At 49.5% G+C, this 560,987-nt stretch overlaps 19 protein-coding genes and 1 long non-coding RNA gene across 46 annotated transcripts; 9 read left to right on the top strand and 11 right to left on the bottom strand.

Moving 5' to 3' along the window:
- Positions 1 to 12,237: 12,237 nt before the first annotated feature.
- On the top strand, positions 12,238 to 44,058 carry MLLT1 (MLLT1 super elongation complex subunit). Of its 2 annotated transcripts, none has more exons than XM_059870075.1 (12): positions 12,238 to 12,398; positions 15,998 to 16,178; positions 19,039 to 19,121; positions 27,902 to 28,045; positions 29,548 to 29,673; positions 30,899 to 31,444; positions 35,516 to 35,603; positions 36,321 to 36,432; positions 37,596 to 37,695; positions 37,877 to 37,948; positions 39,285 to 39,356; positions 40,077 to 44,058. In XM_059870075.1, the coding sequence occupies exons 1-12, from the start codon at positions 12,387 to 12,389 to the stop codon at positions 40,203 to 40,205; spliced, it is 1,665 nt and encodes a 554-aa protein (XP_059726058.1). In that variant the 5' UTR covers positions 12,238 to 12,386; the 3' UTR covers positions 40,206 to 44,058. The 2 variants fall into 2 exon arrangements, with proteins under 2 accessions (XP_059726058.1, XP_059726057.1); XM_059870074.1 differs by having other exon boundaries at positions 30,899 to 31,443; positions 35,506 to 35,603.
- Positions 44,059 to 44,511: 453 nt separating this feature from the next.
- On the bottom strand, positions 44,512 to 64,161 carry ACSBG2 (acyl-CoA synthetase bubblegum family member 2). 5 transcript variants are annotated; one of them, XM_059870073.1, is made up of 15 exons: positions 64,058 to 64,161; positions 59,127 to 59,256; positions 57,032 to 57,111; positions 56,260 to 56,504; positions 54,919 to 55,007; positions 54,263 to 54,383; positions 53,734 to 53,814; positions 52,336 to 52,485; positions 51,298 to 51,474; positions 50,564 to 50,745; positions 49,632 to 49,865; positions 48,817 to 49,034; positions 47,514 to 47,653; positions 46,410 to 46,656; positions 44,512 to 45,864 (listed from the first exon to the last, which is right to left on the bottom strand). In XM_059870073.1, the coding sequence occupies exons 2-15, from the start codon at positions 59,225 to 59,227 to the stop codon at positions 45,752 to 45,754; spliced, it is 2,178 nt and encodes a 725-aa protein (XP_059726056.1). In that variant the 5' UTR covers positions 59,228 to 59,256; positions 64,058 to 64,161; the 3' UTR covers positions 44,512 to 45,751. The 5 variants fall into 5 exon arrangements, with proteins under 5 accessions (XP_059726056.1, XP_059726053.1, XP_059726052.1 ...); XM_059870070.1 differs by lacking the exon at positions 64,058 to 64,161 and adding an exon at positions 62,503 to 62,785 and having other exon boundaries at positions 56,260 to 56,501; XM_059870069.1 differs by lacking the exon at positions 64,058 to 64,161 and adding an exon at positions 62,503 to 62,785.
- A 15,746-nt stretch (positions 64,162 to 79,907) lies between these two features.
- On the top strand, positions 79,908 to 163,592 carry RFX2 (regulatory factor X2). Of its 4 annotated transcripts, none has more exons than XM_059869939.1 (18): positions 79,908 to 80,058; positions 126,832 to 126,944; positions 130,707 to 130,796; positions 131,884 to 131,963; positions 134,130 to 134,406; positions 138,759 to 138,833; positions 145,656 to 145,837; positions 146,602 to 146,721; positions 150,043 to 150,158; positions 151,591 to 151,709; positions 151,984 to 152,096; positions 154,454 to 154,605; positions 155,512 to 155,609; positions 157,554 to 157,703; positions 159,826 to 160,034; positions 160,440 to 160,593; positions 162,050 to 162,092; positions 162,241 to 163,592. In XM_059869939.1, the coding sequence occupies exons 2-18, from the start codon at positions 126,840 to 126,842 to the stop codon at positions 162,333 to 162,335; spliced, it is 2,178 nt and encodes a 725-aa protein (XP_059725922.1). In that variant the 5' UTR covers positions 79,908 to 80,058; positions 126,832 to 126,839; the 3' UTR covers positions 162,336 to 163,592. The 4 variants fall into 4 exon arrangements, with proteins under 4 accessions (XP_059725922.1, XP_059725924.1, XP_059725925.1 ...); XM_059869940.1 differs by having other exon boundaries at positions 79,919 to 80,058; positions 126,835 to 126,944; XM_059869941.1 differs by lacking the exon at positions 138,759 to 138,833 and having other exon boundaries at positions 162,241 to 163,591.
- Positions 163,593 to 168,137: 4,545 nt separating this feature from the next.
- Positions 168,138 to 170,412, top strand: LOC132339534 (la-related protein 6-like). The gene is made up of 3 exons (XM_059869840.1): positions 168,138 to 168,304; positions 168,657 to 168,855; positions 169,260 to 170,412. Exons 1-3 carry the CDS (start codon positions 168,138 to 168,140, stop codon positions 170,121 to 170,123), a joined length of 1,230 nt encoding a protein of 409 aa, XP_059725823.1. The 3' UTR covers positions 170,124 to 170,412.
- A 1,047-nt stretch (positions 170,413 to 171,459) lies between these two features.
- On the bottom strand, positions 171,460 to 173,382 carry IFI30 (IFI30 lysosomal thiol reductase). The gene is made up of 7 exons (XM_059870016.1): positions 173,214 to 173,382; positions 172,357 to 172,536; positions 172,214 to 172,288; positions 172,044 to 172,139; positions 171,814 to 171,966; positions 171,666 to 171,734; positions 171,460 to 171,582 (listed from the first exon to the last, which is right to left on the bottom strand). Exons 1-7 carry the CDS (start codon positions 173,343 to 173,345, stop codon positions 171,517 to 171,519), a joined length of 771 nt encoding a protein of 256 aa, XP_059725999.1. The 5' UTR covers positions 173,346 to 173,382; the 3' UTR covers positions 171,460 to 171,516.
- A 491-nt stretch (positions 173,383 to 173,873) lies between these two features.
- PIK3R2 (phosphoinositide-3-kinase regulatory subunit 2) lies at positions 173,874 to 194,318 on the bottom strand. Its single transcript, XM_059870238.1, has 16 exons — positions 194,167 to 194,318; positions 186,353 to 187,076; positions 182,256 to 182,348; positions 181,824 to 181,886; positions 180,724 to 180,855; positions 180,322 to 180,523; positions 179,967 to 180,052; positions 179,583 to 179,688; positions 179,388 to 179,486; positions 179,079 to 179,259; positions 178,776 to 178,901; positions 178,356 to 178,498; positions 177,979 to 178,155; positions 177,704 to 177,775; positions 177,317 to 177,487; positions 173,874 to 177,077 (listed from the first exon to the last, which is right to left on the bottom strand). The coding sequence occupies exons 2-16, from the start codon at positions 186,690 to 186,692 to the stop codon at positions 176,885 to 176,887; spliced, it is 2,184 nt and encodes a 727-aa protein (XP_059726221.1). The 5' UTR covers positions 186,693 to 187,076; positions 194,167 to 194,318; the 3' UTR covers positions 173,874 to 176,884.
- A 906-nt stretch (positions 194,319 to 195,224) lies between these two features.
- On the bottom strand, positions 195,225 to 225,117 carry MAST3 (microtubule associated serine/threonine kinase 3). 5 transcript variants are annotated; one of them, XM_059870237.1, is made up of 28 exons: positions 225,036 to 225,117; positions 222,092 to 222,123; positions 212,085 to 212,173; positions 211,782 to 211,854; positions 211,580 to 211,600; positions 210,358 to 210,436; positions 208,769 to 208,926; positions 205,685 to 205,760; positions 204,464 to 204,673; positions 204,280 to 204,381; positions 203,665 to 203,797; positions 203,091 to 203,158; positions 202,683 to 202,768; positions 202,339 to 202,547; positions 201,909 to 202,047; positions 201,570 to 201,702; positions 201,294 to 201,459; positions 200,965 to 201,066; positions 200,577 to 200,699; positions 200,188 to 200,297; positions 199,899 to 200,044; positions 199,366 to 199,595; positions 199,055 to 199,255; positions 198,745 to 198,971; positions 198,529 to 198,651; positions 198,273 to 198,409; positions 197,855 to 198,036; positions 195,225 to 197,747 (listed from the first exon to the last, which is right to left on the bottom strand). In XM_059870237.1, the coding sequence occupies exons 1-28, from the start codon at positions 225,072 to 225,074 to the stop codon at positions 196,732 to 196,734; spliced, it is 4,410 nt and encodes a 1,469-aa protein (XP_059726220.1). In that variant the 5' UTR covers positions 225,075 to 225,117; the 3' UTR covers positions 195,225 to 196,731. The 5 variants fall into 5 exon arrangements, with proteins under 5 accessions (XP_059726220.1, XP_059726218.1, XP_059726216.1 ...); XM_059870235.1 differs by having other exon boundaries at positions 197,855 to 198,039; XM_059870233.1 differs by lacking the exons at positions 222,092 to 222,123; positions 225,036 to 225,117 and adding an exon at positions 218,249 to 218,398.
- Positions 225,118 to 227,325: 2,208 nt separating this feature from the next.
- On the top strand, positions 227,326 to 231,714 carry IL12RB1 (interleukin 12 receptor subunit beta 1). Its single transcript, XM_059870079.1, has 14 exons — positions 227,326 to 227,711; positions 227,791 to 227,960; positions 228,042 to 228,205; positions 228,681 to 228,723; positions 228,846 to 228,950; positions 229,035 to 229,117; positions 229,195 to 229,420; positions 229,499 to 229,669; positions 229,747 to 229,848; positions 229,969 to 230,109; positions 230,185 to 230,328; positions 230,446 to 230,542; positions 230,624 to 230,705; positions 230,806 to 231,714. The coding sequence occupies exons 1-14, from the start codon at positions 227,539 to 227,541 to the stop codon at positions 231,313 to 231,315; spliced, it is 2,211 nt and encodes a 736-aa protein (XP_059726062.1). The 5' UTR covers positions 227,326 to 227,538; the 3' UTR covers positions 231,316 to 231,714.
- Positions 231,715 to 241,040: 9,326 nt separating this feature from the next.
- ARRDC2 (arrestin domain containing 2) lies at positions 241,041 to 251,151 on the bottom strand. 2 transcript variants are annotated; one of them, XM_059869906.1, is made up of 8 exons: positions 250,881 to 251,151; positions 244,285 to 244,351; positions 244,043 to 244,190; positions 243,601 to 243,703; positions 243,089 to 243,345; positions 242,816 to 242,975; positions 242,422 to 242,573; positions 241,041 to 242,336 (listed from the first exon to the last, which is right to left on the bottom strand). In XM_059869906.1, exons 1-8 carry the CDS (start codon positions 251,134 to 251,136, stop codon positions 242,283 to 242,285), a joined length of 1,197 nt encoding a protein of 398 aa, XP_059725889.1. In that variant the 5' UTR covers positions 251,137 to 251,151; the 3' UTR covers positions 241,041 to 242,282. The 2 variants fall into 2 exon arrangements, with proteins under 2 accessions (XP_059725889.1, XP_059725888.1); XM_059869905.1 differs by lacking the exon at positions 250,881 to 251,151 and adding an exon at positions 245,198 to 245,557.
- A 4,548-nt stretch (positions 251,152 to 255,699) lies between these two features.
- Positions 255,700 to 259,169, top strand: PEX11G (peroxisomal biogenesis factor 11 gamma). 3 transcript variants are annotated; one of them, XM_059869981.1, is made up of 5 exons: positions 255,700 to 255,788; positions 256,465 to 256,641; positions 256,840 to 257,018; positions 257,173 to 257,223; positions 258,131 to 259,169. In XM_059869981.1, exons 1-5 carry the CDS (start codon positions 255,723 to 255,725, stop codon positions 258,354 to 258,356), a joined length of 699 nt encoding a protein of 232 aa, XP_059725964.1. In that variant the 5' UTR covers positions 255,700 to 255,722; the 3' UTR covers positions 258,357 to 259,169. The 3 variants fall into 3 exon arrangements, with proteins under 3 accessions (XP_059725964.1, XP_059725965.1, XP_059725966.1); XM_059869982.1 differs by having other exon boundaries at positions 258,134 to 259,169; XM_059869983.1 differs by lacking the exon at positions 257,173 to 257,223 and having other exon boundaries at positions 258,134 to 259,169.
- A 2,641-nt stretch (positions 259,170 to 261,810) lies between these two features.
- LOC132339533 (ectoderm-neural cortex protein 1-like) lies at positions 261,811 to 265,030 on the top strand. The gene is made up of 2 exons (XM_059869839.1): positions 261,811 to 263,590; positions 264,501 to 265,030. Exon 1 carries the CDS (start codon positions 261,811 to 261,813, stop codon positions 263,578 to 263,580), a length of 1,770 nt encoding a protein of 589 aa, XP_059725822.1. The 3' UTR covers positions 263,581 to 263,590; positions 264,501 to 265,030.
- Positions 265,031 to 269,924: 4,894 nt separating this feature from the next.
- ARHGEF18 (Rho/Rac guanine nucleotide exchange factor 18) lies at positions 269,925 to 320,815 on the bottom strand. Of its 4 annotated transcripts, none has more exons than XM_059869636.1 (31): positions 320,477 to 320,815; positions 313,699 to 313,835; positions 312,901 to 313,400; positions 311,017 to 311,227; positions 310,258 to 310,372; positions 309,567 to 309,624; positions 309,322 to 309,366; positions 308,958 to 309,038; positions 308,492 to 308,597; positions 307,822 to 307,996; positions 295,185 to 295,252; positions 293,590 to 293,650; positions 290,552 to 290,696; positions 289,680 to 289,792; positions 289,380 to 289,520; positions 288,675 to 288,925; positions 287,827 to 287,952; positions 286,480 to 286,597; positions 285,383 to 285,631; positions 284,484 to 284,560; positions 282,560 to 282,738; positions 282,118 to 282,209; positions 281,626 to 281,814; positions 280,871 to 281,002; positions 279,766 to 279,881; positions 279,316 to 279,372; positions 278,776 to 278,823; positions 277,745 to 278,212; positions 276,734 to 277,058; positions 274,916 to 275,038; positions 269,925 to 274,823 (listed from the first exon to the last, which is right to left on the bottom strand). In XM_059869636.1, the coding sequence occupies exons 2-31, from the start codon at positions 313,711 to 313,713 to the stop codon at positions 274,663 to 274,665; spliced, it is 4,545 nt and encodes a 1,514-aa protein (XP_059725619.1). In that variant the 5' UTR covers positions 313,714 to 313,835; positions 320,477 to 320,815; the 3' UTR covers positions 269,925 to 274,662. The 4 variants fall into 4 exon arrangements, with proteins under 4 accessions (XP_059725619.1, XP_059725618.1, XP_059725621.1 ...); XM_059869635.1 differs by having other exon boundaries at positions 293,590 to 293,653; XM_059869638.1 differs by lacking the exons at positions 307,822 to 307,996; positions 308,492 to 308,597; positions 308,958 to 309,038; ... (5 more) ...; positions 313,699 to 313,835; positions 320,477 to 320,815 and adding an exon at positions 301,105 to 301,175.
- A 1,794-nt stretch (positions 320,816 to 322,609) lies between these two features.
- INSR (insulin receptor) lies at positions 322,610 to 385,802 on the bottom strand. Its single transcript, XM_059869921.1, has 21 exons — positions 385,524 to 385,802; positions 376,719 to 377,270; positions 352,442 to 352,757; positions 349,517 to 349,662; positions 348,595 to 348,739; positions 348,140 to 348,354; positions 345,765 to 345,891; positions 344,896 to 345,146; positions 343,246 to 343,413; positions 342,375 to 342,576; positions 337,430 to 337,698; positions 337,092 to 337,234; positions 335,349 to 335,508; positions 334,948 to 335,047; positions 334,636 to 334,703; positions 332,381 to 332,610; positions 332,045 to 332,155; positions 331,591 to 331,750; positions 330,667 to 330,796; positions 330,302 to 330,436; positions 322,610 to 329,204 (listed from the first exon to the last, which is right to left on the bottom strand). Exons 1-21 carry the CDS (start codon positions 385,606 to 385,608, stop codon positions 328,850 to 328,852), a joined length of 4,068 nt encoding a protein of 1,355 aa, XP_059725904.1. The 5' UTR covers positions 385,609 to 385,802; the 3' UTR covers positions 322,610 to 328,849.
- A 6,428-nt stretch (positions 385,803 to 392,230) lies between these two features.
- On the bottom strand, positions 392,231 to 397,986 carry USE1 (unconventional SNARE in the ER 1). Its single transcript, XM_059869814.1, has 8 exons — positions 397,827 to 397,986; positions 397,618 to 397,667; positions 397,006 to 397,084; positions 395,771 to 395,923; positions 395,549 to 395,567; positions 394,815 to 394,845; positions 394,413 to 394,575; positions 392,231 to 394,214 (listed from the first exon to the last, which is right to left on the bottom strand). The coding sequence occupies exons 1-8, from the start codon at positions 397,962 to 397,964 to the stop codon at positions 394,032 to 394,034; spliced, it is 816 nt and encodes a 271-aa protein (XP_059725797.1). The 5' UTR covers positions 397,965 to 397,986; the 3' UTR covers positions 392,231 to 394,031.
- Positions 397,987 to 398,437: 451 nt separating this feature from the next.
- MYO9B (myosin IXB) lies at positions 398,438 to 442,180 on the bottom strand. 8 transcript variants are annotated; one of them, XM_059870100.1, is made up of 43 exons: positions 442,104 to 442,180; positions 436,774 to 436,882; positions 433,304 to 434,197; positions 425,023 to 425,117; positions 423,700 to 423,762; positions 423,476 to 423,575; positions 423,233 to 423,333; positions 422,893 to 423,022; positions 422,345 to 422,434; positions 421,986 to 422,102; positions 421,566 to 421,700; positions 419,627 to 419,748; positions 418,921 to 419,062; positions 418,490 to 418,685; positions 416,402 to 416,477; positions 415,915 to 416,004; positions 414,775 to 414,885; positions 413,685 to 413,724; positions 413,111 to 413,233; positions 412,594 to 412,674; positions 412,368 to 412,478; positions 411,743 to 411,865; positions 411,093 to 411,242; positions 410,807 to 410,973; positions 409,288 to 410,262; positions 408,709 to 408,775; positions 408,222 to 408,352; positions 407,422 to 407,579; positions 407,136 to 407,314; positions 406,564 to 406,662; positions 405,898 to 406,074; positions 405,376 to 405,417; positions 404,741 to 404,852; positions 404,530 to 404,600; positions 403,893 to 404,091; positions 403,448 to 403,576; positions 402,769 to 402,874; positions 401,967 to 402,098; positions 400,964 to 401,087; positions 400,475 to 400,522; positions 399,860 to 399,999; positions 399,482 to 399,609; positions 398,438 to 399,333 (listed from the first exon to the last, which is right to left on the bottom strand). In XM_059870100.1, exons 3-43 carry the CDS (start codon positions 434,138 to 434,140, stop codon positions 398,897 to 398,899), a joined length of 6,654 nt encoding a protein of 2,217 aa, XP_059726083.1. In that variant the 5' UTR covers positions 434,141 to 434,197; positions 436,774 to 436,882; positions 442,104 to 442,180; the 3' UTR covers positions 398,438 to 398,896. The 8 variants fall into 8 exon arrangements, with proteins under 8 accessions (XP_059726083.1, XP_059726086.1, XP_059726087.1 ...); XM_059870106.1 differs by having other exon boundaries at positions 399,192 to 399,333; positions 399,467 to 399,609; XM_059870107.1 differs by having other exon boundaries at positions 399,196 to 399,333; positions 399,470 to 399,609.
- A 1,001-nt stretch (positions 442,181 to 443,181) lies between these two features.
- On the top strand, positions 443,182 to 450,334 carry HAUS8 (HAUS augmin like complex subunit 8). Its single transcript, XM_059870109.1, has 10 exons — positions 443,182 to 443,338; positions 443,469 to 443,572; positions 443,883 to 443,979; positions 444,793 to 444,906; positions 445,396 to 445,481; positions 446,073 to 446,144; positions 446,641 to 446,799; positions 447,608 to 447,749; positions 448,766 to 448,907; positions 449,639 to 450,334. Exons 1-10 carry the CDS (start codon positions 443,278 to 443,280, stop codon positions 449,757 to 449,759), a joined length of 1,098 nt encoding a protein of 365 aa, XP_059726092.1. The 5' UTR covers positions 443,182 to 443,277; the 3' UTR covers positions 449,760 to 450,334.
- Positions 450,335 to 457,786: 7,452 nt separating this feature from the next.
- CPAMD8 (C3 and PZP like alpha-2-macroglobulin domain containing 8) lies at positions 457,787 to 522,269 on the top strand. Of its 2 annotated transcripts, none has more exons than XM_059869931.1 (43): positions 457,787 to 457,939; positions 460,221 to 460,372; positions 461,757 to 461,779; positions 462,681 to 462,846; positions 462,947 to 462,999; positions 463,577 to 463,594; positions 464,578 to 464,632; positions 464,781 to 464,894; positions 466,019 to 466,103; positions 466,381 to 466,489; positions 467,534 to 467,761; positions 467,885 to 468,055; positions 468,408 to 468,536; positions 470,681 to 470,870; positions 472,441 to 472,613; positions 472,695 to 472,844; positions 472,939 to 473,100; positions 475,844 to 475,986; positions 476,871 to 476,936; positions 481,450 to 481,675; positions 482,774 to 482,927; positions 483,474 to 483,616; positions 484,043 to 484,094; positions 484,724 to 485,022; positions 485,739 to 485,964; positions 486,513 to 486,689; positions 490,388 to 490,469; positions 492,127 to 492,283; positions 492,720 to 492,794; positions 495,044 to 495,209; positions 496,245 to 496,331; positions 497,206 to 497,342; positions 497,676 to 497,831; positions 498,212 to 498,274; positions 499,055 to 499,293; positions 501,408 to 501,495; positions 507,681 to 507,755; positions 508,353 to 508,458; positions 508,542 to 508,652; positions 510,669 to 510,884; positions 511,344 to 511,418; positions 517,352 to 517,547; positions 518,531 to 522,269. In XM_059869931.1, coding segments are annotated over exons 1-43 (5,586 nt in total). In that variant the 5' UTR covers positions 457,787 to 457,847; the 3' UTR covers positions 518,532 to 522,269. The 2 variants fall into 2 exon arrangements, with proteins under 2 accessions (XP_059725914.1, XP_059725915.1); XM_059869932.1 differs by having other exon boundaries at positions 476,874 to 476,936.
- F2RL3 (F2R like thrombin or trypsin receptor 3) lies at positions 522,220 to 525,690 on the bottom strand. Its single transcript, XM_059869933.1, has 2 exons — positions 525,488 to 525,690; positions 522,220 to 524,263 (listed from the first exon to the last, which is right to left on the bottom strand). Exons 1-2 carry the CDS (start codon positions 525,561 to 525,563, stop codon positions 523,194 to 523,196), a joined length of 1,146 nt encoding a protein of 381 aa, XP_059725916.1. The 5' UTR covers positions 525,564 to 525,690; the 3' UTR covers positions 522,220 to 523,193.
- A 4,667-nt stretch (positions 525,691 to 530,357) lies between these two features.
- SIN3B (SIN3 transcription regulator family member B) lies at positions 530,358 to 545,249 on the bottom strand. The gene is made up of 19 exons (XM_059869679.1): positions 545,145 to 545,249; positions 544,477 to 544,583; positions 543,552 to 543,705; positions 542,221 to 542,484; positions 541,712 to 541,855; positions 541,381 to 541,503; positions 540,817 to 540,906; positions 540,454 to 540,572; positions 539,614 to 539,821; positions 538,904 to 539,020; positions 538,246 to 538,484; positions 537,553 to 537,736; positions 536,745 to 537,339; positions 535,700 to 535,869; positions 534,637 to 534,810; positions 534,274 to 534,366; positions 533,888 to 533,982; positions 533,274 to 533,478; positions 530,358 to 532,888 (listed from the first exon to the last, which is right to left on the bottom strand). Exons 1-19 carry the CDS (start codon positions 545,247 to 545,249, stop codon positions 532,658 to 532,660), a joined length of 3,417 nt encoding a protein of 1,138 aa, XP_059725662.1. The 3' UTR covers positions 530,358 to 532,657.
- Positions 545,250 to 545,459: 210 nt separating this feature from the next.
- On the top strand, positions 545,460 to 546,886 carry LOC132339691 (uncharacterized). Its single transcript, XR_009489712.1, has 2 exons — positions 545,460 to 545,625; positions 546,724 to 546,886. It is a non-coding gene; the product is annotated as an uncharacterized LOC132339691 (long non-coding RNA).
- The last annotated feature ends 14,101 nt before the right edge of the window (positions 546,887 to 560,987 follow it).

Here is a 560,987-nt window from a genome sequence, read left to right on the forward strand (position 1 = left end):
CTCTGCAGCCCCAGCACTGGGGTCAGACACCTCTCCTGCCTCACGGCCACCCCTCAGACACCTGCACAAGGTGCAGAGCACTGGGAACTCGCATCTCCAGCCTGTGCATGCCCCTGTCCGCCCGTCCTGGTGCCCATCCCGTCTCTTTGCCTCTTTGTCTCCCCTGTGTGCCACCACTCCCACCTCTCCCCTCCATCACCCCGTCTCCCTTTCGCTGACCCTCTCCGCCGCTCTCCCCCCTCCCCACCCTTTCCCCGGCCCATCACATTCTTCCCCAGCCTATTAATAACTTCTGGGCAATTGCACCGGGTCCCCGCTGGGCCCGGCCCCGCCGCCGCCGCTGCCCCGCGCAGCCACTGAACGCGCCGGCAGCAAGTTCAAAAGTGCAGCGGGGCTTTCACAGCCCCGAGCCCCGTCAGGGGGTGGAGGAGGCCGCTTCCAAAGAAAAGGCGGCGTTGCCAGGGAGCCCCTGGCACAGGAAAAGGGGGTCACCTTCACCTCCGGCAGGACCCGCCGAGATGGACAGGCGCCAGCAGCCCCGCGGCTGGAGGTGCTGAGAGCGGCCGGGGGGATGAAGGGCTGGGCCGGGGGCGAGCGGGGCTAATTGGCCACCTCCGGCCACCGAGCCCCGGTGGGATGCTCGGCCCAGTGGCCAAATCCCCCCGTGCAGTATGGAAATAAGGGAGGTGTCCCCGGCGCTGCTGCCGGGAGAACAATGTTGCTGCAGTTGAGTGACTGTAACAGGCCCCGATGACAGCCGGGGCCGCGTTAAAAATGCCTATTCAAGCAGATCAAGACATTGAGAGGCCTCGTGGGGATCTGAAACCCTCGGGGATTTCTGGATGAGGCCAGAAGCTGAATCCCCAGCCCTGGGAACCTGCGGGAAGGAAAAAAAAAAAAAAAAAAAGAGAGAGAGAAAAGAAAAGAAAAGAAACCCACAAAGCAGCTTTAAAAGGGCGGCAGTGCCCAAGGCTGGGCCTCCTCTGAGCAGGGCTGCAGCCTGAGAAAGCAAAGCAGCCCCAAAACCAGCCTGTGACGGTGGTCTGGGCATCCCCAGGGCTGCACAGGGTTATCTGAGGCTGGGTTTGCACCTCCAAAATGCCCCCGAGCTGCTGGGAATGCTCTGTCCTTCCTGCCAGGGAGCCACGGCTGCAGTCTGCGGGGCAGAGCTGACAAACACCCCTGAAAGCTGTCAGGGGGACAAAGGGATGGCCAGAACAGTGGGTGGGGAACTCCTCAGGGGGTGAGAGGCTGCAGTGGGCCCTTCTCAACACCCTGAGGAGTTGTGAGGGCCCCCTGTGCCCTGGGCCATGTGGGTGTGACAAGTGTGACACCAGCTGAGCACAGGACAGGAGGACCTGCAAACCTCTGTGCACAGGGGAACGGGCTGGGACTGGCCAAAAAGAAACCTCTCCTTAATTTTGCCACATCATGTCCCTGCTTTGGTTCTCCACTGCAGCATAAACCACAAAAAAGAGAGGCAAGAGAAGGAGTGGGAATGAGGAAGAGGATGGAGGCTGCTCCTGTCGGATGATGCCAGATTAAAGAAGTTGGGAAACAACAGCATCAGTTGAGTCTATTTGGTGCAATTGCAAAACAAATGAAAGAAAAACGTTGATAAGGCACCAGTCCTGCAGCATCAAGGATTAACATTTACCTGTTCTGCTGCACTAGTTGCCTCCTGCTGTTTCAGATTCCCAGGATTTGGCTGGCAGACTGGAAACTTTTCAAGGCAGAGTGATTTATCTGTAAAAGATATTGCACATTCAAGGACCTGCATAAATAATGCAAAAGTAATTAATAATAACTCAGTCCCTGCTCTTAACAGTGCCAGGAAAAGAAATTGCTTCACTGGAGTGTCGCTTATGCCTTTTGGAAAAGATCTTTATTTGTAAAGTGTCTCAGAGAGAAAGGACAGGGTAGTTTTGAAACAAGGAGTGGATGTCACAAAGTCCTGGGATTTTAGTGCCAGCCTGGCAATCTTCAGGATTGACTTAGAGTCAGGTGAAACATTGGTAAAATATTGGTTTTATGTTCAGTTTTAATCTCCCACGTCTGCAGTCAAAAGTTTGAAACCATGAGCACAAAGGGCTGAGAAACCCAGGAAAGAAAGAGATTAGCTCCAAGAATTATTATTTTTAAAAGTCTTGTCCTTTCAACTCTCGGTGCAACTTTTGAGGTTTGACACAGGATTTCCAGCTTGGGGTCTGGCAGCCCTGTCCCTCCCACTTCACAACTGCTAGGAAAGATACACTTTTTTTTTTTTTTCTTCCTCATTGTTTTCCCTACATCCTTGCTGTCCACTTTTCTTAGAAGACAAAATGAACCATACATGCCAGGATTTCGTAGATATTCCAGGCTGTTCTGGACAGGTGGAAGCTATCAGGTGCTGACTAGCTGACAGGGAATATTGTCACTATATTCCAGGGATTGCTCTGTCACTGTTTTTGCAGGGTGTCAAGGTCCCTGCCTGTGTCCTTCTGTCTGAGCTGCACCCACAGCCAGGGCTGGGTTTGACCAGGGATCACAGAGATGTGGGGAAGGAGAAGCACAGCCATTACCTGGGAAAATAAACCAGCTGACCAAAAAATGAGGTTTTAATCAAAAGATCAAATAATCTCTTCAGCTGTTTCTATAAACCCCTGTGGTTTGGTTCCACTTGGGAAGACAATCTCACTGCTGCTGGCAGAAGGAAAACAAGCAGCTCCCTTCTGTCTGGCAAAGTGGTTTGAATAACTTCAACTCTCCACTAATGGCTGCTATCAAAATACCTAAAATGGCAGGATTAATTTTTCTGTGCCTTCCCATTAGAGTTCAAAATGTGGTTTCAATTAGGGTCAGTCTCCACCTTTCCCCCCCCCTTTTTTTTTTTTTTTTTTTGGTTCACTTTCTATGAACATTCAATTACTTCTGTCCCTGTTCCTGCAGAGGCTCTTTACAGATGTGTTCAAACATAAAACTGGACTGTACTGAAATGTCACACTTTGCTACTTTGGCACCAATATTTAACAAAAGGCAAAGATTTACCTGAAATGCTGAAATATTCAACATTAGGTTGTGCATGGGGTTATAAATTTCACAATCTGCTGTAAATGCTGCATTTATTTAGATAGGCCTTTCAACAACAGACCAGCTGTCTCAGCTTCCTGAAATGCTTAAGCATATGTTTAATTTTAAGAATATGAATAATTCCATTGATATCAATGGCACTTACACTTAAGAATATATTTTGCTGAGCTGGAGCAAGGAATAGTGCCATGTAATGCCAATAAAGTGCAAATTTCAATATCTCACTAAGTGCTTTCTGGGACCAATTTAAAAATTAATCAATGAAGATCTGTCGTGTGAAAACGCAGGAATTAATATATGTGAGATTTTGCTGTTTGCTATCCTAATATTGCCAAGTATTAACATCCACCAGAGCACTGACAAGTGAAATCAACCCCAAATCTGTGAAACAGAGCAAAAATGGCAACAAGTTGCATGTGTTGTTCACCATGAATCATCCTATCAGGCTTCACAATTTGCCCATGTAACGTTAAATAACATTTACCACCCTGACAGGCAAACAAAAATATAGATTAATTCCAATTAAGGTTTGGAATCAGATGATCTTTAAGGTCCCTTCCAAGCTAAACTCTCTCAGGGATGCACAGGGTGGGATGTTTGGGGTGTGTGTGCAGGGCCAGGAGTTGGTCTCTTCCCGTTTGGGACATTCTGTGATTCTATGAATCTTAGTGTTTAAAATATCATAGAGCAAAGGGTCAAAAATACCATTATTTTCCTCTTTCTGCCTCTTACCCACCACAAAACATTTTTATGTGGATCAAATAAAAATTTCCAGACACAAACACTTCAGCCATTTGGATTTGCCCTCATAATTTTACTCCTCACAGGTTCAACACCCCTGACACTGCCTGTGACCTACAGAGACCTGGGCCGTGCCCCTCTTCCCCTGGGATGGTGGCACCAAATAAATAACTCTATATCCATATGCAAATGATTGCTGTTTTCAAGCTGTTCCCCAGCGACCTCACACCCTGCTCAGACTGTGCAGGAATATGTTTCCCACATATGTCAGATGTTTTGTGACACATTTCACACGGATTTAAAATAGATCTCCTGGCCTATAAAAATGCCCAGGCACCCAAACCAAGCAGCCTGCACCTGCAGTGTTTGCAGAATTCACTTCCAAAACTCTGTGAAATGGGTCCAAGTGGATTGTAGCCTTCATTCAGCTTAAATATTGATGGTTTATAACTTTATAAATTCAGTGGATCCACTCCTGTGAGGGTATTACCTGGCTTATTTGATGGCTGAGTAACAAAGGGAAATAATTTGTTACAGCTTTGCTTCCACCGTGACAGCTCTGAATCCTCCCTGTGTTGGTCAAAACAGAGTTTGTCACATGTGTTTGTCACTTTATATTCCAGCCCGACTCCCTTGAAACTGCACTGGCTGTGCTTTTATGCAACAAAATCCAGCTCCAGGGTGTTTGAGATGTGCCACACTGCTAAAAAATGGCTTTGCTGCAATCAGAGGCACTCCTGTCTCACAGGTAACGATGGCACTGATAAAGCTGAAGTTTCAGTGGGCTGAATTTCAGCATGGCAAGGCCAGCCAAATGCCCTGAGTCACAGCACGTTGGCATAGCCCCCACTGCAGCGTGGGGCACTATCTGAGCTGGCATAGCACCTGAGCCAGGTACAGCAGGGGTCATTTGCATGCATTTGCATATGTAGCAACCCCGCCTGCAGTTGCTGTGCAGACAGGTGAAAGCTCTTTTTACACCATTCCAGAAAAAACAGTTTAGTGGAATCTATTATGGGAGCAGCTGACCCAGAATCCACTCAAACAAAGCCAGAAATTCTTAATCCTTTCATACAATCCCAGAATCAATCCCAGTAGTTCAGATCGAGTCCAGCCACTAACCCAGCAGCAGCACCACTTAAACCATGTCCCCAGGGGCCACATCCAAAGTTTTTGAACACTTCCAGCAATGGTGATCCCACCACTGCCCTGGGCAGCCCATTCCAATGCTTTACAACCCTTCCTGTGAGGAAATTTTCCCAATATCCAACCAAAACCTCCCCTGGGCAAACTTGAGGGTGCTTTTTGTCCTGTCCCTTGTTTCCTGAGAGCAGAGCCCAACCCCTACATGGCTGCACTCTCCTGTCAGGGAGTTGTGGAGAACCAGAAGGTCCCCCCGAGCCTCCTTTTCTCCAGGCTGAGGCTTGGAATGCCACAGGCTCTGAAAAACAGCTCCAGGAGCTCTGGCTTTGTCTCACAATGTGCTCTGAATGCAGAGAGCATCACACACCACCAGGCTGGGGATCCACTGCCCTTGGAAAACACCAGTGGCTCTCAAAGCCACCAGGCTGAATTCCTGGGGTTGGAAATAGCAGAAACACCAGTGCCGAGAGGAAAAGGCTCCACGCAAGATGAGAAGAGCTCAGCATGCTCAGAAGCAGGGCAAGCATGAGTATGCAGCCACTGGACTGCCACCTTAGAGCCCAAGGAATCTCCCAGCACTGGGAGGGCCTTGGGAGAGGTTCTGTCTCAGTGTACTTGTAGAATCATGGAATGGTTTGGGTTGGAAGGGACTTCAAAGCCCACCCAGTGCCACCCCTGCCAAGGGCAGGGACACCTTCCATTGTCCCAGGCTGCTCCAAGCCCCGCCCAGTCTGGATTTGGACACTTCCAGGGATGGGGCAGCCACAGCCACAGCCAATCCCTTCTCACTTTTTGGGCTCTTCAACCCAGAACACAGCTCAGAACAGACTCTTTGGTGCTGATCAGACTTCTCTACTGAGCTCCTTCTGTCATGTACTATTTTTCAAGCTATTTTTTTCCCCTCATCTGGTATTTCTTAGTAGCCTGAAGGTTACCCTGCCGAGGGTGACAGTCCCCAATCACAAGGTGGCCTCTCTCTCAGCGTGCAGATGGGCACCTTTCAAAGACTTTGGCAGCCCTGTGCTGAGCAGACACGGATTTTAGCAGTGAATCTCCCTCCCTCCCATTGTCCCACGATTGTGTTTGCTCCAGTGGCCACATGAGGTGCCTGGGCCCGTCTTCTCCAGCTGTCCTTGTGCCAGCAGTTTGTATTCAGCCTGGGACAAATCCAGCTGGTGAAATCCTCCCCGTGGCAGGTCTGGCCAGCTCTGGCAGCACCAGGCTGTTACATCACTTGGCCAAAGCTGACCCCTGTGTGCAGAGCACGAGGGGAAGGTGGCCTCACCTCAATAGCCAGCAGGAGAGGATTGATGGGTGTCACTTCAGCAGCCCATTATAATGCCGAGCTCACCTTTGGTGTTAATGAGGCCCCTTCATTAACAGCCTGGAGCAGAGGGGTCAGGGGCTGAATAGTGACAGGCTCCTTTCTCCCCCAGCAAGCTGGTGCTGCTCATTCAGAACTGGGTCACGTTGGCGGGGCAGTTCCAGGATGCTTGTGCTGCCCATGCTGCATCTGCAAGGGACGTGACGTGTTTGGGACTATTCATCTGGCTCTTTTCACCAGCACTAAATACCCAGAAAGAATAAAATAAATTCTCATTGTGTTCCCACTTACTAAGAAAATTTTCCCTCTTCCTTCTGGTTCGGGGGGTTATTGTACATTTCAATCCTTCTGCGTTTTTCAGTAGCTATAGCATGCTATAATTTAGATTTTCCTCGGGCACAAAAGAACTTAGTTAAGCTAAACTGTATTACAGTGTGGGTTGGTTTTTTTTACAAAGTCCTTCATTAATAAGGAACTAAAGAATTTCCAAGCTGTCTGTAATTTTTCCCAGATGCAGCTAGTAGTTGCTAGGAGTATCTTTTTGGCAATCAGAGTTTTTGGTTATTAACAATCTGGGCTTTTGCTACACTCCACCAGTGTTAAATATGTTCTGTGAACACTGCAGTGTGGAGTGTGAACTGCAGAAGGGGAAGGCAGACACCAGGCAAAAGAAAATAATTTTTCAGAAGAATAAACACTGCTGGGGTTCACAGCTGATTGAAACAAGCCCAGGATTCCCTGCAGGGATCCCAGTGTTGATTAACAAACCAGGAGCCAGCGTGGCTGCAGCCCTCACTCACAGCTTCTCCCTGTCACACTGAGGTGACCCTGTGCCAGACACAGACTAGAGCAGCACCCAGGTCCCCCAAGAGGAACCAAATCCTCCCTCAGCTTCAGGTTAAGGACATTTTCAGAGGCAGCACACAAGGACGTGATGTTGTGGTTGGCATAGCCTTGGTCCACACCAGGAGAAAGATCTTTGCCCCTTCTTACTTAGATATCACCAATTCTGGGTTTCAGCTGCAGATTTGCTCATCCTGGGAGCACCACAGAACACTTGGCTCATGCGGTGTGCTTTGCAGAAGTGGGTGAAGGCCACTGTAATCATTTTGCAGCTGTCAGAGAAGGCAGTGAAGTCACTGACATCCAGAACCTGAGGATCTTTCCACTCAAGCATGTTGCACATGGGCAAAAAGTGGAAGAGTGAATTTTCTCAGAGAAACCCTGCTCAAATGCGAGGTTTGTGCCCTAATCTTTAAATCCTTTAGAGCTATTACAAGATGATAATTTTCCTGCACTGCCTGATTCTTTCCGTGCTGGAATCAGCCTTGCTTGTTCCCTGGCTGGTGTCCAAGCCACTCAGAGCCCAGTCTGACCACAGAAGTCGTGGTCTTCAGTGCAAGAGTGGAAGCAGGGAAGGCTGCAACTAAATTAGTAATGAGAAAATAATAATGAATGATGAAAAACAGTGAAACAAACTTGTTTCTCCAGAGACAGGAAGGGCAAGCCACAAGCACAGACATATGAAACCATGACAGGGACTTGCAGTTAATGTACAGTTGATGTACAGCCCGCCTCACAGTGAGGGATGCTAAACCTACAGGAAAGAACTTTTGCTGAAAAACGAGCAATTCAGGCATCTTGGGCTGCACGAGGATGGTTTGGAGGGGCTGCTGGGGAGGGTGGGGCCTGTGTGTGAGCGGGTCAGTGTGTTCCTGCAGAGAAAGGGAGCCAGGGGAGGGAAGAGGTGCCTTGAGGGGCAGTTTTGTTTTCAGTTGCCTGCTGCTCAGATCATCCCAAGAGCTGAGGTGGTCTCTGCCAGTCTGGTGGCTGGGGGGACACCTGAGCATGGGCTGCTCTGTCAGGACTTTACTCACTGGAGCACCAGGACCCACCTGATCTCAACTCCCTGGCTGCTGCCTCCTTTGCTCACACTCCCCAGGAACAGCCACGTTCAAGCATCTTAGTGTGCGCAGGCAGGAGAGAGAAAGAATGTGTTGTCCTTTCCCAGGGCTGGAACCTGGGAAAACACCCCTGAAATCTTTCCCATCCCTGGCCAAGGCAGGGATAAGTGCAGTGCAAAGTCTTTTTTCCACTTTATTTTCCATCATCTCCAACTCTCACGGGACAGAACCAGCCCTTGGCATGGTCCCCTACCATGGGCCAAGCCAGATTAAACATACACCTTTCAGTCTGAGACAAGGATCTTTGAGGCAAGACTCTGGAAAGAAAAATAAAATAAAATAAAAAACCCCAAACAAAAATGAAGGAGAGCTGTCGTGTCTCATTTGCATATTTGAATATTCAAATAAGGGCTGTTTCTTATCCATTGGCACTGGCCCTACTGTAGATGGCAGCAGCACAGCGGATCTCTGCCAGCATCCAGTGCCACAAAGAAAAACGCTAATTGGATTTGCAGACGCTTATTGCAAAGCCCAGAAGTTGCTGGAATAGGTATAAAGAACCAGGAGCTCAGCCCACGGCTGCCTCGGGTGCGAAGGCACTCGGCTGACAGCTCGTTAGCTTGAGATCTCCCTGCAAAATTAGGAGTTTGGAGAAGCCTGGATGGGTGCTGGCTCTGGCATCCCCAAAACTCCCAAAGAGCCTGGCAAATTTTCTACCCTTGGCTGTGATTTTTTTTTTTTTTTCTTTTTGAGGGGAGCTTGAAAAGAAAATCGGGGTAGGTTTGATCAGTGGTTGTGCTGGAAACAGTTCAGGCTGGGAACTGCAAGCTGAGCAAAGGCTGGTTCTAGGAATTTCTCTCCTTGAGTGTTTTTGCAGTTGAATGTAAAGAGCCACCCCAGCACATTTTAAATTAATCCGTTCACGCCACTTCATCAAATATCCTGAGTTGGAAGGGATCCACAGGGATCAGCAAAGTCCAGCTCCAACTGCTTGTCCCAGCAGAGAGTGCTTGGAGCACTGGGGTGCTTCCCGCAAATGGGACACCCCAAACTGTTCACTAAAAATGTGGTTTAATGCCCAATTATTGGGCTGCCAGAGAAGCTGAGGCACCTGGCTCTGCGTTTCCCATCTTGGAAGTGTCCAAGCTCTTGCTCAGATCCTGTCACTGAAAGCTGGAGGAGTGACCCATGTCCAAACCAAAAGTGGGATGGAAGCTCTGTCCTGCACTGGGAGAGCACAAAAACAACCATTAACACCAGGTTGGGCAAAAATAAAAGCATGGGAAAATTTTCATTGAGGGAAATTAAAACAAAAAGCAAATTCTAATGATGTTTCGGAGGAAGAAATGGGGAATTTTTCAAGGAAAAGCTCAGGCACTAGTGTGTCTGAACAACATCTCTTGAACAAGGTGGAAATCCAGCAGAGCAAGAACAAACTGGGGAAAGACGAAGACATTCCCAGGAAATATTCAGCCCTGGGAGCACGTAACCACCAAGGACTGTGATGAGGCTGTGAGTGAATAGCCAAGATGGGGAGGTAGAAAAAAAAAAGATTTAGACCCGAGAGTCACGTGCATGGGAATAATGTCCACAATTAAAGATATCAATGAGAACTCCCAGAGAAAGAGGCCCTTTCTCAGTGGAGAAGAAAAGGGACTGTCCAAGGAGATGTCTCTTGGGACTGCATCAGACAGAAACATGGAAAATTAAAACCAGAGCACTTAAAGGAACCCAAATCAGGCTCTTTTTTGTTGTTGTTGTTGTTAACTGAAGCGATGAAGCATTTTGCTTCGCTAATATCCTCTATCAGGTTGATGAGGTAAAGTGGCTCTTTAGAGCGACTTGGGAGCCGATTAATCCTTGCCTGTGGCGATCAGGCAGCGACACGCAGGGTTATTGGCTAACGCGGGGGGTTTTCTGCTGCCTCGCAGAGATCAACAAACTATTTCAAACAGGAAAGTTGCACGGAGAAAAATTCTGAGCGGGTTTGCTCGGAAACAGTCACCAATTGCATTTGTAAAGATTCTGCTGAGTTCTTTTAGGACTGGTAAAATTGAGAGCTATAACTTGTCACTTAAAATTCTAAAAAAAAAATAAATAAAAAGGATGAAACTCTCCCCGGGAGGGAGAAAGAGGGGGGAGAGGGGGAAGGAAGGCGGGAAGGGGAAGGGAACTGCAGGGGAATGAGGGACAAAGGGGAGAAATGAGGGAAGTGAAGGGGAAATGGGAACTGAGAGGAAATGTGGGAGGCTGAGGGGAAGAATGAGGGGAAAATGAGGGGAAAAAAGAGAGAAACTGAGGGGGAAATAAACGAGAGTGAGGGGGAAAAGGACAGACACTGAGAGGAAAATGAGGGAGAGTGAGGGGGAAAAGGAGAGAAATGGACGGGGAAATGAGGGAGAATATGGGGGGAAAGGAGAAAAACTGAGGGGGAAATGAGCAAGAGTGAAAAAGAGTGAGAAAGGAGAGAAACTGAGGGGAAAATGAGCAAGAGTGAAAAGGGAGAGAAACTAAGGGGAAAATGAGGGAGAGTGAGGGGAACAAATAGAGAAACTGAGGGGAAAATGAGGGAGAGTGAAAAGGAAACTGAGGGGCAAAATGAAGGGGACTGAGGGGAAAAAATGAGGAGAATGAGGGTGACTGAGAGGAAAAGGGAAACTGAGAAGAAATGTGTGAGACTGAGGGGGAAAATTAGGAAGACCAAAGGGAAAAGGAGATAAATGGAGGGAAATGAGGGAGACTTGAGGGAAAAATGTGTGAGACAAGGGGAAAATGTAAACTTAAGAGGAAATGTGAGAGATTGAGGGGGGAAGAAAATGAGGGGGGAAAAGAGAAAAACTGAGGGAAAAATGAGAGGGGGGGGGAAAGGAGAGAAGCTGAAAGAAAATGAGATTGAAGGAGAAAATGAGAGAAAACATGGGATATTGCAGGGAAAATAGAAACTGAGGGGAACATGAGGGAGACTGAGGAGAAAAGGAGAGATAATGAGGGGGGAATGAGAGAAACTGAAAGAAAATGAGGGAGACCAAGGGAAAAAATGAGGGAGACCAAGGGAAAAAGAGTGAAAGAGGGAACGGAGCAAAACAGAAAGAAAAAGGAGGAACACCAAGGGTAAAATGGAAACTGAGAGAAAATGCTGGAGATTGATGGGAGAAATGAGGGAGGCTTAGAGGGAAAGGAAATAAATGGAAAGAAAATGAGAGAGATTGTGGGCAATTGAAACGAGAGAGAGCAAAGGAAAAATGAGGAAGAACAAGGGAGAATAAAGGAATGAGGGCAAATGCGAGAAACTGAGGGGAAACGAGAGATAGGCAGGAGGAAAAGAGGAGCGCTGAGGGAAAATGAAAGACAACGAAGGAAAAAATGAGACGGGGGAACGTGAGGGAGGAGAAGGAGAGAAAAAAGGCGCAGGAAGGAGCGAGGCTGCGGAGAACAAGGCGAGCCCTGCCCGGCCATCCTGGGCTATCGGGACCTGCGGCTTCCCTCGTTTCCCCTCGCTCCCACCTCATTCGTGTCGGGAATTAACACACCGTCGGGGAAACGTGGACCGAGGGCGGGATGGGAGGAGAAGGGGCGGGATGGCGCGGCCCGGAGCGCACGGCGAGGCCCACACGCCTGGTCCCTGTGTTGGCTGTGCACTAAGAGGAACACCGGGGGGAACAGAAGCGGGGACAGCACCGGGAGGGCAGCCGGAGCGGAGCAGCCGCCACATCGCCCCACACGGGGCTGAGGGGGGGGGCGGCCGGACCCCGCTCCCGCCCCCCGTCTGACCCACAGTGCTGGCCCCGCCCACAGGCCCGCCCACTCCGCAGCCCGCCCGCCGCTCATTGGTGAATACACCTGTCCATCAAGGGCAGGAGGGCGGGGCCCCTCCCCGCGGCGTGCGGCGCGCGGGCATTGGCGGCGCGCGGGGGCCGCTGTGGCGCTGAGGCGGTTTCCGGTTCCGCGGGGCGGGCGCGGGGCTGGCGCTGCCTGTGAGTGACACACAATGAGGCGGGCGGCGGGGCCGTGAGGGGCCGCGACCGAGCAGGCGGCGGCCGAGGCGGTGGGGAGGGGGGTGGGGGGGACGGACAGAGCGGCTTCGCTCGTGGACTCAGCGGGGGAAGAGATTCTCTCCCCCCCCGCCCCGCCGACCGGGCAGCGAAACCGCCGCGGCGGCGGGAGCGAGCGAGCGAGCGGGGCCCGCGGCGCTGCTGTGCCCAGCCATGGACAATCAGGTGAGGGGAGCGGCCGCGCCGCGCTGCCGGAGGGGTGGGGCGGTGCCGCCCCCCCTCAGAGAGGGGGGCACATAGGGGAGGGACCCCCGGGAATGGGCCCTGAATGGGGGGGGGCTCTCCTGTCCTCGGGAAGGGGGGACTGGGTGGCATCGCCCCCCTTTGAAGGGGGCATCTCTCCTCCTCACACCCTCTTTTGGGGGCACACCTCCTCCCAACTCCTCATATTGGGGGGGGGTACATGTCCTCCCCACACCCTTTAAGGGGGACACCTCCTCCTCATTCTCTTTGGGGGGGCACACCTCCTGCCCAATCGCTTTTGGGGGGCACATATCCTCATCAGTCCCATTTGGGGGGCACACCTCCTCCTACCCACACCCTGTTGCGGGGGCACATCTCCTCTCCAATCCCTTCTGGGCGGCACACGTCCTCCTCACACCCCTTTGTGGGGGCACACCTCCTCCCTACAACTCCCATTTAGGGGGCACGTCTCCTTTCCACACCCTTTTGGAGGATGCAGATCCCCTCAATTCATTTTTGGGGGGGGGTCACATCTCCTTCCCACGCCCCATTTGGGGAGCCTGCATGCCTTCTCCCCACTCCCCTTTTGGGGTACACGTCTCCTTAATCCCATTTGGGGGGCACACCTCTTCCTTCCTGCACCTTTAGCATAGGAACACCTCCTCTCCAGTCGCATTTGGGGGGGGTGGGTGCACACCTCTTCCCCACCCCCCATCTGGGGGACACACCTCCTCCACACCCCCCATTGGGGGGATACATGATCTCCCCAATCCCATTTGGGGGGCACATCACACCCTTCATTTGATGGGGACTCCTCCTTCCCACCCCTCATTTGGGGATCACACCCCCCTCTCTAATCCCATTGAGGGGGGACACCTCCCCACACCCTTCTTGGGGGGGTTCAGCCCTCTCCCCTCCGTGGGCGGCCGCTGCAGCCTCGCCCGCGGCGGGGGGTGTGAGCAGCATTTCCCGCAAATTCCTGCCTGGGATTATTGCCGGGGAGGGACGTGCCGGCGGCGCGACCCCCCCCGAGCCGCGCCGGGAAGGGTTAATGCCACCGGGAAGGGTTAATGCCACCCGGAGAGTCCCTGCGGGTCACGGGGGTTCCAGGATGCCTGCGGGAAGTTTACCTGAGGTGATGGGGATGGGGAGCCTTTTGTGTGCGGGGAGCGGGTAACAGGTACCTCCCGGGCTGAGGTTCGGAACCAGCCCCGCTATCCCGGATAATCACCCGCAGGAGCGGGAATGGGAGCTGCTGATGGCTTTCAGGCAATTAGCACATCAAACAAAAACCAGAGCAGCCTTCAGAATGTTTATTGAGAAGTTGAAAGCAGGCTCCTTTGTATTATTACAAATTGTTTGAATAGGATCCTGATTTCCCTTTGTTGAGAGACACGCTTGGAAAAAAAAGGAAAAAACCCTCCATTTTCAGCGGAGCAACTTTGGATGCCGGTTATGTTGGGAGATCTTATTTTCAAATGTGTTTCAACTTCTGGCTTAATTCACAGCGATTGTTAATTGGAGCAGGGTGTGAGGAGTGCAGCAAGTACAACTTTCACTCTCAGTTAAACAGTTCTCTTTTATGTTTAATTTCGGTCTCTTCCACGCAGCCCCATCTGGTTCTCAGCTCCAATTTCTCAGCCGTTTCAACTCGGAAAGGCAGATTTTGTAGCCTGACAGTCATTTGCACTTCTCAGGAGAGGGGTAGTAACTGGCAACAGTAGCAGGATTTAAAGGGTAATTACGGAATCGATAACGTGAGGCTGCGGCACAGGCTGGCTCAGGGGATGTGAGCACTGTGGGAAGCATCCCAGATAAAGCAGGCCTGCAGGCACACTCCAATGTGAGCTGAGGATTTCAGCAGGCTGGCTCCATAATGCTTTTGCAGCGTCGGAGGGATTGCTGTGCTCGGAGAGAAGCACACCTTGCCTTTCTTCTCAGCCCTTAATGCGACATGAAAGAGCAGCCGGCCCTGGGCCTTGGTTCTTAGCGCAGGAGCGAGGTGGAGCTGCTGTAGATAAGCCTTAAGAACAGGAAAAAATGGCCTGCCAAGAGAACTTGCAGAGGAAGGTATCCCAAAGTAATGCTGTAGCAATAATGGTGAAGGAATTAATGAGATGAGTTTGTCCCCGAGCCTTGGGATTGATGTGTTGGGTGGCTGGAGGTATTTTGCTGTAAAGATTTAAACTGCCTGAAAGAGTGTGTTAAGGCTTCTGGTTGAAATTGGAACTGGACTGCAATTTGGGAGGTCAGGCTTTGATGCCTGGTGCTCTGCAGACCTCCTGTGAGAGCTTTTTACAAAGACAAGAAGGCTGAGATGGAGTCACTTGTGCTTTTCCAGCAAGTATTCACCATGCTCTTGGGTTGGAGATGCAAAGTGAGCATTAATTGTGATCACACTCCTTGCTGCAGTTTGTCAGGGGGAAAATAAGGATGATACTTTCCCTAAACATTTGTCTGGAGCTCAGGAAGCTTTCTCTTTCCCTGCTCATTGTCTAACATGCCCTTGGTTTGGCTCCAGGTCAGCATGTAATATAGGTAATGACAAATTATGCTGCCTCTCCCAATGGTAATTGGGACTTGCTAGGAAGAGCAAGACACTTATTTTCAAGCCTGAAGTGCAGAATGGGATAGGGACTAAAATCAGCCTCTTTTTCTATGAGCCTCCTGGTGCTGAAGGTGGATTTTGGTAGGTTTAGTTTGGAATCACTGCTGCTGCTCTGGTTTGTGTAACAAATTTACACCAAGTTGGGTACTTTGGGTGTTATTCCCTGTCTACAAACGTGGCTCTAAGATTTCCTTGATTTATCTTGTGTCTGAATCCCATTTGCCTTTTCTCTGTTACATCTGTTTAATTCATTTCCTTTCTCCTGGCTGTGAAATCTGCAATACTGTGTGGATTTTCACCATTAATTTCACTTGTTTTTTAAGGCACTTAATGGGATTTTTGTGCTTTGAGCCTGATGTGGAATACACCTTCTCTGTTACTCAGTGGTCAGAGAAGGATTCAGGAGTGCAAATCAGAATTAGGTCATTTTAGTGTTGGACACTGTACAGGCAGATATGTTAACTTGGTCTTTGAAAGTGAGATAATAAAATATATTTAGAACCATACAGGAAACATAATTTTCTTCTGGTGAGTGATATATTCTAGAGAATATCATAAACCACCAATTCATGATCTGATTTTTCCTGTTTCAAGATGAGTTTTCTGTCAGTGCTGTGAATTCTGTAAGCTGTGAACATCAAGTTCTGTCTCTGACACTTTCTAGAAATAAAGATTCCTCAATTAGGACTTTGCTGACAATTTAACTGATAAGTGAGGCAGAGAAACCGATCTCTCTTTTAGAGCTGCTTTCTCTGCAGTGTTAATATTAGGAAGAAAATAGGTGTGAAATGGTGCTGGGAGTTATTTTTGTGGCAGCTTTGCCGTCCATAACAGCGGTTTGCAGCCTGAGGCCGATCCCCACATGGGGGCTTTGTGTTCCCTGGGGGATGCGGTGGCTTCAGCACGGTTTTGTGTTCTCTCTGCCGCTGGTTTTGTGTCCTCTGCTGACGCTCCTGCCTCTGTCCCCACGCAGTGCACGGTGCAGGTGAAGCTGGAGCTGGGGCACCGGGCCCAGCTGCGCAAGAAGCCGACCACGGAAGGGTTCACCCATGACTGGATGGTGTTCGTGCGCGGCCCGGAGCAGTGCGACATCCAGCACTTCGTGGAGCGCGTCGTCTTCCGGCTGCACGAGAGCTTCCCAAAACCCAAGCGAGGTCAGAGGGGCTGGCTGGCCATGCTTTATCTCTGGGAAAGAGCATTTTGCAAGTTGAGGTTGTGTTGAACTGTCACTTTTCTGTGAAATATCTCCTTAAAAAGGAGAGAAATATCCATTGCGTGCACTCCAGCTTTAACCTTTCCCCACTGTGTTTGAGGAAGGTCAGGGAGAATGGGACCTTTCTTCTGCTGAAAGGGCAGGAGGTGAGCTGCTTTCTCCTCTTATTTAAGCATTAGTATGTGCAGGTTCTCAAGACACAAGTGACAGCAGAAGATAATTCATGTTATACAATGAGAAAGATGGGTTTGATTTGTTAGAATTCACCAGCAAAAGCTGGAAGCACATGAGAGATGCTCTAATACTGGGCTCAGATGTGTACTGGGTTTGGACAGTTTTGCAGATTCTTGCAATTTCTAGTCTCAGATGCCAGTTCAGGAAGCTGAAATCAATGCTGCCATGGGTTGATGGTGTTTTTGCTGTACATACCCCCTGCAAACCCAGTGCAATCATTGTGGTTGGGTTGGAGTGTTATTTTCTGACTTTGTTTTTTGTCTCTTTGGCAAAATGAACCTTATTCTTGGCATGGGCCAACAGGAGCTCATGAGGTTGAGGTGGAGGAGTAGGAATTGCCCTTCTCAGGGGCAGTGCAGTTACTTCTATGTGGGACTGTGTAACTGGAGCTGCAGCATTAGTGCTTTAAGAAATATAAGCTGCCCCTGAGAATTGTTGTAATGTGCATTTTTGACAATACTGCTTCAGGAGCAGGACACTCAGGATGCCTTAGGACAGCCTGTGACATTGGGGATTTGTGGGAGTCCACAGTGGAAAGGAGCTGAGAGGTGCTCAGCATTGACAAGGGTGTGACTCTGGTCTGTGTGTTGATAAAATCTCCTTCAAACTGATCTGTTAAAACTGATGTGTGACAAGCAGGTGCAGGACTGAGCTGAAAGCTGATTTATAGAGTAAAAATGCAACCTGTGGGTTACAGTTCTTGTCCTCTAGTGTAATTAATTTATTACAAAAATCTATGTTGGGATAGTACATAGCATCCTGGAATGGTTTGGATTGGAAGGACCCTTAAAGCCCATCCCATTCCACCCCTGCCATGGCAGGGACACCTCCCACTGTCCCAGACTGCTCCCAGCCCTGTCCAGCCTGGCCTTGGGCACTGCCAGGGATCCAGGGGCAGCCCCAGCTGCTCTGGGCACCCTGGGCCAGGGCCTGCCCACCCTCACAGGGAACAATTCCTGCCCAAGATCCCATCCAGCCCTGCCCTCTGGCAGTATAAAACCAAGGCCTTTGCTCAGTCAGTTGCTGTATCATCTCCCTTTCCAGGAGTATTTTCTCCCAGTCCCTGGGTTTTCCATGCTTCCTTGAGCTTGCTCCTAGTGCCAGTGTGCCTTTGACCAAGGCCTGTCTGGGTTGTACCTCAATACTGTGGCAAGTGCCTCTCCTAGTCCTGAGTTTATCTGGAGGGTTTTTTCAGATGGTGCCCTCTTGGAGCAGATCCTGGTGCTGAAGGTGGGCTCGTGCTGCTGGCAGATTGCTCTTGGAGCCCTTGGAATTTGTCAGAATAGAGTGGCAGAGGAACAAAGGCTGCTTGGCAGATAGGCTTAAGATTCCTGCTGCCATATTGGCACTGCTCTTTGGTTTGGGATTTTTCCCTCTAAATCACAGGGTTCTTACATGAGATTCAAGTTAAAGCAAGTCTAAAGGTTTTTGTTATTTTTAGGGATGCCCTTTTTTCTCAGTTGCATTTGGAGTGCTGCTTTCCAGCACCTTAATGATGGTAGAAGTGCTTAGAGCTGGGAGGGGATAATACAGCTACATTAAAGGAAAATAATTTGTGTGCTTTTAGGTTTGATGTACTGTTTCCTAATCATATTAATTACTTTGAATTCTTAAGAGAAACTCAAAAGATTTGCACTGAATTCCTCTAATTACCTAATTGACTTTATTTACATATATTGTAGTGCATAAATTATATGCAAGTGCATACGGTTCCTGAGAGGGAGAATATCTGTGTGGGTCTCATGTTTCTCCTGGCAGCTGCTGTGTGCTGCTACATCATGGCCAAAGAAATGATCCTGGGATCCTTCAAATTGGATATCCTGGAATGGATAACAGGAAGGATTCAGGAGCATGAACCCACACCAGATAGCGGGACAGGGGGAACTGAGGCAGGCACATGCAGTTTAATTTCTGAGAAGCAATTAACTTTTCTAATTGCTGTTTCTGCACTAAGCAGCTCTGACCTTAACAGCAAACTGGTTCACCTTCCTCCTTGTGTTTCCTTGTGTGTGAAATAAATAGCAGTGCTCACCTGCCCTTCAGGTTCGTTCACCTGTGGGGGAAGCAGCAGCCTGGAGTGTGGCTGTTACCCAACTGTGAGCATTGAGGAGTGCAGGGGAGTGTTTCAAGGAAAAAATGATCACCTGCTGGTGTGTGGCAGTGTTTTGATTCAGAAATATGGGCATCAAAGTAAAGTTTTCCTTTCTGTGCTGTTCCACCTTTTGGGTCTTGGCCTTTCCTTGCCAGGCACTTGGAACTGGCAGTTTGCATTGTTGTGGGCCTGCCCAGAAATGTAATTGTATCTGGGTGCACAGGAGGGGAAGGATCTCTGGGACTCGGGCCTGCAGTGTTTTATGTTTCCGTTCCATGGGAGGAGCCAAGAACAGATTTCATGTTCTTAGCTAAGCCTGTGGCCACCATCTTATTCTGTGTGGGTTTTTCCACAAAGGTCAGTGTTTTAACTGTGCCCTGAGTCGTCAGAGGCCCAGCTCTCCTCTTGCAGCTCCTTTTTGCCTCAAATAAAGTTGTGCTGAATTCCAAGCTCACATTTATTTGTTCTCTTTCAGTGTGCAAGGAGCCCCCCTACAAGGTGGAGGAGTCTGGCTACGCTGGCTTCATTATGCCCATTGAAGTGCACTTCAAAAACAAGGTAGAATCTGATTTCTGGTCTTCTAATTGTTTTGAGCTGTGCCAGAGCCTGAAACTGCCTGACAGAAAGACTCTAAATTATGTGACTGGTTTATGTGTGTGTTTTTTATTAGTCTAATAAATAGAATTTAACTGGGAGTTGGAAGCTCCTGCCAGACTTCAAAAGAAAGCTTTTGGCAGAAATGGAATTGGATAGAAAGGTGATACCAGGACAGTGGATGGTCCTGAAGATTCTGAGCAGAGATTGTGCCACTTGTAGCTTCTTTAGCATGGAGGATATTAAAGCAATTTAAAATATTTTATGTACATATGGAAGTAAATAAACATAAGACACTGATGCTATAAATATTTGTAAACACTGTGTTGATTCTCAGTATATTAAAAAATCTGCTTTTGAATTTGCAAGCTTATTAAATTTAACTGTATAGGTATGAAATCTGCAGAGGCCCAAGACAAACATTTGCATGTGTAGCACGAGTATATAGAGCAGTCTTAAAGATATCCTTGTTCTTACTCAGTGCTCCTCCAGAAAGAAAACACTAAATATTTTAAGTCTTAAGATGCACTGCCAGCAAGTATATGAAAGTTAAAATTTGGATTTATTGCTTGCTTTAAGTCTACCACAGAGGTCACATGCTGTAGGTTATGAAAACAGGGAATTGGGCACTTGTGTTCATATTACCTCAGTTTCAGTTAAATTGTTTTGTTAAACATGAATAATGGATGTTTCTGGGTTTGATTACTGCTTAAATCATAAAATAAAAACTAATGTTTTGCTTATGATCCCTAAGAGGGAACTGAGGTAAACTAAACCAAAAATGTTGAGCCACATCCCTGTAATCTGTGCTCTCCCACCCCCTCAGTTCTCTAAGCACCAGCCCTTACCCCAGGTGTGTTGACAGCAGACCACATGTAACAGCCTCATTCTATTTAGCTTCCCATCCTCCTTTCCCTGTCCCTCCCACAAAACATCTGTCTGCTCTTCCCTTCTGTCCCCACTCCAGCCCAGGATGCTCTCCTGGCAGTGTCACTTTGTAAATAATCAGCATTTTGGGCTGGGTTCTTGGCCTACCACATTGCTCTGACCCCACTTTATGGGTTGGAGGAATAAGCCAGGTAATTGGACTGGGCCACAGAAGACAGAGTGCCCTCCTAAACCTGGGAGTGTTTTGCCCACAAGTTGTTTTTTGGGTGGGTAGGGTAAGCCAAAAGGCTGGGAAGAAGAATGGCAGGCAGGGGCTGGAGGGTGAATGTTGTTGATAAAGGCAGCTTTTTTGGCAAACACTGCAAACTACTACTTGAGTGCAACAAAAACACCTCAGAAGCTTGCAAGTAGTTCTACTTCTGGTGGCTTTTCTGAGGTTTTAGATGGGAAGCAGAAAATTCTCCATCTGCACTGAATGTTGGCTTAAGTCAGGTTCGAGATCCTTTACACTCCTAACCAAAAAATGTGAACTTCTCCAGACTGATTCCTTAAAAGTGGAACCTCTAATGCCTGGAAGGGGTGAACTATGTTTTAGTTCTACCCTTTCCTTTTATTTTCACTTCCTTTCTTCACCCAGCCATTCCCCACTCTTCCCTTTGCCCTGCAGCTCTCCGATGGTTTCTTTCACGAATCCTCAGAGTTCCCTCATTTCTGTGTCTTTTCAGAGGTGCTCACATTTGCTGTGACTGCCATCTGCATTCCTGTGTTTTCTTTTTCCCTCTGTCCCTCATATTCCTGTGTTCCTCATGGAGTATGGAGCTGGCAGCTTTTCTGACTAGAACTTGCTTTCACACCCACTGGGGTCATCACTCCTCATTGTTTCTCCACACACGTGACTGCAGAGTTGTTCCCCAGCACTGAGCAGAGAGGTGGCTTTTATAAATAAGGGAAATAGGTGGGCTCTGTTCTCCCTGGAAACAATGGAAGGAGCTGTTAATTTAGGAGAAGGCTCTTTGTTTCTGACATTTTGGTCTTCAGAAACATGACAAATAAATAGGAGAACAGGTTGAGTTGCAGACTTGTTTTCAAATCTACAGATCTTCAAAACGTTCATTTCTGCCCTGTTTTTTAGCTGCATGTTTTCTGGAAAAGTTCTTTTCCATTTTTAAGCTGATTAACAAATTGCTAATAAAGGAGTTTCAGGCAGCACCTCTCATTATTTAATTGGGCCAAGGGGTGATTGAGGGAAAAGGTGGAAAAGGTTCCATCTTCCAGCACATCATTAGAACAAAGATGTGTTTTCAGATTCAGCCATGAACTAACTTAGGATTGCAGGGAGCTCAGGAGCTGCTGCTGAGGGGGTGAGCAGGAGGCCAGGAAGGGCTGGAGCTGGGCCAGGGCTTGGCATGGAGCTCAGGGCAAGGTTCTTCCCCCCGAGGGTGCTGGGCACTGCCCAGGCTTCCCAGGGAATGGTCCCAAGGCTGCCAGAGCTCCAGGAGCTCTCAGGGCTGCTCAGGGTGGGGGTGTTGGGGTGGCTGTGCAGGGACAGGGGCTGGGCTGATCATCCCTGAGGGTCCCTTCCAGCTCAGGATATTCTGGGATTCTGTGTGAAGAGTTGGGCTCCTCTGTCTACCTCTGCCCAGTGATGATGCCATCACTGCCAATTTTAAAAGCTCTGCCAATTTTAAGAGCTCTGACCATGTTCAATAAGTGGAGTTGAAGGAAATGTAAAAGGTAAATACTTCTACAAGGGCAGGAATGCAAAGACTTGGATATAGTTAAAATTAAAAAGATAGGGAAAGGGGAGGAGGAGGAATGGCAAAGGTTTAGGATACAGCCTGTGTTCTCCTGAATTAAAGAAGGTGGTGTTAAAACACCAAATAAAGTCTTCGTTACTTCAAGACCTTGTTCTCACTCTGATCTCTGCAAACCTGTTGACACTGGTGGGGATCAGCTGGTGTGAGTGCAGCAGATATTGTGAATTGATTACAGCATTTGGGACTCATCCTTGAGTAATTCTCTTCAAGTAGATGGTATGGATTTGTTCTGGGGATTGGGGTGAAAAGGCTCTTTGGAGGTGACTGGGCAGGGGAGCTGGGTGGGTTTTGAGGCCATATGTTCCTCACAATCTGACACATTTTTGTTGATGTGTGTCCTCAGCTGAAACCAGACTTGCAGAGGCTTTGGGATTTGTTTATTGATGCATGTTTAGCTTTGTGAAGGTGAGAAGAGAAAAGATTTAAAGAGGGAGTGAGCCAGTCTGTGGAGATTGATCTTTGCCATGGTTGGCTGAAATGGATTTTTTTTTCCACAGTTTAAGCCTTTCTTAGCCATTTCCTTTCCCTGTTCTGATTTGTTACTGGAATGACAAATGCTGGCTGTCAGAGCCCGTGTGCTCTTTGCTTTGGCTAAAGAAATACCAACCTGTGGTCTGGGAAGGAACAGCTTTACTAAGAACTGTTTTAATTAACTTCATCAAGGATTTTTTTAACCAACTTGGCATAAAATTGCCCATTGACTCTTTGTGTTGGAGGACTCCCTTTTTGTTATCATTGTGTGTGTTTGGAGCAGCAGACTCGGTGCTCTTGGTGCCTTTTTGTCGGGTGGGGAAGTGTCAGCAGAGTGTGAAAAAGGTGTAAGAGCCTGTTCTTACCCTCTTTGAACATTGCTGGCCTGTGTTTGTCCTCCTGCTGCAATCCAGCTCCTCTATGAGTAGTGCTTTCTCAGCGTTGGTATTTGAATTGCAGAATATAAATTGTGAATATTGCAGGGAGCCTGGGCAGCTGGGGGCTCTGAGCAGCCACGGCTCTCGTGGTCTCCTTTAACACTGGCAGAGCCTTTGCTGCTGTAACTGATCCTGAAAAACAAATGGCAGGGGCTCAGCAGGTTGATTGATAAAGCTTTTGGAAGTCGAGTTGGCTAATGACAGCAGATCATTTGGACTGGAAATGTTAGTGTGCTATTTTTGTTTTGAAATCCTTTGTGTTCCTGTAACGAGGGCTGCTGTGAGTGGCTTCTGGTGCTCGAATCGATACAAACCTGGTACAACAAATGCATTGCTGTTTTTCTCCTGCTCTTCCCCTTCCCTCTCCCCCTCAATTTCAACAGTCTGGAGGCTTTTTTTTCATTGTTGTCTCCAAATAAATCTCTTCTAGTGGTACACGTTGTAATCTGGAGGCTGTAATACAGGTCTGGCTTTGGTATTCATTCCCTGTGACATTTTTTGCATCCTAATCAAATTAGATCAATCCTCCCCACAAAGCTAAAGGTCTAGTAGATTTTCATGTTATTCTGATATAAGGCAGATGATATTAATGCAACATGGATAAGATGTTGTATTAAAGTCTCTTTAAAGATGCTACCTCCTAATTTTAGTGCTAGAGATAAAAGCCTTCCAGGATTTACATAATGGATACATGGAACTTGGGCTTTTCCTATTAGTGAAAAGGAGATAAGCAGAGAAAGCAGAGAAATTTGTTTGATTTTTTTCCAGTGAGGTTCAAAGAAAAATAAGCATATTTTACCCCTTCTGCAACCTTTGTAGAGGTGATGTAGAAAACAAATAGAGAAATATTGGAAGAGGGGAGAATTATTTGTGTATCAGAGTAGGAACTCAGTGGAGACGTTGTAGGTGGGCTGCACATATGGCAGGGGGGGTGAAACAGGATCAGCTACAACTGGTGTTAGGATTGTGCCATCAGGAAGGGATTGGCCTGGGAAATACTCCTGGGGAAGGCTGGGACAAGTGTTGGCCAGGGAAGTGCTCTAAGGAAGGTTGAAGAGCCTGTGTTTGCATGAGCCATTTGATTTTACTGAAATTGCCATTTTGGGCAGGATGTGCACAGGTTTGAGGAGAGGAGGAGTAGTTTTAGCCTGTTGGAGTTTACTCAGTGTTGCTGGAAGTTGGGGAAGGAGGAGTGAAACTTGTCCTTTTGTCTGCCCTTTGAGGGAAACATTTTAGGTCTGTCCTGTATCATCTCCTTCCCAAACCTGCAGCAATTCCTTTTGTCCTGCTGCTCTTGTCCAGGGAATCTTTGCTTTTATATTTTTCTGTCAGAAATTAGGATGGATTATAAATCTACCCATTCTTTTATCTGAGCAGGGCCAAACCCTGGGCTCTCTGTGTTTGAGTAGCCATTCAGTGTGGCACATCCATATGCTGAAAATATATATACATATACATACATACATATATATATATGTGTGTGTGTGTGTGTGTATATATGTGTGTGTGTGTATATGTGTATATATATATATATATTTGCAGTGTGTGGCAAGGCTGTGTTTGCAAAGACAGCAGCTTTAGCAGCCATGCCAGCTTCATATCATGTATTTGTAAGAGTTAGTAGATTATTAAAGGCTTGTCTTGGAGCAGTGAGCAGATAAAGAGATGTATTTACACTAATCTATATTATTTATACTCAAAATAATTATTGTACTCATTGTGTATATATATATATATATATATATATATATATGTATGTATAATAAAAATACATTAGGAAAATCCGATTTTGGGGCAAAGTAATAAAAGTCTGATAGAGCAAAGTCCTAAATGCTTAACCCTGGAGAATTTCCCAAAAGATAAGATTGATTCATGGATTCCTGAGTTGAACATAAGGCTGATTATTTCAAAATCTGAATATTGGGCTATTCCCTTTCCAATGCCCTGTCTGGAAGCTGCTCCAGGACCAGTCAGACGGGTTGGACCAGCCTGGGAAGGGGTTTCATTTCTCCAGACGTTCCGGATAAATGCCTCTGTCAGGCTGTATCTGTGGCAAAAGGGAAGTGGTGTTAGATGTTATAGTTATTGAATAACCATGAGCCTGCTTCCTTGGTGTGCTAGATTTTTGTAGATAATTTTGTTTTATGGCTTTCTAAAAGTGATTTATGAGCTTTATGCACACGCTACCAGTGAGATTCTTTTGATTTGTGTTAAGTGGCAAAGGGCACACCCTGCCTTAAAAACAAGACAAGGAAATTTTAACAAAAGACTTTAAAAAATTCCTTCTCTTACAAAAAGTGCCAAAAGAACTTTAACCCATTACTTCAGAACTCAAAGGAAAAATAAAGCAGCTTCAGAGCTCATAACAGCTCAGTGCAGGCGGTGCAGACAGGAAGCAGTAAAAATAAAACCTAATGTTCCCAGCTCAGGAGATTGGAGGTGGAATAGGGGGATTCACTGGATGAAGGGAAGTTTACAGCAGCTGCAAATAAAAGCCCTGGTTTTGTGGTGCTCACTTGGAGTTTACTTCTCTGGCATGCTGGGATTTAAGGGGCAGATGTAAAGTGAGGTTCTGAGGTGCCTTGCTGAGACATCCCTGCACCAGCTTAACCATTTCATGGCCAAATGAGCCACTGAATCTGAACAATTCACATCTTCCAGTTAGAAATAGATGTGAACCACCCTTTTTAAAGCTTTTCTTGGATGTAGGGCCCTTTAGAAAAGCTTATGGTCTTGGGAGCAGCAAAGTCTCTTCCCTCGTCAGATTTCTGTTTGACATCAGAAGGTGGAATTCTCTAGGAGCAAAGTTGGGCTTGTATGTGTAGCTGCTGCTGAAGCAGGAGTGCATGAAGGGTGTGTAGGATTGTCTGAACCAAAGGTGGTAGGGTGAGAAAGAACCTACTGTGAGTTGCAGCAGGATGTGTGGATCCCAACATGTTATTGAGAAAGGCTTTGAAGTGTGGCACTGTGGACTCAGCCTGGCTTTTCATTTAAAGTTAGAGGATGGGTAGGTCTGGGTCAATTGAGAGAGATTTTCCTTGGGTTTCTCCCCCCCTTCTTCCCCTTGATGGTTGTCTGGGGGGAAGAACCTTTTAGGGAGGACCGGATGGATTAAGCTTTGGAGTGGCCTGAGCTGTAATCATTAGCTGGGCAGTGAGGGCAGTAAAGGAAAGAATGTTTATTTGCAGCTTTTTGCTTTGAGAGTTTTGTGGTGGTTCTTTTAGGAGTGCTGTAATCTCAGCTATTCACTGGGGGGGGGCTGGCTCCTTATGGCCTGGGGGATACAAAGGAGATTTTAATGATCAGGGCACTCTGCTGGGGCTCATTCCCAGGGCTGTTGTGATCTCTGAGCTGGAGGATATCACATTAAAAAACTGCCTTTATTCTACAAAAATTCAACAGACACACGATAAATATTTTGGTGCTTTTGAAAAAAGCACCCAAAAATGGGATACCCAAGGTGAGAGCGAAAGGGATCTGCTGCCTCTCTCCTGCTTGGAAAGCAAATGGCAAATGACAAAGCAGAGCTGGTAATGGGATGGCAAAACATCTCCTGACCAAAGCCTGCGATTGCTGATAGAGCCAGGATTATTTACTCTGTTGTAAACCAGGGAAAGCATTTTAGAAGCCATTATTAGGCCACATTTGGATTTCTATTCATCCTTCATTTCAGTTTATTAGGCTTTGAGGGACCCTGTGCAGCTGCTGTTTGAACTGCAGCAAGCGCACACGCAGAGCTCGCTAATGATTCAGTTAATGAGAACAGGCATGGAAAACAGGCAAATGACAGGGCAGTGTATTTTGCAAGGATTTTTCTTTTTCCTCCCGTGTATCTGTTTTAGTAAACTCCTTTCAGGAGCGTGTGGATTCCTCAGGACTTTCCCAAAAGAGGGTCTGAATACCTGGTGTGTGTAGCATGTTCATCTGAGACTCTCCTCTGTGTCTATTGATGCCTGCCCCTGTTTGAGGATAAGGATCCAAGACTTCAACTCCTAGATGAGCTCAGGGTACTGATTTTGATGTAAACCAGTTGTAGCTACCACCCTTTGCATTGTTAGAGGTGTAGTTTATCCAAGGAATGGCCTCTGCAGCAAACAGCAGGAACCGGGGTGGTCTGAAGCTGTTTCAACCTATTTTCAGCAAATCTAATGGCTGGTGCTGGGAGCCTGCAGTGCCTGTTCCCATCCAACAATGCCACTGCACCAGGAAATGGAGCTGCTGGAAGGGAATTCTGGAAAAGACTGCTGTGCAGCTGCTCGGTGCTGCACAGGGAATGAGGCACGTGGGATGCATTGATGGAAATGTGCAGGGCACTGCCGGCCTCGCTGGGCTTCCCAGCAGAGCCTCTCCTGCACATTGAATTTCCAGCTTGGAAATGCACACTGCAAGAAACACCAGGCGGTGTCCTGTCCATATTTGTAATGCACAAGAAAAGTATTTGCAATTTTGGGGGTGGGGGGCAAAAAAGAGGGGGATTTCTTCCATTCTGTGCTGCAAACGCAGCAGGTGGAACAGAGGCAGTGAGGCGCAGATGATCCCCCCACCACTCATACAAACTCTGGATTGCTTGGGTGAAAGTGCCCTTGGAAAGTTCAAAAGCCTGGGATATCATCCCATTCAGCCCCTGAAATATGCATATTGAAAAGGATTTTACAAACCAAGCCATCCTTTTCCCACTGCCTTTAATCTTTTCTCGGTGCCTGCAGAGATCCTGGGAGTTCAGAAGTTGTTCCTTCTCTCAGAAAGGATTATGCTTTTCTTAATATTGATACTTAGAGTTGCTTCCCAAAGGAGATAGAATCTGAATTTTGGTGAAAACAGTAGTGCATAAAGCTTGTGAATCTGCTTTTCTGGGGAGACTTGAACAGCTTTAAGCAGACAATTTTCAGTCAAAATCTGTGTCCATGCATTGCTTTTGCAGTGAGAAGCCTCATGCCTGACTTCCTGATGAGCAATGTTAACCTCAAGCACAAATAGTTTAATTTCCAGCTCTCTGATCTCATGGTGAAAAACTCCATGAATGCAACACTTGGTGGTTTATTTGGGATTTTCGGGAGTGACTGTTCGCATCCCCAGGCTTAGTGTGCTTGCCAAGCTTCTTCCAGTTTCCCAGAGCCTTTCTTGTTTTTAGGAGGAGCCCAAAAAGGTTTGTTTCACATATGACCTGTTCCTAAATCTGGAGGGGAACCCACCTGTGAACCACCTTCGTTGTGAGAAACTGACTTTCAACAACCCCACCAAGGAATTCAGGCGCAAACTCATCAGGGCTGGAGGGGTAAGTGCCCAATTTGGGATCCTAGAAGGAGTGGGCTTGTTTTGCTCTGAGGTTTCTTTAAGGCCAGCAGGCTTCAAGCAGTTTTCTACATTCATTTAAAAGGTGACCCAGCCAGTTTTGACTCGTGGTTATAGGGCTGCAGCACTTGCAGCAGAACAAATCCTTTGTTGGTGTGTGATTGGTGACACTTCTTTTGTCAATTTAAATGTGAGCATTAATATCAAAGCAGAAAACCCCTCTGGAAAGTGGGATCTCTGTGGATGTTATGCCTGGTGCCAGGAGCTGGGTCAGTGCAGAAAAGCTCAAGGAAAGAGAGAGGCTTTCAAACCATTCCTTATTATTATTTTTTAAACTTAATAGTTAGTGCTTCCTGGTCAGTAAATGACCTCTAAATCTGGCATCACCTACTTGTGGCTTAGATAATAAAAAAAAAAGAATGAAAAATTGGACAATACAGAGTGAAAACAGGTATGTGGGGGGGAAGAAGATGTTCTCTACAAGGCCTGGTAGAGTTTGGATTGCTACAGTAACTGAACACTTCCATCTGGGAAGGTGGTGAGTAGTGATGGACTAAAAGATGATCCTCAAATAACTGCAGGATCTGGGCAAATCAGTCCAAGCCACAAAGTGCAAGAAGTTTTTAATGAGGCAGAGGATGTCAAGGCCAGGTTGGACAGGGCTTGGAGCTACCTGGGATAGTGGGAGATGTCCCTGCCTATGGCAGGGGTGGAATAAGATGAGCTATAAGGTCCTTTCCAATCCAGATCACTCCATGATTCCTGATCCACTGTGTGCCAGTGCTTTCCTGTATTGGGCAGAGAGAGGAAGGTGCTCATTTCAGCCCTAGGATGGCTGGAACATCATCTGCTCTCTAGGATTTTCACAGTATGGTATTTTAGTCCTTGTGTACTGAGGTGTTTCAGCTGTTAATCACTTTTGATGCCCTTTCTCTGGTGGCAGTTTTCCACAGAATTTTCCTGACAATGTAGGGAAGGTAAAAAAGGAATTGTTCCATGGAGCTCAGTGCTTGGTGTTAAGATTTTGTGAAGGGAGAGACCCAAACCCTGTTTTTTTCCTTTTTCCCCTGAAACAGTGAATTCAGCTTTTCCTAAACCAAGGAAATCTTGCTCATTCCTTCCAGATTTATCTCCCTAGCCTTTTTCAGGGGAAGAGCATTTGCAGCAGAACACACAGTTCTTGTCCAGAGCTTTATTGCCTGCCTGTGCTCAGAATATTGGCATTCCCTTTGGGAAAGACACTCGATATTGCATTGCTGCCTTTCAGTTTTGTGGGTTTAATATTCTATATTTGAGGAGTCGCCTTGAAACTGAGCATTCCATAGACAATATCTTTTTATGGCCTTTAAGCAGGCGAGGAAAAAAACATTGAAAAGATGAATAATAGTGTGTTAATTGAGCAAGTGGCTTAACATAATCATGTGTTAATAGTTAATAGTCCATGAGACTTTGTGCAGACATAATTTCCCTCCTCTTTATTCCCAGGTAATGGTGATGCCAGAAGGAGCAGAGACTGTTTCAAGGCCAAGTCCTGATTATCCAATGCTGCCCACGATACCTCTCTCTGCCTTCTCTGATCCCAAGAAGACCAAACCCTCCCATGGGTCAAAGGTCAGTGCAGCACATGTTTGGGTCAGCCTGAGGTGAGGGAGTCTTTCAGGCCAGGCTGCTGAGTGCTTGTTCAGCAGCTGTTCCTGGCTGCTGCTAATTCTGAACCTCCTTGTACTCTGCAGTTCAGTAGTTAATGGTCTGGAACTTCCCAGCCTCTAGAAGGCTTTTTTATGATCTGATAGACTTCTCTCCAGGGAAGTTTTGAAAAGAAAATTAAATGTGTCAGACTGGGAATTTTTGGTGAATCGTATCGTCCTTAAAGGCAGATGAAATCCTCTCTGATGGTTCTGGTTGTGTCCCTGATGCTGAGAATGGATTCTGGGGCTCTCTCACTGTCTGCCATGCCCAGCTGCACTCCAAGGCCCTGCACCCCTAGGCAGGAAGGCTGAGTGGAAAGTCAGCCCTTCCTCTGTCCTCAGGGCAGTGCTGGAGAGAGCATCAAACACACTTCACTTGGTCCAGTGGGTGCTTTCCACACTGGATGTTTGTGTCCAGCAGTAGCCAGGTCCTGAGACTTCCAAAAAACCTCAAGTTTTTTCTTTTTCCCCTTATGTACTGAAGCTATTTTTGTATAATCCTGCATGGGAGAAACAATCCCCAAGCAATGTGTTTTGGAGCAGATTACATGACTGTGTCAGCCTGAACAGTCACAGGTATTAACAACAATTCATTTCCCACTGTAATTCAATTCTGATACCCATGTTCTTCAGGGCTCTAAACACTCTGGCACTTCAGTTATGCCTTCTGATGTTATGAAACAGAGTGAAGATGACTTACCTGTTAGTGGCTGATTTAATTTTGGTCAGGAATTAAGCACTGGAAAATACAGCAGAGAAATAAAGGGTTCTGAGATGAGCTCTGGTGAAAATTGCCAGTTGCTAAAGAGACAACATTCTCCTGCTTCCCTTCCTCCAGGGTGCCCTGAGAGCTGCATCTGTGTTTGCATTCAGGTTAAACCTGAATTAAACATCTGTAGATGTTTCTAGACCTTTGACAGAGCCTGGAAAAGAGCAGAACGTGTTTCATCTTTTCCTAAATGTTGAAGTGCTCACTGCCAGTTTGTGTGCAGCAGCTTGAGGGAAATGTGGATGTTTACCTGGGCATGTGGGGGTGGATTTCTGCACAGAACAAACATTGCCATGTGATTTATGAGGATGTGTTTTATCATTCTGTGCAGAGCTGCAGTTTCATACCCAGCTTGCATGTTTCTGTTGCTGAATTTTAGGATGCAAACAAGGAAAGTAGCAAAGCATCCAAGCCACATAAAGTAACCAAGGAGCACAGGGAGAGGCCCAGGAAAGACTCTGAGAGCAAAAACTCCTCCAAAGACCTTGAGAGAGAACAGAACAAGCCTTTGAAGGACTCCTCCAGAAAACCAACTGAGAACAAACTGCCTAAGGAGGAGAAGGCACCTCCAAAAGCTGCTTTCAAGGAACCAAAACTGGCCGTGAAGGAGACCAAACTGGAGAACACCTCTCCAAAGGGGGGGCCACAGCCGGAGTTAAAGTCTTCCAGCAAGAGGCCCTCCAACGTGGAGTCACCAAAGCCTAGTGCCAAAAAACAAAAAAAGAGTAGCTCCAAAGGGGTAAAGAATATCCTGGGGACATCTCCCAGAACCTCGTCTTCCTCATATCCAGAGAAGAAACAAACCAAGGAGAAGATGAATGCCAAAGTGGAAAAGGTAAAATCTGAGAGCGAGGCCAAGGAGATCAAAAAGCCTGTGGAAATGGAGGAGTCAAACTCAGAGGATGAAACTTCTTTCAAGTCAGAGGTGAGTAGGGATTTATTCTTTACCAGAGTGTGGAAGGATGATGTTAAATCCCTGCCTGGAAAAGATGTTAAAAATAATCTCTCAGAGAAGATAGAGCAGCAGATTGGTAAATGCTTAGGCTGGGTTGCATCTCAAATAAAATTCTTCTTTGAAACTCCAGTCAACATTAAATGTTCCTCCTGTGTGATTTAGCTCCTGTTTCAGATACAAACTTTTTGAGATTTATCTGCAGGCAGTTACCTAAAGTCAGGGTTTAAGGTTATGGTCCCTTGCAGTGACATCTACAGAGCTACAAGAGATACAGAGACACTTTCTGCCTGCTCGTGATGGCAGTGTTTTAGAATGTGATCTTATTTCAGAAAAGAAGGAAATCATCTCAGTTTTGGTAATGAAAAAAACCCGGTATTAAAATGTAAATAAAGCCCCTCTTCCTGCCATGGCCTGTAAGAAATGTGCCATTGGCTGAAGCTCAAAATACAACCACATGCCACTAAATCTAAATAAGTTGTGTTGTGAAACATAAAACAAATTATGTTCTTGTACTACTATTTTTAAAAGCTGTCTAAATATTTTTTTCCTTTTTACAACTGAGAACATTCCTCATCCTCTGTTTTCTAAAAAGTGTTTTCCAAAAGAAGGCAAAAAAGTGCAAGAAGGAGCAGACAAATCCAAACTCTTGCTAATTTTCACTTGTATATTTGTTATGAAGGAGCCATATATCTTGTAAGAGGGTTCACAGGATAATGTCATGAGAATTCTGGAACTGGTTCCTGCTGACCACTTTAAGAAAGGTTTATTTTATTAAGATCAATTTTCTAGGGACAGTTTGTATTATGATTTAATCAGCACTGGGATACAGCAAATATTGATGTGTTTGTCGAGAAGGGGTTTTCCTGCAGGACTCCCAGTAGAAGAGTTTATTGGGCAAGTGTTAATTCCAGTCTGTAGAGAAGTCACCCCCCTGGAAGTGTTCAAGGCCAGGCTGGATGGAGCTGGGAGCACCCTGGGATAGTGGAAGGTGTCCCTGCCCATGGCAGGGGGTGGCATAAGATGAGCTTTAAGGTCCCTTCCCACCCAAACCATTCTGGGATTTTATGACTTGACTTCCCAGATGGATAAATTTCCACATTAAGAGGAGGCAGCTCCTCTCTCCTTTTAGCCTTTTACCAAAGTGCAGCAGTGCTCAGCAAGCCCCACATTTCAGTTCCAGACCTACAGCCCTCCCTGCAAACCTGTGACTGTGCAGATCCCCGAGTGTCCTTCGTTGTCCCCGAGGTGTCCCCATCCCCTCTGGTCCCAGCAGTGTGAGCTGATGGTGCTGCCAGGCAGTCCCTGGAACCCCAGCCTGTGACAGTGGGGCTCAGCATCTGCTGCAGCCTGTCCTGCCCAGTGTCCTCGCTGGCCCAGCTCCTCTTGGGTGCTGGGGACACTCTGTGTGACAGACAGGGAGTGGTGGCAGCCGAGGTTCCAGTGGAACCTGAGCCCCAGGCACAGCTGCAGAGTGCCCTGGCAGCAGCACCCGGGCTCTGGGTCCTCTGCACCCTGGGGAATGTCCCTGCTCCCAGCACTGCTGGTTCCTGCCCAGGGTTTCTGCTGGCACTGCGGTGGGAGCCACATCACAGGAGTGAGGGAGCAGCTGGGGGTGGAGCAGGGCCCGGAAACCCTTCAGTCAGCTCTGCTGCTGCAGCCGGGGGATTGTGCAACAGCTCCACGGTGGCTCCCAGCTGACATCTTTGCAGACTGCTGTGGAGAGGAGCAGCTCCCATTTGTGCCCCTGGCCTGGGAGCTCAGAGGGGGACACTGCAGAGTTTCTCCTGCTGTTTCAGCTTCTGCTGGAAATTACTTGGCCTTTATTTTTTGGGGTTTTTTAAACTTTTTTTTTTCCTTCCCCCATCAAGTCCAGTTCCCTGAACTGGCCTCATGCTTGGCTGCCTCAGTGCTGACAAAAGGGGGAGGCAGGGATGGGAGGCAGTGTTGCTTTTTGCTTTGGTCACATCCCAGTGACAATCACTGAGCACACAGAGCATGTCCATCTGCATCCTCCTCTCAAAGAGCTGATGGCCTTAATGGCAAAAGGAGAGGTGGGTTATCTCCAGCAGCTGCTGCTTAGCTCCTGTTAAGTTTATTTTAAGGGATTTTTAAGGAATTTTAAGGGAAGACTTGCAGAATACCTGGAATGAGGGATGTAGGATTGGAGCTGTGGGTCAGATGCAAGAGCTGTGCTTAAATAGCTTGAAAATACTCATAAAATCCCCCCATGGTTTGGGTTGGAAGGGACCTTAACTATCATTCAGTTCCATCTCCTGCCATGGCAGGGACACCTGCCACTGTCCCAGGCTGCTCCCAGCCCTGTCCAGCCTGGCCTTGGGCACTGCCAGGGATCCAGGGGCAGCCCCAGCTGTTCTGGACAACCTGTTCTCTCTGCTCTCCACTTCCATGTTGGAATTTCCCTAAACAGCCAGGGCTGCTGCAGTGTGCCAATACACCTGATATTGGAGCTGTTAAATTAGTCTCTTGTGCTCCTGAACCCTTCCCAAGGGTTGTAATACCATTTTTGACACATTTTCCCCCTTCTTACAATGAAATAATGAAAATCTTACCAGTCCTTGGTTGACAGTGTGGCCAGCAGGACCAGGGCAGGGATTGTGCCTCTTTGTGCCTGTCTCAAGGTCTTTATAGTATTAACCCTTCCTGTGTCAAATTATTTATCAGTGGGTATGTGTGATTGTTCAGCATCAGGATTTGGCAGCAGTTGTAGTAAGTGGATTCCTAGGAACGAAACAGTGAAACTGAAATGCTGATTTTCAGGGAATTACTTTTAAAAAGGCAAGATATCACAGTACTTTGAGAATCTTTAAGCTATAACCCGCCTGAGTATCAAGAAACCCATTTGAGGGGATTTGAGGAGCTGCTGGGGGCAGAGGGAGTTGCTGTGGCCTCTTCTGCCCTCTGGCGGTTCCCAAGGCTGTTGCAGGTGATTGCTGCCAGTATCGGATTTATGATTCAAATTTCCCAATCTTACCCAGATTTCCTTCCTGGGTGCTGCTGTTAGCAGTAGTTCCTTTACTCCCCACTCACTCTTACTGCACAGGATACTCCTGCTATTTCTGCCAGGTGCTGACACACGAGTTGGGGTCACAAGGGTTGAGTTGGTCTCTGTTATGTTTTCACAGTTACATGGAGCCAGTACAGTGGATCACTCAAACTGGTGTAGAGACAACTGGGTTTAGGATAGAATAATAATTTAGAATTAATTTTGGAGTCATGTGATCTAGTTGGGATAGACATCTCCATGTCTGTGAGGAAAGGGGTAGAGAACTGGGGTTGATAATTAGAGAAGTGTTGGGGTGACCTCATTGTGGCCTTCCAGTGCCTGAAGGAGCCTGCAGGAAAGATAAACTGATTATAAAGGATGGAGGGACAGGACACAGGGAATGGCTTCCCACTGCCAGAGGGCAGGGATAGATGGGATCTTGGGCAGGAATTGTTCCCTGGCAGGGTGGGCAGGCCCTGGCACAGGGTGCCCAGAGCAGCTGGGGCTGCCCCTGCATCCCTGGCAGTGCCCAAGGCCAGGCTGGACACTGGGGCATGGAACAGTCTGGGATGGTGGCTTGGATTAAATCTTCAAGGTCCTTTCCAACCCAAACCACTCCTTGACTCTGATTCCATGGTCAGTGATCAGTCAGGTTCAATGGAACCTTGGTGGATACAATAAATACGCTTTTTAAGAGGTTTGGGTAGTTGTGGGTTCTGAGCTGCTCATCTGTCACACTTCAAAGTAAGGGTTTTCATTTAAATGTTTATCATCATTTGGGGGGTTTGAACCTCATGGTGTGAAGGGGTTTGATGTTGCTCCCAGGAGTGCTGAGCTATATCCTGCCAGACTTCCCTACATGTTGTTTATACTCACCTCACATTTTGTTTTTCTGTAACCCCAAGAACTGTATTCAGTGGTGGGTGATACTGTAGAGTGCTCAGATGTTCCTGCCTCACAGTGCTTTGTACTCTGGTTTTCTGGATTAGAAAGATTAAGATTCTTTTTCTTTTGTTTCCCTTTTATGGGGGGTTAAGTCTGTCCAGTCCAGCCCTTCCAACTCCAGCTCCAGCTCCGACTCCAGCTCTGACTCTGATTTCGAGCCATCTCAGAACCACAGTCAAGGTGTGTTGCAAGAGCAGTCTGTTAAAACCTTCCTTGTGTAACCTTAAAATGCTCAAGAGAATTAAATGTGCTTTTCCAGCACTATAATAATACAGTTTCTTGCATGCAGCCATGTGTTGGAGTTGTGATGCTTCAGCAAGAAAAGGCAATAATGTTATAACATCGTGAACAAGTATTTTTCTTCTCTTGGCAGCTAATTTATGAGTAGGGAATCCCTCTGGATTTGGTTCTTTCCCTTTTGGCTTTGGTTCCTGCCTCAGTTTATAAATGTGTTGCTGCTGCCTGATCTGTAGAATCACCAGAACAGTTCTCCTCCAATCTCATCTATGTTTTATTAAAAATTATAAATGTGCCATTCATCACTTTGCCAGTGTGTAACAGCTCCTTTCTCAGATCCCTCCACTGATAACCCAGGGAGGGAAACTGGCAACAGTAAATGTTCCAAGTGCAGCAAATGCTGTGCTGCTCCTGTCTCCAGTGACATTTAAATCAGCCCCACAGGCATGAAAAATGTCCTTTTGTTCTCGTTTGGGAAGGGAGGGGGAGGCTTTGGGAGGGGAGGGAGCTGTAAAGTTTGTCAGCTCTGCTTTAGCTCCGAGCGGGCACAGCGTGTCCTTTGCCAGTCCCATCTCCCAGGGGTCAGGACGAGGCTGGGTTTGCCTGGGTGGAGCTGAGCTGGCTGTGCCCTGGTGCTGAACTCCCCCTCCATGTGCTCAGGCCCCCTGCGCTCCATGGTGGAGGATCTGCAGTCGGAGGAGTCGGATGATGACGACAGCTCCTCGGGAGAGGAGGCAGCAGTCAAAACAAACCCCGTCAGCCGGGATTCCAGGTGGTAACAAATCCACAGCAGGGCTGCTTGGGTGGCTCTTTGCCCTCTGCATTTGGCATTTTAGGGTGCTCTCCATTTGGAGGGAAGAATCAAAGGGCCAGGGCTCTGTTTGGGAGGGGAGGAAGGGCACATGTGTGGGGTCACTCAGCACAGGGTGGGGACAGAGAGGTGCTGACAGCAGGGCTGGCTGAAGAGCACAAAGAGGGGAAGGCACTGGGAGGGGCTGAGCTGGCAGGTGCCAGTGACTGAGCCCCTTCAAGCAGTCACCTAACTGTGACCCTCAGATCTCTGCAGAGCTGCTGGAGTGTGACACCTTTGATCTGCAGAGCTTAGGGGTCTGTGGGGCCAGGCAGAGTGTGCTGCTCTGGTTGCCTGGGGCTGACAGGGCTCAGGAGTCACTCTCTCCCCTCCTTGTGCTGGCTGCTCCACTCTCTGGACTCAGTGACAGCTGTTTCCTGCCCCACACCCTGGAAAGAGTTGAACTTCACCTTCTTCCCTCAGGAAATGCAGCTACTGCCCAAACCTGGAGTCCCAGTGAATATTTGAACCCAAGTGCTTGGCCCAGAGAGCAGCTGCACATTGGAAATGCTGGTGGTGGTTACCAAAATAAACAAATATCCATTATTGCAGCTGTCATCAAGGAAACAATAATTGAGGGACTTTGAAGGGTATTTTTGTAAACCTTTAGGGGATAACCAGTTTAGTTCACCATAAGCAGGATACCTGCCATATCTGTAGGGCCTAAGGAGAATGAGAATAAATAGGAAATCTTTGAGGTTACACCAGCAGCAACACAAAATGCATTTTTTCCCTGTGGTGGTGTCAGTGAGCCTCTCATGCAGGTACTTTGTAGCAATGGGAGGAATTCCTGAACAGCTGCTGTTTGTGAAATGCAGTGCTGCTTAGTTGTTCAGGGGACCTGTGTGTGCCAGAGTTGAACTGCTGCCTGTAATGTGTCACCTAAAGCTCCCTGCTCTGGGAGTGCAAGGTGACATCAGCTGGGAAAAAGGGATTCTAGGACTGTCCAGTGACCCATTCTCCCAGCCAGTGCAGTAGTCTGTGATAAAGAAGAGAATTTCACTCAGCTCTGTGTGGCTCAGCTGGCAGCTGCTGATGATGATTTTGCTGCTGCTGCTGCTCATTCTCTGCTGGTGGTTTTTCAGACTGAGCCTCAGTGACAGTGACAGTGACAACAGCGCCGACTCGTGCCCGCCCAGCCGGGAGCCGCCTCCTGGGCAGAAGCTGCCCCCAGCAAACAACAAGGTGTGAAATCCCTGCTTCCCACCTCCCCTGCTCCCTGCCTTGGAAATTCTTCCTTGCACCACATTTTCCCTCTTCCTGTCCTCAGCTGACAGGTGATTCCTCCCTTTCCAGTGCTCTGGTGTGACACCCCCATATTTCCTGAGCTAATTTTGGTCCTGTTGTTGGTTTCTTTTCCCCTCAGGCATCTGGAAGGAAAAGCCCAGAGTCTTGTAACAAGCCAGAGAAGATCCTGAAGAAGGGAACGTATGACAAGGTGTGTCCTGTGGAGAGGGATCTTCCATGAGGGCCTAGAGTGCCAGGACCCAGGGAATGGCTCCCACTGCCAGAGGGCAGGGCTGGATGGGATCTTGGGCAGGAATTGTTCCCTGGCAGGGTGGGCAGGCCCTGGCCCAGGGTGCCCAGAGCAGCTGGGGCTGCCCCTGGATCCCTGGCAGTGCCCAAGGCCAGGCTGGACAGGGCTGGGAGCAGCCTGGGACAGTGGGAGGTGTCCCTGTCATGGCAGGGGTGGCACTGGAGGGGCTCTGAAGTCCCTTCCAACCCAAACCATTCCAGAATTCTCTGATTAAGGAGCTGAGCTTCACAGGATGGTTGGGCCTCACTGTGCACAAAACCACCTGAATCAGCCCAGCCTGTTCATTGTTCTGTCTCAGCAGGGTAAAAGCTTGAGTTTAACAAAAAGCAGATATTGAAAGGACAGGTTTTGGAGAGTGACACTGCAGAAATTGTGTACATTAAATAGCTGGAGCCCCAGGTGGTGTTCATAGGCAAAATGGTGAAATTGTTGTATTTGTTTGCCCTTTGTCTGAACCAACGGCCTGGTCACTGCTGCAGTGCTGGGGCACTTCATTAAAAGGCAGTTTCATCTGGCTTTGATCTTCTAAAAGATTATTTGATGCTCTGCTTTGCAGGTTTAGTTGGAACCTTTGTTTGTTCAATGAAATTTCCTCCTTCCTTGCCTCCAGGGAGGGCAGAGCAGTGTCCATTCTGTGATTCACTGATTGTGTCAATCAGTTTTGCTGGTACAGACCTGTTGCTGGCTGCCTAAAAAAACCTAAAATTAAGAAAAAAACCAAACCACTCTTACCTAAGAACAATCAACATGTTGAGTCTGTGAGCAATCCTTCATTTCCTGTTGTGGTTTAGGAAAAACTACCTGGGAATACAGTGCACTCCAAGGATTTTTCCTTACCTAGATGCAGATCGTTGCTCAGTAGATTGCTGGGTTTTGGTCACTGATGCACGTGATGTTTTCAGGTAATTTGGAGGTAATTAGGAGAACCCCTTGATGAGGAGCTCACACTGAGGGTTACCAAGGTGAACTTCACCTCACTGAGGGCCTTAAAGGTTCTGCCCAGTTCTTGGAGCTGGTTACAGGTGTGGATGTCATTAAATAAAAAATAAAAGTCCTTCAGAGCACTTGAATTTAAGGGAGGACCTCGGTGCCCCAGTACTTGAGAAGGAGGAGGAGGCAGTAAAAAAGCAGGGAAAACTTGGGAATGTCTGAAAAGGCCTCAAGTTCTTCTGATCCTCACTGGGGAGGTCCCTTTGGCAGCCTTGAGGCACTCCACGTGTCCCTGTTTGTGTTGCAGGCCTACACGGACGAGCTGGTGGAGCTCCACAGGCGGCTCATGGCACTACGGGAGCGCAACGTGCTCCAGCAGGTACACCCCCTGTCCCTGCTGTCCCTGCTGTCCCTGGCATCTGGGTGTCCAGGGGCTCAGCCAGGCCCTTCCACAGCAGTTCTGCTTTGCTTTGAAAGCAAAAATACCGAGTAAAAATTAAAATCAGCTGTGCATGCAATGTTTTTGTTGAAAGTGATACAGGAGTGTGGTGTGAGTATCTTCTCTCTGCCGTCGTGGTAGCAATCCCAAAGTTGGGATCTCCTGGTCTGACTGACAGCTTGGTCTGACTGACAGCTTCCTCCTGGGGGGAGGTGGAGGCACAGGGGCTGAGCTCTGCTCTGGGACAGGGACAGGAGGCCAGGAAGGGCTGGAGCTGGGCCAGGGCTTGGCATGGAGCTCAGGGCAAGGTTCTTCCCCCCGAGGGTGCTGGGCACTGCCCAGGCTCCCCAGGGAATGGTCCCAAGGCTGCCAGAGCTCCAGGAGCTCTCAGGGCTGCTCAGGGTGGGGGTGTTGGGGTGGCTGTGCAGGGACAGGGGCTGGGCTGATCATCCCTGCTCAGGATATTGAATTATTTTATGATTAAAAGGAAACCTGCCCACATCACTGTCCAGGCTGAGCTAATCAGGCAGGCAGGAGGAGCTGGTTTGCTTTCTTGGGAAGAGGATTCCCTTCCTGCTGTGAGCCCCTCCAAGGGGTGGGAAAGCCTGGATGGGCTCTGTACCCTCTGTGCTGTACTTATATCCATCCCTCTGTCTCCAGATTGTGAATCTCATTGAGGAAACCGGGCATTTCAACGTCACCAACACAACCTTTGACTTTGACCTCTTCTCCCTGGATGAGACGACCGTCCGCAAGCTGCAGAGCTACCTGGAGGCCGTGGCCACATGACGCTGGGCCTGGGAAGCTGGCTCTGCTCTTCAACCAGAGATCCCCTCCACTGGTACCAGGAAACCACCCCACGGAACTAGGCCTTCTTATCCTCCTGCCTCACCCGAAGAAGCACTGCCTTAGAGAACAGCCATGCTCTAGGAATGCTCAGCCAGCTGCACTTTTCTTGTAGGCTTCAAACCGGCGCCCGCCTTGCTGAGCCTGTCCCCCCCGGCCTCGTGGGCCAGGCCCCGAGCAGAGCGGGCGTGCTGCACTTAGGCTGCACAGCGCGACCTTTTCGGTTTCCCTCTGAGCAACTGTGTTTCAAGAGCACATTTTCCAGGCATCTCTGAGCTCTGAAGAAGCGTGGATGCTGTTCCCTTCCCCTGGAGCTCGGGACCAGCCTGCGGAGAGCTCCAGAACCGGAGCCCTCCCGCTCTGCCCCGCGCCGTGTGGGTGACATCGGCTTTGACAGAGCTGGCCGGGACACTGGGGACACAGGAGGCTCCCCGGGCTCCTGCTGGTCTGCTGCAGAGGAGAGGGGCTGCATTCCAGCTCCGTTCCAGCTGGGATCACCCACTGGTTTGGTGACCTGGCTCCCGGTGGGGACAGGACCCTCAGCTCCCTGCAGTGACACTCTGTGCTCGGTGAGGAGGCCTCTGGAACCTGCTGTCTCCTGCTGGGGTTTGGAGATGTCTTGTTTGTTGATCTGAGCTCCTAAACAAAGTCCCACTCCTTTCAGTCTGCTTTAACTGTAATAGGACTCCAAAACTGTAAGCTGTATATTTTATATATATATATTATATATATGTATGTACTGTATGTATAAGAAGGGCCTAGTTGGGTCTTATGATCTTAAGGGTGTGTTTTTCTGTTGTTTTTTTATGGCTCTGGCAGGGGAAGGCGCTTAATAAGATTTGACTCTTTTGTTCAATGCCTCTTGTGGACAATTTGTAGTGTAAGGAAGCTGGACAGCAACCTCCAGGCATCCCATGCTCCAGAAGGGGCTCACCCGTCGTCTTTCCATTTGTCAGTGTTTGATAACTTTGCCAAAACATGTGATTGGTTTTGTTCTGTGTTCTCAAAGAGGAATCTCCTTACAGTGGCCCCTATAGTAGTGGCTGTACTTGGGGAAAACCAAAACAAGGGAGAACTTAAATCTTTGGACACGCCTGGGAGATGTTGATGTAAAACACAAAGTGGGGTTGGGTTTGTTCCCTCCTCCCTCTCCCGCCCCGCTGCCTGTGCAGGAAAAGGCAGCAAACAGAAACACTAATGCAGCCCCTTCCCTAGATTTCTAGTTAAACTAGTATTGACCTCCAAGTGTTGTCCAGGTGGGCATGGGCAAATCCCAGCGCCTCCCTCCAAGCTGTGTTACACTCCTGCTCCCTAAATTCAGTATTTGCCCAGGAGCTGCTCGTTTTTCCAAGGGCTGTGGGAAGCTTTTGCCAAATGTCCGTGGGGCACAGGCGGCGTGGGAGCAGCGGTGCTGGGGAGCCCCTCTGCTCAGGGAGGGTTGCACTGCTCCAGGTTTGCTGTCCCTTGTTTTGGGTTCCCCCTTTCTTTATCATGGAAATGTTGCAACTAATCAACTGAAGTGGCAATATGATGATAAGCTTGTTTGAGTTGGGTCATGTTGACCCGATTCCCATTAATTTTGTCCTTGTACCACCTTTCATGTGTCGTGTGTGTGTGTATATATATATATATGTGTGTGTGTGTACATATATATATATATATATATATATATATGTATATGGAAGTTCAAGCTCATGCCGGGTGCAAACCCTGTCACGCCAGTGATCTCAGCTCTTTTCTTTCTTGCTGGACGATGCCAGGGCTGGAGAGAAAGGCCAGAGAAGGTGGAGGGCAGGGAGCAGAGGGGGAGGTGGCAGCAGGACACCCATGCTGGAGGTCACAGCCCGTGGGTGGGTACTGCAAGCTCCTTGTGTCTCTGTGGGGCTGTGCCAGGGGGAGGCAGCTCTGTGCCCACACTGGGCACCCTGGGGTGGGGCTGGTGCCACTGCCCTGTCCCCAGAGCAGCAGGGGTGGCCGGGCTGAGGCCCAGCTCCCTTGAGATCTTTGCTGCCCACTCCTCCCACAGCTCCAGTCCCAGCACTTCCAGACTGTCACAGCTCCAGAGCTGCCCCTCAAGGGACTGGAGGTGCCACCCCCGTCCTGCCCCTGGCAGCACCCCATGGTCACAGCTCCCAGCCAGTCCCAGCACACCTGTGGGAGGCTGTTCCTGAGCCTGCCATGGCATCGTCCTGTCCTGGAAGTGACTTTGTTGGTAAGTCTGCTGAGCATTGATAGGGATTTTGTTTGGTTTTTATAAGAAGTATTTTACACATGGATTTTTTTAGACTGTTTATAATCCCCCTGAAAACCCGAGGTAGGATTGTTCCCCAGCAATAGTTCCTCTCCATTGTGTGCACATGCTGATTTGTTACTAAAAGGTTTTTGCAAGTACTTAGTTGTTCTACAGAGTTGATGTTTTTTGGGGTATGTGGTAGCGTCGGGGAGCACAGGGGGGGTGACTCTGCAAACAAAGAATGGTCACATTTGGGCCTCATCTTGTGTCCCCTTGCAGTTCCCTGTGTAGATTCCCTCTAGGCTGGCTGAACGCTGTTCTGAACATGCCGTGTACAGGTTTTTGTGGATAAAGTGTTTGTTCTTGTGTCACTCTTGAGAGCATGGATGGATTATTGTACTCTAGGAAGGAGGGGGCAGTGCTGCTGTGGGCATTGCTTCAGGTCCTCGAGGATGTGTAGTAGCTTGCGTTGTTAAAAAAAGGAAGAAAAAAAAAAAAGAATCCCAAATTGACTTGTAGCCATAATGGTTTTTCCAAGGAAAATGGACAGGACTCTGTTCCTTTTCCGTGTCCTTCGTGGTGCTGCTGCCGGCACAGACAGGTGCTGGCAGCCCGAGGGCTTCCCGAGTTGCTGAGTTGGAATCGTGTTGGAGGCGGGGTCAGGATTCGGCTCCTCCATCCTCCAGGAGGGTCAGGAGCTTTCCCTGGCTCCTGCTCTGCCGTGTGTTAAGCCTCGAGGCTTTGATTACTGACATTACTGTTGCAAAAGTTCAATAAAGAGAGGAGAGGAAGGCTGGCTGGCAGCAAAGCCCGGCTTTGGGCACGGAGGGAGCGAGGCTGGCTGAGGTCAGGCTGGATCCATGGAAGTGCAGTGACTCTGCCACCTGTGGGATCCTGGGGTGCGGTGGGAGCATCAGAACGAACCAAGCAATTGATGCAACAATCCAGAAGCAGTTTTTTTGTCAGATCTTGGACCGTGTTTGATGGTGAGAGAGGCTGAAACGTCCCTCACGGAGGGGCCTCTCCACGAGCAGAGCCCGGAGCAGCTCCAGTTCCAGTTTTCCATTGGGGATGTGCTGGAGCCGGCTCTGCTCACAGGAGGCTCCTCCCTGCTGGCCCAGGGCTCTGGTGATGCTGTGACTCCCCTGGTGCCCCTGGGACAGGTGAATCAGTGCTCAAAGGACCCAAATGGGTGTTGCTTTCCTGGGGCGCGGAATAGCCATCAAAAACTGACAAGATGAGTTTGCACTCCTAAAGAAAAATGTAAGTACTTCAACTTCTAGAGAATTTTTAATTGTATTTCTGCCTAGAGCCGAGGTATTAAATACCTCAGCACCTGAGGATTTTAAAAGTTGTGTTGGGAGAAAAGTTCTTCACTCAGCTGGAAGAAATGCAGCTGAGCCAAGACTAACTGCAAGATTAAAAAGAAAAAACACAAAAAAACTCATGTTTGTAATACGTTACAGGATTGTTTGTCCTGAATTTTAAACTTTTTGTTAAATTTGTGGAACTATGGAGGAATTTTCTAGAAAAAGTGAAATAAAGTAAGATGGAAAAGTAAAACTTGGAAGTGTTTTTCAGTTGTTGTGTTGTTTCTACAGGAATGTTGCTGTGGCTTTCCCAAAACCTCCCCTCACGGCACAGGTAACACCATTGGGCCTGGGACAGGAAAAGGCAAGGGAAAGGGAATTGTTTTTAGCATGGGGTGGTTCCAGTGCCCCTTACTCCATCAGAGCTTTGTCTGTTCAGGTGAGGGGTCCCTGCCCTTGGAGCAGGGCTTTGCCTGGGGCAGCTCCCATGGGATTTGAGGGGTCCCCCTGCTCCCTTGTCACAAGGACAGAGCCCTGGCACGGGCACAGCTCAGCACAGGTAAAGGGTGGGACCATCCAGCCCCTTCCCCTGAGGGAGTGGCCCTGTCCTTGGCTGCCCAGGGAGCAGCTCCAGCCCTGGGCATGGCCCAGGCACAGCTCAGCCCTCCCAGCCCCGGGCCTGCTCCATGCCAGGAACGAGAGAGAGTTCAGAGACACAAACAGAGGAGTTTATTACACTTGGGCACAGCAATTCCAGCCAGCTCAGCACACACTGGCACAGGGGCAGCTGCCATTCAAGTAGTGCATTCCCACCCTTCCACGGGCACTGGAATTCCTCTGACCAAAGCAGAGCCAGTTCTGGGTTTAACCCCCCCTGAGCCCACCCTGCTGTGACACCAGCACTGCCCCCAGCTCCTCCCAGTGCTCCTGTCCATGGGAAATGGAACTGGGAGTCAGAGCTGGGCTGCTCTGCCCTGCTCAGGTAAGGGTTCTAAGGGTTCCTGCTGTGCAGTGAGCCATTCCAGCACTGAGCCATTGCACAGCCTGGAACAAGCCCTGCAGAGAGCTCCTGGCTGCAGCTGGGGCAGTCTGTGTCCTCCATGGAGCACCTTCCCAGCTCTGCCCTGGATCACAGACCCTCAGGAGAAGCAGCCTGGGCTCCCAGCACCATCTCCTCTCCCCAGGCACAGCTGCAGAGCCTCAGCCCAGCCAGCCTCCACTCTGGAGCTCCCCACTTCAGACACTCCAACATTCCTGGATTGTAAAACACAGATTTCACACATTGTACACAGCCTTATAAATAATCCCTGGAGTAAATCACTTCTGAGAATACCAGCCATGGATACAACTTCAACAATACAATTTATGGCTTCATTATAACTCAAAAAGGTAAAACAAACTCAAAATATTGCACAGACAAGCCCAGTTCATGTGAGGTTCCATCTCCACTGCTGTGTGTAGTCACAGCATTTGTCATCTCAGACAGGTAGAGTTTGTGGGGAAGGAGATTTAAAATTACATGGATGCCATCAGCATGCAGGGAAACGTGCAGCAGGGAGTGAGGACACTGCTGGAAAATGAAATCTGCCTTTCTCCCTTAGCAGAAAAAGGGCAGCTCCTGATTTGCAGCTCCTGTTTTACATTCATCTCAGGAAAAGAAAACTTTGGTTAGAACGTAACAGGTCACGTGGATTTAAGGTAAACATCATATTGCCCTTATAAAAATGGAAATAAAAAATACAAAGTTGAGATATTTGGGATATCTCAGCAAGGGACACAAGACACAGGAGAACATGGGCAGGACCACGCTCACCACACTGCAGGACATGGACAGCAAAGCCACGCCGAGGGGCTGCCTCAAGGCTGAGCTTCTTTATTTCAACAGGATCCAGGGAATCCCTCCTGGGCAGCTGGGAGTGGCCTCGGGGGTGGTTCCAGTGCAGGCTCTATGGGCGGCTCGAGGGCTCCCCCGAGGGGGTTGCGGTGTCCGTGTAGAACTGAGCGATTTGGTCCCGGTATTTCTGAGCCACCACCGGCCTCTTCAGCTTCATGGTGGGGCCTGCAGGAACCAGCACGGGGTTAGTGGGGAGGGCAGCACCAGGAGCACCTGGCAGGGCTGGAGGGGAGAGGCAGAACAGGGAGCAGTGACCTGTGCTAAACTTCTCTCTAGAAGGGATAATGGAATGTCCCTCCCTTCCTCTGTGAGCCAAAGCAGCACCCAGAGGGTGCTGGCACTGCCCAGGCTCCCCAGGGAATGGTCCCAAGGCTGCCAGAGCTCCAGGAGCTCTCAGGGCTGCTCAGGGTGGGGGTGTTGGGGTGGCTGTGCAGGGACAGGGGCTGGGCTGATGATCCCTGAGGGTCCTTTCCAGCTCAGGATGTTCCATAACCCTGCAAGAGGCATCACAGCACAAGGGTAAGTGCTGCTCCACTCAGTGCTGCTGGGCAGAAGTGGGAATTCAGCCCAGGTCATCTCACCCCAAAGTGCCACCTGGAAAAGCCACAGGGAGGAAAAGCCAGGGCCAGCTCTATCCATTGGGGTCATGGTTGATGTTCAGTACCAGGGAAGGGGCAGGGGCAAACCCCAGACACCCCCCCACCACTCACCAAGCTCTCCACCAAAGAGGGAGAAGTCCTTCTCCAGCAGGACCCACTTCTGGACTTTCTGGGCATTGGACACAGCTCCCTCATTGACAGCAGAGATCCCTTTCTGGATGGCAGTGTAGATGGCCTTGTCTTTGCTGCTGATGATTTCTGAGACCTTGGTGGCCTTGCTGCCCAGCCTCTGACAGAATTCCAGAGCTTCTGGAGTGAGGTCATCTCCAGGCTCACCCGTTTCTGCATCCACAACGCACTGCAGGCCAACCACAACAGGAAACTGAGCAGTGCTGAGCACCTGAGGCCCTCTGCACCAAGGAGCCTCCAGCCCTGGACACTGCCCTGGGACAGCTCCTGGGATCCCTCCTGGGGTCCCCTCCCTTCCCCACTCCAGCCCCAGCAGCCCCTCAGCTCTCATCCAACCCCTGGCTGCCAATGGAAACTTGGAACAAAACACAGATAAACCCCCTCAGGCCTCTGCCTGCTCAGGAGGCAAATCTGCCAAATTCCTCCTGTGCTGTCCAAAGTTAATCACTGTTTTCCAGACCTTTTCTGGAGCACAATTGACTTCCCCACACTGCAGCAACAGCCTTGGAGTCACACACAGCACTCAGCCATGACAAGTGCAGCAGGGCCACTCCCAGGGCCTGGCTCAGATCTCCTGCCCCAGGCCAAGGCTGCTGGCCCTGGTCTCACTAAGGAGCAATTCCCACTCAGACAGTCAGCACAAATGTGTCCTAGTGGATTTTAAAGCCAGACTCTGACAAAGAAATCCCTGACAGGTTTTTACCTCCCACACTGCTCTGGGAGAGACTGAAGCAGGTGAGGAGAGCAGAAGGCTTTCCTTTTTCAGCCTCACTTTTGGGTCTTTTCCTTCTGTTTCTTCCTGCCCTCTGTGGCACAGCAAAAGCTGCCCTGAACAGCAGCAGGGCCTGATGGTCTGGGCAAGTGACAACTCTGTGCCTTCAGCTGCTCCTGGCAGCTCAGCTGCAGCCAATTCTGCTCTGGGCTCCTGCCTCCACAAGACACTAAAAATGTGCAACAGCTCTTCCTCCCTGGAATGACTCAGATTCAGCAGCACAGGTGGTGGATCCCCATCCTGTTTGCCATTACCTTTAGTGTCAGGAGCATAGAAAGGAATTTGGCTTTGTCTCCAACCAACATGGCATTGCTGATGATGGGAACAGCATTCTTGACAGCATCCTCGATTGGAACAGGAGGAATGTTCTCACCTCCTGCTGTGATGATGAGCTCTGGAAAACAATCAAATCCTGATTAATGCTTGGAGCTTCTCCCCTTCCCACAATCTGCAACAACTCAACTGCTCCTTTGTGTCTGCTGGATCAGTGAGCTCTGTGTCAGCTGAGCTGGAGAAGGCAGCACAGCAGGACTGGGAAAGTCACAGGGTGACCATCTCCAAAAATGTGGGGATGTGGCACTTGGGGATGAGGTTTAGTGGTGGCCTTGGGGGTGCTGGACTCAATGATTTTGAGGGGCTTTTCCAGCCCCAGGGCTGATCCCAAGACTGCAGCAGGCCTGGAGAGAGGAGCAGGAGCTGCTCACACTCAGCCCAGCCAAAGCTGCCCTGGTGCTCCAGGGGTATTTGCAGCCTGCCAATGCAGGTGAGCCCCTTGGCACAGACCCCTGGGCCTCCAGGGCTCCAAAGTTAGCACCCAAATTATCAGAAATTGGGGTGAAAGTTTGCTCTGTGTGCTGCAGAGCAGAGGGGAGCCCCCCTGCTCAATCTCCTGCTCCTCAGAGCTGTGCCCCCATGAGCACCTCTCTCTCTTGAGGTGAGGTTGAAGGCTGGAGTGACCTTGGCTTTGTCTGGGGTTGCTCAAACCCTGTCCCAGGAGCCACATTGCTACAAGGCACTTGCACAACAGTGTTTAGCTGCTGCTTTCCTTGGAGGTCACCCAGCAAAGCTCCTGAAACTGAGGGAGCTGCTGGTAAAACAAGCCCACAAAGCACCAACTGCACTTGTGCTGCAATCAGAGGGCTTCTCCCTCCCTCTGCAAACACCCCTGGCTCCTGAGGCTGCCCCTCTCCTCCCACCACAGGGGAGGACACCCTGCAGCCACATTCTGGTGGAAACTCCATGAGGAGAAGGATTTGAACATTCTCCTGTGCAAGTCACAGCTACACAACCACCAGAGCATCCCCTGTACCAGAGGAGGTTTAAGTCGGATATTGGGAAAAATTTCTTCACTGTTGAGCACTGGAACAGGCTGCCCTGGGCAGTGGTGGAGTCACCACCCCTGGAGGGATTTAAATGATGGGGCAGCTGGGGACATGGGTTAGTGGTGGCCTTGGCAGTGCTGAGGGAACAGTTGGGCTCCATGAGGTCTTTCCCAACACCAACTCACTGACTCCATAGTGCTGCACAACATCAAGACAAAGTCAGGGGATGTGTCACCTTTAATTCTGCCTGTGATGAAGAGGAATCCATCCTTGTCGTGCTTGCCCAGGTCCCCTGAGTGCAGCCAGCCATCCTGATCAATGGCTTCTTTGGTTTTGTCCTCCATGTTCAGGTAGCCCATGAAGACATGCCTTCCTGAGAAGCAGATCTCCCCAATGCCATCCTTGTCTGGTTTATGGATCAGGGTGTGGCACCCTGTCAGCTCCTTCCCACAGCTGAAACAGAGCACAGAGCAAGGATTAATTTATTTTAAACTGAATTCAAGCAGAAGTTACAGCAGCACCTCTCGAGCTGAAGGGTTTGAACAAAGCCCAGCAGTTTTTTAGCACAAGAGCTCCAGCAAAGAGCTTTAAAGGCATCTGCTCGTGTAAGGACAGCTGCAGAGAGAGTTGTTATTGCAGAGATCAGTGCTCACACACCTGCTGGCTTGCACTCATTGTTCTCAGCACCTGAGCTTGAATGAGCAGATTTATGTCCTTGCCAGCAAACTTTCACTGTGCAGACTGAACAAGCTGCTCAAAGACACCCTGCACCCTTCAGTCATTTGCCACTAAAGCAACGGGTAGGTTGGAGTTACCAGCTTTTCCTTCATCCCACCAGTCCCTCACTTCTTCCCCAGCTCCCACAGAACTCAGCCCAGGCAATTTCACATATCCCTGCTGCTGCTGCTGCCCTTGGCAGATCTCTTCCCCTGTGACATGGCTCCCCAGTGACCTTTTAGTGGCAGCAAGGCTGTGGGATGAGCAGCAGCAGCAGAGATGGATGTGCCAGGGGCAGAACCCCCCTCCCCCTGCTCCCAGGAGGGCGCTCACCTGCCGAGCCTGAAGGCGTGAGGTAGGGAGATGGTGTGAGGCCCAGAGCTCTCACTCATCCCATAGAGCTCCAGCACAGGAATGTTCAGGCTCAGGAAGAACTCCAGGGTGTCTCTGGTGATGGGGGCAGCCCCTGTGTAGCACTTGGTGCAGCGGTCCAGCCCGATGGCCTTGCGCACCTTCCTGTACACCAACTGCCGGGCCAGGCGGAAATTCACCGGCTCCTCCGAGCACCTGCACCAGCAGAGTGGCACACTTACAGCTCCTCCCCTTCCTCCCTTCATCTTCATCCCACTTCAGTTCATGAACAATATAGAACTCCTCCCCCTTCCTCCTTTTATCTTCATCCCACTTCAGTTCATTCAGTAAAATAAAGGATTATTTCCCCGCTCCAGCCCTTGCTGCTCCCCCTCGAGTCCAAGTCACACTGGTCTAATGTCACAGACATATTTTCTGAAAAATCCTTTCATTAGGATCTTTTCTCCTGAGAAGCTGGGAAGCTTCAGCTTCTCCACGTTTTGCTGCTTTGGAATGTGATTTGGAGAATTGCTCACCCAGCATGTGAATTGTTTTTACTTGGTGACCAATGACAGCCACCTGTGTCGAGGCTGTGAGCAGCCACAAGATTTTATTATCATTCTTTTCTATTCCTTTTGATGAAATCCTTTTCTTCTATCCTTTTAGTATAGTTTTAATATATCATTTTCTTTTAATATAATATATATCATAAAATAATCAATCAGCTTCTGAAACTTGGAGTCAAGATTCTCATCTCTTCCCTCATTCTGGGACCCCTGTGAACACCGCTACAGTCTGTCACATGAGATATAATCCTGGATGGAATATAACCCCTGGATGGAGTGTAATCCCTGATCTGACAGGAAGGTTCTCCTAAAACTCATCAGCATCCCTGAAATGTAGCTCATAATTACCCATCCATCTTCTTGAGGTTGGTCTGCAGCCCCACTCCCTTGGCCCACGCTGCCACCTTCCTCCGGAGCGCTGAGGCTTTCATGCCCACAGATTTCATTTTCTCTTCCATTTTTTCCCAGACACGAGGAACTCCCAAAAAAGCAGTTGGCCTCACTTCTCGCAGGGTCTCCACCAAGCTGCCCTGAGAGAAGCAGGATTTAATGCAGTTTTTAGAAGTGATTCACTGCAGACTTCAGGTCAGTACTGGTCACTAGCAAAAACTTGGGAGTCTGCCATCAGTTTTGAGGAATTGTTTGTTTTTTGCAGCACCACCAAGAGAAAGGAATCCCTGAGGCATTCCAGTGGGAATTGGGAAGGGAGCAAGGGTCAATGCTTTCAGTGCCAGCACTGACACAAGAATCCTTTACTCAGGTTTAGCTGGGGCCATGGTGCAATGTGAGCAGAGCAAACACAAGGCTGCTGCTCAACCAGTTCTTGATGTGGCACCAGGTGTCAGGTAAGAACTCAGCAGATCCCAGTTGTGAAGTGCTGGGTCAGCCTCTCCCAGTCTGTGACTGAATCAAAAGGTGAAGGTCAGGCTCCAGTCAAACCAACAGTGGCAGCTGGTCAGTGGGCAAAGTAAGCCCAGTTAGGAAAGCTGACAGAAGCACAAGATAACAGAGCCTTGTTTCAAGCACCCACCCCAGCTCCAGCAGGTGGATGAGTGTAAGTTTATTATCTTATTTTTTTTTACCTTCAATGCATCTGGTTGGGCAAAGTAAACTTGCACTCCGAGGGTCATGGCTGCCCAAATATCACACATTTGTGCAGCAATGTGGCTGAGGGGCAGGTAGCTGACCACCTCCTCCTGCCTGTCCCGGGCATCCCTCAGCATGATGAAGCGCCCGGCCGCCGCCGCCGTCCACGTCAGCTGCAACAGGAACCCACAGGGGCTTCAGAGCAGGGGCAGCACAGAACACACAAAGCACAGCTCAGCTACAGCATCCTGGCATCTCAACAGCAGCACGTGGCTCCTTCAGCTGGGGCAGACTGAGGGGAGGCTCCTGGGGGGCTGCAGCTCCTCCCCAGGGGAGGCACAGGGCCAGGGGCTGAGCTCTGGGACAGGGACAGGAGGCCAGGAAGGGCTGGAGCTGGGCCAGGGCTTGGCATGGAGCTCAGGCCAAGGTTCTTCCCCCCGAGGGTGCTGGGCACTGCCCAGGCTCCCCAGGGAATGGTCCCAAGGCTGCCAGAGCTCCAGGAGCTCTCAGGGCTGCTCAGGCTGGGGGTGTTGGGGTGGCTGTGCAGGGACAGAGCTGGGCTGATCATCTCTATGTGTCACTGTCATACTTTCTGAAAAATCCCTTTGCCTGGGATCTTCTCCTGGGAAGCTGAGAAGCCTCAGAGAAAAATGAAAACAATAATTATCTCATTTGCTTCTCCTGTGGTTTGCTGCTTTGGAATGTGGTTTGGACATTGTTTACCAACAGGTGATTATTTCATTGGTTTCATGTGAATTGTTTTTACTTAATGGCCAATCAGTGCCAAGCTGTGTTGAGGCTCTGGAAAGAGCCACGAGTTTTTCTTTAGTATCTTTTTACCCTTCTGTCTGTATCCTTTCTGTATTCTTTAGTATAGAGTTCTTTAATATAATATAGCATCATAAAATAATAAATTAGCCTTCTAAGAACATGGAGTCAGATGCATCATTCCTTCCTTCCTCTGGGAACCTGAGGGTCCCTCCCAGCTCAGGATGTTCTCCCTCAGCCCCCCTGGGGTGGCACTGGGCACTCACATTGTCGTGGCTGAGCATGACACCCTTGGGCTGCCCCGTGGTGCCCGAGGTGTAGATGAGGGTGCAGCACTGGTTGGGTTTCTGGGACGCGGTGATCTCGCGCAGCCGCTCGTCCGGCACGTCCTTGCCCAGCTCCATGAACTGCCTCCACTGCAGGGAACAGAACAGCTCAGTCCTTCTGTAAGGGATCACCCACAGGAAAAATGAAACTCTTTGTAAGAGCCTAAATGAGGGATGTGGCACTCCAGGGGCTCTTCTAAATGCAGTTTATTCCATCCAAGAGTTACAGCAGTCCAGGGTGGTGGGTGACAGAGCTGTGCCTACAGCTGCCAGCTCCAGCTGCAGGCAGGCCTGGAGACCCTGAGTTTAGGTCACAATGCATTATCTACTTTTCTTTTGGTCACAATGCATTCTATACTTTTCTTTTGGTTACAATGCATTCTATACTTTTCTTTGCCGAGCATTTCATACAGTTGAACCAATCTATACTTTTACCTATAGCCTATCATAACTACTCTAATTACCACATTCATGTCACTATTTCCTAATCACTAAAAGTCAGTACATTACAGTTTAACCTAAAAGTTGTTTTTCAGTTTTCTTGCAGTGGAAAATTCTGAGACTTTTTTTCTACTTGCAGCATTTGCTGACTTGTTTGTCTGTGCTCTCTTCCTGCTTGGTAAAAACATCTTCTTGTTTGGGGTGGGTTTATCCTTTGCTCTGAGCCATAAAACCCCTTCTAACTAACAACACCCTTTGCCTCCTTGGTTATTCAGTAAGACTGGCTCAGCAATTCTTTTATTCTAGATCAAAACTTGCTCTCATTTCTATTCCTTCTTCAGATTCTACATTCAAAAATCTTTCTGCTAAGCATGCATATCTGTGAGACTTTCTTATCAAACTTTCATCCTTCCCAACAACTCTGCTACACACCAAGAGAAGGAACTGTTCTCCCTGTCCAGACCCCTGGAAGAGGCTGTTAACCCACAAGTCACCCCACAATGTTTCCTGGCTGACACAAGGAGAAGCAAAAAGGAGACAGACCCACCCCAGCAGCTTTACAGCTCTGTAGCAACCCCCTGGAGTAACTGTGGGGCCCAAGGTGTCTGGCAAAGGTCAGCAGGCTCACAGCCCCCTAACACCATGGATTATCCAGGCTGCACAACAGCACACACCTCCTGCCCACCACAGCCAGCTCAGCTCAGGGGATGACAGCCACAGAGCCCCAGGCTGGTTTGGCTTGGAAGGGACCTTACAGACCACCTCACCCCAAGGCCCTGCCATGGACAGGGATGTCACCCACCAGATGTTCAAGGCCCCAGGGCAGGTGACAGGTGCTTGCAGCCACCAGCTGAACACAACCAGCCCTTAGAAGCCGAGAAGAAGCCCAGGACTTACCGAGTACAGTTTTGGTCTCTGCTCTTTGATCTCCTCCCCATACTGGACAATGGCCTTCAGATGAGGTAGTCTGTGTTCAATCTGTGTAAGAAGGGAGATTTGTGAGGAGCAAATGCTGCTTGTCCCTTTCAGACCTCTGTAACCCCATTTAGCATGCTCCTCAGATTTGCCCTTAATGTAAAGCCAAGAGAATCCCATCTGTGCTCCTGAAAGAATGGGCTTGCCTCACTAGAAACAGTCATCATTTGAGCTGGGATGGTGCCAGGACAACCTAGAGGATACTCAGTTGTTCATTCTGGCTTCTTAAATTTTAAGCCCAAGGCTTTTAAGAAGAGAAAGCACCACTTAACCTCTTGTGAGACACAGTGCCAGTGCCAGCTCACCTGGCTGGAGCAGGGAGCACACCAAGGAGTTCACCTCTGCTCTCAGGCCCAGCACTCCCCTCAGGTAATGCCCTCCCACAGCATTTCACCCTCCCACATCTGACAACAGGTTGCTGTAACCCCCAGCCATTTAAAAACATATTTACTTCTAAGATTTTCTGCAGCTGTTTATGGTTTTCCACCACTATAATGTTGGCACTGCAGTTCTCTGCTACATAATGACAAGCCTCAGGAGAGTTTGTAGTGTAGATCCCAACAGCAAATCCCCTGGAAAAGGGAAAGAACAGAACAGAAAAGCAAAACAGAGTTAGAGGACAAGCAGAGTTGCTGGCAAATTTCAGAGAAAAAACTTTAAGAACAGTATCCTATAAAATGACAAGAAAAAGGGAAGAGCTTGATTCCAAGAGGAAAGATTCTGTTCTGGGGCATGGGAAATGTCAAGAGTGGTGCAAGGGAGCAAAGTATCTCATGTGGAAGGCAGATATCACAATCCAGCCATGGGACTCTCTGGCATTTCCTTAATCACTGTGTACATAAGAATGCTTTTGGATTAACCTACTGGTCATCTTATTTTGAGAGAAGCAGCTGGCTAAAATAAAGTATTTCATTTTTGTCTCATTAATTCATAATGAAATAGTTCAGCTTCTATCTACCTTCATTAAATCCAAACATAAGCAAGTGGATTTGGGGTATTTTTTGTTTGTTTTACTGGGGTTTTAATCAAAACCTGCTTCTCAAGTGAATGCTGCAGTCACTCTCTGCCTGCCAAAGCAAAATGCATGGCAAGAAACAAGAGTCTTACCCTGCAAGGATGGCTCCAATGTCAGCAATGAACCACTCAGCAGAATTGAATCCCAGGATGCCCACTCCATGGAAACGCTCCAGCCCCAGCTGTAAACAAGAGATGGCATTACAGCAGCCTGCCTTCTCCTCTGGCCAAAGCTCAGGGAGCACCTGCACATCTCTGCTGTGAGCACAGCCCTGAGGGAACAGCTTGTCTTCTTACACTGAACAACCCCCAGGAGCCAGGATGGAACCAGTGGAAGTTTCACAGCACTGTCCCACTGTAAGTGGGCAGGAAAACAGGGATTGCTGGGCTCTGCCCTTGGGAAGACAGGCTGACTAACAGGAATATCAGCCTGCAGTCCAGGGAGTCACCAGCTCCCCTTGGGCTGGGCACGAGGAGGTGAGAGGTGAACTCAGGCAGCACCTCCTGGGACACTTGGGACAAGATGGGAATGGCAGATCTCAATAATGGCCAGAGCAACAAGCTGCAGTGGCAGTCACACTTGGCTGTGAAATTCCAGCTCTTGGAGTGCCAGTCTTGAACTCCCTCAGCCAGACTCTGCTTTTGTCCCAGAGTGGAAGATCCCACCACAGGAGTAAAACCAGGCTGGCCTTAGCTTGAAGAGATAAGACTTGATCCCAACAGTAACAACTGGTAGTGTTGGTTTCTGTCTCCAAGTCTCCTGAGCCCAGCAGCACCACCAAAAGGCTGGGTCACATGGGACATTTAAGTCTGGTTTGTAAGATCCCTTTTTTTCTTAGAAAGATGAATCTTTAAAAGGCTCTGGAGGGGCAATGTCCAGGTTTGCCATACACCTCAAACACCTCACTTGAAATGTTTCCTTACATGCTTTTTTTCTTGGTTAAATGTGGAAGCAACTGTCAAAAAAATAAATATCAATGTGCCCACAGCATGTTCAGGTATTTCCCTGTCACTGTAAGATTCATCTGCATTCAGGGAATTTGCAGATTTTGATAGACTTGACTGCAGCCATTCCAGCACTAAAATGAGTGAACATTAAACTTGACTTCATTTCGTTTTGACATAGTGGTAGGAAGAGGGAGAACAGTTTTAAATTAAAAGAAGAGTTATTTACATGAGATATTGGGAAGAAATTCTTGGCTATGAGGGTGGGCAGGCCCTGGCACAGGGTGCCCAGAGCAGCTGGGGCTGCCCCTGGATCCCTGGCAGTGCCCAAGGCCAGGCTGGACAGGGCTGGGAGCAGCCTGAGACAGTGGGAGATGTCCCTGCCATGGCAGGGGTGGCCCTGGATGGGTTTTTAAGATCCCTCCAACCCAAACCATGCTGTTTTTAGGATTCTGTGAATATGCCAAAGAGAACTCAACAAACCCTTACCTTCAGAAAGCTTTTGGCTGCTTTCCAGCACTCATCATAGTACCCCTTATACGTCAGCTTTATCCACTTGCCATTTTTTTTGGATGCTAGGGCATAGTAGTCACTGTACTTGTTGACACTTTCCTCCAAGAGCTGGTGCACAGTCTTTGGGGCCTCGCTGCCAGGGCCCTGTTCTTCCATCCTCAGCCTGACCTCTCCATCACGACGTGTTGTCCACATACTGGAGCCAGCAGAGGAGGAGACTGCTTTGAAAGGAAAGTGTTCAGCATCTCAGATTTACAAATTTCCTGCTGCCATAACAGCAATAGGGATGCAAGTCTCAACCTCCCACACCCCTTTTCTGACCCTTTCTTCGTGGCAATTTTGCCATGTGAGCCTCAGTATTTTAGACTAAAATCCTCTAGAGGACTTTCTAATTTTGTTAAACATTTCCCACTTACATCCCCTTTAACCTGCTCTGCTGCCCTAAGGCTCTTGTACTGGTAAGGTGAAAGTTTCCTGCATCTTATACTCTGCTATTTTTAGGGTTTTTTTTCTTTTAAGGAGGACTGAAAGCAAGACACTGGTAGCTGGCAGATGAGCACCAGGCACTGGCACTGCCTATTTAATCCTTGAAGCACAGCTGTGCTTTAAAGTCTGAGTTCCAGACACTTCTGCACAACCCATCCTGCAACCTGAGCTGCTTCTTCCATTGTCATGGTTTGACAAATCCCTCTCTCATTGCAATAATCATTTCAGGCACCCCACAGTCCCCAAACTTCCATCCACTCACCTTTGGGACCGAGTGAGTTCACCTGATATCCCTCGATCTTGGAATCCTCCCCTGGCTCGCTGTTGTGTGGCTCAGCAGTTCTGCAAGGCAAAGGGAATGATCCTGGATGGGAGCACTGAGGGCTGCCTGCCACAGGCAGGTTTGCTCCATCCCTTAATGTCACTCAGTCCTTGGATGTCAGAGTGATTCCTGATGTTCTGCAGGTGACTTTATTAATTCACTGCCCTGCATGGCCTCAGCAATGGAACAGCTCCCTCCGAGTGTGCAGCTCTGCCTGTGCTGGTTTTGAGCACAAGAGTATTGTCCTAATTGCAGCTTTCAGTGCAGACAAGCTGCAGAAGAATGCATAAACATCATCCTAAAAACAGCCATCATTTAATGCCTAAAGGCTGCTCCAGGTGCCTGGAATAAAGAGTCTGCAGCTGGGAGGAGGAGGAGAAGGGGGGCAGGAAGGGACACTTGGGTCTGGAACTCATCTCCTGTTTGCAATATGTGAGTCCAGCCACAGGGGAGGCCCTGGGGACACTCTGGAGTCACCCCATGGGGAAACCCACGGAGATTTCCTGTAAAAGAGCAGGAAATTGATTTAACAGGAAATCTTGTTCTTAGGTATTCCTATTAAAACCAGGGCTCCCACCAGATGCTTGGGAAGAAACAGAAACAGGCTCATCCCCATGTGCTTCAGCCACTCCTCCCAGCTGAGCTGTCCTTTCACTTTCAGCCCTGCAGGAGCTGGTGTAGCACCACTTGCCTGCTTGCAAAACTGTTCTTACTCCATCCCTTTCCAAGCTGGACTGTCTCACAGCCCTAATGAGGAGGGTAAGGGACAATCAAGGCTCATGTCCCACTTGAGAGCAGCAGCTAGAAGCCAGACCCAGTGAGATTTGGGAATCCCACTCTCCAAGCAGGCAGCTGCTGCTTTGTTCCCTGCCCTGGGCAATGCCCTGCCAGGACCATTGATGTCTGAGTTTCAGCTGAGTTAAGGTTTCACTGCAGAGACCCAAACTTTCCATGCTGCCTGGCCCTACCAGGCCCTTTGCCTCAGCCCATCACTCAGGTGTTGTTCCTCCAGGCTGGTGTTTTCCCTTCTCAACTGCAGCACCTGCAGCACCAAGCCCAGGCTCTTCCAGGAGGGCCCTGACATCACAATAACCCCAAACACTGCAGGGGCAGCTCTGGGCAGGAAGGAGCCCTGACTCTGCCCATCACAGTCACACTGCACACAGCTGAGAGCTCCTCTGGGCCCACACAAACTCCTCAGCCCCAGCCAGGCAGGGCTCCCACCAAGTCCCACCTTTATTTCCTTTCTACCAGGCCAGAGACAAGACAACCAGCACAAGCACTGTGTGAATTTCAGGGTAAGGGGAAATCTCTTCCCTCTAATTGACATATATCATGAATTTCTAGGGAACACACAACTGTGACTGCTTTGGGCACTGAGGAGGTTCAAGGCCCAGGGAAGATCTGACATGGCTGATCCATGTCCTGCTCTAAAGCAGAACTGCTTCTCTGAACTCATCTGCAGGCCAGCAACCAGGGCTGAGTAAATAATTTCTTTATTTCCCCCAAGGGGATTATGAGATGTTCCCACCTCCATGTTCCCTCCTCATTATTGAGAACATTTTTCAGGACAAATTAATCCTCAGTTGCAATAGTTCTGCACCATTTCTCCACCAGCTTTTATGATCAAAGCATGCAAATGACCCAGTAATATGAGCAAAAAAGCCCCAGCTATTTCCCTCACAGTCAATCAAGTCATCTTTTTCTCCCCCTTACAACATGTAGCTCAATGCAGCCCAAAAAAATTAGGTAAGGAGGTTTTAGTCAGCTAGATCCCATTATGCTGTGGTGAGATATAGACCCTAATCTGCTCTTTAGACTGTAAATCTAAGCAGCCTCTTACCAGCAGGAGTTTGAGATCAGTGTAGGTACTGCACATGAGCTGTTTCCTGCAGAGGCAGGGCTCTTCCAAAATCTTTTTAATTAATCAAAGTAAGCATGGTAGAATGCAATTCTATATATACAGGTCACAACAGGGTAAATAAAATCCTAAATAGAGAAATAAATCCCAAATAAAATCCTAAATTAGACCAACCTGGGTGAAGAGTTGAGCAGCACATCTTCCCCTGCCACCTCACAGCTCCCTTGAAGAGCTGAATTGCAATGAGCCACGGAGACTGGTTCTGCAAGTGCCATCCTGGCGTCTGACTCACACAGCACTGTCCCTGCGAAAGAAAACAGGTTGGAAAAACTAAAATACAGCCACACGTCACAGCAAAGCAGCTCCACTGACGTGAGCGAGGCAACCCCAAAGAGGTACGGCTCGAGCCTGCTGCATTTGCACCAAATAACAGGAAATTCAGTGGGCAACAGGAAAAACAGTGGGCATTGCAAAACCCCACAGCAGAACCAGACACCCACAGCTCCCCAAGAACACCACGAGCCAAACCGTTTCAATTCCACGCTCCCTTTGCCCCAAATGCTGTCCCAAAAGCTCGGCTGGCAGCACCCCCCGATCCCTCCAGCCTCACCGCGCATCCCCGCTCCCGCAGCCTCCCCTCCGCAGCCGCTCCGCACCGGCGCCGAGCCCGACCTGTAATATCCTTTATTTTTAAACTAGCGCCCAGGAGGCAGATCTGGAGCATCTTATGTCATGTGCTGCTGCCTCGCAATTGGAAGCGGCTCGTCACCCCACACCGCCGCCTCTTAAGGAGGCTCTGGCCCCACGCCGGCCCGCCAGCCTCGGCACACCGGGGATTTCGGGTCCCTCTGGGGGGACACAGCCCTTGGACACCTCACATTCAGCCTGTTCCCATCAAAATAAGCGTTTTGCAGCTGGGTTTCTCTTTTCTTTCTTTTCTTTTTTTTTTCTTTTTTTTTTTTTTTTTTTTTGGTGGCTCCCACGCTGCTTTCAGCACTTTGTCTTGGGGGATTTCATCGCCTAAACGAAGCGTTTTCTAAACGCTGATTTTATTTAAGGTTTACACTCATCAAAAGTCTTTGGTGCTTATGAGTCGCTAGGCTGAGCTTTAATTGTTTCAAGGGATTTCAAGCTGATTGGAGATGAATCCCATTATCCTTGATCTCTCTAAGAAGTGGATTTTAGGCTGCTATTTTGTACCTGCATTAGACAGACACATTTAAATCGTGTGATGCGAGGGGCATGTTCACTTCCATGAGGAACAGGAAAGTCTTTTTATGAAAAAGTCTTTTATGTCATAAATCCGACGGAGCACGCTGCAGCCTCCTGCCTTTACCGGGAGGGGGAAGGCTCAGGGACATCCCCCTTTCCGCTTACTCATCTGCACAAGGACACGTTGCTGCTCACGCCACGCTCCGCTACAGCCTGCGAGTCACCGCGCCAGAAATAGTTTAATTCACAAGCAGCGAGAGGGGGATGTCTGCAAAAAACCCAGCTCTGAAGAGCACGGATAACCGGCAGGCACTGCCGCACACCCGCCGTGGGCTGGAACACCAGAGGTGTTCATTGGCACTGGGAGAAGATGGTGGTGGAGCTGCAGCCCCGCGCTCGGAGCAGCCACTCACCAGCCCGGAGCTGCTCCCTGCCCGGAGCTGCTCCCCAGCCCGGAGCTGCTCCCCAGCCCGGTACGGAGCTCGTTCCCCAGCCCGGAGCTGCTCCCCTGCCCGGTACGGAGCTCGTTCCCCAGCCTGGAGCTGTTCCCCTGCCCGGAGCTGCTCCCTCTGCCCGTCCCGGAGCTGTTCCCCTGCCCGGCCCGGAGCTCGTTCCCCAGCCCGGAGCTGTTCCCCGGCCCGGAGCTGCTCCCTCTGCCCGTCCCGGAGCTGCTCCCCCTGCCCGGAGCTGTTCCCCTGCCCGGTACGGAGCTCGTTCCCCAGCCTGGAGCTGCTCCCCTGCCCGGCCCGGACCTGCTCCCCAGCCCGGTACGGAGCTCGTTCCCCAGCCCGGTGCTGTTCCCCTGCCCGGCCCGGAGCTCGTTCCCCAGCCCGGAGCTGTTCCCCTGCCCGGTACGGAGCTCGTTCCCCAGCCCGGAGCTGCTCCCCTGCCCGGCCCGGAGCTGCCCAAACCCACCCGCCGTGCCCCCCAAGCTGTCCCCACGTCCTCTCTTGCTCAAGGACAGCCCAAGAGGAGCCCAGGAGGGACGGAAGGCAGCAGCTGCCATCACTCCTGACCCCTTTTGCAATGCTGCTCCCACTTTCCTTCCCAGCACCCCACAACGAGGGGTTCAGGGCACCCCCGAGGGAAGCTCTGGCCTCGGCACTAATGACAGTGTTTCTCTTGCCAACTGTGCCTTAGTGAAGCAACGAAATTTCAAGGGAAATGGTGAGGTGTCCTCACTCCTGCCGTCAGGGAATCGTGGCATCTCAGAGTGGTTTGGGCTGGAAGGGACCTCAAAGTTCATCCAGTGCCACCCCTGCCATTGCAGGGACACCTCCCACTGTCCCAGGCTGCTCCCAGCCCTGTCCAGCCTGGCCTTGGGCACTGCCAGGGATCCAGGGGCAGCCCCAGCTGCTCTGGGCACCCTGTGCCAGGGCCTGCCCACCCTGCCAGCCAGGAATTCCTGATCTATCCCTGCCCTCTGGCAGTGGGGAGCCATTCCCTGTGTCCTGGCACTCCAACCCTTTCAAGCAGTCTATCCCTCATTTTCTTGCAGGCTGCCTTCAGGTCCACAGTAAGGTCACCCAAAGCTTGAACAATCCCAGTTCTCTCATCCTTCCCTCACGGCAGAGGAGTTCCATCTCTCTGTTCCATTTCCATGGAAGGCTTTCTGCATCACCTTCAGGCATCCAAGAGGGAAAAGCTCTTCCAGTGGAGCCCACCCCCGAGTTCTGCTCTCACTGTGCACAACCATGAACTGAAGTGCAATCTCTGCAGCTTCCCAAACCAGACATGCATTTTTTCCAACAAGCTCAGGTTAGAAGAAATATTTCCCAGTATCTGCAGACCCTCCCTAGCTTTGCTGAGCCCTGCAGCTCGGGCCCTCCCTCCCTGATGCTGGGTTACAAACACAGCCGCTGGAAAACACACAAGTTCCAGGGTTAGGACGGGCTGATCTTAAAGGTCCTTTCCAAGCCAAACCATTCCATGGTTGACCAGTCAGGTGTAACTCTTGGATCCAAACCGCTCCCACCCCACGCTGTTCCCTGAGGAATGAGCACACCGTGATGTACCACAGTGTTCGGGAACATGGAGAACACTCCAAACAAAAAACATGCGGGAAGAAACCTCCCTTTTAATTACGCCTGTCTGGCATCTTAAATCATTTAAATAAAAACTCCTTCTGCTTCGAGGGAGCACCTGACCCAGAAGAACTGGAAATGGGGTGTTTCTTTGGAATCACTTCACTGACAAACCACAATAAAGGTCTGAGGAAGTGCAAACTTGTGACAGTGAAGGGGGTAGGAGCGGAGTTTCCATTTCCAACAGACTTTGGACACACCTTTACCTAAAACACACACAGAGCTTCAACAACACCAATTCAAATTCAAATTACCGAGCACGTTATCAGCCTCTTGACATTTTCCAGCACGGCCCCACTCGGCTTCCTGTGGCGGATTTCTTTTAAGCGGTAAAGGCACCACATCCGCTCTGCTCCGCTCCAGAGCAGCTCCAGGCGATTGCCACATCACCATCAAAACCGAAACCTGGGCCTTTTTGTTCCTTTAAAGAGTCACTACGTGAGGAAACATAAGCTGAGCAACTCAACACTTCTCCGTCTTAGATAAACTCAGTTTTTAGGAGAGGCGGTGATAAAGCTTCCTGAGCACTAAAGGTTTTGTCACTGACCACGGGTGCTGGGCAGCTGACCCATGTCCTCCTGACGCTGGAGTGCAGAAAACAGGAGGAAAAGCAACTTCAGCCTCTGCTAGGATGATGAGTGACTGTCATGAGTGCAGACAGGCACCCGACTCCACCTTCCGAGCTGAGCCGCAGCAATCTGCCCACTGAGCATGGCTTGGCCAGCCACAGAACTCTCCACTGCAGGCTCCTTGTTTCTCCAGGGATGTTTGTTTCAGGTGAGTTCCCCAGCCGTGGGACTCACCCAGTCGAGCTCCTCTTCCCTGAACTGCCGCTTCCCCACACATCTGCACAGCGGGGAAAGGCCCAGCACGAAAGCTCGGGGCTGTATTTTCTGTCTTCTTGTACTCCTATAAAATTCCTGTATTTTCTGTATTCCTGTGCTCCTGCCGGCTGCCACACGTGGCTTTGTGTCCCCTGGGAGCACAGCGGGGCTGGGAGGCGGCACAGGAGCGTCCCGAGCTCTGGGGTCACTCAGAGCACCCCAAACTCTCAGGTCACCTCGTGGAGCATCCCAAAGTCACCTCTCGGATCATTCCCAGCTCTCAGGGCACCTCAGAGCACCCCCAAACACTCAGGTCACCCCTTGGAGCATCCCCGATCCCTCAGGTCACCCCTTGGAGCATCCCAAACTCTTAGGTCACCTCATAGAGCATTCCCAGGACATCTCAGAGCAGCCCAAACTTTCAGATCACCTCGTGAAGCATCCCAAAGTCACCTCATAGAGCATTCCCACATCTCAGGTCACTTCATAGAGCATTCCCACCTCTCGGGACATCTCAGAGCACCCCAAATACTCAGGTCACCTCGTGGAGCATCCCAAACTTTCAGATCACCTCACGGAGCATTCCCACCTCTCAGGACATCTCAGAGCATCCCAAACTCTCAGGTCACCTCAGAGGACCCCAGGTTCTCAGGACCCCTCACGGTCCCTCACGATGAGCTCCCGGACAGCACAAGGGAAGGGACATCCCCTCTCCTCAGACCACCTCCCTCCAACCCACCCTGTCTTCATTTAACCAAAACCACCAAGAATTTCCCCCTCGCTGTCCGCACGCCCACCCACCCACAAACGGGACACCACCAGAAGCATCTGCCGGGCTGTGAGTCCCACAGCGAAACCCCCGCGGTGGGAGGGCACCCCCCACACAGCAGGAGTGGCTGGGGACACCCAGAGGGGCTGTGCGGAGCTGGGACCCCCGTCCCTCCCTCAGCCCCGGCCGGGGTCGGGCTTTAGGACCGCGCGTTACCTCCGGGCCCGGCGGGAGCGCGCGCGGCCCCTCAGCGGATCCCGCGCGCCGCCGGGCGGCGCCTTTAAGAGCGCTCGCGGGGGAGGCGTGACCAAGTCACCTTTGCTCCGCCCACTCGGTCCTTTAGAAACATCCCATTGGACAACATGGTGGTGGGCAGAGACGAAACCACGCCCCCTGCGCCGGGAAGCGACGCATCGCTGAGCGATTGGAGGAGGCGGCTGTCAATAACATCTAGGCCACGCCCCTTCCCAGCGCGGGTTACCCGCGGTCAATGCCCGGCGCGGTGTCCGGGACACCGGGACTGGGCTGTGCCCAACACCGGGGATGGGCTGTGCCAAACACCGGGACTGGGCTGTGCCCAACACCGGGACTGGGCTGTGCCGGACACCGGGGACTGGGCTGTGCCGGACACCGGGACTGGGCTGTGCCGGACACCGGGACTGGGCTGTGCCAAACACCGGGACTGGGCTGTGCCGGACACCGGGAATGGGCTGTGCCCAACGCCGGGACTGGGCTGTGCCCAACACCGGGGATGGGCTGTGCCCAACACCGCGACTGGGCTTTGCGGGACACCGGGGATGGGCTGTGCCGGACACCGGGAATGGGCTGTGCCCACCACCGGGACTGGGCTGTGCCGGACACCGGGGATGGGCTGTGCCGGACACCGGGACTGGGCTGTGCCGGACACCGGGACTGGGCTTTGCCGGACACCGGGACTGGGCTGTGCCCAACACCGGGAATGGGCTGTGCCGGACACCGGGACTGGGCTGTGCCCAACACCGGGAATGGGCTGTGCCGGACACCGGGGATGGGCTGTGCCGGACACCGGGACTGGGCTGTGCCGGACACCGGGGATGGGCTGTGCGGGACACCGGGACTGGGCTGTGCCCAACACCGGGGATGGGCTGTGCCGGACACCGGGGATGGGCTGTGCCCAACACCGGGGATGGGCTGTGCCGGACACCGGGGATGGGCTGTGCCCAACACCGGGGATGGGCTGTGCCGGACACCGGGGATGGGCTGTGCCCAACACCGAGAATGGGCTGTGCCGGACACCGGGGATGGGCTGTGCCGGACACCGGGACTGGGCTGTGCCCAACACCGGGACTGGGCTGTGCCAAACACCAGGGATGGGCTGTGCCCAACACCGGGAATGGGCTGTGCCGGACACCGGGATTCGGCTTTGCGGGACACCGGGAATGAGCTGTGCTGGACACCAACTGGGCTGTTCCCAACACGGGGAATGGGCTGTTCCACCGGGGATGGGCTGTGCCCAACACCAGGAACGGGCTGTGCCGGACACTGGGATTGGGCTGTGCCGGACACCTGGAGCCGGCCACTTGGGGTGCTGTGCTGGTTTGGGCTGACCCAGCAGAAGTTTTTAGGGAAAGCAGGAAAATAGTCTAAATCCTTCTGAAAGCTGGATTTTCCCTAAAATAAAGTAAGGTTAAGGGGAAGATTCAATAGGACAAGAGGAAATGGCCTCAAGTTGCTCCAGGGGAGGTTTATGTTGGACATAAGGGAAAAATTCTTCATGGAAAAGGTTGTAAATCATTGGAACAGGCTGTGCAGGGCAGTGGTGGAGTCACAATCTCTGGAAAAATTAAAAAAACACATGGATGTGCCACTTGGGAACATGGTTTAGTGGTGAGCACAGGTTGACTGTTGGATTTGATGGTCTTAGAGGTCCTTTCCAGCTTTAATGATTCTGTGAAAAAGATTTTCAAGTAGAGCCCTGAGCAACAATAACCTTTGGACCAAATGAAACAGGAGATGGTTCATGAAGAAGCTCTTGGGCCATTCTGGACAGGGCAAGATGTAAAATGTGCTCCAACCACAGCTGGGCGGGGGACAGTCCAACCTGGAGCAGAAATCTCTGGGGAAGACTCAAAGTGGGCTGTTAGGTTTAGGGATCTAGGGAGGAGCAGTGTGGGGCTGGCAGAGCACAGCCCTGAACAAACCAGCCCTGTTCTGTTTTCACAGAATTCACAGAATTCCAGAATCACTGGGTTGGAAGAGACCTCCAAGGTCATCGAGTCCAACCCAGCCCCAGCACCCCAACTGAACCCTGGCACCCAGTGCCACATCCAGGCTTTGTTAAACACCCCCAGGGATGGGGACTGCACCACCTCCTGGGCAGCATTCCAGAACTTTATCACTCTTCCCATGAAAAACTGAAAGAATGATAATTTTTTCCTAATATCCAACCTGTATTTTTTCCTAATATCCTACCCATAGGACAGGATCTCACCAACTTCATAATATCCAGCCTATATTATTTTCTTAATATCCAACCTATATTTTTTCCCTGATATCCAACCTGAATTTCCCTTGTCACAGCTCGAGGCTGTGTGCTCTGGTTCTGTCAGTGCTGCTGGAGAAAGAGCCCAGCCCCAGCTGAGCACAGGCACCTTCCAGGAGCTGCAGAGTGATCAGGGCACCCCTGAGTCTCCTTTCCTCCAGGCTGAGCACCCCCAGCTCCCTCAGGGGTTCCTCACAGGGTTTGTGCTCCAAAAAGCTTTTTTTCCATCCAGCACAAGCCAAGGGCACAGCTGAGCTGCACCACCAGCACAAATTCTGGCCTTGATGTCCAGGCTCCCTTCATTATCAGGATCTGTGATCTGGTGGCAGCTCCACCATCTCCTGCCCTCCCTGGGCCTTGTTTCTTTAAGCTGGAGTCCAACAGTGCATATTGATTTATTTATTACTGTATTTTTAAGGGTTATGATCAGGTGGATCCATGTAACTGTTCTCAGTTGTTCCTGGCTGATAAAGCTGCAGAAAAGCCAGGATTTTGTTTATCCTGTTAGGAAAACAGCTGTAGCTGTGAAATGAATTATTCCTGCTATTTTCCTGGTGCAGACCGAGAATTCCAAGCCATTGTTTTTTCCCTGTGAATTCTTCTCTGCCTCCTCCCACTCACCCAGGGAGGGGAGGGCTTGCTTCACACCACTTCAGCTGATGAGCAAACCTAAGGAATATGTAATTAGGGCAGCTCCTGCCAGAAGGTCAGGCTGCAGCTGGAGCAGCAGCAGGGCCAGAGGACAGAGCAGTGCTGGGGATCTTGCAGCTGTAAAACAGCTCCAGCAGAGCAGGACAGCAGGGCCAAGGCAGCCTCAGGAGCCCCGAGCCGTCCTCTGGCCCAGGCACCTCCAGTTCTTGCTGTGCTGGCTGTTCCCCTGTACTCTGAGCCTTCCCTTGCAGCTCCTCAGCCTTCCCACCTCTCCCCAGCTCCCTCATCTCCCTGCAGCCCCTCCAAGGTGGCTCCATTCTCACTCAGATGGCGAATTTATTCTGGAGAGCAAGACAAAACAGCAGCCTGGAAGTTGGAGATCTGTAAAATTCAGATTCCTGACCCTCATACTCCAGCCTGCCCTGGTCCTCAGCCAGGCCCTGCTGTGCTGACAAGGGGAATGTCATTCCCAGTGAACCAAGGAGAGCTCCAGGGCTCAGCCCAAAGGTTAACTCAAGGGGCAGGAGTCGCCAGGTCTATTTTTGGCCATTCCCTGAGCCAACAGATTGCCTGGGGTGAGCTGGTTTCCATGTGCTGCCCGTGTCCTTGTCCATCAAACCGAGGTTGCATCACTCCCAAGGTAAATCCTGTGCTGTTTGCTGAACCCCTGCTGGTTCTGGGGCCACAGGGGACCACGCTGGTGGTGAAGAGCAGGGATGGGCACAGGTGGTGCTCAGACACCCCTGCCCCAGGCAGGAGAGGGACTGATAGCTCAGAGTTATTATTGATTGGTGATAACACAGCACAGCCCTTTATAAACAAGCAGGGAGCTGTTGAGCTTGGAATAGCAAATGCACCAGGGTGGCTGCTGCTCAAACAGCTCCTTTGCTGGCTCTGTGTTTGCCAGGATTAACCCCTGTGGAGCCACAGAGCTCCTGTTTTCTGAGGAGCAGGAGCAGGGTGACCCCAGCAGCTCCAGGAAAGTGAAGGAACCAGGACTAGGAGAGATTGGGGGTGAGCCAGTGGAGGGAAACTCTGCAGAGAAACACCTGGGAGGGAATTTCAACCCTGGAGGGACAATGGGACCCCGGTGAGGCACATCTGGAGCAGTGTCCAGTGACCAGTTCTGGCTCCACGGTTCAAGAAAGACAAGGAACTACTGGAGAGGATCCAGTGAAAGATGATGAGGAGTCTGGAGCATCTCTGTGATGAGGAGAGACTGTGGGAGCTGGGCCAGGTTAGTCCAGAGAAGAGAGGGCTGAGAGAAAATACACAGAATCACACAATTCCAGAATCACTGGGTTGGAAGAGACCTCCAAGATCATCGAGTCCAACCCAGCCCCAACACCCCAACTGAACCCTGGCACCCAGTGCCACATCCAGTCCTTTTATAAACACATCCAGGGATGGTGACTCCACCTCCCCAGGCAGGCCATTGCAGAACTTTATCACCCTTCCCATAAAAAACTTTTTTCCTTATCTCCAACCTAAATTTCCCTTGGTGCAGCTTGAGAGGATCCCATAGATTCTATATAAATATATAAATATCTCCAAGTGGTATCCAGAAGATGGTGCCACTCAGTGGTGCCAAGTGACAGGACAAGGAGTAATGGGCACAAAGTAAAACACAAGACAAACACCTCAACATGAAGAAAAACTTCTTTACATTGAGGGTGACCAAGCTGCCCATGGAGGGTGTGGAGTCTCCCTGTCTGGAGACATCCCAAACCCACCTGGATGGGTTCCTGTGTCACCCCCAGGTCATTTGGAGTGATGTGGCATTTATATTATATGGTTTTGTCTCCAGAAAGTAATGTTAACTTGAATGAAAATGTGTAGAAAAAGTAGCCTGAAATGTAAGGAGTGCAACAGGGTGGAGGTAAGATAGGAAACAGAGTTTATTGTCTAGACCTGTAGTTGCAGTTATCTCTGTCTCTTGCCTATCTGTATTATCTTCTTCTCCTGCTTTGGTGAAAAAATGCTGCAAATAATAGAATATCTCATTAAATCCTATGGCATGTATCCCTCATGCAATGCAAAACTTAAATTATGGCAATACATTGGAATAGTTCATTATCTCCATGCACCTAAATAAGACATTATATAAACTAATTTCTTTCCTTATTACTTCCTATGGGGTTGAATTATTCCATAAGAGCACTTAATTAGAAGTCCAATGTCTTTCTTTCCCGGGTGAGCCTGCCTTGGCTGGGTTGTCACTCCTTGTGCCACAAGATCAGGAGACAGGAGGTGGCTGCAGGTTCAGCAGCCTTGACCTCAGGGGGAAGACCAAAACCTCCTGCTGGAAAATGTGCAGTGAGAACACACAGAAAGCCTTCAGCTCATGATCCTGGGTGAGTTACAGCAGTGTCTGGGCTGCCTGTGCTGGCATGTTACAGATTTTTACCTCTGTGATTAAAGTCACTTTTTCTGAAGTGTATTCACACCCCTGGAGGGTTTAAAAGATGTGGAGATGTGGCACTTAGGGACAAGGTGTAGTGAGGGCTGGCAGTGTTAGATTATTGGCTTTGGTGACTTAAAGGGTCTTTTCTAACTTAAATAATTCCATGACGTTTTCATGTTTCTGGCTCCCCTTGACATTTCCAGTATTTCACATGGCTAAGGCAGGGGACATGCCAGCAGGGACAGAGCTGTCCCTCACAAGAGAAGTGCTGGATGATGCCCTTTTCTCACTTGGAGATGGGGGTAACTGGGTGGTGTTTTAAAAACTTTTATTCCATTTTCATTCTCATGTGAAGGGTGAGACAATATAAACATTATAATTCACACTACATTATATATATATATTCATGTATATATTATAATTCAGATTTTTTAATTCTGTTTCTCTCTCAACAGTGCCTGTCTTATTCTATAACATTTCTAAGTTAACATTTCTTATCTCAAAGTTTACATATAAATACATATTCTGTAAACTTTCTATTAAACTTTAAAAATTCTCTACTAATTCATTTCCCACAAAGAAGAGCATCAGGATAAGAGCAAAGGCCCAGGATAAATTCAGATTTATCTGGAGCTGTGATATTCCAGATTTGTGCATGTCACACCACATCACTGAGGGCAGGAACTCTGGTGCATAGGTTTGGTGAGACATGGACTGGCTGCTGCTTCTTCTTTACCTCAGCCACAGATCTCCTGTGGCCTACAGAACATCAGCCCAGTGAAATTTCCATTTGCAGGTTCTTTCCTTTCCTACCATCATCTCTCCGTGCAGCTGTGGACACAGAGAGTGGAAATTTCTTCTTCAGCTGAACAGAACCAGCCCTGTCTGCCCATCTGAATTACCCAACAAAGGTTACATAATTTTCACTTTTATCACCAGCCCTGGCACTGGATCTGGGAGCTATTCTGGGCTAGGACTCCTCTGATAACACTCCCAAATTTCCAGCTCCAGAGTGGCAAGTGACTCAACCCGAGCTGTTGCACCTCAGGACATTGACTTGGAAGATAACAGGGCATGGAAGGCAATAAAATATTTCAGCAATTTCCACTTGAGGCTGGACACGAGGAGAAGATGGATGTGATGAGGAAACAGGCTGGAAACCACAGGCAGGAAGGCAGACAGAAGAGTCTCTTTATTCCTGAGTCATTTCCACACTTAAACTGCTCAAGGTCTCTTTCCCATCAAGGACTTGCAACATCTTTTCTGGTCATGTGAAATGGTCTACAGCAAATAGGTGTGGGAAATACTGGAAAACCCCAAAAAACCACAGCCCAAAAGCAACCAAACACAACAAAAAGACACACACACACTAAAACCCCCACCAAATTATGCTCTAGATTAATATCCAACTCCCAGCTGTCATAAATCAACAAAGCCAAGGACTCATCAGCAGGACAGAGCAGCTGATAAGTGACCTTTATCTGCCTCTATGATTAAATGACTCTTCTGCAATTCTCATCAATAAAACAGGACAAAAGCTATTTACCCTGGCCTGTCATGGGCATAAACTCCTTTTTATTTTTTTTTTTTTAAAAACTCATTAAAAACTGCACACTCATGGATTTTAAAACAACACAGAGCGGGCAAAGGCTGTTCATGCAATATGCAAAGTGTAGGGTGTGAAATACATATTTATAAAGCCTGAAAAGCAGTGGAGAATGAGGATTTCTTGGCTGTATAATTACTTAGTTTGATGTTAGATATCACCTCACCTCAGAGGCCATGCCTGTATCCTCTGACCATTAAACTTAAACCCAAACTGTAATGCTATCTATGCCTGCAGGTAATTCCAGTTTGGAGAAAGAATATGCTGGAAAGACACTTGCTCTAAAATGGGATGGATACAGAAAAAAATCCCATTGCACCTCCAGAACTTCAGTAAAAATGGAATTCTGTCTTTTCCCTCACTGCTGGAGCAAAGGGCTGCTCCCCCCTGCCCAAGCCAAGGGGCTCTGTGGCAGTGGTGTGACAACGTTTGCCAGGCAGAACCAGGCTGTGCCCTGGCTGCCATCCCCTCTGAAGCTTTTATTATCACTGATTTTAATGAAGGGATGGGACCACATTCAGGCTAAAAACAATTTATTGTTCAAATAAACATCAGGCTCAGAGGCTGTGAGATTTTAGAAGAGCAAGCAGGCATCCATAGCTCAAAGTAGTCCCAAGTTCTTTGTTACAAGACAATATATAACTTCCTAATCCAATGCACAGTTGCCACAAAGTTTTTCTTTTTAAAAAATAATTTTTTATTTTACTTTTTAATTTTGCTTTTCTAACCTGTTGCCTTCAGTTACTTCTACTGCACTGTGGATGCTTTTATCCAATGGGCTATTATCACATGTATATGCTTCTATTAAAACTTCTAAACTCTCAGCTACTCTATACAATTACACCCCTAAATTAATAAACCCTTCAGCATCTTATCAATACAGTTTCCTACATTATAAACCTTTCACCCTCTTACCAATACAGTGTCACTTAAAGCATATTCTTACTTACAACTTTAGGAACATAAGTTTATGATTTTTCTGCTTTAATGTCTGTGTATTGTATTTTAACATCAACCCAAGCTTCTTCCAAGGCTGCAGATCAAACCCTTCTGTGTCTGCGGGACATCTATTTCTGCTTCTGTCTTTGCATTTCCCACATGAAGCTGTGTTGTAACAGGAAAGGGATGGATGTGTGACCAGAGATGTTGACACAAAAATCAGCTCTGCCCCTTGGTGACACGGGCCAGGTGCCACTGCAGGAGCCAGGGGACAGCACAAGCTGACAACTTCCTGCTGGTGGCTGACTGTTGGAGCCCAGGCTGCTGAGAATTTCAGACTTTCTGTGCTGGCAGGCACTGACCCCCAAGAGAACACTGCATTGACCTGAGGCTGGCGAGAGGGCTTCCAAAATTAACCCAGTAATTAATTACTCGTGGCCTGCAGTGTGGACTTTTCTGTCCAATTATACAAAGCCACCCAAACCCATGGAGGAGGAGGAGGAGGAGAAGGAGGAGGAGAAGGAGAAAGAGAAGGAGAAGGAGAAGGAGAAGAAGAAGAAGAAGGAGAAGGAGAAGAAGAAGAAGAAGAAGAAGAAGAAGAAGAAGAAGAAGAAGAAGAAGAAGAAGAAGAAGAGGGAGAAGAAGGAGAAGGTGGAGAAGAAGGAGCAGCCTCCACCCTAAAACCTCCATCTTGCTTTATATCTGTAACTGAATTCTAAACCCTCCAGCTCTAAGTTTCCCACCCTGTGATATCACACACTTCTATCCAAACTCCACACCCACAATCCCAGTTCTGTCATTCCATTCTGGAAGCTTCTCCACAGCCTCAGGTCAATGCAGTGTTCTCTTGGGGGTCAGTGCCTGCCAGCACAGAAAGTCTGAAATTCCCAGCAGGCAGGGCTCCAAGAGCTGACTGAGCTGGAGTGAGGTGCAAGACCTCTGCACCAGTAACTCAGCCTGAAATGTTAATAATCCACAGGGCCACTTAATCACCACTTGCTGTGGTTTTTAAACACAAACTCACCGGAGTGAAACAGTTACAGAGCTATGAGGAGCTCACAGCCACCAGGATATTGAGCTTCCCCATGTCAACAAACCAAGCCTTTTTGCTCAATATTCACATTCCAAGCTTCCAGCAGTGTGCCCAGGGGGCCAAGAAGACCTGGCTTGTGCCAGTGGCCACAGGACCAGTGAGTGCCCCCCTGTGCTGGGCACTGCTGGGGTCACACCTCAAATCCTGGGTTGTTTTGGGCCCCTCATGATTAGAAGGAGGGGCTGGAGCATGTCCAGGGAAGGGAATGGAGCTGGGGAAGGCTCTGGAGCACCAGCGTGATGAGGAGGGTTCCTCAGGGATGGATGTGTGACCAGAGATGGTGACACAGATGGGCACAGATGGGCACCTCCAGGTGCCCCAGAGGCTCCTCCTCGCTGCCATGCAGGTGCTCAAGGTGCCCTCACTGTGTGTTTGGTTGATTTTGTGCCCCCTTCTCACCACATCTCCCACTCTGATCCTGCCCACCACTCCCTCAAGGCTCCTGGGCACTCTGACCCAGCACCTGTGGAAATGAGAGCTGTGCAAGAGGTTTTACAGCCACTTCTGGGAGCCAGAGAGAAGTTTGATCAGAGGATCCATGTTTACCCCTGAAATAATTTCCTACCAAGGTCATCGACACAGAAACCAAGAAAGAAAGAAGAATACATAAGAGAAACCTGCAACAATTCCAATAAAAACTTTGTTTGTCTCTTGTAACCAATGAGTAAAGTGTAAACTTGTGAGTTTTGTAAGAATGTATAAAAAGCATGCCTGCTATAACAAACAGGTTTGAAGCCGTGGCATTCACATTCTCTGAGCAGAGAGAGAGATCATTCTCTCTCAGGTTTTTCCTGGAGAAGCACAGAGAGAATAAAACAATTCCTATCTCCACTTGCTGCTCCTGTTGTTTTCACACATGTGGAATGTGCTAGGAAGATTGTCTACATGAAGTAATTTGTCAATTAGATTCTATTGAAGATTGCTTTGATTCCTTGGCCAGTTGAGTCAAAGCTGTGTCTGGACTGGCTGGAGACAGTCACGAGTTTTCTTTAGTATTCATTGTACAGAATAATAGAGTATCTTGTGGGATTTTCAGGGTCCCCAGGACAAAGGAGGAATTGAGAATCTGAATCCATGTTCTTAGAAGGCTAATTTGTTATTTTATATAATATAATATAATATAATATAATAAGATATCATAAGATATCATAATATAATATATAATATACATAATATATTATATTATATAGTATATAATCTATACAATATAGTATATTATATATTATATAATATATAATATGCTATATTTTATATAGTATATAATATATTATATTATATGCTATATAGTATATATAATATAATATAATATAATATAAGATATGATATGATATGATATGATATGATATATATTATATAGTATATAGTATACAATATAATATATATAATATATATTATATATATTATATATATTATATAATATATAATATACTATATTATATATAGTATATTATAAAATATATATTATATATAGTATGTATAATATACTATATATAATATACTATATATAATATAATATACTAAATATAATATAGTATATTCTATTATATTCTATATAATGATATAATATTAATTAATTATAAATTATATTAATTATTATACAAATATATTAATAAATTTATTATATATTATGACATAATATTTATATTATATTATATTATAGTATATTATATTATATTATATTATATTATATTATATTATATTATATTTATTATATTATATTATATTTATTATATTTATTATATTATATCATTACATCATTACATTACATTACAATGCTGTACTAAACTATACTAAAGAATAGAGGATACTTACAGAAGGCTTAACAAGATACTAATTATTACAGTATTATATATTAAATATTATTTATATATTATAAGATACTATATATATGCTTAAAGTATATACTTATACATTATAAGATGCTAATTTTTAGATACTAACTCGTGATTGACTCCTCAGAGCCCCGGCACAGCTGGACCATGATTGGTCATTAATTAAAACCAATTCACATTAAACCAATCAAACAACTACCTGTTGGATAAACAATCTCCAAGCACCTTCCAAAGGAGCAAAACACAGGAGAAGCAAAGGGGATAATAGTACTTTCCTTTTTCTCTGAGGTTTCTCAGCTTCCCAGGAGAAGAAATCCTGACAAAGGGATTTTTCAGAAAATGTGACAGTGACAGTATCTCTTTGGTACAGTTATAATATAGTATTAATGGAATATAATATAGTTTAATAAAGCAATTGTTCAGCTTTCTGGATCCATGGAATCAGGTGCCAACCATTCCCTCCTGATTTTGCTACAGAAGCCTTCTGCAAATGGAATGTGTTGTTTTGTGTTGTGTCTGTGTCCCTCCCCAGCAAACCTGTGCTTTGTGCAGAAATCCCATTTAAACCCTGCACAGGGGCTGTTCAGCCAGCCAGGGTTTAATTCCACAGAACTGCAGGTGGATTCAGGGATATCAGCCTGACTGCACCTGATTTCATCCCAGCTGTGGGCACCTCCTCCTCCTGTGGGCTCGGGACCTGCAGGGAGTGGCACACAAAAAACCCACAGGCACTGTGGTTCTTTTCCACGACTTTATCCAGGGCTTTTTTTTGTGGAATTTCCAGGCAGCTACAGCCAAACCAAACAGATAAAACTGCAGATAAATGCTCAGTCCTTTAAATCTCATAAAAGGAAATTTCCAGGGTGGGGGAAAGAGAGCATTTGGGATTTTAGGTGGGCTAAAACTTGTTGGGGGGAAGAGGTGAGGTTGGGAAGAGTGCCCTTCCCAAATCCCACCTTGTGCAGGGAAGCCTTTGCCAGGGCTGGAAAACACCTCCAAGGACGGGAGGAAGCTGACACAGAAATCTCCCAGGTGCTGTTTGGTCCCTGTTTGGAATGGGGATTCTCCCATTTAAAAAAAGCAAACTTTTTCTTTAAGCAAAAATCCCAAAGGCAATTTCAAAATTTCTTTCATTTTTAACCTTCTGGGAATTTTTTTCACGCAGGAAACATTTTAAAGGAATAGTTTCATTTCAGGTTTCATTTCCAGCACCCAAAACAACAACATTTTTCATGGATAAACACAATATTTCAAAGGATCCTGCTACCTTTACAAGGAATTTGCTTTCATCAGAACACTGTTTTTCTGTCAAAACCTCCCTTTAGTGAAATCCAGTCAATCAGTGAGATCCTTTGGGCAGGACTGGGTTTGAGCTGAATTCCAGTTTGCTTTGAGGAACGTGCCCTCCTGTGGGTAGCAGAGACAGCTGCAGCAAGCTGGGAGAAAAGAGAAGGAAGAGAAAAATCAAATTTCTCTTTCTTTACAACTTTTTTGAAATTAATCCCCTTCCCCCAGCCCCTGGTATTGCATGAGAGGAGCGAGATCTGGCTCATAAACAGGCTGGAAAAAGCAAAGAAAAATTCATCCCAGTGATCAGCTTGGCACAAGAGGTGGCAGAAAATTAAATTTAAAATAATTAAAAATAAAAGTGCTGCAGTGATTCTGCCTGACCCCTGTGGGCTGCAGGGTTTCCCAAAGGTGTTTTGCTGGGAGTTATCAAAAATTTCAAGTATTATCAAGTGTTCAAAACTGGCTGTGGCACCTGGGGTGGGTTTGAAGGTCTCAGAGGGCTTTTCCAGCCCCAGTGGAATTCTCAGTGATTCTGAGAATTTCAGGATGTTGTTGGCACCTGTGCTTTGGGTTTCACTCAGGAATTGGCACTTTGGGAAGAACAGGAGCACACCCAAATGTGTTTCACATTTCTTTACACTGGTCTGTGGGGAATTGTGTCCTGAAAAACAAAAGTAACAGAGCTGCAACAACACCTTGGGCTGAGGAATTTCATTCAGCTCCTGGTAAATGAGTAATAATTCATAATCAGCATGGTGCAACTCAGGGTGGCCAAACCCAATGCATTTATTTCTGCTCAAGCAGGAATAAGTGACCACAGGATTAAAAAATAGCTGCTTACTGAGTGTTTTTTAGGAAAAAAAAACCAAAAAAGAGAGGATTGCTTCATTCCTTCATTTATAAAACAAGAGATTGAGGGAAGGAATGAGAACAACCATCAAACACATCAGGAGTGTTTAAGGCAAATCTATTAATCAGTTTCCAGGAGTAAAGGTGGATGTTTATTTGTTCTAGGTGATTTTAAAATAATTTTTAATGTTTATTTGTTTTATTTTAATGTTTAATTTGTTTATTTTTAAATAATTTTTAATGTTTATTTGTTCTAATGTTTAATAACTATTCCACCTCTATTTTCTCTTTTACTGCACGTGTCACTCACCTAAAAGTTGCTCTTTTTAAATATCTATGGCTTCAGCATCTACAACCCATCAAGAATAAAATTATATATAAAAAAGGAATACAAGTAAATTATTTTTAAAATAAAATATTTCTAAAATAAAATATAAATAAAAATAAATTAGACTAAAAATTGTAAAATAGAATAAAAATTATTTTTCTCAGGAGCTTCTCCAAAGCTCACTCAGTGTGTCCATGGTGGTCAGACACACAACTCCATGAATTTTTCCAGTGTAATTCTCTTGGCATTCTCCCAAAAGCAGGAACAGCAACCCCAAATCTGCTCTCTAACCAGTGTCCAAAATTTAAATTGCGTCACTAAGTCACTTCCTTTTCCAGTAACTCCTTTCCCAAAGCGTTAGGTAAGAAAAGTAATAATCCTGTGGTGTTTGGAGCAGGCTGTGTTATTGGAGTCTCCATGGGTACAAATTCCACACACTTCCTGGGCTGAGGCTGGGACATACTTTTCAGAAAACGTTGCAGAAAAAAATACATCATAAAAGTTGTTTTTTTTTTTCTTAATTGCATGTCAGGAAAGCAATCCTGGAAATGGTGAAATACCTGATGGGGATTTTTCAGAGCAAGTGGTGGGGATTCTGCTGAATTTAACTGCAGGGAAAACCCCATAAAAACCCCACAAACAAAGATATTTCGTAAAGCTTTATAAAAAACTCTGCTTTCCTTGGCAGCACCTGCATTCAAAAAATATGAGAGTGACCTGGAGCCTGGGCTGGGTTTCGCTGACAAAATAAAACAGGACGGGCTGTGGGGAGTGAGGAACCATCCAGTCTGGCCTTGGGCACTGCCAGGGCTCCAGGGGCAGCCACAGCTGTGCCAGGGAACAATTCCTGCCCAACATCCCATCTAAATGGGATTTTTTCCCATTTAAGTTTCACTTTTTTCAGTGGAAGCCATTCCTTGTGTCTTGTCCCTCCAGGCCTTGTCCCCAGTCCCTCTCCAGCTCTCCTGGAGCCCCTTCAGGCCCTGAAGGGGCTCTGAGCTCTCCCTGGAGCCTTCTCCTCTCCAGGTGAGCACCAGGGAACAATTCCTGCCCAATATCCCAGCTAAATAGGATTTTTTCCCATTTAAGTTTCACTTTTTTAATGGGAAATTCCATTTTCCTGTCCCTCCAGGCCTTGTCCCCAGTCCCTCTCCTGGAGCCCCTTCAGGCCCTGCCAGGGGCTCTGAGCTCTCCCTGGAGCCTTCTCCTCTCCAGGTGAGCACCAGGGAACAATTCCTGCCCAATATCCCAGCTAAATGGGATTTTTTCCCATTTAAGTTTCACTTTTTTTCTGTGGAAGCCATTCCCTGTGTCCTGTCCCTCCAGGCCTTGTCCCCAGTCCCTCTCCTGGAGCCCCTCCAGGCCCTGCCAGGGGCTCTGAGCTCTCCATGGAGCCTTCTCTCTCCAGGTGAGCACCAGGGAACAATTCCTGCCCAATGTCCTATCTAAATAGGATTTTTTCCCGTTTAAGTTTCACTTTTTTAATGGGAAATTCTATTTTCCTGTCCTTCCATGCCTTGTCCCCAGTCCCTCTCCTGGAACCTCTTTAGGGCCCTCAAGGGGAGCCTTCTCTTGTCCAGGTGAGCACCAGGGAACAATTCCTGCCCAACATCCCATCTAAATGGGATTTTTTCCCATTTCAGTTTCACTTTTTTCAGTGGAAGCCATTCCCTGTGTCCTGTCCCTCCAGGCCTTGTCCCCAGTCTCCTGGAGCCCCTTCAGGCCCGGCAGGAGCTCTGAGGTGTCCCTGGATCCTTCTCCTCCCCGGGTGAGTCTCCCCAGCTCTCCCAGCCCGGAGCACTCCCGTGGCTCTCTCTGGAGTTCTCCGGCAGTTCCAGGTCCCTGTGCCGCAGTCCCGCCGCCGGGCTCTGTCCGTCTGTCCGTCTGTCCGTCTGTCCGTGCAGGACGAGTTTCTCTCCAGGGCTTCTCCCCCGAGCTCCGGAGGGCGGGAGGGAGCAGCATTTCACCGATACCCCCCCCCAGTTCGGGGGGGAGCAGCATTTCACCGATACTCCCCCGGTTCGGGGGGGGAGCAGCATTTCACCGAAATTCCCCCAATTCGCCCCAAGCCCCGCCGGCCCCGCCCGCTCCCATCCCTCCGTTCCCCCCCCCCGGCGCGTTGTTGTGGTGACGTCACGCCCTGTCGCCATGACGACGGCTTGATGTCACGTGGAGTGGGTTAAAAAAAACAACACAACAACCCCAGCGTCAGCCCGCCCTTTTGGAGTGTTTGACAGCGGGAAAAGCAACTTTTTTTAAATTCTTTTTTTTTTTTGGGGTGATTTACTGAGGTGAAATCATCGAGCAGGCCCCGCCCCCTCGCCCCCTCCCCTCACCGCTTCCCCGCGCCCGCGCGCGCGCGCGTCACGCGCCCGGCCCCGCCCCGCGCCGAGGCGCCAAACAGCGCGCCAACAGCCGGCCACGCCCTCTCCGCCACGCCATTGGTCCTCCCGCCATGTGACCCGCCCTCTTAGTTGACGGGCAGGTGCTTCGCCAATTGGCAGCGGAGAAGCGTTCGGCACGCCTACTCGGGGCGGGGCCGGGCGGTGACGCGCGGGGCCGGGGTAGCAACAGTTGCCTCGAGACCCGGCGCCCGGCGCCATAGTGACCGTAGCCCTGGAGACTGTTACTTGCCAACGGCGGCAACGCGCGGCCCCGGCGGCCGGAGCCCAGCGCAGCCCGCGGCACCCGGCGGGGACGGCAGGTGAGCGGGGCCGCCCCGTGACGGGCTGGAAGTGGGACCGCGGCCGGGGGGGTGCAGGGATGTGCGCGGTCTCCGCGTCCTCCGCGGGGCCGGCGCGGCGCGGGTCGGCGGCGCGGACTCCTCTTGTCCCGGCGCGGGATGCGCGGTCCCGCTGCGCTCCGGGGCGGGGGGCGCCAGTCGCGCCGCCCTCGGAAAGTTGGGAGCGGGGGAGCGGCGGAGGCGGCGCCGCCGAACCGCCCGGGCTCCCCCTCCCCGGGCCGGTGCCGCTGCCCCGGGGCACCGCCCGCAGCGCGGCCCCGCCCGGGCACGGGAACCGACACCGCCCGGCCGGCGGGGGGGCCGCGGCCCCGCGCACCGCCGCTGCCGGTCCCCGGGGCTGCCCGGAACTCCGCGCTCCCGGCCCCGCGGGCGGCGGGGACCCGCTCGGTCCGCGAGCCCCAGAGTGTCCGCTCCGGGTCGGGAGGGGGCCCAGGGCAGGCGCTCCGCTGGGATCGGGGTCGGCACCGCTCCGCACTGTACCCGTGCTCTCCCTCTCTCCATTCTGTTCCCGTCCCCCTCTCTCCATGTGTCCCCGTCCTTCTCTTCCTTCTGTCCCCGTCCTTCTCTTCCTGCTGTCCCCCTCCATGCTGTCCCCGTCCCCTCTCTCCATGCTGTCCCTGTCCTTCTCTTCCTGCTGTCCCCGTCTCTCTCTTCCTGCTGTCCCCCTCCATGCTGTCCCCGTCCCCTCTCTCCATGCTGTCCCTGTCCTTCTCTTCCTGCTGTCCCCGTCTCTCTCTTCCTGCTGTCCCCCCCCATGCTGTCCCCGTCCCCTCTCTCCATGCTGTCCCTGTCCTTCTCTTCCTGCTGTCCCCGTCTCTCTCTTCCTGCTGTCCCCCTCCCCGCGCTGTCCCCGTCCCCCCCTTGCGCTCCTCCTCCTCCTCTTTGGGGGTGGAGGGAGGTGGTTTCAACTCCAGCTCGTCCCTGGAGTTTGCCAGAGCTGGGAGATCCCGGCGCTCGCTTTCTCGAGTCGGGCTTAGAAACGAGGGGAAATCGCAGCGATACCTATTTGCAAGCATCTGCCGTCTGTTCTTGATGTGGTTTCTGCTGTTGGTTTTGAATAAAGTGTGTTGTGAAACAAGATTCATCTCCTGTTAGAGTGGGATTTTGTGGACGTGCCTGTTTCAAGCGTGAGTTCCCGCTGCCTGATTAAATGTTTCCATTCGTTTTACTAAGATAGCGCTCCGAAGCCTTTATTTTGGCTTTGCTGTTGAAAGAGGCGAGACTTACTAATTAAAGAACAGAATAAATAATAATTTTATTAAATATTGTTAAATCTACTTTACCTTTTTGCATTTGGAATGTCCTTAAACTGAGGCTTTAACTGATAGTTTAAACTGAGAGTTCAGCTTCGGAATCATTTAGTCGAGGCTGTTTCATCTGCTTCTGCCCAAACTTTTCAGCTCTATCTTGCTTACAAATCTTTTGAGAATAGAAAGTAACGTCTGGCTTAGAGAAGAGAAAAAAATCAGTCTCCAGCTTCCCTCTCTGCCTCTGCTGTTTCACTTTTCAGTCTGAGTTTGCTTCAGCCGGTTCAGGATCAGTTCAGTCTCAGCTTTTATTTTAAAATGGCACATTTAGTAGAAGGGGAGGCATTATAGGAGGCTCTGTCGTGGTTACCTCGTTCAAGACGGGTTAAATCAACCTCTGAGTGTGTCTGCTGAGAGTTTGGGATGAACAATTTGATTTCTGGGTGGCTGCTGAGGCAAAACCCCCAAAGCAGGACTTTGTAGGACTTTGTAGGAATACAGAGGTGTTGGATACATGAAAATCTCAGCTCATGTTTTAAAAAAACCCCAACACATCCAGCTGTGTCTTTACCTCTCAGTGTTGCTGTCCTAAGGGAGGGGAGATGAATTGGAATTCTGTGAGATGTGTTTCACTTGCCTTGGGGTTACACAGCTGTGGGCAGGCTCCAGGGGTTTGTTGTTTGGAGTTGGTGTTGTCAGAGCTGTTCCCATAACCACGAGGTTTGGAACTGCTCATCTTTTTAATCGGAATCTGGGTTCTCAGGTAACAACAGGATCTTGGCCTGAAGGCTGAAAGTGCAGACAGAAGGGGTTGACAGCTGGAATTCCTTTGTCCCTGCTTGCTTCTTGCAGAACAGGAATGATCCCAGCGTGCCTGGGGATGGGGACAGGAGCATCCACTGCCTCAAAAGAAAAGGCAGAGCCAGGTCCCTCACAGCCACCCCTGCTTTGCATCTCCCTGCTGAGCCATTTGCATCTCATGAATTCCTCTCTCAGGAGCAGTGTCCCTGTCCTGGGGCCCCGAGAGCCTGCTCTGCTCCTGGGGAGGGGTCTGAGCCACCAGGAAACCTGCAGCACCTGGGAGGGGCTGACACTGCAGGCAGCACACTGGGGTCTTTTCCTTTAGCATCAGGTCTGCCCTCTCAAGGAGTGTTTTGTAGGACTGCCTTATAAATTTGTAGGATTGCCATATAAACTTGTAGATTTGGCCTGTAAACGGAGGCATCTCCTTCATCAAGGGACCTGCCACCACACTGAGCCCCTGCAGCCGGGCTGGGAGGGAGGGATGGGGTCACCCAGCCCAAGATTTAAGCTGAGTGTGTTCTAGAGAGAGTTGCTGTTAAATCCTGTGTTAGGTATGTGAAGGTACATCAGAAATACACTGTCTGTGTCGTTTTGTTTGTGTAAACACGATCAGACCCATCCCTGGCAGTGCCCAAGGCCAGGCTGGACAGGGCTTGGAGCACCCTGGGCTAGTGGAAGGTGTCCCTGCCGTGGGACAGCGTGGACCAAGGTGGGGTTTAGGCTCCCTTCCATCCCAGCCTATCCTAGAATTCTGTAATCAGCCAGATGACATCATTTCTCCTGGCTTTTGGGGGAAATCCTCCAGCTGAGAGTATTCCCTGCCACTAAAAGCCACTTGCCGCCACGAAATAACTTCGGTGCTGCAGAAAAGACGGCGCCGCTCATTGTCTTTAAATAACCCCTTGCTTGTAACACCTCGGAGCACCGACAGCTGCCACGTTTAATCACAACATGTTTTCCCTGCCCATGGAGGCCCGTAAACAGAGCAGCTTTGGCGTATTCCAGCCCGTTTCCCCCGCTCGCTTGCAGCTTTAGCCGAGCTAAAAGCGGAGTCCGGGCGTGCTGCTGATTCAACAGGCGGGTCCCGCCCGCTCGGGAGTTTCTGCTGGAAGGCACCGAGTTATATTTAACCGCAGACCGCCCTCCCTGGCTGCCTCCCTCGGAACAAATGCCAGAGCAGCGCAGGGCTGGATGCCGGCCAGCGGGAGCCCGGCGTGCCCGCCCGGGGGTTGGGATCCACCGGGACCCGGGCTGGGATCCACCGGGACTGGCTTGGGATCCACCGGGATCCGGGCTGGGACCCACCGGGACTGGCTTGGGATCCACCGGGACCCGGGCTGGGATCCACCGGGACCCGGGCTGGGATCCACCGGGACCCGGGCTGGGATCCACCAGGACCCGGGCTGGGACCCACCAGGATCCGGGCTGGGATCCACCGGGACTGGCTTGGAATCCACCGGGACCCGGGCTGGGATCCACCGGGACCCGGGCTGGGATCCACCGGAACCAGGTTGGGATCCACTGGGACCCGGGCTGGGATCCACCCGGACCTGGGCTGGGATCCACCGGGACCCGGGCTGGGATCCACCGGGACCCGGGCTGGGACCCACCGGGACTGGCTTGGGATCCACCGGGACCCGGGCTGGGATCCACCGGGACCCGGGCTGGGATCCACTGGGGCCCGGGTTGGGATCCACCGGGACTGGGCTGGGATCCACCAGGACCGGGTTGAGATCCACTGGGACCCGGGCTGGGATCCACCGGGACTGGCTTGGGATCCACCGGGACTGGGCTGGGATCCACCGGGCCCCGGGCTGGGACCCACCGGGACTGGCTTGGGATCCACCGGGACCGGGTTGGGATCCACCAGGATTCGGGCTGGGATCCACCAGGACCCAGGCTGGGATCCACCAGGACCCGGGCTGGGATCCACCGGGACCCGGGCTGGGATCCACCGAGACCAGGTTGGGATCCACCAGGACCCGGGCGGGGATCCACCGGGACCTGGGCCGGGATCCACCAGGACCCGGGCGGGGATCCACCGGGACCAGGTTGGGATCCACCAGGATCTGGGCTAGGATCCACTGGGACCAGGTTGGGATCCACTGGGACCCGGGCTGGGATCCACCGGGACCGGGCTGGGATCCACTGGGACCTGGGCTGGGATCCACCGGGACTCGGGCTGGGATCCACCGGGATCCGGATTGGGATCTGTTGGGATCCACCGGGACCCTGGTCGCGATCCATTGGGATCTGGGCCAGGATTCACCGGGACCGGGTGGGGATCCATTGGGATCCGGGCCAGGATCCACCGGGACCCTGGTCGCGATCCATTGGGATCTGGGCCAGGATTCACCGGGACCGGGTGGGGATCCAGTGGGATCTGGGTTGGGACCCAGGCCAGGATCCGCCGGGCCCCGGGCTTGCGGTGCCGATACTGGACACGCAGAAAGGGGAGGTTTCTGTCTAATCTGCACCTTCAGACACATTTTGTCTTACTTGGACTGGCAGGTCTGTATTCCTTTGTTCAAACATTCACAAATCCAGCTTATTGTCTGGGAACGAGCCGCCTTTCCCACGTCTGTCCAAGCAGCTTATGGAGTAATTATCCATAAATTCATAAACAGTGATAAAACCTTCCTTCAGCACAAACCATGGACCCCTAAACAGAGGAATCCAAGCAGTTTATGGAATAATTCTCCATAAATTCATAAACAGATAACAAAGCCTTCCTTCAGCACAAACTATCAACCCCTTACTCTACAGGGCAAATAGGAATCCAAGCAGTTTATGGAATAATTATCCATAAATTCATAACTAGATGACAAAAGCTTCCTTCACAGACCCTAACTCCCTGAGCAAAGAGGAATCCATTTGTGCAAGGCACTTCCTAGAGTCCCTTTTCTTAGCACACAAAGCACAGAGAGGAAATTATTTCAGGGTCATATTAATACACAAATTATTTTTATTCAGGAGGGAAAGCAGAAAAAACAAACCCACTTTGAGCTTTTGGTGATGTTTTATAAGAGATGGCAATGTTTGTATTTCAGAAATTATTTCAGGACACGTTAATACACATAAATTATTTGTAAGGGCAGAAGGAGAAAAAACCAAACTTACTTTCAGCTTTGGGGGATGTTTTATGAAAGATGTCGATTTCTAGAAAAGTTTAAATGTTGTTAATTCAGCTGAGTTGTTAAAACAATAGGTAGTTATGTCTAGACATGTGATTTCATGTCAGTGAATGAGAAACTCTTCCTCTTCCCACAGTATTCCTGCTCACTTATGTCACTGCAGGGCTTAGGCAGTGTCTGCCCAGCAAGAAGGCTGAAAGGTCTATTTTAAATTGCATCAGAAGCAAGAAGTTTCCCAAACAGAACTTTAAAAACTGTTTTGGTTCCTTGATCTGGTCAAGGAAGAACCTTTCTCTGAGATCCATCCCTGCTCTGACACAACTTCATGTCATTCCCTTGGGTATCTCCTGATGTCCTCGGGAGTGAAGAGCTGTAGAAATCCCAAATGAAGGCATGTGAAAAGTCATTTAAAGGCAATTCATAAGTTTGGGGGTTTTTTACTTAGATTTCTATTAGAAATTTGAAATTAGAAATCAGTTAGATTTCTATTAGAAATTTGTTTTTCTGAGCTTAATAAATGCCAGAGAAGTCTCAGAGTAGTACAAATGTGTCGTGGGAGGAAACTTTGCAAGAGGTTAATGACAGAACATTGCACTGAAAGGAACAGGTCACAGAATGCTGCACCAGTAATGACTTTCATATAAAGAATATGCAAACAAAAATCAGATTCTTTGTTTTCTTGTCTCAAGAAAGAAATCCTCAGCAAGAAGCTGACAGAAATAATAATTACATTGACTTAGAGATATTCCTCCCTGATGAGCTCACTGGGAAATGTTCCCACCATCCAGGTTCCACAATTTTTTTTTTTTCCTGTGTGAAGGAGTTTTTCTTTGGCTTCATGTGCAGGATGTGTGGATGTGTGTGAGGACAAACAGCAGCAGGTACCTGTGTGCAGCTCTGAGGAGGAGCAGCCCAGACACGTCCCTGAATCCCCTGGCAGGGCTGATGCCTTGTGAAGGCTGACCTGGAGCAGACACCAGACAGAGTTAATTAATAAAGTAGGGATTTGTGAAGAGGCCTCAATAGATCCACCTTGGGCAGCACAACCCAAAATGGCCACAAAATGGACAACAGGTCATGGGGTCTCTCATTTTTATAAGTTCTGCTCCATTTGCATGTTGGAGTTAATTGTCCAATTCCAGCTCCAGCCCATGAAGGCTCCAGGCAGAGCTCAGAGCCCCTGGCAGGGCCTGAAGGGGCTCCAGGAGAGCTGGAGAGGGACTGGGGACAAGGCCTGGAGGGACACAGGGAATGGCTCCCACTGGGAAAGGGGAGATTTTTGTGGGATATTTGGAAAGAATTGTTCCCTGGGAGGGTGGGGAGGGGCTGGGATGGAATTCCCAGAGCAGCTGGGGCTGCCCCTGGATCCCTGGCAGTGCCCAAGGCCAGGCTGGACAGGGCTGGGAGCAGCCTGGGACAGTGGGAGGTGTCCCTGCCATGGCAGGGGTGGGATGGGATGGGCTTTAAGGTCCTTTCCCACCCAAATCATTCCAGGATTCTGTGGGATTCCCTGGCTCCCTCTCAAAGCCAGAGCAGCAGGGCTCACATTCCAGGGCTTTCAGAGCAGTTCAAATCCCAGGAATTGATGTTTGGTGCATAAAATTAAATTTCCCCCATCCCTTCTAGAGAAGAGGATCCTGGCTGGATTTCCTTCTCCCCCAGTGATCTTAGGAGTGCACATTTTGCCTTTCCCATGCTCCAACCTCACAGACATCCCTTTTGCAGCCCTGCTGGGGATGGGGGAATCCTCGTGGGCTCCACACATCAGGAGCAAATCCAGGTGTGAAGAGAGATGGTTCTGTCTCCCTGGCTGAGTTTTGGAAGTGCCCCACCCATCTGGAAGCACGAGGATGAAGTGGTGTTTGGGGTCATTCAGGAATTTGGGGTAATGAAGTGATGTTTGACCAGGAATTCAGGAATTTGTCTGGGATTATGTGGCTGGTGGTTCTTTGAGGTTAACACGAGGCAAAGGGTCCTGCTGAATGGAGCCTGTAATTAAGGATGCCTCTTCTGGAGGTGCCACTAGTTAAGACTGACAAGAAACATCAGGGGAAGAGGAGAGAAGGGGAAAAAGTGGGGGTGGAATGATTATAGGCAAACAACCTCAGCAGAATTAGCAATTTCCTTAACAACCACCTGGTTAGTCATTGTCAGACTGTTCCTTGGTATCAGCTTAAGATCCCATTGCCACCATGACAACCCTGGAACTGTTCTGGAGAATTTCTGGCTTAACACACAGCTGATTAAACATTCACCCTGCCCAGGGAATGATATCAGTTCTTCTTGTTCTTCTGACCTCTGCTGTCTGGGAGTCCTGGAGGCTTTAGATAAAGCAGCCTCACACTGACAGGTAAAACCCTGCACTGCCCCTGCCCTTGTGCACTGAATTACTATTATTATTTTTTTTTTTTATATTATTATTATTATCATCATAATCGTATAGACACATCCAGCAGTGCTACACAGCAGTACAGTGATGGCCTCAGTGCAATGCTGGTGGAAGTTACTGTGTTCCCCTGATTTGTGAGGGTTATTTATGTTGGATGAGTGTCTTCTGGAGCACCTGAGCATCTGATGATGCTTTGGTACACAGGATTTCTCATATTTTAGGTGCTGTTGGAATGGAGCATCAACTCATGAAAGGAAATGGCTTTAAACTGAAAGAGGGGGGGTTTAGATGAAATATCAGGAAGGAATTTTCCCTTTGTGAGTGATGAGGCTGTGGCACAGGTTGCCCAGAGAAGCTGAGGCTTCCTGGAAGTGTTCCAGGCCAGGCTGGATGGGTGGTGAGAAGGTGGCAGGAGGCAGAACAGGAGGAGCTTTAAGGTCCTTTCCCACCCAAACCATTCTGGGGTTCTTGTTCTGTTCCCTTCTTGGCTTTCTCTGAGATCTGATCCTGACTGAGCTGATGCTTGATGCTGTGTGGGTTGGCTTAGTGCTGATGGCACCTAGGATGGGTTCAGTCACTGGCTGGTAATGGGCAGTTTCACAATTAGATGATTTATTAATTATCCTTTACTTGGTGTATGAACAAGGCTGCTAAACAAGGCACAGGAACTCCAGATACAAGTGGCATTTCTCTCTCCATCACCTCATGACCATGATGGGACAGGGTCTCAATGTAGGAAATGGATTTGTAGAAAATTCTCACAGCCTGACAGAAAGAAACCCTTATAGTGTATTGTAATTAGGAAATAATTGGCTTCTGATTGTGGTGGTGTGAATTATAACATCTGGATTGTCTCACCCTTCACATGACACTGAAAATGAAATAAAAGTTTTTAAAACACCTCTCAGTTACCCCATCTCTGGGTCAGAAAAAGGTTTAATCTGACATCTCACCAGTGTCTGCAGTGCCCAGGACAGAGCTGTGTCACCACAGGGATGAGCAGGGCTGTGCTGGGGAGTGTGGGCAGAGCAGTGTCAGTGTGTCCTTCCTGAGCCTCTTCCTCACTGCTGCCAGACCTCTCCAGCCTGCTCAGGGCTACAAACCTGGGCCAGGGGCTGAGCTCTGGGACAGGGACAGGAGGCCAGGAAGGGCTGGAGCTGGGCCAGGGCTTGGCATGGAGCTCAGGGCAAGGTTCTTCCCCCCGAGGGTGCTGGGCACTGCCCAGGCTCCCCAGGGAATGGTCCCAAGGCTGCCAGAGCTCCAGGAGTGTTTGGACACAGAATTCACAGAATTCACACAATTCCAGAATCACTGGGTTGGAAGAGACCTCCAAGATCATCGAGTCCAACCCAGCCCCAGCACTCCAACTGAACCCTGGCACCCAGTGCCACATCCAGGCTTTGTTAAACACCCCCAGGGATGGGGACTGCACCACCTCCCCAGCAGCCATTCCAGAACTTTATCACCCTTTCTGGAAAAAACTTTTCCCTGATATCCAACTTATATATTTTTCTAATATCCTAATTAGGTTTTTCCTAATGTCCTACCTATAGGATAGGATCTCACCAACTTCCTAATATCCAACCTATATTTTTTTCCTAATACCCAACCTGAATTTCCCTTGTCACACCTTGAGGCTGTGTGCTCTGGTTCTGTCAGTTCCTGGAGAAAGAGCCCAGCCCCAGCTGAGCACAGGCACCTTCCAGGAGCTGCAGAGTGATCAGGGCACCCCTGAGTCTCCTTTTCTCCAGGCTGAGCACCCCCAGCTCCCTCAGGGGTTCCTCTCAGGGTTTGTGTTCCCAGCCCCTCACTGACAGAGCTCTCAGGGCTGCTCAGGGTGGGGGTGTTGGGGGTCTGTGCAGGGCCAGGGCTGCACTGATCATCCCTGAGGGATCCAGCTCAGGATATTCAGGGATTCTGTGAGCCCAGGCTGGAGCAGGAGGCTCCTGGAGATGTGTGGTGAGATGGATGGACAATGACCCTTCTCAGGCAGCTCGTGGCAAACAAGGATGGGTTCTGCACAGAGCTGGATGTTCCAGCAGCTCTGGGGCCTTTCTGACCACCAGTGTGATATTTTCTGTTAGCCAGGGCTCTCGTTTGGCACTGAAGGGAGGTTGTGCAGCCTCTGATAAGCTGGGAGGAAGCAGCTGGGAGATAAGCCCAGGCTCTTGGTGTGCTGGAGCTGCTGTTGTCAGCGCTGTCACCTCGTTGCTCTGTGCAAGAATATTCTTCTCCTCCTTCCCTGAGCTGTCTGGGATGGTCCAGTCTAAAAAAACAACTCAAAATCCACCTCTGGGCTGTGAAATGTGGGGGGAGATGGGAATAAGTGCACATGGACTGGTTCTGTCTAATTTGCCTTGCATTTAAACAATTTCTTGTGCTGTTCAAACCCCCACCCTTCGCCCCAAAGGAGATGAAATGCAGATCTTTTCAAATATTCATGACCTTAAATGACCAATCATGGGAGGAAATTTTTCTTTAATAGGTACAAATAAGAAGAGAAATAATGGCTCCTGGTCACCAGGCTGGTCTTCAGAGCTTCCTTCTTCCTAGCAAATATTTATTCTCCTTAATGTGACAGATGTGCATCATTGTTAGAAGACTTCCACCTGCCAGGAAGGTGAAATATCCTCCACAGAATATTTCTTTAAGCCCCTTGAAGAACCTGGGGCTTGCCTGCCCAGCTCTCACAGCTGCTTGCATGCAGAATATAGATTTTTCTGTATGAAAAATATAGAAGAAACAGCTCCCCTCAAAGCAAAAATGCAATGTTCACCCTCATATTTTAGGCACCTCCTCTGTCACATTGACCTGCACCCCTCTGACCTGAGCTGGGCTTGCAGAAGCAAAGTTGTTGCTACTCCTGGTGTAACTCAGAGATCTCTTGGGGTCCATGTTTATGGCATGAGTTGTTACTATTAATATTTTTTGTTATGAGGAAACATTAGAGTAAAAATAATGTATGTAGTGACAAGAAAAAAATTGATGATCGAAGAAATTGATAATAATAATAATTATCAAAGAACTTGATAATACTTAGTAATTAGTTAGATTGTATACCTAATTAATATATATTAAATTATATAATTATTAACTATTATAACACTGAATTGTTATTTTAGAGTTTATCAAGTTGATAAATTTTAAATTAGTAGAGAATTTTTATTTAAATTTAGTAAATTTAGTCATTTTAGTAAATTTAGTAATTTAATATAAATTTAGTAAATCTAGTAATTTAAATCTAGCAAGTTAATTTAGTAGTTTAACTAAATTGAGTAAATTAATAGAGAATTTAATTTAAATTAGTAGAGATCATCTCACACAGAGGAAGGGGGGTTAATTATTTAATTACTCTGTGCCAGGACATTCCAGCACAGCTGAGTCATGGGCTGCTGGGATGGGCTCTGCTCCTCTTGAGTGAGGAACCTCGGGGCTGTTTGAGTTAATAACCCTGTTAATTACCCTGTTCATTAGGGATAAACCCCATGGAGCCACTGGGATGCTCCTGGGCAGAGCTGGGGTTGCTCACCTGGAGAGGAGAAGGCTCCAGGGACACCTCAGAGCCCCTGGCAGGACCTGGAGGGGCTCCAGGAGAGGGACTGGGGACAAGGCCTGGAGGGACAGGACCCAGGGAATGGCTCCCACTGGGAAAGGGGAGATTTTTGTGGGATATTTGGAAGGAATTGTTCCCTGGGAGGGTGGGCAGGCCCTGGCCCAGGGTGCCCAGAGCAGCTGGGGCTGCCCCAGATCCCTGGCAGTGCCCAAGGCCAGGCTGGACAGGGCTGGGAGCAGCCTGGGACAGTGGGAGGTGTCCCTGCCATGGCCAGATGTTCTCCAAGGTTCCTTCCCACCCAAACCTGATTTGATGCCTTGTGAAGGCTGAGCTAGAACAGAGACTAGGCAGAGTTAATTAATAAAGCAGGGATTTATTAAAAGGCCTCAATGGACCCACCCTGGGCAGCACAAGAGCCCAGCCAGGGCTGCACCCAAGATGAACCAAAATGGGCCCAAAATGGACACCAGGGCACAGGGTCTCTCCCTGGGATCAGTTCTGCTCCATTTGCACCTTGCAGTTCATTGTCCCATTCCAGCCCCAGCCCATCCAGTCCCACCCTGCTTGTTTTTCTCTCTCCAGCCCACGGGGTTTGTGCTCTTGGGCTGAGATTTGGATCATTTGTCCTTGGTCCCCAGCTGGAGCAGGAATTGTTTTGTCTCCCTGCTCTGTGCACAGAGCTCACCATCCCATAATATGAACCCAGACCCACCCACTAAAGCAGCACAGAGTCTGAAAAATAGAAAAGCTCAAACCTGAGGCACCCCCATGATTCTGTGATCACAGCCAAGACAGGGAATGGGTTGCAGTGAGTCTCTCTGTGGACCACTTTGTCCTTTTCTGCCCCCTTTCCATGGATGAAATCTGCCAGACAAACCTGATCCCCCTCCTCATGCTCAGGATTTGGCAGTCCCTGACTCCTGCCCTGTGGGGAAATGTGCTTTGGCTTTGGCCCCACAGGTTCCTTGCAGGCTCTGTGGTTGTGAAAATCAAAATCACTTCCTTGCTGAGGACTGAAAGGAGACATTTTCATATCAAAACATCTGAGGGTGTGACTGTCACACGCCCAGAGAAAATCTCTGGGTTTTCAGGCCAGGGGCTGCAGCTGTGTCAGTGTCTGGGGGATTTGGGTTATTTCCTAGATATTTATGCACAGTGATATATAAAATATACCTGTATACATCCATTTACAAACACATTATGAGAGAGTGCATTTCCAAGGGTAAATTAGGATCAAGTGAAGTTCCAAGGGTGTTTATTCCACATTTCTGATTTATCTCTTTGCCTCTGGACTCCATCCTCACTGGGGTTTCTGTGCCACCTTAGACTCAAAACTCTGATTTATTTGCTCTGTGCTTTCATTTCCATTTTCCACTAGGGAATAATTCAATCCCTGTTGTTTTGGGGTTTTTTGGATTTGGTTTTTTGGGTTTGTTTTTGTTTCGTTTGGGTTTTTTGTGTGTGTGTTTTTGTGGAGGTTTTTTGGGGTGTTTTTTTTTGGTGTGTGCTGTTGTTGTTGCTGTTTCCCCCAGAACCCAGAAAGTTAAGATGGGCAAACTCCTAAGGATTAACATTTGTGAAGTGCTTTGAAAGCCTCAGGTGACTGTAGCTTTACTCACTGATCCAAACAAGACACACATTTTTTGGGGATGGTGTCATCATTGCTCTGCTTCCTTTTTTTTGTTGTTTTTGGTTTTATTTGTTGTTTTGGTTTGTTTTGTTTTGTTTTTGTTTTTTTGGGATGGTGCCACTATTTGTCTGTTTTGTGCCCTCCTGGAATATTTCATGCAGAGGCACTTAGACAATCCCAGAATGGTTTGGTTGGAAGGGACCTGCTGGCTTCTTTCTGCTCTTTGAAAATGATCCCCCAGGAAAAACCCCTCTCCAGAGGATTTTCCTATTTAAAAATTTCCTGCTGGGGGCAGGGATCCTGCAGGGCTTGGGCTGGTGGAGATGCAGAGATGATGCTCAGAGCTGTGTTTTGGTGCTGAAAAAATTCAGAGAGGGAAAACAGCCAACAAACCCCTGGAGAAATGATTTAGCTACAGAAATTTGGGGGAAATAGTGGTTGGGGCATTTCTTGCTGAAGTGACTCTGGAATCACTCTTCAGGCTGTTTTACAGCCCAGATGAACACACAGCTAGGATGCTCTAAAAAGGGAATTTTGGAACAAAAATGAGCTGCAGATGAGTAAAACTTTCTGCTCCATATTGCTCTGCTTGCAGGACCCAGTGAAACTCAGATTTCCCTTTTTGCACGTTTAAAAAGTCAATTTATATCATGGGTTAAATTCCTCCAGCTGTGTCCTTAAAACCCAAGCTTTTTTCTTCAACTGCCACCAAATAATTAATACATCATACACTGCAGTTCTAATTCACTTTCCCCTAAGAATTACTTAATACCTTGGTGATGAGTCTCTCCTTAGTCCATCACTAAGGAATTTCTGTTCTAACTTTTGCTTTTGGCAGCTACTTGCTTGAATTTATATTGTGATGTTTGGGCAATGAAATGTTCCACACAGTGAACGTTTTGAATGCATTCTCCTGATTTCTCAGTGATCTCTGAATACATGAGGATTGAATTATGTGAATTATTAGCCAGAACATCATGCAATATTCTGCTGGGGAAAAGTAAATTGTCTGTGGATGAATTTCCACTTTACACTTCAGGTTTATAACCATCATAGCACAGCAGTGAAGTGGAAGTTGGTGACAACTGACAGCCTGTGGCCACCTGAGATTTTTTATACCTTTTTCTTTCTCAGGTTTATAAAAATTTTACTAATTTTCCCTGCATCAGAAAGTTAATATAAGAGTTGAGCTACTGTCTGTTCCCTGGAAGAATGATTTCTCCCCAAAACAGGAGCATGTGCAGACTGGTTAGAGGATATAGACAGTCATAAGGTCCAATAATGTAATAACACAGGATTCTCTCCTCTCCTCTCCTCTCCTCTCCTCTCCTCTCCTCTCCTCTCCTCTCCTCTCCTCTCCTCTCCTCTCCTCTCCTCTCCTCTCCTCTCCTCTCCTCTCCTCTCCTCTCCTCTCCTCTCCTCTCCTCTCCTCTCCTCTCCTCTCCTCTCCTCTCCTCTCCTCTCCTCTCCTCTCCTCTCCTCTCCTCTCCTCTCCTCTCCTCTCCTCTCCTCTCCTCTCCTCTCCTCTCCTCTCCTCTCCTCTCCTCTCCTCTCCTCTCCTCTCCTCTCCTCTCCTCTCCTCTCCTCTCCTCTCCTCTCTTCCTTTTCCCCTGTCCCCCTCTCCTCTTTTCCCCTCTCCCCTTTCCCCTCCTCTCAGCTGTCCCTGCCTCTTTCCCAGTGACTCCCCCAAACTCCTCTTTTTACACCTTCCAGTCCATTTCCTGAACTCTGTCACTCCTGGAGGGGACTCACCCGACACAAAATGATTGTGAGAGACAAAACCCCTCAGCTGTGAGTGCAGGAAAATGAGATTTATTCCTTCTGGAGTGCTTTCTGTGCAGCACCTAAGTGCAGATGCAGAGAAGGTGATGGTGCTTTTTTTTTTTTTTCTCCCTTCCATCTGCAGAAAGTAAAACTTCTCCAGTAAAAAAAAAAAAAAAAAAAAAAAAAAAAAAAAAAAAAAGAAAAATTCAATGTTCTATTGATTGTTAAAATTCGCTGTCAGTGTCTTGATTGCTGCCCTATACCACTAACCCCATTCACTTTAGCACCACAAGGTGAATTAGAGCAAAAAATGTCCCTTCTCAGTTGGAAGGCTGAACTGGAAATTCAGGATTACTGAAATCTCCTTGGCTTTTTTTGCCTTTGAAACAGGCAGATGGGATCGTTTAGCATGTCATTGCTAAGGCTTATTTTGACTGAAGTCTGATGGCAAACAGCACCCCAAGCAAATATTTCAGAATAAAATACCAAATTTCTGACTTACAACTCTGTTGCTGTTGGTTTAAGCTAACTCTGGTGATCACATCCCTCCTGTTGGCACAGCTTCTGCTAGCAGAGCAGCAATTGTTTGTATTCTGTATTTTAAACCTCGTGTTTTCCTGTTACCTTAATGGAAAACATATTTTGACATCTTCCCCTTAACTCCCTGCCTAAACTAACTGGGTTTGGAATTCCATCTGGCTGCACAGAAGAGACTCTTCCCTCTATTCCCCACCCAAATCTCTCCTTGGTAAACAGAGGAGCCAATGAAAGGTGAAGGTTTTTTTAAGAGAACAAATCATTCTGCTGTTAAAATTGGCAGCACCGTGCTCTTTCCTGGCTACCTGCTGCTCTGAGGCTCTCCAGAGCTGCTGGAAGCTGTTTCTAAAATGCTTGGAGCTGTTGGAACAAGTTTGGCTCATAAATACCCACAGCTCCTGGCCCATCAGAGAGCTGTGAGTCACAGAGGAGGGAAGGGCAGAAAAAAAAACCCAATCCCAATCCCTCAATAACAAAATGAAGTGGAGTTTCATGCTCTGTCCTCTCTGGCCTTCCTGCTTTTCTCTTTTCCTTCTTTAGAGGTGTAGCATCCCATGAACATTTTTAGGGAAGGTGCTGCAAAGAGGGGATTTACCCTATGGAATGGCACAGGGTAATAATTAATGATAATGTCACATTAGTGTGTGGTTGTACCTTTTAAAATACAGCTTTATGCAACTCAGTCACAAAGCAAAACTAAGAGAGCAATAGTGGGGTGATAAACAAACAATTCATAATTTCAAAAGGAAAACAGAGTAAATCCTTAGAGCAGTGGAAAGCTGAGTGCTGATCCCTCTGATCCTCTTGAAACTCTGCAACTCAGGCAGGAGAGTGGGTGGTGTAGAAACCCCAACACCTCAATAACAAAATGGAGTGGAGTTTCATGCTCTGTCCTTCTCTCCTCTCTGGCCTTCCTACTTTTCCCTTTTCCTTCTGTAGAAGTGTAGCATCCCATGAACATTTTTAGGGAAGAAGGGATTTACCCTATGGAATGGCATAGGGTAATCATTAATTAATAATAATGTCACATTAGTGTGTGTTTGTACCTTTTAAAATACAGCTTTATGCAACTCAGTCACAAAGCAAAACTAAGAGAGCAATAATGGGGTGATAAACAAACAATTCATAATTTCAAAAGGAAAACAGAGTAAATCCTTAGAGCAGTGGAAAGCTGAGTGCTGATCCCTCTGATCCTTTTGAAACTCTGCAACTCAGGCAGGAGAGTGGGTGGTGTAGAAACCCCAACACCTCAATAACAAAATGGAGTTTCATGCTCTGTCCTTCTCTCCTCTCTGGCCTTCCTACTTTTCCCTTTTCCTTCTGTAGAAGTGTAGCATCCCATGAACATTTTTAGGGAAGAGGGGATTTACCCTATGGAATGGCATAGAGTAATCATTAATTAATAATAATGTCACATTAGTGTGTGGTTGTACCTTTTAAAATACAGCTTTATGCAACTCAGTCACAAAGCAAAACTAAGAGAGCAATAATGGGGTGATAAACAATTCATAATTTCAAAAGGAAAACAAAGTAAATCTTTAGTGCAGTGAAAAACCTGAGTGCTGATCCCTCTGATCCTCTTGAAACTCTGCAACTCAGGCAGGAGAGTGGGTGGTGTAGAAACCCCAACACCTCAATAACAAAATGGAGTGGAGTTTCATGCTCTGTCCTCTCTGGCCTTCCTACTTTTCCCTTTTCCTTCTGTAGAAGTGTAGCATCCCATGAACATTTTTAGGGAAGAGGGGATTTATCCTATGGAATGGCATAGGGAAATAATTAATAATAATGTCACATTAGTGTGTGGTTGTACCTTTTAAAATACAGCTTCATGCAACTCAGTCACAAAGCAAAACTAAGAGAGCAATAATGGGGTGATAAACAATTCATAATTTCAAAAGGAAAATAGAGTAAATCCTTAGAGCAGTGGAAAGCTGAGTGCTGATCCCTCTGATCCTTTTGAAACTCTGCAACTCAGGCAGGAGAGTGGGTGGTGTAGAAACCCCAACACCTCAATAACAAAATGGAGTTTCATGCTCTGTCCTCTCTGGCCTTCCTACTTTTCCCTTTTCCTTCTGTAGAAGTGTAGCGTCCCATGAACATTTTTAGGGAAGAGGGGATTTATCCTATGGAATGGCATAGGGAAATAATGAATAATAATGTCACATTATTGTTAGGCTGTACCTTTTAAAATACAGCTTTATGCAACTCAGTCACAAAGCAAAATTACGAGAGCAATAATGGGGTGATAATTCATAATTTCAAAAGGAAAATAGAGTAAATCAGTGCAGTGGAAAGCTGAGTGCTGATCCCTCTGATTCTCTTGAAACTCTGCAACTCAGGCAGGAGAGTGGGTGGTGTAGAAACCCCAACACCTCAATAACAAAATGAAGTGGAGTTTCATGCTCTGTCCTTCTCTCCTCTCTGGCCTTCCTACTTTTCCCTTTTCCTTCTGTAGAAGTGTAGCATCCCATGAACATTTTTAGGGAAGAGGGGATTTATCCTATGGAATGGCATAGAGTAATCATTAATTAATAATAATGTCACATTATTGTTAGGCTGTACCTTTTAAAATACAGCTTTATGCAACTCAGTCACAAAGCAAAATTAAGAGAGCAATAGTGGGGTGATAAACAAACAATTCATAATTTCAAAAAGAAAATAGAGTAAATCAGTGCAGTGGAAAGCTGAGTGCTGATCCCTCTGATCCTTTTGAAGTTCTGCAACTCAGGCAGGAGAATTAGCTTGAGGTGAGTTGATCAATTCTCTGCAATTTTTCCTGTGGAAAAAAATCCTTTGAGAATCCTTCCCAGCCCACACAGAGCAGGGTCTTGGCTCTCAGTGCTGATCTCCCTGGAGAGATCTTCAATATTCTTCCCAGCAGAATAAGGGGGAAGGCTGCTGCTGCTGGTTCAGTGTTCTTGCACTGTGATTTTGTAAAATCCAGAATGGGTCACTGCCTCTGACAGGTCTGGGGGTGCTTAATATTCAAGAATATTCAATAATATTCAATAATATTCAGTAATATCCAGCAATATTCAATAATATTCAGTAATATCCAGCAATATTCAGCTGCTGCTCCTGGAGACACAGATATCCAGGAGTGTTGGATTAAGCCTTTTTCTGGCCCAAAGTTACCACCTCTCAGGGGTAACTGAGAGGTGTTTTAAAAGCTTTTATTCCATTTTCAGTCTCATGTGAAGGGTGAGACAATCCAGAAGTTTTCTGTCAAGCTTTGAGAGTTTTCTGCAAATCCATTTCCCACCCAGGAGCATGGACAGCATCCTCCTGCCTCCTTTGGTGCTTCAGAGAAGAAAGATCTGCTCCTGGTTTTTGAGATTTGGCACCAAACTTGAAATAAAGTCAGCTGGGGTGTGGCTGGAAGGGAGGCTGGCCTTGCTCAGAACAAAAAGGAGCAATTAATTCTTGCACTGGCAATTAGGCTCCTTGTGGGAATTTGCAAATATCTGGGTGGCCAAGAGAGAGCTGGGAGCCTGGCAGAGGAGCCCTGGTTCCTCCCATTAAATCTGTGCAAATTTCAATTGTGCAAATTCCAATATGTGATCAGAGAATTAAATTGTGTAAATTTCAGTCTGTGCAAATTTCAATATGTGATCAGAGAATTAAATTGTGCAAATTTCAATCTGTGCAAATTTCAATATGTGATCAGAGAATTAAATTGTGCAAATTTCAATTGTGCAAATTTCAATATGCGATCAGAGAATTAAATCTGTGCAAATTTCAATTGTGCAAATTTCCTCCTTCATGGGCTGAGACAATTAAATCTGTGCAGATTTAAATCTGTGCAAATTTCCTTCATGTGATCAGAGAATTAAATCTGTGCAAATTTCAATCTGTGCAAATTTAAATATGTGATCAGAGAATTAAATTGTGCAAATTTCAATCTGTGCAAATTTCCTCCTTCGTGTGTTTGGAGAATTTAATTTGTGCAAATTTCTTCCTTTGTGTGCTCAGAGAATTAAATCTGTGCAAATTTCAATCTGTGCAAATTTCAGTTGTGCAAATTTCTCCTTCATGGGCTGAGACAATTAAATCTGTGCAGATTTAAATCTGTGCAAATTTCCTTCATGTGATCAGAGAATTAAATTGTGCAAATTTAAATCATTGCAAATTTCCTTCTTCATGTGCTCAGAGAATTAAATCTGCAAATTTCTTCCTTTGTGTGCTCAGAGAATTAAATCTGTGCAAATTAAATCTGTGCAAATTAAATCTGTGCAAATTTCCTTCTTTGTGTGCTCAGAGAATTTAATTTGTGCAAATTTCCTTTGTGTGCTCAGAGAATTAAATCTGTGCAAATTTAAATCTGTGCAAATTTCCTCCTTCATGTGCTTGGAGAATTTAATTTGTGCAAATTTAAATCTGTGCAAATTTAAATCTGTGCAAATTTCTCCTTCATGGGCTGAGACAATTAAATCTGTGCAGATTTAAATCTGTGCAAATTTCCTTCATGTGATCAGAGAATTAAATCTGTACAAATTTAAATCATTGCAAATTTCCTTCTTCATGTGCTCAGAGAATTAAATCTGCAAATTTCTTCCTTTGTGTGCTCAGAGAATTAAATCTGTGCAAATTAAATCTGTGCAAATTAAATCTGTGCAAATTTCCTTCTTTGTGTGCTCAGAGAATTTAATTTGTGCAAATTTCCTTTGTGTGCTCAGAGAATTAAATCTGTGCAAATTTAAATCTGTGCAAATTTCCTCCTTCATGTGCTTGGAGAATTTAATTTGTGCAAATTTAAATCTGTGCAAATTTAAATCTGTGCAAATTTCCTTCTTTGTGTGCTCAGAGAATGAAATCTGCAAATTTCTTCCTTCATGTGCTCAGAGAATTAAATTTGTGCAAATTTAAATCTGTGCAAATTTCTTCCTTTGTGTGCTCAGAGAATAAAATCTGTGCAAATTTCCCCCTTTCCCCTTCTTCCCCTGTCCTCATTTATACTCTCCTGAGCCTGGTAGTTTTCAAGTGTCCATGGAAAAAGCAGTTCCAGGTGTGGCTGGGTCAGAATCTCAGGTGGTGCTGAGGAGATTCCTTCTCCCTCTGCCTTTTCTGCTCCTTTGATGTGAGAAATGGATTTGTAAAAAATTCTTAAAACCTGATAGATGGTCTTGTATATTTATATGTAAACACTGCAGATTTTAAATTAATTAAATTTAAATTAATTTTATATGAATGTAATTAAGACAATAATTTTAACTATTTTACTATTAATTTTACTAACTAATTTTAACTATTTTTAAATTTAATTAATTAATTAATTTAAAATTAATTTTAACTTACTGTGGACTTAATTTAATTTTAATTAAATTTAAAATTTCTAAATTTTAAAAATTAATTTGAGATTTAAAATTTTATTTTAAATTAATCACTCTGGTGACAATCTGAGGATCAGACCCAGCCTGGACTCGATGCTCTGGGAGGTCTCTTCCACCCTAAATGTTCCAAACCCCTTTTTCCCTGCCAGAGTATTCCTAGAAAACCTTTCCTTTGCTGCTCTTCCCCACTGGTGTTTGCATTGCTGATTATTTGGCCTTGGGAGAAGAGTTGCTCTGCTCTCAGCAGCTGCTGGTTTCCTTTCCAGAGGAGATGGATTTGTTTTTTCCATCCCTGAATAATTTAGATCCTATTCAGAGCTTGAAAATATGACTTTGCAGAGTAGGGAGGTGCTGGCATGAGGCTGGAAATGAATGTTCTGATGGATTTCCACCTGCAAATCACAGAAGTGCTGTGTGGAGTTTGCTGTGACAAAGCTTTAGGGACTCCAGCTCAGTCTGCATTTAATCAATTTGTTTTGTGGAGGAAAATTTGTATCAAATCTGGCAGCCCTTTTAATGGGTAGGTTTGAGAAATGAAATTATTCCTGATTCTGCTTCCAAATGTGCTGTGACATTAGTGTTAAAAAAATAATTCAAGTTACTAGTTTTGCTTCTCTTCATTGCAAAATGGGCAGCCACTGTGTATAAAGAGATTTGTTTCAGTTTTTTAACCTTTTTAACAGATTTTGTCGTGCTTTAAAACCTTTTTAAAAGTTTTTGTCATCCTCTACTGATATTGGTTAGAACATAAGAAATGTAAGAACATTACAATGGTTAGAATATAAGAAACATAGGAAACATCACATTGGTTAGGACATAAGAAACTCATATTTTGCGTTTCATAATTTGAAATAATTTGAAATATATGGAAATATGAAAAATCTCATAATTTGAAAACCAAACATTTTCATCCTCAACTGATATTGGGTAGAACATAAGAAACACAGGAAAATAACATTGGTTAGAATATAAGAAACATAAGAAGATAACATTGGTTAGAACATAAGAAACTCATATTTTGAGTTTCATAATTTGAAATATATGGAAATATGAAAAATCTCCTAATTTGAGAACCAAACATTTTCATCCTCAGCTGATATTGGTTAGAACAGAAGAAACATAGGAAACATAACATTGTTTAGGACATAAGAAGCTCATATTTTGAGTTTCATAATTTGAAATAATTTCAAAAATATGGAAACATGAAAAATCTCATAATTTGAAAAACAAACATTTTCATCTTCAACTGATACTGGTTAGAACATAAAAAACATAGGAAACATAACATTGGTTAGAATATAAGAAACATAAGAACGACATTGGTTAGAACATAAGAAACTCATATTTTGAGTTTCATAATTTGAAAAATATGGAAATATGAAAAATCTCATACTTTGAAAAACAAACATTTTCATCCTCAGCTGATATTGGTTAGAACAGAAGAAACATAGGAAACATAACATTGGTTAGAATATAAGAAACATAAGAACATGACATTGGTTAGAACATAAGAAACTCATATTTTGAGTTTCATAATTTGAAATCATTTCAAAAATATGGAAACATGAAAAATCTCATAATTTGAAAAACAAACATTTTCATCTTCAACTGGTATTGGTTAGAACATAAAAAACATAGGAAACATAACATTGGTTAGAATATAAGAAACATAAGAACGACATTGGTTAGAACATAAGAAACTCATATTTTGAGTTTCATAATTTGAAAAATATGGAAATATGAAAAATCTCATACTTTGAAAAGCAAACATTTTCATCCTCAGCTGATATTGGTTAGAACATAAGAAACATAGGAAACATAACATTGGTTAGAATATAAGAAACATAAGAACATGACATTGGTTAGAACTTTAGAAGCTCATATTTTGAGTTTCATAATTTGAAATAATTTGAAAAATATGGAAATATGAAAAATCTCATAATTTGAAAAACAAACATTTTCATCCTAACTGAAATTGGTTAGAATATAAGAAACATAGGAAACATAACATTGGTTAGGACATAAGAAACTCATATTTTGAGTTTCATAATTTGGAAAATATGAAAAATCTCATAATTTGAAAAACATTTTCATCCTAACTGATATTGGTTAGAATATAAGAAACATAAGAACATAGCATTGGTTAGAATATAAGAAACTCAATTTGAAAACCAAACATTTTCATCCTCAACTGATATTGGGTAGAACATAAGAAACATAGGAAACATAACATTGGTTAGAACATAAGAAACTCATATTTTGAGTTTCATAATTTGAAATATATGGAAATATGAAAAATCTCATAATTTGAAAAACAAACATTTTTATCCTCAGCTGATATTGGTTAGAATATAAGAAACATAAGAACATAGCATTGGTTAGAATATAAGAAACTCAATTTGAAAACCAAACATTTTCATCCTCAACTGATATTGGTTAGAATATAAGAAACATGAGAACATGACATTGGTTAGAACTTTAGAAGCTCATATTTTGAGTTTCATAATTTGAAATCATTTGAAAAATATGGAAATATGAAAAATCTCATAATTTGAAAACCAAACATTTTCATCCTCAACTGATATTGGTTAGAATATAAGAAACATAGGAAACATCACATTGGTTAGGACATAAGAAACTCATATTTTGAGTTTCATAATTTGAAATATATGGAAATATGAAAAATCTCCTAATTTGAGAACCAAACATTTTCATCCTCAGCTGATATTGGTTAGAACATAAAAAACATAGGAAACATAACATTGGTTAGAATATAAGAAACATAAGAACATGACATTGGTTAGAACATAAGAAACTCATATTTTGAGTTTCATAATTTGAAATCATTTGAAAAATATGGAAATATGAAAAATCTCATAATTTGAAAACCAAACATTTTCATCCTCAGCTGATATTGGTTAGAATATAAGAAACACAGGAAACATCAGAACAGAGCATTGGTTAGAGCATAAGGAACCTCTCCTAATCTGAAAAACAAACATTTTCTGGCTGGTCTGTGTTAGAGAAAACAGCCTGGACTCTAGAATTGGGCTGGTGACATAAACCAAGAGGATGCTCCCAGCTGAGGCAAATGCTCATTTCTTTGTTTGGAGTGACACCAGTGGGACCCTCCATCCCCAGCAGAGCAGGATGAGCTGTCCCCAGGTGCTGGGATTGTCCTGGGAGCAGCCACAGCCTGCAGGGGACAAGGAGCCAGGGACAAGGAGCTCGGAAACTTTCAGATGTGTCTGGGAAGGAACCTTGGAACTGCTTCTGTGCCAGGTTTGTCCTGGAGGTGCTGTGGAGGGACAGGACACAGGGAGTGGTTTCTACTGCCAGAGGGCAGGGATGGATGGGATTTTGGGGAGAAATTGTCCCCTGGGAGGGGCTGGGATGGAATTCCCAGAGCAGCTGGGGCTGCCCCTGAATCCCTGGCAGTGCCCAAGGCCAGGCTGGACAGGGCTGGGAGCAGCCTGGGACAGTGGGAGGTGTCCCTGCCATGGCAGGGGTGGAATGGGATTTGAGATCCTTCCAGACAAACCATCCTGGGGTTCTGTGAACATTTCCATTGCTTGGCAGCTTCTCTGGAGCCTCCTGCAGCAGAAGAGGGGCTGATCCCTGAACCTTCTCCTGCAGGACCTGCTCTGTGCCTGTGGTCCTGCCCTGGCTCTCTGGGATGTCCCTCTCTGCTCTTTTCCTGCTGCTGCTTGTGGGAGATGGATTTGGAGGGAATTCTCAAAGTTTGGCAGAAGGCTCACCCAGTGTGCATCTGTGGGCAAACCTTGAGATAAGAAATGCTGGCTTAGAAATGCCATGGAATAGGACAGACATGGCTGAGAGGGAAATGGAACTAGAAACAAATTTTAAAGGATGTCCTTACAAATAAAACTGGATACTTCAGAGAATAGAACTAGAAAAGATGCATTGTAGTGGGACCCACAAAGAATCATTTATATGATTATTTTTAAGGCAGTTGCAGTATGGTGTGGCAAAAGCTGATAGGTCAAGAAACCTAGCTTAGAGTGAAAATATATTATGGAATGAAAGTAAAGAAAAACTCCATATATCCTATAGAAACCTAGCTTAGAGTGAAAATATATTATGGAATGAAAGTAAAGAAAAACTCCATATATCCTATAGAAACCTATATTATAATGAAAATGTATTATGGAATGAAAGTAAAGAAAAACTCCATATATCCTATAGAAACCTAGCTTACAGTGAAAATATATTATGGAATGAAAGTAAAGAAAAACTCCATATATCCTATAGAAACCTAGCTTACAGTGAAAATATATTATGGAATGAAAGTAAAGAAAAACTCCATATATCCTATAGAAACCTAGCTTATAGTGAAAATATAATATGGAATGAAAGTAAAGAAAAACTTCATATATCCTATAGAAACCTAGCTTACAGTGCATTGTAATCAGGAAATAGTTGGCTTCTGATTGTGATAGCATGAATTGTTACACCTGTATTGTCTCACCCTTTGAATGAGACCGAAAATGGAAATAAAGTTTTTAAAACACCTCTGAGTTGCCCCATGTCTGGGTCAGAAAAGGGTTTAGTCCAATACTGCTCACTTCAGTCCGGAGTGGAGGCATTCTTAGCATTCCTTCCAGTCTGCATCGTAGCTACACAACATCTAATCACACTTCTCCACAACAACTGGCCTGCAAATTAACATTATAATGGATCCTAAGGGTTTGTAATTACTCAGAAATGTCACTGGGCTGGAAGAGTGCCGGCTCTGCTTGTCAGCAGTCTTCCCTCTCTCTTCTTGGAGTCTTCCTGCAGGTGAAAAATTCATTTTTCTGAGGTTTTGTTGTCCTGAGCAGCACCTTGCTCCTCTGTTGTAATGATTGTCCTGGAGTGTCACCAAAGTTAGGGACCAGGCTGAATTCAGCATCACTGAATTTCTTTGCTGAGCTGAACTATCCCAACCATTTCTAAACACCACCAGCTTCTCCTTTCTTCTGTCCCATCCCAATTTTGATGTTTATTTCTTCAGCCAAAACAGCCCCTGCAGTGGCTGGAATTGCTGCCTTTGGCAGGGATGGGGATGCTGCTCCCAGAACTGCCTCTCAGAGGGAGGGGAGCAGAAATCTTTGAGTTGTGGCTCAATCCCTGCCTTGGGCAGGGCAGCAGCATCCTTCCTGCTGTCCATCCCTGGCCAAAGCAGGGCCCCCTCCCACTGGAGAATTCCCTCCTCCACCTGGACACAGCAGTGGGGGCGGCTGCTGCTCCACCAAACTGACACCAGAATTTTTGGCTCCCTGTGTGGGCAGCACTGCAATTCCCTCCAGAGCTTAGCTTGGAGCAGCTGCATCTCCTGGTGTACCAAAAATGAGTTTTTCATCCCCTAAGGAGAGCTCCAGGTGGGTAGTGCAGGCTGGTGGATGCATCCCAGCCTGGAACTAAACTGGCAATATCCATCCTTCCCACAGCTCCATTTTCAGCCAGCATTCCCTTTTGGGAAAAGAATTATCTGCCACGAATTTGCTGCCTTTTTGTGGAAAGGGGGGAAGGAATGAAATAATAGTTAATACTTAATGCACATGAGCAGCAATGCTGCTGGGGTTGCCTAGCAGCCACTTAGACAAGCAGGAGAATAAAAAGGGCTGAGTGAATGTGTTTGGAGCTGGTTCCTGGGTCTGAGGGTGGAATCTGACCCATGCAGCCCAGTTGGTTTTTTTTTTTGGGAGGGGGAGGAGATGGTGGAATTTACCACTAATGGATATTTTAGCTCTGGATCATCTCTATCCACTCCCCCACCCCCATCTGGTTTTCCTTTTCGGTTTTCTTCAAGTGTAACTTGGAGAGTTTTAGCCAAAGGGAGGTGTTAAAGTTTTGTGTGGTTTTTCTGGAGATGGAATAGGCAAAAAAAAAATAAAATCTCTCAAAGGGATTTTTTCCTTCTATTTAGGATGGTATCTCTGGCAGTCTGGAGATCATTAGCATTTCATGGCCTCTTCAATATACTGCTCAGTAAATGCTGTAGAGACTGGAAATAGCTCCTGCAGTCACACTTAACACTCCTCACATTGCTCTCCTTCCTGCAAAAAGTTCATTTCATCTTCTGAAAAGCAAAAGTAGAAAGAAACTTCGGGGGAAAAAGAAAGAGGGGAAGGAGGTTTGAGCTGCTCTGTGAGTGCAAATAAACTCCTTCCCCCACGAGACCAGAAATTCCCCAAATTACAAAGCTGGGTTAAAACCCCACTAGGAGATAAAAATAAGGAAGGCTGACAGTTTAAATAGTGGTTTTCTGAATTCATGTTCTTCTCTTGCCTTTTTTTTTTTTTTTTTTTTTTTTGCAGTAAAAGTTGGAAAGCTGGAAACCCATTTCCTTGTCAGGCACTTGTGGGAGTTACAGGACTCCAGCAACTGGAATCCTAAAACCTCCCCTGCCATCCACACTTGAGAGGTGTGAACTCTCCATTTTAATGTGTTTTCCTCATCCCAGCAGTAATTTTTAGCATATTAAAGCAGAGAAAAGGGCACTTAGGAGAAAGGAATGAAGTGAGAAGCATCTTGGATTTAATTTGGAATAAATAAAGTGGCTCTGTGAGGGCAGCTGGGCTCTTTTACACTCTGAGAGGAGCTGCTGGCTCTTGGGTCAGTGCCAGCAAAGACATCCCTGCAGGAATTCTGCTGCAAGGAGCAAGGGGGTCTAGGCAGGGAGTTTAGGCTGGGTTTATAGGCTGGCTTTGAGTGAGACCAGAGTTCTCAGGAGCTTGGTCACGTCCACCTCTGCTGCTTCTGCTGTCGTGGCCAGAATTCTCTTTGGAAGCCTTCCCTTGGCCAGATGTCCCAGTGCTGGAGCAGCTTTCACCATTTTCACACCTCTGGAGGCTGCAGGGCTGAAGTTGGCCTTAAAGCAGTGCTGGGATGGGCAAGGGCTGAACGAGCTGGGTTTGATTGACTTTTCATTAATGACTTGAAATGCTCTCAGATCACCTCAGTCTGTGTTATCCCTTAGCCAGGGAGAGTCTTCAAATTAGGACTTTGTAATTTCCAGTTGTCATTTTTACGTTTTTCTTGTCTCCCATAAGTGGCTGCTCTCTGTTGAATGCTGCTCTGAACATCTCCACCAAAAGATTATTTGCCTCCTTCAGAATATTTTGGGGTAATTCTTCTTGTGCAGGGAATATTTCTGGGTTTACTCTTCTCCCTTCTGAGAGGGAAATAAATGCTAAAAGACCAAGGAGTAGTTTGGGAGCTGGGTCAGCAATAGCTGAGGGGAAAAAATCCTTAAAGATCCAAAGAACCTTAAAATCTTTAAGGGTTTTTAAACCAAAATTTTGGAAGACTTTATATAAAACGTCATGAGGATTGTGACTTTTATTTTTCATCCAGTGACTGGATGAGTGATTCCAGCTTTTTCTGCCATGTACCCCAGAGGAGTGAATGCCTCAGTCCAAGCTTGCAGCACCCTGGGGGACTGTGCATTCCATCAAAGGCTGGGCTTTGTCCTGGAGGCTCTTTCCAAACTTTCTCATTCTATAATCAGTGGTAAAACACCTGGAGGAGCACCAAAGGAAGCACTGAAAGCACCCAGAGCTGGAAACCACCAGCGAGGAGCTTTTATTGATCACTGCCAAGGTGAACTGAAGTGATGCCACTGCTTAAGCTGAGATTACAAAGCTGGAGGCACAAATTCAGGCCCAGGTCTGCTCCTGCTGGAAGCTGTGCCAGCAGCCTGTGGCCTCACTGGTGATCAGCAAGCACAGCAGGACTTTGGTATGTCAGATCAGCCCACAGCACCCAGGACAATGCTGATTCCACCAGCCCAACAAAAGCCTCTCTCTAATCTTCATTTCCCCAGAGCCAGCTCTCCCTTAAAATCCTCCAAGTGTCTCTACATTTTTTGCTTATGATTAATTGCCTCAAATTCTAATGGAAAAAAATCGATGGGGGGAATTTAAATTAGCTTTCCACGTTCATGGCACTAGAAGAAAACATCCTTTTGATTAATTCCTCCTCTTCATCTGATCAGAGGGCACTCCAAAACCACAGCCCCCCTCTCCCCAAAGCTCAGTTCCAGCCAGGCTGCCTTTGCCTGGCTTCACAGCCACCACCAAGAAAATTAAGCCTGGTTTAACTAAGCTAAACCTGGCTGAGAGGGATCCAAATTCTGCTGGAAAACTTAGAGGGATCTACAAATAGATGGGGAAAAAAGAAAAAAGTTGGAAGAGAACTTGCTGAGGGACTTTTGTGTGTTTGGGGGTGCAGAAACACCATGAGTAGTTTAAACCCAGCTCCAAAAAAGCTTAATTCTTTATTTTAAAATAACCCAAATTAACAAAAATATTGCTCTCCTGAGCATCTACACCCAGCTCCAAAAAAGCTTAATTCCATAATATTGTATAAAAAACCCCCTCAAATGAATGAAAAGATTTCTCTCCTGAGCATCTACTCCCAGCTCCAAAAAAGCTTAGTATTAACTTAATAGATTCTTTAATATATCAAATTCTTTCATATTTAGTAATATTATTGTTTTTATTATATTCATTCTTTTTAAAAGAATATTTATTCTTTAACATTCCTTTTATTCTTTAATATATTAATTAGCTAAATAAATTTTTAATATTATTTTTAAAAGAACCCCAACCGAACAAAACAAACCAACAAAGAGAACAAAAAGATTTATCTCCTGAGCATCTACACTCAGCTCCAAAAAACCTAAATTTCTTAATATTATTTTAAAAAAATCCCAAATGAACAAAAATATTTATCTCCTGAGCATCTACACCCAGCTCCAAAAAGCTTAATATGAGCTTTAATATATTAAATTCTTTAATATTTATTCTTTTTATTCTATTTATTCTTTTTAAAATAATATTTATGCTTTAAAAATATTTTTTATTCTTTTTATTCTTTAATATATTAATTAGCTTATATATTCTTTAATATTACTTTAAAAAGAAAACCCAACTGAACAAAAAAAGAACAAAAATATTTCTCTCCTGAGCATCTACACCCAGCTCCAAAAAAACTTAATATTAACTTTAATATATTCTTTTAATATATTAAATTCTTTAATATTTATTTTTATTATGCTTATTATTTAAAAATAATATTTATTCTTTAATATTTTTACTATTTAATATATTAATTAGCTTAATATATTCCTTAATATTACTTAAAAAAAAACCAACCGAACAAAAAAAGAACAAAAAAGGACAAAAAGATTTCTCTCCTGAGCATCTACACCCAGCTCCAAAAAAGCTTAATAGCAGCTTTAATATATTCATAATTATTTATTAATATTTATTCTTTTTATTCAATTTGAAGAATATTTATGATTATCATTCTTTTTATTCTACTCTATTTAAAGAATATTTATTCTTTCACATCCTTTTTATTCTTTAATATATTAATTAGCTTAATATATTCCTTAATATTACTTTTAAAAAAACCCCAAGTGAACAAAAAAAGAACAAAAAGATTTCTCTCCTGAGCATCTACACCAAAAAAACCTTAATTCTTTAATATTATTTTTTTAAACCCCAAATGAACAAAAAGATTTATCTCCTGAGCATCTACACCCAGGTCCAAAATAACTTAATATCAGCTTTAATATATTAAATTCTTTAATATTTATTCATTTTTATTATATTTCTTCTTTTTAAAGAATATTTCTTCTTTAATATATCAATTAGCCTAACATATTCTTTAATACTACTTTTTAAAAAACCCCAACCGAACAAAAAGAACAAAAATATTTCCCTTTGGAGCATCTGCTTTGCCCGGCTCTCCCCCAGCCCCGCTAATCCGTTTATTCTGAAAGAACAATTCAGTCCAACAAACCCGAACCCAAACAAAGCTGCGCTGGCCCCCCCGCGCCGTTGCCATGGCAAAGGCGATGTTTGTCCCTCCCGCCCGGCCCGGCCTCCTGAAATACCCGCTGGCAGATTTGCTCGGGCGGGATGGGGATGTTTGGTTTGGGAAACGCTCCCCGCGTTGCCTAGCAACGGGAGGAGAGCGGGAGGGGACCGCGTCACCCCTGGCAACCGCTGTTGGTCCCCAAACATCGCGGCCTCCCCCGCATCCTCCCGCCGGCTCCGGCTCCGGCTGCTCCGGGTGGGGCACCCAGAGCTCCTCAGGGGGCTCGGGCTGGCAGGGGAGACCTGGAGCTCCCTCTGCCCTCCCCGGCTGAGCGTTCAGAAGGGTTGGAAGGTTCCCCACACGTCCTGGTCCATCAGGAGCTTCTGGGCTGGGGATGGGGGGATCAGGGTTTGGGATGGTGGGATCAGGGTTTGGGGATGGTGGGATCAGGGTTTGGGGATGGTGGGATCAGGGTTTGGGGATGGTGGGATCAGGGTTTGGGATGGTGGGATCAGGGTTTGGGGATGGTGGGATCAGGGTTTGGGATGGTGGGATCAGGGTTTGGGGATGGTGGGATCAGGGTTTGGGGATGGTGGGATCAGGTGGGTTTGGGATGGTGGGATCAGGGTTTGGGGATGGTGGGATCAGGTGGGTTTGGGATGGTGGGATCAGGGTTTGGGATGGTGGGATCAGGTGGGTTGGGGGATGGTGGGATCAGGTGGGGTTTGGGGATGGTGGGATCAGGTGGGTTTGGGGATGGTGGGATCAGGGTTTGGGATGGTGGGATCAGGGTTTGGGATGGTGGGATCAGGTGGGGTTTGGGATCAGGTGGGATCAGGGTTTGGGGATGGTGGGATCAGGTGGGTTTGGGGATGGTGGGATCAGGTGGGGTTTGGGATCAGGTGGGTTTGGGATCAGGTGGGTTTGGGGATGGTGGGTTTGGAGATCATGGATGAGGTGGGTTTGGGATCAGGTGGGTTTGGGGATGGTGGGATCAGGTGGGTTTGGGGATGGTGGGATCAGGTGGGGTTTGGGGATGGTGGGATCAGGTGGGGTTTGGGGATGGTGGGATCAGGTGGGTTTGGGGATGGTGGGTTTGGAGATCATGGATGAGGTGGGTTTGGGATCAGGTGGGTTTGGGGATGGTGGGTTTGGAGATCATGGATGAGGTGGGTTTGGGGATGGTGGGATCAGGTGGGGTTTGGGATCAGGTGGGTTTGGGGATGGTGGGATCAGGTGGGTTTGGGATCAGGTGGGTTTGGGGATGGTGGGATCAGGTGGGGTTTGGGATCAGGTGGGTTTGGGATCAGGTGGATTTGGGGATGGTGGGTTTGGGGATCATGGATGAGGTGGGTTTGGGATCAGGTGGGTTTGGGGATGGTGGGTTTGGGGATGGTGGGATCAGGTGGGTTTGGGATCAGGTAGGTTTGGGAATGGTGGGATTAGGTGGGGTTGGGAGATAATGGGATGAGGTGGGGTTTGGAATGGTGAGATGAGGTGAGTTTGGGATCAGGTGGGTTTGGGGATCATGGATGAGGTGGTTTTAGGACTGGTGGGATGAGGTGGGTTTGGGATGAGGTGGGTTTAGGATCAGGTGGGTTTGGGGATCATGGGATGAGGTGTTTTTAGGGTTGGTGGGATGAGGTAGGGTTTGGGGATGAGGTGGGGTTTGAGGATGATGGGATCAGGTGGGTTTGGGGATCACGGAATGAGGTGGAGTTTGGGGATGGTGAGATGAGGTGAGTTTGGGATCAGGTGGGTTTGGGGATGGTGGGTTTGAGGGATTTTAGGGATGGTGGGATGAGGTGGGTTTGGGATGAGGTGGGTTTGGGGATGGTGAGATCAGGTGAGATTTGGGAGGAGGTGGGTTTGGGATGAGGTGGGTTTGGGGATGGTGAGATCAGGTGAGATTTGGGAGGAGGTGGGTTTGGGATGAGGTGGGTTTGGGGGTGGCGGCCTGAGGAGTTTGGGAATGGTGGGATAAGGTGGGGTTGGTTTATAATGGGATGAGATGAGGTTTGTGGGTGGTGGGATGAGCTGGGTTTGGGATGAGATGAGGTTTGTGGATGGTGGGATGAGCTGGGTTTGGGATGAGATGAGGTTTGTGGATGGTGGGATGAGCTGGGTTTGGGATGAGATGAGGTTTGTGGATGGTGGGATGAGCTGGGTTTTGGCCTCATCAGAGTCCCTGTGCAGCCAGAGCAGAGACAGAAAGGTCACTGGGGTGAGCTGCCTGCACAGAGCCACCCACTCGTTCTGCAGGCCAGAAACTCTGCCCACAGGAATTTATTGCCTGGATAAATGATCTTGCTCAGATAATTCCAGCTCTGTAGCAGCCAGTTCTCTTTCTTTGGGACAGTGGGAGCTGCTGGAGCAGTGTGGAGCTGTTGAAGCCTTTATCTCCTCCCATTCCTCTAGGATACAGTTTGTCTTCCTGCTGTCCTCACCAAAAATCCACCAGTGCCATTCTCCAAGTGCAGAATATTCAAATCCATGTTCCCAAACTGCATTTCTAGGACACCTACAGCAGCCTTCTCCTTGCCTTTCCAGGGAGAATTGCCTGTCTCTAGACAGTTTCTATCTTCTGTTTGGGGTTTTGTTTAGTTCTGGAATCTGTGCCAGTCACCAGCAGCTTTATGAACTTTAAATTCCCACAGAAAGATCCCCAGCTCCTTCCCTGTCCTCACTGGAGCAGTGCAGTGGTGGGAAGCAATTGCTGGTGTCCCTGTACTTGCTGAAATGTGCTCTGGACACAGCCATGGAGTGATTGGAGAACTGCTGGGAGTTTAATTTTGGGCCACCCCGTGTGGCTGAGGAGTGGCTGGAGATCACAGAATCCTGGAATTGGGCTGGAAAGGTCCTCAAAGCCCATCCAGTGCCACCCCCTGCATGGCAGGGACTCCTTCCACTGTCCCAGGCTGCTCCAAACCCAGTGCTTGGACACTTCCAGGGATCCAGGGGCAGCCACAGCTTCTCCAGCCCCTCCCCACCCTCCCAGGGAAGAATTCCTTCCCAATATCCCATCTCACCCAGCCCTCTGTGAGTTTGAAGCCATTCCCCTTGTCCTGTCCCTCCAGGCCCTTGTCCAAAGCCCTTCTCCAGGTCTCTTCTCCCTGACTCCATTTTCTGTGGAGTGCAGGAGCAGAACTCAGATTTTCCTGGTGGTTGCTCCCAGTTCCTGGTCAGGGCAATGCTCCCTGTGTTGTGCTGAGCTGGGACAACCTGGAACCTCCTCTTCCTTCTCCTCTGCCTCCTTCTCCTCCTCCTCTTCTGCCTCCCAAAGTACCAACCCCCAGTTCATGGCACAGTTCACCCCATGGTGGGATCCTCTGGAGATCCAGAGCCCTGACTGCACTGATGCTGTAAAATCTGGGAAAAGTCATCTCTTCTCCAAACAGCCCCAGTTTGTGTTTGTTGCTGCTGCTGCTTCACTTTGTGAGGCACCACAAGGCTCGTGAGTGGTGCTGTGTAAATAAATAGCAACACCCAGGGCTGTGCTGGCAGCAGTTCCTGCTGTGCTGGCTGGAAACCGCTGCTGCAGCCACCCCACATCCCCATGGAACAGTGCAGCCAACCCCATGGAATCCTGCAGCAAATCCCCATGGAATATTGCAGCAATCCTCCATGGAATAATGCAGCAATCCTCCATGGAATATTGCAGCAATTCTCCATGGAATAATGCAGCAATCCTCCATGGAATATTGCAGCAATTCTCCATGGAACAATGCAGCAATCCTCCATGGAATAATGAAGCAATTTTCCATGGAATAATGAAGCAATTTTCCATGGAATCCTGCAGCCAACCCCCATGGAATACTGCAGCAATTCTCCATGGAACAATGCAGCAATTTTCCAGGGAATCCTGCAGCAAATCCCCATGGAATAATGCAGCCAAACCCCATGGAATACTACAGCAAATCCCCATGGAATATTGCAGCAATCCTCCATGGAGTAATGCAACAATCCTCCATGGAGTAATGCAACAATCCTCCATGGAATACTGCAGCAAACCCCCTGGAATAGTGCAGCCATTCCCCATGGAATAGTGCAGCCATTCCCCATGCAATACTGCCTCAATTCTCCATGCAATACTGCCTCAATTCTCCATGCAATACTGCTGCAGTTCTCCATGCAGTAGTGGGGCCAATCTCCAGCTCCCACAGAAATTCCCAAAGGCTGCTTGGTCCTAAACCAGGGAAGGGCAGTCCAGTCCAAGCCAGTGAAAACTGAGGGCTGGTGAGCTGCAGGTGAGAGTTGGGCTGATCTCTGGGAATTCATTTCCAAGGGGTGACACATTCCACGGTCCCCTGACGTCAGACAAGCTATAAAAGCCATAGGACAGGCTATAAAAAACAGCACCAAGGTTTGCAGCTCCTTGTTCCAAAACGAGCCCAATTCAGGCAGAGCAGGATGAGCTGTCCCCAGGTACTGGGATTGTCCTGGGAGCAGCCACAGCCTGCAGGGGACAAGGAGCCTGAGGCTCTGCTTTGGCTGATGATGGAAACTTTTAGCTATGTCCTGGAAAGGGACCTTGGAAATGCTTTTGTGCCAGGTTTGTCCTGGAGACAGTTTTCTCACAGGGGCCTGGAGGGACAGGAGACAGGGAATGGCTTCCACTGCCAGAGGGCAGGGATAGGTGGGATGTTGGGGAGAATTGTTCCCTGGGAGGGCGGGGAGGGGCTGGGTTGGAATTCCCAGAGCAGCTGGGGCTGCCCCTGGATCCCTGGCAGTGCCCAAGGCCAGGCTGGAGCAGCCTGGGACAGTGGGAGGTGTCCCTGCCGTGGCAGGGGTGGCATTGGGTGGGCTTTGAGATCCTTCCAACCCAAACTATCCTGGGATTCTGTTTCAGACTACTTCTACTTTCAGCAATTGTATTTCCCCCACTGAATCACTGTCCTGGGCAGCCCCCTACAGAGCACATATCAAAAATATGGGAAACAATTCATCCAAGCCAGAACTTGTGCTTGTTTCCATCAGGTAGCCCCAATGTGTTTGTTACAGCCTGGACATGGAGAGCACTGGAGTGACCTTTAATTCCTCCTTCCAGATGTGAAATCATCCTCACTGCTCAGCAGATACCCTGATGTTGTTTCTTAGCTAACATTTGCCATCACTGCAGCAAAACTTTCCTGAAGTCGAGGTTTAGGTGGTTCTTAGGAAAGAAATAAGGAGCTCCACTTGTTGACAGGGTTGTGCTGCACTAAAGATCTGGAATCTGTTTGACTTTTCTTTCCAGTAAACAGCTGTGAGTGGTGCAGGTGAGTGTGAGAACCCCAGGAAGGGCTGGAGCTGGGCCAGGGCTTGGCATGGAGCTCAGGGCAAGGTTCTTCCCCCCGAGGCTGCTGGGCACTGCCCACTGGCAGCAACTTTTCTGCTGCTTCTTTCTTCTTGCAACATCAGCTTTTTATCTACAAAGAAGAAGGCAGCTCTGTTACAAAGATGACCTAGTTCTTTAGTTCCAGAAGCTCAGGCTGGTTCATGGAGTACATGTCCATTTTCCTGTAAATATGACCCTACATTCAGGTTACTAACCCAGCAGAAATCAGGCCAGGTTTTTTATGGGAAGGATGTTCCCAACAATCCTTTGCCCCTGTTCATGGCTGAGATTCCTGCTCGTGGGATTTGGATTTTGCCCCTAAACTATTGTGGCTTCTGCTCTTCAATTTCATCTGGCTCTTAAGGAAACTCTAAATTACAGATCCATTCCTGACTCTTTTCTGTCCTCAAAGTTACTTTTAAAGAAACAGCAGAGAGTAGAGAACAGCTGTTACACAACAGTTATGTGTGTATATATATATATATTACTTGGCTTAATTCTGTGAAATCTAATTAAAGACTGGGTGTATATTTGTATTTCTGTATATTATTAACTTGCTAATAAAAGCCATTTCCAGATTTGTATTTTTCCATGAGGACCAGGTTTCTGAAAAAAAAAAACCCCAAGCCCAGCTATAGTGCCTGCTGCCCTTGAAAAGTGTGTTTTGGGTTTATCTGTGTTTCCAGGTAACTGGAGCTCATAGACAAGCAGTGTTTGCTTCTGTTTTAAATTAATTTAACCTAATCAGTGGCAGGGTCTGGTGCCTTGTCTTGTTTATAAAATTTTGAAGCAGTGTAATGAGTAGTCTCTTCAGAAAGCTTCTTTTCAACTTGCTTGGCATGTTTGCTTCCCATTTCCATTCCCCTCCTCTTAGCAGGGCTCAGGGAAGGGGCAGGGTTACAATGTGGGGGTGTTCACAGGGGTCCCAGAACGAGGGAAGAGATGAGAATCTAAACTCCATGTTTCAGAAGGCTGATTTATTATTTTATTAAATGTATTATATTAAAAGAAAATGATATATTAAAGCTATACTAAAAGAATAGAAGAAAGGATTTAATCAGAAGGCTAGCAAGGCAAGGAATAGAAAGGAATGATAAAATCTCGTGGCTGCTCACAGCCTCGACACAGCTGGCTGTCATTGGTCATCAAGTAAAAACAATTCACATGCTGGGTGAGCAATTCTCCAAATCACATTCCAAAGCAGCAAAACGTGGATAAGCTGAAGCTTCCCAGCTTCTCAGGAGAAAAGATCCTAATGAAAGGATTTTTCAGAAAATATGTCTGTGACATTGCAACACGTGCTTCAGGACGCTGTGGGTGAGCTGCTTCAGCTGCCAGCTCCACCAGCCTGGGAGGGGACAAGGACATGTCCCCTCTGTCAGAGATGGCCCAAAGCTGTCCCTGTGCCCTGCTGGGTGAGGAGGGGTGGATGGTGCCCCACCCTTGGGATGGGGTGGTACCCAAGGGTTGGTGCTGCTGTGGGGATGTTGGGCACTGTCCTGCCCTGGCCAGGCTCTGTGGGGTGGCTCGGTGTCACCTCGAGGTGGGATGGAGAGTTCTGGTGCTGAGGTCAAGGTTTGGATGGGCCAAGGCTCTGTCTGGTTTTAACTTGCTCCCACATCCTTCCAGGATCTGAAGGGGCTTAAAGGAAACTGGAGAGGGGCTTTGTCAGGAGCTGGAGGGACAGGACTCAGGGAATGGCTCCCACTGCCAGAGGGCAGGGCTGGATGGGATCTTGGGCAGGAATTGTTCCCTGGGAGGGTGGGCAGGCCCTGGCACAGGGTGCCCAGAGCAGCTGGGGCTGCCCCTGGATCCCTGGCAGTGCCCAAGGCCAGGCTGGACAGGGCTGGGAGCAGCCTGGGACAGTGGGAGGTGTCCCTGCCATGGCAGGGGTGGCACTGGATGGGCTCTGAGGTCCCTTCCAACCCAAACCATTCCAGGATTCTGTGAGATTTTCTGGCTCCCTCTCAAAGCCACAGCAGCAGCTCACCCACCTTCCAGGCCTTTCAGAGCAGTTCAGACCCCAGGAATTGCTGTTCCCAGCTGCTCTCCCAAGCTGAGGGAATGTCACAACTGGAGCTGGACAAACACCATGGACAGGGGTTGAGTTCAGGTGCTCAGCAAGCAGACTCCCAAAAGCTTTGAGCTGCAGCCACTGCTCACAGCCCAGGTGGGAGCTTTGTTCTCTCAGCACCCCTGAGTGGTCTGGTTGGGAGCCCTGGCTGCTGGGAATTTCAGATTTCTGTGCTGGCAGGCACTGACCCCCAGGAGAACACTGCATTGACCTGAGGCCATGGAGAAGCTTCCAGAATGGAATGACAGAACTGGGATTGTGGGTGTGGAGTTTGGATAGAAGTGTGTGATATCACAGGGTGGGAAACTTAGAGCTGGAGGGTTTAGAATACAGTAATAGATGTAAAGCAAGATGGAGGTTTTAGGGTGAAGGCTGCTCCTTCTTCTCCACCTTCTTCTTCTTCTTCTTCTCCTTCTTCTTCTTCTTCCTCTTCTTCTTCTTCCTCTTCCCCTTCCCCTTCTCCTTGTCCTTCTCCTTGTTCTTCTTGTTCTCGTTCTTCTTGTTCTCCTTTTCCTTCACCTTCTTCTTCTCCATGGGTTTGGATGGTTTTGTGTCATTGGATATAAAAGTGCACACTGTGGGCCATTGGTGGTTATTGGGTTAAAAGTGAAAATAATTTCGGTGTCATTTCTTAATTGGGCAGTTTATCCTTAAAAGGCCTTGTAGAGAGAGAGATGGGGCTCCATTTTTAGTTTGTGAGAGTGAAGTGCTGCAGAACTCAGGGTTTGTGAGGCTGTGACATGGATAAGAACTGATAAACATCTGAGTCCCAACAAGAAATACCATCCCGTGATTCACTCCCAGCCTTTTCAGAAAAGAATCAAAGAATCAGCAGTCTGAGGAAAGGATAATTCCTACAAGGGAATGCTGGGCAGAGCAGGCTCTCCTTGGCTCAGCCAGGAAAAGCAAAGTTCCTTTAGATTTCCCTTCTGAGGGAGCTGGAATTTGTTTCTCCAAAGAGATGGGGGCACCCCGTGGTCTTGGTTGGGATCCCTGTCCTGCTCCTGTGCTCCTCCACCTTGGGAGCTTTTTGTGGGCAATGGAAAAAATTAAATTGGTGTTTTCCTGATTGGAATTTTAGGGTGTAGTGGCTTTGGTTGGCTAATTTAAGATTTTCTTAATTTTGAGATTTCCTAATGAATGTACTGATGAGTGTGGTGGGTTTCAGTGCTGGCTAATTACCTGTGCACTTATTTCTTGTTCTGAGCTGGGATTGGGAGAAAGGTAAAGTAAACTCAAAACTTTAAAAGGGTGTAAAGAAAATTTTATTATCAGTAACTAAAAGGGAAAAAGCAGTAAGAATTAAAAGAAACTTTTTAGACTACTTCTCCCCCCCCAACTTTTTCTTTTCTACTGATAATTCAAATTTCTAGTCAGTCTGTTACCTTTAAAATAGTCTTTTTTTTTCAGTTCACTTAGGGAGAAAAGTCCTTCTTGTTGAGGTTATGGAGATTTCTTTACAAGAGGAAAAAAATAGGTGTTTTTTTTTAACCTATGACACAGCCTGTTATTTCTTGGAGGTCTCATGCTTTGGAGACACGAGAGCAGGGATGAAGGATGGGTGTGAGGCAGGAGCCAGGCTGGGTTTAACACAAATATTTGCCTCAGAGGAGGGAGAAGTCACTGGATCCATTTTCATTCACATCAAATAAACCAAAGAATGAAACACTTCCTTTCTGTGCCCTGCTTTGAGCACAACCAATGCCTTTTCAGGGCAAGTTATTGCATGGAGGCTGAGCCAGAAATATTGAATGAAATGGAAAATATTTGAGGAAGTTTTCTTTAGTAAAATAACTGTGGCCTAGAGTGTGGTGGATGAAGTAGATGGATACTTGTGTCTTCTAGAAAATAATCAAAATCAGCCATTCCTTGCATTGCTTTTATTATTTTCAGTCTGTTTTGAGAGTGTTGAGAATTCTCAGTAGTGAAACCATTAAATGTAAATTCCCTGGTTCCTTTTTCTGCATTCAGGGGAGAAAATTCCATTTAGAGCCCATCTAGAACATGATGGTTAAAAAGCATTTTTATTTCTCCTGCATTCCATTATTGCTGTTCTGGTTTTCCCATTTATCTAAGCCCCAGGCCAACTAAACCTGAATAAAAGTTCCAATAACCAAATAATTATTTTTAAATGTAAGCCTTCCTTTCAAAGCATGCAAAGAAAAGCACAAAATCAACCAAAAAACAAGGAAAAACCTGGATTTCAATTTTGATCTTTGCAGGTTAGTGAATGAGAAATAGTTTAATTTTTTTTCTTTTTTAATTAAGCTGCAGCTTTCCCATTATTTTCAGTAAAATAACAGACATCAGGAGATTTTTATTAAAAATTTGTAGCTGTATCATGGGGTTGGATGAGATTCCCTGGGAAATTCACCCCTGGACAGCAAAAGGAAAACGTGGAGCACACACTGAGGCTGTGGCTGCACTAAACCTCATGAATTCCTGATAAAATTGGAGATGAACAAAGGTTATTTGCTGTTTTAATTGGAGGTGAATTTTCCTGTATAAAATGCCTTTGGCAATCCCATCCACCTCCAGGTTTCCTGCAGCTCTGGTGCATGGAACAGCTTTAGTTCCACCATGGAATTTTTAAGGTTGGAAAAAACCTCTAAAATCAAGTCCAAGAAATACAAATCTTGCTGTAGCTGAGCTTGTCTCAGTCCTGTGTCTGTAGAGATTTTAGCTGCAGATTTATTTTCAATTCTCACGAGTGAGAAGTGTCTGACAACCTGCACAGGTGAAGATTAGAAATTCAGGATGCCTGGGTTTACCTGGAGAGCCAAAGCTGTGGGCATTTGTTCCCTGCTTGAAGAAGACCAGAAATAAAAAGCCTCATTAGAGCAGCTTCACCTGGAAAAATAAACTTTTCCCACCTTTAGGTCTTAATTTGAACTAAAAGCTGTGGAATTTTGTGGACTTGGCAGTGATGATGGTTGGACTCCATGATCTCAAAGGTCTTTTCCAACTGAAATGTTCTATAAATACATCCTTCAGCCTTCCAAAATCTGATTTAACATTTCCTGGACCTCTAGGCAGTCATTTTTCTGTTGGATTTTTGTGCCCCACATTTAAATCCCCTTTGAGAAGAACTTGTTAAGCCCATTTATGAATGGCAAGGACAGGCCCAGTGGATTTCTTACCCATGGAGGTTATCACACCCACTTAAACATAAGCTTAAATATCAGTAGCTATAAAAAAAAAATCCCTTTATCCCAGAGGTCAAATAATTGGTTGTCCTTAAAACTAACAAAAACCCCACTGAGGATCTTTTCCTTTCCCTCATTTATATCCCAGTATTATATTCTATTTCAAAAGTCCTGCCAGAAATAAAAGGATGTAATAAAGGAATTTGAAAAGTTTAAATAAGATCAAAGGATGACCAACTAAGTAAGCTTTGAAAAGCAAATTAAATCAAATAGTTCATGATCTGTTTTGTCTTCAAATGAGCAAGTGATTCACTGGAACAGCAACAAATTTAATGTTTTGAAAGCAGCACTAATAGAAATGTATGATTCTGTAGGGAGGAAATTCCTGCCTCTGTGAGAATTGAAAATAAATCTGCAGCTAAAACCTCTGCAGACACAGGAGAGAGCAGATGGGGCTGACCATGCAGAAGCAATAAAATCCTGCTGAGAATCCCAGAATGGTTTCGGTGGGAAGGGACCTCAAAGTCCAACACCCATGGCAGGGACACCTCCCCCTGTCCCAGGTGCTCCCAGCCCTGTCCAGCCTGGCCTTGGGCACTGCCAGGGATCCAGGGGCAGCCCCAGCTGCTCTGGGCACCCTGGGCCAGGCCCTCACTGCCCTCCCAGCCAGCAATTCCCTTTTAATCTCAAATTTCTCATCTAAATCTGCCCTCCTTCTCCTCACAGCCACTCCCCTGGTCCTGTCACTGCATGGCTTTGTCAGAAGTCCCTCTCCAGCTCTTTCACAGGCACCTTTAGGACACTAAAAGCTGCTCCAAGGTCTCCTAGCACTGCATTTATTCAGCACATTGGCATTTCAGGGAGAGACAAGTTTAAAGTTGTGATGTCAGAGGGGCCAGCAGGGCCCTGGAAGGCATCAGAGACATCTGGATTCCAGGTTGCATCATCACTGAATGAACCAGGCAGATAAGGAGGCTGCTGCCTCTGGAAACCTTCTGTTTACACACAGCTCTCTGGGTATCCAAGCAAACAGCAGGCACAGGAAAGGAAATTCAGGAAAAAAAAACAAACCCTAATAACTTCTGGGTGCTATTTGTGGTGCTGCCACCAGCTCACTCCGTGACCTTGGACAGGATGCTTCCCTTTCCCTGTGCTTCACTTTTCCCACTCCTAAAAAAGCCACAAATCCTCCCCTAGGCAAGGTGGTTTTCAAGCACTGATCTCTGAGAGCTGTCAGAGCTTCTCAGAAAGACAAGGAGGAGCAGGACAAGCCTTGAGGGCTGGTAAAAACTCAGGTTGGCAGTGGAAGTATCACCTGTGAGCACCCAGAGCAGCTACAGGTTCAGAGCTGGCACCTGGACACTCCCTGGAGTCAGGGGGATGCTCCTGCCTCTGTCTGTGCAGGGAATTCAGGGACTTGAACCCTTCATCCATCCCATAATCCTGGCAGCCCCTGGGATGGGGGATAAGGAAGAAGAAATGAAAGGTAAAAAATAGAGAGAAGCCAATCCTAGTGTAGAGGGGTAGCTAATGACAAAAAGAAAATTGCTAAGTGAAAAGGCATGGGGATTAAATCAAATAAGTGGGGTGGGATTGGGGCTCTGTCACAGATTTTGATTTTCACAAAAAATTTTGATTTCCACCAAAAAATTTGATTTTTTTTGAATGTCATCTCTCACAGCTGAGATTTTCCTTAGGGGTTAGGATGGATTTTGCCCTTGTTGGCTGATGGAATTCTCCATCCTTTAAGCTGACTAGAGCAAGCTATGAAAAAAAGAACAATTATTTCTTCTTACATGCCTGCTTTTAACAGTTTTTGGTAAGCATGGAAACAATATGAACCATGTTTCATTCATAAGGCAGCCCTGCCTCCATGTAAATGGCCTTGCCTTTGTTCATCTCCCCTGCCTAAAGCAGCTCCAAAACGCTGGGGAAACAGAGATAAGAGGAGCATTTCAAAATATTTTCTATGTTCAAATTTGCAGGGGGAGTGGGGGGAAAGGAAGAGATCCTTCAAGGATGAAATTCCTTTATTACATCCTTTTATTTCTGGCAGGACTTTTGAAATAGAATATAATACTGGGATATAAATGAGGGAAAGGAAAAGATCCTCAGTGGGGTTTTTGTTAGTTTTAAGGACAACCAATTATTTGACCTCTGGGATAAAGGGATTTTTTTTTTATAGCTACTGATATTTAAGCTTATGTTTAAGTGGGTGTGATAACCTCCATGGGTAAAAAATCCACTGGGCCTGTCCTTGCCATTCATAAATGGGCTTACAAGTTCTTCTCAAAGGGGATTTAAATGTGGGGCACAAAAATCCACCAGAAAAATGACTGCCTAGAGGTCCAGGAAATGTTAAATCAGATTTTGGAAGGCTGAAGGATGTATTTATAGAACATTTCAGTTGGAAAAGACCTTTGAGATCATGGAGTCCAACCATCATCCCTTCAGGGGCTGAGGAGGGGATGGAGCAGCAGCCCCTGCACCCCAAAAGAGCCTGAGGGAGGAGGGGGATGATGCCAGAGCTGGCCCTGGGTGCTCCAATGTGCTGAATAAATGCAGTGCAAGGAGACCTTGGAGCAGCTTTTAGTGTCCAAAAGTGCCTGTGAAAGAGCTGGAGAGGGACTTCTGACAAAGCCGTGCAGTGACAGGACAAGGGGAGTGGCTGTGAGGAGAAGGAGGGCAGATTTAGATGAGAAATTTGAGATTAAAAGGGAATTTCTGGCTGGGAGGGCAGTGAGGGCCTGGCACAGGGTGCCCAGAGCAGCTGGGGCTGCCCCAGATCCCTGGCAGTGCCCAAGGCCAGGCTGGACAGGGCTGGGAGCAGCCTGGGACAGTGGGAGGTGTCCCTGCCATGGCAGGGGTGGCACTGGGTGGGCTTTGAGGTCCCTTCCAGCCCAAACCATTCTACAATGGAAATACAAGACCTAAATCACTCTCTACAACTCCCTGAAGGGTGGGAGGGTTTCAGGTACACCTGGAAGGTGCCTGTGCTCAGCTGGGGCTGGGCTCTCTCTCCAGCAGCACTGACAGAACCAGAGCACACAGCCTCGAGCTGCACCAAGGGAAATTCAGGTTGGGTATCAGGGAAAAAATGTAGGTTGGATATTAGGAAGCTGGTGAGATCCTATCCTATAGGTAGGACATTAGGAAAAACCTAATTAGGATATTAGGAAAAAATATAGGTTGGATATTGGGAAAAAATTATCATTCTTTCAGTTTTTCATGGAAAGGGTGATAAAGTTCTGGAATGTTCTGCCTGGGGAGGATCATCTGCGTGGAGTCCCCATCCCTGGGGGTGTTTAACAAAGCCTGGATGTGGCACTGGGTGCCAGGGTTCAGTTGGGGTGCTGGGGCTGGGCTGGACTCGATGACCTTGGAGGTCTCTTCCAACCCAGTGATTCTGGAATTGTGTGATTCTGTGAATTGTGTGAATACCCCATGAGAACCAACCATGCCAGTCCCACCTCTGATTCATGTGACCTGTTCTTAGAAGGTAAAAATAATAAAGTATAAATAATAAAGTGAAAGATCAAGATTTTGGGTGCCACATTTCCTCTCCTCCCTGGAGCCCTGGCTCAGGTGCCAGCTGGCTTGGCAGCCGTGCTGCCAGGGCACCAGCAGAGCTCTGCAGCACCTCGTGCTGGTTTCTGGGAGCACGGGAATCCTGGGTGTGCTGTCAGCTTCTCATCAACACAAATTACCCCGAGCAGATGGCACACAGGGATCTGAATGCAGTTCTCAGGAAGTGCAGAATGGTTTAATGAGAAGGGAATTATTCTTTCTCCAGGATGTTGCACTGATAAATAAAATAATAACAAGTCCTGTTACTTGTGGCTTGGCAGTCCAGGACTTCTCTGTCTGCCTACCTTGTCTGGAAGTGCCATCTGCAGATTTCCTGGGAGCCTTTGTGTCTGGCATGGCTGTCATCACTGCCTCGTGGAGCAAACCTGAAAATCCCACTGGGGATTTATTCTGGCAGCAGACAATTCACCTTCCACCCTGCCCACATCTCCCTGCTCCCTTCTGGCCACTGAGGGAAAGCAGAAGACAAAATGTGCCAGCAAAGATGAGTTGTTGGTGATTTGAATCATAGAATCAGGGAATATTCTGGGTTGGCAGGGACTTAGAAGGATCATCAAAGTCCAACTCCATCTTCTCTAAGTGTTCTTTTCTGATTATAGCTGCACTTCAAAGGAGACCTTGTGCAGACCTGAAATGCCAAGAGCTGACCCTGCCAGAGCCATTAACAGATGATTAAAATATCTTTGTCAAATCCCCCACCTCTCTTCTGTAACCTCACCGTGCTACTCAGAACACCCTGGAGAGCTGCAAACCACAGCCCAGGGCACAAGGGACAGAAAAGAAACACTTTTGGAAAAGTTAGGGGACTAGATGTGGTACAAGTGCCCCCTGTCCTGCCTGAGCATCTCCACCTGGGCATTCCAAACCCAGCAGTGCTGCCCCAGAGTTTAATTGCAAACAATTTGGGGCTGGAGCAGGCAAGGAGCTGGAATTTACTGGGAGAATTTTTATTTTCCTGATCCCACGGTGCTGTTGCAACTGGAATCTTCTCTCAGGGAGGTTTTGGCTGAAACCCAGGCAGAGGCAGTGATGGGGAGAGGCAGGTGCTGCCTTTTTATAGCAGAGCTGCAGGGATGGGGGTGCTGAGGGCAGCTGGGGGGACACAGGAATAAATATTGATTTAATTTCCCTTCTTTCTGGCTTGTTGGATTAATCTGGTAGCTGTGACTCTATCTACTTTTTCTCCTAGATGTGAGAAAAATGATTTGCAAGCTCTGGGGTTTTGGGAAGGTTGGGAGAGTAATTGTAATTTGCTAATGGGTGTATGGAGTATTGGGAAAAAAAACCTTTAAAACCTGGGTTTTGGAGAATCTTAATATTTGGGGGGTTTTGTGGGTGGCTGAAGGAATAAACAGGTAAATTCTGTAACTTCACACCCCCCTTGCATTTCTTTTGAACACAAATGAGCAGGTCCAATGTCCTTTAGTTTCTCATTTTCCCTTTTTCCTCTTAACTTGTAGAAAGGTGAGAGAAAAGTTTAAATAATGGCAGGAGAAGGGAAATAAAATGCATAACAATCTTGTTTGGAGTCAAGGCTGAGAAAGCAGAAATGGCACTGCCCAAAATCTGGACGTGTTTAACCTTTTGATTTTGAAGTGACAGCAGAAACCCTCCTAAAATAGTTTATTAAGCAGGAAGTTTCACAGGAAACCAAGGAAAAAAGGCTCCCCCACCCCCAAAAAGCCCTCAAAATGCCATTGTGTGCTGCCTCAGCATGGCCTGGTGTCCCCAGGGCTGGGACAGTGCCAGGAGGGAGAGCTGGCACTGAGGATTTGAGGGTGCTGAGGGCACCATCAGGGCTGTGTGGCACTGGAGGGTGATGCTGTGGCTGTCTGGGGACCTTGGTGGGGTTTTGGGGCGAGGGCAGGGGTGGGAGGGTGGGGATGCTGCTTCAGGGGGTCCAAAAGGATGGTGAATTGCTGTTCTTGTGCTCTTCATCCTTGATTTGTTTTTTGGTTATAAACCCAAGCTGGTCACCCCACTTTGCCAGTGAAATCTAGGTTTGATTAAAAGCTTTTTTTGGCAGTAGTTAAACGTGATAAGGCAGAGGGGGAGAAAGCATGATTTTAAAAATATGCCCCTACTCTTCCCAATCATGTGTGATGCTCACTGTGACACAATAATTTTCCAACACCACTTTTCAGTTAAATATAGAAGTGCATTTTCTGTTCCTTCCCTCTCTCTGTGAAACAATTGTGCAACTTTCTTTTTCCTTAACATAATTCTGCATCAAAATGAGCTCCAGGGACTAAAACCAGCCCTGTGTGTAGGACGGGAGCTGCCTCCCTTCCCTCTGGATGTTCCCCTGGGATTTCACCCCGGGTTCCCATGGGTTGGGGGTGTGTGGCTGTGCTGTGCTGTCCCCTCTGATGTCCCTGTGCTGTCCCCAGCAGGGAGCATGCAGAGTCCAGAGGGTGGATCAGACTCAGCAGCTTCTGTGGCTCTTCACCCGTCGGCCTCAGCGCAGGCACCAGTGGTGCAGGCAGTGCCAGCCTCACAGCAGGTAAGGCATGCACAGCTGGGGATGCTGTTGCCATGGAGAAAAGCCCTGATTTCCCTGGCAGATGCATTTTAATCCCAGGTTTTGATAGTGGGGAGAAGGTTTTTTTATCAGCTCCTTGAGGTAGTGGGGAGAACCTGTTGGTAAAGGTGGGGTTTGGGGTTTAATTTAGGCTCCCAAGGGAGTCATTTGTGCCAGCTGATTTTAACCCCAGAGAAGGTTTTTTATCAGCTCCTTGAGGTAGTGGGGATGACCTGTTGATAAAGGTGATGTCCTGTGGGTTTGAGCTCTGCCAAGCTTTAAAAGGTGGGGTTTGGGTCCCCAAGGGAGTCACTTTGTGCCAGCTGATCTTAACCCCAGGTTTTGATATTGGGGAGAGGGTTTTTAATCAGTTCCTTAAAGTACTGGGGACAACCTGCTGGTAAAGGTGATGTCCTGTGGGTCTGAGTGCTGCCAATCCATGTGCAAGATTTGGGGTTTATTTCAGGTCCCCAAGGGAGTCACTTTGTGCCAGTTGATCTTAACCCCAGGTTTTGATAGTGGGGAGAAGGTTTTCAATCAGTTCCTTGAGGTTCTGGGGACAGCCTGTTGGTAAAGGTGATGTCCTGTGGGTCTGAGTGCTGCCAATCCATGTGCAAGCTTTAAAAGATTGGGTTTGGGTTTAATTTGGGTTCCCAGAGGAGTCACTTTGTGCCAGCTGGGTGTTTGCTTGGGTGAATTTCCTGTTGTCACTGTTTGGGGTGTCAGTAAGAGCAGGGGCAGGTGGAGCAGTGCTGAGAGGTACCTGAGAGGTGAGGGCAGAGCTGATGCAGGAGCCACGTGCTGTCCCCACAGAGCCCAGGGAGGGGATTGTCCCCCTCTGCTCTGCCCTCCTGGCCTCCCCTGCCCTGCTGGGGCCACCTTTGGGTCTCCAGCACAAGAAGGGTTTGGGCAGGTCCAGAGGAGGTCACGGAGCCCCTCTGCTCTGGAGCCAGGCTGGGAGAGCTGGGGGTGCTCCCCTGGACAAGAGAAGGCTCCAGGGAGAGCTCAGAGCCCCTGGCAGGGCCTGAAGGGGCTCCAGGAGAGCTGGAGAGGGACTGGGGACAAGGCCTGGAGGGACAGGACCCAGGGAATGGCTCCCACTGCCAGAGGGCAGGGCTGGATGGGATCTTGGGCAGGAATTGTTCCCTGGCAGGGTGGGCAGGCCCTGGCCCAGGGTGCCCAGAGCAGCTGGGGCTGCCCCTGGATCCCTGGCAGTGCCCAAGGCCAGGCTGGACAGGGCTGGGAGCACCTGGGACAGTGGGAGCTGTCCCTGCCATGGCAGGGGTGGCACTGGATGGGATTTGAGGTCCCTTCCAACCCAAACCATTCCATGGTCTCTTCCTTGGGTAGGCAGATCCCAACATTTTAATCTGCAGAGGGGGATTTGTGATTCATGCCCATGAATTTGCTGCATTTGGGAGGCCCCAGCAGGAGACAAGTGATGGACAGGAACCACCCAATGCAAAATGGGAAGGGTTCAGTGCAACTGGTTCCTTTTTGTTCCTTTTTCTGCCTTTTGGGGAACTTGCAAAAGAAATTTCTGCCTCAGGAAGCTGGAGGGATAAGAGGGTGGGTGGGTGTAACTCAGCTTCATCCTTCTCCAACTCCCAAGTGAGCAGCAGCAGCTGCCATTGGGTGCTGAGGGAAAGGAACAGTTAAAGATTGGGAATTGAAGGGATATTTGACTTTCCAGGAGTCAGGGGGTGATCCAGAGTGCTGCTGTCACCTCCCAGCCTTCCCATCCACGGAGAGCACTCCCTGCTGCTGTGGCAGGGTGGGGACAGCAGTGCCCAGCAGTGCCAGGTGTCCCCAGGGTCACAGTGTGGATTTGGCTGTGAACAAAGGTTGGAAAACCATTGGATTAAGAAATCACCCATCCAGCCTCTGCCCATGCTGGAGTGGAACTGCTTGGATTAAGGAAAATCCAGGGGATAGTGAAGACTGCTGAAGAGGAGGAGCATCTAGAGCCTTCCTTGTCACCAGCAGGACAAAGAAATCACTGGGGATGAGCTGCTGCCAGCAGGAATGGTGTGAGGCTGAAGACCTTGGGGTTGTTGGGCACTGGTGTCCCTTTGGGTTTGAGCAGGATGGCCTCACCTTCCAGATGGGGATGATTCCTTATCTTGGCTGGAGGGTGATAGCAGAGCACAGGACAGGCAGGGAGCTGGGCCAGGGATGTGGCATCTGGCAAAAGCAGTGCCAGAAAATGGGCAGAAAGTAGGAGAAATGGGGGGGGTGTCCACAGGGCTCCCAGGACGAGGGAAGAGATGAGAATCTTGACTCCATGCTTCAGAAGGCTGATTTATTATTTTATGATGTATGTGATATTAAAAGAAAATGATATATTAAAGCTATACTGAAGAATAGAAGAAAGGATTTCATCAGAAGGATAGCAGGGAATAGAATGGAATGATAATAAAATCTTGTGACTGACCAGAGAGTCCAGGACAGCTGGACTTTGATTGGCCATTAATTAAAAACAACTACATGAGACCAATCAAAGATGCACCTGTTGCATCCCACAGCAGCAGATAATTATTGTTTACATTTCATTTCTGAGGCCTCTCAGCTTCTCAGGAGAAAAGATCCTAGCAAAAGGATTTTTCATAAAATATGTCTGTGACAGAGAAAGGAAAGAGTCTTTGATGCAGGTGGCACTGCCAAGGTCTGATTTCAGAAAGTGCTTGTGATGTCCCCACCTGCACTGGTGAGGGAACACAGGCCAGGTGATGGCTGAAATAGGTGTAGGATCTCAGTGCAGGATCTCCAGGGAATGCAGCCTGGGCACTGCAGATGGAGCAGCTGCCTGGAGATCTGGGCAATGGTCATAACCCTGGAATTCTGCTAGAACTGGATTTCTGGTTGTTACATAGATATGGGAGGGCTAAAAATCATAAATATCCATGGTAGTTATCCATGGAAGTTATGTATCCATCATAAATCTCCAGGTAGCCAGTAATTCTCAGGGTTGCTCCTGGGGTTGTTTTCTGGCTCTTTGTTCTGTTGGCCCATGTGGTATTTGCATCCTCAGAACACAGAGAGACACAATTCTCTCTCCCAGGGTTTTTCCTGGGGAAGGCAGCACAGCCCCAACCTCCTGGGTGTTTTTAAAGGATGTGTCTCCTTGGAGAAGGTTTGAGAGGCCATGGAGATGCTTGGCTGTGCTCCCAGTGAATCCTTTCTCTCCATCCACCACATCCCCACGCTTGTTTTGCTGGATCTGAAGGTGCTGAGCACTCTGAGATGTGCTGACAGCCTCAGGCTGAAAGTGGAGTGTAAGACAGGGATGATGGAAGTGACAGAGCCACCAGCACCATGAAATGTCCCTGTGCCCTTGGTGGCACTGCAGGGAGAAGCAGAACCCCTGAGCTTTGGTGCTGGGGGGGATTTCTTGTTGCAGGAGGCAGAGTGTGGCTGGGTTTAGCAGCCCTAAGAGAAGGAATTTGCAGCCAAATGTGGATGTGTGAGGAGTGGTTCTTGTTCAGCTGGGGCTGAGCTTGTCAATGAACTGCTTCTTCCTTTCCTGGAGGTTTGAAGATGATTCCTGGCAGAAATTTGCCCAAATTCAGGGGGCTGAGCTCGGGCTGGTGCACCCCACAGGGAGGGTGGGGACCATGGGGACACTAATCACAGGATGCCACTGCTGCTGCTGCTGTCAGAGGCAAGCTGGCTGTGAAATCTGGGGAGAGAACACCTGGCTCAGCTGTGGTATGGACTGAAATTGTCTTTATCTTCTTCTTGCAGAGGGTTTTGGTCCAGGCCACAGGCTCGGCTCCCAAAGGGGCACAGATGCAGCAAATCTCTGTTCCCAGAGTGCAGCAGGTTCCACAGCAGGTAAAGAACCCTGGGACAGACAGCCCTGCACCAACAGGGCCCCAGTCCCACTTCTGAAACTGTGCCAGAGCTGGAAAAATCTTAATTAAAGGCTTAAGGGGCAGTCAGGGAGCTGGCATCGCTTTCTCCAGCTCTCTCCTCCTTTCTTAGACTGATGACAAAAGAAACTCTCAAGATATTTGAAGTTTAGGAAGAACCTTTGCTGTAGCAGTTGTCTTTCATGTATTTGAAGATTTGATGGATGCTTTCAACTTAAATTTAAAAGCATTTATTAAATCAGAGTTAAATTAAAATTAAATCCTTTGGTAAAGATGTTTTTTAGAGGCAAAATGTTTGGGTTTTTTTTTTTTTTCTAATTAAACAAATTTACTGCTTGCATGTGACTCCACAGAAAGGTTTGGTGCCAGAGAGCCATGCAAGTGTTTTTATTTATTTGAACTTTGCCTTTTCCAGGGCTTGTTTCCTAAGAAACCAGGGATATGTGGTGCTGCTCCACGTGGACAGCAAGTCTGATCCTTTTAATTTTTTTCCTTTAGTGATTTTTTTTTTTTTTTTGTTTGGTTGCTCCATTTCAGGGGGCAAAAAAAATTGACAGAGGGCAACTGTGTCCTTCCCAGAGCAACAAAAACAGAGCTGGGGTGCAGTTGGACACTGTCAGGCTCCCCTCTGAAGGAAAAGCTGCAGCATGAGCTCACCCCTATTAGTCAGCCCCAAGACACGTGTCCAGAGGAAACCCAGCTCCATTGTTTCCACTTCTCATGGAGCAACCACTTATTTATCTATTTTAACTTGACCTTTGAAAATAAAAACCTCCTTTCTTTGGCATTCCTAAGCATGGAGGGGAGGGCAGGGAGAGTGAGATTTTTGGTTTTGGATTTTTTGGGGGGGCTTTTTGTTTTTGGGGGTTTTTTGTTTGTTTGTTTGTGATTTTTTGGTTTGGTTTTGGGAATGTATTTGGTTTTTTTTGTTGTTTTTTTTTTTGGTTGTTTTTTTTTTTTTTTAAAGAAAGCCTGAGTGTCAAGGTAAGGTTGGAGCTGTTTAAGCAGCAGCTCCTGAGCAATCCCTGACCTCTTGGTGCCTGTTGCAGGTGCAGTCTGTGCAGCACGTTTATCCAGCCCAGGTGCAGTATGTGGAAGGAGGAGAAGCTGTTTATACCAATGGAACCATGTAAGAACCTCCCTGAGCTGTCCCCCTGCCACCTCCCAGCCCTTCCCTCCCTCCTTCCACCCAGCCCCACCACGGAAGGAGGAAGAGGAGGAGCTGTCTCAGGTGTTGTGTTGGGTGTGGGGGTGGTTTCCAGCCCTGGGGGTGTTGTCCTCATGGAGGGACTGTTCTCCAGGGAATCCTGGTCATGAGAGGGTCTGAAAAGTCTGGGAACTTTGTGTGGTGACACGGGCAGCTTTAGGAGTGGAACTTCCAGAGGAAAAAGGGGCTGTTGGAAGATTTTAGAGAGTCAAGGAATGCCAGAATGGCTTGGGTTGGAAAAGACCTTCAAGCCCATCTCCTTCCAACTCCCCAACACCTTGCACCACCCCAGGCTGCTCCAAGCCTTGTCCAGCCTGGCCTTGGACACTTCCAGGGATGGGGCACCACAGCTGTGCCAGGGCCTCTCCATTCTTTGGATTTCCTCTTCCTCCTGCCTGCTGTGCCCCATTTTGTGCCTCCTTTGGCCTTCCTCACCCCAGTTCCTCACAAGGAGCTGCCCTCACCGTGAGCTTGTGCTGTGAGGCCAATGGATCCCATTCCAACAGAGCAAACCCCGCTGTGAGAAACAGCTGCTCACTTTTACAATTCCAAAGTTTATTAAACCTTCACAAAAATTGCAACAATTTTTTTTATAAAGTATTTAATAATTTTTTAAAATAATTTTTAAATTTTTTTTTAATAAGGAAAAGGTTTTCAGTTCTGGGAGTCCCTGTGACTGCCAGCCATGTGGCTCATCTACAAAATATCTATCTCTTAATTGTGAGAGCTAACTGGCATTAGTTATCTGTAAAAACCCCCCTTTTCCTTTCCTATAAGTCATTTGGCTCAAACAATTAACTCTTGGTTTTGATTTGGATAATTTACCCTTCCTTCTCAAAAAGAAAAAAAGAAAAGAAAATAATTTTTACCAGCATCTGTTGATGTGGGCATGGACAGTGGGAACAGGAAAAATTTTATTTGGGAATGGACAAAATGGGAAAAAAGAGGTTAATTTGGTCTTGTTCTTTGGTCTGTTGGATTAAGAGACAACTGAGGGATGATGGAGGTCTGGTGTGCCTTTCTTGTTCCCACCTTACCATGCCTCTGGGGTTGCAAACAACAAGAAGAATCTTACAGTGGGAACAGGAAAATTTTTATTTGGAAATGGACATAATGGGATTAATTAACAAATTAACAAGAGGTTAATTAGGTCTTGATCTTTAGTCTCTGTTGGATTAAGAGACAACTGAGGGATGATGAAGATGTGGTGTGGCTTTCTTGTTCCCACCTTACCATGCTTATGGGGTTGCCACCTGCAACAGGGATATAATCTTACAGTGGGAACAGGAAAAGTTTTATTTGGAAATGTCCAAAATGGGATTATAGAGGCAAATTTGGTCTTGCTCTTTAGTCTCTGTTGGATTGAGACAACTGAGGGATGATGGAGGTGTGTGTATGGCTTTCTTACTCCCACCTTACCATGCTTATGGGGTTGCCACCCGCAGCAGGGCTATAATCTTACAGTGGGAACAGGAAAAAATTTATGTGGAAATGTCCCAAATGGGATTACAGAGGCCAATTTGGTCTTGCTCTTTAGTCTCTGTTGGATTAAGAGACAACTGAGAGATGATGGAGGTGTGGTGTGGCTTTCCACCTTACCATGTCTCTGGGGTTGTCACCTGCAGCAGAGCTATAATCTTACAGGAAAATTTTTATTTGGAAATGGACAAAATGGGAAAAAAGAGGTTAATTTGGTCTTGCTCTTTACTCTGTTGGACTGAGACAACTGAGGGATGATGGAGGTGTGGTGTGGCTTTCCACCTTACCATGTCTCTGGGGTTGTCACCTGCAGCAGAGCTATAATCTTACAGGAAAAATTTTGTTTGGAAATGGACAAAATGGGAAAAAAGAGGTTAATTTGGTCTTGCTCTTTACTCTGTTGGACTGAGACAACTGAGGGATGATGGAGGTCTGGTGTGCCTTTCTTGTTCCCACCTTCCATGCCTCTGGGGTTGAACCAAATCATCTCGGTGGCGAGCACAAGGTATAACCTTTAACACCAGGGGTTTCCTGACACTTCTGCAGCTTTCTGAAGCTGTCCAGCACAGGATTCCCTCTGCCAGCTCCTCTCTTTTGTCCCCTGCACAGACGAGCTGCCTACTCGTACAGCAGCGAGGCGCAGATTTACGCCCCTGCCAGCGCCGCGCCCTATTTCGAAGCGCAGGGAGGAGGAGGAGGAGGAGGAGCTCAGGTGACTACAGCGACATCCTCTCCTACAGCCATTCCCTCTCACAACATGGTGGGCATCACCATGGACATTGGGGGAAGTCAGATCCTCTCCGGCTCGGGAGCCTATCTCATTCATGGGGGGCTGGAGAACTCTAGACATTCTCTGTCTCACACCTCACGCTCCTCTCCAGCAACGGTATGTAGCCCTGCAGGCACCTCAGCTCGGGGGCCAGCAATGATTCCAAAGGGAACTGAAAAGCCTTCAGAAAATTAAACTGACCTGGCATTATCATTGTTTATCTCTGTAACCTGCCATGAGTGCAAGGGGGAGAATAGACACTGGTGTACTGCACTTCTTTTTCAGTTTGGACTGTTCCTCTCGCTCAGATCACTGAAATGATCAGCAGCATTAGAGAAGAGAAAGCATTAATCATTCAAATATTAATAAAGCATTAGGTTTGGTTTGGGTTTTTTCCCTCCCGAACAAAATATTTTGGTTTTTAAAGATTTGTCTCTGTTTATATTTTCTACTGTAAATTTGTCTCTATTTACATTTTCTACTAAATCGAACATCTCACATATGCTTACCAAACTATTGAAATAAATCTTCAGTTGTGAAGAGACCTGAGAAATTCTTCCTTAACCCATTGGATAATTAGCACATAAGTTGTGTTCAAGCTGATCATGCTGAGTGCACAGTGATCAAAAAGCCTTTGTGTCTATGTCTCCTACACCATTGTGTATTCTGCCCTTGCCATATGTTTAGAAAATGTCTTTTAGGGGTGATATTGATCAAACAGAAATGGTTTAAAGTTCTGATTTCTTTCAGTGTGTCCTTCCAGCTGCCAGCTGAGGTGGCAGGTGCTGGAGCACAGCTGTGTGGGACTGAGGGCTTTCAGCTCTTCACCCAAAACAGCCTTTTTGCAGCAAGGGCTTTGATTTGGGAATCTCCCAGCCCTCAGCAGCTGCCAGGAGTGCAAGCACTCCTCATTTCCTGAGACACTGCTCACCTCCCTCTGCAGACTTCTGTGTGTTTATGCATTCATATATAAATATAAATACTAATGTAGGTGTAATTCAGGGTATGTAGCCAGAATTTAAAATGTGAGCAGCATCACTAGGGAGAAAAACAGGAGCTGTTGCTGCTGAGAGCTCATGTAAATCTGGCCTGTTATGCTGTACTTTCTTTTCCCACTGAGTTTTTGAATGTAGATTTAATGTTTTTTGAATCTTTGTGCCTTGAAAGATTGCTTTGGTCCTGTAGTAACTGTGCTCTGCCTTGGGTAGGCATAGGGGAAAATCCTTGGTTTGGGTGGAAGAGCAAATGACAGATGCTGAGGTTCTTTTCTTGGGTGAGAATTGTGTGTGTGTGTATTTTAACTGTTTATAGTTAAAAATGAGCACTGGACCATTTGGTTTTTACTCAAAGTTATTATTTGGAAGCATCATCTGTGTGGGACTGCATCTTACAAAACTGCACAACTTTCCTCTTGGATTTTTGGGGGATTTTTTTTTTATGTTGTTGTTGTTTGGAGTTTTTGTAATTTCCATGGTGATGAGCATGATATAAAAGCCAAAGTGGAAAATATGCCAGTAGAAATATCCCATGAATGGATTTAGTTGATGGTTATTACATGAGATAAGGCTGTTCAGCAAAACAAAAAAAAAAAAAAAAAAAAGAAATTTAGAAAGTGACCTTTATGGAAATACATCTGAGATAAATCCACTCTGTTGCATGTACAAATGAGCTTTCTGAAGGTATTTTAACACAAAATAGCTGAGGAAGGGCTGGAAAAGGTGGGAAAGAGCCTGGCAGGCAGGCCAGGGCTGTGTCTGTGTGTGGCTGTCAGTCCTTCCAGCTCAGACCAGGGTCAGAGGGGGCTGGAGCAGAGCCTGGCCTGCTTGGAATTAATCCTGGAGTCATTTGGTTTGGGACCTCAAAGTCCATCCAGTGCCACCCCTGCCATGGCAGGGACACCTCCCACTGTCCCAGGTGCTCCCAGCCCTGTCCAGCCTGGCCTTGGGCACTGCCAGGGATCCAGGGGCAGCCACCAGAAGGGATGGGTGGCTTAAGGACAGCAGGGACTGAACCAAATCCATGGGCAGGAACTTGATTTTCTGTTTTCAGAGACTGGGAAAGGTTGGTGTTGAAGAGGCCAGAGGGGCTCTGGCAGAACGTGGTGGGGCAGGACTGGGAGCTGTGTGGGAGGAAAGGAAAGCAGAGCTCATGCAGATGGAGCCAGGGAAGCCAAAGGGTTTGCCCTGGCCTTGGGGATGGACAGCAGAGTGGTCAGTGGTGGGGAAGAAGAGGGATTGGAGGTGTTGAGGGCAAGGAGGGCACCTCCAGAGGAAAACTGAAACATTGGAATACTTCAGGATGAGCAGAGGTCCTCAGGAGGCTGAGAGATGTTTGGTAAAGTCTGTGTGTGCACCAAAGAAAAATCTTCAGATACTTCAAAAAAACTCTTAGGAAACCTTCCCTCTGTGCTGGAGCAGCAATGTTCTGCTCCACCAGATGGGCTGAAACAGCTCAGGGAGCATTCAATATCTGTGCCAACACAACACTATCAATCTTCACCTAAATTAGTCTGGACTAAGAGAGGAAATCCTTGAGACCTCCCACAAGTGGGTCCTCAGAGCTCTTCACCTTCCTGCAGAGCTGCTCAAGAGCTTTTGGTCTTTCCCCTGTGGCAGTTTTTATTGCAGATGCAGGGTGTCCTTTTGGATGGGACCCCTGCCAACAGCAAAAGGCCAGGCAGCATTTCTGGGCTTGCCTCAGAGCTGTTGCTCAAACAGCCCCTGAGCAGAAAGAGGAAGGAAATTGGGTCTCCCTCTGCCTCTGACTCATTTCCTGAAGGCTGTGTCAGCACTCAGGCTGTGCTTCCTCATGGTCCATCACCGTGTGGGGCAGTGAAACCCCACTAATCTGAGCCTGAACTGGGGGAGGTGTGAGGCAGTAAAACCCCACTAATCTGAGCCTGAATTGGGGGAGGTGTGAGGCAGTGAAACCCCACTAATCTGAGCCTGAATTGGGGGAGACGTGAGGCAGTGAAACCCCAATAATCTGAGCCTGAACTGGGTGAGGTGTGAGGCAGTGAAACCCCACTAATCTCAGCCTGAATTGGGTGAGAACCCCTCTAGAAGTGGCTCCACTTTGGGTTGGGAACAAGGAAGTGTGCTGGAGGTGGTGCCACCTTCACACCTGGATGTGGTTGCTGGATGTCACCTCAGAAGCTGGCTCTGCTCTGCTCTGCCACCCTGCTGTGACAGAGCCTGGCTTGTGAAGGGCTGGGTTTATCTCAGCCCTGATCTCCACTGTGGGCTGAGTCAGGGCAGGCTGTCACTGTGGGCAGGAGGCCATGGACACATCATCTGCAGATGTTCTGTGGGTGTGCCCACAAGGTGTTAAATGAGGACAGAGAGCAGAGCTCTGGCTGCAGGTTCTGTGTGCTTGTCCTGCCAGGGCACAGATAACAGGGTTTGGGACACCCCAAACGGGGTTTGGGAACATCTGCTGGAGACAAGCAGGTCCTGCTCCTGCCAGGCTCTAATGTGGGATTTGGGGAGGTTTGAGGATTTTTTTTTTTCCCTGCAAAAAGCTTGTAGAGGAACACTGGAGCTTTGGGACCAGCAGCCATCTGCTCAAGGAGCCCAGATTCTGCCCCAGCAGCAGAATGGAGAAGACAAGAAGGGTTCAGGAGAGGCTTGAGGCACAAGGCAGCAGCCACAGCTGGGCTGAAGGGGAGCAGGAGGCAGCCAGGGGGTGAGGGGGCTCCTCAGGAGCCAGAAGGTCTCACCTTGGCTGCTCTGGGATCAATAGAAACTAGCACAGGCAGCAGCAAATGTTCCAGCCTGGCTTCTGGGGGAGAACTCACCCAGCTGAAAGCTGGTGAAAGCTCCTGCCTTCTTCCTGGTGCAGCTCTCAGCAGCCCTCATCCATTCCTGTTTGTGCACTCTCCTTGCACCCCAGCTTTTAATTTTTTAGGTTTTTTTACAAAATATGAAGAGGTGACCAAGTCATTACTGCCAGCTCTCCTTGGAAAGCCTAGGCCCAGCTCTGCAGCCAATCTCTGACCATTCCAGTTCATCCACTCTCCTTGCACCCCAGCTTTATTTCATTTTTTAGGGTTTTTGGCAAAATATTGAGAGGTGACCAAGTCATTACTGCCAGCTCTCCTTGGAAAGCCTGGGTCCAGCTCTGCAGTGCATCTGCCTGGTGATGGTTTGCTCTCAGCAGGAAGGGAAAAAGAGGAGGAAAATGGCTTTTTTTTATATAAATAAGCAGTGCTTTTAGTGGAAGATAAACCCCCCTGGCCTTGCTTTGTCACCCCTGTGGGGGTCCCTGCTGTGTGTCCATTTGCATGTCCCAGTAACGCCTCTGCAGCTCCATCCACGTCTGTTTGCCTCTTTTTCACCAGCTTGTTGATAGAAAGCATTAATCATTCAAATATTAATAAAGAAACAATAATCCTGGCTGTTGCTAACTATCTGATTTCCTTTCTTTTTCCTTTTTTTTTCTCTCTCTCTCCTATGCACGTTTTTCTTTAGCTTGAAATGGCGATTGAAAACCTACAAAAAAATGAAGGGATTACATCACACAAAAGCAGTTTGCTCAACAGCCATGTAAGTTACAATCAGAATTTACAACCTTTTCCCCTGCTTTGGTAGGAGAATTATTTCTTTGGTGTATTCAACAGCATGAGGCACTCAAAAGCAGCCTGTGATTGAGCTGTGCTGCCCAAAGCAGCCCATTCCCAAGGAAAAATAGGCTGCAAAAAGTGCCATGTGATAATGTTTGCTGCTGAGATGCTCAGGAGTCTGTTATTTATTTATAATAAAAATAAATATGTGTTTATTTATTTCATCTGCCTTGCAATGGAAATTGCTGGCAATCAGATAAACACATTGGAGGAAGTTCTTTTTCCTTTCACTGGAACTGAAACGTGGCTGGAAAATTACTTGTAAATCCAGAGCCATGACTTGGTGTGAATTGTGACAGATCCCCCTCAGCCAGCACACACCAAAAGCCTCTGAATGCCTTTTTTCCCCTCTCTCTGTGCCTCAGGATGCCCATTCCTGTCACAATGCTGTGCTAAATCCATGTGCTGGGCCTCTCTCTCACTCTGCCAAGGATTTCCCTGCTTTGTGTGATATTCCCGCTGTTCTGCTGGGCCTTTGCATCCTGGTTTGTGGCTCCCATGCAGGAACACTGAGGGATGAGCACATGCTTGGGTGAGATTTGGGTTGATCCAGGTCGTGTTGGAGTCCCTGGACTTTGTTTTCCCTGTGTTTGGATGAAGCTCAAGCATGTCCTGCACCCATGAATCCCATGCACAAAGTGGTGTTTCTCTACTCTAACAGGTTTTCTCTGGGTTTGGGGGCTGGTTTGTTGTTATTCTTAGGGCAAAAAAGAAAAATCTTTGGCTTCTTCACCCTAGATAAATACCCTGAGACAACAAAAGGAACTTTAAACCTGTCTGATTCTTGATTCTGACTTCAAACTCCAGGCCAGGGCTCCTGGGGGAGCTCAAACTTTATTTCAGCCGGTGGAGAGTGAAGGTTTCTGGTTGTAGCTGGGGAAACACAAACCTGCAGGACCAGGCAGTTCCTGTTCTGAGCATCCCTCCTGCCCCAGGCTGGGCACTCCTCAAGTGCTGCTCAAGGATTGTGTTGCTCTGCAGGAATTTTCTTGTTCATCGAGGACAAAGTTTGAAATAAAATCTGGAAAAGAGCAGAGGAAAGAGAGCAAAAGGTAGAAAAGAGATTTCACTGCCCACAAGCAGTGCAGGATGGAGTGGGGGCCTCATCCAGCCCAGATCTGACCTTCCCCACCCTGGTCTTGCAGGGTAGAAGTGCAGAACTTGATGTCCCTGATTCTAGGTCCTTGATGTCTCTAGTTCTAGGCCCCTGATGTCCCTGGTTCTAGGTCCTCGATGTCCCTGGTTCTAGGTCCTTGATGTCCCTGATTCTAGGTCCTTGATGTCCCTGGTTCTAGGTCCTCGATGTCCCTGGTTCTAGGTCCTTGATGTCCCTGGTTCTAGGTCCTCGATGTCCCTGGTTCTAGGCCCCTGATGTCCCTGGTTCTAGGTCCTCGATGTCCCTGGTTCTAGGTCCTCGATGTCCCTGGTTCTAGGTCCTTGATGTCCCTGGTTCTAGGTCCTCGATGTCCCTGGTTCTAGGTCCTTGATGTCCCTGGTTCTAGGTCCTCGATGTCCCTGGTTCTAGGCCCCTGATGTCCCTGGTTCTAGGTCCTCGATGTCCCTGGTTCTAGGTCCTCGATGTCCCTGGTTCTAGGTCCTTGATGTCCCTGGTTCTAGGTCGTGGTTCATAGCCTGGCCCAAGGTTTAAGTGCTCTTACAACCTCTGGAGCAAACAAACTCCTTCCTGAGCATGAGTGACACATCCACCCCCAGCTGGTCCCTCTGAAGGTGCAGCTCCAGGCACAAGGTGCAGGTCCTGGGCTGAGGAACCCGACAGGTCCTTGCTGTCCCCAATGTCCCTGCTCAGGGAGCTGTCTGGGGACATGTGGGAATAAAAAGGGGCATGAGCAGTGCCTGAAGGGGACACAGCACACTGGGGAACCAGATCAGGCAGTTCCAGAGCTGGAGGAGCTGCAGTGCCACTGCCCAGGGAGGCTCTGCAGCCTCTGCATGGGGAGGCTCTTTTGGGACTCCTCTGAGTGAGGCACTGGGCTGCAGGGAGGGACCTGAGCCCAGGAAGGACACCCTGATGTGAGCAGGAAGCTGGACCAGGATGGTTTGGGTTGGAAAAGACCTTAAAGCTCATTCTGATTTAATTCCAACTTCCTGCCATGGGCAGGGACACCTTCCACCAGAGCAGGGAGCTCAGAGCTCTGCCCAACCCAGCCTTGGATACTCCAGGGATGCTCAGAGCTCTGTCCCACACAGCATTGGATCCTCCAGGGATGCTCAGAGCTCTGTCCAGCCCAACCTTGGATCCTCCAGGAATACTCAGAGCTCTGTCCCACACAGCACTGGATTCTCCAGGGATGCTCAGAGCTCTGTCCAACCCAACCTTGGGTGCTCCAAGGATACTCAGAGCTCTGTTCCACCCAGCCCTGAATGCTCAGAGCTCTGTCCCACCCAACTTGGATACTCCAGGGATACTCAGAGCTCTGTCCAGCCCAGCCTTGGGTGCTCCAGGGATGCTCAGAGCTCTGTCCCACACAGCCTTGGATCCTCCAGGGATACTCAGAGCTCTGTTCCACCCAGCCCTGAATGCTCAGAGCTCTGTCCCACCCAGCCTTGGATACTCCAGGGGTACTCAGAGCTCTGTCCAGCCCAGCCTTGGGTGCTCCAGGGATTGAGCAGCCACCACCTGGAGACCAGAGGTGGCCAGAGCTGGCTCCCAGTGCAGGTGTGGGACATCCCAGTGACCACCAGTGCTGAACCCAGCTCTGCTGTGGTACAGAAGGGTTCTGCTCTCCAGGATGTTCCAGTTCCCAGCTCTTCATGGCAAAGAACAGAACCACAGCAGCAGGGAGAGCTTTACCCATCCCAGATTCCCCATGGCTGGCACACAGGATTGGCAGGCTGGTGCTGGAGGAGCAGGTGACTGCAATTTGTCAAGGCTGGAAGCAAATTCCAGCTTGACAAAAGCAAGAGGAAATGGGGAGAGGATGCTAATTGCACTTGGTTGTGACTTAATTGCTCTGAGTCTTAAGGTTGCAGTTCTTCATTATCTTCTGTTCCTTGTTTTAAATTTGGCTTTTTGGAAATGTGCAAGTTCTTGGGATGATGAGGTTTATTTTGTTACCATCAGCAGGTGGTTCATGCCAGGAATCTTTGGGGTTTAGGAAAAAAAAAAAAAGAGGACAATTAAAGGTATCTCAATCCAGAGGGAAATTTTCACATAATTTAACTAAAATCAATATGAAATGGAGCTTGATAACTGAATTTGGCTTCCAAACCTCCCTGGGAGGTTATTTAAGTGCACTTGAGAGAGGCAGTGGAGAGGTGAGGCTCCTGCTGAGCCCCAGTGACAGGATGGTTCTGATGGAATCGTGTCAATGTGGCTGCAGCTGGCAGTGGCATTATTTCTTTGGGATTGGGATTATTTCTTTGCCAGTTATGAGTTTGTAGGTAACACAAAGAAAACAGAGAAAAATAATTTTTTGCAATTTTTGTACACAAGAGCCTGAAGTTGGAGGAGTTGAGGCCCTGTGGCTGTGGAATATCCACGGCACAAGTAGGAACAGGGAGAAAATGTAATTTTTCCTCATTGCATGCAAAATGAAATAGCAAAAAACCACACAATAACCCCCACTGGAATTCTTTCCTGTGAGTGAATGTCTCTGTCCTATCTCTGAGCTCGACTGAGTGGAAATTTAGGAGCCTGCTGCTCATGGTCCCAGCTAAAAACATCTTAAATATGACCCACAAATGGTTTCTGCTTTATATTTCATACAAGTGGCCACAAGAAAATGTCTCCAAACCTGCACCTTCAAAAAAGAAAAAGGTTTTTATTTTCTCAGCCAGCCACGAGTGGATTTTTCCACCCTTGGATCGAACCAGGATAAGGTTTTTGCCAGTGTTTTTTTCAGTCAGATAGAAATAAAGTTAAGGTAGAAATGAAAATTAAATGTTCCTCTGGAGTGCCAATAACAACCACAGCAGCATATGGCTGTAGAGTGATTTTATTGAACCTGATCATGGCATAAACAGAAATAAACTGGGGAATATCTGATTGTCACAACTGAACAAAATTCAGAAAGCAAACAGAAAAAGAGATTCAGATGGAAAGCGTTTTTAATTTTCTCATTTTAAGTGCCCAATGTGTTATTAGTTGTGCAGGTAGAACAAAAATCAAGTTTGGAAAATTATTTATATTCTGACAGATCTCTGTTTCAAGCTCTTTTGTGTTCTTCATAATAATTTCTAATTCAATAGTGGGAGTTCATATTGTGAAACTCTGCAATGTTTGAGGGAATATAAAAAGACATTTGCAGGAAAAGGAAGCTGGGAGGTGAAGGGAATCTTCTAGAAATATCAGAGATTAGAATAAAAATGCCCAGGATCAAAATTAAATGAGAGGGTTTATCTGTATCTGTATTTTCCATTGCAATATACAACTTTTATATTTTTTTTAAGGCTTAAGGATTAAGATTTAGGGATAAATAGCTGATGCACATTCAGTATCTGCCATAGGATAAATAAAATACCTGCTTTAAAAATTCGAAAGGATTGTAAGCAATAATCTCTTAAACATAGGAGATGGGCCAAAATTAACATAGATGTGGACAACTTAAAAACTGAATTCCTGCTGGTGTTTTATGGCAAAACCACTGGGGTCCATTTTTTGGTCCATTCAGAGGGAACTGAATGGCTGGGGGAGGCTCAGGGCCACAGAAAGACTTTTTGGGGCTTCCAGGGGTGTCTGTGCTGAAGGTGGGAGCAGGAAGGGTCATCATGGATCATTAACAAACCATTTATTGGCGCAGTGGGATTTGGAGAAGGGAGGACCTCAGAGAGTGCCCTGGGTGGAGTGGAGCTGGGGGAAGGTGGGAAGGGGAGAAGAGGCTCCTGTAAAGCAGGACAGAGGGACAAGTGGCCAGGATGTTTTTCTTCCTTCCGCCTCCAAAGGGACCTCAAAGCCCATCCAGTGCCACCCCTGCCATGGCAGGGACACCTCCCACTGTCCCAGGCTGCTCCAGCCTGGCCTTGGGCACTGCCAGGGATCCAGGGGCAGCCCCAGCTGCTCTGGGCACCCTGGGCCAGGGCCTGCCCACCCTGCCAGGGAACAATTCCTGCCCAAGATCCCATCCAGCCCTGCCCTCTGGCAGTGGGAGCCATTCCCTGGGTCCTGTCCCTCCATCCCTTGTCCCCAGTCCCTCTCCAGCTCTCCTGGAGCCCCTTGGGGCCCTGCAAGGGGCTCTGAGCTCTGCCAGGAGCCTTCTCCTCTCCAGGTGAGCACCCCAGCTGTGCCAGGGAACATTTCCTGCCCAATATCCCATTTAAATGGGATTTTTTCCCATCTAAATGTCACTTTTCCAGTGGAAAGCCATTCCCTGTGTCCTGATTCTCCAGGCCTTGTCCCCAGTCCCTCTCCAGCTCTCCTGGAGCCCTTTCAGGCCCTGCAAGGAGCTCTGAGCACTCCCTGAAGCCTTCTCCTCTCCAGGCTGAATGGAATAGTTATAATTACAGGTTTGGATGCAGCTGACTTGGTGCAGCAGCAGTTTCCATGTGGGTGTGTGAAGGAGACCCACAGAGCACACACGGAGGGGGCTGCCAGGCTCTGTGTGACAGCAGGGTGGGACACAAGAGCAGCTCAGTGGAGGTGCCAGAGATGTCATCACACAGCTCAGGCTGTCTTTCAGAGAATTATTGATGTACAGCTCCAGCCTGGTGGTGAACAGGGACCTTGGAGTGTCACCAAGAGAAAATGGGAGAAGAGAGAGGGACACTGGGGTGGGAGTGGAGAGGGTTTGGGTGCAGCTCTGTGGGCTTTGGCAAATCCCACTGATTTCTAGGCTAAGTCCATGCTCAGTTTCCATAATTGCTTGGACTCTCAGTTGTATGGAGATGCTGTGGCTGATATTTGGATTTCACAACCCAAATCTGTTTTGCCCTGTTCTGGTGGAAATGCAGCTGGTTCTGGTGCAGGAATCGAGATCTCGAGGGAGAGGGAAGCCTGCAAAATGTTCATCCCAGCCATCCCTCATGACAGTGAAAGGGCTCTTACCCACCCTGTTGATATTAGTCCATGTGTTCATCCAATTCCTTCCAAAATTCAATTATCACAACACTCATTTTATTGATGCTGAAGTCATTTATTTAATTAAAGGAGATTGGGGGCTTTGCATTTGAATTCCTGTGCTGACACCATGTGCTGGACCTGCCCTTTCAGGCTATCTTGGTATAAATAATTTATATTAATTGCAAATTTTAATCAACAGCTATGTCAGAAGTTCAGACAGTAAATTTTGCAAAGTAGATGGATTCCCTCAGATTTTGAAGGTTGCTTTGGCAACCATTAATTTTATTGTTAAGGGAGCGGTTGCAGACTTGCCAATCTTCCAATTAATAAAGACTTTGCATCAATTTGCTTCCCCTAGATTTTATTTCTCTTAGGCAGTATCTCAAGATCTCTTTACCTTGGAAAATGTGAATTTTTACAACTTTATTTTGGCTCTGCAGGAATTCATCTGAACCCGAGGTGGACGCTGAGGTGGCAGCAGCATTGTGTTTTAATGAAAAATCTGACTGGTTTTGTTTGTGCTGGGGGATTTTACCATCCTATAAACTGGCTTTTGCTATCCTATAAACTACCATAAAGTTATATAAATTATAAATTACGTGAATTAACTTATATAAATTAATTTCTCAATTCTTTTGAACTTCTCCATCTGGACATTTAAGCATCGACTCTGCCTGACTTCTCAGCTCTCTTCAGACTTGCATGTTGTTTATTTTTCCCTGCCTGAAGCTGCAGTGGCTGCTGGATAACTACGAGACAGCAGAGGGTGTGAGCCTGCCCCGGAGCTCCCTGTACAACCATTACCTGAGGCACTGCCAGGAGCACAAACTGGACCCCGTCAACGCCGCCTCCTTCGGGAAGCTCATCCGCTCCGTCTTCATGGGGCTGAGGACACGGCGCCTGGGCACCAGGTTGGTGGCAGTCTGCAGTTAAAGAAACAAAAGGCAACCCTCCTGCAGCATCTCTGGTGCACTCAGAAGCTGCTGAGGGTCTTTAGGAGGTTCAGGTGTTTCTTTTCTGGGATCTACGGAAATAAATGCCCCTGCACTTGGCCACATGTGGGTTTAAATGTTCCAGGGGATGATGGCATTTCGTTAGTTTGATGCCTTGTGAAGGCTGAGCTAGAACAGAGACTAGGCAGAGTTAATTAATAAAGCAGGGATTTATTAGGAGGCCTCAATGGACCTACCCTGGGCAGCACAAGAGCCCAGCCAGGGCTGCACCCAAGATGAACCAAAATGGTCACAAAATGGACACCAGGGCACAGGGTCTCTCCCTGGGATCAGTTCTGCTCCATTTGTACCTTGCAGTTCATTGTCCCATTCCAGCCCCAGCCCATCCAGTCCCACCCTGCTTGTTTTTCTCTCTCCAGCCCACGGGGTTTGTGCTCCTGGGCTGAGATTTGGATCATTTGTCCTTGGTCCCCAGCTGGAGCAGGAATTGTTTTGTCTCCCTGCTCTGTGCACAGAGCTCACCATCCCCTGATGTGAAGCCCAGACCCACCCACTAAAGCAGCACAGAATCTGAGAAATAGAAAAGCTCAAACCTGAGGCACCAAGTTCATCCCTTCAGCACTCAAACAGTGCTTGGCAGCCGTGTGCTGCCTGAAATGGGGTGTGTTGTCCAAGCAGTCAGGGCCACAATGCCCTTTCAGTGACTAAGTTGATATTTCCAGGGGAAATTCCAAATATCACTACTACGGGATCCGCCTCAAGCCGGAGTCACCGCTGAACCGCCTGCAGGAGGACACGCAGTACATGGCCATGAGGCAGCAGCCCATCCACCAGAAGCAAAGGTAGGTGCCCCCAGACCCTGCCCAAAACACTCAGCAGGTGTGAGAATCCGCTCAGTCCATAGAGCATGAGATGCTTCCTCTCTGGGTCGTGGGTTCAAGCCCCACATTGGGCACCACCTGTAAGATCTCAGGGTTGTGGGTTCTAGCCCCATGTTGGGCACCACCTGTAAGATCTCAGGGTTGTAGGTTCTAGCCTCACATTGGGCACCACCTGTAAGATCTCAGGGTTGTGGGTTCAAGCCCTACGTTGGGTGCCACCTGTAAGATCTCAGGGTTGTGGGTTCTAGCTCCACATTGGGCACCACCTGTAAGATCTCAGGGTTGTGGGTTCTAGCCTCACGTTGGGTGCCACCTGTAAGATCTCAGGGTTGTGGGTTCTAGCCCCACATTGGGCACCACCTGTAAGATCTCAGGGTTGTGGGTTCTAGCCCCATGTTGGGCACCACCTGTAAGATCTCAGGGTTGTAGGTTCTAGTCCCATGTTGGGCACCACCTGTAAGATCTCAGGGTTGTAGTTCTAGCCCCATGTTGGGCACCACCTGTAAGATCTCAGAGTTGTGGGTTCTAGCCTCATGTTGGGCACCACCTTTAAGATCCCAGGGTTGTAGGTTCTAGCCCCACATTGGGCACCACCTGTAAGATCTCAGGGTTGTGGGTTCTAGCCCCACATTGGGCACCACCTGTAAGATCTCAGGGTTGTGGGTTCTAGCCGCACGTTGGTCGCCACCTGTAAGATCTCAGAGTTGTAGGTTCTAGCCCCATGTTGGGTGCCACCTGTAAGATCTCAGGGTTGTGGGTTCTAGCCTCATGTTGGGCACCACCTGTAAGATCTCAGGGTTGTGGGTTCTAGCCCCACATTGGACACCACCTGTAAGATCTCAGAGTTGTAGGTTCTAGCCTCACGTTGGGTGCCACCTGTAAGATCTCAGGGTTGTAGTTCTAGCCCCATGTTGGGTGCCACCTGTAAGACCTCAGGGTTGTAGTTCTAGCCCCATGTTGGGCACCACCTGTAAGATCTCAGGGTTGTAGTTCTAGCCCCATGTTGGGCACCACCTGTAAGATCTCAGGGTTGTGGGTTCTAGCCCCACACTGGGCACCACCTGTGAGATCTCAGAGTTGTGGGTTCTAGCCCCACATTGGGCACCACCTGTAAGATCTCAGGGTTGTAGGTTCTAGCCCCATGTTGGGCACCACCTGTAAGAACTGTGTCTGGATGGGCTGTTCAGGTCCAACCCGGCTGGCTGTGGACCCCAGCCCACAGGATCTTACATGGACAAAGGCAAAAGATCAGAAGTGCTCTTCTCCAGGTGGGGACGAACATCCCACGTTTATTTCCAAGGTGGGAAAGAGGCCGTCCCCTTCTTGTGGGGGACTTTTATACCCGAGGGAATGGGGGGCGGAGGAAGAGGATCAATGGGATACAAGTGAGGAGGGGCAAGGGGAGGGACTGACCAGGGGACAGCCCACCACCAGGGGTACTGAGGAGAGGGGTGTGTGAGGGAAAAACCATGTGATAAGAGAGGGGAAGAACAAACCAGGTGATATAACATAAGCTATTCAGTGCAGTATAAAGACTACTCAGTGCAAATCTCCATTCACCCAGTGCAAATCAACAACTAAATAAACTATTCAGTGCAATACAACAAGCAGATCCCTGGGATTTGGCTCCACTTGGGAAGTTCAAACCAGGTGAAAAAACTGAGAGATTAGACAAATCAAATTAAAGCAGACGATAGATTGTAGTTTAACAACTTGTTTAAAAGATAGAGTTTTACACCTTAGCTAAAAAAACTTTACAAAGTTCTATTTACCTTAATTTTTTATTTATTCATTTTGTAAACTTATTTACAAAATAAATTTATAAACATTGATTATTATATACATTGAAGTATACAAGGTGCTGTCACTTGTTATAGTGACAATGTTAGTGATAGTACCTTGGGTACTTTACTGTACACAACAATGGATAAGCAAAACCATCAAAGAAGTGTGTTCTGTTCAAGAGAGAGGGGAAAATGTGGGAAATGGGTTTGTAGAAAATTCTCCAAGCCTGGCAGAAGGCTCACACAGTGTGCATCTGTGTGCAAAGCTTGAGATAAGAAATGCTGACTTAGAAATGCCATGGAATAGGACAGACATTGCTAAGAGGGAAATGGAACTAGAAAGTTTCAAAGGATGACCTTGCAAATAAGACTGGATACTTTGGAGAAATAGAACTGTGAAAGATGCATTGTAGTGGGACCCACGAGGGGTAATTTGGGATGATTGGCTTTAAGGCATTTACAGCAAGCTGATAGGCCAAGAAACACTTAAAATGTATTGTAATAAGGAAATAGTTAACTTCTGATTGTGATGGTGTGAATTATGACATCTGTATTGTCTCACCCTTCACATGAGACTGAAAATGGAATAAAAGTTCTTAAAACACCTCTCAGCTGCCCCATCTCTGGGTCAGAAAAGGTTGCTGAAGAGCCAGAGCCAAGCTGTGGAAAGGTCCAAAACCCATCCCAGGTATTGCCACATCCCTGGAAATATTCAAGGCCAAGTTGGATGAGACTTGGAGCAACTTGTTTTGGTGGAAGATGTCCCTGCTCACTGCAGGGGGTTGGAGCAGATGGCCTTTAAAGGATTTTTCCAACCCAAACTCTTCTGGAATTGCATGGAACGGGATTTATCTGCCTGTTCTCCTTGCCAGTGACATGTTCCACCCTGTGTGCCACCTTTCACAGCCTCCCTGTAGCCAAAATGGTTTAGGATCTCAGTTATGGAGATGTTGGTGCCAAATCAGTGTGAAGGACCTGGGGACTTGTGCTGTATTTGGGTGGGTTTTGGGTGTTTTTCTGGGCAAAAGTGCAAGTTAAATAGTGCCATGCTTAGTCTTGTGTCTGAGTAATTTTAAAGATGAAAGCCCATGTGGAAAGGGATTTGGAATTTCCTTCTGCAAGCATGGACACTTCTGGTTGTTGCTGAAGTGCAGAAGGAACTGAATTTATTTCTTCAGCTCCCAAAAGAAAGCAAATGCAAAAGTCAGTGCTTGAGACAGTCTGCCCTGGACCCCACTGCATCTCTGCTTCTCTTTTGTGATTTTTTGGTGTCTCCAAAGTTCTTAGCCCCTTTAATTCTGTCCTGGGGAAGCTTTTCAAAAGGAGCTTCTCATTTCCCCTCCATCTGATTCCACAATATAAATGATCAGCCCTCACCATGTTTGCCTTGAATGTACCAACCACTCCATGAACTCTCAGATCTGTGTTTTAAATAACATAGAGGTGTTTCCTCCTGTCTGTGTGGATCCTAATCCATCCTAATTCTGATGGAATTTAGGTACAGAGCAGCCCAGAAGATGGATGGGATGGCAGAGAGTGCATCCAACAGCACCCCCCACACCACACCCGAGCAGTCAGTGGCTGCTCAGTGCCAGCACCACCAGCAGTTCATAGGTGAGCACACTCCTTTGCTGATCAATTATTAATTATTCCACATCAGGGATTTGGGCTTTAAGGGGAAGGTTTTATCCAGCAAGTCCTGACTGGTGGGCTTTCCTTAAAAAATCTGCAGTATGTATATGTGTGTGTGTGTGTGTGTGTATATATATATATATATATATATATATATAAAGAAGTTTTTTATTATATATATTATATTAATTTTATTAATTTTTATGGTATATATAAATTATATCTATATAATAGTATATATATATTATTATTATCTATAATTTATATATATATATAAAAAAATATAGCAAGTCCTGACTGTTGGGCTTTCCTAAAAAATCTACAGTATGTGTATATGTATATTTTTTTATATATATATATATAAATATATATATATATATATATATATATATATATATATATATATATATACGGTGGATTTTTAAATTATATTTATTATATTAATTTTTATGTTAAATATAAATTATATCTATATAATAGTATATATAATATATATTATTATACATAATTTTATCTATATATCTATATCTATATCTGTATCTATATCTATATAGAGCAAGTCCTGACTGTTGGGCTTTCCTAAAAAATCTACAGTATGTGCATATACATATATATACACACACTGTAGATTTTAAATTATATATAATATATTAATTTTTATTAATTTTATTAATATACTAATTTTATAAATTATATATATAAGTATATTTTTATATATATATTTTATATAAATTAAAAATATTTTTTCAGATATCTATATTTTTTATGTGGGATGTGTTCTATAGGTTTTTGTAGTGTCACATTTGCTAAGTTTATCTGCTGACTCCTGTCTCCCCAGGAGGGTTTTTTCCTTGAGCCCATGTGTCTGTTGGGTCCCTTATAGCATTTTTAAATCCATCTGGTTTATTTAAATTCCATGGAGGACTGGAGGTCCTGGCCAGAGGGAGGAAGCAATTCCCATCCTTGCAAAGGCCACAGTGGGGATCTGGGTGGAGATGATCTATATTGACCTTCTCCTTGTGGAGCAGACCCTCTGGATTTGCTGGTCCTGGATCTGTGTCTCCATCACAAATCCCAGCTCCTGACACCTCTGCTGCTCAATTCTATTCCCCATTGTACAGAGAGACATTTCCAGGCTTCAGGGAAATTCCAATGGATGGCAGATGAGGATAAAATTTTCTGATTTCTTTTACTACAAACAGAAAGGAACCATTTTCCTTTCCCCACTGAACCCACTGGGCTGTAGTTGTTTGCTTTTTCTCAGCACACATCAGGAAAAGGAGTAAATTATCTCATTTTTCCTCTCTCATCCCAGCTGGAACGTGACAGAGCCTCCAGTGACAGCAGCACCTTGTGCTCCCCTGTCCTCTGAGCTTTCCTAACCCTCACCATCTCTCCCAATTTCTGTTCCCAGATGTAACCCATGTCTTTCCTGAGTTCCCAGCCCCTGATCTTGGCAACGTGCTCTTACAAGAAGGTTTCACCTTGAACGACGTGAAAACTCTGCAGGTTCTCTACAGGAGGCACTGTGAGGTGATTGTGTGAATATTCTTTGGGGATGATTTGTAATTGATTTATTAACTGACATGGGACATCACTCAAGTGACCAGCTCTTAGGAAAAGCTGGGAATGCTTCATTTGCCTGCAATTACAACTCAAATATTGAATTTTTTCCCACCTTGTGACCTGGTTTATGTTAAGTTGGTCGCTACAACAGTGCCAATTCTGTTGTTTTTCATGTAAATTATTCCCTGTGGGTGGCAGCCCTCGAGCTGAGTGCTCACCCCGTGGTGTTCTTTGCTGTCAGGCCACTTTGGATGTCGTGGTGCACCTCCAGTTCCACTACATCGAGAAGCTGTGGCAATCCTTCTGGAGTCCCAAGGCACCCCCTAGTGATGGCCCCACTGCTCTGCCCTCCAGGTACTCCCCTGCTTCCCTGCTCCACTTCTTACAGATAATCTCTTTTTAACATGCATGAAGTTTTTTTTAGTCTTTTTGAGCCTAAAGCCTATTTTTCTTCAGTGCCAAGATTTTAGGTAGATGATCTTACAGGTACAAATCTGTGCCCTTCAAATGAAATTTATTGTGGGGAGAAAATCCTCTCTGAGATGTTCAGTCATTGCATTTTGACAGACCAAATAAAAAGAAAAGCAAGCTATAAGATTGTGCATTTGCTATTCCAAAACCCCTGCTGGCATCTGAAAATAAACTAGCAGAAAATCAGCAGAAATGAGTGCTTTGGAGAATTTGGGAGTATTTTCTGCCCTGCAGAGCCATGACAAAGAGAGCTGGAAGTGTTTAATATTGTGAGGCAAAGTTCAGAGCTCTGGGGAAGGGTCTGCTCTGATTGGAGAATTGTGGGGTCACTGAGGCTGGAAAAGCCCTCCAAGAAAAGTCCTGAGGTGTTGGGGCTGGGTTGGACTCGATGATCTTTAAGGTCTCTTCCAACCTGGTCATTCTGGGAATTCTGGGAATTCTCTGAGTCCCTCCATCAACCCAGCACTGCCCTGGTCACCACTCAGCCACGTCCCCAAGTGCCACATCCACTCCTGTTTTGGACACTTCCAGGGATGGTGACTCCACCACAGCCTGCTCCAATGCCTGACCACTCTTTCAGTGAAGAAATTTTCCCTCATATCCAGCCTAAGCCTCCCCTGGGGTGACTTGAGGCTGATTCCTGTCATCCATGTCCCTTGCACCTCCTGCTTTCCCCAGTGATGATTCCCTGCTCAGATTTTAGGGACTCTCTGAGGTTTTAGGGATATCCAGACTGACTCTCTGCCTTGCCTGCCTGCCCAGACCTGTCAGTGCCTCGTGTTTTGAGGCAGATCATTGCAAACAAAGCTGCTTTAATCTTTTCACTCCTGCCTGGCTCGTTGCTGTGCCTCTTCCTCATCCTTTATGCATTGGGAGCTGCTGCCAAGGGAATGGAAATAAGTGAAAACAGAGAAAATTGAAAAAATTCTGAACATTTCTATCACAAATCTGTCCACTCTTACTGAGGCTATAAAGATGAAGGTTTTCTATTCAGAAGAAAAATAGTAAAACGTTGAGTAATAAGGAAAAATCCCTCAAAAATCAGTAGAATATGGCCCTGTAGATGTTGCCCAGGGGATATTTTCCTGCAAGGAGTCACTGCAGCTGTGTTTGCTTGGTTTAAAATCTCATCTTTTTGAGGGAACAGTTCCCAGGCAGATTGCAACACCCCAGGAGCTGTTTCTAGGTACACAGGGGAAACTGGAGGCAGCTTTTCTGCAGGGCTCTCACACCTCTGCCACTAACCCAGAGAGGTAAATAACACATTCCCCCTCCTTCTTAATATATAAATTTAAATGAACCCCAAATATTAGGGAGGTGGCACACTGAAAGCATGAGAAGATGCAGGACATGGATGCACTTCACAGCAGGTTTCCTGACCTGTTTCTCCATGGGGGATTTTCCAGGAGTTATGTCCATGGAGTTCACCACTAAAATTCTGCAGGCTGAGGCTCAAAGCTCCCTTTAGAGCCAAGGCTTGGCTTTAGTGATTTTGATGGGCAAAAAGATCTTTTCCATGGGGAAAGACCCTTCCAAATTCCCAGTTCCCAGCATAATGTGTGGGTGAGCAGCTCTGGCAGTGAATTCAGGTTTCAGCTCTTTCTGCTTGCAGTGTAACAAACATCTTGCTCCTTTATCCATCTACAAAGTGAAATCAATGGAAGCTGGATTGACCCCAGTCAGTTATAGACAATATATTTTGTTCTCATCCATTCAGTCTCCTTCCTTCTGAAAACTTGCAGCATTTGGAGGGGTTAAACACCTTGAAAACTTCTCAATATCAGCTCATCTGCCCCTACAGTGGCTGCAAAGTTTTTGTCCCCAGCGCTGTGGCTCAGGAGGGGGAGAGCAGAGGAGAGAGGAGGGGTGGGAAGGTTTGGGAGCAGCTGGGGCTGTAGGGAGGATCCAGCTGAGCCTTTGCTGGCTGAGATGGCAGTGCTGGAGCTCAGCTCCCACATGAACAGGGGGTGTGAGAGGCTGTGAAGGTAAAAAGGGAAGAGGGGAAGGCAGGCCAAGCACCAGGAGTGTGGACTTGAGGGAAAACTGCTCCAAGCTCTGGCCCCAAGGATAGGGAGGTGCTGGCAGAGACAAGACCTGTACAAGCAGTCAAACATTTCCTTTTGCAAGGCACCCAAACATGGTTTTTTTGCTGGAAATTGGAGTTAGAAATGCAAAGGGAGAGGGAAAACACTGAATGCAAACCTGCTGCTAACTCTGTCTCCTTCCTCCTCCTCCTGCAGTGAAGAGGAACCCGAAGGGACCCTCCCAAAGGACAAACTGATCACCCTGTGCAAGTACGAGCCCATCCTCAAGTGGATGAGGAGCTGTGACCACATCCTGTACCAGGCCCTGGTGGAGATCCTCATCCCTGACGTGCTCAGGCCAGTGCCCAGTGAGTACCCACAGCCCCACCTGAGTCTGATCTCACTCTGGCTACCACTTGCCACAAAGATTTCCACTGTACAAACCCACGTGGAGGTGTTTGTCTTGGCTAAAATATCATGGCAACAGCAGTGTTCCTCCTGCAGCTTTGCCCTGGGGGGATGTTTTGTACCCCCTGGGAATTGCCCTGCCTTTTAGATTTGGTGTGTTGCATTTCACATCTCCTGATTTTGGTCAGGAGTCAGGTGAAAAACAGTTTGGATATGGGAGCTCTTTGGGATGTGGCTCCTTGGAGGTCTTTGTTTGCACAGGACCATCCTGTCCCTGACTGCACTCCTGGAAATTAGGGGTCAACTTTTTGGGAGATTAATAAAGGGGTATTGAGAGTTTTCTGTCTGATTGGGATTCCCAAATCCCTCTGAGGGCTGTCACAAGCTGGGGCACAAGGGTGTCTTTGAAGAGAGAATTTCAATGCTTGAAAAATGCTCAGAAGGGCTATAATTAAGAAAAGGACAAAAGAAAATAAGAATAATTTAAAAAGCATAGAAATGTTTAGGTTGGAAAAGATCTCTAGATCATTAAGTCTAACTGTCATAAGGATAAGAGTAAGATGAGAATAAGAGTAAGAATAAGAATAAGAAAAAGAATGAGAATAAGAGTAAGGATAAGGATAGGAATAAGGATAAGAGTAAGAATTTTTTAAAAATGAAAAAGAAGAAGAAAAAGAATAATAAGAAGAGTTTGAGTAATAATGTCAAATAATTTGGGTGCATCAACCCAGCTGATTTCCTTGATGCTGAGCTGACATCTCAGCTAACCAGACCACAGGCTGGACTTTCCCAGTAGTCCTAAGGTAGGAAATGGTAGCCAGAAATGCCACAGAGCAGCATTTCTGACTCTGCAGCCTTCTTTGCAGGCACGCTGACCCAGGCCATCCGGAACTTTGCCAAGAGCTTGGAAGGGTGGCTGATGAATGCCATGAGTGAATTCCCCCCCCAGGTCGTGCAGACCAAGGTGAGCAGAGATGGGCCCAGTGTGTGTCTGCGTCTTGCAGAAGTTCCTGCTGGGGTTTGGCCACCTGGCCTGGTGCAGTGGTTGATTGTGGAGTGGGAGGAGGGGTGGGGCAGTTCCTTTGTACCAGAAGCTGATGGTGCTCTGTCCCTGGAGCCATTTCTGTGCCCTGAAATTGCAGATAAAGCTTTGTGGGAGAAAATCATGGAGGCACAGAACATCCTGAGCTGGAAGGGACCCACAGAGATCATCACAAACCCCTGGTCCTGCACAGACACCCCAACAATCCTCCCCGAGCATCCCTGGGAGCTCTGTCCAAGCCCTCCTGGAGCTCTGGCAGCCTTGGGGCCGGGACCATTCCCTGTTACCTCTGCCCTGGAATGAGGCTGTCCTCCTGGAAAGCACAGGAGAGAGTGGCATTGCCCCCAGGCTCCTGCTCTCCTAAAGCCAGGGATTCTTGCTGCCTCTTCCCACCTTGCTGGTCTCTGCTGGAGGCAGAGTGGGAAAATCTGGTAGCCTAAAGAGAATAAGTAATGGAATCATAGAATTATTCAGGTTTGGGTCCTTCCACTGCTGTTCTGCCTGATGGAGCATTGTGTGGCCCAGGCAACCAGGGAGATGTAATGGGAGAGATCAGAATCCTTCATTCCCTACAACCCAACCCAAACTGAGCAGACCTAAAGAGACACCACTGGTTCATGATCCATCCACCCTGTGCCCTCAACGTGTTTTGCAAACACCTGTGCCAAGGATTTTCTGAGTTGTTCCAAGTGCCTGGCACAAGGATTAGGTTGGAAATAACCTTTAGGATGATTTGAGTCCAACCACAACCCCAGCACTGCCCAGGCCACCACTAAACCATGTTCCCAAATGCCACCTCCACACGTTTTTGGAACCTTCCATGGTTGGTGACTGCAGCACTGGCCGTGCTGGTGGTGCAGGGCTGGGCAGGGAGCAGAGCATGCCCTGCTGTGGTGGTGTTTGAGGGTCCCCAGGATGAGGAAGAGATGAGAATCTGGACTCCATGTTTCAGAAGGCTGATTTATTATTTTTCGATATATATTATATTAAAAGAAAATTATATACTGAAACTCTACTAAAGAATAGAAGAAAGGAGACATCAGAAAGCTAGAAAGGAATGATAATAAAATTTTGTGATTGACACAGCTGGACTGTGATTGGCCATTAATTAAAAACAATCCACATGAGACCAATCAAAGATGCACCTGTTGGTAAGCCATCTCCAGACCACATTCCACATCCCTCAGATAGTTATTGTTTACATTTCTTTTCTGAGGCTTCTTGTGGGAATCCATAAATCCAGAAGGTTTTGGGAAAGCTGCAAAAGGCAGGCCTCAGAGACAGCAGAACTGTGATCAGAGCTAAGCAGTAGCCATGAGATAGGTCAGCAGAAAAATTATGTAAAATGTAGAAAAGCAAAGCCAAATACAACAATGGTCAATGGTGTATTAACACTTGTCTAGTATAACTCCCTAAGCTACAGAAAAGTTTGTCTAGCAAGATATTAGGAAGTTTTAAGCTGAATAATGGAGCTGTGTGCCTTGTGTTTGAAGGCTCACAAGCAGGTATTGTATTTGAAATAAGCAGGCATTATTTAACCAAAGGTAGGTGTGCTTATGGTGGTTGATAGAATACTGTCAGTGTGCTTTTGCTTTGTGGGATTGGTCAAAAAACTTTTAAAGAGAGTTGTAACATTGAGTTCTTTTGGAGTATGTGAGCTGCTGGCATCTTCCCATTGTCATAGCCATGCAATGAGAGTGATGCTGGAAAATCAAACAGCTCAAGACACGTTCCCAGCAGTCCCGTCCCATTTGTGATTTGTGCACAGCCCCCGGCCAGTGATAGATCCTCAGGAGAAAAATCCTAGCAGAAGGATTCCCATAAAATACGTCAGTGAGCCCCTGCAGCCCCTGTGCTGTGTTGCAGGTGGGGGTGGTGAGTGCCTTTGCCCAGACCCTGCGCAGGTACACGTCCCTGAACCACCTGGCGCAGGCGGCGCGCGCCGTGCTGCAGAACACGTCCCAGATCAACCAGATGCTCAGCGACCTCAACCGCGTGGACTTCGCCAACGTGCAGGTAACCACAGACCCCCCGCTCCTCACTGCCTTGCTTTGGACAGACAGGTGTCTGCTGAGGAAGGCAGGAGCCTCCCCTGAAATGGAAAATGTAAACCTCCTCCCCCCGAATTGCTATAAATTTGAAATTAAGGGGCTCTCAGGCAACAAATATGGGAGCAAGGAATAACAGTTCTTTATTAGGGAAGAAAATAAAAGGATAAAATAAACAATGCAGTGAACTGAAACACTGCCAGAGTCAGAGCACAGCCTGACACCCTGTGGGTCAGGGTGCTGGCAGCAGTCCCACTGGAATTGTGGCTCAGCCCTCCTGCAGTGCCAGGGGTGGTTCTGCTGGAGCAGGGATCCTGGAGAAGGGTGGAGTCTTCCTCTGAAGCTCCAGGGGAAGAGGCAGCTGCTGTTCCTCTGGGAAATCCAGTGGAGAAGCTGTGCTGGTGTTCCAGAACCTCCAGATTATATCTGGGTAGGAATGCCTGGCTCCTCCCTCTGGGCTCACATCTCCCAGTGGGATGCTGTAGCTCTTATCAGCCATGCAGGGACATTCCACAGCCTGTTATCAGCAGGTGTCTGCCCAGAGGGAGGAGTGGGTGTGGAAGAGATAAAGAAAACTGCCCACTTGACAAAAGACAACTGCCATCCAGATGGCAAATAGAATACACATTGCCTTGCAGTCTGGGACACTCACCTGCCCCACACTGGGGCTCCACAGCCAGGCTCTCTGCTGGTAGCCACTGGTCAATCCCCAGTGCTGGAACCCAGCTGAATGAGCTGGGGGTGCTCAGCCTGGAGAAAAGGAGACTCAGGGGTGACCTGATCACTCTCTGCAGTGATATTGGGGTCTCCTCCAGCCAGGTCTCATAAGCTTTTGGAGATCTATTTCACACCCAAGATAGCTCAGCTACCTTAGAAGGTATAAAATCAGCAGGATGGCTTCTGTGGTAGTGTTGGAAACAAAAAGGTTTTAATAAAAGGCAAAATAACAAAACTCTTTACAGAGAAAAACCCAGCCAGGTGCAAGAGGTTCTTGCTCCTAGTAAAACTCCTCACAAAAGCCATTAGTTTATTTGTTCTTTTCTTTTTCCAGTAAGTTGCTCAGGTGGGAGTTTTTGGCTCCTGTCCAGCTGGCTATCTTTAAGTTTGAGGTGACGTCCCCCAGGTCCTGTGAGGTGTCTTTTTTGCTAATTGAGGAGATAAACTTCTGGGCTTTTTTGCTTTCTAAGGAGACAAAGGAGAGTTTTGTCACTGTCAACAGAGGGCACATTCCTACACTACAGCTCCTGGAAGGTGCCTGTGCTCAGCTGGGGCTGGGCTCTTTCCCCAGGCAGCACTGACAGAACCAGAGCACACAGCCTCGAGCTGCACCAAGGGAAATTCAGGTTGCATATCAGGAAAAAGTTTTTACAGAAAGGGTGATAAAGTTCTGGAATGGCTGCCCAGGAGGTGGTGCAGTCCCCATCCCTGGGGGTGTTTAACAAAGCCTGGATCTGGCACTGGGTGCCAGGGTTCAGTTGGGGTGTTGGGGCTGGGTTGGACTCAATGATTGGAGGTCTCTTCCAACCCAGTGATTCTGGAATTGTGTGAATTCTGTGAACAAGGTGATGGGTTTGGTGTTGCTTTGCCAGGTGAATTTTCCACCTCACTGTGGAAAAGGAGCTTCTGTAAAACTCACAGATCATTAAGGCTGGAAAAGACCTCCAAAAGCATCCAGTCCAACCTTCAGCTGAACCTTGCCATGTCCACTCATTTTTTGAACACTTCCAGGGGTGATGACTCCACCACTTCCCTGGGCACCCCATTCCAATGCTTCACCACTTTTCCAGTGAAGAATCAAGTGCTACCAACAATTATGAAGTTCTAAAAATACTGTGGTCCAGCCAGATCAGAAGGGCTGTGATTCAGAGCTGGTTTGCAGCCCTTTCCTGCTAGAAATTAATTCCTGGGTTGGGATACAACACCATGCAGGCCTGGCTTGAGTAACCATGAACCCTTCTTCCAAGTAGGAGCAGGGCATGAGTAACTGTGAGCCCTTCCTCCCGAGCAGGAGCAGGGCATGAGTAACTGTGAGCCCTTCCTCCCGAGCAGGAGCAGGGCATGAGTAACTGTGAGCCCTTCCTCCCGAGCAGGAGCAGGCCTCGTGGGTGTGCCAGTGTGAGGAGGGCATGGTACAGAAGCTGGAGCAGGATTTCAAGCTGACCCTGCAGCAGCAGAGCTCTCTGGACCAGTGGGCCAGCTGGCTGGACAATGTGGTCACTCAAGTGCTGAAGCATCACGAGGGCAGCCCCAGCTTCCCCAAGGCAGCCAGGCAGTTCCTGTTGAAGTGGTCTTTCTACAGGTACATTTTCTTTCTCATTTTGGGGGTTTTTCTGCATCAGGCTTGGGGCATGTCAAGAACTCCTTGAAAAGCCAAGGCCAAGTTCTTTACTCACATTAAACTCTGCTCAACTGTGGTTCTGGTAACCTTTGAGGATAGGGATAAGATACTCCATAAACTAAATTTGTTAAAGCCAAGGCCAAGTTCTTTACTCCCTTTAAACTCTGCTTGACTGTGGTTCTGGTATCCCTTCAGGACAGGGGATAGGATGTTCCATAAACTAAATTCCTTAAACTGCTCTGATACTTTTGGGTCAGAGGCAGAGACAGTGTTGGGTCCCACAGTACCACCAGGGTCCAGAACTCACATCAGCCACAACACAGGTGTAAAACTCAGCCCCAGTTTGTGATTCCTGCCCATTCCCAGCTCCATGGTGATCCGGGACCTCACCCTGCGCAGCGCCGCCAGCTTTGGCTCCTTCCACCTGATCCGCCTGCTCTACGACGAGTACATGTTCTACCTGGTGGAGCATCGTGTGGCCCAGGCAACAGGGGAGACCCCAATTGCTGTCATGGGAGAGGTGAGAGCCCTTCATTCCCTACAGACCAACCCAAAAGAAGCAGCCCCTCAAAAGTCACCGCTGGTTCACAAAGCACACTGCGCCCTCGGCTTGTTTTACAACAAAAATTATTTCTTGAGTTGTTTTGGCACAAGGAAAGAGCTCCTGGAGCATATTCCCGGGAGCTTTGGGGTGGTTGAGCATCATTTGGGCTTTGGAGGCCTGGAGGAGGGAGGGAAAGGATCTCCCCCCTTCTCTGCACCACCTGTGACTGCCAGCCCTGACTTTGGGACTCCTGACAGGGCAAAGTCCATCAAAACCAAGCAAAAATGGTCCAAAAGTTGCTGTCAGCAACTGAACTTCTGCAGGCCTCTGCAAGCTCCAGCATTACAAGCACAGTCAGCCACTCCCTCCAGTTTTGAGGTGAAGAAGAGGATGATGGGGTTGTTTGGGCTGTTTGTGAGGGTTTGGGGTTTTTTTGTTCACAGTAAGTCTGGTGCCTGTTCTGCCTAGCTGAGTTTGGATGTCCTGAGCTGGATGTCCTGCCACATCCAGTTTTTCCCTCTAAAATACAGAGTTAAAAGCCCCAGCTGAACCTGTGACAGCAATGCTGAAACTACTGTGAGGTTAAAACTGAGCCCACGTCCTCAAAACTGATCTCATTGCTCCTTGAAGCTTCCACAGAGCTCATGTAGGGATCCAGGCAAACCAAAGTTGGTTCTACCTTCCCTGCCCTCCCACACTGCTCCAGCTGCAGTGCTGAGTTCCCACTATTCCCTGCAAAACCTCCTCCCTCAGTGGCATTAAAGAACAGGAAAGGCAGAGTCTGGCTCCATCCCTCAGGCTTTTCCTCCATCCAACCCTTGCAATATTCCTGGTCTCCAGGAGGAGGCTGATTCTTCCCAGCAAAGAAGGATGAAGTGTCCTCCCACTCCCACTGAACTTTGCAATTCCCACTCTCCTCAGCTCCTGCCCAGCTTTCCATGACTTTCCAGAATTATTGTTTGCAGCAATTTGGTGTCTCAGACCTCGTCATGGAGAGGGACACCACAGCTCCAGAGCCAAGGAGCTCTCTGCTTCCACTTGGCACCACGGCCTGGATGCCAAACTCTCAGACATCACTGCAAAGGCTTTGCAGGGAGGTGAAATGCCAGGAGAGGGGAAATGCCTGACAGGTGGAAAGGGCTGGAGAAAAGGCACCACTTTTACCTGTAGCAGCACCTGGGAGATGGCAAAATTTCCATTCTTTCATTCTCCCTTAATTCCAGAGCTAAATCCTGCCCTGGATTGTTGAGTGTGGTGTTTGCCCAGAGGTTTAAATGGCAACAAAAGGCTTTTCCCCCAAAAGCTGTGGTTGGTTTCATTTCTGCTCACCACCACCAGCGCCGATGCTCACAGTCTCTCCTGGCTGGCTGAAATTGTCTGGCACCTCAGCTCCCCAAAGCCCCACTGACCCCAGAACTCCTTTTTCTTTCAGTTTGGTGACCTCACATCCCTGTCCCCGACACTGCTGGACAAAGGTACCTGCCCTCCCTGCCGGGGAGCTCTGCAGCTCAGGGTGGGATGGTTTGGGAGGGCTGGGGACCCTGGTGCTGCCTCTTGCAGCCTGCTCTGCTGGCAGGCAGCTCCGTGTGCCCCGGGCCCCGCTCTGAGCCCTGTCCTTTGCAGATGACATCAGCGAGCTGGGCACCGAGGGGGATCCGGGGGAGCCGCTGGTGAAACGGGAGCGCAGCGAGCCCGGCCACTCCCTGCAGGACATCTGACACCTGGGCTGGACCTGGCCACCTCCTGCAGGACATCTGACACCTGGGCTGGACCTGGCCACCCCCTGCAGGACATCTGACACCTGGGCTGGACCGAGCCATCCATCCGGAGCCAGGCGGGGCGTGCCAAGCCCGCCCCCCCCCGGATCTGCGTTATTATAGTGCCTCTTAGTTTCTCTTGATGTTTACTTGTGTTTGAGGATGGGCTGAGCTGGTTTGGCTGCCAGTGTCCCTCCAGAGGGGAGGGAGAAGCTCCAGAGTCTGCTCCCAAGGGATGGAGGGCTCTGTGGTCAGCAGCAGGTGGGATGTGCCTGGCTGGAGGAGCTGTCCTGGCTCTCCAGCTGAGATCGAGGCTTTCTCTGTCAGGGAAGGTGCTTTGGGTTCCTTCCCCTCGTCTCAGACTTCACTGTGATACAAACTTGAACCAATCAGTGCCCAAGAAGAAGGAGAAATACCCGGCCCTTCTCCTGCAGCCTTTCCAGACAAATTGTCCTGGCTCGGGCTTTGCCAAATCTCTTGCACGGGGAGCTCGGGGCAGTTGGTGTCCCTTGTCCCCCTGGGGACAGGCTCCAGGCTGCACATCCCGACGGACACAGGCGTGCTCTGGGACTATGGGATGAGCATTCCCACCTGCTTCCATGGCTCCCCAGCTTGGCACTTCACCCCAATGCTCCTGGGATGCCATCAGGCCAACTCAAGATACCAAAGGACTCCGAGGCGGTGGCAGCTGGAGGCAGAGCGTGCCCGTTGTCCCACGTGCCATGATTGCTGGGGGCAATCCCGTGGTGATCCCATGGTGATCCCGTGGTGATCCTGTGGCAATTCTATGGTGACCCCATAGCAATCCCAGGATGATTCCATGGCAATCCCGTGTTGATCCCCTGGTGATCCCATGGCAGTCCTGGGATGATCCCTTGGTGATCCCATGGCAGTCTTGTGATGATCCCGTGGCAATCCCATGGCAGTCCTGTGATAATTCCATGGCAATCCCATGGTGATCCAGTGGCAATCCCGTGGCAATTCTGTGGCTGACCCCATGGCAATCCCCATCCTCCACGGTGCCCGGGCAGACAGGAACAGGTCCCACATCCTGGGGTTTGTGAAATTCCCACCCTGGGTCCTGCTCTGAGGTTGAAGGGGGGTTTGGAGCAAGGGTGAGGGGGTGACTGCAGTGCCTTAGGGGGGCCTTGTTCCCATTTCCCTGCTCCAGGGGAGCCAGCAGAGCTCACTCTGGCCCAGCACAGCTCAGCCTGGCCCAGCACGGCTCAGCCTGGCCTAGCAGAGCTCAGCCTGGCCCAGCAGAGCTCAGCCTGGCCTAGCAGGGCTCAGCCTGGCCCAGCACAGCTCAGCCTGGCCCAGCACAGCTCAGCCTGGCCCAGCACAGCTCAACCTGGCCAGCAGAGCTCAGCCTGGCCCAGCAGAGCTCAGCCTGGCCCAGCACGGCTCAGCCTGGCCCAGCAGAGCTCAGCCTGGCCCAGCACGGCTCAGCCTGGCCCAGCAGAGCTCAGCCTGGCCCAGCACGGCTCAGCCTGGCCTAGCACGGCTCAGCCTGGCCCAGCACAGCTCAGCCTGGCCCAGCAGAGCTCACCCTGGCCCAGCAGAGCTCAGCCTGGCCCAGCACAGCTCAGCCTGGCCTAGCAGAGCTCAGCCTGGCCTAGCAGGGCTCAGCCTGGCCCAGCACAGCTCAGCCTGGCCCAGCAGAGCTCAGCCTGGCCCAGCAGAGCTCAGCCTGGCCCAGCACAGCTCAGCCTGGCCCAGCAGAGCTCAGCCTGGCCCAGCACGGCTCAGCCTGGCCCAGCAGAGCTCAGCCTGGCCCAGCACGGCTCAGCCTGGCCCAGCAGAGCTCAGCCTGGCCCAGCAGAGCTCAGCCTGGCCCAGCACGGCTCAGCCTGGCCCAGCACAGCTCAGCCTGGCCTAGCACAGCTCACCCTGGCCCAGCAGAGCTCAGCCTGGCCCAGCACGGCTCAGCCTGGCCCAGCATGGCTCAGCCTGGCCCAGCACGGCTCAGCCTGGCCCAGCACGGCTCAGCCTGGCCCAGCAGAGCTCAGCCTGGCCCAGCACAGCTCAGCTTGGCTAGCAGAGCTCAGCCTGGCCCAGCACGGCTCAGCCTGGCCAGCACAGCTCAGCCTGGCCCAGCACGGCTCAGCCTGGCCCAGCACAGCTCAGCCTGGCCCAGCACGGCTCAGCCTGGCCCAGCAGAGCTCAGCCTGGCCCAGCAGAGCTCAGCCTGGCCCAGCAGAGCTCAGCCTGGCCCAGCATGGCTCACCCTGGCCCAGCAGAGCTCAGCCTGGCCAGCAGAGCTCAGCCTGGCCCAGCACGGCTCAGCCTGGCCCAGCACGGCTCAGCCTGGCCCAGCACGGCTCACCCTGGCCCAGCACGGCTCAGCCTGGCCCAGCAGAGCTCAGCCTGGCCCAGCACGGCTCAGCCTGGCCCAGCAGAGCTCAGCCTGGCCCAGCACGGCTCAGCCTGGCCCAGCACGGCTCAGCCTGGCCCAGCAGCCCACCCCAGGTAGGGAGGGGCTGGCACAGATCCCCAGCCCTCCCCTGGCATTTCCCTCTCTGGATTCCTTTGCCTTTTCCTGTGGCTCCCGTGGGGCTGAGCTGGGGGGCTCTGCAGGGTTTGTCCCCCTTGTGCTGTGGGTCTCTGCTGACATGGGTTGCCCTGGGTGCTGTGGGCTCCAGGGCAGAGGAGGGGGATCTGTAAAACAAAGCCCTGGGGCAAATGTCTCTGTGAATAAAGGCCGTGTCATAAATAGCTTTTATTATTATTATTATTATTATTATTATTATGGTTTCTGATGCTGCAGTGTTTGGTGTGAGCTTTTCCAGGGGTCTCGTGTGCATTGCCTAGCAGAGTATCTTCTACCCAGATTTCTGATTTTCTCGTTCCCAGTGGCACTAAGGCAGCTGTGCCACTGTCAAACACATTGAAATCAGAGTGTGTGCAGTGGCACATCCTTCCTCTGTCCCAAGCTGTCGTGCCAGGGTGGTGTTTGTCTGCCAATGTCTCACATGGAGGTGGCAGGAGAGAAGTGAGAGAGGCAGATTTAAATGTACACAACCGTGAAGACTCCCTGGGTCAGAGTCCACACTTGGGATCCTGCTGATGAGATAAGAGAGTCTAAAAAAACAACTGAGCAACCAAATCTAACTGCCCTGCTGCCACTGAGGGCCACAGAAAGTTCAGCTCTTCCTCTGAGGGAAGCCAGCGTGCAGAGGAGATGCTCTGGAGCCCTGCAGCAGCACCCAAACCCCCTCCACAGAATTCCCAGCTCAAGCTGAACAGCAATAAATGTGTATCCAGTGCTCAGGCCTGCACAAGGAGTGTCGTGGTGCCATTTCTTCTGTGACCCCTGAGAGGTGCCAGGAGGTGCTGCAGCAGCCTGGGGGGATGCAGGAGCTGCCCAGGGGGATTAAAGCAGTTCAGGGCAGGGGCCTGGGGTCTGCAGGAGGCAGATTCCCCCTGGAGCAGCAGCTGGTGTGTCAGATAACCCAGAGGGGAGGAGAGGCTGGAGGATCAGACTGAGCACAGGGCCACAGGAGGATTTTCTAATTAAGCTTCCAGACTAATTGAGAGGATGGGGGCAGTGAGGATGGGAGGGATGTGACAAGGGCAGGGTCATTCCTGCTCTGTCCCTCGGGAAGGTTCAGCCTCAGCCTCTGTGCCTTGCTCCACTCTCCCTCTGGATTAGGCCCAGTCTGGCTGCACCAGACAGAGCCTCTTCCTTGGGGAATCTCAGCTCTGGAAGCAGGAGATTATTTCCTCCAGGGGAGCTGGGCAGCACCTCCTGACCCTGAGAAAATCTGCCTCTAACCACAAAGCAAACACAGCTCAAAATCCTCCTGTCAGCACCTCCACCCCCATCCTCAGCCTGCCTCTGGCCCCACCACCCCTCCCAGATGGGCAAATCCTGCAGAGGTTTCAGCACAAGCATCCCAGGATTTTGTGTTCCACCCCTTCCCAGGCAGCAGGAGGTGGCAGGAGGAGGGGAGGTGCCACCAAACCCCGGGAAATCAGAGGGGTAGAACATTCCAGAAGCAGCTGGACATTGCCAGTCCCTGTGGCTCATCCCAGAAGGGCAACCCTGGAGCTGGGCAGGGTGACACAGCCCAGGGAGTGCCCAAGGGGACACTGCAGGGCCACCAGCCTGGGAGGTGCTGCTGCTCTGGGGACAGCCAGGACATCCTGGAATACCTGGCACAAGGAAAGAGCTCCTGGAGCATCTTCCCTGGAACTTTGGGGTGGTTGAGCATCATTTGGGCTTTGGAGGCCTGGAGGAGGGAGGGAAAGGATCTCCCCCCTTCTCTGCACCACCTGTGACTGCCAGCCCTGACTTTGGGACTCCTGACAGGGCAAAGTCCATCAAAACCAAGCAAAAATGGTCCAAAAGTTGCTGTCAGCAACTGAACTTCTGCAGGCCTCTGCAAGCTCCAGCATTGCCTGCACAGCTGGGCAGGGTGACACAGCCCAGGGGGCAGGGGACACTGCAGGGCCACAGCCTGGGGGGTGCTGCTGCTTTGGGGACAGCCAGGACACCCTGGAGAGCTCCAGTCTGTGTGTGGCTGCTGGGATGTGAGGCTGGGATGGGCCCTGGACTCACCCCCTGTGTGTCCTCTTGGGAATGTGTCCCTTGGCTGGGGTGGCTTCAGGTTCATGGTCTGGCACTCCTGGATTGTCCCCACAGTGTCACAGAACAAGCCCCACATCTAGGAAGCCTCTGGGACAGGGACTTGGGAAGGGAAATGAGATGAAGTTCTCAAAATGAGCCAACACAAAAATACAGATTTGAAAACAGGAACCAAAGCCACCTTCTGTTGTTTGCTTGCAACTTCTCCCATCATTTGTTCTGCAACAGCATCTTCCCCGTGCAGCCCTTGGCCTGTCCACGTGGCCACAGGAACATCAGGGGGGCTCCCAACATCAGCACTTGCAGCTTCTCTCCAGCCCCACAGCCCCCTGCCCTGGCATTGTCCCCAGCCCAGTGTCACCCCCCACCTGCCCCAGCCCCCCTCCCCTTCCCCCTGCTGCCCAGCACGGGGCTCAGCCCGTGGGGATGGTTCATTGCAGACCCTTCCCCTCCTGCCCTGGAGGGAAGAGCCTTTCCCTGCTGTCCTGGCAGCACTCAGAGCCCACAGGATTGATTGGGAGCCCAAAGGATTTGAGAGCCCAAAGGATTCCCTGGACAGAGGCTTCCCTCCCCTCCACGTGGCTGTCACTGCCCCTGCACAAGGCAGGGAAACCGAGGCACAGACAGAGGCCTTGTGCTGCAATTCACTGTCCCCCTGGCTACCAGAGGGGACAGGTTCTGCAGGCCCTGCCCTGCCTGGGCCCTGGCCTGGCTCTGCAGAGGAGGCAGGAGGAGCCTGGCTAATCCCAGGGCTCAGCTGGGGCAGTTTAACCACAAGCAGGTTTCACCTGGAGCAGGCAGTGTGGGGGCAGGTCCACAACCACCCCTGCAGCTCCTCCAGGCTGTGTTTATAAACCCACACCCCCTCACCCACAGGGCCTTCTCTCTCTTTCCTTTTTTTTTTTTTCCCCCTTTTTTTTTTCCTTTTTTTTCTTTTTTTTTTTTTTTTTTTTTTTTTTTTTGCCTTTGTGTTTTGGGAGCTGAGGGGCATTTGGGAGCTGCTGCCTCGGGGTGTTTGGGATGTTCAGCTAGAGCTTAGAACTTCTTCCCAGTGCTACCAAGCAGGTAAAGACACAACCATCAACCATCCCCTCCTGCAGTGCCCCTGCCCTGGGCTGGCTGGGGTGTCCCAGCACCGTCCTTCTTTTCCGTGTCACATCCCAGGTGAAGGGACAATGTCCTCACGTGGCTCTGGAGTGCCCTTGGGGCTCGATTCCCAGCTCAGCTGCAGCCCCCCAGTGCCTGCACCAAGGAATTCCCTCCTGGCACAGCCTTTCCCTCCCCGCTGGAGCTGCTCCCTCGCCCTGCTCGGCCAGGAGGACCTCGTGGAGAGCTGCCCCGGGTACGTGCCAGGGGCTGAGCCTGGCCTTGCATGCTTGTCCTCAAGGGACATGTCCCTTGTCTGGGATGGGTTTGATCCAGCCTGGGAGGCTCCTGAGGCTGGGCTGGGGCTGTTCCCCATACCCTGGGCAAGGCTGGTGGGCAAGGCTGGAGTCATTGCCTGTACCCTGGGCAAGGCTGGGGCTGTTCCCTGTGCCCAAGCCTGGGGAAATCAGAGGGGTAGAACATTCCAGAAGCAGCTGGGGCTGTTCCCCGTGCCCAGGGCAAGGCTGGGGCTGTCCCCTGGTGTCTCTGCTGTCCCAGCACGGTGGCCTGGGCAGCAGCTGACCCCTGTGTCCCCTCTGCTGTGCCAGGAGCTCCTGTGAGCTGGGGGTGGGCGTGCTGGAGCGCTCCTGCCCGGGCCCCGACCCGCAGCTGGTGCGCAGGATCGTGGCCCAGGTGGAGTTCTACCTGTCTGATGAGAACCTGGCCAGGGACGCCTTCCTGCTCAAACATGTGCAGAAGAACAAGATGGGCTTTGTCAGCATCAAACTGCTGACATCCTTCAAGAAGGTGAGTCCTGGGAGTGCGGGGCTGCCTCCTGTGGGGTGTGTGGGGAGCTCTGGGCTGTGTCCTGGGGCTGCAGCTCGCTGCCCTCAGGGCCCAGGGGAGCAGGGAAAGCTCCTCAAATCACCCCCAGGGTTGGAGTCACCTCTTCTACCCATGGACTGCTTTGGAAGTGATCATCCCTTAACCAAAAAAACCCCAGGGAAGTGCTGGTGGTGTGGCTTAGGGGGAAGTTGTGGTTCCTTGCAAGAGCCTGGGGGACTCTGGGTCTGTCTGCAGATCCCAGAGCCGCTCTCACAGAAGGGGCTACTGTGACAGATGGGGTCACAGCCTGCCTGGAGGGGGGGGTTTAGGATCCCCTGCCTCTGTGGGGGATGCAGAGTGATGGGGATTCCACCCTCTGTGCCCAGGTGAAATACCTGACCCGGGACTGGCGCCTCACGGTCTATGCCCTCAAGTTCTCGGCGCTGCTGGAGGTGAACAAGGAGGGCACCAAAGTCAGGCGGCGCCTCCCCATCCCCGAGTACCTGCTGAGCGTCCCCCCCAGCAAGCTGCTGCTGGCCTGGGAGCTGCAGCCGCGGGAGCAGGACCTGCCCCTGCAGAAAAACTTCCTGGACACCATCACGAGGATGTTCAGCCCCTTCGGCGCCATCGCCTCCATCCGCTTGCTGCGGCCGGGCCGCAAGCTGCCCTCGGACGTGCGCCGGTACTCGGCGCGGTTCCCCGAGCTGCTGAGCCGCTGCTGTGCCCTGGTGGAGTACGAGAGCCTGGAGAGCGCCCGCAGCGCCGCCGACAGCCTCGGGCAGCGCGACTGGCACGGCATCAGGGTGCTGCGGCTCTGCGGGAAGGGCGGCAAGAAGAAATCCGCCGAGGAGAGGGCGGCCTGGAAGGTGCCGCCGGCGGCTCTGACCTTCCCCCGCAGCCCCGAGGGTTCCCTGCCCATCGCTCCCGAGCCCGATGATGCCTCAGGGTCGCTGTCCCTCCTCCTGAACCAGGACCTGCTGGCACCGACCTGGCCTGGCGGCGACTTCACGCCGGGAAATTCCAGCGCCTTCCCCGGCTCGTTCCTCCCTCCTCTCGGGATGGGCACCGAGAGCAGCCCGGGGAGTGCGGCGGGGTCCTGGACACCCTGGGGCAGCTTTCCCAGAGCTCTCCCCGGCGGTGCCCAGGGGGTGTCCGAGCCCCTCAGCCTGTGGCACGGGGTCCTGCGCCTGCCCGGCAGCCCCGAGGGCACCGAGAGCTTCGGGAGAGAAGAGCTCGCCCTGCGGCGCTGAGGCTTCTTCAGATTCAGGGCTAGGGGTTGTCATTTTCTTTTTTTCCCCTTCTTCTTTCGAGAGGAAGACTTTGCTATGGTCCTGCGAGCTGTGGGCAGGGGCAGTGCAGCTGAGCCAGGGGACAGAAGTTTTGGGGCACGGGCGATGCTCGAGGCAGACGCTGAGCAGCAGCAGGAGCTGTGCTGTGCTCATGCTAGTGAGATTGTGCTTGCTCAGGGCCCAGAGCTGGGTTTGGGGTCCAGGTTTTGGATGAGAAATAGATAATAAAGAGAGATGAAGTTTCCAGGCACTCTCTGGTTGATGCTGTGATTTTTTTTCTTTTTTTTTTTTAATTGTTTTTTTTCCCCTCATCTTTCCAGGTCTTGCTGCTGCCTGAGGTGCAGCCAGACAAGGGCAGGAGGGTCCCTGCCTCCTTTGCTGTCCGTGGGCTGGTGGGGACACTGAGGGGTGCCCAGGCTGGCTGAGCCTGAGAGAGACAAGTGATGGCTGTGGTTCCTCCTGGCTGTTGGCTGCTCAAGGCTCTCTGGCACTTCTCAGGATGGAATGTGGGGGCTTCCTGTGTCCCCCCTGCTCCCACAGCCTCCCCAGCTCCTCTGGGAAAGGGTTTAGGGAGGCTACAGTGGCTCTCAGGGTGTGCCAGTGCAAGTGCCCTTGGGCTGTGCCCGGAGCTGGGATGTGGTGGGATGAGTCCCACCCCTGCAGGGGTCACAGCTCATGGGAGGAGAGTTTTGAGGGCAGTCCCTGCAGTCAGGGGATGGAAAACAAAGAAGGTGTGGGTCCTGGTGCCCATGGCCCAGCCAGAGCCCTGGCACAGAGGAGTTCCACAGGTAGTGAGGAGAATTCTCTGGATCAGGAATTCCTTGTCCTTGTGGTGAATTTCATCCCCCAGACCCCAGCTGGGAATGGCCTCTTGCTGGGGCAAGCAGGTCTGGGAAATTCCAGAGAGAAATGCTTGTCACAAGTGCTCAGGGAGCCACCAGGAAAGATTCCATCCTAAACCTGCTGGTTGGGAATGGAGAGGGACTGATGGGAACTGGGGTGGTCTTGGTCCCAGTGCTCCTGAAATGGTTGTGTTTAATGCTGTCAGTGTGAGGGAGGAACATGGACACCAGAGCTGCTTCCCAAGACTTGGAGAGAGGAAATGCTCTGCTCCTCAGGAAGCTGCTCAGCAGAGTTCCCTGGGAATCTTCAAGGGGCTTCTTTGTGACCCTCTGGAGCAGGTAATTCCCATGTCTGGAGGGCAGTCCCAGTGCCCAGCCCCTCTCCCCTTCCCACTGTGGCAGGGCAAAACCATCCCCTCCCTGCTCCCCCACCACAGCACTCCAGGTCCTGGTGGTTTTCCATAAAAATATCCTTTTTATTGGCCTCTATCTCTGTGCTCCCACAGCGTCCCTCAGCGCCTGCAGCCAGGTGGGATCTTCGGGGCCTTGGAGCCCCCGCAGACCTCAGGCTTCTCCCCCTGCCAGAGAGCAGCCATGAGAGCCCCAGCAGCGATGGGGACGGGTCCCCAAGCTCTGCTGTCCCCACAGAGCCTTGTCCCACCTGGTAGAGGTGACAAACCAGCCCCAGCAGTGAGGCCTCTGCCTGTGCCTGCAGCTCGTCCGTGTGCTTCTGTGGGGGGACACGGGCAGGTCAGGGGGGTCCCCAGGGTGTCCCAGCCCCCCTGGCACCCAGTGCCCCCCTGCCATACCCCATTGATGGTGATCCAGGGCACGTACTGGTGTGGAGGGTCCAGTGCCTCGGTCAGCTGGGCGTTGTGGTGCATCAGGGCCACCCCTGTGTCCCCCTGCACGCAGGCACTGATGCGGCCACTGTCCACCTCTGGGGCGTAGATCTGCAGGCACTGCCGGGCACAGGGGACGCTCAGGGGGACAGGGACAGACCCCATGAGGGGCGTGAGGGGCGGGGAGGGGGACATACAGCCTCCAGGTTCTTGGTGATGGAGCTGCCCGACTCCAGGCAGAAGATGACGGCGAAGTAGGTGCTGAAGTTCTGGGCCTCGTGCATCAGACAGGCCTACGGGGACAGGGTGGGCGGTGAGGGGCCGCTGGACCCCCCCGTGCCAACCCCGTGGGAACGGGGACCGTCACCTCCATCATGTTGCCCAAGCATTCCTCGGGGCCGTGCTGGCACTGGAAGTCCAACTTGCCGCTGACGTTCCTCTCCTGCGGGACCAAGCGGGCTGAGCGGGGCCGGCGGCACCGGGGCGAGCGCCGGGAGGGCCGGCTCCTACCTGGGCGTTGCCGTAGGGCACCAGGGTGATGTTCAGCATCTCCTCGGGCAGCAGCAGCCAGGTGGGGAAGAGCTTCAGGACCAGGAACTCGCGGCACGCCGGGCACAGGCTCTCGTAGTACAGGCTCAGCTCCACGGGCGCGGCCGCGGGGCGCGGGAGGAGGGGGCAGCGGCTCTCCACCTGCACACGGGAGGGTTTCGGGGTGCACGGGGGGGTATGGCTGCACCCCCCCATTCTAGTATCTGCAGGGATGGGGTAAAGCTCCAGGATGCAGGGAAGAAGGGGGATGAGAGTGTGCAGGGCTAGAGGGAAGTGAGAGTGGCCGGGAGCTTTCGGCTACTGCAGGATCCTGGCACCCAGCGCTGGGGCTTTCCACCAGAACTTCCCCAAAACATTTCAGGGGAAAACAAATTTAGACCAGGATGTGCCTGGGTGGGGGTACGGCCCAGCACCCCGTGCCAGGGGGAAGCTGCAGCCCCGTGGGCTCACAGGGCGCTGTCACCGCCCGGCTCTGTTTGGGGCAGAAGAGGCTAAAAAGCGGTTTTACACTTAAAAAGCAGAAGTGCCAGGGGCAGCTGGGGAGGGGCCGCGGGCAGGGTCCGGCTGGACCACAGCCGTTCCCCAGGGATGCTGGGAATGCCGTAGTGCCCGTGTGGCCCCGGAGGCTCTGAGCATCCCCGCAGATGTGACAGCCCGTGCCTCAGCGACGCTCGCAGCCGGCACTCGCTCCGGGCACGGCGACCAGGCGCTGCCCCAACCCTGTCCCCGCGTCCCTGGGCAGGCAGGAGGTGGCCCCGCGTCCCTGTGACCCTGCCCTTGTCCCCCGCCCCGGCAGCAGCAGCAGCAGCGGCTCTGACCTGGCAGGCGACGGCGGTGTCCCGAGAGCTGCACCAGCGGTGGGCAGGGTAATCACAGCCGGGGACCGCGCCGAGCCCCGGGGCCACCAGGGCCACTAGGGCCAGCACAGCCAGCGGCACCGTGGGGGCCATCGGGACGCCGGGGTGACGCGGAAATGAGCCGGTCCCAGCGGGGACTTTTAAAGCCGGGCTGTGCCCGCCTCCCGCGCCCTCGCTGCCCTTCCTGCCCCGGCCGCCGCCTCCCGTGACGCCGCCGCCCCACGTGGGCTCCGGCCGCCGGCTCCCGCTGGCCCCGAGCTGGGGCTCGATCCCCGCGGGCCGTGGGAGTGAAACCCAGCCCGGAGCAGCCTCGCGTGGAGCTCTCCGAGCAGGACACGGGGCTGGCTGCCGGCACAGCCCCCGGCGGGTGCGGGGGTGCAGCCCCAGACACCCCGAGTTCAGTCGCGGGGCCGAGTGCGGAGGAACCTCGTGGTTCCCCCGTTTGTGGCCGCTTTTTCCGGCCCTTTCTGAACCCTCGTTCCCACGTGTCCCAGCTCTCCAAACCCGGGGAGCACAATCCTGGCACGATGGGTCACATCCTGCACCCAGCCCAGGAACTGGGGCACAGCCCCACCACTCTCCTGCCCCCGCACAACCTCCCACAGCAATCCAGCAGCCTGGTTCATTAACTCTGTTTATTTCTTTCCTTTTTTTTTTTTTTTTTTTTGGTTGTTTTTTGTGGGTTTTTTCGAAGTACCGTACAAAAAAAAAAATCCTCTTACAGTAACAAATACTGGGTTTACATTAGTAAACATCAACAGAAAGAGCAGAGAGCACTACTGCTGGTAACGGACAGCTCGGGGGGCAGGTTATTCTTTATTGCATATACCTAGAAACTAAAACCTCACGCAGCCACCACGTCCTCTCCGAGCACAAAGCCTCCACTGGCACCTAGGGGGTTACACGGGGGAGCCTGGAGCCCCCCCAGAGCAGGGACACGGAGGGACAAGCCCCAAACCGTGCCCCGGGGAGCAGGAACAGCCATGTGGCACCCACGGGACGCGGGTGTGTGGCTCGGCCGGGGGACGTGGGCGTCACAAGCAGCAAAGCACAGCCTCAAAACACGGCTGGGTTCAGAACGAGCCAAAGCAGCAAAGGACAAATCACAACGAGCTTATGCTGGGGGAGCCCAGCCCAGGGAGAGCAGGGGATGCTGCTGTTCAAGGAGCTGAGTGAAGCACCGTCAGGGAAAGGCAGCCCTGGAGAAGGGCATCTTCCTCCTCGTCGTACACAGGACGTGAGCAGTGCCCTGTCAAGGACAGGCTGCCAGCAGGCAGAAAAGGCAGTGCTGCAGAAGGGGTGACTGTGACCCCCCTTGGGCTGTGGCTAGACAGCAGGAAGGGACAGCATGGGAAGAACAACAGAAATTCAGCCAAAAGGAGAAAAACGCAGGATAAAGTGAAGCTGGAATTTCCCTGGGCAGCAAAGCCAGGTGAGCACCAAGCGAGTGTTGACAGGTGACAGCTTCAAGCTGAGACTCTTCCAGATGCTCAGCAGGTCCTGGCATGAGCAGGGAGCAATCCCCCCAGGTAGGACTGGCCCCAAGCTCACGTTTAGGGGTGGTGGTGGAGGAATGTGGAGCCCATGGGATGAGGGGCTGAGGATCCCATCTGCCTGCAGCCTGTCCTGTGATCTGGGGATGTGCTGGAAATGCGGGGACAAGCACAGGATCAGCAGAGTTCCAGGCTGAAAAGGTGTGGAACACTATCAAAGCTTTGGAGTGCTGGTGCAGCCCCCTGGTCACTCCACAGGCCCCAGGAGGCCTCTGGATAGAGCTGTGAGGACTCAGCCTCTCTGCCCCAGTCTCACGTGCCCTCATCTCTCACGTGCCCGAGTCCTAATTATTCCCTTACTCATCCCTGGCAGCTTTTCCCAAGTAATCCCCGAAGCCAACCACAGCCTCTCCTGGGCCGTGCCCCCACAGCTCCCCTGACCCACTGCCTGCACCTGAGCACCAAACACTGACAAACCAGACCCAAAAACCAGGGCCCAGGGCCTGGAGAGAACATGCAGAGCAGGGCTGTACAGTTTGAGCATAGGAGAGCTGCCACAAGCAACAGGAATGGGATGTTTGCTCCAGCAGCCCCAGTTCCAGAAGGATCTGGGGACAAGCCCAGAGCAAGGCAAGCAGCAGAGCTGGCCAGGGAGGGAGGGACAGTGCAGTCCCCAATGCAGGTGGCACATCAAGGACAGGATGCAGGCACAGCATGAGCCCAGAGCACCCCATGGAACTGCCAGAACCCAAGCTGCAAGGGGAAACAGAAGTGCCAGGGGGACTTGCCAGTGCATCCACCTGCCTGTCCCAAGGAGGAACCTCCGAGATGGAAGGAGTCACTCTGGCAAATCAAGAGGCTCAAGAATGCTCTCCTCCAGCCAGGCAGCTGAGATAACCCAGGAAAGCAAATGCCACCATAGCTTCAACTCTCAGCTCAGCTTTTAAAGCCCACCTGGACTGCCCTGGGGCCCTCTGAGCTCGGACACAGCGCCCTGCCTGCAGCAGCCAGCTGTGGTGGGCAGCCCCGCCCCGGCCCCATACAGTACCCATGATTTAAGTGCTTTGCATACATAGTTCACCATCATGCAGATACATTTCAGCATGCCCTGGGCCCCACAGATGTGTCCTCCTGCAGCAGAGGTCCTTCATTCCAGGTAGGGCTTGTAGTGTGCGTTGGACTCCAGCCCTCTCCTGCTTCAGCTGCAGGGCCCAGGGCAGCCTGGCAGCTGCTGCCCACGCTGGGGGTGGCACTGGGGGCTCAGCAAACACCAGCACCAGGGGAGCAGCTGGTCACAAAAAGAACCATATTTACAGAGCTACAGTCAGCTTCAATGGGTTACGTGTGCAGAGAGTCACCGAAACCGGCCGGAAACAACGAGCTGTGCATCCCACAGATCCTGCCAGGAAAACACGGGTACCAACACGGACTTCACAGCTTCGTTGGCACAGCTAAGGTGGGAGATTCACAGCTAAGCAGATCCTCCCAGCCCAGGCAGCAACACTCCAGAGGTGGTTATGACAAGAGGGAATGGTGGCCAGGTGGGGCGCAGCACGGAGCGAAGATCTCAGCCAGGGAGCCCCACTGAGGATGAGGTTTCTCCTTCCTAAATGTGTCTCTGCATGCAAGAGCAGCACCCCTCGTACCAGACACCATCACAGCCCGCGAGGCCACCGAGGGAAGCGAGTGAAGGATGCACACACTCAGTGGAGCCTCCTCCTCCTCTGCCTCCTGCGGTGTCCAGGCAGGGAACCCCTCGGTCACAGCACCGAGGAATCAAGAACCAAAGCTCTACAGTGATGCACAGCGGGGCGACCTGCCAGCAAGAAGGGGATCTGACCTGCTTATCAGGGAAGGGGAGGGGGCTGTGCTCACCCCCAGAAATTCAATCACAACTGGATCCCACCTCCTAGAGGCTGGAGCCCACTGCAAATCTACAGCCCAGCCTTTCTGTCCCATCAGCCAACACGGGTTTCAGCTACTGACCAAGAGGGACATCAGAAACGGTCACAGACATCTCAGAGGCTCTGAAGGAGCAGGAGCACAGAGACTCAACTATACAGGGTGCAAGAGTCCAGAGCCAGAAAGCAGCGCCCTGGGGAGAAGCTGAAGGCAGCTGTTGTGTTGTGCATGGGCTGCTCATCTGGCTGGTGGCTGGGAAAGGACCGGGTGAGCCAGCGTGACATTCAGGGAGTCATTGTGCTGCACCAGGGACGTGTGCTTGTAGTGCAAGACCAGGTCCTTGAGGGAGGCGTAGAGGTTGTAGGGTTCAGCAAACCCATAGCCCGTCGCCGTCTTGTAGATCACACAATGCTTGGTGTCACCATCCACCCTGCCAGGGAGACACAGGAGCCTGGGTCAGCAGTGGGACAGGGAAGCACAAGCAGGGCCACCAAAGCACCATAAACACCTGGCCCTGGCAGGAGAAGCCAAGGCAGATAGGAGCTGTCACCTCCAGCATCTGGCAAGGGGAGGGTGGAGCAATGTGGGAACACAACCTGGGCCAGCCCCACCCCATCCCATCCCACCCCATCCCATCCCACCCCATCCCACCCACACAGGGATACTCACACCACGGAGCAGGCGTAGCACCCCTTCTGGCTGCTCTCACGGATCAGGAAGGTGCCGTCCCGTTTCCCACACAGCATCTCCTCTGCCTGCACACGGTTGATCTTCCCCACGTACCACGTCCGCTCCTCGTGGTGAGGCAGCTCCTCCTCGTCATCCATCATGGAGTACTGACTGCAATCGAGCACAGGCAGGGTCAGATTCCCTAAATCTGGGTCTGTGGCCCCCATGTCTCCCCACACTGCTAGCTGCCATCGCCCATCTGTCAGGGAAGACATCCTCAGCCTCCAGGCAGGGAGCTGGGATTTGCCCGCAGCACGGGCAGAACCAGCTGCACAGCCTGTGCTCCCACATCCCCCAAATCCAACAGCACGCGAGCAGGACACTCACTCCTCTGTCTCGTTCTTGATGCCCAGCCACTCGTTGATCTTCTTCTGCCGGGCACCCTTCTGCGTCAACCACCTGGGGGAGGAGAGCAGAGCTGAGCGCGGCTGCAGCGAGCCCCGGCTGTGGCCATCACCAGAGGGCAGCAGCCGCCGCTGCCGGGGACCGCCGAGCCCCGAGGCTCCTGCTCAGAGCGGGCTGCGAGCCGGTCCAACGAGCCCCGGAGCCCTGGGGGAGGCAGCCGGATGGCTCCCGGGCCGCGCTGCAGGGGCACTACGTACACCAAGTACTGGTCCCGCAGCTTGCGCAGCTGCATCAGGTCTGGCTTGAGGCTGTTCATGCGCTTGTCGATCTCCCGGTTCTCCGAGGCTTGTTTCTTCAGGTCCTGCTCCAGCTTCATCTTGCTGTCGTGGATCTCTGTGATGCGGGACTTGAGCTTCTCCGAGTTCATGAGGATCCTGGGAGAGGGGGGGGGGGGTTTAGGCTGTGAGCCAGAGTGGGGGAGGCGGAGGAGGCAGCCTGCCAGCTCCAGCCCACAGCATGCTGCTGGAGAGACAAGGAGTCCACGTGCCTCAGCTCTGTGCTGAGCCAGGAGGATCCTTGCAGCCCCTGGGGCCCTTCTCCAGGCAGGGCAGGCCACCACCACCCCCATCCTCACCGTTGCACCTCCTTCTCGTTGCCCTCCCTCCGGAAGCGCTCGATGTACTCCTTGCTGCACTTCTCCTGTGTCTGACACTGCTCCTCAAAGATCTTGATCGTCTCATTGAAGGCCTCAATTGCCGTCCTCTTCATCTGCAGCTCCTGGGGACAAGGGAGGGAAAAGCTGAGGAACATTTCTGCACATTTGCATCCCATCTTTCAACTTCCCCAAAGCACTCTGTCCTTGCTGCAGGCACAATATCCCGCTCTTCAAAGCCCGTCCTCTGGTGAGTCCCTGTCCATGAGCTGACAAATGAGGCAACAGGTGCCCCATCTCTGGTCTCCCCTGTGCACAGCAGGGTGGCTGCCAGCACTCAGGGGGTGACACAGCAGCCCTTGGGGTCTCAGGCAGCCTGTGGGGAAGGCAGGGCCCACATACCTGGGACGTACGCGTGTACTCCTCATACAGCAGGTCGTACTCCCAGCTCTTGTCCTGGTACTGCTGGTGATAAACCTTCAGCTGCTCCCCCACAGCTTCCACGCTGTCCTCCTTCACCACCTGGTCCTGCCATAGGCACAGCCTCAGTCAGGACCTGCTCCAGCTGGTCCCACAAAACCCCACAACAAAACATTCCAGCACACAGGGAGAGGGATGGGACATTATCATCTACCAAAGGGGCAGGGATGGATGAACAAATACCCCTGGTTCAGGCTGTGCTTGAACCTGCAGCACAGGCCTCACCTGCTGGTACTTGGAGATGGGGTAGAGCAGCCTGGTGTCCAGCTTGGCGTTGTACTGGGCGAGTGACTCGTGCCGGTAGTGGGTGATGAGCTCCACCACTGAGCCAAAAGTCAGGGGCTCCGAGAAGCCGTACTTGCCTTCCCGATGGAATATCTTGATCAGCTTGTTATTGCCTCCCTTCCTGTAGTGCACGGCAGGGGAGAGGGCACTTAGCACCACCCCAGCCAGAGACCTTGGCATCCCTGGAAGCACAGGGACATGTCCCAAAAGCTGCATCCCCGAGGCTCCCAGGGGATCCCAAAGCCCTACCTGAGTGTGAGTGTGTATTCCCCCTGGATCTTGCTGGAGGCATCACGCACCAAGAAGGTCCCATCCGGTGTGTCCCGGAGCTTCTCATTCACCTCCTCCCTGCAAGGAACAGGATTGTCATGACCTGGGAGGTGACCCCAAGGCTCACCTGATGGACAGGGCACCCCCAGGTGCGAGCTGCCAGTCACCCCTTACCGAGAAATGTCCCCCCAGTACCACTCAGCATCCTGCAAGGGCACGTTGTTCCCGTTGGCCAGGCTGGCTGCGCTGGGCTTCGGCTTCGGCGGTTTGGGAGGCAGGGCTGTGAGAGGAGGAGGGATGGAACAGGGTGAGCCCAAACCCCAGCTCCTCCCTGGCAATCCCTCGGAGTGCTGAGTCCCCCTCCCTGCAGTGACTGCCTCAGAAGGCCTCTTGGCCACCACATTTCCTGGAGCTGTTCCAGTCACATCTCCAGCAGCTGAACACCTTGAGCCGGCCTCCAGGCTATCAAAACGCCCTCGGCAACCCAATCATGGGGGCAGAGAGTCCACACCCACAGATGCCAGTGCCTCAGGCCCCAAGGAAGGAGTATCTCAGTACCTGGAGGCAGCTGTTCTGGCTCCAGCTCCTTCGTCTGCAGAAGTGTCTCCAGAAACAGCACAGAGAAGTCAGGGCTCAGCTCTGGGCTGCAGGGAGAGAAGAGACAAGTTAAGAACAGCAGTTGTGGGGTACAACATGGCACTGCTCCCACCTCCCCTGGGGTCAGCTGGCTCACCCCAGCTGCCAGACCCCAGGCTGACAGGGCAGCAAGGGCTCTTTCCCAGCTCTCAGTCCCGCCTCTGTGTGCTGCCAGCAGCTTAATCCCACGTGCAGCCCAGCAGGGGCTGGACTCCTTGTCCTGGCAGGCACAGTGGCCGGAGCTGGGAACACTGCTGGGACCAAAAGCCTGACGTACCTGGCGCCAGGCAGCCGGAGGAGAAGGGGGCCGAAGATCTCTCCCAGGGCCCGAGGGTGGAGGCTGTTGCTCTCGGCCTGCTGCGATACCTTCCCCAGATGCCGGAGCAGGAACTGCAGGGTGAGCGTGTTCTGGAGCGGGACCGCAGGCGACTCCAGGGCCAGCAGCAGCTGCTTCCGGCAATTCTCTGGCTGGGGGATCTCTGGGGAGAGAACAAGACACGAGGGAAGAGCTGGGACAGCCGGCACCACTCTCCACGCTCCGGCTGCGTCACAGCACAGCAGCGCTGTCAGCAGTGGGAGCCATGTGCCAGGCCCCATAGGGACAGGGCTTATTTTAATATCCCAGATGTGTCCACCCCACCCAGCCACCCATTCCCAAGGTAGCCAGGGAGGCCCTTACCCTGCAGGATGCGAAGGATATCTCCATGCACTGACACTGGCACAACGGGGGAGGGCAGGTCCTGCAGGTAACCTCGTAATGCCTCACCCAGGGAGTGCACATCCAGGGGCTCCAGGTCACCCAGGGTCCAATCTGTCAGGGCACAGATTTCCCATGGGAGGGCTGATATAGTACTGGGCACCCAGCTGGCAGCTCTGGTGCTGCCAACACCCATCCCAGAAACCATCACACAGCAGCCAGCTATCATGAGAGCTCATCAGCACCACGAGGGAGCTCATCAGCTTTCAGGCAGCTCATGTGACAGACGATGTGCACCCCAGAAATAAGCTGGCTCTGGGAACCCCAGCAGTTCCCCTTGGGAGGGGGCAGAGGTCCTTCTGGGTGCCCACAACCTTTGCTCTGAGCCCCAACACAAGAATTCTGAGCAGGTATAGTTTGGGTGAGAGTTTTGCTCTCCGCTGCCAGCAAGAGTTGAGCGCAGACTGAGCAGCCACACACTGAACGGGACGGAGCAAACACCTCCCTCAAACACAGGATTTTGGGAAGCACATAAAGCCTGTCCCAAGAGCACAGCCTGACAGCACTGTGTGGTTGGGGTTTGCAGGAACGTCTGCGGGAGGGGACTCGCCAGCGTGGTGCCAGATGAGGCCCCAGCCCAGCCGAGAGACGGACGGCTCCCAGGGCTCCCCGGCAGAGACATCAGCTCCAGCCACCAAGCCGAGCTCAAAGATCCTCCCCTGCTTATTAGAGGCACGACAGAGCCAGAGAAGCCTCCGCCAGCCCATCAGCAGAGCACCCCAAAGACAGCAGGGGACAGGCACAGGGGTTCAGTTGTTTGCCTGCGAGTCTCTGAGCCAGCACCACATCCCTTTGTTGCCCCCCACCGATGGTGCCAGGGATCCCCCCGTCCCGTCCCTTCCACGCAGGACAAGGACACGTTGGGATGGGGACAGCCCAGCCCCAGAGGCAGCGTGCTGGGAGTCAGGAACTGCCAGGGACAGGCGAGCCTGGCCTGGATTGCATTACTGCTGGCGCTGTCACATCCACTAATCTCCTCCATCTGAGCCGATTCGCCTCCACCGCGCCGAGCTGGTTCTTACCGGTTCTCAGCGCCTGCCTCAGTTCGGAGCCAGATGTCCTGTACAACATCTCACTGTCCAACCCTGCAGAAGGGGGGACACTGCTGTCAGCTCCAGCACAGGCACTGTTTCAGTGCCAGCTGGGCCGCGGTTGTGGCATGGCCAGGCCTGGATGGTGTCCAAGCCAACCCCCTGATGCAGCCCCCTTGGCCCCCAGGACACCCGGTTCAGTGGCTCCATTTCTCCACCAGATCCAGGCTGGAAGCACTTCGCAAACCCCAGCACCCACCCAGTGTGTGTAGGTACCCAAATCAAACACCCTCACGGGCCTCAGCAGCTCAACCCAAGGAGGAACATGAGAGCTTCTGTGTCCTGTGTGTCCCACAGAGCTCAGCTCTCATTGTGGGTTTTGGGGTGTATCAGCATCCCCAGTGCTCAGCATTGCCCCCTTACCTTTCTTCTCAATAGCTTCCACCAGCTTCACCAGGAGCGGCGGAGCAATCTCAGGAGGGCTGAACTGCTCCTGCAAGTCTGGGAGAGGAGACCCTGGGGGAGAGGGAGGGAGAGAAGGGCTCAGCACCAGCTCAGCCCTCAGCAGCAGAGCTGGCCCAGAGCACAACCCAGGCAACTCCCAACAGGAGCAAAGAAAGCTGTGGCCCCCACTGCGAGACTGCGGCCCAGGCAAACACAGCATGCAGCCTGCAAGCAACCTGCCCGGGAGCCAGCACAGCACTTGTTGAGCTCCAGCCTTGACTGGGTGTGCACAGGGAGATATTTACTGCTCTGTGCAGAGGCCTGCAGACAGAGCCCACCCCCCTGGGGACCCGTACTCCCCGGGCAGGCAGCACAGGGGTTACCAGGGCTCCTGGAGCTCAGCGCTGGGTCCCTGCCCAGCACAGGGGCTGCGTAGGGCTGGCAGCGGAGCGGGGCCAGGGAGCTCGCTCTGCTCGTCGTGGTGAGCTGTGATTAATCCAGCGATTCAGACAGAACGCCATGTCAGCAAATTCCTGCCCTTGATTGCTCGTTTAACATGGAAACCGGCCCTGTGCCTCCCCCTCCCCGTGAGCCCACAGCCTCTGTGCAAGCTGCTACAGGGCACAGACAGCCCGTGGCACAGGACCAGGGTCCCTCCATTCCTGGGGGATCTGCAGCCCCGTGTCAGGTGGTATTTCACTGCCATTTCCAGAAAATCTTGAGGTTCTGGCTGCAGGCACCCCCCTCTCCTGTGCATGCCAGGGCAGGAGCACGCAGGCCTGGCTGAGGAGCTGCCAGCAGGAGGTTTGCCGAAGGATGAGCGGTGCCAGGCTCCAGCCCGCTTCCAAAGCAGCACCAGCCGGAGCAGGAGGTTCCTCCAGGCTGGTCCACAGCACCTGGCAGACCCTGGGGAGCCCGCAGTGGGTGAGGACACCCAGCACACTCCACTCTGCAGAGGCAGAGCCAAGAGGCTGCTCCCCGTTGCGAAACAGCTCCGTTGTCATGGATCTGACCCGAACTCGCCTGGTGTGGTCTCACCACAAGGCGCAGCAAGCTGGAACTGCGCACCCAGCTCAGGCTCCTGCACCCACGGCCTCGAGGGGAGACAGAACAGCCATGGGAAGGGAAGGGAAGCACGCGGGTCAGGCACCCAGCAGCTCTGCACAGGCCTGTGCTGCTGGGAGGAGGGGACAATCCCCCAGTGGAGCGAGCTCCTGGGCACGGGAAGGGGCCCAGCATGGTGCGGGTCGGTGTGGGGAAGCTGCAGGCAAGCTTCCAGGCTGGCAGCTCCCTGCCTGACCCTTGGGAAGGACTGAAGGGAGAGTAAATACTGGCGCTGCCCACGTGGCTCGGCCGGGAATGTGCTGCTTCAGCAGGCAGCAGCTTGTCTTTTTTTGTCAGGCACAGAGCGGGAGCCAGCAGCAACTCCTGAGCCTGCCGGGCCTCCGGGCTGGGCTGCCGTGAACAAGGCTGCTCACAGCACGGCCCGGGCAGCTGCGGAAATATTCCCGAGCCGCATTTTCCGCTCGTGTTCTCTGCGGAAGGCAAACACCAGCAGCTCGTAAATCCACCGGCAGAACGCGCCGGGTCTCGCTGCTCCGCGGGGCCGGCCCCGCTCCCGGGACAGCTGTGGCGCTGGCCCTGCTCCACCAGTGACACTGAGGGGCTCAGGGGTCCCTGCCAGCCAGGGCAGGACCTGGGAAGCAGGGAAGGAGCTTCATGGGGCTGCCAGGAGACGGTTCTGCACCTCCTAAAGTGCACACCATGAAGAAATAAGACAAGGCTTGGCTCAAATACGGTTTTTCCATTGCAAAAATGTGTCTCCCCAGCAGAATAGAGAAATAAAGAATCACAGAATATCCTGAGCTGGAAGGGAACCACAAGGATCTTAAAGTCCACCTCTTAAGTGAATGGCCCATACAGGGATCAAACCAGCAGGCTGAGTGTAAAATGGCTCTGGGTGTTTGAACTGCCTCCCTGCAGGCCCTGCCTATGCCCTGAGTGGAGGTTGGCTCTGGGGATGCCCCCAAAGGGGACAGGGACAGGGCTGGCACTGGTCTCACATGCCTTGGTAGCCCACCCTCCATCCCTGTGCATGATGCAGAGAGGCTGGCTTTTGGTTTCCTTCTCAAATTTGTCTTTGCTGTGCTTCAGGAGCTTTGGCACATAACTTGTTCCACCCCCCAGAGACCCCACCAGTGGCTTTGACCACCCAGACACACCTCCACCAAGCCCCCTCGAGAAGAGGGGCGAGCCGAGGAGGGCAGAAATCCAGCCCCTGAGGGAGCACCATGCAGGCAAGGCCAGCACACGCAGCACAGAGCACATCCCAGGCTCCTGAGAGGAGCAGCTTTCTTGGAAAGGCAGGTTGCAAGTGGGATGACTCAGGTCAGGCTCTCCTGCCAACCCAAACGCACGCAGGGCCGGCCGCATTCCCACCCTGCGGAGATGTTTCCTGGGGCCGCCCCTCCGGCTCCGGGAGCAGGAGGCAGCTGCAGGGAGCTGCACCAGCCCCACAACCCCGGTTTCGTAAGACCCCAGAGGTGTTTTCACACAGCCAGAAGCATCTGCCGGGGTAGCCGTGGCTCCCAGGCAGAAGGGATGGGGAGGACACAGCACTGCCAGCTGGGAGCGTTCCCTGGCATCTCCAGCTCCTGCTGCTGACCCCACTCCTCCCATGTACACCAGCACGAGATCTTCTGTAAGGCATGGGAAGGCCAAGTCAGCCCCCAGAGGATCACAGAATGGTTTGGATTAGAAGGGACCTTAAAAGATCACCCAGTTAAAACCCCCCTGCCTTCTGCAGAGACACGCTACACTAGATCAGGTTGCTCCAAACCCCATCCAGCTTGACCTGGAACATTTCCAGGGATGGGGCAGCCACAGCTGCTCTGGGAAACCTGTGCCAGGGCCTCACCACCCTCACAGTCAGGAATTTCTTCATAACATCTAATCTAAATCTCTCCCTCTTTTAATTTAAAACTTCCCCCTGTCCTCTCACTATCTGTCTGTATAAGAAGCCTCTCTCCCTCTTTTATATAAGCTCCCTTTAAGTACTGGAAGGCACAATAAGGTCTTCCAGAGCCTTCTCTTCTCCAGGTGAACACCCCCAGTTCTCCCAGCCTGGCTCCAGAGCAGAGGGGCTCCAGAGCAGAGGGACTCCAGCCCTAGGAGCATTTCTGTGGCCTCTGGACTTGCTCCAGCAGGTCCACATCTTTCCTGCCTTGTCCAGACCCAGACTCAGCACTGCAGGTGGGGGTCTCACAAAGGAAGAGTAGAAGGGGGAAATCCGGGGGCTGCTGAGCCCTGACCCAAGGGTTTATGTGCCTGGGAGCCAAACAAACAGGCTAAGAGCAGGCAGCTGCCACAGCTCCACAGGCAGGGCTGAGGCACGTTGGCTCTCCCAGACCGGGTCTGTGCCAAGGCCAGGCGGGCTGGGAGGCAGCTGCAGGTGCAGGACAGCCTATGCCCAGCCCCAGGGTGGCTGCCCAGCCCCAGCGAGGGCTCTGCGACCCGCGGGGTGGGCTGGCTGCCAGGCAGACAAGCAATTAGCTCCACTTCTCAGAAGCACTCTTTTAGACCCTGACTTTTCTCCTCTTGCCCAGAGACAAGTAATTGTGTCTCTCAGCAGGGCTGAGCAGCTCTTGGCAGGGAGCACTGCCCCAGGCGCTGCAGGGGCGGGGAGGTGGTGATTGGGAGAGGTCAGGACTTATCCTGAAGGGAGGGAGCCTGGCAAAACTCAGCAGGGAGAGGGACCCTGCGTGCAGCAGGGAGAGGGACCATGGGGATCCTGGCTGGTTGCAGAACAGAGGGGGAAAAGATGTAAGAGTGGGACAAAGCTTGCCCCAGGAAGTCCTGCTGAGCAGATTGACAAGCTGGAGGAACAAAGTGCTTTCCTCTGGGCCAGGACTGAGAGAGGCTGGCTTTTGGTTGTGACTCAACTGTACTGCTGCTGATGGGGCAACCCAGTGCTGCCGAGCTGAAGGTTTCCTATGAAGCCAGTCACACTCTCTCATTTGTCACACAGCAAGACTGTGGAGGTGTCCCAAAGCAACAGGGCACATAGCAGGGCTTACCTTGCTCCAGAGCCTCGGGCAGCCGGCCGCCGCTGGCCCCGGGTGTGGCAGGCAGGGGTCTCTGCACCCGGGGCCGGTGTGAAGGGACAGCGATTTTCACCGGCCCCACGTACTCCACGTAGGTGCCAGGAAAGTCCCCCTTCTGCTTGGTGCGCTCGTTGACACCCAGGATCCACCCGATCTGATTGGGGGTCTGCTCATCTCCATCTTTGAAGCCCAAGGCTTGCAGGGCCCCCTTGCTCACGACCAGGATGTCCCCGGGCAGCAGGTCAATGTCCTCCTCGCGCTCCTTGCGGTAGGGGTAGAGCGCGCGGTACTGGAAGCCGTCGGTGCTGCCCATCCTCTCTGCCGGGGGAGAAGGGCTCTGAAAGGTGAGGCAGCACGTTCCAGGTGGGAGAACAGGGCCCTCAGAGGCAGCTCTCCCCCATCAGCACTCTGAACTGTCCCTGTGTGAACTGGCACCCCAGGAGCCTGGTCTGGGTGCCCAGGAGCGCTTAGGTGCAGCCCCTTTTTCTCAGCTTGAAACCACGATTCAACCAAATTATGGAGCAAAGGGAGAAGGAGACAAACATAATCCAGCACTGGTGAGCGGGCATGCAGCAAAGAAACCCGAGATCAGGGTCTGTTTCACCAAAAAAGCCAGTCTCTTGGAGTATGGGGAGGAAAAGCACAGTAGGCTTCCAGCCTGGAACAGCGTGACACGCTATGTTCCCCTTTCCAGTGCCTGCAAAGAGAAGAAGAATTGTCACTGCACAGCCAGGCACCCCACGCCCTCCTGACACACCAACATTCAAACCAGGGGTTCACCTGAGAGAGGCAGGACTCGTTTCTCTCCTACCTAGCATCTGATGCTGAGCCCTGGATCCAAGCAGGACATGCTAATCCCAAGTTACACTCCCAAAAGCAAGTGAGGAGCCAGTGGCTGCAGGCAGGAACGCTACCTCCTCTCTGCTATAGCCAGGCACCAGCTCTGCATCTTAAAGAGGTTCACCCCTGCTTCTTCAGCCTACCCTCCTCGCAGCACTTATGCAAACAAGGAGACAACAAGTGGGACAAAACAGCCTTTATGCAGGATAACTTTTGCATACAGAAAAGGGTGACCCTGCACCCACCAGCTGCAGGCCCTGAATAGGAGCAGAACAAATAGATTTAACCTTCCCTTGTTAAATCGATTAAATTTCACAGTTCACCTTTACATCTTGCCATGCAATCCCCCACAAGGGCATCTTCTGAAGGGAGCTGCCCACAAATGTAGGTTAACCATGCTTTAAGCAAAAGGCTTTCGAGATGTGCTACCATTCCCACAGAACAGCACTTCAAAGCTTTGCTCTGAGCAAAAAGTCAATTTTTGAACTTTTCAAAAGCAGCAGCAGCATCAAGTGCAGGCACAGGTTCTTTTCGCAGAGATGGAGGCAAAAGGAGTTAAAATAATCTTTAGAAGCCTTCAAGTCTACTTAGAGCTCCTAACTGCCTTTCAGCTATTCAGAGAGAAATTGAATATGCTGCCTGCCCTGCCCAGAAATCCACCAAAAGAATAAACCTGGGTTATAACATGTTGTTGAAGAGATGTACGAGCCGGGACATTCCCACCAGCCAGGCACGTCCTCTTTTCCCATCCCCTCCTGGCTGCACAGGCCAGTTTTCCACTTCCCTCAGGCAAATCCCAGAGTTCTGGTTCCCGCAGAAATGGTGTGTGGCTGAGGACCGGACCTACAAGGCACTGGGGCAGCCAGAACCCAGCCTTCCCAGGGACACCTTGGGCCTGCTCAAATGCTGCAGGTCCTGTTAAAGGCTTGAGCTGTTTTGGCCCAGAAACCACCAAACCCAGCTCAAACTCTTGAGTCTTATCTGAAAACTATTACCGAGCAGGAAGGTGCTTCTCAGGGCTGTGGGAGCCTGGGCAGAGGGAGGCGAGGAGGCAAAGGGAGCCAGGACACCCTTCCCAGAGGGGTCAGTGAACAATCACACATGGCACGAAGCCAGGGCTGCTCTGACTGCTGGTTGGACTCTGTGACAGGCACCAACGGTGGTGATCTGCAGGATTTCAAAATAACCCTTCCGGGCCAGTAACAGTTCATATCAGCTACAAATCCTTCTTTCCTCCTGCACGTGGTATATCACCCCTGCACGTGTCACCACACCTGCAGGTGCTGCCACAAAATCTGGGATCGGGGTGAGTCCCCCGAGAGGAGCCAGCCCCACCTCTCAGCCAGGCTCTCCAGCTCGGCACCAGGGCTCCTTCCCTTGACAAGGACAAAAGGCACAAAGAGGCCATGGCACAGGAAACCTGTGCAGCAGCCAGAGCCCGCACCGCCTGCCTGAGCTCGGGCAGGCGTCCCAGCCGGGCTGTCTTTGCCATGAATGAACAGGCACTGCCCGCGGGGAGGTGAGGCACTTGCGGCCAGAGGCGGGTGGGGAACAGGATTGAGCCTGATCCAACTTGCTGGAGAGCTTCTCCAGAACTCCAGGAGCAACACCAGACTGCAGAATTCATGGAGAGACCCTACAAAGGTTTCTGATGTTCACAGGGGAAGCAGCACAGCCAACCATGGCCGCTGTGAAAGCTCCCATCATGCTGGGATAGTGGCTGCAAGGAACTCGCAGCAGAGCCCGCATTTCCCCAATCCAACCAGCCCCAGCCAGGAAAATATTACTTCATAATCCAGAGCATAAAGAGAGATTTATGGCCAGGCTCACTGGCTGCCCCTCTGAGTGCTGCCTGTCGGGGTCCCCCAGAGCAGAGTCGCCGTGCCGGGGGCACTGTCTGAATGCCAAGGGCCTGAGTGGCCGCTGCCCGCTGGGCAGGGCGCTGGCAGCTCCCCCTCCTCCCAGGAAGGACAGACTCCAGAGTGCACCCAGAGGCAGCAGAGCCCAACCCCAGCAGGGTCGATGCTCCCCCACAGGCACCCCTCCAGCTGCCACCCGCGGATCCCAGCCCCGACTCCAGGCGTCTCCGACAAGCCAGTGCAGCTGAAGAGGCTGGAAGGACAAAACGCTCAGGCCTGGCAAACTTGTTCAGTAGCTTTTAAAAGCAGATCTGCGTGGAGGGGTGGGAAGAGGAGAGTGACTCTGGAGCACCAAGTGTCTCCAAAGAGCAGGTCCCACAGCTTCTTCCAACCGACTCCTTCACAACCTTCTTCCCTGGGGTGGGAATGCAGGCACAGCTCTGTGCCACCACGCTCTCCACGTCCCAGTGGGTCACTGGGCACACAAAAAAATCCAGAGAACTCAGAGCCAGGCTGTTCCTGGAGAAGCCTTGCCTGCTTTCCCCACACTCAGCCCAGGTGGGCACTGAGTGCTCATGAACATGAGTGAGGGGCCCCCCAGGAGACCCAAATTCTTATGGCTAGTGCCAGCACCGTCCTCTCCAGGAGCAGCAGTTGTCCTCTGTGCTGCCACGGACCCGGCCAGAAGCTTCCCTGGCTGAGCTGCAGGAAGGCTCTGCACTCTTGGAGAGCAGCTGACAGAGTCTCTGGGGATTGGGAACACACACTTCCCAAAGCCCTGGAACAGCTCTTTGGAGGGAAGGCAGCGCCGAGAGGCCAGGACACGCATGAGCCTGTCGGCTGGAAGCACACCTCTGAGCAGGAGAGAGGCAGCACCTCGCCAAAAGATTTCTGCTGGGCCCAGCTCCAGGTTTGCTCAGCTCTCAGAGAGGAACCTCGTGTGTCTGTGCTGGCGAGCACTTGCTTAGGCTGCTCTGAAAATCCCATGCATCAGACAGCTAAATACCTTTGGTAAATCTATCTCAGCGCCCAGAAACAATCCCTCGATTCATTAACTGCTGTCAATACTTTCTTTGTTTAATACATCGGTTTGAAACAAAAAACACATTACAAGTCTTTTTGTCTGTGCCCAGCACATAAATAAAAGCATCTTAACATTTTAAATGTGGCTCCTGCGCTTTTTAACCCAGTTCCAAATGCAGTTCAAAGTGCAGCATGATTTGAGGCAAGATTGAGTTACTTTCCTTCCAGAGAGAGGAAAGAATGCATAAAAATATTTAAAAGAAGAATATGCTCACAACAGTATGCACAGCTCCAAGTTACATCAGATCCTCAGCGAGCAAAATAAACACCATATCAAGTTTGAACTGCAAGTTACAGACAAAAAGAACAAACTTTTCCTTTAATAAAAAGAGAAAATAGAACAATGCAATGATGGATGGGAATAAAAATGGACAGGGAATTGCCTGCCATGGTGACATCTGCTGCTGCATCACATCCTTCTGACCCACGCAGCCAGGGCAGCTCTGATGGCCTCAGCTCCTGAAGCTGGCACTGGCAAGCACATCAGGGGTCATCCTGTGCCCACCGAGTGGCAGAGGGGCAAGAGCTCAGCAGCCCCTGATTTATAGTCAGGACAAAGAGCACAGCAAATCCCTGTGCTCCCAGGCAGCTTCCCGGGCCCGCTGCCTCCCCAGCAGGAACAATGACTGGAGAAACGTCTCGCGAGGCTGGAGCCATGAGCCAGGCCGTGGAAGAGGCAGCAGTGCCACGAGGAGCTGTGGGGGAAGGAGCTGGGAGAGCCTGCAGGGAGCTGGGGCGGGCGGGAAGCGGAGCTGGACACGCTCCAGCAGCTGCCCCTGGGGAAGCAGCCAGCGGAGCAGGGAGAGCTGGAGCCCGGGCTGGCCACGGCGCTGCCAAGCCAGCTGGTATTTCCTTCCAAACAGGGAAAAGCTGCAGGGGAGGAGGGGAGTTATGCCTGAGCTGTGCCCCAGCCAGGCATGGGACAGCCGAGGCCGTTTTCACCTCTTCTTTTCCCCAGAAATGCTTCCCAGCCAGCCAGCAGCAGCTCCTGCCCACAGCCACAAGCCACCCTTTGCCAGGGACACAGAGCATCTCCTGCTCATGCCTGAGTTTCATTAAATATCTTGCTTTATTCACCAAAGCCCGAGAAAGTGAAGGAATATCTGAAATATTTCACTGAAAAGGTCAATGTCACAATTAGCAGGGACACAAGGAGCTGAATAAATCAGGATGACTGACATTTTTCACTTTTGGGAGACCACTGGAGGTCCCAGAGACCTCCTGCTCAAAGGCTGGACAGCGTGAGAGCACCTCAGGCAGTCTGCACACCTACTGCAAGACTTCTCATATTGTCCAGAGGCTTCTCCTGACACTGAACTTCCTTGCTCCAGCTGAAGCTTGCTCTTAACCACCTCACAAACTTTCTCCTCCTGCCTACAAACCCTTTTTACGTGGCCAGACTTTTATTTGCTGGCAGTGGGCAGAGAAGCACCCAGCACGCAACACCAGCCCCATCACCTCACTCCAGGCTGCTCTTACACCATCCCCCACACAGCAAGAACACACTAATTCCATTTTAGGAGCATTCATGGAGCTGGCTTTAGGGATATAGAAACCCAGGAGCTGTATTTTGGCAAAAAAATTACAGTTCTAAAAAAAACCTGAGTACATGAAAAAAAAAATCCAACTGCTCTTGCTAACTTATCTGCTTAAAATCACATTCCCCGGGGTATTTGGAATTTATATGATTTATTAGCAGCTCTGCACAGCTCAGCAATCACATGAAGTAACCGACGAGGTAAGCAGCACCCAAGTTAATAGACCAGCATGATTTGGATATTGGTGAGAGAGCCAAGACCTTCCAACTTGAGAAATCCACCATCCCTTCCTCTGCCTGCTTTTCATCTTCCATTACCCAGCTACTTTAGCTCCAAGCTGTGGCTCCAGAGATTCCCAGAGGAATTAAAAGAGCCCTCGATATTATAAATACTCTTTTTCATTGTAAACACACCCCGGCACTCAGAGCTCTGACACGGCTCCAAACTGGCTCCGCAAACCACTCTGCTCCTCGCCACATTCCAGCTGAGCCGCGCTCTCCCTTCCAACCCAGCGCCTTTGTCCAAGCGAGACCCAACTGCAGGCACAGAGGATTTTCCTGTGTGCCTAAAACCTTGTTCCAGCGAGTTGGGAGTGCTGGGTTTTGGGGCAGAGATCAGCTTTAGGAGGAACGAGGCCGTGTCACGAACCGCGCGGGCAGATGGAAGCACGAGCTGCCCACGTCAAAGAGAGTCACCAAAGAAACCAAACCATGCCTTGGACTTTCCCACACCGTGGAAGGCTAGAGCAGAGCCCAGTCCAGCCCCGGGGACACACCAGCCCTTGGCATGTCGGGGAAGGGTGGGGGAATGGCCAGGAAAGCAGTGATTTAGGCTATATTTACTCAGCTGTCTCCATTCTCTGCTCTCACAGAGAAAGTCACAGGGCCAGTTCCCCAGCGGCTCCAAGAGCTGCTTGGGAAATCAAAGCTGCATTAATGGGAGGAGAGGCAGCCACGGCTCCATTGAAAGGCAACGCTGGGGCCGCTCCAGCTCCTCACAGCTCGCTTTTCTCAACAGCTTTGCCCCCTGGTTTTATCCCCCACCGATCACAGACCACCAGTTCAGGAGGCACATGACCACGGGAACCTTCCTCTTCAAGGGGCTGAGAAACATCCCCAGGAAGGGAAGAAATGCAATGGCCAACCTCCCTGGGAAGCAGTGGGGGGGCTCATGCCAGAGCCAGGGCTTGGGGGATGCTGTGCAAAGCCACCCTTGGGATGAACTTGTCACAGCCCTGGGGAACCAGCTCCAGCCTGGGAACTGCTGGGTCCGAACTGCCCCCGGGCAGGGGCAACAGAGCTGGGACCCCAAGAGGCCCACGGGACCCCCAGGACTCTCGGTGATGGGGATGTACCGTGCTGGGGGGTCCCTGCACTGTCACCGTTGTGGGGACAGTGGCACAGGGAGGGGGATCTGTGATGGCACTGCTGGGCTGCAGACAACCCGGAGAGACTGGGGACACAGCCCCGACACTGGGGGGGACAGGGACAGTTCAGGGGGAAATGGGGGGGCACAGCCCCGGCAATGGGGGGGACAGGGACAGTTCAGGGGGAAATGGGGGGGCACAGCCCCGGCAATGGAGGGGACAGGGACAGCTCAGGGGGGGGATCGGAGGTACAGCCCTGGCACCGGGGGGGACAGGGACAGCTCAGGGGGGATCGGGGGGGGGGCACAGCCCCGGCAATGGAGGGGACAGGGACAGCTCAGGGGGAAATGGGGGGGCACAGCCCCGGCACTGGGGGGGACAGGGACAGCTCAGGGGGAAATGGGGGGACACAGCCCCGGCAATGGGGGGGACAGGGACAGCTCAGGGGGAAATGGGGGGACACAGCCCCGGCACTGGGGGGGACAGGGACAGCTCGGGGGGATCGGGGGGGGGGGGCACAGCCCCGGCAATGGTGGGACAGGGATAGCTCGGGGGGGATCGGGGGGTACAGCCCCGGCAATGGGGGGGGGACAGGGACAGCTCGGGAGGAAACAGGGGCCACAGCTCCGGCAATGGGAGGACGCAGAGATAGCCCTGGGGGCACCGGGGGGCATATATCCCCCACAATGGGGGGGACAGGGACGGATCGGGGGGGGCACAGCTCCGGCAATGGGGGGGATCGGGAGGCACAGCCCTAGCAGTGGGGGGGGACAGGGACAGCTTGGGAGGAAACGAGGGGCACAGCCCCGGCAATGGGAGGACACAGAGACAGCCCTGGGGCGGACCGGGGGGCACAGTCCCGGCATCACGGCGAAGCCACACGGCAGTGGCAGTGTCCTCGCAGCGGGACACCCTGCGCCGGCAGCTGCCGAAGGGTCCGGGGACATCCTCGAGGCTGCCCTGTGAGGCACAGAGCCAAGCCCCGGGCGCCTCACGCTGAGGGGTCCCGACGCCCACCCTGGGCCTGGTTTCGATCCGGGCCCGCTCTCCCCGATCCCGATCCCCCCGATCCCGATCCCGCCGGTCCCGTCCCCGCCGCACCTCTCCGCCGGCCCCATCCGCCGCCGCTCGCCTCCAGCCCGCTGCTGCCTCCGGCCCGGCGGAGCCTTGGACAGGCCCGAGCGCCGCCGGAACGGCCCGAACCCGCCCCGGAAACAGCCGACAGCAGACGAGAGAGAACGGAACTGCCCGAATCTATCCCGGAAATAGCCGAGAGCAGACGACAGAGGACGGAGCTGACCGAAGACTCTGGCCCCGCCCCTCCCCTGGCCCCATCGCTATCGGGGCCCCGCCCCTCGCGCGAGACTCCGGAAGGAGCCGAGGGGGACACCGGAGGGAGAGCGCGGCGGCGCCCCCTGGTGGCGAGTAGGGCGGGAACCGGGATCTTACCGGGATTGAACCGGGATCGTACCGGGATTGAACCGGGAACGGGGTTTGAACCGGGATTAAACCGGGAACGGGGCATAAAACCGGCATTGAACCAGGAACGGGGCACAGCACCGGGATTGAACCGGGATTGAACCGGATTGAACGGGGATTGAACCGGAATTGAACAGGGAACGGGGCACAGCACCGGGATTGAACGGGGTTGTACCGGGATTGAACGGGGAACGGGGCACAGCACCGGGACTGCACCAGGCACTGGGACTGAACTGGACACCAGGACTGTACCGGGAGCAGGGCACAGCACCAGGCACTGCAGCGGGCACTGGACATGGGCACAGCACCGGACACGGGGCACTGCACCGGGCATGAGGCACCGGGGACTGCACGGGGACAGGGCATGGGGCAGGGATTTGGGAATGGGGCATGGATTTGGGAATGGGGCATGGATTTGGGAATGGGGCATACCTGGAGTGGGGCGTGGCACCAAGCACGGGGCACTGCCCTGGGCACAGGTCACTGGGGTGTGGGACACTGCTCCGGGCACTGGCACCGCACCGGTACCCGAGCCAGGCTGGGTGCCAGCCACCCCGGTGCCACGGCAGGGCCACCTCCCATCCCCTCCCACCTGTGCTGGCACCCCGTTCACCCCTTGCCATCACCCCCAGAGCGGGCACTCGCTGCCCTGCACGCTCCAGTGCCACTGGACGCCACACTCAGCGCAAGGGACAATTTTAATCCAACATAAAACTTCCCGAAGGTACGAACAGAGCCGGGCACTGGGCAGGAACACACAGTCCCCTTGGCTTTTAAGACATTTCCCATTTAAAAAACCCTCTTCCCACCCTATCCACGCCACCAGTGTGCAGCCAAGCCCCCCCATGCCACCGTGCCAGTGGGCAGGGGGTGCCCGGTGTCTCCCCAAAACCCCGCTGCCTTTCCAAGACCTTCATACAGAGAGTGGAGGGAGAAGCAAAGGAAACACGGAGCAGCTCTGGTTGCTCGTTTTTGGGGGGGTTTAACAGCACCAGTTGAACGGGAGAAGCGGGATACGGAGCCTGGCACAAACCACACGTGCACAAAAGAATCCAACACGCAGCCCAAAAATCCACCGGGGGTACGGTGACACCTGATGGCAGCGGGGTTGGCAAACCAGGGATGTCCCCCTGTCACCACCACGGCATCAAACCACGGCGGGGGGTAGCCAGAACATGCATCAACAAATGGAAACGTATATAGCCCAGAAAACGGTAGAAATGGGGGAGAAATGCTGGGTTCAGCTGTTGTTTGTTGGATAAGGAGCAACGAGGAGGGAAAGAAAGGGGTGAAACTCTCAAATTGTAAGTGAAGCAGCACAAATGCTCACTGGGTTGGGACAATTAAAAAAAAAAAAAAAAAGGTAAGTTGGGATTTTGTAGGTGTCTGTGCACTGACCAACCAACACCACGGGTTTTTTGAAAGAGCAAAAACTGACTCTAAAGATGCCATTAATATTCCCATCTGGGGAATGTCTCAGTTTTCCCCACCTGGAAGGGCCAGTGGAGCCAGGTGGCTATAAAATCTCCAAATAAAATAATTAAACCCTTTTTATATCTCCTATAAGCTTATAAAATGATCCATATGCTCATCATCTGATGATGCATATGCAAAGAATATCCCGCCCTCTGCAGCCCAGCCTGGAGCACCAGCATTTCAGGGATGTTGCTGTGGATTTGGGGTTTTGTTTTCATTTTAAATATTAGAGTTATGGGGTTCTTAGGAGATCTGGGGTGTTTCCAGCTAGAATTGAAGTTTAAAAGTAGGGAAAAGCGAGTGGGTTAGAAAACAGTGGGCTGGGAGCTGGGAGACGCACGGGAAGGGCTGGGACTCCCAGAGCTGGGTTGGCCCCTGCGACAGTCCTGCACTGCCCGTTTAGCTTATAAAAAGTAATAAATTAATTAAGGAATATTTGCATCGAGTCCTTTCTGTACACAGAGGTTAGGGCCCAGCCGGGGAAACGCCGCTGCGGGAAAAGCTCCTGCGTCTCTATAAAAATATGAGCATCTTTCAGGGAGTACAAAAAGCCTTCCAGGGGGGCGAAGTGCCGGGGCACAGCCGGCCCGGCCAGGGTCCAGAGTGGCTCCGGGGACATTTTTCTCATGGATTTGCCGCACACAACGGGGAGCTGGGGAGGCACTGGGATGCTGCAGGGAGCCTGAACAATCCCTGGTGCCAGCGTGGGGCTCAGGCATGCTTGGCCCCGCTCCACACGCCCCGGGGAGCCGGGAGATGAGCCCCCGTTCGCTCTTGGCCCTGTGCTGGCACCTGCCAGTGGCCGGGTGACCCCTGCCCGCAGTTCCGCTGCTGCTGGGAGCCACGGTCCCGGTGCTCACACCCATCCCACCACGGCAAGGAGATGCTGCTGTTTGGCTGCTCCGTGCTGCCGATGGGGTAGGAGCCCTGGCATTCCCACTCGGCCACCGCCGGCTCCTGCTCGTCGCTCTCCGAGCCCTGCACCGCGATCTGCGGCACCGTGCCGGGCTTCGGCTTCGGCGGCGGCTCCGTGCCGCCCTGGGCAGCCGCGCCCTGCCCTTCCTCACTCTTGCCACCATCTTCGCTTCCTGCCGCCGTCTCCTGCTCGTCAAAACTCACTTCTTGAACCGCCTCTTGCTTCTTGAAGGAGTCCCTGCGCTCCGACAGGTTCAGGCGCCGCATCACCACCATCTCCTGGTCCCGGTCGTGGCGCTCTGCCAGCCGGGAGCTGCCGGGGTGGTACCCGTGCTCCCCGGGGTAGGGCAGCGCGTCCCCCTCCGCAATGGCCTCCCCATCCAGCGTGGACATCTCCAGCCCCAGCTTGCGGCCGCCGGCGGTTTTCTTCTCGGCCAGGATGGTGACGATCTTCTCGGCCGACTGGACGCGCTTGAGCAGGGGGGAGCGGGGGCAGTCGGCGCTGCGGGGCCGGGAGCTCTGCCGGACGATGGTGGGGGGGGACAGGGTCTTGCCCTGGAAGGAATGGGGGGTTTTGGGGTACCCGTGGAGAGGAGATGGGGAGCGCTGCGGGGAAGGCGGGCGCTGGGCCGAGGAAGGGGTGCAGGCCAGGGGCGAGGGGGGGATGCTGCTGGTGGATTTGCGACGTCCCACTTTGTAGCGTGGCCCACCCAGTTTGGGGGCCAGCCCGTGCAGGGAGCTGGGGCGCACGTGGCCGGCGGGTGACGTTGGGGTGCTGGAGGAGGGAGAGGTGCTCTGAGGGGACACAGCATCTGCCGTACAAAGAGAAAAGGTCACTGTAGGGGTGGAGGGACGCGGCCTCCCCGAGGGACACGCAGCATCCCGCCCTGCCCCGAGCCAATATCCCCCCTTGGGGTACCTGAGGGCAGGTCGGGAGCGGGGCTGCGGCACGGCGTGGTGGGACCTGGGGACAGGCTGTGCGTGGGGGACTCCGGGAGGCTCTCGCTGGAGGACAGCGAGTGATGGAGACCGGAGGAGAAGCTGCGGCTGGTGTGCAGGACCGACGACTGCTTGGAGATCTTCTTGAAAAGGGATTTTCTCCTGCTGGGGGGACAGGAATAACTTTGGCTTCTCCTTAAAGCTGTTAGTCTCAAGTCTGCTGACCTTGTGGCAGCAGGACCAGACCCCACTGGACACCCCGATATGGCAGATCCAGAGCATCCAACCCAGTACAGGCAGGACCAGACCCCTCTGGACACCCCAATATGGCAGATGCAGAGCATTCCCCCAGTACCCACACACTGGGACAAATGCCATTTGATCCCAGTTTTACCTACCTGTCTTGGCCATCCCTTTTCCTGCTCTTTTTACTCCTCCGTGCCATCCTTGTCTTGGAGCTGTTTTTCCTTGCAGGACCGATTTTAATGGAGGTGTTTTCCAGGGCAGTGGTCCGCAGGGCCACTTTATTCCCACTCTGGGGGATGGAAAACAAATCTTTGAAGCACCAGATCTGAGCCAGCTCCTGCCTCAGCTGCCAGCAAAGGCAATGATGAATTGATGTCCTGGGAGAGCAGAGTGGCTCTGGTCACCCACCTTCAGCAGCAGCTCCACAACGTCCCGATGGACCAAACCCAGCACGGACTCTCCGTTCACGTGTGTGATGAGATCTCCTGCCCTCAGCCCGGCCTCCTGCGCGGGGCTCCCCTCCTCCACGCTCTGCAACCCAAACAGAGCGGTTTTATTGGGATTCCAGCTTCCTCCTGGGGTTTTCCCACTGGGAAAGGCATCACCAGACCCCAGGGCACGTACCCAGACCATGTGGTGGACGGTGTAGACGTCGCTGTCGCCCATGTAGACGCGGATGGCTCGCAGGGTGAAGCCGTACTTCTTCCCCGAGCTGTGGATGATGATGGGTGGCCGCAGGCTGGCGATGGCCAGAGAGGAGTCTCGGCTCGGGGAGGAGTCCCGGGAAGAGGGGTTGGATGAGAGGGAGTGAGGGGAGATGGGGCTCATCAGGGCACTGCCACCGAAGTCATCTGCAAGCAGAAGGAGCCACCTCAGTCTGGAAAAACCACGTGAGAGTGGCCATCCAGCAGGGTAAATCACCCAGCACACAGACCTGAGGTGATGATGAGGGACAGGGCTGAGACAGAGGCAGATTTGGGCACACGGCTGCCCAGGGAGGCTCTCTGCCTGTCCGGCACATCCTTCTGGGTGCTCAGCCGACGGCCGCTGCTCGGCTCCAGGCTCCGGGGAGTCGAGTTCTTGGTGCCGGTGCTGTTGCTCCGCAGGCGGATGCGGTTCAGGCTGACCAGATCGGCTGCACAGAGGGGAGGAGGGAGAGTTTGGGGATGTGGAGAAGCCACCCTGTGCCATGCAGGACCCTGGCTGTCCCCTGAGATCCCCACACTGTGCCCGCAGCCTACGCACCGGATAACGCCGACTGCTTCACCGCACTGCCAGTCCCCGCGTCCGAGTCTCCCACCACAAACTTGGGTCTGTCTGGCTTGGATGCCACACAAGGGCTCTCATCCTCCGAGGAGAAGGCAAACTTGGGCATGGTGTCCAGGCTGAGGGTGCTGGGCAGCGCCGTGGGGCTGCGGCTCCGCTCGTGCCGGGAGGTGTACGGCGTGGAGCTGCCGGATGTCCAGGAGCGGAGGCTGCATGGGAAGAGCAGCAGGGCTCAGGACAAGCTAAGGTGGGCAAGGCAGATGGCACTGAGCCACTGCAGCATCCCCAGGACACATCCCACTGACCCCTCAGAAATAACACAAACCCTTCAGTGCCATCACAAACCCGTGGTGTCAGCACAAGCCCTCGGTCCCGGCACAAACCCTCAGTGTTGGTACAAACTCTTAGTCCTGACACAAACCCACAGTGTTGGCACAAACCCTTGGTGCTGGCACAAGCCCTGGGCACTGGCAAGAGCCCACACCAGCAGTACAGCCCCCCTGCCCACGCACCGGGGCTCGGTGCCCGCTGGCCGGCTCCTGTCCTCATCTCCCGAGTGCCGGTCCCACCGCTCCTCTTTGTCGTCGCAGTGACTCCGGTCAGAGGAGGACAGGCTCAGGGTGGAGTTGACCGCCAGGAATTCTGAGCTGCTGTACACCTGAGAAGGAGAGGAGCCATCAGCAAGGAGCAGAAATTTGGGAGTTTGGGTGCTGTGGTGTCAGCCAAGACAGCGATGCTCGGCACAGCCACGCTGTTTGTGGTGCCAAAGCATTTTGGATGCTGCAGGAGGGGCTGGAGCACCTTGCTGAAGCGGTGGGAGCAGGAGGAGAACTGCCCGATCTCCACCGATGATTCCTCGTCGTTGGTTTCCTCATCCTCCGAGTCCAGGTGACGATACCTCTCAGAGCGAGCTGAAAGCAAGAGCCAGAGGGGAAGGGATGTCACCCTGCCTGCAGCACCCCACATCCTGCCTGCAGCAGGGCCCCAAAGGGTGACAGCCCAGCCCCAAATCCCAGGAGAGTTTTGGGGGACGCAGGTAAGGGTAAGCAGCCTGGAAAGAGGATTGTATCTGTTTTGTGACTTGGGTTGTAAAGCCACCAGCTTCACCCAGGAGATTTTCATCCTCCATGGGAGCATCCAAAGTGCAGCTGGGATAATGGATTGGCAGAGGTGGATGGATTTGGCCTCACTGTCAAAGTAGCTGGTGTCATCCTCCGACTCCAGCTGGGGGATGAACTCAGCCTTCTGCCGCAGCAGCCCGTTCCAGTCCAGATGGAGGAAGAAGGAATGGTGCTTCACCTCATGTGCACCTCCTGCCAGGCAGAGAAACCCTTGTCAGGGACATGGACAGGATCCAGGGTGCTCCCACTGCCACCCCAACCAGCACAGTGTCTCCTCCACACAGAGCAAGCAGCTTAAAAAAGATGGACAGGAGCCCTGTGCAGCCTTCCTGGGGGGAACCCTGAGCAGGAGACCTCCTCCAAGCACTCTCAGCATGGTAGGACATGCTTTGGACTCAAAGCCACACAAATTTGATGGGAATCAAGGTGCCAGGTCTGAGGGGGCTGCCATGCGTACCAGTGCCCAGGCGCTCGAGGGGACACTGCCTCAGCAACCGTGTGATCAGGTCCTGGGCATCGGCAGGGAGAGCCTCGTCCCCTTCTGGCCACATAATTTCATCTGCAAGGAAAAAGGAAAAGGGGGTTGAGGTGGCTGAAAGGGTTTGGACACTTCTGGGCAACAGGAAAGTCACTCGGGAGCTGCAGCAGGGGAAGGACCCTCCCAAAGTGGGAAGTGAAAGCTTGAGGAGCCTCCTCACTGCTCAGCAAGGGTGACAGGAGGGAATGGAGCTTCCCACGTGTTAAAGGATGAGCCTTGGCTGCTGGGAGCACAAACTTGTCACTCACCACTGATGACCTGCCCGAAGAGCTCCTCGGGGGTGTCTCCAAAGAAGGGGACGCAGCCCACCAGGAACTCGTAGAGGATGATGCCCATGGCCCACCAGTCCACGGGCTTCCCATAGCCCTGGATGAGGATGACTTCGGGGGCAATGTACTCCGGAGTGCCACACACCTGTGTGGGAAGCAGGGGCTGACACCTCTGCAGTGACCTTTGCAACAAACCCCGAGGTGATCTGGGACCCCAGAGATGGCAGGTCAGCCACGTGGAGCAGGACCTCGTACCTGCTTGTCCATGAACTCCCGCGTGTCCTTCTCCATGTGCCCTTCGTAGAGGTTCGTGGTCATGTTCATCAGGCCAATCTTTGACAGACCAAAGTCTGTCAGCTTTATGTGGCCCATGGAGGTGATGAGCAAACTGCAGGAGAAGACAGACACCCCACAATGCTGCTGTTTGCTTCTGGGGAGACCTGAGATGGACCAGCTGCACCCCAGGGCCTCTGGTCCTGATGCAACAGCACAGAACCAGTCTCTGGGGAACAAAACCCATTCTGCCCTTCCCTCTTGGCTTTCCCTTCCCCATTCAAAGCCCCACCCTTGCTCAGACCTGACCCACACCCTCACTTGTCAGGTTTGAGGTCCCGGTGGACGATGCCGTAGTTGTGGAGATACTCCAGGGCAAGAACGGTCTCAGCAAAGTACATCTTGGCCATGTCCACGGGCAGGGGGCCCATGTTCTTCAGCAACGTGGCACAGTCCCCCCCTGTGGGAACACGGAGGGCTCAGGGAAGGCAGCGAGGTCAGCAGGACCAGCAGGCTCCCAGCCAGCTCCTCTGAGCAGCTGATCCCCACGCATGGGGCACAAATGCTCGCCTAGGTGACCACGGTCACCACTTTCACCAAGGAGATCAGGATCATAAAATCTTCTCCCTGTGCTTCCCTCTGTGCCCTGGAGCAAAGCAGGGCAGGAGATGTCCGGGTGGTGTCCTTGATGCTCAGGCTTTGATATCCTCCCCTCCTCCCTGCACCATCCAGCCCCGAGCTCTGCTCTCACCTTCCACGTACTCCATGACCATGCAGAGGTGTCGCTTGGTCTCGAAGGAGCAGAACATGCTGACCACAAAGGGATTTTCAGCAAAGGTGAGGATGTCCCTCTCCACGAACACCTGCTGGATCTGGTTCCTCAGGATAAGGTTCTGCTTGTTGATTTTCTTCAGGGCGAAGCGCTGCCGCGTCTCCCTGTGCCTCACCAGGTACACGGCCCTGGGGGAACGGCTGGACCTCAATCCAAGTCCTCCAGCCACCAGCACTGACCACCCCACACCGCAGGGCATGGACAAAGAAGGGCTTTGGAGTCATTTATGGAGGGAGACAACTGATAGGAACTCCCCAACTCACCCGTAAGCCCCATTGCTGATCAGCTTGATGGTCTCGAAGTCGCCCTCGCAGGGCTTCCTCCGTGGGACAGGGACTGAAGGCTGGCTCTGAGGAACACACAGGTTTTTAATGCAGGAATTCACCAAGCACCATCATGTACCACCTCCAAAAGCTTCTTTCTGCCAGAGCCCCCTCCAGTCACAAACCCCAAAGCAGAAGCCCGAGATGCTCGGCAGATCGAGAGCCCACTCTGAGCTCTGTCCACTCAAGAAGCCAAATGAGGGACTGTGAGATCTTCCCCTTGAATACATCAATCACCCCAAAATGAACAGCTGCCAGTCTAAGACAGCTGCTAGGATCTTTGGTGAGGGGTGAGGCAGGAGGAATCTGGAGGCAGCAGGTGGGACATGCAGGTGGGACCACGCTCACCTCACAGGTGTCATCGTTCTCCGGTGTGATGGTGTTCCCGCTGTCAAAGTGGTCCAGCTGCCCCATTTCTGCAGATGACAGGGATGGTCTTCACTTTCCTCATGCTCAACACCCACCAAAATCACCCCCTGCTCAAGCACTCTTCCCCCAAACTCAGAGACCCCGTGGGGATTTGGCCACATGCTTTGCTCGAGCTATAGTGTGGAGAAATTCAGGTCATGACATTAAGAGGTTCAACACGAGGTTAAACATTTATATAATTCTCTTTTTTTTTTTTGATAGTCATTCCTGCATTCTCCAGGGATTATGATTCCCCCCCAGGGCCATGGATTAAGTGTTTTTGAGCTTAATCTGCTTTGCTGAACGTGTTGGAAGCAATAATAAGGGACATGGGGCTGGCCAGAAGGACTTGGCCATCGTCCTGGTCCTGCTGTGACCTCCCTGCCATGACACCAGCTCAGCCCTGCAGGGCTCCCCGACACCTCCCAGTGCTCAGTTGTGATCACCAGTGGCCAAACTGGGAGTCCACATCCTGCTGCAGACCTCAGAGCCCCCAGCCCAAGTGGTTGCCTACCCTCCAGTGGGTCCTTGACAAGCCCCAGTTGGCTGATGATGTATCGGGGAATATCAGTCTTTATTCCCTGTCCAACTTTGGCATGTCCTTCTGCAGCTTCCAGGAGATGGTAAAACTCCTCTGGGTCGAACTCCTGGATGGGGAAAACCAAGCACAGTTGAGGAGAGAGATTTTGCAAAGTTAAACTTTTCCTCTAAGCCTTGCAGATGACACCTGTAACTGGGGACAGGCCCCAGATGCATCGTTCCCTCATCATTCCCCAGGTCAAGGGTGATGGAAAAAAACATGTAGCTCTGTGAGTTGGCCTTGGAAGGAAAACTAAAGGAGATGAAAATTTCATCAGGAACTACAGCACAAGGTCACTGCTTTAGAAATTCAGCAAATCAACCAAAAAAAAAAAAAAAAAAAAAACCTGAAAACCACAGAGTCACAGAATGGTTTGGGCAGGAAGGGAACTTAAAGATCAGGGACACCTTCCACCATCCCAGGTTGCTCCAAGCCCCGTCCAACCTGGCCTTGGACACTTCCAGGGATCCAGGGGCACCCTGGAGGCTTTGCCTCCTCTCTGGGCTGGCACAGACCATGAAAGACAAGACAGGAGCTTCCATGTCTTACCAGGCACTCCAGAAGTCGGGCAGGCCGGGAGATGATGATCAGCAGCTTCCTCACCAGCTGATCAATGAACTTCACTTCCTCGCTCTCAGAACGCTCCTGAGCCTGTTGGGAACAGAGACAGAAGCCAGGTGTCTCTTGGTGGCCTCAGGAGGTGGCACCAGGCAGGGAACTGCCCCGTACTCACATCTCGGAGCATCTTCTCCAGTTTCTCCTGCAGCTCCATGAAGTAGCGGGAGGTGATGAGAGCTCCCTGGGACTTGGCCAGGCAGTCTCGGGCCAGCTCGATGATCTGGTGGTGGATGAAGCCCAGCACCCCATCAGCCAGGGGCAGGGTGCTGCTCGGGGAGAAGTTTGTGATGGTGTCCTGCAGGCGCTCCTCCATCTGGGCTGTGGCCTGCTAGGCAGAGAGGATGGTGATGGCCAGGAACGGCCCCATGCCATGGGTTTGGCCAGCCAGGATCTCACCCTATCACCTTCTGCACTGGGTCTTATCAGTCAGGATCTCATCCTACCACCTCCTGCAGTTGGTTTGACCAGCCAGGATCTCATCCTGCTTCCTGGACTGTGTTTGGCCAGCCAGGATCTCAACCCACCGCCTCATGCACTGGGTTTTATCAGTCAGGATCTCATCCTACCACCTCCTGTACTGGATTTTACTAGTCAGGATCTCACCCTACCAGCTCCTGTATTTGATTTGACCATCCAGGATCTCATCCTACCTCCTGGACTGTGTTTGGCCAGCCAGGATCTCACCCTACCACCTCATGCACTGGATTTTATCAGTCAAGATCTCATCCTACCACCTCCTGTACTGGATTTTACTAGTCAGGATCTCACCCTACCACCTCTTTCATTTGATTTGACCAGCCAGAATCTCATCCTACGTCCTGGACTGTGTTTGGCAAGCCAGGATCTCACCCTACCACCTCCTGCAGTTGATTTGACCATAGAGGATCTCATCCTACCTTCTGGACTCTGTTTGGCAGGCCAGAATCTCACTCTGCCACCTCCTGCACTGGATTTTATCAGTCAGGATCTCACCCTACCATCTCTTTCATTTGATTTGACCAGCCAGAATCTCATCCTACCTCCTGCATTGGGTCTGGCCATCCAGAATCTCATCCCACCACCTCCTGCAGCTCAAATATCCACATACACATCAAGGCCCACCTGGGAACCAGCTTCCAACAGACTGCAAAAGCTCCACCAAAGTCTCCAGAGCCCTCTGCCTGCTTGTGTGATGGGGCACTGGTGTGGATAACAAACCCCAGGTTTGTTGTGTCCCCAGTGTCCCCAACACCCCCGTGATCTACCCACGCATTCCATCCTCCCACAGGGAGGAGAAGGTGCTGCCTGGATGCCATGGAGGCACCAACACGCTCATCCCCCAGGTCCTGGCCGTTACCTTGGGGAACCTCTCCTTGTAGACATGGTTCATCATCACCACCTCATTGTCAAACGTTCCGCTCGTCCGTCCGGGGCTGCAGAGGGAGGAGAAGGGCGGCGTTACGAGGCTCCACTCCTCCACATCTGAGCAAACAGCCACTACCCCTGGAGAGCAATTTGGTCCCTCCTCCTAACTCCCGGTTCCAAGTGGTGAAAACTCATCCAAGCAGAGCCACCAGCCTTGGGCCAGCACTCCCAGCACATCTCAGCCACTGGAGGTCCCTGGGATGTGGTCTAGGGAAGCTTAACCCAGGTCCCCAAACACAACTCACTTGGAAATCCAGAACTGAGGGGTTCTGGATGTTCCATCATCCCCTCAGCTTTGAAGAATGAGCTCATCTTTCCCTTCCTCTAGATCCCACAATTTCTTGCCATTGTTGCCATTTTTGCAGCTCACCAGCAAACAAAAAACCCAACCCAACCTCCTGGTGGACACAGCAACCTTCGTTAAACATGGTTTTCCTCCTTCCCTCACCCAACACTGCTCCTCCCAGGGCTCTGCCTGGTGATCCCATTATGCAAAGCAAGTCACAGGAGCAGCCAGCAACTCATTAACCACTATAAAATAATAAACATTGTGATTAAAACCAGCCCCAGCCCTGCCCCAGCCTGTGCTGTGCCAACTGCAGAACTGGCCTCTCCTGGGTGAAAATCTCACCACCTACAAACACCAGTCAGATAATTAATCTGATTTTAATGAAATTTCAGCCAGCAACATGCAGGGCTGTGGCTCTGCCTCTGGTAGCAAAGAGGGTCTGGAGATTTTTCAGAGGGAAAAGAGGATTTAACCAAAACATCCCCTGCAAAAAGCAGAAGCCTCTGGTGCTGGGCAGTGTGGGGGGCTCACTGCACAGGGTGTGGTGTTGGAGCAGCAAGGTGGAGCTCAGCAGGTACAGCTGAGGGTCAGTCACACAATGCTGTGGCCACTGGCTCAATGCCTTCTCCGAATTTTCCTCTCTCCAGCCCACAAATGCCCAGTCACCTGCACTCCTTGTGGGTTGTTGGGGTTTTTTTGGTAGAGGCAAAGGCCAGTCCCAGCAAGGAAAAGTGATATTTTCTGATCCAAGCCCAGGAATGGGATTTTTATTTTTTAACAGCAGGTAAGTCATAGAAGGATGGCCACTGCTTGGGCTTCTGCTTAGTGATCCCTTCCTCGCCACCAAAATCATTCAGACAACTGAGCAAGAGGCTGCAAAGCAACTACTGTGGAACAAATCCCAGTTTCTCCAGCTCCAGCCCGAGGAGACAGGTATTGCCTGCTGCCAGGAGAGCAATGCCACATCCCAGCAGCTGAGAAGATGCTGAGAACCAGATCATGGGGAATCACAGAACACTTTGGGACACCTTCCACCAGGCCAGCTCACTCAGAGCCCCATCCAACCCGACCTTGAATATTTCCAGGGATGAGGCACCTACAACCTCAAGCCAAACTTCCTCCACTTCCCTGCAAGGGGAAAACCCACCTCAGGGTTTGGGACAGGGGAGAAGTAAATCCTGTGAGAGGCAGGGGTCTCCAAGAAACCCCTGTCCCATGTTCTTCAAGGTCTAGAACAGGATCCTCCTCACCATGGAGGACATGAAAAAGGTCTCCACTCCCTGGGTAAATTACAAGGTCTTGATAGAATATCAGGGTGTACTTTTAATCCCGACTGGAAAGTACCTAATATTAAATAAACTAATTTCTCCTTAAAAGTCCTCAAGGAGATTCCCTCTAGAAATTGGAAATATTTGACTCCAGCCAAATTCTGGCCCAAGAGCATTTCCTACTTTCCTAAGGAAACAGGGATTAAACCAAAAATACCCAGGGAACAAAAAAAGACACCAGGATATAGTTAAACTGTATCTAGAACAGCTATATGATACTGGCATCCTGTATAGACATGAATCTAAACAGGTAATTTCATACAAAGGTTAGAGCAGGACCAGGACACCCCAGGAACAGCTGGTGACAGGGCAGAGGGTGCCCTGGATGTGCCAGCATTTGCCTTAGGTTGGAAGTGGGGTTGTGTGTTCTATTCCCATCTGTCAGAGCTGGGGCAGTTCTCCTCTGTCCATGGGGCAGTTTTCTTTATCTCTCCCACAGCCAACCCTCCCTCCAGGAGATCTCTGCTGTCCATGGCCAGTGAGTGTCCCTGCAGGGCTGATCAAATTCCACCATCCCATGGGGAGATGCTCTGCCCAGGGGAGGAGCCAAGCATTCCTACCTGGATCCAATCTGACCTGGGCACAGCCCAGCAGCCTTTGCCCCCTGCATTCCCAGAGGAGCAGCTTTCTGCTCCCCTGCATTCCCAGAGGGAGAGCAGGCCCATCTCCAGCAGCCCTGGAGCTCCAGAGGAAAACTCCCCCCTTGTGCAGGATCCCTGCTCCAGCAGAACCACAGCTGGCACTGCAGGAGGGCTGAGCCCCCCAGGGATGGGACTGTGCCACCACCCTGAGCCCCCCTGGGATGGGACTGTGCCACCACCCTGAGCCCCCCTGGGATGGGACTGTGCCACCACCCTGAGCCCCCCTGGGATGGGACTGTGCCACCACCCTGAGCCCCCCTGGGATGGGACTGTGCCACCACCCTGAGCCCCCCTGGGATGGGACTGTGCCACCACCCTGACACATAGGGGGTCAGCTCTATTCTGACTCTGCCAGTGGTTTGGTTTTTTATTTTGTTTGTTTGTGCTATTGCATTTCTATTTTTAATTTTCCTAGTAAATAACTGTTATTTCTATTCCCATATCTTTGCCTGAGAGCTGGCATGGAATGGGACTGTGCCAGCACCCTGACCCACAGGGGGTCAGCTCCTATTCTGACTCTGTCAGTGGTTTGTTTTCTTTTCTGCACTATTGCATTTGTATTTTTAATTTTCCTACTAAAGACCTGTTATTCCTATTCCCATCTTCCTTATCTTTACCTGAGAGCCCCTTAATTTCAAACTGATAATAACTCAGAGGGAGGGGGTTTACATTTCCCATTTCAGGGGAGGCTCCTGCCTTCCTTAAGCAGGCCTGGCTTTCCAAACCAAGGCAGCCTTGTCCTGGGAGCTGCCTCCCACCTGAGGCTGCGGGATCGTGGGCGCAGGCAGGGCGAGTGCCTGCCCTCCTCGTCCGTGACGCTCTCCGTACTGCGGAAATGCTTAGAAAGGAAATGCAGCTCGTCGGGGGTGGGCTGGTACGGCAGCTGGTGCAGGCGCTCCTGGGAGGATGAAGATGACTGGGGAGAGAGAGAGAGAGAGGGATGAAGGAGATCAGTGATGGGCTGTGCTTCCCGGCAGTGAGCGAGCCCGTGAGGGAAATATCCTCTTAGGAGGCTGGAAGCACTGACAGGCAGCGTGGGGTGGGCTTGGGAGTGTGAAATGTGGACAGGAGCAGGCTAGGGAGGTCTGCACTGCTCACTACCAGCCCAAAATCCCCCTTTCTCCCACTCAAAGCTCCACTGAGCTCCATCCCTTGTAACTCCAGCCTCCCAGGCAGCTCAGTCCTGTCACACCCAGGGATGCTGTAACTCCCAGGAACACTAGGACACACAAACTCCCAGGGATGCTGTAACTCCCAAGGATGCTCTGATGTCCAGGGATGCTGTAACCCCAAGAACACTGTAACCTTAAGACACAGTAACTCCCAGGGATGCTGTAACTCCCAGGGATGCTCTGATGCCCAGGAACACTGTAACCTTAGGACACAGTAACTCCCAGGGATGCTGTAACTCCCAGGGACACTGTAACTCCCAGGAATGCTCTGATGCCCAGGGATGCTGTAACTCCCAGGCATGCTCTCCTGCCCAGGGATGCTGTAACCCCAGGGACACTGTAACCTTAAGACACAGTAACTCCCAGGGATGCTGTAACTCCCAGGGATACTGTAATTCCCAGGGATGCTCTGATGCCCAGGGACACTGTAACCCTAGGACACAGTAACTCCCAGGGATGCTGTAACTCCCAGGGATACTGTAATTCCCAGGAATGCTCTGATGTCCAGGGATGCTGTAACTCCCAGGGATGCTCTAATGCCCAGGCATGCTCTGATGCCCAGGAACACTGTGACCCTTGGACACAGTAACTCCCAGGGATGCTGTAACTCCCAGGGATGCTGTAACTCCCAGGGATGCTCTAATGCCCAGGCATGCTCTGATGCCCAGGAACACTGTGACCCTTGGACACAGTAACTCCCAGGGATGCTGTAACTCCCAGGGATGCTCTAATGCCCAGGGATGCTGTAACTCCCAGGCATGCTCTCCTGCCCAGGGATGCTGTAACCCCAGGAACACTGTAACCTTAAGACACAGTAGCTCCCAGGGATGCTGTAACTCCCAGGGATACTGTAATTCCCAGGAATGCTCTGATGTCCAGGGATGCTCTGATGTCCAGGGATGCTGTGACCCTAGGACACAGTAACTCCCAGGGATGCTGTAACCCCAGGGATGAAGTTAACCCAGAGATGCTCTAATGGGACACTGTAACCCCAGGGGTGCTGCAAGCCCACAACCAAGCCTTATGACTTTTTTAAAAGCTCATTTAGGAAGCAGGATGCAGCTAAAGCACAGGGTCCTTTAGAACCCAGCACCATGGAGCTTGGGAGGCATTTCACCAAAAATCAGGGGGGTTTAGGATCTTATCATCTGCTACCATGAGAAAGCAAATGTTACCGAGACCGTGGAGCTGGGGGTGTTGGTCCCATAGCCAGAGGAGGGTAACGAAGCCAGTGACCACCTTCTGCCATCAGCCCTGCCAGTGCAAGCACAACAATCACACACGGGGAAAAACCCAACATCTAAATGCAAATCAACAGCATCAGAGCCAAAAGATGGGGAACAGGACACAGGTGTGGCTTGAGGATAAAGCCCTGAAATCTCTTTTCAGAATGGACTGAGATGGGGTGAAATAAGGGGTTTGCAGGTGAGGGGGGTGTTGCAGGGACAGTGGCAGGCAGCAGGGTCACTGCAAAGGGACAGAGCTGGGGCGCCATTGAATGCATTTCACACAGGGCAAAAAAAAAAAGCCTGCAAGAGTCTGAGAGTCTGATTTTTAATTAGAGCAAAATTCAGCCTGCTGGGAGTTTTCTTGGTGAGAAACTGGGATTCCCAAAGACTCATCCTGTGACAGCAGGCGCCGGGGAGCAGAGCCTGGCCATAAACAGGAAGGGAAGTGCTCGTACGCAGGCAAATGCTTCCTCTTGGAGATGTTTCCAAGGGATGGGGACACAACCAGGTCAAGACAAGGCCCTTCACCTCCCACTGCCATTTCCCTGGTGGGGTCAAGGACAGCAGGAGCTGGCAGGGAGCCACATCCAGCTCCAGCACTCGCAAACTCCTGACCCCACAGCCTGGCTGTTCCCTCTGTTACAAGCCTGCAAACCAGCAGAGCCTCGGGCTTGTTTCCACGTGACAATCGATGGGTTAAAATCAGCCACCCACCCCCCATGGGTGCAATTAATTAATAAGTTAAACAGGGCGTGGGCTGGGGAGGGGATGCAGCAGGAGCTGCCTCTGTGGGGACCTGGACGAGAGATCCCTGGACATCTTCTGAGAATCCATCAGGAGTCTGAGATGGGGCTGAACACCCAGCCAGGGGTGGTGTGATGAGAACAGAGATATTTCTGCTCCCAGAGCTGCAGGGAGCTCAGTCCTGGTGCAAAATTCCCCACACAGGGATGCAAATAAAGAATCACAGAGTCCCAGATGGGCTTGCACTGGAAAGGACCTCAAAGACCCAGCCCATCTCCCTGCCATGTGCAGAGAAACCTTCCACTTGACCAGATTGCTCCAAGCCCTGTCCAGCTTGGCCTTGAACACTTAGAAAGGAAGGTCCCTGATGATGTGGAGCAGACACCTCCCCAAACTGCAGCCCATTCCCATCCCTGGTACTTGCCTGTCAGTCCGAGGAGCATGGCTGGGGTGGCAGGAGGAACCAGTCACGGCAGAGAAAACACCACCAGGCCAGAAAGCAGGCAGAAGAAAAGCAAAAATAAAAGCAAAAGAAGTCACTTGAGATCAACAGAACAGTTCCCTGGAGGGGGAATGATCTTTACTAGTGAGGATTTACTGCTCTGGGACTGGGGCTGGCAGCTCACCTGCGAGCAAAGGGGAAGTTGATGGAGGTGCTGGCAGAGAAGTTCCGTGGGCTGTCCAAGGGACTGCTCCCAGCTGCAGGGAGAAAGGGGGAAAACTCATCCCAAAACCCACCCCAGCACAATGTCCAGAGTGCTTCAGGCTGCTCCTGCAGGGGAAAGTGTTTAAGGCACTTCCCAACCTATTTCCCCTGGAGAAGGCACCTGGAGCCAGCCCATTGCTGCTAACAAGGTGCTGAAGCCTTGGGTATAAATATTTGGGTAGTTTGAGGAGATGCTGAAGCATCCAGTGGGTTAATCCCTTACCTGTTGGCACGGAGAGAGGAGAGAGAGGCCGTGAGAGGGTCGGAGAGGGGGTGCCCACCACTAAACTCTTCCTGTTGCTGCTTCGGCAACTGGGGAAGAAAGAGAGGAATTAATTTAATTAATTAATTAATCCATGACAGCCAGAGCTGGATGGGCTCAGGCACATAAATAAATATCTGCTTGCACATGAATTCCTGTGCCAGGGAACATGGCTGCTGTCACCCCACTGATCACAGCTCTCCTGCCACAGGAAGATCCATGCCCAGGCCCAGGCTGCTGGAGATGGGCAGACAGGGCTATTTTTAACAAAGAACTGTCCCAACAAGGTCCCACTTCTGGTTTTGGCTCACTGGGGAGGGCAGAGGCAGGAGGCCTCTTGGGCAACAGCCCCAGGCAGGAATAGAAAAAGGGATGTAAAAGGAGGAAGCAGTGGAAATGCCAAGCAGCCACAACCTGACCCGCTCCAATGCATGGCAAATGCCCCCATTTCCTACAAATCCCCCTGCCCTTGGTGGTCCCCATGTCACAGCAGAGAGGACAGTCCCAGCCCCCTGAGGCTGCAGTGTCACCAGGAATTTGTGGGCATTTTGCCCCAGCTGGGCTGTGCTGGGTCTGGCAGCAGGAGGGAGCCACGTGCACCAGCACCAGGTGAAAAGCAGCACCAGCACCCTGACACCACAAAACTCCCCAGAAATCCCATCCTGGTCCCACAGCCCAGCATCCCACAGAGCACCTCTGCAAGGCCACATCCACAAGCACTGGGTCTTCACATCCCCATCTCCATTCCCACCCTCCCAGCTCACAGGATTTCCATCCTCACAGGAATTTTGGTTTTCCTTTCCTTTCAGCCCTGAGCCCAAGGCTGCCTTGCAAGAGTGGCTCAGCCTCAAAAATTCCCCCTGCTGCTCCCCACTCCTGTCACACCCCATTCCCACATTTCAACCCCATTTAAAGCACTGTGGGCTCATTTAAGTTCTCCTTCACTCTGCCAAGAGGAAACTGCAAATATCCACGGCCCAGAGCAGAGGCTCAGGCACGAGGAGGAGCCTCCCCTTCCCCTATTTCCGCTTCCTCAGGCTGCAGACTCCTCAAAGACACTGAGTTTCCTCACTGAGCTGGGAACAGGAACCCACACAGATGCTGCTAATTAAAGGACAGCTTTTAACATCACCCCACGGCCACAAACACCCACAGCACCCAGGGGGTGAGCTGGAAGAGAAGGGATTCTCCACGGATCCCAAAAACAGAAGGGACGGCCAGATGTGGCATCCAGGGTGTAAAGGACAGGGATTCACAACAGGTATCTCCAGGTGGGTGTACAAGACACTGATGGAGAGCCAAGGTGTGGTCAGAGCTCCAGACAGACGGACAGAGCTCCAGACACATGGACAGAGCTGCAGACAGATGGACAGAGCTCCAGACAGATGGACTGAACTGCACACAGATGGACAGAGCTGCACACAGGTGGACAGAGCTCCATACAGATGGACAGAGCTCTTCACAGATGGACAGAGCTCCAAACACATGGACAGAGCTGCACACAGATGGACAGAGCTCCAGATACATGGACAGAGCTCCAGACACATGGACAGAGCTGCACACAGGTGGACAGAGCTCCAAACACATGGACAGAGCTGCACACAGGTGGACAGAGCTCCAAACACATGGACAGAGCTCCATACAGATGGACAGAGCTCCAGACAGATGGACAGAGCTCCAGATACATGGACAGAGCTCCAGATACATGGACAGAGCTCCAAACACATGGACAGAGCTCCATACAGATGGACAGAGCTGCACACAGATGGACAGAGCTGCACACCCATGGAACAGAGCTCCAGATACATGGACAGAGCTGCACACCCATGGAACAGAGCTCCAGACACATGGACAGAGCTCCACACCTGACAGAACTCCTCACCTCTCTGGCATCTCTGCTCTGCAGGGCTCCTCCTGCTCTGGTTTTAGTGGAGCTAAAACCAGAAGCCCCAACTCTTTTGAAGGTCTCAGCCACCAGGGAAGCTGCTCAGGGCCCCCCAAACCCCTCCTCTGCACCCAGGACAAGGGGTCTTTGGGTGTCCCCCAGGACACACATCCTGTGACTGCTCTGAGCTCACCTGGAGCTGCAGTGACCCTGGAGGGTTCAGAGGTTCCTTCTCAGCACCTGGGCTGAGCTGAGATGTTGGGGGGAGACAGAAACCTTCCCCTCCCCAAGCATTCGCCCCTTCCTGGAATCACAGAATCTCAGAATGGCTGGAGTTGGGATGGAACTTTCACATCATTTCATCCTGCCATGGGCAGGGATGCCTGCCACCACCCCAGGTTACTCCCAGCCCTGTCCAACCTGGCCTTGGGCACTGCCAAGGATCCAGGGGCAGCCCCAGCTGCTCTGGGCACCCTGGGCCAGGGCCTGCTCACCCTGCCAGGGAACAATTCCTGCCCAATATCCCATCTAACCCTACTCTCCTGCCTCCAATGTTTGATTTTCTCATATAAACACAGGCTTGAAGGCCAAGCAGAGCTGCAAACTCTCAGCCAGAACCCACAGCCTCGGCCCTGTGTGCTGGAGGGGAAACTGAGGCAGGGTGAGCAGCCCTGCCCCGGCACCGCAGTGGCACAGGAAGAGGTTTAGGAGCCACAAGGGCTCAAAGAGCTCTGACACTGCTCTACTGCCACAGGGGCCACCTCTGTGTCCTGCAGAGGGGACAGCCCGGGGGACGAGGGGCTCACCTCTCCTCCCTCGCTTTCATTTTGGAAGTGAAAACAAACCTTTCGTGAGGCAAGTTCCAGTACCGGTGACACAGAGCGAGGCCGGCGTTTCCTGTTTCCGCGGCTCCACCCTCGCTCCCACAACCATCTTGCGCCACTGTACCCCCCCTCTGCCTGACACATCATCTCCAGCTGCTTCCCATCCTTCCCGCACGGAAACCTCGGGCTAGAAACCAGCCCCGGGGCACAGACAGCTGCCGAGCCCCGGTGGCAGGCGCCGGGGCTGCTGCCTGCTCTGCCTCCATCACCTCCCCACACGTTTGGTACCAAAAATGGAGTGGAAAATCGCTGTCAGCATCTCTCGGGCTGAGGCTGCCTTGGCCGTGGAGCTGCTGCTGCCATCCAGAACTTGTTTCAAGGGATATGGAAAGTGTGTGACAGCCAGTGTGACAGCCTGTGTGACCCCAAAGCCTGGAGCAAAATCGTGTGCCAGCCGTCGGGAGGAGGAACCGGCACGGCAGCAGCACCCGGCCTCAGCACAGGATGTCCAGGGGCAGGACCTGGCAGAACCTGGCAGCTCCACTGAGCCCCAAAATAGCCTGAAGTTGGAAGGGATCCACGAGGATCATCAAGTCCAGCTCCTGGCCCTGCACAGACACCATGCTGGGCCTGAGAGTGCTGTCCAAGCACTCCTTGAGCTGGGGCTGGTACCGTGAGCAGCTCCCGGGATGCTCTGCACGGCACAGCGCTCAGCTGGCAAACGCTCTGCCAGGAGCTGGGCGAGCAGGGATGGGTGGCTCGAGGCCAGGGCTCTGGAACACCGAGGGCCAGGCAGGGAAGTGCACAAAGGGACTGCAGTTCCCGCTGATCTCCCCTGGGATCTGTCCCTAAAACTTGCCAGGACAGCCGAGCGCCGTGGGGCAGATGCCAGCGCGGTGCCGGGCACTGCGGGCAGGTGAACCCGAGGCAGAAAAGAACCGGTTTGGGACAAAGTGGGTGCGGGGTGGAGGGAGCAGGGCGGGGTCGGACGGTGATAAGGGAGCAGGCACAATCTCAAAGGGCAGAGCAGGCTCCGCTCCTGCTGCGTGACTGGGAGCACGTGTCTGTGCTCCCAGCTCCCTTCCCTGCTGGCTCCGTATCCCCCAACAGCTCCAACGTGCCTGGAGATTTGGGGAAATGCCATGGATCACCACGTCCTGGAAAAAAAATTGCTTTCCAGTGGGATAAATTCATGTTTAACTTTGAAACCCGCTGAACCAAGCAGCTGCATCCCTTGTTTCTTCATGACATTTGTCCTCCATGACTTGTGACAGCACTGAACTCAGCTGCCTCCAGGGATGGGGCTGGGACAGGGCTGGAATGGGGCTGGGATGAGAACCAGGGTCTGGACAGTGAAATGCAACACGCTGCCTGGCACAGACCCCACCACACCCTCATCCCACCCCAGCCTAAAGCACTGTGGGTGCTCCTATGAACCCACCCTGGAGCACCAAGCCACACACCAGGCACCTCCCAAGAGCAAAATCCTAAATCCTCGAAGGGAATCACAGGGTAACAAGTTGGGAATAGACTTATTTATTTCTTTGCACTGCAAGAAAAAGCCTCAAGAACCTGCCCAGCACCCGGGGGTGCGTCCCTGCTCCGCGGGTTCCCGGTGGTGGGGAGGAAATTGTACCTGTCAGGTTTGCTGGGCTGTGCTCCTGCGCTGTTTGAGGTGAGAACAGCCATCCATGGAGAAGGAGAACCCTGTCAGCATCGAGCCACCACCTCCTCTGCCCAGCACTGGCCATCTCCACATCCCCCACGGGAAATTAGGATCCCTCCAACCTCTTAATCCCACTAAATAACATCATATGCTTTCTGTTAAATAGGCCAGAGCAGTCCTCACCGTGGATTCTAGGAATACCAATGAAAGAGGAGCAAATCCTCTGCCCTTCATGAGAATTACAGCCTCATCATGCTCAGCTGGAGACAGATGACTGCCTAGATCATCTTTCCAATTACACATCTCCCCCTGAGCCCCCCCAGCTTGGCCACCCCAGATTGGAAAACCTCATCCAACGTCTTTTATTAATTATTAAAGGCCATTTTCGCCCATCCTCGTGCACTGGGAGCAGGAATTCCCACAGCCCAGGTGAGCCTTCCCAGGCTGGGATGGGATGGATACCTTTGCTAAGCAACCGTGTTGCTTTGTGCCAGCTCACACTGACACTGAGAGACAGCAACAATGGGAACCTCTCTGCTCTGCCTCCGCACCCATTAAACACCTCAGTCACACAAAGCCTTGGCAGGCTTTGATGCCTGGGCCAGCTTCAGCACCTTAAACCTGCTGGAGGGAGGTCCCAGCCTCCACCACCCACACCTGGGGGGCTCAGTGGGTGCTCTGCACCTCCTGTCCCCCTCTTTGGGGATGTGAACCACCAGCCTGCCTGGGTCAGGCCTGGCCTTGCAGCTGGAGAGCTGGGGCAGCCCCACTGCACCCCATTTATGCACCCCCCAGCCCTGCTAACAAAGGGGGTGGGAGGGGAGCCCCTTCCCACCCCTCCAGCCACCCTGGGGACCCTCACCCTGGCTCGGGCCATGTGCCACATGGGATCCACCCCATCAGTAGTGTCCACCTTGGCACAGGGGGTCACAAGGGTATGTCCTCCCTCTAACACCCCTGCCAAACCCACACACACCAAGGATGGGTACAGAGCACCCCAAAACATCCCCTAATGCCCTGGAACCCTAAACCCCACATCCCCTGTGGCACTGGGGTCCCTAGCAACCCACCCAATGCTGCACAGCCCACCCCACCCCGCCACACTGGGGATCTGGAGGGTGCTGCCTCACTGCTCGTCACCCCCCAAAAAGATGAAGCTGTTGTGCACAGCCCCTCCAAACCCCCCAGTGCTGAGACCCCCCCCCAAAAACCACACACCCCAGTGCACAGCCCCCCCATATCACACAACCTGGTGCCCACCTCCCCATGCATTGCTGCCCCTCCCAAACCACAGACCCCCTAAACCACACACCCCATTGTGCTCCCAGGTGCTAAAACACCACCCCAAACCCCACACGTGGCCCCCTCCACACCATACACTCTGCTCCATCCCCCAAAACCACACACTCGGGCAGCCCCCCGTGCAAGGACCCCCAAACCCACCCACCACGTGTGCAAAGACATCCCCACATCCCCCCCTCCCAGTCACGCACACCGGTGCCCACCCCCCCTGCACGGTGGCGTGTTCTGTCCCCCCAAACCACGGACCCGATCCCCCCGGTGAACCCCCCCAAACCACGGACCCGATCCCCCCGGTGAACCCCCCCAAACCACGGGCCCGACCCCCCCCCCCCCGAACCCCCCAAACCACGCACCCCGATCACCTCGCTGAACCCCCCAAACCTCGGGGGCCGCTCCCACCCTGAGCCCCTGCCGCCGGTCCCCCCGGTGCCGGTTCGGCCGCCGGTACCTCTTGGAGCGCTGGAGGAGGGCGCCGGCCGCCCGCTGGCCCCGGTAACCGGGCGGGGCGGCTCCCCAGCAGCTCGGGTCCGACATCGCGGCCCCGCCGGGGCCCGGCCGCGTCCTCCGGCACCCAGCGGCTCCCCCGGCACGGAGCGGCGCCCCCGGGACCGTGCGGGGCCGGGAGCGGGGCCCGGAGCGGGGCCGGGAGCGGGGCCGGGCTCCCGCCGCCTCCCGCCGCCGCCTCCCGCTGCCGCCCGCCCCTTCCCGCCCGGCGGCGACGGGGTTACCATGGAAACGGGCAGCGCCCCGAAACGGGGTCGGGGTTTCCATGGAGATGGGGGGCTCACCCCCCAAAAGGACAGGAAGTGGGGGTGGGGGGGTTACCACGGAAAGGAGGCAGCGGCACAAAACGGGGTCGGGGATACGGTGGGGATGGGACATCACCCCAAAATAAGGTCAGGGTTGGCCTGGAGGTGGGGCAGCACCCCAAGAGGAGATCGGGATTGCCATAGAGGCAGGGCAGCACCCCAAAATGGGGTCAGGGTTAGCCCAGAGACAGGGCAGCACCCCAAAATGGGGTCAGGATTACCATGGAGATTCAACAACTGCTACTGATACCTTCGAGGAGCACAAACATCAGCCCCTAAGTCAGCGGGGGCAGCCCCAAAGCCTGGGGCTTCCGGGGAGCCCCCTGCCAGCCATGGGATGTGTCCTCTGAGGGCACCCACAGAGTCCTGGCAACCTCCTGCCCGCAGTGGCTTTCCTGTTCCGGCAGGGAGATCCCAGCTCAGAGCCAGTGACACCCACCCTCCAGCGTGGTGGCACACCAGGGCCACCAGAACCTCCCGAGCTGTGTGGGATGGCACTGCCACACTCACCAGGCCAGTGCCACAGCCAGAAATCCTGGTGCTGCTGGGTTGGGTAGGGGGTCAAGACCTTTCCCCTCAGCTCCTGCCCAGCAGCCATGAGACACCAGCACTGACTGCCTGTCCTTGTCCCCATCCTCATCCCACTCCTTGTCACCATCAGCACCCCAAAATCTCTCCTCAAGGCCTTGGCTGAGCACTCACAAGGCCAAGCTGGTTTTCCCACACATGGGGCAAGGGGTGGCCAGGCAGGGCTAGCAGAGAGTGCCAGCAGGCAGGGCACAGGCAGGGCACAGGCAAGGCACATACAGGGCACAGGCAGGGCACAGGCAGGGCACAGGCAGGGCACAGGCAGAGCACACCAGGGCACAGGCAGGGCACAGGCAGGGCACATACAGGGCACAGGCAGGGCACAGGCAGGGCACAGGCAGAGCACACCAGGGCACAGGCAGGGCACAGGCAGGGCACAGGCAGAGCACAGGCAGGGCACAGGCAGGGCACAGGCAGGGCACACCAGGGCACAGGCAGGGCACAGGCAGGGCACAGGCAGGGCACACCATGGCACACCAGGGCACAGGCAGGGCACAGGCAGCCCCGGGCTCCTGCCCTCCTGCCCACAAATGGCTCTGCTGTTGCTGAGCAGTGGCAGAGCTGCTGCCAGATCCCGCTCTGCCGCCACCAGCTGCTCCCCTGGCAGACAGACAGACGGATGGACGGAGGCACCGGGTGCCAGGCAGGTGCAGCTCTGTGCCACGGGTGCCACGGGGCACAGGGCGGGCTGTGACCCGCGGTGCCAACACAGCTGGTGCACCTTGTCCCCGGGGCAGAGCACAGCGGGCACAGGGCCCGGCCACCGCCTCCACCGGCAGGGCACCTCAAGGGGCTTGGGGCATTTGGGGGAGGGTACAGGAGGGACAGGGGAACCCACCCCCAGAGCAGTTCCTCCTCACCTTCAACACGTGGCAGAGCAGAAAAGGTGACAAAGGAGGTGCCATCCCCAGTCCCACCCTGCTGCCATTACAGTGTCCTGGTCCATTCTCGAAGTCCCCCTTCACAGCAGGGGTGCTCAGAGCCTGAGCTTGAGCTGCTGTCACAACATCCCCACTGGGGCTCCCCAAAATGGGCCAGCCAGCAGCAGAACAAAGCCAGCAGCACAGCCAGGCTGGTTTTGGGGTGTGCAGGGGTTGGCACAGGCCCCAGCCACATCACTCCATGAGTCCCATCAAAGACAGTCGTGCCCTTTTGAGGTGCCCCAGGACATCCCTGGTGGAGGGGACCCACCTTTCTGCCCCCATCTCCACCTCTCCCCCCTCATTCCCTGGAGCAGGCGACCACGGTTCCCAGGGAGGGTTTGGGGGGGGGGGGGGGGGGGATCTTACCTCCAGGGGTGCAGGGTTAGTAAGGGGCTGCAGGGGCTGCAGGGGCTCAGCAGCGTCGGGCTCTGGCTGCTCGGAGACAAGCTGCAAGGCAAGACGTGCCGGCGAGGTGTCAGCCGCTGGTGGATGGCGCTGGTGGCCCCTCGGTGGCACCGTGCCCTGGGGCTGGAGGGGCCCGGGGGCCCTGAGAGGAGGGGACAGGGGCTGGGGGGGGGTCAGGCAAGGAAAGTGAGGCAGAGCTGGAGGGGGAGGGCACAGGACAGCAGGGACACCGCAGGGTCTGAGGCTGGGAAATACAGCGGGTGGTCTGGCGCTGCCGCGGGGCTGTCACCGGCACGGTCCGGGGCTGTGACTGCAGGAAGAAGGACCAGGACCTGCGGCCCGAGGGTGGGGATGCCGCGGGGTAGGAGTGGAGCGGGATGGAGCGCGTGTCGGGACAGGGAAGCAGCGGGACGGGGATGGCTCAGGGTCCTGCCGCCCTCCCCCGGTGCCGGTGCCGGTGCCGGTACCGGCGCGCCCCGCCCCGGCTCCCACTCACTCCAAGGTCAGCGAGGGGATCTTCAGCCTGTCCCGACGCGACTTCATGTCGCCGCCGCCGCCCCGCTCCGCTCCCGCCGCACCGGCTGCCCCCGCGCTGGGCGGCTCCCGCGGGCGGGCGGCACCGGCGGCCCCGACGGGGCTCCCTGCTCTGCCCGCCGGGCCCGGGCCCGCCCCCGCGGCACGGCACGGCACGGCACGGCACGGCACGGCAGGGCACGGCACGGCACGGCAGCCGCCGGCCCCCCGCGCACCCGACCCGGCCCGCCCGGTCCAGCGGCGGCCCCGATCCGGAGCGCTCCCTGGATGTGCCGCTGCTGAGGCACCGCAATGCCAGCACGGCCCCGGTACGGCCCCGGTACGGCCCCGGTACAGCCCCAGTGCATCCCTAACCGTGCCGGTACAGCTGCAGTGCATCCCTAACACGGCCCCAGTGCTCCTGCCCTGCATCCCCGGCACAGCCCCAGCACAAACACCCAGGGCAGCTCTGCAGCAGCCCCCTACCACACCCCAGTGTACCCCAGTACATCCCAGTACAATCCAGTACTGCTTAGAACACCCCAATACACCCCATTGTACCCCAGTACTGCTTAGAACACCCCAACACACCCCAGTACATCCCAGTACACCCCAGAACTGCTCAGAACACCCCAACACATCCAAGTGTACCCCAATACACTCCAGTATACCCCAGAACACCCCAGTACACCCCAGTCCACTCCAGTACTGCTTAGAATACCCCAACACACCCCAGTACACTCCAATAATGCTTAGAACCCCAACACACCTACAGCAGAGCACAAACACCCCAGTACACCCCAGTACACCCCAGTACATCCCAGTTAACCCCAGTACACCCCAGGAGATGCACAATCAGGTCCCTCCAGTGCCAGAGAACATGATGATGCCACCCCAGATTTGGGGACAACAAGCCCTGGTGCCGTTCAACAGCCATCCCTGCCTGGTGCCATTCAACAGCCATCCCACAGCATGGTGGCAGTGCTGTGTCCCCAGGTGTGACCCTCCCGGTGACACCCACCCCTGCCCCGGGTGGCCCAGCTGGGCACTTACGCTCTTCCTCGGCGCGGCAGGCTCAGCTCCTTCTGCAACAAGAGAAGCACGAGGTGGGGTCAGAGCGTGGCCCTGGGAGTCAGGGATGCCACCTGCCACCCCTGCCAGCCCCACCCACACACCTGGCAGCACCCCCACTGCCACACACTGTCACTGCAGGGTCGATCCCCACTCACAGTGCCCAGGGGGAGGGTGACAAATCACCCCAGGCCAGCACAAGAGGACATCTTCCAGTGTCCCCAGGGCTGCTGCTGCCATGGCCAGGCCCAGGAGCGATGGAACGAGGGTGGTGCAGAGGGAGCAGCACCCATGTGCCCAGCTGGAGCATGGCCCCAGGATGGTGGCTTCACCCTGTCCCCCACCTCGTCCCCCCCAGCCCAGGAGTGGGAAGCAGCCAGCAGCCCTTAGGTTATTTATTTTTCCAGGCTCTGGGAATATTTCTTGTGAGAACTGTTTGCTCACAGGTGGTGCGAAGGGCCAAAGGGCAGCTGGGGACAGGAACCCATGCCAGTGCCATCCTCCTGGTATGCTGGGCACCATCCGGCTCCAGCACTGTCCCCACCCCTGTGCCACCTGTCACCCCACAGAGTGTTACAGGTTCTGCCAGCACACTGTGAGTGGCACAACGTGGCCAGGCTGATGTGTGTCCTGGCACACCGTGGGATGCAGGGACATGTTAAAGGTGCTGGTTAAAGCCCCATCACTGCCCTGATCCTGTGCCCACTGGTCCCGTACCCCTGAGCAGCCAGGACTCATTTTTGGCACAGGCACGAAGCTCCCTGTGGGCTGGAGCTGCTGCCACCCATGTGGGGGCCCCCAGCAGCATCCACCCACCCCCCAAACCCCGGGGTAGCCATGCCCCATCCTGCTGCCCACGCCACGCAGCCCCAGTGGAAATCCCGGGATTGGGGCGCGCTGCAACGCAGTGATGCAGCAGCATTGCCATGGCAACGAGTGACATCATGCCTGGGTGCACAGGGACTCGGCAGCCCCGGGGCCCACGGGTGCGTGTCTGCCCCAGGGTGGCATGGGACATATCTGTGAGAGTAGGGACGGGGGACAGGGCGTGGGTGTGGGTGTCCCTGTGCACCCAGCACAGGCTGACCCCAGGCCCGGGCAGGGTGAGGGGATTTGGGGTCCTTACATGGAGCAGGAGCCCCCAGCACCCTCAGCCAGCCCTGCTGTCACCCAGCCCGATCCCCAGCCACCCCTGGAGCTGTGCCACTGGCCACCAGCCCCTGTGCAGGGCAGGGGACAGAGGGGGGGGTCACGACTGGGGTTTCACTGCTCAGCTGTGTGCAGATGGAACAGTGGGACAGGGGACTGTCCCCCGTGCTCACCCACACCCATCTCTGGGTGCCAGTGCTCAGAGAAGCCAATACCCTTCACTGCCAGGGGCTCCCCGGCCACTCTGTGTCCCTAGAGACACCCAGAGCATACCCTGGTGGCCCTGAGGACCCCTGTGGGGGAAGTGTCACAGAGTCAGCATCCATAGGGTGCCTGACACACCAGCACTGTCCAGGACTGTGCCTGTCCCTTCAGCAGGTCCCAGTGGGAGCCAGGATTAACCATCAGCTGATCCCTGTCAGGACAGCATTAGGGACAGCACTGAGGGTGGCATCAGGGATGGCAGTAGGGATGGCATCAGGGATGGCATTGGGGCAGCATCGGGGACAGCATTGCTGCTCAGCCCTTTGGGATTAAGTCCCTGGTGGGAGCCCCTTCCCACCCCTCCTGCCATGGGCATGTGGGCACTCAGCCAGGTCCCACGGCTCTGCCCTTCCCGGGACTGCCAGGAACAACACCCAGAGCCCCGAGCCCCGGAGCCCACGGCCTCGGCTCTGTCCATGGCACCCGCGGGGCGGCAGCTCCGGCACAGGGCTCTCCCCCGGGCTGAGCGTGCAGCGGAGCGCAGCTGCCCGAGGAGCTGCCAGCTCGGATGAAGGCAGCGCCGTGCCATCCTCCAACCGCGCCGACAGCTCCGCCCGGGCCCCCCGGATACTGCAGATGGGGATGGAGGCGTCAGGTCACCCGGAAAATCCGGCTCAGCGCTCAGCTCTGCCAGCCGGGGGGTCCCCGGTGATCACCCCTCCGAGCGCGGCAGCGAGCGCCGGGGTTCCTGCGGGAGCGGCTGCAGGACGGGCAGGAGGGTGGGTGTCCCTCTGCCTAAGGGAGCAGGAACGCCAGGCAAGAGAGGGGCTCAGAGAGGGGCTGGCACAGCGGTTCGGCACGAACCGGCATCGGGAGCTGGGCTGGAGGGACCACCGTGCTCCCACAGGAGCCCCCACACGGTTGGGTACCCCCCGCCAACATCCCATGACACAGCCGGGGCTCAGACCCTGCCAGGCTCCCGGGTGGGTGCCCGGCTCCTGTCCCACCTGTGCCACACTGCTCACACGCAGCACCCACCTGTCACCCACAGCCCCCACCTCTCACACACCCCCACGCGAGCCCCCCACTCCCGCACGCAGCACCCCCTCCTCTCACACTCCCGCAGAGCACCCAACTCCCACCGGCAGCACCCACCTCTTGCACACACAGAGCACCCCCCTCTCACCCGCAGCACCCACCTCTTGCACACGCAGCACCCGCTTCACACGCACCCAGAGCACCCACTGCTCCCCTCCGGCACCCCCCCTCTGCACAGCCACCCCCGGAGCACCCACCTCCCAACTTACAGCACCCACCCCTCGCAGAGCCGCATCCGGAGCACCCACCTCCCACCCACAACACACACCTCCCACCCGGAGCACCCACCCCTCACTCAGAGCACCCCCTCTCACCCACAGCACCCCCCTCTCACCCACAGCGCCCGCCTCCCGCGCCCCCGCAGCGCCCACCCCTCGCAGACCCGCACCCCCAGCCCAGGCTCACCGGGAGCGGGCTCCCCGCGCTCCCTCCCGCCCCCGCCCCCCGGCCTGCGGTGCCGGTGCCCGGTGCTCACCTGGAGGCCTCGCCGCCGCAGGATGCTGGGCTCGTCCATCCCGCCGCGCCGCCGCCGCCGCCTCCCGCTGCGCCCGCTCCGCCCGGTGCGCCCGGTCCGCCCCGCCGGTGCGCCCGGGGCGCCGCCCAGCGGCCCCGCCGCGTCACCGGACGCGCATCAGCACGGAGCCCGGGGCTGGCACGGCACGGCACGGCACGGCTCGGGGCTGGCACGGCACGGGGCTGGCACACATGGCATGGGGCTGGCATGGCACAGAAATCGCATGGCATGGCGCTGGCACAACATGGGGCTGGCAGGGCACAGGGCTGGCACAGCATGGCATGGGGCTGGCACAGAACAGAACAGAACAGAACTGTTATGGCATGGCATGGCATGGCATGGCACGGCGCTGACACAACATGGGGCTGGCACAACACAGCATGGGCTATGGGGCTAACATGCATGGGGCTGGCATGGCACACCATGGGGCTGGCACAGCATGGCATGGCTGGCATGGCACAGTATGAGGCTGGCACGCCACAGGGCTGGCGTGGAACAGCATGGGGCTGGCACGGCACGGGGCCAGAGCAACACAGCATGAAGTGGCAGAGCACACCATAGGGCTGGCATGGCCTGGGCATGGCACAGCATGCCATGAGACCCACATGGCCCAGGGCTGGAATGACACAGCACAACATCAGAGAGGAAGGCATGAGGCTGGCATGGCACAGAGCTGGCATGGCACAGGGCTGGCACAGCAGAGCAGGGTGTGGGGTTGACAGGGCATGGTGCATTCTGGGTTTGGTACATTCTGGGTTTGGCACAGTCTGCCTGGCTCAGTACAGCCCAGTGTGGCACAGTCTGGCATGGCATGGCACAGTATAGCACATCATAGTGTTGGCAAAGGCTGGCACAGTCTGCCTGTCTCAGCACATCCTGGCACTGCAGTCTTTCATGGCATGGCACAGCCCAGGCCTGGCACAGCCTTTCTGGCTTGACACAGCCCAGCACAAGAGCTCTGGCACACAGATGATGGCCTAGGGCTAGCACAGTCTGCCTGGCATGGTACAGCCCAGCATGGCAGGGCCTGGGGCTGGCACAGCAGGGGTTGGGGCTTGGTGTGGTCCAGCCCAGGTCTGTCCTGGTTGCCACAGAGCAGCACAGAGCATGTGGCCTGGGATAGCACTGCCCAGCATGGTCCAGCATGGCATGGCACAGCATGGTCCAGCATGGCATAGCTTGGCATGACACAGCATGGCCTGGGCTGGTTCAGCATGGCACAGCCCAGTCCAGCCCAGTCCTGCTGTCTGCACACACAGCAAAGCCCAGCACGGCCCAGTTTGGCACGGCACAGCTTGCTGTGTACCCCCACCCCGGGCAGGACAGGGGGACACACAGGGAGGGCACACGGAGGTGCCAGGGGACCCTCTGTGCCCCCAGCCCGGCCGTGCCCACGCTGTCCCAGCGCAGGGACACTCCCGCCACCGCCGCCCTCCGGCCCCGAGCAAGGGCCACACAAGGGGCCGCTTTCTGCGGGAACAAGGGCACTCTGTGCGCGGCCCTCGGTGCCACCCGGCTCCACCGTCGCGGGTCACCCGCCCTGTCACACGGCTCTGCTGCCCCGGGGCTCTCCTGCCTCACTGGGGCTTTGTTCTCGCGGCGCACGCAATGAGCGGCTCTGGGGACAAACACACCCGACTGCCCAAAAAAAAAAAAACCCCAGAGAATCCCAACCTGGAGATTCACCGCGTTACGGGCAGAGCACCAGAAACACGCGGCGTGCCAGAAAAAAAAAATAAAAACCGAAAGCCCCAAGACTCATCTTTGCTTACCTTGCTCTTCTGGCCGTGCCGGGGCACGTGGCGCGGCCGGGACATGCGGTGCGGCCGCGGGGCAGGGCCGGCCTCATCCCGGCAACCGTGCCGCCAAAAAAAGGGGGATATTTTGGTCGCTTTCTCTTTTGTTTTTGGTAAAAGTGGGGCATGCACTCACGTCTAGGGCTCTGCCCCGCCTGGGAACGGCACGCTCTCAGCAGAAGAGGAAACCCCAAGAGCGGGAAGCTGCGCTGAGCACCGGGGCTGTCGCCACGGCCGAGAGGGGCACCGAGGGGTGCGGGGGGATCGGGCAGCCGGGAAGGGCAGCGGAGCCCCGGATCCGGGGTGGGACAGCCCCGGTGGGCGATGCTGGGCTGGCTGCTGGCGGCGCTGGCGGCGCTGGCGCAGGGCGGTAAGTGCTCCTGCGGTGCTGGGAGATGAGAGATAACTTCAGAAGACTTTCAATGAATGATTCGGGGGCGATAAGACCTGGGGAGCTCCCGGAGAGAGATGGAGATACTCACCCAAAACCACAGGGACGGATTAAAGATGGTGATTCCCCACTGGCCGGGGCGAGTGGCACCGGCCAGCGCCGCATCACCGGGGAGGGGGAACACGGGGGGCTTGGGGCGAGAATCGCTGGTGCCGCTGCTCTGATTCCCCATTTGAGCAACACCGCAAGCAGGCAACAGCCACACCACTGCTCCCCCATGCACGGGATGGAGTCGGGATGCAGGAGCCTCCAGCCGCTGCCCTGTCCCGCAGGCACCCTGGCAGCCCACGATGTCTCCTGCTGGATGAAATGCAGCACCCCCAAGCCTTTCCACTGCTCCTGGCCGCCCCTCGGCCCCGCCGGCAACACCTCCTACATCCTGAACCTCTGGTGAGTTGGGCAGCGCGGCGGGGAGGGGGAGCCCATGGGATGAGTCCCGGGTGCCACCCTGTGCCTGCTCCCTCCCCAGCTTTGAGAAGCGCGGCCTGTGCAGACGGTTTGAGGCGGGCACGGCGACCAGCTACAGCCCCTCACGTAGCCAAGTGTACATCTTTGATAACACCACGGCCTGGGTGGAGGCACGCTGGGGGGACCAGGTCCGCAGGACCCCCAACCACACCCTGCCCCTCAACGAGGCTGGTGAGTGCCCCAGGGCCGGGCTGGCAGCCAGCACTGGCACTGAAAACTGGCAGACCACCCCAAACCACCTCATCTTTCCAGTCAAACTGGATGCACCTCGCACTGGGATGTCCTTCTCTGAGACTGGTGGCCAGCTGAGGGTGCGGGTGCCACAGCCGCAGTGCAAAAGCCTGAAGCAGTCACTGAAGCAGCCCCCAAAGCACGAGGCTCGCTTCTGGAGGGTGGGAGACAGCAACTGGACACAGGTAAAAATGCTGTTTGCTGGAGCTGGCAGTGACTGACAGCACAGTCAGGAGCATCACAGCAGCCCCGGGAGTGTGGGGGCTCAGTGATGTCACTGTCCCCCCCCAAACCCAGCTGTGTCCCATCTGTTTCCCTGGGTTATCAGCTCTGCCTTGTCCTCTGGCCATGGGATCCTGCTGCTGCCCATAACAGGATTCTCAGGGATTACACAGACAAAACCCCAGATTATAGTAATGACGACAATGGATCAAATCCAGATGCTTGTCCCCAGTGAAGCTGTCACATCTGGGGACCCCCATCCCTCTCAGCTGCTGTCAGGAAGGTCCCAGGTTTGAGGGGGCCCCTGGCCACCATTTCCCCTGCACTGTTTGGCTCTCCCAGCCCCTGGGGTGTTTGGGGATCACAGGGCAGCACTGTTGTCCCAGTAAAATACTGGTTTTACTGGAAGGGTGTCTCCATGCCTGGTTCTCTCTGCAGGTGACATGTGAGACAGTGATGGTGACTGCTAAAGAAAACTCAGGTTGGTTTATCCTGTGGGGTTGTTGGGGACAAGCATTTCCTAGGGATGCTCCCCAGCCTGTGATGGCCAAAAGTTGGGGAAAGGAGGGGTCACCCCCAGCTGACCCTGCCACCCCTCTCTAGTGACCTGTGCCCTGGGGGTCAATGGCACCTTCGTGGTCCAGCTCCGGCACAAGCCTCCTCACTGGAGCAGCTACTGGAGTGACTGGAGCAGCAACATCTCTGAGGGTGAGGAAGAGGAGAGGAGCCTGCTGAGATTCCTAACAGCTCCCAAAAATGTTGATGGCTCAGTCAGGCCTGTTCCTCCTGCAGAAATCCTGAGGAGGCCGGTGCTGAGCCATCAGCTGGGCAGACTGGGGAGAGACGGGCAGCGGGTGCTGAGGCTGAGCTGGCAGGTACAGAGGCATCTCTGGGGCTTTCCTGGGTGTCCCCCACCACCTCATCCCCCTAGTCACCCCCTTTTCCTCCCCAGCCAGTCCTCATGGAGCAAAAGGATGTCACCTACAGGCTGAACGTCAGCATGCTGGCGTGTGGCTGTGCAGGGTCAGATGAGGAGGACACGGTGGAGCTGGGCGGGGAGGTGACAGAGCACAACCTCACCCTCTCCGGGGCGGAGTACGAAATCCTGCTGACCGCCGCCAATGCCGCGGGGCAGGGGCCGGCGCAGCAGCTCCGTGTGCCGGCAGAGCAGCGCGCAGGTACCCGCTGAGCTCCCCCGGCAGCCCCTCGGGCGTTATTTTTTCCACCTACCTCGAATGTCCCTCATTTCATCCCAGATCTCAGCTTCAAGGAGATCAGCGTGGCCGGCAGCACCGTGACTGCGCAGTGGGAAGCGCCGGTGCCCGGCGATGCTTTCTGCTTCGAGCAGCAGACACTGCCAGAGCCTCCGAAACAGGGAGTCTGCAGCCAGCAGGAATTCCCTGCCAACAGCATCCACGAGCAGAGAGGCAAGGGAGCGCCCCAAGACCCCGCTGTCCCCCCAGCCGGGGTCAGAGGGTCTAACCAGCAGCCCCGGTTCCCCCAGGAGCGCTGGGAGCGCGGGGCTGTCACCGCCTCGCCGTGCACGGCCGGGACACGGAGCGGGGCTGGGCCACCTTCGCCCTGTGGCACCGCTACACCAGCAACGGTGCGTGTGGAGCACGGAGCACCGGGGCACGGAGCATCCGCACCTGGCTGCACTGCAGAAGGGGCGCTCCTGAAATAATCCCCACAATAACCTCCCCCCACAATGTTTTTTTGCCCACAGATTCGCTGGACGTGCCCTTCAACATCAGCACCGGGGGTACCGAGGCTGTGCTCCGCTGGGAGCCGTCCCCGCGGGCCGCCTGCCCCGGCGCGCTGGCCAAGTACCTCGTCTGCCACGTGGCCGAAGGGGACAACGTGACCTGTGAGTGGGACCTCATGAGCCCCTGGGACGGGAGGAGGGTGCCAGACTACCCCACATTCGGTTTCGTTTGCCCAGACAGTGAAGTGGATGCCACGGCATCAAACTACACCCTCCAAAACCTCCAGCCTGGCACAGGCTACAGGGTGGGGGTTTGGGAGGTGACAGAGGACAGCGAGAGGACCTGCAGTGCTTGGTGGCCCTTCCAGACCAAGGCGCTGGGTAAAGGCTGAGACCCCGTGCCCTCCCTGCTCCCCACGGGGACTGCCCCTCACCCCAAACGCCTCCTGTGTCCCTGTTGGGGCAGGAACGCCACCATCCAGCCATGCCTACCCTCAGGTCCCCAGGGAGCACCGTGGAGTGGCAACCTGAGCTACCTGGGCATCTGGCTGGGTGTCCCTGCTGCGGCTGCCATCTACCACCTGAGCAAAAGGAGGTGACAGAGTGCCCTCGTCCCCAAAGCCGCTCAGGCCACCCCCACCATTACCCACACCCTCACCAACCACTCCCTCCCCAGGGCTCGCCACCTCCTCTTCCCACCCCTTCCCAAGCCCGCGGGCACCAAAGCCATCCAGTTCCCGGCCGGAGACATGAGCCAGGTGAGGTGGAAGGTGCAGGAGGGGGCAGATCCCACAGCCCCAAACGCCCATGCACAGCCCTGGCACGGGATGTTCCACCCCAAACCCACCCAACCCTTAGGGCCAGCCCCGGACAGGCCTCCTGGAGCCCTCGGAGAGGTTCAACCCAGCCGAGCTGCTGACGGAGCCGAGTCCCAGCGAGGAGGCGACTGACACGGGCACCCAGTGTGCGGTGCCACACCCCGACGGGTCACAGCCCGACCCCGCGCTGGAAAAGCCGGCGACAGTGATGATGTCCCCGCTGAGCTGTGGGGAGGAGCTGCCCTTCGCCTACCGCAGGCAGGAGATGCTGAGCCCGGTGGGATCTCCACCCTCCGGCAGCACCAGCTGCACCGGGCACCCACCCGGAGATGAGGAGGAGGAGGAGGAGGAGGAAGAGGAGGGAAGGCAGAGGCTGCATCAGCCGCTGATCCCCATTGCCCTGCTCATCTCCGACAAACCCATCATCATCAGGGAGGAGGAAGGATGGGATCCCCCGCCGGAGAAGGCGCCGCAGCCATCGGCAGGCTGGAGCGGCGGGGACGGGCACGGGGTGTCCCCTGCAGGGCGGAGTGTCTGTGTGGGACGCTGAGGGCCCAGTCCGGGGGTGGCACCGGCACTTCCAGGGGGGTTTCTGGTTTCCAGGGCACGGAAGGTGATGCCTCTGGATGCAGCATTGCGCCAGGACAGGTTTTGGCCATGTAATTTCCAGCCTCAACCTTTCACTGGTGATGAAACCCGAGCGAAGGCGGCTGCAGAGCCTGGCCAGGACCGAGGCTGTTTCCATGCCTGGATTGGGAGGAGAGGCAGAACTTCATCCCAGCCAGCTGCTACCTCTGGAACCAGTATCCTGGTGGGGACACAAAAAGCCCCAGCACTAAACACCAGCTACCTAAAAAAACCCAAACAAACAAACAAACAAAACCAGAAAAAAAAAAGTGGAAAAAAATTAAACAGCAACATTAAAAAATTAAAATAACTGCACAAAGCAGCAGGGCTGAGATGGTTTTTCCTCGCCTGACCCGAGCAGATTACAGCAAGGATTTAGAGCTGGGGTTGAATCCACGGGGCTGGGGAGGACACAGCCAGGCAGCCGGGACGGGGGTGATCCATGGGGGCCCCCCAGCCCCTTCCCGTGGGGCCACGCCGCCGCCTGGGGCCTTATCTGGGACAGAACAGGAGATGAAAAGCGATCTGTGGTTTCTGTGCCTGGCGCGGCGGTGTTTACTTGCTGAGAGAGCAAAAAAGAAAAATCTTAAAAACCCAAAAGCTACGTGGGTTTAGTAACACGGGGAAACCCAGGTGCACAGCCGCGGCGTGTGAGCCACTGACACTCGGCCTCCTCGCTGCTGCTCTTGGCTCCACTCGTGTTTTGCAAAGTATTTCACTCAAACTGCGCTGGCAGCAGCGGAAACCGCGGCGGTGCCGAGCGGAGACAGCGCCCGGGGCGGCTCCTCCAGCCGGACCTCGGCCGGGACCGGGGGCTCGGCTTTGCGGCCACTCCCAGCGCTGCAGGGATGCGGCGGCTGCGGTGCTGCCGCTCCCACGGCTGGGGGTCTCATCCAGATGGGACCCCACCAGCGTGCCACCAGTGCCGTGCCACCACTGCAGTGCCAGCAGCAACGTGCCACCAGTGCAGTGCCACCATCACCGTGCCACCAGTGCAGTGCCAGCAGGGCCGTGCCACTAGTGCAGAGCCACCAGCTCAGTAGCACCACTGCAGTGCCACCATCACCGTGCCACCAGGGCCATGCCACCAGCACCATGCCACCAGTGCAGTGCCACTAGCCCTGTGCCACCAGCGCCGTGTCACCAGTGCAGTGCCAGCAGGGCCGTGCCACCAGCTCAGTAGCACCAGTGCAGTGCCACCAGCACCGTGCCACCAGCGCCATGCCACCAGCACCATGACACCAGCACCATGCCACCAGCACCATGCCACCAGCTCCATGCCACCAGCGCAGTGCCACCGGTGCAGTGCCACCGGTGCCATGCCACCAACACCATGCCACCAGGGCTGTGCCTCCAGCGCCGTGCCACCATCACCGTGCCACCATCACAGTGCCACCACCGCAGTGCCACAGCTGCCGTGTCACGGCTGTGTGGCCCCGCGCGTCCCGGCTCAGCTGCCGGTGGAGCCACGAGGTGGCACCAGCCCCACGTCCCCGCGGCGATTCCCAACCCCTCGGCAGAGCAAATCCATCGCTTCCTCCCCGCGTGTGGCACTCTGTGTCAGCCCCCCAAATCCCTGGGGATCGGCTGAGGGGGAAGATCTGGCATCCTGCCACGCAGAAGCCTGGCACAGAGATGAGGATTAGGGATTTTGTTGGGATTTGGGCGATGCCAGGCTCTAACACCACAGCTCTGTTCAGAGCTCACCAGGCTCATGTGGAGGAAGTATCTGGTTACGGGCAGGGAGGCACGCTCCGGTTTCAGCCCCTGTTTACAGCCGGTTTTGGGGGTCAGAGCAAAGAGGAGAAGCGCTGAGGGTCACTGGCAGCTCAGCACGCTCGGGTGGCAGCAGTAAACACAGGGCCAGGCTCGGGGCCAGCCGTGCCAGTTAATCATTCCTGCCCATGGAACAAGTTCACAGCAGGACAGCTGGGCCTGGCTACTGCATTAAAAACACCCTGGGCAGGGAGGGGACATGAGAGCCCCCTCATGGGGTCACTCCCCAGGGATCCATCCCATCCATGGTGCCACTCACATCCCCTCTGACACCTTCAGGGATGGCCCTGTCCCCGCCTATGGCTCTGTCCCCACCGGTGGCCTCGTGCATTTTTCCCCACAAGCGTCCCAAGCTGGCCAGTGCTCTGCCAGGAACACGGTGCCACGTGGAGCCATGGACGTGCCAGGGAAAGCTAATCAAGCCAGGCTTGCCAATTAGTGCTAGAGAGCAGCTCAGGACTTGCTAATTAGTTTAAATTTCACAGGACTGGTTTCCAAATGAGTCCCCAGGCGCCACACTGAGCTTGGTGACCCAAGGCCAGCTTTTGCAGCCAGGATGTGACTTTGCCTGCTCCTCCATCCCAGCACAGCACCCAGACGTGCCACAGGGCATTGGTTAGGCCTGGCAAGGGTCACTGCCACCCACAGCCAGAGGACAGCTCATTACACCCAGCAGGGGACTCACTACACCAAAGGGCACTCCTTCCAGGACAGCTCTGGGATAAGCAGCCAAAATCCACCCCAGCAGGGAAGAGAAAGGTCAGCCCAGTGCCATTAGGATGCATCAACTCCAAAGTCACTCCATGGGGTCCCCTGTTCACACCCAACAGTGCCCACACACTGGTGACAATGTCATTTGGTGGCACAACAAGCATCCCTGCCCTAAAAGGGAAAAACCCCTTTTCTCCCTATTCTCACAGGGTCCCTGTGCTGTGTCCCCAAAAGCAAATGGCACTGGGGACATGTGCACATGGATTGACCTGGCTCCACTTGCTCCTGTGGAGTAGAAAACTCAGCACTGCATCCCAAGGAAGCAGGTGGGGCAGCCAGAAGGAGCTGCAGGGAGGTGGGGGCAGCCTGGGGATTTGCTCTTGGCTCCCAGATTTTATAGAATCACAGGATCATTAAGGTTGGAAAAGCCCTCTGAGATCATCGAGTCCAGCTGCTGATCCACCACTAACCCATGTCCCCAGGTGCCACAGCACACAGCTTGTAAATCCCTCCAGGGCTGGTGACTCCACCACTGCCCAGGGCAGCCTGTGCCAGTGCTTGACAACCATTTCCATCAAGAAATTTTTCCTAATATCCAACCCAAACCTTCCCTGGTGTGACTTGGAGCCATTTTCTCTTGATTTTGGGGGATGTGATCTCAGAGGTAGAACACAAAATAGCCAAAGGGGTTTGCTAAGGCCCCGTCAACATCAGCTCTTGGGGGGGTCTGAGCCCCTGAGGGAGCAGAGGTCCATCCCTGCAGGCCCAGACTGATATTTTAACACCAGATTAAGTTGTTGTGCTCCCAGGTTGAGAAGTCTAACCTGTTTTCCAGCCTCGGGGAAACAGCCTTGTGGAGCCACAGCGTGGCTTTAACAGGGGCAGAGGAGAAGGTCACAACCCTGCAACCCCCTCCCTCATTCATCCATCCCTTTCCCAGCCCCTTCCCTCATCCATCCATCCATCCCTCTCCCAACCCTTTCCCTGCACCCAGCACCAGTTCCTGCTCCCCAGACCCCATCCTGGAGAAGAGCTGATGCCAGGGAGAAGTCTGAGCCCAGCCTGACCACCAGCCGTGGCCGGGGGCAGGATTATTTGCTGAGCAAAAAGCCATCGCTGCCACCACCTCCACAATGCCACCCGCTGCCAGGCAGATTAGGTGACTTAATCCCTAAGCAAACAAACTGATCCCTGGGATTTTTTTTTTTAATTATTTTATTTTAAGCAGAATTCAAAGGCTGCAGATAGCTCATCTCATCCACCCCCCAAGCACTGCAAAGCCCCCCTGAGCAGGATATCCAGCCCTGTGGTAGGAAACCTCTGCTGCTGGGGAATTGGGGCTTTTCCTCCCTAAAAAATGCTTCTGGGTTCTTCTCCCTCCCCAAAAAACCCCCAAGCATTGCTGGTACAGGCATCCCAGCAGGGGAAGGGGCTGCAGGGCCCAGAGCTGGACAGACGGACACATGTGGACAGAGAGCCACCAGCCACAGCTGGGCTCAGCTTGTTTTCAGAGTCACGGGGGTTTCAGCGGCGGCGTTTTGCAACCGTTCGGTGTCACAACAACAACAACAACAACAACTCGGTTCTACTTCGCAAACAGGCCCCGGGGCCGCCCCGGCTCTTTCCTGCTCACGTCAGCTGCAGCAGCCTCACCCGGGCCGCGGCTATTTCCAAACCCGGCCACGGAAAACGACTTGAAGCAGCAGCGAAAGTGAATATTTCATCTTCCCCCTCGACCCAGAGGGGCTCGGAGCTGCCCTCGGGGCGGCACTGGATGCTCAGATCACTGAACACCCCTCCGGGATGCTGCGAGCCCCAGCATGCCAGCGGGAAAAAGTGGTTAAAAAAACCAAAACCATCTTCTCCCTGCCCGGAACAGCCGCCCATGGCAGGAAGCGTTTTCTTTCCTGCAGTTTCAGTGTTCTCGGATGGCTGCTCGCAGGGCTGCCAGCCCCAGGGCCAGCTCAGCCCCCTGGCACGACCGGAGCTTTCCAGGCTTTGGCAGCTGCGAAGCAGCCGCTATTGAATTACGGGATTTTTTTTTTTTCGTTTTCTTTTTTATTTCAACGGAAACTTTATAATACTACTAAAAGAAATCATAAACTCCTAGTGTCGGGAGGCGGGCGGCCGCCTCCGTGCGCTGCCCCGGGTATCGGGTGATCGGCAAGGGGAGGACGCTGCGCCCTTATCGGCACACGCCTTCCCTGCCCCCTTGGCAGCGGAGCCGGCCGGAGGTTTCGCAGCATAAACATATTTTGCTCAAGCAGACGGTCAGAGTTGAGCTAAGGACAACTCGATAACCAGAGAGCCCCCCCAAAAATCGCCTTTTTCCAGCAGTCTCCCCCATCTGTCTCATCCCAGCAAGCCGCCAGCCCAGCTTTGCAGAGATAAACACAGGACCGAGAGCAGCCCCCCTTCTCGCAGATCCGCTCCCAGGGTGTTTACCAGCTCTTTGCAGGCAGATTCCCTCTCCCTCATTTTTTCATACGCCAAAACCGCCGGGAAAGCGGAGGGAACTGGCTGGAGCCCCTCCGGGTCCGGCCGGCAGCGCCGCAGCCGCCCTCCCCACCGGCACTGCCCGGCGCAGCCACCTCCAACCAGCCGGGACCCCCCGGGCTATCGCTGCTCCATCGCCGGGCCGGGATGCGGTGGCATTTACACAGCTGCTCGGCAGGAAAATCCCTCTCCCTGCTCACAAAACCCCCCGCATTTAAAGATAACCGCCTCCAGGTGGTTGGGAAATGGGGAGGGGGGCTCATTGCAGGCTGCTGGCCAGGTGTGGGCATCCCTGCCTGGAGCCTTCTCTCCCCAAACCGAGCTTGGGCTGAGTTTGTTTTTGTTGTTGAAATCAGCTCAAATTTGCTGCTTCTTGCAGGGTGATAGGGAAGAAAAAAGGAGCAGAACCCGCTTTCTGAAGAGTCTGAGGTTGGGGCGTGGGAGGAAGGATCAGAGGAGGGGGGTTTGACAAGGCTGTCCCGTCACTGCTGAGGTCACAGGGAGCAGAGACGGTGACAGCCCCGCACTCCCGGCCTCTCAGCTGGGGACAGCCGTGTCCCCACTGACACCCAGAGCAGTGACTGTGGTGCTCCTGGTGCCACACGAATAAGGTTTTATCTGTGGGGTCAGGGCGTGGGGTGTCACCGTGCCACATCCCCCTGGACACGGCGGGAGATGTCACCGTGCCACATCCCCCTGGGCATGGCAGGAGATGTCACCGTGCCACATCCCCCTGGGCACGGCGGGAAATGTCACCGTGCCACATCCCCCTGGGCATGGCGGGAAATGTCACCGTGCCACATCCCCTGGGCATGGCGGGAAATGTCACTGTGCCAAATCCCCTGGGCATGACAGGAGATGTCACCGTGCCACATCCCCCTGGGCACGGCAGGAAATGTCACCGTGCCACATCCCCCTGGGCACGGCAACCCACCCGGGGCTGCACGGGGACTTCTCTGGGGTTTGTGAAGCGGCTCCCGGGAGTGACGGCAGCCCCAGCCGGGGTGTGGAGCGGCGCTGGGAGCAAAGTCCATCGTGCCACATCCCTGGCACAGGGCACGGCCGTGCCACCCGCGCGTGGCGTGGGAGCCGTGCCCCGTCCCCAGCCGGGCGGGCGCTGTCCCCGAGCTCCCTGTTTGTGTGCCAACACATCACGTGCCGCCGCTGGATGACCCCGGAGGGGGGGATTTTTTTCTTTAAGTGTTGTTGTTTTTGTTTTTTTTTTAAACAAAGACAAAATATTTGCGTCCCCACGGGGACGGCTCTGGGTCACTGAGCATGGAGCGCCACACTGGGGTCCCGGCAGGGGAGGGGACACCCGGCTCCGTGGGGAGGGTCCGGTGCCGGCGGCTCCGTCCCTGGCGCCGTCCCCAGTGTTTATACATAGACATGTTTTGCGCGGCACCGGCCCCTTCCTCGCTCCCAAACAACTGGAGGAAAGTCAAAAAGTCACAAAAATTTTCCATTGCCCGAGGAAGGGAGGGAGCGAGGAGTGACTGTGCAAGGGGCCGGGCAGTGCCAGCAGCGAGGGACCCCAAATGAGGGGTCAGACCCAAAAAAAAAAAACAAGGGGTTGGTTTTGATACAGTGAATAAAGTGAATAAAAGTGGCGGTTTGCTGCAAAGACAACACTGGCAGCACCGGCCACCATCGGGGTTTTTGGAGTGTCCCGGTGATGTCACCATGCTGCTGGCACGATCCTCACAGGGAATGGGACATGTGGCATGTGCAACACGGCCACCCAGCCGCTCCAAACCCCGTTTTTTTCCATCAAAAAAAAACAGTTTGGAATAAAAAAATCCAGCGGTTTCTCTGCAGTTTTCCCCCGCAGCCGGAGGGGCTCTCTGCCCGCACCAGGCTGGGGCAAAGCTGCGATTCCTGTCGAGCCGGCGGGAAAAGCCCCGGCGCAGGGATGCGGGGACTTTGCCTGCGGTTTCCGTGGGCGGGAGCAGCTCCGGCAAACAGCGGCTGAGTCAGCGGGCGGAGGGCGGCCGCGATGCCGCCCCGGCATGTCGGGGTGCGCGGCTGCTTCCCGGAGCCCTGGCAGAGCTCTGCCGCACGAAGGGGAGCCTCAGAGGCCCCGACCCCAAAGATGCTGCCAGGGCCGAGCCGCGCCGTCCTCAGCCCTGCTGCTTCTGCAGCGCCGGAGGCTGGGGCAAACCCAAAGCAAGGCCTGGTGCTGCTGGGGTCTGTGCGAGTCCCCGCGGTGCTCAGGGATCCTGTAACCCGGGCTGGGCAGGTCACAGTGTTCCTGAGCCTCCTGCTGCCCCGCAGGGTGCGAGTGCTATGGGCCCAGCATCCCTGCTGCCGAATTTGGGCAGTGCCTGAACCCCGACCCCAGCGCAGGGACAGAGAGGGCATTCCACTTCAGCCAAAATCTGGATTTATCATCACCGTCCAAACAGATCAGCCCCTGGTGGGTGCCCCCCAGCAGGTTCTGGGGTGGCTGCACCCCGCAGGGCTCAGCCCAGCCGCGATGGGGGAAGGCGGTGCTTGTTTTGGGAGCTGGACGGGAGCCCGGGCCGGAGGCAGCAGCGGCGCAGTTAATCCTGGCCCTCACAGGCCTGCGCCAGCCCCGGCACATTCTGTCCCTGCCAGCGCCGGGACGGCCACAGGCTTCGCATGTCACCGTCACCGACCCCCGGGCCACCGGACAGCAGCCTCAGCTGCCAGCTGGGCCACCGTGATGGCACCGAGCATCCTCCAGGGACAGACAGGGCTGGGGGAACGGGGAGCCCCTCAGTGCTGCAGGAAGGGGCCGCAGGACCGGCGTGTCCCGGCAGAGCCGTGAGCTGCACCGGGGAGGGGGCTCCCAGCATAATTTTGGGACTGAAAGGCAAAAATGACAGGCTAGAGGAGCAGAGCAGGGGCTGGGGGTGGGTTTCCGTGCCCATCGCAAGGAGCAGGTTCTGACGGATGGTCTGGGCAGCATTTTCCAGCGCACGGGGCCAAGAGCTATAAATAATCCCGCACTGTAATTGCATCACGCGCCTCCCGGCCGGGGTCGGGTCCCGGGGCTGCCGCGCAGGGCACGGGGCTGTTCCGGCTCAGCAGCCCCCCAGGGAGCCCCAGCCCCCCGTGCCAATAAACCTGGATCAGCCCAGGCTGCTCAATCGGGACTTTGGAGCCGGGGCAGATAAACAACAGAAGGTTGGAGGGAGCACCGGCAGCGCTGCCAGCAGTTGTGAAAGCACTGCCTGGAAGGGTCTGCACCGTGCCCTGGCTCCAAATGTCCAGACGAGGTATTTTTAGCCCCTCCAGGGCTCAGGATTCAGGAGTGCAGCCCTTTCCTGGCAGGAGCCCCAGCTTGGCCATGGCCCCCCAACCTCGCTGCGCTACTGCCCGACTGTACGAGAAAAACTTGGAGGCGTTGACAAGAATCCCTGCTGGAGACATCGCTGCCACACGGGCACCGGGAGCGCTGCCCACCGGCGTGGTGGCCTGTCCCCGCCACCGTGTGACGCCGTTTCACAGAAAGACACGGCAGGACAGGCACGGGGGGCTGGGCGCTCGCCTCCCCCTCGGGCCCGGGGAATAAACAGCCCCTTGTGCAGCCGGGGCAGATGATCCGGGGCTGACCAGCAGCCCCCGGCCAGCCCTGCTGATGGCACAGAATGGCTCCCTTGTGGCAGGCTGGGATCAGCCTGGTCACAGGGCTGCCTTTGGGGCCATCTTCACCTGGGGGGCGCAGCGCTGTGCTTCGTGTCCTCTTTGATGTCACCAAAAAAGCCCCAAAAGGCCACAGCACAGCGGGCACGGCTGCTGCTGCCAGCAGCAGATCCAGACATGATCCCCCCAAACGGGGATGCAAACAAATTCCCTGCGAGGCCGGTTAATCCTCCCCCGGGAAAAATTAATCAGAGCACCAGGGATGCCAAATAAAAAGCAGATTTGAATAAAGGTTGCAGGAGCACCAGGTTCTCACAAGCAAACACAGGGACAAGTTCTCTCCTCTGGCCCAGGGCAGGAGCACGTGCTCTGATGCAGCTGCGGGGCTGAGCAGCTCAGCAAACAAAAAAAATAAATAAAAGTGGGGGGGAATCACAGTCCAGTAGCAGCATTTTTAAGCAGCACAATCCGTGGAAGAGAAAACTAAAGCCCTGATTCAAACCCTGCCTTGCATGCACCAAGATTTGCCGTGCCCAGCAGACATGTGGAGCACAGAAATGCTGTGAAAAACCAAATTCCAGCCCAAGGAAGCAGGTGAAGGAGCCTCCCTGCTCTTCCCAGCCAGCACAGCATGGGGCTGATCCCAACCCTCCTTGGGACTGGCTGAGCCAATGCAGGAGTGTCCCAGCTCCCAGCTGGACCTGCTGGGTCCCTGCCAGGCTTCCAGGATGGAGGAGAAGAATGTGTCTGTCCTCCCAGAGCCTGGACATAAACAGGAAGCAAGTGTGGAAAAATACAACAGGTTTGCTTGCAGCTCTGCATCCCAGGTAAAGTGCCAAAACTGCCCAGATGTGGAGGAGCTGGAGGTTCATGGGACCAAACCCATGGGGAGCAGTGCTGGCTGAGTGACCCAGTTAATCCCAGTGCAGGACTGGGCACAGGGTGGAGCTGGGTGCCTGCAGGGCAGTGAGGAGAGGGCAGGGAGCACTCCCAAATCCCAACAGCCACAGCATGGCTCCAGACAACTGGAAGAGCAGAAGATTGTCCAGGCAACTGTTTGGTTTAAAGAATTTATTTCAGACAAAAAATTCCCCACCAAAAAGTCGTACAAAAAGAGTAGAGACAAAGAGTGGTCATTACAAAAGTGTTCACAGATAGAAAAGACTCATCTGAGCAACCCCAGCACGGAGCCCAAGGCACACTGGCATTGGTTGTGCACGGCCAGGGATTGATTGTCTCAGTGAGGGAATGCAAAGGTCCTCAGCCCCCAAACTCTGCTCAGGTCCTCCTGCAGCGAGCAGGGCCAGCCCCTGGCTCCTGACCACAACATCCAGCTCACCCTTCCCACATTGGTTCCCACCCAGTGAGCACAGGTTGCTGCTGTGGGCCTCTGACACCTCAAGGACTCCCAGCCCTGAAGGATTCATCCCAACTCCACACCTCCCACTGGCACCTGAGGCTGCCACCAGCCTTACACTGGCCTTCCCTCTCTCTTCCTTGGCCACCAGGCACAGCTCCAGCCCCGTGCTGGTACCAGAGTTTGAGGGTTGGTTCCAGCCCCATCTTGGGGGATGCACCAGCACACTGTGCAGGGCAGGTGAGCTGACACTCACAAACCACTTTTCCTGTTCTTAGCAATACAGCACCAAAATACTGCCACTGATCATAAATTCATCCCCCCAAGTCCTTGTATCAGCCCTTGGAGGCCTTTAGAGTTTAAGTGGCTCAAACCATTCCCCCCACAGGTATCCACAGGCTTGTGGCAAAGATTACCAGCAGTGGCTGAGCCCTCTATTTCATCCAGCCAGGAAAGGACCTTTCACTGCCTTGGGGACCTGCAGTCCTGGTGAGCCACAGGCAAAGAGCTGCAGCTGCATTGCCCCGGGGCCCAAGCCTGAGCACCATCCAAACAAACACTCTCCAGTAATCCTGAGAAACGCCTCCAAGCTCCTGTTCTCCACTCCAGGAGCGACAAAAGTTTTCAGAGTGCAGCACTACAGGCAAGGGGAAAGCAATCTGGGCTCAAATTCCCTGTTCTAACCCCAAAATCCCAGGGCAGTTCTGAGCTCTGCGTGTCCCGCCTGGCTCCGCACCGCCAGCCCCTCGTGTTCTCCTACCCATGCCGGGGCCACGGCACCGCGCTGGCTCTGGGCCCAGGGACAGTCACGACAGGAGTGGCCGAGAGCTGTGAGCAGGGTCGGGGTGTCACATGCCCGTTTCCAGACCCCAGTGCTGTGAGGCTGCAAGCTGCCATCCCCAGGGATCGTCACGCTGCCGCACGCAGCCGGAGCGCCTCTCTCAGCAGGTCATGCAGCGCGGGCGGATGCTGTCTGACGCGGGGTTGGGATCCACCTGCAGAGCCAAGGCCACAGTCAAAAACCTCAGCAATGGCACATGCCAGCCTCCAGCAGCCTCCCAACCCAGAGGGATGAATCACCTCGGAATAGAGAGGAGGTGGTCGGAAGCGGAATTCCTGGATGTAGGCGAAGAAGGGACCCTCCAGGATGTCCCCGAGCTCGCTGCGACACGGAGGAGCCAGGCTCTGCTCGGCCTCTGGGCTGGACACGACTGCTGAGTACTCAGGGGGGGCTGAAGAGAAAGGAGAACCATCAGGGAATAGCAAACACCCTCCATAAATGGGGGACACGCAGGTAAAAGGGCTCCAAGCCCACTATTTCCCAAAGCCTCTCAGTTCCCTGAAGAAGGAACCCAGGAGATTCAGCACCACAACTAAAACATTAGGTTAAAAAAAAAGTCAAACTGGCCCAGTTGAGAACTTTGTCTCACTCTCCTGACCAGGAGGTTTACCCCAGGGAGAAGGAGATGCTCACCCTCCAGCTGCTCAGGGATGGTGTTGAGCCAGTCCAGGTTGACACTGTACTGGCTGCTGACGCTGGAGGTGCGGCTCCCGAAGGGATGCAGCGGGATGGTCCCGATGACAAGAGGCAGTTCAAGGAGCAGCTTGGACGTCCCAGGAATATCCACACAAACCTGCCGAGACAGGGAAGAGCAGGGAAGCTCAGCTTGGTGGTGTTTTCCCAGTCTGGAGGGGCAGGTACCTCCCCTGAGCTGGGCAGGAGGGGATCCCTGCAGAGCTCCCTCACCTTCAGGGAGTATTCCACCTGGATGATGCGGCACTGGAGGATGGACGGCCCCACGGGCGGGATCTTCAGCGCCCGGCCGTGCCACACCTCCCTCTTCCCTGCTGGAATGGGGTCCCCAGTGATGCTGGTCACCACTGACTTCTTCTGCTTCTTGGTGCCCCGGGCAATGAAGGTCTGGGTCTGGATGATGGCGGCCTTGGGCACCACGGCCCGGCTGGTGCAGTTGTCGATCTCGGCAAAGATGGGGATGACCTCACCTGCCAAAACAGACACACACACGTTGGAGGAGGGGAGGAAGAGCCCAGTCCTGGTTCAAGGAATTGCTGCACTGGCCCACCAAGGGCTGGCCCTGGTGTCTGACAGGGCAGGCATGTGGGTTCATAAAGGGGGAGCATCCCAAGGATGCTGCCCACACTAAAGCTCTCTGATTTCCTGCCAGCTCACAGTGACCCAAACCCCACGTGCCCCCAGCCTCACTGAGGGTGGTCAAGGGCCCCAGCACCTGGTCTCACCTGGGGTGTAGCCTTTTCGGTCAATCTTGGCAGTCACAGACACTTGGCCACGGTTGCAGTACCAGGCACGAGCAAGTTTCTCCTTAGCACCTGCCTGGGGAGCCTGGAGAAAGGGAAATAGGGAGGCTGTTTAGTAACTAAGGATGAAACTCACAGCAATCACCTCCCTGGCACCAAGAACCTGCCAAGGAGCATCAGCAACTTCTCAGGTGTCTGATGCAAGAAGCTGTTGCAACGCATTAAAGTTTCCAAAACCAAAGAGGCACAGCTGACCTCTGCCCAGCCCAGGAAATGCTGGAGGTCACAAGTTACAGGGGGGAAATATTCCCTCTGGAAACCAGGCCTGCTATGTAGTGCTGAAGGGGAGGCAGACACCTTCCCCATGGGCTTCCTGGGTAAGTTTTGGATGCCAGAGCCCTGGGGTGGAGCAGGGGGAGCTCACCAGCAGTGCAGGGGTGTTTATGTCGATGGGTTCAATCACAGTGAACTCCTTCTTTGCTTTCTTCACTGTTGACCAGGGTCTGTGCAGCTTGGCCTTTACCCAGTAGCGCACACTGCCGTGCTTCCCCTCAAAGGAGGTGGCCAGGGTCCTGGGCATGAGCAACAAACAATCTTAGAAGGGTTCTCCTCAAAAAAAACCCCTCATTTTCAAGATGTCCTCTCCCCCAGGAAATGCCAACTTACTCGGGGAGCTGGAAGGTGAAGGGGAACTCGTGCTTTCCTGCCTGAAGGACAGTGGTCTCACCATTGTCTGTGGGCAAAACAAATCGAGGAGAATTAGCTCCCTCCTATAGAACCTCCTTCCCAGGCAGGTCACAGAGGTGTGCAGCACCCAGCAAGGAGCAGCACAAGGGCACAGCAGAGTTTCTGCCAGGGCTGAGTTGCAGCAGCTGTGACACAAGAGCTGGGCACTGTCTGCATTCCATGTGTCTGCAGACAGGCACGGCCCAGGGGCACCTCGGAGAGCTGGGCAGCTTCCCCAGGTGGGCTCTGCTTCACCCTGCAGCCACCTCCCCCCACAGCTTTGGAGTGAGAGCCCAAGATGCCCAGTTGGGGGGAGAGTGGCCAGCCAACCCCCATGCCCCCCAAGAGTTTGCATCTCAGGGCTGAAGGGTCCATTTAGGCCAACCCTTGCTGCTCAAAACAAGCTCCTGAACCTCCACAGTTTTCCAAAGCTGCTTCCCTGCCATAAATAGCTCAGAGAAAAGAAGGAGTATTGTCCCTAGCCGAGATGTTCCACAGCAGCAGCATCCAGCTGTGCACCCCAAGATTTCAGGGTGCAGCCAGAGCGTGAAGTGTCTGCAGGGACCTCCACAGCCCATTCCCAGAGCACTCAGTCCCTAAGGCACCCGAATTTCGGCTTGTTCGTATATCATGCACTCAGCAGTCAAGCTGTCCCCAGCACCCAGACCCCTGCAGTTTTGGGGTGCCATACACCCCCAGGCACCCCGATTTCAGCCGGCTGGGCTGTCTGGAGCCCCCAGCAGCCCAGGCTGCCCCACACCCGCGCTGTTCCAGCCCCTGCGGTGCCCGGTGCCCCCACCCGCCCGGGGGACGCCGCACGCCGGGCTTCCCCCAGGGGCAGGGGATGCCGTACCTGGCGGTGCCATCAGCGTGTCGCGGTGGCTCAGAAACTCCACCTGGTCGCTGTAGCTCTGCGTGTAGGCGGTGCTGGAGCCGGCGCTGCGGGACTCGGTCCAGTGGACGCGGGCAGCGCCCATGGCCCGCAGCCGCAGCGCCCCGAGCCGCGCGGCCGCCGCCAGCTCCAGCACCACGCGACCCGACACGGCCTGCCCGGGGCTGAAGGCGGCCGGGCCGTCCCGCTCCGCGCCCTCCAGCACGATGGAGAAGCGTTTGAGGCGATCGAAAATCATGGCGCTGCTCAACCCCAACCGGCGCGATGCGGCTCAACCCGGCTCGGCTCGGCTGAGCCCGGCTTTAAGCGGCCGGCGCGGCCGGGGGCGGCCCCGGCGGGGCGGGACGGGCCGGGCCGGGCCAGCCCCGCCGGGCTCTGCAAAACAAGGCAGGGAGCATGTGCGGATCGGCCCCGCCGAGCTCCTCGGGGGGGTGGGACCGTGTGGGCCCTGTCCGGTCCCAGCCGGGCTCCCCGACTTTCCCGGGGCCGCACCGAGACATCGCCGCGGAGCCGTGCGCTGGGCAGGGGCTGGGCACTGCCAGTGCTCGGGGGGAGACTCCCTGTCTGCTGCCGGGCCGTTCAGTGCTCCCCAGGACTTCCTGCAGCTCCCAGCCTTGACCCCAAACCCTTCTCTATCTTCTGTACTTGCCCCACAAATTTCCCTTCCAGCTCTATCCTTGCTCCTCCCCCCACCAAATTCAGCTACAACTCCATCCTTGCCCCCTAAAACTCCCTTCCAGCTCCTATTCTTGACCCTCAAAATCCCCTTCCAGCTCCCATCCTTGCCTCTCAAACTCCTTTCCAGCTCCTAACCTTACCCCTCAAAATCCCCGTCCTTGCTCATCAAAATTCCCCTCCTTGCCCATCAAAATCCCCATCCTTGACCTCCAAGCTCTCCTCCAATTTCCATCCTTGCCTCCCAAATTTCCCCTCCACCTTCATCCTTGTCCCCCAAGTCTCCTTTCCAGCGCCAATCCTCGCCCCTCAAGCTCCCTCACCAGCTTTTATCCTCACCCCCAAAATCCCCATCCTTGCCCCCCAAACTCCCCCTGCAGCTCCAGTCCTGACATCCCAGCCCATCTTCATGCAGAATCCCCATTCCCAGGGTCACAGCCATGGGCTGTGGCCAGGGGGGATTCCTCTCTCCTTCCAGTGCCCCCAGGCCAGAGCCGAGGGCCACACCCCACAGTGACCCACATCCTTCCCTCCCCCAGAGCCATTCCCAGGGCTCGGAACCGGCCACAGCTGGATCTGGGCTCCTGACACGCGGGGATGCCTGGGACATCACTCAGTTCTAAGAAATCAAGAACTGGCTGGGGTTCAGCTTATGCAACGACAGGGTGAGCAATCCTCTTCCCTGTGCTTGTTAACCAGGCGAGCGCCAGTTTTCCACCAGATCTGCTGGGATTGGTGTCCCAAACTCAGTGACAAATTCCACCTGCATGGGCAGGAGCAGCCCAGGGACTCGCTCTATGCTGGTCCTCAGCTGGGGTGAAAGTGTGGAAAATGGGAACTGGTTATTCCCAGGGGGGACATCACCATCAGCAGCACCCTGAGATGTTGTAAAAGGGAAGAGAAAGGAATCTGTGCCCCCCAAAAGGGTTAATGCAGCCTTAGAAACTTCCACTTTGGGGATGAATGTCATGTTTGTGGAGCACCGGAGCCCTGCACCCCTGGCACGGGCAGGGGATAAGACAGAACAGGCATTAAAAACGTTACTCAGCACTTGGCTGCGTGAGTTTTGGGGATTTTTGAGTTGCTCCCAGCCATGCCGGGCAGGACCTGCTGTGCTGAGCTCGGCTGATCACAGCCTCTTAAAAAACAAGCTGGGCTGAAGCCTGGCACTGCTTTAGCTGTTTCCAAGGCTGGGCTGGAATTGTCTGTCTCCCTCCCCAGGGGAAGGGGACTGTGGTTTGTTTTATGTGCACGGCCATTTGCTGCCACGGGCAAACATGAATCATAGCAAAAGCTCAGAGGGAGAGGGAAAGGAGGAAGGAAGGCACGTCACAGCACGAGTTCACTGGTGACACCAACTCTGGGAAGGCGCCTGCTGTCCCTGCACTGACATTAGAGGTGGGGGGGGCTCTTGAGAGGGGCTGGAGCCCTGGTTGGGCCCCTCTCTTTGCTTGGCATCCTGCTCCTCCTCCTCCTCCTCCTCCCGGCACACACCCCTGGGCCGTGACTCAGCCCTCGCCCACGGGATGCAGATCCCTGCAAACCAAACCAAACCAAACCAAACCAAACCAAACCAAACCAAACCAAACCACACCAAACCTCCCTCCCATCGCATGCGATGCCCTCGGCTGTCCCTCGCTGTGCCATGTGGGGAGGGAGGGCAGCCCCTCGCTGACCCCTCTGAGACCCCCACACCCAGAGAGGGTCTCTCCTCTCTCCTGCCATGCCCAGGTGGGGAGCACAGCCAAGGGCCTTCCTTTCAGAACGGCCCTGGGTGCCCAAGGCAAGCAGGGCACAGCACTCAGGGCACCATCTCCAACTCTTCAGCCCCATCTAGAGTCTGGTCAGGCTGGAGCTGCTCCCAGCAGGAGCTGACAGCCTGCCCGGCTCATGGGGGGGCTGCACCTTCCCTGACCCGCTGCTGCGACCTGGTGGCTTCTCCCCAGGGAGCCCGGAGTCACACGAGAAGGGAATGCAGCAGGTAAATGGGTAAGGCAGCAGCCCAGTGTGGGGGTGAGATGGGACAGTGCAGAGCCTGGCACGAGCATGTGCTCCCAGGCTGAGGAACCAGCCCCATCCCTGCCAGATTTGGGACTGCTGTGTATGGACAAGATTAAGGTGCTGATTGAGGCCACCCTACAAAGGAAGGAAAGCCCTGATGCCAGAACTCTCCTGGATGGCTTCATGAAAATAAAATGGCTTCTGGATGTTTGCCTCTCACCAGGGCAGGAACTACACCTTTGGAAATGCTGCAGGATCCTGGGAGAGAAAAGATCACTGCACAACAATTATTTATGTTTCCTATCCTCCCATCATCTCACACAGAAGAGTCCAGGGCTCTCCTTGTGCTGCCTTTGCCCATTAACCCCCTGCCTTGTCCTCTCCCCCTGCTCCCTCTCTCAGATGATTACACAACACACGTTTAAAGGCCCTGCCTGAACATCCTCCTTGCACACTTTTTTCTTGTCTCTCAGCGCAGCACCCCAGTGCCAGCACTCACCACCCTGCCAGGAAACTGCAGATAAACTCAGCTGAGGGGAGAGCAGAAGGGAGGGCGCTTATCTGTGCCCAGCTCCCCTCCTCTGCACTGCCTCGTTACCATGACAAAACCTGCATTTTTTAAACACCACGCAGACACAGCTGATCTCGTGGAGAAGCAACAAGAAAGGAGCAGTCACAGGGACTGACTGTCGGATGGTGGCACGTTTCTCACCAGCTGACATCAGGAAGGCCCTCACGCTGCTGTTGGGGACAGAACAGGGGACAGCAGGCTCCAAAGGAAGTTATTTTGGCTGCAGGACAGCCCCTCTCTGCTGTTTATTCCCGTAAAACGCCCCGGTGATCGCACGTGTCCCTCTCACAAGGCAGAAAAGGAATCTGTGTGCAGACAGAGCCAATAAAATCCAAGTTCTGGTGAGGATCTCTGCCCCCCAGGCAGTCCCTGTGCAGTCAGGCTCTGCTCTCTGCTCAGCACTCCCTGTGCAGTCAGGGAGGGCCAGGAGCCACCAGCTCCGAGCTCCAGGTGTGCAGGGTGCCTGTGAGCAGCTCCTGCAATTCCTGCAGCCCTTGGCCAAGTGCCCTTCCCCTGATGGCTCCAGGGGCTCCTGGAGCACACAGTCCCAGCAGCAGAATCCAAACATGCTGGCAGCAGCTTGTGGCTTCCCTACAGACATTCCCTGCAGGGATAATGGGGATAAAACTCACCCTGTCACCTCAGAGCTAATGGGACATGGAGCAAGTACTGCATGACCAAGTGCTCGGGAGCTTCACTGCTGGAGAAGGGATTAACTGTAATTTGGACACTTTGTAGAGGTGCAGCTGCCAAGGAGACAGGCACAGCATGGAAGAGCTGCTGCCAAAAGACAGAAACTCCAGAGCAGTGCAGGTGTTTGGAGCAGATGGCAGGGCACAGTTGTCCAGAAATAGAGAAAATTACCTTCCTAGTACAGTCCAGAAACAGGAAAACCTCCAACAAGCCAATTCAGGTCCTCTTTCCATCCCTCCAGTTTATTCCTGCAACGTCTGCATTTGCCAGATTGGGCTGGCATCATTCTGGGTTGCACTTGGCCACTGACACATTGAAATGCCCTCAGCATAACTCTGACAGCCATCTCCAGGGCAGGGCGACCAGGCCACAGGCCTTGAGAAACAGGGAAAGGAGGAGGAAAAGCAACAGAGGGATGGCTGTGACCTTGTTATTAGAGGGGAGGATATAAGACATGCATGTTCCTAAGAAAAGCCAGAGCTAATGAGTGGATGGATGGTTGAGACATCCCATATCCCTCAGCTCTGGATCATTTCATCCCAAGCACACAAAGAATGGCTTGTGGCATGCAAGGGGCTTGTCCTCTTGCAGCAGATCTAAGCAACATGCCAGCTGGGCACACGGTCCCAGCATCAGGGACCCGAAAACAAACACTGGCTGAAGCACTGAGTGCTCTTTCCACACTTGTGAACTGACACTCGTGTTTGCTCTTCCCTGTGCAAACACAACAAAAGCCACAAATCCCTGGTGTTCCCCAGCCCTGGCTTTGCCATCAGCCTCCTGGAAACCAGCAGCAGAGAGAGCAACCCTCGGCCAAGGTGAGAAGAAGGGCAAGCAGCTCTGTGTGGGTCAGCAACACCCACAGGGCAGAGGGTCCTCTGAGGGGACACCTGCAGCCTGAGGGGTCCCAATCCCACACCCTGGCACACAAACCCATCCAAGGAGATCCCAACCCCACACCCTGGCACACAGACCCAACCAAGACTCACTCAAAGGGGTTCCAATCCCATGCCTTGGCACACATACCCATCCAAGTAGGTCCCAATTCCATGTCTTGGCACACAGACCCATCCAGGAGGATTCCAATCCCACGCCTTGGCACACAGACCCATCCAAATGGGTCCCAATCCCACAGCCTGGCACACAGACCCATCCAAGAAGGTTCCAACCCCATGCCCTGGCACACAGACCTGCCCAAGGGGGTTCCAGTCCTGTATCTTGGCACAGAGACCCATGCAAGAGGGTTCCAATCCCACACCTTGGCACACAGACCCATCCAAGAGGGTTCCAGGGCCATGTCCTGGCACACAGACCCATCCAAGGGGGTTCCAGGGCCATGTCCTGGCACACAGACCTATCCAAGGGGGTTCCAGGGCCATGTCCTGGCACACAGACCCATCCAAGAGGGTTCCAGGGCCATGTCCTGGCACACAGACCCACCCAAGGGGGTTCCAGGGCCATGTCCTGGCACACAGACCCACCCAAGGGGGTTCCAGGGCCATGTCCTGGCACACAGACCCATGCAAGAGGGTTCCAGGGCCATGTCCTGGCACACAGACCCATCCAAGGGGGTTCCAATCCCACACCTTGGCACACAGACCCATCCAAGGGGGTTCCAGGGCCATGTCCTGGCACACAGACCCATCCAAGCAGATCCCACCCCCACACCCCGGCACAGCCACCCGCCCCGTGCCCCGGCCTTACCGGAGATGAGCTGGCGGCGGCGGTACAGGAAGGTCTGGCAGGCTGTGTAGTCCCGGTAGACGATGTTGAGGCCGATGCTGTGGCTCTCCAGCCAGTGCACGGTGGCCAGGCCGCGGGCACACACCTCCAGCGCCCTCACCCGCAGGGCCCCGCGCAGCTCCAGCTGCACCCGGCCGTGCAGCAGCTCCCCGCCGCCATGGGCCCGGCCGGCCTCCAGCCGCACCGCCAGCCTCCGCACCCGCCCCGGCGGCCGCATGGCTGCTGCCCGCGCCGCTCCAGCAGCTTTCCAGGCAAAGGAGGAAGAGCAAAGGCTACACCAAAAGTCCTGAATTTATCGCGGTTCCTGGCTGGCCCCACCCTGCAGGCCTCCCCGGGGGGTTGGACCGAGCCCCTGTTTTGCAGCGATGCTTCAGCGTCGGGCTTGTGTGCGTGAGGCTGGGGATGTCCTGTAGTGACGAGGGACGTGTTTTTAAACTGAGAAAAAAACGTGCCTCCATCTTATCTCTGAGTCACAGACACTGGCGACGTGACACTGGGACGTGCTGGTGGCAGCGCTGGCAGGGAGGGGTGACACACACCGTGCTGGCAGGTCTCACACAGCGGGCAGTCAGAGAAAGCCTGCTTGGCCTTCCTGCTTCAGGCATTCCTGGGGCACTGCTGGAATGGCAGAGGAGCTCGGAAAACTCCAAAAACCAGCTTTGCTTTCCGTGTCTGAAGTTGCACAAAAATCCACGTGAAAAAGAATGTGAATGATCACAGGGACTCCCGGCACAGCTCTCCCAGCCAGCTGGTGCCTCCAAGGGCGATTCCAGCACTTATCCCTGTGGCTGTTCCTGCAGCAGCACAGGTGGCAGTGCCACCTCAGGGTCACATCAAAGTAATGGGGCAGAGCCGGAGCAGATGCAAGTCCCTGTTACTCCACCAAATGTTGCAACTGAGGTGTTTGACTGGAGGTGTTTAACAAAGCGCTGGCATGAGGGACTGATGGGAGTGCCTGTGTGCACTTGGAAGATGTGAGTGCACGGCTCCTTTGAAGCACGTGTGGAGCAGAGATTGTCTCATTCCTGAAAAATAAAGAGTCAAATCCATAAAGGAAAGCACGAGGCTCGTGGGCCCAGACACTGCTCACACACAGAGTGAAGCAGTTGTGAAACTTCACCAGCCCTGTGCTCAGAGGGTCCCGAGGAATCAAAGCCATGTGCAAGAAAAGGCTGAGAAGAGCTTCTCAAGTTCAGCTGTGACACCCTGTTCGCTCAGCCCCTAAGGGAGGGGGCTGGCCAGCCCCCGCTGATCCCTCTGGAACACACCTAGATCCCAAACAGAGCTGGTGCAAGCTCAGCAGTCAGGAAGCCCATGTGAGTGACCAGCTCAACAAAAACACAGGGCTCACCTCTAGGAAAACAGCCCGCTCATCACAAGCTGGCCAGAGCTGCCTCGCTGTCCTACTGTTCACTGACCTTTGGTTGCAGGCCTTGACACCAAAATCCAAACAGATAATAAGGGAATATCCCATCCCCCAGGCAGCCCTGATCTCCTCTGTGCCTCCCCCTGCCCCACCTGCTCTGTTCCACCCTGGGGCCTGCCCAGAGGCTCTCCGTGGCTCCAGCCATGCTGAGGGATGTGGCACCCACGCCTTTGGGCTAATCTCCTAGTGTTTATTCTTGCTGTCACAACACCTCCTTGTGTCCTCATTCAATCTGAGAAATAGATGTTCCCTGTGACAACACACAGCCGGGCCAAGAGCAGAGCACGGGGATGGTTCTGAGATCCCACGCCGTGTGGGCAGCTCAGAGTGCGTCAGCACTCTCTGCAGGAGGGAGGACATCACCTTCCTCTGGGAACAGGGCCCTTCCAGGGTCCCCGTGGGGACACAGCTCCCTTGGGAGTTTGCCTGTTGGATTTCAGTGGGCTTGTGGGTTTGGGTGTGAACTTGCCTCTCTGCTCAGCCCCGCAGAGGTTCTGTGCCCTCCTGGGCAGCCCCAGGATGAGCATTTCACCTGAGGAGAGAAAACAGCTCTCAGCTCACTGGGATGGGGCTGAGAAAGGGGCAGGTGGCACCGCTGAGCCTGGCAGCCCCAAGATCTGAGTGTTGTCACCTAAAGGGTCACCCCACCCGGGCAGCTGCAGCATCCTCTGTCTGTGGTACCTGGCACATGCTCAGCTCTCTCTGCAGTTGCTGCAGAGGTGTTAACCCTGCCTGGACACCTCTAGCCATGACAATTTTCCTCCTCTGACCTTCTGTGGGGGATTTCAGTCCCCTTCTACCTCCCTCCAACGCTCCCTGGCTCAGGGATTTGGTTGCCTGTCTTTCATTTCCCTGCAAAATATTTCTCGTCTACGACTCTGCTCCCACCTGAGGCTGGAGCAGACAGGGTGTGGTGCTCACTGGTCCATCTCAAGTAGCTCAGGAGCACACTCCTAGGGGAGTTAAGGGGAGGCTGGAACTTTGCTGGGTATAAACCCACTTCCCCTGTGGTTAATCCAAGCCTATTAAAGCTGGGCCTGATGTGGCATTTCTTTGGGGAGTCCCTTTGCAGCCTGTGTGGCACCAGCATGGCTGGCGTGGTTCTGACAGAACTTCGATCTGCTGACAGATGGAATCAAAATAAAAATTAAATTCGAGGAAGAAAATGAGGAGGCAGCACCAGGAAAGCTCTGCAGTCCCCGATACCTGTGTGCATTTCCCCTGATGACAGGAAAAGGCCAGTTCTGCTGCCAGCACTTTGCTCAAAACCCTCGCCCAAACAGAAAACAACTCTCGGGGTGAGGAGGGAAATGAAGAAATTCACATGGCAGTTATGGGAATATCACTCCATATGGTAGTTATGGAACTGCTCCAGAAGTTTAGGGACAAGGAAAAGACCAATTCAGCTATGATCTGTTCCACATTTAGCAAATCAAAAGGCTTAAACACAGATCCATGGCATGAAGGGACCTCTCTGTGAACTGCTGGACAAACAGGAGGCAGCGTCACAGGAGGATTTTCTTAATGCCTTCCATGACCAGCTCTAACCACATCCCTTCCTGAGGTTGCATAAGCCCAGCTTTTGATCAAAATCCTTTACTTCCTCCCAAAAATAAATGTAAAACAACTTTTAAAAACAAATGTAGCGATGATGAAAGATTAAGACACTGATTCACGTCCCAGAAATCATTCATTTTATTCATTTTACGTAAGGAAGTAGCAAAGGGATTGACAGCAGATTGCAGTGAGGTGAGTCACGAGACTGTGGAACAAGGATGTGGTGCAGCAGGTGGGATAACTGCAGAATCTGAGGATACAGCAAGTGTAGAACAGCCAGAATCACTGAATGTCCCAGGTGGGAAGGGGCCCACAAGGATCTCAAGTCCAGCAGAAAAAGCTTGGCTGGGAGTGGCTCTGCTTAGTGCTATGATCCTGTCTCATGAAATCAGATTGATTTACTCAAAGGATGATTTACTCAGAAGGTTCTTCCCCCCGAGGGCGCTGGGCACTGCCCAGGCTCCCCAGGGAATGGTCCCAAGGCTGCCAGAGCTCCAGGAGCTCTCAGGGCTGCTCAGGGTGGGGGGGTTGGGGTGGCAGTGCAGGGACAGGGGCTGGGCTGATCATCCCTGTGGGATCCAGCTCAGGATATTCTGGGATTCTGTGATACTCGGCTATAAAAAGGCAAAATATCCAGATAGTTCTTACGGCTTTAATTAACAGCAGTGTGAGTGTGACTCTGTGCCCAGCCTCTGGACCCACTGAAGCAGGTGTGTGAAAACTGCGTGTTTTATGATTGGCTTTTCGCAAATATTCAAATGAATATTATATGTGTTGTGTTAGAAAGTGAGGCTGTGTTAATTCTCTTAAGTAGTGTGGCAAATATAGTTTTAGGTTACAACAAAATGTTAAAATAGAAACTATGTAGTAGGATACTTTTTTTCTAAAGAAAGGACTTGCCCTGAGATAGCAGCCACAGGACACCTGAATCTTTCAGAGAAAGAGAATTTATTGCTCCATTATCAGGAGAAACAAACTTCTTCCCACCTTGCTCAGCCATGACAATGCTGTCAGGATTCAGAGGAAGAAGCTGACACTGCCCAGACAGAATCCTGTGTTTCAATGGAATTTATGCATCATGTATAAGGTGTATGAATATGCAACAGGTTATTGTTTTTAAGGGTTAATCCTCTGTTAACTGTGTCCTTTTTCAGGCTTATGCTGCCCAGAAAAAGGTACCCAGACTGTCTGTAACTCTTTGTTTCTATTGTATCATATTGTCCTAATTCAAATTGTCCAAAAATTTTATTACTCTAATTATAGTGCTATTTTAATACCATTTTATTACTATTAAACTTTTAAAATTTTAAAAACAAGTGATTGGCGTTTTTCACAGGTGGGATCCACGTGCTGAGTACAGAAGGTGCAGGAGGATGGAGAGGGCCTCATCTCTGTCTCCACAGAGAATGTTCCTCTCCCAGCACTCAGCCGGGGCTGGGAGGTCTCTACAGGTGCACAGGGGAAGATCTACCTGTCTCCAAGTGATGTGGAGATCTGTGTGCATGTGAACTCAGGACCGGCGGGGCACGACGGGGACCCAGATTTCTGAAAAACCCCGGCCCAGCATCACCACAGAGGCGGGGAACCCCCAGAACGGGGAAACCGGGGGTGAGAAAAGGGCTGATGGAGGGCTGAGGAGGCCGTGAGGGGCACGGAGAGTGGGACCCACCCCGGTCGGGCACCAGCCACGGTCGGGCACCATCCTGGGCAGGGCACGGCTGGGCCGCGGGGCAGCCAGGCCGCGTTGCCATGGCGACAGCTCCTCCTCCTTCCCGGCGTGCCCTGCGGTCGCACGTGACTTCCCACCCGGAAGTGTTGCCATGGCGGCGGGCGCGCTCTGGGGGCTCGTGGCCGCGCTGGAGACGCACCGGGGCCGCGACCGGGCGGTGAGTGAGGGCTCTGAGCCCGCCGGTACCGGGCGGGGAGTGAGGGCTCTGAGCCCGCCGGTACCGGGCGGGGAGTGAGGGCTGTGAGCCCGCCGGTACCGGGCGGGGAGTGAGGGCTCTGAGCCCGCCGGTATCGGGCGGGGAGTGAGGGCTCTGAGCCCGCCGGTATCGGGCGGGGAGTGAGGAGGGAGTCTGAGCCTCCCGGTACCGGGCGGGGAGTGAGGAGGGGCTCTGAGTCCTCCGGTACCGCGCGGGGAGTGAGGAGGGGGTCTAAGCCCGCCGGTACCGAGCGGGGAGTCAGGGCTCTGAGCTCGCTGGTACCGGGCGGTGAGTGGGGAGGGGGATCTGAGCTCTCCGGTAGCGGGTGGTGAACGACGGGACTGTAGCGACCCACCCTTAACGGGAATGAAGCACCTGAGGGATTCGTAAGCGCTCGGTGGTGCAAAGGAACGACAAAAAGCGGAGGGGGCACACACAATCCAAGCTTTTCCGGGATGGAAACGGGAATGGGACTCCCGGAGCACAAGGCAATGGGGATTGGGTAAAGGGAAGAGAAGTTGAAGAGAGGAAGGTGAATAAACAAAGGAGAAGAGAGAGAAATAGGGAGAAAAGGAGAGGAGAAAGAGAGACAAAAGACCACCAGCACCGCCGTGCCCGAGCCGTGCCGTGCCCGCAGGTCCGGGCGCTGTCCTACGGCTGCCAGCTGGCGGGGGCAGCGCTGCCCGGCCCCGGGGGGCTGCCCGGGGGGCTCCTGGCCGCCTCTGCCCAGCTCAGCTCCTGCCGCACCGCCCTGCGCCTCTTCGACGACCTGGCCATGCTCCGGCACAGCTGCAGCTACGGGCTGGGCCCCGAGGTGAGCGCGGCTCCGGGGCTCCCGGGCGGCTCCGGGGCTCCCGGGCGGCTCCGGTGCTCCCGGGCGGCTCCGGTGCTCCCGGGCGGCTCCGGGGCTCCCGGGCGGCTCCGGGGCTCCCGGGCGGCTCCGGTGCTCCCGGGCGGCCCCCTGCCCCGGCGCGGCCGTGCCCCATGTGCCGCTCTGTGTCGCTCCCCGCAGGGCGAGGACGCGCTGGTGCGGGGGCTCTCGGTGCTCTGCAACGCGGCCAACCAGCTGTACTACCCCTGCGAGCACCTGGCGTGGGCCGCCGATGTCGGCATCGTCCGAGGCGGCTCCCAGAAGTGGTGGACGCGGAGCACGGCGCTGTGGGGCTGTGCCCTGCTCCTGGGCATCCTGCGGTACGGGATGGGCACGGGTGATCCTGCCCTGGCACCGGGGCACAGCAAAGCTGGGGGAGGTGCTGTTCTTCCTCGCTGGAGCTGTTAGTGTGAGGGGGAAAATAAAAACTCCTCCTGTTTGGTGCTGTAGGAGGTATAACTCTGTGCTTTTCAGATCCCTGAGAATCTTGTTCCAGTTAAGAAGAAAACTGAGCCAGCACAAGTGGTATGATTTCCCTCTGTGGCTGTAGGGCTGATCAGGCAATCCCAGGATGGTTTGGGTTGGAAGGGGCCTCAAAGCCCACCCAGTGCCCCCCCTGCCATGGCAGGGACACCTCCCACTGTCCCAGGCTGCTCCCAGCCCTGTCCAGCCTGGCCTTGGGCACTGCCAGGGATCCAGGGGCAGCCCCAGCTGCTCTGGGAATTCCATCCCAGCCCCTCCCCACCCTCCCAGGGAACAATTCCTTCCCAAGATCCCATCCAGCCCTGCCCTCTGGCAGTGGAAGCCATTCCCTGGGTCCTGTCCCTCCATGCCCTTTCCCAAAGTCCCTCTCCATCCTTCCTGTCACTCACCCACACCTGTCCGTTCTCATCTGTAGCCATCACAGCTCTGAGGACATGCTGGACTAACGTGGGAAATGGATTTGGAGGGAATTCTCAAAGTTTGGCAGAAGGCTCACACAGTGTGCATCTGTGGGCAAACCTTGAGATAAGAAATGCTGACTTAGAAATGCCATGGAATAGGACAGACATTGCTGAGAGGGAAATGGAACTAGAAACAAATTTTAAAGGATGGTTTTGTAAATAAGACTGTATACTTTGGAGAAGTAGAACTATGAAAGATGCATTGTAGTGGGACCCACGAGGGGTAATTTGGGATGATTGGCTTTAAGGCATTTACAGCATGGTGTGGCTAAAGCTGATAGGCCAAGAAACACTTAAAATGTATTGTAATTAGGAAATAGTTAACTTCTGATGGTGATGGTGTGAATTATAACATCTGTATTGTCTCGCCCTTCACACGAGACTGAAAATGGAATAAAAGTTCTTAAAACACCTCTCAGCTGCCCCATCTCTGGGTCAGAAAAGGGTTTAATCTGACAGACTGTCACTAACATCTCCTTTTCTTCCAGCAGCACTTCACCTCAGAGGCAGCAGAAGCTGAGAGTCCAGGTGAAGGCTGAAGTTCTGAGCATCCTCATGGACACAGCAGATCTCTGCAATGCAATCCACTGGCTGCCTCCAGGATTCCTCTGGGCAGGAAGGTTCCCTCCATGGCTAGTAGGACTCCTGGGGACTATCTCCTCCCTGATTGGAATCTACCAGGCATCAAGAGGAGCAAATTCTGAAGCTGCCTAAGCCAGAGCTGAGCTTCACAAGCTCAGTTTTCACATGGTAAAAGTGCCTTTAGTGAGGCAGGGTATTTTAACTTTCCTGGGTTGATGATTGTCCTTCCAGATATCCCATAATTGGGACTGGAATCCAGATGTCTGTTGCAGAGGGGATTGTTTGCAGCTCATAGTTCTTATCACTCTTCATCAGAGAAATAATTCAGGTGAATGCTCTGAAAGTCAACAGTGGGAAAAACTGAGGGGGAAAGAGTTGCTTCCATCTGTCCCAAAAGATAAATGCAACCTCCCAGTGTTTTCTGCCCCTTAAAGGAGCACAGTGGCCACGGTTCTGTCACAGAGAACTGGTAAGGGATGAATCCTGGGAGCTCCCACTCTGGGCTTGGGGCTGCACCTGAGCCAGGATGGCTCCCTGTGCTGGCAGTTCTCCAGGAGTTTGGGGTTTGGGCTCAGACAGGAGGCAGCAGGGGTGCTGTTTGTGGCCCTTGTGTTTCCTCGGAGGGGAGAGGGGCAGGAATTGCCGCTGGAAGCAGCGCGGACCTTCCTAGCCTGCCTTGCCCGTTTAAGGAGGAATGTTGGGAGTGGAGACTCCCCCAGAGCTGAGGCTCCAGCTGTGCCTTTGTGGAATGCCACCGGGTGGAGCTCTTCCACCAGGCTCGGCAGCTGCCAACCGACCTTTTTGAATAAAATTCCTGCCTTTTTTTTTTTTTTTTTTTCTTTTTAATAAATCACCTTTCAAAGGAGGAATCAAACCAATGCCGAGCTGGGGTTTGCAGTTACAGTTCTGGGCGTTGCCCATAATAAACGACACAAATGCTTCAAAGGTGGCCTTGAGTGATCATTCCTCCTGGTAACAGGGAGAAGTTCTTTATCTTTGGTTCTGGAAAGCTCCAGAGCATTAGTGCTGTGTGAGCTGCAGCTCCACATGTGTCACCAGCCTTCCTCCTGCTGCAGTAATTCCCAGGCCCTGCCTGACTGCCATGGAAATGCATCCTTTGAAAAGAGTTCTGCTTACTCTGCGCGTCCCTGCCCCCGGCACGGCACATGCCACACTTCCAGGAGCTTTGACCTTGCTTTGTGGGGTGGTTTTTGGCCTGGACACGGCGAGCTGTGTCCTGCCTGTGTTCAAAGAGCAGAGGGAGGCCTGGATACTCTTTATCCTTTGCCCTGTCCTTGGTGTTTATCTGGACCTTCACCCTGCAGTGTCCCTGAGGATGTGGCCGTGCTGGGGATTTGCAGCCAGACTGGCAGGATTTGGTACAACTCAGGGCTGACCTGGAGCAGACTCTTGTTTATTCTCTCCTTTCCTCAGTCCTGTGCCTGAACAGGGGGAGCACCCAAGTCCTCTGGCTGTTGCCTGGTCCTGTCACCCACTGTGGTGGCTCCTGCTGCAGTTTAGTGGTTTTTAATAATAAATCAGATTTCTTTTAACCCCATTGAATCATTCCTCCAGGACTGGACTGCTCAGCGGAGGACAATACTGTTAGGTATTCATATACTATAGTATTAACACTAATGCTATACAGGACAATTGAAGCTCTGCCAATTTAAAAAAAAACAAGACAAAAACCCCTGGTGCCAAATTAACAAACCTCTTAACCATGCATTAATTTTAATGTGGAGAAAGGACACTGTAAACTGCTCAAAGTACATTTGCTTCATCAACTCCTCAACAAATGACCCTAATTTATGGTTGGTAAAGCTGGAACGTGCAGAGATAAATCAAAATTGGGTAATTCAGAATTTCTGGAATTTGTATTTTTTTCTTGAGGTGGTTTTGATCCCTGCTGACACACAGTGTTTAAACACCTCTTGTGGCTGCTGCTGCCTCTCCAGGGCAGGACTCATTTTTAGCACAAGGCCTTGTGCAGGCAGACCCGATCCTCCCAAAATTTGGTGATTTTCTTCTCTTTTCTGATGTGGCCTCTGAGAGAAGGTGACAGTTCCTTCCCTTGGCCAGGAAAGCAGCCTGCCCTGCTCTCGGTGGTGCCGATGATGGGCCGGGCTTCACAGCTCTGAGGGGGGCTCCATGCAGGAAACACTTGCTGAGCAGGGCTGGTTGGTTCGGCCGCGAGCTGCCTTTGTCAGCAGCCGGGATCCAAAGGGCGCTGCCGGTCCCGGCGCGGCCGCCCCGTTTATGACCCTTTATGGCGGGGTGACTCCGTCCGCAAAACTCGGCAGCCTCAGATCCGCCGTCCCGGCCCCGTGGCGCGGCTGGGCCCGGGCCGTGCCGCGATGGTCGGGCCGGGGGACACCGGGGGACAGCGGGTCACACCGGGTGACACCGCGGGACCCCCGCACACGTGGGGAGGGGACACGGCCACGCTGCCCGCGGGCAGGGCGTGGTCAGCGAGCGGCGCATGCGCGCCTCTGGCCCCGCCTCCCATTCACAAAGGGAGAGTGCCGAGCGTCGCGGCCGCTGATTGGCTACGGGGCGGCGGGGGCGGGGCCGGCGCGGGGCGGCCACGCGGCGGCGGCGGAGGGGCGGCGGCAGAGCCGGAGCGGAGCGGGACCGGGCACGGAACCGGGTACGGGATAGCGGGGATCGGGCACGGAACCGGGTACGGGATAGTGGGGATCGGGCACGGAACCGGGTACGGGATAGCGGGGACCGGGCACGGAACCGGGTACGGGATAGCGGGGATCGGGCACGGAACTGGGTACGGGATAGTGGGGATCGGGCACGGAACCGGGTACGGGATAGCGGGGACCGGGTGGGACCGGGTACAGATCCGGGTATGGGATAACGGAGACCGGGTACGGAACCGGGTACGGGATAGCGGGGACCGGGTACGGGATCGGGTACAGGACAGCGGGGACCATGCAGAACCGGGTACGGCACCGGGTATAGGACAGCGGGGACCGTACGGCACCGGGTACGGGAACGGGTACGGGATAGCAAGGACCGTGCGGGACCGAGTACGGAACTGGGTGCGGGACCGGGTACGGAACTAGGTGCGGGACCGGGTGCGGGATAACGGGGTCCGGGTACGGAACCGGGTACGAGATAGGGGGGACCGTGCGGGACAACTGGACCAGGTGAGGAGCCGCGAGGCCCGGTGCAGAATAACTGAGTCAGGCGCGGGACAGCGGAGCCGGGTGGGACCCGCGGGTTCGGATGCGGGACCCCTGAGCCGGGTGCGGGACCCCTGAGCTGGGTGAGGGACCGCGGGGCGGGCTGGGCACGGGCATCACCGGGAGCGCACATCGCCCCCTCCCCGGTACTGCATGAGGTCCGGAGGAGTCGTGCGCTGCACGACGGTGTTGGGTCCGGGAGCTACCGGTGCCCCATTTCGGTCGGTGCCCCGCGGCTGACCGGTGCTCCCGGTGCCCCGTTTCGGCACGGCCGGTACCGCGCTCCTCTCGGCCGCCGCCGTCCCGCCGCAGCCCCGGCCGTGCCGTGCCCGGGCCCGCGCTGCCCGTGCTGACTCGCCGGTTTTGCCTCGCAGAGCAGCCTCAGCACTATGTCCGTCAGCAGCCACGAGAACCGGAAATCCCGCTCGAGCTCCGGCTCCATGAACATCCACCTCTTCCACAAACCGGGCCACGCCGACAGCCTCCTCACCCAACTGAACCTGCTCCGCCAGCAGAACCTCTTCACCGACGTGGTGCTGCGGGCGGGGAACCAGAGCTTCCCCTGCCACCGCGCTGTCCTGGCCGCCTGCAGCCGCTACTTCAACGCCATGTTCAGCGGGGGCCTGAAGGAGAGCAGGGATGCTGAGGTCAACTTCCACGACTCGCTGCACCCCGAGGTGCTGGAGCTGCTGCTGGACTACGCTTACTCAGCCCGGGTGCTGATCAACGAGGAGAACGCCGAGTCCCTGCTGGAGGCTGGGGACATGCTGCAGTTCCAGGATATCCGGGACGCTTCAGCCGACTTTCTGGAGAAGAATCTCTACCCTGGGAATTGCCTGAACATGCTGCTGCTGTCCGATGCCCACTGCTGCGAGCGGCTACTGGAGCTGTCCTGGAGGATGGCCTTGGCAAACTTCACCTCGCTCTGCAAGACTGAAGATTTCCTCCGGCTGCCCAAAGACAAGCTGCTGGAGCTGGTGGAGAGCGAGGAGCTGGAGGTGGAGGACGAGACGCTGGTCTACGAAGCCGTTATAGGCTGGATCCGCTACGATTTGCCCCGACGCCACGAAGTTCTGCCCGAGCTGCTGCGCTCCGTCCGCCTGGCCCTGCTGCCCGAGTCCTACCTGCGGAAGCAGGTGGCCTGTGACAAGCTGGTGACCAGCCACAAGCTGGGGGAGGAGATCGTGGCCGACGCCGTGCGCTGCAAAATGAAGATCCTGCAGAACGACGGCCTGGTGACGGGCTGCTGTGCCCGGCCCCGCAAGGTCAGCCAGGCCCTGCTGCTGCTCGGGGGCCAGACCTTCATGTGCGACAAGATTTACACTCTGGACCATAAAACCAGCGAGATCATCCCTCGTGCTGACATCCCCAGCCCCCGCAAGGAGTGCAGCGCCTGCGCCATCGGCTGCAAGGTCTACATCACCGGTGGCAAGGGCTCCGAGAACGGCGCTTCCAGGGACGTCTGGGTGTACGACACCCTCCACGACGAGTGGGCCAAAGCTGCTCCCATGCTGGTGGCGCGGTTTGGCCACGGTTCTGCCGAGCTGGACCACTGCCTGTACGTGGTGGGGGGTCACACGGCCATGAGCGGCGCCTTCCCGGCCTCTCCCTCCGTGTCCCTCAAGCAGGTGGAGCACTACGACCCCCAGCTGGACAAGTGGTCGCTGGTGGCTCCTCTCCGGGAAGGCGTCAGCAATGCCGCCGTGGTGGGAGCCAAGATGAAGCTGTTTGTTTTCGGGGGCACCAGCGCCAACCAGAACAAGCTGCCCAAGGTGCAGTGCTTCGACCCCTGCCAGAACCGCTGGACGGTGCCCGCCAGCTGCCCCCAGCCCTGGCGCTACACGGCCGCCGCCGTGGTGGGCAGCCACGTCATCGTCATCGGCGGGGACACGGAGTTCTCGGCCAGCTCCGCTTACCGCTTCCACAGCGACACCTTCCAGTGGTCCAAGTTTGGGGATGTCACGGCCAAGTGCATCAGCTGCCGCGCTGTCACCTCGGGGAACAGGCTCTACGTGGTGGGGGGCTACTGCGGGGCTCAGCGCTGCAAAACCCTGGACTGCTACGACCCCTCGTCCGACACGTGGAGCAGCGTCACCACGGTGCCCTACTCGCTCATCCCCACCGCCTTCGTCAGCACCTGGAAGTACCTGTCAGCCTGAGACCTGGAAGGTAAATAGCTGTGGGTCATGCAGAGCTCCTGTGTGTCAGGTTAAAACTTGAGGGGCAGATGCACGTGGCTCTGGACTGGAGTTGTCCTAGAGAACAGCTTTGTGTATCAGCTCCAAAGCTTCCAGGCTGGTAGTGTGGGATCTCAAAGCCCTGCAGGAGAGAGATCTCTCTAGGTGCTGAAACGCTGCAGGGAGAAGATCAGTATAAATAACGAGACTCTTAACCTGGCATCTTGGCCCGTGCAAAGATTTTGGGGAATGCTGTGTGCAGGGATTGGGTGTCGTGCCTGGGTCGGGAGGCTGGAGGAGCTGATGTTTGTGCAGGCAGGCTGTCTGCAGGAGCTGGGACAGACCCCGTGGTGCCACCGGCTCCAGCTGCTGCTTTTAGCACAGCCTCCTCCTCCTGGTGCCACGCTTAATCTGCCAGTGGCACCCAAATGTCTTGTGGGACGCCAGGGCTGTGAGCTGGTGCCAGAACAAGATTATAGCTGGGATTTAGTCCCAGAATGGTGGGTAATTGCATTTATAAGACAAGCCTTGTCTATGTATAAACACAGGGTTTCTCTGCTTCTAATTATTCCCTGGTGTCCCTTTCATGCCATTGCTTTTCTGCTACACAGAGATTGACTTTCAACATTTGCAACTGGAATTAAATCTTTCTAAAGGCTTTTGGCAGAAACTATGCCAGTGAATCACAGACCCTGCAGGGTTTTCCTTTTCTCCTTGCAAGAGTCGTGATGTCTAAATAAAATTATTTACTGTAATAAAATATCCAGTGATACCTTTAGAAAATTCCTGGCTGTAGAGGGGAATCAGCAGGCATTGCTGGGATTTCTCTGGGATTTGAGGCCTGAGGAGTGGGGTTGGGGTTGCTGTGCCCTGGTCTCACAATACTCTGCTCTGCACCATAGGCTTCACACCTGGTTTTGCCAAGTGCCTCCCTTGACTGAGGATCCAGATGGAGCACACAGGCAGCAGGAGCACCTCCTCCCACCTGGCAGCTCTGTGAGCTGGGTGCCATCAGCACCAGCAGGGCTCGAGGCAACTGGGTTTTGGCTTTGAATTGCTTCTGCAATCCATCCCCTCGGTCAGGCCAGGGAGGGGACAGGCACGGAGGGACCTCCTTGGGCTGGCAGCTTGTGCTGTCCCTTGAGACAGCAAAAGGTTTCCAAGTGTTCTCCTAACTTGTGTGATCTCAGAGCAGGAACCAGAGGGATTATTTTGGTTTCAGTGATACTAGAAAGGAGAAAGGACACTCCTGACCAGCTGCAGGGCTGCACTGCTGGGACTCGCAGCACCCAAGCAGTAGCCTGCAATATCAGAACATGTGACAGTACTTTGCCCATGTGCTGGTTCTGCACATTTATTTCTTTTTTATACAGCAGTTTTGTGTGTTTATTACTCAGCCTGGAGCTGCTTCAATAAATCTGAATAAAATCCACCGTGTCCCTTGCCTGTTGTGTGTGCTTAAGGTGCAGGTTTTCCCAGCCCACACCTGAGACCATATTTAGAAGAACAGTGAGGAGCATTCCCTGCTGCAGTGCAAATCAAGGGCTCAGATCTTCCTGTGTCTTTGTAACTTGGGACTGAGGAAAGTTCAGATCTCACACTGCCTTCTGGCTTTGAAGGAGACACAAATCTCTTCAAAACTTCAAAGATTAAGTATTCTCTGCCCTTTCCTGGTCACTCTGCACAGAGTGGGGTTTCCTCACTATCCAAAAGAATGGGAGAAGGTGCTGCCCCTTCTGTCCCAAAGGGCTGTGTGCTCCAGGCCCTGCTCCAGGTGAGGCAGTGCCTGGGAAAGAAAAGCACTGTTAAGGCGAGGAGGTGAGACAGGAACCAGCATGGTCAGAGGAAACAGGCACCAAAGGTACAACCAACTGTCTCACCACAGAAGCATGGTTTGGGTGTGATCCATTATTTCAGAATTAAATAAATCAATGTCACAACTCTTCCGAGCTGCTTGCACAGGCAAGAGCTGGCAGGAAGGGAAGGAAGGGAGCTGCCCTGCTGCTGGGGGCTGGAGCAGATGCATCAGCTTCTTTTCCAGCCCCTTTTCTGATTCTTTTTCCATTTTCAGCCCCCAGGCTGGGCCTTTTTTCATGCACCCTTGTTGTGCCTCCTCTCCATGGCTGGCTGAGCCCAAGGGGAGCTCGTCAGGCTGCAGGGAGAGGAGCCCACAGCTCACCTGGAGCACACAGGCAGCAGCAGGGACACAGACTCATTTTGATGAGAAAAGATCATGGGATCCAACCATCCAGCAGCTCCCAGCCTGGCTGTGCCTTGCAAGAGGGGAAAATCACAGCACAGGACTCTGCTGGGACCAGCAGCGGTCTGGAAGTGTCTCCAGCCCTGTTACCCAGCCAGGAGCTGCCTCACCTTTGTTACATCTCCAGCTACTCCTGAGGGCTGGACAGAGTCCGACCGTGCTCAGCGAGCCGGAGGAGTGGAGGTTTCATTCATGGCCCTTTGAGCAGCAGCAGCTGTTTTGTTTATGCTGCCAAGCAATAAACGCTGGCTCCCCGCCACATCCGCCTCCCGCCCGGGGGATGGAGCAGCCTCCAGCAGCACGGATCCGTCTGCCTGGGCGTTATCCGAGCCAGGCTCGGGTGTTCTCAGCTGGGGGAGCGAGCCCCAGCTCTGCTGCTCCCTCCTTTCAATCCACCCCCCTCTCAGGGAAAACCGGCGCTCCAAGCACACCCGGGCTGGGCAGCTCCGCGGTGCCTCCCTGCTGCGGGCAGCAAAGCCAGCCCGGGCTGCACCGCCTCGGTTCGTCCCCCTTCACCTGGCAGAGAGCCCCGTCCTGTCCCTCCAGCTCCACCTCCTCCTGGCAGGAACCAGCTCCCGGCTCCCGGAGTACCCTGGGGAAACCAGGGAGCTTCACTGGTGCGTGCCTGAGCCCTCCCAACAGACCTGTTCTCCCAGTTTGACATTTCCATGCGTGGATCTGCTTCGCTGCCAGGGCCAGGAGGTTCAGGCCAGCTGAGCTGGAGGTGAATTTGGTTTAGAGGTGAATTTGGTTGCTGGGTAGAAATCCTCGTGAATTAATAGAATTCATTTAGAATATCAGCATATCTCAAACCTAAACCTCTCCTAGCTCAGCCCCCCACTTGTGTCTGCACCTCCAGCTGCTGGAGTTAGACCCCAGCCCAAAGTCACACCTGGAAGATGTGATGCCACGTGGGCATGGCAAGGCTCAAAGGCAAAACAATCCAAGTGGGACGTCACTGTCCCATGGCATGCTCCTCTTCTCACACAAAGCTTAGAAGCCACCACAGCCAGAGAAGTCTGGGATCAGACTGACCCACCTCCCTCCTGGCCACAAGACAGACAGACAGGGCTGATTTTAAGGGAATTGCTGCTTGGGTTTGTAGGTGCCTCCTGCTCAGCAGCTCCTGCTGCCAGAGCACCAAGACAGCATTGTAGCTTTTCTTCCTTCCAAGCACAGCAGTGGCTGAGAAATTCCCCTTCCTGGTTAAGATGGGATATGGATCAAGAAAATGTTCTGCAGCACACCCACCTCACATCTAGCAAGGAACTGCTACAATGATAATTCATGGCAGCCCAAGAAAAACAAAGCTTTAATTACACACAGTATGGCTTTGTTCATGACTTCCAATGTTCCAGAAGAGAAAAGGGACATTGCACACCTGAAATTCCCTGGCAGATCTGCATTCCATGTGCAGTCCTCTGGGATGGCTTCAGGTCTAGCAAGACACTGTGCTCCACGCAGAAGTGACATCAGCTGCTGCTCTGACACGGGAGAGGCACAGGCACACTGTGCTGTCAGCAAGGACTTTTCATGGTCTTGTGCACAGGGAATCATGGAATGATTTGAGTTGGAAGGGACTTTAAAGCCCCTCCAGTGCCACCCCTGCCATGGCAGGGACACCTCCCACTGTCCCAGGCTGCTCCCAGCCCTGTCCAGCCTGGCCTTGGGCACTGCCAGGGATCCAGGGGCAGCCCCAGCTGCTCTGGGCACCCTGGGCCAGGGCCTGCCCACCCTGCCAGGGAACAATTCCTGCCCAAGATCCCATCCAGCCCTGCCCTTCCTCAGCTTAAAGCCATTCCCTGTGTCCTGTCACTCCAGGCCCTTGTACAAAGTCAAGGAGCCCCAGAACAAAGTGATGCTGCTCTGTCTGAGCCTCCAGTGCCTGTGACAGTCCCAGAGCTGGGGACCCTGTGACCCTGACCTCCAGCAGTGCCAGCTCCAGGAGGGTTTGGTTCTTATCCTCTGCCAGATCCCACGGGCACAGCAGCAGCAAACAATGTAGGACAGGCCCCACATCCCTCATCTGCTGAGCCTTGGGCTGGCCCCATCGCTGGGATGAGAAATGAAACCGGATTTGAGTCACAGGGCTGAGGGAAGGGAAAGGCAGCAAGCAGCACATTCCCACTGCTGGAGCACACTGTGGAGCCAACATCCTCTGTGCATGTTTGTCCTCGAGCATCTGGCTCGCAGATGAATCCCAGATGCACGTATGGGAACCATCAGCCTTGTCTCACCCACATGAAAGAGGGAGGTTTAGCATAAAGCTGGTCATTGCCGATGGCCTCGGCGTGATTCATGCACAGAAAGAATGTGGTTTGGGTTTCGGGTTAATTAGCTGCAGATTGGGGAGGGAGACAAGGCAGGGCGGAGCCGCCGGGATATCGGTGTGAGCAAGTTAGCAGCTCTGAAGGCACCGCCAGTGTGTCCTGAAGTCACACCCTGCCTGAAATCACACCCTCCTGTCTCACAGGAGTGACAGCCTCACCAGTGCCACTGCCAGGCGAGGTGTTTGCAATCCCCAAGGAATGTCTGCCTTGCTGTTGTGGCAAAAACTGAACGTAGCAACACCTACACACCTTTGAACACGGATGGCTGCAGCAGCACCAAACTTCTAACACATGCAAATTCTGCCCAGGATTTAAACTTGCCTCTGCTGAGCTCTGGGCTGCTGCAGCTGGGCAGTTCCCAGTGGGAATCTGTGCTGCAGGGATCCCTCCTGGCCATGTTAACCCTGGATCTCCCTGATCCAGGCTCCTCTTGCCTTCCTGGAAACAATTCCTACAGGTCTGACATGAAGACAGCTGCACAAGAATGCACTGCAGCTCCCCTTAGCTTCTCTCCTAGAAGCTCCCTCCCTGCTGTCCCCCACAAAACCACTTTGATTCCACTTCTTGCTGCCAAAAAATATTTAGAAATGGACACAGAGTGGCTGGCCTTGCTGTGGTGCCACAGAGACGAGGTCTGGCAGCACAGAGGCAGTGACTGATCTCCAGTGGGCACTGTGGCTCAGCTCCCAGGAGCTCCACAGATGGAGAAATATTTTCCTAAAAAGAGCACAAGCAAAAGCTTCTACACACACTCACTTGGAGATGTCATTCTCTCACATGACAGCCTGCTAGCTCCCATAAAGACCAAATTTTAAACACTGGTCTGTCTGAAGTCTTTGATTATTTATGTATGTGGAAAAGTAGAAAAAAGTTTGTTTTTCCAGTGAAGTTCCAGTTTGCGTCACAACCCAGATGTCACATGCACTTCAGAGGCTGCTTGTTTTACTGACTGCTGCACACAAAGGCCCAGGGACCCCCAAAGCTGCTTTGATAAGCCCCAAAGGCAGTGACAGGCACACCACACCGCTGGCACTGCCACCAACCCTGGCTCGGGACTTTCCCCAGCCCTGGCTGCAGCAGGATTCCGATGGCAAACCCCTCCCTCCTCCTGGAGAGCACCAATCCACGGCCCAGTTCCCCCACTGTCTCCCTGGTTTTGCATCTGTTCTGCTCTCTAGAAACGATTGGAGGTTACAGCTCTTGCATTTGCTTGCCAGCTGTGCCAGCAGTGGGGATTTCAGCAGGAAACTCAGCCTGCTGCAGCACTGGGAAGAGCAGCCCCAGCCAGAGGCTATGGGATGGTGCTGGCAGCAAGGGCTGCCAAACTGGCACGAGCACTAGGGAGAAAGTTTCTATTTTTGTTATCCTTGTTCCAAGTGGGAACCGATACTGCCTGGGACAGAGCCAGGCATGTCTCAGGCTGGCACCATGCAAAGCACCTCCACACTAATGTAAGCAACTTAGCCAAGCTCTCTCTCACCAGCAGAGTTCAGATGTTTGGGAGCAGCTGATCTTTCCCTCAGGTGTTCACCTCACTGCCAAGGGCTGCAGCTGTTTGTATTTCTGCACTGAATACCTCCCGTGCTCTGTCCTCTCCTTTGCAAAAATGTCACAGTTTTGTTCTTGTGGCACATTATTTCTGTCCAGAGTAGAAAACGAGAAGCACGTGAGAAGTGGCAGCTGCTTTGATCTTCATTCAAATAGAAAATGATAAATAATTATATAAAGGCAGACAGTTTTTAAATGTTCTTTTTTTTTATTGCTAGAAGTTGGTTTCAGTCCTATTGCAGCTCTGAAATCCTTCAGTGGAGAAACAATGCAATCATTGTAAAAATCATCATTTGGTGTGCTAAGATCATGTTTACAATTAATCAAGAGTGCACAATTCAACAGAATATTAACATTTAACCATCAACTTTACAAATAAAATAAAGACTACAAAGATGTTGCTACTGCAGTATCAACAGTAAAGGAAATATTTACAATGTTTACACCCTAACGAAAAAACAAAACCAAACTCTTCCCCAACAAAATGGTCAATTTAACCATGGACCATGATTATTTATTAAATCTTTACAGTGCAAGGTGGGCCTAGAAACCAGACCTAAGACTAAAGAGTGTCAAGAGAGTTCACAGCTCTGAGTGAGATGCACACAGTTATGCCAACAGGATCTACACCCATGAGAGATCTCCTTCTGGCTACAGACAGAAATGGAATTTGAAATCAACTTTTCTAAAGTGCTCCAATTTCTTTCAGTACAAAAATATAAAAAACTGATTTATAAACATGGCACAAATGTTATGAACCGGAGCTCACACATGCTGTTTGAAGAGGAAGGTGCTGATGGAGGATGATGAAGTCGCCAGTGGTTACGAAGATGTTGGGTCTGGTCTCGAAGAGAGAGCAGGGGAAAGGCTTTGCTTTGCCTACAGCACTTGTGTAACCTGGCATGCAGATCTGCTTCCTGGTAAATGTGAGAACTGCTGGGGAAGACAACAAAATCTCCAAATTCCCTTGCATGGGGGGCACAACACACAGGGACTCCACTGAGCAGCACCGGGGAGCCTCAGCTCCCATTCCGCAGAGTTAGAAGTAAAATGAAATAAGTATTTTTAACCCTTTCCTAGTTTAAGTTTCGACTCTCATTGTAAATGCAAATGACAAACACCAAGCTCCATGTATGCAGAATCATCTGACCACTACTCAGAAAGACAAAACTGCCTGCAAATTATTTAGAATGACTCCTAGCTGTGCAGGAAGGCGAGTACCTGGATGAGCAAGCGTCTCTAGGAACACCAATTCTTCTGCCTCACGCTGGGGGGATGAGCAGCGATCCCAATTCGTGGGACATGCCACAGCTACAATCCACAGACAGCACAGTTAAAAACTAGGGAAGCATCCACAACACACACAGGGCAGCTGTGCTCAGCACTAGTGGCCATGGAGGCATCCTCAGCCTGGAGCACGGAACCTCCACATTCCAGATGGGAAGAGGAAGAGGAAGCCTCCTTAACACCAGAGTTCAAATTGAAATCAGAACCATAGAAACAGCCTCTACATTGCAACACCACAATACTGAAGGACAAACATGCTGATAATTTTAAGGCTGTGACACCAAGCAAACAGGGCGGCAGTTCAAAGCTCGTGCTGGCATTTCCTCCACACCCCAGCTCAGAAAGAAGCCAAAAGGCACCTGGGAGGCACAGAATTTTGAACTGTCTAATCCTCAGAAATCACTTAAAAGGAAAGTTTTAGCTGAAGTGATCAAAAAGTCCAATAGGAAGGATGTAACTCAGAATCAATAGCAGGTTACTTAGCCCAGGACACGGCAGTACTTTGCAAACTAATTCACCTAGAAGAGTTCTTTCCTAGGAAGAAGATTTGAGTGAAGAGTCCAAAACCAGTTCACTCAACTGGAGTGATTTGTTAACAATCTCACAGATTCAGTTTTGCACAAGTGAAGAGACCCACGATTCATTTAAAGAAAGTCATATTCATTAAAAGAAAATAATTCACTTGCTTCCCTCAGCCATCCACGGATCCCCTGCCCACACTCTGGCAGCAATGAGGTATCACAGCACCTGCTAATTCCCAAAGCCTCTCCAGGCTGACCCAAGTGACAGAAGACACCATCTCTGCTCAGGGTGCAAACAGGTTTTGTAAAGGAGCTGCAGCCAGACACGTGCACTGAGGACAGAGAATGACTTCTAAGGTCATTTCTCAGCTACAGATTGAAGACCCATATTCCAAGGAGCTTTTGGAGTTTGAGCCAACAGCCTGGCCTGCCACAGGCCATCTGTTAACAGCCAAAACTTATTTCAAGCACTGCTGACAAGAAGTATTCAAAAAGTTAATGTTAAAGATAAAACATTAAAATAAATAGGGTCACACTGCAGACTTTATGTTGCACATGTCACTGTTGTCTATTCAAATTTGTCCATTGCACAGAAGAAGAAAGCAACCAGTGAGCTGCTCCAGCCCTTCCAACACTCCCTCCCATACTTTTGGACAGGCACAAAATAAACCTAAATAAATGTTTCCAAAATTTGCTTCCAAGCACCCAAACTGACATCCCTTCTTGGCTGAGATGATTTAGTCCACTGATGCAACCTAGCTTTGGGCTAAAACTCCTAAAAACCTGGTAATTTAAGGCAGTGGGGGCACTGAGTTTTCACTAGGAGCAGCCCAAACCACAGCATGAAGGAGAGAACATCCTGTGCATTCCTGCTGCTTCCCTGTGTGCTTCCAGGGGAAATTCCAGGGGGCCAGAGTCTGCACATCACCCAGTGGAAAAATCAGTGCCAGTCCTACAGAGCTGCTGGATCCCACACTGCTGCATGGATCAGGAGTTACACTGATTTTAAGAATTCCCCTCCATTCCAAACTAGCTTTTCAGAATGCAAAAACTGAATATGGAGTGGAACTCTGTTCTAATCATCAAATATATGATATCCCAAAACTACCAAATCACCTGTGGAGCAGTCCCACTCTCTTTCCTGCTGACAATCACTCCAGGTTCTGCAATGCTGCTGATGTACTAAGCAGTCCTTTGGTATTAAAGCCAAGTGTGTCCAGTTTCACTTGTGGGGGGCTGGGGAGGCATCCCCAATCCTGTACTGAGCCATTGAGTTTGGAGTTCCCTCTCAATGAACCCAGTGCCACTGTCTCAGGTTTGTAGCAGCACCACTCAGCTAAGAAAAAGACCCTTAAACCCAAGAACTGTTCCAGCAGGAGTGCTTGTCCCTAAGACCTACTCAGTATTTTGTAGCTTATCTTTCCCCTTTCTTAAATTTCTTGTCTGAAGGCAATAACCCAAATTATCACCATGTGAAAATATAAACTGCTGCTGTTTTCTGCTGAAAATTATTGATAAAGTTTCTTGCACTGTAACTACTGAAATAATTTTAAAACTTTCAAGCAAAGAGAAGTTATGGCCTTAAAGACATCACTAACATCATACAGGGCCTAATCACAGGGACAGCTCAGAGGAGACTGGCAAACACCACTGGATCCCCTGCGATGAGACTGGATGGAGAACTGATCAGACCTTCCATCCACTGCTGCTAAAATCACTTTAAATCAGTTAAAGGTATTAAAAAAAGTTATTATCAATCATGTCCTGAAAGGTATTAATCCAAGATTTTAAGCTTTGAGATCCTGATTCCTTTAATTCTGTAACAATACCCCTAAACAATCTCTCCTGTGCATCATTATCTGACCAGTCACACTCAACACACACCAGAACACACATCCTTGGGTGAGGGTGGGAAAAGAATCCGGGACACAGAGTGAAAAACACAACACAAAATGACTGTGCAAATTACTACAAAGGGAAATAATGCCTTTTTGAGCAGAACACTTAATGTCACCACCATTCTATGATCAAGAACTGACCCATTTCACAAGAGGTATCAAAGCTGGTTTAGCTGAAAGCAGCTAAACACAGGTCTAGCTAAGAGTATTTTTTTATTATAATTATTTTTAATTCTAAAACCAAACAGTTCTTATTCCCTTCATTCCTAACACGATGCTACAGAGAAGTCTCTGCAGCAACAGCAGCTTTGATATCTTCTGGTACTGGGAGTATTGTCCCAACAAATTAACAGACAAACAAAGGATGCAGAAAACAGGATTAAACAAGACAATAAATTACTGCATTTGAACACTTCTTAGACATGTCTTCAGCAAAGAACTAAATCCAAGTCTCTAAGTTCATTCTGAACCAACTGAGGAGTTTGCCTGGGAACCTGTACTGCTGTCCCCAACAGGGAGACAGGGTCCCAGTGATGCTGGTGGCCAATGAAATGTGCATTCAGTCCAACTCTTCATCATCACTGTGAATTCTCACACGTCCAACCCTTCTCCTCCACAAACAGGTGGAGCTCCTGCCCCTTGAAGATGCTGTCAGAAGCTCACCTTACCTTCTCTTCCACTGTACCTGGCCACGGGGCTTGTACCACAGGGTTCACAGTGCCTGGCACACCTGGCTGGGAGGGGACTGGCTTGCTGTCACCTGGTTACCAACACACAACCCATTACTGAACTGGACCTGGGAAAACAGATTTAAAAATTTGCAGCCATTTTGGGGCCTACCACTAAAACTTTTTACATAAAAATCTGGGTGGTTCAACATCACCAATAACAATTTGCAAGATGGTGCCCATGAACAGTTACATTCTCCAAAAAGAGCACATTACAATAAATGTCAGAATTTTAACATGCTCTGAATTGATATAGCCATGCCATGTGTCAACACACTGGAGAATTTAAAAGCAAATTGTTACTACTGTGCCCTCATTCTGAGCTGCTGGCAGAGAAGCCAACAAAGCAGGACAGTAATCCTGGTCTGGTCCTTGCTTGTGGTAACTGGGCAGGGATCAGAAGACATCCACGTCGGGTCTCCATCACCGTGCACACTGGGGCCTGAGTTCTTGAAACAGTGTGTCAGGTGATTCATCTTCAAATGCAAACAATTAGAAGAAAATGACATCTTCTTTGCTGGTATCATCTTGCACATTCAACAGACTGGGCTGAGAGGGCACCAGAGGCTGAACCTGAACGTTATTGGGCTTGAAGAGGGTCGCTGAGGCAGATGAAAGTGCTTCTGGCTGAGCATCTGTAGGGCCATACAGTTCTAGAGGGGAAAAAATGGAAGAAGACATATTCATGACACTGCAGAGAGAGCCTGAGGCACTTCCATGGACAGGCAAGTTGGCCAAGGCATACCTGGCTGGAATGCAGTGGTCTGGCTGCTTGGGAGGGATGGGCTCGCTGACCTCCTGCCTCTCAGGACAGCCTCCTCTCGTCCAGCAAGCCTGGGGGGAAGCAGCTGCTTCTGATCAACAGAGGCTGAAGAAAATATTTCATTTATTAGTACTGAGGTGAGCAGCACTTCACAAATGTCACTGCCTCACGCTGGGGCCACTGTACTGACACCTTCACACACCCAAGAAAGCTGCAAAACCACAAAGAGCTGGTGCTACTGACATTTTCTCTTCAGCTGTTTAAACTACGAATACTTTTCCTTGAGACTTCTAGTTCAGTTACTGGCAGACCCTAACAATCTCAGATTTAAAACCAAGTATCACCAAGTACAGCAGAGAGAGAAAAAAATCTTTATAGAATTCAAATAGCAAATGGCCATTTGTGCTACTTCTAACACGCAGAGCTGTGATGAACTTTTGTCTCTGCTCTCCATCTGTCTCACAGCTGCTCAGCAGCACAGCCCACTGATTCTGGTGTTACAGCCTCCCAGTTTCTTAGTTTCAACAATGAAAGCAGTTCATAAAATAGCTATTCTGGATCTAAAGAACTTCTCTCTTTCAGTACACATTCCTTACATGCCACAAAACCCAAATTCAGAGCATTTTTGCCTCTGGTACAGAAAGTTTTGTTCCATTTTATTCTAAGATCAACACATGGGAATAACAAGCATGAAGCCCACTAATGCTCACAAGAGAACAGAGACCAATATATTAGTGGTTTATACCTTTCATATAAATTACAGAAAAACACTTTAAGTCCATTTCCACTGCAGAGACCATTATGTAAGAGCTATTAGAAATAAACTGGGGAGATGTGGCATTAGAACTTTATATTACCAGCATTTGGCATGCAGGGTAAGAGGATACAGGCTTCATTTATGTGCAAAACCATAAGCAAGTTTGCAAAAGCACTAAACTTTATGCATGACAGAGACAGATGTTTCTGCAATAAGCCAAAACCACTCCCCCTGATCTCCCTCTGTCAGGTTTGGCCCTGAGTCCTCTGTGGCAGTGCAGAGTGATGGACAAGCGTGCCAAGTCTGAATCTGGCACAATGCTAAAAAGATAATTTTGTAACTTAAAATTACAGGCCATTCCCCTAGGCTGGCAGTGGGGCTACTTTAAGTGGCAGAGATAAAAGGGTTTTGAGTGAGTCTGTCACTGGCAAAGATCACTACTCCAGTACCCAGCAGTTAGAAGCAGAAATTACACCAGGACAGGGTGACTGCATTTTTACTTGCTTCTATTTGTGACAAAATTAGCCCCTTTCAACTCTACAACACACACAGCATCTCAATTTTGGCCTGGAGATCTGTATTTAATGACTGACTGGTGCTAAGAAAAGCACTGCATTCGATGTCACTACAACTCTGGACAGACTGCAAGAAAAGGCTAAGCCAGCCTCAAAACATTTCGCTCATGCACAACAGCTTCCTTTTTTTTTTTTTTTTATTTTGCTCTTTTTCTTTAACACTACAGTTAGACAAGAAGATTTTGCATCCAGGTTTAGAACCTCTCACCACAATTCTGTTCTGTTGGAATACACACCTCTGTTTTCAGCATTATCCCTTTGGCTTATATTTCCAATTCAAACATATAGACATGGAACTCCTAACAGGATTTTAGGAGGTTAAGAGATTTTAACTGCAGCAAACACACTAATAACTTGCAGCATATTAATTTCTGGGTTTCATACAGAGGTTTAATTGCAGGGTCCTGTCTCCCTGTGATCCTGGTGGAGATCAGAAATGTATTTAAACGGACTTAAAAAAACACATACCTGAACTGTCTGTCCTATGAGATGCTTTGCTCTTGCCACCTTTCTCCTTGCTTCCTTTTGTGAAGGTGGCCAGCTTGGTGGGGATCTGCTGCTGGACTGCAGCTGGTTTCTGGATCTGGTTGGTTGCACTCAGGAGATGAATTGGCACTTCATTCTTCAGGGAGGGCCGGGTCTCCAGGGTGGTGCTGTCCCTGCGCGCCAGGTCCGGCCGCTCCAGGAACTCCAGCCCGGCCACCGAGCTCACTCTCACTGAGGATTTGGAGCCAGCTGCAGATGGTTCCACCCCTTCTCCATTGAAGCTGATGGAATGACTGATCATCTGGCTCTGCAAGAGGAAAAAGGCATTCTAAGGCAAACGGGGATTTTCAGCCTCTCCTGCACAAGGAGAGACCATCCCCAGCCCCAAGGGCATGAAGCACTTCCTAGTGCAAAGCAGAACAGGAAGACAAAGCCTAAAGGCTCCTGGGGAACAGAAAGAAGAGCAAGGTGTAAGTCCTTGGAGACTGAAAAGAACATCAGCAGCTCCAAACTGCTTAACAGTGCACCTAGGAAAGAGCAGACTGCACAGAGTGATGACAGAGCAGAGAGAAAGCAGGACTTTCAGAAAGTTTCAATGAATCAATTTAATCAGACCTCCAAATTTCTGTTCAAAGTACAAGAAATGTTTTTAGAAATCAACTGTACAAAATGCTGCTGACGTAGCACAGCTTCTGCAATCAGACAGTTCCTGAATTTGGAAACTACTTAGCCAGCCACAACTGAAAATAACTTATTCTTTATTTCTATCTTTTTAAAATATATTCTCATTGCCAGACATCTGGGTGGAATTTCACAGACACTGGGAAACTGCCAAGCTCTGGTCTCTCTGAAAGTAGCCATCACCAGCTACTTCAGATGATGGTTTGAGGAGCCCATCAAAAGGCAAGAACAGGCTGGTGCTGCAGCAAGTGCAACCTTCATCCAGAAGCAAGCAGGTTAACAGGAACAAAACTGAGAAAACCAATCCCCCACCTGGCCCATTTCTGGGGAGAAGGTGCCTGACACTGTGTTCTGCTTCTTCAGCTTCTTTTGCTGATCCAGGCGCTCCCTCTCCTTCTCCACAGCTCTCTGGGCTTCCCTCAGCCTCTCCAGGTCGTGCTGGTAGGCCTCCCTCTGCCTCTCCAGCTCTTCCCTGTCCTGGCTCAGCCTCTCCCGCAGCTGCCGCATCTCCTCGGCGCGCTCCTGCAGCTGCGCTTCCTTGAGCTCAAATTCCCTCTGCTGCCGGCTCTTCTCCCGCTCCAGGCGCTGCTGCTCCAGCTTCAGCTGGCTCTGGAGCTTCTGGACGTTCATCAGCTCTTCCCTCTGCTTTTCGAAGTTCCGCTGCTTCTCCTGCTCCAGCAGCAGATTCCCCCGGGTGGACTGCAGCCGGTACTGCTTCTCCCGGTCTGCCATGGTGGCTCGCTGCACCTCGATGTAGCTGTCCTGCTGAGATATCACAGCCTGCAGGGGATAAAAGTGCAGCATGAGGCAGCCAGGTTTAAAAAACATGCACAGCTAAGCAGGAGACAACAGCATCTAGCAGGTGAGGTTAGAGAGCCTTTTTCTTCCACAGCATATCTTAATTCCAGCTCGTACAGCCCATGGTGACTGACACAATATTGAAGATGGCCAAGCAAATGAATTATGCTTATGTGTGAAACAGGATATTTCTTGTACCTAGAATTGTTACTCTGAATCAAACCAGTCAAAATATTGCTGATTACAAGGTAACAGTAAAAACAACTAATTCATACACACCTGTATGAACAGTGAGCACAAAGAGCAGACAGAGCTCAAAGCAGGAAAAGAATTAAGTGAGCAGGAAAAAGGAAATAATTACTTAAGACAACAGCTCTAACACTTCCTCCAAAATACCAGGCAGAGTTTCCTTGAGTCTCAGGTCTAAATTCTGCACTTCACTCCAGCTTTAGGGGATATTTTCAAGGTAGCTCCTCTCCACACCTGCATAAATTTTATTACATTTAATGCCTAACTAATCTCTTGGATAGTAAATAGTGGTTTACCTGAAGACTGAAGAGCAACTGCAACAGCGTCTGTATCCTATGGACAAGCTGAAGAGGAGGAAAAAACATTAGGCACTTGAGCAGAACTCTGTTTTGAGGCTTTAGACTTTTAAAAAAATTTTTAGCAGTGAAAATAATCCATGGTATTTGTACAAAAAGACACACAATGGAAGCATGGCCACCAGAGTACTCTAGCACAGCAAAAGCCAATATGCAGGCACAAGGAGTTTCAGTTTATCATCCTTGTGCAGATGTGAATCAGTGCCCAGCAAATCCCCCTGGGATTCCACAGTGACATCTTCATCATCTTTTCTTCACCTGAACTCTTTAACCATCACTTCCTCCCACGCCCCAGAACTGAATCACTGCACAGGTACAGACCTCGCAGGGATTCAGAGGCAAGTTTGGCCAGTGAGCTGTTAATGTGCTGGGTTCCACAGACATTACAAACACTGAGTTTTGGAGGTGGTTTGATTTCATATGCTATTATTAGACTATGGCTATTTGCCATTGGATTTCTTCACATCAGAAATAACATACCTGAGACTCTACGGTGGGCTGAACACCACTGCTGTCATCCAGCCTCGTCCCATCACTCTGTAAGGGAGACAAAACCAACATTTGTGCTAGGGACACTTGCTGGGCACTGAAGTGCTGCCAGAAAGGGCTGGGATTGCTCCCATGCACTGAAGGACATATATCAAAAATCCTGAGCTCATAAGCCAAGCTGAAACAGCAGTGTGGTGATTAAAGCTGTGTTAATGGGACGGCATCAAACGAGCAAATGGAAAACTGAATTATCTTGCCTCTCAAGTGCTGAGCTACCAAGTTGCCCCACAAAACATCCTTATTAGAGCCAAGTAATTTTACAGACAAAGCTGCTCCAGTCCAGCCCTGCCAGCTATGGCAACTTTGTGAGATTTGTTCTGCACCACTACCATGATGAGAAACACAAGAAAAAGCATTTAAATCCTCATAAACTCAACGTACAGTTTGAGATCCTTCTTCTGCATCAGAAGAGGGGTCATGGAGTTGCACATCTGAACTCAGTGCAGGGCCTCTCCAGTCCCACTGCCTCTGGTCACCACCACTGTTCTTCCTGCCACCTGAAAGAGGAGAGGAGTATGAGGAGCTCACACCAGCACAAGGCCTGGGATAACTCAGTGAGTGCCAGAAAAAGCAGAAAAACATGGTGACTTTGAACCAAAATGCAACTGCATAGCTACTCCATGCTGATCCCAACTGGAAGATCAGGCAACAGTGACACACAGGGCTGCTCAAAAAAGTTTAAAAACTTGAGAAGACCGGGTTAAGATAAATAGGGAGGGTAAGTTCAAATTACGTTACACTATTTTAAGTGAAGCAACCACAATGTCTGCATGAAAATAATCAGCTCCCAGAATTGCAAGTTCATGACATGGAATACTGGTCAGCAGGAATATTGCAGTCACTGCAGCACCACTGTGAGAGTGGTAGGAGGTAAGGGGAGAGGGACCCCTCTTGTAAAAAGTACATGACAGCTGTATGGAGCCTTCCAGAGACATCAGAAAGTGCTCTAGAGATTAACAACCAGTGAAATAAGGGCCATTCACTTTTTCAATTAATGCATGAAGCAAAAATAAAGATAAATAGTATTTGGTCTTTCCTCTTATTTCATTAATTAACTGATAAATCATCTGTGTCAAAAGAACAATTTATATTATCTAAGGATTCAGCAAACCTCTAGTGACTGTGCAGATACAAAGTGGAAAAAAGTGTTCATGACATAATGAAAGCAGACAGCTGAATTCAAATTTTCTAGGTTTTCAGGCCAGGCTTATTTTTTTTTAAACAAAATTAAAGTTCTGCATGGAATTGTGGTAATTATAAAGAATGGGTTACAGTAATGCCCTTAGCATAACACAGAGAGCCCTACTCTGCTCTCTAGTGTTGGTATCAGGAGCAAAAGATCCAACATGCTGGAGATTTGCTCAGATCTTCCTTTGCAGAGCCTGGTGAAGCATCCTTATATGAGAGCCTCAATTCTCTGTTCTTATTGTCTGTACAGTAATCACAGTAAAAAGATCAGAAAAATTCTGAGTGTTCACTTTCTTACTTTTACTTGAAATTGAAGGACTACTGTCATATCCTCCAAAGGTCTCTGCTCTCCGGGGGAGTCCTGAGCCATCCTCAGGCTGACAGGATGCACTGCCAAAGTGAGTGAAGATAAAGTCCTGGAGATTTTCAGCTGGGGAAGAGGAGAACATGTCATGTAAACAGCCATGTCTGTGCAGCAACACAAGTTATCATGCTAATGAGTCCACTCTAAGTTCAGGCGGTCTGAGATGTCCTCCAGTACAGATGAATTTTCCTTTGTGAGTAGCTCTGCATGACAGGCTCTTCATATGAACATGAACTCCTCCTTAATTGCAAGTTAAGATTATCAAGCTTTGAGTGTTTGTTTTTTCTTTCCTTCTTTTAAATAGAAACCATGTTTGGGCTTATTTTCTTTCTAAACAAACTATCTTTAGACAGGCTGTTTTTAATAGATAACCCTCCTATAATATTACATTTCAGGACTGTGTGTTATTAGAGCACTCTGTTACCCTTTCTGAACAGACTCATCCTAAGATTCCATTGGTTGATCCTTAAAAATAGAACAATCTAAGCTGTGCAGGTCTTCTACCTAAACCCACAAATGCACTTCACCTTTCTTGCAGGTTGGTTCTGGGAACGAGGAAGTCTGACCCGTGTTACATAAAAGCATTATGTTATTACAGGATGATTTTCAGGGCCTGTACTTAGATCTTGGGTGCTTATCCCCACCCCAGCACCTGAGTGAATGCCCACACATTCCCACATTCCATTCACCTTCAGTCACTGCAGACTTCAGAATTGCCTCTCCTTGCAGATTCTCTGAGATATCCCCCCGAAGAAGCAGCCTGGCTCGGGATCCTTGGGAATGGTCTTCAAAGCCATTCACCTCAGACATTTCCAGATAAATCTGTTGCTTCTCAGTGAGACTTTGCAGAATCAGGTCATCTTTCATGTTCAAACGCTCTGAAGAAGAAACAAATTCAGTCCTGCCTTCCTTGTCACTGTCACAGGAGTGTGTTCAGTTTGGGAGATTATCTTTGATTTTATGGCCAGAGCATCAAACGCAGAGATATAATTAACAGTTAAGGAGAAAACTTATGGAGCAGACAAAGCTTATGAGACTTCTTTAGCCACTATTTCTACAGAGTCTTACACCACCTTGAAAGACATATGAAGGAGAAACTTGATCTTGATAAAGAATTAGACAGCCATAAATCATAAATAATGCTGAGAAGCAGCTTGTAGAATATATAACTAAGTCATTACCTTGAAAATCTTTTAACTTTGCAGCTCTTGCTTCAGCCAGCCTCCTCTCTGCTTCAGGTTCATTAAATGTACCTCCTTCCTCATCAGGACAGCTGTCCAAAGGGAAAGACAGATTTATGTTTGATTTGCAGGTGAGATAATTTAAAACCAGCTCAGGATTCAACTCGAAGCTTTTGCCTCAGTTGTGGTTTATCCTGGTTGTCAAATCTTCCTCCCTTTTCCATAACCCTGTTGCATTTGACATCAGTGAGTGTTAAAAGTCTTTGACTAGTTTTTATTTCATCTTTATCAGTGGTTTCTTCCCAATGAACACAAACAGAATTGCATATTGAAGTCTTACAAAGGAAGTTTAAGGAGAGTCAAAAGGATTTTAAAGATAAATTTACACCTGTGAGTAGAAGACAAGCAAGAAATCAGGCTCCTGCTTTTCCCCCTCCCTTACCTCTCCACAGCCCTGCGGATGTGTGCCATCCAGGAATTCCTCTCCTCCTTGGAGCTGGTGTGAATTTCATACATTTCTGGTCCTTTCAAGGAAGCACTAATTAAGAACATTGCCTTTTCCTCATTAGCTACCTCTCTCACAATCAATTTTTGCAGTGAGATAACTGGTGGCTTAGAGTCCTGTAAAATAAAAGACAGTGCAGTAGCTGTGGTCTTTAGGAATTGTGTTTCCTAGCTGTCCCCCTTCCTGTTTATCCAGAGCCACCAGGAGCTGTAACATCATGAAATAACTCTGACCTTTTCACATGACACTTCTGAAGTTGTCATTTGACCAATGAAAACATGGAATGAAGAATATGCATGTCAGAAACAAGAGGTCTTGATACCTGATTGAACATAAAGCCTGTGTCAATTTAAAGATTCCTGCTGAGTCCCAGGAGTCAAGAACAGGCTCAAAAAATTTTGCTCAAAAGGAGACAACCACAAAATTTGAAAAAGAAAACAAAAACCTTAATGACACACTGTGAAGTGAAAGGAGAAAACAAGATGAAGTGTTAGAGATTTTAAGTTGGCTGCAAAAGAAATAAAACAGAGGTGTTAGAGGGTGTCAGGCCCTGATAAAAATGACACCAGGTGACAGGTAGTGTATTGTATAATGAGGATTAACTGGATTAGCTGTCAGCCTTTGCAGTGAAAACACATTTACAGGAGGGATATTAGTTACTAAAAACCTGTCTAGGCTTCCTACAGCAGAGCTCCAACATATGCAGCCTAGAAAGTTCCTTCCCAGGAAAAAGCAGCACTTTGTGACTGCTGAACCTTCACAGAATAATCTAGAGCCATGATAAGAGAACTGAAGTGTGAAGCAAACACCAGGAACAGCAGCTTCTGCCAGCTTCTCTGAGCAGCTGTACTGCAATTCCAGACACCAACAGAGGTCACTGGAAAAACAGAATCACTGAGCAGATCCATTTGCTCCCTCACTTGATTTATTTATGGAGAACTGATATTAAATTTCAAATGAACTGTATATCTACAGAGATGCAAAAAAATTGGTCAGACTCTAAGTGTAGAGCACGTTTCCAGAGGGGGGAAAAAAAAATCCACCACACAGCACCCTGTTCTGTGCATTAGGAGAAGGGTAATTGAAAAGCAGTTGTTTGTACAGCCCTGAGGTCACCAAAATAGCTTTTGCCATTAGAATTAATCAGCTCTAATGTTAATGTTTTGAAAAAAAAAAATACATCCAAGAAAACAATTACATAAAAGAGTTTCTCTGTTACAGGTTCTACAACAGCCATCAGTGAACTAGATCAGGACAAAATGTTCAAATCAACTTCTCTGAGGACACCTGTGGAAATGCCCTAGAAAAGCAAGTGAATTCACTGAATGTTCTGGAGTGCTGCAGCAATCTGCATTCAGTGCTTATTCCATGTATTTCAGGAAAGTTCTCTGCCCCTGGTAAATCTCAGGGCACTATGACCACAGTTAGCATGTCCCTAACTGAGATGGCAGACTCTTTCCCTGCACACTGAACAGAAGCAGGATTTATCTGCAAGTTTTTCAAAGCACAGTTCTAGCATGTGCTGTCCATGACACTGTGTACAAAATCTCAGCCTAACAAGTTCAGTGAAAGTCACAGCACAAGAAGAGGAACAGTGAAAACCATGGGAGATGTGGCAGCTACAACTGGCCAATGCAAGGAAATACTGGTTTGCACTGGGAGAGTGAGGAAAGATTCAATAAGTACCAGAACTGCTTCAGAAAAAGTGATTCCATAATACTTGGCTGATTTATTCACTTAATTTTCTTCCTGAACCACCTATAGCAAGTATCTAACATCCCTAATTGTGTTTCTTCTGTAGTTACTGTCACTTTCATAAATCCTCAAAGTGCATGCATTAAATAAAGAGAACAATACCTACCACGGATGCAAACGTGTATTTTTGGTCCTTTTCTTGTAAGAGCAACAGTACATCAGTGAGCAGGACTGCCAGAATATCTACAGTAACAAAAGAGACAAAAAGGGGAAAGGAAGTGATATTTCAAAGCAGAAAGACCAGTCCAGACTCAAAAATCACTTAACTTTTATTTCCTGCAGGCTAGGGAATAGCATGTCACCATTTGCAGTATTTGGTCTGTTACTGCCTTCCACCTGGGCTGGCCCCAGCCAGGCTGCACCATGCAGCACCAGCTGATTTAAACAGAGCCCATTTAAAGCTTGAGAACACCCACACACACATCCTACACATGGACTCCAGCACCCCAGAGGGAACACATCTCTCTCAACAGCAGATTCTTCTGGAACTGCAGCCATTCAGGGCCCACCTACTCCTGGCTGCACTTTCTGTGCCACTGAAGCTTCTTCTTGAGCACTTGAGCAATGAAGCTGCTCCAGCATTCCCTGATGGCCACTGCTTTGATTTTCTGGCAAATGCAGAATGAAGTGTCACGCGGCTGACATGACACAGGTTCTGCAAAGTGTGAAGCAGAGCTCGCACAAGATAATGCCTTTCCACAGGAGACTAAGTCAGGATGACTCAAAGCTTTGTCATCCATCTGAAGACTTCCCTCTTGAATTGGGAAGCAGACCAGCCAGATAATAAGCAAACAGAATAAGGAACTTATCATGCACCATTACAGAGATGCTTATTGGACAAGCCAAGAATAGAACAAGTGCTATTTCCTCCAATATCCTATTAAACAAGCAGGTTATTGTCATCTTATTTTATACCCAATCGATCAGTAATAAACAGTTACTAAAAAAAAACCCCAACATAAATCTTGTTTCCCAGTTGTGTTTGTGCCCTTGCTGGTGCTGTACCTTTCAGCCTCCCTGATGCAGCTTTCCAGTACAGCATCCCATCCAGGAGGAGCCTCCTCTGGCCCATGTCATCCTTCCTGAACAAAAGCCCATTCTTGCATTTCCCAGATGATTTCAGCTCCATTTTGTGCATGATCTCCTTGAGTCGCTGCCCCTTCTCACACTCGTTTACCATGGCATCTACATGGCTGATGGTGTCCTTAATCAAACCAAGGGCCTGGGTCAGCTCCTCGTAATCTCTAGTTCCAGCTAAGGGAAAAGAGAAGCAGTCAGCCACATTTTCAACTCTGGAATACAAGACATGAGCCATCCAAATGTACTTTAGCATAAGGGTTCCATACTGGACACCTAAGAGTATTTTCTAAGAAAAAAAAATTTATTTAAAAAAGTTATTATTTAAAATTTTATTTTTATTTTACTATAAAATTTTATTTTATTTTATTAAAAATGTTATTTATTTAAAAATAAAATATAATAACCTAAAGCTCTGAAAAGGTAATGAACCAACAGGCGTAACTACTACGGGTTTGTGGCTGCAGACTTTAAATGCTTCTCTTCTCCTCTGAGGAGAGGCTGGGAGAATTGGGATTGTTCAGCCTGGAGAAGAGAAATTTCAGAGTGATCTAAGTGTGGCCTGAAGGGAGCCTACAGGAAAGATGGAGGGAGACTATTTAACAAGGGCCTGGAGTGACAGGACCAGAGGGATTGGCTTTAAGCTGAAGAAGGGCAGGGTTAGATGGGATATTGAGAAGAAATTCCCCACTCTGAGGGTGGGGAGGCCTGGGACAGGGTGCCCAGAGAAGCTGTGGTTGCCACTGGGCTCCTGAAGCATCCAAGGCCAGGCTGGATGGGGCTTGGAGCAACCTGGGATAGTGGCAGGTGTCCCTGCCCATGGCAGGGGGTAGAATGAGATGAACTTCAAGGTCCTTTCCAACCTAAACCATTCTGTGATTCTCTTGACCCTCTGAGGTGAGACTGATCTGGCATCATCAGCCAACAGAGAAGTGAAAAGCAGGTAACAGCCTGAGTTAAGAACATGCAAAACACGGCAGAGAAAGGACCACAGACAACTGTGAGGCTTGCAGGAACCATCCCACCTTCTGTGTTCTGAATGATCCGCTCCACCAGCACCGGGTACTTGGTGATGCGCTGGGTGACCAGGAGGATGCACTCCTGAACACCCAACCTCCTCACGATGGAACAGTTCCCAATTTTCTAGAAAACAAGAGAAACTCGTCACACCCGCTGTGCATGGTGCTCTTCTAACTCCCTCTCCATTCACATGCCTTCTGCCCCAAAACACTTCTGCACATTAGACACAGCACCATGAAATTAGCTGCACTCTTATACTAAAGCAACACTCCTGATAGCATTCAAAAATTGCCCTTATTACTGGAAAATACCTTAGGTACTGTTTTCAACTACTGTTAACTAAATGTGGAGTCAATCAGGGAAACTTCCAAATCTGAACTGTCTGACTGCCTGTTGCTAACTGATCACACTTTATAACAGGGTCAGACCTTAAATACATAGAAAAGTTCTGTGGTTTCAAAACCAGACCCAACCATCTACCAGTCAAATTAGATCAATAATGAAGGAATTCAGTGTTTATTTTACCACTGTATGCTCCCCAATAGCCTGACCTACAGAAACACATTCCTGTTCAGAAAGGGAGGACTGTAAAGCACCAGTTAATCTGACTGCAGGTGCAGCACAGACCTGGCAGCAGGAGAACACAGAACCAAGATCTTTCTCTACAAGGACTGAAGCTGCATGTTTCAAAACTCTGGTCACTTTTTTAGTTCCCTGAAAGTGAAGGGCTCTCACTTTAAAGGTGCCTGGCTAAGACGAGCTGTAAGTACAGAGCTAAGCTGGAAAGTTCACACAGTATCACTTACTGGTGACTGGAAAATGAGAATATTTAGGCCTCTGCAAAGCCACCTGAGATTCAGGTTACAGCTTCCACTTGGGCTGTGTCTCTCCAGCCCTTCCTATTACCTGCATGTTAGAGTGTGCAGCAAACCACCCTGGAGCCAATCTTCTGCCTTTGGAAAGGTGATGGCGTGACAAAACCTGACTAGGAGTCCCTGCTTTTTCTACAGCAGCTCATCAACAGCATTTATCATTGATTTAATTTATTAACAAACCAATTTATCCTGATGGCCACACAGCAGGACAGAGCCCTGAATTGAGCAAATACTCTATTCCCCAGTCCTGGGTGCTCTCAAGAGCCTGCCTCAAATGTAACACTTCCTAATTGTGGTTTTGTCTCCAAGCAGCTCAAAAGATCTAAAATACAAGAAGCTCACAACCCACCAAATAATGAGAATATGCCTCTAACCCTGCTCATTCACATTTGAGGGATCTTCAAGTACAAAACAAAGCCCAGTGCAGTGAAGTATATTTTGCACAGTCAGAATAGGAGACTTCTGGTTACTGTTTACCTTTATTAAGTTTTGGAACTTCTTATTGCTTTGGAGCAGGTCTTTGTAATGGCTGACAGCTTCATTGTGTCCACAACAGAACACACCATATTTTTCTTTCATTCTCTCCCCATTTTCACCTGAAAACTAATTGGAAATAGAAGAATGAAAGACACGAAGCATTCAGAGTAAACCTACCTATACTATAAACTCCCAGTCTAACATGGTTTCTAAAACATTTCTCCTGTATTTCAATTTCTTCTGTACCAGAAATGAGACATCTATGCAGTGTGACATATGAGGGTTTGGAATACCAAAAGATAACCAAATATTATATGATGGTTGTAATTATGAGAATTTTTAAAAAGGATTTCTGGATCTCTGCACTTAAAAGGTCTGTGAACTGTAAAAGCTGAATGGCAAAAAAAAAAAAAAAAAAGTCATGATATATGATAGAAATTGCTGCATCCACTCCATGCCAGAATGGTGCTAAAGGTGCCATTAGTTCAAAGGATCCTGACTGTATTTTTAAAAGATCAGAATGAAGAAGTCTGGCTTTATCTGAATGAGAGCCAAGTCTAGAATGGACACTAGGAATATGTTACCTTACTCTTGGAATAAATGAAAAATAGAACCAAACAAGTCACATATCCCACAAGGTACACATGTGCATACTCAAAGAACATTTAATAACCATTTGATGTTACTTGTGACTAGATATATTCCTGGGAGTCGTGCTCCCACATTAACTGGGAAGAGAACCATAAACCCAGGATGAAATCAATCTTTGCATCACATAACTTTACCCTCACAGGTAGCTTTTTAGAGGCTTTCTAGTGTCAAGATCATTGGTAGGATTTAATTCACACCTGTTTCACCAAGAGGTCTCCAATGTTCTGGATTATATAATTTCTGTCACTGCCTTCTTCCAAGGATTCCTTCCGTCTCTCCTTCAGCTGGAGCAGGAATTGCCCGTGCATCTCCAGCAGCTCATCCACACAGGGAAAGAGCTTGTTGATGACTGCATTTGAGAACTGCAGCTCCTCTCTCATGGCTCTGGAGTACACCTTCAGCATTATTTTCAGTGTCCTAACGTGGTGCATTTCAGTCTGCATTAGTTCTGGGCAAGGTGAAATACAGAAATAAAATCAAAAGTCATTTATATGCTATGCAGTGAGCAGGGAGACAGAAGAGCAGGCTCTGAAAGCCACAATCATCTTCTTCACTACAGTCTTTGCATCACTCATGTGAAGCTCTTAAATTTGCCTTGCTAATGTCCCAACCCAGCAGTGACTGACCCTACTTATTTAAGGACATCTCCCAGTGGCAGCTGGGCTGTTCTCTAATTGTACAGCTGGGCTTTGCTGCTTACAGAGCCCTGCTGAAACCCACGGGGTGCTTAAAGGGATTCACACAAGGAATTACACACATTAATGCAGGTAACACACTCAAAAACCTTCACTCAGTTTTCAAGCACCAGTCAAAATGGGAACCAACAAAAATGATTTCTGCTTTGTATCACAACAGTGGCACGATGAAGTAGAAAAAGTTTTAAGAATAACAAATACTCTTACCATAAATGACATCTTGCCTCTTTATAACATCTTTCCTTTGCCTTTTTGCATAAGGCTGTTCCACTGCAACACTCCAAGACTCTGCCTCAAACTCATGAGCATCTGTTTCTATTTCACTCCGGAGGGACACAGAATATGCATCTAGACCAAAAGCACATTCAATTTCAAGTATTATTAAACTGTTTCTCACCATATCCCTGTTTACCATCAGTAACAACAAGGGGAAAAACACCTCAATGCTGCTTTTAAACCCAGGGGAGAAGTTGCATAACAATCCTGAAAAGCACAGAAATTCCATACCTTCCAGAAAAATGGAGTCTGCTGTTGAAGGTGCAAGCGAGATAACGTCATCTGAAGTCTGCTTAAATTTTACAAAGCCTGAATCCCCTTCATCCATGTCTCCTGAAATTAGCCTAAATGGCCAAAGAAATTAGACCAGAACAATTAAAATAAAATAAAAAAATCCAACTTCTTCAACAAGCATCTTCCTTAAACTATAGTGCAATTATCTTACACTAAATAAATAAAAGATATCACTGCACTCTTTCAACAGTTAAATTAATTTAGCAACTCCAACGCTGAAATACTGCAGTTTAATTAGAACAGCATGAGCAAAGCTTGTAACTTCTGGTATGACAGTTTACAAGGACATCACCTGGTGACAAGCCACAGCCAGTTCAGAGTACAAAGGGCACTTTCACTGGGAAGGGAGTATAACTGGGGCACATCAAAAGTAAATAGCTACTTAAAACAGCAGATAGCCTTGAGTTTGCCTACTATTTTAATGAAAGTATTCAGCAATTTAAAACACTGCTGCCTCCTACACCAGCCAGCACCAGCCCAAACTAGAATAGCTGAACTCAGAGGAGATCACTGAATTTCACAGCAGTTCTCAAGACAAATACGTGCATGAAAACCATAATCCAGACAGAAACACTCAAATACTGCACTATATTACACAATATCTTTTGTGACACAGGACAGAGGGACTAAAGACAAAAAAAAAAGGAAAAATAAAAGCATTGGTCAGGGTAAAAAACTTTCAGAATTAAAAGCTCAATAAAACTCCTTTGAGCTTGAAAACATGACACGAGCTCTCGCTTTTCTTTTCACACTTGGGGAGGTGGGGGACATCTGAAGCCAGTGGATTAGAAGAGAAGCATTTTACTCACCCAAATTTATTAACAGCTCCAGCAGTGTTCAGTGAAGGCTGGGAATGTCCTCTTTGGGCGATAGTCATCCCGAGGTTCCGGGACAGTGCTGGGGTGCCATCCGCTCCCAGGAGGAGACTTCGGGGCTGCTCCTTCAGAGAAGTGGCTAAAGAGGCAAAAATGGAATTGGTGCTCAGAAAATGAGGCGTGCACTGCAGCTCGCCTGCTCGCAGCCCTCGCTCCGAATGCGGCCGGAGAACTGACAGGATCTTGGATGTCAGGAGCTCATTGTCCAAAAAAACATTCTCATTCCATTTTCTTGAAAAGGAACCACAAAAAGACAGCTCGGGGTGAGCTGGAATCGTATTGCTTCTGCCGCTGCTTTTTGAATTTGTATTCCCCATGCTCACCACTGGCTGCCCTCAGACCTGGCACAGTAAAGTGGCCCCAGAGATGCTCTGTTTTTATACTACCTGTGATCCTTCTAGAAATGTAAAGCTGCCACTTAACTTACTGTATTGGCTAAATCAGCAGGTCTGAAGTGCAGGAAATTGGTCCCTACTGTGCCCATTTAGTGTGGAAATTGCAAAGTATCTTCTCCTTTAGTAAAACACCAGAACCTACACACAATTATTCACACCCCACCGTATAAGGGCACAGAACATTTCATGGCAAACAAGAAAAATCAGAGATCACAGAAAAAAACCCACAAGTTCTTTGCAATGCTTACTGCTCACAGCAATTTATATCTGCATGCACACACACTGCACATAATAGATACCTGATACTAAATTTAATTTTAATACTGCAGCTTTTTAATGCTTTTTAAATCTAGACAGACTGTGAACTGGAAAGATATTTGAAACTTTAATCACTATTACACAATATGTGGAAGCCTGTAATAGACTTATAAAAAATGGATACAATTATTTAGTACTAATGTCTGTAATGAATGATAAGGAACGGGAGACAAAATACATCCTTTTAAAAAAGGAACTTCAGGGAAGTCAAAGACGAAGACTGCCAGCCAGACAATCTTTAGAATTGATCCCTGACAAGGTCTGTGGCTGTCCCTTTTCAAAGAGCTTTTAAGGACATGGGAGTGGGATCTCACAGATCCCTGAACCCAGGGCTCTGTCACTGCAGGGACAGACCCAGCTGCTCTCCCAGTCCCATGCCCAGGAGGCTGCTCCAGAACCAGGGGCTGCTGCTGCAGCAGTTCAAGGGGGTCTCCAGTTCCCAGATAAGGATTATGCATCACTTTTCTGTTAAAAACACTCGTGTCCACCCAGCCCTAAAAGTTCCCCCTTTTCAGCCTGCCCTCCTTAGTGTACCTTCACTAGTAATTCTCTCCTCACCATTTCTGCCTTCCCAGTGAAGCACAGTTAAACCAAGGTATTTGTGGTTCTCCTCATGAAACAGGTTTTTCCACATTTTTTCATATCCCTGCTCTATACCTGCTTCTTTCTCATTTAATCTCCATTGACAGAGGAATTGTTTTGGGGCTGCAGGGGAGGTCTCATCAATGACATTTAATAGAAATTATATCACCACATCTTTTCCTGCTGGAAATACTTTTCCCAAAACCAGTTTGGGTTTGAAACCTCCTAGCTACATTACATTGTCAGTCTACAATAAACTGGGTAAACTGAGTCCTTTCCATCCTCTCCAAGCCCCAAAAGGAGACTAATTAAATATCTGAAAGATTTGCCCAGTCAGATTTCTTAAACAAAGGCTTAATAACCAATGTCCCTGTGTTTCCATTTGGGGAAGTATTGAAATTATTGGCCATCAAGTTCTCTTTCTGTGCTCCTCAAGTCAGGAACAAAAAGTTCTGTTACACAAGGATAGGCCAGTCCTAAAAATCACCAGAGGCAAAACAAGGGGACAGGGACAGGGACACACAGCACAGTTTATACCTCTCTGAAAATTAATTTTTCTTTTACATTGAGACAATATCTTTGAGGTTTTTTTGCTGGACACTGCAGTCTGCAGGGTTATGCCATGGCTAACAACATACAATGCCCAGGCTATTAGCTGTTCCTTTAATTTCCAGCTTCTGCTTTTGTCTAAGGAAAATGAGTACTGTCTGCCTAGCAGAGCCTGCACAAGCCATTTTCTGAGTTCAATTAGCACTGTCTGCACACTGCTGTGCCCACATCGATTGCTGCTCCCCTCACACACACCAGCCCTACAGACAACTTCTCCCATTTTCATCAGCCCTTGCTTCCTATTTTAGTCTCTGCACTTTCTCCTAAATGCACAGACCCATTCTGGGTAATGCAAACAGCCACTTATCTCCTTATAACAATTATCCCCTGTGCTGCCTCTTGGGAAGAATCATTTAATGAAGAGGACACCTTGCAATGCAAATGGTACCTGAAAACACCCAGGGTGATGCTCAGACATCCCAGTCAGCTGTGTCTGACACTCACCTGCTCTGTTAACGCAGACCTTGTAACTTCTTGTGAAATTAAAATGCCATTTAATACACCTGTGACTGGGATGGTCTTTTTCCAGGAGCAAAAAGATATTTCAAAGCCTATGCTGCACAGATGCTCTTTCTTCTTGTTTTTTTTTTTTTTTTTTCCTCCCAGATCCTTTTTCCTCATTTTGTTTCAACAAAGATTTATGTTTAGACCATTAGTGCTAGCTTGTCTTAGAGATTTCTAGCAACCACTAGCTGCAGGCAAGTTTTAAATAGACAATTATGAAAATCTGATGTAAAACAAAGTTCACAGTTCTAGTCTTTTCAGAGGCCAGAGAATAGACAATCAATGAAAAACGAGCTTATTGATCCCTTTTCACCATGATATTTTGAGGTTACACAGCAAGAAGGTATAAAGAAAAATAAAAAGATAAAAAGATAAAAACACACAGGAGATTGCTAGGAGCCTCTAAGCCATTCCCAATAGAAAAAAAAATGAAACCATCTTATTAAAAGAGACCTTCTCTATACTTCAATAACACACCGTGTATAGCCTTTAAAACATATTAAAGAAAAAAAATGCAATTGAACAGATAAGCCTTGAGCACAGAAATCATTCTTTAGTACAAACCTGGGGAAATGCACTGGGGCGAACTTTGTGGAGATCCAGAAGGTCTGTGCTGCAAATCTTTCTGCTATAGGAAAAAATACAATATTCTTACACATCCAGACCAAACTTTCAGTCCAAAATGAATCAGATTTTTCCTATCCCATAGCACTAACTGTAAGTGAAGATGTTCACTGAGAATATAAACGATTGAACACAATAACAGCTTTGATTTCTTCATGTGTCAGACGAATGACATAGAGACATTAACACTTTGTATTAAATTCCACAAAGTATAAATCAGGATGAAATAGAATCAAAACTGAAACTACAGCTGAATTAAAGCTATGATAATTAATTTATGAGATGAAAGCAACCCCTTCGTGTTGACAGCCTTCACTTTGCTGTAGTTTAGCTTCCAGCAATACTGACTAAACTAATCCAGCCACTTTCAACCAAAATTCAGACTGTCCATTTCAAATTGCATCTTTGGTAATCTTTGCTAAACTTTGTCCTTCTTGCAACATGAGGATATTAAAAATCATTGAGATACAAGTTATCAAAGATGCAAAGAAATTAAATAAATAATACAGGCTGTAACAAATGGCTTTTGGGGAGCTTCCCTTTGGGGTTCCCATTTCTGACTGAATTCTTCACCCCATTTTGTGCTACCACTCCCTCTCTGCTCTCTTCAGGAGTGGTTTGTCAGGGCTGATTCAAGCATGAAGTTTTGGGTGGTTGTGAACAGTGGAAATGAAAGCATCAGAGCAAGTGAAGTTTTCGGTTTAAAAGGAAAATTCACAATGCCTTGAGATGTTTAAAATTATATATATTATATATCAAAACCCCCACAAGAACATTTCTGCCCTCAGAAGAGTTACACTCTATATCACCAATGGCTGAACACACTTCCTCTAACCTCTAATTGCTCAGGTCTGAGCTGCTCTGCTCTCTCTTTTCCCTCCTCACAGTACTCCCTAATCTGCTATCAGTCTCTGAAATCATCAGCACTTGCAGGTTAAAACAAACTAAAACTCCCTCAAGTATTATTAGTTATAAGGAGGAGGAAATGATTTTCAAAACCAATACCAGAACAAAAAAACCCAACAGATAGACATCTATGTGAAACAACCTGTGACCTTACATGCAATCACAGGCACCATGGTGACTGAGATAAAAAAATAAACAGCATAGCAACACCAAGCTCATCACAGTTCCCAAATGAAATCACTTATTCTGCATTTTCCAGCTTAGACATAAAATGCAACTCTTACAACCAAATCCCCCTCCACCCCTCATGCTCTTCCATCAGTTTTGAGATGGCAGAACATTCAGAGGTACCATGTAATTCAATTATATTCCCCAAAAAGTTTGAGCACTCTTAGGGTTAGTCACAGTTCTGGGACACAGGCTAAGGAATTCACAGTATAGCAGTAAAATGTTTCATTTAATTTCCCTCTATACACGATCATTAATTACTATAATAACAAGTTAATACCTACTCAATGCCTCAAAGATGTAGGGCAAGATCCTGTACTGATGTAAATTAAACCACTGACATAAATTAAACTTATCATGTCAAGCCTTGTCAATATAAAAGAACAAATGTTGAAGCCCACCTTGGGTCTGATGCTGCTGCATTCAGTCAGCAAACTCTTGCAGTTCTTGTGGACATTCACTGCACAATCTGAAATGCACACACACACAAAAACAAGGTCTTAATTATTCCTCTTTCCTGTCTAGGGAAAGGAATAATAGCACACAAAGGATCTTAATTTTGGAAGAGGTGCAGAGTAAGCTCAGGTGTTGTGGCAAGCATCCTTGCTGTGCATGTTCTGGTCTTGATTTTATACCAAACCCTTGAGTTTTTTCAGTAAGACTGCACCACGGAGTGCAATTCACACATGCAAGAACCAAGAGCCACTCTGGAATGCACGAGCAGTTTTTGCCCAACCTCCACTCAGTGGAGCACAGCTTTCCTCATCTTTGCAAAGGCCATTTCCATGTCTCTCCATCCAGAACTGATACCAATCAAGGGGGCAGCAATTCTTTGGCTCCACAGGAACAGCTGCCTTTCTGCATGGACTATTGCTGGGAGCTGCAGTAACTACAGTAAATTAAAGATCAAAACACTCTCCAGAATCATCAGAGCATTACCAGCACCACAGCATCACCACCCTTCCAGCTGCACAAATACAGCAACCAAAGCAGCTCTCTCACCCAAAAGCCATAAAACTATTACTAGTATAATAAAATCCAATCTCCTTTTTTTTTTCCCCTCCTGATAACTACTTATTGAGAAAACAGGAAAGGAAACTGATAGTGCCAAATATTTTCTGCAGCCTTTCTGCCTGTCTATAAAACAAGCCTTCATCAAAAGCAAAGCAGGACACCAACAACTCAGTGAAGGACACCAGGATTTGCCTTTTGCCAGACAGGCCTGTTAAAAGAGAAACAGAACAAAACTGGAAAGATGAACACCATATCTGCTAGAGAAAAGCCAGTTTATGTTTAAAGCACAGAGGAAACACTATTTAAGGTCCCTTCAGAAGCACCCCCGCCTGGCGCCAGGACTGGGGGTCTGCTTTAAGGCTCCAGGCTAACCCACAGAGATGCTCACTTGTGTTTTCCATAATTTCAGCAAAAGCCAGAGAACAGGACCAAAATACCTACTTGGCTTTAAACACAAATAAATTAATAAAGATATAAAAACAAGACTGAAAGAAAGACTGAATGCACAGACCTGCAAGATGCTCACATGTTACACAACTTCCCCAAGTGTGGGAAATGAAGTGCAGAGTTCTGCTCCCAAGTGCCTGCCACACACACAAAAAAAACCAACCTCCACAAAAACTACCACCTCCCACAACTTCTCTTATTTGGGATATTCCTACTGCTAAGACACTCCACGCCAAAAACCAAAAGGCACCACATCTAATTTCAAATGTATGTGCCTCTGCAAATGCACGAGAAAAAAAGTATCAAAATTATCACTTCTTAAAACTGTGTAGAGAATAACAAATATATTCATTATTTCAGCAATGATAAGGCCTCCACCTACCATGAGGGAACGAAGAGCTTGTAAAAAGACATGCCTCAACAACAAACAAGTAGTTGACAATGGAAATCCCTTTTCTCCTGAGACAAAGAAACGAACTGTAGGACAAAAATCACCACACAAAAGGAAACAGAGAAAATTCTCCATGACGTCAGGCTGGGTTGGCTTCAAGTGCTGCTCACAGATGGGTTCCCTTCAGGGCAGAACAGGCAGCCCCATGGATGCCCGAGGTTCCTACAGCCACTGCCTTCCCACACGGTCCTGAAATCCACATAACTCACCTAGAATTCTGTAATATAATCATCTAGAAACATCAAATTTCAACTAGATATTCATATTCCCCAACATTTACCCATTTTCAGGGGTCACATTAAGTAATTCTTTTCCTATCAATGATTAGTAGGACCAATTCCTCTTGAAAAGCTTGGGTTCCTTGTTAAGGTAACTGCAAAAGGGATCTCACTTAAAAACGTATTTCAATTTGAAAATCATGCCCTTGCTCTGGTAAAGATAACAGCTTGTGGCACTCTCAGTAGGCATCTTTCACTTAATCAGCTGACATATCTAATAGTGCTGTGTATGACTTCCCTCCACTGCTGAAAGGTTCTTTACACAACAGTGGAGAACATACTAGAAAACAGAAAAGCTGCAGGAAAACTGCAGCTGAATCCAAGGACCTGATTCTCTGTGAGACTATTTGAAATGCATTTACTTAATGATTTCAAAGTGGCATTATTTTTGCCCACATAAGAGAAATCTGAAACCTGCCAGAAGACTGTTTTATAAGCATACTTCATTTTCTAAAACATGCTCCAGCTTCCTCTATTCAACATTTCTGCAGTGCTGAAGGGAGGCCACTCTAATTCAGGATAAGGAGCTTCTGAATACCAGTGGCTGTGGTTTCCTTTTAATGCATGTAAGATTTCTGCATTTATTTTTATTACTCTGCATTCTTATTAAGCCCCACTGAAAATGGTATCAGAGAACAGCAGGGGTGAAAAAAACAATGAGGGACATGAGGGACAGGAGACAGCAAAGAAGGGACAGGAACCTGCACAGATGGAGGTTGATGTTTAAGAGCAGAAATACACATGAAGGGTTGTTTACAGGTGCAGAGAAATAACAGATCTCTAACAGGTGTATAGAAATACCAGATTTTTATCTTTTCCAGTCATCTACAGTAAAGCAGCATCAGTAAACTCAAACTGACAAAAAAATTATTTTTGCATTTACCACCAGTAGGATTTGGTCTTATTCAGATCAAGAGTTTGGGAAGGTCAAAAAAAAAAAAAAAAGAAAAAGAAAAAGAAAAAGAAAAAATAACAGTTCTGGTTCTGTCAGCAAGCTCTTCCCAAACAGGAGAGGCACAGAAAATATTCCTGAGAGTATCTTCTATTTTCCTGAGAGAGGCAGAGTTAAAAACTCAGAGGACTGCAGCCAGGCTCTTCCTTGTCTTGTCCTCCCTCAATCACTCACAGAATGGCAAGAAGATGAATTTGGCAGGGAAAAACAGACCCTCCAAAGGATTTCATCTTGAGACAGACTGTGCAGAAGGGCTGCAGCTCTGGCCAGTGCTGCCAACACCAAAGTGCCAACACACCGAGAAGGTCCAAGGATTTGGGTCACCTTGACTGGATGGGGACAGGAGCACCACTACTACAGCTGAGGGTACCAGAGCACCTGAACCACACGGCATGGAAACTGAGCAAACCCACCTGGCTTGTTCCTGGGCTTTAATCAGCAGCTTTGGAATTGAGGCTGAGAATTTTGGGAGCATCCCATTATCCCAGATCTGCTTACTACAGTGACTGTCACTCACTTGAAGCATTTTGCAGGGGCCTGTGCCAAAGATGACCTAATGAGTGACTACAGCAAGGACCAACCAGAAAAGAAATATTTAAGACTAAAAGGCTCATAAACATCAGAAAAGATCCTGTTCATGGCTGAGGGTAACGAATTTATAATCTGGTACAATAAAAACCATTTCCCTTATTAATGAGATGTTTTCCCAATGGCTCACAGAAAGTAATTTACAGCCTAGGAGCATTTTATTGGACAGCCATTACAACACCCAAAAGCATCACCCTATTCACAGCAGGAGAGGGCAACAAACCTGGCTGGAAAGGGGCAGGCAAAGACATTTTTTCCCCCAGCTGGAATACCTTCCAGGGGATCAGACACTGCCAATGTCCTATAAATGTCTTCCAGAATTGGATTCCAGGGCAAATCTATGACTCACCAGACATTATGAGCACTATGACCCTGACCTTTGGTCTGGAACGGTACTGCCCAATAAAATAACTCTTAAAAGACCATTTGCAAACAACAACTCGCAGACAAAAATGCTGTGATTAATCTAAAATTCAACTATTGACTTTCTTTATCTCAAAGATTATTTTTGTTTATTTTTCAAATGACAGATTAAAAACAAACCACTTTAAAGCAGCTAAGTTCAAACAGGGACAGACTTTAACAGTGCTTGTAATGAACAAGGAGTTCAAGGGTATGCACCACCTATGAAATCCAATCAGCTGAAAAGAGCTAAGGACAAAATAGCTTCTTTGTGAAATTAGTAATTTTAATATTTTTTCCCTCTTTTTAACTGTCTAATGCTTCAGGGATCAAAAAGAATCTCTTCCCTCCTTCCTCACCCTTACACCACACAGGGAGCTCCTCCCTCTTGAACTGACAAAGGAAACAACCCTCATATGAATGATTAACACTGAACATAATAAACTCTGCATTTATAAACAGAGATGCACAACACAACGGCCAAGAAACATCTCAAACCACCACAGCATTCCAGAAAATGCAGAGTGACTGTGATAAAACTTCTCAGGAAAGAGGAGGAGTTTCATTGGAACACGAGGAAGTTTCTCTATTGGGTAAATCCAGGTCAGGTACCCTGAGGAACTCGAAGCAGATTTAACTTTGTCCTAGTGGCTCTAGTGGTCGGTGTTTACTTGTTTTGTCACTTGTCTAATTACGAAGAGGCAGAAACCAAAAACTTGAAGGGTACAGGAAGATGAGATACTTCACATTCTGAAACAGAGACAGTCCACACCAGAGAGCAACAGCACTAAATTATCAAGTTTCAGCCTCCCTGTTAGAGCATTCCTCTTTGTCTCCAAAACAACCTGTAATTACTTGCTCACTGTATCTGGTTTTATTGTCAAAATATCAGTTGGATGAAGCAGAGAGAGGGGTTCTGTGATTCCCAACAGTGCAAATTCTGGAGGCCACAGGGTTTTCTTTAGGCACAGAAACACATAAACAACTGATCCTTCTGGTTTTTAAACATTGCCAAGTAAAATCTGCATGTTATCCTAAAATAAAGAGGAGTCTCAATTCAATTGTCTCACACTGAACCCTTCCCCCAGTCTACGCGACAGAACTGAAGCAGCAACTATGACAATCATAAAAGGTATTTAAAATATTTCATAGGTAAACAGTAGGTGGAACTACAACACACAATGTCCGATGGCTCCTGTCTGAGAGCCATGTTTCATGGGTTTCTTTTATTTTACCGTGCCAAAGAGAAACTATTACCTTTATAAAATTAAACAAAAAGGGCCAAATAAACAAGCCTGCCATAAAACTGTCTTGAGAGGGGAGTGAAAAGCAACTAAGAAGCAGCCCTTTTTTCTCTTGGTGATACACCAAATCTCCAAATAATATTCAGAAATTATGCTTATTTATTAGAGCAGCAAAACCAAACATAGCACCAGAAACATTCAGAAAGCTGTTTGTTCGAATCACTGCCTGTTCTCCTGCTCCTCCTCCAAAATCCATCACCACTCCTAGCTCCTGCTGGCGTTTCCTTTCAGCACACAAAAGCTAAGCTGATACCATCTCCCGCTCCTCTCCCCAAGGAGCCAGAGATGTGGAATATTTAAAATGGGCCAGTCTTCGCAATTGTGGACAAACGGAAACTTTCACCACCTTTTTCTCTAACGCATTTAAGGTCTCTTCACGCAAATCCCAGACTTTTCTCGCTGCTGCAGCACCAGTACACACAATGTGTGTTATAACCAAGAGGACGAGGTGCGGGATATTATGATCACAAGGATGCTAGGACTCAAGCTGTGGCATAAAGAGAGCCGGTTTCACTCAGGCTACAGCCGCTCGCCTCCCTATCGCACACAACATTGTTCTCTCCTTCCGTAGCCCTCGAAAGCTTTCTGCTATAAACACTGCATCTTTCTCGCTGCGTCCCGTCCCGCAGCCGAAACCCTGAGCTGCACAGGTCGGGACTGCTGTAAACATGCGGGATTGGGGCAAAGCGAAGATCATGCCGCTGCCCCGGCCAAACGCCGGGACCCCTTGGAGTCCTCTGAGTCCCCGCTGCCCGCATAGGGACCGGGGCCGGGCGGTCCCCGCGCCGCGGCCCCGGAGAGGGGGTGCCGGTGCTCGGGAGCTCGCTAGGGCCGGGGGAAGTGGAGCCAGGGGCCGGCGGGCGCGATGACAGCCCGGTCTCTTACCGGACTCCCCGGGGAGCCGCCGGTTCCCTCTCGGTCCCGGGAGCCGCCGCCACAGCAACAGGAAACGCCCCCGTGTCCCGGAAGGAAAAATGGGAATGAGGGTGCGCCTGCGCGCCGCGGCACGGCCGGGCAGGGTCCCGGCCCCTCAGGGACGGCGGAGGGACTGCCTGGGGCCGTGCCTTCCCCTCAGGGAGCACGCATGGACACCATTAGCCCGCGCTTTCCCCTCAGGAAGAGCACCCTCAGCCCGCACGTTCCTCTCAGGGATGGCACACGGACGCCCTTAACCCGTGTTTTCCTCTTGGGGAGGGCACACGGACACCCTCAGTCTGTGTTTTCCTCTCAGGGAGGGCTCACGGACACCCTTAACCCGTGTTTTCCTCTCAGGGAGGGCACACGGACACCCTTAACCCGTGTTTTCCTCTCAGGGAGGGCACATGAACACTCTTAACCCATGTTTTCCTCTTAGGGAGGGCACACGGACACCCTTAACCCGTGTTTTCCTCTCAGGGAGGGCACATGAACACTCTTAACCCATGTTTTCCTCTTAGGGAAGGCACACGGACATGCTTAATCCTGCGCTTTTCCCACAAGGAAGACACTGGCCATCCATATTCCGCTCTTACCCCTCAGGGAGAGCATGAACATCCTTATCCCACAAGCTTCTCTCAAGGAGGGCACACAGACATCCGTGTTTTCCCCTCAGGGGCGCCATGAGCACCCGCAGCCCGTGCCTGCTCCCCACAGAGAGCACACAGCCACCCTTAGCCTGCTCCTTCCCTCGGGAAGAGCACACGCAGCCCTGACCCACGCTTTCCCTCAGGGATGACACATGGCCACCCTCAGCCTGCGTTTTCCTTCGGGAAGGATACGACTACACACAGCCTCCACCTTCCATGAGGGAGGGCATTCCTCAGGGTGGAGCAGGTCCCTCCATGCCATCCTTTGACCCCCTCATTCCCCTCATGAAGGAGACAGCCATTCCACCTGCTCCTGCCCCTCAGGGAGGGCAGAGCCTCTCATAGCTCTTGCTTTCCCCTCAGGGAGAGCACGTCTCCCTTGACCTGCCCTTTTCCCTCAGACAGGGCATGCAGTCCCTCCAGCCCTGTGCTTTCCATCAGGGGAAGCAGAGCCACCCACAAGCCTCACTTTCCTTCAGCTAGGGCACATGGCCACCCACAGCCTGCTCTTTTCTCCTGCAGGGAGGGCACAGGGCCCCAACACACATCTCCCTCACAGAGGGCATGAGCATCCTCAGCCTGTGCTTCATCCTCAGAGAGGGCACACGACCATCCATTGCCTGCTCCTTTCTCCTGCAGGGCCAGCATGGCCACCCATAGCCTGCACTTTCCCTCAAGAAGGGCACAGGACCCCTAGCCTGCATGTCCCCCTCAGGGACACCATGAGCATCCTCAGCCTGCACTTTCCCTCAAGAAGGGCACAGGACCCCTAGCCTGCATGTCCCCCTCAGGGACACCATGAGCATCCTCAGCCTGCACTTTCCCCTCAGGGAGGACACACAGTTACCCAGAAACCATGACTTCTCTGAGGGAAACACATGCCTCCCCCCAACCCACGTTTTCCCTCAGGGAGGGCACATGGTTCCTCCCAGACTAAGGAGGCCCCTAATGGATGGGATGTGGCACCTCAGTGACACTTTCAGCATGGCACTTCATATGTTTTTGCACATCGCCTGCAACTTGAAATACATAATTTGTTATTAAAAGCCCGGTGGGATTTGCAGTCCCAGCGTGCTGGAGTGTTTACGAACACCCTGCCAAGGCAAGGCTGCAGTGCCCGGAGGGTTGGCAGGTGCTGGCTTCCCTATCTGCTCTCAACAGCCAGTGCCTGCCCAGGCCTTTGCCAGTGACCCCTGCACAGACAAATGATGAGAGGAAAGGGGAATTATCTTCCCTAGCAGGAGATCCATGCACTGACTCATAGAACCAAACTGCTTGCTGGAAAAAACACCTTTTCCCTGACACCAATAAGGTTTGATGTACTAGCACAGGGCTGCTGGAATACTCAGCACAGGCAGGAAAACTAGAAAGAGCTCACCACCAACTTCCCCTCCCGATTTCACTCTGAGGATTTAAAATACTGATTGAAAGTTTGTCATATTTTCAATCACACATATCCTACTTGTCTGTTGAGCTTGAAAACACAATATACATGATTACAAAACAAACTTCCCTCTCAAAATCCACCCTGCAGGTTTCCCCATGATGCTTTGAAAGAACCTGCCACTTTTTGGGCTGGAGATGTGATGAAATCCTACCATGGGGCCGGTGTGATCTGTTTTCCACCCTGCCACCTGTTTAATCAATTTTATTTTTATCTTCGTCTCATAGTTGCAAGCTTTTCCAAAATGTTCCCTTTTGTGCTGCTTCTCTACAGGACTGAGTACACTGCAGTCCCAGTTGTTTACTGGGGCCTGTCACCACTACAGAGAAATTATCATTACACAAAGCAGTTTGGGAGTAAACAGCTGGCTGTCACTTGGTGACTGATTAATCCTCGGGCACTTCAAACTTCGTGCTTTGCTGTAATATAAAAGTAAAGCATTGCAGATTGCCCAACTGCAGCTGTCATGGAGAGGACGTGCTGTGCTTGTGCAGCCTCAGGGCATCGCCACAAAATCAGTGCAAAATCTGGCACAGCAGCCAGCTCCAAGACTCTGTAGCTCAGAGCTAAGGTTTGGATTGCAAAGAAGAGAGGGGTACCAGCTGTCTAATCGGTGTAATTCTGTAATAGCAAAAGATTTCTTGCTGAATGTGTCTCAGGTTGATTACTGTCCTTATGCATTTGTCAGCCCGAGTGTACAAGATCTTGAGGTTTTATCAGGGAATGGAAGGAGCGGCATTTGGAGATGTTCCAGATCAAGGTACTACTGCCCAGAAAGAAAAAGAAAGTAAAAAGCAGAGAAGGAGAAGCACTGAGAAGAGGATGTACTTTGGTTTCCTTTCCTAAGTCCTCTGGAGCTGGCTGAGCCAGCTGTGTGTCAGGACACTCAGCTCAGTCAGTGTTTCCTCTGCAACCAGCGCTGCAGCCGCTTTCACATTTGCTTCAGATCCTGCTCCATTGGCTCAGAACCACCTTAACCCACAGCCCGATGCAGCCGCTCTGGTTTTGCCTCTGTTTATTTGGACTCCTGTCAGTAATAGTTTATTCCAAGTGGGACTCCCAGACCATTTATCACTGTCATCATGTTACAGCAGCCAAACCTCCTTTTTCCCCCCAAACAGAAGATTTTTGGCAGCTGTGCCTCTCTACGGAAATGCAAAGTTCCAGGTTGTCTGCTGCTTTTCAGATTTCTCAGGACTCTGTGTGGGCTGTGAACAGAAATTTCAGTATAGAAAATCAAGTGATTCCTCCTTACCATAAGCCAAAACTATCCTTCACCTATTAGCTTATTGGTACTGCATTGGGAATCTAAGAGCAAAACCCTGCAGGCACAAGTGCCGAGTGAAAAGTGAATTTCACCCCAAATTTCAGATCTAAACTAAAAGCTGTTCTGGCCTCTCCTTGGTCATGGGTGGAGGATGTTTGCCAGACAAACTGCAGAAATCTGTGTCCTCTCCCTTTCTCGTTGTGAGAAAGGAAATGGTTTTCCAAACCTCTTTCACAATGCACCTTAAATAAATCCTGGACACCAGTTGTTACAGCAACCAGTTAGAGATCAGCCAGTGCACTGAAGCAGCCAGCAAGGGTCAGCCTAGGACAGGTGGACAGTCTAGCACAGCCTGTATTGTTCAGGAAGATTCATTAAACTGAGCACCTTCTCTTAAAAAGAGGAGTTTGTCTGAAGCCTGCCAAAGTTTGGTCACAGCTGTATGTTTCCTTGGAAGAGGATGGTCAATCTGTCACTCCTGTGGGGGCCTGGGCTCTGTCTTTCCCATGAAGTAATAGAGATCGATTCTCAGCTAAAGATGTAGAAGTCCCACCTCCACCTCAGTGCTCAAGCTCAAGGGAAGCAATCCTCCTTCCATCTGTATTCCACAGCATATCCCTGGCTGGCCTCCATGGCACAGCCTGCTTGGAGAGCTCTCCTCCTGTCAGGGCTTCCCTGGGACTTGTCTAACTCTTGTTGCATAAACTCTGGAAGCGTGTTTATAACAGAGGATTAATTTAGGCACAGAACCTTCTCCACCCGTGATAGCAAAGGCTCAAGAGGAGCTTTCTCATTTCCAGGTGAACAATAAACCTCGGGACTCACAGCTCACAGTTTACATAATGGCAGAGTTTGGGTGGCCACTGTTGTTGAGATCCCTGTGACTGCAATCATTCCTCTTTGTTTTTCATCCCTACCAGTCTCCTAACTGCACATCTGTGAGCTGCAGAGACTCTCCTGAATTGCTGCTCTCAACACACAGCACAGCCTTCTTCTCCCCTGGGAGACTCTGCGTGTGTGGGGTGAGGATAGATGGGAGCAATCAGTGGGAGAGAGAAATGAGTTACCATGTACCAGGCTATCCAAGCTGCCCACTTCCTTCACAGCTCACACACGTTTCTAGCAGAACAATGGTTTTTTGTTCTGACTTAGATGCAGAATTCCTCCTACTGTTAGTATCTCTAATAGGAAGAGCTCTCATTCCTCCAGCTCATCACAGCCATGGAAGTCACCAGACCTTTTTTCTACTGGACAGTGAAAAGATCTCAGGCTTGCAATCATTCTCCCATCCTTCCTCCCCCTTCAGCTTATCCTTTGCTTTAAGCACCATCTTTTCCTGTGTTTTCCACGAGCCCGTTTTGCCTCGGACCACGTGGTGGTGCTGCAGTTAAAAATACCACGCAGACAGCAACAGCAACAGCAGCACCTGACCAGCGATGGGCTGAGGGCTGGCGGGGGGCCAAGGCACGGGGATGGTCAAATGTGAGTCCACGAGGAGAAAACAAGAGGCGCTGCCAATACCCTCACATCCTGGCAGCAGCCACGGCTCAGGTTGAGCCTGACAGAGCTGCTCACACTTCTGAAAGTAGGCCTGCTGGTCTGGCTTCCCGGTGGCCACGGAGCTTGCTGTCGCAGAGCTCCGTCAGGGACTAGTCAGGAGACCACACACTGCTCCGAGCCGCAGTAACGGGAGCTGCTGATATCCACTACCAGCTCAGCAGCAGCTCGCAAAGGTTTCAGCTCAGCATCATCCAAATATAGGCACTCTCAGGCCATCAGCTGTCACACCACAAGTCCCAGCCCATCTCTCACCACAGACAGGCCATTAATTTTAACAGATATCTCAGAACTTTGCCCGATTGTTCAGCCTCAGTTCAAGCCACTGCAAAGGGAACATTACAAAACAAGCTGTACTGCTCTGCAGTCTGGGCAGCCAAGAGCCAAAGGAGGTGTCACAGAGTCCCAAACACAAACCAGTGCCTCAGCCACCTCGGAGTTTTTCTCCTGAACATTCACAAGACAGAACACAGATTCCTTATGGAAGGGCTGGAAGACAAGGTGAAAGTTGCCATAACTCATGTGCAGTCCCTGTGTATTTATGATGGACAAGCCATGCTGAGCCACACTCTCATTTCAACAGCTAGCTCCAACTCCAGATCACAGATCTCCATAGGGTTGTCCAGAGGTTAATCACTCACACTAAATGCCCTCAGAGTTCCCAAGACCATACAGAGCATGGCTCCATGCTCATGGGTATCAAGGGCTGTCTGTATATTCCCAGTTAAGGTATTTTTGTAAAACAGCATGCAGGACTGCAAACAGAGCCTCTAGCTGGGATATTCCTCATACAGGAATGACAAGGCACAACTCTGCCTCCTCCCATTAAATTTCTGTTCTCTCTAAATATCCGCAAAATTCTTATTCAGCTCCCTTCTTCCTACTTTTTGCTGTGATGTCTGAAAAATGTTCACTAATAGCCAGCTCTGTGCCCCTTTTCAGTTTCCCTCCAGCTGCCCTGAAGGGAAAATATATTTCTCACCACACATGTCTGAGGGCAATCAGTCCCTTTATGCCCCAGAAAGGTTTTACTGACCTTAAGAGCCTCTGAGAGAGCAAGCATTGCTTGAGGGTACAGGGTGGGGAAAGAGTGCAATCCTTTCATTTCCAGAAAATTTTCTCTGCCCACAGACAATCCCTTGGGAATTAAAACATTCTTCAGTGCCCTGAGTACCTGCCCCAAAGAGGAAGGACAGGGTTTGTCAGCCAAAGCCATGCCACAGTGGATGCAGTGGGAGCACAGAGGCCCATGAGTGCTGGCACTACTCACAACTGAAATGCACCAGTCTCACCCTGTGCACGTCCTGGGAGGCAGCATTTGACTTTTATTAGTTAATAAAATTTTGGATGCACTAGAAATCCCTGTGCCCATGCAAAGGGCAGATGCTGAGCTGAGACATCACTATGGCTGTGAAAAACATCCTAAAAGATCCAGCTACACTCAGGCAGTTGGTATATTTGTTCAGGCAAAGCAGAACTTCATGATACAAAAAAATTAGTAAAAGTTAAGTTGATTTAGAACCCTCCTTGGGGGAAGGGGGCAGGAAATGGTCAAGTGGCCAAAGAAAATGAGGATAAATTATTGCCAGGCAAGATTCTGAGATCATTTAGACTGTTTGGAGAAACAACCAAGCCAGGCCAAGCAGAGTGTTGGGTTAGAGTCGAGGCAGGCAGAGAAGTGAAGCAATCCAGGAGGAGCACAGCCTGGGCTGGAGGGCAGGTGGGGAGTGCAGGCTGAGGCAGAGCCAGGCAGTGACAGCCATACTCACTCAGGCACTGCAGACCACTTTTATTCCCAAGAGGTTTGGCACACAGTGAGCAGCTGGTGCAACTGGAGAAAACCCCTGGCACAAGCTGGTGCCCATTGATATCTTTACACCTCTCTTTTGTCTCCTTTGTCTCTTTCTCCTTCTCTCTCTCCTTGGGCTGCTCTTTGTTCTTACCCTGGAAGGAGAGAAGAACACAGCTCAGTCACAGGCCTTACACTGCCCACATGTTCTTTTCCCCACTGGTACAAATGAGCAGAGAGCTGGTGGGCAGCAGGTACAGTGGGATGGCAGTGCTTTTCCCAAATGCCTTCCCAAGGCTCGGGCCAGTCCCTCTAGTCTAAGTCCATTTGTGATGAAGGGCGGGACACACTTGGCTGTTCCTCTGCAGGCTCCTCCTGCCACAAACAGTGATCCAGGCAGTCACCCAGCCAAGGTACCCTTCTTGCTGTGCCAGGGCAGCATAAGAGCATCCAGAACATGCTCTGGAGCAAGGAGAGTTGGAATTCAGGGATCACTACTACTGCTTTAGGGGTCACAGTGCATCTGCTGGCCAACGTAGAGGCCTCAGCCATCCCAAAGCAACCCAGCTAACTGTTCCCTATGGTCAGATCCCCTTTTCTACTTGAAGAATTTAACAATTCTTTCCACAAATTCAACATCTCTCTCTCACCTTATCCTTCTGCCAGGATCCAGTGACTCGGCTCCGCAGGGAACTCAGACGTCGCATCACCTTTGTGCCTTTCTCTGCTTTGTCACTCTTCCCACTGTCCTCATTTCTGAAAGGAGACCAAAATACCTTAAAAAGGGGAAGTTCACTGACCAAGCCCAGCTTAGGGAGATCACTGATGAAGTTCATTGAAGCATTACTTTAGGACCCCAAGTGTGAGCTTTCCATCTCCTGGAAATCCTGGTTTGGCATCAGCCATGTCACTTATTAATGAGACACTTGCAAATAAGGAGCTGAACTTTCAAGATATGTGTGCAGGTTTTGTTCAGTGCCACACTCCTGGCTGAACCCCTGCAGATATCAGTGTCCTGCACACAGGATTAGCAGGGCAGTAGAGCTTAGATGGACAGGACTCGAAATCAGTCTGCTGTCAGAACACAAAGTCTGTGTCACCCGCTGTCTCACTTACTCATTAGACAGGAACTCAAACCAAGTGAGGTTCTGCTGGGAAGAATCGCTGTCTTCTTGCACACAAGCTCTCTGCTTCGCCCTGGGCAGGGAAAAGGCATCAGACACAGCAAAGAACACAAGAGCAGAACTTCTGGGTCAGCTGAAACACTTATTTTCTGGATGGGGCAGGAACATTTCTAGAGTTACTGAGGAGGTACATAAAATGCCCCTTTTCCTTTCAATTCTACTCTGGTTTCACTGGAATAAATCAGTGATTCTGGTACCCTGGGGATTTGTCCCTCAAGGGACCAAATGTCCTTTCCCAGGTGTGTCTTAGGCAGACCTGTGACCTCCCAACACATCCCTGTCCCAAACACACTAACCCATGGTAATGTTTCAGCTCCTGAAGTACCTTCTGGACAATTAGCCTGAAAGAAAAGCAAGGGATTAGCAAATATCCTTGTACAGACATTCTGCACCCCACAAAGCCTCAGGTGCTGGTTTATGACCAACTGCTCAGCTGTGGCCCAGCACAGAGTGGGATTTCGTTTGCTGTTGCATCCCCAGTATCTCAGATACACTCAAAAATCTCCCTCATCTCAAACCAGCCAGGACTGACAATACCTACACATGGTCTGGGGACACATGGTCCTTCTCCAGCATCTCCAGAGCAGGGGGTTCAACACCTGGAACACAAAATACTCTCAGTAGGGATCATAGTTTGCCTTTGCAGAGCACCACCTTGCAATCTATGCAACTGGATCCTGTTAATTGTGCTGGGCTCCCACTCTGCCTTGATTGGTGAGGAGGAAATGCCAGGAGCAGTTAGGGAAGGAGATTCTGCTCTACATTTCTGTGAGGGAAGTGAAGGCTAGATCACTTTTCTGTGTTACTCTTCCCTTCCCCAGTCTGTAGATTTGCTGCTGAGGGTCCTGCTTGCAGTAGGGGAGGAGCTGGTACCACCCCAGAGCCCTTCCCCAGGACAGCCAGCCTCCCCTCCACTTCCCAGGCTCTGAAATCACCACATTTTTCTCCAGGGCAATCCTTACAGGTGGGACTCGAGTAGGGAGTGACCAATGCACTGGCCACAGGGAGGTTATGTGGCAGTGTGTCACTGAGGATGGGCATGTCTGAGCTTGAGACTGTGCTGCTAGCCAGGGTCAGACTCAGAACCAGCTTGGCTTTATATTTCAGGAGCTCCTGGGACCATGTGGAGGGAAAGCAGAGGCTGGCCACACTTCCAGAGGCTACATCCAGTTTTTTATCTTCTTAATCACACGTTAAAGCCATTTATTTAATGGCATAAACTCTATACCAACCTTCCACTGCTGGAAGAGAAGTGTTGAAACTGTGAGGTATCTTGGGGGAGGCAGTGGTCTCACAGGCTGATGGGACAGACCTGGACCTCAGTCTCTTCCCGTTGCCGACACATTTCTGGAGAAGTAAAAAGTCACAGAAATCGTTAGTGCTTTCTGCACCAAGGGAGCCTCCATCACGGCTGATTCCTCATCTTTTCCCTCTCGTTTTGCCAGAGTTGTGATGCAGGAGACCATTAGGCCCAGCTTTTTGTTGGCTTCAGGAAGGCTGGAGCAAGTGACACTCGTGCCTGAAACCTTCTTAGTCACTTCTCATTTTTACTGTACATGTAGCACCATGATGCGATTGTCCTTTTAATATTAATTGAATCTAAAGGTATTGCCCAGAGCAAAGCAGTGCTTAAGGGGTGTGGGTGTGTGGCACTGCTGTCTTCAACTACCAGACAGAGGATTAGAGAGAAAAGAGGGCCAGACTCTTCTTAGAGCTGCAGTGACAGGAAAAGAGGCAACGGGCACAAGGGAAGGGAAATTCCAGCTAAATGTATGGGAAAAGAGGGCAGTACTACAGGCAGCTCCCAGGGCCTTTATCCTACAAGATGGGGCAGTTTATCTGAAAAAGCCCATCCTTGCTGAGATTCCTGCAGACCTCCTGGTTCCATGCTGGCATGGAAGGAGTCCAGCCTGCAGCTGACACCTGTGTGTGTTGCTTTTCTGCACCCTCAGCTTGTCCTGCTGCCCCTGTGCCCAGCCCTCCACACTCACCATCTCCTGCAAGCTGGGGCAGGCCACGAGGTCTGGGCGCAGCGGCTCTATCTCCACTTTGATCACTGTGCCACCCCGGCTGCTGCTCCAGGCTCCCCGCTCCCCTTTGGGCAGCTGAAGGGACACATGAGGCTGCAGGCAGGACTGGCTCCTCTTCTCCACATCGTCCTGCTCTGGATCACTGCCCAGCTCTGTGACATCCAGGCTGAACCTAATCAGGGGGCAGGAAGAAGCCTCAGAGCAGACCTGAGCAGAGCTGGCACACAGTGCCCAGCATGGCACAGCCCCTGCAATGTGGTCCTAACAACCTCAGAGCAGACCTGAGCAGACCTGGCACACAGTGCCCCTGCATGGCACAGTCCCTGGCTGGGTGGTCCTAACAACCTCATGCAGCTAGGACAAGGAGGCTCCCCACAGCAGGCACGAGGGAAAGGAAATGACTGGAAGTGTCAGCCTGCACACCAAGTCCTGAGCCTGTTAAAAACAGATTCTCTGGCTGCCACCAGTGAGTCCCCAGCTCCCCGGTCACCCGGGATGTTTAGTGCTGGCCTGCTCACACTGATCTCTTAGCAACCCCTGAGACTGTGCAGCCACCCTGGCAGCAGCTTGTCCTGCCTGCCCCAGAGCTGCTGCCCTGTCAGCTGCCATCCAGGAAAGTCCCTCTGGGCATTTAGAAGTGGCAGATGATGTTTATCACATCACCACTGTGGTATGATGCCATAAATCCTGCTCCCACCAGGGCCCATATTTGAGGAAGGAAAAAGTTATTTTCTAGGAAGTGAGGGGTGGGCCAGCTCCCCCAGTGCCTCACAGTGTCCTGCACACCAAGTGCTGTTGCAGTGACAACACAGAAGCAAAATGATGGATAAAGCTCAGTGGAAAATCTTAGTCTCTCCATGGGTTCTGTCTGCAGATCACTGTCACTTCATTCCTGCTGCCACAGGCAGGCTTCAGGAAGTGTTTGCTTAGGGAACAGTGGGGTGTGTTCCCCTTCCCTGGCCTCCTGCTCACACGTGCTTCATCACCCAGCGAGGAGGCAGAACGTGTCCCTGACACCGACAGCCACTCCGTGCCACTGTTACTCATGTGCCTGTTACAGCATAAACTGTGAATGATCCATGGCACATGGCACAACAATAGGTCTGAGAACCAAAGTCTGAGCTTGATAAAGGATTGCCAAGATTTCAGGCTGAGATAATTTTAGGGTACCGTATAAGGAGGAGAGATAAAAATAGTCCTTGCTGGCTTGCACCTAAATCCCAGTCAGCTGGGAGATCAATACATTTGTCAGCAGGGAAAGCATTCCTGGAGGAACCTGGAGCTCAAGGCATTCATGTGGCAGGAGCAGAGGATGGCAGGAATGCCAGACCTGCCTCTACTCCCAGCCAGGGCTCAGCACCGTGCTACAAACACAACCTCCTGTGCAGCCACATGGAGGGCAGAGGGCTGGAGCACAGCACAGTCCTTGCAGGCACAGGCCTCACCAAGCCAACTCACAGACAAGAAGAAAAAGGATTTGACAGAGCTCTCTTAATCCCTCTTTGATGGGAAGAATTCCCTTTGAGCCAGAGGATGGAGGTCATCGGGGCAACTGATGCTTTTCAAGATTCCCTCCAGACAGAAAAGAGAGATCCTCTTCTCAGCCCCAATACCAGGAAAAGAAGGTCTTCCTACTTCCAGGGAGACATTAAAGCCTCTTGCTGCCCTAGCCCTTCCTCTTCCACATCCCACCCAACAGGAGCAGTGGGAGTCCAGCTGCTCTGGCAGATGCTGACAGGCAAGGGAGACCACCCAGCAGCATCTGGAGCTGCTGGCAGTGTGATGCTCAGCCTCCCACCTCCACTGCATCGTGTACATCAAATACCACTCACAGTCCTGCCATACCTGCGCCTGCAGTCCACGGGTGACACAGGGCTCTCCCAGCTGTGCCTCCGGGACGTGGACATCGATCTCACCAGCGTGGGGAAGGAATCCTGGGCCTCTTGCAGGTCCAGCTCATTGTCTGCCTCTGCAGGATGCTCAGAAGTGCTGGCACCATCATCTGGCATGGCTGCACCAGAGCACAGGTGGCCTTTGTTCAGAAAACGACAGTCAGCCTCGCCATAACGTACCGAGCAGGAAACGGGATTGGAAAAAGCAACATCCACAGACAGTTTGCTCACAGCCCTTGGTCTCTCTTCCAATGAGGGAAGGGCAGACACAGTCTGGGATCCTTGTTCTGGCTGTGCTGCTGTGTCTGGCGCTGTTTTGGCAGACGGCAGGCTCAGGAGTCCCAGATCTTTGTAATACTCTGTGCCGTGGAGAGCAGAGTCTGAGAGGAGATCCTCTGTGCTGCTGTGCAAGTCTGCTGCTGGCACATCCAGCTCTGTGGAAGACGAGTCCTCCTGCAAAGGCAGCACAAATCTTCTGAGAGCCTCACACCAACCCTGCAAAGGGGACGTCGCCCATGCAGAAACTGGGGTGCAGAGCAGAGCCAGACTTGCTCGTGACTTTCTAATAGTCACCCTCCCCTGCTGTCTCTCACAGCAACATAACCTTGTATTCCTTGACAGTCTGGATCAGTACCACTTTCCCCCATTTCTACTCCACCACAAACCCCTCTGGATGTGGTGCTGACCACCCAGTTTGCTGCCCCTGGTCTCTGCCTTGCACAGTAGTAGCAACAGGAAAGAGGACACTTGCCTTCTCTTCAGCCATGCTGGTGCAGAAGGAATCATCCTCAGCAATCAGGGATGGGAGAAAGCTTTTGGGGGTGGGATACTCCAAGGCAGGGCTGTGGTGGTCAGTGAATTCCCGTAAGCACGGCTTGCAGTCAGACCCTGCAAGACAGAGAAGGTCTCAGCAGGTAACCAGACATCTGGGAGGGATGGAAAACCTGCTGCACACCCACAGGTGACATCAGGCAGCACTGAAATGCTCCACGTGCCTGCTGCCCAGACAGGCAGTGCCAGGCAATCTCCAGATGACAGCAGCCTTGATCCTGTACTAACCTGGTGTAGGGATTTCCTGCCAGCCAAGACCTCATCCCTCTACAGAAACTTCATCCCTGCAGCATGTGCAAGGGGACAGACCAGGCTTGCACTGTCCCAGCCAGACCCTCATAGGGTGTCCTATGCTGCAGAGGCTTTTTCCACCGTAAAAGAATTTAGCACATTTTGATGTCTGTTATTGACATTATGGACCTTTGAATCAGAAATCTAGGAATAAAAATACTGACAGTTTTATGTTCATCCATAAGGAATAAAGGACTCCTGGGTGGGTGGGTAATAAAGGATACTGGGAGGCAAATTGGTGGCTCCAGACAACACTGAATATGCAGAGCAATACAAGAAGCACATAATTCTCCTGGTTCTGGATCACTCCTCTGGATTTTCCCCAGGCAGGAGTGTGAACCTGAGTGTCCATATTCCATCTGATAACTCACTGAGAAACAAACCAAGGTCTGGATGTGTTTGTGGTACAATAGATGGTCCAGCTGACTGAAGCACATTCCTGTGGAGCGAGACACACTGTAAACCTTAGCCACAATCCCTGAACCATTGCATTACTCATGGAGGCTTTTTATTCCTTCGAGACACACACAGCTGAGGCAAAAGGCTGAGGCAAAGGGAAGAAAGCCAGGCTGTTGGCTGAAGCACTGTGGTGGATCTCTGAAGATGCAGAGAACAACAGCAAGAGACTGTAAGCAGCCGTATCTATCCAATGGGAAAAACCAGCAGGAAACTGCTAGAAACCCACCACACTCCAGGAAAATCAAGCATAAAAACATTAATGTAAGGAAGATATTGTTCAAAAACGCACTCTTGGAAAGCTTGCATCCTGCTGTGGATTATAAAGCTGCACAATTCAGCCAGGAATTGCATGGTGCCAACTAAAAAAAGGCAGCAAACGTGAGGGAGAGTTTGGAGGTTTGTTCCTTGGATCCCACTGCGCACTGCAGATGCCAGATTTTCTGTTTTAAGGAGCATTTGGTGTGTTCAAATGTGTGTGATGGTTTCAAGTGAAGGACTATAAATAATATGGAAAGAAAACACTTCTGAAGGCACTATTTTAATTAAGGGGTTTCTAGCTACAAGACCAGGGAAAATTTGAAACAGGCTTTCTAGCAAGGCTGTAAAATTTACTTCACATGACATTTTTAATGAATAGACCAATTCTTGCCCAGGATGTCCCTGAGCTGCATCTGCAACTGGCAGAGATTTAGTGAGCTATTAAACATCACCTTTTGCTTTCTTCAGTGCACCTGGATTCAGCTTGCAATCTAAAATCAGTATTTTAAAGTGAATACACCCTTGAACCAGCACAGATTTTGGCATGAACTTGTAGGAAACAGCAGCCAAAGCTCTCAGTGGGCAGTGAAAACCACTGAAGCCCCCAAACAGGCTGGGATGATGGCTAAGGTAGAATGGACCCATGGGGAGCAATCAGGAGGTGGGGAACATCCCAAGGAGGCCAGGACAGAGGATGCTTCCCCTCATACAAATCCAAGGAAGGAAGAAAAAGGAGATTCCCCACTCTCGCCATCCTTTCAGCGGTGAACTACGCACAGGGAGAGCAGCAAAGCCCTGGAAGGCAGCAGGAGCTGACAAGGGCAGTGGCTTGACAGTGGCCAGAGCCCTGGACTGAAGGTTTAACTAAAACAAGGAGTTTTTCCTCCCAAGCAGTGTCCAGCCATCCCGCCAAGGCTACGCTGGGCCTGCACCACGCTCCATGCAGCCCTAAAGTGGATCCCTGGAACAGAGTCAGCTCCTCAGAGGCCTGGAAAATATTCCCTGAGCTCTGCCTGTGCCATGCAGGGCTCAGGATTTGGCCAAGGCATAGGTTGCAGTCAACAGACCCGGTCCAGACCCACCAAAGGACTTAAATCCTGCTCGGAGGTTCAGACACTCGGTTCAACACGCGATAAATCAGAGGCGCCGCGGGCCGGGCTGGGCGCAGCAGCGCGCGGGCGGCTGCCCTGGGGACACCATTTTAGGCAATGTGTGAGCACCAGCCACGGCACTGCCGGGCTCCCTCTTCAGAGGCTGGGCTGGCACCATGCATGGGCAAGGGGGTGATGGAGGAGCTCATGGGGAAAAATGCCTTCAGGCACCGGGTTGTGGGATGGTGGGTGAGGAAGTTTGAGCGTGGAGCGCACACAGGAAGGAGGCAGGGCTGGGGGGCTGTGAACATCCCCATATCAATGATCAAGGTGGTCGCCAATGTGTCAGCAAGTGTGGCAAACTCTGGAGCACCTTGAATCTCTCATACTCTGCTCTTGAGCCTGTCTGGAAGGACCCAGGCACCAGCATGGTGGCAAGGGGACAGGGAATCTTGGCCCCCCAGGCTCTGGCAGACAGCAACCGTCACCTTTCCTCAGCTGAAGCTGGAGATGGGATAACAAAATGACACTTTCAAGAACACATGCTGTTTGCTTTAGGAGAACATTAAGCAGATTAGGTATTGCAGTTGCTTAATTCGTCTCTGGCTGGAAACCATAAAAGGTCATTGCTGCAGGGAGCAGCCTCCTCAGAGGAATTCCCAGGGCAGAGCTGGAGAGGAAGCATCGCTTGCTGGGCTGGGATGGTTCCTGCACTTTGCCAGAGCTTCCCACGGGTGAAACATGATGACTCTGGGCTGCTGTGTGGGGAGGAAGGAAGCAGTGACAGGCATCCACGGCATGTGACAGTCTGGGATGGTCTCAGGGGGTTTGATGCTGTGGGGACAGCAGGATCTGGCGGAGCTTCTCTGGCTCAAGGAAGAAGGCTTCATGCTGTTCTAACCATGCCCAAGGCCACTGGGATCCCAGCAGAGATTTTCATAATTCCAATTCAGACCTGTGGTCAAACCCTCCCTCCTGTAGCTGGCTGTTCTGATTTCCCTCAGACAGGCTGGTCACTGGAGCTGCACCCACAAGTGTCACAGCAGGTGAGAGCACCAAAGCAGCCAGCACTGGAACAAGCCCTGCCAGTAGTGTCCCATCCTCACCTGCCTGTCCCTTGGCTTGCTGCAGGATGCTGCATGTCCCCGAGTGACCCTGGAGCCAGGCTGGCACTGGGAGGGGACACGTTGGAGGGAAACATGGCTGTGAGCTCTGGCCACACCAGTCACATCCTCCAACATCAAACACTGTCTGCATTCCCACTGGGGAAAGACCACACCAAACGCAGCAGGACAAAGGCACTGGGCAGTTCTGCTCCATGAAACAATCCCAGGAGGAAGGAAAGATGAGAATGTCTGGGCATTTCCCAGCAGTCAGGGATAGAGACTGTTGGGAAACCATGGAGAGCATCACAGACATGAAATAAAAATTATTCCATCTTCCCCTGACCCACCCCTGCCCTCCTGGCCCTGCACCAGCTGCCCTTCATGTATCTTGTTGCAGGGTGTGCAGAGCTATAGGGAAAAAACCTCTGGAAAGCAAGTGCTGAACTCCCTGTGCCAAGATGGGCTGAAGTGCAGCCCCTTGCCTGGCGTGGGCCCCTCCTGGACAGCCCTGGCAGCAGTGGGGATTGGCTCTGGGCAGGAGCAGGGGAAGATAAGCTGTCCCACACTGTAACACACTGTACAGAGCCACTGCCTTATCACCACACTGCTGGGGCCAGGCTCTTGGGCACGGAGGGCAGAGGAGCAGGGGGCTGGGACAGTTCCCTGCTGTCTCTCAGCTGAAGGGTCTCAGCAGGGCTGAGGGGGTTTGCAGCCCCTCTGATTCCCTCCAGGTCACTGTGCAGGTTCCTGCAGTGGCTCCAGGGGGTACTGAGGGAAGGGCCCACATGGACTAGCGAGTGCCACACTACAGAATATCAGTGTGGGAGAAGGGCTGAGTGAGACCTGAGCATTTTGTGCCCAAGCACAAGCCCCAACAGGACAAACTGCTCTGCAAGCACCTGCTGAAGGGAGCTGGCTGCACCCCGGCTGTCTGCAAAGCAGTCAGTGCTTGGGAGCACCATGAGGCTGATTCATTTGATAGTGAAATCAGCCCACCTGAGTCTTCCCAGCCAGCCCATAACCCCCCCAGAAGGCATGGATGGAGTGGGGTACCCAGCTGGGGCTTGGGGCTCACCACACATCAGAGCCTGCAGGACCCCCTGTGTCCTGCTCTGAATTAACCTTCCCCCAGCTGTTCAGTTTGGATCTTGGTCTCCTGCACATCCACACCAGAAGAGAACTGAGAGTGGGTGGGGAATAATGAAAGAGAAAGAGGAGCAGGAGCTGTGATGCTGCAGGTAAAGGTACCCAAAATCATCGGCCCGAAGGCACTGTTTGCTCACAAGGACACAAGTGTCTGGCTCCTCCAGGACTGCAAATGCCCTGCTTCCTGGGGCTCTCACTTCCCTCTTTCCAAGTCACGGCACCACATGCAGAAATGAGGCCAGTTGACACTAGTTGCTGCCATTTCCCACCCCTGCTGCTGGACACAGCGAAGCACAGCCAGGGCCACCCAAACCGCCAGGGCTCCGGACACTGGGGCTCTGCTTGTCAGCCCTCCCTGAAAGACTGAAGGAATCTTTTCCCCCACATCTGCTCAAACATCAAACTCTGGCCAGGCAGCATGCAGAGACAGCTGTCTGCAAGCACCGGGACATCCAGCTCACTGCCAGCCACGAAACAAACTTATTACAAAACCAAAAGGCTGATATTTAACCCATTACCCAGCTCCCGGAGGCAAGTATGTGCCTTGAAAAGAAGATTAAATGGAAGGAAAAGTGTTAATCACCACTTAAAGGCAGTGTCCCATGCAGGGAGAAGCAGGGGGCACCTCAAAACAGGCTCTGCCTGGCCCCCGGCGTTCTTTGGTACCTGCTCAGTCCAGGACAAGCTGTCCCTGCCACAGCCCAGCTCCCTCCACACGCTCAGCCCTCTGTCCCTACAGGCCATTACCTCGCTTAAAGGACCATCTCTTCTTCCAGCGCTTGGAAAACGATGGCCAGGAGTGGTTGAGCAGCGAGTCTGACATTTGGGAGCCCCGTGCAAGGTCCGGCCCCGAGCAGGAGACGCCGGCGCGGAGCACGGCAGAGCTCAGCGCGCTCTAAGGCAGCGCTGCAGGCTGCAGCCCAGGGGCTGCCAAGGGGGGAGTGGAGAAGCCAAGTGTTTTGTCAGAAGTATCAGCTGATGGAAGCTGTAGCCAGAGAGACATTCGTGGCCCCTGGCATTCCCACCTGTGTGGCAGGTCAGTGACTTCCTGCAGCTGGGCCTGGGGATTAGTGGCCTCGGAGCACACGCAGCCCCTGAGTGCTGCTCGAGGCTTGCAGACAGAAACAGAAAACAAGTTGTTAACACACCACAGCCCCTCTGCCAAAACCTCCCTGCTCCATTCATGGCTGTGAGCATGACAGACACTTTGTGAGCACTTTCAGGCACTTCTCACCTGGCTAAGAGTCACCTTTACCTTCAGAGAAGGGTCAGAGTTGATACTGACAAGGCTTGGTATCTTTACAAGACATTTATGAAGGCTCACTTTACACTTTTTTCTCATTTTCAAGTGCTGTGGCAGAGCCTCTGCAAGGAACTGCAAGACACCCTGTCCATCCTCAACATCAGCATCATTCTGCTGCTCAAAGCAAGTCCCAGTCACCTGGCAAGGGCATTTCTTTAAGCCCTCCTCAGCTCTTCCACACAGGGAGGAAGGTGGGACCAATCTCAAACTACCCCAAGAGACCCAACTCCCTCCTCTCCAAACCCACTGCTCCCAGCTGGCACCAGCCCCACAGCCCAGACAGGCTCCAGACTTTGCTCCCAACCCCTCAATCAGGCTGAAGAAGCCAGGTTTTACCCCAGTGCAGATGCTGGGCTCTGGAGCCAGACCAAACTCCTCCCTGCAGTTCAGCTGATGCCCGTGGCCTTGTTGAGCAGAGCCCAGCCAGTTTGGGAATGACCACAGGTACCTCCACAGCTTGAAGCCCAGGTTGGGCTGGTGATGCCCAAAAGCAGGTGTCAAAAAGCATTTTTCTTGCCTGGCCACAAACCCCATAGTGTCACCTCCCCAATACAGCCCTGTCTACATCCTCTCTGCTTCCATCTTCTTGGTAATACTGGGGACCAGCCCTGGAGTGGACAGTCCAGAGTGGAATTTGGGAGTCCTGGGCATGGACCCCTCTTGTGCACAGCCCAAACCCAGCTGTGGGCAGTGCCAGGGTGTCTTTGCAAACATTCAGCTGTGGCACAGCAGCAGCAGGAGCCAAGAGCAGCACCCAAAGGGTGCCCAGCCAGCCCAGCACTGTCCCAGAGCCCACTATGATGGCACCTGGGGGTTAAATCCTGACCTCATCTCCTCCTCTTCACTCACAGCAGAGCAAAACCCCGTGTAGGCTGAGCCTCCCCAGCCCATGTTTTGCATTCAAGCTCGTGCAGGAGGGAGGCTGCACCAAACCCAGCCCTGGGACTTTTGGCTTCACGACAAGCTGCTTCCTCACAAGGCCTTGAGGAAGGTGAGTGACAACCCCGCTGTTGTGGGATGGACCTTGTGCAGAGAACCACTTACCCTGAGGGCTGGAGGCATCTCTGTGGTGGGTTCCTCATGCACCATGCTCACATCTGACAGCCGTGGCTTCTTCTCCAGCTGCTGGAGCAGAGCGAGAAGCGGAGCCTCACGGGGGAAGCAGCGGCCATGAGGGCGGTTTGCTCACGGGGGCCGCTGGCTCAGCCCTCTCACCGCTTCCCCTTTCCGACGGCACAAACAAACCCTCCTCTCCCATGCTGCACTTCCCACCGCCGTGCCCCGGTGCTGCTCGCTCCCACCCTCACAGGGCTCTGGGCTCTGGAAGGGTCCAGCAAAGCCACCAGGAGGGCTGTGGACCCTGAGGCAGCCGGCGCAGGGGCCCTGGCAGCCCTGAAGTCACGATGGCTGCAAGCAGCAGCTATTGAGGCAACAGCTTCCTGTTCCCTTCGGGGAAAAACCGCTGTGTGTGCCCAGAGAACCCCGCACACCCAGCCCAGCTCGTGGGCTCCTTGCACCGTGGCTTGTTAGCCTCCTACACAGGGCTCCTCCTAATGAGTCCTTGGTCTTTGCTGTCATGGTTTGACCTTGTGGAGCAACAGGAACCACAAAGCCCGGCAGGTCTGTCTTACGCAGGGTGAAGTGATAGCACAGCACAGAAATGCCTGTACTGACCATATTCACCTGTACAGGAGAGAGACAAAGGCTTCAGCTCCAAGGCAGTGCCCCTGCCCTGCTCTTGGCCAGCAGACAGAGCCTGTGGCATGTCCAGGCTCAGGTTTGTTGGCACAGCCATTCCCTCCTTCCCAACAAGCCCCGTGGGCTGAGGCACACACGCTCCTCATCCCAGAGCCCCGAGCACTCATCAGCCCCAGCCAAACCCTAATCAGAACAAGAACCACTCACACTCCAATTACTCAGAGACCGCAGCTTTGGCAGCACTTGGAATAGCAATTACCCTGTGCTCCAGGAAACCACAAGAGCAAAGAGGAATTAAGGTTTAATTTCTCTGAAGTCCACAAGAGCTCGATGAGCATCAGAGATCAGGGCACCAGGCAGCTGCTCTGGCTGATGGAATGGTGAGTTGTCCTTGGCTCAAACAAGGATGAGCTCTTTCCCTCCTGCCACGTGTCTGACACAGCTTGGGGGGTGCCAAAGCTGAGCTGTGCAGGCAGCCTGGAAGAGTGATGAGGGATAATGGCACGAGGACAGTCTGAGCCTCAGCAGCCTCCCCACAGCATCCCAGAGAGCCCAGTGGGAAGCAAACCTCTCGGGATAGCAAGTTCAAGTTTTGTGGCTTTGTTTATTTTTGCATTTTAGGATCCCCAGAGAACAAGCCTGTGCCAGAAGAAACAACTCTGAAACATCTTAAAATACCAGTTTGTTTATGATCATTCTCACAGTGAGAATTCTGGATAGGCTTAGAAAAAAATGGCACTGGTGGGGCCTTGAGTGCTGTGTCCAGTTCTGGGTCTCTCACTGGAGAAAGACATGGAAGGGCTGGAGGGTGTCCAGAGAAGGGAACTGAGCTGGGGAAGGGGCTGAAGACTCAGTCCTGTGAGGGAGTTGGGAAAGGGGCTCAGCCTGGAGAAAAAGAGGCTTGAGGGGATCTTCGGGCTCTGCACAACTCCCTGACAGGAAGGGGCAGCCCTCACCTCGCTGGTGCAGCCCATCAGGAGGGAAATCTTGGCTCTGGTGAAACAAAACCAGGTTTAAGTCAGAAACCCCCCCAGAGGGGCCTGGGCAGGACAGGAGGCTCCTGGTGCACCCCCGGTTACAGCAGCTCCACCACAGGACAGGGTGGGGCTGATCCTCTGCCTTTGATGCTTTAAAACCGGTTCCCTCCGAGGAGAGAACACCTGCCCCACGCCCAGGAAATAACAAATTACATCACAGAGCCACAGCTCTCCGTGCTCCAGAAGGAATCCTGGCACCAAAGTTCACCCGATGGCATCAGAGGCATCACCCCAGAGCCCCGGGGTGAGGACAGGGATCACCAGAGCCATCAGGTAGAGGAGTTCCACTGGCTTCACACTGCAAGCCTGCAGTTGGTTGAGCTGTGGGGTTTGGTTTTTTCCTTAACACCATTTATTTTGCAACTCATTCCAAGGTACAAATTTACTGCTTTCTCCACAGCAAAGCAGCCTTCAGTGCTGCACAGACAGCAGACACAAAATGAACAGTTATTCTTGGATAATTTATTCAGAATTTTAATATAAACAGTTAATTGTTCAATATTCCGACACACAGCAAGGATTTTTTTTTACTATTCAAAGATTTTCTGTACATGTCACTGCTTGGCTCTTAGATATGAAAACATTGAAAAAATAAATCAAGGGGGAAGGTTTTCCTCTTTTTTCTTCCTTTAAAAAAAATATCATGGCACATTTGATCCTTTATTTCAAACAAGAGGTATCTGCAGTACTATTTGTATTCTGGAACCTTAGATGCGCAGAGGGAAAGGTGGGAGCAGCAAAAATGAACTGAGAAAAAAAATAAAAACCTCAATATTTCATAGAACATCACCTAACATGTAACTGAAACCATCTGTGGTTTATTGAAGCGAAGCAGAGAGCGTTTGCTTTGGGCTGTGTTGGATGAGGCTGATGTCCAGTTCCCCCATCTGTGAGGGTCCTCAAATACAAACCAGTTTTTTGATATCCCGAGAATAAAATCATTCCCCTAACTAAAGCAAAAGGTAATGCTTTTCCTGCTCAAACAACACTCTACCTCTGCAGATTTAGAAGTGGCCTTCCTAAAATTCTCCATCAGTTTTCATGGGACTCAGTTAAGGGAAAAGACTTGGAAGTGGGGATGGTGGAAGCGTTGGAATGCTGCTGGGAGAGTCTGGATTTACAGAGCTTTGGTGTTGAGTCCAGCTCAGAGCTCTCAGGTAAAGAGCCCTCAGCTCAAGATTTACTGGTGCTGTTAGGACTGACCAGGGGCTGGGGCTCAGCTAAGCAAGAGCCCATATTTAATCTCCACTGATGGCTCCTCTTTAGCTGCCAGAACTATTTTAGGTCCTCCCAGCCACCAGACCCTGTTCCCAAGAGATCCTTCTGGGTTAAGAAAGGAAACTGTTTAACACCACCAGTTGGAACACTGGAGTGGGAACAAAACCACTACCAGGATCAGAATTTCTGGCTGATTGCAAATCTATTGGCAAAAAAGTAACAACACCATAGGAGTTAATACTAACTTTATTATACAATATTTAAAAAGTCATTTCTCTACCTGTCCCCTTACAGCTTGCATTGTGCTGCAGTGAATTTGCCCAAACTGCAAGAATAAGTGCTTCCTTCCGAGAAGGACAAGCAAATTCATTTTAAAAAGAAATACACATTTAATGACAGCAGATTTGCTAAAAATGGTTAACTTTAGAGTTGCTTTTCAACAGTCAGGTTCCTCCAAAAGTCAGCTGGATGATTGGCTTCACTCTTGTGATGCTCCTAACGAGGCTGAACACGTCAAGGCTTTACACCGACACTCACGGACAGAATCCAAGCAGAGGGAACACAGAGCCAAGCAGAAGGTAATAAAAAGGCCAAATTCCATTAAGTTCATACAAATACCAAACTAATCTTACGTTGAATTTCACAAAGTAACTATTTCTTGATTCCAACCCATTGAGCAGTTCCTTTCCCTGGACCACAGGACACTCCGAGGGGCGGCGGCTCTTTGGGCAGGGCCGGGGTTCCTGCGAGCCCCCGGCTCCGAGAGGATCACAGGGTTCATCTGCAGTTCTGAGCTCCCTCCAGGCTCTGAGCCCATCCCACACGGGAGCACCTGGCACAGCCTTGACAGTAAGGTTTTATGGCACAAAGATATTTCACGTTCTGGCTTGTAAAACAAGGTTCCAGTCTTGGTAGCAGGAAGGGCCCAGGACACCTCAGGGTCCATCTTCGTGTCACAGTGGTTTTGAGAGGGAACTCGACTGCCTCCCTCCCTCCCTCCTCTAAAGCAGAGGCTCAGCATCCTTCTCCCTCCTGTCATTTCCTATTTGACTTCAGCACAGTCAGCTCAGTAACACAAGAAGCGACTTCTGAGATTTTTTTTTTTCCAAAGAGATACCGACACTATAGCCAACAGACTAAAATTAAGCAAAGTGTCCCATCGCTATAATACAAATTTAGGAGGAAAGAGATAAACTACCCATAAATTAAGAGTACCCTTTAGCAACCTAAAAGCAGCCTCTTCATACCCACACAGCTGCTTTACCATCATCGCTGCAGCGTGGTCTAGTTCCCATCACCTTTCCCAACCCAGTGCTGGCACAGAGTTTATGTCTGAGCTCTTCTATTTTACAACACAATAGAGTATTTACAAGCAGCCAAGACAGACATGTTCCTAACCCAGCAGCCAAGCTTTGCAGTGCTGTGCTGGCCTGCCAGAGAAGTTCCAGATTGGCAAGAGCCATTCAGGAAGTGGCAATTGAGTTTAATGTGGAAACCTTTCTGAGAAACCTCTCCAGCCTCGCACTTCAGACGTTTTCTCAGTGAAAGCTCAGCAGAGCTCAGCTTCTTGCTCCTCCTGATTCACCAGAGGGAATTTCTGGCTACGTGGTGGTGCCAGACTGTGCCCAGGAGGCTCCAGCTGCTCCTGGACAGGCTGAGGGGTCTGTCCTGCTGCCCCGTGCTGCGAGCAGGGCATTCTCTGCCCACAAGGGCAGGAGCCAACCCTCCAACAAATATTAATGCAAGGAAAGAAAAGAGCTTCTCACTGCTGGCTGCCCTCCTCCAGCCATCCCACCTGCTCTCCTGCACCAGTGTTTGGTTCCTCCTAAGCAGCAGCAGGAGCAGCAAGTGTGGTGCTTCCACTGCAGCTGGGGAATTCTGCCCCATAAGGATGTGGCCGGAGCAAAGAGCAGCAGGTCCCCCAAGGAAGGCTCAGCACAGCACCCCTGCCCAGGCTGGGGTCCCTGGCAGCACCCCAGAAGCTTCAATAGCACTTGAGTCTCCACTTGCAGGAATTCTCTGAGCAGGAATCAGCGAGATCCGAGTGAGGCATTTGGGCATCCCTGGGACGAGGATCTTCCAGCAGCAGAGACCAAAGTGTCGGCTGTGAGCCAGGGAAGGATTTTCTAGCAGTGAGAGCTGGGCTTTGCGGGTGATGTTCATTTATTCTTCCTAATTCTACAGCTGAATGTGATCTGTAGCAGCCACGAGCAGCAACCACTAGTGTTATTTGTTTTACAGAGGAGAAACACGATACCCTCCCCAGCGGTACCACACGCCTTCCCTCCCCCGGGGCACAAGGTAGGAAGGATGAGTAACCTTCACACAGTGCTGGGTACAATCAACTGCTCCATTTGGTGCAGGGTGAAGGTGACACTGAGCCATGGGAGGGGACTGCCTGTCCATGGAGCAGCACACGCTCCCTGGCTCAGCCATCCGAGTGTTCAAACCATGTGTACTCACAGGGCCAACCAGTATCAACCACGGGGAAAAGCCAGACCAATACAAGGTTCCAATGTTCCTTCAGGTAAAAGTTCTTCTATTCCCACAGTTATAATCACTGCCTCTGGAAATGGTATCAAAGCAAGGGTGTGCTGGGAAAGGTTTGTTTCAGGAGGTCACTGGCAGGACCTTGGGTCACCTGTGCACAGTGAGAAGAGCAGTGACCAAGCCACCCCAATGCCACCCCAACAGCAAAGGCTGGTCCCAGTCCCTGCTCCATGCTGGCACATACTGATCCAGGAGGAAGCAGCCTGCTCCTTTTAGGTCATGAGTTCACTAAAGTCCAAACATTTAAATGGATCTTTTGCTCTTTTTTTTTTTTTTTTTAAATCACAACAGAACTAAGGGATGAGATCAGATCCAAATTTGTAAATGGGTTCATTGGCCACTACTGTTCAGATTAGGGATCAACAGTGATGGGCCATTCTCCTTCCCATTCCCTTCATGAATGGTCCCTGGTATTGGAATCAGCTGATACTGATTTTCCCTGATCCACAATAGGTCCAGACCAGAATATTTGAACAGGTTTAGAGGTGTGTAGTATTAAAAAATAGCCTTAAGAAACACTGAGGTAGACTGCACCAGAACAGGACAAAAATAATCCCACCACATCCACCTGCCAAGATTTTGCGGATACAAATTTACATGTTCCGTGTGTTTAAGAAAACTAATTGTTTGTTGCTTTTTTTTTTACAGTGTTTTATATATTAAAATAAATAAAAAATTCTAATAAGAAAAACTTCTCTTCCTTAGAAAAGTGTGAGAATATGTCTTCTTTCCTGCAGTGTAGTATAGAGCTGCTAAACAGTTACAACTTTGTAAAGCAGAAGAAATGTAAACGAGGCCTTTTGAAATCCAAAGGTTCTCACCCATGTCTGGACTGTGTTTTCCACCCAAATTTGTGGAGCAACCTGTACCCTCCACCTGGGCCAAATCCATCAGCCTCCAGCAGCAAAGGGCCCAACAGCTCCTGGTGCTGCCCAGTCTGTTGTGCCCCCTTTTACGGCTCTGGAAGTGCTGTTTTGGCCAGAAGCAGCTGGGGGCAGAGGTTCCCAGCACCAGCTGCAGCCACGGGTTGGGCTCAGAGAGCTCTTCCCTGCGGACTGCAGCCCCTCTGCCTCGCTCACAGCAGCAGCACTGCCCAGGCTGGAGGCACTGCCCGGGCTGGAGGCACAGCCCAGCCCAGCCTTCTGCCCTCCTGAGCCAGGGCACCTCGCTTTCTCCTGGCAGAGAGCACAAAACAGATCGTGGACTTCTCCGGGAGGAGAAGTGAAGGACTGAGCATCTCTCCCTGCTGTTCAAGCACCTCCTGCATGCCACGGGCCTGTGACATCCATCATCTTCTTTCCCTGCTCTTGTCACCTCCATGCTACCAGCCCCAGTTGAGTTTCACCATTATTCTTCAACGTCAGCTCTGTCTTTGCAAACAGCAGCACGACAAAGCACAGTCCCGACGGCGAGCGCTGACATCCCAGGAGTTCTGCAGTGGGAATCTCGGGGAACACAACAAGGCTGGAGGCCTGGGAGCAGCAGAGAGGCAGCAAACCACAATCACCTCTGGTGTGCAGAGCCCAGAGCTTTGTGCTTCTCCCCTTCAGTGTCCATTCCTCAGCTCCAGCTCGTGCTCGTCCTCTCTCGCCGGCTGCATCTGCGGCACGGAAGGCAAAGCGAGGGACACGGGGGCAGAGGAGGAGCAGGACTCCAGGCCAGGATGTTCTGTGTCCTTCAGCTCCCAACACCCAAGATGGGGCTTCGACTGGAGCCAGCTGACTGTGTTGTGTAAGTCATGAAACTATTACAAAGCCTTGTCAAGTATGAACTGAACATGTGCTTCATCGCTCCTGCAAGGCTAAAATTAGTTCATTCTGAAATCTTTGGACCACTTTAAGACCAAACAATCCCCCAAAAACTCTCCCCGCCCCAAAAGGATCATAAACAGTCAATAATTTATATGAAGTTAAAATTTAAACTAAAGACATCTTTAAATATGTTACAACAAACAATATATATACTCAATGCTGTAAGGACAGAAAACTCCGTGTCTCAGGTCAGGGGACTCCTACTTCGTTTGGTCTTGAAAGTACCCACAAATCTCAGAGTTCTGCTCATTTAGCTCCCAGCACGTTTTCCTCATTTGTTAATGAGAGAAAACCTGCTCTCAAGAGTCCTCAGTATAAAAATAATCTGTTTAGGATACAGTCCCTCCAGGGAAATGGGGAAAAAAGATAAGTACACACTTCCAGGAAGAGGAAAGCTCCTGTGAGAACAGAGAATCATAGAGTATGCTGAGCTGGAAAGGACCCTCCAGGGTCATCAAATCCAACTCCTGGCCCTGTGCAGGACACCCCGAGAATCCCACCATGTGCCTGAAAGCTCTGTAAAGTTGTGTACAAAACCAGAAGCGTCTCTTTTGCTATCGGGTACACCCCACATGTCGATACTGCACACACGCACACACACGCCCACGCACGCACCCCGGGGCTTTCACCCCTTGAAAACAAAGTACGAAAGCAGCAGCTATTGGTCAATCTGAGGATCTGACTGATGTGCTGAATCCTTCAGCTGTAGTGGAGAGGCTGCCTGAAAGCCTGGAATTCTACTGGAAATCTCTTGTTCCGTGCTGCTGGGCTGGAGCTCAGGCACCAGAGAACTTCACGTCTTCTGCTGGCAAACGCGGACGCTTCTCCTTCAGTTGAACTCACACGGTCGCTTCCTGTTGTGAAACCATGGTTACAGAAGGGACAGCAGCCATGGAAACCTCTTCCATTTATGTTCACAGATAAGTCCACTGACAACCAGTCAACTTGGCAAAAAAAAAAAAAAAAAAATTAATCGTAAGATGATTAAAAATCTGAAGAGTTTGTAGATGTGTGTCATACACTGTGGCAGCAATAACAAGAGTCCTGAGATTTGTGGAGGGGGGGAAAAAAGCAGACACAACCCTTGGGCCAAACAGGAAGTGTTAGGAAGGACTTGACCTGGGCATGGAGAGAATCCGCCCGTTTTTCTTGCCACCGTTCATGTGAGTGTAAGGGATGTGCTCCTCATAGTTGCCCTTGAGGGCCATGGAGGGTCCATTGTCCCTCCCCAGCGCTTTGTCCCTCTGGGAGTACGAGGAGGGGTCGAGGGGAATGCTCTCCATGTTCTCGAAGTCCATCTCGTACTCCTCCGTCTCCAGAGGCTTGTTCTCCTCGCTGTAGAAGAAGGAGACCTCGTGGAAGCTGGGGTGCAAGTCCTCCTTCAGCATCTCGATGATCTCAATGAAGGTGGGGCGCATCTTGGGGTTGTACTGCCAGCACATCTGCATCAGGCTGTGCCTGCAGCAGCACAGAGCACAGTCAGGGCAGCAGAAACAATCCCACGTGCAGAGCAAGCCTGGCACCCATGGCAGAGCCCCCCACCACCCACACTGCACCTCTGACACCCCAGGTTGCTTGTTCTCTTTCCAGCCTCCACATCTGCCTGTAGATCCTGACACTCCTTTTTCTCTATTTCTGTCTAGATTAAAAAATTCCTTCCGATTCCTTCAATTGTTCTTAACTTGGCTGCTGAAGGAAACAGGGCTGTGGTTCACTGCCTCTGTGTGTGTGTGTGTGTGTGTGCACACGCACTTACAGCCAGGTCATCCTTTTTTAATTAATTCCCTTTTAATTTTAACTCAGCCTGAAAGATAACAAAGCTCCCAAAACTTCAAGGAAAATGGGAGGCTGGGCAGAGGACAGAGGTCCTGTAAACATCCCACCCAAAAGAAAGGCTGCAGGAAGAGGTCACATGTTATCAGACACCATGGAGAAAGAACTCACAAATACAAATAGAGTCTCAAACTGGAGTTTGTAACTGGTCATCAGACAAATGTCCAGCACAGCAGGCTTTTTTCATAGGGATGCTCACAAAACATGTTTATTTTATGACTCTGGAAGTGCTGTTTTGGCCAGAAGCAGCTGGGGGAAGAGGCTACCAGAACCAGAGAGTTACCATCTATGCTTCCTTTTCCAGCCAGAGCTGCTTTCCCTCACTATTGCTCCAGTGTGACTCCTCACAGGAGAATCTCAGATCTCAGAATCTCAAATCTCCGAATCTCAGGATCACTGAGGTTGGAAAAAACCTCCCAAGATCATCAAGTCCAACCCTTGACCCACCCCCACCTTTTCACCCAGCCCAGAGCACCGAGTGCCATGTCCAGGCCTTCCTTGGACACCTCCAGAGATGGGGACTCCAAACCTCCCTGGGCAGCCCCTTCCCTGGATCACTAAGGACACTTTGGTGGAATTTCTGTGGGAGGTGCCTCACTAAAGTCTGGGTTTGTCCTCCCCAGTCGAGGAGGGTTAGGAGGTGCCCCAGGTCAGGCCATCTTTGTGGGCCACACTTCAGGCCAAGAGTGCAGCTGGGCTGGTTGTCCCTGCCTGGCACTTACAGCCTCTCCGGGCAGTTGTCCGGCTGATCCAGGTATCCTCCATCCATGACAAACTTGAGCACCTGCTCGTTGGAGAGTCCCTGGTAGGGCTGCTCTGCCAAGCTGCTTATTTCCCAAAGGACAACACCAAATGACCTAAGGGAGAGAGAAAGCTCCTGGTGAGAACAAAACATCCTGGAGCCCTCCCAGTGACAGAGCTGTTTTGGAAAATGAACTTCTAAAGAACACGACTATATTTTTATGGAAGTGTTTCAAAACAACGGCTTTGTTTTGTCTGTGCTCTGAGCAAGTCAGTTTAAATTATGTGTGCTAAAACAAGGAGCTCCTGAGCTGGAATCCATCTGGGATTGCAGAGGACAGCTTACCACACGTCGGAGTAGGTGGTGAACACCCCATCCTTCAGCGACTCCGGGGCCATCCAGCGCACGGGCAGCAGCCCTTTGCCCCCCTTGCGGTAATAATCCGTCTCGTAGATGTCCCTGGTCATCCCAAAGTCTGAGGGAAGCAATTGGGATGAGTTAAATGCCTCTCCCTCCATCCTGCTTTTCCTGTGCAGCATCTCCAGATAGATGTTGCCTTCCCCCCACTGCCAAAGCCCAGCCTGCAGTCATCTGTCACCTCGTGATTAATGGTCAAAACATTTCCCTTTTCCTGCATTTTTTTTTCTACAGAGTCACAACAGAGACTCCAGAGTTAAATTTTTTGGTGACAGCTTCTATTCTAAACATTATTTTATTCACCCTCTGTAAGTAAAACAGAGCTCCCTTTGTCTGAAATCCCACTGCCCTGGCTATAACTCCAGAGAGCTCTGAAAAATCACCATACTGTGGGGTTCCAGATTATTTTTAAATGTTGCATTTACTTATTACTAAAAGACTTTGGGTTATAATCGGGGTTAAATTACTTTTTAAAGCCACCTGACCCAATGACAGGATTATCAGCAGTGGGTTTGCTGCACCCAACTCCTTCCTTGTCTTGATTCTCATGAACGCAAAGAGCAGTGAGACAAACCCAGGTAGTTTAGGCTGGAAAGGTAATGAACTTTTAGGACAGAGCTTTGGGAATAGAGCAGGTGAGAAAAGCTGCTCTGGCTCGACAGGAGATGTTCTTACTGAAGTCCACACAATTCTGTCACAGGGAAGAAACAGAGGGAGGTGCTGCAATTTCCCAAAGGCTGACGGTGAAAATCACCTGGGTTTGTATCAACTTGCTTTTACAACAAACACGATGCACAGAACCATCTCCTGATCACAGAATGGCCAGGCTTGGGAGGGACCAGCAGCACCTACCCCCGATTTTCACAGTGAAGTCCTCTGCCACCATGCAGTTGCGAGCTGCCAGGTCCCTGTGCACGAACTTCTTGGCGTTCAGGTAGGCCATGCCGTCGGCGATCTCCGCGGCCATCTGGATCATCTCCCTCAGCGTCGGGGGCGGCCGCCCGGGGTTATTCTGCCAGGAAAAGTCACAGTCACAGAGAGCTTTGGGTTAGGTGTGACCCTAAACATCATCCAGTTCCCTGCCATGAGCAGGGAGCCCTGCTCCAACCTTCCAACCTGGCCTTGGGTATTTCCAGCTTCTCTGCGCAACCTGTGCCAGGCCCTGCCCACCCGCACAGCCAAGGATGTCTTCCCAAAATCACATCAAATCTACCCCTTTTCAGCTTAAAGCCATTAGATAAAAAAGTATTAAACCCCAAATCAAGTCACTCTGTTCTGTAACAGACTCCCTCTCTCCTGTCTTTACCTCGGCTTCAGGTCTCAAAGAGCGGAGGTAACTTTTCAGATCCCCATGTGCCATCAGCTCCATGACCACCAGAGTAGGTTGTCCCTTGGAGACCACTCCGAGGAGCCGAACCTGGAAAACGAGTGAGAAATTCCCTCGAGGCTGTGTCCAAAGAGAGCTGAGAACAGCCCACAAGGCCTTGTCAGGCTGAGAGGTTTAAAACGAGCAGCAGTGAAACGACTCGGGCAGAGCGGGTTCTGTGGATTCCAGCAGGGAGAGATCCCGGCTCTGATGGATCAGCTGAGGGCTGGGCTCTGAAGGCACTGGAAGCTGTGTGCTGAGGCAGCCAGCACTTACCACATGATGGCAGCTGAAGCCTTTCATCACAGAGGCCTCGTTGAGGAACTCGATGCGCTCGCGCAGGCTGGCCGACTCGTTCACCGTCTTCACGGCCACGCGCGTCTCGGGCTCTCCCTTGACGATGTCCTTGGCGATGCCCTCGTAGACCATCCCGAAGGAGCCCTGGCCCAGCTCCCTCAGCAGGGTGATCTTGTCCCGTGGCACCTCCCACTCGTCGGGGACATACACTGTTGGGCACAGGGAACATTCTGAGCTCAGCACTGTGGCGCTGTTTGCAGGGGGTCTCAGGACGAGGGGAGAGATGAGAATTTTGACTTTGTGTTTTAGAAGGCTGATTTATTATTTTGTGATATTATATTAAAAGAAAATTATATATTAGAACTGTAGTCAAAGAATAGAAGAAAGGATTTTATCAGAAGGCAAGAAAGGACAGGGAAGGTTTGGGAAGGGAAGGTTTGGGAAGGTTTGGGAAGGTTTGGGAAGGTTTGGGAAGGGAAGGTTTGGGAAGGTTTGGGAAGGTTTGGGAAGGTTTGGGAAGGGAAGGGAAGGTTTGGGAAGGGAAGGTTTGGGAAGGTTTGGGAAGGGAAGGGAAGGTTTGGGAAGGGAAGGTTTGGGAAGGGAAGGGAAGGTTTGGGAAGGTTTGGGAAGGGAAGGGAAGGTTTCGGGAAGGGAAGGGAAGGTTTCGGGAAGGGAAGGTTTCGGGAAGGTTTCGGGAAGGTTTCGGGAAGGTTTCGGGAAGGTTTCGGGAAGGTTTCGGGAAGGTTTCGGGAAGGGAAGGGAAGGGAAGGGAAGGGAAGGGAAGGGAAGGGAAGGGAAGGGAAGGGAAGGGAAGGGAAGGGAAGGGAAGGGAAGGGAAGGGAAGGGAAGGGAAGGGAAGGGAAGGGAAGGGAAGGGAAGGGAAGGGAAGGGAAGGGAAGGGAAGGGAAGGGAAGGGAAGGGAAGGGAAGGGAAGGTTTGGGAAGGGAAGGGAAGGTTTGGGAAGGGAAGGGAAGGGAAGGTTTGGGAAGGTTTGGGAAGGGAAGGGAAGGGAAGGGAAGGGAAGGTTTGGGAAGGGAAGGTTTGGGAAGGGAAGGGAAGGTTTGGGAAGGTTTGGGAAGGTTTGGGAAGGTTTGGGAAGGGAAGGGAAGGTTTGGGAAGGGAAGGGAAGGGAAGGGAAGGGAAGGGAAGGGAAGGGAAGGGAAGGGAAGGGAAGGGAAGGGAAGGGAAGGGAAGGGAAGGGAAGGGAAGGGAAGGGAAGGGAAGGGAAGGGAAGGGAAGGGAAGGGAAGGGAAGGGAAGGGAAGGGAAGGGAAGGGAAGGGAAGGGAAGGGAAGGGAAGGGAAGGGAAGGGAAGGGAAGGGAAGGGAAGGGAAGGGAAGGGAAGGGAAGGGAAGGGAAGGGAAGGGAAGGGAAGGGAAGGGAAGGGAAGGGAAGGGAAGGGAAGGGAAGGGAAGGGAAGGGAAGGTTTGGGAAGGGAAGGGAAGGGAAGGGAAGGTTTGGGAAGGGAAGGGAAGGGAAGGGAAGGTTTGGGAAGGGAAGGTTTGGGAAGGGAAGGGAAGGTTTGGGAAGGTTTGGGAAGGTTTGGGAAGGTTTGGGAAGGGAAGGTTTGGGAAGGGAAGGTTTGGGAAGGGAAGGTTTGGGAAGGGAAGGTTTGGGAAGGGAAGGTTTGGGAAGGTTTGGGAAGGTTTGGGAAGGTTTGGGAAGGTTTGGGAAGGTTTGGGAAGGTTTGGGAAGGTTTGGGAAGGGAAGGGAAGGGAAGGGAAGGGAAGGGAAGGGAAGGGAAGGGAAGGGAAGGGAAGGGAAGGGAAGGGAAGGGAAGGGAAGGGAAGGGAAGGGAAGGGAAGGGAAGGGAAGGGAAGGGAAGGGAAGGGAAGGGAAGGGAAGGGAAGGGAAGGGAAAAGATAATAAAATGTTGAGACTGCTCACAGCTTTGACACAGGTGGCTGTCATTGGTTATCACGTAAAAACTTACATGGGTTAATTAAAGATGCACTTGTTGCATTCTACAGCAGCAGATAATTATTGTTTACATTTTGTTTCTGAGGCTTCTTAGCTTCTCAGGAGAAAAGAATTTAGCAAAATGATTTTTCATAAAATATGTCAGTGACAGAGCATCTTCTGGAAGATGCTCCTGCAGCAGCTTTGGGTAGTGCTGCCAGACTGAGGGGGGTGAATTCTACAAAAGGACCAGAAAACCCCACAAAGAGAACTCCCATCCCATCCTGCTGCACTGGCTGCATGATTGCACAAGAAAGAAGCCCTGGTTGCTCTCACCATCACTGGCACTGATGTACTCAGGGTTGGAGGATGCATACAGGGGTCCTGTTGGTCCTTCAGTTTGTCTGGAAGAGACACAAAATCCTGAGCACTCTGCAGCCTCTGAGGTGAGGGCAGTTTGATCAATCCCCAAAGCATGCAGCAAATAAACTGACCCCACATGGCACAAACTATTTCCTGCACTTAAATTAATGCTGCAATCACTGTGGAAATTAGAAACTAAACAAAAACTGACTCCCAACAAAGCAGCAAAACTTTTGGATGTAAGTTTTGGTGTTTCTGGTGAAAACAAGAGGAAACTGCACTCACCTCTTTTTCACAAGCACATAAGCAGCTCCAATAATTCCAGCAATTATTATGGCAAAAATAATAGGAACAATGATAACAGCAATATTTGGCTGAGCATTCACTAGGAGAGAAAGAGACAGTTGAAGGTATTAAGTCCAAACCACAAATTTTTTCCTCAATAAAATCTCCCCCTTCAATAAATTGGAACAAATACAAAACTAGGAGCAATTTCACATCAAAATGTGGGGCTGGTCAGAATGAGGACTGATAAACAAAAGCCATGTGTTTCCAAGTAATTTCAGGGTCTTGACAACAGATGCATTTGGTAAATATTTAGTGACTCCCTGCTTGCTACACCCCATCCTCCAGAAATAACCCGAGTTTCTGTCCGGGATTAGAAGCCAAAAATAAAATGAACTCACAGTAATCAGCCACGTAGAAGTAGGTGGGCTCTGTCCAGGAGCCGTTCCCAGCCAGGGAGGTGGCCCTGATCCTCACGCTGTAGTTGCCAGGCTGCAGCCCCCGCAGCCTGCAGCCGCCCTCGCTGGCAAAGTGCTTGCGGGACACGCAGAAATGGGCTTCCTGTGGGGACAGGGCAGTGCCAGGCTCATCCTGCTGCACCCGGGGCTCCTGACAGCTCCTGCGGGCTCCCTGAGACTTTCCTGGGGGCTCCTGCAGCATCCAGGGCTCCCTGACAGCTCCTGGGGGCTCCCTGAGACTTTCCTGGGGGCTCCTGCTGCACCCGGGGCTCCTGACAGCTCCTGGGGGCTCCTGCAAGCTCCTGGGGGCTCCTGCAAGCTCCTGGGGGCTCCTGCAGCATCCAGGGCTCCCTGACAGCTCCTGGGGGCTCCCTGAGACTTTCCTGGGGGCTCCTGCAGCATCCAGGGCTCCCTGACAGCTCCTGGGGGCTCCCTGAGACTTTCCTGGGGGCTCCTGCAGCATCCAGGGCTCCCTGACAGCTCCTGGGGGCTCCTGCAGCACCCGGGGCTCCTGACAGCTCCTGGGGGCTCCCTGAGATTTTCCTGGGGGCTCCTGCAGCACTCGGGGCTCCTGACAGCTCCTGGGGGCTCCTGCAGCATCCAGGGCTCCCTGAGACTTTCCTGGGGGCTCCTGCAGCATCCAGGGCTCCCTGAGACTTTCCTGGGGGCTCCTGCAGCATCCAGGGCTCCTGACAGCTCCTGGGGGCTCCCTGAGACTTTCCTGGGGGCTCCTGCAGCACCCGGGGCTCCCTGACAGCTCCTGGGGGCTCCTGACAGCTCCTGGGGGCTCCCTGAGATTTTCCTGGGGGCTCCTGCAGCACTCGGGGCTCCTGACAGCTCCTGGGGGCTCCTGCAGCACCCAGGGCTCCCTGACAGCTCCTGGGGGCTCCCTGAGAGTTTCATGGGGGCTCCTGCTGCACCCGGGGCACCCTGAGAGCTCCCCAGGATTCCTGCAGCATCTGGAGCTCCCTGACAGCCTCTGGGGGCTCCTGTAACATCGAGAGCTCCCTGGCAGCTCCCCAGGATTCTGCAGCACCCAGGACTCCCTGAGAGTTTCCTGGGGGCTCCTGCAGCACCCAGGGCTCCCTGAGAGTTTCCCGGGGGCTCCTGCAGCACCTGGGGCACCCTGACAGCTCCTGGGGGCTCCTGTAACATCCAGAGCTCCCTGACAGCTCCCCACAACTCCTGCAGCACCCAGGGCTCCCTGATGACTCCCTGGGGCTCCTGCAGCACCTCCCCAGCTGGCAAACACACACCCAAGGGCTCTCAGTCTGCTCCAGGTTAGTGGTTTGTGCTGGATTTGTGCTTTGCAGGGCAGTAGGTCAGGTTACAGAGAGCAAGTGCCATCTGCTGCTCTGGCTCTCAGCACTGACACTGGGCCTGCACTGGGGAGTGCCACTGTCCCTGAGGCACTGACACCAGCCCTGTCCCCATGGCACTGACACTGATGTCATCCCAGACTTCCAGAGGAGACAAATTCACCAGTGAAGTTCTGGATTCCTTTAGTTCTGCACCCCGAAACCCAACTAGTCAGGGCACTGCATGCACAAGGACTGTCAGATCCTAAAGAGCCTGGGCTCCCAGGGGCAGCCACTTCTCCAAAGGTGCTGTGACAGCAGAACCTCCCACCAAAGGTGCTGTGACAGCAGAACCTCCCACCAAAGGTGCTGTGACAGAACCTCTCACCTCGGTCTCCCCGAGCCGCCCGTAGTTCACCTCGTAGAGCACGATGAGGCCGTTGGGCTCCTTTGGCTCCTGCCACTTCAGATGCACTGTGTTCTTCTCCACCAGCTCATGGGACACTGGGCCAACAATGTCATCAGCTTTAGCTAGAACCAAGTTCAAGATCAGGTTTAGTTCCATGTCTTTGGGCAAAGTTCACCCCTGCCAATACCTCATCCATCCTCCTTTCCCACCGGGACGTCTGGACAGCCCCTGTCTCACATACTGCAGCTGCCTCCCGTGGGAAAAGCAGCATTGTGGGAGCAGCCACCAGGCACAGCAGGGCTGGGGGACAGAGTCACCTTCTGGCATGGTCCTGGCACTGACATAAGCTGCCACGCTGCAGCGGGACTCCTGGGCGTCGTGGTTGCAGGCGTGCAGCTCGATGCGGTACCCGGTGAAGTGGCGCAGCCCCGAGATCACCAGGGACTCCTTGGACAGCACCTTCTCAAAAGGTTTCTGCTCCTCTGCACCCTCAGCTGCTGCTGAGTTGTTGGGGGAGGATGGGATGGTGGGGAACACCACGGTGGCGTTTGCCACGGAGCCCAGGTCTCTTCGTTTTCTCGATGGCCTGTTGGACAACAGGGGTCACCTGGTTAGTGCCACAGCCAGGGCCAACACATCCAGCTGGAAAGGGAGGGGCAGCATGGGAGAGCTCAGAGGGCCACTGAAAACTCAAATCTTTGCTGCTGAGCTGAACCTTCCACTGCCACCTCTGACTAGCAGGCCATGGCCAGCCCCAGCCCCAGCAGGGCTTTGCTCTGACAGGTCTCTGCCACCTTCCCTGCTTCCTCTGCCCTCCCTGTGCTGTTTCTGCTCCTACAGCAAAAGGCACCAGCCAAAAGCAGAGTTTGAGATGTCCTGATATTTGCAAAGCAACGAAGAAATTCAGGATTTTTTTTTTTTTTTAACCAAGACATGCATCTTTACAAAATTCTGCATCCCCCAGACTCTCCTCCCTGCACAACTGCACACAGGGAGATAAAATAAAAACAAACCAACCCAAGCTTCAAGTACTTGCTTAGAATTCAAGTTCCCCTGGGTCTCTCAGCTGAGTCTAACTCTACCAGGTTGCCTCCCAGATGCCTCAGGCAGGGTTGCAATGCTTTGGAGCTCAGCCCTGAGCACAGCAGGTCACACCATGGCCCCACTCAGTGACCTCAGATGTGCCACATGTCCCAAGTGTCACTAACTTGCATTTATAAAGCAAAAGGCCACTCTCACCCCCAAGGCTGAACCTCGATGGATACACAAAGAATTTTAACCTTTTCCCAAGAGATCAAATCTATTAAGTCCTTTTCAAGGCATGCATTTAGAACTCATGATTCTGATTACATATTCACTGTGTGGTTTTGTTAACCAAATGCTGCCCCTCAGGTTATTGCATTTCAGTCTGAAAATGTGATTTTTTCACTGGTAAAACCAGCACCTGCAGTGTGACCATGTCACCTTCCCTGTCTGCACCTGAGTGCCACCAGACAGCTTTAATGTCAGGTTTTGTCAGCAAATAAACAGAATAAATTCAACAGAATTAAGAAACATGCAAAAATTTCATTTTCTTGGCAAGAAAAAACAAAAAGAAGAAGAAGAAGGGATCAGTACCAAACCAAAAGTGCTCAATCTAACAGTGTTATGTGCTGCCACATATTTGCCACGGGGAATTCCAGGTCGGGAACTAACCAAGGTGGTGAATCAGTAACTGTATTCAGTTACACAAAAGGAATTAATGCCAGCTGAAATCCAGACCATGTATTTTAAGGGGGTGATGATCTTTTTGTGTGTGTGTGCATGTGTGTGCAGCTATTAAAGGGTACAAAGAGTGACCTGATCTGAACCCACACTTGAGGCATCTCCAGGCTCTAAAAATGTAACAAGCTGTTGAAGCAAATCTTTGCTGAACTGAACTTTCCACTGCCACCTCTGACTAGCAGGCCATGGCCAGCCCCAGCCCCAGCAGGGCTTTGCTCTGACAGGTCTCTGCCACCTTCCCTGCTTCCTCTGCCCTCCCTGGTGCAATTCTCCTCCTACAGCAAAGGCACCAGCCAAAAGCAGAGTCTGACATGTCCTCAACACAGCACACAACACAACACAAATATTCATGGAGTTGCCATCATCACAGCATGGTTTGGGTTGGAAGGGACCTCAAAGCCCCTCCAGTGCCACCCCTGCCATGGCAGGGACACCTCCCACTGTCCCAGGCTGCTCCCAGCCCTGTCCAGCTTGGCCTTGGGCACTGCCAGGGATCCAGGGGCAGCCCCAGCTGCTCTGGGCACCTGTGCCAGGGCCTGCCCACCCTGCCAGCCAGGAATTCCTTCCTGCAGAATATTCATCCACCTGATGACAAATAAGGATGGCAAACAGCAGGTTCAGCAAGCACATTCCAGTTTTAAGTTTTCTCTTTCTTAATTACTAATTAACTCCTTTTGGAGCTGCTGCTCCCTCAGTGTGTGCTGTGAGCAGTGTCCCCTCGGGATGGGGCAGAGTTCAGGGACCCAGCTCTGGGTCATGCCACCTCCCTCCTTGGGAAGGATTCCTTGTGGTCAAACAGGACCTGGTTTGCATAAAAAGCAAAGCTACACCCTCTGCTTATCCAGTGTGAATTCAGCTGATCCTCGTGTTCGAGGGAATTTTGTTTTTCACAAGTAAAACAGTAATTTGACCACTGATGCAACACAGAGTCAAATGCAAGAATTCCTTCCTTCTCAAGCCACAGTAAGTTAAGAAAAGCTTTTGAAGCTGTAAGTCCCCAATCTTCCCATATTTATTATCCTGGATTTGCAGCAATTTTCTTGCCAAATTCTCTGTATTTTCAAACATCTGATTCTTCTCAGAGTTGTTCAAGTGCAATTTGCACTGAGGCCATCTCAGCACTGCAGGGAGCTCCCAGTGAAACCCTCAGCTCCAGGTTCCTCCTGTCCTCACAGGTGACCAGGGGGTGTCAGGGGGCTGCAAGTGACACCTCAGCACACACAGCATGGCCTGTGCTGGGGGGTTCCAAAAATGCCTCTGGTACCTTAAGCCAAGCTTTTCACAGCCCTGAAACTGCCCCAGGTCAGCTGGCCTGGCCAAAGCATTTTAGATGTGTCTTCACAATTAACTGAATTGGGAAACACAGGGGGAAGCAGTAACTTTTAAAGGGAGTCATTCCTCAGATCCTGGGAATGGCACAAATGTGTGTGACAGAGGACAGAGACAGAGAGCTGGGGCTGCTCCTGCCCTTGCTGCAGTGGTGATGGAGTACCTGGAATGCCACCCTGAACAGCAGCCACTGAGCTCCCCTCTGCCTCTCAGGACTTTTTCTGAACCTCTCCCTGCTTCCCACAGAATCCTGGGGGGCTGAGGCTGGGGGGCACCTCTGGGGAGTGTCTGATCAGCTGGAGGTGCCTCAGGACCACGCTGGGCTCTCCAGGGATGGAGACTCCTCACATCCATCCCTGGGCAGCCTGTGCCAGGGTGTGACCTGCCCTGAGCTCCAGCCTGTGCAGAACTCCTCCAAAATGAGAGCAAAGGAAAGAAGAAACAAAGCTTTAGCTTCTGCTGGCCCCTTTGCTCAGCCCCAAAGGGGCCCTGGAGTGAGGCACTGCCAGCTCTGCCTGCCCAGAGGAACATTCCTGAACTTCTTGTTTGGCTTTTTGTCACTGCCAGAGAAAGCTGAGCCCCAGGAGGTGTGACAGTGCCTCCTGCAGTGGGTAATCAACGTGCCCAGGGGGAAGGAACTGTGATTTCCAGAGGGTGAGATCAGCCCTGCACCAAGGCTGGATCCTGCCCAGGGATCAGAGCAGGAGGGCAGAAATGGCACATGGAAAACAAGAAGATATCAGGGAGAAACTGCTCCCCTGGCATCTCCTGTTCCCTGCTGGCCTCATCCCTGACATTCCTCCCGTGACTGGCAAGTTCCTGCTCTCCAGGAGAGGCCACACAGCACCTCAGGAGAGGTCACTGAACTCGCAGGAGCCACAAAAAAAGCACCTGAAGTAAACCACACTCCCTGCTCCCTGCCAGGCCCTGGGAGCAGGTGATAGCACAGTATTCACAGGAAGAAGAATTCTGATTTATGTGCTGACAGCCTGGAGCCTGCCAGGGAAGAGCAGCAGGGCACGTGGCAGCAGGGAGGCCTCTTCAGCACTGGCTTGTTTTAGAGGATTAGCTGGCCATGGGATGTGGGGATTTCTTCCTCAGGAGGCTGACAAGGTGGCACATCTGGTGATTGGCTTCTTCCTAAAATACACACCCCAGAAACTGGCCTGAGAAGGATCCTGGGCTGGCTGCACAATAAAATTGGGGGCAGGGAAAAAAAAAAAAAAAAGAAATCAGACTGTCAGAATTGTCTGCCTGCATCAGGAGGAGTTTGGCTTTGGCATGTGGCTTGGTTCTCCTCTGCTTTGGGATATGTCATGTCCTGGCATCCTGTGGCACACTGGAGCTCATCCTGATGGGCACCAACAGCCAGGGAACAGCAAAAGGAGGGGTTCTGCCCAAGCTTCCAGGTGAGGAGTGCAGGCAGCAGGGCAGGGAGCCCCAGGGATGCCTTAACAGGGAAAATGCTCAGTGCAGTGACCCAGCTTTTGTCAGGCAGCTGCAAATGCAGGTTTGTTGGCTGAGGGCAGCAGGCAGAGAATAAATTTAGAGCACAAAAGGCATGAGAGGGAAGAAGGCAAATCCCCACAGAGTCTACCCTGCTCCCCAGCACTTCCTCCCCAGGCTGCAGATGAAGTGTGAAGACATTCAACACCACTTAATGTGACACCGAGTGTGCCACTCCAAACAGGACATTCACCACCCAGGCACTCACATTCCTCATGGTATTGGAGGCATTTCCCACACTCAGGGAAGGGAGACCACAAACACCAGGCTGGAGGACGAGGCTGTGGCCTGGTGAACTGCCCTTCTCCTTTCTTTTCAACTCAATGAAAAACCTGACCACAAAATTTCAAGACAGGAAAAGAAAATCGCTATTTTTGGCATCAGCTGATGCCAGATGAGCTGCAGGCTGTTTGTTAAGGATTCTCACTTTATTCTTGAGCTGAGGAGAATTCAGGGACAGGAAATGAAAGCAGGAGCTTCCCAATCTGCAGGAACATCTGTGGCAGCTGCTCTGCTCTCCCCATTCCAACACCATATCCAGCTGCACCAGACAGGCTCGTGGAAGCCTGGCAGTGTGGCTGTGTCCAAGCTGGTATTTTTCTTTAATCCTCAATTACATTTCCCTGCCCCTGAGCCCTGGACAGACCTGTCTGAAGTCCTCACCTGGGCACAAAAACCTCATTGTGGAGATAATTCTCGAAGGTCTTGCGGAAAGCAGACTCCTCCAGCTCCTTCTGGATCTGGGAGTCTGTTTTAGGACAGGAGCAACATTCCCCACTGACATCCTCAGCTTCACTCTGATTATACTTCTGGGGGTCTTCAGATTCAAAAGGAGGAGACCACGTCCTTGAGGGCAGCTTTAATCCTGGGGACAAAACAGTTTTAGTGTCACTTGTGCCTGTCGTGGTAGAAGATGTTTGATCCTACAAAAAGATCCCAAACCACTGTACACAGGATTCATGGCACATTTGGACATCCCATATTTCCCATCCAGAGCTGAGCAGTTCCCTCTTTTCTAACAGGCCTTTAATTCAAAAATGCTCTTTTTGAAATGGAGTTGGATGCTGCTTTATCCCAGTTCAGGTAACACAGAGCAGCAGGTGAGATTTTGGAAGTCTTCAGTGCAATTCTCTCTTCTCAAGGAATTCCAAACCAGGCACCAGCTGCCTTCAAAAATGAACTTGGCCCTGAGCTCCAGCAGCACCCAAATTTTTAACTTTATTATCTCTATTGTTGCTAATAAACTTATAATTAAAAGGAGCAAGGGCAGAAGGGAGATTCCCCAGTGGAAAAAACATGTGATTACTTTGTCAAAAACGTTTTTAGACCTTCTGCACATACCTTGGCAGCAGCACCTAACGTAACAGAACAGGGAGGGACAGAGCTGATTCCAGAAAAACAGTCCTGAATCCAGCAGAACTGGGACCCCAGAGCACCCCCAAGGCAAAATCCCCAGAGCACCCCCAAGGCAAAATCCCCAGGCAGCTCTGGGAGAGACGGAGGGAAAGGGCTGGAAGGAGAGGCAGCCACTCACCTTTCAGGCAGTAATCGAGTTCATAGAGCTCACTGTCCTCTGCCTGCTGCTGCCAGTACACCAGGTAGTGTGTGATGTTCCCGTTGGGCTCTGAGGGAGGCTTCCACTTGAGGATGATTTGGGATGAGGAGTTGGAGACAGAGATGGGATCTAACGGGACTGACGGAACTGCAGCGGCGGGCAAGAGACAGAGGTCACTGCACTGCCCTCAGAGCCTGGCAAAGCAGGCACCAGCACAGGCAAATTTCCATTTCTATGGCAATCAAGCATTCCCTGGCACCCAGCAGGCTCCACCAGGCTGGGCTGGATCACCCTGGAGGTCTCTTCCAGCCTTATCTTAACGAGACCCCACAACTGAGTAGAAGAGGTGACCATTGGCACCAGCTGGAATCACAGCCCTGGTTTAGGAATTCCTCCCTACCAAAGCAGGGCAGTGGGAAATTCCCTGGATAATTCCCCCCTACCAAAGCAGGGCAGTGGGAAGTTTCCTGGATAACTCCCTTCTACCAAAGCAGGGCAGTGGGAAATTCCCTGGATAATTCCTCCCTACCAAAGCAGGACAGTGGGAAATTCCCTGGATAATTCCCTCCTACCAAAGCAGGGCAGTGGGGAGTTTCCTGGATAATTCCCTTCTACCAAAGCAGGGCAGTGGGAAATTTCCTGGATAATTCCCTCCTACCAAAGCAGGGCAGTGGAAATTCTCTGGATAATTCCTCCCTACCAAAGCAGGGCAGTGGGAAATTCCCTGGATAATTCCTCCCTACCAAAGCAAAGCAGTGGGAAGTTTCCTGGATAATTCCCTCCTACCAAAGCAGATCAGTGGAAATTCCCTGGATAATTCCTCCCTACCAAAGCAGAGCAGTGGGAAGTTTCCTGGATAATTCCCTCCTACCAAAGCAGGGCAGTGGAAATTCCCTGGATAATTCCCTCCTACCAAAGCAGGGCATTGGGAAATTTCCTGGATAATTCCCTCCTACCAAAGCAGGGCAGTGGGAAGTTTCCTGGATAATTCCTCCCTACCAAAGCAGGGCAGTGGGAAGTTTCCTGGGTAATTCCCTCCTACCAAAGCAGGGCAGTGGGAAGTTTCCTGGGTAATTCCCTCCTACCAAAGCAGGGCAGTGGGAAACTCCCTGGATAATTCTCTCCTACCAAAGCAGATCAGTGGGAAATTTCCTGGATAATTCCCTTCTACCAAAGCAGGGCAGTGGGAAATTTCCTGGATAATTCCTCCCTACCAAAGCAGGGCAGTGGAAATTTCCTGGATAATTCCTCCCTACCAAAGCAGGGCAGTGGGGAGTTTCCTGGATAATTCCCTCCTACCAAAGCAGATCAGTGGGAAATTTCCTGGATAATTCCTCCCTACCAAAGCAGGGCAGTGGGAAATTTCCTGGATAATTCCCTCCTACCAAAGCAGGGCAGTGGGAAATTTCCTGGATAATTCCTCCCTACCAAAGCAGGGCAGTGGGAAATTCCCTTCTACCAAAGCAGGGCAGTGGGGAGTTTCCTGGATAATTCCTCCCTACCAAAGCAGAGCAGTGGGAAATTCTCTCGATAATTCCTCCCTACCAAAGCAGGGCAGTGGAAATTCTCTGGATAACCCTCAGGCAGACTTAGCTAGGCCTGGCTGTAGCCCAGGAGTGCAGCACTGACCCGTGGCGTTGGTCTGCACGTAGATGATCTCGCTCTTGGCGCCGTACGTGCGTCGCTCGTCGGAGAAGGTGACCAGGGTTTTCACAAACACTGCATACTGTGTCCAGGGCTTCAGGCCCCTCAGGAGCCAGCCTGGCTGGGCCTGGGCTTTGGGCTCGTTGGAGCGTGGTGGGGGGTCCACATCCACAACTGTCCAGCTGTTGGAGCCACAGGCGTCCTGGCCATCGAACTCCGTCACGTTCTGGTAGGGACTTGAGGAAAGAGAAGGCTCCAATTAAAAGAATCCTCAATCAGGCTCTTAAAAACATTTCTAAAGACACACAGGAAGTTATCACCCTTTAACCTTCAGAGAAAGTAAAATTATCTCATTGTATTTATTCTGAAATGGAGGCACTGGGAGCTTTGACACCTGGGCCTCCAACAGCATCACAGAGCAGGATCTGTGCCACACATGACCCCAACAACTAAATCCAGACTGATTATTGTCAGCTGTATGAAAATCAGCTTGGTTACCTGGATTCTAAGAGAATCTTTCCCACCTCAAAGGGGATAAAACCCTCAGCATTCCACAGAGAGAGTGGGGAGATGAGAGACTCCATGGTTTGTGTGTCTAGAACAGCAGGAGTAACTAAAGTTTGGATTGTTCTTAAATGAGGAATTGTGACTGTGCACAAGTCAGAGATCTTAATGAACACATTTACAGAAGGATATCACTGCAAACTTCAATGTAGGAGCCACAAAATCAGAGACTGAATAGCTTTGCCTTCAGGCAAAACATCCAGCAGGTTTAACATCCACCTGTGAATGCCAGCTGCTGCTGGTGGCAGCCCAGGCAGGCCACTGCTGTGTCACCTGAGGGGGTCACTTACGCCTCCTTGTAGAACAGCATAAAGCCCAGGAGGTCACGGAAATCAGGGGGCCAGTAGGGCTCCCACTTCAGCAGGATCTTGTCATGAGAAGTCCTAATGGAAGAAAATTTCAGCAGTTCGTTTTCACCTGTAACAAGTGAGAAGTGACAACAGTTTTATTGATGCTGGAAAATGAAGCAGCAAACCAAATGAAAATTTTGTTTTTAATTATCTTAGCAGTTTAAGATAAATGTGAGGATGCTGGCACTAAGAGCTGCCCAGTAAAACCTCATCTTACTTGGCAGCCATTCCTACCTCAAATCAGTGGCTGGTATCGATGCCCTCCTAAGGTTAAATTTTTATATGATTTCATGAAAATGACTCTGTAGAAGAGCTGAACTAAATTCTAAAATGTGAGAAATCTAAAGGCAACACATTTCACAACTGATGATGATCTGCACAGCTGAACCCAGCACTATGGTTTGCACAGAAGGCAAGAGGCCACAGAAACGAAGCAGAAGAATTTCCAGCCTTGCCCAGTGAGGTCCCTCTGCAAACAGGAGGGTGTCTGCAGGAGGATGGAGCTCAAGGGACATGGCATGACATGTTTTGTGCCCCCAGCCCAAGTGGCTCTGACTGAATTTGCTATTCCTGCAGTAGCTACAACAGGAGGAAGAACATTTATTTCACTGGCACCACATCCAGAACAAACAGGGGTGCTTTTTTTTCCCCTTTCTATTTTTTTTTTTTTTTTAGTAAACAGGATGCTGCCAATGAGAAAGCTGAGCTTGAAATGTAAAAGCAAACAAAAAGCCAAACAACCTGGCAAGCTGTGGTTTGAGGTGGGGGTGGCACAGACATCAGCTCAGCAGGGTGAGGGTAAAGCTGGCAAAGAGAAATGCAACTGTCTCCTCCAGCTGCCTTCACACCAAACACCAGCCCAGGAGCCACAGGCAGAGCTGGATCTACCCAAATTCAGGCTCATCCCCAATGTGGGAAGAGTTTTTCAGTGTCCCATGGGAGGAGATGAACTTTACAGACAGCTGATTCCTTGTGCCCAGGCTGGAGCTGTGGTGCCCCAGAGGCTCTGGGTGTGTTTGTCACTGGTCCTGCCAGGTTTCAGGTCACAGCCATTGCATTCCCCTCTCCCTCTGTGCTGGCCTGGCTGCCTGTGTTGATATGTGGGAAACCAGACCAGGAAACTGAGTCAACTGAAAGATCTTCACTTTTTAGGTCTGCTCACAAACAGCTGCATCAATGAGGGGCAACAAGGACAGGACTGGAGATCACAGAACCCTGGAATGTTCTGGGTGGGAAAGGACCTTGGGCTCTTCTGGCAGTGCTGTCCCCAAAAGCAGAGGGACAGTGAAGCCACAGGATGACCCAAGCTGCCCTGCAGGGTGTGAGCCTGGCTCTGAAATCCCAGTTCAGTCATGCTGGGCTTTTTGGTGGCAATACCTGGCCAAGCATCTCCCAGGATCATGGAATGCTGCATGGATGGGTCACTGCCCCTGTCCCCACGTCCCTCCTAGAATATCCTGAGTTCCAAGGGGCCCTTGACCACCTGCACATGATCCTGTCCCTGTGTGCAGGTGAAGCTCTGTGGGGCTGGGAATGAATCAGAGCAGAGACACCACCAGCTCAGAACAGAGCTGGGTTTTTCCTGCCCCTGTTACTTCCACAAGAGAGCCCTGGTACAAACAGGGAAAGGGGATTGCTGGTGGCACAGAAAGGGAACAAACAGCAGGACTGGGGGTGCAGAAGGACTGCATTTCTTGCAGTACTGCTGCCAAAGTAAGTGTCTGCAGAACCCCAGCAGCAGCAGCACAACCTCAAAGCCCACCCTGTGCTGTTTGTGGACACAGGAGCTTCTGATCGTTGTTCCTGAAGAAAGCTGTTGGGTGAAAAACCTCAGAGAGGCATTGCAAAAATTGTTGGAAAATTTTCCCTGCCTGTTGTCATGGCAATTGCCTCACGTGGCTGCAGGGATGGGTGGAAATCCTGTTTCTCCTGTGTTTATTCCATGTTGCCTCATGACATGGGAAAAGCAGATTATGACTATTAATCAGGTACTCAGCAGTAACACAAAGTCCCAGCCTGGGCCGAGGTTACACTGTGCTAAACTCTTCCAAAAGACACAATAAATACACTCCCAGCCCCAAAAACCTCCCAGGGTTTTGTGGGACCAAGGGTGCCAGGGGGAGATCCCACGGGGACTCATGGCACAGTGTCACTGGGTGCACAGGCAAGGGGCACATCTCTGCTTTACCTAAGGGATGAAAAGGGATGAAAAAGCCAGGAAAAGCATCATGGGCTGGGCTGGGAGAAGGAGGAGCATGAGGAGAGCCAGGCAGAGGGAGAGGAAAGGGAAGCAAGGCTGTGTCTGAGACTCTTACACGAGGCCTGATCCCCGTTGGTCTTCAGGGCTATGTCATTCCTCTCCTGACGCCCCTTAGTGCCAGAGATCTCTTCCATCTTGTGGATTTCTGACAAGCACAGCTTGGGGTTGTAGTGGAAGAAGAGTTTGCCCCGTGCAATAGTGAGGTTGTGTTTGCTCCAGTCCCAGAGCTGGCGAAGATTCTGGTTGTCCAAGGCATAAAAAGAATAATTCCTGAAAGCAGAAGAATGAAAACACAGGTTGGGAGGGGATGCATGGAAAACTCTTTTTGCACTAATTCAGGCACCAAAGAAAAATGAATGTAAATTTTCTGCCCTGGTAGGGCACAAGCCAGGGGCAGAGGAACATTTCAAAATAACTTGGGAATTGTTTCCCAACACAAATCACCCTGACAGAAGTGGCACTCCTAGTACTTCAAAACATGAAAATAAAGCATCTTCTGAGAGAACTCACCCAGCTTCAAGTGTCTCTCCTCTGATCAGATGGAGTTTCCGAAAAAAGGAAAGAGAAACCAAGGCGTAAGAGCGGCGGATTTTTAGGTAACCTGAGATCTCTTCTATCAAGCCAAGGTTTGCTTCCAGCTCAGCTGCTATGTTATCTACAGAGAGGAAAACATTGGGAAGAGCTTTCTGGTATCACAGAGAGAAATACCCACATGCTACATGAATATTAAACAATTAACATGAATATTAAACAATTAACATGAATATGAAACAATTAAAGCACAAACATTAATATTTAACAATATTAATTATTGTATTTGCTGAGACCCTTGTGGCAGGGAGGAATGATGAATCTGACTCCATCTTCTCAGAAGGCTCCTTTATTATTTTATGATACTGTATTATATTAAAGAATACTATATTATAATAAAGAATACTATATTATACTATACTATACTAAAGAATACAGAAAGGATATTTACTATGCTAAAATGCTAGAAAGATAAAAATGAAAAACTCCTGACTCTCTCCAGAGTCCTGACAGAGCTTGGCCCTGACTGGCCAAAGAGTGAAAACAACTCCCAGCAGAGTCCAATGGAACAATCCCCTGTGGGCAAACAATCCCCAAACACATTCCACATGAGCAAACCACAGGAGAAGCAAATGAGATAAGAATTGTTTTCCTTTTTATGAGGATTCTCATCTTCCCAGGAGAAAAATCCTGGGCGAAGGGATTTTTCCAGATAATGCAAACGTGACAATTAATAACCATTAGTATTTCATTTCTTTATGTTAATTCAGGAGAACTTGCAACAATCAATTAACAAAAACTGCCAGATGAAAGCCTCTGCTTTGTGCTGGTCTCTCTGGGTCCCTCTGAGGCCGAGGTGCTCAGAGGAAAGGGGGAGGGTTGCCTGGCTGTGCCCACTTACTTCCCCCGCGGATGTTGATGACCAGGCTGCCGTTGAGCACGGTGCAGCCCCGCAGCTCCTGCGCCGACGTCACCGAGTCGATGGTCTTCTCCTTGCCAAAGTCACACACCTTGGGGCAGGGCCCTGCACAGGGCGTGCAGTGCAGGCTGCAAAAGAGCACAGGAGGGGAGCAGGGGTCAGGCAGGATGGCCCCAGCAGGGTGTGGTCAATCTCAAGTGGTGATACGGCGTGGGGTTCGCTTCTTAGGAACTCCAAAGAGAGGCACAGAATCGTGGAATGGTTTGGGTTGGAAGGGATCTTAAAGCTCATCCCATTCTAACCTCTTTCCACACCTTGCACTGGACCAGGTTGCTCCAAGCCCCATCCAACCTGGCCTTGAAAATAACTGCTGATTAATTTAAATGCTCTTAAATTGTCACTTTCACACTTCAAATGTGAATCATTCCATCCCTCCCTACAAATCAAAATGAAGTGACCTGAACTATTGTGAAGAAGAAATTGGCCACGATGCTGCCCAGTGCTCTCCATCCCAGGGCTTTCAAGATAACAAATCCCAGCCCAGTATTCATCTCAAAACCATTAACCAAATGTGTAATTGATGAGAGGAGAGCTGGCCCTGCATCTGGGAATCCTCTGATTGCAGACTGCACACAATGTTGCTTTAAAAAAAGGCAAGAATGTGCTTTGTGCTCTGGGGAAATACTGCTTAAATAGCACGAGCTGATGGCTTGCCCTGGTCACACCACCACAAGAATGTGTTCCCAACTAGTTCAGAGGAAGAAATGCTCTAGGAAAAGCAGGGAGCAGAGCTGTGAGGTCCCACTGGCAGCAGCCTGGAACAGCACAGGAGAGGCCACGGGGCTGTTGCACAAGCAGCACAGCGACTTTGGGGGCTGCTTGTTGGTTCTTTGGAAAAGCAAAACAGGAAATGGCATAAAAAGTCCTGTTAGGAGTAAATTCCCCGAAATTATTATGGCAGAAGCAAATGCATGCAAGCACAAAGTGACCAATATTCATAGGAAATCTGACTCACCACAATCTAGAATGGTAATGCGGGACAAACAACCAAGTTTTCAGTGATAAACAGCTCAGCACCATAAATTATTTAATTCCTTTGTCAAAACCCCCTGGGAATAGACAGAATGACTGTTCCCTGCTTTGATTCGTGCTACACTTGTTTGTTACATTGTGCATTTATGTCTGGCACAGCTTGAACCTGCTCAATGAAAGTAATTACAGGGATGAGGGACTGATATTCTGAGAACGAGCACTCCGAGGACGCTGTGCTCTCTTCATTAGCCACGGCCTCTCCCTGCTGTGCTTTTCCAGCCTGGCTCCCTGGCCCGAGGCTGCTACAGAGGGGAGGGAAGCAGGGCTGCTAAAGCCTCTCCACTGCCCACCTCCCTCCTCCCACGCCATGGATGCTCTTCCTTGTCCTCTCTCCATCTCCCTTTCCCACTTTTTCCAAACTTGACAGGAAGCAAGGGAAGAATAAACCACCAGCCCATGGCAGGGAGAGCTTTTAATGGCTTGAATTAGCAAGGTATTAGTTTGTAAATCATATTAAAGCAGCCCAGGTGATGGCTCCAACTCCTGTGTGGATGCCATGGGACAGAGAGAGAGAAACAGCAAGTGTTTCTCAGATGGCTTGTGAGAATTTTTAGGGAGTTGTAAGGATGTGATAACTTGTCAAGTACAAACAATCTGCAGGTGGTGTGTTTCTACTTTGTCTGTCTGTTCTTCTCAAGGACGGTGCATGAGGAAGATTGTTGCATTGCACAAAACAGTTATTTAGCTGTTTGCACAGGGTGTTTGGTAATTTGCACTGTTCACATGATTTGTATCCTCTGACCACACGTTCTTCCCCTTTTTCCCCTGCTAAGTAGCAGGGCTGGAGGTCTCTCCCCTGGTCAGTCCTTCCCCTCACCCCTCCTCCCTGGTATTCCATTGGCCATGGTCCTCTTCCTCCACCCCCATTCCCCTGGCTATAAAAGTCTCCCACCAGCAGCCATGAGCTCTTCCCACGTGGGTTTTTCAATCTGATGGTTCTCAAGTCAATAAACAGAGGACATTCATCCCCTGCCTCATCTCCACTTGACAGAGCAAATTCTGCCTCATCTCCACCTTCCAGTGCAAATTCTGCCTCATCTCCACTTAGCAGTGCAAATTCTGCCTCATCTCCACTTAGCAGTGCAAATTCTGCCTCATCTCCACCTTCCAGTGTAAATTCTGCCTCATCTCCACCTTTCTGTGCACATTCTGTCTCATCTCCACCTTTCTGTGGAAATTCTGTCTTGTCTCCAGCTTTCAGTGTAAATTCTACCCCATCTCCACTTGTCAGTGTAAATTTTGCCTCATCTCCACCTTCCAGTGCAAATTCTGCCTCATCTCCACCTTCCAGTGCACATTCTGCCTCATCTCCACTTAGCAGTGCAAATTCTGCCTCATCTCCACCTTCCAGTGCAAATTCTGCCTCATCTCCACCTTTCTGTGGAAATTCTGTCTTGTCTCCAGCTTTCAGTGTAAATTATGCCCCATCTCCACTTGTCAGTGTAAATTTTGCCTCATCTCCACTTAGCAGTGCAAATTCTGCCTTTTGTCTCACTGCGATTTACTGGAAATTTGGTTGGGGGGAGGAAGAATGTTTTTGGAAGGTTTTCATTCTGAGTTCTGCGTGTCTCTTTTACACATTGTAAGTTAATAAAGTTTTTTTTTCCTTTATTCCTAAGCTGGAGCCTGCTTTGCTCTATTTCTGGTCACATCTCACAGCAAACACTGGAGAGAATATATTTTCATGGGGCGCCACCACCAAACCACGACATTCTCAGCACATGAGCGCCACTCCCGCTGTCGACCCCGCACCCAAACCCCGCGCCCAAGGAGGAGAAAAGCCCACCCAAGTTTTCTCCCTGCACAGCTACTCACTTGCTGGAGTTCATGATGTACCCCGAGGGGCACTCGTGCACGCACTCGTTGTTGTGGATGACGTGGCAGCCCGACTCGCGGGCGCTCCTGCACTTGTTGTGCAGCTCCTGGCAGAAGGCGAAGGTGACGCAGCGCCAGCCCTCGAAGCGGTAGTGCCCAGGGGGACAGCTCTCCACACACCTCCCGGCCAGGTAGAAGTTGCGGCAGGCCACGCACCGGGAGGGGTCGTTGGGCTCCGTGCAGTCGCCCAGGCACTCGCTGTGGCAGCACTGCCCGTCCGCCGTGCAGCCCTGCGACTTGCAGCCAGGGGGACAGACTGGGGAGAAACACCAGGAGAGTGTCACTGAGAGCCTGCCACGGGTGGCCTCAGAGATTACAGAGGGGACACCTGGTCCTGCTTGTCCTGGAGCTTCCTGTGCGAAGGGGCAGCCATGGAGCATCTGCCTCATCTCCAGCTTTCAGTGCAAAATCTGCCCCATCTCCCCTTATAGAGCAAATTCTGCCTCATCTCCAGCCTTCTGTGCAAAATCTGCTCCATCTCCACCTCATAGTGCAAATTCTGCCTCATCTCCAGCTTTCAGTGCAAAATCTGCCCCATCTCCCCTTATAGTGCCAATTCTGCCTCATCCCCAGCTTCCACTGTAAATTCTGCCTCATCTCCACCTCATAGTGCAAATTCTGCTTCATCTCCAGCTTCCACTGTAAATTCTGCCTCATCTCCAGCTTTCAGTGTAAATTCTGCCTCATCTCCCCTTATAGAGCAAATTCTGCCTCATCCCCAGCTTCCACTGTAAATTCTGCCTCATCTCCAGCTTCCACTATAAATTCTGCCTCATCTCCACCTTTCAGTGTAAATTCTGCCTCATCTCCAGCTTCCACTATAAATTCTGCCTCATCTCTACCTTATAGTGCAAATTCTGCCTTATCTCCAGCTTTCAGTGCAAAATCTGCCCCATCTTCCCTTATAGTGCCAATTCTGCTTCATCTCCAGCTTCCACTGTAAATTCTGCCTCATCTCCACCTTTCTGTGTAAATGCTGCCTCATCTCTACCTTGTAGTGCCAATTCTGCCTCATCCCCAGCTTCCACTGTAAATTCTGTCTCATCTCCACCTTTCTGTGCAAATTCTTCTTCATCTCCAGCTTTCAGTGCAAAATCTGCCCCATCTCCCCTTATAGTGCAAATTCTGCCTCATTTCCAGCTTCCACTGTAAATTCTGCCTCATCTCCACCTCATAGTGCAAATTCTGCCTCATCTCCACCTTCCACTGTAAATTCTGCCTCATCTCCACCTTCCACTGTAAATTCTGCCTCATCTCCACCTTTCTGTGCAAATTCTGCTTTATCTCCACCTTTCTGTGTAAATTCTGCCTCATCTCCACCTTTCTCTGTAAATTCTGCCTCATCTCCACCTTCCACTGTAAATTCTGCCTCATCTCCACCTTTCTCTGTAAATTTTGCCTCATCTCTACCTTTCAGTGCAAATTCTGCCTCATCTCCACCTTTCTGTGTAAATGCCACATTTTAGGAACGTTTTTGAGGAGTCTTACCATTCATCCTCACAACTCATCAATGCTCATCTTCAAAAGAAGAAAACTGAGCGCTCCTACTCCCTCAGTCCAGCAAAGAGGCTCCAGGAGAGCCTTGGGGTCATTTCTGAAGCTCAGGAGTGATGAGACTCCACACCAAGAGCTTCCCAGCCTGACCCAGCCAGTTTCAAACAGAAAATTCTTGGTTTTCAGTTTAAAAACCTGAAGTTTCCTACAGCAATACTGCAAATCACACGTGTCCAACAGCACTTTTACACAACCCTCCATCTTTATCAGGATTTGCTCCCCATCTGTCTGTCATGCTGTCCCTGGTTTCCTGGAGGAAGCCCTGGCACCAACACGAGCTCTTCAGGGGCTCTCCCAACAAGTCCACAAAGAAGGCACCCACGAGTGTTATTGCTTGAGGGTTTTATGGATTTTCTTTTAATTGCTCATTACTTAGCACCCCACAACAGCTTTAATGAGCAGTTTGGGCTTTGAACTCCAAACCAAGCAGAGCAAACACTGTGAGTGACTCAGGGAGGAGCAGGGGGACAGGATGAACACCCAGGGAAGCTCCAGGGAAGGTCAGTCCTGCCCCTCAGCACCTCCACGCTCAGCCTGAGAGGTTCAGATGAGGCTGAAATGATCAAACCCAACTCTGTGACCCAGAACACACCAAGAACTCCATGTCAGGAAAGAGAACAGAGCTGAAATCAGCACTCCAAGGGCCAACACCAACGCCAAGCAGGGCTTCAGAAGCAGGAAGAAGAGCTTTAGATGGGGGACAGGGACTGGATTTATCCTCACAGCCCTTGAGATCTGTGAATTGCCAAGATGCAGATCAAGACACCCCTTGTCCTCACCAAACCAGAGCGTGCTGAGGGAACACCTGAGCAGCTCCTGATGTCCTGCCTGAGCCCCCTGGTGAAGGGAGACAGCAATAAATCCTGAATTAACACCATCTGCCTCAACATTTCCCCAGCTTTCAGTCCAATACTCAGTGTCCAGGCAGGAGGGGCTTTATTAACTTATTTATTATTTATTTTATTATTTTAGTGATGTTCAGAGGTAGAGATAACATTTCAGAGGTGAAATGTTATCTCCATTCTAAAATATTATCTCTAAATTCTGGTTAAGGCACCTGAGCAGACCAACAGTGGAATGTGGTCAAGTTTTATCCAGCCAAAGGAGCAGCATGTGGGAGCCACAGCACAACATGCTGGGATGATCCAACCCCCAGCTGTGTTAGGAAGAAAATCCCCCTCAGCCCCATGTTAGGGGATTGCAGAATTAAGTGTGTTAAAGCTGGTAATGCCATTCTTGGAATAAGCAGGACTAGATGAGGTAGTAAAGATGAGCAACCTCTGGTCTGCTCCAGCCTGATAAATCCCTTGAAGAAATGTGAAATAGATAAAGCTGAAATTCTACCACAAGGACAATTTAATCTCAAATATCTCACTGCTTCTGTGTTTGTCCTTCAGAGCAGGTGTTTTCTCTGTGCATCACTCCTCCATTACAAAAAGCACAGCAATGTGCTTCAAATTAATTTCCTTTCCAACTTTTTGCCCTTTTCTAGGTCTTATTTTGTGAACCTGTCACAAGCAGTACTTGACTGAAATGCAACAGCCAAACAGCAACCTGCAGGTAACACCCTGCATTAGACTCAATATAAAATGGGTTAGACATGGATGTTTTAAATGGTTATACATGGATGTTTTAAATGGTTACACATGGATATTTTAAATGGTTATACATGGATATTTTAAATGGTTATACATGGATGTTTTAAATGGTTATACACAGATGAGCACAATCTAGCACCAGGTGTCCTGGCTGCAGTTTATTAGAAAGATTTGCAACAGAAGATTCCAGAATTTAGTCAAAAGCACTATCAAATTTACTAATTCCAGCCTGGAATATCAAGGTTTGTGAGCAGGGGGAAAGCCTGGGCTGTTTCTCCCACACCTTCCCTGAGACAGGGATGTCCTGGAAGAAATCCTGCTCTGGTTGCTTCCTCCCAGGAGTGGGGTCAGCAAATGCAGGAATGGTTTGTGGGAGCTGGAGGGTGAGTGCTGCCAGCACAATTCTCAGTGTTCCTCACCAGCATTTCCTCACAAAGGGAGGTTTCCCCTGTCTCTTTCATGCCCAAAGTTTCAAGTATCCAAAAGAGCATTTGTTTTCCAAGGAGCAGCCAGGTAATTGGGAAAAGCCAGCCCTCATGCAAAGCACCCGGTGACACATGGCACCTACTTAACATTCTGTCACACAATATTTTTATTTAATTTGTTATGGAAACTAATCTTCAAAGCCCTGTGCTTATTTACACATTTTGAACTCAGCTGCAAGTATTCACAGGGCAGAAACTGCCTGAAGTCCCCACTCCAAAGGTTTCCAGAAGATAGAATTAAACTATTTTTAAACCATTCTTAACGTTTCTCTTTTTCCTGTTCCGCCAGCTTTTGATGTCTCAAAGACAGCTCGAAGAAAGCAAAGCACCCAAGGCAACAGCTCTTTTTCCATTAAGCACTCAAGACCAGAAATTCAATCACCATTTTGTACAAATCCTCATTACCCAAGATCCTGAACAGATGTCATGACATTATCAAAGTCTGCATGCTAGAGAGCACCTCAAGCCGTGTAAAACCTCTCCAGAGGATTTTCTCTGTGGCTTCTTGCAGCTGTTACTCCAGGTTATGCCACTCAGACGGGCCAGAAACACAGGTTTTGTTTGGGTTTTTGCTGTAGGTCAGCAATGAATAGGTTTGTGCACCTCATTACACTTCTCCACTGAGGTCTGCAGACCCCAATAATTGCCATGGCACTCAGAGATTTGCCTTTTTGCACAAAAAACCTGGGTCCCCAGGGAATGGTCCCAACCCCAAGGCTGCCAGAGCTCCAGGAATGGTTGGACAAGGCTCCCGGGGATGCTCAGGGTGGGATTTTTGGGGTGGTTGTACTCAAGGATCTTTGTGGGTCCCTCCCAGCTCAGGACATTCTGTGACTCTAAGGTGGCTTTTAGGAGCTCTGGCAGGTGGGGAGGCTCAGGAGAGGTTCAGACATGACATCCACAGCCCCCAGCTTCTGCCAAGGCTGTGGGAGACTGAGCAACCAGCACAGGGAAAAAAAAAAATCAACTCCTCCCATTCCTCACAGAAAGTCCAAAGGGAACTCCACAAACCCAAGCAAGGGGACAAAGGAACAGCTGCTCTGGGTAGGGGCAGAAGCCACCACAAAAACTGCTGTGGGGCCATGGACCAGGACAAAGCTGCCCAGCACAGCCCCTCACCACACCTGGAGGAACTGGGTGTCTCAGACCCCTGTCCCAAAGCTGACCAAGACCCCAACACCTCCTCAGCACACCTGGAGGAGCTGGATGTCTCAAACCCCTGTCCCAAAGCTGACCAGGACCCCAACACCTCCTCCCCACACCTGGAGGAGCTGGATGTCTCAAAACCCTGTCCCAAAGCTGCTCAAGAGCCTGACAAGAACAAACCCGTGGAGAAACGCAGCGACACGAGGGGCTCCAACCTGTCCTTCCAGGGGGATATAAATATTTAACTCTGCTAGTGTGGCTCCCAAGACTGAGGGAACAATGCTTTTCCCAAAGCTCTCTGATTAGAGATTCAAACAGACATTTCTTGGTGCTGCTGGGGCCCAGCTGGGGGGGACAGGCGGCCGTGGAGTCAGCGCAAAGGAATTTCCACCTCCGGATCGCTCAGTGTTTCACCACTTCCCCGTGCTCCAGGTGGAAACAACCCTCACTGAGACTGTAAACACATTCCCCAGCCAGCACAGGTAACCAGGTATTTAACAGGCAAGTCAATTAAGCATTAAGCTATTAAAAACTTTGGTGTTTGGTCTTTTTTCTTGTTTTCTGTTAATAAAATGGTGAATTGTCCTAAAAAGAGGGGGGAAAACACCATTCAGGATAAGCTTTGCTGTTCCTTTGGGATTCTCTGAGGCTGGGTGGGTTTTGATAGCAACATCCTGGGTGAGCTCAACTGGGTGCTCACCCAGGTTTGGGTTGGGTAAGAGGAACACAGTTCATTAAGGACAAATTCTGAACCACACACACCAACATCAAGATGCTGCACATGTGCTGTCCAGGCACCACATGGCTTTGGGACTGATTTGTTGTGAATATAGGTGATTTTTTTAGGGTGAAATAACAAACCCTGTGTGCGTGGATGGGGGTCAGTGGAGGCAACCTGGGCCACCCTGGGTGTCCAGCGGCCGAGCTGGCCAAACTCTCCTCGCACCACCAGCTCCTCTCCCCTGGCTCACACAAACTCTATTTTGATTACAGACAAGGCAATTAGGAGGCTCCAGATCCAAGGGAGTCCAGGACACAAAACAACTGCGGCAGGAGAACCGCCCTCAACCTCAGCCAATGCATTTGCTGCCTGAGCAGGGGAGGCATCCGAGCCAAGCGCCCGCTATCTGCACAAGGCAAACAGCCTTAACCCTGCCAGCTCCCAGCCAGCCCTGGCCTCCCACCACCCAAAACATCACCAGCCTCGTGCCATTTCATGCCATTTCATGCAGCTGAAGGGCTGCCGTGGCTTCTGTGGTGTTTAATTGGCGTGGGGTGTTTATAAGCTGGAGGGGAAGGCAGGAGGGAGCGTGGCGTTGCCACGGCTGAAAATGGCTTTTTTTGGCTGAAAATGGCTTTTTTTGGCTGAAAATGGCTTTTTTTGGCTGAAAATGGCTTTTTTTGGCCGTGCCACGGCTGCCCTGGTGCCAGGGCTGCCCTGGTGTCATGTTGGATGATGGGCACAGGCACAGAACCCAAAGGCAGAGCCCCACAGAAACAGGATCTGCACGTCCCCGTGGCTTTTTTCCCTCTCTTACTGTAAATGGCTGCGAGATGTGAGACATGAATTTATCCCCACGCACACAGAGTCCTGCCTGAGGTAGGGCTGCAGAGGGAACTGTAATTTCATTTCCTAAGGGTGCAGTCCCTGCAATGACCTCCGCAGCAATGGGTTCTTGTGGTTCTAAACAACAACAAAACCAACAAGGAAAGGGGAAAAAAAATAAAAAGGAAACCCAAGGACTAATCACCCCCGGCAGTAACTCCTCAGTGTGTTGCAAGCATGTGATCTTAATTTAGTACTACAGAGCCTGGGCTTGCTTCCTGCTGCAAGTGCTGAGCAGCACTGCTGCTATGGAAATCCATATGGGTCTTACTCCTTAGAAAATCATGTATGAAATCCTCTTGTACTTACACAGCATTTTTTTACTCAATAGCTTTTGCTCTTTCTCATTCTTTTCCAGTCAAGAAGACCCCTAATTCAGGCAGTTGTTAAGTGCCATTTGTCCTATAAATGTAATTTTTATCCCTAAACCTATTTTTAATTCTTTCACTCTTGATCATCTACTTTCTTGTGAGCATTTATTTGATCTGAAGACAAAACTGACACCACATCTTTAGGCAAAATATTGTATTTCATTCTGTACAGCAGAAGAGATGACTTGTCATTTAGACCAAGACCAGAATCTTTAACGTTCATTTGGGGCATTTCCCTGTAAAGCTTTGATTGTAATTTTACTCAAAACAATAGAAAAAAGACAACATCTAATCCCAGTGCATGAATCTATCAAAAAGCTGAAAACAGCTATTAAATTAAGCAAAACTGTGTCTGGTGAAGACTAAAAAAAAAATAAATCTAAAACCCACAGTGGAGTGGGCAGAGGGAGGATTGCTGCAAGAAAACCAGTGTACTGCAAACCCCACTGCATTGTGGCTTATTCCTTCAATTATTTCTTCATGTCACAGAGGCCAAAGAGGCAGAAACCTAAACCCCAAACCTCAGCAGCAGCAGCAGCAGGAACGTGCCTGGGAGGGACAGGGCTGGAGAGCTCCAGTGGACTGTAAAAAGCACAAGGACTTTAGATTGCCTTGGTGACAAACAACAGCAGCTCCCCCAGCCCTTCCTGAGCCTACAAAATCAAGGGAGTAACTAGAAGAAGACAAAAAATAGGAAGCCACCACGGTGATACCAAAATCCTGCCGGCAACGCCCGGCACTGGTCAAGCAAAATTCAGGAAATAATCACGAGATGCTCAAGGAAATTTGATGTCACTTCTTCCCAGAGCTCAGCTGCTCTAAGAACACTCACTCATCCCTTCCTTTTCCCCAAAGACAACCAAGGAACAGCCCTTCCAAAAGGCATTGACTCAAGGGCTGTAACCCACAACAAAGGGCTGCAGTTCTCAGCACCAGCTCGGGAAGGAGCAAGTGCCAAATAAATCCCAGATTTTACAATCAGCACTAAAATAAAGTGTTATTTATAAAATAAGATATTACAGTACATAATGCCATGACCCCTCTGAACTGCGAGCTGGGAACGTTAGGAGGTCTCTATTTACACAGGAACAGATAAAATTAACTGCAGGTGCCTCCCTTCCCATGGACAGTGACTTCCAAAAACAACACACTCACTACAACGTCAAGGAAACTCTTCCCACTGACATTTCTCAGGACAACATTACACCTCTTATCTCATCTATCAGTAAGGACAAGGGAAAAAAAAAACCCTGTTTCTCCTCCCAAGCCTTCCACAAATTACGTGCTCAAGGGGAGCTACACGGGATGTCTCAGATATTCCAACCCAGCCACTTCCAGGCAGGAACAGATGAAACCCACGGGGATGCTGGACCTGTGAGGATCAGTGAAGGCACTTGAGATGGTAGTTCACGTTGGGACTCAGGTGTTTATTATTTCTTATCAGTAAAACACTCTCACTGCTGTGAGTTCTGCAGCTTTTCATTAGAAGGCACAAAATGGCCAACAGTCTCTTGTTCCAAGGGCTTTTAAGACTTAACTGTCCAATGAAGAACTGACACCTGGATTATTTTCCCTTCTAACCCAATAACTGATCCCAGAGCCCACAATGCAGAATTTCTGCCCAATTACAAAATGCCCCCCAAACCCATGGAGAAGGAGGAAGAAGAAGCATGAAGAAGGAACCCAGGACAGCACCCTGTGCCCTCCATCTTGCTTCCATCCACAACATCCTAAAAATCCCAAATTTCTCACCCTACACTACTCTCTATAATCTATTTCACACTTTTGTGGATTCCAGTCTATCTTGAAGTCTGGGAAACCTTCTCCATGAATGAGGGTCAAAGTCAGTGCTCCCCTGGGGGTCAGGGCACCCCAGAGCAGACAGAGAAATATTCCCAGTGCTCTGGGTTTGCACAGATCAGCAAATGTGAGTTTAGACCAGATAAAAGAGTTTGGAGCCTTGTGCCACCTTGTCCTGCCATGATAGTGGAAGAAGTTGTTGAATGGAGATATGGGAAAGGTTGAGCTCAGTTGTTTACAGAGGAAAGGGGCAGATAGATAACAGGAGAACTCTGCAGACACAGCCTCCTCTGTGCCAACCTTCTGCTGTTTAAACTGAGGAGTAATTCATATCTTCTGCACTACACCTGCTGCTGGGCCATTTTTACATAGTAAATACACATTTGCTCCTATGAGAGCTATGAAAGCAATATGGGAAACAGGGTAAGAGGAGCTCTCACACATGTAAACACACACATTTTGGTTATTTAATATATAAAATATATGTAAATCATCTCAATGTGGTGAAACCTGGAGGAGTCATCAACCTCCATGGGCTCACAATGCCTCTGGTCACTGGCTCTTCATCTTCTCAGGAAGTGAAAGCTTTGCCAGAGAGCTTCTCCAGCTCCACACTGAGACACAAGGCAGGGCCCAGGTGTGCCAAGTCCTGTGCAAATCCAGATTCTATGGATGGAGTCTGACAGCCCAATATCATCTCTTATTTTGGGGGGACACCAATATCATCTCTTATTTTGGGGGGACACCAATATCATCTCTTATTTTTGGGGACAGGACTTCTTGGGCTACAAACCTCAGCTATGGAAGGCCCTCATCTTCTTCCACTGAACCCTCAGGACAGACTCCCATTGTCATGGATTTTTTAGACATTTCTGTTTCTCTCCCTTGAAGGTTTCCACTCCTGCTCTCCTCTGTCACCCCAACTATTTATACAGAGACCTGGAAGTTTCCCACCCAGGTATCCCTAATATTGCCCAGACAGAACAAAGATCAAAGAAACATTTTCCTTTTGTGCATTTTAAGCAGTGATGTGCAAACCCCTCCTGAACTGGACTTACAGAGCAAAGCACCTCAGACTGGAAAGAAAATTAATTAATAAAGAAACTAAAACTCAAGACTAGGTCTGTTTTCATTCTCCTGGCACCTTTCAATCGAGCTGATTCTCCATGCAGGTACAAACAACTTGCAGAAATCAAGCAAAGCTGTTGGCAATTGAGCCCCAAGCACCAAAACACAGAGTTTGATTTGAAAACACAGCAGCAACTGTTGAAGGTGGGACAAGTGTCACAAAGTGCACCCCAGGACAGCCACCAGAAGCTGTAAATACTTCACCCAGTGTCTACAACAGTGCTCTTGTGCCATTCTCTGGCAAGCAGGTCAAGCCTGCTCCTTGTACTTTGTGTTCAAAATTACATGGCAGCTTAGGGGAAGGCATCAGAAATAACCACCCACCTCTGCTTGGCAGCTGGGGTTTTTTAATATGCCAGTCCCAAAACTGACACCACATCTTCAGGTAAAATATTGTATTTCATTCTGCACAGCAGAAGAGATGATTTGTAATTTAGACCAAGACCAGAATCTTTAACGTTAATCTGGGGCATTTCCCTGGTAAAGTTTTGATTGTAATTTTACTCACAACAATAATGTTGTGGTTTTTTTGTTGTTGTTATGGTTTGTTAAATTTCAACCTTTATTACAACCCAAGGATTTGTTGTTATCATCCAACGGTTGATGCCACCTGGGAGCCTCATGAAAGCTTCCTGTTAATATTTAACTATTTATTACTCTCCAATGTACAGCATCTTGTAAACATCCCTGTTCACTTCAACCTGCTCCTGCCAAACCTGCTCACTCCCTGCAACCCCAAATCACAGCAAAGTGGTCCAGGCATGTCCTAAAAATAAGTGATGGTCCTTGAGGGTCCCTTCCAGCTCAGGATATTCCATGATTCTGTGATTCTAGGAGCTGATAGGAAACAGAGACAAATGGAGATACACACAAGGACTTGGTGATGGTTTAAGAGCAAGGTCCATCTGATTTTTCCAAAGCCAGGTTATTACTTTTACCTACAAAGCCCATCCTGAAAATGAGGAGTGATGATAGGATCAGGGCACGAGGCAAAACATCCAAGCTCTGCTTTCTGCAGAGATAAGGGAGGGACAAGATTCCTTCCTCAAGGCCAGGGGGAAGGATGTTGTAGTAAACAAGGCATGAAAGAATGAAAGCTATGCTGCCACGTGGGGATGAGGAAAGATGGAATTTTAGATACGTTATATAAACGTAATCCCAGCACAGAAAACAACAAATCTACACCAAAACAGAGGCAGAGTTTCCAGCAAAAATGGAGCTGTCCATAACTGAGAAAGGCAATGGAATGGGAGGAAGTATAAGATTAACCACAAGGAGATTATGCTGATAACTAATGATCCACACAGAAATGTCAGGCAGAGGTTAAGATTTTAATCTGGGCAGATTTCATGGCGCAGTCATGGATTGTAAACATCAATACTGAAACCAAATTTGAGTTTGTGGGTGATGAGACTGAGAACAAAGAGAGAGGGAAAAGGAAGGGGATCACTCCAGATCCTCCTTTCTTGCTCCAGATCCCCCTTCCTGCCTCACCTTCCAGAGAGAGAAAGGCAAAGCATCACCTGAAGGCCAGGTGTGCAAAGAAAGGTGGATTTCCCTGGGAAGCAGAGTTAGCTGGCTCTACCAAACAGATTTTTTTTTTTTTCTGAAATTAGCAGGGTGCAAGAACTGTTCAGTGCACAGTCACTGCCCAAAGCCAGGCTCACCAGGAGCACTGACACATCCATCCTCCACTGATTTCCTCCTGAGCCTCCATACACTCTCCAGGTGTCACTTCAGCTTCCCCTGAGCCTACAGGAATTTTTTCCAAAGCAACATCTGAACTGTGGAAAGGAGAAGCAGATGCAGTATCATGTCAGCCAGTATCAAATCCATATTCTGCATAAAATTGTCTCAACTCCTCGAGGTGTGGCCTCCTCACTCAGCTCCTGCCCATTCCTCTGCACTCCCTCCCCTGTTTGCCCAGAGCTCTACACAAGCTTGCCACAGTTTATTTCGAGGCATAAGAATTTCCTTAGCAGGACAGAAATAGATACTGTTTGCCTGCAGAGCCAAGCAATGTGCAATGTATTTTTATTTACTACTCGCCCTCGTCATCCTTGGCATACCAGCAATGCCCATTTTCAAGTAATTCACTGTATACCAATGTGGCACTGCACAGATTCTCCAGCTTGGCTCTTCCCAGCTTCTCCTCACAAACACACTCATCCCTGGAGTTTTTGTGACTGTGCCACATCCCTCTGCTGCTCTAACCCGGATGCCAAATGAGAAATGATAAAAATGACCAAAAGTCACACAAACACAACCCTGAGGAAAACCAAACGACTGGAGATGAGCACAAAAACCATTAACTACATTGCACAAGCCACCCTTGGAGGCCATTAATTTATCTCTCCTTGTAAATTACGCAAGAGAAAGTTGTAATCTGAAGGCATTTAATGCCAAACTAGTTGTGCCATCTCAACAAGGCCAACAGCAGGGGAACTGAATCATCCAAAGTTACCCTGAGCTCGGGAGATCTTGGATTCTCAATCCTCCTTCTACAACAGTTGATGGCTCCAACTGTCAATGGTCAGAATTGTGAAAATTTCTGCTTTATTTCACACACTGGGAAGCTCTTCAAATAAAACTGGCTGTCACTGAGGTCACAGGGAAGTGCAGGAGTAGTGAAAATCCCATTATCTATGCTGGGCCAGCGGAGGAACAGGATCTGCTGACATCCCCCACCCCTGCAGGCGTGTGCCACGGTGCTAAAAACCTTCACTTTATCAGCACAGGACTCAGATGTGGTCTAATCACCAGCTGCCATCAGCATTGTCCACTGCAGAGCAATTAGGATTATTCAGAGCTCTCTAATTGATGCCACAGCCACACACCTGCAGATCCCTCATGGGGCAGTTACTGGGGAAATCACCTTACAATGCAGAGAGCCCTCTGGGGGAAAAAAATGACACAAATCAGCATTACCAAGCAAGAAAAAGAGATGGGACTCTCCTCTACAAGTAACCTGAAGCCAGATCAGTTTCTCCAAGGACAAAGAGCTTTTTTCTTCACCAAACTCCAGAGGTTTCAAGTCTCAGCTCAGAGCTCCTGGCACTGCAATCAATCTGCCAATGGAAGGGAGCCCAAGGAGTTTTGGAGATGCCACCCAGTCCATCCTCCTGTCCAAGCCCACCTCAAATACTCTGCCTAAGACATTTCTGTTGGTTGTTTGTCTAAATCTGCACTGAAGTTAAATTTTGCCTCAAATCCCTTCCTGCATTGTCCGGCTGAAGTTTATGGAGGTCACAAAGAGAGACACAAAACCTGTCAGTGGCAGGAAGAGACTGGCAGTGCCCCAGTGCACATCCAGCACTCAACCCTCTGCAGAACAGCCAGAACAGCACGAAGGAAAACAAAACCCTGGGTTCCAGCTGACTGCTGGGTCCTGCTCAGCCTCCTCCAGCAGCAGAACAAGGCGTGGATCTGAACCAGAGCCACTGCAAATCAGGCTCTGGGTGGACAGACACACAGCAGAGAGAGTCACAGGCAAATCTGAGCACTGGGAGACCCACAGTGCCTCTGAAAAACACAATCTGAAGTTCTTTTTGTTATCACAGATTAGAGCATGTGGAAAAACAACTCTTCCCTGGTGCTGATGAGCAAAGAGCATCACGAGGCTGCTCCTCCTCTGGCCGCCGGAGCCATGCAAAACACGGGGACGTTTTTCTTATCACACCCACCAAATTCACACACTGTACAGGCTCAGAGCAGAACATTTCATGTTTCCCAGAACAAAAACTGACACTCAGTGCAGATACCCAGTTCCAATGGACTGGTTTGGTGGACTAGAAACTCGATATCCAAGCGCTGAGAGAGCAGCCAAACACTCCACAAATTATTTAAGCAGCTCTGGAGATAAGGTCATTGGAGTGTGGAGGAGAAGCCTAAGGAAAATCTACACATGGCATTTATTTTGCTGATTTAATAATTGTCAAGATGCTGCTGAGGTGAGAAGTTGTTTCATATAAAGTTTCGACATAAACTGCCTCATCCTGAAGTCTCCAGGTAAGACTGTCCTGTGTGCAATGCTCCCCTTGCCAGAAACAGAGTGCTCAGATTCCCAGAGCCTAAAATCCACAGATCTGAATGAACAGAGAAATACTTTATTGAGCTTTAAAGGCTTCCCTTCAAGTACTGTTTTAAAACAAAAGCCTTATTCCTTTAAGCCCTGTTAAGGCTCCACTGGGCGAGACTTTCAGACACTCAGACATCACACTGAGGAGCTCCATTTCCTCTCTGGCTTTTGGGAGCTTTGAGGGGTACTTAGAGGGAGCTCTTGGACTCTTCCATCCCAAACTGAAGCTGTGTAAACACATCAGCCTGACTTCAGAAAGATGACATGCAGAAAAGATTGAAGACCAGAAAAAACCAGCCCTGTTCATTTCATTAAATCACTGCTCTATGTTTGCACTACCCAGAGAATATAATTGGATTGTCTTTGCAGAAAAGACAAGAAGAACATTTGTCTGATACTCAAATTTTAATGAACCCTTTCATTGCTCATGAAGTATTAAAATCCTTGCAGTGCCATAACGCAACATGGATGTGCTCAATGAAGTTGAAAATGGAAACAGAAGAATGTTTTGTTATCCTGTGATGTCTGTGGAATTGCACGTGCCCTACTCCTGGGAAACCAACACACAGGGATAAGGCTTCCTGCACAATTCCTGAGATTTCTAATCAAGCCCACCTTCGAGTGCAAACACTCTTTATGTACTTTACCAATCTCACAACGCTGCTGATACGACAGAGTTTGTCTGCAGCCTCTGTGTGAGGGATTTCCCAGGGCCCAGGTCAGTGCAAGAGCTGCAACTTGACTTTTTAGCTGCAGGTTGCTGAGTGAGCTCTCAGTTCCTGCAGATATTTCAGAGCAAACAGCTCAGAACTGACATTGCCTCACTCACGTTAGGGGAAGTCACTGCCAAGTTCAGCAGCTCTGAACAGACCCCAAATAATCCATCCCTGACCCCAAATAATCCATCCCTGCAACACCCAGGGTCACACTTGGGATGTTCACATCCACGGGGGAAAATCAGCCAGCAATCAGCCCATTTTGTGTCATCAAAGTGCTCTGTGAGAGCATCACATCCCAGCACCCAACTCCTCCCTCTCCACAGGGAAGGAGTGTCTGCTCCTGCCCCTCTGGAGCTGTGGAGAGCCCAAGCTCCTGCCCTGAGACCCCAGCTCATGGGGTCAGACCCTTGCAGTGCAGTAATGCTGGATGCTCCCAGCATAATTCAACTCCCACAGCTACAAAACCAGAGAAAAACATCAAAAATTGGGCTGGAAATTAGGGCTGCACAACTCCAAACCTGCCTGCTCCCCTCCCCTCCTCACACCCCACAGTCCAACAGGCTTTGCTTTGATGAACACACCAGGACCAACCTCCTCCCTCCCTGCCCCAGACAATTCACATTTTAAAAGCCATAAATGAGGAATTGTGCCCAGGGGTCAGAGCAGAGTGAGCTGAGAGGAGCAGCAAGGCAGAACCTCACAGGTGTTTGCTCTGACCTCTGACAAACCTGCCCCCTAAGTTCCCTTAAGTCTCACTTAAAACCATCAGTCTTGTGCTGTCAGCTGAGCTCAGGCTCAGCTCATCACATCAGGGCCTGAAATTCCAGCGTGGCCACACACCAGCACTGCTCCTAAGTGACCAGAGCTCGATGTGTGCAGCTCCAGAAGCCTCCAAACTGCACTGAAAACTGACTAAAAAGACCTTGCAAGTTATCCACTCTTCATCAGACCAATAGGGCTAAATATCTGACTCCCTCTTAGGCCTGTGAATGAGGCATAATTCCTGAGAGGGGTGACAATTCCTGACACTTCACCCACCCAGCACCTGCCAGTGCATCAGCAACTGCAGGCTGGGAGCTGAGCTCTGCAAAAGCTGAAACTGCCTGAGTTACAATTCCAGTGGAGCAGCAGCTCTTGGTATGCTTGGAAAAGCACCTCTGACCTGATCCACGTGATTAAAATCCCATTTCTCTTTCTGGAGTGCACCAAAGCCATGCAGACCCTGAGTTCTTTAGAAACGTGCTGAGGAGAATGAATCCCAACATTCTGCTGACTGCTTTTCTAACTGGACTTTCCTTCCAACCTTTTGGTGGGATTTCCTTCAAAACATCATCTTCCTCAGAGCCTTCCCCCTCCAGGTCCCAGGAGGCAGGGAAAGAAACACCAGCTCAAACTAGGGAATTCCTACTGAGGGTACAGAAGCTCCTCAGTACACACATCCAATTCCAGCTAGAAAACTTTCTGGACAAGAGCAGGAGCCTGCCCTGGTCTGTCAGTTCAAACCCAGATTCACGAGGAATCCAGACTCTTCTCACAAAACCATTAAAGCCCTCAGCCAGCACTGCAGGAGCCAAAGTTAATTCTCTGTTTGTTTTCCATGTCACAAGGCAGAAGGAAAGCCAGGCTGACAACCTGCAGCGACGTCAGCCCGTGCCCCCAGCACCCTCAGCCAGAAATGTGAGATAAAGACAGGGCAGTGGCTGGGATCCACATCTCCCTGCACACTTCTGCAATGCCAGACAAAAACCGGGCTCAGAGCAGGAGCTGCAACACCCACAGGCTCATCCCAAGCAGGCAGTCCCAGCCAGGACCCCCACAACTTGCCCTGCCCCAGCTTTCTTTCCTTTCCCACCTACCACCAGCCTTAATGAAGCAGCACAAGCATCCCAGCGAGTTCATTCACAGCCCTCAATGGGAATTTGCAGACAATTATAGGATATAATTGGGAAGCCTGATCATTGAACTTGTACCCAACTATTGTTAGAAGCTGAGAGGAGGGTGAGTGTTGCTTCCTCCAGGACACGGCTGGTTGTTCCCCAGCTCTGTAATTAATCAAAAGGTCCTGAAATCCTCAAATCCTCAACCTTTCAGTTAGAAACAATCTTTGTGCTGGTCACACCTGGGGGGTTTTGACCTTTTTTTTGTGTTTTGTTGGGATTTTTTTAAGCACAGCAATTATTTACAGAGGCAATCCCTGTCAAATCCAATTCCTGATAGGAAAAGATGTTTCAGAGAGCTTTGCCAAGTGACATATTTCAGTTGGTCTGCTCACACACTCTGAATGCACTTCTTTGTACAGACCCAACAGCTCACAATCCCTTCACAGCCTTGAACAACAAAGATTTCCAGTCCCTTCCCTGTAAAATCAGAGACTGTTGTCCCATCACACAGCTTACATTTATTCTGCTCATTCTGCCTAAATCCAAGAAGGGACAACTGAATTGCACACCATTTAGAATACTTTTACAATTAATTAAAGGATTTAAAATGCAGAATTTCATTGCCCTGCCTTCCTGAAGGAGGTGTAAAGGAAGGAAAACACACAGAATACACAAGCACCCTGAACATCAGCAGGATTTGCTCTGAATGAAACACATCTCCTCCTCCTCCCTGAGCAAACACATCACACCAGGTGAACCATTTCCTGCTCTCCCATTCATGCAGTACCAACACATGTTAACTCTGTCACTCACTATTATTATTATTATTATTATTATTATTTTTTACATTCTCTGACTTCCCCTCGCACACCCAGAGAGCAGCATTTTCCAAAGAATGTGCCTGCCAGATCTCCTGCTTTTCATCTAACAAGGGGTAGTGCAGGTTCCATTGTTGAAGCAAAAAAAGGGAACTTGGAACTGCTGCTGAAGGGGGAAAAGTTCTTCCTGAAGCACCCTTGGAACTGCCAAGGAGCCAATGCCAGGAGCAGACAGAGATTTAAAACACCCTGAGTATCCTCAGTGCTGAACCACTGCATGGAACTCCTCTCAGCCTCCTCAAGGGCCCAGACACCAACCCAAAGATCAAGTGGTTTTGGGAAAGGCTAAGGGTGAAAGAATTAAAATAGCAGCTTGAAGCAAACAAGGTGAAGAATTTCCCAGTTTTTACCATATCAGCAGCAAAATACCTCATTCTCCTTTTTAACTCTTCAAATCTTTTGTCTTGACAAGACTTTTGTACAGGAATTCAGATCTCTCTGAGCTATGGGGAGGAATTCTCTGTGTAATTACATTTCCAAAGATGACATGGGTCAGACAGTTCCTTCTCAAGGAACTGGGGCAGGACAGGAAATCTTCATTTCCCACCCCAAATTTAAGTAAAGGTGCAGCAGTGAAGAACCTGATGAACCATCAGCTCAGCTGCACCCATGGGGATTTCTCAGCAAGCTGAGACCCTGTATTGAAATCCTAGAGCCTTGCATCACCCAGCTCAGTGGAGAAAAGCTGCTCCAGTTTTCCCCCAGTTTTGTTTGGTGTTTCCAAAGGAGCACAGTCATTTATAGGAGGGATTGTTTCCACCCCTTTTCCCCAACTCTGGGCTCTATCACAACCCCCAAGCACCATAAATCTCTTAACTACTCTTAATAAGCTCAAGTGAATTAGTTTAGGATGTCTCAGGGCTGGCAAAGTGTCACCAGTGCCCCTCAATAAAACCAGAGCTTGGCAGGGTCAGCACAGACACCCCAGGGAGATTATCAGGTGTCAGTTCCCATCTGGCATTTGTCAGAGCAAGGGAAAAGCAAAAAAGGCAAACCCTTATCAGATCTCCAAATAAAAGGAGCACTTCCACTTCATGTAGTAGCAACTGGAAAAATTTCCTTTGTGTTTGAAGCTTTAAAAATATCTTTGCCCTTGAGGTTGGCTGAGTCTGCTCAGTGCTTCAAGACCCCTTTCCCATACAAAGGTAATAAAACCAAGCTCGTGGTTACAGAAATTCCCAGCACATAAAAATTACAGGAAGCTGTTGCTAAGTAATATTTCTACCTAAGTAAACATCACAAAGCGTTTCCCACACACACCTCTGAACTTTGTTATTCAAACCTGCCTTGAAGAAGTTCAGAGCTGCAGATTTTCTGCTGGCACTGGTCTGGCTGAGAGTGCTCAGTGCTGTTTCACAGCAGTTGAAAGACATTTCAGGCTGAGCAGAGTTTTTCTCAGGGCTTTGTTGTGCTGCTTTTACTTGGGAACAAAGCAGCTCCTCAGTTCCTTACCTGTCCCTTATCTGTCCCAGAATTTTCCCCAGATAAATCACAGGGAAATTAAAGAGAGATCCTGTTGCATCCCTTTGTCTCTAGACCTGTTTCCCAACATGACAGAAAAAAAAATAAACCATAGAATATCCTGATTTGGAAAGGAACACAAGGATCATCGAGTCCAGCTCCTGGCTCTGCACAGAACAACCCCAAAAATCCCACTCAAAACTAGGAAAAACATTATTATTTTCACACAGAACCTTTCTTTAGCAGCTCTTTGCATGTCAATTATTCCACACTGTCATCCTTTCCATCTGCTGCTTTACATCCTCTTCAATGGACACAAACTGTTTCATCTACTTTCCACAAAGTCAATATTTTGCCACAAATTCTAAATTGCACTAATGGAGAAACAACTTTTGTTTTTATCATAAAAAAATAAGATAATAGACAAAAAAAAAGGAGCCTACAGACAGACCTGAAATGGCTCACACTGAAAATAACTCAAATTTCCTGGTAGCAAGAACCCCCAGAAGAAGCAGGTAACAGATTCCTCCAAAGGTTTCATTCAGAATGAACAAGAGAACTTGAATTCTACCTTACCTTCTAATGAATGAAGCCTATAGCTCACAGAATTATAGAATTAATCTCAGGATGGTTTGGTTGGAAGGGACCTCAGAGCCCACCCAGCACCACCCCTGCCATGGCAGGGACACCTCCCACTGTCCCAGGCTGCTCCCAGCCCTGTCCAGCCTGGCCTTGGGCACTGCCAGGGATCCAGGGGCAGCCCCAGCTGCTCTGGGCACCCTGGGCCCACCCTCAGAGTAAAGAATTTCTCCTTTACATCTGGCCTAAATATTTCCTCTTCTAGCTGAAAACCATTCCCCCTTTTCCTATCACTACTTGGCCCTGTAAAAAGTATTTCAGACATCCATCCTTATACCCCAGGAATGTGGCCCTTCAGTGCTCACCAAGGGACTGGTGATATTGCAGATAATTCTGTTGGGAACTTTTATTTGGCCATTCCACTTTTCCTTCCTACTGCCTTACTCCACTTCCACATGACCAATAAAAGGCAATAAAAGGCTGAAGCAGCCTTTATAATTAGACTGTCAAAGGCATCAGCCTGCTCCAAGTTCTGCATGGACAGAGCAGCCTGACTGCAGGGAGAATTGGCAGGAAATCCTATTTCAGAGGGAATTGCTCCTTCCACAAGAGGAGTGACAGACATATAGAAAAAAAAAAAAAAAAAAAAGACGTGGAAAAAATGTGAAATATGAAAATGATGTTTGGCAGATGCAGAGCGAGGTCTAGGACGTGGCATTTGCAGCATTTCTGTTGTCTGCATTCTTCAGCAAAGACGCTCTCTGCAGTGCAGGACCAAGAAGTACATTCTGATGGCAATAAAATAACTGTGTTTGTGAAAAAAACCCTGCTCAAAATGTCAGCAAAGAGGTACAAAACCCCCAGAACAGGAACAGCACTTGGCTGCCATAAACAGCATCAGGCTAGACCCAAATTCCAAACAGACTACACATTTCCCTCCCTGCCTACCCAAAATATAACATGAGTTGGCCTTAACTGAACTGACTTGGTTTTCACACCAACATGAGTGATTTAGGAGAAAAAAAAAAGAAAACTCTGAGGAAGCAAAAGATCTCAATCCATGGTGGATCCACCTACACATCCCTGCAGTCAGACACAGAATCCTCAATGCTGCCACTGCTTTTTCCAAGGGTGCAGCTGCCCACAAATGATTTCAGTTCCTCCCCAACCTTTGCTCCAATGTCTGTAAGAGGATCCTTTACTCTGTTGTCCTGAACACTGTTATCACCAACTGAAAAAAAAAAAGTCAAAAATTCCAAGCTGGGATTGTAGCTACAGGGATGATTCAGAGCCTTGGATGTGTGCCTTGGAGATAATTCCATGCTATAACTGAAAAGTTAGTTTTGGAGTCAACTGGGATATTTGCACTGATTAAATAAAGGAATAATTAAATAAAGGAGGGATAATGTGGAGCAGCCACAGAGAGCTGGCAGGGGAAGGGCAGGGAATGGTGTGGCAGAGATGGGGACAGCAGGACCCCACTCCAGCCCCAACTCTGCCACTTCCCACACACACAAGACCTTTCAGAGAATCCCAGAGGCCTCAGGGCTGGAAAAGACCTTTAAGATCAAACCCCACCCTCAGCACCAGCACTGTGCTCATCCCCAAGCCCTGTCCCCAAGTGCCACATCCTCACAGGGATGGGGACTCCAACACCTCCAGTGCTTCACAGCCTTCTCCATGAAGAAGTTTTTCCCAATTTCCCATTTAATCTCCCCTGGAGCAACTTGAGGCCATTTCCTCTCATCCTGTCCCTTGCTCCTGGGAGCAATCCCCACCTGGCTCTCCCCTCCTGTCAGGGAATTCATTTTCCAGCCTTCCCACAGGTGCTCTCCCAAATTTCTTGCCCATTTCCTAATATTTTCCAGTGAGACTCCAAGCCCAGCAAGCTGGAAAAGCCGGTCAGCTTGGGACTTGTCTCTGTCAATTGACACCCACTCTGTAAAATCAAAACAATCAATATTTACATATCCTTCAAGGGTTTTTCCCACTCCCAGGGCAGCAGTTTAGACAGCAACAACTTCCCATCCAGAGATGCAAAAAAAAATTAAAAAAAAACAAAACCAAAAACTAAACCAGAACCAGGAGATTCTACACCAAGTTTCATTAAACAAACCAGGGGTACAAAAACTCCACACAAAACCAAAGTTCCCTCTGAAAATGATACCGAAATTGCTGCATTTCATTCTGGTTAGAAAATAAAGAGAAAAAAATTAGAGAGAATACACTTAAATCCAGAGAGTCAGGAGACTGCAGCATGGCATTAGGTGCTGCAGATTCCCAGATAAGCTGCAGAAACACAGAGGGAAAGATTTCATGACATCAATACCCTGGGTACTGGGTATTGTAGGAAATTTAGAACAACTTTTGAACAACTAATATGGTCAAGTAGAAGCTGTTTATTGTTTTTATTCCATTTTTATAGATTTTGTAAACTACTAAATATACACTTGTTGATGGGTGTTTTTGTTTTGTTCACTTGGTTTTTGTTTGTATTTTTTAGAGTATTTGATTGGTTATAGTTTAGATAACTATGAAACTAACTAATAAAATATCTATTTTAGATATTTTATTTTCTGCTAACTAGTTTTTGTGGTCTTGGTATTGAGTTTCTCAGCCTCTTCCTTCCTAATTCAGCACAATTTTTGTTCTTGAGGCTTTGACAACAAACTCAGGAGCAGCCTGGCTGGTGCACACTATGCACCCTTGCAAACACATTGCAACAACTGGGAGCTGCTGTGAGGCTCTTCAGGCTAAGGAAAGCCAAAACACAATTCACACAAGCTTTTAATAATCTTGACAAAACAATTACACATGCTAAGGATACATTAGGGCTGGCAGGAGAACAGAGAGGCAGCGATTGCACCGGCAGGTTGGCTAAATAAATGTCACTTAATCTCCACCACTGGCGTGTGCTCAGAGTCTAAAGGCTACTCACAAACAGACAAAAAAAGGTCTAAAAACCCTCTCAGGCTGTCAAAACAACTGCAGAAGCACAGGGGCAGGTGTCACAAGGCACGGGATCACACAGATCCCAGCCTGTGCCACCAAAAACCTAAAGTCCAAATCCCAGCGCTCAAACAAAGATAAGCCTGGCTTGTTAAGTGGTTTGGGAAGTGCATTCCAGTCACTGCCCAAATATTCAGGAGCATGGCTTTCCTGCTGCTCCTTCTGCAAGGGACACACAAAACCAGGGCATCAGTGAACAGTGCCTTCTGGAACCATTTTGAGATGAAAATCTCAACCTCGGGGTCAAACAGACTGAGCTGAGGCAGGTACTGGACAGGTGCCCTCCAACAAACTCTTGCATCAGAGGCTCAGGAGTTCAGATTCCTGTCCCAATGGTAAAATATTACCATTACAATATTACATTTCTCTAGGTTTTATGGAAATAGGCAGTTTTTTAAAGGAGAGAAAACCATCCATTCCAGTCTGCTCCAAAACAGCCCCAGAAAATTCACAGGAATTTTGGGGCATTATGTTCCAGGCACTAAAAAAGTGCCAATTAGACCTTTACCCTTATGAAACAGCAGAGAACACAGCACATGAAAGGCATAAGAAACCAGGTTTCAGTGCTGATGTAACTGCATACCTGAAAGTTTATAAATAAAATGCTTTACAATCTTATTTTTCATTTTAAAAAAGGAACACACGTACACACTTGCATCTTCTTGCTCATACCCTGTTATTCTGGCCACAAAAAATAACCACTTTCTTTAAAAGGAAGCTGGACAATTTTGGGGTGAGGAGTAGCAGAGGGGAAACCACATTAATTGCATTAGTTTGTGCATACTGGTAGGAATTCCTCCTCAAATTTGGCACTTAGCACTCAGAGCTGCCCTTTAAAGCTTGGCAAGAATTTCTCTCCAGCCCACAAGTTTCCTAATTTCATCTCAGGACACACTGGTTCGTTTGGATGCACGACCTCCAGAAAGGCAGACAACCCTAAATGTGTCACTCTCACCTCAATTCACTTTGCTCCCTGTCAAGTCAGATTTAACATAAATCAAAGCCAATATATAATTAAAGCTAAGCTTTAGGTCAGTTCCAAGTTTGGAAATAAAACAAATCTGTATGAAATTAAAAGCAACTCCAATACATTTGAGGACTGAGGTGGCAAGAGCAGTGAGCTTTTTGAACACAGCTTCTGCCCTGAACCAAAGCCCCGGGCTCAAAGCTCTGTTACTTCACCCTCTAGCCCATCCAGGTCCTCTCTTCTCCTTCTCCCTTCCCCTTCAGGTCTGACTTGGCTTCCAGCTCCTTCTCTGTGCAAATGCTGCTCACCCATCCCCAGATCTTACACCTTTTTATGGCAGGAAGGTTTTGGTGAAGATGGAATTGCACCTTTCCAGAATGGGGTTTATTCCACTGAGACTTTTCCTCACTGTTGTGCTCCCACCTGCTGCAGCCTCTCAGTCAGTCTGGACTTCCATTCCCTCCCCAAACCCCAGTAAAGACACTCAGAGTACCAAGTGCCATCCAAGACACTCACAGTCCATTAAAATGGTGAGCTCTGGGCAGCTCCTGACTCTGCAGGAGAACCAAACAAAGAATTCTGGATGCCTTACAAACACCGGTGAAAGAACTGCTCAAACCCATCCTAAAGGTTTTCTCTTCATCTTCTAAGGTCAGTTTTCAGCCCTGCTTTTAGGAATCTGTGCTTACAGGTAGCAATCAGCAGGCACCTGTCAGGCCTCCAAGAATCCCAGAGTGGTTTGGGTGGGAAGGGACCCCAAAGCCCACCCAGTGCCACCCCTGCCATGGCAGGGACACCTCCCACTGTCCCAGGCTGCTCCATGCCCCAGTGTCCAGCCTGACTTGGGCACTGCCAGGGATCCAGCTGCTCTGGAAACCCTGTGCCAGGGCCTCACAGGTCCTGACAGGTCAAAATTTGACAGCAAAGCCCCAGCTGAGACCCCTGACCGTGCACTCACCTCTCTGGCAGCGATCGTGCGTCCAGCAGCGCTCGATGAAAATCCCGTTTATCACCGTGGGGGGACAGTTGCTCTTCCCTTTCACAGTGCCTGGGCACACATCTCCACACTCTTCTTTGTCATCCTTGTTGGCCACGATGTAATTGTCTTCTACAGAATCCAAAATCCTGGACCAGTCGATGGTGGACAGGTAGCAGAGCTCGTTGTTCTTCTCAATGCGCACGGCGCCCCGCGTGATGTTCATCAGGTTGTAGAGGCCGATCTCCTTCAGGTGAACCATCTCAAAGATCACCAGGGCGTAGTTGAAGAACAGGTGAGTCCCTCTGATCACAGTGAGGTTAGGGAAGAGGCCCTTCAGGCTCTCCAGGCCGTAGACACGGAACAGCAGCAGGTAGTCTGTGATCATGGTCAGCTTGGGGAAGCTGAGCTCGCGGAAATCTTCGGGTTTGGTTTTGAACATCAGCAGGATCTGCAAGTGGCCCTCGATCACGGTGCAGTTCTCCAGCATGTTCAGCCTGGTCAGGTTGTTTCGGATGTCCATGCTCCTGCAAACTGGGAGGCAAAGGAGAATTTATTTCTTTAACAGAAGGTTAAGTGTTGGAGTTTTCCAACCTCTCAGTTTTGTCCAACCGCGCCGAGCTCCGCTGGGGACTCGTGGCCCTCTCAGCAAGGCAGGCTGCACGTGTTAAGAAATACACAGTGGGGAACATTCCCTGCTATAAGGTTACAAAATAAGAGTATTTCATCATTTTCTCTGCCATCTTGAGTGCCTGCCTGCTGCCTCTGTCATGACTGCAGTGGTAACAGCAGTGCTGGGACATCACCAAGGGAAGAGATGTCTGGGCTGTTCTCTTCAGGTAGCTGCCAGCAACACACCTGCCTGGTCTGAGATTGTGCAATTAATGCCAGGGGATTAGAGGGAGGCATTCAGAATGGTTGCAGGGAGGGGAAGATAGGAAAGAATAATGGCCAGAGATGGTAGAGCTTGGGAAGAGAGCAGAAAAACCTGGAAATGCACAGGAGCACTGCCCACGCTCCTGCCCAGACTCTGCTGACAGGAGTAATTTACTACATTAGTAATTTTTGCCCTGAGCATTCTTTTCAGATGAGGTGTTGGGGCTTTTTTTGTGATTATTTTCTCAAGGGTGCAAATCTCCCTCTCTTGACTATCTGGGCAGTTTATTTCATAGAACCAGGAACCAAAGAACTGGCAAAGTGAACACATGCATGAAGCATAAATTAGAAGGTAAACTCAATAATAGGAATCCAGGCACCAGCAAAAGGAAAAAGTTTGAATAGGGAAATGTTTTTTCAACTCTAAGCACAGGTAAGAAATCAAGAAGGAAATTTGCAGCCCCACACCTCTACAGCACAACAAAACAACCCTTTTGTGACAACCCTTTTGAAACCAACTTCATAGAAACATCAACATAAAGCTCAAATCCAGATGGATTCTTCCTGATTTTTTCCTTTTTGAAGACTGCATCCACTCAAAGGATTCTCTCTTTTGCCTAGAGCTGGGCCAGTGTCTTCCCTCCCCACTTAAGAACAAAAAACACAGGCTCTTTCCTCTTTTTGCCACTATATGTAAAGTTCACCAGCTACAAAACCACCACATCACAGCTCCAAGGGATCAGCCTTACAAAACTGATGTGGACACAAACATCTCACAGTGAGGATTGTCTGACTCCTCCTGGTTTAACACAGGGGTTAAAACCAAATTCTATGCAAATATCTTAATAATTATTCAAAAATTTGCTCCACTGACTGCAAGAAAAAAAAAAATTGGCAACACTAATATGGGATTTGAAGCAATGCTATTGCCCAATGGGATTTTTTGGCACTATATCCAAGTCATTTCATAAATTGCTTTCTGGAAGAAAAAAGCCAATGCACACGGTGCCTCAAGGATTAAGGATGTACTTGGAAAAAGTGGGAAAAGGAACCTGATGACCAGCCAGCAACAATTCTCTGCCCCAGACTGGACTGCTGCACATCCCAACCTGGGATAAAAGACCTGGGAGAGCAACAGCTTCAGCTGAAATGCTCTGGATATTTATTTGCAATAAATAACATTGGTATTTCCACAGAAGCAAGGGCATGGCAGGTCAGGTCAGTGAAAGGAGAAGTAACAGAGGGACACGTAAGAAACTGAAAGACTGAATTCAACTGAAGTCACCAGTGCAGCTAAAATTACCAGATAAATTCAAAATGCAACATCTTGGCTCTTATTTATTCTTTTTCCATTATTGTGGGGTGCACAGCAGTGGTGGGGTGGTCCCCACCACCAGCTGCTGCCCCACAGGAAAATGCACTGCCTGCTGGAATGGACAGCTGACCTTAAGGAAAAGGAAAGGTCAAAAAATCAGACCAGGAATTACTTGTGAGAGTCAGAGCTCCAGGCTATTGCTGTGGCTGAAGGGATGCATGAGTGCCCTGAGCACAAGTGCCTGTGTCTTTCTTCATTTGGGGCACAATGAGGTGACTCACAGGGGCTGGACACGAGCCCTGCACCCACAGTGCCCCTGCCCAGGGCACCTTGAGCAGGGCTGGGAGGATCTGCACTCAGGGATGGCCAGGAACAGCCAAACATCACTGCCTGGCTTTTGAAACCAACTTCACAGAAACATCAACCAGACCATAATGCTCAAATTCAGCTGGATTCTTCCTGAATTCTTCCTTTTTGAAGACTGCATCCACTCAAAGGATTCTCTCTTTTGCCTACGGCTGGGCCAGTGTCTTCCCTCCCCACTTAAGACCAGAAGTGCTGTGGCTGCTTCTTCAGGCTGTAGAAATCTCCCTTTTGTGCAGGAACAGAGCTAGGAGCTGGATGTGGAGGAGCCAGCCCAGGTGGGCAGCCCAGTGCCCAGGGTGGGTGCCCAGCACCAAGGAAACTCAAGGTCCTGGCTGGCAGAGGAACAGATCCAGAGCCAGAGAGGATTCCGAGGGGATGATCTGAATCCCAGGATGGTTTGGGCTGGGAAGGTCCTCAAAGCTCACCCAGGGCCACCCCTGCCATGGCAGGGACACCTCCCATTGTCCCAGGCTGCTCCCAGCCCTGCCCAGCCTGGCCTTGGGCACTGCCAGGACCTGCCCATCCTCACAGGGAACAATTCCTGCCCAATCTCCCATCTAAATTTCATTTTTTCAGTGGAAGCCATTCCCTGTGTCCCTGCACTCACTACACCCTGCACTCCCAGCTCTCACCCCTCTCCTCAAACACTCCAAACCAATTCAATCACTCTGCTCCTGAGCCTTTCAAGCTTTGGACATCCCCACCAACATGAGCCATGCTGCTCCTGGTCCAAACAGCCCAAAAGCTGCTCCAAGATCTTCCAACCTCCACAAAAAACTCAACCATCTGAACACCCCCACAGGATCCAAACCTGCCTCTCTTCCAGCTCTCCCCATCCTGACACAGATTCCCCACTGGAGGCTGCAGAAAAGGTGACCAAAGGCTAACAACTCCAAACATTTTGAAAAGACGTGTAAAGGAACAAAGGTTAGCTAAAGGTGAATCTAAAAAGAAATGAGTGAAGCTTTTGAAGAAATAAAAATATAGATCTAGCTGAGCTGGAAGTACAACAGCCATGGTTCATCAGCTGCTTTTCCCCACATTTAAAGAAAAATCACACTTAATTATTTTTCAAGTTCTACTTCAATTTAGTTTTTAAGTGATAAATGGTATCTAAGCTCCTTCTTTTTAACACCTCAAAGATCAAAGGGAATAATAAGGAATTAAGAACATCTGAAACAAAATGGGCTTTTTAGCTGGAGCTTTCTCCATCTTTTCATGCCTTTGAATTTTCAGCAGTTTCTATCTCCTGTTCATGCAGTAGCAGCTTAAGTCACCCCATAAATTTATTGTTACCAAGACAACAAGAAGCAGTTTTAAGCAAAGTAATAAGTGTTTTTCCACAGCTTCTCTTGATAGTATTTCTTCTGCAAGGACAGGGGAATTAATCAACCATTCAGTAGGAAGGCAAGGCAGGTTTGATCCCAGAAGAAAGAGAGCAAAGTTGAGCCATCAATTATAACACAGACAACCTGGTTTCAAAAAACACATAAATCAGCTTTCAGGGAAATAAAAAAAAGCACAAATTGATTCTCCAGTAGTGAGCCCAAAGCTGCTCCTGTGCAAACGACTGGCAAAACCCCCACCACACATAAATTCCTAAATTTCAGCAGAAACAACAGCACAGCTCTGAGCTGAAAGAGGAAGCACAACTCCATCCCTGCTACCAAGCTACTCACTCAAAAAATTACTAAATCATCCTACACATGTTCCACCAGCCCCCCCAGCAAACCAACCACGCTCTTTAAAAAACAAACAAACAAACAAATCCCAAGATGCCAAAGCCTCTTGGACAAACTGGTTTGGTAACAACCTTCAAGTCCTGAATGAAGAAACCAGATCTGATGCCAGAGGTTAAGTTTTCAAGATAGAGTCTAACCAGGGGAATAGCTGGAACTTAAACCTTGTTTATAGTAAATCATGTGGGTACCAAACCTTAATGATTCACTGCTTCAGAGCTCTGGCCTTTAACAATCAAGATCAGGGTAATCTGGCACAGAAGGATCACAAACCATTTGAGGTAACTATTGGTTAATTCTGCTTTTTTTTGTAGTCTTTGCTGCCTACTGAATAAACAAACTGTTGCAAAAAAAATTACACTTGCTTGGGTTGGGTCACAAGCATTGCAATTCTACATAAAGCTGATTTTTAGAAGTGGCTTTAGGGAACTGGGAAAAGGACTTTTGGGTGTTTCTTGGGATTTTGGGTGTTTTTTTGGGATTTCTTGTTCTTTTTTGGGTGTTTGGGATTAACTGGTGAGACAGGAAAACATCCTGGTACTAGGTTAGAGGGAAGGACTGTGTGACAGCTCCCAGCCTACTGCAGCAATTGTTTAATACACATAAAAACCATCTAATTGTGAAATATGGATTTTTAAGCTTCAGTTCTGCACCTCAGACAGCTGGAGCTGAGCAAACTGGATATGGACTCCAAAATGAGCCCCTGTAAACCTCCAGGCCTCAGGGAACATCTCAGGTGCCTGAGACACTGCCTGCCTCAAACACTCCAAACCAATTCAATCACTCTGCTCCTGAGCCTTTCAAGCTTTGGACATCCCCACCAACATGAGCCATGCTGCTCCTGGTCCAAACAGCCCAAAAGCTGCTCCAAGATCTTCCAACCTCCACAAAAAACTCAACCATCTGAACACCCCCACAGGGTCCAAACCTCCCTCTCTTCCAGCTCTCCCCATCCTGACACAGATTCCCCACTGGAGGCTGCAGAAAAGGTGACCAAAGGCTAACAACTCCAAATATTTTGAAAAGATGTGTTAAGGAACAAAGGTGAATCTAAAAAGAAATGAGTGAAGCCCCTGACTGCCCAAGCCAAGGGCGAACCTCTCCAGGTTTGCCCTTTAAAGCCTGGTTTGGGCTCTCTTTATGCTCCCCTCATTTGGTTCCAAGCCCAAACTGCACACAGGGCTTGTCCTGCCCCATTTCCATGCAGAGCCAGCCAGGGCTGGGGGCAGCACCCCCGGAGCCCTCGGGGTAACAGCGGGGTCTGTGCTGGAGCTGACACACCTGAGCATCCTCCCTGCTCCAAAGGCAGCAGGAACAGGTTCTACACCTTGCCCATAGCAACATCACTGATATTCCACAAGGCACTCACCCCAGAACTGACCTCCAGAGAGCTCTGGGGTTTTACACTCTTCAGAGACAGCCACTGTGCTGCCTCTCCCCAAAACAAAGGGACAGGACATGCTGGGGCCTGGGTTTGGTACAGCCCTGCCCTCTGCACTCACTTTTCCTACTTGATTCTCCTACTTTTCTCTCCTTTATTTCTACTTTTATTCTCATAAAAAATTTCATTCTAGACTGAGTCTCCCAACATAAAAAATTAACACAGGGTTGAGGTGGGACAAGGGAACAGTTTCTTAATGAGTTTACGAGCACAAAAATATCTGCATCAGCCAGATATGATACTAACTAAGAAGCAACCTATTTTAGAAGTGTGCTACTACAGCAATTCACAGAGAATTTGTCCCACAGGATGACTTAGGCAGAGATCTCTCAACTGCATTCCCAACTCTCACATCAGCACCAGGTACTGGAGCACATGTGCAGCTCCCAAATTTAGGGGAAGAATTCAGGAGGGGAGGAAGAGCATTCCAAACACCCATGACTGCATTGATCAGTTTTCTATTAACCAGAAAAGGAGCCCAAAGGAAGCTGCTCCATTAGCAGATGCCTAAAACTAGGTGAGGTAAATCCCACCCCAAATACCAGAGCTAATGAACTGACAGGCATGAGTCATGTGCGAGATTTATTTCAAGAAGTTGCATTATGTTTACACAGTCATTAAAAAAAATACACAAAACTGTCTTTCTTCCCAAAACAAGATATATGAATCTTCATTTCATGCACAAGTCTGGCCTGCTTTCCTTAACCCTTTCTTCTTCTCCTGTCAGTAATTCCTGAACTCAGCAAGTACCTTTAGCCACATGTAGGAGAGGAGGAGGGCTCTCACATCAATATTGAGCTCTTACATGAAGTATTCCTAAAATATTTAGGGAAAGGGGATGGATTGAGGAGGAGAAACTCATAATCTGGATGTAAATGTGAACTTTACCATCCACCCCATTTTTCTACAGAGCCACCTCCATCTACCTGCTGCTTGCCCCCAACTCTGCCTAAAGGCACCCAAGGGGAGAGGAATTCACAGGGCACAAGGAAAAACCATGGATGGGGGGAGTTTTGTCCCTGGAGAGGCTGTCTGTGGGAACACAGGGCACAGATCTCCAAGAAAGCTGCCTCCATCAGACCCGTTGCTCAGGGAACAACTTGTTTGCCCATGCAGCTCTCGTACGTGCATTTCCCCCCCTGGTTTTTTGTTTCTGTTTTCCATCCCCACCGTGGTGCTCCCTGACCTCAGAAAACTGAGCCAAGCCCCCAGAAAATAGAATCAAACACCACAGCCGCTGAAAACCTTTCAAATCAAGTTCAATTATCAGAACCCTGATGGTCCAAACTGTCTGTAGAATACTTCATCAAGTATTTGCATGGTAAAAATGACACGGAAATGTTCCAGCCCACGCTCTGCTTTGCTGTCTTGTGCCCCTGCTCCTCCATCCATGAACTCAAGAGTACATTTTCCTACCACGCTGTAACACAGCAGAGATTAGGGAGCTTAGAACATAAACATGCTTGAACCCCAAAAAGCAAATATGATTTAAATAAATAACCAAATCACAGGCTGTTCTGTGGCAGTAATAATAGTGTTTTCAAATTAGGAACTGCTGGACTCCAGTTGCACACGTATTTATTTATTATTAGTGCTATATGTCAACTGCCTTTTCCATCTCTGCTGGAGGAGGGCAGGTTTGCCCACAGCAGCTGGGGCTGACCCTCCCAAGGTAGCACAGTGTCACCGGCCTCTTGTGAGGTTTCAAATGTGTGAGGGAAGAAACTGAGTTATTTTTGAAATATATGACTTGTCCTATTGCTGAAAGAAGAGGCTGTCTTACAGGAACATCCTGCTTTATTCCCTGGATCCCATACATATCCCAGTAATGTCCATCACTGTGTTGTCTGTACTTGAACTGATTCTCTTGCATTTTCTGATGGGAAAGCCAACAGGCAGATTGTCTATGGGAGACACGACCCACACATCCAGTTAGCTGTCTTTAAATAAATATTTTCCTTTTGTCAAAAAAATGTGTAAGAATCACCCAAAATTAAAGAACCTCTCATTAAAAGGATTTCCTGAGCAAGTTTATTTAACGTAGCCCATCAAAACAGCTCGTAAGGCTTAACCTCGAGCCAGCCGTGGGTTTAACATGCTTGTGACCTCCAACACAACATCTTTATTCCCCTGTCTTGTATTTTACAAGCCCCCGTGTACACACAGAGCCTCCCCCCGGAGCTCTCCCATCTTAATACCTGTGGATTTGGCACACTACCTAAAAGTGGTTAAAGACAAAACCTCCGCGTCTGGCCACACTAAACCCTCCTGAAACCGGAGCCGGTTCTGAGGCAGCCGAGGAGCGGCGGGGGCACAGGGCTGGGGAGGGCACCGGGGAAGGGATCAGAGAAGGGACCCGAAAAGGGACTGGGAAAGGGACCTGGGGAGGGCAGCCAGGAAGGGACCCGGGAAAGGAACCTGGAAAGGGACATGGGGAAGGAACCTGGAAAGGGACATGGGGAAGGAACCTGGAAAGGGACACGGGGAAGGAACCTGGAAAGGGACACGGGACAGGACCTGGGGAAGGGACCGGGGAATGGATCGGGGCACAGGACCCAAGGAAGGGGCCGGAGAGGGGTCCGAGAAAGGGACCGGGGACGGGACCGAGGAAGAGACCCTGGCAGGGCCCGGGGAGGGGACTGGGTAGGGGACCCGGGGAGGAATCGGGGAAGGGAGGCGGGAAGGGACGGGGCAAGTGCCCATGGAAGGACCCGGGGAGCGGCACCGGAGAGGGGCCCGTGCCCTTCCCCGCGCCTGCCCCGGGCGCGGCCCCCGCTGACCCCGGCCCAGCGCCCGCCCGCGCGGGGCCCCGCGGGCCGGGACGCGCCGGGGCAGCCGCTGCCCTCCCCGCGGCTGTGCCCGCTCCAATCTCGGCGCCGCCGGGCCCTGCCCGCCGGCCCCGGGCCGGGGGTGAAGGTGACCCGGGAGCGCTCCGGGCCGCGGCCGCGCTGCCCGCGGGCCCCGCGCAGGTACAAAGGGCACGGCGGGGCCGGGCCCGCGCCGCCGCCGCCGCCGCCGCCCCCAACCCTCCCGGCCGGGCCCCGACTCACTCTCGCCGCGGCCGCGGCCGCACCAGGCTCCCAGCACCACGGCCACGGCCAGCGCCGCCGCCGCTGCCGCCGCTCTCGGTCCCATCCCGCGCCGCTGCCGCGGCCGCCGCCGCCCGGCGCGAATCAGAGCCCGCGGGGCGGGCGCGGGGGCCGGGCCCGGCCGAGCATCGCCGGTGGAGCCCCCGCAGAGCCCCTTTATAGCGCCGGGCCCCTCCCTGCCCGCGGTGTCGGCCCCGGCCCGGCGGCCCCTTCCAGCGCAGGCCGGGCTGGCGGCGGCGCCCCGGCCAGTAAACAAGGGGCTGCCCCCGTCAGCTGCGAGCCGAGCGGGGCGGCCGCAAGAGGCGGCGCGGAGCGCGGGCACGGGACGGGACGGGCCGGGGGAGGAGCAGCGGCAGCGGCCGCGGCGGCTTCCAGCCACCCTTCATCAACCAGCCATCTGTCCGTCCATCCCTCTAGCCGTCCGCCCACCCACCCATGCAGGCCGGCTGTGAGCCCTGCTGGCGCTGCCCGAGGAGCCGCTGTGGCCTCGGTAGCGTTCAGCGAGTGAAACGCAGGAGTGGAGCAGCCTCACCTCGCTGTGGGTTCAGATGGAAGGAGAGCGGGGTTAGGTTAGAGATTAGGGTAAAGATTTTTACTGGGAGGATGAGGAGGCCCTGGCACAGGGTGCCCAGAGCAGCTGGGGCTGCCCCTGGATCCCTGGCAGTGCCCAAGGCCAGGCTGGACAGGGCTGGGAGCAGCCTGGGACAGTAGAAGGTGTCCCTGCCATGGCAGGGGTGGCACTGGATGGGATTTAAGGCCCCTTCCAACCCAAACCATTCTGGAATTGTCTCTCTCTGTCCCCAGTGCTGACAGCCCAGACTGAGAGCAGGGCTGCTGCCCTGGCTGTGCCCATGTCCCTTCTCCTCCTCTCTGAAAGGATGAATTGCAACAGAGCTGGACAGAGCTTTGGATGAGGATACTGTCTACCACTGCCTCTGCTTTCAGTATCACAGAACCCAAAAAGCCATTGCAGATTTCTGGTTCTTTTTCCAGTGGGATTCACCATTTGGTGCCTTTTTTAATCATCTCTGTGCTGCACTCACGCTAAGCCATGACAGTACGTTTCCTGGCAACTTCCAGTAATTTTATCTGGCTCTTGCTTTCAGCCATTTCTGCGAGACAAATGAGTTTTAAACTGCTGGAAAAAAGCCTTTTTAAATTCAAAAATGCTTGGCAAATAGACATCCTTTAAAATTTTTATCCCACCATCTTTAGCTTACAACAGATCTCTCACTTCTGCCTGACATTAAGAGCCCCTGGGCAGGCCAGTGGTGACCAGCAGGTCGCTGTGCCTCAGTCCCTTTGTCTGGACACTGAATTGCACTGTGAGTTTAACCTATTTAAAATACTTTGCACTGTTTTTCCAGGTAAAGAATCACTGCAGTTGTCCCAGGGACACGACAGAGTGTGAATGAGGGGAGGGCTGGTCAGTGGAACCGTGGCTCTGCTGCTGTGATTCAGCCCCGACGTTGTTTGAGGTTTCCCTGTTGGACAGGGTAAGGCTGGCGGCCTGATTCGACCAGAGTAAGCAGGATTAGCTGGGATGGTACCTGTGCAACAATAACTACATCTTGGCATTTGCAGACTATTTAAATGCTGAGATGAAAGGCTCTGCTTAAGTGGGGATGCTTTCTCTGTCATCAGCACAGCAGATGTGTGTCTGCACAGCACAGGAGCTGTTGATTCAGCCCATTGGTGCATCAGAGCCACAGCCAGGGGACAGCATTTCCCCCATTTCTGTCCTTTTTTCCCAAATCCATGCTGCTGCCTCGAGCTGGCAAGTGCAGAGAGACTCGGAACCCCACTCATTCTGGACTGCTTCAGGAAGTAAGGGCAGTTAAGGAATGGAAACCAACAACAAAAGTATGCATTCTCTGCATGCAAATTAACCTGCTTTATGACTGTAGACTTTGCATAAAACAGACAGAGCCAAACATCACCTGGACAGCTCGGGCTGTGTGGAATTTATACTGGGACTGTAACAGCAAGCTGCTCTTGCTTACTCACTTATGTTCTCATTGCCTTTCATGTAATAATGATATCAGCTTACACATTGGCACATGAGGATTAAAGGCTACAGATTTATTATCTTTCCTTAAAATACTATTTTTAGTTTCTAATTACTGATTAAGAACATCAGGGTGCAACCTTTCCAGCATCTTTCCCATACATTCACTGCTACATATTCATCATGCTACAGTGCACTTGGTTTGCAATCAGATAAACCAACAGGAGCAATGTGGGCGCTTAGAAACTAAGCCAACACCTGCTTACTCTTTTTTTTTTTTTCCTAATAGCTGCAATGCAGGCTCTTCTTTTATTCTTGATTGGAGAAGCTACTAAAATCACCACTTTGATATATTAAATATTGGCAGCAGTCACATTTCTTTCTCTTCACTGCAGATGTTTTATGGTTTAGTTAAAATAACTTGGAAATAAGCAGGGATAAGTGCTATGAACTGTGACAATCACAGACCATGGGGGTTCAGATCTGAATCCTCCTGAGAAAATAAGTACAGAGAGACTTGCAATAGAATGTATCCATCTGTTTGACCCTACAAAGACTTGTTTGCTTTGGTTTGATCCATTCCTTACTTAAATCATGGAATGGTTTGTGTTGGAAGGGGCCTTAGAGACCATCTCACCCCACCCCTGCCATGGCAGGGACACCTTCCACTGTCCCAGGCTGCTTCCAGCCCTGTCCAGCCTGGCCTTGGGCACTGCCAGGGATCCAGGGGCAGCCCCAGCTGCTCTGGGCACCCTGTGCCAGGGTCTGCCCACCCTGCCAGGGAACAATTCCTGCCCAAGATCCCATCCAGCCCTGCCCTCTGGCAGTGGGAGCCATTCCCTGGGTCCTGTCCTTCTAGCCCTTGTCCAAAGTCTACTGCTCTGTCCTACAGATGCCTCCACATCAAACCAACCTAAGAGTATCAAGTTCCCAGCAGATCCCTCCTGCAGATCAATGCTGCTCAGACCTGAAGCCCTTGGAAGCCCATCCCTGGAGCAGGAGCCACGTTTGCACAAACAGGTAGGGACAATGACTTTGTAAAGCAGCTTGAATGTTGCAGCAGTGACATCCTTGTACTGTCACAAGTGTCTGTGGAGAGAGAACCCAGCTCAGCTCCCAACCACCAACACGTGGAGCTGCTGAGAGCTTCACACCTTGAGAACCAGCATATCTTTTTTTCTATATACTGGAACACATGGGTGGGGTTTAGGCTGTGTGTCTTTAGCCATACAAATTAAAATTCCTCATTAATTAACCAGGCTGGGAACTGTCAAGGAACACAAACTTTGTGCCCAAAAGGAGCTTTGGAGCAGTTGACTCACCAAGAAGGTTCATTGGTACCAGTTCTGTTTTAAGAACTCAACTGCTTGCAAACCAGTTCAGGAGCCAAAGCCACACAGCAGCCTGGGGGCTGAGCTGAGGTCACAATTCCCACTTTGTGCTCCACCAGTTCACTGTGGCCTTCTCTTAACTACAAGTTGCAACTGCCTGGGTGAAGAGTTACCCCATGGCTGGGGTTGCTCTGTTTTCATTGATTTGCCAGGCACTCTCCTGCTCACACATTTCTCACCAGGCCATCTGCACGTTATGCAGCCTCCTGCCCTTTGAAGATGCAGCAGAGCTGCTGTTGAAGCCAACAACAGCCAAGGCTCTGCATCACTGGCAGGATGTTGCTGTGAAGGTTTACGGGATTGACTTCTCAGTGACTAAACCTAACACTGAGAGCACAGGAGAGCTGACCTTGGAAAATTATCTCATCCTGTTTAGAGTCACACAAAACCCTCGGCCAAATCTTTTAATATAAAATATTTCACGTCATGGATTGACAGAGTTCCTTTCTTACCCTTCCTTCCGTCCACACCAAATCCGATAAGTGACTCCTCTCAGTGAGAAGGCTCAGAGGATGGAGATCCGGTCACTTCATGTGCTAAGGACAGAAGTCTCAGCTTTTTACTGTTGAAACAGGAAACACTGTCAGATCCTTCTGGAGAATTCTATTGTTACATGAGCAAATACAAATTTTGGCCAGGGTGAAAATGGCAGAGGGCATCTCTCTGCTACATACAGGTCAAAGACCCTGGAGATGAAGGATGCAAATTCCAGCTCTTCATGGCCAGCTGCAGCACTGCCTCATTTTAGCTTTTTTTTGTCGAGTTTCTGGTATTGTGCAGTTTGATTTTTGGGTGTCACAGAGGCAGATGCAATGTTCAACTTATTTTTAATTCCTTGTAAGAATACTTTTGTTCTAATTCAGCATCAAAGTTTTCAATTTGCAAAAACCAAAGTACTGTCAGCGTTCCCAACCTGGGTCTGGAGAGCAGGGCCCAGATGTGAGACAACCCGACAGATGTGGCCTTCAGCCTCCCAAGCCTCCTCATCCTCCATCTTCCCTACAGCTTCTGCTGCTCACCTCAGGCAGCCCCAGGTGTGTTTTGCACAACCTGCTGCCAGGCTCCCTGCTCTCCATCAGCCACCACGTGCAGGGCAGCAGCCACAGCACAACCACACTGGGTTCCAGCCCAGCCACCAGCAACACCCGTTCTGATCCACAGCTCCCCCCCAGCCCCTCCTTCCTTGGTTATTTCTTGACACTAATGCCTGTTTTTGTTGATCCAGAGTCTAATTTCGAGGGAGCACTGGCGCTCTGGGCAGCACCAGGGGTTCCCAAACCCTGGCTCTGTGCTCTGCACTGCTCAGGGTTTGCGTTTTGGAGGAGTCAGAACTCCCAGTTCCCGTTTGATAACCGGTTTGTTCTGTCGCTGGGAGACACGCCCTCCCTCTGTAAATGTTACAAATCAGGCGTATCTGATCCATTATTCACTAACTGCTGCTGCTTCCCAGTTCCAGCTCCTATTAGAGGGAGCGCTGATGCCAGAAATGTCACGGTGGCATCATGTGACAGGTGGTATTGATTTAGTGCCGTTGGGTTTAATGTCACTCCCGTTCAGTGGGACACACGGCAAGTGCACACGGATTCCCAGCAGTGGGGCAGGTCAGGACAGGAGCTCCCAGCCAGCCCCATGCCAGGCCCTGGGACTGGGGAACTACACTGGGAATTCTGCTGCAGACTGTGACATTTCAGTTTCTGCTCCAAGCTGCTCTAGCGTTGCCATTACAGGTTTGGTGGGTTTTTTTGTGATTCACAGAATTACAGAATGGTTTAGGTTGGAAGGATCTTAAAAGCCCTGTCCCATCCCCACCTTCCACTATCCCAGGCTGCTCCAAGCCCCATCCAGCCTGGCCTGGAACACTTCCAGCAATGGAGCAGCCACAGCTGCTCTGGGCAGCCTGTGCCACGGCCTCACCATCCTCCCAGGGAAGAATTTCTTTCATAAAAGAAACTAAATCGTAACTATAAATCACAAGACTCAATTCAGAGGTTTCATGGCAGGTTTACAGCAGACAATGAGAAGGGAGGTGACACTGGGTGTCACACAGGGAACAGTCAGGAGCAGAACCCTGCTTTGCCCACCCCTTCCTTTCCACTCTTCATAGGATATTTCCTTCTGGCAGAATAGCTGCTCACAGTCTCTCAAATCTGATACACAAAGTGCAAAGAAACCCCAAGGGAGCACATGCCCAAAACCTGGGGCTGCCCAGCCACAGGAGCCATTGCATCCAGCGTTCTGCTCCTGCCATTCCTGCACCAGCAGCCTGTGAAGGATCCTTCCAGCACATCCCATCTGAGATGAGGACACTGCTGAACACTGAGCATTGTAACACACCGAGTCTCTGCCACCAAGGGTGTTTGGCAGAGAAGCTTACACTGACCCAGGGTCATTGCTGCTGCCAGACTCTGAATCTCTGCATCCACTGGCCTGACGTGACCCAAGCCTCCAAAAGGGTTTTGGTTTAATTTTCCTTGCTCTCTCAAAGCAGGTAGTCTGCCAAGAAGCCAAGCAAGGCCCAGCCCTGTGCCTGATAAACATCTCCCCATCTGGATTTCCCAAGCTTTTGGGAAAGTTAAGCAACTCTCACAGAAGGCCATTTCTATACATATTCTATACATACTATTCTGTGGAGAGCTGCACAGAGCCTTGTGCCACGAAATGGAGCTGAGGGCTGGAGCAGCAGAGCATCCACCACCCCCCCCAGGTCAGTCAAAAATAAAAACTGCCATTCATCTGGGAAATGTCACAAAGCCCTGAGTCATTGTTTATTCTAAATAGCACCGGCTCCCATCTTCAAAGTGGTGTTGAATGACTCCAATTGCTAAATGAACTCGAGAAAAGCAAAGACAACAACCCAGCCTTTGTGTGCAGGGCAGTGGATCCGTTGGTTGGGAGAAGAAGGGAATATTTTTTACCTGACAGAGAAGCCCCAGGAAGCAGAGGCTCAGTGCTCAACGGCCGCTGGAGATAACAAAAAGTGTTACAGGGTTCACTCCTGGCCGTTCATTCAACATAACAAACACCCATGAAATGTCAATGGGCAAAAGTTAAGTGGATTCTGAACTCACTCCATGCAGGCTTTTTGTAAATCAGTATCTGTGACTCGGAGGGGTGGATGTTTTCTTGGAGACAAGCTATCACTAGCAGCTCCCTTTCATGTCTTTCCAATCAAAAATTTCCTAATTTTTAAGTGCCAAAAAGTTACAGGCAACCCATTTTGCTGATAGCAAAAGTCAGTTTTAAACTTGTCTGCAGTGATGCACCAAATCTTTTGTAAACTAGGAAAAAATAATTTATTTCAAGTAATAAAGAGGACACTATTATGGACAACGAAGCAATAATGTTGCATCCCAAAATCTCATACACAAAAACCATTCCAGCATCACATTCAGCCTCTAAGAGAAGAACTCAGCACTGAAATGCCTGCAGGGAAAGCAGTGAACAATCAGAATTGAAAAATAATTTGGTGACACAGCATTGACTAATGAAGCACAGTGAAATGTCAAACATTACATACAGATGAAGGAAAACAACTGGGAAAAGTAGAAATGTCCATAAATTGATTGCTACAACTATAAATGTCTCTAAATTCAAGGTAAATAAAACAGGAGTATATTGCAGATATCTGAGTAGCTAGAATTAAAAGCTGTAATTCATAGTATAATAATTCATTTGATAATCCATAAGTGAGTGGCATACTACATTGCAAACATTGTGTTAAATGAACAGAAATATTTTGTGTCAAAAATGTTAACAGCCTTCATTACCAGAGATGGGAAATGTCACATTTCTGTAGAGAAGAGAGCACAGCTCTGACACAGAGCCTGGTGCTCTGGGATGTGTTCAAAGCAAAGCTGGATGTTCCTAAGAACCCAGTTGTGACAAACAGCTCTTCCCCATCATCTCCTGTCCTGGGGCTGTTGGGATCAGCCAGGCCAGGAACACCCCATGGTTTGGTTATAAACCAAAGCACAGCCAGGGTCACCTGCTGCCCCTCATCTCCTCCATGGACACACCTGAACACTGACCAGCAGGATTTGCTGGGTTTGCAGGTTTGCTTTCAGCTTATCACAAGCACCTACAGAGACTCTCAGGCTGTCACAGTCTCCAAGTTTTTGTCTTTTGTCTACAGTCTCCAAGTTTTTCTAGCAGCACCAGTGTTTTTAAAATATGAGTTTCTTTTTTCTCTGTTTTATTTTAGTGAACTCTTAAGCCAACAGGAATAATTTGCTCAAAAAGAAAGGGTGAATATTTTAAAATGATTATTTCCATCTTGAAGACACCACCTTCCTTTGCCCTCATCTTCCAGCACAAGCATGTTTGCACAGGTGAGGTCTGTGCCACCTGCAGCACTGTGTGTACAGTTCGAAGGTGGCAGGGTCACGGTGTTTCCTTCATGCAATGACATCAACACCACAGTGAGAAGTGAGAACATTTGCACGCACAGAAGGGAGGCAAACACTGCACAGAAAGCAGCTCCAGTCCTGTAGTAATCTTAACTGGAGAAGATGGTGAAGTCCGAGGTCCCAAATACCCACCTGGGCAAAAGGTGAGCCTGAGAAGAGTTTTACCTGTTGATACTCTGAATCTGAGCCAAGCAAGCACCTGAACAGCAGAATTTTCTTTCTACACCTGCAGCTGTGTATGTACAGAACTGAAATTAAATATCCTGTTGGCAGCAAGCTCCTAGGTCAGTACAGAAAAGCTGTGAAGACAGGAAAGAATGTAAGACTTCAACTGTTATTTAACTTTGTATTGACTAAATGACTTTTAGGAGTCATAACATTTGTCACAAACACATTAAAAATGACTGTATTTATCCACTAAAGAACTTCTTAGCAGCTCAGTGTAAATTCTCATCCTTACCTCAGCTCTCCCTGCAGGAGGCAACAAGAGTCACCAAGTAAACAAGTGTGCAGGTGTGGAAAGCCTTCCCCCACTGCCTGCACAGGGAGGAGATGCAAGGTAGGCCTTGCACAGCTTCTTTAAGGGCATTGACTGTGACAGTTCTGAGCTTTCCCAGTGCACTGGGAAAGCTTTAAAGGCAACTTTAAATAAAATGGAACAGGATCATTTCAGTTTGGGGAAAATCCTGATGAAGAGAATCATGCTGATGAATATAAAACAAACTACAATTAGCATTATCCACAGCAGCCAGTTGACAGATTTCTTGGCGTGCTGTTCCAGGCGATCGGATTCGTCCTTGAGCTTCTCGAAGTTCTGGTCTGCCATCCTGAGGGAGTGTGACAGTGTCTGTGGAGCAAAGAGAGCAAACAGGGTCAGCCTCACAGCTGCCAGGTCTGGCAGCTTCCTCCAACAGAGAAAAGGTTCAACTGCAGGCAAGTGTTGTCCCCACTCCAATCCAACCTGGAATCAAGCTACAGGATTTCACACATCAGCACTTGAACACTGGGTTGCAAAACTGAAGGGCCAGAGCTCAACGTGCACTACCTGGTTGTCCTGTTTGATCACGTTCTGGGCAGCCAGAGTGTTGTTTTTGAGGCTGCGAGCCAAGCTGAGCATTTCCTCAGCCAGCTTCTCCTGCATGTCCTGGTGATGCTGCAGCACAGCATCCAGCTCCACTGCCGACTGCTTCTCGTCTGATGTGAGGCCTCTGCAAGAGCACGAGGGAAAAAAAGGGATTTACATTTCCTTGTGAGTTGATCTCACAAGTTTCCCCACGGTTTTACATCTCTTACAAGACAACAAAGCCCACTGAGTCAAGTGAAGCCATTGTATTTTGGTCTCCATAAGCAGACACTTCACCCAATTTAAAGTATATCAGGGATTTAAAGGTCATTGGGAAAACAGTTCCCAAAACACTGAGCACTGGAATGAGAAATTTTGACTTACTTTCGCTTCCTTATGTTCAACTCCTCAGAATCTGGAAAAATAAAAGAAGTGCTTAGCATGTTATAAATTCCCATGCAATCACAGGCTGAAAAAACAAGTCTCCTGTAAGGGATTTTTGGATATCCAAATCCTACTTAGCCTCTACCCCAAGGAATATGGGTGCCAAATGCCTACCCGCTTTCTGCAGGGAAAAGAGGACACCCAACATCAAAAGAGGGAAAAAACCCCAGCTGAATCACATCCCTGAGGGCAGGGTTTCAGCCCGTGTGTCTCGGTGTTCTTTCAGGACACGTTAGATTGGCCCAGCTCCAGCCGCTCTAACGGTAGCCATGGAAACCTCAAATTAATTCCTCCCAGTTCCCTACGTGAATAACATGGCTGTGTATTCCAGAGGAACTGAACAACACCTACTCAAAGCACCCAGGATCACATGGTTTGCTCAGAGCAGAAGGAACAGGCACAAAATAAATTGCCCCTGCTAATTCTGTAATTGGAATGTCTGTTTCTGCATGAATGCTACAAAAAGAGCTTCCTGCAAGTCCCTGCCACCATTGATAACAACACTTCTGCTTTCACCTGTCAGGGTTTTTGGTTTAGTTTGTTTTTAAAATCTCTTATCTTAAAAAGAAGCGAGGCACTAAATTAAAAGTACATTTTGGGAAATCTTGAACACCTGACCTCCCTCTTTCCCTCTCTGTAATACACAGTTAGAGGAACCAACAGATTGAACTTACCATCAGTAGCCAGGGGGTCCTGGGAAGAGAGAGAGAACCAGAACAGCAGATTACAAAGGGTCAGTGATAAAGGACAGGCCTGGCAGAGTGCCTGTGCCCAGGATTTAGAGATAAAGAGGTGCCTCCCCACCCAGCCTGGGACACTTGTGAGATGCAGCCACCCGAGGCAGCTGAACACAAGCAGGACAATCTGTAAAGCAGCAGCAGCAGCACTGAGCATACCGTGCCGAGCAGCTCGCTCCTCATCTGGCCCGTGCAGCGCGCCTTGGTCTGCAGGTGCACGGTTTTGGTGGCCGGGGTTCTCTCCTTGGCTGTCGTCGGGGTGCGCCCCGGGGCCAGGAACTGGTTTGCCAGAGCCTTTTCTGTCGATGAAGACTGGGAGTGGGAAAAAGCAGGGTGCAGTCATGGATATGACACTGCAGTGTGAGGCAGCTGGGGTGTGACCCACAGGGATGGGGGTGCAATCCCATAGCTGCTTCCCCGTTGTAGTGTGTTTTTATACTTTGTAATAGTTTTGCTTTTGTATCCCCGTATTTTTCCCAAGTGGTTTACCCCTGATTGTGTCCCCTCCCTCTCTACCTGTGTAATCCCTTTCCTTTGCTGAGATCATCCCCAAATGCCCACCCTGGCTCTCTGTCAGTCACTCAGCATCCCATCCCCTCCATCTAGAAGCTTCAGTCCAGGACATCGAGTGATTAGCCAGTGGCCAGGGGTCAGCCCCCCAAGTGTTTCTCCATACACTGACCTAAATGTGCATTTCCCTGTATCCATACCTTAATTTTTCTTATTGGTCAGTAAACGTTATCTACTTTATGTTTCCACTTCCCTTTAAATGTAACCTCAGGGGGCTCTCAGCAGGAGCCCCCTGAGGTGCAGGAGCACCAAATAACACCTTGGATTAAGCCCTGCTAAGAGTCAGCCCTTTTATCCTCAGCCAATGTCTCTAGCATCTCTTCTGCTGCAAAGGGACCAGCCTGGCTGCTCTCAGCACCCTCGGGGCACGAGAGAGTGTCCCCCCACTGTCAGCCGAGGCGGGGCTGGCCGGGGTTCCTGAGGGGCTCCCAGAGAGACAGGGACACTTCCCAACAGGGAACTCAGCCTGAACAGCAGCACTGACTAAACCCAGCTCGTTGGCATTTCAGAGCTCCCCAGGTGCACCTGGGAGCAGCCCAGAGAGGTGTCAGGCCTGAGGGACAACACCTGCCCTTGTATCTCACCGCAAAGGAGTGAGAAAGATGAATGCAACGTACACTTTGCTTTTGAAGTTTCATACAATAGCTCCTTTTAACAAAATATGAATCCAATATATTTATTCAGGCTTTCACAAGGAGTGCCTAATAAGATTTTAACAACTGTTATTTTGAGATGCCAGGTAAAAGTAAGCATAGGAACCAGGCAACAGGTGAATACAAACACAGAATACTGGGATCTTTTCAAGCTGAACTAGTAGATCTTACCAATTTTTCAGCTTCTAGGAGTCCCTTTAGGAAGTCCACTTTGCGAGAGTATTCATTCAGCAGTTCAGGGGCTGGCTTGCTGTTGGAATTGAAAGATAATACCAAAACCAAAAGTTATCAGCATTTTCTAGTGTTATACTTTCCAAATGAAATAATAAAAATACCCACATGGTTTTTCAAAGAAGCAGAAATAGCCTCAGGTATAATACACATGCAATCCTCTGCAAATCATTTTCCAAGGCAGAGAGGGCTTAAGGAATATGTATTTCTACAGGGAAAACACACTGCTGTAGTGTTTGTGGGCTATGGCTGACTTACAGGTAAGAGATTGTTGAATCACAGTGTCCTTGATGTTGGAAAAGACCTCCAAGATCACCAGATCCAACCTTCAACTGAATCCCCCCATTCCCACTAAACTATATTGCAAAGTGCCACATCTGCTCTCTTTTTGAACACTTCCAGGGATGGTGACTCCATCACTTCTCTGGGCAGCCCTTTCCAGTGTTTTACCACTTTCACTGAAGGAATTTTTCCTGGTAATCCAACCTAAACCTCCCCTGGCACACCCTGAAGCACAAACTCGCAACAGGCACCCAGGGGCTCAGAGCTCACCTGGACTGCTTCTTCAGCTCCCGGAGCATGTCCTCCAGAGCAGCCACATACTGAGGGCAAAAACAAGATTTTAAGCGACAGCATTAAGGAGAAATCCCCTGTCTGGCAAAGGCTGTGGGTTTAACAGCACAGCGCTCCCCGTCTCGGTTACTGAGGGGCCGGACGCGGTGCTGCGGCGCAGAGGGGCGGGCGGGGCGCGGCGGCCTCACCTTCTCCAGCCGCCACTCCTCGGGGTCTCGCCGCTCCGCCGCCAGCGCCTCGCACCGGCTCAGGAGCCGCATCAAGTTCAGCTCCAGCCGCGTCGCGGCCATGGCGGCACCGGAACTCGCCTCAGCGCCGGGCGCCATCTTGGGGCGGAGCGCGGGGAGGGGCGGGAAGCGCCGGGCGGGCCGTGACCGCCCCGGTTTATTTAAAAAACCCAAAAACCTCCCCCAAATCACCCCAAACCCAAGGCGGGCACACGGGCACAGAGGCGGCTCGTGGCGGCTGCTGTGGCCGAGCTGAGCTCTTCCCTCACTCCAACACGGTGCAGCGCCGTGAGGGGCCAGGGCACGGCCGCGGCTTCAGGGCGCTGCTGTGGGATGGCAGCTCGCCCTCAGGCGTGTCCCTGAATGGAGGTGAGGCGGCTCGCACAGCACACCCAGCATGGGAGCTCCCCTTTTCTCCAGGAGCATCAAAATCCTCCCCTGTGACACCACAGCCGCGTTAGTGCTTCCCTTTCCCCCGTTCTTTATCAGTACTTCATAAAAACAGTAACCCGAGTAAAGGCTTCGTTCAGAATAAACTGCTTGTTAGACAGACATCGATCAACTACCACGTGTATTTTTCAAAAGTGCAATGTTTTAATAAACGTTTTATACATGTTGGTCTCAGTTAAGGCTATTACCACATTAACAGTTCTGTAAACCATAGAGAAAATTGTCATAAAATCATACAAAACATTAAGGCAACACACATTGACCTAAACTGACTGTTGGTCCCGTGAGAGTCCATTGTAAGGCAAATGGAAAAGGCACAGCAGCGGAATGGGGGGGCCTGGTTCCTGTACACTCAATCCATGTACTTTATTCAACATGAGGCTTTACTTTCTTTGCAAGGTTTTAATTTAAAGTGGAGAATATTTGCTTTAAACAACCTTGCTTAACCCTTACAGTACTGTACATTTCTGGGCTGCCTTCCCTGCAGCCACTTAGAAGACCATGAACAAGCTCACAGCCTTCAAAGGGTTAAAGCCAAAGCTGTGGTCGACTTCAAGAAGAGTCCGGAGCACTGAAGAATTTCACTTCTCCACACAGGGAATGTGAGAGTAAGGGTCCGAGAACCTGCGTTTGAGTTTTGCTGTGGGCTCGTATTCATCCCCGAGTTCCTGAGCGTGGGCCAGTGCAGACCCTTGTGCAATGTACACCGAGTGGATGCTGTCAGTCCGCCTGGCTGGCTGCTCCCTCCGCTGCACCCTCTGACGCTCTTCCTTAGCGAAAGCCTCGTCCTGGGATTCTGTACATTTGAACATCCCGGGAGGAAGTTTTATGTTTGCTGTTGGCATCACTGGAGTTCGACGGGGCACTTTAATCTTGGACAGTGTTAAGGAGTATCTGCGCCTTGAAGCCAGGGGTGCAGAGTAAGAATCTGAAGAGGTTTGCGGGAGAGAAGGCACTTTGCAAATGTCTTTGGCAGGCACGCTGGAGCTCTGAGCACAGCAGTGTAATCCAATAATTGCTTTAAAGAAAGAAGATACTTAGAGACTGATAGAAGGCCTAAAATGTAACTCAATACGAGCCATTGTGACCAGATAATGTTTGGTCACCTGGCTGTATGCAATGAAAGATGTAGAATAAAAAAAAGCACTTACTACCTTAATACTGACCTTCGGTATCCACCCGGCCTGGTTTGTCCTCCAGCAGGCTCTCTGTGCTCGCAGAGGTCTCCGAGTCCACGTTTTCCTCGTCAGAGCCTCGCTGGTCGAGCTCAGGTAAGCGGTAGGTGATGTCCTCCCTGCATCAAACACAGGCTGCAGCACCTCTGACACCAGCACCTTCACACAGCTCATGTTCAGAGCTAAAGCATGTAGCCATTAACTATTAATGCTCATGGTGTTTTCTCTCAGCTAGTGCTTTGTATTTTCCTTTTTCCCCTCATCAAGGTCTACAGAACAGTTAGATCCTTTTGGACAAAAGGTATCCTGCTTTACTGTGCTGCCTCCAAGTGCAAAGGCCATGGCCTGACCAGGTAAAGGGGGACTTACTTTTCTTCTTTTATTGACTGTATGCGATCAATGAGAATCTCCTTCTCCCGGCTGTTGGCATCAGAAACGTCCTCCTCTTCGTGCACAGAGTCCAGCTCTGAGGTGCCACTGTCACTTCCTTTGACCTGAGAGCTTTTACTCTGCAAGACAGATTCACATGTAACACTCATCAGTCACAAGCAGCTACACCCGTCTGTAAGTTTCAGAGTGGAAGACAAATGAGTGGGTCAAAGGAGAGGCTGATAGAATTGATCAAGAGCTGTTAGTTATTCACACAAATGTTTCAAAAAGTAAGAAAATTTCCTATTCACCTGATATCCAGGATTTTGTTACCTTTTTTTTTTGATCTGTGAGGCTCAGCTTAGTTTTAGTAGTCACTTAATAAGTAATATTATTACATCCAATGTAAGTTACATACAGGGTCTATAAAATATCAGGTGATGACAGAAGAGCCCAATAGCCCTGCATGCAGTCTGGGGAGGAAGTTGCATCAGTACATGCAGTCCTGATTGTTCAAGAGTGTTTAAAACTGAGTTACAACCCGTGTAAGTATTTTAGTCATGCAAGAGTACCATAAGAAAAACCCATGCACTGGGACCAGGCAGTTGTACATACCAGCTTCCCCTCGTAAGGGGAAGAGAACCCAAGTTTTATAGGCCAGAGCTAGAGAGAGATGGAGACCAAATTCACTATATGCAGTTTCTGATTAGACACATTTTGGTTTGTATTAATCAGTCCAACAAAAACAAAGAATAAGTGTATTTTCCCTCCTGGAATGCAGCGTATTTTTGCACACCAGCCACCTCTGGAGTGAAGGAACTCTTTTGCCATATCAGACACTCAATCTTAGTTCCACTGACAGAATTACATAGGAATAGATTTTGACCACTACGAAAACAGATTCCCATCCCTGCACCCTTAATTTATCAGAACTTCAGTGCAGCTGTATATTTAGCTCCTACCTACAGCTTTGGGCAGTTGTCTTTTTCCAGCTGATTTTTGACTCAGTGAATGGATGGACAGGAGAAGTAGCACTCCCTCTCCAAGAAGTTGGTGGAAGTTTTATTTGGAAGTTTATTTTGGAAGTTTTATTTCAACACTTACCGTGTTCTGCCGAAGCAATGAGAGCCGTCGGAAAGCAAAGCTCTCTGCTGCTTCCAGCTGATTGATTTCTTCCATTTTTATCTTGTACTTCCTTATCTGCTCCTTTATCAGCATCTCTACACACCTGTGAGAAAGGCAAGAGCTTATTGAGCTGCCTCATACCATGAAGGTTCTGAAACAGCCATGGTGGGATGGGATGCTGCTCCTGGCCTGGGGGTGTTTGTCACACACACATGACTGGAGTGTGACCACAGTGTCCCAGCCCAGCCCTCACAGCAGCACTGCATGGCAACAGGGTGAAGAGTCCAACACTGCAGGCACAACAGGACAGGTAATGGTGACAGGTAATGCACATGTTCCTCCTGGGATCACCAGAGCCTCCCATGCTGGCTGTACACAGTGGTGAGCACACAGACATTACCACAGCTGCCAACAGCTCCAGCTGCTTCTACCTGTTGTCCCTGTGCTGGCACAGGCTGGCAGAGACACAACGAGCCTGCAACTGCCCTTCTCCACCTCTGTGGCCCCAGGGGTCAGTAAGAAGTTACAAAAAGCTGCCATTTTTCAAACTCTTTCCATTGGAGGCAGAGGCAAGGCCAGCCATGCAGTGAGGATGGTGAGGGGCTCTCTCAGCCAGAGTTACTGGAGGATGAGGAGAACAGAGAGGATCAAGGACAGAACCTTCTTCAATTCAAAGAACAATGCAGAAGAGATCATCGGGGGTTCTAAGTATGCAGGAGACAGCTTAATTCTATATTGTTTATTACGCCTTGTATCTCAGCAAAATAGATAATTAGGGTACAAGCCCACCAGAAAATAGATTATCTTGATGTAAAACACAAACCTGAGAGTTAAGACTCCCATCATCCTACTTTATGCTTAGTAAAACAGAGACAGGTGGAAGGTTTGAGAGGGGTGTGTGAATTGGCAGCACTGGCAGAGCTAGAATTGACCTTCCATCCCATTCCAAAACACTGCTTCCCAGCAGACTGCCAAAACTTACATGGTTGTTTTTGAGACATCCTTCATGCTGGTCAAGGGGTCAGAGGTATCAGGACAGCGCAAGAGGCACGGAGCAAACACGATGGCCAAGGCGTTGGGGGACATGCGGTTCACATCTTCTATCAAAGCCACTCTGAAATTCAACAGCCAGGAGAAGAGATTTCAACCTTGATAGAATACAAACACCCCGATCACACCTTGCCAGAGGTCCCAAATGACATAAGGAGGCCTCTTGGACACTCAGTATGTACAGCAGTCCAAAGAAGCTTTACTTACAATTTACAATTATTTCATACATACTAAGTAGACAACATTTCATGTATCCAAGGATCAGGGAGTCACCCATGTTAAGCTAGTCTGGTAGCTTCTCAAAAGTATGTTGGTGATTCAGCATCTTTTCTTAATAAATCCCTTCTGCCCATGTTCAGAGGGCTGCTTGGAAAGCCCCCAGGTTCCTTGGGTAAGAGCAGCCCCTTTACCAGCACCATTTATCCCTGCTCCTGGGACTTGCCTATGTTCATCCTCAGTTCACTACAAGCCCCTCTGTCTAAATCCTGGTGCTTGGATGATTCACCAAGGCTTTGAGATCTACCTTGTCTTCAAAGTTGTTCTTCCCTGGTTTGATCCAAATACACCAGGTGTAGAAGTAACCACACACCCGTTTGTGAGCACAACTACCAGCTTCAATTCTTTCATTTCTAAACCAGCAGCACAATCCCAACACTGACACTGAAGGTGTTTAACACTTTGGAAAGCTTCCAAGCAGCACTGAGAATCACAAATGAAGAAATTAAACTCATTACTTGACAAGATGGAAGATGAGTCGTTCCAAGGTATTATGATTTGCTTGTGGGAGCTGCTCCAGGACACTGTAAATGGCACAGAGTTGCTCCTGTTTCTCTGGCAGTTCTGCACAAAGGGAGAAACCATAAGATATTAATTGCTGTGCTAGGCTACTGGAAAGCTTAAAATTCCTAAATTCTGGTAAGTCTTACTGTCATTTCATTTAGCAACTATTATAACTGACTGTTAAAGTACCCCTCATGGCACTGCAATTATCCTGCATTTTCAGGTGCTGCTGCTGTTAGCAATCAAGTGACACATAAGACCTCCTACACTATCTAGGGTGCCTTAATCCCACTGAAGTTAAAGGAATCCAGGTATTTAAACTATCTGTATATCTGGTTCAGAATAACAAGAAGAAAAGCCCTGCCTGAAAGGAAACTTATTGACATGCTCATTCAGTTTTTAGAAAGAGCAGCTGTAAGTGACACATTAAAAATAAAAAAAGAATCCTGAAGCAAGATCAAGTAAGCTAGAGGAGAAATTCCGTGAAGAGTGTTTTATGTAAAATGTCTAAAATTATTGTTGTAAGTGCACTGGAAGGAGCTGTTTAGTCAGGATGAGCATCTTAAGAATTTCTTTTCCCAAGGACACAATGAGTTAAAGCAGAAATGTTTGAAGAATGGTTTTTAAACCTACCTACAGCTCTGAGAAAATCATTGTACTGTGCTGAGGTCATCAGTGGGTCTGGCAATTCCCTCAGCCACTGCTTAAGGATCCCTGTGATGGTGTGAATAGGGAAATTCTCCAGTTTCACTGAGTTTGGGTCTGAAAAGAAATGTTTTATTTAGAGCAGTTCATTCCTTTGATGATCACAATGAGACCCCATAGAAATAAGGTTAGAAACATTCTAATCTCCTGTTCATAGAATCCAAATGGCAATTCAGAAGTTAAAAATAGGCAAAAGATAGTAATTTAAAGGTACTGAACAGCTTCTGGCAGCCAACAAAAATAATACAGCCTGCACAGTCAGCAAAAAGCTGTTTTTAAACACTAAAAAGTGACAGATGCTTTCAGATAGAAGAGAATTGCAGAGAAAACTGATATCATGCAATGACATGCAAAGAGTCAACACTGCCTGGACCTTCTTGCAGCAACTGCTTCAGCTCCTTCATGCGATTTGCTGATCCTGATTTCCTGTAGATGCCTTCAGTGTAGAGCCCGTGCATCTCCACGTACTCCAGCAGCTTCTCCATGACCACGGGCACCGAGTTCCTCTCGCTGGTCAGGGCGCTCACGCTCACCCCAAAGTGTCCCCGCAGGGCCTCCGTGTCCTGCTCGCCCTGGGGGTGACACAGCTGTGAGCCCACTGCCCCTTCCCCTTCCCCAGCCAGGCAGTGCCATGGCTTCCTGCTCCAACTGCCTCATGCTTCCAGAAACTACAGCTGAGTGCTTTATTCTGCCTTGATCAGAAGGCAGATTTGCTGAGTTGCAGCAATAAAAAGCCTTTATGGTTCACACTGCAGGATTTCTTTATCAGTTTGGCCAACACTGCACACACACTCTGTGAGAAGGTTCCTAAATTAGCTCAAGCATCACCTCCTAGGAGAATGCTCTGTTTCTGCCAGTGCAGGGTCCCTCTCTGACTGAGGAGGGAACTGTTTAAGCAACTTTTATTCAGTGCCTGGGCATTCACTGTTCATTTACTGAGAAATAAAGGCAGCATTTTGCATGCAGCACTTTGGTACCACAGAACCCCATCCCAGATCCACAGGCCTTACCTTTTTCCCACAAGAGGTACAGCTGCTCTGGATTTTGGACATGCACTTCTTGTGACAAGTCAGCTTGCAAACTAGAGAAAGGAGCAAATTGTTACAAGCATCTAAATCACACTGAAACACTTTGTACCTTAAATTACCCACTTTCCACGTGGCCTGCTCAGCCAGGCCCAGCTGTAGCAGCCAGAGGCACAGCTGAGGTGTGCTCACTCACCACTGCACAGACAGGCCTTCTCCATGGGCCAGATGTAGGAGCAGCAGTGCTCACACGACTGCCGGATGCTCACTTGGTAGTTTGTGAACACGTGGCCATTGTGCTCTTCAATCTGGTGAGAGACAGCAAGGAACCAATGAACTCTTATTGCCTTTTAAAAATTTATTATTATTTTTATTAAACCATCTACCCTATCTTACATTTCCACCATTTATTTTACAATTATTTCACCCTGAAACCAAATTTCACCCTATCTTAAGGAACTTAGGTTTGCTGGAACATTTCATAATTGACTTGCTGCCTTAAAGTTCATCAGTAAAATACAAGAGCTGCAGTTTTGTTATTAATATTTGGTAGTTGTTTTCTTTTAAACAGCCCATGCTTGAAAAAGACTTTAGACTTTAAAAGAAGCTGTGGACAAGCAGGAAAATGCTTGAGTACCATCTATCACTGCATGAGAAAGATCTCTGCTGTGTGAAAACTGGTTTTATATTGTCACATCTTCATAAAAGAGGTAAGTGAATGAGCATGCAAAACAAACCAGAACATCAGTACAAAATCAAGCTCTTCAAAGGGTGTTTGTGTTCTGTGAGTGCACCTGAGGACTTGGATTATGGCAGAAAGACAGCACTTACTGCACGATCTTGCTTCCGTTTCTTCTTCTGGGCTTTGGTTTGCTGCAATGGGAAACAAAACTGGCCTTAGTCTTTGAAATTCAGACATCCCATTCCTTTTATTTCCCCTTATTGAGTTTCCCAGACTTTACTTCACCTCCAGACATTCGAGACACTATCCTGCAGCTTCAGCTTGGTTTGAGGGCTGTCTGAGCTCACACTATCAACTTGCTAAAAACCAACTGAGCTCACTGCCTGATGACAAAGCAACTCCATCTCTCAAACCTCCAGAGAACTCCTATGTTTTCACCAAAGAAAATGCACACTTTCAGATTCTGAAAATATTAAGTTAAAAAATTAACAATTCCAAAAAGGTGTGTCAGCAATCAGAACTTGTTATACACATGATGTGTGTATGGCAAGTGTTTCCCAAACAATAAAGAATGCCATGGAAAAGGTTTTTGAGATAACACAGGTCCCCTAAGTTAAGAGAGCAAGAGTGTTTCATCATACCATAAACCAGCAACAGAATTACTTTCATACCTTGGGCTGCTCAGATTCCTCTTTCTTTGTATATCCTCTGATGAATTCATCCAGAAGGGATAGAAAGAGATTCAAAACCAGTTTGACTTCTTTCTCTTCCCTTTTTTTGGCCAGGTTTGTAACTAGGAGCTGGTAATTTTCCACCAGATCTTTATAGCCAACATGAATTTGTCCATTCTAAAGAAGGAAAAATACTTGTCAGACATTCCTTTTTAATACTGTTGAGACAGTTTCATATTTTCACATACTTAAGTTCAGAGGTGAAAAATCACAGCCATGATCAAAGTCAAAGATAACAGCCCATGACAGAAACAAGTTAACACACTTCCCTCCTGCACTGTCCAACAGCACTTGGCTGACACAAGGCAGTGTCAGAAGAATATTGGAAAAGCTGTTGGCTCCTCTCTTCAGCATTAGGAGGCTGAAGACAGCAAAATCCATCCATTTCTAAAAATAAATTTATGGCTGAGTGAATGAGCAAAGGAAAACAAAGCAGGCTGCTTGAGATTACAGCAGAACTGTAAAATGAGTCTAACATTCAGCTCTGAATTCTATGCTGACAATTGCTGAACTGCTTTGCTGAAGAGCTGCAGGCCAAGCCTTTAACCTGCACACTCAACTCATTTATTGCCTGCCAACTTTCCTTTATTGAGACTTACTACTTACAGGAGCAGAGTACATGGTCTTGATGTTTCCTCTGAACTTCTCTGTGGCTTCAAAAAACAAACATTCAACACCAGACTTCTGGGAGCGTAAGTCATTGATCTAGAAAAAAAATACATCTGCATCAGATTTTGTTAAAAAAAGAACATCTGAACAGAGTTAAGTTTCAGTGGCTGGGCTTAGTCATTTGTGACCATTCCAATTATTTAAAACAACATTTTTTTAATGCATTGTGCTGATAATACAAAACAGTAGAGTTGGATAGTTGGGCTTTAGAGAACTCTCTATTTACAACTCTCCCTTTTTTTTAATACAAGCTTTGCTGCTCACTCATTTGTAAAAAAGAACTAACACGAATGCCCTGTATTGTATTTAATGCAATATTATGCATTCAGTGACTTGAGGAAAAGAATAGGAAGGGCCTTAATGCAGACCTAACTCAGTCAAACCATCCCAATCAATTCCCATTTTGCTTTAAATTATAACACAAACTTGCACCTAGACCAGCAGGCTTTAAAATTCCACACAAACAGTGGTCAACAACTTGAATTTTCTGATGGCTGGGAGCCTTTCACCTTGTTCAGGAGGAACTCATCCAGGTGTTTCAGCTCGTTGGCGTTGGCAATCTCCCGGACCATGGACGCGCGCCAGTTCTGGGACACGCTCGAGATCTTGCTGATCTTTATGGTTCTGTTCTTCTTGGCTTTGCTGCTCTCCTTCCCAGCCTGGGGGCGGCCCGGCTGCCCCGAGGAACCTGCCAAAGAAATGGATCTGGATGTTCAAGCAGGGCAAGGTTTTCTGCAGCATTTGGTTCCTCGCAGAAAAGACGCACTGCGCTGAGGGTTAAACCACCAAACTCACCTTCTGAAAGTTTCTGGGTTCCTCCTGTGTCTGTAAAGAGGACACAAGACACCAGGGAGAGGCCGTCTCCTTCCTCAATCACATCAGAACTCTCCTTTGCAATTTTCTTGTCTGGCTTTTTCCCCAAAAGTCTACGCAAAGGGCTTTTGAAAGCAGACCTGAATACAAAAGCAGATACACGTCTGTCCCATTAGTAATGGAAGCTGGCTCTGCCACAAGAGCAGGCTCTTAACAAAAACCCACAACAGGATTCACAACTATGGGGAATATTTAAGGCCCAACCTGCAGAAAAACTGAGCAGCACAAATAAAAGGAAAGACAATGTGAAAGCACTCCTGGACTTTCTGGTATTTACAAAATCAGAGCACTACCTTCAGCACACACAGACAACACCTCACATATCCAAAACATCACTTCTGGCTCAGGAAGTCTCTGGGCTGCAGAATGCCAGAGGCTGGAGCAGGCCAGGGAAGCAGCATTACATGCTTGCTGGGCTCTTCAGCTTTTCTCTTGGTGTTGTATTACACTACATGAACCTTTAATCCCAGCTGTAAGTTGGTTCTTATTTTAAAAAGAACCAGTTCACAGAAAGTGTTATGCAAGCAGAGAGTCTGTTCCTCAGCAGGCTCAGATATCATGCTCAGAGCAACATGAAGCAGCAACACAGCCACTCGTGTAGCTGATGCCAGCTTGTGCCTCTGCACAATCACAGCCTCAAGGTGCCCAACTCAAGTACCAATGGAAAATCTCTTTTTTTTTCATTTTCTGAAAGACAGGCCAGTCACACACACAAGCCATACCTGGCATCCCCTTGCTGACTCGCTGGCTGCACGGGAACGGCCGTGTCCGAGGTAGGGAAGTGGTCGCTGGGCTTCTTCTGCACAGGGAATTTCTTGTTGCCTTTTTCTTCTTCAATTGGATCTGGTGACTGCTACAGGAAAGAGGAGGGGTCAAAAACTGCATTTTGAGTGACACAGATTCTTTAAATGGTTTAAAAACTAGAATGGTGAAGTTTACTTCATCATGACAAAACACTTTACCCAACAGATATTAGTTTCCTAATACAAGAGCCAAGTATATTTAATGCTTTGATCAAGGATCCATTTATTAAAAATTATATTTTCAAATTACTGTATAATATTTCCTGATGATTGTTTTTACATGGGTATCAAGCAAAAAGAAAATCAACCTGAAGGCACACAAATACACTACAGACAATTATTCACAAATCTTTAATATTTAAAAACAAGGGTAATTAATTATAAATGTGCACAATAGCATCAGTACCTGGTTCATGGCAACAGTCTGGGCCAGTGTTGAGAGGTCACTTAATGAAGCTGAACTCCCCTTCTTCCTGTAGTAAGATGAGTTTCAGAATATATATTTTAATAAAGTCTGTGGTCTCTTCACATCTTTTAAATAACCCACATATCAACACTGCATCTGAGGCAGCCCTTGCAATTTACTTTTAAATACAAAATGTACTGGAGAAATGAAAAAGCATGGGAATGGCAGATTTCCTGCCATATCAGAGGGATGATGCTTGCAAGCTGCAGGTCACTAAAACCTTGTTTTCAATGGGTAAAAAGACACATGAAAATAAACTCCAGACACTATTTCAACTAATGCCCTGACTCCTTTTAATACAGCCAGGCAGGCTTTGCAGCTTTTGTGAGCTTCTGAAAACATTCTGCCCATACAGATTCACTGCAGGACTGGGAGCCATGGAAAAGCAGGAGTTGTTCACAACTCCATGTGCTCCCATAACATGGCCCAAATGTACAGGCTCTCAGGAGTTCTCCATTGATTTTTAAAAATTACAGATACTTGTTTTCTGTGAAGTGAAAAAAAGGAAGCTGCCCTTACTCTAGCTGATCCTGAGGAGACTTATCCACACGTATCCTTCCATCCAGAGACTGACTCAGCACATCATTCTGGCCAGCATCAGACTGCCTCTTTCCTTTCCACTTCTCTCTCTTGTACTTTAGCTTCTCTGGGTCATCCACGTATCTCTGGATTGCAGAAGTGGGGCTGTCCAGGTCTTTGGTTGCCCTCTGCCGCCTGTTTTTATCTGCCAGGCAGTCAGCAGGGCCCTGGAAGCTGCCAGTAGCAGACAGTTTGTTACGAACTTTCAGTGCAAGATCTGTTGGCCTTTCAGGGCAGGTAAAGCTTTGGCTGCCTTTTATTTGGTTATTTTGATTCCGTTGTGTTTTCGTTCTATCAGCTGCCGTGTCCTCTGCATCTGATCCAGAGGGGCGCTCAGGAACAGAATCACTTTCTTTTATCTCACTTGATGGTGGAGTGTCTGAAAGAGTTTTTTCTTCACTTGGACTTTTCTCTCCCTCACTGCTTCCCTGAAGGACATTTTCTTCTTGTGCTGTGGATTTCTCTGCCTCTGGAGCAGTTTCCAGGGCCTCTTCAGAAAGAGTTTGCTCCTCGTGGCACAATGCAGATGGTCCTTCAAAGGACAGGAGCACATGCTTGTTCTGCAAGTCATTGTGTTCCAGCCCCCTCTGCCGACGGGATTCCCGCTTCTCCCGGCTGTTGGTCGCTCTCTCCGAGCCCTCCACCGTGTGCTTCTGGGGTAACGTGGCTTTCTCAGATGAGCTCAGGCTTTCAGCTTGTTCATTCTGAGCTAGATCTTTATCTTCAACAGCTTGATCTGTCTCTGACTTGTGTTTCACAGGCAGCTCATCTGTTGCTTGCTCACTCTGCTCATCCTTGCTCTTATCTTCATCTATGTCGTATGTCTTGCTCATATCTTGCTCTTTGTCTTCATCTCCCTGCATTTCTCTCTGCTCTTCTTCAGCTTTCTGCCTTTCTAGAACCATTTTCTGATATCTGTTAAGAATTTTTAATATGAAAATACAAATCCTTAATGCCCAGGGGTCCAAAAAACCCCACCAACTGCTTAAATGCAGCCCAAATAGCAATACAGACCCAAACCACCCCTACAGTCCCAGTGGGACTGCAGGGAGGTGTCAGGACTGGCAGCACCAGCACCAGGGCAGCTGAGCTGAATAAAGCTCAAGTCCTGAGCACTCATCCAGTGTCCCCACTCCACTGACCACTTGATACTGACTGAAATATCACAGGGTAGTAGCTACCTTAAAGTTCATACAATCCCAGAATAGTTTGGCTTGTGAGGGACCTTGAAGATCATCTCATCCCCCATGGCAAGGGGGATGGGACATCTTCCACTATCCCAGGGTGCTCCAAACCCCACCCAACCTGGCCTTGGCCACTTCCAGGGGCAGCCACAACTTCCTTGGGCAACAATTTACCAAGCTGTTCACTAAGTCACCCCACCACACAAACTGAGCTTGGCAGGTGAAGCCAGGTGAGTCGATGGATGTTTTCATGGCACGTTGCTCCTTCCCTTTACCTCTTGCGCTGCAGGTGCCCCCTGACCAGGGCCTGCAGGAGACAAAGTCTCCTCCTGAGCTGCAGGAAGCGTTTCCGCTGCCGGTGCCGCCTCCAGGCCGCCTGGATCTCGATGGCAGCGTTGTTCCTCTGCAGAGCCATCCTGACACAGCGGGAGCGCCAGCACGCCTGCAAAGGGAGTTCTGAACTGAGGGAGGGCTGCCTCAAGGTGGGGAGTGTTCCATGACAGGGCTTGTGTGTTTGTTGTTAGGAAAATAACCACAGTTATTGGCAGTTCTCAAAGATACCTGTAAAACAACGGCTGCCTGCCGCATCCTGAGAAAGCGTCTCCTCTCCAAAACCATCCTGAGCCAGCTCTGAAGGAGGATGATTTTCCTGATCACTTCTTTGTGTAGTGTATCCTGTAGTATCTGCCGTTCAGCCTCTTTCATGAAAACCTGCTCAGTGAAAGCAAAGTTCATCAAGAAGCAGTTCACAGGAGCCTTTCAGCCCCCCTCTGGAGCTATAATAAGATAATAAATAAGGTAATGGTTTGGTACCACAGCACCAAACCTTACTGGCTGACAGCTTGCCCAAAAGATAAAGATCCTTTTAAATTTCAGAGTTTGAGAATTTCTTAAATTTCTAAGACTTACACTGTCCTTACAGCCTTCAAATCACAGAACCCTTCTAAAATGTCAACGTTGATCTGTTTGACAAATGCCAATAGCAATCATTTCCCAAACTACCTATATAACATGGATTTGTACTGTAGTCAAGAAACCAGTTGGCATCAAAACCAAGGGGTCAAGTATAACCTCTGTGTCACCACTTGCAAGAGTTAAAATAGCCAGTTTAGGTATAAAAAGCAGAGAAGAGTAACACTTGTAAATGAACTGCACTGAATTTTGCAATGTACAGCAGCGTTTCTTATTGCCTTACAGAAAGTTTCACAGACCTTGGTCTTCCCTATTTGATAGTAGTTTTCATTCAGTTTTAGTTTATTCAAATAAGCACAAATGTCTTCCTTGGAGGCTTTGGCATTTTTGGGCAGTAACACCTGAAACTGGTCGATGAATTCCTGTAAAAAGCAGAGACAGCAAGAGACCAAACTTAGAAGGCAACTCCCAAGTTTGGAGTTTTAGCTCTAAAATAGAAATCTATTTAAGACACTTAAGCTACAAGGATCTGAAAATACTTACCTCCCACTACAAACTCAGCTATTTCTCCATGTAAAATGCAGACTATAGTCAGCCTCTGTTAATGGGAAAGATCACCTGGATGTGATCTCTAAACCTACACAGAAGTTTTTACAGAAAACGAATTCCCACATTAGACAGGACTGTGCAGCACTGACTGCACTCAGAATGTTTTCCTTCACACAGCCAGGAAGAATTTACTGGCAGACAACCCACAACAGTTGAACTATGACGTGTTACCATGCAGGCTCCCTCAAAACCACAGTGCATTTTTACAGCTCACCCCAAGTGGTCATGAGCCTCATATGAAGAGACACACAAGACATGTTTTCTAAAGAGAGCAGATATTCCTGAAAGCACAACCCACTTCCAGTTCCCATGTACCTGGAATGTGTATTTGGCACTGTAGCCAGACCTCCTGATCCGCACAGTTTCCAGCATGCCCGTGTACCGTAACTGCTGCAGCACCAAGCTCTCATCAAAGAGCATCTCCTTCTGTAAGACCAGCAGAGAAGAGCCACTGAGAGCCTGAGGAGCCTGAGCAGAAACAGAGATTCCAAGGCTGCAGCCCTGGATCTCAGCACACAGCTCAGCTCTGAGGCAGCCTCACCTTCTCTGCATTGGAGCGGATGCAGCGGATGAAGAATGGCTCAGCTCTGCCCAGGGTCTCCAGCAACTTGTTAAGTGAAGTCTGAAATGAAACAGTCACAAAAGTTTTCCTTCAGGTATCAGCATTTTGATGGTGATTTGGTGTTTGACAGCAGGATAGCTTCTGCCTCAGGAATCAGGCTGTTTCAGGTCTCATGGCTGTACAAAATCCAAACAGATTCTCCCATATTGCCCAGCACATCCCTGTATTTGGTATTTGCTTTTAGCTTTTCTCAAGAGAATTTCAAGCAGGGCTTGAACGTGCTCTCACAGTGGCACTAGATCTGTATATAAGGATGATCAGTACAGAGAACTGACACATTTCGTGGCAAAAATGGCATCTCAAAATGTACTCTGACTTTATTCAAGCAATAAACCTCACCTCAAAAAAACCTCAAGAATAAAACCCACTTGGTTTTCCAAGCAAGAGCAGTCTAGATCAGCCCAGGAGGGGCTGTTCCCTGAGGTGTGTCACCTACCTGGAACTGGGCACTTATACTTGGGGGTTTCTTCTTCTTGTGCAAGTGCAAAAGGGACTTTGTAGTTCGGTCGTGCAGAGTCATGCTCATGATGAGCTTCAGAGATTTGGAATCCAGCAAGTTCTACAAAAAAGTTTTCATAATCAACAAAGTACAAGTCTTTCAGCTAAAAGGGAAATATTTTGTCTGAAATGAGTCAGAATGAAACCAGCTACCCAGAGTTCCACATTCAACGGCATGTTATATTTCATGGTTATTTCTATTTTGGGCCAAAACATTTCTTAAGAGTGAAACTGTTCCACTGCCCTGTCCCAAGAGTGTAAGGTGAACAAGGGGAATCACACAGTCATTGTGTTTGCCTTCCCTGGCTTGGAAGTGACTTTATACACTTATGGCATCTTCATATCTGTCTAATTAAACAATTCTTATTCAGGTGAAGCTTTTTAGCTTGTCAGGATAAATAACACAACCTTCCTACACTATAAAACAGTACTGAAGTGAGTTCTGTCAATCAAAATGAAATTCACAGTGCAAAAAAGCCCACACCCAAGAGAAATCTAAATTTTCTGATTACCTTGGGAATGATCTGCTTTTGCTTGACACCTTTACTTTTCCTGTGAAAATATTAAAGATAATTTAAGGAAAAAAATGCACATGATTTTTGATTATTTCAGCAAGCCATAAATTGGAGTAATTTATGAGGCAAGGTAAAGGACAGAAGAAAATGAGCACAACAGCAAGAGGGTGTGTTCATGCATGTCTTTTACAAGTGACCAATGCAGGAAATGCAAACTGCTCTGCAACAAGAACAATTTATTTTTCTTAAATAAACTCTGTAGGTATTGGAAGCTTTCAAAAGTGAAACATTACCTCTGAAGTTAAAGCTATTCAAAACTGCATTGCTGGACAGGCTACTCTAGAGTGAGTTACTCTCTTCAGCCACTGTAGGGTCATTAAACTCATTCTAAGACAAGGCACTAGCAAATAGAAGTGCTCAATTCAGAAGTTACAGCTGCTGGCACCAGAAGCTCTGTGAAAGCACCCAACTGCTCCCAGGAGCACAATGCATGTCCCAGCACCAGGAACTCAGGGAGGTCTGAGCAGGACACACACCTCAGGCACAGCCCTCAGCCACACACAGAAGGTGAAGCAGTGGAAGCTCTCAGAAAGAAGGCTGCAGTTCACATCCTGCTGGTTCTAAGCATATTCACTCTGTGATACAGGGCAGGATCCTGCTCCGAGCCACCCAGTTTACATTCATTATTATACAGCAGAGCAGAGATTAATTTCCTCACACATGCACAGAACTGCAGATGTAAAGACTCTAAACTCAGGAATACATCCTGCACCAGCATCCTGAATTTCAGGAAACATTTGTCACACCTTGTGGGAGATCTCACTATTGAATATTTTGCAACAACAAGCTCGTATTAGATACTTGGGGCTTTTAAAGCAAATTCACACGAGAAGTAGGTTTAACTTTCAGCTAATGCAATGAAGTAACAAGGTGTTCTCTACAGCCTATTTGCAGAAGGGATGTTTTATTTTTAATGGTCTTGTTTAGCATTTTTCAAAAGACAAATCTGGGACAAGCATGATGTTTAGGGACTGGAGTAACTGCCTGGTTCTTGTTGCACTTTGAAAGCAAAAGCCAGAGCACTCACAGGAGGTGGGAGCGGTGTTGAAGCTGGCTGAGGGACCGAAGCAGCTCACAGGGATCATCACCCTGCCAGGGCAGTCCTTTAATACTGGCGATGATTTGTTCATGCATGTCTCTAAAATGATCCACAGCAAAACACACGTGGCAAACAGAGATACACAGCCGTGAGAGAGGGGGAAAAAAGGAGTTAAAACCCCAAAAGGTTCCATCACCAAGTGTGCTCCAAAATGCAGCAGGTCAATCCCAGGCTACTTTTTCCTAAACACGAATGATTTTGATGACAAGTCAGCACCTTCTACTCCATCAGTGCTCTAAAATTAATTGCCAGAGTCTCATACTCAAGATTCTAGCTTTTAATGTAAATTCTTGAGCCATCAATTCAGAAAATGGAGGGAAATGTAACAAAATGCACTTAATGAGCAGGTAACCCTTCTGGTTAAGCCAGGGAACCTTTTCAGGAAGATATAAGCTTCTTTATAACCAAGAGTAAACATTTTTATAGAGAGATTAGACTACTCAAATGAGGCTACTTAAACAGACTTACATCAGAGAAGTAAGTTATAAACAAACTGCTAGAGGGATACTTGAAGAAGTTTTGGGTTTCATTTCCATTTCACACTTATTCATGTTTAGCTTTTCAAAGTAAGCCTGGGATGGTCCTTAATTCAAGGCATGTTCCATTCTTCAAGCATGCACTGTGCTCTTGTGAAGTGCTGTGTCCTGGCACAGAACTTACCTTCTTTACTCTCCAGAGAGGCACAAACCAAAAATAACAGAAGTGTAAGAATCACTTCTGACTCTTAGGTGCTCTCCCCATTCTGAGCTGCTCACAGAGGCAGCAACATTATTACACAGGGCTGTGGCTTCCCTGGGTACCCCTGAACTTTACTGAATATCAAGATTTAAGATATCCCAAGGAAACAGATGTGGTAAGCTGTGACCAATCCTTTCACACAAATTGGATATTTAGGTCTTTGTCTCCCCAAGTGACAGAGCTGTCCAGGATGCAGTAATTAGGAAGCAGCATGAAGTCACTACTTTAAGTTCTCCATGGCTTCACTGTTACCCAGAGCACACTGAGAAAGTCACTGTGTCCTGGAAATGTGCCTCCCTGGCCTGGGAGTTCAGGCCTTTTGCTACTTACTTCTTGTTCTCACAAAAAGAAATGATGTCTTGAAAAGCATTTATATCGAAATCCTCAGAACAATCAAATGAGAAATCGAGCACTGAGAGGCTGCAAAAGGAACATGTACAAAGACTAAATATCCACAGAAAGGCAAATCTCCCTACAGAGATACAATTCTGTAAGACTGGCCCTGCCTCTGCCCCTTCAGTGACCCAGACTGGCTGCAGAGGAGCACACAATGCTAAAAGCTGCACACAGCAACCACAGAGAACTCAAAAACCCAGTGGTAAATGGAACTGAGGCTGTCCCCAGCATGTGGTGGCACTGGGTCTCACATAAAATAATCTAGAGTGTTGTTTTGATGATATTAAAAAGGCCAAAGAAAACAAGACAGAAGAAATAAAGCTTGCTTTCCTTGTGGAAAGATCTAGTTGAGATTTGATCTATGAAAATCCAGCTCAGCAATTCAGCTGTTCCCTGCAGGGGTTCAGGATGTGTTTCTCACCGATAAACTTTTTCTACTGGCGTATTGGATCTCTGGAGCTCTCCAAGGGGAACTCTGGGTCCTTGACGTATCACTCCTGTTAGGAAAGAACCAAAAAAGATATGAGCAGGCAAAAAAACCCCCAAAACCACCAACTTCAGCAAGTAAAGTATCTATCCAAGGGCCTGGAGTTTATCTAGTCTTTTATCAAGCCACAGTTCAAACTGCAGTTCATCAGGAAGTTGCAGATGGTCAAAATTAATCCTGAGTACTGTGTTACATCACAGAGGTCTAAGAAGATCAAAACTAGTGATAAGATGAGAATACCAGAACTACCACCTCCAATTTTCACAAACAGGCCTTCAAGTCTGTCCCAGCCTGCTGGAAATGCACTGACTGGAGGAGGAAAGCTGAATGACCTCAGGTAAGAACAGTGACAATCTCCTCTATTATGAATATTAAACCATTTCCACAACTCAGTTTGCCTTCAGCACCAAAAGATGGTGTCTGGTTCATGGAGTTTTGCCACAAACTCATTTTGCCAGCAGAGCAATTGTAAAGTATTAAGCATTTTCAGAGCAGTTTTCTGTGCCATACCTGCATTTTCCCAGCCCTACTTGCACATTCCTGAGCCCTACCTGCACTTTCCCATTCTGTACCTGCACTTTCCAGGGCCCTACCTGCTGTTTCCCATTCCATCTCTGCCGTTCCCTAGCCCCACCTGCCATCTCCTGTACCATCCCTGCTGTCCCCCGGTCCATCCCTGCCATTTTCTGAGTCATACATGCACTTCCCCAAGCCTTACCTGCACTTTTTGAGCCCTACCTGCAGTTTCCTGTTCCACACCTGCAGTTTTCCAGCTCTACCAGCACCTTCCTGTGCCCTACCTGCTGTTTCCCAGCCCCACCTGCTGTTTTCTGTTCCATCCCTGCCATTCCTTAGCCCCATCTGTCACTTCCTGGTCCATCCCTGCCATCTCCTGTTCCATCACTGCTGTTCCCCAGCCCCACCTGCTATTCCCTAGTCTATCCCTGCCCTTCCCTGTTCCATCCCTGCTGCTCCCTAATCCCACCTGCCATACCCTGGTCCATCTCTGCCATACCCTGGTCCATCCCTGCCGTTCCCCAGCTCCACCTGCTTTCTCCTATTCCATCCCTGCCCTTCCCCAGTCCATCCCTGCCAATCCCTAACCCCACCTGCTGTTCCCCGCTCCATCCCTGCCATTCCTGTTCCACCCCTGCCCTTCTTTCTCCATCCCTGTTCCATCCCTGCCCTTCCCCAGCCCCACCTGCCATTCCTGGTCCATCCCTACCCTTCTCCAGTCCATCCCTGCTGTTCTCCAGTCCATCCCTGGTCCATCCCTGCCCTTCCCCATCTCCACCTGCCCTTCTCCAGTCCATCCCTGCCCTTCTCTCCACTCCATCCCTGCCCTTCTCTCCAGTCCATCCCTGCCCTTCTCTCCAGTCCATCCCCGCCCTTCTCTCCACTCCATCCCCGCCCTTCTCTCCACTCCATCCCCGCCCTTCTCTCCACTCCATCCCTGTTCCATCCCTGCCCTTCCCCATCTCCACCTGCCCTTCTCTCCAGTCCATCCCTGCCCTTCTCTCCAGTCCATCCCTGCCCTTCTCTCCAGTCCATCCCTGCCCTTCTCTCCAGTCCATCCCTGCCCTTCTCTCCAGTCCATCCCTGGTCCATCCCTGCCCTTCCCCATCTCCACCTGCCCTTCTCCACTCCATCCCTGCCCTTCTCCAGTCCATCCCTGCCCTTCTCCAGTCCATCCCTGCCCTTCTCCAGACCCTCCCTGCTCTTCTCTCCAGTCCCTCCCTGCCCTTCTCCAGTCCATCCCTGTTCCATCCCTACCTTTCTCTCCAGTCCATCCCTGCTCTTCTCCAGTCCATCCCTACCCTTCTCTCCAGTCCATCCCTGCTCTTCTCCAGTCCCTCCCTGCCCTTCTCTCCAGTCCATCCCTGCCCTTCTCTCCAGTCCATCCCTGCCCTTCTCTCCAGTCCATCCCTGCTCTTCTCCAGTCCATCCCTGCCCTTCTCTCCAGTCCCTCCCTGCCCTTCTCCAGTCCCTCCCTGTCCCAGCCCTGCCCCTCCCCAGCCCCACCTGCAGTTTTCTGGGCCCGCTCGCGGCCGGCCTGGGCGAACACGGCCATGGCGCGGACGGCGGCGCGCAGCACGGCCCAGCGGAACACGGCCACCGGGTCCATCCCGATCAGCTCCCGCACGAAGGCGCTGTCGCTGCTGCGCAGCAGAGCCACGATGTCAGGTCTCATGTAATCCATGTTCTTCTCCCTGAAATCCTGCAAAACAGCCACATGGAACCACAACATCTCGCAGAAGCTCCCTGGTTTGTGTATTCAGAATAACAGTCAGGGTTACCATCCAGTCACCACCGCCACCCAAAAAACAAACCCAAAGTCCCTCTGAGAACCCTTCTGATCCAGCCCATTCCCAGCACATTTTCTACATCCTGACAAAAAAACTCACAGAAAGACAAGGAAATTTTTTTTTGTGCCCATCAGATCTACCACGTACTTTGATGTGGTATTTCACTTTGCCAGCAAAGTGGCGAATGATAAAAGCAGGCTCCATCACTGGGGTTCCAACAAAAAACTTGTTCTCCTCATGCTGCTGTTTGAATTTTGCCAGCAGAGTTTGGTTGGTGGCATGTGGAAAACTGGGAATACAAGACAAAAGAGGTCAGCTATTTCTCAAACACAGGTATGTTTATTAGGGTGACAGAACGAACACCTATTGGTGCTTGTGGAAAGTATTAATTGTCCAAGATCTCTACACCTGCTTTGAACTTTAAAGGTGGGCTCAGTTTCTGGACACAAACCAAGCTCCACACACAGCAGAATATTCTGAGGTTTCAAGTGCACATCAATGTTTCCTCCCACTTCACCAGCCAAATTTAGTTTGCACCACATTAACTATTTACCACACTTGCTACTTAATGCTCCAAAGACTTACAGACATGCATTTTACTTTAACTGCAGTTCCATGGCAAACCACAAACATAGAAGTTCCTAAGTTTGCATAAGCCAATGTTCAGTTTTAGCATCAATATATTTCACCACCATACTGGAGTCATTAGAAGCAAACTCCACTGTAAATCACAGTCATAAATAACCCTTTGCTTCCCACAACATTCCCCTCCTTTTTGCAGTGCTGTATTTCTGTTCTTTCACAGTCCTTCCCTCCTCCCTGCCACATGTTTTTGCAGATGTTTGTTGCTTACTTGCTTTCTTCATCCAGAAGATAGAAGAGGCCAGTGGGCTTCTTGCTGATTAAGTGAATGCAGGCCACATTATCAGTATAGTCAATATTGTGCCAAGTGATCCCTTCACTCTTATATTCCTCCTGTGTGGCTCAAGAAAATTCCCTTGTCAGTACAGTGCCCTGACCTTTGATGTCCTGTGGTTTAAGTGCTTAAAACACAGCCTTGGACAGCCACAGCAAGTGGAGTTTGTTAGTTCAGGCAGCAGAGACAAAAATAAGGAGAATTTATAAATAAGAACAGAAGAACAAGCATAGTGGCACAGATCAAAGGTCCTCAGGCACGTCACTCAGCAGGGTCTGTTTGGGGTGAAACTATTTCAAAACCAAAGCTGTGAAAGGAATGTTCTGCTGTGCTCTGCCTTCCCAGCAATCAGCAGCCTAGGACCCTGGAGTCAGACATTACATCCTCAGCACTCCAGCAAAACTGGACACACATAGAGGAGTTTGAGTCTATTTGCTCTTCCATAGTTTTTGTAATATGGAAAATGAGAGTAGTTAAATATCAAATTTTAGAATTTTCATATTGCACAGTCAGAAGCTTCAAAACAGGCAGTTAAGGATCAGCAGCAGAACTTCCCTCAGGAAGCAATGGACACTGCTTAGGCTCAGAACATTTGGAGCTCCCTGACAAGAGAACATGAAGCTCTTCTGCTGAAGTGACAATCCTTCAAAGGCTTGACAAGACAAGCTTCCCACTAAGATACAGAGGTAAAATACCAGATTTTCCTAATGCTGTAAATACCCACAGGAAAAAGCTAATGATAAGGTAAAAAAGTAAAAAAATGATAAAGTAAAAATAAGAATCACACAGAAAATTAAATAAGTTTTATGTTTAACAAAGGACAAAGAGCACCTCTCATGGTCTGGATGATGATGATGATAAATGCATTATTTTTAAGTAGGTGGAATTCAGTCTGCTCAGCACAGTGCACACCGTGTTACAGAACTGAAATGCCATTCTCCACAGACAAAAAAGCCTTTATTTAAAAAGATATAGAGATCTCCCTGAGGGCCCTCAGGCTGCAAGAGATACAGGAAATGGGTCATTCAAGGATTAAGCTTATTTGGAAAAATGGCATTAGAAAAAAAAAAGAAGACAATGTAACTATTTACTCTGGCCAGCCTGGATAGCCAATTCTGTCCTAAGTTACAAAACAGGGACCTCAACATCATGTTTACACACAAAGTTTGGATGTTGGCTAATTTTATTTTCTTTAAAATGCTTGCCTAAAGTTGTTGACAAAGTACCACATACGAGAGAATGAGTCCTTTCAGCAGTGACCTGAGAAGCACAGTTCTGCACAAAGCAGGAAAAAAACAAGTCTGGAGCAAAAAAAACCCTCCAAAAGCCAGGCCAGGTACAGGATCTGCTGGCTCCTGCAGCACTCAGAGTGCTCTGGCAGGTGACACCACCTGCAAACCAGTCAATCAACACATGCCAGTAACAGCAGGACTTCAGGACCACTGCCAGGATCACAGGTGTACCCCCTACATGCAGCTGGGTGGGAGAAGCAGCAAAGACTGGTTATAAAATACTTACAGAGTGATAAAAACAAGAGAAGCTGTTTCCCAACCATTTAAACAAAAACACCCAAATCCAACCCCTCACCCACAAACTTGCAATAGCAAAGTTCACAGTTTTAGCTGACTTCTGTCTGGGATCACCTGAATGTTATCTTAGTTTTTGCAGTCAAGCAGAAACTTAGTGCCAGCCCTCTGAAGAAAGACCCTGTTAGTACAACATCAGGCAGTCGTGAAAAGAGAAATTTTAAAAGCAAAGACTTTCAGAAATATTCAAACAATTTTGCCATGGGGTTTTGCAGAGTAAAGGGCAAGTTTGCATAATACACAAACACTTGAGAGTGGCTGAAGGGAATCCTGTTTTTATCATTTCTTACCTGCTCCAATTTGAAAATGTGCTGATTGAAATAATACTGAAGTTGCTCATTTGCATAATTTATACAGAACTGCTCAAAACTGTTGGTTTCAAAATCTTCAAATCCAAAAATATCAAGTACACCAATGGACAGACACTGAAAGAAGATATGGAAATCTAGTTACCAACCTGTCATACAGTGTCTTAACCCCCAGCAGATAAACAGTCCAGAAAGCACTGCAGTCTGTGCTGAAAGATTTTAAATATTTAATAGTTCTGCCTACTGTGAAACCAGAGATGATTAAATATTACCAGGAAATTTACCACAGGCCTGAGAAGTATCAAAATTCATCCCAGATATCACAACATATCATACCTAGGATTGACTGTTAGGTCCAAACACACAACAGCCAGCAAAGACTTGGTTTTGTGAGGAACTTACTGTAACAGATTCCTCCATGTCCTTCTTGTTGAGGAGTGCATGATTGATTCTCAGAACAATCCAGTCAAACAGAGCACTGTACAAGGACTTGGCCATGGAATCACGAGCTGTTATTGCCTGCAGATCAAACAATCTTCAGAACTTTGTTTAAAAAAATAATCATTTCTGTTTCAAACCAGTGTCACTCACAGGTTACAACCCCAGCAGAGATAAATAAAATCACAATTTGCCTTTAATTCAAACTTCTAACTTTCCAACCACCCCTCACAGAATGTGAAAGTGTACCATAAAAGCTTTTTTAATCCAAAAAAGGAAGTTTCAGTTATTTGAAATCCCTCTACAAGTGCTCTTTTACTCACCTCATTGAGACTATATGGCAAAATAAGCTTATCATTAGCAGTCACAGTTTTTCTTTTTGTTAGCACTTCTACCAGGATTTCCCGTTTAACCTTCAAAACAAGAGAGAACAAGAGCTGCTGTCACCACCAAGCTCCTGAACGAGGTATTTGACTGCAGCAGTGGACATGCAACTTCTCCAGAGATCTCTTTGACAACAGCCACATTTATCATCCATCAGTAGCTTTACAAGTCCTACAACTTGTTTAAATTATCATGTCTACATTCATTCAGATGTTTCCCTGTGGTGGCAAAGAACACACCTACACTGAATCTATTCTTGCTCATCTCTGTGATTGGTGACTCAACAGATTCTATTTCCATGCTGTAGGTTATATTCCTTCTCTAACCCAAATAATCTCACTAATTTCATGTTTCCCCTCCCACAGTATCAATTTCGTGGATCACAAAGGAGATTTAGATACAGCAATTGGGATAGCTGAGGGAAATGCTGAGGTAGAACATGACAAACAGGTGTATCACACGTTAATGCTAAAGAGAAATACTCTACTTTCAACAGCTGGGAAAGAATGTCCAACACTTCAGGAGGTCCCACGTCTAGCCCTTCATCCCGGCCTGTGGCTTTCTTCTTGTATGTGACATTGCCCAAATACAGAATAGCTGAAAGTATTGAAAAGATCCTAAGGAAGAAAAATTGAATTATGTCAGAGTTTTTCTTAAGAGAGTTCATTATGACAGGTTAGCAGACCTAATTCTGCCTCAAGAATCAGTCTGTAAGCTCTCAAACACTCAGCTCTCCTCGTGCCCTACAGAATACCTTGATCCCCACTGCTCATTGCAAGCCAGGAGCAATAACTGCCAGTAAGAGAAGCTAACAGAATTGCACTCACTGTTTCTTTGTTGCTGAAAGGAAGCCAACCATCTCCATGGCTTGTTTCAATCTCTCGAATTCATGTCGGAGATCTTCCCCATCTTCAATTTTCAAGTTATGCTGCAAAGAGAAATCCAAAAAAAGGCAAAGAGGGAAACCCAAACATCACAAAAAGCCCAGCATAATTCTCTATTCTCCTTCCTTTCATCTTTGACCAACACACAGACAACCCTTATCAATGCATTGGTAAATCACAGATTACCTGGTTGAGGTAGAAATAATCTTCAGGTTGCTTGAGGTGAAATTCTTTACGCTCTTCCTCATTGACTCCAAGTAGCAAATAATAAAACACATGGTAGTTCCTGCAAAGTCAATGCATTTCTCTCATGAAAATATACTGGATTTTCTTTTATTCTACATCATTCAGATGCTCCCTAACTGCTGAATTGATTTTAACTCTCTTGGAAAACTGTATTTCACTCTTACCTTTCATCTTTTTCTTGAGAAACCAGACGAGATTTTTCAAGCAGGTATTTTTCAACCACAGCCCTAAGGAGCCACAGAAAATGAAATAAGCATGAGGGCAAAAATAAAAGACCTCAGAAAACATCAGATAGCAATTGCAAAGAGAGTTCAAACACTGAGATCTGCACTAGAATGGGCAAGAGAAGAGCTCAGACACTACTTTAAAACTAAACCAAGAATCTCAGTAGGCTCTATATTGTGACTGGAACAAAGTACCCAAGGGACACCTCCCTGCAGTGCCTGGGTTTAGTGCAGACAACTTAAAACAGGCAGACCAAGCAAGGAAAGTGCTGATGAAAACTGCCACCAGAAACAAGACCCACAGAGTGGTAACAATGAGCTATCCTGAAAGATTAACACTTGCCTGACAAGGCAGACCAAGGCAAGACCCCAGAAATATCCCAGATATCTGCCTGGTTCTCATCCCAATAAATCTGCTGGATTTTTATGTCAGTGAAGACATCAGCCCAGAATGGAAGGCAGCAAGCAAATCCCCTACAGGGTGACAAAGCAACCTAAACAAGAATTCCAAGTCCTTGACAAGGGGCACGATGATTGAGGACAAAGTTTGAGCACCTTTTCCTCAAGCTGAGGACAAAACAAGTGTATTCAAATTGTACCAATCTCCTGAGCTAGTGTGACTGGGTCTGAAAATATGCTGAATTTGTTCAGAATAACACTCAAGGCACATGTGGCACAGAGTTCCCAGTCACTCAAGTTATTGCAAATGAGAAGAAATCCAAAGAATAGAAACACTGGAGCATCAAGGTCAGGGATTGCTCATGACACTCCACAGTGCCTCAGAACCAGCAAATGCAGGCATTAAATATCTCATGTTTTAAGACCTTCAGATATAAGCACACACATTTGGTTAAGTAATTTTATAGCTTTCTTTATCTCTCTAGCTGATGTTTAAACTGTTTCTTTAAAATGGCTTCCTCAAATCTATTTCACTTCTCTCCACTCCTCTTAAAAATTCAGACCTTCTGTTTTTAAATGCAGAATGGAGAGGGCAGGGGGTGTTATGCAAAAGCCTTCATTTACCATGAAGGTAAAGAAACAGCAGCAAATCCTTAACATGAGCAAGCTGTACAGCAAAGTCAGAATATTGAGCATCACCTGACAATTCCACACAGCTCAGTTCACAGAATTTTAAATTCCACAGCACCAAGCTATTTTCACATGAGCAGAGCTTCAACAAGGCAGCATTTTAAGTCCAACAGAGGCTTCCCAGTTCCTAAAAGCACAGAGATCACCCCCAGAATCAGCTCACCCTGTACTTACCCCCTGACAATCCCATTCTCTAAATAGTTGACTTGAATGAACTTCCCAAAACGACTGGAGTTATTGTTATGTGCTGTTTTTGCATTTCCAAATGCCTGCAAGAAAGCAAAATGAGTTAAAGTTCAATCCAACTGAATATGTCAATGCACAGCTTCCCAAGCTCTTCTGTTCATTGTTCACATTCCTGTTGGCTTCCAGAATAAATCAGAATATTGGGGGAATTACAGCAGACAAAGAGCAAAAAGGCAGCCTAGGAAGCCCCCAGGCTCCTCACAGAACTGTCTGTGCTGATTATTTCACCCCTGCAGTAGTATTGGTGGGACTGAGGGAAGGGAAGAACACTTTTAGGTATTTTCAGGAGTACAGCACAGGTAACCACAGGCAGAGAGTGCAAATTAGCCTCAAGCAATAACAATTAGGACCTCAGAGAAGACATTCAGCAGGGTGAAGAGAGCACAACCACCATGAAATCACCCCTTCCACACAAAAGTCACAAACCACAACCTATTCCCCCACATATTGCTACCATGGAAGAAAATTCACACTAAACACAACTTTTCTTCAAGGGAGACAGAACATTAATATCTCATTTATAAAGTCAGCCAAGGAATTTCAAAGTTGTGTATTCAAAAAAAGAGGAAAAGGATCACAGGTAACCACAGGCAGAGAGTGCAAATCAGCCTCAAGCAATTACAAAAAATTAGGACCTCAGAGAAGACATTCAGCAGGGTGAAGAGAGCACAACCACCATGAAATCACCCCTTCCACACAAAGGTCACAAACCACAACCTATTCCCCCACTTACTGCTACCACGGAAGAAAATTCACATTAAACCAAACTTTTCTTCAAGACAAGAAATTTTCAAAGGAATTTTCCAAGTTGTGTGTTCAAAAAAAAAAACACAAGAAGGACAAACAGAAAAATTCTGGTTTACAGAACAACTCATTGGGCAGCTACTCTGCTGCACAACACTGAAAAATGGAGTTTTATGATGAGCTGCCAGGAAAGAAAAAAAATAGATATGGCACAAATCTTAGCTGTGCATTTCTAATTCCTCTAGCAGATCATGAGTTCTCTGACAGCTGCTAATACACACATAACACAAAATCTCTGCATGAGCCACTCTTAACTACAAAGGAAAATCATTCCATGTGAAAGCCCAGTACCATTTGTTACTGGGAATGTCTTTATCAACTCTTAGCCATGTGGTCCAAGGGCAAGGAAGCTTGTCACCCTTCCAGCAGACAGCATCTACAGAAGGAAACCTCCCCAAAATGCAATTACTGCTCGGGGTGGGCTATCCCAGCACCTCCTGCCACAGATATTTCCTCTGAAAGCTCCAAGCTATGAAGTCCCCATTAGGAAATCCTCCCTAGCACAGAACCCTTGTGAAATGATGTGTGGAATGAGAGCACAGAGCTGTGCAATCTCTTCACACACACACACACACACAGACAGACACACAGACACACTCCCTGCCACATCCAGAGCATGAGGGATGTGAGGGTTCTGCACCCAGCTCAGGGCTGGCTAGGAAATGGATTGGTAGAAAAGGTTTAGAACTTGACAGAAGCTTTACATAGTATCTATCTCTATGTAAATTGTGAGATAAGAAAGGCTGATTTAGAAATGCTATGCAATAAGATAGATATTGTTGAGAGAGAAATGAAAATAGAAATAAGCTTTAAAGGATGGTTCTGTAAAACAGATTAGATATTTTGGAGAAATAGAATTATGAAAGATGTAGTGTATTAGGATTTATGAGGGGTAATTTTTTGAGAGTATTCAATCTTTTCTGTTCAAGAGGTTACTGATTTATTTAAATGGGCTGGTTGATTTTTTATGATAATTTCAGAGTGGTAGGTGTTGTTGTGGTTTCTATTAAAAACTTCTATCTTCACTCCTTACTAGGACAACATGTCTTTTTCTACAAATCCATTTCCACGTGTGTACACCCAGCCATGGTGTACACATCCAAACAGGGGCTATTTCCATGGAAAACACTGGCATTATCATTATCTGTATGCTTCCCTTCTCCTCTGGTTTTGGTTTTGTTTTTTTTCAAAGTACCTTAAGGGTTTCAGCAGGGCTGCAGTGGAACTTTTAGGCCATTAATTCCAGACCAGGTTCTCCAAGCTCTCCCACAAGCAGATTTCTACCACTATCAGCATTCAGAAGATCTGAAAAACTTCCTATACACTGGAGAGGGTCCATAACTCTTCAGGTAACTGTTATACCTGACCTAAAGGAAGAAACTCAAGGAGCTTTTCCTGTGCACAGTAACTGTGCTCCAACTCCAGAAAACTCAACAGGCTTCAGTAGGGAGAGGATTTGGACCCAGAAGTGCTCCCAGATGAGCACTTCTCATCTGTGAGCACTTCTCAGCTGAGGCTGAGCTCCAGCTCTGCATTTTCCAAGACCACAGCACATGTGACAGTGCCAACAGCATCCCCACTCAGATTTTTCAAAGCAAGCATTGCCCAGCCACCAAGATCTCTCTGCAGTATTTATCCCCCAATGTATCACCTGATTTCCCTTTTTTAGAGCCCATTTTGCATGCACATGCATATTAATAGATGCATAAAATCTAGGTCAGCTCCCTGCAGCTGCCAAAGCAGCAGTGAAAGTCCTGTGACATCAGCACAGTGAACTGTCAGTAAATCAAACCCCTCTTCCTCTCCAGGACAGTGGCTCAGCTCCTGCTCTCTGCAGAACACCATCCAACTTCCCACTCTGGGCTTTGGGAAATGCTGCAGTGAACTCTGCCAGGCTGCAGAGTAATGAACTTACAAAATGATCCCAGAAAACTTTTTGATAAAGTTTTCCAGTTTAAGCCACCAGTGAACTATCAGTTCACCAGCTATGTCCAAGAAGCCCAATCACAGAACAGCTAAATGTGCAAATCCTTTTTTATTGATAAATATTTTTGGCATTATAGAGTTAAGAAATCCCATAACTCAGGCTTCCTGAAAAACTTTTCTCAGTGATTACTCATGTAAGCAATGAATACAGTTTAAAACTAAAGGCTCTTATGATCTCATGTGTCTGGTATTTAGTCAAAGCACACAGCAAATTCTTAAAAGCTGATCTAATATTAACAGTTTTTAGGAAAGTTTTCATGTACCCATTTCCTCAGAAAAGCCTTTAACATCTACAACTTTTTAAAGAACATTCCAAGTCAGGAAATATTCTGGGTGGGTTTTTTTTTTTTTTTTTTGGTAACATTTCACTTTAATGACTGTTACCACATTCTTCAAAATACTTTGAAGAGTACAAAATAAATTCACAAGAAAATTTAGCTAAAGATAATGAATCCTTTATATAGCAAACCCATTCACTGTTTTCCCTTGTGAGTCCATGAGAAGACAAAACCAAAAAACTAAAACTAAATCACTGCAATGTACTACACCAGCTGAATAAAACAGGGTGAGTCAAAAATAGCAGAGCAATGGTAGCAGGAATGAGAGCTGGGATAGCCTATTCTGGGAGGCAGGAAGTCATTCAACCCATCCTCTTACCTTGGAATGCAAGAGGCAGAAACTGGAGCCTGACACAACAGGGATAGAGATAAAAGTATGCAGAAAATCATCAATTTCTCCTTTTATTTGTTAAAAAAACCCCAAACAACAAAATCCCAACCCCCACACACATGCCCCCAGCATGTACCTCAGGAACACAACAAAAATCTCATTTAGTTGTTTCATAAGAATTGCCAAAATCTGAGAAAGCTCTTGGCAGTTTGATGTAAACCACTAGCTCCATGGCAGAACCACCCCTGCACACAGCCCCAGCTCCCAAAGTGCCACAGGACAGGGGAGACCCCAGTTCCACACCCTGGCAGAGGAAAGGACTCCTTCAGAGCTGAGCTTGGTTTAACTTCACTTGGTTTAAGTGGTCCTTACAACCATGCTGTGAAGTATCCACTCACCAACAGGAAATTCTGCAACTCCTCCTGCTGGGGGATGTCCTGGGAGCTCCAAGCAATCCCCCTGGCAGGACTGAATGAAGAACAAGGTGATTTTTCCCCAAGAGTTGTGTGCAGCAGGGAAAAGCAGGTAACATGACATTTCTACCAGAAAAAACCAGTGCCATGCAAGCAAATGGAAAAAGAAGTTCCATTCCTCCTCTGATTAGGATTCTTAAAGCAAAGCCATGCAGACAATGCCTCAAAAGAAGCACTTTCCCTGGGAGAGAGCAGGCTGCACCCACAAAGTGCATGTGAGGCTTTTGATGCCTCAGGTTTGAGCTTTTCTATTTTTCAGACTCTGTGCTGCTTTAGTGGGTGGGTCTGGGCTTCACATTATGGGATGGTGAGCTCTGTGCACAGAGCAGGGAGACAAAACAATTCCTGCTCCAGCTGGGGACCAAGGACAAATGACCCAAATCTCAGCCCAAGAGCACAAACCCCGTGGGCTGGAGAGAGAAAAACAAGGATGGGACTGGATGGGCTGGGGCTGGAATGGGACAATGAACTGCAAGGTGCAAATGGAGCAGAACTGATGCCAGGGAGAGACCCTGTGCCCTGGTGTCCATTTTGGGCCCATTTTGGTTCATCTTGGGTGCAGCCCTGGCTGGGCTCTTGTGCTGCCCAGGGTGGGTCCATTGAGGCCTCCTAATAAATCCCTGCTTTATTCTTTAGCTCTGTCTGGTCTCTGCTCTAGGCCAGCCTTCACAAGGCATCACTTTGATGGTAAATAGAAATGAAAACCAGAGCTGAAGCTCCACTGAGCTCCAGCCCATCTCATCCCAAAGGCACCAGCACAGTGGGCCTGTCAAGAGGGAAACAGAGCTGGCAGCAAGTTGCTCTGCTCTTCTGCACAGAGTTCTAAAGCATAAAGCTTGCTATGATTAAATTTTAGAAGTTTTTAAACCTGGTGAGTTCTAGAAAATCTGATCTGCCCCCACCTGATCATGCTGTCAATAAAGATTCTTCTTTAGAAGACCAATTAATAAAAGCTTCCTGTTGGAATTTCCATTTTATTTGGCCTTAATTCTTTCCAAAGACTGGTTCAGCATCATTGAGAAACCAGAACACATCCAGATGGGAATAAGCAATGATTTTCAAAATAATACATGAAGAATTATGACACCCCAAATATTTTCATCTGTCCCAACCCCTCTCAGCTCCCATTTCAGAGGGAAATGAACTTTCAGCACACTCAAAGTCACTGAAATTCTGTAATGAACAGGGGACACTGAGGGTTCCAACTTAACAACAGACAGGCAGGGGAAGCTCTGCTTCCAGAAAACAAAGCTCCCATTCCCTCTGTTCTCTCACCACATGTTCCTATCCCCTAACTCAATTTTCTGCCACTTTACTGAATTAACTGGCCTGAAGAATAAGTGAACATTAGGTTTCCAAAATAAATTCAGAGTCTTAGATAGCATGCTGTGCATTTCATAGCTGAAACATGCAGTTAAGCCATTTTTCCCTGATGAAAGGAAAATATAAATTTATTGGAAACTTCTTCAGTGTGTGTGGAAAGGTTTGTCTTGTTTGAGACTATAAAATAAACAAAGGTTTGATTCACTATTCCCAATTTGACCCAAATAGTTTCCAAGTGTAAATTTCTTCTTAGGATTTCAATCAAAATTAACTTGAACTTAGTCAATACAAGAAGACAAAGCTTCAAGTCAGGGAACTGTATTTTAATTCCTAAATTTAGAAAAGGTTGAAAACGATAGGAGTATCTTAAAACAGAGCTTATATTTATCTTCCCACCAGTTTTAAAGAAACTGGAGATGATCTCCCTTAGCCTGGAGATACAATTAAAACAAAGGAGAAAACAACAAACCATAATGTGAGAGCAATTCCTACACAGGAGAGGCAACTGAGACCAGCACAAAGCTCAGCTTTAGGCACCACTGTCCAGGGAAGCAGCCTCACTTCCTGATCCTTTTTCTCTGGAAAGCTGCAAGCAGTGCCAAACATAATCAGAATTATTGCACTTGGTCTCTGCTTGTGAGCTCCCCTTCAAGGAGCCTTTTAAACAGCTCAAAAGTGTGCTGGGATGGAGCAGGAAGTGTCAGAGCTGCCCCATGACCACCCTCCTCTCCCAGCCCATGTGACAGCACTTGTGCTGATACCGTGGTTAATTTTTAACCCCATTGTCTCAGCATCAGGGCTTTCATCTCTCAGATGCTTGACAAGGCAACATCAAGCAACATTTAACATCAAATCTTTCATGGCCCAGCTGTAACTCCATTCTTCAGGCTAGAAATTGTAATCAAGGAACAAAAACATTAACAATAGTTTATCTGTAAACTGTTCAGAGATTTGAACTCAGATTAATCAGCCAACTCAGAAACAGGATTCAGTAAGAAATGTTTCTGTTCCCTAAGCATGAAAAGATCAAATCATAAATCCACCTCCATAACACTCAAATTGTGCTCAACCCTCTGTGCTAGAAACAGCTGCTCTAACCCCTTGAACTTTCACACAAGGTCAGCCTACAAACAGCCCCACTTTACTTAGGTAGCAGAAAAATAAGAGATAACTAAAATGAGGAAGTTCTGAGCCAAAACGCAACCCAGTTCTACATCATGGAAGTTTAGAGTCAAAAAACACATTTTCAACTTTGATGAAGATTCAGAATAAAACTTCAAAGTTAAACAGAGCATTCTCAAATAGTCTGGGCACACTAAAATTATTTGTGCAAAAAATCCCCAGAAACATTCATTTAAGAAAAACTCCCTTGTAGCACTTGAGTTCCCTTCAGTAAAAACCCCAAATGAGTCACCAGGGATGGACTGAGAAGTGACCAGCTCTAAGAGGAGCCTGCAGTCAGTTTAACTTCCACAAAGCAACATAAGCTTTCTGTGCATCCCTCCCCAGGACCAAGAGTTGACTTTTAAAAAAAATTATGCTTAGTGACAGAAATTGGGAAACATGGAAGCTTCACTGTCAGCTGAATCAGCCCTGATGCATCAAAACAGGAGAACTGGATTTTACCTCTTTTGTTCCAAGGCCGCCTTTTGGATGCACACTGAACTTAAATGAACATCTATTCAATTCCAAAAGACTATTTTCTTATGAAAAGTATTACTAAATGCTCAGTGGAAGTCTGAAGAAATTGTGGTACTTAAGACAACCAGTCTTAGCATAGAGAAACACAAATATCTCTTTATGAGCATGCCCAGCTTTACACAACAGCCTGTGACTCCAACAAAGTTAGGAATTTTAGTTCTGAGCCCAGGAATACCTGCATTTGTCACTCAGCAGACAAACAGGACCTTAAATCTCTGCCTGGTTTGACACAGCTGTACCAGGTCTGTAGACAAGGATATGAAAGACTTAAATTTATCAAAGGCAGAGAGATCAGCTGATCAAGCAGGGCTTTCCACTGTGACCCCTTCCTGTTTTCTGTTTAGAACTGCAAACTTGAACTCCAGGAACCAAAAAGCCTCAATTTTACTTCTTCTTTCAAGCAGCTGAAAGCAACACAAAAAAGAACTTGCCTATATTCCTCATTCTTTACAGAAGAGCTTTAAGAAAAGCTTGACCTTTTTTTTTATGAAGGAGTTAGTACATTTGAAACTAAGCCTAAAAATTAGAATAATAGTGTTGAAGCTCTTTGCTGTTGAAGATTTTGTTATGGGTGAGCATGACATCCATCCACACTTCTGGGGTTATTCCTTTAAGAGAGTAAAAGGGCCTAACAGAGCAGTTTAAGTTTATCCTGACATTACCTAGCACAGGGCCAGCTGTACTCCCCTCCTTCTCACATGTTTAGTTTTGCTTTCTGTTGGAAATGCTGTAATAATTAAAAGCCAAAACAGACTCCTACTTTCTCCCCAACTCAAAATGTTGCTCTCTTCCACAAACAGCTGTAGAAAGAACTCCCTCAAAAAGTGAGTTCAGTAAAATGCTCACACACAAAGGCAGGATCACACCAAGCAGTTGATGCTTCAGTGGAACAATATGTATGAAAAATTTGCTTATGATTTGATTCAAATGCCATCAAAACTTTCAGATGGAAAACACAGGTAACCTCTGCCTCAGATTATTGGTGTTCAGTGGTGCAAAGTTAAGTCATATACAAATTACAAGCAACAGGAAGTCAAGTAAACATAACCAGGAAGATGAAATAGAAGCAGTCGGGTAACGCCGCCAAGCACCACTGCAGCCCAGTGACATTTAAACCTACACCAAGTGACAAGCCTAAACCAGTGACATTTTAAGCCTAAACCAAGTAGGTGACTCAGAAGCAGCATTCATCAGCAGCTATTTGAAGTTTTAAAAAACAATTTGCACGAAAGGCAACTTGAGGATGAATTTACCTCCAGAACTGGTCCAGCTCCCAGAATGGTTCTCTCCACACCACTGGCGTACCCTTTCTGGCTCAGTGCTGTGAGGCAGTGAATTAGGAAGTTTGTGCTTTGGGTTTTCCCAGACCCACTTTCACCTGATATAACGATGCACTGATTAACATGTTTTTTAAGCATTGTGTGATAGGCCACATCAGCAATGGCAAAAATATGAGGCTCCAACTTCCCAAGCTGATGGTTCTCATACATCTTGACATACTTGGGGTTATAAATGGGCAGGAACTTGAAGGGGTTAATTGCAATCAGGATACTTCCTGCATAAGTGTAGATTCTGTGCTTCAGGAAGCGGCACTTGAGATTCTCCAGGAGCGTTGTCTCGGTCAGGTTGGGCAGATTGCAAAGGTCATCAAAGTCCTCCTGGTGCCAGGGCAGAAAACCCCTCTCCACCAAGCGCCGGGCATCCGTCTCCTTGGAGAGCAGCTGCATCTGCACATACTTGATGGAGCCATCAGTGTTCCTCTCCTGCAGCAGGAAGTAGTACCCATCCTTCTGAGGGTGCTCGTCCTGAGCGCGCCGCGGCCAAAGCAAAACCCTGTGCACAGGAGAATCGTTTATGTCGAGTACCCATTCTTCTCCACCTGATTCTTTCACCTCCACGAGCACATAATGTTTGGAGACATCCAAGTTTAAGATGTTAATCACATCCTTGATGACATCTGATGACGTACTGTCCTTGGTTGCTGTCACTTTGCAGCAGGGAGCGCTTTCTGTTGAGAGCTGGGGGTAAATATGAAGATTATAGGCTGCCTTTGCCTGGCAAACTGCACTGTCAGCATCTTTTAAACTCATTCTGTCCCCAGATGGGCTTCAGTCTTCCACCCCTGCTTAATATGCAGTGCCCATTGTCTGAAAAAAACCAGAAAAATGAAAAATCAGGTGTTAAAAAGTGTGTACAACAGGTATTAGGGCAAGGTGCGATTTTTCTGCAGGATGAGAACACAGTTATTACACAGGGCATTTGTTCTTTAATAACTTACTACCAGTGATATTATTGCTAACAGCCTGTTTGGGATATCCTATGGAGTGCAGAGCTGCCACAGCACCCAGCCTCCTTTCACTTTTCATTCTACTCCCATGCCACCCCTTCCACCCTGTCATGGCACACAAGAATTCATACAAACAATGCAAAACAAACCAGGATCAATGTTCAAACTCAAACTTCCTCATTTCCCCAGGTTAGTTTTAGCCCAGATGCTTTCCTGACCTTGGTCCACATAAACATTTATCCACCCTCCCACAGAAACTCCTCCTTAAGGCTGCAGCAGCAGTTTGAGGCAGAAACAAGGTTTGGTCACTTATTAAGTCAGCAGTGGCAGTTTAGAGCAGCCACAAGTTATGGCAGAGGATCAGTGCACATAGACACAAGGAGGAAACAGCTCTGACACTGAGAGCCACTTTTTTCCCTAACTGAGCTCCTTCCATGAGAAGTACAAGACAGGTAGAGCATCTGCCCCACTGAGCTCTCAGGAAGCAGAGCCCCCAGCTGCCTGGAGCAGACACTGCTGTCAGCCCCCTCTAACACAGCACAGGCATCTCCTCAACACAGGTCACTCACACAGCCAAGAGACTGCTCATTGCACTTGAGTGAACCACATCCTTGCTACAGAGGGGATGAACATGACTTTTATCTTCCATTTTAGGCAAAAAAGTAAAGTGAAGTCTTATTGCAACTACTTTTCAGCAGCAAACAAGATCCTAAACAACCCACTTCATTCACAAGCCTTTATACCCATCACATCAACTCCTTCCTCGCTGGGCTCAGGAGCCTCATTCACACATCTCCAAAAATCATTCATCACCAGGGCTTTTTCCTCCCTTCAGCCTTGGGGCAGGCCAGACACGTAACTCCAGCCTATCACCAACCTCAGAAGCCACCTCTTCCTCACTGCCAAGCTAAAAGTCTCTAGACTCTGTCACATCTGTGCCTTCCCCAGTGATTTTCTTCTCATGTGTAGCTTGGTGCCCTCAGGTCACCAGGACTAAGTTTGCCCATGCTGCTTTAGCTCCACAGTTCCTTTGCTTATCAAGAAGTACTGGAGGGGAAGGATAATGAAGTACCCCTTTGTTTCTGTCTGTAAAACTTCATTCTGAGAATAGCAGTTCAACTTTTCTTTCAAGAACAAAGTGTTCTAATTATACACTGACATGCCAAATACATTAAAAAAAAAAAAGAGGAAAGAGGCAGAGAAATGCCAAAGAAGTTACTTTTTGCCACTAAACAACTGCACAGGAACTTGCACAAGGCCACAGAGAGTAATCATTTCAAATTAAAATCAGTAGAGTTGGAGGCTTTTAGCTGCCACTTCCAGCGCAAGTAATGAATCACTTCACAAAACATATGACATAGCTGTGGCTCATGAACAGCCTCTGAGGAGGGAGCTGTGCTTTCAGGGACTCTGCACAGACAGCTTACAGCAGACACTGCCACACAAGCTGGATCATTTGTAGTGGCTACTCATCAAAAGGAAGGCTGAATAAGGCACAGATGGCGAGACAAACCACACAACATCTCTGATCAAACTGTATGATCCACCCAAAGCTGTTTTTCCCCATTAAATGGCATTCTCTGTTCATTAAGCAGGGCTGGTTCCAAGAAGCAGGCCATACAAAGGCTGCAGCAGTGAGCTCCAAGTGCCCTCTCCATTTCCTGTAATTACCACTGACCACTAAAGAAGTCTGAAGCACCTTTGAAGCAATTAAGCAAGTGTTAAGCATTCTTACTATATAAAAGCTCAAACCTTGACACAGAGTAGAAAGTGCAGCAGACTGCTGCTCATGGGGAAAATCCACCTGAGCACAGACAGAAAAACAGAACAACAGCGACCATTTTCCTCTGCAGCTACTCAGGGACACAGCCTTGTGCAGACTTCCTTTTTTCACTCCCCAGCAATTAGTTTCAGACACACAGTCTGCTGAGTTAGAGGAAGTCCCCTCAGTAAGCATTTTGGTCAAAACAGCTCCCTAAAAACGTTGCACCAGCTTTTTGCCAACACAGAAGAGCTGAACCTCAGTGCTGACCTGTGACTTTACTAACACACATTTCCTAACCTTGTCTCATGTCAGCCACCAAAATTTGGGACATTGCTCAAGATCCCAGTTCACACTTCCCAAAGGGGAAATCAGAGTGCAGATGCCACTTCTCTGCAAGTGACAAACCCAAGGCCATTAGAGCCAGTAGGATCTGCTCAATGTGTAAAATTCACTTTTTCCATCTGAGAATGTCCAGATATTGCAGAGGTTTGAGGAAAACCTGCTGGTCTCCTACTAGTTGTGATTTTCTTAGAAAGGATATAAAATTTATTTGATGACAATACTGCTCTGAAAAAGACAGACCTCTGGCTTTTCACTAAACAATTTTTCAAGCTACAAATGAGAATATAAAAGCAAAAGAGCATTCACTGGACAGATTATAAATTGGTTACCTAATGAGTCCCAGTATTCAACCAAGGACAGGTGTCTTCAAGCAGTTGGAGGATGAGTTCCTAGTGAAGATGGGTTCCTGGCATCAAAGTAAACATTTTCATGATGGTTCTAAAAAAAAGGAAAGTTACTGATAAAGAACATTTCATAACTAGAGAAGGCAGCAAGTGAACAAGAAGTTAAATCAGTTATATAGTTCAGTAATCGAGGAGCAAGAAAACAACTGCTTAACAAATTTCTGCTGAGTTTACAGATATATAAAACTTCAGCTTTATCCAAGAACCAATCTATATCAGAGGGATGGAAGAGGAGCTATCCTGAAATAGGTTTGAAAGCATAGCAAGGAATTATTTGAACATGGTATTCTACCAGAACACCACAAGCATGACAGTGAATGCAATCTCCAGATAAATATAAATTAGTATTTCTTTAGGCAGCCATATCACCCTTGGATCAGAAGATACGTGACCAACACAACATCTAGAATAAAAGCAAATTCCAGTTAAGGAGCTAAGGGCAGCAACAACAAGAAAATACCCCCCCTTACAGGCAAACACTCTGCAAGCTTTGTCTGCAAGGAGCACACAGAGGACACTGTTATCAGGGGCAGCCCTTGCACAGGACCTGCACTTGGGTGCAATCACCAGGCTAGAGGACAAAGCCACAACACAAGGCAGAGGCTGCAATTCACAGCTAAACAAACTCAGGCAAACAGGAGACATAAACATCAGCAGAAGGTTAAACTGCAAAAATTTAACTGACACCAATGAGGCCTGGCTGCCAAACCTCTTTTTAGAAAATCAGCCAGCCTCCAGTAACCAAGTTAATTAGAAGAGTTAATTAGGTACCACCCTCTGGTTTAGGTCAAGAGCAGTCTGAAGAGATGCTTGCAATGATTCCTTCTCATTTTATGATCAATTATTTAGACAGTTTAAAGCAATTGAAATATTTATTCAATGTGATTTGGCTCATCATGGAAGCACAAGCCTGAATTCAGGTGCAGAGAATACTGGAAGTAAAAGGAGAAATACAAGAAAGAAAGTAATACTGAAACCATACACATCAGCAGGCAAACCCTGCAGCCCAACCACCATGGCTGGCTTCTCTCTGGAGGTGGAAATTCTGCAGTTACCTCAAGTTCTTTCAATACCTTTTCTTATAAGAAATCCCTTTTCAATATACAGAAGAGGAAAAAAAAAATCTGTAACTTCACTTTTTGCTCAGACAATTTTAGTAACAAAACCAAAAAATTCCAATTCTAGATGGTAATTTTGATGGTATTTTGTAAGTTTTCCAGACTCCATTAAGCCAATTAATTTTTTAATAGTCATTAAAGCCAACAGTGTCCACTTGGTAACAGAGTGGAACTCCAGCAGAGAGCTTTGCCCCAATCAGTGCAGGGTATCTCTTTAGTTTAAATAAGGCCATAATTTGAAGCCACATATTTAGTCAATGAATCATGGTGAAGCTAAAAAGGGAAAGCTACCATTACAGCAAAATTGTTGAGGATGAACTGTATAATATTCCAGTTCATCACATTTTCATGTGCATTTCCACTGCTGCATTCCTCAAAGGGAAAGATTCCAGCTTCTCCCACTGCTCAGCAAGCAATTCTCAACACAAAAGGGGAAATGTACCACAGGCACTTGACCTCTGATATTCTCCAACACCAGAACTGCCAGTGACCATCCCAAAAAGAGACCAATCTGCCTGGTCAAATTGCAAACATTTAGCAATTTCAAAAATATTCAGCTATTACCAACCTTGATTTCCACAGCAAGGGATTTCCAGCAAATCAGGCTACAGAGACACTTTAAAATTTCCATAATTAACAGTGCAATTAACAGGAAAGGTAAAGATCCTTGTCCTACCTCATGTCATAAGGACAAGTGCTGTTAATTGAGCATAATTGATTTTAATTTTTTTCAGTATTCCAAGCATTTGTAGATTACCTGAAAATCACTTCAGGTTCTAGTCACACTTCAGTGTTTTCCTTGGTTATAAAAAATTCAACTGGACCAAACAACTTTAGATCTTTGCTTTTCTTTACCTAAAAGCTCTTGGATTTTCTGCTCCAAAGGAGGAGTTCTGAATGGACCACTCAAAAATTACAACACATTTGTTACCACCACTCTTTGCAATCAACCCTGCAGGGAAGTTACTGCCCCAAGTGCCTGACAAAGGAGAAGCTGGGCTGCAATGTAGTGTAACACAGGAAAAAGTCAAAGAAATCACTTTTGGTACAGCAGTTCCTTCTCAGTTACCTGCTCCTGGGGCCCTGATCCCAACCCCCACCCTAAACCAGCCACTTCCTCTGAATGACTCAAATGCACAATCTCACCTCAAAACACAGACATCTTATCAGGCTTTACAGGGATGGGAGATGATACTACCTTAGAAAAGTGTGATGTCACAGAGTTACAGATGCACATGAGAGCATGATTCAGAAAATGTGGCCCAGTTGAGGAATCAAGGCAAAGCACCTGAAAGGCTCAGAGGTAAAGAGTGCAAGCCAAAAGAACTTTAGGGGCCATTCTACCACCTTTTGTAATTTTCTTAATTTTTTCCTTAACAGCACTACAGCTGTCAGCAAAGGAAATAAAAGTTTCACTGCTCTAATGTTGCATTTACACGGATGAGAAATTTTATGAAGAAACTTTAGGCTGAACTTTTGTGTGAACAGAATGTACACATGTCCAAAATAGCTTTAAAAACACTTTTATTGTTTAGTATCAATGGTCTTTATAGAAAGGGCAGATTTTTCTGGAAGCTGCATTGAGTTTCATTTGGTAATCAGAGACACACAACACAATAAAGCCTTGATAAAAGCAACTCCACAAGCCACGCTTAAGTCACTTGATACACCAAGAAAACACAATATTCTACAGACAAAACCTTTGAATTTTCATTTTGGGAAATAAAGACATTCCTATCCTTCCCATTAGAAAAATAAACCCTTATCAGCATCTCGGGCTTTGCTTCTCCTTGATATTAGCATAAACAGGCCTTGTTTCTCAGAAATGTGATAAACACCTTCAGCCTTCAAATTCCCAAAAAAACACTGAGCCAGAACATTTTGTTGAATCAGAGCCTTTCACTCTTTTCCTTGACTGTTGAGATAGCCAATACTGTTGCATTTTTTGGGAATTCTTCCTTTTTAAAAGCCTAGGATATGCAAATCCTGCCCTCTGACCTTGGAGCTGAGGAAAGGCCATATTTAGCCTCAGTGTGCATGTGAGTCAAACATGTTATTCATGCACAGGATTATCCAAGAGGTCTAATGTTTGAATCACCATGGGTCAGAAAACTGCCTGCACAGAGTATTCCTTCCTAGGTGAATCTCCTTTAAATCTTTCATCAGCTGCATTTACTCTCCCTAAATTATTCAGTTCCATGGGCGTTTTGGGTTCCACAGAAAAGCCCAGACCTGGGAGTCCTCCCACTGGGAATGGACACTTTGTGCAGGCAGCTGTCACAGCAGGAGCTGCAACATTCAACTTGTGAAAAAGCTTTTTGTTGAGACAAATGTTCAAGCACAGTAACAAAACAAACCAAAAAAAAAAAAAAAAAAGTCCCAAAGTGCACAGTTCTACAAAACACTCAGCATTAGTGCAGTAACTCCCGAGTTTTGTGTGAATAATGAAGGATTAAAGATTGAGGAAGTGGCCTCAGATGCATCATTCTGAAAGGCACAGTGTTATTGCACCTCAGATGTAGGGCAGGCAGAAAACCTCAAAGCAGTGCAAAGACAAAAAAAAAACCCAAGGTGAACTATTTTCTAAAAAAAGCCACAATGAATCTTGGAGCTAATATAAATATGCATTAAATGCTCCCCAAGCTGCTTCCCCTACATTAAATGGATTTGTTCCTGACAAGATCCTGAGTTAAAGTCACCCAGGGCTCACTAAAACTTGCTGGCTGTGATGCCAACATCCTAAACCGGAATGCAAGCTTACCCCACGCTGTTACTTTAGGGCAAGTTCTTCAGCCCTGGATTCCAGCTAACAGGCCTGAAATCAAAGAGCTCCTAATTACCCATGACAAACTTATTTGCAAACAGCTTGGCAGACGCACCGATACCGATCCACCTCTAGGAGCACCGTGGGAGGATGCTGATGACATCTTTGAAAGGCTAATTGCATCTGCCAGGAGCCTGAGATCATCTCCAGCCCTTTGCTCCACTGCCACCCTTTTCCAGAAGGTGAAATCAAAGAATGGCTGAGCTCGTTTGCATCCAAAGTGCTTCTCGCTTTTCACAAACGCGAATTGCAAATAAAGCTGGGCGAGAATTTTGCCAAAATGCTTACAGAGTAACAGAAAACAAAGCTAAAATGATACTGGGAATTCATCTTCCACCAGGATCACACATACCTGTATCAGACCGACGGCCAGAATTGTCATGAGTCAGGATAGTAGTCTGATACTTTTAGTCTAGAAACATGTAACAAAGGATGTTCCTAGCTTGCAAAAGTTTTACTTCCCAGAGATTGCAAAACTAAGCTTGCCAAAAAGACAGAGCACTATCGACACGCACACAGCAAGAGGCAGGATTCAAGTGGGCAATGACAGTCATCACGATAAAGCACGATCTCAGCACAGCAGCAGCACCAGCTGTCAAGAGCTGCTCGAAAATAACACAAAGAAACCAAAGAACCCTGAGAGTTTTAACGAATTTTTTGAAAGATCGTGAGACTTGTGTCTGAAAGATTACAGGATGTTCATACCGAGAGTCAGAGACATCACAGAACACTGAAAAATCATAAGCAGGGGCGGAAAAAACCGAGAGCTGGAAGCAACACCGTGCCCTGCTCAGCGGGCAGGCTCTGCCCCAGAGACGGGAGGCACAGCCGGAGTCAGACACTTCCCTTCTCCTGGGCACCGCCAGCTCCTCGGGCACGGCTGACACAAAGTTTATCAGCATCTGCCCGTGCCCGGCACAGCCCCGGAGCCGGGCACAGCTCCGGAGCCGGGCACAGCCCCGGAGCCGGGCACAGCCCCCGGCCCCGAGCACACCCGAGCTCCTCAGGGCGTCCCAGGGAACCGCTTCGGCCCCGAGCTCCTCAGGGCGGCTACCCCAGCCTGGAAGTGACCCCCAGACAGCCCCTCCGAGCCGACCCTCCCACGCTCCCTCACATCTGTCCCGAGGCACCGACCCTCACAGATCCCCTCAGAGCCGACCCCCACACGCCCCCTCAGAGCTGCTCCGGCCGCCCACAGCGCTCGGTGCGAGACCCGGTCGCTGCGAGGCACGGCCACCCCAGCGCTGGGTAGCCCGTAGAGAAGGAGCGGGAGGTTTGCGGAGCCGGGGGAAGAGGAGCGCGGGGCCCGTTACCTGCGCCGGTGTCGAAGCGCGGCCGCCCGGCCCGGCCCCGCCGCCGCCACAGGCCCCGCGCGCGCCACTTCCGGGTGGGGGGGGCCGGGGCGCGCCCATTCAGCGCCGCGCTCGCCCCGCGCATGCGCCGCCCCGCGGCAGGGCCGGGGTGGGGGGCGCGGAGCGGCGGCACGGCCTGAGGGGAGTGGGGGGGATGTGGCGGGCGGTTATCCGGGGTGCCCGGGTTCGAGCCCTGAGCCCGCTTCTCGCTCCCGGCATGGGTGGGCGGCGGCAGCCAGGTGCTGTCGGTCTGTCTGAGGCAGCGGGGGTGGATTCTTGTCAAAACCAAAGAATCCTAGAGTCCCGCTGAGCCGGGGAGCATCCCCACCCGCCGCTGCGGCTGTTGTGGGGTGGCTGGTGCCCGGTGTGTCAGAGCAGTGGGGCACAGTGGTTCACAGAGTTGCTTGGGTTGGAAGGGACCTCAGGAGCTCACTCAGTACAACCCCTGTCTCCACCTGGTGCAGATGAGCGTCCCTCCAGACAGAAATTCCACATCCTCCCTGGGCAGCTGTGCCAGTCCTCGGCCACCCTCAATGTAAAGTTCTTTCTCATGTTAAGGGGTTTGTCTTGTGTTTTAGTTTGTGCCCCTTACGCCTCGTCCTGTCACTGGGCACCACTGAGCAGTGGCACCATCCTCTGGACACCCCTTGGAGATATTTCTATATTTCTATAGGATTGATGGGATCCTCTCTCAGCCCTCTCTTCTCTGGGCTAACCAGGCCCAGCTCCCACAGTCTCCTCATCACAGAGATGCTTTAGACTCATCATCTCTGGGGCCTCCGCTGGATTTTCTCCAGTAGTCCTTTATCTTTCTTGTGCTGAGGAGCCCAGAACAGACTCCACCAGCTAAAAGCCTGAAGTAAGGAGCGCTTTTAGGGCCAGCCGTGCTGCAGGAATAGCCAGACCCTCCTTTAACGCTTTATTTAAAAGCAGCGCAGCCCCCGGGGCTGAGCCCTGGAGCCGGGCTCGTGTCATTCCTCCGCCCCGCCAGGGGGCGCACTGCCGGCCCCTCACAGCTCCCGCCCGGGCGGGCGCATGCGCGGTGATTCAAACGCGATGGCGGCTGCGGCGGCTCGGGGCTGAAGGGGAGCCATCCCCGCCCGGCCCCTCGCCCGCCCGCCGCTGCCTCGGCACGATGTCCTCGGAGGGCAGCGGCACGGCGGCGGCCGAAAAACCGCCTAAAGCTAAGCGGAAAGGTAGCGTGGGGTGAGGGCGGACCCGTGCTGGCTGAGGCTGGAGCCCGGCCCGGCCCGGCCCATGGGGGATCCGGCCTGAGGCGGGACGGCCCGCGGTGGGCCCGGCTGAGCTCTCTTTGCTCTCTTTCAGGAGGAAGAATCGTCCCGTCTCGCTACATGCAGTTCGTTAAGAAACACAGCAAGAAGGTGCCGAGGCAGCCAAGCTCAGGTGTCGCTCAGCGAAAGGCAGAAAAGGTGTGTGGGGCTACTTGGACGTGTGGCAGTGAGGAGAAAAAACAAACAAACAAAAAATCCCCCCCCCCCCAAAAAAAAAACCCACCCAAACAACAACAAAAAAAACATAAAAAACCGGGAGGGAAACCGCCTCTGGTGGGGTTATGAGGGACTTGTGGAGTGCTGCTAGGTGTGAGCTTGGGACTGTACTCCGGTGACTTGCGAAGCAGCAGGGTGCCCTGGGATTTAGTTGTTGTTTATTGTCAACATTTAATTTGAAGGTAAGATATTGCTGATTATGTTCTGTCTTAGCTGTTTTCTTTATTTTCAGGATGCTTCCTCAAGTTCCTCTTCATCAAATAGTTCTCTGCCATCTTCTAGAACTAAAGCAGAATTGGTTGTCTCTCAGAATCATGAAGCTTCTGCTAGTAGGTTTTACAAGTGTTTAAAAGTTATTCTTTTGTATTTCCAGCCTATGAGACTTAACAACTCTAAGGTATTGATATTTTGTGTTATTTGCATTACTGGCAGTTCTTATTTGTATGCATAGGAAATTAAGAAGCTTGATGTGGGACTAAGACAAATCAGGTCCTGGCTCTGGAATTGAGTGATTGGGTCTTTCCTGCCTTCTACACGAGGCTTTGAATGTTCTTTTCCTCTGCCCTCATCATTACTCTGCTTTTTTTAGTTGATCTTTCTGTTAAACCAAATGTGAGTGACTGAAAATCTGTCTGCAAAACCATGCATTTTATTTCTTTTGTTATTACCAATGGTTCCTGTCTGGTGTTACTGAAAGTCCTTGGTTGTCTCCACAGATATCCAGTTACTGAGACAAATCATTCCCTTGTTTTCAGTGAATTGGGACTTTAAAGGGTCTCACTTTATGGGATCATTTGAGAGTGAGCTTTAGCCATAATAATTTTCCATTCTGGCCACAATTCCAATTCATAACTTTCTTAGGAGGTTCAAGAAAAATAATTTTTTAAGGCTGTTCATTAGAAACCAGGTGCTCATTAGACATTGCTGGGAAGAGAGAGTTTCTGATGAGCTCAAGAGGGGCCTTGTCCAGGTGCAGTTCATCAAGGCCCAAGGAGCATTTCTCAGGTCATAGTGGGGTGTGAGGGGAGGGATGTGACCAAATCAGCTTCTCTGGGCCTCTACAGCCTGCAATTGTGAACTTGTGCTGAACCTCATGCTTCTAGTTCTAATTCTTCTAGTCTGATAACAGCTTCTTTCTGTAGGTGTGGACCTCAGCTCATTGAATCTGGCTGCTTTTGAGAAGGGTAACTTGCACTCCACTTTATTAGATGAAGAGAAAATGAAGCTACCAGACCTTGATATTTCTGATATTAATGGTAAATTTCCATTCATGTGCCATTTCTGGAGTTTGTTTCTTTTTATTTTTAATGTATGTGCTGAAACTTGGGGCTAAGAAATTGTTGTATTCTTGTATATTCACAAAAGGATTTTAAGCAGAGATACTAATACCTTTAGAGTTTAAATTAACCTCTTGATTTCTGGTATCTTTTGGGTGCTCAGTTTTTATTTAAAGTCAAAAAGTAAAGAATAAAGTAAAAAATTAAAGTACTCTTGAGTCTTTGTTCCTAAAACAGGTGGGTGTCAGCCCTTCTGAAAAGAGGATCACATTTGATTGTCACTTAAAGCTAAATGATCCATACCTGCTCATGAGTATATCAGAGCCAGAAACAGAGCACAGATCTTTTTTTACTGGTGCACACAATCATTTTGAAATTATCTCTGCCTTTAAAGAGCCTGGTGGTCTATTGACCCACCCTACAGACCTCACAGAGGAGCAGCACACTAACTTTGTTCTTGTGATTCAGATAAAAGTGACCCCAGAAAGAGTTCTCATTCAGAATGTGCTTCAGATGAGGATTCAGAGACAAAGAAAAGTGAACAGACTGATGAGGTGAGTGTCACTGCTTACATTGGTCATGATATTTATTTTGAAATGAAGATTTTCTGCTTATCTTTAATCTGAATTAGAGCTGAGGTCCTGGGAGGACCTAAAGCCTCCTTGCAGAAGTCAGTGCTGGCAGTGTTTGGTGTGTTGATCAGATACCTGGACACTTAACAGAGCTTTCCTTCCATTACTTGTGATAAAGAATCTGTTCCAACTATTGCATCTCCTCAGGTGGATTCTTGTATTCCTGCCCATGCTCTTTAATTGTATCACATTATCTTTAAGTGTTTCCTGGCATTTTTGTTCTGAGAACAAACACTGATTCAGTCTAATAAAAAGGGCCTTATTTGTGGATCTCATTCAGTGTAGCACTGGAACTTCAAATTCTCTACCAGAATTATGAAAATCTGCTGAAAATATTATAAAAGGTGGTGGTTTAAAGAGATGTATTTAATTAACATGAGTGTTTAAAAAACAAACCTCTGTCATTGAGCTGCCTGTTGGCATGAATTGGACTATTAGTAATTAATTTAACCACTGATAAAACAGTTGTTTAAATACCAAACTTGATGGAGAATATTCTTTTCTTTTCTGAAGGAAACTAATTCTTTCGATCTGATGGAAGAGCTGGAATCTGAGACACTACTTTTAACTTTCCTAAGAATAAAGGTGAGAGTTGATCAAATATTTGGTGTTTAAGACAGAACTTGATATTGAGGAATTGTTTAATTTCTTAAATGCTTCCTGACCTGTAAAAGTTGGATTTTTGTGACTCTATATGTTCATCATTTGTAAAACCATAGGACTTCTGTGACAACTCTTAAGAATGGATTCAGTGCCAGTTTCTTAAGCTAGTGCTGGTTCTTAGGAATTAGGGGGAGGCAGAAGTTTTGGGAAAAATGTGAGTCTGTGTGGAGTTGAAGGTTGTGGCAGTGACTTTGTTCCCTCAGTGCTCTGTGTGTGTATTTTACAAAAAGAAACAGGGGTGGGCCCAGAGTCTTGAGAGGGTTTTTAACTCTGGTTTTCTGTACTTACTGTGTGAGGTCTCCTCTTCATTAATTGAAACTCTTTGGTCTGGTCTGAGGCTTGCATTTCTTTATTCAGAATATGTTGATTGCTCAGATGTAGCATTGCTTTAATTGTGAATATTTTTGGGATGTAATAGACAGAAAAAAAAGTTGCCAAGATGGAGAAAAAAGCAGAGAAAAACTTGCTAATGTTGTGTGAAGAAAATCGGAAACAACAGGAGAAGCTCTGGGAGCTGAAACGTGAAATTCTGCTCAAGGAGAGAGAGCAGAAGCTCAATGAAACATTAGACAAACAGGTAAGTTTTAATTAATGCTTCTCTGATAGTTACAGAAACTCATTTATGAAGTAATCCTTTATCCAGGGGAGATTTCCCTGTTTCTGTGGCCTGCAGGGGTGCAGTTTTATACATCTTAAAGGAAATAAATATCTCCTTCCTGTTGAGGTCTGCAGCAGCTTTGTCACTGAGTTCCCTGGTGGACAGGCAGGAAGGAGACACTGGAGCTCTTGGGCAAGGGCAGAGATTGCAGTGGCTGCCAGGGCAGGGTCTGGGTGATGCTCAGGAGGTGAAAGTACCAAAACCACAGAACATCCCACTTGGGCAACTCCAGCTGTGGTCAGAGCTGGGATGCCACCCCTTAGAGAGAAGTGGGCATCTTTATTTGCCTTGTTTGTTTGTGTTAGCCACAAATAGTTCTGGCCTCATTGTAAGAAGACAGGTTTCTAATGAATAATTAATGTTTGAATAATGAATTTTCAAAACTGAATCTCTTTGCTTTTTAACAAATACACATTGCAAAAATTGAACAAGGCTTTTGGAGAGCGTGCTTGTGAATTACAGTCAGAGGATCTGATATAAAACCCTTGGCTGTGTTGCCAATATCTCTGAGCTACAGAAACAAGGGAACTGGTACTGAGGACAGAGAGGAAAACATAATCAACAGTTTAATAGGATTATTGTACCACAGACTTCTTGAATTCCTCTGTCAGTAAGCATTTCAGAGTGGTGTTTGGTTTGATCATAAAGTATTTTTCTGTAGTGAGCCAGCTGTGTAATTACAGAAGATGTGCTTTTGGAGAAGTGTTGTTCAGTGTGTCTCTTGCAGATAGAAGTGCTGTCCCCCCTCGTTGCTGTGTGTGAACAGTTTAAAGAGCAATACAAAAGCTTTGCAGCTTCCCTGGATGCTGCGAGACACGAATTGCCCATAAAGAACATTCACATAGAAGGAGATAAGCAAACCTACCTTGGTATGAAAATTTCATTTCTCAAATTTGCTTTCAGTTACAGTGGGTTTATGCTAAAAAACTTCTCACTTTGTTACTGCTGCATCTGCCCCTGGAGGAGCTGTGTGTGCTCTGAGAGCCTGTGTGGGCACTGGGCTGCAGCAATAATCCCATGTTGTGCTGTGTGTAGTTCTTACCTCTGTTTAACCACTTAACTACACAATTTTTTATCTTGCAGCAGAGAAGAAATAAACTTTAAGTTAGCTCAGTCTTCACATACATCCTCTTTAGCAGGTTTCTATGTATTTTAACTGTATTCGTGGCATTCCTCCCACTTTCTTTTTCCTCCTGTATAAACAAGTTGTAAGAATGCTCTGATCTTTCTTGTTTCTGTGTTTGAGGGACAGAGTCACCTGGGCAGACTTGCTTGTGTTTCTTGCAGAACTGGAGCTTAAATATTATTGTGTGCTGTCTTGAATCAGAATATTTAATCAATCAGTACATGCATTTTGTATTGAAGTCTGGACAAAAAGTTACATTTTTGAATTGCTGCTCTGCAAAAAACAAGATTCTTAAATCATTTACAGTAATCTTGCACTTTAAGACAAGTGCAAAATATTTACTGAAGAACTTAGAATTCTTGTGAGAAGACTAGAAAGGAATAGGTGCATTTTTTTTCTTTGTGAATGTTGAAGGAAATGGCTGAGTAAATTTCATGGAGGGGGTACATGCCAACAGCAATACATGAAACTGGCCAGGGAACTTCAGGTGTCTAAAGCTTGTTTTTCCTCTTACATTTCTCTTAAAAATCTTTGACATACTCTAAAAGAGAGCTTGATGAGCAATTTTAATGGCCTGTTGCTGGTGCTAGTCACAACAGTGAAAAATAATTTGGCTTTCAGAGTTTCATGGTGTTTTTGTGAAAGCTGGACAATATTTTTTTTGTAATCTAGTTCAGCTGTCTCTGGGTAACTCCAGCTGTTAATATCTTGTATTAACTGGTTCATTTTTAGTGATACCTTTAACTTCTCATCTTCCAGATGAACTAGAAAAGCAATTAATGATCACACAGGAGCTCCTGACAGAAGTTATGCCAAACCACTCAGAGGATGGTGCAAAAGCACTTGGTGCACTGAAGGAGCTTCAAGAAGTGTCTCAGCAGCTGAGTAAAGGGCTTCAAAGGTATCACAACAATTGGGTGGAAAGACTTGTTGACTAAATATTCTGAGGAAAATCTATAGCCCTTGCCAGTGTATCTCCAGAACTCAGGCTGGAGGAGAGTTATCTGAGGGTTTGGTAGCACTGTGTAATTCTCTTTGTAGCACTCATCTGTATGTCTGTCCCTGCCTGCCTGCAGTCACAGTAGGGTGTTTGGGGTTGGGTTTGTACTCCAGGTGAGCCATTCTCTGACACTTCAGCTGAGAAGTTCACTGAGCCAGAACAGACTTGGCAAATTTAGGTATGTAGGAGTGGAGAAACCCAGGAGACAGAAAAGTGAGCTGCAAACTGTCTTAAATAACAACCCAGCAAAAGTGTCATCCTTGAGGAGGCACCAGGAGCACAGAGAAGGGGTTTCTCCTACTGTTGTGACAACAAATCCAAAGCATCCCTGGGAGGGTGAGGAAGGGATAAAGCATGACTAATGTCCTTCCCTTCCTTCATTGCCCCAGAAGAGATTGGAGTTTAAATCTTTGAAGATGAATAGACCATTAAGCCACTCATCTCCCCTTCCTGCAAACTGCCCCATCTCTCCTCCTAGTTCTTACTTTGGAGAAGAAAATTCACATTTTACATTTGTTTTCTTCTGGTGGGGCCATAGTAGGAGAAAGATGCAGATGTCCAGGCATGCAGTCTTTGGGCTAAAGCAGAGTTATTATCCTTCAGAGTCACTGATTTAGCTTCATGTGTTCCAGGAGCTTCACAGATGTGCAGAACCTGTCCTTTGAAGCCAGTAAAGAAGTTTCTCTGCATAACCAATACTTGTGTGAAGAGAAGCACGGAGTAGATGTTGTGAAACGCTGGTATTTCAACTGACTTTCTGTGTTGTTTTACTACTGGGTAGGTACTAACTCAAAGCCAGCAGACTTCTTATCCTTTTACTTCTGATGTGGACATAGAACTTGCCCAGTTTTTCAGTGAAGCCAGCAGCAGGGCTGCTACTGATACAGGAATTGGAGAGTTGTTCTGCAGGCTGTCCCACAGGGAAACGTCACTGCTTGCTTTTAATGGGGATTTCTGTGACAGGTTTTCCATCCCTTTCTGCCCTGACAGAACTGAAAGGTAAATGATTAAAAGTGCTATTCCTGGCAAATCTGGCCTGTGTGGTAATTACAGCTTGAGCACTGGTTGCTCGCTGAACAACTTCTGCAGGAACTCTGATTTGTCCCATATTTCTGGATGTGTTAGGTGGGTATAAAGCACTTGCTTGGAAGGAGCCTGGTCACTTTATACAAATGAGAAGTTTTGGTTACTTCTCACTTCTTCTTCATTGCCTAATTGCCTTGTAAATAAATTATTGAAATTAGAAATGCTTTTGTATAAATCTGACTCCTCTGTAAGGATTTTGTTGTTTTTAATAATAAAGACTATTCTCCACTGCTCTGTCAGAAGCCTCCAAGTTTGAGTATGTTCACTGATCTCTTACAGCAGCTTTTGTTTCCATCTGGCCTTCCTTAGAGCTCATACTGCACGATCCAGTGTCCCAGTGCTCAGCCATGAGCACCCCAAGGGCTGGGGCCAAAGGATTGGGAATGGGGAAAGGAACCACAAACCTGATCACTGAATGCATGTGCTGTGCTAGGAGCATCCAAGCCACATCTGGCATGTTTCTTCAACATCCTTTCCTTTTCTCTACATTTTTCTCTGGAAGATGTGCTGTAACCTGTATTTTTTAACCTGTGGAACCTCATTCTGTGATGATTTTTCACGTTTCTAGCTTAAGCTGTGTCTATAAGGCTTTTTGGCTTACTCCTAAAATACCTGGAGTATTATCCTTGCACTCCTTCAGGTGCTGTTCAGGCTTTCTTCCTGGCACTGCTAAAGTTCTAACTAGATTTTCACCTTTTATTAAAAATCAGGAGTAAATAAAGTAACTGGATCAGTCATTGTGCCACACCCATAAAACAAATTGTTCAGACCCTCCTTGCATACAATCTGTGTCATTTTTTTAGCAGTAGCTTCTCTGTGAACCAGTGTTATTTCAGGATTTCCATCTGTTATTTCTTTTTCCTCACCATCTGCACCTGGCACTTCACCTGTGTGGCTGCAGTCCAGCACATCAGCAAGGAGGATGGTGCAGCTGCATCAGGCTCTGGGGCAGGAGCATGAGCTGCATCCATGAATTTGGCCACTGGATGGGGAACTTTGCCCAGCAAAGTCAGCTCGGCTGTACATGTTCGGGCTGGTTGGTTTTGGTGGATGGAGATGTGGGGAGAAAGGCTCCAACGTGATGAAACTGGTTTGGATTATTGCTGAGCTGTGTGTCCTCACACCTTTAACATCTTTATGATCAGTGTGTCAAGTCTGAGACTGAAAGTTGGGAAAGTTGATCTTAAATATGAGAGAGGAAGGATGAAATTGAAATCAGTATTGTAGTGTGTTGATAATGTCTGCACAGGCATATCAAAATGTCTTTCATAGGATCCCTTAATGGTACACCTCACTGATGGTCTGAAAAAATATTTTCTTTTTAAGAAATACTTTAATTTAAACCCATTATTTGCAGTCAAGTGACTTTCTACCCTTGAGATACTGTTGGATGGGTATACCTGTGACTATAGGGCATGAAATCACATGACACACACACACTGCTGTTCTCAAGGTAAAAAAGGGAAGTTTATTTTCTGATTCTAACATTTCTAGATTTCCAAAAGTGACAGTGGATGGGAGGGTGACAGTGCCACCTCTCCAATGACACTGGACAAACCAACAGTCCATCAAATTTCTCCTCCTCCATAAACGAATGCAAAACAATAAGTTATTTACAGAAAGTGTGTGAGAAAGTTTGTTACAAGAATGTAAACAGCAGAAGGCTTAGAAAATTTTAAAAAACCAAGGCGACATCTACCTACACCCAAGCGTTCCTTGAGCAGCAGCCAGCCATGCCACTTTTCCCTCTGCAGAGCAGTGGAATGCTGCTGTTCTCCCCCCGGGGCGGTGCTTGCTGTGAGCTCAATTAAAGGCTGTAAATCTTGCGGGGGCAGCAGTTCAGCCCCGCTGCTGCAGGCGGCACTCGCTGCCCTCCTCATCCTCCCACCAGGCAGAGGGGAGTCCTGGGGCTGAAGCCAAACTGCTGCTCCACAACAATTCTGTGCCCGGGGATGTGCTCTCATTGTTTCAGAAGAATCAGACATTAATTTTAGCATTCTGGCCATTCTTTAAACGGAGCACTTGTGTAATTCTTTGTACAAATGGTACAACAAGTGTTAGCTAAAGCAGCTCGGCCTCTCCAGGAAAGGGTTTTAAACTGCTTTGAACTGAGACTTTTTCTTCTTGGTTTTCATGAATGTTCTTTCTAAGTGGTCCCGTTTTGGCTCTTTGCAGAAGTGTTTTAGGCTCCTCCACCTTGAAATATTGCAGAATATTCCACAGAATTGGCTGCTGTCATTTAGCACTGTACAAACAACAACAAAGAACTGCAGAATCACTGGAGCAGGAGCTAAACAGATGTGACACCACTTATTTTGTGTTTTCCACTTATTTTCTGACAATGTCACATGCTCTAAATCGGTTGGAATCCTAAACAAATTAAGGGCTCTTTTTATTCAGGTTATGTGTCTTTTTTTCCCCTGTGGAATTAATGATCTTCTCCCTACTGTAACTTCTATCAATGCAGGTTTAGTTTTGTTTTGTTTGAACTCGTGCAGGACTCATTACCTATTTATTCATCTCTTGACCAGTTGTTAACATTCCTGTGTGTTAAGGTGCATTTTTGGGGGGGGAGGGATTTTATTTTTCCCTTCCTCCCAAAACTGAAAGCAGTTGTGAATTGAGCCAGGTGGGTGAGAGCCTGGGAGGAAGGGGGAGCCCAGAAATGGAAGTATTTGTCCCTTGCAAAACTCTTGGCTGTTTAAGAAGAGATTGGCAAAGCTTTTAGGCTGGGTTTGCCCTGCAGCTTGCCCTGCCTGGGTGCTGCTGTGTCTGGGGGAGCTGTGGCCACATTCTCCTCTGTGCCAGAGCCTGACCACCAGCTCGGGAGGGCTGAGTCGAGGCATTTTTTTGCTGTAATTCCTGTGCTCCCTGCAATGGGGGCTCCGGGGTCAAGGTGAGGCAGGGTCCCCCCTGCCCGGGGTGCTCTGAGGTGGAGCTGCAGCTCTGAAAATCCCCGAGGTTCCTTTGTCCCCTCCCCTCACCCCAAATCCTCAACTCTTTGTTCACATGAGCTGCAAACGGGGCTGAGCCTGTGCTCATCAACAGCAAAGCAGCTCATGACCCCAGCAGATGTTTTTGCATTTTAGGCTAATGAGAACTTATTGGATTACTGCAGTCTTCCCTGCCTCGGAGTAAATACCACTTTGTTGGAGATCCGGAAATTCATCCTGAATATGATAAACAAACTGCTGGCTGGGCTGGGATTGCCAGGACATGAAAAGAGTTCCAGAGGGGCAGAAGATCTAACAGCTCTGAAATGCACCACTGAGCCACACCAATTAAGAGCATTTCCAGTGATTATGTGAGCATTCCTGTTCAACTCACAGAAATTATTTTAGGTTGTTTCTTCCGCTGCATTTGTGTGTGGTCTGCACAGCAAGCACGAGGTTTGCAGAGTGGGCTCAAATGCCTCTGATCAGTTTCTTTTTAAAATATTTCTGTGATAATGTATATGCAAAATCTGAGTTTCCTGCTAATCCAAGATCTTAAATTTTCTGTGTTATGGTTGCCCCTTCAGATATAACTAATTTTTTAATTTATAAAGACAATCTATGTTTGGAGATGGCCTGCAGGATATAAAAACTGAATCCCTTTGTTTAATATCTCTTGCATATGGGAGGTGGCTCTACTGTACAGTCAGACTATGCACAAATTTTATTTCACCAGTCATGTAGGAGCTGAGAAGAGAATTGGGAAATTATTTCTGACTAAACATCTGAATGACAGCCCCTTCTGATAAGCACAGTGCTCTTCCTTCTAAATCATTCAAAATCCTCCATTTGAATGCTTTCCTAGTACTATTTCAGTCACTTTGTCAGGAATTAAAATGTTATATTACTGTGAAAGATCAGACTCTCCTGCTCTATAGATGAATAATAACCATTTTTGACAGAACTATTTAATAATTATGTTCTCAATATCATTATCCTATTATATGCTACTTAGATTACAGTCTTGGTTGAAAAGTGCTCTTTAATTATCCTTTCCTTATAATTTCTTCTAGAGATGTTTGTATTCCTGGGGGGCAGGATCAGTCTGGTTTCTGCCACTCTGTCTGGACTGATGTAGTCTCTGTTAAACCATTTTCCTCAGTGCTGGGAGGTGCAGGAGTGTGGCAAAGCCTGGGACACTTTGCAGTTATCAGTTTCTGCTTTTTGCTATCTCTGTTTGTCTGTCACAGAAACACGAAGGGAGAACAAAACTCAGAGTTAAAGAATAGGTGTGGCTTTTTTACCATGAATATAATGCTGTAAAAATTAACTAAGGCCTTGTTCTTGTCTGGTGCTGTGTAATGACTGAGATGAATGTTTTTCCACTGGGAAAGGCAGAGAAATTATTCTGGAAATTGATGACTTTTTTATTTTTCACCCCCCTTCTACTGAAATCTAGTGTGTGCAGGACTTAACACAAAACTCAATGATTAATAGCCTTGGGTTTAGTACAGTATCTTTTATGCACAATTTACATGCATTAAAAAATCTTTAAGCAAGTGAGAATTACCTTTTATACCTTTGGATGTGATCATCTGAGTGACAAGTGAGTGACACCACTCATGCTGAGGCAGTGAGCAAGGGCTAATTATTGATGGTTGGTCCTACCACTGCTTCCTGTGAGTTGTCTGACTGAGTTCAATCTGCAATTGAGGTGGGGGGAAAAGCAGAAGGATTCCCAGCTGTGAGTGGCACTACTTGGAAATTATTATTTTTTGCTTGACAAATCCCTGTCTGATAATTTTCACGTTGCACAGGTTTTTTATGAGGTATTTGGGACATGGGGGAGGATTCCTTCTCCTGCAGGGTAAGGATGAGCAGTGATCAGGGTGTGAGTTAGATCCAGTCAGAGCCAATACAGATGTATTCACACCTTGTTCCTAAACCCCTGTCCCTCCCTCACCTTTCTGCCACCAGCATGGCCAACACCAATCCCCCACATGCTCCCAAGTGCCTGAGATTCCTGAGACTTTATGAGGAGCAGAATTACGTTTTCTGTAAACGAAATAAAAATCTGAGCTATGCACAGAGCAAGCGGGTGGGTGAATGTGGCCCATAGATGTGACTGATGAATCGTTTTTATACATGAGCAGCTCTTACAGAACTTCCTTTTAACTCCTAACCATTACCAGATGTGGGCTGCAGGCGGCTGCTGGAATTCCAACACCTGTTGCATCACACTGAATGGGATTCATTTTGGCAAGCACAGAAAATTCCATTTCAGTAAGTAAATAGTTTGAAATTATATCTAAAGCCTCCTTTTTTTTTTTTTTTCAGACCAAGTTGATTCCAGCCTTATTTACAGGATTGCACATACCTTCATAATTAGAAGATGGTTTGCAGTCTTCAGAGGCTGTAATTGCCTGAGATTTCTCATAGTCAGTAAATATCAAATGGAAAATCTTCAGTTTAGGAGAAATCTCTCCTTGAAAAGAATGAGCAATTCAAAAGGGCTGTATTCCACATCAGGGTGATTTCTCCCTGTGCTTTTTGAGATGTAGAAATACAAAAGGGCTGTATTCCACATCAGGGTGATTTCTCCCTGTGCTTTTTGAGATGTAGAAATACAAAAGGGCTGTATTCCACATCAGGGTGATTTCTCTCTGTGTTTTTGAGATATAGAAATACAAAAGGGCTGTATTCCACATAATGATGATTTCTCCCTGTGCTTTTTGAGATGTAGAAATACAAAAGGGCTGTATTCCACATCAGGGTGATTTCTCTCTGTGCTTTTAGAGATGTAGAAATACACTCTGAAGGTGATGGAGCTCTATTTTAGAACTGCACTTTGCTGCCTTCATCAGTCCATTGCTGAATCCTGTTGCTTGTTCAAAGTCTTTACCCAAAGCTTTTTCAAAGCTCTTTCCTGTGGTTGGCAGGATGGGTGTTTAGTGGCATTTTGTGGTTTTTTTGGTGCATTCCCCATAGATCTCATGTGCAAGTCTGTAATGAGCCATTTATGGTTTGCTCTAGAAAGATATGGATTGAGTGCAGAGATAATTAATGAATTAATATTTTTGAAAGCATGATGCTGTTTCAGCCCAAACATACCTGATCTCTGCCATGCCATGGGAACAGCAAAGGTGCTTCATTTTCATTTTGCCTCATTTAACCTTTAAACAAAGGATCCCAACATTCCCTGAAGTGTCACCCTGAGGAGAGGCTGGATCAGTAAGGCTGCTCTGCAGGCAGGGAAACACTGAGGCAGGCAGGGTTCTGTGTTTGTAGCTGAGAATAGGAAGAAAGTGGAAAAGAATTTGGAGTTACCAGATTTTTTCTTTGCTTGTTTCGGTTTGTGTCCAAAAAAAAAAAAATCCCCAAACAAACCAAACCTAAACCATTCCACTTTAATGTACTTCCTAATAAGTTCCTTCTCTTAGTTCCTAGCTCATCATTTCCTTGGGAAGTGAACCCTGTCTTTCTAGAGTCTCATTTTGTCTAATTTGTCAAAAAGGGTTTGTTCTTTTTCTAGGTTTCTTCTGCCTCTCCACAAAAATGAGACAGTGCTGGTTTAGGATAGATTTAAGTAGAAAAATGTAGCCACATCTCACAGTGTTAGCCATTATTCAAGATAATCTGAATTTATCAAAAAGCTATTGAGTTAGTGACTTTTAAGAAAAGACATCAAAATGAGCGTCAGTTTCACACAAGATATTTGTGTGTGTAAGCCAGGTGTATTGGGGGGAAAATAGGATTCAAACTACCTACATTGAGGGTTTTCATTTATTGCTGGGGCAAGAATTGCCCTCTACAGCCCTGGTGTGCCTGGGATTTCTCCAGCGGGGATCAGAGGAATCATTCCTTGATATCTCTGTGTAGAGGGAGATGGCATTTGTTCTGTCGCCTTGGGTTTGCTTTTTCCCGGTTTGTGTGAGCTCTGCTCTTGGGCTGCAGCTCTTCCTCAGGCTGGTGCAGTGAGGGCTCCCTCTCCCGTCCCAAGCGCCTGGAACCGCGGGACAGAGGGATGGAGAGGGACAGATTAGGGCCTAGGGAGCGAGGAGGATGGAGGAGCATCAGTGCCGGCACTGGAATTTGGATCGGAAAGCAGCTCCGGGGCAGCGCTCCGCGGAGTCCTGAGCTCAGTTACCGGGACTGGACCGTGCCGGGGCTGCCGTGCCCCGGTCCTGCTCCCCGGGACCTCGGCTTTCGCGGCTCCCATCTGCGGGGCTCAGGAGGAGCCCGAGCAGCGCTCCCGGGGCTGCTGGGGCTCGGCAGAGCCGGGCGGGCGGCGCTGCCGGGGCGGGCGGAGGTGCGGAGCGGCCGGGCCTGACTCGGCGCACCTGGGGCGGCGGGCTCGGCGCACCTGGGGCCGGGCTCAGGGCACCTGGGGCCGGGCTCGGCGCACCTGGGGCCGGGCTCGGCGCACCTGGGGCCTGACTCGGCGCACCTGGGGCCGGGCTCGGCTCACCTGGGGCCGGGCTCGGCGCACCTGGGGCCGGGCTCGGCGCACCTGGGGCCGGGCTCGGCGCACCTGGGGCCGGGCGGGGCGGCGGGCGGGGCGCGGCCCCCTCCCCTCGTCCCCTCCCCGGTGGCGCTGTCAGGAGCGGGCGGGGAGCCGCAGACAAAGAGCCGGGGCCGGAGCCGAGCGGGCACCGGGGCCAGGAGGGGGCGGCCCGGGGGCGGGGACGCGGCGGGGGCGGCGGCCAGAGGCACCGGGGAGCCGAGCCCGGGCGCGGGGCGGCGGAGCCTCGGGCTGCGCTCGCCGGGAACAAAAGGCTCCTGCTGCCCGCGCACGGCGCCGTGGCCCGGGCTCCCCGGCACCATGTCCGGCTGCGAGCCCCGCCGAGCCCGGGCGCTGCTGCTGTCCCTGCTCGCCCTCTGCAGCCTGAGCGCTGCCCAGCCCCGCCAGCGCCAGTAAGTACCGGGGACCCGCGGCAGCATCCCTGGGCTGGGCGGCGGGGGGAGAAGCGGCTCTGCCCGGCCACGGAACAAAGCCCGCCGAGCGGCCGGAGGGGTCGCGGATGGAGCGCGGCGGTCCCCGGCGGTCCCCTGCCTGTCCCCGGCGGTCCCCTGCCGGTCCCCGGCGGTGCCCCGCGGTCCCCGGCTGTCCCTGCCTGTCCCCGGCGGTGCCGGAGAGCGGACGGGAGGAGGAGAGAGCTTCCGTGCGATACCTGCCTGCAGCCGCTCCGGGAGCGGAGCTTTTATCTGCCAGCAGTTATTTAAGGAATCCGCCTGCTGCGGTGCTGGGGGTGGTTGAAGGTAGCGCTGGGCGCTCCTGAGCAGCGTGTGAAGATTTTTGTATCTTTTTTTTTTTTTTTTTTTGTGGGAAAGATCAGCCGGGGAGAAAGTGCGGGGAAAGTTCTCTGACTATTAGGAAGTGAGTCCGCAGCTCTTTTCCAGCGTGTTTAGGTTGATTTTGATTAAGCTTTGCTTTGTTCTTTATCCCTGCCTTATTTTAGCCCGACAGCATCGTGAATAGCTGCATTAACTGAGTGCCATGGAGAACTTATTCTCACTTGCTTACTAGAAAATATTTCACGTCCTGCCGAGTTTCGGTGTAACCTGACAGAGCTGTTAGTTAAAAGTGCTTAAAGGATCTGTCCAGTCCCTGTCAAGTTAACTCTTTGATTGCCAAATCCAATATTTAATTTTCAAATGCCACTTATTAAGTGATTTAAATGGTTGTATCGAGGGACTGATACTTCAGAAAGAGTTTCAGCAGTTCGGAACAATGTGAGTACATGTGCTTCACATATGGCACTGCAGTGCTGGGCTCATGACAGTTTAAATCTGATCATTTCATCCTGAATGCAGCTGGTACTCTCTCTCCCTCTGCAGCTAGATCAGCTATCTCTCTTACCCAGGATTTCAGGCTCAGTAGTAACTTTTTATTGTTATTTATTGCCATTCTGATGAATTTTCAAACCTGGCAGCCATAAGGTTTTGAATCTGCAAGTACCCCGTGCAATTTAACCCAAATGCCACAGAGCTCTGAACTTCCTTTGGGGGTAATGGGATCTCCATGGCAATGAGGCCTGCTGAGAGAGGAACATGGGCTTGGAATTTGATAAAAGATTACTTGGGGGCTGTAAAACACCATCATCCTCATCCCAAAGTGATAATTAATCATGAGCTAAAGCAACCTGACTCATGGGACTGTAGAAAGGCACGGGCTGAGAAATTTGGCTTGAAAAGGCATCTGAGGAATTGCCTCTTGTTTAAAAAAAATCCTTTTGGGTAGGGAAAAAACCCCAGAAAGGTGTGTCATGAAGAGAATATAAATGTGTTGCTTCCAGCCCAGTGCATCAAAGAGCTCAGAGCCTGCAATGCTTTTAGCTGACAAGTTCATGGCACGGTGCCATTCAGAGAGGAGTGGTGCAGATTCCATTCAGAAACTCTCACATTGCAGCATCTATGGGAGGTCGTTTTGGGTGGCTTTAAAGCTCTCTGTGTGCCTCCTAAAATAATGCCCTTTGTAAACTTGCAGGGTCTCATTGTTTGAACAAGAATGTGGTAATAGAGCTGGGAATTCGAGCTCGGTTTTGTAGCTGCAGTTTCTGGGCTGCTTCTGTAGAAACTGCAAGGTCAGGTGTGTTACATGCCTTGAGCCTGACCTTTAGAAAGCTCCAACAATCACCTCTGAGTCCCTTCACTTCTATAAGAAGCTGAACTATGAAAATGGAGCCATGTGATTGAGTCAAAAATGTCTGAATTGTTTCAAAGAAAGCATTGGCTATGAAGCTCTGTGAGAGGTTCAGGTGCCTCCTTACTCCTCCATGAACTTCAACTCTTTCATGATTAGCTGGTTGGACATTTAGTTTGTTACATATAGTAGATAACTGAATGGGTTTTTTATTCATTTATTCACTTGAATATGAATTTATTATTATAGATGCAATAAACATTGATATATTACTGGTTTTATTTAAATCCTAAGGATTTGCAAGCCATTTCTAGCCACTTAGGCTCTGTTAATTTATACAATTAGATACATTAGATACAGGCTTAGGTAATTATGCATTAGATTATATTTATACATTAGATACAGGCTTAGACTGCTGGTGACAACAAAAGTGACCCTACAGGGGCAAATACATCACATTTGTTCTTTTCCTTTTGCTACACAAGTGTCTCACAAATGGGGCCATTCCTTGTGGCTGTGTCTTGACTGACCACTTCCAATTGTGCTCCTCAGGGGTTACTTGATTGCAGCACCTTCTGTTTTCCGCTCTGGGGTGGAGGAAGCCATAAGTGTGACCATCTTCAACTCTGCCAAGGAGACCACGGTGCAGATCCAGCTGGTGGTCAAAGGAGAGACGGTGTCACGGAGCCACGGGACAGTCCTGGGTGAGCTCTGAGCCCTGGCTGATGAGCTGAGGTGCTCTGGGAGCACTTTGGTAGCTCCTAAAGAATTGCTTTAGGTGATAATGGAATCAAACTGATTGATCTGCTGCTGCTGCACCTTCTCTGTTGATTGTGCTAACGTGGTTTTGATCTCAAGCACTTTGATAACTTTGGAACACCAAGACACCCAGAGACCCAGAATAACTGATATTCTAGAGTTTTATAGGGATTGTACTTCCTTTTGATGCCTGAATATTTATCAGTGAATATTTATAAGTTTATTTTTAAGAAAAATAAAAAATCTGCATCATCATCTTTAATTTCTTCTCTCCAAAAAGAGTTCTGGGAACACAATCTCCCCATCTTCAGCACTGGGTGTTGCTGAGAGAGGTGGCAATGTTTGTGTAGTTGGATAAATCTTTAAAATCTTTAAAAGCTCTGTCCTGTGAGCAAAAGCAATGTGATCTGATAATATCCAACTTAACACTGAGTGGATTTACAGCGGTGAAAGTGAAGTCCAGCAGCCCTGTGGTTCCACTGTCAGTAGAGCTGGAACCTGCAGTGTGGTCAAAGCAATCAGGCTCTTTAGCCCTCATGTTTTAACCCTTCTGTATGTTAAAACTGGGAGTTTTATGAAAGCCATTCCATTTCTTGGAACAGATTGTCTCTGGTTGTGTCCTCCCTTGAAAGTGGCTGACAATTGCAAAGCAATTCAAAGGGAGTGGTGCTGACACATGTGGGCAGCAAATGCTCCAGAGAACTCCTAGGTATGGCTGTGTCCAGCAACCCAAACAGATCCCATGAGTGTTTGTTTGAGAATTATTTAAGTCCTGAAAGAGGCCAGGTCCTTTTTAGAGCAAAACAATTCAACAGAGCACTTTGCTACTGAAGTTGGGCAAAAGTTGTAAATAATTGAGAAGCAGGTTTATTTTGGAGAGTTTTTCTGGGTCTGACTTGCTCACCCTGCAGACAGTGCAGGAAAATTATTTCAGGTAAAATCACAACTAAGGGGATGCAAATGCTCCAGAGAACTCCTAGGTATGGCTGTGTCCAGCAACCCAAACAGATCCCATGAGTGTTTGTTTGAGAATTATTTAAGTCCTGAAAGAGGCCAGGTCCTTTTTAGAGCAAAACAATTCAACAGAGCACTTTGCTACTGAAGTTGGGCAAAAGTTGTAAATAATTGAGAAGCAGGTTTATTTTGGAGAGTTTTTCTGGGTCTGACTTACTCACCCTGCAGACAGTGCAGGAAAATTATTTCAGGTAAAATCACAACTAAGGGATACTGCAGGTGTGGTGTGGGATCTTCCTTCACTCAGCTGCAAAGATCTAAAATCTTAGTGCTGACCTTGAGAATAACTCTTGCTCTCTCTCTCTCCTATTTTAGATAAAGGAACAATTAAGCTGAAGGTGAGTATCAATAATTTTAAGATGTTTTTGGTGAACATATAAGGGACTTTCCCTCAGCCCCACCAAACATTGCTCTCTGGCACAAATAAATGTCACATTCTCCTCCACACACTGAGGAGGACACAGCCTCCACCAGAGGAAAGGTGGAGAGTGAAAACAGCAAGGCTCAACCCATCACAGCTCACCTCTACAGCACCAAGGAAAATCAGTGCCTCGTGGCTCCACATCAGTTTCTGTGTTTGGGTTATTTTATGAGAATGGCAGTACAGAATTCTCTGTGGGGGTTATGACTTCAAATGTTGGCAAAATGGAGCTGGACTAGAAGAACAAGCCCTTAAAAGTGTTGGGTTTTGGTAAAGTTTCTTAACTTAAGACTTAATTTGGGCTTGTCATCTTTGGGATGTTAAAGGGGGGTGGTGGAACAAAATATTCAATTATGTGCATCTGGAATGGTATCAGGTTTTTTACTTTGTCACTTTTAATCTGTGTGAGTAATTTTAAAGTACTTATTTCTCTGAGCAGCTGGTTGAACATGTTCATGCAGGCACTTTTTGTTTTGGGGACTTTTTTGTGTGGCTCATTGGGGTTTTTCCTTCTGTTGGGTTGGTTTCCCCATGTAACACACTTCTGCACTGGGAGCTGCAATCATGGATCAGCCATCACCCTGCTGGAGTGATCAAGGGCAGAAGAGAATTTCCTGCCATGTTTCAGCATGAATTTACCTCCTTTGAAGTGCATCTATTGCAGAAAACCCATTCTGTCCTTAATTTTCCTTTTGCTGTAGCACAGATTTACACCAAGACACAGCAGGTGCCTCTCCTTGCTCTCTTCAATGTCAGTTACACTCCCCAAAAGCTCAGAGGTTTTTCTGTGTGTTCCTCACCTCCTGGTGTGTTTTTAGGTGCCTTCAGGGCTTCGTGGACAAGCACACCTGAAGGTTTGGGGCAACAGGCACCTGGCAGAGGAAGGGTACATCTTCCACAACTACACCACGGTCACCATCGACAGCAAGGGCTCCTCAGTGTTCATCCAGACTGACAAACCTGTCTACAAACCCAAGCAGAAAGGTAAACTCATCCTGCACCATTTCAAGGGGAGTTTTAGGGTCAGCTCTTCTGTTCAGTCTCAGCACTGGTGACTGATAATTTCTCTCTTTTCCTTTTTTAGTGTTGATAAATCTCTTCATGGTGACCTCTGACCTGAGGCCAGTCAACGACAGGGTAAAGAAATCTCTTTTCTTTCATGCTGTGCAATATGATGGAATACTTGGTAGCCTGCATTTATTCAAATATTTGAGAATTAAAGTCCCAAAAGAGGCCAGGTCCTTTCTAGAGCAAAACAATTCAGCAGGCACAGGCTGCCCTGTGCTGGCAGCTCAGCCTTGGGGGTGCTCCCCAAGACACTTATGCAGAAACAGAATTGGATTTTTAAGCTCTTTGTGCAGAGCTTGTGACAGCTTGTTTTATTGGTAATTTAGCTTTTTTTCACTTGGTCATATTCCTATTGGAGGTGAATCCAAACTTTTGGAGTGCTGGCAAATAGGAGGCAGCTCTGCCAGAGCAGAGACAAGAATTTTGCAGAGACTTGCACCTTATTTAGGTAGTGCACAGATATGTAAATTGTCACTTTTCCAGATAAATCTCTGAATTCAATGTGTGTTTCTCAGGCTACTCTTAGCAAAGATGTTCATGCTCTGTCACTTTGGGTCTCACACTTAGCTTATGTTGACTCAACACTTCATCACAAAAAGCAGAAAGTTGTTTCATAAAGCCTTTTACTTTGCTTTTTTTCTTTCAGATTGAGGCTTATGTGGTGGTGAGTATCTGTGTGCCCTTCTAGCACCTGTCCTGTAGAGGTACAAGGTTTGTGTAGCATTTAAAGGAACAATTTTCTGCTTTTCCTGTCCATCATGGCCATTCCCACCCCGAACCAATGCAATTCTCAATCCCTGTGTCTTTATCTGATCTCTGTGCCTCTGGTTTTTTGCCATCACTGGCAAATATCCTTGGTTTCTACTTCAGTTTCAGAAGTGAATTCCCATTTTTCAGCCTGAGAAGAGCTGGCTTGATTCACTGGCATTTATGACTGTGACAGCCCCACTCCCTCTCCCTTCTTTGCCCTCCAGTCCTTCCTGTGCTGGGCTGGCAGAGCAGGGCCACCCTCATCCCTGCTCCCAAACAGGCACAGTGGAGAGTAGAAATTCTTGGGAAGGAAAGGGTTCTCCTGTCCTCCTCCTTTGCAGGTGAATGAGAGGTTCCCTCTGTGCTTAGGGGTTTTGTGTTTTTGTTGGGTTTTTTTTTTTTGGTTGGTTGGTTGGTTTCTGTGGGTTTTTGTGGTGGCTTTTGCTTCTTTGTTTGGTTTTGGGGTCCTTTTCTTGTTTTTTAATGTGTTTACCTGTCAGAAAGCAAAAGCAGAAGGATTCACTCTTGTTGAAGATTTAATGCTGACAAAACCAGCAGGATTCCTTTCACCTGAGTTTTTTCATCCCAAATTTGTCTTTCTGCTTGTAGAGCTCCCTTTAGGAATGGGGTCAGTTCATCCCACCCAGGACTGGTGTCTTAAGGCAGGGGGAAGATCTGCTTGGCATTACTTGTGAGCATGGCTTACAGGAGCAGAGCTCCTAAATAACTCCAGAGAGCAAACACCCCTGGTGTGAGGCATTTTTGGGACTTTTTTGACAGGCATTGGTTACATTTGAGCTGTCAGAGAGGTGTGTATTACAAAAGGAGGTTCTTTGCTGCAAAGTGAGTTAAATGCATGAGTGATGCTCCTTTTCTCCCCCCTGAACCTCCCTGCAGGATCCCCGGGGGTCTCGGATGATAGAGTGGAATAACTTGAAGCCATTTTGTTGTGGTAAGTTCCAGAATGTTTATTTAATTTTTTTTTTTCCCTCTGTGTACTGTGATTTGCCTTTTCTTCTGCTTCCACTGAGTGGTGTTCAGTGGGGCTGGGCAAGGGCTGGAGAGTGACAGAGTGCAGAGAATGTTGTTTTCTTTTCCAGGCATTGTCAACATGACTTTTCCCCTGTCTGATCAGCCCGTGTTTGGGGAGTGGCTCATCTTTGCTGAGATGCAGGGACACACTTACAACAAATCCTTTGAGGTGCAGAAATATGGTGAGTTGACCCTAAGCCAGGTGCACGTGGGAGAACAGAACACTGAGAGATGAAACACCTGAAACTGCATTTAAAATGCCATGAGGAAAAATTCCTCAGAGCCATGCAGTTCAGGGATGCAGGCTCTGCTAACTGGGAGATTTGCTGAGGTCACCTTGCCAAGGTGGTTTTGGTTTGTTGTTGATTGTCCTGGTTTGAACAGACAGGTGTCTGCTAAGGAAAGCAGGAGCCTCCTCTGAAATGGAAAATGTACATCCCCTCCCTCCAAATGTTATAATTTTGAAATTAAAAGTCTCTCAGGCAAAGATATGGGAATAGAATAACAGTTCTTTACTAGGAAAACTAAAAATACAAATGCAATAGTACAAAAAAAGAAAACAAACCCTGCCAGAGTCAGAACATGCCCTGTCCCCCTGTGTGTCAGGGTGGTGGCACAGTCCCATCCCAGGGGGGCTCAGGGTGGTGGCACAGTCCCATCCCAGGGGGGCTCAGGCTGGTGGCACAGTCCCATCCCAGGGGGGCTCAGGGTGGGGGCACAGTCCTATCCCAGGGGGGCTCAGGGTGGTGGCACAGTCCCATCCCAGGGGGGCTCAGGGTGGTGGCACAGTCCCATCCCAGGGGGGCTCAGCCCTCCTGCAGTGCCAGCTGTGGTTCTGCTGGAGCAGGGATCCTGCACAAGGGGGGAGTTTTCCTCTGAAGGTCCAATGGAAAAGGCAGCTGCTCCTCTGGGAATGCAGTGGAAAGGCTGTTCTGGTATCCCAGAATCTCAGATTGTATCCAGGTAGGAATGCTTGGCTCCTCCCCTGGGCGGAGCATCTCCCCATGGGATGATGGAATTTGATCAGCCCTGCAGGGACACTCACTGGCCATGGACAGCAGAGATCTCCTGGAGGGAGGGTTGGCTGTGGGAGAGATAAAGAAAACTGCCCCATGGACAGAGGAGAACTGCTCCAGCTCTGACAGATGGGAATAGAACACACAACCCCACTTCCAACCTAATTGACTGACCCTCTACTGGATCTTACCCTGATAAGTCAGAACCAGCTCCTGTCAGAGCTCTGGGGACTTTTGCCATAAGCTGAGATCTGCTTGGGAAGATTCTGCTTTATTTCTTGTCATTGCAGTGTTGCCAAAGTTTGAGCTGCTGATCGATCCCCCTCGCTACATCCGTGACCTTGCGCTGTGTGAGAAAGGAACTGTCCATGCCAGGTAGGAACAGGTCCCAAAGCAAGTTTCACTGCTGTGGGTTGTAGTGCAGTCCCTGGAGCTTGGATCCCACCTGCTGCAGACTTTTCAGGTGATTTATCATCATCATCCTCATCAGCTTTCTGATGTAAGAGCCTTCAAAAACGTGGTAAAAAGAACAATCTGGGAAACTTCCTGTGGTGATGTTTTCTGGAGGTGCAGGTGACATGGTAATTGTCTTTATCCAGCCAGAAGAACAGAAAGCAGCTGGAAGTTGTTAATCATCTGCTTTGCATTCCAGATACACATTTGGCAAACCAGTGACAGGGAAGTTAATTGTCAACATGACTATAAATGGTGTTGGGTACTACAGACATGAAGTGGGACACCCTGTGCTCAAGACCACCCAGGTGAGGGAGACCATGGACTCACCTGTGATAAAATGCCTGATCTGTCTTCTTTAACATTTATCCCACAGCTCTGTTTTGTTGCTGATGGGAGATCAGAAAATGAAGGAGTAAATATGATAACTGAGGCCATTGCTTATTTTTACATGGTATGTTTATGATTTTAGATATTAGGAGGAGGCTCTTTCCCCCGAGGGTGCTGGGCACTGCCCAGGCTCCCCAGGGAATGGTCCCAACGCTCCCAGAGCTCCAGGAGCTCTCAGGGCTGCTCAGGGTGGGGGTGTTGGGGTGGCTGTGACTGATGATCCTTGTGGGTCCCCTCCAGTTCAGAGATTTGCCAGGATGAGAATTTGTTGGAATAGTTTTATTCTGTTTTAAGAGCATATGGGGCTGAAGAGAGCAGGAGCCTGAGGTGACAGAGTTAGTCCAGACCATGGCTAAGGGAGGAAAATGAAACCCCTTTTCCTTTTTCTGCCCCTTTCCTTTTTCCCCCAGACACACTTTATGAAAAATCCTTTAGTTAGAATTTCTTCTCCTGCGAAGCTGAGAGGCCTCAGAAACAAAATGTAAACAATGGTTATCTGCTGCTGTGGAAAGCAACAGGTGCATCTTTGATTGGTCTCATGTAGTTGTTTTTAATTAATGGCCAATCACAGTCTAGCTGTCCTGGACTCTCTGGTCAGTCACAAGATTTTATTATCATTCCATTCTCTTCTATTCCTTGCTAACTTTCTGATGAAATCCTTTCTTCTATTCTTTTGGTATAGTTTTAATATATTAATTTTCTTTTAATATAATACATATCATAAAATAATCAATCAGCCTTCTGAAACATGGAGTCAAGATTCTCATCCCTTCCCTCATCCTGGGTCCCCTGTGAACACCACCACATTTGGTGACCCCAAGTGAGGAACATTCCCACACCTTTTCCCATTCCTTTTTTTCCCCTTCCATCCTAACCCTCCCCAGTCCCTGCTGCACACCCCCAGGTGCTTTAGCTGTGTTTCCCTGTGTGGCTGTGCCAAGCCCCTCCCTTGTGCCCCCCAGATCGATGGCTCGGCCCAGTTCGAGGTGTGTGTCAGGGACATGATGCCAGCAGATGTCCCCGAGCACTTCCGAGGCACAGTCAACATCTGGGCCACGGTGATCAGCTCTGATGGCAGCAAGCAGGTGACCTTTGATGACTCCACACCTGTCCAGAAGCAGCTGATTGATATCAAGTACTCCAAGGACACCAGGAAACAGTTCAAACCTGGGCTGCCTTACAAAGGCAAGGTGAGATTTAAGAATAATCCCATTTTTAATGGTGGTGGGCACTCACGTGGCTGATTTAAGTTGATCCCAGTGATTCTCCCCACCTGGAATTGCTGCTAATTTAAAGCTAATTGTCCTGTGCAGGTAGAGGTCACCTACCCTGATGGAAGCCCAGCTGACAGAGTCACCATCCGAATTAAAGCTGAGCTCACACCAAAGGACAATGTTTATACAAGTGAGCTGGTCTCAAGGAATGGCCTGGTGGAGTTTGAAATCCCCTCCATCCCCACAGCTGCCCAATATGTCTGGCTGGAGGTGGGTGAAAGCTCCTTATAGGATTAGCAGGCTTTCATGTAGCTAATCTTGTCAAACCTGCACTTTATAAAGCAATGCCACAAACAGGAAATTGGTGCCTTTTAGCTTCAGCTTCTGGATTTCAGCACAGCAAACACTGGTTTGTTTCCTGCTGCCAAGAGAATGGTGTTGATAACCACCATGAAAAGCTGCTCCTCCAAATGCACCTTAACATGGGAGTAGGGCCCCAATATTTGGGGAGTAAAGATGTCAAGAGATGAAAGGTGTCAAGTGGGAGAGGAGAGGTTAAGAAAGCACAAAATGAGCATTCTATTCATAACACTGATGTAACTTTTTTGTTGTTTTTTTGAAGACCAAAGTGACAGCAATTGATGGGAAGCCCTCTGGGGATCAGTATCTGCCCAACTACTTGTCCATCAGCAGCTGGTACTCACCCAGCAAGTGTCACATCCAGCTCCAGGCACCAGATAAACCTTTCCAGGTGGGTTGGCTTCACCTTCCATCATGAAAATGAAATAAAACCCACTGCATTGCTTGGCTTAAAGCACTTTGCTCTAATTAAATATTTCTGGACATTCCTGATTCTGGGACCTTGAGCTCTTTCCACTACAAAAGAGGAAGGAGCTGCTCTGGAGCCACCAAATGATTGTTGCATGTGGGCTCCACAAGGTGCTAAACACAACTCCTGGGTGCTCTGTGCAGCACCTCCAGTCCAGCCCTTTCTGTTCAGAGGGGTGGGTGTAGGCATGGAACACTGCAGTATTTCACATTTGAATGTGAGTTCTGTGCCTGCAGTAATGCTCAGACATGGATTGCTTGCTGAAAATGATTGCAAGTGGTGTTAGTGGGAGTGGCTGAATTACTAAAGACCAAAATTATGGCTGTGTAGTCTCACTGGAACTTCCAGTTTAAATCTCAGCTGGATCTGTTCAATCTTCCAGTTACTGAGCTCTGAGCTTGATTCCCTTGTTTTCTTTGGTAGGTTTTGTAGGAGCCTCTCTAAAAATGTAGTCCTGCCCTATAAAAGTTGTTGTGATTCCTCTCCTAGAGAAAAGATCTGATTTAACCAAGGTTCCTGTTGCATAATGTGTTCTGAGAGTTGTTCAGGGTTTCTCTTCCCCAAGAAAGTGTTCTGAAGATCTGTGGAAAAAAAAAAAAGTGGGTTTTGGCCATAAACACACTGAGATTTGTTATCAGCAGGTCTGTGAGGTTGGTTTCAGATTCTTTGTATCCAAATAAGAGCATTTTTTTATCATTGCATTTCATGGCAGTTTAATGGCTAATTAATCTTTTACAAGTTTCCTGAGGTATGGAAAGGGGATTATACACTGCTAATCTGAACACATTGTTCTTATTATAACCTGATTAGAACTAATTCTTCTGTGGGAAAGCTTGGAGCTGGATGACCAGCTGATGTGGGAGCTGTTCCCATGCATTGCCAGCTCTTACTGGGTGTTCCAATTAGCTGCATTCATTTTTTAATGAATTGTTTCATCATTTGCACTGGGGAATTCTTAATACTTCAAATATTTGATGTCACGAGGCACCTCTTGGAGTCTGTGGCATTCTCACTGAGTTGAAGCATCAGCAGCTCCTTGTGTTCCAGTTCTGCCCTTTTGGTGGGTGCCATGGGTGCATTCTGCAGGGAGAGCACTTGCAGCTGAGAAAAGAGAGGTTTTCCAGAGGTTTTCCAGAACATTTCTTTGGGGATTTTCTGAGCCTGGATGCTTTTATTTGGGAACTGCTCTGCTTTAAGTGGCAGGAGGGTGAGGAGGGGAAGGTGCTGAGGAAATCCTACTGTGCAATCCCAAGTGTCAGCCACTCCTCAGATCCCAGAAGGAAGGAGTTTGTGTTCCTAGGAAAGTCTGCTGCTCCTCAGGGGGATTAATCCCTGGTGTCTGTTCTGTTGGGAATTTGGGGGATTTTCTTTTGGAGCCCCTCTGGGTGCAGAGTCAGTGCCCAGGTGTGCTGCTCTGAGGCATCAGAGGAGTTACCCAGGCTAAAATAAAAAAGCAGATTTCTTCTCATTTATTTGTGGGTTTGACCCTTCCCTGAGTGCCCAACTTACAAATTGTTATCAAGATTTGTGTAATCTCACAGCATTTTCCCTCAGATCTCCTCCCAGTCATTTCATGGTGATGTTTGAATTTATATTTGCCATTGGATGTGATCACAACTAAACTGCAGAGACCATCAAACACACATCTCTTCCCACCCCCAACCCAACTCTTTCCTTTTTTGGGCTGGGCTACTGAAGGGGTGTCGAAAATCCAACCAATTCTGACAGCTGCTCTGTGCCAAAAGGCTTAACTTCCAGGATTCCAGAGATTCCTTTATTGTTCCATTAATGCATACAACCCCCAGCTCAGCCTCCTGTAGATTTGCAGGGAGTGGAGAGCTGAACACAGGCCCCTTTTTGGTGTGGAAAAAGTCCCTGAGAACAGTGCTAATGTAATAATACATTATTATTATTATTATTATTATTAAAATGCACTTTTCAATGCCCCCATTGGTTAGGAGAGGGCTCACACCCCCTGTGGCCTGGAACCCAAGCAGGTTCCTGTGCTTTATCACCCCAGAGCTCCTAACAGAGCAAATCTTTGGCTTTTCTGTCCCTGCCTGCAGGTGGGAGAGGAGGCCTGGATTGCAGTGAAATCCACCTGTCCTTGCAACTTCACCCTCCATTACGAGGTGGCCTCACGAGGGAACATTGTCCTGTCGGGGCTGCAGCCCAGCAATGTCACCCAGCAGAGGAGCAAAAGAGCCACCACAGCCCTGGAGAAGAACATTGACCTCACACACTTCCCAGGAACAGGTAGCCAGCACCAGAAATGCAGCTCACCCCTGTTTTCAGTGAAAAACAACCTTTTTGTTAATGTGATGCTCCTTAAAGAATATTTGTGCAAGAAAAATAGTGAAATCCATTGGCCTCAGGCATGTAAAAAAGTTCTCCAAGAGAGGGAACTCTTGAAAAGTTTTCTTTGGTCTTTCTGAAGTCCTTCTCAGATGAGGAAAGTCTAATATTTGCTTGGAGTGGAGAGGCAGGGAAGTGGAGGGCAGGGCTGGGCAGCTGGTTCAATTGGTTGAGCTGAAACTGAGGAGAGGATGTTGGATGGAAGAGAAAAAGAAATGGATTGATGAAGGAGATGTGAGGATGTTGGATGGGAAGAGAAAAAGAAATGGATTGATGAAGGAGATGTGAGGATGTGAGATGGGAAGAGAAAATGAAATGGATTGATGAAGGAGATGTGAGGATGTGAAATGGAAGAGAAAATGAAATGGATTGATGAAGGAGATGTGAGGATGTTGGATGAGAAGAGAGAATGAAATGGATTGATGAAGGAGATGTGAGGATGTTGGATGAGAAGAGAGAATGAAATGGATTGATGAAGGAGATGTGAGGATGTTGGATGGGAAGAGAAAAAGAAATGGATTGATGAAGGAGATGTGAGGATGTTGGATGAGAAGAGAAAAAGAAATGGATTGATGAAGGAGATGTGAGGATGTGAGGTGGGAAGAGAGAATGGAAATGGATTGATGAAGGAGATCACGCAGCCCCCAGGGGGAAGGGAAATGAAATGGGGACTCCTGGTTTGCACAAGGGGTAACAGAAACACACAAATCTGGTGGATTTGGGGTGCAGAGGGGTGAAAATGGTGGGGTTGGGAAGATGGATAGAACATCAGCCAAAGGAAAGGTCTGTCTGTCCTGGTAACCACTGTGGGAGGTGGGGAGAGAGGAACAGGAGCCTCCCTGCAGGTGCCCACCCAGCTTCTGGCAGTCAGTCATTCAGGATTTGGGATGATTCTCTGCACTGAAGGTTTGTTCTGAGCTGTTGCATTCAAAGTTTGCTCTGAGGCTTTGTGCTGCTCTGGCACTGGGAGAGCTCAAGGCCAGGTTCTGTGGGGCCTTGGGCAGCCTGGTCTGGTGAGGGACATCCTTCTCCACAGAAGGAGAGGATCTTTAAAGGTCCCTTCAACCTAAACCATTCTGTGATTCTCTGCTCTATAAACTGCCTAATCCTTTTCCAAGCTTCTTCCTTTTCTCTCACCAGCATTCTCCAGCAATAGATAACATTTTCTGTTTATTTTCAATGGCTTGATAGCTTAACTGTGTGTTCCCTTGATTTCATGGCTGGAAAACCACTGAGTAACCCTTCCCTTCCCACCTTCTCCATGCTGCTCAATAAATCATGAGTGCTAATTACCTTTCCCAACGAGGAGGGAAAGGGAAATGTCTGCACTCAAGAAGGTGTGCAGCAGGAACAGGGGAGGAATGCCAGTCCTGAATGGAGACTTCTGTGCCTGTCAGCATTAGGAGGGGGCAGGAAGGCAGTGACTGGGATAAATAAAGCTATTTTTTTTCCTCCACAATTCCTATTTCAGCACCTCCCAGCACTCCTGCAGCAGAGGTTGAGGTGTGTGTGACCTTCCTGAGGTTCTCTGTCGTTCACTCCATGGCTCCCCTGGGTCGGCTCCTGGTGTTCTACGTCAGGGAGAACGGAGAGGGGGTCACAGACAGCCTGCAGTTCACTGTCACCTCCTCCTTTGAGAACCAGGTAGAGGAGAGGGAGGGCTGCTGCCTCACTGCTCTTTGCTTTTTGGGACAATCGTGGCATTTAATGGCTTTCCCTTCCCAGGTTGCCGTGGAGCTCTCGGCCAACGAGACCAGGCCCGGTGACCTGGTGAGCATCAAGGTCAGAGCTGCAAAGGGAAGCTGTGTCTGCTTGGCCACGGTGGACAAGAGTGTCTACCTGCTCAAAACAGGCTTCCAGCTGACAGCCAGCCAGGTAGGGCGAGCTTGCAGCACTGATGTCCCCTCCAGACCCCTGTGACCCTCACCCAGCTGGAGGAAGGAGAGCAGCCCGTGCCCTTTCCCTGCAGGTGTTCCAGGAGCTGGCAGAGTATGATGTGTCTGATGCTTTTGGAGCTCCCAAGGAGGAAGGGCACTTCTGGTGGCCTGGCATGTCCTCACGCCGGCGCCGCAGGTCCTCCGTGTTCCCCTGGCACTGGGACATCACCAAGGACGCTCGCTTCGCCTTCACAGTAGGAAGAGCCACCCTCCCTGCTCTCTCCTCTGCTTTCTGTCTCCATTTCCAGCTCCAGAGCCACCCTCCCTGCTCTCTCCTCTGCTTTCATGTCTTCATTTCCAGCTCCAGAGCCACCCTCCCTTCCCTCTCCTCTGCTTTCTGTCTCCATTTCCAGCCCCATAACCACCCTCCCTTCCCTCTCCTGTGCTCTCTGTCTCCATTTCCAGCCCCATAACCACCCTCCCTTCCCTCTCCTGTGCTTTCATCTCTCCATTTCCAGCTCCATAACCATCCTCCCTTCTCTCTTTTCTACACTCATGTCTGCAGGGGGGTTCTCAGGTCCAGAATCATCCTCCCTTCTGTCTTCTGTCCTTTCATGTTTGTGGGGTGATTTTCAGCTCCATAACCATCCTCCCTCCCCTCTCCTGTGCTTTCTGTCTCCACTTCCAGCTCCAGAGCCACCCTCCCTGCTCTCTCCTGTGCTTTCATCTCTCCATTTCCAGCCCCATAACCATCCTCCCTTCTCTCTGTTCTACATTCATGTCTGCAGGGGCTTTTCAGCTCCAGAATCCTCCTCCCTTTTCTCCACAGTGTCTCTCTTCTGTGCTTTCATGTTTGCAGAATGATTTTCAGCTCCAGAGCCAGCCTCCCTTCTCTCTTTTCTGTGCTTTCATGTTTACAGGGGCAGTTTTCAGCCCCAGAACCATCCTTCCTTCTCTGCAGTGTCTCTTTGGTGCTTTTCGTGTTTTTAGAAGCATTTTCAGCCCAATAACCACTCTCACTTCTCTGCAGTCTCTTTGATATTTTCATGTTTGCAGGGCAATTTTCAGCCCCAGAACCATCCTCCCTTCTCTTTTCTGTGCTCTCATGTTTGCAGGATGATTTTCAGCCCCATAACCACTCTCACTTCTCTGCAGTCTCTTTGCTATTTTCATGTTTGCAGGATGATTTTCAGCCCCAGAACCATCCTCCCTGCTCTCTTCTGTGCTTTCACATTTGCAGAGGCATTTTCAGCCCCTCAGGCCAGGGGTTTCCCCCACATCAGAGCTGGGTGGGATGAAAAGTGATTTTTGAGAGCAGATGACACTGCTCTGGCCGAGATATCTGAGAAGCAAGGTTTGATTCTGGCCAGCCCCATCCTGGGAGGGGCAGGTGTCCTGCTGGGTGAAGGAATTCATGCTGATGCCCTGGAGAATCAGGCAGGGACCAGAAGGCTCCTCCAGGCAGGGTGAGCTTGCAGATCTCTTCTGCAGCTTCTCCACCAGGGAGGGAAGGTGGAATGGGAATTTTTCCTTGGAGCCTTTTGGACTTTCCTTTGGAAATCATCTCAGCCTCGTTCCTGCCCTGGTTCTCCCAGCTTCTGTTGCCATCTGCATGAAAGACCTTCACATCCTTGATCAGGTTGCTCCCTAAATGCTGTATATTCACAGTTATTGGTGTGTTCCCATAGTTAAATCTGGCCAGATTTTAATAATCTGATTTTTTTTGATCTGTGCTGTGCATTTGAATCAAATTGAAAGTTGAGCATTTAAAGCAAGTTGGGATTTTTAAATGTACTCATGCACTAATTCATTTTTTTTTCATTGCTTTGCATACCAACAGTGCAACCTTTTGAGCTGAAAACCAGTCATTTGTAGCCCTTAAGAAAAAATCTGCTATTTCCATGAGCTTTTTGCTTTGCTTTTGTTTAAAATGGGTGTTCCCTCATCTGTTTGAGAAGTTCACCCTTTCAGGCTCTGCTCCCATCCCTTCTTTGCCTTGCACAGCCCTGCAGGGTGGAACCCTGCTCCCTGGGACAAGGAGAAGGCTGAGCTGTAAATGTTGGATATTCTTTAATCATCTCCTCCTCCTTGCTCCTCTGAAATGCAGACTGGCCTGGAGGAGCAGTGCCACAGCTCTGGTCTTTGCTCTTTCCCTTTTTGCTGGAGATGGTGACCCTTGCTTCCTACACATCCCCCTCCTCTTCATCCTTTGGCCTTCCTCTGATTTTAGCTCAGTTATTTTATTCTGTTGCCTTAAACCCAGAGGCTTTCACACATTCCCCCAATTCCCCAATCTCTTAATTACAAACCCTAAATCCTCATTTTTGCCCTGGGGTCTGAGGGGTTTTTTTTGGGTTTTTTTTCTCTGATGCAGCTTTTTTTGTCCTTACTGAGAGCTGCAAACTCTTGGGGAGAAGTTCATTTTTGGGGAGCTGGTGTGAGTGCAGGGCTGGGGGTGTGTGCAGAGAGCAAAGCTCATCCTCCAGTGCTGCTGGCAGCTGCTGTCTCTCATGAAAAAGGGAATTTAGGGGGCAGAGCTGGGGGCTTTCCCTGTGTGAACATTTTCATTTTGCTTGGCATCCCTGGCAGGGCAGAACTGGTGATGCCTGATGAGAGAGCAGCCTGCTCACTGCAGCAGAGCACACTGCAAACTTTTAGGAAGGGTGAAGAGCTGTGATGTTGTGTTCTAGGGGGAAAATAAGATTTTTTTTAGCTGTCACACTTGCCCAGTAATGTTAAATATTGATTTAAATGCATTTTCCAAGCAGACAAGAGCTTTCTCATAAAGCCTGTGCACCTTCACATTAATAATCATTTTTACACAAAGCATCCTCAAGAGTCCATTGAGATTCCCCTGGTAAATGTTGAAATAGGATTGAGGGATTCTATTTAAAAAATCAGTTAATTAATCACATTTAATTATTTTTATTTATTTCTCTGTTTGTTTTTTTTTCCTTGCTGGTTTCTGTTTTGTGGTGTTGATTTTTCATTGTCTAGGAAACTGGCTTGGTGGTGATGACTGACACAGTCAGCCTGAACCACAGGCAGAATGGAGGGATGTACACAGATGAGGCTGTGCCAGCCTTCCAGCCACACACTGGCACCCTGGTGGCCACCATGCATTCCAAAATAGCACCAAGGTAACTTCTGGGCTTCCACTTCTGTTGTCTCTGATACTCCTGGCTGGTTTTTTCTCTCTTTCTCAGCTTTTTCCACCTCAGGTTTAGCAAAGGCAGTGATGGGGAAATTCTTCCAAGGGCTTGGTAGATGTAAAATAAAAAATAACTGACACTGCTTTGTTAAATTTAATTTAATTCTGGGAAAATGACACATGCAAAGAGTGCTAAATTATCCTTTTGAAGAATATTTCTTTGCAGTTTGCTGTGAATTTCTGGAATGTTTGCCAGCTGCAGCTGTTTTTGCAGAGTCACTCTTTGCTCATGATTTGGACCATTCAGCTGGGGGTCAAAATGAGGATCTGCATGAAGGGAAGGCTCTGAAGTGCCACAGGTGATGAGGATGGGCCTTCCCTCTGCATCCTGAACCTCCTGGGAGCCTCTCCTGGCAGAGGAACTTCTGGGGTTAGCTGAGAAATAGATGATGAAGTAGAACAGGGATAAAAAGCTGATTTCAGCTGTTCCAATATCAGCAATCAGTTCCAAGAGCAGGGATGGAGAAGGATGTGATTGCAGTCACTGCTGCTGGAGGCACCTGCTGCATTTCTTCCCCTTGGTTCCCCCTGGTGAAAGAATTTGGATCACAAACCAATTTTATTGTAAATTCCACTATTTCTGCTGGTTTCAAAGGTTTTCTTACTTCTGCTGTTTTTTAGTTCTCGTTTCTGCCTGCAGAGTGGGTGTGCACACAAAGGGATTCTTTCAAAACCCATTTAATTTAATTTCTGTTGTTCACTCCTTCACGAGTCTGCACCAGCCAGAGTCAGCTGATCACTCTGATTTATCACTGACTGCTGGAACTCTCTTATCAATAGAATCAGTTTGCAAGGATTCATTTCTTGTTCTAGCAGAGCAGAGAAGAGGAAAAGAACCTTCTTCCCTGAGACGTGGATTTGGCACTGCCTCAATGTCAGGTATTGGCATTAATTATATCCAGAGCTCTTTAAAATCTAATGAGCTACACTGGCATTTTCTAATTTTTAAAATGTTTTATTATTATTTTTCCCTGTATTGTTTTTCTTCATTACCACTTCAGTCTTTGCAGCATTTCCCCTGAACTGTGTTCCCTGCTTCAAGCTGAACCTGTCAGCTGTGCCCACACTGATTCTCTGCTGATTGCTTTTCAAATTTCACCCTCCTTTCTCTGTCATCTCCTGCAAGAACATCTCCCCCAGACCTCAGTCTGCCTCCTCTCAAATCCTGCTTTCTTCTGGCCACAGCTGGAACTACAAAATTCAGTCCTTAAAGAGATAACTAGTCCATCCCACAACAGCACATCTAGGAGAATTTGAAGCAATTATTAAAAAGCTTCTCCAGGTTTGCAAGTAAACTTCATCCTCAAAAACTTATTGTAAATTAAATTTGACAGGAACTTGGAGCAAGTGTATTCAAATCTGTTCAATTGAGCATGAAATATGCTTTGTAGAAATACACAAAATTCCAGAAGTGCCCATTTGGGCCTCAGCAAGCCAGGCCAGTTAATTATAAGTGGGAGAGTGTGGAATAAAAAATTGCAGATTGCATTTTCTCTACTTCATTTCATTAGAAACAACTGAGGTGGAGCATTCCTTAATTTCCACTCTCTTGAACAGGAAGGATTTTCTTTTTTCTTCTATAATTTATAATACACAATCCTAAAAAGAAAAGAAAAAAAAAAAGAAACAAAAGCCTAATGTCAACTTCCCAAACCAATTCTAAAAATTCCTAGAGCCTGGCTGGAGGGTCTAATGGCTGGAAATGAGTGTGTACTTTGGCCCTGTGCCCAGAAGAGTAAGTGCCCTCATGTGTGAAAATAATGTTAATGCTGGTTATGGGCTGAAATCCCAGTGGAAAGAACATCAGCTGCAACAAATTGTCCGGTTAAACAGGCTGGAAATGTGCCAGCCCTGGAGGCAGAGCTGCCTCCCTCCTGCTCCTCAGGGCTGAGCATCAGGGCAGCTGCAAGCTGCAAGCTGCAGCAGGGTGAGCACCAAGTGCCTGCTGGAAAGGAGCTAAAGGAACTTTGGCATTGAAGGAGGTTTAGATGGGACCTTGGGGAAAATCTTTCAATGAAGCCCTGGCACAAGGGTGGCTGCCCCTGGATCCCTGGCAGTGCCCAAGGCCAGGCTGGACAGGGCTGGGAGCAGCTGGGACAGTGGGAGGTGTCCCTGCCATGGCAGGGGTGGCACTGGGTGGGCTCTGAGGTCCCTCCAACCCAACCCATTCCATGTTTTTATGATCCAAGTGCATTTCCCAAGGATTTTCCCTCTGCAGTTTGAGCTGGGGGGAGCCACATTCACCAGCCAGGGCTTGGAGTCTGGCTGAGTGATAGAAAGCACACTGGTCTCCTCTTGTGATGGCTCACCCTGATCTCCTCCCCTGGTGATGGCTCACCCTGATCTCCTCCCCTGGTGATTGCTCACCCTGATCTCCTCCCCTGGTGATTGCTCACCCTGATCTCCTCCCCTGGTGATGGCTCACCCTGATCTCCTCCTGGTGATGGCTCACCCTGATCTCCTCCTGGTGATTGCTCACCCTGATCTCCTCCCCTGGTGATGGCTCACCCTGATCTCCTCCTGGTGATGGCTCACCCTGATCTCCTCCTGTGATGGCTCACCCTGATCTCCTCCAGTGGTGATGGCTCACCCTGATCTCCTCCCGTGGTGATGGCTCACCCTGATCTCCTCCCCTGGTGATGGCTCACCCTGATCTCCTCCCCTGGTGATGGCTCACCCTGATCTCCTCCCCTGGTGATGGCTCACCCTGATCTCCTCCCCTGGTGATGGCTCACCCTGATCTCCTCCTGGTGATGGCTCACCCTGATCTCCTCCAGTGGTGATGGCTCACCCTGATCTCCTCCTGGTGATTGCTCACCCTGATCTCCTCCTGGTGATGGCTCACCCTGATCTCCTCCTGGTGATGGCTCACCCTGATCTCCTCCAGTGGTGATGGCTCACCCTGATCTCCTCCCCCTGGTGATGGCTCACCTTGATCTCCTCCAGTGGTGATGGCTCACCCTGATCTCCTCCTGTGATTGCTCACCCTGATCTCCTCCTGTGGTGATGGCTCACACTGATCTCCCCTGGTGATTGCTCACCCTCATCTCCACCTGGTGATTGTTTTAATCCTTTCCCTGTGTAACACAAACACAGAGGTGAGTCCCTGATGAGCTGCCTGGCTCCTGCCAGGAGCTTCAGGCTCTCTGGGAATTCATTTATGGAGAGGAGCAAGCAGAGCCAAGGTGCTTCACTGGTGCCTCAAGTGAGAACACATCTGAAAAGCAGTGGCAGTGCAGCTCTGGCTGTGCATCAAGCACCTCGTGAGGACAGCATCTTGTGCTGGGCACTTCTTCTGGAGCCCTCCCATTCTCATTTTGCCTGCCCCCAGAGCTGGCAGCAGGTGTGTCAGGCTCTGGGGAACAAATAAGAACTTGTGAGGAAACAACCTTGGGGTGTTCTCCCAACTGCACCAATCACCCTGCCAGCTGAGCCACGAAATTGCTTTTGTTGTGTTAGAGGAAATGGTTTCTGTTCCAGGCAGGGCCAGAGCTGCTTTGCAGGAGGGAAACAGCAAAGTCTGAAGGGCAAAACTGAATTTCTGTAATTAGAAAGCATGGAAGAGGACACCAGGTTTATGATTTCCCTTTGTGCTGTGCACAGGAAAGCTCAACAGGCAGAGATTTGATTTTTGATAACTCATTTCAATCCTCATTGAAAGAAAATGATAGGTTGGGAGTTTTTCTAAGTCAGTCATCCCAAAACCAAGCAAACCCAAATGTTTGTGAATCAAAACAAGCACTTGCTGAACTGGATGTTGAGAGTTTCTCATCTGTCCTTGCATTCAGGCAGAGTCTGCAGTGTGGCAATGGACACAGGGACCATGAGTTCCAAAAACCCCACTTTTTATCTCACTAGCTGTTAAATCAATTATTGTTGAACTCTTTTTATCCAGGACTTTGGTCTGGGATTATTTCTTGTCTTTCTTTTTAGATTTTGGGGCTTGTTTCAGAGTTTTATTTAGGTTGTTTTAACTTTGTTTTAACTTTGTGCAGACTTTTGCCTCTAAGAAAAGTGACTTGGACATGAGGCTGTAAATGAAGTTTTTAATCCAGGAAGAATTTGTGATTTGCAGAATAACTATTTGCTTCTTTGCTGCTTATAAATATCAAAAATTAAATATTTGCAGGTCTCAAAACTGATAGAAAGCATGGAGCCTTTTGTAAAGCTCAAAGCAAACAATGCTATCTGATAAATCTGCAGCTGGAGGGAATTCCCCAGAATGCTTGGGGACATCATTAAAAATGTCAGGAAAATTATTCCACAACCACCAGAGTTTTATGTCCAAAAAGGAGACACAGGAGTCCTTTGGCTTTATTTGAATAAAGGGAGAGGCCATGGGGCATTCCCCTGGGATGCAGCCTCCTTTTTATCCCAATTTCCCTTCTCTCTTTCCCCATTTCTGAGCTACTTGAGAGGTTCAGACTTCCCAAAACACCTGATACCAAAGATTCCCCTCTAATGTATAACCCTCCCTTTTAATTTTTAATTCTTACTGAATTTAGGGGTTTTTCTCCCCCATTGTTTCTTTCATCTTTCAATGTCTAATTTCCTTTATCAGCAAACCTAAAGTTTATTTGTAAAAGCAAATCTCTTTTTCCATTCATCACTCAGTGGAATCCTTCCCATTGCTTTTTTTATCTCCCAGTGCTGGTTTTATCTCCCAGCAACCCCACAGCTTGGTTGGAAAGACAAATCCACCATTCCTCTCAAAAATCATTTAATTAATGTGATGAACAGTATTGCAGGTTGCTTTGGCAGTACCAGCTGTGAAAAATGCCAATCACTTGTTTTTAAAATTTTAAAAGTTTAATAGTAATAAAATGGTTATAGAAATAGTAATACAATTAGGGTGATAATAATTTGGACAATTTGAATTAGGACAATGTGAGAGAATAGAAAAAAAAGAGTTAAGGACAATCCAGGTACATTTTCTGGGCAGCATACACCTGAAAAAGGACACAGTTAACAGAGGATTAACCCTTAAAAACAACAGCCTGTTGCATATTCATACACCTCATACATGATGCATCAATTCCATTGAAACACAGGATTCTGTCTGGGCACTGTCAGCTTCTTCCTCTGAATCCTAATTGAGCAAGGTGGGAAGAAGTTCATTTCTCCTGATAATGGAGCAATAAATTCTCTTTCTCTGAAACATTCAGGTGTCCTGTGGCTGCTATCTCACTGTGAGTCCTTTCTTTAGAAAAAAAAGTATCCTACATAGCATAGTTTCTATTTTAACATTTTGTTATAACCTAAAACTATATTTAACAGAGAATATTATTATTATTAAGAGAATTAATACAGCCTCACTCTCTAACACAACACCTATAATATTCATGTGAATATTTGTGGAAAGCCAATCATAAACGACTCATTTTTCACACAGCTCAGGGGAAGCCCAGCTGCAGGTGGAGGTGCCTGACTCCATCACCACGTGGATCACAGAGGCTGTGGCTCTGTCTGAGGACAAGGGGCTGGGCATTGCCAGCCAGACAGAGCTGAGGACATTCAAACCCTTCTTCATCGACTTCACTCTGCCCTACCACGTCATCAGGGGAGAGCAGACCAAGATCCCCCTCACTGTCTACAACTACCTGCCCCTGTGTGCAGAGGTAAAGCTCAGCCCTCACCTCTCACAGACACATTGCATGAAAAATCCTTTTGTTAGGATCTTTTTCTCCTGAGAAGCTGAGAGGCCTCAGAAATGAAATGTAAACAATGATTATCTGCTGCTGTGGGATGCAACAGGTGCATCTTTGATTAGTCTCATGTGGTTGTTTTTAATTAATGGCCAATCAAAGTTCAGCTGTCCTGGACTCTCTGCTCAGACACAAGATTTTGTTATCATCCCATTCCTTTCCTTTCCAAGCCTTCTGATGAAATCCTTTCTTCTATTCTTTAGTGTAGTTTTAATATATCATTTTCTTTTAATATAACACATATCATAAAATAATCAGTCAGCCTTCTGAAACATGGAGTTTCTCATGTTCAAGAGAAACTCAAGATTCTCATCTCAAGATTCTCATCTCTTCCCTTGCTGGGGTTGCCTGCAAATTCCACACTCAGCCCTGCCTCAGCTCTGGCTCCTCACCAGGGCTGGTGGGTGACCTGCCTCTCACAGGAGACAGGGTGTCAGGCTGACACAGGGGTGAGCTCAGCAGAGATGCTTTGAGAAGATAAATATTGCTTTTTTTTCCAACTCAAATAAATGTCATTGCTTGGTTTGGTTTTGGTTTGAACACCTGTGCTAGGCTGAAGTGTCTTGCAGCACTGCAGAAAAGCAAATGTTGAAAAAGGCAGGGAAAAGACATTTGAAATTACTTTTCCCTGCCTTTCCCAGGGTTTTTAGAATTCCCAGTTTGGAATCTCGTGCTGAACAAAAAGAATTTCCTTCATAATCAAAAAGCTGCCAAAAATTGGTCATTTTGAAGGAATTTTTTTCCCCAAGGGAAAAAAATCTCCCTGGATGTTTTCTTCTCACGTTCCCCATCTGCCCAGCTCCAGAAGCATCTCCCAGAAATACCTGTGGAATTGCTGAGCTGAAAGTACTGCTCTCAGTCAAATCCATGGCTGGAAACTTTAAACAATGAATGATCTTCATTCTGTGATTGTTATGAAGAATTCTGGGGGTTTCCCATCATTCACAGGGCTCAGTCTGACTTTGTGGCTGATATTATTTCCAATAAATGACATTCCCAAATCTTTCACAGGTCCACGTGAAGATTTCTGTCCCCAAAGGCATCAAGTTTGTGGGGCACCCTGGGAAGCACCACCTGACCAGGAAGAAGTGTGTGGCCCCTGGGGAGGCCAAGCCCACCTCCATCGTCCTGTCCTTCAACGAGCTGGGCCTGAGCAACATCACTGGTACTCCAAACAGCTTCTGGAAGGGGCTTTACAAGTGTTCCTTCTTCTTCCTCTCTCAGGAGAAAGTTCTTATTTCCCTCCTGCCCCAGTTCATTCATTCCACTTGCTGCCAGCTTGGCTTTTCAGCCTCATTTATTGTAGGGACAAATGCCCTGCCTGGGATGCACAGAATGGACAATTAAACATCAGGACATTCTCTGTCATCTTTTTTTTTTTGTTGTGATATTAAGGCTGGGCCTGTTTCATTTCCCTGAAGAGATCAGTGGAAATTTTTAAACAGGAGAATGACAACAAATTCTGTGCAAATAATCCCAGTGAAAACTGCAACACCAAAAGCTAGGGAAGAGTTTTTCTATTGCCCCATGATTGTTAAAATATTGCCTAATTTTAGATGTGAGCACTCAAATATGGATAAAGGGAATATGAGAGAGGTAATTACAGCACTTGAAGTGCTGTTAATCAGCTGCTTCTAATTAGTTTGGTTCTCTTTAACTTCTAGAGACCTTTGGATCTCAAAATCTGCTGCTTTTCCCTTCTGTTTCTTAGCAAAAGCTTTTGCCTATGGTGGGACCAACTGCTGCCAGGAGGGGATGCAGAGCCTGAAGAATGGCAAGCACTCAGAGGACTCTTACTTGGACAAAAGGAGCCCTGTGGGGGTGGATTATGTTCGCAGCAGTGTCATTATCGAGGTGAGAAAACGCCCATTGAGGATAATTCAGGGGAAAAAACCAAAAAACCTGGGCAAATTGTGAAATAAACCTGAGCAGGTTTATAAAGATCCTCAAGGTGATCACGGTGAGTTAAGAGGATAGAAATAATCAGCTTTAGAAAGAAAGAGCCCATTTGAGCTCCTCTGGTGAATCTTCAACACTGTTCAGGAGAAAAAGCAATTTATATTTTATGGGATCTCACCTGTTAATCTAAGAAATATGATAAAAGGGAAGGTTCTCTGGCACTGCTCTAGCTACCAGAGCACAGTGCCATCACTTTTCTGTAAAGGATATAAACCACTGCACAGCAGCAAAAACAATTTCTGTATTTTCCAAGTCAAACTGGGATCTGTTCCTGCTAATCCAAGCCCTGTGGTTTATGCATGGATTTCTGTTTTTCTATAGCCAGAGGGACTGTCCAGAGAATACACCTACAGTGTGTTCTTCTGCCCAAATGGTAAGTTCATGACTTGAATGAGATGTTCAGTTTGTTTGAACCAGTTTTAAAAAGAAGCATTTGGTTTCTTTAAAAAAAAAAAAAATTAAAAAAATCTTTGTTTCCATTTCTCTGTGATTGATGAGTTATGGTCTGTAGGAAGAACTTGTAAACAAAGAGTCTTTCTTACCTGGCTGGCTAATTATGAATTTGCTCTAGCTGCCCAAGTGATTTCTGGAAATGGCCATTAAATTCCTTTACTCTATGGAACAGTTTCAGTATTCAGCACTGTGGACAGTAACTGGGACTGTACTTTATTTTCAGCTGGTGCTTTAAGATTCAGTTCTGGAATCAGTCTGTCCTTTCTGCCAGAGATTTGGATAGCTCAGAGCTGGCTCCAGTAGCTGAACAGAGATGCTTTTGACCACTAGATTAGAACTGAAAAATCACTGGCTGAGCTCATAAGAAATTCAGCTGAGCAGCTTGAAGGCTTTTCTGCCTTGAAGGGGGTAGAAATAAAGGATGAGAAGAAACAACCATGTGTATTTTAGTATTTTAAAAGAAGCTGGAAATAACCCCCATGGACACAGGAAAGCTCTGTTTGAATTTCAGCTCCAATTCTTACAACGTTCCCTTGTTTTTCTGACTAGAGAAAATCCACATTTCCACACCTAACAAGTACGAGTACCAGTACCTGCAGAAGCCAGCCCAGATGAGCCACTTTGAGGTGGCAGTGAAGGCTCACAACGATGCTCACCTGGCGCTGTCCTCGGGCCCCCACGACATGGCCGAGATGGCCGAGATCGTCATCGGGGGACAGCAGAACTCCAGGACCTGGATCTCCACCAGCAAAATGGGAGAGCCTGTGGCCAGCAGGGACACACCTGGCATCCTCTCCTGGGATGAATTCCGCAGCTTCTGGATCAGCTGGAAAAATGGAGTTATCCAGGTACTGACTTCTTCTGGGAGTCTCTTTGTGAGCAGAGTTTGAGCACACACTGAGCAGTTTCTCCTGGAGCTTCATTCCTGTTCCCTTTTCCCTCTGAAGCCCTGATCAGGCTGTTGGGATCACAGCAAATCTGCTTTTGCCACCAATATGTTCTCAGGACCCCAGTCCTGGTTGGGATGGAGACAATACAAAGCAGTGTGTTGTCTTTTTGCCATTGTCTTATTTGCCATATTGTCTTATTGCCATTTTCAGAAGGCTTCAAACTGTTTTTATTCTAGCATGCATGCTTTTATACCTTCTTACAAAGCTCATAAGTTTACACTTTACTCATTGGTGACAAGAGACAAAGTGTTTATTGGAATAGTTGCAGGTTTCTCTTATTTCTCCTTCTTTCTTTCTTGGCTTCTCTGTCAACGACCTTGGTAGGAAATTCTTTCAGGGGTAAACATGGATCCTCTGATCAAACTTCTCTCTGGCTCCCAGAAGTTGCTCTAAAACCTCTTCCACAACTCCTCAGTGTTTGTAGTGATGAAACCTTGCAGGCCAAGCCTGTGGATTTCTCACTGAACTCCCTTGGATTGTGTTGTGGGTGGGAAGGAGAGAGCTGTTGCTGCACCTGCAGGGCACACCTGGGCTGGGAGGTGTCCCAGCACACCTGGCACAGTGACTCCACCTGTGTGGGCTCTTGGAACTCCATGGTCTCTTGTCCCTTTCAGGTTGGCCACGGTACTCGGGTGCTAAACGAATCTATTATTGTGGAGTGGACAGTCCCCAAACAGCTTGAGGTGAAGTACATTGGCTTTTCCACAGGCTGGGGGTCAATGGGAGAGTTTAAAATTTGGAGAAAAGAAGAGACTGATGAAAATCACAATGAAGCATTTACTCTTGGAGTTCCCCACAACATAATTCCAGGATCAGAAAGAGCTACGGCTTCAATAATAGGTATCAATAATCAGGAGGTATCACTTAGGTACCCCTTCCCAAATGTGAACAGATGCTCCAGCTGTTACTTCTGACCTCTACTTGAGTGATGCACAGCAGATAAGATAGTCACAGGCACTTAAAAAGGTTGATTACTGCTTAAATCCAGGGCAGATCATTCCTTGGGGTTTCTCTGGCACTTGTTTGAAGCCTGTTTGGGTTGGCAGTGGTTTGGAGCTGGTGCCACATGAGGGGCTTGGCAGGGGCTCTGTTACTGCTCGTGGTGTTGATCTCATTGGCATCCTCATCACAGATTGTGCTGTGTTCTAAACTGCTCTGAACTGGGAAGTCATGGATAATCAGAGGCTGAAATGTGGAATTTCTTTAATCTAACAAGAGATTGAAGGGTTAGGCCTTAACAGCTGAAGGACTTCCCACTTGTCTCAGTTTATTTCAGCTGATTTGGGGTAGCCAGGAGATATTAGTGCAGTGAGGTGGGGGATAACCATAAAACACCAAAAGAAAACCTTACTTGCCTGATCCTGCACATCTCCCCTCTTTCTCATCAGGAGATGTGATGGGTCCTACCCTGAACAACCTGGACAACCTGCTGAGGTTGCCCTTTGGCTGTGGGGAGCAGAACATGATCCACTTTGCTCCCAATGTCTTTGTCCTGAAATACCTGCAGAAAACCAAGCAGCTCAGCCACGAGGTGGAGGTTGAAGCTACAGATTACCTGGTTCAAGGTAACTCATCACAATTAAATTTACAGATGGAGAAAAGGTTTTGAATTCATAGTTTTGCTTCTCGTGTCCCTTTTTGTAATCAAGAATAGCCCAAGTGGTGAGGATTCATCATTTCTGGCAGGATAATCTCAGCCTGACAGATTTTGATGGCAAGTTGTTTTCCCTTGATATGTATCCTGTGTTCCCCTTCAGTAACTCCTAGTTCAGATGTTTATTGATTTATCTTTATCTTTTTTTCCTTAGCTGATTTCTATGTTTAAACATTTAAGAAAGTAAAGGAAAATGAAACTTAGTGAAAATCTGTATATTTAGGGGGTTTTGCCTTATTCATAAATTGTCTTTTTAAACCTTTAGTCACTAGAGTTATGGCTCCTTTCTGGACTTTTTTTTTTAACAGTATTTTCTTAGTATACCAAAAATCAAAATTTGGTATCCAGAGTAGTTAAAAGCCTTCATTACATGGCTCTAGGTTATCTGTCCTTTCAGTGTCCTGTCCTACTTTACTAAGCAGCTCCTCAAAACAACCTTTTCCTTTTATTTTTTTTTCCCCCCACTGTTTTTCTCAGCATTTGTTTTGGGAAGAGCCACATGCAAAATAGTTTTATAACTAAGTGCAATTCTCAGGACAAATAAGAATTCAGAGATCATTAAAAACCAGAGTGACCCAAAGGGACAAAGCTCTCTTGTGTATGAGTCAGACAATAGTCATGTCATGAAATCAGAGGTGACAGGGTTAGGTGGTTCTCCTCTGAAAATATAAATATAAAATGTAATATGTCAGATATTTCTTGTGTTCAGCAGCAAAAGCCCAGTTCTGCTTCCTCTGCCTGGCTCCAGTCATTTCACTTGTAATTTTCTGGGCTTGCTGGGAGCAGTGAGGCAAAGGGAATTTGTTAATGGCTCGAGTCAGTGTTTCCTTTGCAACATCATTTGCTTTTGTTTCTTTTTATGAATCTGCAAACCTTCCAGGTTTTTGGCTCCAAACTCTGTTTGCTAATTAACCCTTACAGAAGAAACCCCCAAGAGTTTTAAACCCTTCTGTGTTCACTGGAGCCCTGCCAAGTGTAAGGTTTAGATGGGAAATGCTCACTCTAGAAGGCTTTTGTGATTTACCAAGCCAGAAAACTTCTTCATCCTTCAGGCATCCATCATGGAAAGGGCTGATAATAAATGACAATAATTCCCATGTATTCCCTCTTCTTTTGAAGTGGCCTGGGCTAAAGCAGTCAGTATTTTTTCTACTTTCCCACAAAAAAAAAAAAAAAAAAAAAAAATCCAAAAAAACCCAACCAACCAACCAAAAAAACTGGTGAACAGGGGAAAACTGGAGAGGGGAAGGTCTGCAATGAGCCCCAGAATTCAGAGGAGTGTTCAGAAAAGAGGAGGGCTCAGAAGAGCAGCAAGACATAAAGTCTGTGCCACTCCCAACCAACAAGCAAAGAAGAATAACAGTAAAAGCAATGAAGCATAATTCAGCTCAAAATCCCAGAATTACAGAATATCCTGAGTTGGAAGGGAGCCACTGTGATCATAGAGTCCAGCTCTGGAATGAGTGGCCCAAACAGCCTTGGCAGTTCTGGCACCATGAACATTCAAAACAGGAGAACAGGAACAATGAGAAGAGGGATATCAAATATAAGGACTGAATGTGTCTATTCACACACTGGAAATGAACACTGAGAGCTGTTGAAGCAGGCTGTGCTCAGCAGTAAATCCTACCTGAGAGCTACAGGGAGAAGAAAGCAATTTAATTTAATTTAACAACAATGTTTTTGGAGGAAGAAAAAAATTATAGCATTACTTAAACTTTCTGCCAGGTGTTTGTACCTTCCCCACACCCCCAGACAAAGATGTGGTGGCTACAAGAGCTTCATCAGCCTCCAGGTGTTCATTCCTCCCATTTTCCAGGCCATTCCCTGGGAGCACTGAGGGCCTACAGAGCAACTGGGGAGTGTGGGAGTGTCTTGGTTTGGACAGACAGGTGTCTGCTGAGGAAGGCAGGAGCCTCCCCTGAAATGCAAAATGTAAACCCCCTCCCTCCAAATTGCTATAAATTTGAAATTAAGGGGCTCTCAGGCAACAAATATGGGAGCAGGAATAACAGTTCTTTAATAGGGAAGGAAATAAAAAGATAAAATAAACAATGCAGTGAACTAAACCAACACTGCCAGAGTCAGAGCACAGCCTGACACCCTGTGGGTCAGGGTGCTGGCAGCAGTCCCATTGGAATTGTGGCTCAGCCCTCCTGCAGTGCCAGGGCTGGTTCTGCTGGAGCAGGGATCCTGGAGAAGGGTGGAGTCTTCCTCTGAAGGTCCAGGGGAAGAGGCAGCTGCTGCTCCTCTGGGAAATCCAGTGGAGAAGCTGTGCTGGTGTTCCAGAACCTCCGGATTATATCCAGGTAGGAATGCCTGGCTCCTCCCTCTGGGTGGAGCTGTGCTGGTGTTCCAGAACCTCCAGATTATATCCAGGTAGGAATGCCTGGCTCCTCCCTCTGGGTGGAGCTGTGCTGGTGTTCCAGAACCTCCAGATTATATCCAGGTAGGAATGCCTGGCTCCTCCCTCTGGGCTCACATCTCCCAGTGGGATGCTGTAGCTCTTATCAGCCATGCAGGGACATTCCACAGCCTGTTATCAGCAGGTGTCTGCCCAGAGGGAGGAGTGGGTGTGGAAGAGATAAGGAAAGCTGCCCACTGAGCAGAAGCCAACTGCCACACAGATGGTGATAGGATACATCTTGCCTTGCAGTCTGGGACAGGGAGCCATGGGCAGCCCCTCCTCAGGGACTGAGCTCAGCAGAGAAACTTCCCCTCCACAAATGAAACAATGATCCACTCCCATAAAAACCTCGTGTGGTGTGGAATAAATCTCCTGTGCTGCAGAATTCAGCAGGCATTAAGTGGTTTTTGACACGATCTCCTCGCAGGTTGGAGTTTTCCTTGTCAGAAATATCCATCCTGGAGGGTTTGACTCCAAGGGGTGTTTTAGAGCTTTATCCAAATGTGTGTTGTGCATCCATCCATGTGGAGGGATGAATACACATTTTATACAATTCATTTGTGGGGATGGCCATGGCTGTGCACAAACAGGTCTAAGAAACAAATCATTTTCCTAGAAGACAGAGCATTTTTTATTTTCAATTTTTGTCCTCAGAAGACGTTCCAGGAGAGAGTTCTTATCTTCAGCATTCACCTTAATAATTCACCTAATTATGATAATGTTAATAATGATGTCTGAAGCAAGCCTTGGGACTGCCCCTGCAGCTGGAGGTGTTCCCATGCATTGAGGTCACAGCTGGTGTTTTTATGTTACCTAAAGTTGTTCCAAGCAACAGCTTTGGGAAAAGTCAGAACCCAGCTGTAGTGTCACAGGCAAAATCTTTTCATTTGTAAATGGAAGGAGAGTGGCTGTATGATTAAGTAAAAACCTTTTGATAATGCATTTTTTTCAGAGAAGTGTCAGATTTTTAGCAATTGCAGTGTCCCAGATGTTACCCTGAGCAGATTTCTGGACAAACTGCACACAGAGCTGGCTCTCACTCACAGCAGAATAAGAAGCTGCCTCGGGCAGCAGAATCCCTTACACATGTTCCAGATGTTCTGAGTCTTCATTCACTTTAAATACTCATTTTTCTCTCTGTGAGGAGGTTTTGGACTCCCCAGTTCTTTTCAATTTCTTTTCTTTTCCCCAATTCCTTTCAGGCTACCAGCGCCAGCTGACCTACAAGAGGCAGGATGGCTCCTACAGTGCTTTTGGGGAGAGGGACTCCTCAGGGAGCATGTGGTGAGTGGCTGGTTAAAACTGAGCTCAAGCTAGTTAAAACTGAGTTAAAACTGAGTTAGAAAACTTCTAAGCATTTGCTTAACAGGAAAAACACACAACTGGCTGGGAAAGAGGAGTGATTTTTCAGCTTCTCTTGTGGTATCACACTCAGTGGAGAGCAGAAATAATGCAGTAATACTCAGAAATATTCAATAATGTTTATGGAATTGCTGTACAGTGCTGCTGAGTGCTCTGAGTGCATTAGCTGGTGTGCTGGAGGTGATTCAGGACTCAGGAGCAGTTAGGAGAGTTAAATTTGCTAATTAGTCCAGGTTTCAGGCACAAAGCTGTAGTTAAGGAGCATATCTGCAATTGGAGTAGTAATTAAGGGGTAATTAAGCACCAAATTTCATTAGGGAATGGGGTTTTACCTGAAGCAGGGAAATGTGGCAGAGACTTCTGTCGGGTAAAAAAAAACCCCAAAACCACCTCAAAACCTCTCAAAGACATCCTTGTACCAACAGGATGGGTTTGGACACTGTGATCTTTGTGATCTTTGGATTTGTGCACTGTGACTTGGAGATACTCCTTAAATACATTTTCTATGACATCAGTTTGTTGTATGTTCATAAACAATCATGAATAGTAAATTAGCAAACTAATTTCTCTAAATTAGTTTGCATATTCTATGAACTCTTTAGGATGGCCCCTCCTTGGCTCTACTTTTTTAGAGTATGTGAATTCCTTGGTTGTGGTTTTAGTCTTTTCTTATTGTCATTTTTAGTTTTGGGCTTTGGTCTTCACTGCCTTCAGTCAGTGAGTGCTGATGGGTGGCAGATCTGTGCAGGTGTCTTCATTATATTTTTATTGGATGTTATCCACCCCAGCAGGCATTTTAACACAAACACACTTATATCAGCTATTTCACTGAGCTTAATTAACCACAGAAATAAAAACTAAATCTTTATAACAAAGTTACTTTAACACCACACATATAAAATCCACTTTAATATTTGCAAAAAGCCAATATTATAATATGTATCTAGAACACAGGGAACTTCCACCTCAGCCCCAGCATCTCCCAGTCCCTGGATGTGAAATGTGGTGACACAGAATTACTCAACACTCCAAAAATCCCCTGCCAGGCAGCAGAGTTTGCACCCTCCCATTCCTCAGGGGCTTGTAAATGCAATGACTCAATCCCCCCAAGCTGGCCAGTGCTCACACTTGTTGTCAGAGGTTTAGAATTCCAAAAACACTTCTGGTGCTTTCTGAAGTCTTAATTCTGTATAAAGTGTAACACAGCTTCAGGCTTGAGGAAAGGATCTGGATTTCTTATCAGAAATATATTGATTCATAATTTTAAAATATTGATTCTTAGCTTAAAAACGTTAATAATTTGGGATAAAAAAGAACTATATTTCAGAGTGTGCCATAATTATGACATACACCTCTGAGTTCTACTTTTCAATTTAGTTTATTGACTTTTAATCCTTTTCTTACCCAAAGTCTGGACAGTGGTTGGGTGCTTTTATGTCCCATGAGCTTTTAATAACAATATTTACTGTTTCCCAACAAGATTTTTTCAATTTGTGCTTTCTAAGAATACCATTTTTCCTTACAGATACTTTAATCTGAATGTGTTTTCTCAGTAAAGATGATTAATTCATTTTTGCAGGTTAACAGCTTTTGTCCTCAAGTCCTTTGCTCAGTCCCGTGGGTTTATTTTCATTGACCCCAAAGAACTCACAGCTGCCAAAGACTGGATCATCCAGCACCAGAAAGAAGATGGTTCTTTCCCTGCTATGGGCAGGATACTAAACAAGGACATTCAGGTAAAAAAAACCACCCAGGATCAACTTGCAGCAAAGACATTTAAAAGTTTTTATCAGAGCATGAAGTGATGCAGTTTGAATGTGAATTTTGCACTTGAAAGGCTGGGATGCTGCAGGGAGAACCAGGGGAATTTCAGTTCAGAAAGCTCCATCAGAATGTGTCTGTGGGGTGTCCCCAGAGGATGCAAATCAAGGTGTGAAATCTTCAAAAATCCTGCATTAATGTGTCCTCAGGCCAGGCACAGCTGGCTCCAACCAGTGTGGGCTTGGGTTCCTAAATCTTGTACTCCTTGTGTGCAAAGCAAAGAAATTTGGTGATGCTTCAGCTTCTCCTCCAGTTCTAACACATCCTTTGGATTGCTTCAAAGTCTGGTTTTTTCCCCAGTGTCCTTTTCTCTAGTTTTCATCCAGTGGTTTGTGTTGTTTGCCCTTCCAGGGTGGGATCCATGGGAAGATCTCCCTGACAGCTTATGTGGTTGCATCTCTTCTGGAAACAGGTGTCACTTCTGAGGTAACAAAAGCTTGGTTAAAACAGCTCCAAAAATTCTCTCACTTCTTTCTGTATAAAATCTTCATTTTGCTGCTGTTTGCCTTCAGAGGTTCTGTGCTCTCTAGAATGACAGCATCCAGGGAAGGGGAGGCTGCTGGAAAGCCTTGGGATTGTTCTGAAGTTAAAGAATCTGTTCTGAAGTTGTTCAAGGTGGTCTCCCACCCTCCAGCCATCAGGTCATGATTATTTCACCAGAGCAAAACAGTCCCCTGCAGCCCCATCCCTCAACCTCTCCCAGAAATTACTGCAAAAAGAGTTTTTCTGCCTCTTAGCTTCAAGCTGTGAGTGCAGCCTGTGCTGATCCTGCTCTCTTGCCTGCAGAGACTCAGAAATCCTGGCTTGGTGCTAAAAGCAGTTGAACTTGGGGATCCAGAGAGCTCTTGTGGTCTGGCTTGGCTGCAGTGGCCAAAATGCTACTGCTGTTAGATTCCAGTGCCTTTGGAGAGCTGAGCTCCTGCACTGAGCTGGACTCAGGGCTCTGGAGAAAAATGTTTCTGTTCTTTGCAGTGAGACAGAACAGGAACACTGCAAAAAAGAGAAGCAGCTGTGTAGGAACAGGAAGAAAGCCCCAGATTTCCAGTACAACTGGTGTGTTTGGGATTCCTCCTTTAAACTCCTGGTAGCTCAGTGCTCCTGCCCTCTGATGTGTTTCTGCCAGCATGCAGCTTCACTGGGATGGAGATGTTTAGATGAGATTGTGGTGGCACATTCCCACTGACTGGGACTGGGAAGATTCTCCCTTGCAGATGTTCCCCTGCTCTTCAGCCAAGGGAGAGGACAGGGGTGGCCTGGGAGGTGAAAAGAGGAGGTGCAGTGGATGCTGCAGCATCTCCTGGAGATCTGCTCTCACACAAAAGGGCCCATTCAGGCACAACCCGTGGGTTTATGGTGTCAGAGCAGCCAGGGCCCATTCAGGACCTCTGATAACCTCAGCACTCCTCAGCCCTCCCTGTGGAGCCTGAAGAGTGAGACCAGGCTGCTGCTGCAGGCAGATGCCCCCTGAGCCCCTGTCCTTGTTGGAGTGGAAGGCTTTCAACCTTATTAAAAATTCAGAAAAGCCTGCAGAGCTCACAGAGGAACTTCCTGCCTCCCCTGTGAGCAGTGATGTGATGCTCTCTCTGGGCTGCAGTGTGGCAGGGCAGCCCCAGCAGTTGCTGTGCATTCTAATGGTTTTCCTAGAGGAGATTTGTGAGTGTTCCTAATGATCTTAGCTAGGAAATGAGGAAGGGGAAGGTTAGTGCCACAGGGAAATCAAAGGAAACCAAATTACATCAAGTCCAATTAAATTGTTTCTATAAATTATCAGAGCCACGTTCCTGCATGGTGAGGTCATTGGGGGAGTTAATAAAACATGTTTGTTGGCTGCAGGGACCCCTGGGAACCTTGGCCTTTATTATCCTCTGGCGTCTGCCAGACGCTCCAGAGTGTCAGGAACACAATCAAACCTCCAGCCCAGAGCTCCCCCTGCCCTGCTCATCTGCTGCCTTGCAGGGCACACCATTTCTCCAGCTTTAGGGGAGGAAAAGTGTCTCTAAAAGTCAACTTAAATCATTCTTACTCCTCTGCTCGCACCTTTTTTTTTTGGAATTTTTGATGCATGGCTTTTCTCAGGGTGTCCAATGTGTTCTCAAAGTGTCCATGCTGTTCTGCAGAGAGCAAAATGTATCTTTCTGAGTTGATTGTGTGGGTTTTGTTTGGATTTTGTTGGTGGTTTTTGTTGGGTTGCTGTTGTATTTGCTGGGAAATGTCCCGACGAAGGAAGGAATGATGAATCTGACTCCATGTTCTCAGAAAGCTGATTTATTACTTTATGATACTATATTATATTAAAGAATACAGAAAGGATACTTACTGAATGCTAAAAAGATAATTAAAAACTGGTGACTCTCTCCAGAGTCCTGACACAGCTTGGCCCTGATTGGCCAAAGAGTGAAAACAACTCCCAGCAGAATGCAATGGAACAATCACCCGTGGGCAAACAATTCCCAAACACATTCCACATGAGCACAGCACAGGAGAAGCAAATGAGATAAGAATTGTTTTCCTTTTCTCTGAGGCTTCTCAGCTTCCCAGGAGAAAAATCCTGGGCGAAGGGATTTTTCCAGAGAATGTGAATGCCACAGGTTACCTTTTTGAGGTAATGAGTAATAAAGCAATCCTAACTCCTGAGACTACTACATCAACCTGGGCTCTTTCCCCTGTGAATGTAGGAAGAAAGAACAGCTGTGGACAAAGCAAAACACTTCCTGGAGTCCAACCTGTACTCAGCAGAAGACCCCTACACCACTGCCCTGAGTGCCTACGCCCTGACCCTGCTGCACAGCCCCAGCGCCGCTGCCACGCTGCGCAGGATGAACAGCATGGCCATCACCCAAGGTAGGAGCCTGCCTCAGCTCTTTGTCCTCCCAGGTGCCTTTGATAGGAAAAATGAGCAAAACCTGAATGTTTCTTGTGCCATAGGAGTTAATAAGGGGGATTCTGGCAGCTGGAGCTGAGCAGAGATGTTTGGGAGTTTGGTGTGTTCCTGTGTTCTTCATTGTTCTGCCCCCACACCAACTAACACAGCCTGGATGGTCTGAGCTGCTGGACAGGGTGGGGCCTGGGGGATGAGGGATTCCTCACTGACAGGTTCTGCAAAGAGGCTGATTTTGGAGAAAAAAAAAGAAAAAGAAAAATCCCATCTCTCTAAAGTGATAACATTTGTGTTCATATGGAAATCAGCACAGTCTCCTTTCACAAGCATATTTGGGCTACCATGAAGCTCCTTTGTGCCCTCTTTAGGATCAGACCCTTGGGAGGATTCTTAAAATCCTATCAGAAGAGGAACACCAACAGGACAAACTCTAAATCTGGATTTTTTTTCAGTACATTATAAAGAAAAGAAATAAAAAAACAAAGAGACAAAATTTTCATAAAAACCCAAGTTTGGCTTTGTAAGGCAAGGGTGCTCCTGGTTTTCTTTGGAGAGGTCTCCACACGTGTGGCAGATGCTGAAGGAAGGCAAGTGCAGCAGAATCACAGAACACCCTGAATTGTAAGGGAGCAGCTCGTGAGTGAGTGGCCCACAGAGAGATCAGAGCCACAGCCCTGGTGTCCAGTTCAGCTCTCAAACCAGCAGAGTGATTTCGAGCTGTTCAGAGGCTCTGCAGTGCCCTGTAACACCTCCCATTCCCTGGTGGTGCATTTAAATCCAAAATCCAAGAATCACCTGAATTTTTTGAATCATCTCTGTCATTCCAAAGGGAGCTCCTTGCCCAGGCACTGGGTGTCCAAGAGGAGGGACAGTGCAGCTCAGGGCAGGGAGCCACAGTGGAATTTGGCTCTTCCCCTGCAGAGAGGCTGAGCTGCTCTGATGACAGCCCTGTCCCACTGCTCTGATAACAGCCCTGTCCCTCTGCCCTCTTCTCCCAGATGGATTTACCCACTGGAGCCTCACAGGAACCCTTGTCACTGATGAAGACACCTTCATGGGGTTCAATGATGGCCTCTCTCAATCAGGTAATTGGGAACCTGCAGGGCAGAGGCAGAGGAGAGGGGAGGGGCTGCCACAACCAGCCTGCATGTATTGCAGGGAATTGTTTATAAAATACAAGTGTTCTGAAATTGTCACTCAGTCAGAGAAGAGAGAGCTCAGAAAGGCAGGTAACATGCTGAAAGAGTAAATGAGAGACAGAGCAAGATGTGGTCCAGACAGGACAGGATTTTCAGCCCCAGATGTCTCATCAGCTTTTACTCTTTCACTCCATGTGGTTCTCACTCTTCTGTCAGGGAGCAATAATTCAAAATGGAAATCAGAGGGAATTCAAATATATTTAATTTAAAGCTATTTATCTTTGAATTTTCAAATGAACCTAAGGATTGTAGGACTGACACTTCAGCTGATTTTTCTAGACTTTGGCTGTCAAAGCCACAGAAACTGAATGATGCTGTAATTTTCAAGGCACTTAAAGCCACTGACTCTTTGGATGTGATGCAGGTGCAGCAATGCTCAGGAGGGATCTGACTGGATATTGTATGAAAAGCTCCAGGGCAGGACAACAGTGTGGGCAGCAGCAGAGTAGGACTGGAGTGGGAGAGGAATTACTTGTGGGATACAGTCAAGAAAAAGAGTTTATTGTGTAAATATCTTTATTATTGGTTATCTATTGCCTGAAGGGAAGCTTTTGTTGAAAGCAGAGATATTTTAGGCAGGTGAAGCACCTTGGGTGCAGATATTTTAACTTCCCTTTTCCTGTGTTTACTTCTACAGACCCTTAACTTCTTAGAATTATTTTTCAGTTAATAAATATTCATAGAACTATCTCTAGACCTGCCTGGATTCTCACATCAAGGTGGTATTTTGATTTTTTTTTTAAATTCACCCCTCTTTCAGTTGTATCTGCAGAGGTGGAAATGACATCTTATGCCCTTCTGACCTACACACTCCTGGGAGATGTGGCCTCTGCACTCCCTGTGGTCAAGTGGCTCTCACAGCAGAGGAATGCACTGGGAGGATTCTCATCTACTCAGGTGGGCAGCCTCTGGAAAAGGTAGCTGGGATGCATGCATTGGCAATTGATTCAGGAATGTGGAGTTTCCATCTTCCTGACAGAAATTGTTTGTGCTCTGGCAAGAAGAAAAACTTTCCAGGGCTCTTTACTGCTTCCTGCTCAGACTGGTAATTTGAAAGGAACCCAGAGTTTGTCCTCACAGGTGTCTTTGATGGGAAAAGTGAGCAAAACCTGATGTTTCTTGTGCCATATGAATTAACAAGGGAGATTCTGCCAGCTGGAGCTGAGCAGAGCTGTTTGGAAGTTTGCTGTGTTCTTCACTATTCTGATTTCTCCCTCTTCTGGCCCCCAGGACACCTGTGTGGCCCTGCAGGCTCTGGCTGAATATGCCATCCTTTCTTATGTTGGAGGAGTCAACCTGACCATTTCCTTGGCTTCTACAAACCTGGACTACCAGGAGACCTTTGAGCTTAACAAGATGAATAAAAAAGTCCTTCAGACTGCAGTGGTAGGTGGCTTTGTGCAGGCAGGTTTTTAAGCAATCCACGTGAGCTGGGTTCTGAAGGAGGACTTGGATCAGTGGTGGTAACAGCAGAAGTTAAGCACTGAGACCTGTGGGCCTTTCTGTGGGTTTGTGGCTGGATTCTGCTGGGAAGGAGGCAGCACTCCTAATTCAAGGCATTTTTCACCATAACCAATGCCTGATGTGTATTTTGTGCTGCTGTTTGTCTCTGCCATTGGAAGTGCAGGTGGTGAAGGGACTAAGCCATGCTCACTTCCCTTCTGCAGCATCCTTTATAAAGGTATTTTGTACAGAACAGAGCTAAATTTAATATTCATTTCCATTCTGAGTGCCTTGTCTGTGTCTCACCTGTGCATTCTCCCCAGATCCCCAGTATTCCAACAGGGCTGTTTGTGAGTGCCAAGGGTGAAGGCTGCTGTCTGATGCAGGTGAGCTTGTCGTGGGGCTGGAGAAGGCATGGCAGCAGATGACCTCTAACCTCACAGCCTGATTGCTGCTTTTCTAATCCCACTTTCCTGCAAGGAAGGACTTACACTTGGAATTTCTCTCAAAATAGTTCTATAACTATTGGTGTTGCTTTCATTTGGGAAGTGAATGTGTAGATGTCTATGTAAGCTCTGGTGGAGATAGAACTGTGTGTTATTGTAGCAACAATTCCCCCCTGAATGGGGAATAATTAGCATTGACTCCATGACTCCAGTAATTAGCATTGACTCCATGACTCCAGTAATTAGCATTGACTCCATGATTGCAGAAGGCTGATCAATTGCTTTATTAAGCTATACTGTATTACACTGTACTACACTACACTATTAAGAAACTCAGAACCTTTACAGACTGTCTGATACAGTTTTAACTTAATTGGTCAATCAATTGTCCAATTAAGAAGTCACCCTTTGGTAACAATCTCCATAACACATGTGCACAACAGTAGGTGCAGCAAATGGAGATAAAGAATTGTTTCTCATTCTCTTCCCTGAACTTCCTTACAGCTTCCCAGGAAAATCCTGGGAGAGAACAATGTCTCTCTCTGTTCAGAGGATATGTGATTGCCACAAGCCTCTGTTGCCTCTGTGCCTGCCATTCCCCCCTCTGAGGAGATCTTGTGTCTGTGCTGGACGTTTGTGGACGCTCTTTTGTGTCCACATTTCCTTGGAGCTGTAACAACCCACCCTGATTCCTTTTCCTTTCCCCTCTTGCCACTGCAGATTGATGTCACTTACAATGTGCCTGATCCCATAGCCAAGCCAGCCTTCCAGCTGCTGGTGAACCTGAAGGAGCCCAAGGCAGAGCAGCCCCTGCCAGCCCCAGCCCCGCTGCGCTCGGGCTCGGCCGCCGAGCGCCGCCCCGGAGCCCGGCACAGGGACAGGGCCCTGGGGGACGACGAGGACCCGGCCTCAGACCAGGACCACCGAGAGTACAAAGTCATCCTGGAGACCTGCACCAGGTAGGAGATGCCAGTCCTGCCCCTCACAGAATGTTTGGTTTGCTGGTCCTGGTGTGCTTTGTGACTGAAGGGATATCAGGGACAGACAAAGGTGATGCACAGACTCCATCATCAGAAGGCATGAACAGTCCTTTGTTATTAGAAATCCACAGTTCTTATAGAAACAATGGTGGACCTAAGACCTGGTTGGTCTTTAGGAATATTATTTCACTTATTGGTCAAGAAGGGACAACTCCTTCTTGTAAACATCTTTGACAAAGAGGGATTGTGGCTGCCTCATCAGAGCTTAATGGGAAACTCTGGCTCCCCTCTCAGCTTCTCTCCCTTCCTTCCTGCAGAGGCAAGAGCACCCAGAGACTGCAGACCTGAGCAGAGCTGCAGGGCCCCAGGAAAAGCTGGGATTTGTTTTCCTTGTCCCACACTTGCCCCTGGCCCTTGGGGCTGTGTTGTGGCACAGGCACTGCCCCCAAGTGTCACTGTGCCAACCTCTTCTCCCCCTGCCCGAGCCCTCAGCCTGTTTTGGGGAGAAGATAAAATTCCACAGTGGTGTCAGATGCTGAGGGGGCTGCCCTGCATCAGCACAACCTCTCTGCTGATAGTTCTGAAACTCCTGCCCTGGGAATTGCTGCAGCTGAGGCAGAAATTTGAGAGGAAGCCCAGTGCAGGGAGATGGATTGCTTGGAAAGGAAACAAAAGCAAATGAAATCCTCCTTTCCTCCCCTTCCTGTAATGATGCTCTCAGCTCCATCATCATCATCTTGCTGGGGCAGTGTGAAGAGAGGAGTGCAGCTGAGGATGACAACTGAGCTGTTTGGAGCTGGGGGTGTTCTCGGGATGTGATGAAGTGTTGTCATGCCCAGTGACATCCCTGGGGCACTGCTGAAGGGCTAGGGAGAGCCCAGGGTGGAAAACAGAGCTGTGATGTGTAACAGAGGCTGGGGAGATGCAGGCAGAGAGATCCTGGATGATTTATTTGGGAGTGGGGGTCTGTTTGAATACACTTTGCATGCTCTTGCATCTTTTTGTGCCCATTACCAAGTGGAGCATGGAGTTAGATGGGAACTGAGGAGGTTGAATGGCTCTGGGAGCCCTGAGTGCCTCACCCAGAGCCAGCTGGCTCTGTCCCCAGGCCACCTCATGCCACTGTGAGCCCTGGGCTGGGGTGTGGCACCCCAACCTCAGCCAGTCCACCACCCCTGAGCTGAGGGGGCTCCAGAGAGAGGAGCCAGCTCAGAGCTGGCAAATCTGGTGCTGGAAGCTGTGGGATTGTGTTTTCTCAGAGCTGGGCATGAGCCGATGAGCCCTGCTGGGCCCAGCCCAGGTGGGGCACAGCAAACAGGTGAGCTGCCAAGGAGGGAGGGCTGGGAGCTGCTGGCAGCCCAGAGAAAAGGAGCCTTGTTGTGGGATTCCAGGAGCTGCCTCAGGATGGACACTCCTCTGCCATGCTGCAAAAATTGGGATTTTGCCCCAACAGCCCTTCTCTCCATGCCTTTCTCTGTGTGGGGTTTTGTGCACATTTATAACATCTCAATTTCAGAGATTTTTCTGACTTTTCAGTCATACTCTAGAGGTGATACAGGCAGTGATTTAACACCAGTGAGGCAGTGACTTAGCTGACTCGTTAGCAAAAGCCCTTTTCTCAGTGCCAGGGGGCAAACAGGCATTTGTGAAAGCCCAGGACTGACTGACCTTGCCTGGTGTAGGGAATTAGCATCCCTCTCCCACCACAGCCCATCCACAGCTCTCCTCTCAGGGTGGAACAGAAGTTTTTCCCACTCCAAGGGTTTATTTCCTTTTCCCAAGTGCATTTTCTCAGTGATTAATTGAAAAAGAAAGCAAGCACCCCCACAGGTGCCTGCATCCCTCTGCTTTTCTGCCTCTGTGTTCCAGGACATCTCCTACCCCCTGTGAGCTGGCATCATTTTGTTAAATAATAGCAGAAAAGAGGATTTTTAAAAGCCAGCTTGTGGCTCGTGGCTTTCCCCAAGCACTTCAATGAGGAGAGCCTTTTAATATGATATTTTTTTCTTCTTCTGGAGTTGGTTTCTCCATTCTGAGTTGTCCATGGATCTTGAGTTTGTTCCCATTTTCTCTCTTTTTGTTGCCATGGGAAGATGGCTGCACTCTGGATCCTCAAACATGGCTGTGTTGGAAGTGCCTCTGTTCTCAGGGTTTCGGGCAGATATTGAGAGCCTGGAGCAGGTAAGGGATGGGATTGGGATGGGATGGGATGGGATCCATGGGATGGGATCCATGGGATGGGATCCATGGGATGGGATGGGATCAATAGGATGGGATGTGGATCAATGGCATGGGATTGATGGGATGGGATGAGATGGGATCAATGGCATGGGACAGGATCAATGGGATAGGATAGGATCCATGGGATGGGGGTGTAGGGCTGTGAATCAATGGGATGGGTTGGGATCCATGGGATGGAATCAATAGGATCAATGGGATGGGATGGAATCAATGGAAGGGGATGGGATTGATGGGATGGGATCAATAGGATCAATAGAATGGGATGGAATCAATGGGATGGGATGGGATTGATGGGATGGGATCAATAGGATCAATGGGATGGGATGGAATCGATGGGATGGGATTGATGGGATGGGATCAATAGGATCAATAGAATGGGATGGAATCAATGGGATGGGATGGGATTGATGGGATGGGATCAATAGGATCAATAGAATGGGATGGAATCAATGGGATGGGATGGGATTGATGGGATGGGATCAATAGGATCAATAGAATGGGATGGATGGGATGGGATCAATGGGATGGGATAGAATCGATGGGATTGGATCCATGGGATGGGATCAATAGGATCAATGGGGTGGGATGGGATTGATGGGATGGGATTGATGGGATGGGATCAATAGGATCAATAGAATGGGATGGATGGGATGGGATCAATGGGATGGGATGGAATCGATGGGATTGGATCCATGGGATGGGATCAATAGGATCAATGGGGTGGGATGGGATTGATGGGATGGGATTGATGGGATGGGATCAATAGGATCAATGGGATGGGATCAATGGGATGGGGTGGGATCCATGGGATGGGATCAATAGGATCAATGGGATGGGATCCATGGGATGGGATGGGGGTGCAATGTTTGGATGTGGATCTCTGCCTGGGAGGGGTTCCCTCTGAGGGGCAAGAGGAGGCCATTGAGTGTCAGAGCACTGCTGAAAAGATGCAATTAAAATTGGGAAGGGGGAGGAAGAGATTTCACTTGTCAAAAAATCTGTCAGAAATGAGGGAACAGGCGTTCAGAGCAGGCTGAGCAAACCCAGCCTGGCCAAGCCAAGTGCACAGTAATTAACTGAGAGCCCTTGGAAAAGCTGAGGTGCAAATGTGCTCTAACAGGAGCTGTTTATGGCTGCTTAGTGAGCTGTGTTATCTCCAACATCTGGATCCCATTTCTTTGGAGGCTCTGTGTCTTGGAATTTTTTGCCCTTTTTATTTTTTTTTCCCCTTCTCTCTGGGAGAACATGGTGTTTCTTGCAGCCAAGCTGAGGTGGACAGAATGTGCCTCGTGCCCAGCCAGCCCTTCAGGGCAGATGAACTGTAATCTTGAGCTTTGCCTTATATTTGTGGCAGTATTCCATTCATTACAACTCATTACATTTTGTGGAACGTTCCATTCACTGGTGGGGTTCTTATGCTGCAAAGATTTATTTTTTTAAAGGACTGTTTAACTGAAGAAGTGTAAAATTTTTGCATCCTTGAGAGCTGGTAAAAATATTTTGCTTCTTAAGGACCTCTTCTGTTAATAACTTTATATTGGGAAGGGATCTGAGGAAAGAATTTTAAAGTAGAATGATTGGGAAATTAAATTTTATATCATAATTCAAGGAGGAGTGCACATTGCTTTATCTTCTCTAGGATTTCCCTTGATTTGGCTGATTTATAATTGAAACTGAAAAGGTGTAAAACTTTTGCATCCTTGAGAGCTGGTAAAAATATTTTGCTTCTAAAGGACCTCTTCTGTTAATAATTTTAGCTCATTAAATTGGGAAGAGATCTCAGGAAAGAATTTTTAAGTAGACCCATTGTGAAGTTTAATTTGTTGTCATAATTCAAGGAGGAGTGCACATTGCTTTATCTTCTCTAGGATTTCCCTTGATTTGGCTGATTTATAATTGAAACACCATTGCATTTTCTTGGAGGAAAAAGCCCTCTGGAGGGGTTTACAGTCCATGTCAGAAGCTGCTGTCAGATGTCCCTGAAGCCACAGAAATTTTTCTGTTAATCCCTGAGAAGCAATTGCTCCTTTCAGAACAGGAGATCAGATATGAAATTATTCCTATAAGGAGAAAAATCTGCATTTATTTATATCCATTCACAAGCTGCACCTGGAGAAATCTCTTTTCAAATCCAAGCATGTAAAATGAGCCAGTTTTTATTTGCCTGTGGGTCTGATATTCTCTCTCATGCAACCAACTGAATGTTCAGGTGGGAGTAGGAGTTCTCCAGCATCCCCATGGGGGAAAAAAAAAAGGAAAATTTAGGTGAGGAGCCTGCAGTGGGTTTGGTTCCTGCTTTTCCCCCTCTGCTGAATGTGCTGGAGTGATGGGCATGTGCAGGGCTGTCAGATACATTCTCTTGCACAGTCATTCATGTAAATAACAGCAGAAAAAAAATGTGGATTAGAACCAGAGAGAGCTCCAAATGTCCCAGGAGGAGAACAACAGGATATCTTCATGGTGTTAAACCTATGGAATGTCCTGTGAGCAGAGGGAAAGGCTCAAAAGAAAGAGTGTGAAGGGTTTTCACTGCAGAACAGGAAAGTTCTTAAGAAACATATTCCTGTACTCCTTTTCTCTCCCCTTTTTTTTCCTTCCCCCCCCCTTCCCTTCCTGTTTTTGCTTTTTTTTCCCCCTTTTTCCCCCTTTTCCCCCCTTTTCCCCCCCTTCCCCCCCCTTTTCACCCCTTCCCCCCCCCCTTTCCCCCCCTTTTCCCCCTTCCCCCCCTTTTCCCCCCCTTTTTTCCCTCTTTTTTCCCCCTTTTTTCCCCCTTTTTTCCCCCTTTTTTCTAGATGGGAAAAAATCCCATTTAGATGGGAAAAAAAATCCACTTTAGATGGGATATTGGGCGGGAATTGTTCCCTGGTGCTCACCTGGAGAGGGGAAGGCTCCAGGGACACTTCAGAGCCCCTGACAGGGCCTGAAGGGGCTCCAGGAGAGGGACTGGGGACAAGGCCTGGAGGGACAGGACCCAGGGAATGGCTCCCACTGGGAAAAGTGAAATTTAGATGGGAAAAAATCCACTTTAGATGGGATATTGGGCAGGAATTGTTCCCTGGTGCTCACCTGGAGAGGGGAAGGCTCCAGGGACACCTCAGAGCCCCTGACAGGGCCTGGAGGGGCTCCAGGAGAGGGACTGGGGACAAGGCCTGGAGGGACAGGACCCAGGGAATGGCTTCCCACTGGGAAAGGGGAGATTTTTGTGGGATATTTGGAAGGAATTGTTCCCTGGGAGGGTGGGGAGGGGCTGGGATGGAATTCCCAGAGCAGCTGGGGCTGCCCCTGGATCCCTGGCAGTGCCCAAGGCCAGGCTGGACAGGGCTGGGAGCAGCCTGGGACAGTGGAAGGTGTCCCTGCCATGGCAGGGGGGGCACTGGATGGGCTTTAAGGTCCCTTCCCACCCAACCCATCCTGTGGGAGGTGTCCCTGCCATGGCAGGGGTGGCACTGGGTGAGCTTTAAGGTCCTTTCCCACCCAACCCATCCTGTGGTTTCTTCATGGCTACCGAACAAGGGCCCAACACAAAATTCACCCCCTGAAGCCTCACCATTCTCTTGGACCCCACCTTGAGCAGAGCCAAGCCCCACCTTTGCCCCTGCTGCCTTTTCCCCGCCCTGCTGTGGAGGGGCTGGGCTGTAAATCAGCATTTTCTGCCGTTTTCTGCCATTTTCTGGCATTTTCTGGCATTTTGTGATTTTCCCTCAGCCCAGGCCTGGAGCAGCCCCACGTGCAGCCCCAGGGCAGCTCTGCTTAATGAGGGCTCTGTGCACAAGCCACCACAAATCCTCCTAATAATGCTGGATGTCGACAGGGTCAGGAGGTCAGCCGGGGCTGGGACAGATCAAACCCCAGCAGAAAAATGCACTTTTAGCTGAGCCCAGCAGCTCCCGGCGGCGCCGGCGTCTCCAGGCCCTCATAAAAGTCCTGTCTGCAGCCATGGAGTGCTGAGCAATAACAGCCACCAGCAGGGCCCTAAAATTAGAAGGACAAATTAAATTGGCCTTTTCCATATTGTGGGGGACTTAAAGAGATGGTGCTTGGCTTGTTACAGGAGGAGCAGGGCGTTCCAAGGTGGAGTGCTCTGCTGGGGGCAAATTTGGGCAAAATTCAGTGTTCAGAACGAAGCAGTGCTGCTTGTTTTGTGTCATTCTAAATCATAGTTAGAACTGTTATCAATAGAACTATTATTGGTTTAATATTTATTGGTAATTGTTATAGTAATTATGAGAATAATGATAATTATAATGATTTGTTCCCGTTTCCACAGAGATTTTAGCCCACGATCTCAAAGTAACTTAAGATATATATAATAAAATACATTATTATGATATAATATATAATAATAATATATAATTTAAATATATTATAATATATATTATATAACTATTATATATAATATTTTAAAAATTTATTAGTAATAATTATGAAAGTAATTATGAAAATAATAATAATGATAATATGTTCTCATTTCTGTATATTTTAGCCTGCCATCGCAAAGTAACTTAAGATATATATAATAATATATATTAATATTACATTATTGTATATAATAATCACATTTATTAGTAATAATTATTATAATTATTAAAATAGTAATCATAATTATTTGTTCCCATTTCTGTAGATTTTAGCCTGCCACCTCAAAGTAACTTAAGATATACATAATAATGTATATTAATATTACAGTATTATTTATAATTATTAAATTTATTAGTAATAATTAGTATAATAATTATGAAATACATCATAATGTATATTGATGTTACATTACTATATCTAATTATTATTGAATTTCTTAGTAATAATTATTATAATAATTATGAAAATAATAATAATTATAATTATTTGTTCCCATTTCTGTAGAGATTTTAGCCTGCCATCTCAAATAACTTAAGATATACATAATAATGTATATCATAATATTGCATTATCATATACAATAATTTTTAAATTTATTAGAAATAATTATGAAAATAATAGTAGTTATAATTATTTGTTCCCACAAGAATATGTTTACAAATAGGATTGTCAGACAGAGGTGGAAGTAATGGGACAGTTTAGAGAATAGAATTATAGAATAGAGTGCTCTGGCCCCACCTTGGCTCTCCAAACTTTGATTAAAACACAAAAGTCCTTTCCCACAAACCCTCATCCTCCCCAGCTTCAGCATTAGGTATTTTCCACGTGCCAGATGCATTCTAAATACAAATTATCAAAATAGTAATGCTTGATCAGGCAGGGCAGTCACAGTATTGAGATGTTCCAAGGGCAGAAATCGTAGGAGGAACTTCTGGAAAATTGAAAATGAAGTTTGGAGATATGGGAAGTGCCCTTAGATGGGGTGCAGATAAAAAGATAAAAATATAAAAAGTGGGTCTGTGGGCCTGCCTGGTTCAATGCAAAGCCCAAATTCCAAATCCCTGGGCCTGGAAGGGAGAGAAGCTGAGGAGCAGAGGCCTGGCCTGACCCCCTTTGTCAGAAGGGAGGGTGCCTGGGGCTCTTTCAAATGGCTGCTCTGTTCAAATGGGAGCATTCATTTTCCTGGCAGATGAATGTTTTGGATTTTTCAGCTGCTGGGAGGAGGGGACCTTCAATACCAGGGAGATTCCCTGGTGGTCTCAGGGGTGTAAATAAATAAGAGACTTCATTGAGTGGTTTGGGGTCTCGGAGGTCTTGCTGGAGCCTTGGCACTGAAAGCAATCTGGGAGCTGCTGGGTGAGATCATGGGTGAGGCAGCAGCAGAGTCCCAGGGGGATGAGGAAGAGCCCTCAGCTGATGCACCTTGCAAGAATTCCTCAGCTGGACACAGGCAGGGACACACAGGTGGCTTTTCCCTCTCAGCCATGTGACAGCAACTCCAATCCCTTTGCATTTTCCCTTTCTTACAAGAATTCCTCAGCTGGACACAGGCAGGGACACACAGGTGGCTTTTCCCACTCAGCCATGTGACAGCAACTCCAATCTCTTTGCATTTCCCCTCTCTTATGGAAACACCTTTTTCCAGCAGAAGAAATCCCTGGAGTTTAGTGTCTGATCAGTTTTCTAAGCAGCCTGAAATCTTGTGCTCTCATTTCTACCTAGAGATTAAACTAAACATGACAATTTTAATTTTTTTTCACCCCCAGTTATTGATGAACAAGCAGATTGGGTTAAAAAGATATGAAGTGGATGGAAGAAAGGTCCTGTTTTATTTTGATGAGGTAATGGCTTTGTTTCTTATAATTCTGTTGGATTTTAATGAGAGGCAAATGAGCAGGGGATGAGGCACAGGCCAGGGTGTTGGGGTCCCTCAGGGGTGAGCATCACCCTGCAGCTTTAAGTGGTTTTTGCTTGAGCTTCTTTTGCTGCAGGTGGGGTTCTGGTTTTGCTAGGAAACCAAAGTATGACAGAGGCAGGTGATTCCCTTCAGCCCATGGAGTGGTTTTGGGTGAATATCACTCAGATTTTTGCCTTGAAATAATCTGATTTGCAGGTCCAGCTAGCAGTGCTAAATGCAGAATAATTTAGCTCCCCCAGCACAGACCTGAGAGTGGAAGGTGAGATCTCTCTTGGCTTGGTCTGCAGCAGGAAATTGTCTCGTGGTTGTGGGCAAGGCAGGGAGCCCAGCTGGAGTGTCAGGGGCAAATCTGAGCTTTAAAGGTCAGCCAAGCATCCTGGTTTGCTTCACCCTGTTTGGTTTTTATCATCTCTGATCCTGTACTTGGAGTATTGGAGGTATCTTTGTGCTTGGCATTTGGGGCACGTGCTGTGTTCATTTTCAAGTGCAGTTTTTGAGTCTTCCCCACCATTTCTCACAGATTCCCAGCCAGTGCATGACCTGTGTGAAGTTCCAAGCTTTCAGAGAGCACATCGTTGGGAAAACAGCCCCTGTTCCCATCAAAGTGTACGATTACTACGAGCCAGGTGGGTGCTGTTCCCCTCTGATCCCTGCTGCCAGCAGATCTCCAGGCTGGAGCCTCAGCTGGAATTTCTCCTCCTTGCTGCAGCTTTTGAAGCCACTCGTTTCTACAACGTGAGTGAGAACAGCCCCCTGGCCAGGGAGCTCTGTGATGGCCCAACCTGCAACGAGGTGGAAAGCTCAGCCAGCCAGTGGGTTGGTGAGTTACCCCAAAACCACACAGATCTCTGGGAAAAATGGGGCCCACAACTGTTCTGAACTCAGAACATTTCTATTCTGAGTTATAAAATTTTTATATTATATTTCTATATAAATATATAAATAAATAAATATGTTTATGCTTCTATAAATTCATATATTTATATATAAATATATACAATTATATATTATTATAGAATATTACAAATTCTATTTAGACAAATGTGTTTCACTCTGTGCTAGTATAATAAAATTATATAATTTACAAATTATATTTATATATAAATATATAAAATTATATATTATTTTAGAATATTACAAATTCTATTTAGACAAATGTTGTGTTTAACTCTGTGCTAGTATAATAAAATAATATAATTTTAATATTATATTTATATATGAATATATAAAATTATATCTTATTATATATAAATTATATTTAGACAAATGTGTTTCACTCTCTGTTAGTATAATACAATTATATTATTTTATTTTATATTTATATATGAATATATAAAATTATATATTATTAGATATTATAAATTATATTTAGACAAATGTGTTTCCTTCTCTGTGTTAGTATAATAAAATAATATAATTTTTCTATTATATTTATATATAAAAATATAAATTTATATCTTATTATATAATATTATATGTAGACAAATGTTGTGTTTCCCTCTCTGTGTCAGTGGAGATTTCACAAAGGTTTGGGGGGTTGCAGTGTTAAAGTCAGGACAAACAGAGCAGTGCCTGTGATTTGCTTCAGAGGCAAGATAAAATGTCTAATTCTGGAAGAACCTGCACAAGGGGAGGTGTGTCAGTAAATCAGGAGGTAAAAAATCCTCACCATGAAGTTTGCTTTTCTTTCCCTCTAGTATTTCTTACCATGCAATTTGCTTTTCTTTGTTTCCAATATTTTGCAGTGGAGTTCCACAATTACCTGTAGGAAGATTGAACAATTTCATACATCCCTGAAAGGAATAATTTACCCCAGAAACTCTGTGTTCCTTTCTGTGCTCTGTGGCCAAACACCAGTTGTTTTATCCCAAGTCAGGGAGGTTTTATCCCAAGTCAGGGCTGTTTTATCCCAAGTCAGGGCTGTTTTATCCCAAGTCAGGGGCGCTTTTTCCCAAGTCAGGGACATTTTGTCCCAAGTCAGGGGCACTTTTTCCCAAGTCAGGGGCACTTTTTCCCAAGTCAGGGGCGCTTTATCCCACATCAGGGACGTTTTATCCCAAGTCAGGGGTGCTTTATCCCAAGCCAGGGATGTTTTGTCCCACACCAGGGACATTTTGTCCCAAGCCAGGGGTGCTTTATCCCAAGCCAGGGATGTTTTGTCCCAAGCCAGGGGTGCTTTATCCCAAGCCAGGGGTGCTTTATCCCAAGCCAGGGATGTTTTGTCCCAAGCCAGGGGTGCTTTGTCCCAAGTCAGGGCTGTTTTATCCCAAGTCAGGGGTGCTTTATCCCAAGTCAGGGGCGTTTTATTCCAAGTCAGGGGCGTTTTACCCCACGTCAGGGACATTTTATCCCTCATCAGGGGCGTTTTGTCCCACGCCAGGGGCGTTTTGTCCCAAGCCAGGGGCATTTTGTCCCAAGCCAGGGGCGTTTTATCCCAAGTCAGGGGCGCTTTATCCCAAGCCAGGGCTGTTTTATCCCAAGCCAGGGCTGTTTTATCCCAAGCCAGGGACATTTTGTCCCAAGCCAGGGGTGCTTTATCCCAAGCCAGGGGTGCTTTATCCCAAGTCAGGGGTGCTTTATCCCAAGTCAGGGGTGCTTTATCCCAAGCCAGGGGTGCTTTATCTCAAGTCAGGGGTGCTTTATCCCAAGTCAGGAAGCTGTTGCACCACGGCTCCTTCAAAAAGGCACCTTTGTTCCCAGACCTTTGAACTCTATAGTTTGTAACTCCTCTTAGAAATCTTCAAGAATTCAACACAAAAACTGATGATCAGTGAACTATTCCCATTCCACCTTCCCTGTGCTGTGCAAGACTGACTGGGCTTTGTTTCATCCCCAGGCTTTGTCCACTCTGGCCCTTGCAACAACATCTTTGGCTGCCTGGAGGACGAGCACTTCGAGCAGTGCCTGTGCTCGCGGGACTGCGGCTACGACGGCGAGCCCGTGTGTGCCTCTGACGGCCACATCTACCCCAACCACTGCCAGATGGAGGTGGCATCCTGCAGGAACAACACCAGGATAGAGCAGATGCCCATGTCTCAGTGTTCTTCTGCCTGTAGGTTTCGTTTTCTTCCCTTTTCTGTCGTGGTTCAGCTGTAGGATGTCACAAATGGTCATTCGAGCAAATTAATATTCCATACTTGTGGTAGAGAGAGGAGAATTCTGAACTTGCTCTGTGTTATCATTTTGCTGTTCATAGTACAGCTGATTAAGTGATAATGGCAGCTGCTTTTCAGCTTGAAATAACTGGTTTTCTGTTCTCATGGATACATGTTTTACCAGTCAGAATGAACTGAAGAGAAAATGAGTGATACTGTTTGATCTGAAGTGAATATTCCTGGATAAAAATTAAATCCATGAAATGTAGCATGCTTTGGAGATTCTGCATGGGCTTTCAAGGTGTGTAGTGTATCAGGAAACTGATTATGCCACCTCTGGAAATACAAACATTTACTAGAGAGGCATCATTAATGAATTATGTGACAAATGAGTTTGTTTTTCTTTGTATTTGCAGCTAAGAACTTGCCAGAAGAAAGGGAGACACATTCCCACACAGCTGAGCAGCCCAGTGTTCCCCAGACTCCAGCAGGTAATGCAATACTTTTGCATTTATCCAAAGGCTTTCTTAAGTAAGGTTAAAGTTTGTCCTATCTCTCTGCTAAGTACAGGTGGCTCTCAAGCACATTTCAAATAAAGATGCTGAATTTCTCCATCTTATAGAAAAGATAGAATGTTCAGAAATCAGAAAAAAGATGAAGAGGTCAAGGAAGCTGAGGAGGAGAAGTATTCAGTAGCAGACAGCTCTCCTAGTCCTTTTCCTTCCAGGAAATCATGCAGGAATCCTGCCCAGCTCAGCACCTGCAGGATTTAGATAATTGTTTGTAGGGGTGGACAACTGACCCTCCTCTTTTCTCAGCCTTGCTGTGTTTGAACAACACACTCTCTGTGATCTTTTCTTCCACTAATAAGCTGGAAAGATCCCATTGAAAGCCAGGCTGATGTAATGTGTTCCAACAAACAACTGAGCAGGACGTGCCAAGAGCCCAAACCACTGCAAGCACTCAAATCCAGGTGGATTAACTTGGTCCCTGCAGTTCTGTGCAAAAATGGGGCTGGCAGTCTTGGTTCTCTCAGAGCTGCTGTTTGGAATAAAGAGCCTTAGTGAACAAAAATGTTAAGGTCAGTGGATGGAGTGGCCAGGAATTTGGCTGCTCATTTTATTTGGTGCTTATGTTCCTGCACTTTTTTCCAAGACTCGTGTCGAACTCGCTCATGGCTCACAATAAATCTCACCAAGAAGCAGTGGAGAGTCAATAGAATAGCTTGTTTCATGCTGTTTCTAGTAAATAAACTGGTCTAGATTTTTCCTGGCTGCTTTCCACTCATTAATTTTCCCCTGGCCTCCAACTCTCCCAACAAATTGGTAAAACCAGTTAAACTCTTCAGGAGAAGAATTAAATTCAGGAGATCTGTGGCTCCTCATGTCCTCCTTGTGCACCAGAGTCAGACTAACACAGGTCCAACAGGAGACACCATCCTGCTCTTTCCCTTCTGGACAGCAGCTGATGGACAGTTTTCTTATTAAGGTGCAAAAATAAGGTGAATATTCCATTATCACATTTTCTAATGGTCATTCAGTCTTAGTGTTTCATATCTTTCCTCCCCTTTTTTTTTCCCCTGGACTTATTGTGAATATATTTATATCTTGTTGCCTTTTATTCTATACACATGCCATGTGCTCAGCATGGAAAATTTGCAATCTGAAGCCTTTCAAGCAGCATTCCCAAAGTGTTTCATTTGGGCACTGCTGGAATGTGAGGCCACACCAAGGTCTACAAAAATGGGGCTGCCATTACATAATTTTCAAATAAAAATTTGATATGATTAGCTGGGGAAAAAAAAAGATGGAACTTGATGGTAATCCACAATCAAAAAAATGTTTAGAACAGAGTTTCTGAAATAATCTGCATTAAATTCAAAGGAAAATCCCTCTGTGGTTTCTGTTCTGAATTGGCAGAAACAGTGCTGGTCAGAAGGAGCTACAGGGGAAAATCTGATTATTTTGTGTGGCCTTGTAATGCAGATTTTAGATGGACAAACTTGAGTGCCATAGGACTTTTGTCAAAGCACAAGCACTTGGAGCTGGTTTTGTCCTGGGATCTGGGAGTGCCCAAATTTCCTGGCAGGAGGATGCTGAGCTGGGAGCAGCCATGGCAGAATGAGCATTCAGGAATCAAACTGACTAAATCCCACCCCAGGAAAAGGGCCCAGCATGTGATTTTCATTAATCCTCAGGGCTCCTCTCAGGTCAAGCACACGGGACATGAATCAAAGAGCAGCAGATGAATGAGCCCCTCCTCAGCAGCCTCTCCTGGCCTCGGTGCTGCTGGAGCATGTGATGGGGTTAAGTCGGCTCAGGTGCTCCAGCAGGGGCTCTGCTGAGCCGTGCCTAAATCTGGGACTTCCTAAAGGGATCCAAAACTCCAGGAGCCGAATCAAGCTTAGGGCAGGTTGGTGTAAAACCAACTGGGTGTGTTAATCTGCAGGAAATGCTGGGTTCTCAGAGAGGCACGTGGTGTTTGTGTTGTCTGGGAGCCTCCTGTGTTTGCCGTGAGACTGGTGCAGCTCAGCTCGGGCTGATGGATGCTTTAATTGAGGTCTTTAATTGAGGAGCAAGCAGCTGCCTCCCAGCCATCAGTGGGAATTGCAGGATGTGTTGGGGCTCCCTCTGGCACACACAGAGCCACAGTGAAGTTCCACACAGGCCAGTGGGCTTGCTGGAATAAATTCCAGCTGTTCAAGATGAGTAATTGAACAGAGATGGCCCTGAAAGGTCAGGATGCAGCGCTGTTGCTGTTGTCAGAACATTTTAAAATGCCTTCCCAAAGTCTGCAGAGAGGCAGAATGGCTGAGGTTTGACCTTAAAACTTTTTTTGAACAGATGGGTGGGATCCTCTTTGCATCTGTAGATCTTCTGATTGCCAGGGAAGTTTGCAGGGTGACAGGCCTCAGCTGTAATAACTCCTGTGTGAATCCCCTTCCTCAGCTGTTCCTTCTCAGGTGAATTAGTGAGTCTCAAAAGGGTGGGACAGGATTTTGATGAGTGGACCCAGCTCTGGGTGTGCTTGTGCGCCTTCACAGCCTGCTGCAATATTTGTTTGGATAGAAAACCCTGGAGCAGGAGCTGAGTTACTGACTGGGATCTCTCTGAATTTCTGGCTGTGCCCTTCCTGAGATCCTTGTCACTCCTTGGCCACAAGGATCTGGGTGGATTTTGGAGCCTGTGGGATCCCCAGTAGCTCTGACAGTGTCTCTGTGATGCAGTGGTGCCTTGATTGCTTCCACACATCACTAGGTCTCCTCTGTTCTTCTGCACACAGTGAGAGAAAAGTGTCATGCAGAGGGCAGATGGCACAGGGGATTCACTCTGCACCCTGAAAATCTCTCCTCTGACCAGGCACCTCAGGTAAGGAGAGCCCCATCTGGATGGGGACATGTCCTGGGTGCCCTCAGCTGTGCATCATTCCATAAAACAAGTGACAAAGCTGGAGGGACCCCCTGAGGGAACAGCTCTCTTGGTGACTGATCAGAGGAGGCAGCCCATTTTCTTTTCAGCCCAACAAGTGGGAAGGTTTTGAGGCCAGGAACCCAGAGCAGAGCCATGCACTCCAGCCTGGTGAGGAGCTGAGGCACCTCTGGCCCAGCACAGTCACACAGCACTGAAATTGCCTCCTTTGTGCAGGGACAGACCCAGCACAGGCAGGAGCAGGAATTTCTCCTCTTCCCACTCCCTGCAGCCTGTGCTGACACTGGCAGGTCCCTCTCACCAGGCTGTGCCTCTGGGCTCCCTGTCCAGAGGGCAAAACTGCAAGCTAAAACTTCCAGGGAACAGCAGCAGATCTGTGTTTCCTAAAGTGCTCCTCGAGCCAGCTCAGCTGTCCATCCTTCCTGCTTGCTCTGCCCTAATCCAAAGCAAAGCTCTGAGGCAGAATTATTGCAGAGAGGAAAAGTCCCCAGCCTGCCCAAAGCTGGCTTGATTTAAAGAGAACACTCATCAAGGCCTTTGAAAGTGTTTGTTCTCTAGAAAGAAAATATCTGAAGGATCTTCCCTGTTGCCTCCCACATCCTCCCAGCCCTGGGCAGGGGAGTCAGGCTCTGTTCCCTCCTTCTTGGCCTCCTCCCTGTGAGAACCTGCCAGACCATGAGCTCCTTCTATGAATGGGTGATTGCTGTCCACCAGGGCTGGGATGAACATCACAGGAGTTCATTCTCAGTTCTGGAGCCCAAGCAAAGAGCGCAGGCCGAGGTTTCCTGCTGCACACAAACCACTCCCCCAGCCCCAAATGCTTGTGTTGAGGCCAATATTTGCTGAGCAGTGATGGGGGGAGAGGAAAAGCAGCCCTGTGCCAGCTCAATCAATCCTGAAAGAGCTGCAGCCCTGTGGGGAACACACCAGCCAGGGGATTTTGGGGATGACTCCACCTGGAAGCAGAGCTCAGGCTGATGCTCCTGGTAGGAACTGGTGTGGGTGATGGCATTTAATTTAAAAAAAAAAAAAAAATCCACAAACAAAACACCCCCACCAAACAAAAAGTGTTACAATTCCACCTAGAACTTTCTTCCAGTTCCAGCCATCGGCCCTTTCTGATTGCAGGAGCAAATCTGTGCAAAGGGCATGGCTGGAGGGAGAGGCAGGGGGCCAGAGCTGAGCCTGGGGGGGTTCCTGCTCACAGCAGCACTGCTGCCCCACACACCTGGAAGTTGTTTTCCACCAAGCCCATGCAGAATCACAGCACTGTGATGGCAAAATATGGTCCTCCAACATCAGTGGCTGTGCCTTGAGTGCCTTTGGCAGAGGAGATTTAGCTTGCAGTTTTGCCCTCTGGACAGGGAGCCCAGAGGCACAGCCTGGTGAGAGGGACCTGCCAGTGTCAGCACAGGCTGCAGGGAGTGGGAAGAGGAGAAATTCCTGCTCCTGCCTGTGCTGGGTCTGTCCCTGCACAAAGGAGGCAATTTCAGTGCTGTGTGACTGTGCTGGGCCAGAGGTGCCTCAGCTCCTCACCAGGCTGGAGTGCATGGCTCTGCTCTGGGTTCCTGGCCTCAAAACCTTCCCACTTGTTGGGCTGAAAAGAAAATGGGCTGCCTCCTCTGATCAGTCACCAAGTGAGCTGTTCCCTCAGGGGGTCCCTCCAGCTTTGTCACTTGTTTTATGGAATGATGCACAGCTGAGGGCACCCAGGACATGTCCCCATCCAGATGGGGCTCTCCTTACCTGAGGTGCCTGGTCAGAGGAGAGATTTTCAGGGTGCAGAGTGAATCCCCTGTGCCATCTGCCCTCTGCATGACACTTCTATCTCACTGTGTGCAGCCCTCAGGCTGATGGGTTTGCACTTCAGCACCTCAGTTAATTCCAAACTCATAAAGGAGACTTGGGGATTTTTTTTCAAACTACATTGCCCTTTGCCTCCCTTTATTTCCCTTTCCCCACTTGTTTTCTCCTTCTTTCTCCCCTTGTTTATCATTCTTTCCCCCTTCTTTCTCCCCTTCTTTCTCTCCTTGTTTTTTCTTCTTCCCCCCACCTTGTTTTCTCATTTCCTCTCCTTGTTTCTTCCTTTTCCCACCCTTATTTGCCTTCCCCCTTTCTTTTCCCTTTCCCTCCTTATTTCCCCTTTACCCCTCTCTTTTTTCCCCCTCTTTCATTTCATTTTATTCCAGTTTCTCAGACTGGGAAATTGAAAACTCCTTTTGCAGCAGCTTCTCCCCTCCCCTGTGAACCCCACCAAACCCGTGCAGGTGTGCTGACACCTGCAGCCTCCTTCCCTGCTATTGGAATATTGGAATATTTACCAATATTGGAATATTTACCAATATAGCCAGATGGGATGTGCCTGAGCTTGGTGCTGACCCAAACAGCAGCACTGTGGTGTTTCACTGGCTGGCTGGGTGCTGCAGCTGGGCACGTGGGGACAAGTCCAGGCGTGCAGGAGCTCTGGTGGTGGTGGGATGGAGCTTCCCCCTGTATCAGGGGCTGCTCCTCGGGTTTCCCTCTGGCAGAGAAGCTTTAGGGCCATGGGGAAGGAGAGGAGTCGGTTCTGGTGGAGGGTTTGGATCCAGAGCTTTATTCTGGCTCAACAACTCCAGCAGAACTCCTGACCCACGTGGGTGCTGCTCCTTTTAACCCCGGGGAGAGGGCAGGGAAGGGACAGGGAGCCACCAGCCAGGTACAGGAGGGGAGGTCTCAAGGGACAAAGGACACCTGGATGGCCCAATGCCCCCCGGGGGTAGAGGGCATCCTTTGAATCTGCCAGTCACTGGAGCCCTTCTGGAATTCCAGGACTGACAGACAGTGCTGGGAGGGGAAAGGAGAGGTGACTGACACACCTGGGAGGGAATTATCAGGGGAGGGAACCGAGGTTCTGAGGTAAACCCTGAAATCCCAACACAACACCCTGGTGTCCCTGATGGTGTCCCTGACTAAAACCCCTTCCTCCTGCTGCCCTGCCCTGCTGTGTGGCCACGCAGCTCCTGCAGCTCTGGTTCCCCCAGCAGCCGAGGAGGGGCCCCCCCTGCACACAGACCTGTCCTACTACTCCTACGAGTACGACCCCGACGCCTTCGCCGTGGAGGGCGACGTGTTCGAGGTGGTGGCAGAGCTGAGCACGGCCAGCACCTTCAGGGGAGGGGACAGCAGCCAGGCTGAGGCCACCCCAGCAGAATGGTGAGTCCACAGAGGGGCAGGGGGCTGCTCTGAGCCACCTTGTGGTGTCCTTGTGCTGGTCAGTTCCCCCAAAAGGGAATGGGGCAGCTGTAAAAGGCTCTGGGACCTCAGTGGTTTCATCCCCAAGGGAATGGAGTGATCTGTCACTTGTGTGTTCAGCTGGAGCAGAGGAGACTGAGGGGAAGGTGGGGAGGAGGAATGGACACGGATCTCTGCTTTGGGGTGACAGGGACAGAAGGCCAGGAAGGGCTGGAGCTGGGCCAGGGCTTGGCATGGAGCTCAGGGCAAGGTTCTTCCCCCCCGAGGGTGCTGGGCACTGCCCAGGCTCCCCAGGGAATGGTCCCGGCCCCAAGGCTGCCAGAGAATTCACAGAATCACTGGGTTGAAAGAGACCTCCAAGGTCATCGAGTCCAACCCAGCCCCAGCACCCCAACTGAACCCTGGCACCCAGTGCCACATCCAGGCTTTGTTAAACACCCCCAGGGATGGGGACTGCACCACCTCCCCGGGCAGCCATTCCAGAACTCCATCACCCTTTCTGTAAAAAACTCTTTTCCTAATATCCAACTTATATTTTTTTCCTAATACCCAACCTGAATTTCCCTTGTCACACCTCAAGGCTGTGTGCTCTGGTTCTGTCAGTGCTGCTGGAGAAAGAGCCCAGCCCCAGCTGAGCACAGGCACCTTCCAGGAGCTGCAGAGTGATCAGGGCACCCCTGAGTCTCCTTTTCTCCAGGCTGAGCACCCCCAGCTCCCTCAGGGGTTCCTCTCAGGGTTTGTGTTCCCAGCCCCTCACTGACAGAGCTCTCAGGGCTGCTCAGGGTGGGGTTGTTGGGGTGTCTGTGCAGGGCCAGGGGCTGGATTTGATCCCTGAGGGTCCCTCCCAGCTCTGTGACCTTTTCAGCTTTTCCAGGCTCAGCAATATCTCACCAAGATGCAGCACAGCAAGGTGACTTTTCTTCCTTGTGTTCTCTTTCCCACAGAAATACATAATTTAAATCAAGAGAAGAGGCTCAGAATCGACTCCTGTATGAGTTTGCTCCTCCAGATGACCTGCTGCAGAACAGAACCTGAATGATGACTACTTCCTGATGCCCTCAGAACTGTAGGCTTTGCTGCCCCACGGGGCAGATCTGGAGCTCTAAGGGGGACACTCAGCGTTATTTTTCTGTCCATTTTCCTGCCTTCTTGTGCATCCTCTTTGGAGCCCTCCCAGTGAGGAGAGACCAGTATGCTGTGCCCTGTAGGTGAGAAAAATAGGGGCTGCAATTCAAACCTCTAGAGCAACTCCAAGTGTTTTCTCTGCTATCAGGATATTCTGCAAATGCCATTTCCTAGCTACATTTAGAAGCTAAGTCCAGGCCTTGTGCTTAGCTGAGCTGCTGTTTGAGGAAAGATGGCTGAGAAGTTTTTTGCTCAAATTATAACAATAAAAATCAGTGTGTTTTGCCAGTTATGACATAGCAAGAGGCTGCTCATCTTCCCCAGCCCATCAGTCTGCACCCAGGAGAGAAACACTTCCCTGTGGCTCCACAATTCATGGAAGCTCTTGGGAGGTAAACTTTACCTGAGAAAACTGAAATCCACTGCCAGGGCTGAAAGGCTTCATGTCTGCTGCTGTTTGCAGCCTCAGCAGAGGCAGGGATGAGGTGGGGGAGCCCTCTTTGTGTTGCACTACGTGCTGACAGGGGCTGCTTGCAGCCTTCTCAGCCCCTTTCTCCTCAAAGCCTGGCCTGAAAATGAACCTGGCGCAGGCACAGCCCTTTTCAATGTTTGCCTGACTTCACCAACCCCTTTTATTTTGCTCCCACTGGCATCCAGCACAGCATGTTCTGGTCCTGGTTCTCCCTGGCCAGGCCCTGGCTCTGCTGGCCAGTACCAATCCCTGGTGTCACAGGCTGGACTCCCTTGGTCTGACCTGCCCCAAGCAACGTGGCAAAACTTAAAAAGAAAAGCTTTGTGTTTCCAAAAGTGCAGGAGCCAAGATTTTTGAGTTTCCCTTCCTGCCTGGAGCAGCATTGTTCTCTTTGGAGGAGTTACATGCAATTGCCTCTTGCAAAATAGTGTTAATATTTTATCTTCCCACTTCTATTGTTACCAGGACCCAGAGCAGGGTGGAAACTCCTTTTGAGGGTGTTTATTGGTGAATGGAAACAGAAAAAAAAAGCCCAGCTCCATTCATTTTTAAGGCTTGTTTACACAGGAACTATGACAAGAATATATCCCAGTATAGACATTCCATTCCAGAATAAAGGCAAGTTTATTCCAGAAAAATGTCCACATGGGGACAAGCAGGAGGTATCCCAGAGTTGGGCATGTGTAGTTTCCAGTCCTTTTTGTCTGGGGCCAGACATTTGCAGAATGCAGTTGACATGATGAAGGTCTGGGTCTTGAAGTTCCCAGAAATGTCTGAGCTGCCTCAGAAGGTGGCAGCTGTGCCAGCCTCCCCTCGTGGCTGCTCCCAGCACCCTGCTGGGATGAGGGTCCTGCCCCACATCTGGGGTGTGCAGGGGCAGATCCTGCCCTCACCCTGGCAGCTGCATTCCTGCCTGGCAGGTAAATTAATGCCTTTAAACTAAATTCCATCTCCTGCAAGCAACTGTCCTGGCAGGCACTGGCTATTGTGTACACACACAGGACTGAGTCAATATTTATCCCTGGGTAAATAACAGGCCTAGTGTGAGCTGCAACAAGATTCCTTTTTTCTTTTCCTTTTTTAATTTTTTTTTTCCTTTTCTAAAACTCAGAACTGCACAATACAAGCCCTGCTGTTTGCTGGCTCAGGCTGCAGCTGTTTGGTGCTGGGAGTTGGGAGGATGAGGCATTTGGTCACCCTGGTGATGGCTGTCACTGCCTTCAGGCAGGAGCTGGGACCTGTGCTCTGCATTCCTCAGTCCCTTTCTGGCTTTCCTCTCCTGCTCTCTCTCACCCACTGTACACCCAGTGGAGCTTCTGGAGAGATATTTGAAGTCATTTTCAATTGCTTGGTCCTCTCACAGATCCTTGGGCTCTCAGACCTCCCCCTGGGGATGAGGAGGTGAGGGTGGGGAGCTCCAGCCAAGAATTAAACCTGCCTTTCTTCACTTTCCTCAGGCTGTGGGACATGCAATGTCCTAATTCCAGCTGCAGACATGCCCCTGTTGCTGCCAGGTAAATAATTCCTGCTGGTGGTGCCAGCCCATCAATCAGGGCCTTGTCTGAGGGATCTCTGTGCCAGAGCTTGAGGCAGAGGAGTCTGGCTTGTTTTACAATTCAAAGGAAAGCCAGAGAGCCCTGGACCCTCAGAAGGCAAAGGCAGAGCAGCTTTAATGTCCTCAGAGCCAGACAGAGCAGGGCAGTGTGTGGGAGGGGATGGGACAGGATTTCTGGATCCTGACTTCACCCCCAGCCTTGGCACTTCCAGCCCCTCTGCTCCTGGCAGCCTCTGCCTCCCCCTGCTCTTGCTACACCAAACCAGCTCCTCTTCGTGGCTAAAAAGAAAAAAGGTGATTTTTATTTAAGGAAATGAATCAAGGAACCTGCAGTTCCACCACTGTGGTTGCCTTTCCCCCATCACAGGAATAAAGGAGGTCTCTGCTCTCTTCCCTACCCCAGCTGAGGGTCCAGAGCTTTCCCCTGCCCCACATTTGCTGTTCATGTTTCTGGTAACCATCATTCATTCTTATCTAGGGGAAAAAAAATCATAGATTATTTTTCCTCCATTCTTCAACATCCTGCTTGGAATAGAGAAACTGTAGGACTGGATCCCTGAGCAGCCCTGGACACAGCACAGCTGAACAGACTCAAAGCCATTCACAGGCTCAGGCCCAGCTCTGCTCAGTCTCCCTCCTGTCCCCGAGAGCACAAGGACATCTCAGGCTCCCACTTTGTGCACCTCAGCCAGGCAGTTTAGAGAGAAGGATTGATTTTAATTTTTTTCCATCAAGGAAAAGACCAGCTGGGTGCTGGAAAGCCAAAGCCAGCAAGACCAGCAGCTGCTGCTGCTGCTTTGGGTTGATTCTGGTTTAGAGACTTTGCCTCCCTCTGTCAGAGAGATATTTCCATTTTCCTTTTCCTGATGGTCCCTCCCTGCAAAAGGAGAAAAGTGCCAGTGGGTTTGTAAGACACAGAAATCTCTTCTTCCATCGAGGTCTGTGACTGAATAGCTGCAGCAGTGCTCGTTATCAGTGATTGATGCTTGCAATCCTTTCAAGGAAATTAATATTTATATATTTGTAACTGTACATTATGCAGAGTAATCATTACCATGGTATTTATTTTAAAGCAATAGTTCCCCTTGTTCTTTCTCGTCCTGTGTTTTGGTCTTGCCTCTTCCCCTCCTTCTTAATCAGCCTCAGTAGAAAGCAAATACCAGAAGAATGTTCAGCTTGCTTGAAGAACATGCCCAACACACCAGCACTTGCTTTGCTCACACTGACTGTTGACATTTAATGCACAATAACCTGGTTTTCATTATTGTGAATAGAGAAACTTTAGCAAACCTCTACCAGCCTGGCTTTGGGTTTGGCTCTGGGGTTTTTTTAGTCCCTGCTGTTTCTGACTGAGTGCCCAGCACCTGGAGCCCAGCTTTGTGTTTCCCCTGCCTTTTGCCCCCTCAGTACACACAAACAGCTCTCTGACCAGTTGTTGGTTTGTTCACACACATCTTAGCAAGTCTGAGTCCAGAAAAGTGTTTGTTTTAGATTCTGATAAATATTTTATTAAAAACTGATTTTAAGACAATCCTCTCTGCCTCTTATTCATGCTTTATGTTGTCAAGCCCGTGCTGGGAAAACTAAAGAATTAAGGAGCTCTAAAGAGGTTTATTGCTCATTTTCTACCTGGCTGCTCTCAGAGCTGTGCCCCAGTTGTGTCTGAGAGATGAGCAGGCTGCATTTTGTCAGATTTGCAGCAGATTCCATCAAACAAACCTGAGCACCTCTTTGATCAGAGCCAGCTTTTGGCTGTGGGTGATGTTACACAAAGGAAATGTGGAGGACCAGAGGCTTTGCTCCATTCCTACTTTGGTATTTCCCTTCATGAGACATCATTTTTTTACAAAATCCATTAATCCATTAATACAAACTTTGCCTCAAAGAATTGATGGATGCCAAGGGTGATTTGCAGAAACAGGGATGAGTGAAGGGGATTTTTACACCTTTTACCAACAGTGGGCTGACATTGCTGACAAATCAAGCCAAGAATGTTTTTGCTACACAAGTCACTCTGCACTCTTTTGACAGACTGGTTTAGTTCAAGAGAGTAATTTTTGAAACATTTAGAAATTTGGTTTTGCAATGATGGCTCTATTTTGTTTTAGGGGAAAGGAATATGCATTTAAGGACAGAGAGCAAGCCAGGAGCAGGACTAGCAGGCAGAGAGCAGCCAGGTTAGGAACAGCAGACCCAGCTGAGGAACGTCCCTGGTGGTGTGTGACCAGCTGAGAAGCTGCAGGCAGTGTCCCAGTGCAGGATGGATGTGTCCAGCCCTCAGCATCTTGTCTGGGCAGAGAACCCCACAGCCTGGCTTTATTCATCCTTATCTGTGCAGACAGGGGAAAGCACTTGGCCATTCTGGGTGAAACTTGTGGAATTCCAGAGCTGAATTCCTCTGATCCCCACTGTGTGCATTGTGAGTGCCCTGGGAGCAGCCAGCCGGGCTGGAGGCTCACACCAGCGAATGCTTGGAACGGGGCAGCGTTTCCTTGGAGGTCTTCAGGGAAATGGTGGTTTTTTTGCTGCCCCTGAACACTTTCCTCCTCACCTTCTCCCGGAAATCCTCCGACACGTAGTAGTAGACAAAGGGGTCAGCACAACTGTTGAAGGTGCTGAGGGCCAGGCTGACCATGTAGCTGAGGTACAGCCGGCCGTGCAGCCTGGAGCAGGGGCTGGAGTAGTGAAGCAGCAGCAGGACGTTGCTGGGGGCATAGAAAACCACGAGGGTGACGAGCACGAGGGCCGTGAGCTTGGCGGCGTGGCCGTAGCGGCCGCCCCCGCGCAGGAGGACGCGCAGCACCGCGCCCGAGCTCAGCGCCAGCAGCAGCAGCGGCAGCAGGAAGGCGCAGGAGATCAGCACCACGAAATAATAAAAGTAGAACCCGTCGTCCTCGTGCCGGGGCAGGACGTCGTGGCACAGCGTGAGGCCCGCCCCGAGCAGGGGGTAGGACTGCTGCTGCAGGGCCAGGGGCAGCGTCAGGGCGGCCGAGCAGAGCCAGGCCCCGGCGCAGGTGCCGGCGGCCAAGGTGGGAGTGCGGAAGGCGCGGGAGGAGAAGGGGTGAGCCACGGCCAGGTAGCGATCCACGCTGATGCAGGCGAGCAGCAGCACGGAGCAGTACATGTTGCCGTAGAAGAGAGCCGTGGTGAGGCGGCACAGCCCTTCCCCGAAGGGCCAGTGGTTGCCCAGGAAGTAGTAGGAGATCTTGAAGGGCAGCACGGAGATGAGCAGCAGGTCGGCGGCCGCCAGGTTCATCAGGAACACGGTGGGGGCCTGGCGCTCGGCCCGGGTGGCCAGCACCCAGAGGGCCAGGGCGTTGGATGGCAGCCCCAGCAGGAACACCAGGACGTAGAGACACGGGATGAGGCGCACGGTGACGGCGCTGCCCAGCTGGGCACGGGTGGCCTCGGGGATCAGCAGGTAGGTGACGTTGTTGACCGTGGCCTGGTCCCCCGGGATGGCTCGGGGACAAGGGCTGACCTCTGGAGTGCTGGCCTGCTCACTGGTGCTGTTCTGGGAGTAATCTGTGAGGGGAAGGCAGCCTGTCACCCACTCAGCCTGTTACACACTCAGCCTGTTACATACTCAGCCTTTTACACACTCAACCTGTTACCCACTCAGCCTGTTACACACTCAGTCCATTCCTCACTCAGCCTGTTACACACTCAGTCCATTCCTCACTCAGCCTGTTACACACTCAGTCCATTCCTCACTCAGCCTGTCACCCACTCAGCCTGTTACACACTCAGCCTTTTACACACAGTCCATTCCTCACTCAGTCAGTTCCTTATTCAGCCTGTTACCCGCTCAGTCCATTCCTCACTCAGCCTGTTACACATTCAGCCTGTTCCTCTCTCAGCCTGTTCCTTATTCAGCCTGTTACACACTCAGCCTGTTCCCCTCTCAGCCTGTTACACACTCAGTCCATTCCTCTCTCAGCCTGTTCCTTATTCAGTCCGTTCCTCACTCAGCCTTTTACACACTCAGCCTGTTCCCCTCTCAGCCTGTTACACACTCAGTCCATTCCTCACTTAGCCTGTTCCTCACTCAGCCTGTTCCTCTCTCAGCTGGAGACTCTGTGGAGGCTGCACACACAGCTCATCCCAAAGGCTGCCCTTTGTCTTTTCTGTTGGGTCCCTACAACTGGGAATGTTCTGGAAAGGCTGTTGAGTGGTGGGCAGAAAAAGCTGGCTGGCAGAGCTAGGTGTGCAGGAGCCACCCTCAGCCACCTCTCTGATTCCTTTGCCCTGTGGTTTCCCACAGCTCACAATGGACTGTGATGCTCTACAGCCATGAACAGGCCTGGGAATCCAGAGAGAAATTCCTCTTCACAGCCATGAACAGGCCTGGGAATCCAGAGAGAAATTCCTCTTGACAGCCATGAACAGGCCTGGGAATCCAGAGAGAAGTTCCTCTGCTGGGCTTTCACAACAATCCAAAGTTCTGGAGCCACTCCAGTGTAAAGTTGTGGCTCTGGGTGTATATTTGGCTGAAGATTTAGCTTTTGAATCCTTTCTGGTTTACTGCTCCTCTCTTTTTCCTTTCTCTTTCTAGTTTCTTCCACCCCAGCTCCTTTCTCTGCTGTATCACCTCTGTCAACCTCCTGCTCCAACAAGAGCCCACACAAAGCTCTATCAGAGCATCCTCCCATGTGAACCCATTAAAAAATGAGCTTTCAGGGATTTTACAAAGATCCAGACACCAGCACTTGGACAAGCAGCAGCTTTGCACCCAAAGCAGACACTCACCATCATAGTCCGAGGCCAGGCAGAGTCCCCAGAGGGCCCAGCAGAGCAGGAGCTGCCTGCTCCCAAGGGTGCCCATGGCATGCAGGGTCTGGCAGAGCCCAGAGCTGTGTGGGAGCAGCAGCAGCAGCAGCAGCAGGGACCCTGCTTACGCATTTCCTCCTCCTGCTGCTCCTTCACTCTCGGAAGGAACGGGGCAGGCTGGGGGGATGGAGGGGCTGGCACCACAGCAGCTCAGGCTGGACATCCCCAGCGTCAGGCTGGGACTGGGAGGGGCTTATCCATCCAGGCCTGAAGTGTTTTAGGGCTGCACTTCATCCTCAGTGTGAGATGATGGCTCAAGTGACTCATCTGGGTCTCCTTCCTGCTCTGGAATATTCCTGGAAATAACAAATGTGCTGGGGTTTGGTGCAGTCTGCACATGAACAGAGCCCACGCAGCTCAGCCCATGGAAAGGCTGAGCATCCTCCCACCCCAGAGACCTGAGTGGCTCTGTGGGTGAGCTGAGGTCTTTTCCTAAAGCCTGAGTCACAGCATTTGCTGCTACTACAAACAGGGAGATATCCCAGACACCAGAGCTGCAGACCTCCCAGATCTGCCAGTGACTCCAGAGGGCTCCTGCAGCCTTGTGCTCTGGCATTGGAAGGGTTTTAGTGTCAGCCTTGCAGCCTCCAGGTCAGGCTGGGCCCTTCCAAGTTCCCTTTTATTCCCTTTTATTCCCTTTTATTCCTGCTCCTGTTTCCTGGCTAAACAGCACCAAGCTCCTGCACCTTCTACTGCAGAGGATGGTTAGAAGCCCTCTGGGTTGGAGCTCTTTGCACAGGAAAGCAGCAGCAGGAGCACCATGACACACCAGGGGTGGGTGGCAGAGAGAGGAGATGCTTTGCTTCCTCTGATAAAGCACTGGGACAGGGAGAGCAGCTCCAAGCAGCAGGGAAGGAAAGGGGCCTGCAGAGGGCACGCAGGAAGTCCCTGCTGCTGGGGAGATAATGGGCAGCTCCAGCCCCTCCTGCCCCACAAAAAGCTGCTTTTTCCCAGAGCTGAGCAGTCCCACCCTGCACAATCCCCACTCTGCCTGGGAGTGGAACTCAGAGCAGCACATGGAGCTGCAGACAGTCCAGATGATGCTGTGACAGGGACTGGCAGAGCTTCACTGAGCCTTGAGATCCTTTGCTGCCAGGTCCCCCCAGAGCAGGTCCCTCCTGTGCTCTGCTCTGAGAAGCTCCTAAATTCTCTCCCATCTCCTGTGTCAGAGTGGTCCTGGGCACCCCGTGCAGTGGGACAGGAGCTCGTGGCTGGGAGGGTGCTGGGCTTTGGGCTGTGCTCTGCAGCCCTTGCCTGGCTCTGCAGGGAAGGAAGGAAGGAAGGAAGGACAGGAGCTGGAGCCCAGGCAGTAGGAACTGTGAATTTGGCTTGGCAGCCTGAGGAGCAGCTCGTTTCTTTCTCCTCGCCTCATGAATGGCCTCTTCTGTGAAGGTTGCAAATCTGAGCCTGGCTGCTGTTTGATGAGATTCTTCTATTCCAAGGAGAAAATGATCCTATTTCCTTTGCTTTCACCATATTCCCACATCCTTGTGCCGAGCGTGTCAAGAGGTGGAGTTCCACTGGCAGGGAGAGGGAAGATGCAATGTTAGATGTTTTGCTTTTGTGATTCTCTCAGGATTTATGAACCATTGCAGAATGACTCATGTGGCCACATATTTTCCATGCCTCAGCCAGGATCCTTTCCATGCTTTGTATGCAAAAAATTAGCCATAATCAGGTTCAGATAGTGTGCAAATCACAGCCCTGCTTCCTATGGGCAGGTCTCTGGGGTGGAGCAGACAGGGGTTACTCATGGCTGTATCCTTCATTTTTCAGATGCTGTGTGATCTTTAGTGACTGCCTTAGATGCAGAACAGCTTGCCTGAAAATTCTGATGCCAGAGGTTTGTCACGGCTCGTTAACATCTCTTTAAGTCGTGTGATCCCTGCCCTGTGGGGTAACAATTTGGTTTTAAAGTAATTCATTGTGCAATAGATCATCTCCTGGGAGCAGGGGCTCTTCCATTCCGTGGCTCTGAACCCAAAAGATGTAATGCTGGAAATCAGCCTGGGGATTTCAGAGCTCAGAGGGAGGGTGCAAACCCCACCTGGCCTGTGCCATGCATCTTGGAGGCTTGGAAGAGCAAACTGTGGTGGGTAAAGGGTGGGACTCGCTGTGGCTGCTCTGTTCCAGCAGCTCCAGGGGGTTCCTGAGCAGCAGCTTGGAGCTGGTTCTGCAGGCTCTGCACGTTCAAGGTGCCCTCAAATCTCTGACACGGGTCCCCTCCTTCTCCCTGGGCCAGCCTGAGACTGTCCATGGCCCCAGGGAATGCCCCCCTCTCCTCCTGCTTGTCCCACAGCTCTCCTGTTCCTCTGGGATCCCACCCTGGGTGATCCCTGACTTTCTCCTCAGCCTCACCCTGCTGAGGGAAGATTTTCAGAGCTGCCCTTCTGCTTGCTGGCAGTTTTCACTTCACACCATAAAAGTCCATGTGGAAACATTTTTCAGGAATATTTGATGCTTATTAACACCCCTACAACTCAGTGGTCTGGAATAGCTTTTTGGGGGCATTTCTCAGCATGATAGTGACACTGGGGTGGGTGTTTCCTGGTCTCACACAGCCTCATCATCATCTCCATCATCATCTCCATCATCATTCCTTTTCAGCATCAGGACCCTTTGCCTTTTCCATGCCTCAGCCAGGATCCTTTCCATGCTTTGTATGCAAAAAATTAGCCATAATCAGGTTCAGATAGTGTGCAAATCACATTCTTAGCACAGGTTAGGAGTTTAGTTAACTAGGAGTTTAGTTAACTCCTCTTTAGCACAGGTTAGGAGTTGCTAGACTTTAATTTAGTCTGTAAATTGAATTAGTTAGTTCTAACCCAGAAGAATGGCTAAAACATGAAGGAAACATCAATTTGTGTTTTGCACACAGTTCTAGGCTCTCTCACTGGTTCACAGCCCTGACCCTCCCAGTGCATCCCTGTGATGAGGAAACAATTTAAAAAGTCCTGGCATGTTAAATGCTGAACTCAGGTACTCCCTTTAGCAACTCTGAGGTTAATTGTGCAAACCATTTATCCCTATTCCATCCTGCAAGCCTGGAGGATGTTTTTAAGCTGCTTGCTGTTGTCCACTCACTGAGATCTCCAAGAGCTCTCATGTCACATCTGGCTGTGCAGCACAGGGAACATCCCCTTTGTGAGAGGGCCAAGAGAAGACTTGTGCAAAGTGGGCTGTGTCCTCTGAGACCCCACCACCACCATTTTAATCCAATTATTCCATGCAATCAATGCACCAGGGGATTGTTCTGGGGAGAACAAGGGTTTGTTTCCCTGGGAGTGAGCAGGGGGCTGCCCAGAGAGCAGAGCTGCCTTTTGTTATGGCAACGGAAGTGTTGGGGATGATGTCAAGGAAACTCCTATCAGCTCTGGGTCACATCACTACAGCTTCATTTGCAAAATCCTCTCATTCATTTGTCCTGCAGAGCTCACAGGGAACACAGCTAAACATGTTATTAGCCAGGAATTTGGGGAGGCTGAGGGAAAGGGGGGTGGAGGGTTATTTTCATGGTTGCAGTTGTGTTGTCTTAACCTGTAGCAGATGTGCTTGTGGGGTTGGGAACTGGGAGCAGCCCCTCCTCTTGAGCCCTGCTGGTGTTCAGTGAGGGATTCCTGGGGCTGTGCCTCACCTCGAAGGTGCTGCTAGGCAGGAACCAGGCTGCAAGAAGCCACTGCCTGGCAGGACACAACTCCAGAGCTGGAAGGATCCCACAAGGATCAAATCCAGCCCCTGGCCCTGCATCTTTGTGAGATATCGCTGAGCCTGGGCAGGGAAAAGCTGAAAAGGTCACAGAGCTGGGAGGGACCCTCAGGTCCATCAGTGCAGCCCCTGGCCCTGCACAGACACCCCAACAACCCCACCCTGAGCACCCCTGAGAGCTCTGTCAGGGAGGGGCTGGGAACACAAACCCTGAGAGGAACCCCTGAGGGAGCTGGGGGTGCTCAGCCTGGAGAAAAGGAGACTCAGGGGTGCCCTGATCACTCTGCAGCTCCTGGAAGGTGCCTGTGCTCAGCTGGGGCTGGGCTCTTTCTCCAGGAACTGACAGAACCAGAGCACACAGCCTCGAGCTGCACCAAGGGAAATTCAGGTTGGATATCAGGGAAAAAATATAGATTGGATATTAGGAAAAGTTTTTCACAGAAAGGGTGATGGAGTTCTGCAATGGCTGCCCAGGGAGGTGGTGCAGTCCCCATCCCTGGGGGTGTTTAACAAAGCCTGGATGTGGCACTGGGTGCCAGGGTTCAGTTGGGGTGCTGGGGCTGGGTTGGACTCGATGACCTTGGAGGTCTCTTCCAACCCAGTGACTCTGGCATTCTGTGATTCTGTGGCAGCCTTGGGGCCGGGACCATTCCCTGGGGAGCCTGGGCAGTGCCCAGCACCCTCAGGGGGAAGAACCTTGCCCTGAGCTCCATGCCAAGCCCTGGCCCAGCTCCAGCCCTTCCACTGTTTGCTTTGAGACCTCTCTGATGGAGCAACTCTGCCCCCCCTGGGCTCCCTGCTGCAGGAAGGGTTTTGGCAGCTCCCACCCGAGTGCAGCCCCAGCTCCTGCGTGGGATCTCTGCTTGCAGGAAATGTATTTCCCTTTTCCATCAGCAGTGCACTGCTCACACCCTCACACAGCACTTGCTGACACACAGCTGCATCAGCCTGTCCAGGAACTTCAACCTTTCCATTGCATTTTTCTCCTATTTAAAATCCAGTTTTAGGTAGAAAACAATCAATTCTGGGGGTTGTCACAAAGTTTAAATTAGTCAGAAAGAAATGTAAAACAGTGAGAGCTGCAGACTTTTAAAATCAATATTTTATTTTACTTGAATGTGCAAATAAATATAAAAAAAACTACATTCAAGGAGCTGGCAAAGCAATTACAAGCCCAAAAGCAAAGATCCTTCAAACAAATGGAAGAACAAACTCTTGACTCAAGGTCGTGCAGATACACAGCTGAAACCCTCAGACATGAACAAGCCCCTCTCAAACCTGCCTGATATTCCCTTCACATCCCTTGCTACTCTCAGCTCTGAGACAATAGCACTGTAAAGGGCAAAAGTCTTGCTTAATCAGTTCAGATTATAAATTAAGGTTTACAAAATAAGGATGCTTAAAAATACCTGAAGTACACTTAGAATGGGTGATGGAACAGGACGGTGCCCAGGTGTGTTGCCCACATTGGGACACCTGGAGTCAAATGCATTTTAAGCCACAAGTTGCCACCTATTTTCTAGTAAACAGTTTTCTGTATCATAAAACCATAAAATTTGGCACAATTGTCATCTCCACTGGGAGACAGCAGAGAGGTGAGCAGGACTGAGGTGTGTTTTGGTGAGCTGGCTGGAAGGGAAAGGGGAACACTGTGCTTGGCACTGGGCTTGTCCCCCTGCTTCCCCCAGCCCCTGAAGAGCCTCGTGGTCTCTTATCACTGCAAGGAGGGCAGGGGAAGAACCTTCAGATCATTTCAGGAACCAAAGTTTAGCAGAAACCCAGCCCAGGAGAACACAGGCCCTTGAAAAGTCTCTGCTGGCAGTGGTTGTGCAAGTGGCCACGAATGCCAGAGAGTGGCCTCCCTCCTTCCCTCCCACAGATTATTTTGCAAAAAAGACAAAGACTTGGGACAGTTTTCTATTAAACATACCCCAAAGGCCAATTTTTCTACTGTCAAGTGAGACAATTGCGAAACCAAATGTCGTACAGTGGAAATAACCCAGGACAAATCCTACAGGCTGCTCCTTAGGTCTGGCAGAAATCATAACCTAAAAATCAAAGCCACAGAAAGTTTCAGGGGTGGGGGGGTTATTGCCCCAAAAGCCAGGGAAAAGTTGGAAGCAAAGCTGAAAGGAGGCTGGGTATGCCTCAAAAATGTTAATTTTGTAACACTCCACGGACATCGTGCTTGCCCTTGGCCCCTGAAAAACAGGAGTGAAGTCACAGTGGGGCTGCAGGACAGACACGAGTGATTTTCCTTGATTTCTCACTAGATTCAGTCAGATGCAGTGTTCTGCAGGGATCAGGGCAGGTTGTGTTAGGCTTCATGGCGAAAAAAGCTTCAATAGCAGTATGGATGCTCGTCTAGGATGGTTGTGGCTGGATCTCCCTCTGCTCCTCGCAGATTTCCGAGTGTCCCTGCAAACCCAGCGCCTGTGCTGAGCCAGCAGAAACAGGAGAGTCCGTGGGCCGGGGCTGAGCTGCAGCCGTGCTCCGGGAGCTCCATCTGCCGATGTCACCGATGTGGTGCAGCCCCGAGCGCCGGGGGCAGGGCTCGCACGGGGAAACGCCCCGCTCCGGAGCTGCCCACCAACATGCAAAACACAAACCCAAAAACCAGGCCAGAGCTCGCAATGGACGTTCCTCCCCATGGATATCCTGGAAGGCAGAGTCTGCAGCAGCTCCTCAGCTCCCAAAGCAATGCCAGCAGCAGGAGGATCTCTGGGGCATCGCTCCCATCCCAGTAGCTCAGCTCAGGGTTCTTCCCCTCAGTTCATGCTCCTGAACACTTGGTTGATGAGGGAGAGTCAGAGCCTTGACTGCTGGCCATCCTCGTGTCAGTTTTGGCATTTTTCTCACCAGAGCACCAGGAACAAGAGTCATTTGTTGCCTTGCTGGGTCACAGGGATAACGAAGTCCCCCCGTGCCAGGGGCTCTCAGCCCTGCTGGCACTCCCAGGGTATAGTAAAGAGTTCTGCAGGCTCCAAGACAGCACAAAGTCAGGAAGATAGGGAATATCAAAGCCTTGGAAGTGGAAGCAGCTGCCAGCATCTGCTCAAACACCAGCCCAGCTCCACCTCTCCAACAAAGCCACTAGTGGTAGTTCACCCCCTCACTGAGCTGGTCAGCAGTGGCCTAAAGCCAGGAAACTACTAAAAAGTGTGTGGCAATGCCAAGCCCCCTTCCCATAAAACTTTTCAAAGTCTCTTCATGATGGCTGGAGGATTACACTGCAAGGAGACAAGTCTATGCCATATGGAAAATACATGATAATCCAAAGTAAAATGCTGTTTGGATAAATATCATTAACACATACATTGCATTCCCACCACTATTGTCAGAGTAAATGTGCTTCACCAGCAGAGCTCTGCCTTGTCTGGGTGCTCAGGGTGAAGCAGGACGGCGGCTGTACTGGACTCTGTATCTGTTCACTGGCACCCCATGGACATTGACTGTCTCACAGGTGGTTTTGCAGGGCACCATCTCCTCATCCTCATCCCCCATCAGCCAGTCTTGGACCACATCCACGGCCTCCATGGACACGTTCTCCTCCAGCCACCGGTTGTGCCACTCCTCGAACTGCTGGTGGTGCTTCAGCAGCACCACGGGCTGGACCTGGGAGCAGGGCAGTAAAGATCACTGAGAGGTTCCTGGGGGAGAAGCCAAAGCCCTCAGCTCTAGCTGAGGTGAACAACACAAACGGAAACAGGAAACCGCAGACCGTTTATCCACCCCTATTTCCTAATGGTTGCCACTCACACTTAAAATTTGCATGCAAAGAAAAGGCTGCTAAGCTAATCCAAAGTACAGAGCATTTACCAGCTCTCCTCTGTGTTACACCCAACACAGAGCAGTAACTTTTGGGTGCAGCTTGCAGGAATTCAGCCACAATTCCTGCAATTGGTACTGTGGAATGGGAATTATTGGTACCTGCATTTTGGCTCCCACCCCCAACCTCTGCTACCACCTGGGTTGCAGAGACAGCAAAAGGGGGATGTACCTGCTTGGCTCTGCAGAGAGCTCCCCTCCTGTACATGTAATCCTCAGAGTTCATGATGAACATCATCTTGTGGGTGTTGAGCTTGAAGCGGCAGTCGACGTTGCAGGCGCTCTCCACCCCGATCAGCCGCTTCCAGGAGCTCTTGACCTCGCTGCGCAGGGCCCTCACCTGCTTGCACTGCCACTTGCGAAACTTCTTCAGGTTCCTGGAGCAAAACAAGGATGACAAAGCATGTGTCACACCTGGTGAAGTGCTCTCCTCAGCTGACAGGGCTCACAGCACAAGTATGGGACTTGTATTTGCACGTTTTGTTTTTCAGGTTCTCTCCGGGATCTTCCTCTGTATCCTCTGACAAATATTTAGTGAAATGGGAACAAAATAGACCCAGAATCCCATCCAGAGTCCATCCTGCTCCATTCCAAACACAGTTCCTCAGTACAGTGATCACAAATTTCTCCTTCAGCATTCCCATGCAGCTCAGTGGCCTGGAGCAGCCCCTCAAAGGTGAGTGCATTCCCTCAGGGCTGGCACATCACCCAAAGCCCCTGGCACAGGGGCAGGGAGGAGGCAGCAGCAGCTGCTGCAGGTGTGGCTCAGGGCAGGGAGCAGCTCACCTTTGCAGAAAGACCGGTTTCAGGAGGAAGCCATCGTTCTGGTTGTTGGGAGCTCCTTCCACCCCAACGTACTGCTCCATGTAGTTTGCCAGGTGCTATACAAGGGAGACCAGTTCCAGTGAGATTTCACTTCATCAGGACAAACATCACTGCAAAGAACCTCTTTATTTCCAAGTTGATTATTCTGAGGCTGATACTCTTATGTTGATACTCTTTTGCTAATGCACCATTCCTGCCACTGGCCACAGCCCCACAAGTCATCTCCCCACCCTCCAGGCAAACTTGTCCTCCTGGCAAAGCCTCACAGTTTGGAACAAGAAAGCAGGGAAAGCATTCTTAGACATCTGCTCTGTGCTACACAGACTCCATGGTCACTGTGGTGTTACCTGGACCTCCACAGGATCTTCTGTCTGGGTTTCTTCTGTATCCAGCAGCTCAATGGTCATGATGACCTGTCCTTTCCTCTGGAGAAACATGACCTGTGATAAAGTGCAGAAAATATTTGCCACAGGGGTTCAGAAAAAAATACTGCATATTCACAAGTCACTTGGACAACAAATAGAAGCTAGGAGAGAAGCAGCAGGGCTTCTCAGTGAGCCTGTGCTCTGATTTTGATACCTTCTCTCCATATTGCTCAGTCTCTCACTTTGGAGCTTCCAAACCCAACTTCTCCCAGGTGAAGTACCACCTGGGAGATTTCCTGAAGTTTTTCAGTGATTTTGTGAAGCTCCCTGGCAGCAAGGTCTCACCTTGAAGCAGTTCTCATCTGCCATGCACCGTTCAGCCTTCCACTGGTAGCTGGTCTCCTTTGCTGCCCGGACACAGCGGGATGACAAATTGCCCCCAGCAGCTCCTCGCTTCCTCTCGTTCAGGTAGAGCTCAACCACCTTCAAGCAGATGTCATCGCTCACTAGATGGTGAAGCTTCCATTAAAAAAGGGGGAATTCAGTCAGCAAGCCTGGGCCAAGAGTTTACTCCAGTGTGTCATGAAAGGAGTGTAAAACTCAGCATAGCATCACACTCAGCTGAAGCAACAAACTCCAGAGACTTCCCAGATTTCACTCTCTTTTTCATGACTTTGCAATAAAAGGAAGAGAGGAGAGTGAGGGGCTGATGTGCCTTAACTAGAAAGCTACAGCTGGAAGAAAGATTTGAGTAAGAAGGACCTGACATTTTTTGTGTTGCCTTAGATGTATGTCACTATAGGACACGAAACAACACGAGCACACACACTGCTGCTCTCAAGGTGAAGAAAAGGGAAGTTTATTTTCTGATTTTAACATTTATAGTTTGCCAAAATTGACAGTGGATTTGAGGGTGAAAGTGCCCCCTCTCCAATGACACTGGACAAACTAATAGTCTATCAAATTTTTCTTATTCTATAAAAGAATGCAAAACAATAAGTTATTTACAGAAAGTGTGTGAGAAAGTTTGTTACAAGAATATAAACATCAGAAAACTTAGAAAATCTTAAAAAATCAGAACGACAGATGTATTTTGAGCATGGCAGAATTTTGAAAAGACTGGAACTCAAAAAAAACATTTGGAAAAACCAGAAAGAATAAATCCCCTAAGACAGTTTTTGTATGGAGGCTGAATTCTCTCCCTAAATTTCTGCTGGGGCATTTCCCTGTCAGATTGAACTTTTCTCTGGATTTGCTCTGAGCTCAGTGCCCATTGCTCTGCAGGACACTGGGTGAAGCCTGGCAGTGTGTGAGGGGAGATGAGCAGCCCAGGCCAGCCCAGCCCAGCCCAGCCCAGCCCAGCCCAGCCCAGCCCAGGCCAGCCCAGCCCAGCCCAGCCCAGGCTCACCTGGCGCACGATGTTCTGCACCAGCTTGTCCATGGTGAAGCCGATGTAGGCGTGGATGGTGAACATCTCCCTCAGCGTGTCCTCGTACTGCGTGGGGTCGATGTTCCCGTCCAGCAGGCTCCTCACCATGTCCAGGAAGGCTGGGTAGTACTCCTCCAGCTCCACCTCACCTGGCATGGGGAAAGTCAGTTCATTTCATACACAGAACAGGCAGAGTGAAGCCAAGCGGTGCAAGAGGCAGCATGTCACAGACATGTTTTATGAAAAATCCTTTTGCTAGGATCTTTTCTCCTGAGAAGCTGAGAGGCCTCAGAAACAAAATGTAAACAATGATTATCTGCTGCTGTGGAATGCAACAGGTGCATCTTTGATTGGTCTCATGTGGTTGTTTTTAATTAATGGCCAGTCACAGTCCAGCTGTCTCGGACTCTCTGGTCAGTCACAAGATTTTATTATCATTCCATTCCTTTCTATTCCTTGCTAGCCTTCTGATGAAATCCTTTCTTCTATTCTTTTGGTATAGTTTTAATATAATATATATCATAAAATAATAAGTCAGCCTTCTGAAACATGGAGTCAAGATTCTCATCTCTTTCCTCATGCTGGGAGCCCTGCAAACACCACCACAGCAGCACTGCTCAAGAACCCCAAAACCCAGTGCAGAGTGACATTACAGACAGGCAGCTCCCTGCCAGCTGCCCTGACAGGCTGGGACAGTTTTCCCCATGCACTTCCAGGACTGCCCTGGGCAATTTTCTATTTCTTTGTGGGGCTGTTTACATTGTAAATCAACGTAACGGATTCCTACAGTGAGGTGCCTGAGAACACCTGAGCACAGTGGGCTGGCAGGAAGTCTCTGTGAAGGAGCCTGTGACACCCTGACTGCCCTGCTGAAGGAGCTGTGTCCACAACCCACCAACACAGCAGAGGATTGCACCTCCACACCCCTCACAGAGCTGCCTGCTGGCCCCGGTGACTCAGCCACACACAATGGAACACTGGCACCAGAGCATTATGAATGAACTAAGCCCTGCATTATTCTTACTTGGTTGTTTCAGTCTTAGCTCCATGGCTGGATCATTGGTTTTCTCTTTCCTCCCTTCACAGAGGAGCTTCTCTCTCTCCTTCTCAGTCCGATATTCCAGAAGCTGCTTCTGGGCCTGGCGATAAATCTTGAGGAGCCTGGAGCACAGAGTCTGGTGAAGGCGTAGGAAGAAATACCAATTATTATTGACAAAGAAGAGGCTGTAAACATCATCCAGGGTGTTGTGGGGCTCAGCAGCTGTCACATCACAGAAGGTTGCTTTGGTCTCCAAAGGACTGCTTGGAGGCCCAGGCACGTGTTTTTTCCGCAGCTCAGGAGTATCCAGGTTCTGCCCCTGGTGGTTTTCTCTGTCCTCATCTGTTGATTCCTCAGAAATGTTGTGTTCAGGTGGCTGAGAGAAGAACAGCTCAGGTATGAAGTGATGCACAATCTGCCTGATGGTTGCCTGATCCTCCTTTTGGATGGTGGGCTGCCTTTTCACGTAATAGCTGATAAGAGATGCTGCATCTTCCAAGATCTGCTTGTCTTCATAGATGAAGATAAGATGAGGCTCATTTGTGGATGAACTCCTCCCCTCTGAATGCTGCTCCTGATGCTGTAATCAAGAGACAAACAGATAAAGATCCCTCCAATCCATGGCTCAATGGCTCAAGAGCCATTCCTGCCAGGAGGAATAAGCCAATACAACACTGTGCTTGGTTTTGACCCAATTTCCAACCACTTCCACAGGTCCCAGGTGCTATGGACACATCTGGGTCACACCAGGAGGGCAGGGAAAGGAGGAGGGCTCATTCCCTGTCACACCCACCTCGTCATAAACACTCTCAATTTCATTCAGCAAGCTCTTGGAGCGCAGAGCTTTGGTGTCATTCTGCTTGAAGTTGACAGCCTGGTGGTCCAGGGATTTCAAATAGGCCTTCTCATACTGCTCCCTCCAAATCTTGTTGAAGCCCTGCTGGGCCTCCCTCCATTCTTCCTCTTTTGCTTTCAACCTGCATAAATGAACAGTTTACATCAGTTTAGACAGACAGGGACAGAAACACACCCAAAACATTTTAATGTAGTCAATTTGGTGCAGCAAGAAGTTTTCAGCGGAAAACCCGAATTGATTCCTGGAAGCAATAAATAAATTTGAGAAAGCACCAGCAGTGATGATGAACTGAAACAACAACACCGACAGAATCACAAAACCATTTAGGTTGGAAAAGACCTCTGAGATCATCAAGTCCAACCTTTGACCAGTCAGTGCTTTGTCAACCAGACCAGAGCACCAAGTGCCATGTCCAGTTGGTTTCTGAACACCTCTAGGGATGGGACTCCACCACCTCCCAGGAACCCCCTTCCAACGTTTAAAAACCCTTTCTGTGAAGAAATTCCCCCTGATGTCCAACCAGAACTTCCAGCAGCACAGCCTGAGGCTATGTCCTCATATTTTATTGTTTAAAAAAGCTTTAAAAGTCCTTTTTCATCTTCTTAAAGAACACAGCACAATGGGAGTTACCTCTTCAGAACCACAGGGACAGCAGTAACTGGATTTTTCTTCAGACTCTCGATGATCTCTGGGGCTTTGTCACCGTAGATGCGGTAGATGGCCCGGCGCTGGATCACTTCTGAGGTTCCCCCCAGACAATCATCCAGGCGAAACTTCTCCTGGTCCTCCTGGCTCAGGCGGGACAGTTTCTTCTGCACACTCTCCAGCACACGGATTGTGGCTAAATTGGTCTCCAGGACAACATCCAGCTGTTGAGAGTTCCCAGAAATCAATGTCAGAACAGGCAGAGCAGCCGCAGCAGCAGCCCAGGTTTGTGGAAGGTGTTCCAGCCCCACAGGGTGGAGCCAGGATGCAGCAGAAGGTTTTTACTGGAAAACAAACCTCTGCCAGCTCTCCCAAAGGTCACATGCAATTTAGAACTGGATTCATGCCTAGGAAGAACTATTAGACTCCAAGCACAGCACACCAAACTCCAGGTCAAACCAACAAACGCCAAGAGAACTTTCAAGCCTAGGAAGAATTATTAGACCTCAAGCACAGCACACCAAACTCCAGCTCAAGCCAACAAACACCAACAGAACTTTCAGGAACTGGCCACTAATTAATTCGGCAAAATCCAGAGGTTTTGCTTTGAGGGAGCAAAGAGGGAGCTCAGCAGCAGAGGTACCTCAAAGCGCTCGTCCTCGCAGCGGTGCAGCTGCTCCTCATATGGAGTCTTCTTGGAGCTGACAAAAGTGGAGTCTTCAGACCAGGATGGAAACGAAACCCAGGTATCATTTAACACCTGCAACAGTGCAGAGGCATGACATTGAGCCTTGTGAGCCCAGAGCTGGTCTCATGGGGTTTTCTCTCTTGTCTTTTTGCATAGTTCTTCCCTGAGGTTCTGTAGGAGATTCCAGGCCTAATTCCCAGATTTGAGGTCTGTGTGGAACTGCAGGGCCCTGTTCAGAAAACTCACCACCTTCACTATCACCTCACAAACAGAGATCACTCTGTAGCTGTAAATAAAGCAGACAGAGCTCCCCACTACAGTGGGAATGGTGCCTCAGCCACTGCCTCACAGGACTCTTCCAGAGAAAAATTGTTCCCAAAGTCCATACTGGCCCACTGCTAGAAAATTAATTCCAGGATATTTAATATTCTTTTCTGTCTATAGGAATATATTTCTGTCTGCACACAGACTCAAAAGGTATTAGAGATGTGATCTGAGACAGGTTTAGATAAAATTAGTGAAATGTGGGTATTATTTCAATAAATTGGCTGAATAAATTGAATTAGCACCGAAAAGGGGACTCCACATGCAGCAGCTGTGGCACGAACCGCCCCACTCTGATTTCTATGTGTGTTCAGGGATTGAACAGCCTGATCCCAGAGTACCTCCTTGCAAATGGCTGTTCTCCCACTGCACTTTGGCTGCTGGTAGGTTTTTGGGAGAGCCCTGTAACTGGATCCGATGCGTTTGCAGGAGGCGTAATCGATTTCCCGGCTCATTCCGTCCCCGGAGCGGTCGCTCAGAGGAGAAGCAAAGGAAAGCTCTTTCACCCCAAGGAAGGACTTGAACTGTGCAAAGAGTTCTGGGAATTTCCTTCAAAAACACAAGTATTTTGTTATTTCAGTGTGACAGTTTTAGGGTGGTTAATGCGTGTCATAAAAGGGAGGCAGAAATATCAAACAAACTCAGCAGTGCAGGGAGAAATCTTTCACCAACATCTCACCCCTGTTATCATTCCCTCTGAATTGCTCTAGGGTTTGTTTTTTTTTACTTAAGGTAGGAAAATTATTTCCCTTCAGCACACCAACACTCCCCTTAAGTGCCTGAAGAGAAACTGATCCTTGCCATTTGACTCTCCCTCTTCTACTGCAAGCCAAACAGCCCAGGAGGCTCACAGCAGAGCTGGAGCTGTTTATCCTTCTCACAGCCCTGTTCTCAGGTTTCATGTTTATACCTTTATTACACTTTGAGATATTAAATGGGGAGTGTGAACAGATAGAGGAAAAGATCTTCCTCACAATACTCATTAAGAACTGTATAGATAAATTTAAAGGTTCACATTTTTTTACTCCTCATTTTGGATTAAACTTTTTTTCTTGCCTGCTACCCAGATACTTCTAAATTAAATCCAAAACTTCTGTTAAAAAGTTCACAATGTGCCCAAAAAATAACAAGAGTAGGACCTACAAAGTACCACAGGGCAGAGAGGTAAGTTAGTAACTTACCCTAAAAAGGGTGTAACAAGCTGGAGCAACTCAGAGCCAGAGACCAACTCCTGGTTGAAGAGAGCAATGCAACGGAGAAAATTTTCATAGACCTCCTGACTCTTGAGCACCCTGCGCACCTGCAGCAGTTTGGAGAGATGATCACAGCACCTGAATGCCACTTGTATTGAGAAAATGATTCATTATCAGTCTATTTGTCTTCCAAACCCACTTATTTTAATTTTGGTCGGTCTTTCTATACCTGAAAAGTCAGGGAATGTCTTAAGTGCTGACACATAAATTGAAGAGAAAACCAATCAATTGACAACCACGTAAAAGGCTGAAGATAAGTTCAGAGAATGTGAGAAGAGGACAAATGCTGACCTTGTCAAAGAAGGAAAACTCTTGCAGTGTCCCATATTTCCCCACTGTTGCGACTGAGAGATCTTTGGTACCTCGCAGCTTCATTTTCTTCTGTTAAAAGAACAAGCAGTTATATTTTAAAATGTTGTGACTCAAATGCCATCAAATTCCACTCTGGTGACACAGAACAGCTCCCTGCAAAGGCTGAGACCCTGTATTATCCCAGCAGTGATCTGGCATTGCTGTGTCATGTCCTCATAGCAATCTCTGTCAAATGTCTCCCAGCTAAGAAGAAACAACAAAAAAAGAGAATCACTTGAGATTCTGCATAGAAGCAATAAATTGTCCCCTTCCAGGGCCAATACTTGGCACAGAAGCTTGTGATATTTAGTATCAACCTTGTTACCACACACATTTCAGCATGCATTAAAAATTCCCTTTTCCTACAGCAATTAAAATAACTCAAGATTTTGTGTCTCATACACCTACACACATCAGAGACACTACTCATTACACCTTTATCTCAGCAATTACTAAGCACAAGTAATATGAGGTTTTCATGAGTTTTTACTTGCTGAAAGATACCTTTGCTGGGCCAGAGACAGGACGCAGCAGCAGCGGCCTGGATCGCTTCTTGCTGTGCTCCAGATTCTTCTCATGCTCAGTTTTCTGGACACTGTTCACTTCACATGGTCCATTTCCTGTGAACTGAAGTAAATAAATACTGATTTCAACATTCTCCTACCAAATAAAGACTCCTAACAGGACACAGAGCATGTGGTTAAGTCACCCATTGTGAGAAAATCCAAACAATGAAGAGGAGCAATGTTCATTACTGGCTGTATGATTTTCCATGTTTTGCATATTCTACATGCAGAAAGAGCATTCAATATCCTGCCCTGCTCTCAGCACATACCAAAGACCTTTTTGCCTCTGGGAGGAACTGTCCAAACTCTGAGAGCAGATCCTCCTGTCCTCGGAACAGATTGGCCACTTCAGTGAACACTTCCTCCTCTGACATGCCCCGGAAGGGTCGGCCCTTGGTGTTCAGCTGCTCCTTCTGAAAAGATACACACAGATGTTCAAGAGAGACAAAAGATCCCTCACTCTGCCAGAAAACTCACCCTGAGCCAAAAACATGAATGCCACAGAATTTGAAAGGACTCTGAAGCAGCCCCAGGTTCTTCCAGGGCCTCTTCCCACACAGGATCACAAAATCAGCTGAAGGTGAGTAAAGACAGGTCTGGCTACAACCTCTTGACACCCCACAAAGTTCCACAGTTTTCATGTCATTTCCTGTGAATATCTATAAGACAAGTGCTTGGGAACTCTAAGGCTGTTCAACAGGCAGAGATTAAATTTGACAAGCACAACTCCAACAGCTCTGGTGCCAACCCACCTCCTCTTCCACAGGAGACTCTTTACCTGGTAAGTGTGAAGAATTTCTAGAAAGGATCTGTAAATCTCTGGATGGTCAAGGAAACGTGTTTTGATCTTATTCACGTAACTGATGGCATTATTGAACTCCACAGAATCAGATTCCAAGGGAATTTGGGATTTATCTTCTTTGTAAGGAAGCTGCTGCCGGAACTCCTCGGAGCAGTCGCTGTGGTTGTGGGAGTTCTCCTGGGAGTAGTGCAAGACCAGCCCACTGCCAGGGAGTGCACTGGGAACGGGCTCTGGGGGCACCTGGGGGCACAGGACACACGAGATGGGTTGGAAAAAGATCAGGGACCAGCTCAACAACAACCCAGCAGCAGTGCTGGAAAGGTCTCCAGCTAAAAAATATTGTCATGTGAAGAAGGAAGAAAAAGTATTTCAGTCACCAATCAATTTCCCTACCTGGTTTATTAACTCCACCAGTTAAAATAATGCCTGAAGTTCTCCCTGGTGTAGGAACCACCTGATTTGTGGCTGTCACAGCCTTATTGGCCTGACTTGAGAGGCTGCACCAAACACCAGTGCAGGTTCTGCTGCCACTGGTTATTGCAGAGGAGCTGCCAGTTTTAAGGGGTATATTTAAACATAAGGCCCTTACAGGTGTTAATTCCTAAATAACACAGAGATCTGAAGGAGCTGAGATTTAAAAGGTAGTTCCTGCTGCTAACTGGAGTTAAACCACAAGTTTATCAGCAGAATTCAGTTTATGGCTCTATTTCAGCTCCACAACCACACAATAAAAACAAAAAACAAGCAGGGGCAACACCCAACTGTATCCCAGCAAGTGTGTTTCACACCAACAGCACCTCACGGGGATTCCATGATCTTAAAGACCTTTCCCAATGTAAACAATTCAATGATTCCACAGTTCTTTTGCCTGTTTTCTGGTTTCTCAGTGGAAGACTGAAGTACAGTTCTTCCAGGATCACCCCTTGAAATTTGCCACTACCCACAACCCATATTGGGATCCAATTTAACAAAGTCAAGAAAATCACTATTTCAGTTCCAAAATACAACTGAAATATTTAGTGCTGCAGTGGTGTTTCCATGCAGAATCATCATTCCTGTGTAAGTCAAACTACCTGGTTTGAAAATAAATCAGGGGTTGGAACTAGGTGATCTTTAAGGCCCCCTCCAACCCAAAGCACTCTATCATTCTTTGAATAAACATTTAAATTTATATTACACCCATTATCACAGGTTTGAAAACCATCAGCAACGTGCACTACACATAAATCTCCACAGACTCAACTGTGCAGACATGTCCAGTGACACATGGAACAGTTTATTTAGAGAATAAGAGCTCTGGGACCTACCTGACTATTCAAAGGTGACTGTATACTTAATTTCCCATTCTTTGGAATTTCTATCCTGTAGCCCAGAGGGAGAAATGCATTGAATCCTACAATGAGGTCAGGATGCTCATGGAAAAGTTGAGAAACACGTCGGATGACTCCGGGTGTGTCAATGCTAAAATTGAGAGAGGTTTGTTACGTTTATCCAAATCAGAAACATAAGTCCAGAAAATGCCAAGAGAAATGTGAAGTATCTGGTAACTTAAGGATGCAATTGTTTAAAAAATAATTAGCCCAATTAGAGGGAATGACCACTGCAGCTTCACCCTGGGAATGTTATCTATGGAGGGGAGAGATGAGTGTGCAGGTTGGCAAAGGGGCAGGACAGACAGCCAGCACCTCCAGGGCTGGCAGGTCACAGGTTCTGCTCAGGCTGCTTCACTTATTCCCCAGATCTGTGTTTCAGAGTGGAAAGTAAAAACAGATTTGCTTTCTCCTGTGGATTTCACCTCTGGAAAATTATGGGATGGGCAGATGTACTCCAGCTTCACAGGACTGCAGCACTGGGGGCCAGGGCAGGGAGTGTGCAGAGGGAGAATGATGGGGTGAAGGCTGGGGGGCTCTGCACAGGTAGAGAGACCCTACAAAGGCTGAGACCTGAGGGAAGGGCTGGAGCTGTGCCAGGGCTTGGCATGGAGCTCACGGCAAGGTTCTTCCCCCTGAGGGTGCTGGGCACTGCCCAGGCTCCCCAGGGAATGGTCCCAAGGCTGCCAGAGCTCCAGGAGCTCTCAGGGCTGCTCAGGGTGGGGGTGTTGGGGTGGCTGTGCAGGGACAGGGGCTGGGCTGATCATCCCTGAGGGTCCCTTCCCACTCAGGCTATTCTGGGGTTCTGTGAAAAGCTGAGGAGCTCCCTGGAGCACCCTGGGCTGCAGGACCTTGGCTTTACCTCTGGCTCTTGAACTCCTTCATGATCTCCAGGAAGCCGTTGTAGGTGGCAGGGTCGCTGCCAAAGCGAATCTTCACCTGGTCCAGGTAGGAAAGGGCATCCTCCACCTGTGGGGGGGGTGGGGGAATACGGTGAGCCCAGGCAGGGGAACAGCCCTGGAGCCCCGCAGCACCGGGGAAGGGCACTCGGTACCGGGTGCCGGAGGCCGGCAGGGCCCGGTGGCTGCCCGAGCTCGGAGGTGTCAAAGCACGGAGAGCATGGGAACAGGTCCCTGGGGAGGATGACCGCGGTACCAGAGAGGAACAGCAGGGCCGGGAAGAGGGGCACGGCCCAGGGGAGCGGGGAACAGGCCCGGGGAGCGCTCACGGTACCGGGGGAACAGGACACGGTACCGGGGGGAAAGGATGCGGCCCCAGGGGACCCCACGGAAGCAGCGGAGGAAGGCGGGGAAGCCCCCAGCGAGAGGAGGACAAGCCCCCGGGACACCCCCCGATACCGGCGGGTGAGCGACAAGCCTCGGGGGGCGAGTGCGGCATCGCGGCCGGGACAGGGCAGGTCACGGCGGGGGCGGGCGGGGCCGTCCCGGGGGGGCGAGGAGCGGCCATTCGCGGGGGCGGGGAAGGTGGGGAAGGGGCGATGGCGGCCGCCGGGGCGGCCCCCGCACTCACGTGCACCGGCAGCTTCTCGTGCGGCGCGGCCCGGCCGCCGCCGCCGCCCCAGCGCGGGGCGCTGCCCCCGCCGGCCCCGCGGCCGCCGCCGCCCCCCGCCGCCATGTTGGAATCGGGCGGCCGAGCGCGGCCCCGGCGGCGCGCGCGGCCGCTGCGTCAGCGCGCACGGCCCAGGCCACGCCCCGTCCGCGTCTCCGCCCTCTGATTGGCCACGCCCCGTGGTAAGACACGCCTCCTTACCGCCCACACGGTGTGGGCACGCCCTTGTCTAGCAGGCCACGCCTTCATTAGTGATAGGCCACGCCCCCAGTGCGACTTCCGGCCGTTCGAGCGGCAGGGCGGGAGCGGCGCCTCAGGGAGCGCCTGAGGGAGCGCCGGGGCTGCGCCCGCGGAGGAGCCCGGGGGGCTGCGGGATCCCAGGGAGCCTGCAGGAGCCGCCGGCTGAGAGCTGGAATTGCCGGGGCTGGAGGAACCGCGTCTGGTGCTGCGGGGCTGAGGGAGCCGGGGGGTGTTGGGGGCATCAGCCGGGGCTGGCGGAGCCCAGAGGTGGCTGGGGAAGGCCGGGAGGGCTGGTGGGGCCTGAGGGGAGGTTGAGAAACGAGGGCTGGGGGAGCCCCAGAGGCTGGAAGACCCAGGGGTGGGGTTGGAAAGGCCATGAGGGTTTGGGGGAACCGGGGGTTGCTGAGGAAGCCCAGGGAGCCCTTCACTGGTGTGCCCTGAGCCCAAGGATCGCTCTGAGGTAGCCCAGGGGGCTGGGGGAGCCCAGGGAGCCCTTCACTGGTGTGCCCTGAGCCCAAGGATCGCTCTGAGGTAGCCCAGGGGGCTGGGGGAGCCCAGGGAGCCCTTCACTGGTGTGCCCTGAGCCCAAGGATCGCTCTGAGGTAGCCCAGGGGGCTGGGGGAGCCCAGGGAGCCCTTCACTGGTGTGCTCTGAGCCCAAGGGTCACTCTGAGGTAGCCCAGGGGGCTGGGGGAGCCCAGGGAGCCCTTCACTGGTGTGCTCTGAGCCCAAGGGTCACTCTGAGGTAGCCCAGGGGGCTGGGGGAGCCCCGGTGCCCTTCACTGGTGTGCTCTGAGCTCAAGGGTCACTCTGAGGTAGCCCAGGGGGCTGGGGGAGCCCAGGTGCCCTTCACTGGTGTGCTCTGAGCTCAAGGGTCACTCTAGGGCAGCAGGGTAAATGTGAGTTTAAAATATGCCACTTCCCCCAGCAGTCCCTGTCAGCAGGCAATTTGAACTCAGTAAATGTGAGTGACAAGAGGACCAAGGAGGAGAGGGGGGATAAAATAAGCCATGTGGTTTGTTTTTCATTAAAGCATTACCCACGATTTGCATCATAGAGAAGTGCAGAAGCCTTTCTTGCTTTGCCTTTAAACTTACTGCTGGTATTTGAACCCAGAATATTTTTCTCTATGTTGTGCTGGAATATTTCAGCTGTTTGCACCTTCCAGGCAGGATGCTCACACACTGCCTCTGGATTTGATATTGTATCCCCTGTTCTGATACTTGCACAAACGGCTGCCCTGTGACCCATTTCCCTTCATACAGGAAGGATTAAATTAATACAGACTTTTTCTTTCACAGTTCCTGCTTTCCACATCCCAGACTGTGATGGATTGATTCAGTGACCCAGCATACAAGTATTTATCATCTTTGGAGAAGCAGGCACTGCAAAGGCCTTTCAGGAGAGATGTGGGCTGAAAATGGCATTAGATTGTTGTGCTGGTAAATAATAGGTTGAAGTGGAGATGTTTTAGAGTTTTCAGTGGTTATTCAGAGCTTAAGAATAGATGTAATAAATACAGATTTTTACAGGGGTGGTGCTGGGAGGGTGGTGGGAGCCAAATAGAGCTCCTAGGTTATGAAGCACTCATAGCTGTGCAGGGAAGAGAACCTGGTAGGACAGAGTAAAGACCTTTATTCCATCTCCAGGAAGGAGTAGCTCAGACATATCCTTTTTTTTTTTTCTTTTTTTCTTTCCTCCTGGTTTCTCCTGAGCTGGCCCAATTTCTGTTTTCTATTACTATTATTAACTGGAGAAGTCTCATCCTCTTCCCTGGTTCTGCCATGTGGTGACATGAGCAGAGCCAGCTGCAGACAAATGAGTTTTGTTTTCTGTCAGAGCAGAGTTCTCAGCCCCCAACACCTGGGAGGTGAATCCAGCTGTAAGGATGCTCCCAAAGCAGCCCTGGGTGCTGGGAAAACTTGTGCCTGTCAGTTAGTCAGGATTTGGGTGTTCTCCTTGGGAATCCTGGGGGCTGGATGTCAATTAACCACTGACACTCAGCTCCTGGTGCCTCAGAATAGCTCAGCTCAAGTTGCTGCTGACAGAGCTCCAAGGGACCCTGGGCTCCACTGGCTGCTGCTGCTCCCTGGGCTGCCTGCTGGGCAGGAGCTCTGTGACCTTCCAAAGGGAGCCCCAGGGCACTCCTGAAGGACTGAACCCCTGTGGGTGCTGCCTTGGTTTGGGAAGCCAGGGGTCTGCTAAGGAAGGCAGGAGCCTGCCCTGAAATGGAAAATGTAAACCCCCTTGTCACAGATCTATCTTCTGAAAAATCCTTTCATCAGGATCTTTTCTCCTGAGAAGCTGGGAAGTTTCAGCTTCTCCACGTTTTGCTGCTTTGGAATGTGATTTGGAGAATTGTTTACCCAGCATGTGAATTGTTTTTACTTGATGACCAATGACAGCCACCTGTGTCGAGGCTGTGAGCAGTCACAAGATTTTATTATCATTCCATTCCTTTCCTTGCTAGCTTTCTGATGAAATCCTTTTCTTCTATTCTTTTAGTATAGTTTTAATATATCATTTTCTTTTAGTATAATATATATCATAAAATAATAAATCAGCCTTCTGAAACTTGGAGTCAAGATTGTCATCTCTTCCCTTGCCCTGGGACCCCTGCAAACACCGCCACACCCCCTCCCTCCAAATTGCTATAAATTTGAAATTAAGGGGCTCTCAGGCAAAAATATGGGAGCAGGAATAACAGTTCTTTATTAGGGAAGGAAATATAAGGATAAAATAAACAATGCAGTGAACTGAAACACTGCCCGAGCCAGAGCACAGCCTGACACCCTGTGGGTCAGGGTGCTGGCAGCAGTCCCACTGGAATTGTGGCTCAGCCCTCCTGCAGTGCCAGGGGTGGTTCTGCTGGAGCAGGGATCCTGGAGAAGGGTGGAGTCTGCCTCTGAAGATCCAGGGGAAGAGGCAGCTGCTGCTCCTCTGGGAAATCCAGTGGAGAAACCGTGCTGGTGTTCCAGAACCTCCAGATTATATCCAGGTAGGAATGCCTGGCTCCTCCCTCTGGGTGGAGCTGTGCTGGTGTTCCAGAACCTCCAGATTATATCCAGGTAGGAATGCCTGGCTCCTCCCTCTGGGCTCACATCTCCCAGTGGGATGCTGTAGCTCTTATCAGCCATGCAGGGACATTCCACAGCCTCTTATCAGCAGGTGTCTGCCCAGAGGGAGGAGTGGGTGTGGAAGAGATAAGGAAAGCTGCCCACTGAGCAGAAGCCAACTGCCACACAGATGGTGATAGGATACATCTTGCCTTGCAGTCTGGGACAGGGACTGATCCCCAAGGAAATCAGGGATCTGGTGGTGTGGGTGGGCCTGTGGATCTGCAAGGACTAAACCATCCTGTGCTGTGGCAAACTGCTGCTCCTGCCTCTTGGCTGCCTTGTGGTTCCTGTAGCTCTGGAGGAAAGATGACAGCACCACCAAAGGGGTACTGGGGACAGACAAAGGTGATACAGAGATTCCATCTTCAGAAGGCATGAAAATCACTTTATTATTAGAAATCCACAGCTCTTACAGGAACAATGGTGGACCTAAGACCTGGTTGGCTTTTAGGAACCTTCTCTCACCTATTGGTCAAGAAGGGACAACTCCTTCTTGTAAACATCTTTGACTAACAGAGATTGCCTGCCAGGTGCAGAGGTTTAGATGATAATTGTTTTAATTCTTTCTCTGAGCTTTCTCACAGCTTCCCAGGAGAATCCTGGGAGAGCTGTGTCTCTGTTCAGAGGATATGTGATTACCACATGCCAGTGACATCCTGCCTGGAGTTCAGTGGGAACACAAGGGCTGTCCCAGGGATCAGCCCCATGAAAAGGAGCTGCCTTTGCTTGTATATTTCCAAGCATCTCATTCAGATGTGTGCAGTGTGTCACACCTTCACCTGTGAAACAAGGAAATCAAAAGACTGTTCCTACTCTGTCTGCTCTCAGATGGGGCTCATGGTTGACTTCTTTCCTTGGGAAATGGCACATTATTCATATTTCAAATTTACACCTGTCACAAGCAACCTTCAAGGTTGTGGCTGCAAATTTGGGGTTCTTTCAGGCCCTTTAAGCTAAAGGCTGGCTGTACCTTTGTACCTGAGGAAGAACAGACAGTTCTGTGCCCCTCATCCACAGGAAGGTGATGTGAGGATTGTTCTTTGGGGTGCATGTCCTGCATAATGAACCTGCCTCTGCCAGAAATCAAATTCCAGATGTGCAGACTGTGATCCATGGCAGCAGAAGCAGCACAGGCTCCTTTTCAAACCCTTCCACACACCTCACCTCAGCTATCAAACGAGAGAGGGGCTCACAAAATGAGGGATTTTCTCTGCAAGAAACACAATACATTTGGAGGAGAAAAGCCCAGTTTGTGTAGGACCCAGCTTGGAGACAAAGGCAGGAGAAAGGTGCTGTGCCTTTGTGCTGGCCATGCCTGGCCCCATTGGCAGCTGCTATCAAATAAGAAAGGGGCTCAAAAATGAGGGATTCTCATTATTTCTGGGATTTAGAAGAATGCTGGTGGCTGGTAGATGTCTGTGTGTCTAAAGCTCCAGGACTGCCAAGCTGTCACAGCTCTTCTCAGGCATGAAAGCGTCTTCCAGCCTCAAAAAGTGGGGAAGGCTCAGCAGAGTGCCCAGGAAGGGCTTGCAGCATCCCCACACCTCCCATATTCCAGACAATCACAGAGCCATCCCAGGAAGCTGCCCCCAGCAGCTGGCAATCAGGACCAAGTGCCATCACTGTCAAACAGAGAGGAGGGAGAGGTTGCTCTTGCTGCCACAGCCAGAAAAATGACATTTTTGAGCTTGTTTGTGTGCTGTGTTTCCCCAGCTGGATCCCCTGGTCCTGTGTGAACCCCGTGGTCTGTGCCAGGAGCAAGATTAGGTTCCTGCAGCCATATCTAGGTCAGTGTGTGCTGCTGTTGTCCTGACGACTGACTGACCCACTTTCCCCTCATTTGTGGAAGCAGCTGCCAATGGGGCCAGGGCATGGCCAGCACAAAGGCACAGCACCTTCCTCCTGCCTTTGTCTCCAAGCTGGGTCCTACACAAACTGGGCTTTTCTCCTCCAAATTTATTGTGTTTCTTGCAGAAAAAATCCCTCATTTTGTGAGCCCCTCTCTCGTTTGATAGCTGAGGTGAGGTGTGTGGAAGGGTTTGGAAAAGGAGCCTGTGCTGCTTCTGCTGCCACGGATCACAGTCTGCACATCTGGAATTTGATTTCTGGCAGAGGCAGGTTCATTATGCAGGACATGCATCCCAAAGGACAATCCTCACATCACCTTCCTGTGGATGAGGGGCACAGGCACTCTGTGATCTCCAAGGAAATCAGGTGGTGTGGGTGGACCTGTGGATCTGCAAGGACTAAACCATCCTGTGCTGTGGCAAACTGCTGCTCCTGCCTCTTGGCTGCCTTGTGGTTGACTGGTTTCTGTGTTCCTCAGAAGAACACAATCAATTCTTCCTTCCTGTTTATTGTGTTTCTTGCATCTCATTCATAACAGATGGATAATTAGAAATATTTTTGGGCTGTATCTGCCCCAGGAATGATTCTACCTTTGAGGATAGGTAGGATCCTCCACACAAGCCTATGGAGAAATCCACACAGTGGGATGAGCACGAGGTAGGGACAGACCCTGCAGCAGCTCAGGCCCTGCTGGCAGAGCTGCCCCATCAGCTCCAGGTAGGAAATCACCAAGGCAAGGAGCCTGGCCAACACTTCTCTGTGGATTATCCTCACCCCAGAGAGGGCAGAGACAGAAAAACCTTTTAGGACCTGGCTCTGGTGAGCCTGTGAGAGCAGCCAGAGCTGCTGTATTTCTGTGGTGTGCAAGTGAAATGATCTGGATGGCTCCAGTGTAAAACTGGGAAATGTCACGGTGTGGATTTTTCCCTGAGCAAACTTCTGCTCTCAGTTATACCCCCTGAGACTTTGTGGGTTTATTCTCTTGGTTCAGCAAAACTTTGTCCCTTTCTAAAGCCAAAACAACCCAGAGCAGCCACCTGGCCCCTCTGCAGGGCTCTGAGCCTCCCCTGGTGCAAGGCTCAAAGCTCTGGGTGTGGATTTCTCTTCATGGCTGTCACCAAAGTGCTTCAAGGACACCGAGCTGGGCTGGGGAGCTCTCAGGGCTTAGGAGGAGCGAGCAGAGGATTTGAGACAGAAGCAGGGAGCTGGTGCCAGCCTGCAGTGACACCCTGCTCTGTCCCTGCTGGTTGCTATGGCATTTCCATTTCTGCTTCTTTGCAAGGGGGATTTGTGATTTTTCCCTAGTTACTGAGCAAACCCCAGCAGTGTGGAGTCACTGCTAACGTAAAAACAGTGATATGGGGAAAATTAAGTTGGATTTTTAGATGAGTCTGAACAGCAGCAGTAGGGAATCACAGAATGGCTTGGATTGGAAGGGACCTTAAAGATAATCCCATTCCAACCCCCTCACATGGGCAAGGACATGCAGCTCTAATTGCCAGAACTCTGCAAGAGACACTGAGATGTTCAAAATCTCTTGCTAAGGATTTCTCTGTGAAAAACCTGGGGATTTTGGACCATGGATGACCCAGTAAACCACTTGGTCTTTCAGGACACGGTACCTCATGAGTGCAGGTTATTTGCTGCAACATTTCAAGCCTGTATTCTGCCACAGAATAATCCCTCATGTTTCAATAGCCTCTTTTATGGTAGAAATTCTGTGCACATTAGTCTAATTAGGATTAAATTATCCCTGAAATATATCCAGTGGAATTTATACATGGCATTTTTTTTCCAGTTGAATACAGAAATGAAAAGATGCTATAAAGCCTCATGTCCAGGTGTTTGGAGGTGATGATCCACCTGAATCAAGCCACCTCAGCCTTGAAATCCAGACAATCATACAAACACACTTTAGTCAAAAGTTCTAGGAACTTCCTACAGCAGTATTTGACTTCTGAGGAGATGGAAAATCTATGAGTGTCACTGTGATATTTTATGAAAAATCCCTTTGCCAGGATTTCTTCTCCTGGCAAGATGAGCAGCCCCACCTTCTCCATGTTTTGCTCCTCTGGAATGTGATTTGGAAAATTGTTTACCCAGCATGTGAATTGTTGTTAATTAATGACCAATCCAAATCCAGCTGGGTTGGGACTCTGGTCAGTCACAAGTTTTTATTATTCATTCTTGTTTAGCCTTCTGACGTCTCCTTCCTCTGTAGTTTTAGTACATAATTTCTTTAATATAATATATATCCAAATACAATAAATCAGCCTTCTGAGAACTGGGAGTTAATTCTCATCTCTCACCTTGTCCTGGGGACCCTCAAAACACCACAACTGGTGACCACAATAGGAGCATTTTGGGACCCTCAAAACACCACAACTGGTGACCACAATAGGAGCATTTTGGGATTGTTTTTTGGTCCATCTCACACATTTTGATGGCCTTTGGACAGGACAGAAAGGAGAGAAGGGATTTCCCTCAAACCCTGGGCCTGTGCCTCTGGATTCACCTTCTCCAGGAGAGCATTCTCTCCACAGCCAGGGCTGCATGGGAGGATTTCAGCTCTTAAGTCAGGAATGTGACCCCCAGAATCATCAAACAGAATCCTGGAATATCCTGGAGGGAAGGGACCCACAGGGATCATCAGTGCCACCCTGGCCCTGCACAGGCCCCCCAACAACCCCACCCTGAGCCTGGGGGGGGTCACAGGGAGCAGCCCCAGGACAAGGATGGAGGGACAGGACCCAGGGAATGGCTCCCAGTGCCAGAGGGCAGGGCTGGATGGGAGACTGGGCAGGAATTGTTCCCTGGGAGGGTGGGAAGGGGCTGGGATGGAATTTCCAGAGCAGCTGGGGCTGCCCCTGGATCCCTGGCAGTGCCCAAGGCCAGGCTGGACAGGGCTGGGAGCACCTGGGACAGTGGGAGGTGTCCCTGCCATGGCAGGGGTGGCACTGGATGAGTTTTAAGGTCCCTCCCAGCCCAAACCAGTCCAGGATTCTAAGGTTAAAAAAAAAGAACACGAGAACTCTGGATTGGGACATTTTGGATTGCTTGGTTACAGAACACAGCACAGCAGCATTGATCCAGAAAAACACATTTCTTACACCTTGCTGCAGCAAATCCTGCAGCTCATTTCAAACCCCCACACTGAGCTGCTGGCCAGCTCAGCAGTGAGAAAGAGCCCTAATAAAAGGCAATTCTGCTCCCAGGGAAGCTTTTCACACACAGTGGAGTCTGAAATTCTTACACTGCTTCCCCTGTTGTGCCTTTTACAAGAGAGATTCCCACTTTCCAGAAAAATCTGTGTGACACCTCTTAAATGATGCATTCACTGAATTAAATCAAACAGCCAGCTTGGGAAAATTCAGATAAATTAAGAAGACAAAGCAAACAGAAGGAAATGAAGCACGTACATGCATGAGAGCTCTCTCCCAGCAGCCTGTCCTGTTCACTGATACACAACATTATGTTCATGGATACTTGTCATACATGCAAAATTAAAATATATAGAATATATATAAATAAAGGAATTTATATAAAAATAAATGTAAATATAAGTGTAACTATATATGAAAATATATTTATGTATAAATAAAGGGAATTTCCCAAATAAAGGGAATATAAATAAATCTCTATTTTTAAATATAAATAAAGGGAATTTCCCAAAGAAAGTGGATATAAATAAATCTATTTTTATTCAACAAATATAAAGGTGTGTTTTGTCATATGAGATTAAAATTACTTCAGGACTGGTATATTCTCTCCCCAAAATCATGTAAACTTTTACAGCGTGACAGAATCATGTGATAAAGAGGGAGTGCTAAAATTAGGAAGGGGAATGGCTCTGTCTGCAGCTTCCCTTGGGACTGGCCTAAGTGAAAAGTGATCTCTGGTGGAGCCTGTGCCAGTCAGAGAGGAAAGAGCTCCCTGGGGTGGGAATTCTGTCTGCACTGCTGTCCCACAGGGAGCAAAGCTTAGCACAAAGCCCTGGAATAATTCATTAGCTCTCACCAAGACTGCAGGAGTTAAAGGAAATTCTTGTGTCACTTTACACTGCAGCCCACAGGAATTCCAAACCTTCCAGTGAGAGAGTGGGTTTAATTTATTGTCTTTCAGTGAAAATCCAATCACTTGTTACATCCTTCATCCCAAAGCTGTTCCCAAAAATGCCTGAGGCCAAAGACGCCTTGGCCAGGTGTGGTAGGTGAAACCCAACACTGTCAGGGTCCTTGCATGCTGACTAATTCTCAGAATCATTAAGGTTAGAAAAGATCTCCAAGATCACCGAGTTCAACCTTAAATTTCAGCCTCTCTGCAGCTCTCATGGATTCCTTCCAGAGGCTGCAGCTCCAACTGTTCTGCAAACAGAAACTGCAAACTGTTCTGCCTGGGCTGAGACACCTCCCTGCCCAAACAGCTCATTCACCTCCCTGCAGGAGATCCTGCTGTGCTCCCCTCCCTTGGGAGGCACTTTCTGTGCAGCTCAGAGCCCCTCTACGCCTTTCTTGTTTGAAATGGAGTCCGAGGGAATGATTTTCACAAGGGAGAAGCTGAGTTTTGTCATTCCCCAAAATCTGAGTCACTGCTGCCCACTGCCAGTTGCCACTTTAGGAGCTCAGTCTGGCAACTGTGTCCCAGTGGGCAGAGGAAGTGGGAAATATTTGGGCATTGTCCAAGAGGAGAAGCTCTCCACAAACACTTCTTGCTGTTCCAGGGCTGGATGGAATTGCAGTGTGTGCTGTGCAGGATTTTGGGAAAACCTCGTGCCTGGACAGGCTGGAAGTGCCCAGCAGTGTCTGTGTGTCCATCCCTGCCCCTGGACAGGCTGGAAGTGCCCAGCAGTGTCTGTGTGTCCATCCTTGGACAGGCTGGAAGTGCCCAGCAGTGTCTGTGTGTCCATCCTTGGACAGGCTGGAAGTGCCCAGCAGTGTCTGTCTGTCCATCCTTGGACAGCCTGGAAGTGCCCAGCAGTGTCTGTCTGTCCATCCTTGGACAGCCTGGAAGTGCCCAGCAGTGTCTGTGTGTCCATCCCTGCCCCTGGACAGGCTGGAAGTGCCCAGCAGTGTCTGTGTGTCCATCCTTGGACAGCCTGGAAGTGCCCAGCAGTGTCTGTGTGTCCATCCCTGGACAGCCTGGAAGTGCCCAGCAGTGTCTGTGTGTCCATCCCTGCCCCTGGGCAGGCTGGAAGTGCCCAGCAGTGTCTGTGTGTCCATCCCTTCCCCTGGACAGGCTGGAAGTGCCCAGCAGTGTCTGTGTGTCCATCCCTGCCCGTGGGCAGGCTGGAAGTGCCCAGCAGTGTCTGTGTGTCCATCCCTGCCCTTGGACAGCCTGGAAGTGCCCAGCAGTGTCTGTGTGTCCATCCTTGGACAGCCTGGAAGTGCCCAGCAGTGTCTGTGTGTCCATCCCTGCCCCTGGACAGGCTGGAAGTGCCCAGCAGTGTCTGTGTGTCCTTCCCTGCCCCTGGACAGGCTGGAAGTGCTCAGCACTGCCTGGCTGAACCTGGCTTTGCTGCCAGTGCCATGAATTCCTGATTTAATGCAGAATTCTGCCATCCCTGCCCAGTCCTGAGGTGCTTTCCCTCCCAAATGAAGCTGCAGTTTGCAGCTGTTTCCCCAGCAGCTCCAGGACTTTTCAGCTGATTTACCTGAAAAAAGCTGAGCTGGCAGAGATCCAGACCAGGCTGGAAAAGAAGAGGAACCATCTTCCCACAGAGACCCCAGAGTGTGTCTGGATTGAAGCTCAAGGTGCTGTCCAGTTTCTCAGATCTCTCCTTACAGGGGAGATGAGTGTTGGCAATGAGGCTGTGGTGCCTCTCTCCTGAATGCTGCTTGCTCCTGGCTTTAAGGAAAGCCTTAAAATTTCAGCTACTTTGACAGAAAATGGTTGACTGGAACTTCACTGTGTCCTGTATTTGTATTCTTCAAATCCATCTGTATTTGAAGAGAACAAATGTCTCTATAGCAAGCAGTGTTTGTCCCTTGGGCTCTTCCAGGTGCTGGGTGTGCTCCCTGTCAGGTGCTGTACACCTGAGCTGCCTTGGTCACCACCCCTGACTATTTTAGAAGCAATTGGCTCAGTATTGAGGTGTCTCAGCACCACGGATGGTTCAGGCCCTCTGAGCCATTTAAAGCAAGTTCCTCAACACCCAGGCAGGCAGAGTGTGCCTGTGCCCTGCCTCTGCACTCTGGCAAGCTGGGCAAGAGAGAATTCTCTACAAACTGTTTTACACTCTGCACAGTTATGGCAACATTTGTGGTGGGGAACCCCACCCAAAAGAGCAGCACATGGGGAAAGATAGGAAATAAAAATGTAATCACTTGCAGAAAGCCCAGCAAGACAGAAATCAGGAGAGAAGAAAATCCCTCTCCTGAGGGACACTGCAGAATTCCAGAGGCAGGAGCTGGTTGACTGCTGCTCCTGGTTTTGGCAAGAAGGGCAGGACAGCATCCATGGTGCAAATCTCTATTCACACATCCCTGGCTGCTGCTGCAGGGCTCACCCCAGGTGAGCTCAGAGACAGGAAACTGCCAGCAGGGACAAGGAGGGAAAACCCATCTTTGTCCAGATGCCCTTGGAAGGCAGAGGGAGAGAAGGAGCAGAGCAGAAGCCCTGACAGGGCAGGAATCTCCATCCTCTCCCAGAGCATCCTCTGCTGTGACCCTTCCAGGCTGCTCTGGCTCCCAACTCTCCCAGCACTTTGTTCCACTCTGTGCTCCTGCAGGTGCTCAGAGTTAAAAATAGGTGAGGAACTGTTGTAAAATAATTGATTGTGGAGGTGTTCACAGGGGTCCCAGGATGAGGGAAGGGATGAGAATCTTGACTCCATGTTTCAGAAGGCTGATTGATTATTTTATGATATGTGTTATATTAAAAGAAAATGATATATTAAAACTACACTAAAGAATAGAAGAAAGGATTTCATCAGAAGGCTAGCAAGGAATAGAAAGGAATGGAATGATAATAAAATCTTGTGACTGACCAGAGAGTCCAGGACAGCTGGACTGGAATTGGTCATTAATTAAAAACAACCACATGAGACCAATCCCAGATGCACCTGTTGCTTTCCACAGCAGCAGATAATCATTGTTTATATTTCATTTCTGAGGCCTCTCAGCTTCTCAGGAGAAAAGATCCTAACAAAAGGATTTTTCATCAAGTGTGTCTGTGAGAGTTGCTAATTGTTCAGCATGCACTGTTAGTTTGGGTGTGGTAAAAGGGGTTAAAAGAGTAGTTATAAGAAATAAGGAACTCAGTGTTCCACAGCACACCTCAGTAAAGTGCACCACCCCCCAGAGAAACAGAACTGCAATGGGCCAATCAAGAGCTTTAAACCTTCATGCAAATGAAGGATCCAAAAAGAAACCAATCCAAACTGTGAAAAACGCCAATCACTTGGGTTTTTTTAAATTTTTAAAAGTTTAATGACAATTAAATGGTTATAGAAATAGAAATACAATTAGAGTGATAATAATTTGGACAATTTGGATTAGGACAATATGATACAATAGAAACAAAGAGTTACAGACAGTCTGGGTACCTTTTCTGGGCAAAAAAAGCCCGAAAAAGGACACAGTTAACAGAGGATTAACCCTTAAAAACAACAGCCTGTTGCATATTCATACAGCTCACACATGATGCATAAATTCCATTGAAACACAGGATTCTGTCCGGGCAGGGCCAGCTTCTTCCTCTGAATCCTGAGGCATCTTCAGGGCTGAGGTGGGAAGAAGTTCATTTCTCCTGATAATGGGGCAATAAATTCTCTTTCTCTGAAAGATTCAGGTGTCCTGTGGCTGCTATCTCAGGGCAAGTCCTTTCTTTTAGAAAAAAAGTATCCTACATAGCATAGTTTCTATTTTAACATTTTGTTATAACCTAAAACTATATTTACCACAGAGAATTAACACAGCCTCACTTTCTAACACAACACCTATAATATTTGTTTGAATATTTGTGGAAAGCCAATTGTCTAAATACACATTTTTCACAAAGTGAACAAAAACCAGGATAAAAAGGGGATTTCTGATTGAGAGGAATGGTGGATTTGTCTTTCCACCAAGCTGTGGGGCTGCTGGAGATAAAGCCAGCACTGGGAGATAAAAGAAACAATGGGAAGGATTCCACTGATTGATGAATGGAAAAAGAGATTTGCTTTTACAAATAAACATTAGGTTTGCTGATAAATTAAATTGGATATTGAAAGATGAAAGAAACAATGGAGAAGAAAAACCCCTAAATTCAGTAAGAATTAAAAATTAAAAGGGAGGGTTGTACATTAGAGGGAAATCTTTGGGAAACCTTCAGTATCAGGTGTTCCAGGAAGTCTGAACCTCTCAAGTGCCTCAGAAATGGGGAAAGAGAGAAGGGAAATTGGGATAAAAAGGAGGCTGCATCCTCCAAAAATCTGAGAGACTACAGGGGAATGCCCCATGGCCTCTCCTTTATTCAAATAAAACCAAAGGACTCCTCTGTCTCCTTTCTGGACATAAACCTCTGGTGGTTGTGGATGAATTTTCCTAACATCACAAAAGCCCATAATCTATAATTTCTGTGGATTTTTGCCTCTTTCAGGAAACTGAACTGAGCATGTGAGAGAGAACCAGTCTCAGCCAGGGCAGCTGCTGTGCTTTTCCTGGTTCTCCATGAAATGAGATTTCAGGGGCTGGTGTCTATCCCTGGCTGGATCCCTCTGGCACACAGGGGAATAATTAATGAAAAATGAGTGATCTGCATTTCTGGGCTCCTTTTGCAGACAGCACTCGATTAATCTCCAGAGTCATTGACCCAAACAAGAGGAGATGAACCGACATCCTAATCTGTCATAAATCAAGCAGGCAGGGAGCCCCACCTCGAGAGACAGACAAACAGCACAGAGCCTGCAGTAGGGTTCAGCCTACATTATCCCAAATCTAATTGAAGCCAACACCAGGACTCTGAAGATGGATTTTTAGGCTGCATTTCAAGGAACCACAGTCTGGGATGTGTTCCCTCTTCTCCCACGGCATCTCCCTGCCATTGTCACCCATTCCTGTCACACACAAAGGAAATCAGGCAGGTGGGGACAGTGGCACCAGAGGTCCCCAAGCCTGCAGAGCTTTTTTTTTTGGAATGCCAAGAGCTGCCAGCTCCATTGGGGAAAGACAGAAAATAAAAATGTAATCACTTGCAAAAAGCCCAGCAAGACAGAAATCAGAAGGAGAGAAGAAAATTCCCCTTCCTGAGGGATGCTGCAGCTGCCAGGAGCTTGTGATTCCTCTGAGGAGCACCAGGGCTGGTGTGAAAAACGCCAATCACTTGGGTTTAAAATTCTAAAAGTTCAATAGTAATAAAATGGTTATAAAAATAGTAATACAATTAGGGTGATAATAATTTGGACAATTTGAATTAGGACAATGTGAGACAATAGAAACAAAGAGTTAAGGACAATCCAGGTACATTTTCTGGGCAGCACAAGCCCAAAAAAGGACACAGTTAACAGAGGATTAACCCTTAAAAACAACAGCCTGTTGCATATTCATACAGCTCACACATGATGCATAAATTCCATTCAAACACAGGATTCTGTCTGGGCAGTGTCAGCTTCTTCCTCTGAATCCTGAGCAAGGTGGGAAGAAGTTCATTTCTCCTGATAATGGGGCAATAAATTCTCTTTCTCTGATAGATTCAGGTGTCCTGTGGCTGCTATCTCAGTGTGAGTCCTTTCTTTTAGGAAAAAAGTATCTTACACAGCACAGTTTGTATTTTAACATTTTGTTATAACCTAAAACTATGTCTACCACACTACTTCAGAGAATTAACACAGCATCACTTTCTCACACAACACATATAATATTCATTTGAATATTTGTGAAAAGCCAATCATAAAACACGCATTTTTCACAGCTGGGATCGTGGGCCAGCAGCAGTTTGCTCTCTGCAGGAATGCCGAGGCTGTGCTCAGGTTTGGGAGAGCTCGCTGTAATTTGCAAATCAAAACCAAACAAAATCAGACAAAGAAATCTTTTCCGGGGACATTCTGGATTTCCTCAGGCTATAAAAATGTTGAAGCCTCCAAACATCTCCGACCTGTTCTCCTGCATTCCAGGGCTATAGCCTACCTGTACCCTAAGGCTAAGATGGAATCACTCTCACCGATTCTTCCTGACATTCACAAGCTCCTTAAAATAAAAAAAAAATCCCTCCCCACATTTTTGCTTTTGGAAAGTAAAGGAAGCAGATAAGGGAATATAAACGGCACTTTTTCCAAGAATAACGTGTGAGAGATGCAAATGCACAAGTGTGAAAGACAGCCCCGACTCCAAGGTATTCGTGACTGTTGATCTTAGCACCATCAACATCTTTTTGTCGCAGATGTCATCACAGAGGTGAAGCGAGCAGCAACTGTGACTCAGGAAGGCAGCGTGGGCTCTGGCATGACTGGGAAGAGATTTCTCACTCTCTGTTCCCGGAGCCAGCAGCCGCCAGCAGCTCGTTCACAGAGCGCTGCCTTCGGAGCAGGATGAAATTCCTAGCTGCGAGGTGATTTTGTGGGTGTTTACCAAGTCCTGTTGGTGTCTGATGAAATTCCAACCCCTTTAATTGGCATTTCCTTG

Source organism: Haemorhous mexicanus, chromosome 29, assembly GCF_027477595.1.
Source record: "Haemorhous mexicanus isolate bHaeMex1 chromosome 29, bHaeMex1.pri, whole genome shotgun sequence".
Taxonomy (NCBI): Eukaryota; Metazoa; Chordata; class Aves; order Passeriformes; family Fringillidae; genus Haemorhous; species Haemorhous mexicanus.

Excerpts from the sequence above, each read along its gene's own strand:
- IFI30 (XM_059870016.1), bottom strand. The coding sequence starts at position 173,345 with ATGGCCCCCACGGTGCCGCTGGCTGTGCTGGCCCTAGTGGCCCTGGTG. Across the intron at positions 171,967-172,043 it reads TCACCAAGAACCTGGAGGCT|TGCCTGCAGATCTACGCCCC; the intron begins GTATGTCCCCCT and ends TGTGCCCGGCAG. Across the intron at positions 171,583-171,665 it reads TGGTTTGTCACCTCTACCAG|GGGGAGAAGCCTGAGGTCTG; the intron begins GTGGGACAAGGC and ends GCTCTCTGGCAG.
- MYO9B (XM_059870100.1), bottom strand. The coding sequence starts at position 434,140 with ATGAGTTTAAAAGATGCTGACAGTGCAGTTTGCCAGGCAAAGGCAGCC. Across the intron at positions 414,886-415,914 it reads TCTTTTTGTGAGAACAAGAA|AGACATGCATGAACAAATCA; the intron begins GTAAGTAGCAAA and ends GGATCATTTTAG. Across the intron at positions 399,610-399,859 it reads CAGTCAATAAAAGAAGAAAA|GGAGGACATCACCTACCGCT; the intron begins GTAAGTCCCCCT and ends TGTTTGATGCAG.
- SIN3B (XM_059869679.1), bottom strand. The coding sequence starts at position 545,249 with ATGGCGGCGGGGGGCGGCGGCGGCCGCGGGGCCGGCGGGGGCAGCGCC. Across the intron at positions 544,584-545,144 it reads ACGAGAAGCTGCCGGTGCAC|GTGGAGGATGCCCTTTCCTA; the intron begins GTGAGTGCGGGG and ends CCCCCCCCACAG. Across the intron at positions 534,367-534,636 it reads CAGATGAGAACTGCTTCAAG|GTCATGTTTCTCCAGAGGAA; the intron begins GTGAGACCTTGC and ends ACTTTATCACAG.
- USE1 (XM_059869814.1), bottom strand. The coding sequence starts at position 397,964 with ATGGCGCCCGGCGCTGAGGCGAGTTCCGGTGCCGCCATGGCCGCGACG. Across the intron at positions 394,576-394,814 it reads TTGAACATAAGGAAGCGAAA|AGGCCTCACATCAGACGAGA; the intron begins GTAAGTCAAAAT and ends GTGCTCTTGCAG. Across the intron at positions 394,215-394,412 it reads TGATCAAACAGGACAACCAG|ACACTGTCACACTCCCTCAG; the intron begins GTAGTGCACGTT and ends TTTGCTCCACAG.
- RFX2 (XM_059869939.1), top strand. The coding sequence starts at position 126,840 with ATGCAGAGTCCAGAGGGTGGATCAGACTCAGCAGCTTCTGTGGCTCTT. Across the intron at positions 145,838-146,601 it reads ACACGGCGCCTGGGCACCAG|GGGAAATTCCAAATATCACT; the intron begins GTTGGTGGCAGT and ends TGATATTTCCAG. Across the intron at positions 155,610-157,553 it reads CCCAGGTCGTGCAGACCAAG|GTGGGGGTGGTGAGTGCCTT; the intron begins GTGAGCAGAGAT and ends GCTGTGTTGCAG.
- HAUS8 (XM_059870109.1), top strand. The coding sequence starts at position 443,278 with ATGTCCTCGGAGGGCAGCGGCACGGCGGCGGCCGAAAAACCGCCTAAA. Across the intron at positions 444,907-445,395 it reads TGATATTTCTGATATTAATG|ATAAAAGTGACCCCAGAAAG; the intron begins GTAAATTTCCAT and ends CTTGTGATTCAG. Across the intron at positions 448,908-449,638 it reads CTGAGTAAAGGGCTTCAAAG|GAGCTTCACAGATGTGCAGA; the intron begins GTATCACAACAA and ends CATGTGTTCCAG.
- LOC132339534 (XM_059869840.1), top strand. The coding sequence starts at position 168,138 with ATGTCCTCACGTGGCTCTGGAGTGCCCTTGGGGCTCGATTCCCAGCTC. Across the intron at positions 168,305-168,656 it reads CTCGTGGAGAGCTGCCCCGG|GAGCTCCTGTGAGCTGGGGG; the intron begins GTACGTGCCAGG and ends CTGCTGTGCCAG. Across the intron at positions 168,856-169,259 it reads TGCTGACATCCTTCAAGAAG|GTGAAATACCTGACCCGGGA; the intron begins GTGAGTCCTGGG and ends CTCTGTGCCCAG.
- ACSBG2 (XM_059870069.1), bottom strand. The coding sequence starts at position 62,641 with ATGGTGATGTGGCAATCGCCTGGAGCTGCTCTGGAGCGGAGCAGAGCG. Across the intron at positions 57,112-59,126 it reads CTGCTCAACTCTTCACCCAG|AACTGCTGAGCCACACAACA; the intron begins GTTGGTCTAATT and ends TTTGCCTTGCAG. Across the intron at positions 46,657-47,513 it reads CTATGCTCCTGACACTAAAG|TGCGTTGTGGATGCAGAAAC; the intron begins GTAATGGCAAAC and ends GTTGGCCTGCAG.
- PEX11G (XM_059869981.1), top strand. The coding sequence starts at position 255,723 with ATGGCGGCGGGCGCGCTCTGGGGGCTCGTGGCCGCGCTGGAGACGCAC. Across the intron at positions 256,642-256,839 it reads GCTACGGGCTGGGCCCCGAG|GGCGAGGACGCGCTGGTGCG; the intron begins GTGAGCGCGGCT and ends CGCTCCCCGCAG. Across the intron at positions 257,224-258,130 it reads AAACTGAGCCAGCACAAGTG|CAGCACTTCACCTCAGAGGC; the intron begins GTATGATTTCCC and ends CTTTTCTTCCAG.
- MLLT1 (XM_059870074.1), top strand. Across the intron at positions 19,122-27,901 it reads AAGTGCACTTCAAAAACAAG|GAGGAGCCCAAAAAGGTTTG; the intron begins GTAGAATCTGAT and ends TCTTGTTTTTAG. Across the intron at positions 28,046-29,547 it reads AACTCATCAGGGCTGGAGGG|GTAATGGTGATGCCAGAAGG; the intron begins GTAAGTGCCCAA and ends CTTTATTCCCAG.
- IL12RB1 (XM_059870079.1), top strand. The coding sequence starts at position 227,539 with ATGCACGGGATGGAGTCGGGATGCAGGAGCCTCCAGCCGCTGCCCTGT. Across the intron at positions 230,329-230,445 it reads CTTCCAGACCAAGGCGCTGG|GTCCCCAGGGAGCACCGTGG; the intron begins GTAAAGGCTGAG and ends GCCTACCCTCAG. Across the intron at positions 230,706-230,805 it reads CGGCCGGAGACATGAGCCAG|GGCCAGCCCCGGACAGGCCT; the intron begins GTGAGGTGGAAG and ends CCCAACCCTTAG.
- CPAMD8 (XM_059869931.1), top strand. The coding sequence starts at position 457,848 with ATGTCCGGCTGCGAGCCCCGCCGAGCCCGGGCGCTGCTGCTGTCCCTG. Across the intron at positions 468,056-468,407 it reads CCCAATATGTCTGGCTGGAG|ACCAAAGTGACAGCAATTGA; the intron begins GTGGGTGAAAGC and ends GTTTTTTTGAAG. Across the intron at positions 497,343-497,675 it reads GAGGATTCTCATCTACTCAG|GACACCTGTGTGGCCCTGCA; the intron begins GTGGGCAGCCTC and ends TCTGGCCCCCAG.
- LOC132339533 (XM_059869839.1), top strand. The coding sequence starts at position 261,811 with ATGTCCGTCAGCAGCCACGAGAACCGGAAATCCCGCTCGAGCTCCGGC.
- F2RL3 (XM_059869933.1), bottom strand. The coding sequence starts at position 525,563 with ATGGGCACCCTTGGGAGCAGGCAGCTCCTGCTCTGCTGGGCCCTCTGG. Across the intron at positions 524,264-525,487 it reads CCTGGCCTCGGACTATGATG|ATTACTCCCAGAACAGCACC; the intron begins GTGAGTGTCTGC and ends TTCCCCTCACAG.
- PIK3R2 (XM_059870238.1), bottom strand. The coding sequence starts at position 186,692 with ATGGGCAGCACCGACGGCTTCCAGTACCGCGCGCTCTACCCCTACCGC. Across the intron at positions 180,856-181,823 it reads GAGGCAGGCGCTGAGAACCG|ATTGGACCCTGGGTGACCTG; the intron begins GTAAGAACCAGC and ends GTGCCCTGACAG. Across the intron at positions 178,156-178,355 it reads AACGAGAAGGAGGTGCAACG|GATCCTCATGAACTCGGAGA; the intron begins GTGAGGATGGGG and ends CCCCTCTCCCAG.
- ARRDC2 (XM_059869905.1), bottom strand. The coding sequence starts at position 245,474 with ATGATTTTCGATCGCCTCAAACGCTTCTCCATCGTGCTGGAGGGCGCG. Across the intron at positions 243,346-243,600 it reads CCGAAAAGGCTACACCCCAG|GTGAGGTCATCCCCATCTTT; the intron begins GTGAGACCAGGT and ends CTGTTTTGGCAG. Across the intron at positions 242,337-242,421 it reads CACCTCCTCTCTATTCCGAG|GTGGATCCCAACCCCGCGTC; the intron begins GTGATTCATCCC and ends TTGGCTCTGCAG.
- INSR (XM_059869921.1), bottom strand. The coding sequence starts at position 385,608 with ATGGGACCGAGAGCGGCGGCAGCGGCGGCGGCGCTGGCCGTGGCCGTG. Across the intron at positions 337,235-337,429 it reads TGCCAGGACCATGCCAGAAG|CTAAAGCTGATGACATTGTT; the intron begins GTGACTCTGTCC and ends ACTTGGTTCTAG. Across the intron at positions 332,156-332,380 it reads GCTTCAGCTGCCATCATGTG|GTTCGGCTCCTCGGAGTGGT; the intron begins GTAAGTGCTGGC and ends CTCGTTTTCCAG.
- MAST3 (XM_059870232.1), bottom strand. The coding sequence starts at position 218,334 with ATGTCGGACCCGAGCTGCTGGGGAGCCGCCCCGCCCGGTTACCGGGGC. Across the intron at positions 203,798-204,279 it reads CCCGACTTCTGGAGTGCCTG|GAGTTCGACCCAGAGGAGTT; the intron begins GTAAGACATGGA and ends TTCCCCATCCAG. Across the intron at positions 199,256-199,365 it reads GAAGCAGTCGGCGTTATCCG|CCGATCTGGTCAGCCTGAAC; the intron begins GTGCGTAGGCTG and ends CCCTCTGTGCAG.
- ARHGEF18 (XM_059869635.1), bottom strand. Across the intron at positions 308,598-308,957 it reads TTTGAGTTCCTGTCTAATGA|AAATGAGGACAGTGGGAAGA; the intron begins GTAAGTGAGACA and ends GTCTCCTTTCAG. Across the intron at positions 275,039-276,733 it reads TCATAGGACAGACAGTTCAG|CCTCTGTTGATCAGAAGCAG; the intron begins GTATGTGTTTTT and ends TATTTTCTTCAG.